Source organism: Plodia interpunctella, chromosome 19, assembly GCF_027563975.2.
Source record: "Plodia interpunctella isolate USDA-ARS_2022_Savannah chromosome 19, ilPloInte3.2, whole genome shotgun sequence".
In the NCBI taxonomy this organism is placed as follows: Eukaryota; Metazoa; Arthropoda; class Insecta; order Lepidoptera; family Pyralidae; genus Plodia; species Plodia interpunctella.
The window spans coordinates 2800050-3376765 of record NC_071312.1 but is presented as its reverse complement, the minus strand read 5'-3'; the positions used below and the strand labels follow the sequence as shown (position 1 = coordinate 3376765).

Here is a 576716-nt window from a genome sequence, read left to right as displayed (position 1 = left end):
CCTGTCATCGACCATCCTTGGGAATGCTATAGCTATGTATCCCTTATTCGCCTCGTCCACGGGCGGATAGAGTAGGTAACCCTATTCTATGGTAGAACCAAACGCAGCATTGCTTTGATAATCATTGAAGAGATTCTTGTATTAAACACCTTTTTCACACCAGTTTAGTGAGAAAGTGATAGACTCGGAATCCATTTCTAAAAAAGAAAAAAATATATTCCATTCTCAGTCAGAGTTTTTATAAATAATGTTATTTGAAATGTATCATTTATCTGCAAAGCCATCGGTCGGAGGAAAGCAATAATCCCGCAGAAGAGGCATCGCCGGGATGCAACAAATGGAGCCTGAAATCGTTTGTAGCCAACTATCAAAATGATTACAACACAGAAGTGTACATTTGACGACGCTAAAATTGGCCCTCGATGTTATTTCATTGACAATTCGACTTTGGGCAAAAAACATTTTTTGTATATATGTATGTTTGTAACGCTATAACTTTCGAACCGAATATATATATCGAATAGATTTTTCTAGTTCGTGGGGCATCAAAATCGGTTTAGTCGTTTTTGAAATATTCACAATTTTGTAAAACTCATCAAAATATATATAGTGTTCGCGAGATCTAAGTTCGTGGCGAACAACTAGTATTTATCTAAGACCATTGATCTATTCATATTGTAAAACAAAGTCCTCTTCTGCATATGTTTGTCTGCCTGTTCGCGATAAACTCTAAACTACTGCACGGATTTTCATGCGGTTACTAGTGATAGCGGATATTGTGATTCCTGAAAAAGATTTAGGTATAATGTATTATGTTTTTACCCGAGCGAAGCCAGGACGAGCCACTTTTAGATACACAAGTAAATGCCAGCCAGCTGGAGCAGCTGCAAACAGCGAAATAGCATCTCATCATCATTTGTTCTTGTAATTATCCTATTTATTTAAATTTGAATTATATATTTGAAATATATATTTTTTAAAACAAATCGAGAAAGTAATATCGACCGGAGATTGCAAATAGAAATGTTGACCTGAGTTAATTCTCAACAGTAGACTTGGTTTGTCAGTATAACCTTAGGTAAAAAGTGACATTTTCCGCCTCTCCATATATGGTTAAAAATAGATCCATTGATACATCATGTAAGCCTAAAGATTACATATTACTAAAAAAATAAATATTAATCTCTCTCTTCATAGTCGTATTCCTCATGGCTGAGGGTCATAGTCATTACGTGGAATTAAATACACATAACAACTTTCTTGGCATTAGTAATGGAGTGGTTTGCCATTGCCTTCTCCATTTCACACACAAGTTAATATAAACAACCAGTGTGCAGGTTTCCTCACGATGTTTTCCTTCACCGGAAGCAAGTGGTGGTCGATGAAATGAGTCAGATTGGTATACAAACTCATGTGGCACGAGTAGGATTCGAACCTGGGACCTTTCGATCTACAGGCGGGCGTCTTATTATACCACCACCGCTTCTAATATAAATATTAATAAAATTATTAATTTCACAAGGAAATAAATAATAGATCATTGCATCTGATTTATCTATAACAGAACCGATTATATTTTCAATTTTTATACAATGTTATTCTGAGGTCTTTTTATTTTGTCAACGAGTGCTCACTGTGTATTGTGGAACTTAGCGGAAGTTTAAATCGGCTTTTTGCTATTTAAAATTAATATCAAATTCTGTAGCGATTGCTTTATTTTCTGTTCCTACTCATCATATTATCTTCTACCTAAATTCCACTTTATGTGGGGTCAGTACAGGATGTCAATCTCCTTCACTTCCATTTCTGCTATGAGTTAGATATTAGTGATTTTTAAACTTTCGCGCTTTGAATACATAACTAAATATATCATATTAGCTCTTGCCCGCGGCTTTCCCCGCATGAATTTATCTGCGAAAGCGGAACATACGATTTTCATACAAACTTTCACCCCCATTATAATAATTTGGGGTTGACGATGAAAAAAAATAGCCTGTGTTTGAACGGGGGTCTTTAACTACATGTATATAAAATTTCATCAAAATTGGTCCAGCACTTTAGCTGTGAAAGCGAAACAGACAGACTGATTGATAGACAAACAGACTTTCGCATTTATAATATTAGTATGGATTAACTGGACTCGCCGACTGCAACGTCGGTAAATCGTCAGAACATTCAATAAAAAAGGTTCGTGCAAGGTCCGTTTATATAAGATATTTAGTTCGGTTTTATACCTACTTAAGGCATATTATTCGGGCTCAGGATCCAGTATACATATACCTACAGACTTTACGGCTGAGGCCGGGAAAAACTCTTGATGAGAGACAGCCTGTATCTAATCTACAAATCAACTTCCATAGGTTTATGTTTCATCATAAAAACTTGACGAGAAATGAATAAATAGTAAAAGATAAAAAATGCACTCGACGAATTATATAATAAAAACCGCAATGTTGTTATTGACATGGTTCAACAGCTTTTCTCACTAATAGTGTAAAAGTTAGCCTATCCAACATACCATTTACATCCTCTTTGATGTTACAACCCATTATACAGGATGATTGTGCGTTTAACGAGCAGCATTGTGCTAAGCCACCTGTTGATAATGTACATCGGTTGACGTCCTGTACGGCAATTTTACGCCTAGGCCCAGATTAGCGTGTTGATTGATGGAATTTGGCGTCTAGATAGGCTGCACTAAAGCTTGTTGTGCCGCTTCTTCTTCACTTGCGTTTTGGATGTCAGACACTAGACTTAGTTTGACGTTAGTAAGCGATGTATGTCTTAAAGATTTCCTCTCTCTCGTCTCCGCATATTCACGGTTTCGTTTGGGGGCTGTGAGGCTTCGAAGCCCGGAGCTAGCTTAAAAAAATAACTTAAATTTTGAAGCTACGGCTGTGATTTTACCGCTGCTTGCCTGACGTCATCTCCTTGGGGATGCTATTGTTGGCTATTAGCTGCCTAAGCTGTGTCTCGTACGACATCTACAGGAGTAGTTTTGTAAATAGTTCCATAGGGCGAAACCACATGCTTCACAGCGCGGCACAGCAACGTCACTGACAAAAACACACGGGTCTATATTTTTTAACTGAATTAAGAATTCCTGTTGCGTGCCCCGCGGATCGTAAAACAGCAGATATTTGCGTATGGGGATGTGCCACACTAAAATGTTTTCGGTTATTTCGGTTTACGAACAACCTAGTATCTTTTCGCCATAAATATTTTATGGGATAACGTCAAAAGTACTTCAGCGCGAGTTTATGGTTCGCCTTCGGCATATGGAATTGTTTTTTGTGGATGCGATGATGCTGCGTCGAATCGTCATTGTGAATTAGACCTACATTTACAAACGTGTGAGGCTATCGTCGCTGCGTCCAAATGTGATGTTTTTACGTCGACAAGAATGCTTGCCGTGCGAAGTAGAGAAATAGGAAGGCGGGTCTAGGGCTCCGATGCTCTGCGACTAACGGGGAATCACTTAAACACTCACAAAAAAATCAACCAGATCTCACTCATAAATCACTCATCTGAAAAATCACTCAGACGAGAGTAAATAGCTACTCCTGAATAATTTAGATAAGATATCTTTTTAAATTTTTTTTTCGTTTAGGTGTCATCTTTTTAAACATTTTTCTATGCCGAGTCAAGTAACTGGTCATTATATTAATTTGTTTTACCATCATTGCTAAATCCCTATGATTTTTACTCTCTTTCAGTAAGTTTCGTCGCTCGTGTTAAGGGAATTTTGAAAATACCTAAAGAATTAAGTAATTATAAATATAATCCATATTAACTGTTAATTAAAATATTATCTGGCCTTGGTCTCCTTTATATTTTATTAGCCGTTCCGGCTTCGATCGGGTGAAAACATAACAAATTATATAAATTATATTATCTCGTTCTCTGATAATGAATATTTACTTTGAAAGATAAAAATTAATGCAACCGGGACCACAAGTTTCTACATTTAGAATATTAGTAATTCAGGATCTAGTCAGAAGCTGTGAAAATCTCAATGAAGAATATCAACTACAAAAAGGAAAAAGTATCTTCCACTCGAGCCAAACGATTCGTCCCCATTCCGAGCCCTAACGCGATCAACACCGCGTCATACCGACCGCCAGATTGCACGCTTTATATTTTATTCATGACAAACCACTACTGTCTAAAAACATAAGCACACCTCTAACACCTTCGACTTACGGCTCAATTTGTTTTTAGGCGTTCAACTCATATGTCCAGGTATATTTTATGCGCGATTTTGTTTTTACGCAATACATTGTTTCCAGTATCCTGTCTGTTGGTTCAGGTACTATGGAATTTAAAGTAACCACGATTTTACATACAATATTTTTTTTAAATAACATTATTCATAGAGTTTCGAGTTTGTTTACTCAGGACGTAGTTGGTTTTATTGGATATTTTTGTACGATAATACTCTGAAAGGAACTTCTTTCAGACTTGCATAACTTAATGTTACGGCCAAATCCTAAAGTGCGGCTACACCTATTTTTATTTTCGTTTATACTTATTCCTCATGGCTGAGGGTCGTGGTCTCGTGGAAGTAACCACACGCAACGACTTCCTTGGTACTATTAATGAAGAGGATTGCTATTGCCTTCTCTATTACATATATAGGTTGATAATCAACCAGAGTGTAGGCTTCCTCACGATGTTTTCCTTCACCTGCAAGTGGTAGTCGATGAAAACCACTATACGTGAGTCAGATTTGATATAGAAACTCATGTGGCACGAGCAGGATTCGAACCTGGGACCTTCACAGGCGGGCGTCTTAACCATTATACCACCACCGCTTCACCACCACCAATACAAATCATGAAATAAAACATATTCCAAAAATATAAATTAGTAAAATAAAGATTTAGTTATTTTGTGTATATGCATTTTTAGACCTAAAATTAACGCTAGTAGCAAAATATGAGTAGTATTTTCCATTGGGTACCATGAGTTTTGTTCCTCACAGCCCAGAACAGATAAAAATAAAGCAATAGAAATAACAGTGTAAACAGCAATCCACGATAAAGATAAAAGATAATAAGAACGGTATTGCAATCCCGGATCGTTGCCGTTGGTAACAATAATCGGGAACTTTAAAAGATTAAAACGGTATTATTGCTCGAATGAAAGCGTTGAATGCATTTTGCAATTGTTACCCAACATAAAAATGGCGAGTAATGTTTTTATCGATCGTGCCATATTACTAACTAAACAAGACACTCATGAGGTTTACAAAGAAATACGTATATTTTTCCCATAACTATATCAAGGATGGAATCTGTGTGAGAAATATACAATTTTGTAGCAATTAAGTGAGAGCCCATTGTTCAGTCGTGCTCCGTTGCGAAAACGTCCGTTGTTTTCCATAGATACACATCTATGGATGTCTACTTCAATTGTTTGAAAGTTAATATTTATTACAAAAAAAAATCTTTTCGTCTTAACATAAAAATACAATTTCGTTCATTCATTTTATGTAATTCCGTAACATCAAAGCGAATCGTAATCGCAGTGCTCATTTAATGCAATTCCTGCCAGACTAGAAAGTTCTAGATTAAACTGCATGAAACCAGATGAAACCGGTCAAATGAATGGACCGACACGTACGATGTTTACTCACAAACTTCGACTTTTCTGTTTAATTAAAAATTTTAATTAATCCCCCGATGTCTTTAATCAAGCGAAACTTGATATCTTTTGTGATCTGAAATGACGTTTCAAATGAATTTTCTCTGTTATACTTACGTCAGAGAATTAATTTCAATAGGAATGCTCCTTTTTACTTACTTATTTACCTTTTCTCCTTATCGAGTGTGTTAGTTAACATTGACATTCAATTAATTGACAAGACTTTTACTTATTTTATAATGAAATTAAAATATATTGCACGTTATCACTGAAATATCATCTTGACCCTCGAGAATTCGAATGGATCCTTGGAATACGACTGTTCAAGAAAGTTATTAATTTATGTAATTTAATTTATATTCCACGACTAGATATTATATTCTGGAATGACGAACAAAGCCACAAAGGTCGAGTGTGAATAAAAAAAAAGTTTAAATTTAACAAAATTATTTATATCTCTCGGGCATTTTCCGGGTAGGTATTTATTCCATCCATTAAGAGGGCGCTCATGCTTTAAAGCCAGAATAACATTTTTATATTATACAAAATGTAGTTACAATTTGCGACAAGAACCGCAGCCACTGTTTTCTTTTTAGTAAATTGTGACCACTGTATCCAATAGAAAAATATAAGTAAAATACTTTCTAATAATTTCTAATGGTGATTGATAGAATAATCTCCGCATATTGCGTTCGGTGCTATGAAGCCGCGAAGCCTGGGATCAGCGTAAAAATAACCTTCAAAATTTTGTAGATTCGGCTGTGATTTTAGAACCGACCGCCTACTGGACGTTAACTGTTCTTGCGAATTCTATTGGTACCTATCAGTTTTATCGCCTATATGTCACCTCTTGGTCACCTCATACGACATCTACGTGACAATACGTAGTGGTCCTATTCTAGGGACTCTTCTTCCACTCAATAAACTTCCACTCAATAAAAATGTGATGGTAGCGCTAGTGTGCTTACTGGCCGAGCCTTAAGCAGCCCGTCTCTTGAGGCACTGAATTTGCATTCATAGTGTTTATTAGAATACACCGAGCACGGGTTACCAATAAAACAAACGTGTTATGGAGGCAACTGCGGACTTTATTATGACCTAAGATGTTTTCCAGAAAGCCGGAATACCTGTCTGAAATTTCAGGTACAGTCCACCGCATTTAAAGTTACCCTGTATGCTCTATGTGGCGGTAAAAGATGCGAATTTGCAATGATTTTGGATAGCTTGATGTATTGTTGATTGTACCTACGTAATTTTCACATTGAGCTTAAATATAAGCGAATAAAACGAAGTAATTACCGTTTACACTTTTAAAAATGATAGTACAATCAAATGCATGTGTAAGAAATAAATACAGTAATTATTAGCTTTGAATGGGTTGGTCGTTTATGATGTCAACGAATACAGAATTATCTTAAATAATAATAATAACATCATCTTAATATAATTAAATTCAAGATCGAAAATTATTAGGCATTTAATTCCATCAATCAATGTTACCCTGCATGGATCTTTGTGGCGCTTTAATAGGGCCGAATTTGCAATGAATTTCGGTAGGCTGATGTGCAGTTGACTATACTTTACTTACGAGGCGCGATAGTAAAACTATGTTATTATCAATGCATATGTGGGTTGTACGATTCTTTTTTCCTTTTCACATTTGAAGTGTTACTGCAACGTAAAACGTCGTATGAAATACTAGTACTATAAATGATCGAAAATTTGTGTTGAATAATCGATTGTAATGTAATCGAATGAAATCGTGCTTCAATCGATTATATATTCGAGGATAGATTTTTTCTTCTAAAAATCAAAGCATTAAAAATCGACACTCGCATACAAAATATAATCTTAAAATTTAGTTAACTGTAAAAATGTTTACTTGATGTAATCAACAACTTCTAAAACACTGACCGTAAAGAATAATAAATAAAATAAAAAAAACTCTGCCCAAAAACAAATGAAGCAATAATTTCTAACTATAATTATAAATTATCTCAAGATTACACCTGTAGCCCGAATCTTAACAACTCACAACTTTTACCATTCAAGTTTAGGCGTTAAAACATAAAAATAACTTATCCAGTAAGTTATTATCTTAAGTTAAACAAGGTTAGGAGACCAAAGGCTACAGGAATGTTAAAAAGTACACAACGGGCATAAATTCACCGGAACTCGAGTCAAGATTTTAATTTAACTTAGACCATTATTCTTAATTTGTTAGTGGATTTTAAGGTGGAACTTAGTCTATCAACGATGACTGTCCGTGATCGGGGCTCGGTAAATATTAATTAGGCTTTGTAGTTATCTAATTTAATATTCGATTTTAATCACATAAGAATAACTTTGTACACTGTCATTCGCTTTTGGTTTAATGGCGTAGCGAGTCCTATGAAAAAAATTGGAATATTTAAAATTGTTATATAAATTTTCTGATGTAAAATTTATTATGTAAAGGATGATTTAATACTAAAAGCATTATCTAACAGAACAGTCAATATTTATCCATAAATAGAAGACGTTTGTTGCAACTTATAGTTTTGTGGTACCTATTAGTTATAATATATCTCCAGTGTAATAGCACTAGTTTTTCAGTCGTGTAAGCGCACCCCCCGAGACGAACTTACTATGCAGTCTCAAGTCGTAGAAAAAGATAGCTAATTATAAATTAAAAAATCGCTAGAAAACTCAGTATTTAACTGCTGCCGAGTCTTGTTAACCCCAATTTGCAAAGTTGAAGGTTTAAATATGCAAAAGTAGCTAGTGGCGCCCCCAAGCGAACTAACGGAAAGTGCTAACTGCTCTGTTTATGCAAGACTCGATACGTGGCGCAAGTAGTTTTAGTTATTATTTTATATTAGCCGAAATAATAAATAATGTAATAATTATTCATAAATAATATTAAATCTTAAAATAATGACGGGTCAGTATCAGTAGTTTTGAAGGAAAAATATTTAAAAATCTTGGCACGCTTTTAAAAAGGCTTTTAAAAATCACTATTATAAACAAAAACTAAACACTATAACAATATTATAAATGCGAAAGTTTGGAAGGAAAATCGCAAAATCTACTGAAGCGATAGTTATAAAATTTGGTACACGGGTAGAATATAACTTGGAATAAGAAATAGGGTACTTTTTATCCCGAAATTCTCGAAATCCCCACGAGAGCGAAGCATCGAGTCGCAGCTCTAGTATTATAAATGCGAAAGTTTGGGAGGATGTAAGTGTGTATGTTTGTTTCTCTTTCACGTGAAATGTACTGGACGGATTTTATGTAATGTATAAAATTTTACATCAAAAAGTGCATGTGAAGGTCTAATTTCTGAATAAATGATTTCATTTAGATGTATGTCATAAAAACAATAAAAAACTCTTCCTCCTATACCTTGCTCCGTTTACGGACGATCGTTTGCAAGTGCCGGCGAGCCCTCGTGGCGCGTTTGTTTTGAGAATAGGTACTACACTGAATTTGCTAACACATAATAAGTACCTAAATACGGTCACAGGATGGGTGAACAAAATTGTGTTATACGTTTGGAAATTACACACATATATAATATGAGACCTAAATGTTTAACCAGTCAATATCTATAACAAATTTTAGACTTTATATTGTAATAAAATATATGTGTGAGTAAAATATAAAAATTTGCAGCTTTACGTAATTTTTCCACACGCTCGTAATGCAGTATACGATATTGGTATCAGTTATCTATGACTTTTAAAAGTCGATGCCACACTCTGCCTTATCTATGGAACTCCCAAATAACATTTGCGTTCAAAACACGTGAAGCTTCAAAGTTACACAAGCTTTAATTAAAAGCTTCCTTTATTAGTTCCGAGGCGCACCACACGTATCGATAAGGGAACGTTACATAATTAATATGAGGGCTTTAAGAAAATACTATTAGTAATGAATGTGTATTTAAGTTTCATGTTTTCACTCAATTTTATGTAGTCATTTGACAAATTATATAAAATACATTTAAAAAATATATGGCATGATAAAGGAAAAAAATCCATGGAAAATCTCGTAGAGGGTCTATCTATTACACATCACATAGTTGTCCACGATACTCGTAGACTTGCTACGAAACTCGTGACGTGCTACTAAAAGTCGTAGACGCCTCTACAAAACTCGTAGCCAGTAGTCTATTCCGAAGCTCAAATGTGAATCAAAAGTTAAATGTGTATTAAATTAAGTAAAGTAAAATATGAATTTACATTAAGGGCATGGCCACATTGTTCAGTCGTGCTGCGTTGGCGATGCGGGACATTGTAGCAATGTTGTGCTCCGTTGTTTTCTATATATAGGTTTTGACAATCATGCGTTGACGTACATCGAATCTCCATACAATTTCTGCGTTGTTTATCGACGGACGTTAAAACGACGGAGCGCGACTAAGCAATGAGGCATGGCTCTAACAGTGCACCATGGCTACGCTAACTTGTATTTTCGGGGTAAAAAGTACTGGTGTGTTATTCTAGATTTGGTGTTGAGGGTGAACGAGTAACAAACATCAAATCATGTTCACAAAATGTTAAAATTCACATTTTTATCATTAATAAAATAGTTATTTTAAATAGTCATTCAAATAATAATAGGACTACTGATTACTGATAGGCCAACAAAAGCATTCTCAAAGAGGACTGATCCCAAGCGGCCGGTCAATATAATCAAAGCTGAATTTTCATTTTTAAAAGGTCTATTTGATCTTTAACTACATGCATACCAAATTGCATCACATATGCATCAAAATCGATCCAGCTATTTAGCCGTGAAAGTGGAACAGACTGACAGACAGATAGACAGACAGACTTTCGCATTTAAAATATTTAGTACAAGTCTACTAACTACACTACACGACAACTAGTATGTTTTTTAATTAAATAAATTATTACACTTCACAGTCGCAAAAAATATTGTGCAAACTCTGAAATGTCTACAAGTTCCTTGGTCCCGTACAAAACGGTTCAAATTTATTCCCGTCAGTGTTACGGGATGAATTTAAAGTGGGTAAAAGATAAGCTTTGCATATTCATTCAAATAAACATTTTCTAAACGGCCAAATATAGTCTACTGTTTAGTTTGACCGAAACGGAACGATGTTGGAACTGTTTAGATAACAATAAAATTAAAATTTCATATGTAGCTCCTATCTATTTCTTGCATGGCTTGATTTTATGACCGGCCCCTTGCCAACCCTCTTTGGGGATGCTGTTGTTGCCTGTCAACTTTCAAGGCATTACATACCGTGGTCGCCTTATACGATATCCGTAGGAAGATATTTAGTTGCCTTAATCTAGGGTGGGCTTCGGATTTTTTTTCTAATTGAGTGTATTACTTGTTAACATTAGTGAAACATCCAGTCCCGCTAGTAGTACATGCATACACAGCTAGTGAAATTATATGTCTACCAGAGCGCCAGTTTCTTCACGATGTTCTCCTTCACCGGAAGCAAGTGGTCTATTAAGATCATACTGAATAGTATACAAATTCTGTGATAATAATATTCGCCACTTAGTTTTCTTCATCATAGTCGTATTCCTCATGGCTGAGGCTCGTGGTTATTACGTGGAATGAAACACACACAAGAACTTTCTTGGAATTATTAATAGAGTGGTTAGCCATTGCCTTCTTTATTACCATCTCACACACAAGTTAATAATAATCAACCAGTGTGCAGACATGAGTAGGTTTCGAACCTGGGACCTTTCGACCCACAGGCGGGCTTCTTAAGATAGTTACTACTTAGTTTTAACATACTTAAGATACCTACTTTAACCACCATAGCTTAATCTCCTAACTAATATTCTGACTGCAAGTGAAGATAATTAAACCGATATATGTTAATGGGTTTTATATAACAGGAGATTTAATTGTTCTGAATCCAGCCCTGATAATGGGCTTGTTCATTACTGGACTTAATCACGTATAAAAAACAATAAATTCATAAAATCATGTGATATTTTTGGCAAACCAGTCAATTAAACGACTATAATGAAATTCACGTGATCAAAAAAATATATTTGGAAAATATTTTTTCTATTCAATCATATACACAACCTCTATATATATATATATATATATATATATATATATAATGTTATTTAAATTATTTATTCAAACACAATTTATGTTATATATTTTTTTGAATATTTGTTCAGTGACAAAATAAATATATATCTTTTGTTATCACTATTGTTTTCTCTTTCATTTCCACATGATCTCAGTCATCATCATTATATCCAGTGTGTTATTGCTAACACTGGTATCAGATTTTATTCAAGTCGCCTAAAGGCATCTGCCATGACTTTTGCGACTACCTACCCCGCCAGGAAGCGTGTGATGCCAGGAAGCTCGAAGTAAGCTTAAAAAATAACCTTAAAATTTGTATAATTCTGCTGTGATTTTATAATTCGCATATATATTTCTTAACCCTCGCAATAATTACAAAGCAGGCGCCATGATGGAAACCCTACAGTTGTTAGTGACGTTAAATAATTTTATTATTTCTGGAGGAGCGATGTGAATTTACTGACTGTAAATATTCATAATAAGATGATAATAGAAGCAGACAGAGTGGATTGGGATAACAGCTGATCCCCGGTGCTTCGCTCACGAAAATTTTGGAATTAAAGCATTTCGTATTCCAAGTTTTAATATTAAATTAACATCTTCAGTCGATACTCTTTCTAATTTTTGTATTTTTAAAATTTTAATTATTGTTACAACCATAATATAATTTCCTCCAACTACCTAACAAAGAAAGCTCAGAATCTCCGAGGAGACAGCTAGTTAAAGCTAATCCCTGAGGCAGGCACTCAAACTTGATAAAGCACCGCGGGTCGACATCATATTAAAACACGTAATGGACTGCCGTATGGTAATGTTGTCGTAAACAGGACAATGTAGATGCGGAGAGGAGGGGGGGGAATAGCGTTGAAAGTAAAGCTTCTTCGTATATCACTGTCCCCAAGAGACAGAGCTATGGGGCGCAACTAGATTTAATAATAATAATCCATTCATTCATTTTAACCAACTAAGAGTTGTATAAGACATACATCACTCGAGCACAACATCTGCAAACTAATAGAAAATAAAATCCAGCAAAAAAACCGACCTAATTGCAAGTTATACAAATCATCGACAAAAAGTACATCATTTCGACTTAATACCCTAAAGCTAGTTATAATCGATTAACCGTAATTCCTCCAGAATGACATGATATCGTAAAATCCCCCGCACCCTATGGATCTTCTAAATTGGGCCCATCAAGACATCGAATCCAATTTTCTTAATACAAACACAGCTAATATGCAATCGAAAGTATTAAACGATCGTAAAGTAGAACCGGCCCATAAAAAACGTCATTTGACGTCACATAATTGAAAAACCGGGGAATACCATCGTTAAAGCGGCTAGAGGGTTAGTTATACAGCCGTTTCGGACTGTAAGCGAGTAAATAAGCTTGTTTAATGCGAAATAGTTTTATAGCAGTTGTAGTTGGGTGGCATTAATGAAATTTTTAGTGGAAATTTTATGTTCTTTGAGCAAAATCGATAACCATAGGTGTTTTGTGGAATATGATGGTTATTTTTTCAGAATGGTACGTCGATTTATCCCGGATATATCTCAAATGATTTGTTAGAATTAAGTGTCAAATAGATCTTTTAGGACAATACCTACGTTCACTATCCAATAATTTCATGCAATATGACTAGAAAAATAATGAACTATATAGAGCCATCTCCAAACTAACCTCTCATGTATAGTTCACTAAAACTGAAAGGTTTCATACAATCTAGTTTTATCTTATTTAAATCAATGGGTATTTTTGCTGCCAAAATACCCATTGATTATCTATAAAGATATTCATATGTAATACATAACTTATGTAACTTCTCGTTCTGTCAATGTAAAATTTTGTACGGTGCGATATTGACAAAACATCTTTAGTTTAAAGTATGATTTATCGTTTTTATGAATAACAATGAATGTATCGAACACAGTTTATGTCACTCACAGACCTCGTGATGTAGGCTATTTTTAACATTTTATAAATGGCTTATGATCCTATATATTGTACTTTTATTCAGATTTTTATGGGACAGAAAATGGACTACATTGAGAAGTTATAGTCAGTCTAAAGCACATGTCCGGCCTAGTATGGAGATTTGACCAACTTTAGGGTCAGAATTAACGGGCCCGCGCTAATTGCTGAAATGGCCCGTGGGAATTACTCCTGTTTATGTTCGGATATATGTCTGTTAATGCCGACGGAATCTTGAGGCTTGAGATGTAATTTTAGTAGGATTTATGGCTAGTTATATCGCTGGGAATTGAGGAAATAACGCACAATGTTGTTGCTTTTTTTATCTCCACAGATTTTTTTATTATAATATTAAGCAGGCAGACAGACACGTGGCCTAGCTGATGGAAAGTGATTACCGCTGCCCATGAACGGCTGCAGCATCAAGGGTAGTATCGCCAGGCGTTGCCAAACCTACTTGACTATTTTCAAGCTCTTTTTGAAGAACTCCTTGTTTCTTTCTAGGGAAAACAATGGCTTATTTCACAACCTTAGAGTATATGGGCGTTATCGATACACCGTTAACTTCGTATATGAAAGTTTATAATACATACATTGTCATAGTACATATTTTCTGTTGAGGAGGATACCGAAGACCATGCGAAGTGAAAGAGGAAAAGGAGGAAAGGCTCCGACGCTCTAGAAGGGAAGAAAGAGAGTGAGAGTCAAAGTACATATATTTTCACGCCTGTTTCCCGTAGGCAGAGATCAGATATTTCCACTTACTCCAAACAAATTTATCTCTTGCTTTGTTTACACTCAACTATCACTATCTTCATATTATAAACAAATAAATTCGTTCTGTGAAAAAAAATTTCCGAAATTCCCACGGGAATATCTACAACAAACTGCCACTTGCGGTTTCAATTTTTGTCCCTAAAATTGAACACAAATACCGGTCCAATTCCCTCCAAATGAAAGTGGAAATATGAACAAAAATAATCAAATAAAATTATCAATAGAGGCAGAAGTAGTAGGCACAAACCCTACGATATTCACGACACTACCATTTTGAATACAAAGTTGCCTTCACAAATATTTGGGCTCCATATTTTCCGTCTCACCTTTCGTATCTTTATGTGCATAGTTTTGGAATAAACAGGGTTAGATAAGGCCCTTCACCGGGGGTAATGGTGTAGAAGTAACGTGTTTCTGTGGGCTAGTAACATTGTCATGGTCTCTTCACACCTTTATGTGATAAATGTTGCGCGAGGTCTCTCCACAGCTTTCTTGATAAATGTTATGTAACGTAACCTACTCAATCAAAAATCATAGGGAATTCATCGCTATTATGTTATATTATACTAGCTTTTTCCCACTGGAATAGTAATATTTCCGGAACAAAAGGTATGTCTTTCTCAACACTTTGAACTACATGTATGCAAAATTTCAAGAAGATTGGTTGAGTAGATAGAGCGTTAAGATGTAACCAACAAAAATCTTACTTTCGCATTTATAATATTAGTTAGGGTCGCTGAATCCCAGCGAAGACAAGTTCTATAAACCTAGTATAAAAGTTTTTAAAATTCACATTAGGTTAGTCTCTAAGATCAAATAGGTCCCAGAAGTCAGCATTTGTTGTAAACTTTACTGCGTTATAACTTAAAATAAAATTATTAGTTTATTTTTAATTTTATTCCAAAATTGTATAATTTTGGAATAAAATTAAATTTTGGGCAATACAAGCTTTTGCAACAAACTTTAGGAAACTAAAAAACAATGAGATCTTTAAACAGGCAACGAAGATTATCTCAACTTTGAAGACTCGAGCATTTAAGATTCTCTTACACTCAGGACGTTGATATAAAACATCTAGATGGACGAATAAACATCATACCGGTCTATTTTTTCAATTTAGCATAGAATATTTATTGATCTTTCTTGCTCGATTTTTTAATTTATACCATAAATTTTCTCCGATTTTTAAAAGTTTGTGTTTTATAATATATAATAATAGAAAAAGTTCAAACGAACGCATTCCTGTGTTTTTTTTTTAATTGATAAAAATATAAAATCAATGAATCCAAATTAATTGCATATTTGCCGTTATTACCGGGGCATAGAGCTCCATTCAGCGTACCTTAATACGAGTATGTGGTTGATTTTTATTTATTTACTAGCTGTTACTATGACTCTATCGCCTAATTTATTTTTTATGTTTATTCAATGTACAGAACTTTCTACTGTTTTATTACATTTGAGTTCTAGAAAATAAAATACTCCATCTCATTTACTAAAAGTCGTTATAGTTCTATGGTGTTAGGACTACAGTTAATGACACGTATATTTGAAAACAAAAGCTCTCAAAGAATCCTCTGGAACCTAAAGTTTCGAAGATTACCCTCTTAAAAACCAACAAACAAACTTTTGCGTTTATCGCACTGTAAATGTGCAAGTTAGAAGTACCATTTCTGATTGTAGTTTATTATTATATTATATAAATTCGGTAGTAAGTATTAGGTATATTTATACCAAAGTTATCCCAATATCAAAAATCCCCCAACTGGATGTATAACAACAGCTTTAGATATAACTAACTGCGCCCGGGGGCTTCGCTCCCGAGGGAATTTCAGAGATAAAAAGTACCCTTATTCCATGTTATATTCTACCTGTGTACCATTTCATAACAATCCGTCCAGTAGATTTTGCGTGAAAGAATAATAAACATACACACATATATATTATAATATTATATTAGTAGGATAGTAGGATTTTGCCATTAATACCGAATTTGACAACCATCGGGGGTAGGTATCGTGGCTTTTTTTTGTAATATTTTTATATATAGTTAGATTAATTGTAATTTACAACGACCCTAATTCATAGTTCAATTTCTTAATTTCGAGTCGAAATGGCATATATATTGTTTTAGAGCAATAAATTGACTAGAGGAGTGCAAGTACATGATTTAAAAAGAGCTGGGGGCTTACCATAATCTCTTAACGCGATTCACTTTACGACCTAAACTGAACTGCATCGCAAATTCGTACCATTGACTTAATTTTTTTTATGAATGCGATTCATTTTAGGTTCCTAAATTGAACTGAGTTGCATTGGAGTCGTTGTGTAAAAGTTGATGGTAGGCCTACTGATTTACGACCTGACAAATCATGACCACATCCATGTAGTAGATGTTAAACCCACTCACAAAACAGCATTTCTCTCTCTTTTCAAGTTTCTGCATCAGGGCAAGATGGAAAAAGATCTTCTTCAGATTGATCTGGGTCTAGGATACTATTAGATGTCAGTTTGATATACTAATAAATATAAATATTATTTATCTTCTGAATGTTAATCTTGTTGCACTATCAATAAACACTTTCAACCCAATTTAGCATCGGCCATTTAACCTCTGTGCTACCAAAAGTATTTTTCAAAAGAAAATGTGTTAAAATCACTTTGAAACGACCGGAATTACATTCAATTAACGGAACTTTCTAAAATAGAAGAATGCGCTCCGGGCACTATCGGTTTTCGTAGAATAAGTGCAGTTTTTGCCACTCCGACGTGTATGTAATGACTACGGACACTGTTATTCCCGCAAATATCGCCATTAGTGCAATCTGGAACAAGAAATTTGATTTCCAGATGTTTTTTGCAAGAAAGTTGCGGCGATAAAAATGGATTTATCATTCTTGTAGCTTTGGCGTTTTCCTTGCTTTGGTGACCATAATAAATAAATAAAATAAATAAATATATTAGAACAAATCACACAGATTGATCTCTAAAGTAAGTTCGAAACTTGTGTTATGGGATACTAACTCAACGATACTATATTATATAACAAATACATATATAGATAAACATCCAAGACCCGATCCGACCCGCCAATCAGAAAAAGATCATTTTCCATCATGACCCGACCGGGGATCGAACTCGGGACCTCTCAGCTTAGAGACAAGTACTTTACCACTGCGCCACCGAGGTCGTCAAGAGCATGACGACCACTAAAGCATGTATCAGGCAGACCTCGGGCAGTCAAGGTAATTATTATGGTGGTCAAAATTACTTTGTAAATAGGCGAGATATAAATAAATTCTATATAGGGACCAATCACACAGAATCACACGCTTAGTTATAAACTAAGCGTGTGATTCTGTGTGATTGGTCCCTATATAGAATTTATTACTTAGTTATAAACTAAGCGTGTGATTCTGTGTGATTGGTCCCTATATAGAATTTATTTATATTTATTATTTTATGAATATTCCTGGCTATCATTACATACTTACTTTTCATGAATATTAGTGTGCACTCTTCATGAAGCAGAAACCATAATATCAGTATCGACAGATACGTGGCATTCCTAACGAACTCAATTATAACTACATGCGAATCAACGGGGCCAAAATAATTTTATGTTCGGAAACTACTACAGCACTATTGCTCGCCTTCATTATGTGAGCTTTGACTGTGGACATTACTAATTATTAAATATAAACGATATAAATAAATCAAAATATTAATAAGCTATAAAAACAAAAAATCCAATGACAAAACATATTCTAAACATAAAAGAAGTGATCCAAAGAAGTGAAAACTATAATATGAATAAAAAAAATATTTTACAAGACTAAAATCAAATAGAGTAATTGCTTAAATTAAACTCATCCACCATAAATAGCCATTTAAACGTCTTGCCTTCCTTACGGATGGATAAGGAGGCTGGGCCATGACCCACCACGCGGGCTCATTGTGTACCATATCAGAATCTATAGATGACAAATTTTAGTAGAAGTAAACAATTGAGGAATTTTCTCGTTCGGAGCCGATTCTGAGTGCACCATCAGGTAGAGCTCATCACAATAATGCACTGTCATAGTAACTGAAGTGACGTTGACAATTTCAACTCGACTGGACCAATGAAAGCAGGTGAAATTTAACTTGCCATATTTGTGGTGAAACTAAATAAATGCTGAAATATATATATATATATATATATATATATATATATATATATATATATATATATATTTTTTTATGTGAAAATTACCCATATTCAGATTTACCAAGTGACGATAAAAACGTTTACGCGAACAGTGAAATCTGGTCGGTTTTTGTCCAGTGTACCCATGTCAGGACGACCCTCGTTGGCCCCGGGTCAGCCTACTTCTAATATGTTTACAACTCACTTGGTAAATTAGTTATGGGCTCTTCATTTGAGATGGTGCTAACTGTGACCACATTCGTATATATAAGTATAGCTAATAGTACATTATCGTTGAGAACAAACTCAATTACACCTAGGGTTGCGTAGCACCAGTCAATTTTGACGATAACTTTAACTTGCGCAGAAAAACGTAATACATGTGTAGGACATACGAGTACCTTGGTATACCTTTGTAAAATAATTTTATTAATTTCCTATAAGTGTATATTTTAATTATTCAATGCATACGAAAAAGTTATAAATAACCTAACGTATCATTCATACATTTTGTATTTGAGGTAATAAAATTAATACTAGAACTTACTTTTAATTTAGTATGTTCAATCAACGTTTTATCATGTCATTATCATACAAAATAAACTTTAAAAATTTGGAGACTCAGTTACGACTAACAAATCAGACTCAGTTATGTACTAATATGTCGTCAAATCTTTTCGGGAATGCTATTATGGCCTTAGCTTAGTCCTACGGAGTGGTCCCATTTTAGGGCAGAAACAACACGCCACCCTCAATTAGAAGATTAAAGATATAGGTAGATATGGTAGCTGTAAGCAAACTATAATACAAATTGAGTGGCTGCAAACGAACTCAGCAATACGCTCCCTTGCGACTACAATCAAGTGCTATAAATTAGATAACGCCCTCTAGGGAGCGACACAGGTAAATATTATATTGACGTGACTTGAACATACATGATTTTATTTATAAGCCATAGATAAAAGAGCCTTGATAGCATCAACAGTGAGAGATTGTGCGAGAATAAAAAAAATATAAGTAGGCAAATAATACGATACGCTGAGGGCGTTTCACAATTATATATTTAGAGAACGATTTCATGTTCACAAAAATTTATGCTAACCATATATTTGCAATATACCATGTAAATGCACTGCATTGATATTTAAGTAACTATGAATAATAAATACATACAGTTCTACATACAAGAGTTAAAAATACTATTTTCTGAAAAGACTTCAAATGATAAATTTCTCGAAAACGGTACGCTTTTGACAAGGTAATAGGGGCAATAATTGTTTGTTTTGACCATATTTAACATCGAGTGTACTTTTTAAATACGACAAACTGATGTACGATTAATGATTATGCGAAATATCTTGCGTTCGATTCACTTCACTGCAGTTCGAGCACGCATTCACGCGAAACAATTTGTTTCTCCATTATAGGTATTTATTCTACTTTTTATAACTTCTAAATTTATTTTGTACCAATGTTGAAATCGCTACACAGCATAATACAAAGTCGCCCTTTCTCGTCTGTCTATTTTTAAACTTTCTTTCAATTAAAACGCTCAACGTATTTTGATACATTCTTCATTGTTAGTTAGACAATTACTTCCCGAATATTTATACATGTACATACTTAAGTGACTACGTGCGAAGCCGAGCCAAGTCATTAGTTCAAAAATAAAATACCATTTTTTTTAATTATTCCACGAAAAGTCACTGAGATCAGAAATTTAAATAGGTATCATATAATCCTTATTTATCCCATCAACTTTGCCATAAAAAGTAGAACACGCTAGCAATATTTCACACATATTATATATGTGGATTTAATTCGGTGAGGGTAGTTATGAAGTTGGAATAGCATTGTTTCCCAACTCATTAGCATGCCGTCAGTCCCCTGGGACCCGAAACTTTGGACATTGCCACCTCAACTCGCTTGATTATTGGCTTTTATTTCTCGACTGTTGTACAAATTGTGACATGGTTACTACCACTTAGCAAAAGGCGTGCAATTCTGCAATGCATCAGGAATATTCTCTTAAGCCTAATTTGACTACTTCTATGTCACTATTTAAAAAATATATACTTATCCTTGCTCTGTAACCCGCGCGCGGGACCCATGATCAGACCTATGATCGTGACCCTGCAGAATGTGATTGGTTTCTGTCTACTCTTAATCGTCGTATGACGATACATATGTAGAGGAACTAACCGCGTTCGAGATTTTAATTTTGTTACATAAACGGAATCTACGGAAAATTTGCAAATATTTCTCAATCTACTTTTGTTTTATTTAAATTGTTTGTCTTGTTGTTGTTCATATAAGTATTTGTCGGAGTCACTGTTTCGATTATTTTATATAAATGCATGCTGGGTTTGTCTGTAATAGACTGTACAATTGTTTAAACTTGTAACAGTTGTAGACAAACCAAATAAATAAAATTTTAAAAAAATGGAAGAGAAGAGTCGCTTTCATTGTGGTAGTAACATAAGAACGGAATTCAACAAGTAGTCAGTGGAATATACGAACGTTTTTAGATCATTATCAATTCAGTAGTTCGTGAGATAGTCTAATTGCATATAAGTAGTGCCCCAGTAGACAGTAACTCTCAATTGTATATAAACTAAACAGCGCCGCGCGCTGCAACTTGGCTCCAGTAAATATAAGGATTATGCAACATTAGCATTCTGTTCCGTTTGTTCACTGGTTTATGTGAGAATTTGAAGTTGCTAAAACTACTATTTTGTACAAGCATACGTACTAATGTCTGAATAAATATAAATAAAACTGGTCAAATACATGTCGGACTCGCGTACGAAGGGTTCCGCACATTATCTATAAAAACGGCAAAAAATTAATGTCTTGTTGTATGGTTGTGTTGTATGGGAGCCCTCTTATATATTTATTTTATTCTGTTTTTTGTTTATGTTGTTATAGAGACAATAGAATTATATAATTTGTGAATATTTCAACTATCTATCACGGTACATGAGATACAGCCTGGTGGACGGACAGCAGGGTCCTGGTATTAGGGTCCCCTTGGGGTACGCAACCCTAAAAATGATCTATATTTTTTGCTTTGTGTATTTTAAGATAAAAAATAATGTTTGGCTGAAAAATGTATATTTGCGATCTTAAATATTGTAGTATGTATATGTGGGATTATTGATGATTTTTAACATTTCATTTACAATAGTGGCTCAAACAATCCATTTATTAGCTCTATGCGAATTATTTATGTAAGCATGAATGTCTATCTCGACAGGACTAATAACATAATAATGATACAACGCCCCAAATCAATACATAGTATAAAACAAAGTCTTCTTTAAAACAACGCAACGGATTTTGATGCAGTTTTCATAGTTTATACATAAATGATTTATACACAAAATAAAATATTTAGGAATTTATCTTGAAGTTTCTATAAATATAGCGTATGAAAGTCAGGTGAGACCATTCGAATAATTTTCAGTTCACTTATTATATTTAACATTCTTTAGCAAATCTTTTGAAAGGTAATTTTTCTTTACTGTTCACATCGTTAATGGTGCTCGTCATCCTAAAAAAGATGAAAGTTGAGTCGAAATTATCGATATTCGTACAATCAGCTGGAGAGGTAAGGTTAGCAGAAAAGGGAGCATTACCGCCCGCTGTTATGACGACATAGACAACGTAAGTTGTAGACGTGGCAATATAAAATAAATTATTTATTTAGAGGATGTCGTCAAGAATGATATACATGGCATGGCAATGGTCTACCAGCGATGCCGACGACCGTGCAAAGTGGAGACGAAAAAGTAGGAAGGCTCAACGGCTGAGGAAGAAATCGTGAACAGACTCAGATGAAAGAAAGAGAAATAATATATTTGGAGGAATATTAATTTATTTCGCATGAAGAGAAAGTAAGTATGTAACTACCAATTTATCACGAATTATAATTTTGTAATTACAATGTTAGTAATTACACACACAGTTACAACAAAATCTTCGCATATTAATATACACACATTCCACATACAGGCTTAGTCAAAAAGTCACAAAGTCATTAGTATACATATAAAAACAAGAAGTAGATAAAAAAATCATCAACAGAGAACTCATATACAGTTTCAAAAAGTAGTATTTGAAATCATACGAATACATTATAGAGAATCCATATTAACAATCAAAATGTAAAAATGTGTTCGTTTTTTGGTCATTCTTTCACGTCAAAATCGAGCAATGGATTGATGTGATTTTTTATATCTTTTTACCGCGGAAAATTATTTAGTTTTCATGAAAATAACATATTACAAAACATGTTACGAATTAGTCATTTTTCCTTTGCTGACCGTAATACAGCTAGGGTAACAAATAATTCATGTAACCGAATCTATCTAAAATCCGGTAAAAAATCTATCCGTATAGAGGCAAGCCTAAACAAGGCATGTCATTACGCATTTTGTGCATTATGTTGTTGTAAAAAAATATATTCGATCGTTAGAAGTCGCTATTCTCCTTCTAAATGGTTCAAGATCTATAATATCGCCCCAAAAGAGATTGTTACAATTTGAAGCTTTGCCACAAAATTGCTGCATTATGACATAACCCCTTTTCTTTTCTTTACAAGAAAACCCGATTGTACTTACTACAGATACAGTATCGTTTATATACGGGGTAGACAGAGCCAAGACTTACGTAATTCAAAGACAACATAGTGATAGGTTGTTATCCTATCATGTAGTGTAGGCACTTCATTAATGTAATGTAATATAATCGTAAACAATTTTATTTTTCAAATCCGACGTTTATTCCTTGCATATCTCGTAAATACACAAAATCTCAAATTAACTGAATATAGGGACCGATCAAGCATATTTTTTGACCACGCCTTGTAAATGAAATAACACATTTTGAGAGCTTTTAAACAAATACACAAACACACTTTTAAATAAAAAAAACGAAGGACATAAATAAAATAATATAAATAATAACTCAAGATTCAAGAAAAGCTATATTTGCAATATTTGAGCGAGAGAATTCAATATATTGTGAACAAGGCCGCGGCATCAAACACTTGACTTTAAGCTCAACTTCCGAAACTTTCCGAACTAGATGCCAATATGAGTGTTATGTGGCTAGATTTAATATATTTCACAATTCACATATATATATCACGTCCTTACCCCTGACAAAAGTATTCTATTTGTATACCTATGTTTTGTTTGTGCATGGATGTACTAATACCTAAAATTAGGTATCCTATAAAATTTCATCTTAAATAATTTCATTCATAGTAGAAAAAAAGTGCTGTTCTTTTGGGAATCGTCCGCGTTCGATTCCCAAAAGAACAGCACTTTTTTAGCAAGCCACGGACTGAAGTTATAATTATAACAATAAAGTAGAATGGTTATACGGGCAGGTCTAAAAAGAGATGGCTAGATTGTGTTATGAATGATACGAGGATGTTGGGTGGGGATTTATTTTTTATAAGAAAGATCATCATTTTCAATACAGTGGCAGTATCATCAAAATACTGCCATTGTACCCAGCGACTGAAATAAATTAATAGATACCTCTCGCGGTTGATTTAAATATCAATAAGTATATGGAATGAGTGTCCCCTCGAGCAAAAGCAATTTATATAAAAAAGAAAACACCAAGGTATTTTTATAATTTACATATATTCATAAAGACGAGAGATCCGTAACACGCATTTTAATACGCGCTCGAGCCTCTGAAAGCGAACAACATAATTCACAAAGCCGTTTTGCCGGGGGGAAGCTGGGAAATTATCGTTACCTCAAGCAACTTACGTGCCTACCTTATGTAGAACGGATCGAATCTACATAGATGTCATGGTGACTTGAAGTGATAGTACCGTTGGCTTCTTTTGTATTTGTCTTTGATGTTTCGCTTTATCAGCTTAGTCGATTTATGGCCGACGATCGACTATCGCCGACACCACCACCTACTACACTAACACCTTCTGCCGAAGTCAAAATCGATTGCTATCATAGTTGAATCTATAAAATTTACAGGGTTTTAAGGGCAGTTTTTGACTTCGGAACGTTATAGCCGTTCAGGTGAAAGAGGATAAAGAAAGAATATGCTTTACTTTACAATATTCATATCAATGTTTGTTTATTAAACATAACATTAACGTCCATTCAAGTACATTCATTACAACGTACAAGTATTAGTCACACATACTAGTCAGTTAAATAGTCAAGCAGTATGCAGCTTCCTCACGATATTTTCCTTCAGCGGGACAAGTATGGGAGCTGAACCCATGTGGCACGAGATAGATTTGAACCTGGGACCTTACGAATACAGGCCGTCCTAACTCTGGTCCACTGCCGTTTCCATACCATATAACATGTTGACAATAATTTCAATAGAATGTCAAGTTGTCCAGAATCTTCAAGAAGCTGGTAATATATTAAAATTTATGTAATTTTGTCACTTCTTGTACAAAAGCTGACGTGTATAACCGTGTTGACACCGTTCTTTCTGATTCTCTCAAATTGAATCTGCAATATTTCTCGTCGACCTCGAGTCGTCAGGTTTAAAAATGGAATCAAAGTTCGTCTTCTCCAGGAATGGCCCAGTCCCGGGGGATCCCACCACAATCCTTTCACAATATTATTGTCCATTTTGTAGGGTTTACCTTTTACTATATTTTAAGTAAGAATTGGGTAAAATGTATTATACTTACACATACATATGTGTGTACCATCATGAAAAATTTGTGTCTATGTGTGTATGTACATATCAGGTCTGTTTTCCGAAGGATAGACAGAGACTAGGGATATCCACTTACCACAATCCTGACAAATCTCACTGGCCTTCTCTATATTTTAGGTATCAGTTTATTCATGTATATTTTTAGGTTATGAGTGCTTCTAATATTTCCCTTACAAAGGAGATCCGCAATCTTTTGACCAGAAAAGAGGTATCTTTTCTTCTTACATTCACCATAAAATTATATTAAAATCCGTCCAGCACATTTTGCATGATGTGAGATATTAAAAAATATATGTAAATCAAACTATACAAGTAGGTTATTTAAAGAAAACCGAATCTTACTGATCTTTTAGCTCACCGACTTAATTTACCAGTTGGACTAGTAAATGCCAGTAGTTCAATAATAAAAATTAAAAAAAAAATTACATACTGAGATGTTAAAGTTTCACGAGTTCAACTACTTAGTTGCTACTGGATTTAACTTGGCACACTTTTGTACGTATGTGTGTATTTCATATTATTGAAATATTATGCAATAGTATTCGTCTATTCTATCTGTTCTCAAGCAAAGAACAGGATTATCAAATCTTGCTTAATTTAGATTTAATCCGTACTATATTCCTAATAGGATTACAAAATCTAATTCGTTGTCAAACAACCGGAGCACGAAGCTCGTCTCGAACATTATTTCAGAAGCCGGCAATTCCCAAAAATCCATAGGTATGGGAATTGTGTATTCGCATTGATTACTTAGCATTCGGCGCTATTTGAATTACAAATAAAGAGGGATGTTTGCCGGAGAATGCCTGTATTAAAAATGTTCGGATAAATTCGAAATCGGCTTCGGTAAGTCCCAAATCCATCGGTGTTCAATGTTGAACTAAAGCTGGGTTTTCGATGCTACGTATAATGGAATGGAAATTATTTAAAACGTCTTCGAAACACGTCTTAACTTGCTTATTCTAATTGTGAAAATTATAATGAGATGAACAAATTCTGGAATGTAGCGTGAATCGAACCCACGCCCCTGTCTATCCATCTCTGAGCTACGAAGACCATGCCTTAAGCCGAATAGATTGCCTATCTATTTCAAAATTTGCGTTATCGCTAGATTGTGTAGGAAAATTTTGATTATCTGTAGGCGACAAAAAAAAAAACAACACCTTTTTGGATTTTTGTGGAACGATGTGTCGGTTCAAATAAATCTTACCACGACAAGTAAAAACACTTATATATAATTGTAAACAAAATACATCTACAATTTTGAGTAATAAATGCTTATTTATTCAGCATTTTAAAAATAGTTCATTTTAATTTAAAACACAAACATGTTTCTTTTAAGCAAGCAATGTTGTACATTCAGCTTACTCTGATAAAAGGAAAAGTTCCATCCAGTGTTTTTTTTTGTTTGTAAACTCTTTATTGCATATTAATAGAAATTATACTACTAAACAAGTTGATATTGAGAACACTTTTTGTTAATTTCTAAAATAAAAGGAATCTGTCGCTCGCCATTTCGTTACAGAATTTCATTCTACTTCATTCTATTTTTCGAATAACTTTGTTACATTCTGTTATGTTTGCAATAGCCTAAGCTTAATAACAAAAACAAATCCTGATCTCTTTTCACAGATTATCTTGTCTATAAATCAATACATCTAGCTTAGAGTTCCAATAGATCATAGTTTTAACAATCTTCGCCACAATTTTCTGATCAAATTGAGTCTTTGTCAAAAGTCTTTCAATCAAAGTAAATTTGTTGCTGAAATCTTTGGTAAACTAAAATACTATTTATTTTTTAATAAGAAGCTTTTGCTCTGAAATAAACATTTACATTAGTATAAAAAATCGTCGGAATTTTAACTAATATCATAAATGCGAAAGTAAGTTTGTTTATTTGTTTGTTGCCTCTTCACGCTCTATCTACTCAACCAATCTTCTTGAAATTTTGCATACACATAGTTTGAAGTGTGGAGAACCGGAAAAGTAACTGATCCCAAGGGAAATTTACCCAGATGAAACCGCTGGCAATAAGCTAGTTTAAAAATAAATGTAATTAGGAACACTCGCTCATACATAAACCTCATTTTGATTCGACCTAAAAAGGTGTATTTGTGGTCGATGTAAACAACCAATGTTTCCATTACACTAACGAGAAATCAACCCACTGAGAATTATTGAAAACTCCATCAGTTGTGTTTGTGTTGTTATTAGTTTTGTGTATTTTTCGATACTACTCTTCTGAATAATACAACTATTGCGCCACAGACAGATTGGACACGCACTCCTTTATATAATCTATTGATTTTTCGAATTTATTAAATGTAAACATTGGTTCTACTAAACAATCAACACTATTGATAAAAATATCGAGCTGAAAAAATATATGTACGGTCAAATCACACAGACTAGCCTATTCAATTATTTCGAATTTCTATTCATCTCGTAAACCAAATTATTCGATGTGTATCGATTCTATTAAATTATCAAGTGGCTTTCAAGTACGAATGTCGAGTTTGATTTTATTCCATCATCAAGGATTATAAGTAACTCGTTTGCGAAGTTTAATTAATTTATAACTGATAGAAGTAGAAGAGATTTACCAGATTTCAGATTTCGGGATTACGATCATTGTTATTGCTATTAATCTGATCGAGTTCTTTATCTTTTGAATGAAATTTGTTCTCATAACTACGTATAAGTATATATTCTTCTTTACATGTAATAAAATCTTTTGCAGCGACTGTCTGTCTGTTCGCGATAAACCATAAACTACCGAGCAATTTTTTGTACGGTTTTCACCAATACATATTGTGATTCCTGAGGAAGGTTTAGGTGTATAATTATTATGTTTTTCCCGAGCGAAGTCGGAACGAGTCACTAGTAAATATTAACGGGACTTAGCACGAACCTTTTTTATTTAATGTTGCTGCCGTTTTAACCGTCGCGTATACGTAATTATGTGTTCGATGTTTAAATAACACTATTGGAATTGTTTTCCTTTCGAAATTAATAGTTAAGGCTGATTCATACCAAGGCTCCATCATCTCATACGCCTCTGCATCGATCTACTCATCTAAGAACGACAGGAGTCTGTTAGAACTTCTCATATTCATCATCATCGTTTCAGCCCTTTTCTGCTGAGCATAAACCTCTTTTCGCGTACGCCACTGTGTGAATATAAGCGGGACTGTGTCCCGCTTATATTCACAAGGTGATAATTATAATGACTTTCTATCTACCCGTATAAACAAAAATACCATCAGAAATTAAACTTAACATTCCAGCTAACAAACAGTGAATATTATATATCCAAAAGTGAAGCTTTGTAATAAATAGTTGCGCAAACTGATATCTTTGTTCAGAGGCATAACTTAATCATACAAAATTAATGAACAGAATTTTCCCGTATAGTGAACAGAACTATATGCAAAATAAATTTCACACATAGGCTACTTTTTTTACTCGATTCTTTAACTATCAGCTGTATGTATACGAACGTAATAATGAAATTGCTGTGGCAGTTAAAGACTCGAGTTCAAACATAGGCTTGTTTGTTATATCATAGCAGTTTAGCTGTAATAGCACTAAGCTTGTATCGCGAGTCCGATGGACACAAGTACACAAAAACGGACACAACACACCCAGAACCGCAGACAAACATCTATGATCGCAAGTACCTATATAATTTGCCCGCGCTGGGAAATCGAACCAAGGACCTCCAGAGAGCGGACGGGCATAGTGTCCTAATCGCCACGTTAAGAATTGATTAATTCAGATTCAAAATTTTGCAAGTCACATGTTATATAGGTTGGTTTGGTTACATATAAGGTGATAGAAAAAGTTACACCCTGCAAGGGCACAGCAAATATAGAGGGCAACTAGATGCCTGCTTTATAAACTAGTTCATGCACGCGACTTCGTTCGCGTGACCTAACAATTTTTGGTAAGGAGTCAAAATTATTAGAGAAATTGACCTGTACAGATAAAGCGTAACGATACCTATATAGAAGTTGCTCATCAGACTGATAAACTATATTTCCTTAGTTTAGCTGGACCATTATGACTCTTCTCTTCTTCAGGTGTACTTATGAATTAAATAGGTAATAGAAAGAAATTAATCCTTCTATATTTTCCATATTTTGTAGCCAAGTTGAGGCGGATTTTGAAGTTAGCTATTAATTTATTATGTAGCCGAGACAAACTCAGTCGGCAGATGGCGGGATCCATGACGGAAGGAAGTGACGTCAGCCAGTCGCAGGCTTCACCGTTAACTATTTTGGACTGCTTTGTAGTCTAGTTAACTATGGGCGGGTTGGACCAGTCAACTTTGACTTACGCAGAAGTATACCAGTTTGTCTAAACGTCAGCGGCGCTCAGGTTAAAGTAGACATCAAAGTTATTTGTGCATTAAGCTTTTGTATTTGAAACAATAGGAGGTCGTAGAGCTGTTAAAACGCACGCCACATTTATATAATTAAAATTAACCTACCCTCTATTATAGTCCTGCCCCCTGACCTACACCCAGGGCCTAATAACCTGATGGCAATCACTGGTAAAGCTCTAAAAATGGTATAATACGCTTAAGGAAAAATTTTGAAACAATATATAATAATAATTTAAAATATATATTTATAGTTATTATATATAATTTAAAATATATATTTAGTAGTCAGTAAATTAGGATTTGCTTTTGTTCGCGGCTTCATACGCATGAGTATACCAAGAGATCAATGTGCGTCCATCGACTTTGCTATTAACATATCATAATCGAGTCAGAACCCATTGTGACGCAACAACAACTACACCTCACTGGCCGGTCGTGAAATGACAACTGAATTTTCAAAATTGTAAAGTTTATTTTTGCGCAGACTGTAAATACAAAGATGAAAGAGAGTGATCAATGCGAAGCGAATACAATTTAACGTAACACATAACAGAATGTTCACAAATCGAACAGTATATCGACTATTATATTAACTAGAGATAAATCGATAGAACATCAAAAGCAAAGCGCCCCTGAGACGACAGCGGATCACATTTACATTGACACTCTATTGTTTTGGAGTTGACTTCTAATGCAAAACGTTTTTAGAAAAACAATTCATGACTTACAAAAAAAAGCAAATGAAACACTTAAAATTTTAAATGGCGAAAACTGAATGAATGCTACTAGTTTTTGAGTTTATTGCAACAGACAGACAGACCCAACAGAACACTTTGTTTTATAACATGTCAGGAATCAGGCAGGATTGACGAAATAGAATTTTGCATTTATATATATAAACGAATTGAATTGAATAATGTATTTTTTAAACAACGTTTTTTTTTAGCTATAATATGTCCCACTGCTGGGCAAAAGCCTCCCCGCTCACTTTCCACGTGTCCTTTTCTTTGGTCTTCTCCATCCAATGTCTGTCGAATCCCCTAAGCTCATTCGACCATCGAATTCTACAAAGTAAACAACGTTTACTTGGAAAAAAATAGGCATATAGGAGTTTAAATAAGTTTAAATGATCAATTTTATTAATTACGTGTATTATTGATTTATTGGTATTTGACGTTGAAAAAGTTGGAGGTTAACCCGCGTAATGCGCACAATACAAACTTCAAAATCACATGGCTGTTCTATGACAACATTATATTATCTCTATGGTGTCTACGGCATTTGCCTAAAATATATTTGAAGTCTATTGTAGATTATATACTTGAAGTTCGGTCGGGTTGGTAAAATAAGGCGAACAAAATATGCACGAGGAGAATTGGTCATGATAGGTGTGTCATGACCAGTGTGGTGACACTGGACTTGCAAACAATCACTATTCGTTTTAACGACTGCAAATATAGCAAGGACTAAAGGCTAATGTCCCATTTTTGATTAATATTTTGGTCACCCATCCCAATGAGTCACAGAAGTGCGCAAGCAGTTGTTTACTTCCTGGGATAGTCGCGGTAAGTATTATACTGGGTTTTTCAATATACAAATATACATTAGAAACTACGCACAAAGGATCTACCTAAGGTAACGTATCTTAACAATTCGTATGTATAAATATAGATATTTTGTATAATCCGTATCGCAGTTGAGGAACTTTCGCAAAAACAAGTTCTACACACCTTAAATATTTTTATGCAGGCTGTAAAGACTGGCGTCTCTTTTGACAGATGATTTCTGTTGGAATTAATCCCGGATTTGGCCGTGACAATGACGAATGTACGCTATAATCTCGTAGACACGGCACAGCTTAAGACACGCTGTACACTGAGCCAGGTGTGGCCATTAAACAAGAGGTTTTTATTGACGGCATACAAGCAAGTCGGACACACTAACATCAAGTCAGTGATCATCGCTGGCCAGGAACAACTAGAACTTTCAAGAAGTCGTAGACCCCTTTATTTTTTATTTCATAAATAAGTAGTATTATGCAAACATGTCACGCGCGATAAACGCAACCTTGCAGCCGGGTGTATTACAAAAATTAATATTTAAAAACCATATTCAACTTCATTGCACAATTACATATGTTACATAGTATACAATTTTTCACAAATTATTATTCAAACAAATTGCGCAAAAAAGCGGCCATATCGCTGTTAACAATTTTTTCTAGGCAACCATTTGGCAAATTGCTAGATAGGGTTATATAAATATTAAACTTATTATATCACGAACTCCCATAGCGGTTCTGACATGAAATTTAGAATTGGTCATTTTCACTCTTTATATGCGATTGATCTTGCAAGTTTCAAGTGAAAAAAGGTTGCATAAAGTCCACAAATCGCTAACTGAGTGGCCATCGACTTAAGGACTAGTATATACCTCTTTTTACAAATCTGAAATGGAAATGCGGAAATGTTCTTCGTGATTCCGTCTCACTCCACTTAACAGTGGCTTAAGGAATTCCTTCAACGGCTCTCAAGATTGGATCATCTGGTTTGCGAGTAAACAAATCGTGCTTTTATTAAGTGGGTACTAAGTATGTTTATTACATGTAACAGAAATGGGTGAATTTCACGAGCGTTCAAAACGCTCCGCCGTGTTTATAAAATTTTATAAGTAATCAATTTAATTACCCTATTTTATAAATAGGTAAAGTACTGCTACCATTTTAATTTTATAAATGTATAATTAACAAAAAAATATTCTTTCTTCAAAGAAATTGTCGGACACTAATGAAACGCTACACGCCTCGTTCCTACGCTCGGGACATTCACCCAAATGAAAATTTCCCAAATGAAATAATTCTGCAGGACAATTAGGAAGTTGCTTCTTGCTATATTATTAAGATTATTAACAACTACCACTTGCTGAGATAGCATCTGATAGCCTATAATATATCGAACAGATAGGATTAAAAATTGTCTTTCACAACTTTTGATTAGGGCTAACCAATGACCAATCAAATCAGGCAGTTATATAGCAATTAGTTTATCTTTAAGTTTTATTTTAAACCAGAAAATAATATTTTAGATTTCCTACCACAAAAGGTAAAAACGAGTACTCCTAGGATGACATCGTTGACCATCAAAATATCAAATTGAAATTTAAATATCAAAATACTTGAATCTACGTTTTCTTTTAGCTGTGAATCATATAAGACTAAACTTGTAAATCATTGACTATAATGTCGCGTATTTAGTGATTTCACAAGAAGCGAGAATAATAATAAATAATAAATAAATAAATATATTAGGACAAATTACACAGATTGAGCTAGCCCCAAAGTAAGTTCGAGACTTGTGTTATGGGATACTAACTCAACGATATTATATTTTATAACGAATACATATATAGATAAACATCTAAGACTCCAATCAGAAAAAGATCATTTTCCATCATGACCCGACCGGGAATCGAACCTGGGACCTCTCGGTTCAGAGGCAAGCACTTTATCACTGCGCCACAGAGGTCGTCAATAATGGTATACTAAGATATAAATAAATAACCAAACTTATCCTCACTCAAGAGTGGTCAGCATAATATGTTAACACCAACCATTTAACTCTATTTTACTTGCGATTACAAGAATAAGAATATATCCTTAACAGGCACCTTTAAATATATTTAGTCCAATACATGTTTAGATTCAAATTCTTATCGAAACATTCTGTGTATGTAATTCTTATTACATATTTATAAAGAGGAAACTGTACACTTAACAGTAACAATATATTAAGACAACAGAACTGGCTCAAACATAAAGTAAAAATATTTTATACCACAATAATAAAATCCCTCCATCCATGGATCAATGTGAAAACATAGAAAATATAACGAATACACAGTCGTTACGTCTTCAGTTTCATATGGCCGATGTTACAACGTCACATCACAATAAATACAGATTTACAATAATTCCCGGCTCGTGTTTACGACATATTTTATGTGACATACGAAACATAATAAAAAACCTCTCGAATACAAACTGCACAGATCGTGCTCAAGTCATAAACTGAAAGTATACCAAATAAGGATGACTGAAAAATGTCATTAAATTGACTAAAGTAATATTATTAAATAACAGTTGAAATTGTCATAAGTTTGTTTATTCAATAAAATCTACTAAATACTTTCTGTTTATCCGATAGAATTCATGGTTGTGACGTCCCGAAGCCCAGGGTTCGCATTAAAAATTACCCTTTTAATTTGAAAAGATTTGGCTATTATTTCACACACGGCCGCTTGCCAGACTTCAATCCTCTTTGGGAATGCTATTATTGCTTGTTTTTGTCAGCTATTATAAGGTTGTCAGTCACACACCATGGGAGAATATGGACTGGTTCTAAAAAGTTATGGAAGTGTCCAAAAACCATGTCCCTAACGAAATATTTTTATAATATATAACCAATTCTAATAATATAAAAACTTTTCTGGTTTCTATCAGTATCTATTACTGGACTATCTAGAGCGAGATCACACATAAATCATTTTAAAACAGGCAAAAATTTTCGTTGTCTAAACTTAGTAAATTCCATACTAATTTTCAATATCTGGCACAAAAAAAAAGAAAAAATGAAAACGTTATTCAATGTCATATCTCATCGCCGTTAATAATATGCCTACAGCGAACAAAACCATTACATCGTGAAAGGTTAAATTACACAACCACGCGTCCCAAAAGGTCGAAATTATGAGGCCGAATAAATTTATTCAGATCAATAATATCAGGTGGTATAAATTAAAACTATAACAGATGTGAAATTTTATTCGATATTAGAAATCGTTACTTCCGAATCCAATGGAGGTTATAGAAAATATTAGTTAGCTTAACAATGTATTCTTCATGTCTTTTTTTATACGAGTATATACAACTTTGTATCAGGGGAATATGGAAAAGCTATGATTTTCGGAAAATATTGACGATACTACGCGTCCTCAACGAATGTGATTAACGACATCGCGTATAGACTAGTCGACCAAACAATTTCCTTTTTACTTATTATTTGTTTTTTGTTTAACATATAAGTTTTCAACTAATTTCAAACATAAAATAGACGAATCATATTCCGGATACACTTCTGAAAACCATTATTTAGTGGATTAACCAATTTCTAAGAGTAAGTTGCACAAGTCAACTATAACATTAACATAAACCAACAGATATAATGTAACGAGTTGCAATTAGAACGAGCGACTCGACGAAGAAGAAGAACATAAACATATGGAGAAAAGCGCAAAGTACGCCATTGTGTAAAAATGTCAGGAGCGCACAGGTCAAAGTCAACATCGTGCAACTGATCCTAAGATTAATAAATGTAAACTATTATAAGTATTTAGGATGTATCTGCACAAGTTACTGTTTTAATTTTAAATTATTCTACAAAACGAGATGAATAAACATCACAATAATTAAGAGAAGAAAGAATACTATACAGAGTGCCATATCTGTACGTCTTCATTTTGAACTGTCGCACAACAGATTTTCGTTTTCGAAGCTAACTCAATTCCGCACCCCGAGTGATTCCCGTCAAAGCGCTTGGAAAAAATAAAATAATATACGTAGATAAAATCGAGGGCAATTTGACGTTGATCATAAATTGATCAGTTATTATAATGTGGCAGATGAGACGGGCTCAACGTAACGATAGCGTTCAACTTTACATTAACTTGGTAGATTCGATCCCTGATCCTTGCTTGCTTATTCTCATAATCATCTTTGCTTGTGTGCTTTGTTTTTTTCTCTCTCTTGTCGTCGCGTATTCTAGGTTTCATTCGGGGCTATGAGGCTGTGAAGCCAGGGGTCAGTGTAAAAAGTACATCTTCAAATTTAGAATATTCACCCACGATTTTACCATTGACGTCAAGCATGACGTCAACTCTCCTCGGGAATGCTATAGTTACCGATAGGCAACTATAACATCACATATGATATCCTGTACAGGAACAACCTCATACGTGAATGTTCTAAGGAGTATATATAGTCTGCAGTGTTCCCAGGGCTCTGTCTATACCAATATGACTTGTGGTCTATTTGTTGTTACAACTATCATTATAAATTGTAAGTATGTATGTGTGGGTAAAGTGTATGTGTGGGTAGTTGATAACGTACCCACACATACGAGTATGTGTAAAAAAGTGAAGAAAGAAATACATTTTTTGTGTAGCCTGTTTTAGTGTCCCACTGCTGGGCAAAGGCCTCCCCTTTCTGCTTGCTGCTTTCCATAGATCTCTATCGGGTGCAATATGATGCCACCCCCGCAGAAATCCCTCTATGTCGCCAAAAGAAATACATATCTCGGAAAATATAAACGAAATTACGCGTCCTCAGATTTTCAATAAATATTTCAATAGTGAAATTCAGTTCAAAGTTTATTTGATTGTTCGGTTGGTTTTGACAGGAAATGTCTCAAACGTTATCTTAAAGTTTCCTCTTTGAAATTAACTCTTGGATTCAAAACCCATTATAAAATGGAACTTTTGAAACATCGGAAAGCTTTTCCATTTTGTTCCAATTTTTTTCTATAGGAATTTTATTCTTCCTGTTATGCGAACTTTTGGTGAAACGAATTTTTTTATTAAATAGATGTCACACACACTCGTTGGACAGCAAAAATGACTGGGTATAAAAACTGAATGTATGAAAACATTTGCCGAAATTCTCAAAGAAATAAGAAAAAACGGGATGACACCTGTAAGAAATCATAAGCAAAAGCTATACATATGATAGTTATTTTCAGTTATCGTGTGCAAGAAAAAACGCGCGAAACATTTCTGGTGGAAACAAAAACGACCTCGTTTAGAAATTTTAATCATGCACAACTCAAACTTTTTAATTTATTCTCATATGTCAGAATTTTTATTGTCATAGCTTCCTGGCAATCTGCAGAAATATGTAAGAGGTTATACGAGTTTTGTTGTTTTAATTAAACCAGTGCATTATATTATTTTAACTGTATTTTATCAGTATAATAAAAAATATTTGTTTGTTTTGTGTATACGTGATGTAATATTAAATTAAAAACGACAGTCGCTACAAAATCCGATAGTCACATTTAAATAACGAGAAACATTATTTTTTTTCTCAAAGATAAGTTGCGACCATTTTATTTATTAGTTTAGTTAATTTATTATTATTATTTTATTATTTATTATTATGATTTAGAAATTTATACCTAGGTGCAGCCGGTTACAGATGGTTACAAAATAATGGAAGCCACCTGTGACCGGCTGCATCTGGGTCTAGCCGGAACAATAACGGGTGAACCCAGGTCTAGCTGAAGACAAGGCAACACCTAGGTATAACCAATGGAAACAGGCTGCTCCTAGTTCTAGCCGGCTAAACTTAGATCTAACCGCACTTCGAGGTTTACCCGTAACATATATGTTGACTAAGGTTTCAGAAACTTTCCGTAACAGAACAAAATAGGCTTGGAGACGCATCGTTGATCTGGCTTTGGCAAAAACAAAATTAAGTCGCACATTTACATAATACTTTTGCCTATTTAACACTGAAGGAAATGGCTATTCTTTATGATGTACGCAAATACTTCGACCATAATATGCAAGTGGGAAAATTATACAGCCTTTTTATCCTCAAGTTGGGAATATTAAGACCGGTTTACATTGACAATTCTTGAAGAGTATATTTTATCACTGCATAGTATAAAACGTCGCTTCTCGCTGTTTGTTTTTATGTACCTATGCTTAGCTCTTTTAAACTACGCAACGGATGCTGTTTTTTTGTTCTACGCCAAAATTGTAATAAATAGACTTTTTAAATAAATAGAATGATTCAAGATAAAGGTTTTTTGTATATATAATAATTATAAATACCCGAGCGAAGCCAGGACGGGTTTCTAGTAAAATATAAATACGTTCGTCCCATCTTGTCTATCTTGGCCAGATTTTTAAATAAATTTTGTCGACGTGTCTCGAAATATTCATAGATGTTTTTGTTTTTTTTTCCATCATTGTACTTGAGCACCATTATGCATTCAGCCTTACCTGCCGGCCGTCACGAACAAGCTGCCGATATTTCATCTAGCGGAACACTCTATATTCACTTTTATCGCCTAGAAATCGACTTTAAAAGCGATTTTAAAGTGGAGCTATTTATTTAAGACATTTTATGTGGCGTTAATCGCTCAGCCGACGTAAGTTTTTTATGATTCGACTCTGAGTTTCATTATAATCCATGTTTACTACTGCGCCGATAATGTTTATTCGTGCAGAGTAATACTTCGAAAGTCATCTAATCTAAGTAAAGAACACGTTTTTCACCAAATTATGTAGCTAAAGTTTATTTTGAGAACTAACTATTTGAAAGTGCACACCTTCACAGAACCGAGTTTCTAGGTTCGCACACAGCACAGATAAAGATTGCACTAGATGTGTAGTATTTTTATGTTTTTGGAATACGTGGGAGAGACTTTGTAACACAGGGACAGACGTAACACGGTGGCTTCAAAGATGAATCATCGTCATGTTACATATAAAAAGAGACTGTCATTAACTCAGATTAATTATCGACGGAGAAATGGACTATAGTTTCGATTTTCGAAGACCTAAAGAGGTCTTTAAGAGCCAACGTTAATTCTCACACTGACACACACTCGACCGACTAATTTGTCGATTGAACAATTTATCACATGATATTTTAATAATAGAAATCAGTTGCATCTATTTCGATGAATGTCTGTGAACAGCTAAATGAAACGAAGCGCTAAATTTTCGAGTACTTTGAAAATGCGGTCTTGGACAAAAATAGTTAACAGAATGAAGCTGTACGAGGAATTGTGCCTAATGAAGTGTCCAGTGGACGCCGGCAACGCGTGCTCGAAATATGAGCAATTTATTGCATTCCGACTGAAAATTTGTATTTTCCTTAGACATATACATAATTTTACATTTTTGTACAGTACTACTACTGTAAGTTTAGTATACTAAACAATATTGGTTTTTTTTTTAATTCCAATGGTAATTTTGATATATTTCCTTCGTATTGTGATTCTCATGTGATTCTCATGCATTTGATGTAACTACAAGGACAGGCAATGACGTTTTTCAAGTATTTTACAAAGAATTTCTTACAATACGATTGAGAAATTATCCGCCTTCCATGTTCACCTATAGGCACAATTCTTATCGAGTTATAAAACAGTGACAAACAAACACATAAATGCTGTTTAATATTCTACTATAAGGGGGGTTTGTATTAAATGGATGGCGGGGCTGGTCATTGAAACCCTTGTCCTTTATAGCCGATTGGCTAGGTTGCGCGTCAAAGGTGATCGGGGGCAGTAAAATCTTTACGACAAATAAAACTACAGCAGTATAAGGGTTAAGTGTGATTACGATATGTTCGAAGCTTGCAACACTGGTGGATAAATGGAAATTTTTATGCACTTTATTTTTTCATTCAAACAAATCATTAAATTTAAAGAATAAATAAACATTAAAACAATTGAAAATTATGGTCCCCGCTCTAGAGTTGTACCACCGCAGCGTCCAACTCTGTGAATATGGATTCAACCATGGATGTCGTATGATAAAAAGCTTTTTGTTTAATAAGCAACAACGCATTATCAACGAGGGATAACATCATACAAACGGCCGTTCGTAAAATTACAGTGCAGACTTCAAAATTCAAAGGTTTGTAAATCGCACTGAAAAAACTAGATCATTGAATCATATCATGATAAAAATGCGCTTTAGCAAAAACCGTGCATTTGAATAAACAAAAGGCTATTACAAAGCATTTTGTATCCCTTTATTCAGTTTGAAACCAAACAATATGGGACAACGCTGTGTTTAAAAAACAAACTTGCGGACGAATTCTTTGTTATCTTAATTCATATGAAACATTCGGCGAAAACAGAGACGGGTAACGGACCGGACTCAAAATGTCCTGTTTGATCACAGAAATCTATATGAAAATCACTAGACTTGAAATTAAATCATTCTATTGGCTGATTAAGCAATTTCTACAATGAAACTTATTTTTTTCTCTCGAGACCATACCGATACATATACCATTATTAACGGTTAAGTTACCGTTAAAACAGTGTTTTTTTTACCTTTAAGTAATCGTTAAAACTGTTTTAACCCCCAACGCAAAAAGAGAGGTGTTATAAGTTTGACCGCTAAGTGTGTCTGTCTGTGAACATGGCACCGTAGCTCATCAACGGGCGAAACAATTTGGATGCGTTTTTTTTTATTTGAGAGATAATTTTTATGCGGTGGTCCTTAGATATATTTGATCAAAATCGGTTCAGCCGTTCAAAAGTTGTAGCGAAATGAATATTGTAAGCCGAGGGATTTTTAATTTGTCTAACAAATAAACTTGTTAGCTGTGCGCAAGAATACCTTCTTGATACGGGGTCCTTTTTTATAGAGATATTTGGTGGATAGGTTAGGTTACGCAACACACATTTGGCGTGATCTGCCAGCGCCACATATGCTTAATTTGTAAGGGTTTAAATATAAATATATTAGGACAAATCACACAGATTGAGTTAGTCCCAAAGTAAGTTTGAGACTTGTTATGGGATACTAACTCAACGATACTATATTATATAACAAATACATATATAGATAAACATCCAAGACCCGGGCCATTCAAAAAAAAGATCATTTTCCATCATGACCCGACCGGGGATCGAACCCGGGACCTCGGTTCAGAGGCAAGCACTTTACCACTGCGCCACCGAGGTCGTCTTATTGTGATAAAAATAAACTTATGTAGTGACTTTGTTAAAATTAACACGCCCTGTATTTATGCTTTATGTTTTACTCTTTTACGCACTCAAAAAGAAATAAAGAAGGCTAATGTTTGTAAAGTTGGCTGAAACCGGACTGAAACATGCAACGCATCTTTGAGCGAGACATTTAGGTTTTCCAAGCTGCAGGTAAAACAAAATGTTATAAGGACGCTGCGAAATGAAGCTGTCTCACTTTTTTATTCTTGTTTATGACGGCGCGAGGGAGATGGAAATATCACGAGATTAATTTTACAAATGAAGAAATGTGTACAAAGAATTAAAGTACTTTTTTGGGAACAAAGAACTTTGAAATTTTGTTAAGTTAGTTAATTTACTTTTAAACTTATTAGTACAAGTTAAACATACTCTATTTAAGCTAAAGTATGTTTTTCACTATCGCACATTTACAAAATTTAGTAGTAAGAGACAAAACGTACTTTATGAATATGAACACTTGGTTTGATAGGTATACGTGAAATTCTGCACTGTTGCTTTTAGCTTTTGTCCTCATACGTCTACTGCTTGTAGTCATATAGTGAATAACCTAAAAATACGTGTCCCATCTCACTTTCAACGGAACGTTTTCCCGGTTTCTTCCTCAGCCGTAAACAATCGAAGCTACAAAGACCAAAAAGACGTGTCGCTTCTAAATCTATTCAAATTTGCGCCTGTATCTACCCGTGTAATAGACTTAACCATAAACCTGTAATTATAATGGATTCGGGGACCATCAATTGTGAACTAAACACACTCAATGGAGATTAGGAGGGTTACGGTCTCACGGACCGTAATACGATATCGAATAACACCAGTTTCGCAAATTGAATGGTGGTGTGACTAGGAAACTTTGATTGTTTATTATTGTTAACTTATAAGTAGTATTTATTGTATGTATGTATATATGCCCATATATACGGCTCAATCGTATACATGATAGTTATTATTTCATAAATTTGATTGAGCAACATCAAATTTACGAAGTAATTTACAAAATAAACATTTTAGAGCCAAATATAGGTCTTCACAATATTTTTTAATTTACAGTAACACCGAAAAATAATTTTTAAGTAAAAAATACTTAATCTTTAGACGCTAATAATAGTAGATTAGTAGCCAAGGGCTGTAAGGCATCACAGCGAGGGCGCCTATAGTTCGAGGGTGCAATTGATGCTTACACCCGAGCTAACTACCTCTCGATAACTACGTCTCGATTGTGAGGTAAATATTAAAAAACCGGCACTATAAGAATAAAAGTTTTCTATTCCCTCCTTTTTTCATTAAAAAGAACCAAGTAAAAAACTTTATAATTTCTTTTTTTCAAGAACGAAATTGAGGTTCGCCGTTCGATATTTAAAATTGATGACTATTATACTCATACGAAGACAAGGCTGAATAGCGAAGCTCTTTGGTCATTGGGCTGAATGCATGATGTCTATTGCCAGTATGATGGTTAGATGTACGCGAACTTTTTGAAAGAGTGTATATTTACCGCTCTAGGGCTTTTCTAGCTACATTATTACCCTAGAGCGCTAATTGGTCACCTACAAGCCCCATTTGGAGGTAATAATATAAATAATAGTCTGTTTGTTATAAAGGTGTCAGAATAGTACCTAAGAAGAAACGAGATGTTATGTAACCTAAGCTGGCGTTGTCAGCAAAAATAAACTGTACACAAGTAAATATATCCATGTCGTATGTATGTGAATGTCCATTCACGGGTGGATCCTTTACATAAGTAAAGGTAAGTAAGTAAATATAATTGATTACTCTTCCCTCTCTCTGGCTACTCTTGGTGAAAGAAGATTGGCTACTCAAATCTGCGCAATAAACTCGATCACGCCACACTTACGACGAAGTGGACCATTAGGTCAGAGAGCAGAAAAAACTAATCTCAACTTGACTAAACAGGAAACAACCATAGACAAGCACAAGTTTTGATTAGGCCCTCTTTTCGTTTGTTTATTGCTAGCTTAAATAAACTGTATTTGGACAAGTCAATTAGTTTTGTTTAGTGCCCAATCACCTTGATTGCATTGAGTTAAGTTTGTAACGAGTGTAAACAGGACTACCCTAGTAAAATTGTTAGTCGACTATAAACTAGGATAGTTTTGAAGGTCACAAATGCTGTTAGTTTGATTGCAGATGAACGTTGTAAGTAAAATTATGAATGCCAAAGTTTATCGCCTGGTATTTTGACGTCCACCGGGCTACTAGATTGGAGGTCCGGATTCGATCCCCGGCCAGGTCAAAATATTTAAGTTGTATGATGAAATAGATTTCCGTTTGAACAACAAGTATAAGTCATATAAATATTTCATTCAAATTTAGGACTAGTTTAGACAAGAGACACAAACCAAAAATTAATTACCAAGTTATTCTCGTGTTCACTATGCGCATTGTTGTTTACTTTTATTAGAAACAAGTACAGTGCACGTTCGGGTCTGCTAAATAAGATTTATTTAGAAATAACCAGTACCTATGTACCAATGCTCCGTGTATTTATTATTCTGTGTCATATTTGTTGTATATAAAGTAATAAATAAATACATATTGGTGAAACCACCCGTGTCCGAATACATTTGAGCCGGCAGCGATAATTCAGTTTCCGCGGTCTACGCTAGGGACAACCTACGTTACAAAAGTAACGTAATCAACATTGACAAAGGACAAACAACATTAGTACTTACCTATAGAGATTTACTGCCCTACGACACGGGAACAACATTTCGCAAAGTTGTACCGTGAATTATTTCACCTTGTTTATTTTCAAGTCGTAATTGTCGACGAAATATGAGACAAAGTTCGGACAGGTATTTGTCATTAAGGGTGAGTTGCATCGTCAACTTTAACGTGCGCAGAAAAACATATCAGAATTTTGTATAAACGACACTGCGACCCGCCGGTTAAAATCAAAGGTAAATTTGACGGTGCACCACCCTAAGTTGTGTTTTTTGTGACATTTGGCTAAGTACAGGTTGGTGGAATTCGCATTCGTAGCAGTCTTCATGTTTGTAACATTGTAGACAAGAGGTAGTATAGGCAAGTAGACAAACTCGCCTTTGCTAGTACGGTACGACCGTTACCAAGTTTTGCGTAAATCAGTAAATTACGTCGGGAACAAATGCCATTTCCGTCTGTTCCTGGCACCTGCCGGGAGCAAGTGGAAACGGTATAGCCATAGGAATTGCCATAGAAGTGCCAAAAAGTGATTGATATCAAGGATGATATGTGTGCTAATGCTGTCTGACGCTAACTAAGGATGCCGAAGACCTCGCGATGTGGAAGAGAAAAAGCAGGAGGGGCGAACCCGAGGCGGATAACACACATGTAAATCTGTAATTAGAATAACAATTATTTTTACAAAGTTTTACACCTTTCTCGATGTTTGTCTGTCTGTAATCAAATCAAGTTATTTCACCTACTTCCAGTTGTCCCACAGAGTTGTAATTTCCCACGTTCAGTTTCCATAACAATGCATTATTATGATATGCATGACCTGATGGTGTACCCAAGATCGGCTCCCAACAACGGTTTATAACACGGACATGGGTATTTGTCAGGCGTTAAATGCCACAAAATCTATTTAACGACTTTTGGCAAAAATGTTTTTTTTTAAACTTGTTAACAAAATTATTAACTATTCTTACCGTTCACTAAGTTTATACCAGCAGATACAACTGTAGGTACAATATCTAAGTATTTCGTTCCAGTTTTTGCATCTTCTTTGTAAATCCATTATGCAACTGCAAGACTATTAGAATTCAGTCCTGCATACATAAGACATAGCATTGTACTGTAGTGTTCTAGTTTTCGAGTCTCGACGTCAGATAGTTTTTTCATATGAGATCGTGACACGGAAAACATAAATAATAATAATGATTAAAGAAATTTCGTACAAAATATCATTGTACCTACAATGAAACTTTATACAAAATTTCTATTTGCCTACAACTTTTTTGTTTCCATAAAGAAATATTATTATTTAAGAAATTTGGTCAGATACAGGTTAGTCCATCTAGTTATACCATTAGTTATACAGTCTAAAAGAATGGAAGGTCTTATTCCTTACACTGCTCAGTATAACTTATTGGATTCGAAAATATAGAGGATTGTCCTTGTAGTAAATCCTAAATCCTTACATATTATAAAACAAAGTCCTTTACCGCGTCTATCTACACAAGTAAAAGAATACAGAGTAGGACATAGGGACACCATTAATTCACCATTCATGCCAAAAAAAACTATTCCTGAAAACGCAGCGGAGCCGCGAGCAAGTCCCGTGAAACATATGTCAGAATTTTACAATTCAATCAACAATCTCAAAACTAGCTTCTCGCCCTAACACATCCCGAAAAGAGCAATGTAAATAACATCGTATCGGAATCCGTCTTTTGATTCCCATAAATTCGGTAGCGATCCCTGAGGACTGCGAGGGTCTGTGTGACATCGAGATTTCCCGAGATTCCGCCGATCTTCGTGGGAAAGGCTTCCATTTAATTGAATTGACGACATTCGAGCGGTGAAATTGAATACAGTTTAAGAAATCAATCATTTTGATGTATGAATTTTATTTATGTATCTTTTAACTAGTTACATTTCACATCGTTACCAGCAGTATTCAAGTGATGCGTCCCGTTCCGATTGTAAAAATCAATCAAATGAAATTATCGTTATTAAAATTCAATCAAATGAAATTATTAATTAAAAGTTTTGACTGAATTAGTCAAAGTCGAACCGTGACCGGTTTTTTTTTCCTTTTTTCTGTGGACTGCGATCACATCTGACCGACGAACAATCGCATCTGAAACGTCAACAAGTATATAAAAGAAACAGACTAATTTTATCTTATAAGCAAATAAATAATTTAAAGTTATGATTATGTTATGAGAATGTTATTTTCTGTATCGGCCATTTTGTAAACGGCTGAGAAAATAAACACTGAGGTGCGATTTACCCAAGTGGTTAATAAAGCAGAGGGTCCCCTGCGGTTCGTTATTCCGTGCCCCGTCGGGAGAACGTCAGGGTGACAATCCACTGACATCTACGCTTCCGTGGTAGCTTTATTTTTAGAATAAGACCTGTGCATACTACGCCAATTAAATATTCTTACCTGCATTAAGTACCTAAAAATATAAATTTCACTAGCAAAACTCTATTTAGCAAAAAATAAGCAGAACTCGCGCTTTGAAGTTTCCGTAAAATTATTTTTTATATTTTTGTTTTACTTACATATTTACGGTATTCAAATTTGCTTTATTCATTTTCCCTTTATTTATACTAAAAGATGCTTCATGTTAAATTTCAAAATTTTGTAGGTAACGAACGAAGAAAACGAATACCAAATAGGTTTTGATTCCCATGTGAAATCACAAGATATGCGAAATCCATCGATCGCATTGACTATTCGTTTGACGTTGACGTTTCAAAAAGTTAAAATATCAAAATGTAAAAGACAGATCCTAGATTCCCGCTGAGTATTATAAATCGACTACGAGTTTAGCAGTGGATTTGCGTCTTTATTCCCTGCCCCGTCGGGAGACCATTATGTTTGAAGAAATGAAAAGAAATGGCGAAAATTGGCTAATCTACACCCGGTGCGTGAGGAGCCTTTGTTAGGTCATTAGGATAATAAACATTAGCTACTTAGTTTGGTATTTTATCGTTTTTTTTATTGAATTGGAATCTTTAATAACATTGATTGGACATATATATGTATTGAAAAAGAAAGCCAATCCTAATAAAATAGGTAACAATTTTAGCTCCTTAGTTAGCTTTGCCTCTGTTGAGATAGTACTCCTGTGGACTGACAATAACTCACATACGAGAAAATCGTAATGTTTGTGTTGTAGCGTCAGCAATAATTGGATAATAGCTGCAGATGTGATGGATGCGTTGGCCGGCCGCCAGGGAGCGCGACTGGCACGATACAATCATTTCAGTTTCATATTGGACCTATTTATTTATATAAACAGCCGGTCAGACTTCAACAATGCTAATGTCCATCTTCCTGAAGGCTTAAAACTGGTGCTGGACGTTTTGTTTTGTTTTATATTGTTTCCTTTTTCATACATCTCTGTATAAAGAAGAACCTTCACTGTTTAATAACAAAAAGGAATACTGTATATGTAAATCTCCCTTCTTTTCCGTAGTCCCATTGATGGGACGATGGAAAATAATTATTTAACCGTAGACCCATTTACTTACCACGAAAAATAGTTCACAACTCCAGTATTATTTATCTACGATACCTTTAGATTATAGGATATATAAAGGAACAATAGCCTTGACAGATAAGAATAACATTCCCAAAATATTGTCGACGGGCTGGCGATTGCGGCCGGCCGTAAAATCACAGCTGAGTCTTCTTTGTCCACAGGATCACAAAGTTTTTTTTCACTTGTGGCGATTATTCTTTGAAAGAATCCGAACCAGGGTTTTTCAAGGCGAGTACAAACTTGAATAAAAAATGAAAAACCTTAATAGTATATTTACGAGTATCGCTACGTAGGTTAGAGATTTAAAATTTCCAAACGGATGAAAAAAAAACCGATAGCAATACGTGCATGCACCCTCTTATGAGGTTAAATCAGTGCATTTTAAATTTGCTATATAATGTATCCCAGCATTCTTTGCACGTGGTCCAAACGATACAAAATAAAGTGAGTGTGGAAAGATAACACTATACACGGTTACTCGGAAATAATTATCATGTCAGGTACGAGTGGGCTGTACAGTGGACAGCACATCAACATACACAAATTCATAGTAAACTCGCCACTATTATCGCGGCATAAATGGATATGCAGTCAATTTGACATGCGGTCGACTGTACCTACCAACGTGTGCGCGTGGAGTCTTACAGAGATAATATTAAATTTTACTATGAGCGAATTTCAACATCGACGTTCCTATGGCTGAGGTCGTGGTCATTACGTGGAATAAAACACCCACAACAACTTTCTTGGCACTATTAATGGAGTGGTTTGCCATCGCCTTCTCCATTTCACACACAAGTTAATAATCAACCAGTGAGCGTTTCCTCACGATGTTTACCTTCACCGGAAGCAAGTGGTGGTCGATGAAAACTACTATACATGTGTCAGATTAGTATACAAACTCATGTGGTACGAGTAGGATTCGACAATATCACTACCTATGTGTGATTCTTGAACTAGGTTTAATTGTATAATTTATTATAGTTTTACCCGAGCGAAGACTGGCCGGGTCGCTAGTTAAAACATACACCTACCATTTTTTTGGAAGCTGCATAAAATTATATATATATATATACTTACCTATGTCTGTATCTTCTTTAATTTATGTCATAGTCCAAACGCTGAGTAGTTCGGCGGGAGAAGAGAGCGTTTCGTTGTTCCACTAGTCTAAAGAGAGATTTTTACGGTTTCCGCGGGGAAGCACGGGTTAAAGGGGGAGCGTATATCCTTATTTGAGCTTATACGTGACCTCAGACTTGCATGTGATTCAACTAAAAGGATTTGCAGTGCGAAATTACGGTGAATTAAATAGAAAAATTTCGCATTGTCCACATTTCTCTCCGGTTATGAGCTTCGTGCTGCTTTAATACAAATGAATTTTTATCTCGTCTTTACAATAAGATGGTCGAAAATACATTGTTAGACGAAAAATACTTTGTAACCGAATAAGATACTGAACTCGTGTAAATAATAATCACGTTACTATAAAATATATTTCATTAATTATTTCGGCAAATAATAATTACTTCAGATAATCTAATTGTCTCCGTGATTTGTTCCTATCGAGAAAAGATCAAAAATATTTTTGTGAGTAAAAATGTAATTGAATATTTCATTTTTAGCTTTTATTAAATAAAACTCAACAATAATGTCACAAATAACAAAGAAATTGATAATAACGAAGTGGTATAAACATAATGGACCATGCACCTTATTTTATGTGAAAGGAACTTTATTATACACACAGTGATAATTTTATGGTTATTACAAGCTTAAAATAATCCATTTATTTTTAAAACAAATAATTTAAGCAAAAGTCGCATAACTGCAAAACATAAATCGTTTTTAAACAAAAGACGCCATGTCTCACAGTACACCTTTCAAAAAAGTTAATTAGAATAAAATACAAAAATAATCCTTAAATTAGATAAGTCAGAAGTTTAAGTACATAATAATATTAAAAATGAAGCAAAAAATGCACTTGTAGAAAGTCTAGATTACTTGTGTAAAGACTAGCGACATACATGTCTCAAATGACTAGGTAAGCGAACGACAAACTACAAATATCACATAACTGACAATTTGAAACATTGATCCTTCGAGTATTACTAAAATCCCACATGTGTTAAATACGTATAACAAGGCCCGCGAAACTGTACATTATTGGAGAAAAATGAAAATTAAACAAAGAAAATAGAGTAAAAGTAAAAACTAACAGATGGCTACTTAAACTAAATTTACATACAATCGATCCATTCGTTTTATCGAATAACTTTACAACCTTAATTAGTACGAGCAGCTTTTATGCATTGTTATTTTTCACTTCATGCAATCACTTCGAATTCGTTTGAAGAATTTTGGGATCACGATGAAGACGAACGCCTAAAAATAGAATGCAGTTGCTGCGATGAAATATATATCTTAAATAAATAGCCTTAGAGTTTAAATTACTTCTACATGATGTTTAATCCTCTGTCCCAGTTATCCATTGGAGGTATTTGAATGATCTGGACTGGACCGGACTGCCGCGGGCGTCTGAGCCCCATAGACGCGCTTGTGGAATTGGTACCGGGTGGTCTCTGAAAACACATAAACAATACAATTATGTATGAAGACAATGATAACAATTCAGTAATATTCGTAAACATTATTCACATAAAAATATGTAAAATTGAATTATATATAAAAATATATAGTTCAATTTTATATAGCTAACGTTCTAATCTGTTCTGTAGTAATAATACGCACAAACATTAATTTATTGTATTTTGAACATATGAATGGATATTTATGCAACCATTCGAATATATAGAAGAGCGCCTCTTGGCACAGGCATCTATTGATAGCTTAAAAGGGGACGTTCGTTATATGTAGTTATCGACTTACCTAGGTTCAGCAGACGCACGAGGGTGGGCATGATACGCAGGCACGTTGGGGTTGTGGTACGCTTTCGCTGCCGGAGTCGGTGTCAGAGTATGTGTCGGCACAGGTGGGTGCTCCGATGCAATCGGAGGCTGATAGTAGTTCGGGTTGTATCTGTCAACCGACACTCCTCTTGCCCTGTCAGGGGCAGGCGCTTCAGCTTTGGCATAAGAACTTAATGGACGACCTCTACCCAAAGTATTGGTCTTTGGAAGCTCTTGAGATCCAACGTATTCAGACTCAAAACTTCTTTCGCGCCATGATCGCGGTCGCAATGTTTGACTCCATGTAGGAGTGTACGAAGACGGAGCCTTGACATATTTGTTATCCTCTTCCCATGGAGGTTTCACTGAAGTTTGCTCCGTCGTTTGGGACGTCTTCTCCGTAAATTCTCGGAGCTCTTTACGCCACTCATGCTCCACTTTTTCCGATGGTTCATTGTTATCGTAATAATATTGAGGTGAAGGATCTGGTTGAGGTTGGAACTTCGCTGTCTCGCCAGGTATATACGTGGATTCAGGTACTGTGATGTACCGCCGTTCATATTCACTGTAATAAGTTTTTCTGCCAGGTAGTCTTGGTGGTTCCACTACGCTAGCAGATCTCACAAATGATTGATTAGGTGCGGGTGGTATGTAAGCTGTAGGTGGTGGTTTAGTGAATTTGTTAGGAGGTGGTGTAGGTTTCCAGCTTTGGTTCGAACTAGGAGTGTATGTGTTACTCTGTGGTTGTGGTTGGTAATAATTTTGGCTAGTATTTTCTAAAACATAGTTTGAGTCTTGTTCCCAAGGTGGAGGAACATATGAAGAAGTGAATTGTTGAGTTGATTTTTGGTAATTTTCAGTGGTGTCTTTGTTAATATACGAATACTGGTTTGTGTTGACAGATGGTATATCATTAGCCCAGTTAGTAGGTTTGGGTGCGTAAGAAGAGTAATTTGTTGGTTGGTAAGTGTTTGTTAAGGTTCTTTCTTGCGCAGTACTGTCTATGTATGAAGATTGGTATTGTGGTTGTGGTTGTTGTTCAGTTGGAGGTTGATTCCATAACTGATTGATGGGAGCTGGAGTGGGCGCTTGAGGTGGAATACCAGCCGAAGGTGTAACATTATTGTAGATTACATTTTCCCTATTATTTTGTTGATACCATTGAGAATTAGTAATTTTACTGGGCTTGACATTGCTAACATTTAAAACTTCTGATTGTGGTTCTTGTGACCATTGTCTCTGCTGCTCATATGATTGGTTGTTGTATGTGGTTTGATATGAATTTTGGTAAATATCGGAAGAAGGTAACTGGCGTTCCGTGCTCAGTCTATCAAGAAGTAAACTATGGCGCCTCTCTGTAGGGGGTGCTGGAGTGTACACTGGCTGATATGGTTTTGAAGGAGTCGGGGAAGTTCCAAGCCTTTCCCTGCTGGGGGCGAAATATGTTCTGACAGTAGGGATACCCGCTTGTGTCATTTGTTCATAACTATGATCGAGTGCTTTGGTGGTGCGATTTACGGTCACTATGTTTTCAACTCTACTGTATTCAGTTTGTGTACTGAGAGGACCAGTTGGTTTTTGTGTAGTGTTAGTAAAGATTTCAGTATTTTCTGTGTGTGTTTTTGAAATAACTTCGCTTGCAGGACCTATGGGTTTGATTTCTACGTCTTCTACCTTTTCTAGTGGGATAGATGGCTCCCTTAGTGGAATCTTTTGTTCGGGAATAGGATCTGATTCATTTTGTTCATCTTGTTTTTCAGGTTTAGATTCAAGCTTTGTTATTTCTTCTTGTTTTATTTCTGCCTCTTTCTCTGGCTTTTCTTCTTTTGGTTCAACTTCTTTTGGTTTAGGTTCAGGTTCTTTCACTGGAACTTCTTCTTTTTCTGATTCATATTCTTCTTCGGTGTATTCTGATTCTTCATCTTCCTTTTTTTCTTCTACTTTAGTTTCTACTTTCTCCTGTTTCTGTTCTACTTTTTCTTCTTCAGCTTCTTCAAATTCCTCATCAATCTTTTCTTCATCATCATCCTGTTTTAGTGGTTCTGGTTTTTTAATTGTTACAGTAACTTCTTCTTGTGCAACTTCCTCTTTAAGTTCATCTTTATCTTCAACATCGTCTTCAACATTTTCTTCAACTTCATCCTTTTCTTCAGTTTTCTCCTCCTTAACTTCTGGTTTAGGAGAAGGAGGTTTCACAACTGATTTTTTAACAACAACTGGCTCAGATTCTTCTTCCTCCTCCTCTTCCTCCTCCTCTTCAGATTCTTCTTTTTGTACAATTACAACTTTTTTAGTAGTCGATGTTTCCACGCTTTCTTTTTCTTTTATTATTGTTTCTTTCTGACCATTTTCTGCCACTGGCGTTTCTTTGACAGTCTTTTTTATGACTACCTCAGGCTCTTCGATAACTTCATCTTCTACCTCCTGTACAATACCCGAAGTTTCTTCCTGCTCCTCTTCTACTTCCTCCTCAACTTCCTCAACTTCTTCTTTAGGTATTATTTTTTTCTCTGTTTTTGTTTTAATTTCTGTTTTACCATCGATTGTGGTTTTTGTAGTCGTTACTTTTACTTCCTCAACTGTCCCATCGGGAAGAATAGTTTTATGTACTTCTACTTTAGTTTCAGTCTTTGCTGCAGATTTCTTTGCAGGTAACTTAACTACTAATTCAGCGTCTACATTAACATCTCCATTTTGTTCACCATTCTCAACTTTTTGCTCTTTCTTGACTTGCTTCTTTACGACTTTAACTTCTCTCTGAAATTAAAAATAAAAATCTTTATAACATGCTACAAAAATTGAAAAAACAAATTAAACGTAATCGCATATATATATTATAATAAAATAAACTGTTCGGCTAAAAAGTATAAATCAAAAATTCATTAAAATCAATTATTTAACTCACTATTCAAATAAATAGATAAAGATTATTTGTTATAGCTATTCCGCTATATTGTAAATTAAATATACATAGCATACTATGTAAACAGATATATAAATATATATATAATAAGTATACAGTAATTTTAAATGAACCTGTTCGTTATCAGATGTCACTTCATCTTCAACAGGTATTGATTCTGTGGGAACTGATGTATTTATAGGCTGTACTTCAAAATCAGAGTATAACTTTTTATCGTGTACTAACAATGGTTCATTATTGTTATTTGTTATAGGTATAGTCACATGATTATTGTCTTCACATTTTTCTGATAGTATCACGGAAATACTGTTATTAGATACTATAGGTGTGCATAGCCGTTCATCTTCTATAAATAGTTGCTCACTATTATCATTTTTTATTGGTGTAGGCAATGTACTATTCTCAGGTATGGTGACTGTAGCTAAAGGTGTATATATTTTTTCATCTTGCACTAATAACTTCTCATTTTCTTCATTAATCATAGGTACGGACACAGATATATCTTTACTTCTTTGTGGTATAGTCACTGGAATATTAGCATTACTTTTTGAAGGAGTCTGAAAATACTCTGCTTCATAACAAATCGGAGGAAGAATAGGCACAGTAGACCCATTACTTCCGTAATTTGTTTTCGGTATTGTGTTAGCACTATTTGATACAATATTATACTCATACATAGACGCTGGTCTATTTTGACCAACAATATTTGTTTGTGGCACGTGTGACGGCAAATGCGATGGAAATGGCGAAGTCTGTTGTGTTTGTACTGCACTTGGTTTACTATTATTAAATGCAAATGATGAAGGAGACTGTACTCCTTTAGTCGGTTCTTTGGGATATTCAGGATTACTCCGAGTTCTTAGCAGTGACTTAGGATTTGCTGGGAGATTAAACGTCGGAAATACTTGAACTGGTAAACAATTAAAATTTGGAACAGCAATTGGAGTAGATGGCATTGGTGGTGACTGGATTTGTTGTATGGGGACCTCAGGCACTCCTTGGTTCATAGCATTCCTCATCAACCGTTTGGCCATACGTTCCGACTTTATCTCCGAAAGATCCAATCCACCAGGCGTGTAGGTGAACGGTTTTCGTTCCCGGTTCATAGCGCTGAAGAGCGCCGACGGTGGATTCATTTTTCTGAAATGTATTTTTCAAATTATTTATCCAGTTGTTTCATAGACGTATTACATCGCTCTGGAAGCGGTAGTTTGGCATTTTGACAAAACGGCAAAAAATAGTTGCGTGATACTCACGAGGGCGATGTTAACGGCAAACAAAATTTACTTCCTGCGTTAAAATGATTAAGGGATACCGTATGACGTTGTGTCCACTCATTTATAACTGGCACTGTTAGTAGGCACTGGTGGGTTGATTTTCAAATCACTGTCTGGAGTCGGTTCACTTATTTTTTGGCGGAACATGTAGATATTAATCTGGCCGCAGCGGTTAAATATAGCGCGGTAGTAAATGAGCCAGTTGGTTTGAATCCGGGAGGAGTTGCGCGCGGTCGGCGCGTGCGCCGGCTGCCGCCTACTGGTGTCTGCGCAGTCGTCGCCATGTATTTTGGTCGCGACCCCGATATCTACGGGCGCCTCGTACACAATTTGTCTCGGGAAAATCGTCAAAACAACAGCATTTGCTTCCGACAGTTTTGCAATTGCTCGCTGCATTTCCATTCATAGCGCCATCTGTCTTGATTTGTTTAAATATCAATTATGTGATTCTGGACAAATAGGACGTGTGTGTGTTGAATTGCGTCCAAAAATATAAAATCAACTAAATGGCTCACACGTATGTACACTTCAATCATTCAACTGATAATATTTCTGTTTAAGAGTGTACCTAAACGGAATATTGTGTTGAACTACCATATCCAGTAAGATTTGTCCCAGTATCCATATCAATCGATTTTTCAACTAGAATCAAAGTCCATAAAAACATCCGTAGTCGGATGTGCATTAATGTCTTCAGCCATTTTGAGTTCCCGTTCTGAGGCCCAATTCTTCGTTCTGGATAAATAAGGAGGATAAACCATAACCTATCAGCCTAGTTGCCCTTTGGAGATTAGGTAATTCCATTTTTTTTTTTCCACTGCTGGGCAAATGTTCCCTTTACTTCGCTTTCCATCCCTGTCCATTACTATCACAAATAGAGAAGTATTTCAAGAAACTATAGTCTTCTCTCCACCGGACACATAAATGGCACTAATAAAGCGAGATCTAATATATCCAAGCCAATATCCTTCTTTATCAAAACTAATACAGCTCAGAATGATCTCATTTGCGTTAAACCAAATATTTGCTGAGCAGCCATATTAACGAGCTCTGATTAGGCACGATAGCTGCGTGACCCCATGTGGTGTCCATACAATTTCTACCTCACTGGCAACAGTCAAATTCACTATGTCAATGTAATAATGAACTCTCATTCGACGCAATATGTTTTGATTTCGTTTAACAGTTGTCAGATTACTATGTGATCTAAATAAGAAGAGATCGTACTTGATCCTAAATTCACTATTCACGAATTCACTGAAATCACTCGTTTATATTTAGTTACGGAGTCGTCTTTGATAATGCTATTTTCCTTTAAAATGACAATTCCTTTTACATATTATAAAAAGAAGTCCCATACATCTGTATGTATTTAGAGATAAATCCAAAACTACCGGCCGGATTTTTCTACGATTTCACCATTAGACAATGTGATTCCTGAGGAAGGTTTAGGTTAAACTTTCATGCGAAAGTGCTCCCTCTGTACATTGGGTACTTATTCTATGATATTGATCTTGGCCTTACACCAAAATCTCCGTTACCAATTGATGATATTACATTGTTTTTTATTCCGAAACTACAGTTGTAAAACTGCTTTGTAGTGCAGTTTTATTGAAGAAAATATCGGTTCTTGCAACATTTTCGAATGTCCTGTGGATTATTCTTTTATTTTTAAACTAGCGACCCGTACCTGATTCGCTCGGGTAAAACCATAATAAATTATACCCAAGGTGGGTATAATTTATTATGGTTTTACCCCAACTTCAGGACACACACTTTCTATTGGTGAAAACCGAATGAAAAACCACGCAATAGTTTTTGAGTTTATCGCGAACAGACAGACAAACGCAGCAGAGGACTTTTATAATATGTGAGATATCAATGTATGATCTATGAATCAGTATATCCTAAAGACTGCCCACTCCATAATTCATAAGTGTATATTTATCTGTGTGTATTTCTATAACATTCAGTTGGATCCAGATGTCGTGTCGGTCCGAATCAATGATGAAAATGGCTTCAATAATTTATAAGCTGATTCTCGACTGTGCTAGGGTTCGTATAAACTGAAAAAAATTGAGTAAGTGAGTGAGTCTGTCAGCCAATTTTACTGAGGCGATTGTAATTTTAGTAGATCACCAGTCATCAGTAAAGTTATGGCAGTCATGAAAAAGATCCTCGCTAACCTTAATAATTTAAAAATAATCTTATTAAAAAAGTACTTAAGTGAGTTTATTTTTCCATCTCAAACAATTTAACTCCAAGCAATGGCCTCAACAAGTCTTTCTTTTGGAATAGGGTATCTCGGCTAACTAACCATAATAATTAAATAGAATAAAGTAATAATTAATATTAACCAAACAATCTGTGACAACCCTAACAGAACAAAAACGTTCCGAGGGTTGAAAGAATTTCTCAAAGCGATTTTTTATAAGAAAATAGTTCCTCCATTGCATTTGTTCCTTGACGAGGAAACGAAAACTAAAATTAAGATTCTCAACGTTTGCGCGAATTTCTGGAATCTTCTTCAAGGTGCGAGTATGGCGCAATATGCAACTATATAATTTGTATTTTGTTTTTGTTTGACATATGGTTTCTATATTTTTCTTTGGTTAAATAAAAACAATTGTAATATTTCACCTACAACTTTGGTTGACATATGTGCCATCATATGCACTCAATCAAAGAAATTGACTTTTGTGATCTTTTATAACCTGCACTCACTAAATCTTTCCGTTTAGTTTAACATTACCAAGTATATTGAATTACTTTTCCATATTATTGTTACAAATCATCAAAAAGAAACACAAAATTCTTAGACAATAATAAAAATCCATCCCATTTAATTGAGTAACTAGACAGAAATCATCACTAGACTACTAATAAATATAGGTATGACAATCTAAAAATTCATCGACCGGGAACATTTTAGCAATGACCGAAAAATAGGACGGCGCAGAACGGAAATAACATATGAAAGTTACCAAAAGACTTTTGAAATGATTCAGTGTCAATGACAATTTACGAGTACATTCAACCGCACATACAATTTTGTGAGAGAAGTTATGCATCGCACTCATACATAACCCAATTTTTTTTTCTAAACTATGAACTTTATCACATAGGCTCTGGGACTGCTTTTGCCCGCTCCACACTGTCGTCGAACAGTTTTTTTTTTCTACTTTTTAATCTGATATGAAACGTTTTATCGTTTCGACATAACTTTCGAAAACAAGCATTTAGCAAATAAATCACTCATACCTAATAAAAATATGACCCCACTGTAAGGTAATACAGTTATTTTCTTTTATCTGTGGTTATAAAGGAAAGCGTATAAATTATAAGTTACAATTAATTTCTTACCTTTACTTCTGTCTTTGCAGATTCCTCGGTGGAAGCCATTCTGTAATCAAAAATAAAGTCTGTTCATCAAACTATGATTAACTATTATATACAAAAAAATGTATTTTCTAAAATATATTAAAACAACTTTTGCCAGATGATTGATGAAACTTAAAATTTTCATCTTATTTCGTTACAAAAATTAATCATTAAATATCATGTACCATAAAAATATCGCATTTTCTGATTGCATTTACAAAGAGTCGCAGAAAAGTTTATTTAAGTCACAGTAGAAAAAACTATCCATTGTTCCAATCCAGATAATCTTAGAAATTATCGCTATTCTTATTTATGGACAACAGTTGCTTAATCTCACCACAAATAACTATTATCTGCTATTATTAATTCCCTTCTCTATTATAGTTGGAACATAACATAACATTTTCAAATACAGGATTGTCAATATATCCTCCAGATTGATATATCCTCTGATATAGCCTCTCTCTCCTCTCTCTCTCTCTCTCTCTCTCATCTGAGCGTTTTCCCAGTGGCATCCTCAGCCAGACTGATATCATTTTGCAAAATCGAATGTTCCCAACTTTATTTCACTCCATTTTTCAGATGCAAGTTTATATTTGAAAGTAATTCTTACAAGTCCCAAGTTTCAAACTCGTGCATGCTTGGCTTAGTTTCCCAAGTACTAACTTGATTCTCATATGTTACACTTTTGTAGTTTTTGAACAAACTGAATATCGAAGTTATGTTAAAATGTATGGATGGCTTACATTTGATTTAAGCGAGTTGTCTTTTGTTTGCACACTTGATACTTTGACAAAATAGTTTTGGACACATTTTTTATAAATATTTCGGTTTTTTCTTGTTTATTTAAAACATTCCTTTCGGTCTAATTATATGATAATCGAAAGCGTTTTTCTAAATATTATCCAATATTTTGTAATATTTTAGTATGTTATAAAAAATAGGGTTATAGGTTTTCCTGTTTTGAAAATTTACAGATTCAAATTTATTGACAGTTGAAAATTATTATATTTTTGTGATTAAAGCTTCGTTTAAATTAGCCATTTGTATCATAAAAACTATTGTTTTTTACAGCGAAACCTATAAATAAATATATTAGGACAAATTACATAGATTGAGCTAACCCCAAAGTAAGTTCTAGACTTGTGTTATGGAGTACTAACTCAACGATACTATATTTTATAACATATACATGTATAGATAAACATCCAAGACAAGAGCCAATCAGAAAAATATTATTTTTATCATGACCCGACCGGGGATCGAACCAGGGATATCTCGGTTCAGAGGCAAGCACTTTACCACTGCGCCACCGAGGTCGTCATACCTAAAATATTATAATATGCTGATTGACACCAAAATCAAATAGATTCGTTATTAATTAATTCGTGAAAAAAGTTTTCTCCCGAAACGCAAATATTGAATCACAAACTCTCGCTCTCTATCGCACTATCAGCATTTGCCACAAGCACAGTGGCGATAACATGTATTCCAAATATATATTTCGTAAACATCGCTAGACTCTAGTCTTAAAACAATCGTCAAGAATGTTGTGACATATGAACATCTACTGTAATAACTCGAAACGTTATAACTACGTTATGGCTACAATAATAAGGCTGCAAGCTCAACATTAATTTCTAACATTGGAGTAAGGGAACTTTAATTGTGTGGAGTTCTTCAGTCTTAACTCCTTTTATATTGTACAAACTATTTTGATGGTATGTTACAAATGTAATAACTGCTGGAAATTTTAGTTTATCTTATTTTTCCTTTGTCTTTGTAACATTTCCTTTGTGAAGTTACTAAATATTTCATAATACTATCCTACTTGGTAATGATGGATGCGAAATGATGGATATTTGTTGTTTGTGTAACAATCTTCCTAACCACTGGACAAACTTCGATAAAATTTGATGTGTAAAAATGTGTTGAGACCAAATCTCTATAATGCAATTAGTGATTAATACGATTACATAATAAATCTTTTTCGATATCACAACTTTTGTAATAGCTGAAATACATCCCAAACGTATAATGTAACGAGAAAAAAATTCTTAGCAATTTTTCGATTTTGGTTATTAATATACATGCTAGTTTCCCGATCGAGGACATTTCAGAAAACAAATAGTTATTCAAACTACATAAATAAAACTTCGTCTTGACTTTTATATTTAGACGTGCATTGACCCCTGTTAGCGTAGACTGCGCAGACGCATCGCAGTTGACAGTTCGTCACATCACGCATATCACAGTCTATCATCCACATGGATCTATGCCAAAGCGAATCACTCTCTAATCTGATAAATATCAATTACTATATAAAAAAACACGCGATAGCAGTAGTAAGTAACCTTACTTTTTCATTTACTTATATACTAGCTGCGCCCCGAGGCTTCGCTCCCGTGGGAATTTATTTATTCTATAAAAAGTACCCTATGTTATATTCCAAGTTATATTCTATCTGTGTACCAGATTTTGTAACAATCCGTCTAGTAGGTTTTGCGTGAAAGAGTAACAAACATACATACACATACATCCTTACAACTCAACTTTCGCCTTTATAATATTAGTAGGACAGTGTAATGTCAAGCAGGTGGCAAGAAAATAGACTTCAACCATGATGTCAAGGAGGACACTCAACGGCCCATATTTCGCTAAAACTAAGCTTGTATCATGGATCTAATGGATTCAAACATATAAAGAGCACAATACTACCGAATACATTATCTGTGAAAACAAGAACATATATATTTTTTTCTTTTTTTTTTAAGGCTAGCCACCAATCGGCTAATATTATAAAAACTCGTCTGACTGGAATAGCACTTTAAAATATTTAAAACTGCAAGTGTTATAAAAATAATAGGACAATAATAAAAAGTAGCTTTCTAGACGAAAGCTACTTTTCTTTTGACTGGAATGAAACACGACATCTTTCATCTAAGTTAGAATAAAATCTTACATTCGATTTCAATTTAATCCAACGCTTCAGAGCGTATAAATCAAAACGCATTAACTTTTATGCTTAGCACAATAACGTTGGCAATAACGGTTAACGTTAACGTAACGATAACGTGATCGTAACTGCTAGCTGGAAACTAGATACTCGTACACTGTTGCTCGTTTTATGGCCATATTTGTAACGTAGGGTTGCCCGGCTTTGCCTGGAAACCTGTGACCGCCACACTTCATGATAGCTGTCGTACCTGATATTCTTAAAGCGTATCCTCTTTATAACTAGTTGTTTGCCACGAACTTAGGCCTCGCGAGCACAATAAATTTTGATGAGTTTTTAAATTAAAAAGACGACTACACAATTTTAATGCCTCACGAACTTAAAAATTCTATTGACAAATCCTACATACCGTTTCAATATCATCAAAATCAGACCAACAACGGTTCGAAAGTTATCGCGTTAGAAACAAACATTTACGCGTTACGCACTAAACTACGTGCGTAGTTTAGATATCTACAACCGTAGTTCCAATCCGATCCGATCCAATCCGTAGTTTTAGGCGGTTTGAACAACTTGTTGTGACGCCCTCTTCTGGACATGACTAATTCTGATTTTGACCACTTCTTGTTACGCCCGATTCTAGTAATGCCCGCTTCTGGTTTTGATCATTTCGTAAGCACTGAACGTAGAAACTTGTCATGTTGAAGAGGTTTTTTATATAACGTAAGTGCTAAGAAATGAATATCGTGAAATCCGTTAGATTAAACAGGGGGTGAAAATTTGTATGAAAAACAAACAACACTTTTAGCCACGAACGATAGCGCTTAGAATATACTTAGTTCTAATTTATTCTCTGTGTTCGATGGTATTAAAGGTCATTCATACATCCGATGTGGACTTTGATGGCTTCGGATCTAGTTGAGATAGCATTAGGCAGAGATCCAACAGCATCAAATGCTATTAACCTCAAAACGGTAGCAGAAAGGAAAGCTTGTATCATAATAAACCAATTTTTTTATCCAAGAATAGAACTATCGGTCGATAGTCGTATAAAATAGTTTTGGTGTTCTTTTGTTTTTTTTTTTCAGTTGGGAACACGTGGGTCATTAACCATTTGGCCCATAACGACAAAGGAAGAGATTTATACTTTTTTAGACCAGACTTTTTCTCCGATTTACCGTTTACAGGCAAAGCAGGGTAACAGATAAGAACAATTCTTATTCTAATTTTTTATTCAAATCGAAGGTGGAGTTTGATGGTGATAAGCTACTTTCGCAGTGGTCCGTCATTTGGATGGGTAACCGACATTATTTAGCTCAAGCTCTTCTGTGCTTCGGAAGGCACGTAAAGCCGTTGGTCCCGGTTACAGCCGTTAAAACCTACCAATCCGCTATGGGCTCGCGTGGTAGATCATGGCCCATACTCCTTATCCATTTGAAAGGAAGATCAGTGTCCCAGAAGCGAGGGCATTTAATATGGATTCGCTTTTTGATTACTATTAAAAATTCATTACTTTATTATTTTTTTAGTCATTACTTTAAGTTGGAAAAAAATAAGTTTTATAAATAAATAAATTACTAAAAGTTACAATATTTCCTTTGAGTACAGTACTCGCATCGATAAATCGCAAGGCAAAAATGTCAATAAACTAGTTCAATGACCCGCTTACACTAGCATTATCCAAATATTTTAAAACGGACGGCAGCGATCCGAGCCATTTTTAAAGCGTTGATAAAATATGGCCCGAGCTGGAAGGAAATACCAACAGCATAGCTTGAACGAAATAAAGCCGTAGGAAAAATCCTTGCGTAAAACGCAAATTCTGTTCTAGGAAAAAGGTCATCTGAAAGGATATCCGCCTTGTTTTCTTTGGTAAGGTAGTGCTGTTGTGGTATATAGTTTCATTTGTGAGGGATTTTCTGTTATAGTTGTTTCAACTGAGCTAAAAATGCGACAAGACAGCGCGCTCTATATCAAACAAATTCGTATTTACGCGTTATATTATCGCTATTAACTTTTCTTATGCCTTCTATGGTGCGATAATTACGCGCGGAGTAGGTAATTATCAGAACTTGTCGGATTCGACATAAATTGCTGGTTTTCTATAACGGTAAATAAAAGCACGCATATAATCTACGCTATAGTAATGCATTCGCGTCGGCATCTGTTCGAGTTTGGCGATAGTGTGTAGCCGGTATTGCACGCATCGCGTCGTGCAGTGTTGCCGCAGCTCAGCTAGGACGGCGAGATGGTAACGTCGCGATATATCCTTAAAGGTGTTATGTGTTTGTCGTAAAAAAGAACTATGGGCAAGATTTTTGTGTGGCAAAAGATTATAATGACTGTCTAAGTATGTTTTTCTTTATGCTTTCGCTGTTTCTTTTCCTAGATATTCTATGGTTTGGTCCATGGTCCATGTAACATTTTGATACCGGTTTATATCTCGATATTGACTATCTAATAATGATACGATTGACTATCTAAACACGATATTGACTATCTCTGCATGTTGCTGGTTTCGTTCGGGGTTGTGAAGCCGCGAAGCCCGGGGTCAGCGTAAAAATTACCAAAAAAATTAAAATTTTGATTATTCGGCTATGATTTTTCAACGTCCACGGGAGGATATGTAGTGGTCCTATTCTAGGGCGGAACCACACGCCACGGCAACCCTATGTCTACTTCGTTAAATTAAGAACCCTGGACACTATACACATAAGAATCAATTTCACGTATTTCAGAAATTTACATTGCATTTGACAAGGTTCCAAGCCGTTGTGGTTTCTGACGTAGTATAGTCCTGTTATACAACGCATAAACAAATACACACAATATAATAGACAGATAATGTATTGTATACATTTAGCGTATTTGGCGTAGTGCCTGCAATGTGAATTATATTTCGATATTAAGCCCATGGCTACAACTCTCGCGTACACTCGCTGGCAAAAGTGAAATAGTTTGAAAAATATTCTAAGTCATTTAGTAATTTCAAGATTGGGAAAAAGTATGTTATACGTAATATACTACTACTATGTGACAATAAATCCGGGAAATCTCGTTTTCATCAGATTCAGATATTCATGCTTTCGGTGAAGAGTATTTCTGTGAACTGTTGACAGAAGATTTAACAAAAAATTTAAGATCCTTTTCGTCTACGAACCACAAATAAATGGATATTTTTTACAAAATTGTTTGGATAAAACCTTATTATAATCATAATGTGGATGGAATATTGTTTATAAAAAAATATATATGCGATTATTCGCCACTAGACGCGGTGGGAAGTCGTAAAAGTCATTTCAGACAACTTGACTAAAATCTGACACCAGCAAATAATCACACTCGAAAATAACAAGATCATCACAATTGATTTATTTATTTACATAATCATTTTAATTATGCATGTGCATATATCAATTAATTTTTTATACATTTTTTTCAAATAAATTATCTGGGCAAAGGACTCTAAATTTTCGTATTCTCTGTGTTAAGAATTCCCACTTGTTGAAAATGCTGTGGAAGTCTAAAGAAATTTCGGAATTTCGGCGATTCACTTTTGTGGCCACCGGTACCGACCACGAAATATACACTATTTTATGCTCAAAGTGAATAACCAACGCACATTGCAATCATGCCAGAGCACTGTGATATTACGCTGTGTATTTAGACGTTCAGATTAAATGTATTTGTGTTGTACTTTTAGCCATCCCCCATTGCTCCGTTGCGCTCCGTCGTTGACAGTCCATAGACATCAAAGTCAAAACATATAGAATACAACGGAGCATAACCGAGCCACGACATGCTGAGTCGTCGCAACGGAGCACGAATGACCATCATGGCTCTTATAGACCACAGATTATTAAATAAAGTAAAGATATTAATTATATAACTATACGATAACTGAATTAAAAATTGTTTGCTTAGTAAAATGTACCTTTAAAATAATTTGAAATTCAATTTTTTCAGGTACATATTCTTCGCGATCCATCAAAATAGCTGCAATATAGGACGATATTAACCACGGGTGAATTATGAGCGGTAATTGTCGAGTCAAGACCGTGTTGGCTATAAATATTTATTGCAATAAAACGAATACACCTCCCCTCCCCCCTCCGCGCCTCATCGCTGCGGGTGGGCCAAGGCTACTGAACAACGTCTCCAGTTCAAAAATAAAAATTGGGACAAAAATATTTTTGTCGCACAATTTCATCCGCATAGAACTCTATGCAACGGCAATAGCAGCGACTTTGCAATGATTTTAGAGAGCTTTGTACAGGTTGACCGCAAGTCATCGCTCCATTATACATATATGTCAAGTAGTGCAGCTTACCGCAAACTCAAACCGAAAGAAAACATCAATTAAATAACGACCTTATTACTAGCCAACATAGACACACATTATAGACAATAAATTAGTAATAATAATTTTCTAACATTTGAAATTTTTCTTAGAATAAACAAAACCAAACAGCTGTATTATATCCAACACTTACAGATATTATAAATGTAAAAATGTGTTTATTTTTTGTCAGATCGAAACGGAACAATATTACAGAATTTACGAGTATTTATTGTTATATTTTTGTATTATTTTTGGTGGTTTTGGTTAGGAGAACATTGAGAGAACACTCGAGGGTTAGAGAAAATGTGGGGGTCCGACAACGCTCACGGCATGTCTCACCAGATCTCAGGCCTAAGAGGATGCTTTCCGCTCACAAGCGCCATCATCACAATTGTATCCTTTTAACCCGTCGATCGCGGAGAATCGAGACAAAATTAATTTTAAACACTGGTTATATGGTAGCCGGCAACCGAGGGCGCAGTGCAGCTTTGTATTTTCACTTCTCACCATCGAATCGATTCGAAGTGTGACGCAGCGAACCAATCACATTGCAATGTATCATATTAGTTCTCCATTATACAAAATGTAGTCCCAATTTACGACGAGGGTTTCGGATGCCACCCTGTTTCTTTTTAGTAAAATGGCAAATGTGTCCAATAGAAAACTGTAATTTTCTAATAAAATCAATTACCTGGTGTAGCAGAATTTCCTTTGGTACCTATATTATTTATAGTTTTCGCTAAAATTGATAATAATGCTATGGTGGCGCTAGTGAGCCGGGATATTTTAAAAGAAATTAAAGATAAAATTTTTGTCCAAGGAAATGCACGTCAAATCTAACAGGCTTAACCACTCAACCGCACCCGTCCATCCGTACACACAATCAAGAATCTCCACAGATAATACACCTGAGTTCATTAACACCTCGTATTGGTATCACCTGGCTGGCAATCAGCCAAATGCCTGAGGGTCATGCCCGCTCCACGTGGGTCCGATGGATGAATGAAATTATTTTAAGATGCCTGGATTGTGGCAATGCTCTTATGAGCCGTAAATTTTAGGAGTACGCAAAATGCTACATCAAACTATATATTTTTTTAATTTGGTGAAAATGGTTAAAATAGAACACAAGAGATAAATTTAAATAAGCTGCGCCTTTTGCGCTTAGGCGGTAGAATTAACATAAGAAGGTTGAACAACTAAATTATATTCTGTAGATGTCAATAAATGAACGTAAGAAGTAAGTTTACTTTTTATTATTCCAAACATTGAAAAAGAAATAAATTACTTTAATTCGTTTACTGCATGTAATTTCAAAATGATTGTTTGTTCAAAATTTGTGGCTGTGATTCCGCCCTAAAATGGGACTGCTCCATGTGTTCTCGTTGACGTACGAAGGGACAATAGAGACCGGATAGAAGGATAAGTGTCTAACTTATCCTTAACAGCTGACAAGGAACGATAGCATTCCCAAGAAGCAAAAAATTGCTACGGAGCTACGCAGTGCAACGTCGTAGCACGTTTTGATAATGGCTACGAATTTTTTCGTAGCTTATGCTAATTACGATACTTATGTAAGTATAAAGGTTGCTAGGTAAACACCGTTATCTGAATAGAACTTTCAAGGATAGCAATAATATAAATCGTATATCTTTTATAATACAGACGTTGTATTGTCAAGTACTTGGATGTTATTAGTATATACAAACAATATCATTATGTCATGACAAAATGAAATATTTACAATCGCGCCAATTGCCAAACCGCGACATGTAACAATAACAGACACATTGCCAGAATTCGGATTAAGATGCTAATATTTATAGAACAACGTTATAATGTCACAATACAATAACGCGTTTCATATTATGACGTTCAGATTTGGAGACGCAACGGGCGTTTATGGTATAAAATCAGAATGACCTTGTGTGTTTGCATAAAAACTTTCACAGGCATTCATGCACTTCGATTCGATTTTAAGAAATTCAGCGTTGTTTGACCTCGGACACAGATTAAATAATACCCCAGCCTCGGACTACATCCAAATTTTATCAAAATTGGTCACATGGTTTGGCTGTGCAAGCATAACTGGCAGTACCACTTCATATCCACCCATGGGTTTCGTACGAGCTAACTTAAGCTTGACAGCTGAGAAGCAACAACAGCTTTCCAAAAGAGGATTGACATTAGACAGAAGGCTGTTAGTAAAACCTCAACCATTTTTTTTAAATAAGGTTTATTTTTCAAGTGAACTTTTAGTTTTGAGACTTCGTCGTTAGAACCGTATATTTCACTGGTATCAGGCTGACAAGAGAAAGAGAGAGGATTATTCTCACTAGCAAATAGTTCCATGGAACAAGTGGGAATTTTCAGGTAGTTCCATTCCATTATCAAAGTCAATGGCCGACTTCCGTGGCCTAATGGTCACCATGCCGAACTGCTACACTGGAGATCCCGGGTTCGATCCCCGGTCACGTCAACGTAGAAAATGATCTTTTTCAAATTGACCTGGGTCTTGGATGTTCATGTATATGTTATAGAATATAGTCTCGTTGAGTTAGTAGGTATCCCATAACACAAGTTTCGAACTTACTTTAGGGCTAACCCAACATGTGTGATTTGTCCTTATATAATATATTTATGTATATTTATTTGCTATTTACTGACAAAAAAATTCTCACTTGTTCCATGGAACTATTTGCCAGTGGAACTAGCGAGAATGATCCCACTTTTAAGGAGGGATTAGTAAGGAGGTTACAGAATATCCGTGATCCCAAAAGCCGCGAGTTAGTGAAATTTATATATAAAAAATATATTTAACACCCGTGTGTTTTTACTACGTGTTTACAACTGAGTATGTTTTGGTAATGTCGTATTTCTTAGTAATACTTGTATGCGTTGAAAACATAGTGGTTATAGTGTATGTTTACAGCTGCAGCTGCTGTTCTGAATAAATAGCGCGCAAAAGAAACGAAGTCTGGAATATGGATTCTACTTGATTTCATGATTTTTATGGTTGGTTTTTAGAGTAAAATGAAGGAGTAGACTTCTATGTCGTACTTTCTATTTCGTAGCGTATTTTTAATTAAAAAAAACACATTATCGCCAACATGAATTTTTAAAAATTCCTTTTTTTTTCCCACCTTATGCTTGACTGGAAGGGGTCGCAATAAGTCCTCTTTTGTGTCTTTTATTTAATACTTCGTGTATTTTTCTCAAAGAATATTGTACTGTATATTTCAATATTTTTTCAAAATCAATGATTGGATCTTTATTTTTAATATTTAAAAACATAGCAACGGATATGGTTATGTCATTGAAAAGCGTCAGACATAAATATTATATACTAGCTGCGCCCCGGGGCTTCGCTCCCGTGGGAATTTCGGAATTAAAATAACCTATCTGTTATTCCAGGTTATATTCTACCCGTGTACCAAATTTCATAACAATCAGTCTAGTAGATTTTTCGTGAAAGAGAAACAAACATACTCTAGTGTTTAATAAATAGACATTCATTAGACAACAGCATAGTTTTAGATGTATATAATTGTTGTGACATCACGCCTCTACTACACCTACACGAATTTTGATCAAATTGAATCAAAATTATTTATTTGTTTAATGAAATAGGCTAGCTACTGTTTGATACACATAGCTGGAACATTGTATTTACGATCGTGCCTATCTAGCCATAAAAGTAGCATACAAAATTATATAAATTATATTCTTAACTTTTGATGCAATTTAGATTATTATACAAAATTCTGGCGTTCATGAAATCTCAGATTTTAAAATCGATTCAAAATAAAATGTAACCTTGTAAGTTATAATAGTCCTGTCCGCACAAACAGTGTTCCACATGAGATTAACATTGACGGCACAACTTAAAATAGCTGCATTATACGATCATTTCACGGACAGTCGTCTTAGCGACGGCCATGATGCTTTTTATATGACGCAGTGCAAATAGACACTGAAATCTAGAACGAATAAAGTCACATGATCTAAACTTCCTCGACTGTGAACTCTGTTCTCTAGGGAATTTGATCATAGGATAAAAAATCCCTGAATTCCCGATATATGTACATGACCCCGATATGATAATCCGTTGCGTATAGTATTAAAGATCTAAACATACATAGGGACAAACAGAAAGCGGGAAGTTTTGTTCGACTTTGTTTTATTTTATGTAGTGATATAGAGGTGTAATTACAAGTTACGCTCCATACCCGCTTCAGAATTCTCAGAAACCATTCATATAACCTGTAATATAAGTGGGTTTATGTCCACTCGGGTTGAATTGTCACAGAAATTTCCATAGCTTCATTCAATTAAATTTAAATCATATGTAAATAATCATTTTTTGGTTGTCACAATGTACACAATAGAAAAAAATATATGTATTCATCTAGTGATTCTATCCCATAGTAATTTTGGGATACAAGTGCTATGTGTGCAAATTCCATGTAAAAATTTTGCCTTGATCCAAATATCATCGAAATCCAAATCCGGTATGATTTGGGCGATTGAGTAACAAACGCTAAAACTTTGATGAATCTAACAAATATTTCAAAGTTGACATTCAAAACAAAAAATATTCTTGTATAAAAACTGAAAAACAGAAATTTTCGTTTACCAAAAAAATTATATCAGCGACTAAAATAGATCACGATTGCTGATTACAAACTCAAAGTTACAAAATTCGATCGCCCACACACGCATATCAATTTCATCGCCAGTTTAATTTTATTAATAACTTTCCAACATTTCCACTTTCAATAACCGAAAATTCATTAAAATCAACCCTGAAAATTATTAATGACGTCGATATCAATTACGTGTAAATAATTGAGACGCCAGTTTCAAATAACATGCAGATTCGTTTAATTTTTATTATTGCCGAAGTTTTCAAACATCCATTTGAATTCAGAACTCTGGATTCATTAACATACGTTTATTTTTAAATTTGGAAGCTAACATTTTTTACGCGCGGGGTGAATGGAATGTTATCTATGGCTGTTTATAATAATAGTGATAATGACATTAGGTGAGTGAGAGCAGAGAACAGGTAGGTACCTGGTAGTGTGACACCGCGGCGCACGCGCACCGCACGCCTCCAGCACTCCAAACGAAAACTAGACGATTTTCGCGGCCGACGCCCGCCAAAAGCTGGCTGGTTATTTTTAAACGACTTATAATTTTATTGTTTGAGAAAATGTTGAGAACGACAAGTGCGCGCGCCGGTCGAAACGCTTCTAATGCCAACTCGCCAACTCTCCAGTCTGACATTTCGCGTCCTTTGCCATGGTTTGATAACGTTCCAGCATCTCGAATCGATAGACGATCTTTTCTAATTATCTATTGAACATAAAAAAAATTCTTTGCATTTCTTTCAAAATATGGAACCGAATATTATATTTTGCTACAAATATTCTGACGCGAGAATACATTTACTGAGAATGAGATTTTAAAACAAAACTTCTATAGATTTAAATCCCCTATTGCATCTCGCTAATGGGAATTACTAGAATTAAGGCCATTACAATTAGAATACAATTTACCACCAAAAACATCAGAACATATTTTTTGTGTCAATTCACAACACTCGTTAATGCGTTCATAATTTATCTAAATGATAAACCACAAACTCCCGTTTCACACATAAACAACCCGTACACATATAAACAAACTCTCTAGTACACCGTCCTCGTTCCGTCCTGTGTAAAATACATTTCAATAAGTACCTAGATTTTCTTTTTAGCATGTTGACTCGTGGTGGGAGGATCGGTCGCTCAGCGTTACTGACTTGCCATTCTCGGAGACCGTTGCCCAATCATTACTACAATGCATCTCACAGGGAGGCTCCGTCCATGTACCCCATTATGAAAGTAGTAGGTCTAATATAATAGCAAAAAGACGTAATTAATATGATATTTATTGGATCAGATATCCCATCTATCGTCTACGATCAACTGGTTTGCGGTCAAATGACGTTAATGCATCACCAATTTATAATTAAACCACCATATTATAAAACGAAGCCCTCTGCCGCGTCTATCTGTTCACGATAAACTCAAAAACTACTGAACGGATTTTCATGCGGTTTTCACCAATAGATAGAGGGATTCCTGAGGAAGGTTTAGGGGTATAATCTATTATGTTTTTACCCGAGCGTTGCCGGGACGAGCCCCTAATGATTTATTTTTTAACTAGCTGCAATGTATTTAAAAAAAGGGTTTTTTTTACTGTATAGTATATAGATGGCAGTAACAGCATATAGATGGCAAAAAATTAAATTCCAAAAATGTTGAATTCCAGTAATGTTGATTCCACGAATGTTGAATTCCACTAAACCCTTTTTCAGCTATCTTAACACCAAATTTTATAAAAATTGGTCCAGCCGTTTAAGCGGGAAGAAGTAACAAACATACTCACAAACTTTCGCCCTTATGCTATAATTAATGAGAGACAAAAGACGCATAAAGTTGGAAGAGGCGTTTTGGAGACAACATATTATCTACTCAATGTTAAGTTTAATCCTATCTTTTGGACTTCAGTCTTCATCATGATAGATCATGAGCTAGGAAACTAACCACCAGTTCATCATATGATTCCCGTGTGTTCCCGGTTTCATTCGGGGCTGTGACGCCACTGTTAGCATATTATTATTTTCACTGCCAGAGCATCAATACATGAAACTGTTACTATCTCTTCTCATCTCATTACTAATATTATAAAGGTGAAGGTTTGTGAGTATGTTTGTTACTTCTTCGTGGTCAAAAGCTAAGCCAATTTTTATGAAATTAGATATTGAGGTACCTGTACCGTTGCGTGGTTTTGAAGATATAAGCCTACTTTACTAAACTTTTAAACTGTGCATAATTTTAAAAAAATATATAGCGATTAATTAATAACTACGAATAATAAACAGCGGGTAACACCGCGAGGTATCAACAGCTAGTTTAAAAATACAGCAAATGCTTATTATTTCATTAAAACAATTTATTGCAACGTGCCAGTGTTAAAATACGATTGTATTAAAACAAATATCGAACAGAAAATAGTGCCAATGAAAAACATAGAAACCAAACAAATAACGAACAGCTGTTATTTGGCAGCAATGCGATCACCCATCATACGTCATTCTTTAGTATCGCTACAGCTAATTTGATCTTGAACTGCGGTTTTCAAGGCTAGTGTTATTTCTACAGGTCTAGAATCAAATTATCAATTATGTTTACTCAAAACTCTCAGGCAAACGTGACGATACGCGGGGCTGAGATAGACGAGTGGGCTTTTGAGTGTATTTGCCCCAAATAAGCGTCTTTTCGTAACCCTTGTGCAACTTTCATTGTAGAAATGCCGAATTTGATTCACTGGGTACTACTACACTATTTTTTATTATAGTCATTTCTGCCCATTGCTGATCATAAATAAGTCCAATTTAATAAATAGTACTAATTACAACTGTTCAGTCAGTGCGGTTATCAGCTGATAACCGTCACTATAACTGATAACGTCGCTGATAACTGTAACTAGTCAGCTGACTAGTGTCGAGAGTTTGCCGCCTCATACCTTTTGGAACGCACTGCGATCTTCTAAGCCGGCTTATCATTTTTACAGAACGATTCCAATGCATCGCAGTTTAGGAACGAAACGCATTAGTATTAAAAATTAATTGATGGTACGATTTGCGATCAGATTAGGTCCTTAACTGCATCCCATTAAGATAATTATAAGCCTGCAGCCGTCTTATATCATTCACATATGCATTATAGGCAAACTATGCGTGCACGAAGTATGCCAGTGTGTATAACAACGTGTTTCAATCATCTTGTCTGTAGGACCTGTGGCCTCTCTTTTTGTAACAATGCATTCTTCTCCGTCTTATCGGTGCTTCACTTAATACCTACTTGAAAACGCATTTTCCACATTAAACTAAACTGTATACTCTCGTACATTTGTTTGTCAATTACGCAGTTGTTATGATAAACAATGTTGTTATGACCTCATATGCTAAAAAGTACTAAAAACTGAATTAGCCCCCGAACCGCGTTAATTACTTCAGTAAAATCGCAGTTCAGCCTCGACCGTTTCGCAATTTTTAACCGTTTCGGTATCGCAAAAATAATTGTGACAGATTTTTGGTTCACAACTGAACCATAAACCAACGATGCCGTTGTCAAAACAACAAGTTTTGTTAAGAAACTTGTAAAAAACATCTGGAGCGACCTAGATTCAATTGCAATCCAGCTGAAGTTATCAACACGATTGGAGTACGGAAATGATAAATTTACCACAGATGTTTACCTACGCAGTAATGAAAATTAACACTTAAATTTTAGTGTTAATTTAAATACTACATAATTTAAAAAAATACTACAAAAAAATTATACTAAAATGATAATATTTCATAATAAATGAACAATATTTTATCTTGCGTTCCAGTAATATCTTAATCTTAGGATAAATAACAATGTTACAATGTAAGGAATACATAATTATACCACTAAATTACACTCGTCAAAGTCACAGCTCTTCAGACTAAAGTAATAAAACGCTAAAATACATTCTATAATAATACACTAATTATAAAAATTGAAGAAATAAAAACCAATTAAAATAAAATCAGTGTAGCATAAGTTGATAGATTTTAATGAATTTCAACGTGAAAAAATTAATACCTAATTATTTCTTAGATAGACGAAAATATTCATGAAAAATTACATCCTCTAGTTTTGTTATTAGTGTTCTTCTTGGAAAACATTTGTAATTAAAATAACAAAAGATCTGATTTCTGTGGTATGTGTATATTGTAACACTGTGGTGTTTAACAACACCACGAAAATGGTAGATAATTCTACCATTTTCGTTATTATAATTACTTAATGCACACACACAAAATTCTCGTAATGGAAACTCGACTGCGCTTTTACAACTAATGTATGTTGCAGATGTATAACGCTGTATGTGTGACAAACACAAGGTGTAAAAGCGTATATAACTTATTTATAGTAGAGAGAGCAATTGCAACAAACTTACAATTAAATCGTGTAACATAATACTTAAACAAAAACATTCAAATGCTGAAATGAAGTAAGGCAGTCGGAGTTGTGTCCGAGAGAAGGTAAAAGAATAAAAGGGAGACAAACATAAGAAGTGAGGGGGATGGAGAGCAATGGAGGTTGCTAGAGTAGGCCTATATTATAGCATTATTCATATAATATTATAAATTATATATTATACGACAACTCAATAAAATATTTCCATTTACATTTATCTATATCATAAAAACTCCGAATTCAATATTGAACAGTATCAAATTCACAAACCCAACAGTACTCACGTAATAAAATAGTTTTACAGCTCATTCCTAACGACAAAATTCGCAGCTAAATTGGTCAGCAGAATCGTAAAATGGCGCGGTTTGGAGCGCCATCTTGCGGCCTGTTAGCGATGTCTACTGGCACTACAAAGTTTGCAAAGGGGCTGGTTTTAGAGATGCATAGTTGCGGCTCGTGTGTACTATGCACTTGTGCACTTTCATGATAGGTGACAAAGTAAATATTCTTAGTATATTTTCATATTTATACGCGGACTGGGGCTCTTATCGCGTGAGAATTTTCTAGATAAAAGTGGTTACTAGGTATTCCATATTTTGCCCAAATTCAGTAATACACCTTTTTTGTTGTTTTTACCTAAAATAATGACTTAACATCAATTATAGGGCTCTTTCCGATCAAGGAACTCATCTAGTTGCTTTTGCTCCTGTGTTTTTGAGAATAAACTAAGAAAATATTGGTCGTAAACCTATCTATGGAAAGATCGAATGTACGGTGTAGTGATTAAGTAAATACTACAATACCTTTGTTTTTTTTTTCTTTTCTTTCGAATTTAGAAGTTTTAGAAATTGTAGTAATAATAATGAGCATAGTAATAGTATTTCCCGAACAATGAAAATAATACAACCATTATTTTTTTAAGAACTACATAATATTATTTTTAATTTTATTTACAAATGGAAATCCAAGATAAAGGTGTATGGCATTAGTATCTAATTTGAAAATATATCAATATTAAGGGCGATTTATGTACTAAAATGTAGGATTAAGCCAACAATTCACAGATAATTTTGCGTGATCATCGTAAAACCCAAAATAATCGAGCACTAGTCGCGCGTCCTATTATATTGTCTATGTTTTCATGTTTGTGCCAAGAATCGCTGGAATTTGACTTTGTTACTCCATCACAGAAATTCATATTGACAATCATACCTATATTATGAATTAATACAGATCATAGTCATATCAAATCAATATGATTAAGACGCCATTAGCGCCACAACCACTTTTACACAAAACAATGGAGTAATTTATCTTTTTTTTTTTTAAATTCCGCTAAGAAATAAAAGAAATTAATAAAAATGTGATGGTGGCGGTGAGGGGACATAGCGCCTTAATTTAAAACTTTCTCCCTCCACCACGCTTAGATTCTTAGTTCACTTTTATGTATTTTCAAATGTGACGAAGAAAGCAAGTGACCAGTTTAGTAAGGGTGGGTTGCACCGTCAACTTTAACGTGCGAGAAGAAGAAGAAAGAGCGGCTACTGTTGTAGTTTAGTACATACATTTGCCCTTATTAATATTGTATATAGCTGCTGAATAAGAAATGGTTATCATTTAGAATCTCGTTTGATATAACTACCGGAGTTTACATTGAGATAGTCGAACAAGCGATCGATTTTTCTAGTTTTTAGGTTCTTTGTCAGACTGCTGTATTTTTATGAGTGTCTATTAAAAGTGCCAATTAGGTCATTAAGAGTATATAAAAACATGATTGGAACTACCTCCAACTTAACAGATGGCCTAGGTAATTGTCATTTTATCTTGTACACAAAACATGGTACACGAAATTTCCAACGGTAATAGAGACAGTTGAAATTATTGATGTGTGGAAATATTCAAATTGATCATTTTACTTATAATTATAACTAAGTGTGTCTAATTATTGTTGGTTTGTTGGTAACAAAATGTTTCGTTACAAGCAACTATGTAATGTATAAAAAAAATTAAAAAAATAGTCGTTTTCGAAAAGCTAACGTGTTTTAATAGGTTATGGGCCCAGCACGCTTCCACTGCGCAAGTGTACATATGACGACAAATAAAGAGTGGATTGAACATGCTAACTTTACGCCGTGTTTATCAGAGATAACCGTTGCCAACAATATGAAAATACCTGTTGTATATTCCGGAGACGTACACGTATCAACTAACTGTAATTATGATATCATGGTTAAAGATGTGCTATGCGTACCCAGACTAACAACTAACTTGTTGTCAGTAACCAAAAATGGAAACAAAGTTGTTTTTGAAGCTAATCAATGTTATATTCGCAACAAGAAGAATGAGTTGGTGGCCACTGCAGTGTCAATAAATGGTGTATACAAGCTAAATATCAAAATAGCAGATTGTATGCTGGCAGCACCTGTAGTAACAAGTGCAGAGCTTTGGCGCAGGCGGTTAGCACACATTAATGGCAAAGATTTGAACAAAATGAGGAATTACATTGTGAATGGATTGTTTTATCCAGATACTTGTGACATGACAAAGTCTAAATGTGTGACCTGTGAACAAATGAGGCTACCATTTCCCCATGTTGGACAAAGAAGTATGGAAACATTGGATATTATACATGCTGATGTATGTGGTCCAATGGAAACAAGATCCATTGCTGGCTCTCAGTATTTTGTACTGTTTATCGATGATTATAGTCGTATGATTTTCATTTACTTCCTTAAACAAAAGAGTGAAGTGTTTCAGATATTCAGGAATTTCAAAGTAATGATTGAAAACCAGCAGAATAAAAAAATTAAAATACTGCGTACAGACAACGGTGGTGAGTTTTGTAATGGACAAATGGAAAATTAGTTAGTTAAGGAAGGAATTATTCATCAAAAACTAATGCATATACACCAGAACAAAACGGTGTCTGTGAACGAGGTAATAAAACAGTTGTTGAAAAAGCTCGATGCTTACTTTTTGATGCCAAGCTTGAAAAGAAGTTTTGGGCTGAAGTAGCAAATACAGCAGTATATTTAAAGAACCGTTTTATAACTTCAAATTTAGGAGATAAAACACCCTATAAAGTGTGGCATAAAAAGAAACCAGACTTAAGTCATATACGTCTTTTTGGAAGTTTAGTAATGGTACACATACCAAAAGAAAGAAGATTAAAATGGGATAGAAAGGCTGAGATGCATATACTTGTAGGATATTCAGAAACAGTGTAAGGGTATCGTGTATATGATCCTAAAAAAAATATTTTTAACTGTGAAGAGAGATGTGATAGTGATGGAAGAAAACAACAAACTATCAGACATTGTTACTGAAAACACTGGAACTTGGATACAAGATATTGAAAGTGAAGCAATTGAGTCACCAGTGATAATGGAAGGTGGCAGAGATTCAGTGGGGGAGTCTTCAGTGAATGAATCTCTCCATGATTCAGATGTTAATACATCTATATATACTGATCCATCCAGTGAAAATGATGACGATACTCTACCTCAAATATAGAGACAGATATTTCAAGCAGTGAGTTAGTACCACTTCCAGAACTAGCACAAAGCAAAATAATTCTGTTTTGTTATGAATGGTTCAGTGATTTCCTGGCAAAGTAGGAAACAAAAGTGGAGGCAGAATATGTTGCTCTCTCAGAGGCGTCTAGGGAAGCTGTTTATTTAAAAAAATTTTTTGTATGAGCTTGTATGTGTAAAGTAAAGAATGTGTAATTAAATTAAAGTATGATAATCAAAGTGCATTAAGATTAGTAAGTGCATTAGTTTCATTATGTCAGAGATGCGGTAAAAAATAAATTTATTCATATTGAATACATTTCAACTCAGGAAATGCCTGCTGACTTGTTAACCAAAGGTCTTGTGTCAACTAAGCATTATAAATTTATGCATATGCTGGGGATTAAAGCTAAATAACTAAACATTTTTTTTTAATTCACATTTATTTTGTTAAGTGGAGATGTTGGTTTGTTGGTAACAAAATGTTTCGTTACTAGCAACTATGTCATGTATAAAAAAATATCGAAATGTATATATATATTTCGAAAAGCTAACGTGTTTTAATAATTATGACTTTTAATAAAAGCGACCTGGTCTGACATGCGCAAATGTGGGAATGCGGAATCTGGGATCTGATCCTCAATGGCCGAGGTACCAATCGGAAAAATGCTTAGGTGAGCGAGAGAACGTCTCGAAACGAGGCTTCACGTCGTCACAGCACCAAATGCAACCACGAACATGTGGAGGTGAATGAAAGATTTGTTCAATGCGAACAATGTGCTCAATACAATTTCGTGTCCTGGTGTACATCGCACTACAGTTGATTAAAAAAATGCATTAGCATCATCTGGACTACGTCAGTTTGCGAGCCTTTGACAAATGGAGACGGATGGCGGGGAAATAACGTCGTTTTCGTGTTTTATCTTGTTTTGCGTATAGCCATGGCTTAATTTTGGATAAATTGTAGATGTTTCTAGATTAGGACAAAGGTCTAGACGCAAGAGCCTCCTGTTGTCTTCCTGTGTCTGATGTAGGTATCAAGGGTTTTCACGTACTTAAATGACAAATTTGTGATAATAAATATGTGTTCTTGTATATTAGTAACTTACCAGTAGTAAGTATAATATGGTTTGGTTATTCCAAGATTGATTTGTGAAAGTTTTGAGAACAATAGTCATTTTGTAATTTTATGGAAACCGAAAGTTGGAACTGGAATATTTCAGAATCTTTTAAAAGAAGCAGTGTGGTCGGAAGTATATCTATATTTTTTTAATTTAAAACGTCAGTTCTGAGGTACAGTCAACTAAATGTTAAGTTACTGTATGTATAGTACTCATGTTTTTGGCAAATAAATATTTTCTTTCTTTCCTACATGATCCTTTATTTCAGTATTTAATATGTAAATTTCAGTATTTTTTGTAGGTTAATGTGCTAATGACTGTATATATTTAGGAGTAAAATATCCAGGTTGAGGATCCAGGAACTTTCATTCGCAGCTTTAACATGTGTTTCTGTTTTTTTTTTCCACGTTCTACTCAAACGTGTTTACAGAGTCGTCACTGAGTGACAGGGAAACGGAAGAAGTTCTAATTATCAGCGTTTAGAAAATAAAGTAAAGCAGTGGGCACACTAAATTATATATGTATTTGGACTTACTTAAAATCCTTCCTTAGGAATTCTCTACGAGAACTTATAGTGCACAAGGTGAGAATCATTAAAATTTAAAAACGAGCCTCGAATTCTACTCTTGTGGATCGTGCCACATAAGTTATATTAAAATGTGACTTATGTATTTTTGACCTAGACCTACCTACTGCGTCCAGTAAAGAAAAGCGTGAGAACAAATGTACACTGGTGGACCATTTAGTTGACTAGTGTATTGCGACTAGTTGTCGTTAGACAGTAGATAGATGACTTGAATAAAATTTGACACCAGTCAATAAGAAAGAAGAAGTACTCTGAATCTGTCATCCATGTGAGCCTCGCGTTACTTTCTGAAAGTCGCAAACGCATGTATCGGTTACGCAACCGCATCCCAAAATACGCGGCGCCCGCGCACGCGACCTTGCTGCGACGTGTATTAATCGCACTTTTACCACTTGCCTGGATAAATTGGGTTGACATTTAAGTGTGGCAGATCTAGCCGGCAGTACTCTTCACTTCGTCATCAATTCACATAAGAATGAATGAAGCTAAATGTGTTGATGATCAAGCGATTTTCGTATCGTGTGTGTTATTGCTAACACGGTGTCAGATTTTGTTCAAATCGCATAAAGACTTCTGACATTACTTTTGCTAATACCACCATCTAGGGTAGTATATGCATATTCACTAGTGAACTAAATAACCACCTGTTATAAGGAGAAATTCTACCTCCATCATCTTGTTTGTTTATTACCTCTCCGCGCTTTTAAGTTCAGGCAACAACATAGAGTAACATTGCGAAAAATTAATTTCCCCGTGGAAAATTCACGAGGGGAAAAGCTTGTTTGAAGATGAGATAAATTCCATTATAATTGCGACGAGTCTATTAGATTTAATGTGTTCATAATTGTCCAAATTATATGTGCAGCAAAACATAATGTTTATAATAATTAATACAACACGTGCTTGGCTTGACTGCCAGATTTGTAGTTTTTCACCTCGGATCGTTACGGAAAATTTATATAATGAAACTAGGTTTTGATTCTGTGAGAATGTCGACAAAATTGCCTACGACTTAAGAATAATTTATTTATATAACAGTTAAATTAAGATTAATTTGACTGTTATCGAGAGAAATCATTCTTTTTAAGGAATATTAGATAATCGAAATATTTTTCTTAATTTACTTTTTATTTAAAGGCCAACTAAACAACTTTTAGTTTATATTTACATAAATCAATACATCCTAAATCATGTATACGATAGAATAAAATTGACGACGCGAAGACAAATTTGTTCAAAATAGACCAAACAGGAAAGTAGAACGCCCTTCCCGAGGGTTGACGATGCAATAGTCGTTGATGTAGTCAAAAAGATGCGCGTAAAATGACAAAAAGTTAGCATTATAAATCTACATGACATGAGTATGCGTAGTTGCTAACTATATTTTCGTTTTATTGAGGACATTCGTGCATTATGTCTTCAAACTGAAGCCCACGCAATAAACAATAATGCATTCGCGACAATGTAAATAAATATTTCATTAAAATTTGATTTTACAACGCTATAGAACAAAATTCTGTCTAAGTATTAAGAACAAATAAAATAATCAAGTTCAGTTTATTAAGAATGGACAGGATCTCAAGAAAATGCCATTTTATAATTGGATACATTTTTTAAAAGGTCTTTTTATTTTTAAAGTATCTTTAGATTTCTTGTCAAATTTATTCAAGAGCAGCGACTCCGTCACCGAGGACATGTTCATTGTTGTAAAGGTTACAAACATACTCAAAAACTTTCAGTTTTTGAGTATGTTTGTTACATTTTCACGCTCGAACAAACATATTATAAAATTTGGTATTGAGATAGCTGATAGGTACATTGGATTAACACAGGTAGGCTTCTTTTTATTTCGAAAACTAGATAAATTACCTACATTTATACACACTTACGAGTATCCTCCGTTCGTACGCAATGCTTCCGGGGCACATTTCCAATATTTCAAAGTTTATAAGAAGGAAGTCAGCTGAGATTATAAATCGACGACTCCAGCGCTGGCCTTCGGTCGCATGCCCACGCCCACGCCTTGTTGTGATCCACAAACATATTTTTAAGAAATCATCAGACTTTGTACTATTTTAAGATATATTACGAATACGAAATAATATGAAAAAACATGATTGGAGTCTGAATTGTGCCGAAATGCTAGTATTCTGTACCTTTTAAAGATATTTATATATAGAATTAAAAAGTTGACGTGAAAAATTACCTGTGAAGGTTTAATTTCTTAATAAATGTTTGGCTTTGACTTTGGCATTTCTTGAAAGCTAATTTTTATCATATATCACAGGGTTGGTAGAAAAAGAAGATAGGGAAGAGAACTAAAGATTTAGCTACTGTTTCCCAAAGTAAGTCTAGTAAAAGCTAGTTCCTTTCTATATATATATCTAGCTATAGCAAACAATTTCACTTATCCTGAAGTTGTGACATTCTGTGTTTTACATATTTTGCGATAAGATTTTGCAAGTTTTCACAAATTATACGAAAGCAAGAATAATGTGGCTCTTAATCAGAAATGTGTGTTAATTGCATTATATATAAGTACTAGCTGCGCCCAGGGGCTTCGTAAGGGGGCATGAAAAGTAAATATATTCTTCAATTCGTAGATTTGTAGATTTCGCGCGAAAAAGTAACATACATACACACATGCATCCTCACAACTTTCATTATTACACAGCGGTGCATTGTAAGTACACTAGACCAAAAGCATCTAAAGGCGCTTACGTTCTCTCTTACACACTGTATACCTACACCATTTAGTTGATTAAATAAAAACGTTTGTCTTATCGACTAGACATTTAAAACAACTCAACTTATTTTATAAATTAGTTTTTATAAAATTAAGTTTAATGAACTTTGATTGAATCGTCCCCCTGGTCCTGTGTGTTGTATGTGAACACTTAGAAACACAACCTGGTGTTGCAGACGTCCTTAGGCTGTGGTAACCACTTCCCATCATCTTCCCATCCTAGCATCATCATATCGATTGTGTGTATCATGTATTATTGCTAACAGATACCTTGTGTCAGATTTTATTCAAGTCGCCTAAAGGCATCTGACATGACTTTCCCATCCTATGAGAGGCATGTCTGTGTGCCTGCTTGAATAAAAAAATATGGCAACATCAATAGTGTATTAAATCTTTAATAATAAATATAGTATGACGTATCGGTCCGTGTGACTATCAGCTGTTAATCTAATCCGATAAGACTTGAGATAAACTTCTATGAGTTGTATTTTTAGTATCATTGTGGTTATATCGAAGTGAGTTGTTTTAATCGATTAATCAACAAAGGATTTTATTATGTCGGGATGTAAGTACAGGAACTTATTCCTAACTTGATAATGAATACAGAAAAAATGTGCTGGACAGTGGACAATGTGTGTGTTTAAACAGTGCGGTAACTGATAATGAGAAAATTATTATTATTATATCAAGATAATTTCGATATCTTCATGAACTTATATGACTCTCGTTTTTATTATAATCAGGTGACATATTTTTCGTGTTTTCTGGTGAAATTTCTTTAAAAATTATATATTCTTTCTCTTATAGCTTCACTTACAATTTTTATGAAACAGTTTTGTCTCATGTCACGTTCGCCATTTTGCCTATTGTTTTCTCGGTCTATAGGTTCATTATAATTTCTACGCCATTTACTATATCTACTTACATATCACATATCTCACAATTACATATGTCTCTAATCTGAGCGAATCGACCGGTAAAACCGATTGTTTCGTCATCCGCTGTGCGACGGAGCTGAGGGTTCACTTTCCTACATATTCCTGAGTACATACATACAAATAATTAAGCTGTGATTTTACGACCATCGACGAATTCTTTTTACCTATTTACATATAGATACTAAAAGTCACCAGTAAATTTCTTGCTGTCTACTTAAACTTCATGCATTTTATTGCATTGCGTGGAGTGTAGATGTACCTAACGTTATATTCATCTTTATATTACCATACAATTTATGAAAGTCTCACAGCATAAACCTATCTAAACTATTAATAAATTGTCTAACGTTAAATATTGTAACTGGAATTGAACCACTAAGATTTACAATCAGTCTAAAGATAAAATTGGCTATTTGCATGAATAACAGTAAATGTGTACTTTTACAACAGTGACACATATACAATATACATACATAGAAAAAAAGACCGAAGAATTATTCAAACATATCAATTAAAATTACATTAAATTACAGTGTTTTAATAAAGAAATACATTTATGCATTTACTTTCTTACTCGGTCAAGTACGGCACTGACAAAAAATCTACTTATACAGATGCAATTGTTTTACAGATCCGCCCCACGGGCCTTACTACCCTCCTCCTGGCCACTACCCTCCGCCTCACCCTCACTTACCCCCCGGATCATTCACGTATCTTCCTCCAGCGTACTCATATCAACCGCCACCACCACAATGGGCCCAACAATCCTACTACCAACCACCGCAAACTCCTACGCAACCATACTTCCAACCACCCGCGCAACCACACCTACAGCCCCCATTGTCTGCGCAACCGCACTCACAACCACCACCAACACTACCATACTATCCAGCGCAACCACAAATCGAGCCACCGACGCCTACAACTACAGAGCCACCGAACTTTACTGTTAATGTGGTGGAACAATCTGAAACAGCTGACCCTGAGCCAGAAGCTGCCTCCACTCCTGTCCAAGGTACTATTGATTATTTAATGAATAGAAAATAATAAGAAGAATTTGTATCTAATGACAAACTGGTAATTAATTTATAAAATTTAGTTGAATTGGTGATTTTCAAGTAGAATATCGGTAGCACAATCGATACAGAGCAACGCGCGAAGAGCACCGAAGGAGGCGGGAAAAGCAAGACTTGCTTGACGTTTGATTTGACGTTCGTTTGATTCTATTTCAACAATATGAACATAATGATTGATTGAAAAAATAACAATAAGTGAACGATAAATACATGAAATAAAATTCATTTATTTCAAACAGACATACTAGAAAAGGTTCTGACAGTTATGCCATGAAAATTACAAAAAAATATATACTTACATGATAAACAGACCAAATGCAATTTATAATTTCGACTGCGCGTTTTTCAAAATATTATTCATAACTTGATTTCAAAATGTTACGGTTCTGTAAGGAATAACAGTGATGTAAAAATTTACAATCGTCACACAAAATTTCAGAAGCCATAAGCTGGGTACCGGCAACCCCTACTACTGCACAGAATCTAGACTACAAAGCCGTGGTAGGGGGCAAGGAGGGCTACGACGGAAGCCCCCTATGGATCATCAGGGCCCACCACAAGGGGGAAATGATACCAGGAAAGCTTAACATCAAGCATCGATACGCGTACATACCGAGCTTGGGGAAAGAGATTCCAGTACACAATTTTGACGTTAGTGCTTTTTATAATATATTTCTGTGTTCCATTCTAAATTCAATTTCTTAAATATATTTTTTTTTAAATTGCGGGCATCTCTTCCAGCCTACTTTTTAATAGGAAAAAGGAATATGTTAGCAGCGTTACGACCAGTTTCATAAAATGTCATATTGCAATTTGACAGATAGATTAGAAGAGCTCATGGATTTAGTATTACTTCGTTGTACGGAGTACCTACTAATTCCATAGAAGAGCTAGATAAATCTGACGTGATTCACGAGTTAGCCCTATCTACCTATATGTAAAACACAATTTCTATATTCATAACCAAGCGGTGAAACAGTCTCTAACTCAAGTAAAATGTTGATGGTTGTATTATGTTTTAGGTTTTATGCTCGAAACCAGGGGGTGTCCAGTGGTTATCTGCAAAAAACGGACAGGTTCCTAAAAAAGCGGTCGAGGCTGGATACGCGATCAATGCAGAACCTCTCTACATCGGCAGAGTATCACACAAGTCTTCACTCACTCCTGGAAAAGTTAGTATTCTGTGAATTATATTACCAACGAGAGTTATGCTGTCGATCGTAAAATTACTGGCGAAAATTCAACATTTCAAAGGTTTAACTTATACGTGGATCCTGTACTCCACAGTGTTGCAGTTGCGAATGAAACCGGGCAATTCGAGACTGAGAAAGAGAAACAACAAAACAAAGCTGTGTGCAATGCTCCAGTCTTCGGTTCTAATTGATTATTTTTAATTTTAGGTTCAACCCGGCCACGGATGCTGCTACATCTCCTTCCACGGCGTCGAGGTATCGTTCAGGAAGTATGAAGTGCTTTGTGAGATCATCTGATTATCATGCAGATATATATCCTTATATTTATGTTATAAATGCGAAAGTTTGTGAGGATGTATTACTAGTACTCTTTCACGCAAAATCTACAGGACGGATTGTTATGAAATTTGGTACACAGGTAGAATATAACCTGGAATAACAAACTGGAGTGTTTGTTATCTAGAAATACCCAAAGGGAGCGAAGCCACGGGGCGCAGTTAATATTATATATATACTAAGAAGAAGAAATAAAGTGCAATTTTATGTAATTACGAGTCAAAAAAACCGACAAATTTTGATTAGTAAGAACAGTCAAAAGAAGAAAGTAAAATGTGTACTGTATGTAAAAAAATATTTAATTATTAGTTTCCACATCTAATCAAGATTTTTTTTGTACATATTCGTTCATATAATGTATGTTATATACATAATTCAAATCCATAAATGACCTAATGATTCCTAGAACATTATTTTTGTCGAATGAATACTCAATGTTTTTGTGTTCATCTGTGTTTAAGTGTTCGTTGTCGTGAAATTCCAATCTAAATGATATTTTTAAAATAAAAGTCGCCATTACCGTCGTATTTCGGGTCATGGCGAAAATCATAAATTCTTTTAATTATTACATTTATGTCCCAATTTATTTACGTGCACGTGATCTTGAAACTGACCTGAAAAAACATTCGCAACATTGTAAATATCACAACTCTATAGTATCTAATAAAAAAACATACACAAATAATTTAAATTCATATTTTTTTAAAGGAAGAAGAAATAAAAGTCTACATAGTCGATCGACAACAATAGCATTTCCCATTTCCAAAGAGGTTTACGCAAGGCAGACGGCCTATCAATTAGAGCTGAATCTTCAAGTCTTAATAGTTTTCTTCACGCGCCCCTGGTTTCGTGTATCGCAGCCGTGAATGTAACCGGGACCACGCGAGAATAAGAGAAAGAAATTTAAAAAAAACTACTTAGATGGATAGTGATAACTTTCCCAATCCATAGTCACACCGATTTACCACACCAATAAGTTTACTTTGAATTATCCGTAGTTACACCAGCCAAAAGTCCAACACACTTTGACCAGTGTATCGCTATATTTTCTTTAAACATACATGTAATTACTCGTATGTCCAAACCACCGAGGCATCAATTCATACACACATAACATTACTCTCCTAAACAAACACGAGCAATCACCCTTGTAAATATAGTGACCGCTCGTGCGGCAAATGCATCAACAACAAAAAATGGCCGACTATTCTTTCACATTAATCTACGCAGACACCCAAATGAATTGGCCATTTTAATCCTAGTGTGGCAATGACTTATATCTGATCCTGCTAGATTGAGTTTAGTTAACAGGGCAAAGGAACCAACTTATATATTTCGTTGGGGGAGCCGCTGCTGTAGAATTTTTCACAAATTTTTGTATTTTTCTTTTCCAATTTTACAAATATCTATTTTATTCTGTACCTGTGTAAATGCGAAGGTTTTTTTCTGGTTACTGCTATTTCAAACATCCTAATACCTATCTATTTAATTAGGTAGGTGTTGTGTTGACAGAATATTTTTTCTTATATTTACACTTCTTAATAACAAGTTTATTTCAATACTAAACCGTCAGTGGAAATGCGGCATCCAACAGTCTGGTTTCATCGATGCAGTCGCGAATATAAGTACATATAAACTGTTTTATTGCTCCATTAAACTTTTATTGGCCGCTTTATCATTTATAATTCAGCCACAAATAAAATGTTATATTTGTTTATGGAAATGATACAGGCTAAGACCAACAAAAATATAAACTGATAATTCTAAGAAGCTGTAACACTATCTGTCACTAGAATTATGTTTAAAAACCAGCTTTCCTTTACACAAAATATCTCTGAGAGTCTCTGGGAGAGATTTCTAGAAAACGGGAAGGAAGATATTGACGAAAATGTAAACGTAAATGCATGGAACTAATATTGTATTTTAAATACATATCAATAATTCATCAACCCCATCCTCTGGTCTAGTCGTGGACAATTTATTAAAAGTCAATGTCATTATTTTTACTACCCAGATTATGTTTTACAGTACAATGTTATTAAGTGGTCGGCTTAAAATTTCAATTTGGCAGCCACCAATTATAAAGGCAGGCATATCAACAAATACATTTGAGCGGAGTGTTCACAATCGGATCACAGTGATTGAGTTGAAGTAATTTCAATTTAATGCAGGAATGTCGACGGCGATATTATTCTTTTGGTTGTGATGATGGAAAATGATGACCACAATAAATTATAGTTAAAGTTTTAAACAATTTATATTCTGAAAAGAATTACATAAATCACTTCAAGAGCACACACTACTGTATTACTGTTTTTATTATTTTTTATTTTAAACAAAACAGCAAATTACATTTCCAGCATTTTAGATCATCTGAAACAAAGTCAAAATTTTAATCGTACTAAATTAAAAAATTCATCGTACTAAAATCAAGTGATTTTTTTATTTTTTGTCTGAACTAGTTCTTGCCCGCAGCTCTGCAACCTATATTGCACGGCAATATAGGTTGCAGAGCAAGTTCTATTTCCAAACATCAAAACCCGACCTGCAGACAGACCTTTGTATTTATAATATTAGTATGGAAGTGTGGATAACAATTGTTTAATTTCCAATCATGATAAACCCGGATCAATCCTCCAGCAGTCAAATGGCGTTGTATGCCTGATATTTAGATAGATAAACTGAATAATACATGTCGTCAAGGTTGATACGCGTGCCAATGGTATAACAGTTCGAAGTGGAGCAGAAAAGTAGGAAAGCGGACACTGGGCTCCGGCGCATAACGGCTGAGGAAGTAACCAGGATAACGCCCGGTCTGGCAACTAAAAAGGTGGAAGAGAAAAAATTGAAAAGCGTATCTGGATGTCGACGCTCTGTTTGTTAGCCACCGGGAAAAGTACTATTGAATATGTTTTACTGGTTAATCTATTTAGTATAAGGGATGAAACGAGTAAACATTTATTTCACGTTCAATTATCACAAATACATCAACGGTCGTATGGAAATTCCATTATACACCGGTCGTTTAATTATAAACGACAAGCTTTACCACGGCATCCATCGATCATAAAGCAACCCTTTACTACCTCAGCTTATTCCGGCCATCGGCTCCCAATCAGTCATGGGCAATGATCCGACCGAATATGTACATTTTCAAAGAAATACATATAATATATCTAAATAATCCAATCACTACATAGTCATACAAAAAATGGCGTCATCCAGTTCTGTTTGTTTCTATCTATTTTATTCCACGCAACGGATTTTGATAACTGCATCAGAATCCGTTACTGTTATTTAGACAATTTATTCCTGAAGGTTTTCAGACCTCGTGCGCAACCGGGCCGGATCGCTAGTTTCGTATAAATAAATATACAATAAGTCAACGGCTCACACGAAGCACTAAGCTTGTATTGCGTGTCCGATGGCACACACAGAAACGGTCACAATACTCTCAAAACCACAGACAAATCTGTAATCAACAGAACCCAGGACCACCCATATATAATAAAAGTGGCAAAGACGCATGTTTATGTGGTTGCTACCAAGGAAATCTGATTTATAAGGGGCATTGTCGACCGATTTTGTCACAGCAAATTAGACTATATGGTCTAACTGTCACTGAAATGTTCCGAAGCACTACGACGGTTAGTGATAAGAACATATACATTTTGATTTAAGAGGACATTTATTTAAATATATGTTATGTTGGTGTGTGCAAACTTGAAACCTAGGAGGGATCACCTATTAGTTAGTTCCATACAAAACTTCTTAAACTAACCCAAAAAATGTTAGCTTGATATTGTAAAGGATGATATGTATTGGATTCTTAAAGATGCCGAAGGAAGAAAAGTAAGCAACCGGTTCCTGAGTTCCGTCCGACGCCTGATGAAAAAGCCGGGAAAACGATCAAATGAGAGAGAAAGTAGTTACGTTTATTGAAATCAATGTAATAACATCGACGTGGAATATTACGATTTCTATGCTCGCAATGAGGCTAAAACGGGACCTTTTAAACAGTCCAATCCCGGCCAGCATTTACCCATCCCTAGAGCCAATACCAATCAGGTATATCGATGTTTGGTAATGAACAATTTCATGACCGGACGCCTCGCTCCATGAACGTTACCTGCTCAGTAAATACTTGTATCGTGTACTTAATGAACTGTGTTTGGGGATAGTCGGCTTTATTAGTTAGTTAACTAGATTACTGACTAATAAACCTGACTTTAACTACATGATCAGCGTTAAATTATAATGGTTAACGCTGATCATATACCATAATCCATTGTGGATCTCCGTGAATCGGGCATTCAAATGGCAGACGGTCGACCCTAGTTCGAATTCCAACTGTCGAAGAGATTTGCTCAGAGTTACATTGAATTTGTATTCACTATAATTCTTGTAGGTTAGTCAATCAGACCCGAGATTAGTTGTACTAATCTCGGGTAAATAAGCTTGTAGCTTATTTCTTCATGTTGGGCCTTGAGTGTTGTTGTCCATTTATTTTCACAAGAGACGTCTAGATGTACTTAGTCCAAATATCTGTCCTCTCTATTAACGATCCTCAGTAATCTAGTAACAATAACTAGGTATTGGACCATAACTTCGTCGTCCATTAGCCTCTATTGATTGTGATGTTGTGCTGTAAACAATGACTTGATTGCAGTATTTAATTTAGTATAATGCTAGTAGTTTGCGTTTTGAGAACTATTACAAGTACAATTAAAATATAGCGTAAAAAGCGTCTGTGAAGTCTTAATTTGAAGGTCGGGTTCGATTCAAAATGACAAATATTGGTCTGAAATTATGGTTGTCTTTGCCCGTTCCTGTGTTTGTGTCTATCGGATCCGCGACATGCTTGGTGTGGGCCATTGAGTATTTTCCATTTATTTATTTATTTTGATTTCTTAAACTTAAAACTTTGACATTGATATTAATATGAGGTTCTGGAAATAGAACCAGTGGTGGTTCGGTAGAACGACCACCTTTGATGGAGCGAAAGGTCCAAGGTTTGCACTCTCGTTGATGATTTGTCACATAATGCACATAATAGCCATATTAGCATTCGAGTGTAAATAAAATTGTTACCTAACGTAAATTTTTAAAACTCCTTTAGTTTTTGATGACAATTCATTATTATGATATGCATGCTCTGACGATGCACCCAAGATCGGCTTCTGACGCAGGAACTCCTCAACGATTTACTGCATGGACATTATTTTTTGTCACGAGTTGAGTTGCAATAAGATCTCTCAGACGACAATAAAATCCTTCCGAAGCGTCAGAACCAAGATACTAATATGACCAAGTTGCTAAAATGACCAAAAACTTGTGTAAAAAAAATTACGTTTTTATAAAAACTAACTAACCCGATAATATTGTGCCCATTTAACAAAATACACTGAGAGGCATTTTCTCTCACGCGAAAACAACATTTCCCATATAACTCCTACAAAAAATACAGGAATAAAACATTCTGGCACACGCAGGACTTTATCAAAACGGGACATTGTCATACGGGCCGAATTTATAGGGGTCGTGATTAGGGAATTGCGAATCGGTCATTTGGTCTTTCATTTGTAGACAATGATGGACACGCTGGACGCAATGTGTGGAATGGAACACAGTGGAGTCATTAGTTAGATAGTCACATTACACACACACATGGCTCGTGACCTCATAATGTATGTCCTTTGCTTTAAAAACGCATCAAAAATTTTCGCTTTTTTTATTGCTCTAAAAAGTCAAGATAAGAAACATTCTACAAACAGCTACCGCTTTATGCTACCTATATACATCGATGGTGAATTTATCGTGATAATACTTATAAGGGACAATTTGCGATGTGTACCTGCCGAACCATGCCTCATATAGAATAGGGCAACTCCACACATTCGTGTGGATGTAAGAAATATTTAGAATCCCCGTTAAGAGAATCTCGAAATAAAATGTTTACGTAAACTGCGACCGACTGACAAACATCAAATACCAAAATAGATGTTTATCGAACACTAGATTTCACTCGTGTCTTCTGCGCTCGTAAGAATTCCGTTTTTACCCGCTCTTTATTTTATTTATTTATTTATTTACACGGTACAGTATAAATAAAACTTACAAAATTAAATAGGGAACTAAGAACAAAGGTTATTCCTATAGAAAGATTTCTCTTGTGAGAGTTTTGTGAGGTCCTGTCTCAGCTCTCTACTAAATTTCCCATTTTCCGCTTTCATTTTGCTTTCGAATGCATTGGCTGCATTTAAACGTAGTTATTATCATGGAATTAGTAGGTACTCCGTACAACTGAAGTAGGTACTTACTCTTTGACTGCATTTACATTGTCTGTCACTCAAATAATCTATGGTTTTGTATATAATATTGATTTCGTAGGTATCTCTACTTTGTCTACCGGCGACGACTTGCGTTCAAATTGTGTTTTTTTTTGGCTTTTATTTTTTTATGCATACTACGCTACACTACTCTTTCTTCAAATTGTTTTAAATGTAAAATTAATGTTTACCCAATAAACATTTTTATTTTTTATTTTATTACTCTTCTCTGGCAAGAGATTTCTTATGAGGCAAGTAGCCTTTTACTTGATTTTTATCCCAAAATAGTACACTATAAAAATGAAGAGAACAATTTTAATTACACCACAGTTAAAAATAATTGCATAGGTCAACAAAATGTGTGTATAATTTTAGTTGAAATTGATAACAATGATGCTGAATATAATTAGTACAATAATCACTACCAGAAGATATTAATCCAGTCCACCAGTTTTGGCGAAGGAAAATATTGTGAAATCTCCACTTTAAATAGGTAAGTCTAAATGCAATTATTGTTTTAATTGGTATCTTCTTCTTCTTTGTGTGTCGAAGTTCTCCAACAATTGTTTTGTATTTTTCCCATGGATTTAATAAGTACTTCGCGGAGTACCTACTAATTCCATGATTTTTCCATATAATCGTGGCTGCGCCACGGCAACAACCTAGTGCATGAACAAACTCGGAACAAAATAAAATATCGATTTCGATTTCATTATTTTATTAGAAAATTAATTTTCAACCATTACTAAAATCAATAAATATATAATTACCCTAGATTATGAACCTATAACTTAAACATAAGTATATAAAATATAATACTTATATACGTATTGATAAAAGATCACACTGACTAGATTGCCACACCCCTCGTCTGTTTAAATCTTCGTTTTATTTTATAACAGTGTATAAAAAACTATTAAAAAATTTTTAGATCCCTAATGTCTGTTTAAAATTTTTCAACTTAAGGTATTATATAATATAGATAAACAAAAGGAAAAAATACCAGATTATAACCATGGTAAAATATAAGGTAACCTAACCCATGGGTTTAGTAAGTACTTCGTACGGAGTACCTACTAATTCCATGACCTAATAACCCCTTTGATGATATCGACATTATGATAATATACCAATATGCTCTATATACTGTTACAAGATATTACGTTAAGATTCATAATTTTGTTAATCACAAAGAAAAACCATGTTATTTATGGGAATCGGAAATTTTATACAAACATTTTCCCAGTCACATCATATTTGAATTTATTCTGCGGCCAGTGTCAGTTTTTTTTAATATCAAGATGTTATACTGAATGGCAGTATAACATTTTGAAGTTATGTTTCGATTCTATCATCTTCATAGACTAACTGGATTCTGAATTATTATTCTGATGACATTTTTAAAAAATATTTGTTTCTTATACTTATAAAAAGGCAAAGGACGAATCTACTTCGACGAAAGTTATAAGAAAAATAAAAATATTCACATTGTCGAAGGCTTTTGACTGACTGAGCGATTGTCTTATACATGACTAATAATAATAATATGTATAAAACACATAGACCTATTTCACATGTACTTACGAGTAACTCGTTAGAAATCCATATAGGTACATCACAAAAGCATATTTTGAAATAATTTAATAAGTAAATAATGGATTCTCTATTAGCCATGTCAAAATATATTAATTTACATTTCCCAAATGATGTTTTATGTAACTATATTGTTAAACAAAACACAAAAAAATATTTTATATATTTAAGAAATATTCTAACTAGGTAAATTTAAGTTTTTGCCATGCATTGACCATGAAGTTTATTAGGAGACAGAAACAAACATAAAAATCATAGAAGCATGACAAACAATATGTAATACAATTACAGAAATACATAAATATACACATTTTAGTATTGTTAGTAAGAAGGATAATTTTTTTTTAAATTAAATGTAATTACTCATAGACTTAAATTTGTAAATAAATTAGGATACATATTCTACGTTGGTTACTTGACTATATAAATTATATCAATAAATTAAAAATAGAATATACGTATTTTACTACTTTTAAACTTACGCGTTTCATTATTAATTGCATAATACACGACCGAAACATCCTTATTATAAAAGGTACGTGCCCGTTTAATACAGGTATTAAGCAATTAATATACGAAATTGTTCTAACTACACTAAATCTATATATCGATAGTTTATATCTAAGTTTTGATATTATATTGAATCAATTTAAATATTATATTGAATCACTTTTTGTTTCAAATTGTTACTAAAATAGAGATTCGCTGTCAATATTTCATTACATAACCTAAAATTAGAATAATTAAATTAAGTAGGTACACCTAACAAAAAAAATAATCTTTGGTAAGCTAGCTGTTTCGTGTGAGCATTAGTAAAATCACAATAAAAGCATTTTAACTTTTTGTTAAGTTTATTTAAAAAATATGTACAATTTTGATTTTAATAACAACGTAATCATATATTTAATAAATATACATAAAACCCGATTTCGTGTTATTAATCGCACCATTCTTTAAACTTTATATATCTGTCTATCGGAACTACATCTAAAATGATTAAGTAATAAGTGTTATAAAAATTATAAGAATTATTATTTGTACATTGTCTGTGCAAATTTAAAGTTCTAACCCTAACCTCATCGTTTATAAAAAAAAATAACATTAAAAAATATGTCACTTATAAAATTTGTTTTGAAACTGTTTTGCAACGTTACAAACAATCTCTTAATTTTTGTAAATAATTATAACGATCTAACTTTGATTTTTTTTTAAATAACTTAATAATATGATACTGTTATGTTAGATGTTATCCTTATTTAAAATTGTAATAAATTATATTAATGTAAACTATAGATCAGTATAACCATAATTATGTTCCATAACCTGGATGTCCTCAACGTCCTGGGTCCCCGTGATGACCTGCAGTACCCTGAAAGCCTTGGACTGCCGAGGGGGTCCTTCCTGGGTGAATTTGTGGTAGTATACCTTGGAACTGTAAGCATTTGAGACAATGTCAATAAAAAATTCCAAATACATATCATGTTAACTCAGACGGCCTGGGAACGGTCAAATTATATTGCGCAAATATGATTATATGACATGGATACTTGACCAAATTGAAAAGTTACATTTTCTCTTGTAAATCTTATACAGCAACCGCGACTCTTTCGCCGGGCCAGATAAGCGATTCATACAGTTTTTTGTTCATTAATAATGCACAATATAATTGACCGGTTAGGGCAGCCTTTTTATACTACTTATTATTATATATTAAAATGTTTTGTAATACTAGGACAATTAGTATACAGACAGGTATGGAGTTCCAGATTAATTGGGAATTACGACAATGAGAATAGTTTGGCAAGACAATATAAAGAAAATATATTAAGAAAAGGATAAATTGAAGGTTTGAATTAAATGACAAATATTTTATTAATGAACGGATCGGAAAAATTCAAAATTCCCAAAATTGTAACAATTGAAGTTTTCCTTATGTTGTTCCTCTCTAAAAATGAACTGTGAATCTTAAAGAAATAAATAATAAATAAATAAATTAGGTTCAATAAACAACACAAAAAGCAAAATTGTATTTAAAAATAAATTATGACTGCTTTATCATGAGAACGCTTAGTTTTATTGTAATTGTAATGTTTCAAAAGTTCTACGTGAAAATATATATATTTTTGATCAAACAAATAACCGTAGATGTTAATTAAATATTCATTAGTAATGCCAATTTTCAAAGTCAAACGGTGAGATGATTCGATTAGTGTTCAGTTTGAGAAGCAGTGGCTAATTGCCGAAGCGAAGCAGTAAAAATATTGTTTACTTTTGACCCGCACACCGCTCCTAGTACCGTCCACCGAAGCTGAAATCATCACGATTATTTTTGAAGCCACTTAAAAAAACAATCGTTTTATCTAACAAAATACATTATTTAGGTATAAATCACATTTTGTTGGCTACTATACTAAAAACTAAGTATAATTTTCCAGCATCGGAAATCATCATTGAGTGTATGAGATGAAGATGCAACGTCAAATCACTCTTATCAATATCAATTGCGAACGTGGTTTGTGTGTAGACATAAAGTTCTGTGCAGTAATAAGTATCAGAAATGCAACATATTTTAACTATTACCTTTTGTTAGCTCCGCCATTGCCGCCTTCAATCTGAATAGGAATAATTCTAGTCCTCGGCTGACTGTCCTGATTCTGAAAGTTCCTGTTCAACGAGGGCAATTCCTGCTGACTTGGACCATCATCCAGTCTCACCAGCTGTGGAGACAACACTCTCATGATTCTCTGTGTTGGTTGAGAATAAGCCTGTTGATTTTGTTCTTGATTAGGTTGCATGCCAATAACTATTCTCAAATGTGGCTGTTGATTCCCTTGTCTTCCGTGATTCATTGTTTCAGTACTTGACACTTCCATCTGAATAGGCACTATTCGACCTTGTGGGTTTGGTGCGGTATCCTTTGGAATACTTTTACGATTTTCTGAAGGTCGTGTTGACCACGTCGGTTGTACTGGTTGCTGGTATTTCGGTGGACTGATCACCTCTCGCATGCCTCTCTGCATTTCGTTACTTTTCTTTACCCATTCTGGTTCTTGATTCGAATCCCTTGGAGGAGTAACCAACTCTCTTGGGGCACTTCTCCTTTCTAGTGGCTTTTGGACCCATTCCGGTGGTGGGGTTTTTGTTTTTTCTTTCTGCGTTTTCACCCATGGTGGTATCGATTTGGGACTATCCGGACAGAAATATACAGGTTCTTGATTCACATAAACAACCTCTTTTTGTGCTGATGTATTGTTGTATTCTTGTGGAGGATTCGGCTTTTTTGACGTTACAGGAATTGACATACTCGACTGATAACGTGGTTCTGCTTGGTTTTGTTTTGGTGCATAGACAGGAGTAGTCCTATTGTCGTTTTCTTGGGCTTTCCATGGTGGGACGTAACTGTCTTGTGCCTTATTGTTATTTGCATCTTGCACCCACGGCGGACTGTATTGTTGAGTTTCAATTGGAGCTGATCGATTATCTTGCTTCCAAGAAGGAATGTTGTTGTTGTTGCTGCTCGGTTCATTTATTTTCCACGGAGGAGAGTATGAAGACTGTTGGTTTATATTCTTGCTGTTATGATAAATTGCCTGCAAGTTATCAGGTTCACGAGGAGTTCTATTGAGAGTGTTTGTCCTCCAAGGCGTAGAATTTGAAGTATCGAACTTAGGACTTTCTTCTCGAGTGTTATTGTAAATGACATTATTGTTCTGTACATTGTTCGAATAATTGTCTTGGTTTCTTTGATTAGCCCTTGGAAGAGTATGGAAAACGGGCCCAGTATTTGAAGGAGATTGAGTTTGATTTGGTGAAAATTGTTGGACATTAGGTGAGAACGGACTTCGATTTACATGTGGTGATTGTGGGCTGTAACTATTATTAGCAGGAGACTCCCGTCTTTCAGGTTGCCTCCAGTTATTATTAGGTGATGGTGAATAAGTGGACCCATTGCTGACTGGAGACATTCCGTTAAATGGCTGAGGACTCTTATTGAACTGTGAGTCTTGCCTCTGCAAAATTTCTCTAGTAGGTGCCACTCCATTTAATGGAGACGACGACATTTGATTTCCATACTGTGCCGCAGGTCTGTGAATTGGACTATCAGGGGTTTGGTTATTCTGATTTCCGTAAGGATAATTCTGTCGCTGATTATTTTGCAGCTGAGGAGAATATGTCTGAGGTTGTTGTTGTGTGAATGATGTTGGTGGCATCTTAACAGTTAAAGGGCTCGGAACCTTTTCTGTAAATTTCGGAACATTTCCCATGCGTTGTAATTCAGCTTTCTCAGCTTCCCAATGATACGGACTGTTAGTTTTCCTTAGCATTCCGATTGGATTTTCTGGGATGACAATTTCAGGTCTTTCACCAAGAGCTACGGGTTTTGGCGATTTTGAATCTGGGACTTGGATAACTATTGGTGGGGGAGGCGGTGGAGGAGCCGGCATTTGTGGCGGGGGCGGGGGAGGGGCAGGTCCTCCTTGTGGGTTGTACCTAGGACCAGCATTTTGCTGAGTATAAGCCTGCTCCTGCTCCTCTAGTGATCGCTGGCGAGCCATTCTTCTGGCCATGCTCGGCGTACGGATCTGAGACAAGTCAAGGCCGCCAGGAGTATAGGTAAATGGTTTCTTGTCCTTGGTCATCATTGCATTCTGGATGCATGCTGGCGGTTCCGAAGTACCCATTGGCTGGAATTGATAAAAAAAAAATGTTGGTACAAGAAGTTTTAACAAAAGATGGATGAATGATATTATAATATCGACGAAAATATATTTATTTCATTATATCATACCACACGGACTTACTACTGACTTTAACCTTTTACTTTGAAATCTCATAAAGTTAGACAAGAGGCGTAATTGATGACGTATTTAAACGGCTGTATGAGTTTGAATTTTCATATAGGAAAATAATATAGAGGGTGGGATTTTACATCTTCCACACGATTCAGATCAAACATTATACTACTTTCCGTACTCATTCCTGTAATGATAGACAATTTCAAGCAAATTCAAGAGACATTTTTTTTACATGTTTTTTTTTTCAAAGTTATCTTCCACTTTGAGAGTCGAGAAGAGTAGTGGAAAGTTTTGAAGTAACTTACATTGACCTGTGTTTTGCCGTAGTTGGGAATTCTTCCCATGTGGCCAGCGACGGGCGCCGGGCCGAACCTGGAAGGAAGCCAAGCCACAAGTTATTTTTACTCTGAGTGACCCAACTGTCGCGCTGAGGGCGGGATGACCTAGTCCACAACAGTTTTATTATGTAGGGAATTTGAAAGATAGCTTTGTAAGCAGCTTCGTGATAAATAATGAGGCATTGGAATGGTTTATCTCTCTCATTTCTGCATGTTCCCGTGCATGTGTGGTGCAATGCGCGGAGTCAGCATAAAAATTTACTAACTGTGATTTTGTAACCAGCCGCCTGCCAGAAGTCAACCCTCCTTGGGTCTCCGCGCCACATAGACACCTATGCTATGTGTCCCTTATTGGCGTCGTACGACATCCATGGTATATAGTCATTCTATTCTAAGCCACAGAACACACGCCACAGTGCTAAATTATCTTTATACTAGCGGCCCGTCCTGGCTTGATTCAGGTAAAATTATAATAAAATATACGCCTAAACCTTTCTCAGGAATCACACTATCTGTTGGTGAAAACTGTACAAAAATCTGTCTGGTAGTTTTTGAATTTATCGCGTTCATACAGACAAACATACAGACGTGACAGAAGCATTTCTTTTAATAATATGAAGAGATGTTATACTGGAGATGGCATGATATAATGTAATATAGGACTTAAACGATTAATTAGATGAACTAACTGAAACGAATCTTACCCATTCTCAGCCATGTTTGTGCGGCAGTCGAGTTAGCATGCAGTCACCCTGGAATGAGATCACGTTCAGTCAACACATGTTCAGCAATGATTTACTAACGCACGCACGCAAGGTCGGAGGTTATTTATAGGGCGTGAACTTGAGGAATCATGTAATCTAAGAAATCTATTGAAGAGTTTCCAATACAATGAAAGGATTTTTTAAAAGTTTTGCCGATACAGCCACTAACAAAAACTAAGAAAAAAAAACGAAAGTTAAATACTTTGTAACATGTTTCTTAAATTATTTGTATCTATTTCTATGAATTCACCTAGGAATCGGTAATTAAGAAAACCGTGGTTGTTGAAGACGGTTGAAGAAGACGGTGGTCTTTGTAAAGCATCATTGTCTTCTCCATTTCAAACGCTAGGTGGTAAGGCAAAATAAACTAGAGTACAGATTTCTTCACAATGTTTTCCTTCACCAGAAGCAACTGGTGGCAAATGAGTTAAATAGGATAGCAAAAGTAAAATTTGAACCTTACGTAACCTTGTTCTAACTTACGCGGGAGTTTTAACCATTTTAACTCCTAATATTATATATTATTATAAAGAGGTAAGCGTTTGAGAGTTTGTGATATGTTTGAGGCGGGTAATCTCCGAAACTACCGAACCGATTTCAAAAAATTTCTTTCACCTTTAGAAAGGTACATTATCCAAAATCCCTATAGGCTATATTTTATCTCAAAATTCCCACGGGAGCGAAGCCCCGGACAACATCTAGTTATTTATAGATTCATTTAAATCCAATTCCTCGATACTAAAGATCATACACGAAAATATCGTCTATAAAACACATACCGACATAAAGTGTAACTGTTATAGAATTTTGGCACTCTCTGGATAATTATAGACAGTAGTGTGTGCCAGCCCAGCCCTAAATATAGAGAATTGCGCGGCTGCGAAACAGGTTCATTGGGTTGCACGTTGCTTTCCATCAGGTAAAATTAAATTGGATAGATGTTAAAAATGTCATATTTTTGTTCAGACGTTCTATTTTCAATTTGTTTTTGTAAGTGGCCAGTAACGCGTTATTAAATTTTTTAAATATATAGAACAAAGTTTGCAGGCTTTTTATTAAGAATTTGAATTAGTTATTTTAGATAATAGGCATGTACTATTCATGTCTAGCTAAAATTTTGTTTGTTTGCTTAGGTATTTCTTTCTAATCGAGAGCCATATCCTGATATGGTGATTATCACAAGTTATTAAATGATCAACACAGCCGGTTGCACCAATGCGGTTTAAAGCTATACTTAGCCGAGGACGGGAAATTAGGGCGGCAGGTGGGCCAGAGAACGTTTGCGCTATTGACAGCCATTTTGACTTGATTAAGCGGTGATTATCCTTATTTAGGCTCAGGTTAAATCACATTATGCTCTGTTATTACTAAGTTGAAAGATATTTATGACTTAATATTAAAATATTCACTATATTATATTAGAATCAAAACTCTAAATGTAATGTTTCAATTGAAATAAGTATAGTACACGTATATTTATTATATATATATTCTTTACCTATATCTTATTATAATGCAGCGGAAGCACTTCAACCCGTTGGCTTTTCTGCTTACTATAAATTGACCCTTTTATCCATATGTGGTCGTCCAAATCAAAAGGAACCTTATAACGTGCGGCATTCACGCTATTATTGCCATTGTTTTGTATTCGAACACATCATAAATAATTTAGTGAAAAGTATGTAAAATATCTGCATGGATGGCATCCCGGGGTTGTGATGGCGCGAAGCCTAGGGTCAGCGTAAAATAGAAATTGAAGATTCGGCTGTAATTTTACAACGGGCCCCTGCCTGACGTCAACCCTCCTTGGGAATACTATTGTTGCCTATCAGCTGCCTAGGCTTTATCGCTTAGTCGCTTAGCCTCATACGACATCAACTATTCCACACGCCACAAATTAAAATTAAACTTAATTTAATTTAATCAATCCAATAAAGAAAAAAGGTTATGGATGTTAAAAGTCCATATTTTTATAAAATATATCATTTGATGCAACTCAATATTCGATCGATTTATCACTATCAATCGAACCACTGCTACTCAGACGTTCGAACTTTCACCAACCGATAACCGCCGTAGGAAAATTTAACTTTAATGCATGTCCCGCAGGAAACAATATGTCTTTCTCTGAACAAAGTGTGTTCAGGTGTAAATCAAAATGACTTTGATCTGGCAATGCCTGGCCCCACCTGTGCCAAGAGACCGGCCTTCGTCAGATATTACTCATCTACCAACCATCTTGTGCATTTCCACGCAGTCTGCTTTTTAGCGCTGGCTATAAGTACATGCTCCGCTCTACGTAATCCAGATAAATTCCTACTACTTAAGTATTATTGACTGGCAACCTTTGTGGCCGAAATCAGAATCGTTATTTAAAAATACCTAGTTACATTCTTCATAGTCGTATTCCTCATGGCTGAGGGTCGTGGTCATTACGTGGAATGAAACACACACAACAACTTTCTTGGCATTATTCATGGAGTTTGCCATTGCATTCTCCATTTCACACAGAAGTTAATAATAATCAATCAGTTTGCAGGTTTCCTCACGATGTTTTCCTTCACCGGAAGCAAGTGGTGGTCGATGAAAACTACTATATATGATTCAGATTTGTATACAAACTCATGTGGCACGAGTGGGATTCGAACCTGGGATCTGTCGATCCACAGGCGGGCATCTTAACCATTACACCAATACCGCTTCCCTAGTTACATAGTACGTTACGTACGTACGTAATTTAATAACATTAAAAAGCCATCGTAGATCGTAAGCAAGAAAATAGTAATTATTCAACGATATACATACAGGTTGTTCTCGTTCATTATTTCGAATTCTTTATTCAAATTATTTGAAAGAATTGAAGTTTCCCGTCGCCGCCGACGCTGATGTTGGTTGACAAACAACATAGCAATAGGAACCCGGAGCATATACTTTTTAATGTAGGTCAGTAATAAATACGATGTGGATAATGTCGATTACTCATCTCTCAAACATCTCGCTCAGGCTACGCAGGTTATTCGGATTTATTGAGTCTTTGAGGCGAGATAAACTCAATCATTCAGGTATTTTTTTTATTTACTCATACATACACTATAATATGGCGTACGAGAATGACCTCTTAAAGAAATCGCAACTATAGGTATTCGATAGTCTCTCGATCTCTCGATGTCTACACGTGCGTGACGTTTCTAAATAAATAAATAAGTAATAGGTCCTTACTAGTTCCTACGAATAATTCCTACAAAGTGAAATTTGGAGGGATCCATTTGTCATGAAATTTTACTTTAGACTTAAACGAGAAAAGTTCATTCCACGTGTTTATTATTTTTTTACTTTTTCGCGGGAAAAAATCAATCGCAAGTTTATTTACAAAACAAACCAACATAGTAGATATAGGGAGATTTCTGTGCGAATGGAGGAGACCCAGCTCCAGCTCCCTTTAGTATTAAATAAAATTAAGGTCAAATAAATGATGAATTATCAGATCAGTATCTAAGCGATACTGATTCGAAGTTTATTTACGGTTTAAAATGTCAACATGAAAATTCCTACTCGAAATGTGCTTCTTTGACCTCACAATGACTACTCGCTAATACTGAACCACTTTCGCAGCCGATGACGACTGAACACGTGAGTCATCGCTCGATGCACCGTGGGTGATTGCATGATGTGATTAGGTTATTTGTGGCAAAACCTCTCCTTTGGCAGAAATAGCTGGACACTCAGCGATCATCACTTACGTTGCGTGAATCAGTATTGTTATGCCAGCGTAATTTTGGTTTTACCGTGAGACTGAAAACAATTCTATTGTCAGGCTTAGGCTCATTTCTTTGAATAACTACAGACGAGTTAAAAGATATTTTTGATTAATAAGTATGGCACTCTGTATTTTTTTCTATGTCCAAGAAAAATTAATGTAAACACAGAATACACTACACATAAAAATAATCATTATGAATCACATTCTACCAACTTTCGCTTCATGGAATTATTCTAAGTTTCAATATGAAAATTTCTACAAAATTAGTTCATATAAAAACGAGTACAAACACATGTTATATGAAACTGCGAACCCTAACAAACTGTTGTATTGTTAATCGAAAATAAATTATAATCTATCACTTTACATAATTCTCTTGTATTTGAGAATATTACTCCAAATATTGGGTAATCCTATTCCTATTCCGGCTATTCCTGTTCAGTCATGATTGAACTATATCAACAATGTCGTTTCCTAGAATGCGTTTGTTCTGCATCCAATGGTATTAACTGGGTAGCTATTCACAAAAACACAATTTCCTTTTCATTCCAATCCAGAGGAAAAACTTACGAGTAACAATCTCAGAATCGTTTATCTATACGTACAAGATTTACGTAAGATAACAAAAATAATGCTCACAATAATTAATTCGTAAGTTAATAGTGTATAGTATAGTTAATTGAATAATAATTAACAAGCACATATTAATTACTCATATTTTTATCATTTGGTCTTTGTCTCTAGATAAGATGAATGACGTAAAAATATAAAACTCACCTAACTTATACATGGATATTTTTCAACACGATTCAAACAATAGTTTTCAAAGGTTAAATAATTTTTGTTTTTGTAATTTTACAATCAAATCAAAGTGAACATCGGCTAAATGTATGATTATATTATCTCAGGCAATATCCGTCCGTGCGTCTGAATCTTAATCGGGGATTTGATGCACGTGGCTGGTAGAATGCATTGTCATTACTACTAGTGCAGGCGACATCTTGTCAAACTATCACAAATCAATGAAATTTCGCTTCATTTACTACAAAAGAAGGTCTATGAGCAAATCGTATAGTTTGTAATTTAGGAGTGAATTTAATAAATACTAAAATTTAGACGTTTATACAGGGCTTTGTCCAGTAAGTACTTTCAATGTCTCAGATTTCAAAAATAAAATATTACTTTTACATAAATACTTAATAGTTACTTAATTTAAAATTTATAATATTATTCCGTAGCATTGTTTGTTAACTGATTTAAAATGTCAATATTAGATATTAAATCCAATGATTTATTAATATCAATACATTGCATCAAACGTTAACTAAATTTAAAATGAACGCATTAGTTTTTCATATACCTAACTTTTATTTAGGCGGAAAAGCAAAAATAGGCCCCTAGGTACGAAAAATTTACTACAAATTGAAAGTTTTTATACAGAAATCTGTTTTTTTATTTACCTAAATTATTAAAGTTGGCATGTGAATCATTCCTTTATTGCTCATAAACACTATTTTAGTCATGCTGTAAACGTTAGGAACATTAGCTTTATTTATACGAATTACGCCTAGTTATTGCGTAGGCGTAGTCCATAATTTCGAGGCCGCCATATTTAAAAATATATTTTTCTTTAAAAATGTTATATTATTTTTTATATGTACAGCCAAAATTTTTTTGTGTGGTTTAAAATTATGAACCACTGAACGCGACATAAAAAAATAAATATTAATTGTACTTACCAACCAAAGAGGAAAAATCCAAATTTGATTCACTGGCACTAAGCAAATTTGAATTTTCGAAATAGGAACAATAGTGTGGTTCGTAAACACAGGCGCGAGTTATGAATGGTGCGTGTAGGGTTGCGTTTCGTTCGTTCGGATGCGCTGCCTTGCGAACGGTCGGCGAAGCGCTGCGCGGCCACGGGACGCCTCGGGAAATGCGGGATGAGTAGGGATGGACCACTGCACGCCGAGTGCAAAATATCGATAAGGATAACAGTACGTCCGAAGAGAGTACAGAACCGTGCTTCACCTGGGATTTAGGCTCCAACTGGTCAAAAACGGAGTAGGTACATAAGGTGCTCGTAGTAGTTTATGAGTGTCAAATTTTTAAAGTGTTGTTAATCTGTTAGACGCGAATTTCGACTAACTTTAATTTGTGAATATTTATGACATAGATGAATATAACTAAGAAGTTCAGTTATAAAACACTGCATAATTTGCCATTTAATATTAACTACAGAATTTTAAATAGTAGGTACATAAATGTAGAAATTTAGAATAACATTTCAAATTCATGTGATCAGTTTTAAGAAAGCATAGTGTAATACTGAAATAGTTCTGTACATATAATATATCGATAACTTTCGAACATCACTAACTGAGTAAGAGTGCTATTTCGGCACAAAGTTGCGGATTGTTCCTCTCATAATAATTATATATTATTTCTTAACACCGCCTTGTTATATCTCCAGACAGAGAGCACCTGACACGGTTTCTCGAAAATAAAATACATATTCTCGACTTTCCTGTTGCGAAAACAGTTTTGATTGCTTTTCAATTTATGTAAATTTTATTTGCCTGTACTTAATTATATACTTTTTGTACTGTAAAACCTTCATGATAATGAAATATTTATGGTATTTAATTGAACGACTAAATTGATGAAAATCACAAAATTTTGTAGTATCTTATCGTCTGTGATCCTATATAGGGGTAAGGGTTCCGAATCTTAGATAGTTCTATCTAGGATTCGGAAGTGACATGTTAGTTCTAACATCTTCACTTCAGTCACTATCTTCTAAATTGAATATCGAATTTATAATTTTCACTTACCCTACCATTATGAAGATTCCTTTTTACCCAAAAATGTCTTATGATCTTTATAATATTATAAGAAATATATATGTATACGTATGCATACATATGTATGTAACTATTAAGTATGTACATATATACATTTCTTGTGTCCATCAGGATGTTCACGGGTTTCATGCAATTTTAGCACGGGAATCGCCATCTTTGTATTATGAATCTTATTTATGTCAAACAGCTATATTTCTGCAATGAAATCAACGGAGATTTTGAGGGCAAGTTGGTGAATCATACTGGCAGCACGCAGGCTTTATTAGATCACTATTCGCTCATTTCGACATCGATCGATTAATTATCGACACAGATAATATCTCGACTCGTTATCATATAATTGCAACGCAGGGAGTAGGTAACGGCAGACATAAGGAGAAAAGATAAATCTTATTTTTAATTCATTCACACGTTTCTCAGTAAGATATATCACTTTTAAGCTTAAAATGTGGAATTCTCAATTTCTTATCTTCCTTAACAATTGAGGTACCTGACACCTTTTGTTTAACAATGAGATAAGAATAACAAACTGTATACGTTTTTATAAATACTACATACGTAAATCCTTCCTGTAATTTTTAAACTAATTTGTAGGACGGTGACTCATCTTCATAAGTCCGAGGCACAAAAAACTGAAAAGGTTACTTGTCTTTTTAGTTTTGCAAAATTTAATCATTATAAGCTTATGTACCTAGGCTATGTATATATTGCTTTGTTTGTTTCCAAAGCGTAAAATGTTTTTTTTTTTGCTTCTTTTTTGGATTCCTTGTCTCAAATGCTCTGTAAAAATGCGGTCACCTATACTTGGTGTTGTGTAGGGTAGAAGCATTGTAAGAAACAAGAGCTTTTGGTACAGCCATTCAAGGTTGTCGCCAAGGGGGGGCAGGGATGGGCAGCTTGCTCCCATAAAAATACTAAAAATGTAGCTAAAACAGCTACTTACAAAAGATTTAGGTAGTAACTCACTTGACATATTGGTGTTAATCGGTCATTCTCGTAGGTCAAAACTAGAATTAATTAACAAATTCCCACTATGCCACACGCGCTGCGTTGAAAATTTTGATTTGTAAAGCCACGTATTCATACTTTTTTATTATGTCAACTTATTATATTAAATTGAGCCACTTTAATATAATAAGTTGACGTAATAAAAAAGTATGAATACGTGGCTTCTGGCTAGAAAAAAATTAAATGCAACAAGATACTTACAGGGTTTAAAAATAAATACCTCTACGGTTTCTATTCATACTTAAATATGATTTGTTTACCTACTACAAGAAATCTTCCAGGTAAGAGTGATTTGCAGTTAGTCAAGTACAGTATTTTATATATATTTCCATTATCTACAGTGACAGCACCTATAACTTGAATTTTTATCGCTATTCGACCAATATTTATCGCGTTTAGTGTCGTCATTCTTCGATGCATGTGCCCTAATACCAGCTTTTACACAGATAAACGAATATAAAACGCGGATCGGAGGTTGAATAGCGATCGTATTCGTGTAAACAGTGCCGGCCTCGTGCTAAAAATATAATAAAAATATTTCCGAATATTCTCGCGAGCTGCCCACCACTACTTATATTTATCACTATTCTGTATTTACTGGCTAGATATTCAGTATTTCATATAAATGCAAAAGAAAACTACGACCGAAATAGCATGAAAGAAAACCGTTAAAAATATTAAGTAGGATGTGGCTTACATAACTTACTTACTTCATTTACCTAAATCACATTGAAATAGTAATAATAATAGTACCTAGTAGTGAATAAATTATGTATAAATTATATAAAGTAATTACCTATATGTACTTAAACATGATGAGGTTCTTTATTACTATTTACCTACTTTCTACCATGACTAAGTCATAAAAAGTAGAAAAAAAAGAGCAATTTTAAAATAAAAATCATGTTTAGGTACTTATTGGACAATGCTTGTCACCAATCTATTCTTTTGAACTTTGTCACAACTTTGACGCCATTACGCTATGAAATAATATACCTATATAATGAATATAATATTTACTTGCTGCTGAAATAAACAATTTTGTTTACGTGATCCCGATCGGTAATGATATATTTCGTGATACAAATACAAAAATCACAGATAAAAATAAATGGAGTGCATAAACTTCATATCCGTGAAACGTATTTGATCTGCAAAATAACGATCGTGTGAAGGTTTCGTAAACAAATTTGCCCTCGTCTAGAAATTAAATGGGATTTTAACCACACACACACGTACCTAATAACTCAATGCCGATCAGCACGTAGAATGAAATGGTAAATCGTGAAATGAAATTCATTATACTTTTCAGCTAAATCGTATGGTAATTATAAAGCCTAATCGTAAGGAAGGTACATTTGTACGCTAGTATGCAGAATAAAGGTAGGTATATAACTATGCTTTTGATAGTTAAGGTTTAGCTGGTCAGTCCGAATTTCAAATAATAAGGAAGCTAAAGCATTGCATTTTTGAACAAACTAAATATATCTAGATACGCCCATTACAAAATATTTTGTAGAGTTGGTATTTTCGAAGTAGTTCGACATCACACACGACCTCAAGCCATGCGAGACCAGCTTTTTCTGTAATTTGTTTTCTGTAAATTTTTGGGGTGGGCACTGCTCACCCGGACCATACACGCATTTAGGTAAAGCAGGCAACTTGAGTGGAAGCTATAAAATTAGATGTTAGATTTAGCCTGAAGGTTGCCACTGACACTCGTCACTTCCTTGAGATAATTTCGGTTTCTCTACACATCTACCACAATACTATGGCTAACATCAATAAGTATAATAAAAAGAGCGCTAATATGTGATGCAATTTTTTTACGCGTGATACTGAGATTATACAGTTCTTGATAAGTGCTATGTGCTCAGAAGCCCTAATCGATTTTATCTCTACCAGAAACACTCATGAGTGTCTATCAGCATGTCTCTGGTCGTTCCGAAACATTTGTTTCGTAGCTTTGATAATCGAATCACATTTAGCCGAATCGACACCATGTGATCTTTCAATAGTAATGCATATCATTACTATTGAAAGCCTCAGTGGTCTTTCAAAAGTAATGCATATCATTACTATTGAAAGACCACTGAGACTCGATTTTGACTTTAGCAGCAAATTCGACACCCTACCCAATTTCATGACATATTTTATATATCTTTCACGTTTGCGTTGGAACTCTGCCGAAGCTGAGAGTGAGTCGCCATCAGTATTTATAGTGTGACCGAAAGACGAAATTCTATTAGAGTGTGGTCTAAGAAGCGAATTTAAGCGGTTTTTATAAGCTTTTATTTAACTTGCAATGTGTATGTATATGTGGAATCTTGCAACCAAGATTATGCATTATGTATGATACACCCAGACGTAGGATCTCTTAGTAGGTACTCGGAGTACCTACTAATTCCATGCTAACAACAATGAAAGCTTGTGTCAAAAATGACATTTCTGTAAAAAACCTTATTTTATTTCATGTGAGCTTACTAATCGAAGAGTGAAATCAGGACAGAAGGAGTGTTGAAAAAGTTGTGTTGTATTTGTATCCTCTACCAACACTACAAGATAGGTTATGTATATTTTTACTAAATCGAGTAGTCTTTGGGTTTATCGGATTAAATCGTTTATCGGATAAAAATGAAACAATCGTTTTACCGTATATTTTAACCCATTTTTGGCCAGCGTTACCCTAATGTAACAGTAAAATGTTCTTTTTTTGGGATCTGATAGGATAGCACCTATCGCTTCCGCTTGTAAATTTTGAACCAAGATGTCATTATTTTCGAAATGATACAAAACAACAAATTGCGAACGATTAAATAGTAAAAATGGATTTGGATATAACCTTATGCTATATTATCGTAACCATAGTAAAATGTATAGAATACAGATCATCTTGGCACGAAACTATGCACAATGCACATATTTCACTTACGTTTTGGGATATGAATAAAATAAATAAATACTGAGAATAATGTACTTTTATTAGTACGAACAATGTGTCTCGTAATAAAATAATATGTGGTACAAAGAGTTAACCAAATAATCGACCAAAGTGTTAAATAAACGCACTATTTAACTATAAATAAAAGGAAATTTGATAATTTTATAAAACAAACTCTTCTATGAATACATTTTGAACATGTTATTGCTTTAAAATTTATATACTTACTAAATTAGTATTTATTGCAAAGCTATTTCATATTAGGACATTTTGTATAGTGTTGTATATTAGTTGACTGACAAAATGTTCTCAAAAATATAGAAAATGTAAAGTACAAAATCAAATCGGGACATAACGTTGACAGCTTTAAGTATTAACTATTCCGACACATGTAACTATAAAAACATTCGTTAAATTAAAGTGTCGAAATTAAACTGTGTTGACAACGTATCTTAAATACAATGCTCATTATACTGCCATGTAACTTTCAACTTTATTCTGCAGTGAAGGTTAATATCGAAATCCAGATAATCTCGTGTTGTGCTTGAAAAAAATATGGAATAATAACATTTAAATCGTAAGCCTTAAGGGCCAAACTCGCGTTCACGACTCGCGTATTTACAAAAGCGAACAGTTACGTCCAACAATCAACTTTGGATAACTTCGGTATATCTTCAAAAACTGCAATGGTTTCACATAAAATTGAAATTTGAAACAGCTTGGGTAAGTAACTGCTTAATGTAGAATTTGACAAATATCATTCAAAACTTGAACATCTTTAAAAAACTTACCACATAATAATATCTAAAAACCCTTTGAATCCTTTTCATCACTATAAAAGAGGTATTTTTGATATAATTTTTGTGAAGCTTATTATGAGAAATTTCTTGAATATAATTTCTAAGTACCGACTCGCAAACACCTGTATATATTATAATATTTTAAGTGATAGCACGTTTGTATACATCAAAGTAATTATTTGACGACACAAAAAAAATGCTTAAAATCTCAACAAAATCTTTTATTTAAATAAAAAAAAAGTGCGACAACCCAACTACGTTTAAAGTAGCCCAATTTTTTTTTTTAAAAAAGATAATATAGAACCAAACAGTTTGTATATACAAATGTGCTTTCGCCTCTGCAGTTTTCTCCGCTCGCATCTCAGTATATTAAAAATATCCATATTAATTTCCATAAATTGTACTATTTACACAACTCGCACTCCAAAACATTAAGTGGTAACAATAATTTGTAGAATCGAAAAGAAAAATAATTGTAAGACCTATTTTCACTGATCATATATGAATCAAGGTGTTAATATTTTTATATTGCAATAAATATATATTTATCAGACGAATATACACTTTTTTCAATATTAATATAATTTATAGTAATCATAAATAAAATCCACAATTACGCAAATTAGTATATATTTTTTGTAATGTTCAGGGGAATCATTTTTATGCCAAAATGTGATCAGTGATAACAAGTAATCAAAATCAATAACAAATATAAACCGAATTGTGATGTCAGTAACAAATTAATATCTCAGGAATATTTACCGAAAATAATATATAACAAATCCTGAACTGCTCTCTTTACCATCTAATATTTATTCATAAAAACTAAGCTCGAATAATAATTAAAAAAACACTCACTAACAGTAATAAAACGTATCAATCGTATGTGCAAGTCGTAATAAAATATTAAAGCAATTCTTAAGCAAACTACGAAATCTCAAATAATGAGGGTTCAAAATACAAAAACGCAACCATACACAACAACTCACTATAACTACAATTACAGAAGGGGCCAAAAATATTGATAGAGAGAAAAAAATTACATTATTTTTTTCTTCTAACTTTATGGGAAGGACATCAAAGCCATAACTCTGTCATTTTTTAAACTAGGTAACAAAGTATTTATATATTGAAAATAGATGTGTATGTAAAAAGCAAATAACCCCTTCCATTTCCCGAGTCAAATTTCGGACCCATTTTCCCACTATACTCTTACACTATGTACCTACTAAACCGTTTACGATTCGTACACAAAATATGTCATTTTATACTTAGACTAACTTAGTCTAACATTCACCAAAGATGAGAGGTTTTGGCGAGTGTTCGCAGCGGCCGAGCATCCTAGCTTATCGACATTTTGTTAGCACATCACAGATCATCTAAAATAATTTAGCTAAATTGCATGAATTTCTGAATTTAATCATTATTTATTATTTTCAAAAAGCATAGATAATGGAAGCTAATGCCAATATATCCAAATCGATTTTCTTACAAAAATTTAGTTTCAAATAAAAATATTAAAAAACTCATAATCTGATCAATCAAGTTCTAGGGTCTTACGTAATTTTTTTTTGTACGATTCATGCAATTCCACTAATTAGGCACATCAAACTATAAAATACAACCTCACCTACCCCGCTCTCGCCGCATATCCTATCATAAATTACGTAACTAACACTAATCTATCTTACACTCACTAGGACAAAAGCTAATCCGATTTGGCTTCTTTCAAGTTGAACTATAATTATGTCTTGTCGTATTTAACCTTATTTTAGTACAAAAATGCCTTATTTGGTATAACTGCTGCTAAAATTCGTATAAAGTTCACTAACTCATACTTGAGCTGATTCATGTTAAATATTATCTTAAATAACGATTTTTTAAGATTTGTGAAAATAGTTTAGTGAGATCCTTCACTCTATTATTTAGTTTGTTCTCTCAATACTGTTATATAATATATAGATAGCTACATTTAAACCTACATGTATTATAAGGGTGATCAGTAAAGAGTAAGTATGTTTCGTTTCAGGTGTGTTATTGCTAACGACATACATGTATACATGAAATGTATGACTGTGGCGTGGAACTATTTTCAAAGGAACACCTGATCCTTACACAGCCCCTAAAAATATATGTATATCAACCAAGTGATGCACAAGTTTTTTCCAGTAATCAATGATTGAAATTAGCAATATCTTTAATTATTACATCAAAGCTAAACTGGCTACTAGCTATGCTGAACTAAAATAAACCTTTACTCAATTTGTATTCTAAAAACGCTGAAGTACAAACTTTGTTCGTATTACAGCAATTTTATAGTATGCATGAAACAAAGTGAAGTTACAATATCATTTTTGCTTACAGACCACCCTTATTTAGTAAATAAATACAAGACATAAATTATCAGTTCACCTTTTTTTTATAAACACGAGCGATGCAACACTGTGCAATGATTGTTACCTTTCATAAACATACCAATCCAAAACAATTTCCAACAATTTTGGGAAAACGGAAGACAAAATAAAAGAATCAATTTGGAAGACAGGGCCGAAAAGTAAAATATAGATAAAAAATATTATAACAACTTATAAAATGCTATATGGCAACCATAACGTAATTAGTAATCACTATTTGATTTATTATTTTATATAGTTCAATGAAAATTAATTGTAAATTGTTTTCGAAGTTACAACAAAACCTAGAGCTAGAGGTTCACATTTTATGAGTGCACCAATACTATAACTGATACTGATAAGAGTTTATGTGAGAAAATATAAAATATACTTTAATGGTAAATGTTATATTAAAAATTCATTTTACATTGTGAAACCCAGGAGGCCAACCCTTTTTAAAATTTGTATTATCATGTCTTGCTATAGAAAGTAGATATTTATAACGAAGACAAAGTTTGACAATAAAAACAACAGGTTTACTCACGATGTTTTCCTTACAGGAAGCAAGTAAACAACACGACGTGTCTTATTGGCATAGACTATTAGTGCCACATTTGAATAATTAAAGTAATACAAAAAATAACACAAACTCCTGTGACACATGTAGGATTCGAACTTAAGACTTTTCAATCACACAGTCTGAACCACCACTGCTTCAGTCACAAAACCAGTACACTCATAAAACACTCCTCCCTGAGCCTGAACGTCCCAACACTTGTCACGCCAACACAATCCGTACACGACACTACACTGTCAACACTGTCACTGCACGGCACACGGTCCGTTCGCTCGAAGGCCTCAAAAGAAGCCGATCAACTCCTACTCGATGGTGCTCCGCGGACCGTCGATGGGCATCGTGTGGAGTACCTCATCCAATAACTGCAAAGCCCTGGAATTAAATTAAAAGAAAATGCGTGGATGAAAAAGCCTCCTAAACCATATTTATCAGATAAAATAAGAATGATCCAGATATAAGAATGGAGTTCTTTTGTATAATTAAAAATTTCCTTGAACATGTTGCATATGACATTTGGAAAACTACGTCAACTGGTAAAGTAGACTGTTTCGACAAGTAGACTGATCAGGAAAGCAAACTGATGGTTCCAGAGGGTTCGAAGCAACGTGCCCAGTATGCTGGTAGCATTTCTCCACCGAACTGCGAGGTTTATATGCTGAGCAAAGAAAATACCCGGTAACTCGCTGTTGTTTTAGTTAAGTTACATATGCATACCTATGGAGATGCACTTCAACCCAGCATGGGGTCTCCTTGATTGAGGTCCGCGGGTAGTCGGGGCCCCAGCCCTTCACGAACGACAGCCGCACGATGCACAGCCGCCGCAGGTCGTCCACGCCGATACCCGCTGCTGCTGTTAGACCTACACAATAAACTTTACTAATCAGGTCACCTGTCATCTAATTCTCATTATGTGATGATGATGTTAATCAGCGTGCGCATCTAGGTCATAGACAATAGCAAGTTTGCAACCAATGACGACAAGCACAGAGTATCTAATATTTCAGCTGAGCATTTTGTTTTTGTTATGTAGTCACGCTATTTACAATCATGGTCGCCTGTGTTTCGCCGTCCTGTAAATCAAGATCAATCAAGAGACAAAATTAAAATTTGTTCTTGAAAAATAAAATAAACACCCAAGGTCACTCACCCACAGTGACTGTGATGTTACTGTACATAACTTACACTTGTTCATCTGCGCGTGTTGCGGCTGGATGTGGCCGGCGACGGCTGCAGCCTGCGCCGCGGCGGCCGCCTGCGCTGTGGCCGCCTGCGTCTGCATCTGACGGTGGCATTGCCGCAGGTCGAACACCTGGGGACGAGTTACAGTGTCATAAATCAAAATGACCCCGAATATAATAATACCAATGAAGAGAAACGATTTGTATTTTTGTTTTTTTTTTTGTAATGGATAAATTAAAAAACTACTAGCCGATTTTGATGTATGGTTATGGTTTTACCCGAGCAAAGCCGGGGCGAGCCGCTAGTACAAAGTAGTTGTCTGTGTATAAAATGATGAAATATAATTTCAATTGATTATTTGTAACATTTAGTTTTTTTTTTGTTCTCTTAAAACGCTTGACTCCCAAATTTGTAACGTCACTACTGGTGTCAGTGTCAAACAAGCCCCATATAATTTGAAACATGGATAAAAATCTCTGATTTGACTTGATGTTAACTTGCAATAATTATATATGTATATGTGATTCTTTGTTAATTTACTTGTATTATTAGTTTAGGGTAAGTTTTCTATTTATTACATGCACATCAACACATCTTAATGCTATATCTATTTGGTCTTATGGTTGACTGGTACAGACTGGTAGAGAATTCTATATAGCGTTTAGTACATAATTTTGTTTTTTTTTTAATTTTGTGCGCCAGTTTTAAATAATGGAATCACTGACCTTAATACACGCAGAAGGGTATATCTTGTGCACAGCGTCACCGGGCGCTCTTCCCGCCTCCCTGTCCAAGTAGTACGACTGCACGAACACCGAGTGGTCGGACAAACAACGGAGCCAAACATCGCCTTCGCCTCGCAGATCAAGTTGAACGCCTTTGCCAATATGCAGTCTGAAATAAAAATTTTGAAAATAATAATGGTTTAAATGCCGACTTATTATTATAGGCTAATTGACGACATCGTTGGGGCATTTGAATGTACATCTGGCGTAAATTAATTACAATTACAGTTAATATTTCTGGCGGTAAGTGTCGGTAAAACAGCTCAACTATACGCGTCGGTAAAGTAGCACTCTTGTATAAAATATAAAATGGATCAAGTTTTGTTTTATAACTTCCGGGTTCGATCCCCAGTCGGATCATGATGGAAAACGATCATTTTCTGATTGGCCCGGGTCTTGGATGTTTATCTATATATGTACTTGTTATAAAATATAGTATCGTTGAGTTAGTATCCCATAACACAAGTCTCGGAACTTACTTTGGGGCTAGCTCAATCTGTGTGATTTGTCCTAATATAATTATTTATTTATTTATTATTTAACTTACCGCACTATACAAAAACATATTCACTCACTCGACTTTAAAATATCTTAGCTTGAAGTAAGCTACACAAATAAGCAGTTTATGATCTGTATTTGGAAATAAAAATAATTCTACCTTGCTCGTTCGCTTTGTTCCGTTCTGTGTACATTACTTAGGGCTCCTAGACAAAATCTGTTGCCTCCTGAAGGATCCACATAGCCGTCCACCTAAAACAATAAAAGTAATATTTTGGATGTAATTTAAAATATTATATATTAAGTGTAATATGGCATTAGGGACGAGTGTAAAAACAATTTTGTTGATTTAATAATATGACTATCAGGGTGGTATTTCCAAATAAACATAGTATACCGTATTACAAGCTTTTATTTAAAAGGGCGCAAACTCTCACACTTTGTTATTAATTTCTTTTATGTATTATAAGCGAAAACTAAAAACTTAATGCTAGTTTTTTAAAGTTAAAAATAACTAGTTATTTCACCATTTGATACTTACAGTAACGTTGGGTCTGCTGGAGGGAACCTTGAAGGTCTCCCCAACTTGCGTGTCGAGCTCGAAGTACGCAACAGAGCACCAGTACTCTGGTGCTGGCTGGCTTGACAGTAAACCGCCGGGATTGCCATTAACTAAAAATTAATTGTAGAATTCATATTTAAATATAAACTGTTATAGAACGCACAAGAGCATAAGCCTTATAGTATTCAGTTATAAATAATTTATTTCTTTATCACTAGATAAAGAAATTAATTATGTGTTAAAAACTGCAAACAACTTATTTATGTATTGGTGCACGCAACAGTTTACAACTTAAACATTACAACAGTATATTATATACGGTTTGTAAAGGTTAGTTGTAGTAAGACCAAATGTAGGTAGACAAATGTGGGTAGACAGGGTGGGTAAATTTCACGAGCGTTTGAACGCGACGTGTAGCGATTCATTAGGGTCCGATAATGTTTTTAAATAAACATTTCTTTTTTGATTAAACATTTATAAAATTAACTGTAGCAGTACTTTAGGTAATTGAATTAATAACTGTCTATGGTAAAAATAAACACTAATGACCGCCCGCGATGAAGTTCAAAACGATCGTGAAATTCACAAACAAATATACAAAAGCGCAACAAAGTCAATTATATAGGTGTAGTGGCCCGTCTCGGCTTCGCTCAGGTACATAATAAATTATACATATAAACCTCAGAAATTTCATTATCTATTTTAAAAACCCACATCAAAATCCGTTACGTAGTTTGAAAGATCTAAATATATATAGGGAGAGACGGCGGGAAGCGACTTTGTTTTATCTATGTAGTGATAGTAAAGTGAGTGCTAAATTTACAATACCAACAAGATGATCATGGATATATCTCACAGTAATGGTGATGGTGCGGCGTTTGCGTGTCCTGCGGCGCGGGGGGCGCGGCGGGGGGCGGGGCGAGGCTCTGCGTATACGTCAGCGTGTTGTTGCCCGTCCAGGTACCTACCCCAATATCATAAATCAACATTCTAATCCTATCTTCCTAACTAATCCTCTTCATAAAAAGTTTTAGCATGTTTTAAGATAAAGTACTTTAAAATATTTGACATTGACAGACAGAGACAAAACACACTTCAGTTTAAAGTATACTTTAACTTTTTATGAATAACAGGGTAATATTATAAATGAGTCTTGATTCGATTTGACAACTGAAACTGAACTTTCGTCGTAAATTATTATATACATTGACGTACACTGCCAAATAGTTTAGAACTTTTATATTCTTAGTGATACTCAATGTCTTTCTTCCTTATACTACCAAAAAAAGTATAAACAAAGATATATTGAATTGAATAAGCCCTTCTGGCATGATAGGGACCAACACAGTTTGAATGAGTTTCCTTCGGCGTTTCTTCTCAGCAGTGGTGGTCGTTCAGAAATGCTAGTAGTTTGTAGCTTTGGTAAACATCATTTAATTTAGAATATGACGTGGAAAAGTGCCCGTGAAAGCCTAATTTCATTTAATAAATGATTTAATAAAATAAAAAACATATTTCTCACCCTGTTGCTGTTGCTGGGTGCGGTGGGGTAGTGGGCTGGGCTGTGGAGCGGGGCTGGTGGCTGTGGCGAAGCCGTTCTGCTGGGAGGTCTCCGCGGCCACTGGAGAGACCGCCGCTGTGCCTACTGTAAGTTTGATCACGGTGTAGACAAAGACCAATCACATTTTCACTTCATTGTAAAGTTCGACATTATGATTGGATGTAAGACGCCTAAAATTTTAAGCTCTAGAACACAGAGCAAATTCTTCGTCTTAGAATTTCTGAAGAGCGTAAAAAAATCTCATACAAAATAAAATGCTCTAGAGCAAAAAGTAACATTTTCATCTAATCAGCTGTTATGTGGCCAATTAAGTGGCCAAGTACGAAAAAATATTAGAATGCTTATTTATACAATTTGTCAATTTCTAAGTGAAAAGCAGAGTATACACCTCGGTAGTTACTATCCAATCCACCCTCATAGTGTTACGCCTACGATAGTTACGCCTTGTCTAAAATGCTTCACTTTACTCTCATTTTTAAAGGCCATTAATTAATTATATTCGTATATATATTGGCAAGTTTTGAAAACTGTTCTTCAAAATGTTACATATCTTGAAATTTCTCTGGCAACACCATTTTCAAAACTTAATGAGATGAAAAAATTCAGGACATCTATCACAAACAAGGGTCACAAAGAATATAAACTTTTTCTTCTCAAGACTTACGTAAAATATTCTAAAGTGTGTATTTTAGTACATTAATTTCCAAACATACAATCGCAAGCTGAAATTTTTAAATGTGAATACTAACTTACCTGGCAAAGTCTGTGTTAATTGAGTATCTGTGGTAGTTTGTTCTGAGGTGAAAAAGGTTGTAGTTGTACCGTCTATCAGAGGTGTGGTGCCGCCTGGTGACATACTGACCGGCAAAGCCGCTGAAAGAAATAGTCAACTTCATACTAACTACACACAGTAAAATAAAAAATAGCATCACACAAACTACGAAAAAAATCAAGTGTGTACTAAAAATAATAGTGCAAAATAAAATAATTAAGCTTACAATGGTTCAGTCTTTTAGGCAGCCACATCGCTCGCGCGTCCATTGTATCAGGGGGCTCCAGTTTCGGAGCTATGGCCCTTTGCTGCCCCATAGCCATCTGATGAGGACTTGGGATCGGCATTCCTTGATTCATATTCTGCATTTGAGGGGTACCCGGTGACATCTGAGTAGGCGCTGAGGCCATTCTCGGTGAAGCCATCTGCGGCACATTTGTCCCCATTTGCGGGGTCCCTGGCCCCATTTGCGGTGTCCCCGGTCCCATCTGAGGTGTTCCAGGGCCAATTTGGGGAGTTCCAGGACCCATTTGGGGAGTTCCAGGACCCATTTGGGGAGTTCCAGGTCCCATTTGGGGAGTTCCAGGACCCATTTGGGGAGTTCCAGGGGGTAATTGAGGGGTGCCAGGCATCATTTGCTGTTGAGGCATCTGGTTGTTGCCATGTGGTGAGATCATTTGTTGTGCCGGCGAGTGTACCATCTGTGGAGGGGCTCCCGGCGGCCGTATAGGAGGTCGGGGCCCGTGCGACGGCGAAAACATGTTCGGAACGCCTTCCGGCGCTGACACGAAAAAAAGCAAAGAAAAATTAGCATGCAAAACAATCCGGCAAATAATTCTAAGTACCAAAATAAAGTATGAAAATTTGCAAAATAAACCAAGATCACAATTACTGAACAAGGTACTAAAATATTCCAACTGGATTCCTGTTTATGAACTTTTGAATTATTATGATACTTATAATTGGAACAGGTAGCTAAACAATCTAATATGCAGTCAAAACTTCTTCAACAATTCCAATTCATGTCAGTGTTTCTTCTCAGCAGTGGCCATTTTGTATGATAACGGTACCTAGTATTTCGTAGCTTTGAAAATATATCAATATCTCATTTCAACGGTACAAACAAAGTATTTCTAACTAATCTTACTTTGCCCCTGGTTTATAATGATATTGGTGGTCTGAAACTGATGGTGTGGGATGGTGGAGTGGTGATGCCTCGGGCTGGTGGCGTGGTGTTGGATGGTCACCAGTTCTCCTGTGTCCATGTCCATGCCATTGCCACTAAGGCCGGCTGTGTATTCATCCTTCACTAGTCTACTTGGACCCGACTGAAGGGTCAATCCTGAAAGATCTGTAAGAATTCAAATTTATCATTTTTTATTCAACTTAGGATGACATCACTTAACCACTTCAAAAATTTACTTTAATTTACTGCCGAGTTCCAAACTTCGCTGCAGCATTTTCTTTAAGAGCGTCAGTAAGGAGAAATATTATCAAATATCATAGGCTATTGTGAATATGAAATTGATGAATCCAATTTTAATTTAAAAAAGATATTTAAGTAGGATTTTACAAGTACTGATAGTACAAGTGTAGATGATACGGCTTCTCACTCTTCCACTGCCCAGGCTCCTTTCAGTTCAGTGCAATACCCCACTGTAAGGGACTGTGTAGTTTCCTAGCACACTGCGATTTTGGCGCCACCTCTAGCGTTATAACTCACTCATAAAAGCATAGTATCTGTTCACGTGCACAAACTTTAACCGTTAATCTAACGTATTTGATTTATACACTTTGTCACTAGAGTCCAATCTGTGTACAGCGACACAAGTTATGACTGCAGTAATTTTGACAATTCTGAATAAAATTCAATAAAACATAGTATGAGAAACTGCTGCAATAGGAGGGGACAAACCTAAAATCTTTTACATAATAATGCATCAGTGAATACAAAAGATGTCTAGGCTAGGCACAAACTCGTTTGTGGACAATGCATAAGTTATGGATTTCAGATGGGGTCAGAAATTTCGGCGCATCTTACCTAGACTTAATCATAATGAGTACTTGTACTTGGACTGTGACCTGTTTCCCACTCAGTGGGAACTTTGGAATGTTGACATAGAATGAAACTATTATTTATTCATTCTTAATCTGAGTAGGTAAGTATGTGTATTTCATCAGATTTTTATACAATTTTGCACCATTACATCTCTCCAGAAGATTTAAATACATTTGCCCCTTGTGACAATAATTATCTCAATGTTACATAAGATTTAAAAACATTGGGAAATTTGGAACATGACTCACCTATGCCAGGTGAAACAACACGCTCATAATGATAAGGATTTACACAGACGGAGTCACATTTGAGATCAAAGGCAAACTGACAAAACTTGACGTGTTTCAACTCATTTTTGTGGAGATCCGGCCAGCGCCATATACGGGCATATATAACATGGGGAAATCCTTTGCGGCCAGCCACCTAAAAAAAATTACTTTTAATTTATAATAAATAAATAAAATTCTTTACTTTGGACCACTCCATATTGAATTTAATTTACAAAAAAAAAAACAAATTAAATGTACTGGCTACCAGCATAGTGTTTCAGCATATGGCAGTTGGGGTGCAAGGATATCACCTATAAAATGTTTCTTATCTTTTATTAACAAACTAGCAGCCAATTAAGCTAATACACATGTGCCCTAAAGTTTGGAGATTTTATCTCAATTATCTTAATAAATTATAAAGTTTTGATACTCAATGTACATGAACTTGTTTATTAACAAAGGTTGTAAGTATATATGATCAAACAGCACAAGTGACTGTTAAAAATTGAATGCAAGCAGCAATTTTCAAGTTCAGTAGTCAGTTTTATAAGAAAAATAATAACACTTGAATAAAAAGACAGGTATAAATTAAAAAGATGAGGTCATATACTGGGTGTAATTTGAAAGTCAATGTTCAATCCATTGATCTTGCAGGATTGAGAGACAATAGATAAATAATTGTTTGACCGGTGCATTTACACCGGTTCATAAGGTAGATGTTCGATTATGTAGAGACCGACTGCACAATCATATTTGAAGATAAACTTTTACAAATATACAAGTTATATTTACTGAATGAGATGGGAACACTATAACATAACATACCTGCAATCTGCCATCCAAAGTTCTCTGAATTGTAACACATTTGCTGGGGTGAGCTCCATTAGTGGTGATAGCAGTAATAAGTGAATCCAGTTCATCTCGCTTCTCCTTCAGTTTCTTCACTAGTGACTCTATAGCTCGTTTTGAAAAGCTCTCACTCTCCCCTCCCTGCCTATGGCACATTAGTGAATGTACTATGCTGAGGCAAGCATCTGCCGATGTAGGGGCTGTGGTGTTCATGGCTAAAACAACAAAGGCAAATTTTGTATTGGTACTAAATATTATTCTACAACTTGTATGTAACTATGAATAAACAACAATTTACTAAAAAATGGCCGAATTATTCCTAATAATTTACAATTTAGGAAAACCAAATTCATAAAATAAAAGGAATAACAAAGGTCACAAAAATTATATCTTTATAATAATGTCGTTTAATACGTCACAAACAGCCACTATATAACGAAAAGTATAAACAAATATTACATTTACAAAGGTAAATAAATCAAAGAACGACAAAATTATACGCATCGCACGTTCATCGATATCTAACTAGCGCTGACTCTAACAGCGTTAAATAACTTACCTATTTGTTGTGTGGATATCAGTTCCTATTAATATGGCTAAAAATATGGACAATCAATCGCAAAATCATGGATAAATTAGGAAAAAATAATTCCTTTATTGCTAGATGATACCAAAACAGAAAGCGACATTTTGATAGTGCATAGACAATTGTAGAAGATTAAAAATTAACAAATGTTGCCATTATATCACACACATCTTACCATAACTACGATATTCAGAATAATAAAAATATTTTGGAAACAAAACGTACCACTCTGACAGCCAGCACTCCAGCAGTCAGTGACAGGACAGCAAGCAATTGACAGATAGACAAGATAAATTGTGCTGCTTTTCTATTTTACAGTTTTTTCATAAATCTGAAATGATATTAAAATAAAATCGTAATTTGTATGTAGTTTCTTACAATTATTTTGTTTTGCTATATACCCGTAACTGGAAGATATCGTGTGCTTGCGGAATTTATTATGAACTGATAAGTGGGTGGATTCCTGATTTTTTTGTGTCATGCCCGAAATATTGGTGAATACTGATGATGAAAAATGAAGGGTGTCGATAGCTCTACGGGGAATCGCGAAGGAATGACCAACAAACCTATTGTGACGTGTAAGTTCGTAGTAATGTGGTAATACTATATTAATTTCTTTAAATAATGAGTCTGATGTAAATAGATATTAAAAATGAAATTATTTTTGGTTCTAGGTGCGGGCGATTGGAATTTATTTTGTACACTAGAGGCGCCCCTCGTGGCGGCTATACCTCAAGACAAAACCGAGTGGAGACGATCTTATGGAAGACCACCTAAACCTGTGTACTTGGAGGCATCATTTATTAAGTTTAATAAAGATAAAATCCAATCCGAATTCAACTTATTAAAACGGCCAATTTTTCACATATATTGGACAGATTGTGTGGTAAGTTGTTATGTTCAAATATGAATATAATTGATGTTACTTTACAATATAATAAATACTTAAAATATTTGTTACATTGACATGACCAAATTCTAGCAAATTTTGTTTAATTTTAATAAACCTGCTACACACAAAATGTTGTGGACTATCTGAGTATTGTGGGCTCAAGTTTACATTTTGTTTTTTCAATCAAGTGGTGGTGTGATAAAGAAGTGGAAAAATCAGACTGATCATTGTTATTCCCGAATTTCAGGATGTGGAATACTACAAAAACACTTTAAGGGAAGAAGTAGAAGCATGGTTCAAGCATTTGGAGAGTATTGGAATAACTGACTGGATGGTAGTTCTTGTTGAAACTTATGACATCCGCAAAGCAAATAAATTACTACCAAGAACTACAGTGTTGGATAAAATCAAAGGAGATTTTGCTAACAAGCAGAATGAAGATAGGTTTTTGTCTGTTATAAATCCAATAAAATCCGAGGCTAGGAGTGTGGAGTCATGGCGGTCTTTGGTGGCGAAGATCAGACATTTCATTCTGATCTCTTACAATAAAGCCTTGATAAAGTTTGAGGAGCACATGAGGGAACAAAGAGAGAAGCGCAATGATCCAGATTGGGATTTTTGTAAATATTTTATATTACAGGTAAAACTTATAATACTCAAATCTATACTTTCATAATCCTTAAAGTACCTATAAGTAAAGTTTTAAATGTTGCTTAAAAAGTCTTGATTTACAGAGTGATAAAATTAATTAAGTGCCTAGTTTATATAACACTTATGGAAACTATGTAAGAACTAGTTAATTATTTTAATGAGCCTGTTACTGAACATTCATTAAGGTTTATTAATGTTTTTACATGTGTGTAATAATATGTTGAAATATGCAGCAATGGGAAAGTGCCTTTATTTAAAGAATTGATTTAAAATTAAATAATCAGTCAACAGAAGAATAGATAAAAGCTCAATGATTTTATGCATAAAGATTCAATTATTAGCAGAGATAAATAAATAAATATATTAGGACAAATCACACAGATTGAGCTAGCCCCAAAGTAAGTTCGAGACTTGTGTTATGGGATACTAACTCAAACATACTATATTTTATAACAAATACATGTACAGATAAACGTCCAAAACCCGGGTCAATCAGAAAAAGATCATTTTCCATCATGACCCGACTGGGGATCGAACCCGGGACCTCTCGCTTCAAAGGCAAGCACTTTACCACTGCGCCACCAAGGTCGACATACATATTTCCAAGTATCTTGATGCTACCTGTGACTTTTTTCACTTTTCAGGAACAGCTAGCATTTGTACTTGAAATGCTGGGTTTGTATGAAGAAGCACTAGTCCAATATGACGAATTAGACGCTCTGTTCTCGCAATTTGTGCTCAATTCAAACGTGACTGAAAGTCCAAAATGGCTTGACACATTCAGACAACCAGTAACATCTTGGCAAGCAGTAAAGCTGACTGCCTTAGTGCCACAACATTTACGGGAACTTATTATAAAGAAAACTGCCTCTCTGCTAGACTTTAGGAGCTATTTATTTCAACGTCAAAGTGCCATGTTATTACTTATGTTTAAGCCTAAAGAGGTAAGTTGTCTATTCATATATACCATAAATATGTAGAGCATAAAATGATCATATTGATATAATAGCATAATGATCATTTTTTCTGAAAGAAGCTATGATCTGCAAAACAATTTAATATACACTGGAGAAAAATACATGCAATCAATGAAATGCGCATGTGCAATGAACATTCCTTTATATAAAGTAATTTATTACCTTATTTTTAAAATGAAAGAGCTATTAACAATTATAGAACATAATGGTGCTTGTGTCATGTGGTATGCCCAACTACCATGTATCTATAAACTTCAGCTATACAGCTGTCTTTACAGCTGTATAGCTGAAGTTTATACGACACCACTCCCATCAGGCAAAGTTATGTTCATTGAAATGTGAGCTTTATAGACATATTTTACATTGACAAAAAAATTGTGGAAAGCTACTTAAAAAATCCGATTCATAGCTGTGTCAAAAGAAAACTAGTCTATTTCTACCTCACATAAAATCATTCTTTACACATGAGTGACAGAACTGTAATTCTTTTATTGCTCATGGGAACATTGAACTGAAACCAACAATTTACTAATTACCAGCGTCCGTGTAAGCGCGGCAATCAACACACGCACGAATTAATGTTTTAATTCCAATTGGCTTATTTACATTTAAAAATGGAATTTAATATTAATTCGTGTCAATTAAAAATGGGCTAACAAACGACAATTTTTATCGCCAAGTTTTTGTAAAATTAACTCTTAAGAAATATGTAGATAATAAATATATTGCTTCATATGTATGAATTTTTAGAAAAATAAAATTAACATTTTTATGAAACAGATTTATTGAGGGCAAAAATATAAGACAATTTTTTTATTTATTATTCTTACTGGAAAACTACATATTTTGTAGATTTAAATATATTGATAGTAGCTTGGCTCTTTCCTGTGAGAATTTCGAAATCTTGAATAGCCTTCCTCATCAATATCAAACACAGAAAGAAATTTTCAAATCAACTATATTGGCGTGTTTGAATAATTCATATAAAATCTTCAGCTTCATTATATTCATATAACCATCAGCTATACATTTGGCTATACTGACTTTTACTGCCACATAACTTTTAATTCAGTTAATAGATCTAGACCGACACAATAACTCTACAGTCTAGTACTCAGACATTTTCCCCATGGTCAACCAACTGTGTCTACTTCAATTACACCTGTAGTTAGAACTTGCTTCAGTTGTCCAACTGTTTTAGCTCAATAATTGGACTGTCGTTGTTTTCTTTTTTATAAATCGATTGGCTGTATTAATGGTCGATTTTCAACTTTTCAGTTAATATTAGGTCCTTACATATGAAATTGGCGTGTGGTATAGGAGGAACAAAAAGTCGAATATTTTTTAATATAATATAAAATATTTGAAGGCGGTTTGGACTGTCCTATAGGAGTTGAATTTTTTCCCTTGGAAGAAGTTATCAAAATTTCGAAAAAAATGGTAATCTGTTGCAGCAAGGTCCGGGAAGTACGGTGGATGTCTTAGACGTTCCAATTGAAGCTCCTCTAATTTGGTAGCCGTCTGTTGTGCAGTGTGTGGTCTAGCGTTGTCGTGAAGCAGCAGTGGCGTGGAGCGATTGACCAGCCTCGGTTGTTTAGCAGCTAGCTTTTCCATCATAGTTTGCAATTGCTGACAATAGACGTCTGCCGTAATCGTGTGGCCAAATTTGAGAAAACTGTAATGAACGACACCGGCACTAGTCCACCAAACGCTTACTAGTAAATTTTTTTGGGTCAATTTTCGCTTGGGGCAGGATTTGGCCGGCTGGCCAGGGTCTAGCCATTGCGATGAGCGTTCCCGATTATCCTAGAGAATCCATTTTTCATCACAAGTAATGATTTGATTTAAAAACCCATCATTATTGTGCCGGTTAAGTAATGTAACGCAGCAGTCGACAGGCGTTTGTCGGTTTGCTTCACTCAATTCGTGAGGTACCCACCTTTCACCTTTTCTTAATCTTTCCAATTTGCTTCAAGTAGATTAAAATAATTTTATCACTAACACCGAAGTCTGAAGCTAACTCGGACGTAGTTTGCGATGGATCCGCTTTCACAATAGCCTTTAATTCTTCATTATAAACTAGGTTCTACGTCCGTCCACGGGGCTTGTTCTGCAGGTCGAAATTTCCAGAACGAAAACGTTGGAACCGAAAACGCACTGTGTTTTCTTTTGCGATACGACCGCTATACACATCATTAACCCTTCGAGCCGTTTCCGCAGCGCTGGTGCCACGGTGGAACTCGTACTCGTAAATAACGCGATATTTCAAGTTTTCCATTTTGTAAACTGAGTGACACAAACAGAAAAATCAGAAGAAAAAACAAATGAATGACGGTTAACGAAATACAAATACATGTATAAATAGCTGTATAAATTTGAATTTGGAATTCCTAACCAAAGCGGAGAAATTTGTGATTAAATTGGCCAGTACAACAAAACGCCAATTTCATATGTGCTAATATATAGCACCTAATATATAGACAGCGTTAACAAGACTGGCTACAACATCTTTGAAGTTATCGTCATGATCGAACAGTATTTTAATTCATTCGGAGAACTTTCTCTTTGAGCGCATTCCCGATTGCTTCCTCAGACGTTGAGCGTCGGAGCCTAGGGTGCGCTTTCCTACGTTTTTGTCTCCACTTCGCACGGTCGATGGTATACAGAATGAAAACAAAAAGGGCCTAACTAACTTGAACTGTCTGTAACCTCACCAACTTATTCTCAGGAAATACGAATATATTTTTAATACAGATTATTGATATTTTTAGCCGCCCATTTTAGGTAGGTTAGGTTCTCAGATTGGTGGACCTTATTTCTTTTTTTATCCACTTTCATATAATTTACCCAACATCACCAAAATTACCAAAATATTAAAAACGTTATACCTATTCATCTTTTATTCTATTTTTATTTCTAGGACACTGAATATAGCAAGAATATTTTGATGGATGTACGTAAATGGTTCCTTTTATTATTATTTCTTTTTTTTTTGTTTTTATTCACCTAGTCTATAGACATATGCATGAAATAAAACCTGGTGTGGCAGGTTCCATGTAAACAAACGGGAATTATCATATGGTATGTTGTGTGTTTTTCAACGAAGAACATTAGGGTGTGATCACTTGCTTAATGTACTATACAATTGTTGACATTTTAAAGTATCACCCAGGTGTATAGTACAAGACAGTAGTCATCACAAAGGTAATCAATATGGATCGAATATGAAATATTTCCGTTAAATAATACTTACCAGTCATATAAATGAATTTTTTTACTTATTACATATAATAAGTCAAACATTTTGAAATGTACATACCATTTTTGTGACTGATTACGTTGTTTCACAGCTATTTGCCTGTGTGTGTTTTTTTGTGTGTTGTGTGTTTATGTTGTGTCGTTTAGCCACAATTCTATAGGATCATTAATAAAAATTGGAACGTTATGTGCACCATTGGGTACGTATATTTAAATACAATACAATTAAAAAATAATTATTGTTTGCAGATTGCAACACGTTGTATAAGTACAGTACATAACACTCTCGTAGAACTATCTCTACTCAACGCGCATGCGGTAGAAGGCGCCGCCGCATGCTGGGCGCAGCTCGCGTGCGCAGAAACATTACGCGCATGCGAGAGGCTCGCCGCCTCTAATGACGCGCGGGAAATGTGCACGGCTATGCAAGCACCGTTGTTACATAATGCTAAAGATAAGGTAATTTTTAAATATTTCATTTATTTGAACTTAATTGCACAAAGTACAATATATAAAAGTAAAATAAGTCGACTTAATGCTAAAATCATTGCAGTCAATCATTGGGTCATACAGATAATGCTATGTGAGCGCCAAAAAAAAAGTTACTTGCGAAACATTTTTAGTTTTAAGACGATTTTTATAGTCTTAATTCACACTTCCAGCTACACGAACTAGGAAAACTATGTGGCCTACTCCCCGGGTCTCCGGAGCCCACATCGGAACAGCTCCACCTCGTGGTCATGCTCTCGGCGGGCATGGGCGACAGCGACACGAACAACCAACAGACTCCAACGGATAGACTGAAGGAGGCGCTGTGTAACAAAACCAGTTTCCAGCAATATTATCTGGAATTGGCTGAGATGGCGATGGGAACATATAAGCATATTGGGAGGTTAAGGTGAGGTTCTTTATGATTTAACTAAGATGGGTGACCGTAAGCACATATTCCCACAGAGAAGCCCCAAATAAGGTAATGTAGAACACTGTAATCAAATGACAGATGTAAACCAGAGTTCTGGAAAGAATCCTTATTTCCCAAATATCTTTTTTCCAATTGCAGTATTGTTGTGTTATGGGTATGAAAATTGAAAAAATACCAAGTGTCAATCTCTATGTGTCCAAGAGTGACTTGTGACAAACAAATAAGGTTCTTACTATATCCTGTTATAGTTTAGTTATAATATTGTGTGATCGATCTTGAAAACTTAAAAAAAAATCGTTATAACACACAATTATCATATATATTTTTGACCTTCGCTTTAATGAGATGGACACATATGTATATAACTTACTTTACAGATTCGCCCGCCTAATCGGACGTGACTTGGCCGCGTTTTACTCAGAACTGGGAGAGACGGGAAAAGCGGTAGTATTCTTGATGGATGCGCTAAGATCCTATGAAGAACAGGGCTGGAAAGACTTGGCTGCACAGACCAGGTTGGAGCTGGTGGCTGCCGCCAAGAAGATGAACGATGTAGATAGGTAAGATTGTCTTATTGTGCTGTTTTATCGACACTGATATTTAAGTCAGTGTCGATAAAACAGCACAATAACTCTGTGCTGTTTTATCTTTGATGGCTAGTTTCTGTTTCTTATTTAATATTGCTAGATCTCATAAAGGAACGTAACGTAACGTAATAAATACTAGAAATTCCTTTTTCATGTTATTTTCCTTTCGTTGGTCTTCCATGCTACAAATTCCTACTTTACTATCTCTCTCTCATCGTCACGTGTTCTTGGTTACATTCGTTTGTGTCATTCGTTTTTCCGCCTAAGAAATCAAACTTTAAAATTTTCAGTTTTATATTAGCGTATTGTATCAACAACACTTATAAAAGCATTTACTGTTTCAAGGCGCAGCAACTCTAAGTGGTTTGATTTTTTAATACCTTGCTTCCATACCTCTCGATCCAATGCGATTGATCTGATAGATTTGTATGGTATCTTATATGTTGTCTACCAGTTAGAAAACCAAATATTATTTATTTCAGATACACAAAGCTCTCTGCAACAATAGCGTGCACAGCCGAATTAGAAATACTAGTCAGACATTTCTACTTCGAGGAAATGATGAAATCCATCAAAGACAACCTCTCCGACAAAACCGAGACAGTTTTAGCCGAACTTAACGACTGTTTTAAAGTAATATCGGCCAATATTTTACCGTCCGAAAGAGGAATATATATCACTGACAATAAAGTTCAATGTCGCTTGAAGATTGAAAGTTTTTTACCCAAAGAAGTGGTTTGCACAAAAGCAGCGATTAGTATAGAACCTTGTAAGGAGGATAAGAGTAGAAAGACGCCTGTCAAAGGTTATAAGACTGATTTAAGTGTTAATGGTAGTGTAAGCGCCCAGAATTCGCCGAGGAAGGCGCTATTGGATGTTGTCGATGATTTGACGAATATAATTAGTAGGTGAGTTAAAATTCTATGTAAAAGAGGAAGGTACATAATCGATTAATAACTTGTTAATAATTTCAAATTTTATTAAAACTGCTTAAGGTGATGCACACTAGCGCCACCATTACATTTTTACCAATTTCTTTTGTTTGTTAATTAAAAATCCTCTTTCCAAATTATTCTATATATATTATAAAGGAATTTATTGCAAAGTATTATAGTTATCCATTACACGATGTAGTCACAGTGTACTACACCGAAAACGGTGGCCACCGAAATCTTCATAGTTCATAGTAGTATTTAAATAAATAGTTGATTAACTTCGCCCGGGGCTCCGTACCCATGTAAATTTCGGGACTCAAAGTGACCTACTATTCTGTTCCATCTATTAAGATGGAACAGGATCGTAGGTCACTTTTAGTTTACACTCTTGCCGTGTACCAAATTTCACCGAAATTCGTTTTGTTGCTGCATTAACGAATGCTGCAGGAACGAATGGCAGTTAAAGTGTTAAATGAATATCTAATGTTAACATATTGCATTTTTTTCAGCATAAGACTGGACGATTTAAAACCCAAGAATCCTCTATTGAACCCTCTTCAAATCAACTCCCAACTGCACTACAAAGAGGATAAGTCTCTAGAGAAAGCCACAATCGAATGCCAAAACCCTAAAGTGACATTAAAGCGATCTGACAGCAGTAAATACAGGAAACCTTCGGCCACATTAAGAAGTAACTACCAATATTCATTCGTCAAAGATAGTTTTAGTCTAAAACCCGGAGTAAACGAGATAGAATTGGATTTTTTGGCTAAAAATTGTGGGTTATTTAAGCTGGTGCAGATTTCTTTGGTGGTTGAAGAGAAATTGGAGTATCTATCGAATGTGTTGGCGAGTAGTAAGTTGGGATTTGAAGTGGTCACTCAGGGTGTCAATGTGTACTTGAATAAGGTCGAGCCGAAGAAGGATTTGGTGGCGGGACTCGAACAAGATATGGAGTTGGTTGTGACCAGCGGCAGTTCGCATATAGAGAAGGTGAGTTTGACATCGCTAAAATAAAATAAAAAATGTTATTTATTTACGTAACACTAGCTGCGCTTCGGGGCTTCGCTTCCGTGAGAATTTCGGGGTAAAAAGTACCCTACGTGTTCTTCCAGGCTATACTCTATCCGTGTACCATATTTCACAACAATCCGTTCAGTAGATTTTACGTGAAAGAGTAACAAACATACATAGATCCTTACAAACTTAACTTATAAGTAACTTAACTTATAAGTAGGATAAATACAATTTTTATCAATCTCTATGTCACCTAAAACCGCTAAAACTGTATTTTTTTAAATACACGATATTTTTTTTACTTATAATTAGAAACCACCTGACATGAAGAATCGGCCAAAGAAAGTCTCGACACGAAGTTTGCATCGTCTTTTTGAATTCACCCAACATTTCAATCAGTAGGGAAATGGGTTCAAGATTTGATACAGGGATATTTGCTAAGATAAATATAATATTTTAAAAAAGTAATAGTAATTATTATAGTACCTTTATGCATTTCAGGACGCGACAATCCTCCTAAAAACATCGAATGGTCTTCAAATACGCTTTGCCGAATCGGCTGTCCCCATGGTACGGGAGCTTAGTATCCCTCTGCCTGAATGCAAGCCGTTTGAGACCACCAGGGTGCCTCTCCGACTATTTGCCAGCTTGCAGGCCAGGAGAGAGAAGAGTATAGAGCATACGGTTAGAGAGCGAGATAGATATAAGTCTGACATAAATAAATAAATAAATAAATTAGGACAAATCACACAGATTGAGCTAGCCCCAAAGTAAGTTCGAGACTTGTGTTATGGGATACTGACTCAACGATACTATATTTTATAACAAATACATATATAGATAAACATCCAAGACTCGGGCCAATCAGAAAAAGATCATTTTCCATCATGACCCGACCGGGGATCGAACCCGGGACCTCTCGGTTCAGTGGCAAGAACCTTACCACTGCGCCACCGAGGTCGTCAACATAGTACCATTGTATCATTATGATGGTGCAAATCAGATAGGAGAGATTGTGTTGATTGACGACCTCGGTGGCGCAGTAGTAAAGTGTTTGCCTCTGAACCTCCCGGGTTCGATCCCCGGTCGGGTCATGATGGAAAATGATCTTTTTCTGATTGGCCCGGGTCTTGGATGTTTATCTATATATGTATTTGTTATAAAATATAGTATCGTTGAGTTAATATCCCATAATGTGTTATGGGATAAAGTCTCGAACTTACTTTGGGGCTAGCTCAATCTGTGTGATTTGTCCTAATATATTTATTATTGTTGTGAATGAAGAAAAATAAATGTATAGTGCGAACAAAAGGCTGCTTCTATATTTAATTGTAAAAGTTCCATTAATATATAATATATATCAATTTATCTCCTCTACCTACTCTATCTATTCTGGGCGGAGCCCAAGTAGGAAACTACTTTTTATTTTTACGTCCCTAGTTTTCAGACCATACTTTCATTGAATGTAGTCTTATATATATTTATTAGTAATGAAGGCTAGTTTTCCAACGTAGATAAGCTAGGCTACTGCCAGGATTTCAATCCACCAATCACATTCATTTAATCACAACTACGCACAGGTGGAAACATTCTGTAAAGCTATGTTTTTGTATGAAGCAATGAATGCTACGGATAGGTACTATATGGATTTGTGCTATGGATGAGCTCGATAGGTGAACAGTAATCGTAACGCATCTTCGTGCCTTGGTAACATAGCTTAACAACATATCTTTCCAGCGTATCTTAGCATTAGTAAAAATAGTAACGTAGTTTCAGTTTCGTATCACAGCTCGCACATATTCGTAGCTCTGTGGCTTAACTCTGGTGGAAAACCACAGTAATAAGTTAAAAATATTTCCTTCCAGGTTTGGCTAAACTGTCCATGGTGGGACAACGCGACCGAAGTGCCCCTCCACTTCGCCCCCCCCATGACCGCCTCCTGGCGGCTCCTCACATCAAACACCCGCAAGTTCGTTCACGTGTGCCTCAGATGTTCCGTGGCGCATCTGATACAGTTCATGCTCGAGCACCCACAGTTGACATGCGAGCCTGACACCACTGTGTGTGATTTAAATCCTAGCAACGCGCAAAATATGGTAATTTTATATATTTGTATTATTTTACTAGCGGCCCGCCCCGGCTTTGCTCGGGTAAAACTACAATAAAAAGCCTATGTCACTCCTGAAGGTTTCATCTATCTCTGTGCAAAATTTATCAAAATCGGCCCAGAAATTTTTGAATTTAATCATTACAAACAAAAATACAAATCTTTTCTCTTTATAATATTATAGTATGAATTAGTATTATTAGTATGGTTTTAGCGGGTGCTCCCTGCTCAGTAGCGCCACCATTATATTTTGTTGATTTGACTGAACTGAAACATATACCACATTATCTTACACTAGATAAAGGATTATATTAGGTTATTGATGATTATTACAAGATGTATCATCAACGGTTCAGCGGTTTACTGCACGGACATTTTTTTAAAGCGTTAAATGCAAAAATAATCCGTGTAAAGCAGCCATTTTCGTCCAATTTGCAATTGAGGAATGAACTATTTATTCACATGAAACAGTACCTGATACAAATACAAAAAGATGTTGTGAACCTTTCACCTTCGCAACTATTTTTCGTAACCAGAAACCTTTTTTTCATGTTTTCTTTTTTCATTATTTACTTTCAGATCGTGGCTTCGGATGGAACGACAGCGTCGTTCATGTGGGAACTACAGAAGGATCCACTAGTCAAAGCAGGTCCAATGAAAGCTACCTTCTCCATACAATACAAACCTGTAAACTTGGACGAGCCAGCGAGGACCTTCACGTGTCCCTTCGATATACAGGTAAAAGGAAATATTAAACAAAACATGTCTAGTCAATAAGATCAAAAATCGTATGTACAAATTTCAAAATAAAAAGCTGAGAATTGGTAAACATACTCTTCATGAATGACCGAGATTTTACTACGACATTATTTTTTTTAATGACCTAAATTTTTTGCCATTTCAATACCAAACAGAATGGTCAATATTGGTTGATGATCACCCAGTGTTTACAGATAAAAAGACAAAGTTTATTTAACTCTTTATGGAGGAGAGATAACAATATACCATTTGTTATCCTTTGAGCTTTTAATAGAATTCTAGGAATAGAATTCGGAAGACGATTTGAGCATTAACTGACAATAGTGTTGCAATAGATTGAATTTGTTTACACTAATTTCACCCATGCTGTACACAGGACTACACGACGTTGTTCGTCATCCGAACTAAGTTGGAGCCGATCAAGGGAGCAGACTTCTGCAGGGCCTCGCAGGTTTGCTGTCTACAATTGAGTGTGCAAAGAGTGAGTTTCGAAATGCTAGTAGTTTGTAGTTTTGATAAATCTTATTTAATCCTTACATATTATAAAACGAGTCCGCGATGAACTCGAATTCTACTTCACAAGTTTTTATGCGATTTTCACCTATAGATAGTGTGATTCCTGTGGAAGGTCTATAATTTCATGGTTTTACCCGAGCGAAGCCGGGGCCGCTTGTATATCAACAAAATATATTACTATATTATTGCTTTTATTACAGGTGAATGAAACAGAATTTACGTCGCTGATGTACGAGGTGTTAGCGGACCAATCTATGTGGGCAGTCCTCGGACGGACAGCGGGTAAGATTTCTCCTTATTATATGTACACTATAATTTTTTTATTATGCTAAAAAAATTAAAGGCTTAATATTAAATAGAGAATATTACATATATTATAGAGATAATATTACATATTAGTACATGCAAGTAATCAAAATGTAATATTATCGTTTACCACCAAAGTTATTGAGGATTGCGTTTATACCAAAATATCAATGAATTTATGGACGTAGTTTGAAACTCCAATTATTCCAATTCATAGTTTATCGTGTTCTCTCTCTCGCTTGCAATGATCCTGGCATAGGCAATAAAAAAATAAATTTTTAAAAAATGCCAGAATCTGAGATCTGAAGTAATGTCAATTTTATGAATGATCGATTTTGGAAATAATTTCTTCCTCAAGAAAAACGATGGGTCGTAATGAAAACGCGGCCGCAGCGGTCGAAACGCTCTGAGAATCATGTACTACTCTCTCACTCCACAGCTTTTCGTCTTTCTCACTCGTCAGTGAACTCTACCTGCTTGAGTAAAGGCACACTTGGCACGGGCGCGTTTGTCAACCTGGGGACCGTCTATTTTTTAAGTTGCACAACTGCCCCTAATAAAGGCCCGTGGTCCTACTAGTTGGACGGAGCAGTTGGACCACTGGTTTTGTCGGGCAGCAGAATCCCGTTTCCTCCACCCGACCAGCCTTTATACTTAACTTAAACCCAATACTCCTTTTTAACCTGAAACAAAGTCAAACAAACTCTAATTTTGATTGAACTCAATTGCAGGTGTAATAAGCATGGAATCTGAGACAGCCACTCCTCAAACAGTTTCGTTAGAAGTCATGCCGTTGGCTGGTGGATACTTACCCTTACCCACCGTGAGATTGTCTAAATATATAGCGGCTAACACAAAAGGTAAGCTATTTACGGGGATCCTGAGCTCCAGGCCAAATACTGTAGTAGTGATTCTTTCTTTTCCGGTGTGTTATTTATTGCTAACGCTATTGCTGAGTATGGTATTAAGGCACCTGACATAACTTTTGCGAAGTTAATATTTAGAAATTTTAACTTCATGAGAATTTCGCTTTCAGCTACTAAATGTCCAGAAAATTTAATTTACTTAACTCTACTAACATTATTATTCAGAGAATACCTGGTGTTTTTTTTTCAGACCCAAAGAAAGACATTTCGGCCCACCCCCGCCTCGAACCCTTCAGTCCAGGTCAAGTATACCACGCGGGTAAAGCGAAACAGGTCCACGTCCTACCACCAGCACCTAAAGAACACTTGGAAGTACCCTAAAGCCTTGGAATTACTAGAAGTTGAACTAGACATAGTGAGACTTGAGTACGGCAACATAGACTTGTGAAGGGTATAGAAGTGCTTTTTTATTTAGCAATAGAGACAGAAATTGAAAATGGCGTCGTTTACTTTTAGCGACATTTGATTTCGAAAATAATTTTCAAATTTGAAAATGAGTAAATAGATCGATTTAGTATTTTGTTTATGGGAGCTCATGGGTAAAACATTTTTCTGAAATATTAATAAACACCTTTTTTTTTCGATAATCATACATAGTTGTGTGACACATGTACCATTCATGGCACGGGTTATAAAATATGCTGGGACAAAAGTAATGTTAGACATAATGCATAAAATATAGGTTCGATCCATTGTCCGACCGCAATGGCAGTTACACTACGTGGCCAGAATGGAGTTTTTATTTACTAACGTTATCTTGTCAAATTGCCATGAATATAAAGAGATTAATGATCATGACAGCAATTATTTGATAAATGAATTAACGTGGATATAATGTGTATCCTATATATAGCGGGAAAACATGTATCTTTTTATAAATGTCAGTTTAAATGGTGTATATTATAAATAAAAACAATAATAAATGTATATTTCACACATGATATATGAGCAGATTTTTCGTTTAATAGAAAAATGCCATTTCTATTTAGTAGTAAATGTATACGCCATAGTTGTATTATTTTTCTATAACAGGATCTATACTATTTAAATTATATAGGGTTACTAGCAATTTATAACTATTTAGCTACAGAAAAATAAACATTAATTTGAACTGGAATCCAAAATATTTTAAAATTTTAATTTTTAAGTAAAGTATTAAAATATACACAGCTCAATACTCCAGTCCAGTATATTAAGGATATAGTTGGTAATGTAGAAAATATATGTTAGTGGCTTTCATTTCAAGTGTAATAAAACTTGGTCTATATTTTCTGTATATAACGCTCCAGTAACTTTTCTTTTTTATTAATTCTTTGCTAATTATTGTCAATGGCGAATATAAACGGCAGATTTTAACAGTCGTTTCTTTAGAATCTGTTAGTTTGAGAAACATTAATAAATAGGTGACGAGTGAACATTGTTTCACAGTGTTATTAAGCTGAATCTAAGGCCTCTAAGTGTAGACGAAGAAAACATCATCGTAAAATCTTTTTGGACTCGATAGCTATCTTTTATTCAAGGCGAGGCGTAAATAAAACTATATTACAATATGCGATATATAGCTTACCTATTGTTTATCTGTGTTAGCGATGTTATAGAAAATTTATAACATACACATACATACATTTACACATAATGGCTGATAATAATATTACGACTCGATACTTTAAATGAATATATAACTTTTTCTAATGTATTTATGTCAAATTGCATTGGACCATCTACTATTGTGATAAACAATAATTTATAGTGCTTCATAATAAGGTTGTATATATATTTGTATAAAAAAATTATGATGTTATTTCCTGGAGGCAAATTTTAATCGTTAAGAAAACATTATTTGTATGTCGGCTAAAAAGGATTTATTGGCATATATGATTATATATATGCCAATATAGTATATTTAAGACTTGTTTTACCATATGCTGATAAAGTATCTGATAGTGTTTGTGACATATCGAACAGATAGCGTCAAAATTGTTTTTCACAAGTGTTGGATAGTGCTAATTGTCCAATGACATCAGGAAGATTTATCTATCGGATAGGTCAGATTACAGTATAACAGTTAATCAGAAAGTGGTGAAACAGGCCCATATTAAAGAATGTTTCTAGTGCAATTCAAAAAGCGAACATTAAATAAATCTTTGGCACATACGGCTGTCAGAGAATTATCTTGTTGTATTATACACAGGCTATTTTATATGTCAACAAATGAACATAGCTTTCGACCGACGCTTACTTATAAAATAAATCTTAGAAACTCTTTTAGGTATTCTAAAAAAGCATACCCATCTCTATTCCACACCCAGGAGTGAATGAGATAGAATATGGGTATCAGGGTACGCTACTTTATTGTGAAGAACTGAAATAGATCAATGTTAATAGAATATGAGCTTTTTGCTTTTGATAATAAGAACTTTAGTGTAGCTTGGACTGTAAAAATGGGTTTAGGAAATGACATTTTTTAATCAAAATTAATATAAGGCTTTTGCTTTCAGATAATTCAAAAACTATAAAAATATTCGTGTTTTCAACCTGTATCCTTTTTAATTTTCTATTATTCAATTAAACATAAAATATGATGCATCTTTCTTCTTATGGTTTATGTTTTCAAGGTGCAGCGTATTGTTGAAACTTACTGAAGTTTTTCATTTTAATAGTTTTCAATGCTGAAGAATCGTTACATATTTTCAAATATTGTCATACCACATACTTTGCTTATATTGTCGGTTATTGACACCTTAGGGTAATCGTGGGAGATCTTTTTCAATGTAAAAAAACTGACTATTTATGAAAATACGACTACATAACGTCCTCAAATTTTAAAGATTCGTCTTCCATTGTATAAAAATACAACTGACTATATTTATAATGTCCTAATTTTCAAGCCTCATTGTTAAAATTTTACATACAGTCAAAACAAATTTTCTTGCGGACATTTATCTCACACATTTTAATCATGAGAGAAATATCCTGCAATTTATTTATTATAAAAGCGAACATTGTATTATGGTTATATATCCCCCCCCCCCTATTTATTATGTCAAAAAAGCCAACATTTTCATACAATTTGTGTTAAACACACAACTGTTTTAGTTTTTAGTTAAGTTTTGTGTCTATTAGATTTGTAATTATATATTTTTCCTTAGGTTTAAAATCTAGCTTATAAAATGCCATATTTTCTTCAATGCTACAACGATTCTATTTCCTAGTCTTATGTCTCGTCTTACCTAAGTTGGTGCTTAACTCACAAAGTTTGCACCGAATTTGTATAAAAAGCGTACAATGTTATTCCTAATAACATTTAAAGTAAGTTTTTGTATATCTTGGTTTATTTACTGTTAAAGAAAAAACACGAAAGGCAAAACTAATACCAGCTTATGTGTGTTAATATTGTAATATTATAAATATGAAACAATCATGTCAATATTCTAATCGTTATAAAAAAAACCTCTTTATGCAAATAGCATATTAAAATAATTGTATTGATTTTAGCGCTACCTTGTTTTAATGTAATTAATCACATGAGTAGAGTATGTCATTGTCTCTTTATTTCAACAATTTCTTTAGATAGATATAGACAGAATATTTATAATTTCATTAGTCGTAATATTTAAGGTGTACACAGGTTATAAAATCTACAGCATGATTATAGCTGTATTACAATAATTATATTTTCTTTTCCCAAAGAATATAACTGGCTTTAATAAAATTTAAAGTATCTATCTTTTCTATTACTTCAAATGTACATAAAACCGTTTCTTTTTAACAGAAACATTTAAATATTGATTGAGAGATCCTACAAAGTATGGTGGAAAGAACGGTATTTTCCTAAATATCTGTACTCAAGGGTGTACATTATTTTAATTGTTAAATTCGAGTTGTTTAATTGGGTTGTATTTGTATGTTAGTGATATACCGGGTTACTTGCACTACTTTACTACTGGGGTATTATTTAATCTGTGACTTTACACAAATAGTTTTATAAAAAAAATACCTTAATTCGTGATATTTTCTGTGGAAAGTTTATCCAATAGCATGGATTAGGCCGCCAATACATAGTAAGTTATGGAGCTGTGGATATATCAATACCCCCAGCTCCACCCGCGACAAAAGACTATCTCCACACTAAACATCACTTCAATCCATTACTCCATTTTTAGAAAAAAAAACTTTTTACGTTACGTAAGAAGGACACTTTCACATCCTTATATAATAATATTATGTGCCCTTATCGCTCGCTAAATAAGAATTCCAGTTCTATATTTCACCAATAAGCCCACCCATATATTTTTTTAGGTAAACGTGGATTTCGAGTTTCCCAATTCTCGGCTCTGATTACCTCATCATGTCTGTATAAAAAAGATAGCTTAACAGCAGCCCATACACATTCAACTTGTGCAATAAACAAATCTGTTCTTACAATATAAAGGTTGCGTTGTTTTACTTTGAGGTACGGAACCCTAAAGGCTAAATATCTAACGCATTACGAGGTCGCTTATATTATTTCCAAGAACTATATAAACAGATTTCACTGAACAGAAGAATTAGTAGTACTAATACGAATTTTCTATTAATCTGTTCGCTTTTAGGGTATGTATAACAGCAAATCAATCCACCCAAAATTATGGTAAACTCGCCTCTATTTAAGACGCATAAAAGATTTATGGTAACGTGATATGCGGTTGACTATAACACGGAAGCAAGGAACTGTGCAGCGAGTCGTCGATGTAAATAGATTTAGGACTGTATAACTGAAGATTTATTATGTTTCATACTATGTATAATACTTAGGATTTATGAATATAATGTTTATTGTTATTAAGTTGTTTTCCTTCTAAATCCAACCCAACACATTTTTATATGTATTGTAAACAAAAAATATGCCACTGGGGATTATGCTACATTAGGTAATTGATTTTATTAGAATGTAACGTTTTCTACAACATCATCATGCGAATAGTGACTAGCACTTTACCGGTTTTTTTTTTTAATTTACTTCTGAGGAATTGATAAAAATATGATGGCAGCGCTAGAGAACATTGAGCGAATGAGCTACCGCTCTTGCGATATACGCGTTTCGAAAACTGAGAAGAAAGGAAACTGCCATGGAACACTCGGCTTTCTTCACAGCTGAAATTTTCGAAAACGTGCTTTCAATATTCATAGTTTCTCAATTTTCCTTTACAGTTTTTTTACAGTAATAAAAATTATATAATATTTATTTTACACATAGAGACAAAAAAAATATACTAATCTATGATTTTACACATTTTCATGATAATCTGCTGTGTTGTGCCTTCACTGTGTTACTGCAAACTGTAGCTACCCGAAGCCTATATCGTGATATATCATATATCATGCTTTAGGGTGTGGACGCACCATTAGAAAGGGCCTTTCGCATGCGCGGGCGGGATCCATGTTGGCTTTTCGCAGCGCAGTGCATTCGTTCGTAGTTCGCACTTTTAACTTCTGAAAACGGTCTGAAATCCTCTGGAATAGGTAGTGAAGAATTTTTATCTCGATTCTCGAAAAACAAACTAGAATCGGGTAAATAATATTGAATTTCCACAATGTTCATAATCGATTATCTTCAAAATTTAAATCGAGTGTTTTATATAACGAGAACAGACTTATGTTTTTATTGCCAACATTCAAAACCTTAAATGTCTCTTTCTGATTGGTTGATATTTTGTGCGATTGGCATATAGGTTGGCAGTTGCATTGCGATTGTGATTGTAGACTGTCGAACAAAATTGATAAGTTTGTTTTGTCTTTATAAATCTGGTTCAATTTTTATAAATTTTATGTAGCCATGAGATAAGCAATGCATGAAAAAATCACACAGTTGTAAATATCATGCGATTGTCATACTAACAAAATGTTAGTCGGGTGGTTTGTGGTGCAAAAATGAGAAGTGGTACATTCGGGATTGCAATCACACGGTTACTTGCAAGTGGTTTTTGAAGAGGAACATCAGATTCCGCCGTGGAATCGTTGCATGAACGCAGCGGGAATGACAATAATGGCAGTTTCTGTTGGAGAAATATGCGAGAACACGAAGCTGGCGAGAGAAATGGCACTGATGGGGAACTACGAGTCCGCATTGGTGTACTATGAAGGAACAGTGCAAATGATCCATAGGCTATTGATCACTATAGCAGACCCCACACGGAAGTCCAAATGGCAACTGGTAAGTCAAATTTTCGTTTTTTTTTTTTCAATTTTCCGTCGTGCGTAGCAGTGGGTCGCCTTGAATAGTGGCATTACCTTTTATGATAAGTGATAATTAAAGTCGCCTTTGAAGGAAGGCGGAAGGCCACATGCTGAGATTAATGAGTACTAAGTATGTTTATTTTTATTTGTCACAAGTGTGCACTAACCTCCAAATTGATGTCTCAATTTTCTAAATGTGATGAAGAACATATCAGATTCATATTAGAACAAGAAACACTGTAAAAGAAACAATAAAGTATTTTACATGTTAGTTAGTGGCTTGTGGGTCTAACCCACACATGAGGCTAAACAAATATCCTACAAATAGTAAGTTTCTATTAGCCATGGCATGATCATCATCATTTAATATTGTGCACCTTATCAATATTTTCTTATGACTCATATATCTGGAGATTTAAATTTACCTGGACTGGTCAAGTAAAATTAAATCTTGCTCAGAAAAGCAATTTCACTTCTTGACGTAAACAAGCAGTTGAGGAATGGTGCAACAAACAGCACTGCAACCTTTTATTTAGTCTAACACAGACAGTTTATATGTATATATGTATGTACATATTTACCTACATTTATAAATAACAAAGATCAGAAAAATGTTCATCTATTTTTATTTAATTTTTTTCTTACAGCATATTATTTATTATATTCTTCTTATAATGTCCACTTGAATAAGTTTGATAGGCCTAGATTATTAATTTGGAATGCATTACAATGTTTTGTAAACACTAAAATTTAAATTGGTCTTATTTTATTGTGTATTTAATTTAGAGTGTAAAAGGCAAGATTCCTTCTAAATTGGATCATAGGAAAAAAACTAACTTAAAAAGTCTTTGTAACAATAAACAAAACTAACAACAGCATGTTTTGCTACCAATTAAAGCATTCCCATAGTCATTTAGATTTGAATGTAAAAATATAACTGCATGAATTATAATTGCTTTATTTCACAGAATTCTTTAGAAATTGTTTTACAAAATATTCAAGCACAAAGCATGTAACACACAGTTCATTAATTTACAGTTTATTTGATTTCCTTAAAGAAACATAATGATATTAAACATGTGTCCCTCGCTAGAGCAGATAAAACAACATAATTCCCAAAGAGTCAGGTTTTTCTAAGGTGGGAGCCACACAGCACTGCCTGGACTAAAGACATTCTTCATGTATTTATCACATACATGAAGAATATCTTTAATCCAGGCTCATGATATTTTCAACAACAGTTGCTTACAAACAAGATTATATTACAAATTCATTCTTTACTCTGATGCTGTTTCCTCTGCCTTTGTGTATTCCTTTATTGACTCATGTATCTTGTTACATTTGTGTTTTGCTACATGGGGACAATGACCTGTAGTTTATTACTTGGTAAATTGGTGGTTATTTATGAAATTTACATTTCAAAGCAATTATTTTTTATTATTAATAAAGTGTGCTCATTAACTACATATTATAGGATAAAAAATCAAGGATTATTTAAGTTGTCTGTTGACTGAGTTTTGTGATGTACTAAACATCAAATTTTTCATGATCTCTTTGTTTTTGTCAATTTTTCTTGAGCTTCCAAGTCCTGGGTGTTGAGTGGTAAGGAGGTTGCTATAGCTACTTACGGCCTACTTACTACTTTAAAAGCCTTATGGCAACTCTAGACTAATGTCCACAAAGCAAAACTAGTGTTCTTGGACTGTGGTGTTTGCTTGCAATGCACATGCTCATTTTTCGGTCTTGTTGTAAAAAACATCAGTAAAAAAACTATTAGTACTAGTTAAATTCAGTATAATTTATGTAGCGCTATGCTAATTAATAAAAGCGACTTGTGTCTGTCATATCTGAACGAGCTACATCATTGGGCAATCAAGATTAATTTGCTTGAGGTCAATGATACATGAATCAATGAATCACACTGCAACCCACACACATTTCACTGTAATGCATGTATGTATGTACATAGGAATGCACGTAAATAATAGACATCCTTACTATACGAACAAAGGTGTAAGCTACCAACTGTGTCTCTCACTCATCTTAGCGCTTTCCCAATCTCGTCCTGGGGCCCGATTCTCATGCTATCAAAGTTCACCACATCAATTTTCTCCAATACAACAAACGAATAACTGAGTTCCATGGATCTAACTTTTTGAGAGTGATTTTTGTAAATGTAAAAACAGTGCTTCAAAAAAAATTTAACATAGAATAGAATTCGCGCCATGAAAGAATACAAGCACTATGTACAAGACTTCAAAATGACCACGTCATTTACCTAATCGTGACGTCACATAACTCCATATACATTTTTGTTTTTCATTTAGAAAAAAGTGTCTGACTGATTCGACTAGTTGGAAAGTAGTCAATTTGTAATTAATGGAGTATTAAGCCCTTGGACATTCGCGTTGTGCAAGAAAACTCACAGACGCTGCCATGCCCATGCCCACGTGTGGCCTTCACAAATTCAGAATGCCAGCTAGCAAGGGCGTAGGATAGGAATGTACCCTACAGGTGGCAAGACAGGTTTCGTTAAAATGTAAAATTGCTTCACCTATTCGCCACGTAAACAGGTATGTATGGAAATTCTAAAATAATATATTTTTTATATATTTGGCTCGGTCTAGTAAACCGTTGATGAGTTCCCTAGTCGGAAGCCGTTCCTGGGTACACCATCAGGTCATCAATGCATCGTCTTCCAAACCAGCTATACATCTGTACCCTTCATATAATGACAATGCATTAAATTTGCGTTACAAAGAAGCTTTATTATGTGCAATCGTGCAGTCATAGTGATGGCTTTATAATTTGCTTATTGAAGGGAAACAGCTTCTATTGTAACATTAACTTGTTCTGTAATCTAGGGATATGGAGATGGGGCTGCAAGAAAATTACGCAGGCTCACTATGTTTCTTCTACATCTCAAGTGGGATCTCGTTTTATATCAAACATTTTTTGCTTACAGTTTGCTCACTTTCGATCGTGCGGAAGTAATCGCTATATTTTCAATTTTAAAAATCTTTTCATTCGTTTAATTGATTAAAAACTACTCGACTAAAATCGCGAAAGCGATACGATGATCTAACTTTTATTTCATAATTTACTTTATCTTTTATCTTTTCATCATCTACTTAATTGCATTGCATTGGATGCATTATCCATATACAGTTGAGAAACCCTTAGCTTGTTCGGTACTCGGAAATCCTAGTTGTTTTCGATATGGGAAAGAGGTAATTAAAAGCAAAAACTGTACAGGTAGACGTAAATCTAGTTTGCATTTCATCATAGTTGGAACATTGGAACTTTTTGCACTACTCCGACTCTCATAAATGCATTTTAATTGATTTTTTATGCATGTTTCCAGCAAGTATATATTGAAAATAAATTAATTTGCCGGGTTTTCTAAAAAAAACGGTGGAAATTGACACTAAAATGTATCCATATTCGGTAAACAAGTTTAATGAATGGAACGATCATTCGATTATCAACGACTCGATACGATTAACTCGTTACACTTTTACGGGCACACCTCACTGGAGGATGTTTAGTGCATGCCATGTATTTGCATATTGACACGTAATTTTCGATAAAAAATGTCTAATCGCTCGATTTCATCAAACACTCGCGTGCGCAGCTTATTATCTTTTTGCAACGGATAATATTCTACTATACTTAGTTAGAAAGTCTAGCTTATATGTAGAAAACACTATCCCTGTCTCGTTTGTCTGTTTTGGTACTTGAAAAAGGTTAAATAAAAAAATTACGTAGAGTTGGAATTTCAAGTAAAGATTGAAGAAAATAAATTATTGAACCATACCTATTACAAATAACTTCATGGCTTGCGTGAGTAGACTAGCAAATTACGGGAAGAAATGTGGCTATATCGCTCCCGCCTGACCCTGGCAGAAGGTACAAGACAAACCCAAGAAATGTTGGCTTGATGTCGTCAAGGATGATATGCCTGCCATTGGTCTGACAACTAGGGATGCCGACGACCGTGCGAAGTAAATAAGTACAAAAAAATAGGAAACCAGACCGACGGACGACGCTCAACGGCTGAGGAGGGAACCGGCATTACAAATGCCCATGCCCAATATACAAGACCTATTAGAAGGGAAATAATTCAGTAATTTCCTTTCCTTGCAGTTAGGTAAAAAGTATGTTCTATGAATAGAATATTCCCCCCAACATCGTCTATAGACAGGCCGGAAACCCACTGAGAGGCAGAATGGATCCAAAAGTAGTTTATCACGACTTCACAATCGAACAACTGTATATTTTCAGACCAATTTAAAGAAAGTGAGTTTTACGCGAGTGTCCAGATATGGAGTGTATTGTTTTCTGAGTTTGTGTGTCGTGAATGTCGTGATGTAGGTATTATTTTACCATATTGTGTTGAATTAGCTATATTTAAGCAGTATTTACTTTTTTCCCGTGTAAAAATAGTGGAGCCAATATTTTCGAAAGTACTTTATGTTTAATATTAAATGTTTAATTATATACAGAAATTAGACGTTTGAGCCACACATGATTTAGTGACTCGGTCGGTTCGTATTACATTGGAATGTTGACCAATTGTTTTCTAGTTGATTAAAAAGGTTTGTATAACTTAACTAGCTTTGTATAACTTTATTCACTGAATCTGGTAGTATAAATACTCTTGTGCCTTTTCTGGTAAAAATATGCATCCGGTTTACAAAAAATTGTTTGAAATTCCCCACAACAATGTATGTATGAATCGATCAAGCGTAGTTGATATTGAGCACGTTTTATTTTGGGTCCAAGCTTTGTTACTTTTCTAAACAATTATTCACAAATGAGACTATTGTTAAACTAAATAATGTAAAAGAACCTATTTATGTTGATTGAATGTATATTTCTTTTATTTTTGTTTTTATGAGTATTTTTCCAGCTCACTGATTGTCGTACATGCTTAACGTAAATGTAACGTGTCTGTGTATCAGTACGAGAAAAAGGGCTGAACAAATTTTAATCTAGTTTTTATTAATTGACATAGAATTTAATCAAAAATGTTCTTCGATATGTTTGTAAAATGTGTGTTCAGCCATTCAGAAACCAACTCAACCACCCGATGCCAACAACCTTCGGAGTTGGGGATTTCTTAGATTTTTAATTTAGTTTTTTTTAAAACATCATTTGTTTCAATCGACCACCGGTTTTTTCCTCATTCATGATACGTCAGCTAACGCATCACGTCAGTTTATTTTCATCATTCGTTAAAATAATAACTAATATTATGCTACTCGGTGATTAAATATGTTCTGCTATAGGTATTTTGGTCTAATGAATTTCGATCGTTTGACTTCATGAAACCAGTTTGCGCTTTCACGGTGTCGCGGCCACGTCTGGAGATAACTAAAGGTCAACATAATTAATATGTTAAAGACTAAAATTATCGTTAAAAACATACAGCGAACGGAAACATACTTGATATATTTGAACTTCACATAATAAGGCATTTCATTACTTACAGTAAGTACATATCACTAAAGAAGAAACTTCTTTATAAATAAGTACGTAACGATTGAAATTTGCCAGATAAATATAAATCAAAAGAAATAACCCAACATTAACAACAATGAAAACAATAGCTAGAGCCGTCAGCGCTAATAAGCTTCTTAATTAGTAAATCGATGCCTTCAAGTTTCTACGTGCATCTTCTATAGGTCATAGACTAAATCTGCGGCTGGATGTAAGCCAAACGTTTGTTCTATTGTCGACTGCCACATTTCTTCTGTATTGTTATGCATATGTACCACTCCGTTTGACGGGGCAGGTCGTTGAACTCATATACCTCCATGACGTGTTTTGGGGTGAATTTCTAACTCAAGCTATTTTAAATGTTATTACAATAGGTATAAGAAACAAAACTGTGTGATATTTGTAAAGAGCGTATTTAAATGTGCGGGTAGTTTTAATATTAATAAGAGCGACCTTACGAGATCGGACTGGCGATTCCTTAAGTCGGTCAAGGTGTTAAATTGAATTGGGTGAAATTTGTTGCGTGTTTTTTAATGAGCTCAGTGTGGGAAGAGCTTCTGGAGACTTAGATTGTGTGGTAATCTGCTGAGAAATCGGGATTTCACTTTTGTGCCCACGCGTAGTGACGTATTAAATTTCCATTTTAGATTGACTGCCACTTTTTGCTTGGGCGTTTCGAACACGCTATTGCGATATAGTGATCGCGGTTGAATGGTTTTTCGTGTGAAGTGAACTTTAGATCGTTGAAATGAGGTAATCCTTAGAAGTCAATATTTGTACACCACTCTCCAGAAATGTCGAGATTTGATTTTTTGTCGTTGAATTTCATACACATCCTAAAGCTTTTGAATCTTATAGCTCTTTTGAATCTTTATTACAACCACAGTGCACCCTAGTATAGCCATGCTTATTAATGTGCTTCTCCTTAAACTATATGTCCCGTCTATTGTGATCCCCGATCATCTGTACACGCATAGACCTGTACAATGAGATAAACTTTGGCAGTGAGTAGCTGCTTAGTACTGGACGTCATTGTCGCAAATTGTATCAAAATAGTGTGTCGCCGATTTTCAAAGACAATGCAAACTTGTTACAGGTGCAGAAGCAAATGGCCCGCGAGTATGAGCAGCTGAAAGCGACGGTCGCGACGCTGCAGATGTTCCAGCATGAGGGGGAGAAGGCTATAGCTCCTTTAGCAGGCAGTAAGTGCAACGATAACCTAGGTTTATCATCAGCCATTTTGTGTCCATACGACAGAGACACTGGGCTATCATTCTGGATATTTCAATAATTTTATATTCCATCACAAGCTGCGCCCCATGGTTTCGCTTCCGTAGGAATTCCGGAATAAAAAGGGTACATTTATTCCACGGGTAGAATACAACCTGAAAAATAATACAGAAGTGAATCTCCGGGTACATGTATAGTTTACTTAATATATGTATAGTTTAATCCGTAAACCGAATTAATTAATGTGTGCATAGCTCCAATAGAACTGCAATCAGCTGTAGCCAGCGAACGGTTTAATTAACATTTTACGACAAAGCAGTTACATAGAAATCGTATCGTGGTTTTTGATCGAGTTTGTAGTATAAGAGCTTTGTCTCGGATTTCGTGAAAGGGCGGTGAAAGGGTCCCAATGGCAGTCGGAACTTTCGCTTTTTACTCTATATTCCGTGCGCTCTACATTTTAGTCCTGTGCTTTAAATTAAAATAATATTTTTGGATAATTAAATTTGTATGAGTAAATTTGAATAGTGTGAAGTTTGAATAAATGTTATTGTCGTTTGTAGTTGTAGTCTAATTCTGAAAGTAATTTGATATCATTGGAGAGCGTCGACACGCAAAGGTAAAAAAGAAATTGTATCTCATCATATCCTCATATCGTTTAAAAACCAATGTATGTATTGTCGACTCTAAACCATTCCAATCATTCAACGCTTTTCTTCAGTCTAATAAATATTGCCACATGTATAGGTGTGACTGAATATGTATTTATGAAAATGAATATAAAAAAAACGTTTCAAATTATTTTTTTTTATTTATAATAAAAATATCTACCTATTACAAATCCAGTCTTGCTGTCAATTAATTAATTTGACACGTTTAACATAGCTTTCCTTAAATTAACGTTACACGAATCGTAAATAAATAATAAAGTAAATTATGAAATTAAACATTTACATGCGTGTTAACAACTTATTCAAGTATTTATCGAGTATATACTATTACGTAAAAATCTTTACATTTGAGAATGACAATGTTTACGAACATGTGTTGACTTTATGTATCATGAAATTGAAGTTTTTGATGCCACTATCGGAAAACGATTCGCCAAAATAGCATCGGTTTCTATCTTTCCATAATAAAAAGCTCGCATACAAACTGCGCAATGTACGTTCGTCGCGTTGGCACCTGCCTGATTCCGGCGATAGTGTAAACCCGGCATTGTGTATCATGAAACTGATATTTTTGACGTACAGTCAAACCTCTATGCTATCCAAATGTATTGGTACTAAGTCGTAATTTTTTTCTAATGATATATGGAGGAATGGTGAATTCAAATAAATCGTTAATTTAGCGATTTGACCCCACGCGCGGTGGGAGAATTAAAGCCCTAAAAGTCCCATGATGGAACTAATCCAGAGAATAGAACTAATGATATACGGCGGTTATTTCCGCTGCCCCATAGTACATAAACATGTCTGCCAGTCAACCTCAAAATGAAATGAGATAGAAATCACGCCACAGAAAAAAAATGTCGTATGGATGATGTGATTATGAAGTAAAAACAGATGGTTCACGAGAAATAAACGCATCGTTTTCCTCAATTATCGGAATGCATTCATTCATTAACAGTCTTCAATCAACTATCGGTGGAGTGACGCCTCTTCCGACCCATTGTTCGTAGCATAATGACGTTACGTACGACGAACTTGGAACTGGGAGAACGGGCTCCAAAGGTAATGAAAAATATCAATTTGAATACAATGTAATTGAAAAAACAAATATGTCTAGATTCTATCTATCTGTGTAGATTCTTGTTTTGAAATTTAATTTGTATATTCGCAGTTTCTCCTAGGTATCAAAATAACTACAAATTGAAATAAGTTAAATCTATTAATAAGCCAGCAACACGTTATATAAAACATCTACGTTTGTTTGATAACGCACTAAACTTTGGTACTATCGGTTCTATTTACAGCAAATAGCCACATTCAGTGCGAAGTTCTCAAGAAGTGTCAATACACAAATCCCGAAATTCTCACTGAACTTCACATGAGCAAAGTCGCGGGAAACAACTATATTCAATTGTCTATTGACAGTAGGGCAGAGTCAAGAGATGCGAACTCGATAACCACGTTTAATTGTATTGTATGGTGTGCTTACTGGCGGAATTGAGAAGAATCTCCACTAAGTCTTCATTAATACAAGAAAATATTCCGTTTATGTGCAGTACAGTCTTTTCACGCCCTTTTAAAAGAAATGCGTTTTATAACCTCTCGTCACGTCATTTATAGATAAAAGCGTCTACACGAGAAACGAACCTAGTTTTCTTAAGAAACATGCAGCGGATAGAAAAGAAATGTTTCAACCGCACGGATGTGATGATTAACATCAATCATCACTATTGCTACATGCCCGGCTAACTGACATCGCGCCTGTGAAAATTTATTGACGAATATTTCGAATCGTGACGAAAAAAAATCATGTACACGTCTTTGAAGTTGATTTGGCCTTGTACCAGTAAATTGCAATGATGGCTCCTTTTTGTGGTAACTCTGGCTAAACTTTACCTCTTTTGAAAAATTGAAGTTATCATAAGTATGCAACAATATTTTACTTGTCCCAAAAAAGTAATGTGTCGCTCATTTTATTTCCATCTTCCTTCTTTGTAATTTTACTAACTGTGATAATTTTACTATTATAAATGCGAAAGATTGCGAGGAGGTATGTTTGTTACTCGTTTGTTTCACGCAAAATCTACTGGACGGATTGTTATGAAATTTCGTACACGGGTAGAATATAACCATACACACATACATACCAGAAACATAAGGTACTTTTTATCTCGAAATTACCACGGGAGCGAAGCCCAACTAGTTACTTATATTCTTAGAAAATCTAATGAAATTAACCATTCGAGATGAGCCAAGTAATTGTGACGAAGTGACCATTGTTCTACCGACGAAGTCAGGGCGAAGGCTGGTACTATTGTGGAGGTGTGACGTCAGAGACCACTATTGTTGTCTAATTGAAATAGGCAAGGGAAACGAACTTGCAAGGCCGCGATGAGCCTGTCCTTTTAGTTACTTGACCTTTGACAATTTATGTGTTTTATAGTCTGTGAAGAAAAATAATCTAATTTTATTAATTTACTAGGTTTTGCCTCCGAGAATATCCCGAAAAGTAAAGGATAAACACACTAAGATAAAAAAGGAAATCCCTTTTTTTATCTTAGTGTGCCCACTTGGTGCCTACACTCTCCAAGGGATTTCGGCGTTTTTTGAGCTTACGTGTAACACCCAGACCTCATATTTGCTACCCATGTGGCGAGATTTAGGTCAAACGAACTCAAATTATTATTTTTATAACCTGCATTTTATCATTTTAGGCGAAATAGTTTTTTCTGTGCGTGTTCTGTCACAGAAGAATTGTTGATGATGATCGATTAATTTATTTGGAATGCACTTTATTGATGAGCCGAAGTGTACTGTGACCAATCTACTAAAATGTTATTTTAGTCACTGTTGTTATTCAATGTTTATACAAACAGGTGTATCTCAGAATACTCAACATGCATACTAATAATGTGTCACGTATGTAAAAAAAACTTTAGCTGACTTGTCCGTGTGAGGAGATTTCTTTTGTCCTTTATTTTTTTGTCATTAAATTACAATAGGGATAAAAAAACTTCATGGCATAATGAGTATTTTCTGTAAACAAATTTATCCCACTTTGTATTTTGTATCGTACGTAATAACATCATCGAAGTGGCAAAGAGTTAATCCACCGTGTCGTAGATAAGGTATAACGATAATTAAACTAGTAATTTATCTATATTTATTCACTACTTTTACGCCTATTTTTAATATTAGACAATCACCAGTCGTTACCATCCACAGTTACGTATTTATTCACAACAAAATAAATAATCTTTTGTTCCTCTTGGGGCGTGGATAGGAAATGAAAAATAGAATAAACCTATATTTTACTACACTTAAAAATTTTGACTTGAGCATAAATCAGCCAGGACAATTGTCCATAAGTTCAGATAAAATATGAAATTAATAAAATAACAAATACCACGCAAAAGCTAAATGAGTCAACACCATAAATCGCACTAAATGAAAACTGCATTTTGCATCGCGGCCGTCAGGAATGAGTTAAATTGTTGTACACTTCTACTAGCGGGAGCAAACCGCAAGCCTAGGATTCAATTCTATGACGGCTACCAACTAGCGAAAGTGCAAAAGTAAAACTATATGTAATAAAAGCGTTGGTTTGCGGTTTTCTACCGCAGTCTTTCGATTCCATTACAACTCAATATGCAAACAGATTATGTTATGCAGAACTATATAGTTCTGTAATAAAATAAGTACCAATAAAATGAATAAATTGTGTCCTTCTCCTTTATGACTACATTCAAAATTACATTGATTTTACTTTCCAAAAGTTATGCGCTATGGCGCGTTGGGATCTTGTAAAAACCTTTTTTTATTTAGTGTAATTTCATTTTAGTATTTATTTAGTAGGTATATCAAGTATTCAGATTAAATCTTAGAGTACAAGGACCACTGCGTACAAACAAAGCTTAATTTTCATATTGTCTATATTCCGCAGCTGTAAGTACGGCGCAAATATTTCGCCTGTTCGTGTCTCGCTCCGTTGACCTGGTCCACTTTCAGTGCTGGTCGCCATATGATTGTGTTCCCTTGTCAATACATACGCTAATGAACTCGTTTTTATACATTGAGAGTTTCATACTACACGCGTCTTCGACAAGAATTTTTGAAGCGAGAGCCTGACTGAGCTTGCTCAGTAGCTTTCATAATATTACGTTACATGGTCGATGTCGATAATACATAAATGTAATCAAGATACTTCTATCTTAGTTGTGGGGTGGCTTGTCATAATATTGTATTATTATTTATTAAATGTAATCTACCATGCTGTTATGGGAGCGAAGAAAAACATTGAATGAGGATAAGGACTATAAACTAGATTCTTCTCATAGTAGAATAGGCACGCGTGTCATAATTTAATCTTATTTCCATCAGCATGCCCGCCATACAGCTAAACGTAGCCTTCGAGTTTCGCAACTCTTAGCTCTGTCTACCCCGTTTGGGGTTAATTTTGCTTAATCTCAAAACTTCGTCTACTTTTACTTGAGAATAATTTTCACTTCCAAGGAAAAGAAACGCAAAACCAAATGTTCCTCCTCCTCCCTAATCCTAGATAATCCATGATCCACTTTATCTATGTTGTATTATGATAGTTTATCACTTTCTTATTTTGTTTTCGTTGTCAACTATTATGACGCATTTTCAATAAAAACGACCGAAACCTGTATAAAAACAACATGTTTTTGTTCTTATAACTCAAACATATTTTGTAGAACTTATCAGTTCATCAACAAAACAAGTTCCATGCAATAGTTATTTTGAGTTAATATTATGTACAAACGAATGTTTTGTGTTACAGAACTTAAATTTTAACATAATACCTATTTGATATTCATTTAAACAATTTTATAGGCGTTTACGGAATCATATACTCCCACATAAGATTACTATATTGGCTATATTTACGCAAAATCATTCATATGTATCAACATATTTATTTTTACAATTCTTTTACGTCTCCGGGTTAATTTATTTTTTATAATTTCAAAAGTACTAATAATTATTTTTGCCAAGCTCTATTAAAATGCATCACTTTACTATCTTGGTGTATAATCTATTATTTCTGTATCAGATTTCGAGGACTACCCTACGCGGGATCAGATGTGGGCGCCGGCGCCACACGAGATCGACCCCGACGTGTGGCCCCCGCCCCCCGACCGGGACCCCAACGCGTGGCCGCCGCCCACTAGTGCCGAACACAAGTGAGTCTTATCCTGGGCATACACGAACCAAAAGCAAAGTGGAACCTTGTGCCATTTCTCGTCCGTGACGATACGCGGGGCTGAAGCAGACGGGTGCGTTAAGCAGTAGCACGAAGTGACGTAGAGCCCCATCCACACCCACAAATCGACGGCTGTTTTATTAGAAAGGGTCCAGATTAAACCACTTCATTAGTAAAAAAAGTATTTAAACTATGTAAGGAGAAGGGAAGCTCAGAGTTGGCCATCCATAACTAGAAACACTGCCTATATTGTCAAAGTTGCAAGCCATTTTCAACTGATCCATGGGAGATGCTAAGTTTAACGGTGGCCAAACGGCATTTAAATATAAATATTAACTTTTTTCCAGAGGACCACCCTCCATGAAGTCGGCGCGCAACAACCCACGCACAATGCGCGGCGACCCCAAGCGGGCGCCGGGGACTGCCAGAAACGCAACCACCTCGCAACGCAAGACGTCAGACGTTAGGAACCCCAAAATGTCCGCCAAGGCACATAGTGGTAAGATCTATGTCATCTCAAACAAATCACTCGCGTGACTTCCTCGTTCTTTTTATGAGATATTAGCTTTCGCCGGCGGCTCCACACGCGTGTAATTCCCACGGAAACAGTTTTTTTCCAGGATGAATTCCCTATGTCCTTTTCTAAACTTCAAAATAGTTCAAAATATATGTAAGAAGATTGAGTAGATAAAAGTGTGATGAGGTAACAAACTGATTATTATGTACTAGGCTTTAAATGAGATTATTAAGATCACAGAACTTTATATTAAGATTTCTCTTTACACATATTGTCAACATCATTATCACTAGGTACTTAATTACTCGTAATGTATACGTTTAATAAATTAAAATAGTATCATGTAAGCTTAATTTTTTGTGGCTTCCCGAACGAAGCAATAGATTATACTTATACCGGGTTTTTTTTAAACTTAAATATTACTATTATTAATGACCCACTGATGGGGCACTGGCTTTCTTTCAAGGTAGATAATGATTTTTACTCTATTTACAGTACTTTATTTTGTTTCAGCAAAATCAAAAGAAGTAAACAATAAAGACCACGGCGGGGGGGGCAACAACAAGGACAAGCAAGACAGAGACAACAACAACGGCGACACAGACGATGAGAAACACAAAGACGAGGAGAGAAGATTCGAACCCGCGTCCGCCGCCGACGTCGATCTAGTCGATATGCTTGGTATGATTATATATACAGAGGGCTTAGTGCGGGTTGGCATGTTTTCACTTCTCACCATCGAATCGATTCGAAGTGACACGCAGCCAACCAATCACATTGCACAGTGTGGTTGTCATTGCGTCGCAATGGCTCAATGTGATTGATTTGCTGCGTCTCACTTCGAATCTACTCTATGGTGAGATGTAAATAGCAAACTCGCGCTACTGATACGAGTATAGTTACACGTCTTTATGTGTTCGAGGGCACGCTTGTACGGGCTTATTAGAGTAATGAAATTCTGAAATACAGACGTCTGACAGGTTACTAACCCTTCGCTTATGTGAAGAATCCTCAGTTTCCCATTACCTTGATTCCTTTTAATAAATCCGGAAAGAATGCTGCAAACACATTTTGTTTTTCTTTAATTCCTGCAAGAACGTGGATAATAGAACAAATAGGTAGATTTTTGTACTTGTAATCACATATATTTATCTGCGTTTCTGTGTTGTGTTCATCGGACCAGAGATACAAGCTTTAACACTTAGTCTGGGCCATTGTGTGTCCATTGTCAATTTATTTCAAGTTATTACGATTTCAGAACGCGACATTGTCCAGAAGAACCCTAACATTCGATGGGACGACATAGCGGATCTCACTGAAGCGAAGCGGTTGTTAGAAGAAGCTGTAGTCTTACCCATGTGGATGCCGGATTTTTTCAAGGTGATATATTTATTAAAATTTATCTCATTTCCTCATATTGTCAAGTACGACTTCTAATAGTGTGTGTGTGTGAGTGCCGCATGGAGTCAGTTTTATTTGGGAAGAGTTACAAGAGACATCAAAGAGATAAATCCGAAATCGTGACTACCAGCGACTTTGTCGATACTACCGTTAGTGTTAATTAGTAAAAGTGATTAGAGTGGTGTACGTAATTTCCCTTTGTGTTATTAGGCGTGTTTTATCCAAATTATCGAACATTTAGTTCGTAACAATTTTGTATAATTGGTTGTGTTCTTTCACCTCACTTGTCACAGGGCTGCTGGAAGATTTCTTTGAAATAAATTGTTGTACTCATTATAACAAAATCCTAACTAATATTATAAATGCGAAAGTAAATTTGTTTATTACCTCTTCACACTTTATCAACTCATCCAATCTTCTTGAAATTTTGCATACATGTAGTTTGAAGTATGGATAAGGACATAGGGTACCTTTCATTACGGAAAAATAACTGTTCCCGTGGGAAATTTTCGCCGGCGAAGTCGCGGGTATAAGCTAGTTAACACATCACATGATTTATAAGTTTTATGTTGGCATAAATAATCGTTGCAGGGCATCCGGCGGCCGTGGAAGGGCGTGCTGATGGTGGGCCCCCCGGGCACGGGCAAGACCATGCTGGCGAAGGCTGTGGCCACCGAGTGCGGCACCACCTTCTTCAATGTGTCCTCCTCCACGCTCACCTCCAAGTACCGCGGCGAGTCCGAGAAGCTCGTGCGGCTGCTGTTCGAGATGGTATGCGATTTATTTATTTATCATCATTATCAAAGTGTCATTACATGCTTAATCTTATTGTGATGTCATGAGGCGTGTGGTCCCCGCCCTGAACGACGCTTGGCGAAGGCCGTCGATGTTGTATGAGGCGACTGGGATTAAAAGCCTTGACTGTTCTGATATTCGTTGATGTAAGTACGCGCGACGCGTAACGATGAGATATAAAACCACAATGGAACGATGCGGCACGAACGAGTACCTAAGGTATATATGGCAATAATTAAGGCATATTGCAATGGGACAGCCTTATTATTTAGAAAATTTCATCTACAAATGTTTTAAGAATTAAAGTTCCAGAGATTATAATAATTCACGAGTGGTGTTGGTAGACATGTCGTCATCAAGAGAACATAACTATTCTATTAATCGAAATGTTTTTTCTGATAACTTGATGAGGTAAAGAAATTGGCTAAAGTTATTAGTCCTGTTAACATTATAAATGCGAAAGTTTGTGAGAATGTGTGTATGTATGTATGTTACTCTTTCACGCAAAATCTACTGTACCGACATATGATACTTTTTATCTCGAAATTCCAACGGCATGGAATAATTAATATATTTGAAAAGTAGTATTATAGAGGCGTAGCAAAGGTCGTAAAAGCCGTGTGTCGTGTCGCAGGCGCGGTTCTACGCGCCGAGCACGATCTTCATCGACGAGATCGACTCGCTGTGCGCGCGGCGCGGCGCAGACAGCGAGCACGAGGCCTCGCGCCGCGTCAAGAGCGAGCTGCTCGTGCAGATGGACGGGCTCGGCTCCGCCGCCCACGAGCCCGCCAGGGTACTCGCATTCGCATAATCTAGAGATTCCCATCATTTTGATGGGATGCAAGTCATACCTACCACCCATACCTGTTACATTTAATTGCCATCCGATGGGTATTCTCTTTAACGTATTATGTAATTGGGTACCTGTTTAAAGCATAATACAAACGTAATACAAATAAAGATTGTAATTATTTTATCATATTGTTCTTTTTTATAATTTTCACTGAACATGCGCATTTGCAAATTCCGAAAATATTACATTCGTAATATCTACCAAAGCCGCGTTCTATATATTTTTCTTGATCTTTGACACCTCCGTGACGAAATCGTCACAACGCCCGTCTGCTAGTGCGAATTCCAGCTCGGGCAAACATCTGTACCTGTGATCACAATATTTATGTGTCATAAAAGAAATGAACTTGAGTTGAGAAATAGTAAGGCAATAAATAAAATAAAAATAAAACATATTTTTATAAAAATTTGTTGTGTTTCAGGTAGTAATGGTTTTAGCCGCGACAAATTTCCCATGGGACATCGACGAGGCGCTGCGGCGGCGGCTGGAAAAGCGCATCTACATCCCGCTGCCGACGCAGGAGGGCCGCGAGGCCTTGCTGCACATCAACCTGCGCGAGGTCAAGGTGGACCCCGAGGTCGACCTCAAGGCCATCGCCAGGAAGCTGGACGGCTACTCCGGAGCCGATATCACTAATGTTTGCAGGTACAATACAAATATATCCATATTTCCATACTAACATTATAAAGAGAAAAGATTTGTATTTCTTTTCTTTGTCTTTTTGATTGTAATGAATAAACTCAATAACTACTACTGGGCCGATTTTTATGAAATTTGGAGTAATATTAGCTACTTTTTTATTATGATTTTACCCAACCGAAACCGTAGCGGGCCACTAGTAAGTACAATATAAAACTTTTTATTGCACCAAAGGTAAACATAATACAGTTAACAACTTATGCGGACTAATAATAAAAAGCTATGAGATATTTTACAAAAACAAATCGTGTCCTTGTCTACTGTATGGATTTTGATAACATTTGTTTCACAATAAGTCCTCGCATTACACTAATGTTGCAAGTCTGATAGCCACTAGTAAGCTCACATGAATATGTGATTTTTTGATTAGAATGATAACATGGTCGAATATCATTCTAAACAAAAAATCTGGCTGCCTTAGCTCTCATATTCTTTAACAACTTTCAGTACAATCTTAGGTACAGTAGATACAGTGTATTTTAACAAATGGATAAAAATAATTTTATTGTTTCAGAGATGCATCTATGATGTCGATGCGACGCAAAATAGCGGGACTTAAGCCGGAACAGATCAAACAACTTGCCAAGGAGGAGCTGGACCTCCCCGTCACCAAACAAGACTTCATCGAAGCGCTGGCCAAATGCAACAAATCCGTCTCCAAGGGCGACATACAGAAATACCTCACGTGGATGGACGAATTCGGCTCCTCATGATTCACGTAGACATATAAAAAACAACGCCTAGCAAACGGGTTTCGAGAAGAACACCTCGAAAACGCGGTGGTACCATCAACAAAAAAAATCGCTGACAGATTTTTGCGCTTTCCATGTGAAGTTTCCGTTATGTGATACCATATGGCTCGATCGAGATTTGCCTTATAGACTAAGTTCGGACTGTTTCAGTATTAATAAAATTGATAGTGGCATATCCAAATTTAATTAAGTGATATAAATCAATGAAATATTGGTGTAATTTAGTATCCCCCAAATTGTGTAAACAAAGTCTGACATTTTCGTTGTACAGAATACTTTTTTACTAAATGAGGCTTCTGCCCTGCAGTAATATGATTTGAATATGATTGTAATGGAAATTACGAGCCATGAGCACGATACTAACTTACAGTGTAGATATTTATTGACAGTAGTGTAAAAGGTCTGCCATCACACTTTGTAATATTTTATTGGAGACACAGTGATCTTTTGTACTTAAATTAGGTTAAATTTATGATTTAGATATAATTTTATGCCATAACTAAGTTATATTGTCGTTTTTATAGATTTTTTAAATCAAAATAACTACATTTATGTTAAGTTTATATAAAATAAATATATTTCGGCATTTATTTATTGTACATTCGCTCAATTAAAATTATAAATGATATATTGGGATATAAAGACTTCACCACAAATCCACCTTAGCGCATGCATGTATTTAGAAAGTTCATTAAAATCATTTTGTTATAGATTGATGGACACTTATCACATCAATCATACTTGAGATATTTACTAAAATATTTAAAATTCACCACTATCGAAGAGTGGAAATCCTTCTAATGTCTATTTATTTCCAAAGGAATAAATATTGGTATAACAAATTAATATGTAATTGGTAAATAAATAATATTTTTGCAAACATCTTAACAATCTGTAACAGAAAAATAAAACAATTTTAAATTTTCATGTCTTATTATTTCCTCTGTATAAAATATCCTGGAGCATTGCTGTTGCCGGGCGCGATGATAAAATGAAACCTGGAATAATATATGTATGTACCATGGAATTAGTAGGTACTCCGAATTACTTACGAAAAACATGGTATGTACCTACATTACCTTTATCTCAACGTTCCTATGGTAGCGGAGAAAATTAAGGTATTTTTGATTTCAGTAAAAAGGGAAACTGTTGAAACCAATCTCGGAGTAAGTGGGGTGAGGGACAAACCGAGGGCCAAAATTTCGATCACATAAGAAATTTACCTACGCAATAGAAATGCAAGAGAAGAAACGAGAAAGAACGCTTTTGTCCCTCGTATTCCATATTATTCTTCGTACTCTGGTATTCTATATTATAGCATTGATAACCGAACGACGCGTAGGTATCTAGGAGCAGCAACAAGAGTACCTATTGGATATAAAGCGGCAGCAAGAATGCTTCACCAATGGAAAAAATTACCCGGACTACAACTCAGAGGTTCCAAATACAGATGTAAGAATCATCTTATCATGGAATTAATAGGTACTCCGTACACCTACTAATAGGGAGTATTACTGCACATTTATCCCGCCAGAGTACAGAACACACAAAAGCTTTGCCGCCTTTTGCTATGTCAATTAAAACGGTTATATTAGAGTACTTTACTTTTATAAAATAAAAAACTTCAAAAACTATGGGACGCCTAAAACGCCTCACGCTGTAAAAATTTCGAGCCAGTAAACGGTCGAAAAAAACTTGGAACACTTCACACGTGAAGACTTATTAAAATATGGACTTCATACAAGTAAGATCTTCAGTCAAAATTATGACCACAGTTGCAATGCAGAACGTAACTTAAAATAGTGTTATTATTTTCAGGATAATCCACTAAATCCTTCCTTGTTTCTTTAAACTCACACCACGATGCGTAGAAGGTATTTTTGGTCGTAAATATGCAACAATATTAAAAATTAATCCATTGGCAATGCTTGTGTACCTTAATTGTACCAATAGCGCCATCTGCGCTGAGCTTTCCATGGTTCTCATATCTGTGTTCCACATTCAAAACTACTTACCCAAGTGGAAATAAACTATAAATAGTATAGAGAGAGACAGGTTGTGAGACAGACATTTAATTTATCTGTAAATTGAATGTCTGTGGGTTGTGAACAGATTTTAGCCATTTGTATAGTCTGTCAAGAAAGTGAGGGCTCGCGCTGCAGACCCGCTAGCAACACTGTTAGCTAGCAACACTGGGTGCTTTTATCCAATCTTGAACATTCGATTAGGTATTATGCATAGCATAAAAATGTAGCTGGAAGGAGTAATAAAAATGTTTTCCTCTGTCAAAAATGTCATTTTTGTGAAAAACTTATTTTATTAAACAGCCTGACATGGTTTTCCAATGTTTTTATATCTATGTCTCCAATAGAAGTGGTATTATATAAAAGCTGATTTCATTGTCTGGCTTCAGTTTTAAAAAAGTAAATGTTTCCGTTGTAGCCAATCCCGCAATATTAAAAAAAAGAAACAGATTCCACAGATATTAGTTATGTACCTTTCGTTTGTAATAGGTAATAAAATATTTTCCAAAAGTTAAATGTGTGTAAAAATAAAATTATTAATACAGACATTTTAATTTGCTATTGTTTGTAATATAAAAAAAGAAACAGAAAAGTTCTATAGATCAAAAATTGATCTGAAGTTAGCTACAAGATTGCAAGCACTTGGCGCCACCGGAACTTGTCATAAAATTTTCATCTTATGTTGGTTGCATTGCCTTAAATACGTGTACAATGGACCTAAATGTAAACATGTATAACTAATTTTTAACCGTAATTACCACAATTTTTATACGTAAAAATGAAAATGTATAAGCAAATCTATAAAACTTTAAAGCCATAAAAATTATTACTGTTATAAACATTGAAAATATGCCTTTCAATACTTTTGTTTTTTATAACCGAAGTGAACATAGCCGGAAGCGTAGACAAGCGCTGTAGAAATTTCAAGTCCGTTTAATGGCGGACGCTAGTAATTTTGGAAGTTTCGTGATTCTATTGTTCTGTTTTTGAGAATACCTCTAGATTTTTACTACCGGGAATGTGTTTTTGTATCGGTGATTAAAGCCAAAGTGTTATAAACGTGAAAGTGATATGAAATGTTCTGTTATAGCGTGACAAAAGCGTTTGCTAGATATGTAACCTTTTCCCTAACCTCGTTTACGCCTATGGAGTAGATATGTGATCGATGTGTGTGCGTCGGTGAACGATTTTTCGTCCGTTTCGCGTTACAATTTGTGCGTGGTGATTCGTCTTTTTAGTGATGGAAGTGTGTGCGTCGCGATTTTGCAATCCGACGCCCGATTTCGATGTAACGTAAGCGAGCCGGTCGATCGCTAAAGCAGAGACGGTCGCTACCAGCCGAACATGGCTGCGACGCAGGCTGAGTCTCAGCGTAGCGAAGCGAATGTAGAGCAGAATCCATCAGAGCAGCTCAGTGAATCTCGGAACGCGTTATTACAAAACGGGACCGACAAGTCCATTGGGCGCGTTCCGCCCGATGGCGTCGTGAACACAAAGAGCAAATCGCCGATGTCGGCCGAACCGGGACAGCCGCGCGACGGAGGTGATGCGCCCGGTCACGACCGGCCCGGAGAAAGGCCAGTGACGGACCAATACGGCCAATATCGTTATCCGGAAGGCGCTGATCCTTATTACGCGCCTCGTCCAGGTTTTCCCGGCAAACCGCGGCCGCCGCCGCAACAGCCGCGCTTTTTCCCAGGTCAGGCAGTGTCGCAGGCCCCGGGGCCAACGCCGACCCTGAATTCGTTACTGCAATCTAGCGGGGCACCGCCGCATCGGTACCCCAACAGCTATGAGCAACCGCCAGGAGGCTACGCCCCTGCACCTGGCTGGCCTCCACGGCCAATGCCACCATATAATCCTCAAGGAAGCCCTTATAGAAATTCTACGGTAAGTTTTTCATTATTAGTAACTGATGCATATTGTTTGATGATTCTATACATGCATAAAAATAATGTACTTAATAGGTAAATATTAATGACTGGGTTTCACTTGGAGCAGGAGAATATATTTTGGAACCCATATGTTAATCTCATAAATCTACATTTATTGCCATGAACTGGATGAAATTTTTTTGTAATAGTACAGTATTGTTTCTTTACAATTTGTGAAATGTATATATTGCACTGTTTTCCCACCATACTGAATTCTTTATGAGAATAAAATTGACAAGGAATATAAGCAGAATTATTAAAATATTAATCCTTTATAATTTGTAAAGTTGGAAAATATGCAATAAAAAATTTAGGTTCTAGTTAAAGATGGAGAAATTAGGTAGTATAGGAAATGAATCACAAATGTCCGTGAAGCTGTGTTATATGTTTTTCCAAATTCTTTGCCATTCCCCATAAAACATCGGTTCAATGCAAGCAGTCTATTTCTGAGCGATCTTTCTTTTAAATCATGCAATGGATTTTGATGCAGGAGTAATATTGTTATTGTACCAATTACTTCCAGAAGAATTATACATATGTGACATTCCAAGTGTTTAGGTACCACTGGGCTAGTATAGAGTTAAGGCTGCTAAGATAGATAAATAGTTGGTTGATCATCAGTATAGTTGTCAGTTACGTAGATTATTATTTATTTACATTAATGTGGGTGGAGCCATGGATGAAAGCCAGTCATATATAATTCAATTCCTATGAAAACATAGCCCTTTACATGCATTAAAATCTGAAAATCCTAATTTCCCCCCTTTTTTCACAAACTAGAAGCTGCCCAGGAACTTTTGCTTGGAACACTAAAATATACAACCTGTGTTGCTAGTATTTATACTAATTATTTTTTCTAATCTTGCCAATTTAGTCAGTTAAAGAAACAGAAAAACGAAATTGTATCTAGTCAAGTAGTTTGATACTGGAATAAACTCAATAGAGAATGTTGTCACATGTCAAGTCAACAGTTTTTATATAATATCAAATTTAATTATTTTTTGAAATTTGACCCATTTTATCTATTCTGTTAATGGGTAAAATGGGTGAAGTTTCAAAAATAACTAAGTTTATAAAAAGCATGCCATGCATGCCTATCATAAATTTGTATTTTAATTTAATCAAACTAAAATTAATCATTAATTATATTACTTAGTATAAAAAATTTACTTCATTGAAAAATTAACTTTAATTACAATGTAAATCAGTTGTCCTAAATGGGATCATAGTTAATAAATAGAAAGTAAAGTGCATTTTTTATCCTAAAGATAAACAAGTTATCTAGGTTAAAGGAGTCAAAAAAGCAAATTTATATTTTGATGACTATTCAAAGGCCCTTTAGAAACACTAGTGAAAAAATTTATGTGACAATACTTTCAAAGATATGACAAAAATAAACTCACACATTTTTGGACTTGTAAAACAAAAGCACCATACTAAATGATACTCTAATGTGACGTCACAATTGATGTTTGTTTGACAGCTACCTTTTATTGCTGATAAATTTTTAATAAAAGTTATTTCAAAATTTTAGTTTTTAACAATTGTAGAGTTTGTTAATTTATTATTTTTCCATCATCATCTCGAGGATCAGCGCTCAATCGGTTTGAAATTGACTTTCCAACCAAATTTAAATGTACATATAATGATCCAGCAGCATTGTTATAGTCTATGAATTATCACAAATATGCTTTTAAATATTTCTTTTTTATCTAAAGTATAAAATTTTCTGACTTTATCATCTACACAAATGGCAGTTAGAAAAAGTTTTTTATTGCTCATATTTTGATATAATTCTTAAATGAAACTTTTGTAATAGAGTTAATGTAATATTTATATAGAATAGAAAACTAACTGTGTAACGAAATTAAATTATTCCCACTTGCGTGGCTATTATTATAATATTATTATAATAAATGGGAAAGTGTGGATGTTAGTGACAATTACTCTAAACAATAAACTAGCTAAAGTCCAACTAATAAACTAGCGGCCCATCACGGCTTCGTTCAGATAAAAACATGAAAAATTATACACCTTAACCGTCCTCAAGAATCATTATCTGTTGGTGAAAACTGCATAAAAAGTAATTTTGAGTTTATCACGTATAGACGGACGACGTGGCAGAGGACGTTTGTTTTATAATAAGGAAGTAAATATAAATTAGTAAAATAAGTATATGAAAACAATGAGATCAATATTTTAAATATCCTAACTTATCCTTGTTTAATATTGTAAATGCGAAAGTAAGTTTGTTTAATTGTTTATTACCTGCCTACAGTTTGAATAGTTTTTTTATAATATCTTTTATTTACTGTTTTTAGTGTTGCTGTTTGTTATTCCAAATAAATAAAAAAAATAAAATATCTCTACACACTTTATCTACTCCATTAATCTTTTGGAATTTTTAGACATGTAGTTTGAAATACGGAGAAGGCCATACGGCACATTTACTAGGAAAATAAGCGGGTGGAGCTGCGGCATACCTACTAACCTTATAATTTAGTTCAACGCACCAACATTCTTTGCAAATTGTACTATGTAACCGCTTGCACTTACTCATAAACAGAGTAATTGGATTAACGATCAAGAATTGCGATTACATGTTCTAATCTTCTTCAAGGATTACAGATTATACAAAATAATCTTGAAAAATAATCGAGATTAATGTAATCTAAACTTCATTAGTCGTCTAAATTACTTTTCATTATTAATTTTTACACTAGCGACCCAGACCGTTTTCGCGGGGTGGTCAATATATCACGTCTTTTTTGGTTCCAAGTTAGACTGAACCATGAGTCACGAGATTCGGAGGTCCTGGTCCGCAACTAGATCCAGGTCTTATCGTTTACCATTTACCATAAGGGGTATCGTCACGAGACTCGAAGGTCTTGTGTGTAACTAGATAACTTCTGTCTATCCCCTAATTAATAAATTCGCGATTGAAAGTAATCTCAATTGATTTTATTTTGATTATCAATCAGATTACAAATATCACTCAGCTCAACTCTGCTCATAAAATTTTAAATCCAATTTTTTCATTATATGAATGAATTTAAAATACTACATAAAAAAAACTAGCTTTTGCCCGCAGCTTCGCGTGAATTTCCTACGGGACAATTTATGTTTCCAGGATGAAAGGTGCCGCCCTTATGTCCTTCTCCGTACTTCAAACAAAATACATGTAAAACTAGCTTATGCCCGCGGCTTCGCCCTCGTGAATTTCATAGTAAAATCTCGGTCATTCTTTGAGAAAAATTATGAAGAGTATGTTTTCCAAATTTTGTTTTTCTTAAAAAAAAAAACACTTTTTACTATTTTAAAAATTTTATTAACTCCCATACAATCTTTCACCCCCCCCCCTTTTAAAAGGGTTGAGGGTTAACTTACAGAAAAATCTGAAACACTTATTAATAGGCATGGTTACACAATTTAAAATATTTTCTTTGCTATTAAAATCTAAGTGACTGCTCCCCTGCGTTACCGGGTAGGCTGCCGTTTCACAAAGATAAACTGGAAAGGAAATAAGTAACCACTCAAAATAACAAAAACCCGTAGGCATATTCTATACTATATCTATGGGAGATTTATCTAAAAGAACAATTTCTGCTAAGTCTTAACAGAAAATGATTATCAGATTTGTTAACTTTTACTAAGACATCATTTTCATATATATTATAGAAGAGCTGTTGCTCGCGACAAAGAAGACATGGGGAATAAAATAGATTTTTGAGTCTCAAGATGTTTGTGAATCATGGTTAAAAACGTAGACCAAATGAGTCTTTTTACAAAAACCTATGTTAAAAATGCTCATTAGGCTGATCAACTTTTGTTAAGGCGCTTTTGTCATATCTGTTATAGTGTGGCTGGTCTGTCTCATCATCAGGTGTTCCATATCTTCGATTTTTATACGTCATCAGAAAATCAGGGCGAACAGTTTTTGTTAATGTGATTTTTCTATATTTCCTACAGTTTAGCTGGTCTTTATAGGTTCTACTAGAGCTGTTCCAGTTTCCACAATAAATTACACCCTATATGTTGACCAGGTTTTATAGCTATACAACAAAAAAGTTTCATTGAAATCCAAACGGAGTTTTGTTTAAAATCTTATTCTATTACTGATTCTCTATCGATCTCAATTTTTTTAATTTAAATACCTTCAATGTACAGAAACACTTTTTTTACTGTTTTATTATATGTATTGATTTCAAGAATATTGGTTGAGTAGATAAGTGTGAAGGAAGAGGTAACAAACATACCTTCGCATTTATAATATTAGGATTAGGATAGTTAGGACAATTTGTTAAAAATATAATTTTCTAGTTTTTCAAGGACTTTTGGAATAATGCCGTATTAACTCCACTCCACAGAGTGAATATTGCACTAAGGAATAAATAGCCTTGGGAGCTAGCGGGCAAAAATAAGCAAACCTTTGTGGCATTTAAATGAGTCAAATCTAACACTGTTTAAATGAGTTTCTTTCGGCATTTCTTTCAGCAGTGGTATTTTCGAAATGTCAGCATTTTGTAGCTTTTTGAGAAACTACTATCCTTACATATTATAAAACAAAGTCCTCTACCGCGTCTGTATGTTCGCGAAAAACTCAAAAACTACTGACGGATTTTCATGCGGTTTTCACCAATAGATAGTGATCCCTGAGGAAGGTTTAGGGGTATTATTTATTGTGTTTTTAGCGGAGCGAAGCCGGGGCGGGCCGCTAGTTATAGTATCAATTTAGTCGTGAAAAGTGCCTACACGGTCTAATTTCTGGAAAAATGCTAAAAAAATCACGTGATGAATGGACGGCCCCTTTATAAAATTTTGGATACATATCCTTATACCACTGTAACGTCAACAGCAAAAAGGCTCTAAATTAATTAAACGCCATTTGTTGCTGACATACAAGTTTTATTTGTTTATATACCTAACTATATGATTAACTTGGCTATGTAGGTACATATTTAGGTACTACAGTTAAAATCTTTTGGAAATTGAAAGGGGACAATCAAAGACAATGTTCACTGACAGTCTGGGAGTACCCAAAAAGAGAGAAAAACAACATCACGAAGGAATAACAAAGCGGATCCGACGATAGTAGATATAAAAACGAAAGCGCACAGTGATAGTGAAAGTTTGATGTGTAGGCAAATATTACTCGCTTCCAACTGGAGATTTGTGCGTTCGAAACTCCGAAACGGAGTAAAAGGCTTGATACGGCAGCCGCCGTCGACGTTCTGTCGCTTTTACATGTATTATGTATGCTACATATGTGCGGTGAGCGGCAAGGTTTGGGACGTGTTTGACGGAATCAACGTGAATGGGACTTGACATCTGGCACGTGTATCTGAAAGGGTTTCTATCGGCCCTGCACGCTCCAGTACAACTTCCAAATGAAGAACGGCACACAATGAGGCAAAATAGCAAAACTGTTTTCTTGACAAAACGTGATGTGCCCATCTGTGGTTTCATCTCTCGTTAACGTGGCTTTTGTCAAAGATGGATGGATTCCTTTTGTGACATAATGAGATACAAATGTACTCCTTAATGCACAATTTACAATTTGAAACAAAGTTTGCAATTATGTCAGGTCTATTGGAACTAGAAGAATGTTGATGATGATTTATCATGATTGTTATTTTCCAAACTCTGTTTTCTTATATCTTTTCGAGTATATACTTAGTTCACAAATATACACGTCGAAGTAGAAGAATTTTAGCCAGGGTTTGTATGAAGCTTCGACGTTGCTACCCCTTAGTTGTAAAGCAAATTCGTCTTCCCCTTAGTTGTAAAGTTTTAGTGCGGGAATTTTGCACAGATTTGGTATATTTAGATAACGGTTTAAACTGGCTCATAGTCGGTCCACAACAGGCTGCCATAAAACAATGCATTGAGCACGTGCCTGTTTACACTTTCGAGTTCACATTCAAGGTCGTACGCATTTGTAAGGATGTACGGTGTAGGTTGGCCAGTAACAAATACCGGTTACGTAATGCTGTCCCACTTCCCACGGTATGTTTCCGACTTATGACGACCACTGCGTCTTGTAATTAACTTTATAAGGCACTGTCACTTTCCAGTTTATATTAGGTATAAATATGCCCAGTAATCTCATGGTACACAGCACTTTGTTCAGTTGTCGGATATTTCTCAGAATTCATTGAAAACCACGAAACTGTTTACTATTTTTTCTCTGCGACATTGGTGCTAAAGTATATTTGTTAAGCGTAAAAATTGCTTGTGACGGAAGTTCGGAATCTTCGGCGTTTGTCATCGAAATCGCTGTGACGCTACGCTGATTAAATTTATGAATGGCTCAAATAGGCTAGCATTATGGAATTAGTCATTTATCTCGGCATGTTGTTTACCTACAATCGAGTTAGATAGTTGTCGATAAGGAGACACGTGGTTGTGGGGTCGACGACCCGACGTACTCGTGCTCGCCGACAGCTCTGTAATAATAATAAAATGTTTCCGTGCGACTGGTTCAAGGGCGAGCCGCTGATATCGGCGCCCGCTATATTTAGATTTAGCTGTGTGTGATGTGGGTATGTGTGAGTTTGCTTACCTTACACAATTTTCTAACACCAAAGCATAATGTGTTCCGTTGATAAAGGTGGTAAACCGAATTTGCAAAAAACATTTGCAAATGCAGTTTTCTTTAAGCTTTCTTCATACCACTTTTATACTTCACTCTATCTATTCTACGACTCACAAATTTACAATGTCGACTCTGTATGAGTGGTTTCACCTCTGCCTTCTTTCCTTTTCATCGATTTCTCAAGTCACATGTGTGCCAGCACATTACTTCATTTAGTTTTTATAAAATTACTCAAATTTGGAGTAAATTGACGTTTTTGAATATAAGTTGCGCCGCTTATTCGCTTTGGAAGTCGGCAGTAGACCTATTTAAGTACAATTTGACGCCAAAATTAATGTGTCGCATCTAATGTTGAAAGAAATCCTTTAGGATTTCAAGCACGTATTTATTTTTCTTTTATAAATGAAGCCTTATGTTTTACCTATTAAGAATGAAATATTCGTTAGACTATATTTTCAATTTCATATTGGTCGAAATTAGTTTGATAATAATATTCTACTATGCAGTAGTAACAAATCAGTAGAGCAGCTTATAAACTACGTATGAGTTAAGTGCAACCGATCAATTAGCGAGTGTGCGATATCTATTCTCTCTTCGTATTTAGGCCAATACCCTATGCGTAGTGCAACTCGAGCAAATTTCGCTCTCACTTTCGTATGGCAATAGCGGCAGTGTGTACATGAAAACGAGATGAATGGTTCGACTGAGACCGTTCATTCTCAGTCCCGTGATGCGGATTTCGTAAAATCAATGCTCGTCTCGGTCGGACCCGCGCGTCTCCCGGTAATCGTGTCAATGTGCTATGCTTCAATAATGGTCTCTGCCACAATCGTCTGCCGCGTTGGATCAATGACCGCTTAACTGTCATCCTTGATTTCACTGGCATGTGCCAATGTTGATTCAGGGGCGTTAAAATTATTTCACAGATGACAATATTTCTTTAATGTTCTATTCATCTAGATATTTTGAGAGAGATTTGATAGTCTAATATTCATTAATGTTTTCAGTTTAAATACATACTAAAATAAGTACACCTTTGGCCTTACTAGTAATACATGCCTTCTTACAAGCGTAGTAGTACTAAGTACAGAGAATCATGCCACTCCTCCTGTCTAAGCACAATGAATCATGCCACTCCTGTAGTAGGTGTGCAGTATGAAATCTTTCCTACTTACCGTCCGGCCCAGTCAGACCCGGAGACACACTTCCGTGCACTGCACCTTCGCGACGTTTCCTATTGCCACACAAAATGTCATTTCTTCGTCATGCGGCCTGCATTCATTCATACAATATGTTCAATGTTGTAATGGGGTCGTTAAACCGTGGTGACGTCACGTAATTGCTGGCTCCCTTCACCAGTCGCCGGTTGAAATCAAAACCTCGGATTAATAACAGGGGCACCCTCTGTAGGTCAAGTATGTTGTAATGCATTATCAACAACATTACGCGTCAACTTATTCATAAGATCACGAATAATCAAGTTGATAGTGTTTATCCAATAAAATAACATGTGTTTTCGAATCAGATGATAGCAGTAGAAATTATTTTTATCGCCCATAAAACTTATTACAATCGCTGCCGACCTTCATGATGCAAACAGTATGACGTAACATAAACTAATATCGGTATATGCGAACCTATATGGAAAAGGGGCCAGTGCCAAGGACTTTGCTCTGAGCGCAACTGGAAAGGTAAATGACTTTTATATTGTAAGTAGGTAAATATATATTGTAATATGTATGTTGTTATCCATCCAAGCATGTACCGAGTTCAGAACATCTCCGAATACGTATGAAGTCTTGTGAACTGCGTTACTCCGTGATACTCCGTCCGCGCGGATTGTAAAAAGCAGTCCATATTAAATTTCCTAAATTGTCTCCCTGGAGGTATACTATACTCAATTTTTCTAGTTTATTTAGTTACAACAACCATAACATGATGAAACTATACCTAGCTTATCATTTAAAGATTTAGTAAGTTATAATCCTTACAAATCTTATACAATCTACAACAACCTACCTACGCATTATAAAATCCTTAGAAGATAAACACTTCATACACTCTACAAAATAGTCTCTTTAATGTTTAAGCTATTTCGTACATATTTTGTATTTATGTACATAATGGCCAGGAATCTGAAATTCCTTGACGAAATACGGCAAATATGTTAGCGGTTTGCCGCATCTAAAGGGTGAATTTTTCTTTAATCCATGAGCGGTAGGTACTCAGCGGAAAGCGGCTCTATACATTGAAGTGTAGTCTACATTAAAAGGTCACGACCGCCAGTCCTATGTACTGAGATAGTACGTACCTAAAGGGAGTTCTTTATTGAACCGTCTTGGGTGGGAAAGGGGTCGCTTTAATAGGTCAGTAACACTTATAATCTGTTTCTGTTTGTTTACACTTGTCGTGTTTTGATTTGTGTAGTTTATTATTAAAATTTTCAAAATAAAACCTTTATAAAACTTTGTACCTACTTAGGATACTTATGAAGTATTTCCTGAGTTACAAATTCGATTACACATAGGTATGGTATACGGAATCTTAAATATCAGAATGGCTCGACAGCAAATGTTTTCTGATCATTTACTACAAGTACTTAGTACTCAGTCATCAATCAACAATTTCAGGATAAATAAATATATTAGGACAAATCACACAGATTGAGCTAGCACCAAAGTACGAGACTTGTGTTATGGGATACTAACTCAACGATTCTATAATTTTATAACAAATAAATATTAGATAAATATCCAAGATACGGGCTAATCAGAATAAGATCATTTTCCATCTTGACCCGACCGGGGATAGAACCCGGGACCTCTCAGGCAAGCACTTTACCATGCGCCACCGAGGTCGTCATAGGATACACGTGTATACTGCGATTTTAAATGTATATAAGACATTATTTGTTTATCTAGCTGTCACACAAGATCCGTGTGCTAACCACCTGTTGGCCAATCACAGCACCTAGTTACCGCGAGCTTGACATTCACGGGACTCGTGACGGAGACCGAAATAACTTGCCGTAACCGACCGCATAACACGACGTAATGCTCCTTCTATTTATAGAGACTTATAATTAAACATTTCTATTTACCTTCCGCTACTCTTCAACTTGCTAGAAATGTTAACATGCGCGTGGATACTTTCTTCTTTTGAAGTTCAATTTCGATTTCCGCCAATACTTCTAGGATATTTCGTTCGTAAATCCCTTTGTGGCTCATAATCTCCAAACTTTCCTAAGCCATTCAATATCCGACATCAGAAGTGGGTGGATAATACCCTGTCGTTTCCATAGCATACTGAAATGTTAAAGCTCAAAATATGAAAATGCAAAGTTCTTTGTTTCTCTATTATTGATACTTCCGTTATGAAATACATTGTAACATACAGTACGACGAGCATATAAAATTTGATGACCAAAAAAGTACGTACTCGGTACTTGTATGAACGGCTACGACAAGTCCATTGTAAAGTACTGTTGTTCCTGGCACGTGTCGGAAGTCGAAACAGATGATTCGATGAATACGGTTTACGTCCCATTGTTGATACTCAAACACGTATAAAAAGTAAACCGGTCAGTGGGCCTTTTATCGCTTCTCGCAGGAGCTCCGTGAAATAAGTAATAATAGTAATAACAGCCATCTCATTCATTTTCTTTTTCTCCGCAACAATATAGTTATGGTTCACCTTTTTTTGTAGTTCGTAAAGGGATAGCCCGGCAGCGTTTAATATGTAAAGGAAGAAGACAAGGTTACACGCACACTTATACAACCGTGTCTGTGTAAGATGCGCTTGTGGTAAAGGGAATCCCCAAGTTTTTACGAACACAATCAAAGTTATGTAACGATTGTCCGTATCCGGCAACCGGAGACGGAATGCGGCGTTTGTTTGAATGCCGATGATATACATTACTGGTGCCTTGTATTAGTCATTCATAAGGTCATTAACATTTACTGTTTTAACAGTGTTTATTTTTTATGTTTATCTTGTTTCGTATGTTACCGCTACTATATATAATTTGGACACAGCTGAAAGACTGCTCGGGGCTTCTCTTCTGTGGGAATTTCGGGATAAAAAGTACCCTATGTGTTATCCGAGGTTATATTCTACCTGTGTTCCAAATTTCATAACAATCCATCCCCATCCAGTAGATTTTGTGTGAAAGGGTAACACACGTACACCCATAGATCTTCACAAACTATCACATTTATAGTATTTTTATTAGTAGGATCAAAGCTCATAAAAGCATACAATCTTGCGTCTTGTAAGCTTTTATGAGTTGAGAAGGCTAACATTTTGTCTAGTAAATGGAAAAGCGACAACGTAATTTTACTTTCTAAAGCAAAGTAAGAAAGCCATATCCAACTATTGCATAGTTCAGCTTGTTGTAATTGCACATTTATTATTAAAGGTTTTAATGTTTAGGCCGTGGTAATGACATAATAGCGATGCAAGTGGGTGAGTGTGGCCGCGACGGCCCGGATTGGAATCCGGTCGCAATCCTAACGGCCACTTGCGCTGTCGTGTTTGATGCAATTACATTTCTCGCCTGCTGCTGCGGTATCATGCGTTTTCCTTACGCCCTAGTATGCTTGCCAAACGTTATTGCAATTTTTCATCGCGCAACTTTGTTTTGTATCAAAACTAGCTCACGTCAAAACTAAGTAATGTACGTTGAGGATTGTTTGTGGACGTTTGGCGTGCATGTAAATGTAGAATCATACTTAAGAACGGTGCACACTGACTAAATTGCGCTTTTTTGGGTGAAATTGTAATGGACGCGTCTACGCAGCCAGCCACAATTTCATACTAAAAAAGCGTTACGCTTTACGCCGCTTTATGTGCACCGGTCTTTTTGTTAGACGTTATACGACTTTTGATCTGACAATACACATTTGCTCAAATTAAAGACAAAAATATTAACCTCAAGAATAAAAACTAAAAAGAGAGCTGCAAGGAAATCAGTCTGATCGGAGAACATGAAAAAGTGAAAATCTCTAGCAATAACTGGGAATGAATGTACTTTACAGACAATGGACCACTTGTTGTCGAGCCCCAGCTGCCCTTACTTATGCACTTAAGATGACTTGTTAAGGATTCTCACGTAGATCAAGATGAGGGTTGAATTGATAAGAAAGATAAAATTAATACTTTCTTTAATCTGTGTGCAGGGTGCGCTTTCATATCGTTTTTATTCCACTTCGCATTGTCTTCGGCATTCTTAATTGTCAGATACCTATATAATCTATTTTTTTATCCTTGACGACATTAAGCCAGCACTTCTAGGTTTTAAAATACACTTGCCAGTAGCTTGTACACTTGTATGCCAACTACCGGCACATGATACTTTATTTATACACACACAAGCAAGTATAGCCGGCATGTCACGTTGCACTTGCAGTATGCCGTGTGCCAGCTTACCCTAGGGATGGGCAAGTGGGAAAAATATATCGATATATATCGAATCGATATTTTACAAATGTTTCGATAAATATCGAAATTTTGATATATCGATATTTTCGAAATCGGATTGGAAAAATATATTTTACTCTTCCGTTTTTTTTAGAAATCGGATTGGAAAATATATCGATGTTACCCTTTTCCTTTTTTTTTTTTGAGATCGGAATTATCGATTTTGATACGAATTTGATATCTGAAAATAAATATCAAAATCTATATATCGCTGGAAAAATATCATTGATTTATTTTTATGAAAAAATATCGATATTTTGATACCTATATCGATTGTTTTTGCCCATCCCTTTGCCCGTTTAACTTGCATGTCCACATGCCATAACTTTATTTCCTCAAATCGTTTGTTTCATTAATAGATTCCATTTACGTTCGTCGTGTGTCGCATAATACTATGAATGAATACAGAAATAGCTCTTTCACAAACAACCTGCAGTAATACGAGCAAAGGAAACAACTGCTAATGTTTGAAAAATAATCATTACGTGATCGCTAAACGGTACTACAAGTATTAATGTTCGTTCGTGTGAAGTCTGAATGTAATCAAGTCAAACGCCTTATGTCGTAGGTTAAGCGAAAAATATCACGTCATTAGTTTGAAAGGAAACTGCGAAATGTTATTATCTCACACGACGACTTGCAGGATTTAATTATATTATATATTTTGCTATGTATTTAATAACATTAAGCACTGGATTGTTCGGTGTACGTACAGTCGGAGGCAAATAAAACCGGGGACTCAAAAACGCTACATAAGTGTGACACATGAAATCTGTTACAGAATTAATTCTATACAACACTCATTTGGGTGTTTTAAACCTGTTTGCTTATCATCTTAACACTTAGAAACTGTAACATATATTTCTATTTATACTGTTTGGTGTTTTTAAAATTTTTCTACGCATACATCGATAGAATGAAGACTTTATTGCGTGTAACAGCTGATATTAACACTTATGAACATGTTTCGTTGAAAACTGATGAAAGTGTTACAGTTTTATCTGTTACATTTTGGAAACAGAAATGAAAAACAGAATTCTAAACATTCAGATAGCTACCGTTAGAAGTCACTGGATAAAACAAGCTCACCACCTAAGTTACTAACACAGGTGCATCAAGTTTATTTGCCGTCGACTGTACCTTGTATGTGATTGAGGAAACAACATCATTTTCGGTTTATGGGCGTTGGCGTGTGACCTGGTTCTCCTTTGTTTCAACGATGTTGTATTATTGTAAACTTTTATTGCTGTAACATTGTTTTCTGTAAACTCAATAGAAGCCATGTTTATTTTATTTTGAATCATAATTATTTATTTATAAGAATTCAATTACTTAGTTAAAGTTAAACTAAATTGGAAGGAAAAATATTCAACCAAAACATTAACAAAGTGATTACCGAAGAACATCAGACTAAAACTTGAAACTGTACTCAAATATTCATGGTCAAGCAAGACTCGAACCATTATGTCAGCCAGTTGGATATTGTTTTCGACTTGTCAGCTGCTCAACGTCCAAGATCCGTACCCGAAATTCAAATATCTGTCATTTACCCGAGCTCGGAAACTTACGCCGGCTTACTCCGATTTTCGAACTTTCATCTAAAAAACTACGAACCAGTTTACCCTGGGATGACTGGTCGATCGAGCTACGGCTTACGAACCTAAAGTGTAGATATCTTGCAAGGCAGTATGAACTTTTATACTGACTCAAGTTTTGAAAACTACGTGAAGTTTCAGGGTTTTATAGCTTTACAAGTCTATGTAGCCTTTCTTTCCATAGCAATACTCGTTTGTCGATAAACATGGAATACATTCAATTGTTTGCTTTGTACGTGTAGTTATTATAGATAGCAGTGCGTGCAAAAGCAAATAGGTGCGTGGCGGGCGGAGGAGGTGCGCGGGCTGCGCACCTACCCGCGGGTCAATTACTGCATAAATCAATACGGATGTCGCCCTATGCGGTGGCTCTTTGTTCCAGCCGACTGAAGATACGAGGCCCGTCTCGGCGGCTCCAGCTCTGTCCGGAAAACTCGCTGAGGTATCGCGGGGTCGGATGATTACTTATTAACGTAGGTGGAGGCTGGCTGGCGCGGGCGGGCCGCTTCTTAGCTCGCAATGCGATCGATGTCGAGGCGGCCAATGGCGCGCCGCCGCCCCGCCGCGCCGCACCCTGCGCAACCCCTCTCGCCCCTCGCCCCGCCCGCGACACCCTGCAACACCGCCCCTATAAATCATTGAATCCGCCATAAAACACCCCAATGTTCGTAAAAATGTAACTCTAATTGGCGGACACAGGTCCCATATCTCCTAGTCAAACTACATCCGGGAGGCTCGTTGGGATGCTGTAGTTTGAAGACGATAAAGTATTTGATCGAAATGTAATAGCCGTCCCAAAGTTCCCCGACGCTCGTTTAGCCCGTCGTGGCGCGGCTCGTACGAATAATTGAATTTCCATCATAGAACAAAATGAGAACTGAAAACCGAAGCGAGCGACTTTGTTGGCACAGCGAATTATTTCGGCCGTCAATTATTTAGACACGTTATCTTGCTGAAAATTGATATTACAGTAAAAGCGTTTTCATTTTATAGGCACACCAAAGCTCCATGTATGACAAAGGAGTTTTTATTATCATAATTGATGAGCACATTTGGTGGTATTCGATAGTTGCGTGTTTTATTAATGTCACATGCTAAAGGATGAATAATGCATTATCATTGGCGGTTTACTGGACCACAAATATAAATTTTGTTCCATGTTAAATAACGTACAGTATAAAAGTAGTTAGATTATGTTCATATGATTGGTGTACTACTTCACCTGCTATTACACTTGTCTTGACAAGTACAGGTGACTGTTCAAATGTTCCAATGACTTTTGAATGTTGCATTATAATTTTTTAAAAATTAGTTGTTGTTTTAAATATACGTTATACATTCAAAACCAATTTGCTTAATTAAATTCTTGGCGCAAATTGCTGATATTTGTTTTAAGATTTTTGTATGTTTGAATTTTCAATCAGTTTGTTGTCACTTAAGCATCTCAAGTTTAGATTCTGAAATTCTTAACTCTTTATCTGCATCGTTTATTTTAAAGACATATAATATGTTAAAATAAAATAAAAATGTTTTATAGTAAATTACCAAAATGTTTTTATTATAAACTTCACCAAATTGTTTTTCTTTTACAGCCTCCACGGGGCTACCCAGGCGGGCCTCCGTACGGGGCTGGGGCCCCAGGTGGACCGCAGCAGCCCCCAGGGGCGTACGGGCCCCCGGGCACGTACCAAAGGTACCCTCCGCCGCCGGGGCCCCCGGGCGCACCCAACTCACGTCCGCCATACTCGCCACATCAGGTAACATCATTTTACAAAATATCCTGGTATATATAGTAGTAATAAAAGTAGTTTAATAGTAATCATAATCCCTAACGGGGTGGACAGAGTCAGGAGTGATAAATAAATGGACAACACTCAACAGTCCACACTTTGCACTAAACTTGTATCGCCAAGTCCAATAGACACAAACATAACACACCCAGAACCGCAGACAAATGTTTGTGATCACATAAAACAACAAATGCGATACTCAAAAGACTTCATTAGTTATAGTTAATTTTGAATTGTCTTACGAAATATGTCACAAATGTAAAACTACACGAACGTGTGTCATACACGTTCGTGTAGTTTTGACATTTTGAGATGTATTAATAGTTTATTAACGTACTAATAACTAATGCTGCTATGTAATTTTTGGCGTTATTTTTTGACTATAATACAATGTTACATGTTGATGATGTAGTTTGATGAACGAAGAAGGACATAAGTACCGGATTTTCATACCGGAAAAGTTCCTGGGAAATACACGCGGGCGGAGCCGCGGGCGATAGCTAGTAAATCATAAATGCCCACTACGCAGAGTGTTAAACTGCATTAACTGTACATTGGACACTCACAACATAGTTAACCACACAAGGAATCGATAATAGTGTAAACTATCATGATTAATTTCATACGCTGATAAACAATGATGCAAATTAATTTAGGTATGGTTCGCAGGATTATTCATTAACCGGACACGAGAAAATGAAGGGTTACTTCCTCGCATGACTATTTACCCAACGTCATAATTAACATTATTTAATTCGATTTCATCAAACTGTACAGTATAATTTTTTATTTTGCACTTTTTATCACAACGGTTATCAGTGTGTTATAAATTAGGAAAAATATATTTTACCATACGAAATATTCGTTTTGAAAAACATTATAACTAGGTTACAAAGATTTCAAGTAAATCCTATTGTGTCAAAGTCATTATTATTATATTATGCAACTGGACACGCGCATTTCTAGTTACAGAACAACCCTGCATACATTAAGTAGGTACACGAGCTGCGGTGCGGTGGCGGATTAGAACTGACTGATAGCGGTCGTTGACCTTACGACATTTGTCATATCAGTATTGTGACGTCGTATAATTTAACTGGTCTGACTCGAGGTAGACTTTGAATAGGAAATGTAATTACGGGGATCGAGGTCTAAATTGAATTTAATTATGAATGAAAAGTGTTACCTATAAATTCGAACAATGTCTCGAGGGATATTATGGCATTGTGAAAATACATGAAATTCACGGTGTTATAGTAGTTCTAGTAAATAACAACAAAATACAAATTATAAATCTTCACACTTGAAACTAAAATTATATTTTTTATTCTCTGTGGTACATATATAATAACGGTGACGATACTGAAATAAACGTGATAATATTTTGAATTAACAAATGGGTTCATAGTTCATAATACCATTTAATATTATTGCACTAAGTCGGTCACCGCCAGTGTTGCTGTCGTGCACAAGAAACTTCAGTGGAAGTTTTTCGAGACTTTATAAAAAAGCTTTTTGCTAAGTGAAACCTTTCATTACACCTGTAACTCGAAGTAGGGAACGGAAACATGTCGAGGATTCTCAGAGCTCGGTCTTCTCAGAATTAAGCTTCATCGTCGTATACGATTCATATTCAAGTCCGAAACTAGAGAACCGCTTCGAATGTTTCTTGGAATCGTCGAGCCGCCGCCGGCGCGGCGCGTCGGAGCCTCATCCATCCACTCAAGTGAACATAAATGTATACTTGAGCGGAGTCCATGGCAATTTTGCTCTAATGGCAATAGACATAGGCTCTATCTTAGCTGGAAGACACGCTCGAATGACGTAAGCCGCTGCTCGCGCTCGGTGACGTAAGTTCGTTGTGCAATGGAGCCAGACGTACGTTTTGAAGCACAGCTCTTGGAGCAAATCCGTGGAGAAATCGGTGTTAAGGAAAGATTTGAAGAACAAGGCTGTTTTAAATTCATAAATGCGATTTTGGCACCAGAAGTCTTAATGGATTTTACATCTCTCATGTTCGGTAAGTAGGTCCTTATTACCCCCAAATGGGCCTTATAAGTGACCAATTAGCGCACTAGGGTAATAATGTAGCTAGAAAAGCCCGAGGGCGGTAAGTAATTAAAAAAAACACTTCACTCTTTCAAAAAGTTCGCGTACATCTAACCATCATACTGGCAATAGACATCTTGCATTCAGCCCAATGACCAAAGAGGTCGCTTTGCTATTCAGCCTAGTCTTCGTATAAATAAAATAGTTATCAATTTTATTTATCATTTTTATTTTTAGGTATCGAACGGCGAAGCTCAATTTCTTTCTTAAAAAAAATTAAAATGTTCTGTACTTGGTTCTTTTTAATGAAAAAAGGCGGGAATAGAAAACTTTTACTTTAAATATTGTTTATTTTTGGGATTTTTTTATATACGTTTTTTCTACTTACCTCACAATCGAGATGTAAAGCAGAGTAGTTAGCTCGGGTGTAAGCATCAACTGCACCCTCGAACTATAGGCGTCCTCATTGCGCTCATGCCTAAATATGCTGCAATTGATACCTTACAGCCCTTGGCTACTAATCTACTATTATGTTTATGATGAATGTCTCTTTTGGGGAAATCGTGGTAATAAATTAAAAAAACCCAACCGAGAAAGTTCAAGTGATAAACTTTAACATCTAAAATTATATTATAAATGAAAACCCCCGAAGTGTATTGTTATTACTTTATGAATAAGTATTACTTACTACTACTTATTACTTACATTAATAAGTATTATTATTAAGTATTATTGGAAGCAATAAATCCGCCTTTGTGCCCTTTATTTGTATTTATGGATATTTGTTCTTTTCTGTGTTTTTCTTTGGTGCAATAAAGTGTATATTATGTTACTAATTATACTAAAAAACTGAAAAACGAAAATGATATTTCAAAATGATTTGAAAGTTTTAAATTTTGACCACCGAGCCAGATATCCATAATTGTCTGTATTTTCTTTGATTATTCTAGTGTTCACTGGCAGAGATATCGGTGTTATCAATGTAACATAATAGGTATTACCTTCGTGACAGGAGCAGAACTCCCTTGATTTATCATGTAAGAAACTAGTTATAGATATGATGGCTAACAATTCCTGGTGTAGTTGGTATATTTGGCGTTTGTTGTCATAAACTCCTCTGCATCAACAGAGAGGGCTGTCGACAAGCTTTAAAAAAGGTGACTATGTTTTTTGAAATGTTCTGTCAGTGTCTCTATTAAAGCTTTTGTATTTAGGTGTCTATATTTGCTTTACTCGACGCGGTGGAGGTTCACACAAAGGTCTCAGGTTCGAATCCTTCTCGCACCACATGTTTGTATACCAATCTGACTCATGTATAGTAAGTTTTCATAGACCACCACTTGCTTCCGGTGAAGGAAAATATCTTGAGGAAACCAGAAAATTTGTGGACAGTTTAGTTCACTGGGGTTTAAAAGTCATGTCAAATGTCTTTAGGCGACCTTAATAAAATCTGATTCAATTGGATCTGTTTGTCTTTGACATATATGCACTAATAGCTATAGTAACCATAATGGGATGGTTACTATAGCTATTAGTCCCAGTCCAACTAAGAGTTCATGTCCCATTAGAGCCTCACTTGAATCCCTCCTTGCCAACTCATCAGTACTCTAATTGCCAGCAACCGACATGACCTGGCACTCAAACCAGCATGAGTCTGTTAAGCTTGCCTAAATGATTTAAGGACTTTTAGTTCTATCAAAGACCAGTCCAGAGCCGATCTTACCAGAGTCGATAGCTACATGGGCCAATAGGCTGTCACTAGGATGTAAGGATGTCGAGCTATCATTTATTCCTTCTTCTAGGTTTAGTTAAGCGCAAACAGTGATCGTATATAAACACTCGTGGTAAATGAAATGAGGCCAATTTAACGTAAGCTGAATGAAATAATATTTTTAACTTAAAATGCAGACTATAGGACAAGGCAGAGAAGTTACGATAGTTCTTTTAACTTTGTAGACATCGCTTCAAGACTGTAATTCTTGAATAACAGGCGGTGGGTGTCTCAGACAGAATAGGTGGCATCTTGAGAGCGATATTGCGGGCTTAGAGATACGACCCGCATCCGGGTGCAATGAATGCGACGGCGGTTTCAAGGGCGCGCCTCAGGTGATGACGTACGCGCACCCCACCACCCCCAACACTCCCACGGGTGTTCCGGCACCCACCTAATAATGCACGTCTACGCTCTGTCTGTCGTGTCCGCACTCGTTGCAGCCTTGAGAACTCTTCAGGACAACGTAACGCCTTAAAATGTCGCCCCCCAAAAATCTGTTTAGCCGTTACTAGCTTTGGTCGAAATAGCTTCTTCACAATTCTACCTCATTGCTGTGCCGTTGACTATAACTGTTCGTGAGACTGTGACGACCTACCATCGACCGGCAGAGACGTACCAAAAAACATAACGTCCGACCATGTCAACGGCTCTTCGGTATTGCCCCAGTTAGACGGTGCGTTAATACCACATTGATAGCTCTCTAATTATCATAATAATAGTGGAGGCGTACGGTGGGGAGGCGGCCCCGTCAGCTGAGCGAAAACGAAAGTAAACAGAACTCGGTCAAAGGGTTTGTACTCACCTACCCGCAATATTTATGTGGGTACGAGGGGGTACACCCACTCCCTATAGTCACCCTCCTTTGATGGATTGGTTGGCGACTGGCGTGGATGTTCGACTGAAACTCCGCCAAACTCCGTTGCCTGGCATTAGTCTCGATTTCCGGCTATTCTCTACGCGACAAACTTTTGTCGACAAATTATTATTCGGAGAGAGTTTTCTGGATTCTTTGCATTTTGTTTTCGCCGTACCGTACAAAGCAAATCCCGCCCCCTGCCTCTTGAAACTTTTTCAAACTTTAGTTGACATAAAATAACATCTGAAAAATTTTGTTATCGATATTTAAACTTTGGAAATTCCTAAATGGGTATGTCATCTATTAAGACTTGCGTTGTCTCCAATCGTGGATCGAGCGATACTAACGAAGACGGTAATAGCACATTTCATCCAGTAGCAGGTATTCAGTAGGTTTCGGCTCGCTATTCCTGGCAAATGAGTTGAAGCATATCTAATTACGTCGTAGCGAGACTCCGAAAAGGACGCCGTCACTTCGACGAACCCCGTTATTTCTGCAGCCATTTTAAGCGCTGATTAAGACAATGCCATTTTAATTGAAATCCAATGAAACCCTTCGCAATCAATTTGAAGCTCAGATTCAGACGCAAAATAACAAACTAATGCCCAAAAATTGTACTGTTCAGTGTGAAATCCAAGATTCCTTTTCTTTACGATTGATTCTCAGAATTGCTTACATTTTTTCCCAAAGTCTCCGTAACATTAATAAACGAATACATAATGAAAGGCCGTGAACCGAGGGGTTTTTGCCTTATTCAATTACCGCGAGTCGCAAAGGGGAAACATGAAAAGTGAATGACTCCTCTTGACCTGGATTAGTAAACTCAGAATAATATCAGGCCAGCCTTATCTGCAGCCTTGAAACGTGACGCGGAAACCAGCTGTCGGGTGAAAGCATTCTGTTGTGCGATTGATGCAATTCTTGTCTGTTCTCGACTCACTGGAACTATGTCGAGGACGCATTTACAAATTGTGTCATTATCGATTTAGTTAATTGATTGGGATGTCACGTGTCAAAGAAAGCGTTATTGGGGGCAATTTGAACGTCGGCAATATAGTCTCTAATTGATTGTTGTTATTCCTATGAAGGTTTTTTTTGCGATGTGTACTGTGTAGTCAAGATTTGAAAAATGATAAAGAACTAAAACTGCCACTGTCTAACTGATTGTAGACCATTATTTACTCAATCTTTGTGGAAGGAGTATGTAAGTTAACAATACCGTATAGTTGTCTTACAAACTGATAGAACAGTATCCTAACCCTTTTAAAAGGGAAGTTACAGAAACGTAGAGTAATAGCCGTCGCAGAATAGATACCGTTCACACGTACATGATTACTGTAAGTCGTATTAATATAGGCATAGATACGTTCCGTTGCACTCGTTTGCAAGTAAACGGGTGTGCATAATGGATGCACGGTCAAGGCCAGTCGTGGCCGCCGACCTTCCCCTGCACGTGCCCGATTGTTTTATAATAATGTGTGTGTGCGTGTGTTTGGTAACGGTTAAATTAATGTTACCGCATTTATATCACCACAATGTGTAACTTTTGACGGGAACAAGCCTATTCGTATTGCAATAGCGGCTGCTAGATGTTATGCGATTTTTTTTCATATGACACAATGACCCATGTTTATCATTTAATTGACAGAGCAAGTGAAGCGAGCGAGGTCTACAATTCTACTTGGGGCAAAAATAAATTTTATGTATGTATGTTTGTTTGTAACCCGATAACTTTCGAACCGTTGGTTAGATTTTGATGAAATTTAAAAGGTATGTAGGATTTGTTAATACAAATGTTAAGTTCGTGAGGTATCAAAATCGTTTAAGTCGTTTTTGAAATATTTACAATTTTGTAAAAACTCATCAAAAATGTATTCGTGAGGGATTGTACCAGCTTTCTCCGACAGTTGTTTCTCCTTTGCACTAATGACCAACAGGACGATTCGTTTTTAAATAATTCGCCGTCATAATCTTTCCCCTACGGACGTTTCGTCGACAGAAACATTTGAGAGTTTCGACGACAGGACTTTTCTACTATGTACTATTCTACTCAAATAATTGTATTTGATCGTTCAAACAATTTCATATCAAATAACAAATAAATAGTTCGAAGCAAAGCGCACTGAACCTGTGAAGAGAAATGTCAAACACAAAATCATACCTTAATTTTTGTCGTAAATAAATATTGCCATTTACAAGCGCTTTAGCAACACTGTCGGCAAGTTCACAAAGATAATCTTCGCGGGGTCTAAGTTCGCGGCGAACAACTAGTTTATAAGTTCATGTGTACATAAATAAATAAATGTTTGAAGGGAATTCTGTAAGCTACCACTTAGTTTTCATTGATTAGCTGGTTCGCATTGTTTATCTGTAGGTTTATACTGTGTAGTATTACGCCATAAGGCTCCGATCTCTCAAGAAAACGGGATGAAATTTTACCAGTACACACTACACTTTGTACAAGCCCTCACCAACAATACGTATTCATTTTATTAATTTGATTAGTAAGTTATCCGAATAAATACTTGTAGTCTCTTTTAAGCCACTAAGTATCTTATTACTAACAATATATTGTAATTACACATAATAACTAACACATGACGTTGAACTTATCTTAAGTTTTACAAAATTTTGTTTATAATAGAAATAGTTTTAACCTTTATAAATCTTTACGGATTTTCACGCTATATTATTCGATATTTATTTTTCTTATCGTATATATTGAAACATCAACCTACCCACATTGAAATAGTCACGGAACACAGATAATAATGGCGCCACGTGACGAGACCGCGTGGGGTCTGGGTGCTATAATAAAAAAGGTAATTAGAGTGCGAGACTTCGCGTTTTGGTGTCACGGCCAAGGCCGTCTTCCGAAGTGATTAATTGCCCCCATTTCGATTGTTATCCAATAGCAGCAAAATTGGAAGTCGATCATTTCGTCGTCTAGATCGCCTTCATTTTGACAAAAAGTTGAAAAGCTTATTCGGTGTTCGCCATTGGAGAACTTTTACTTTTAAGTTTTGTAAACCCGTTGTAGATTCTTGAGTCTTGTTACCGCAAGATTATAAGTGGCGTTAAGTAAATAATTGGATAAGTGGATTACAAGTAAATAAGTGGCGTCATCACACGCCACACAAACTTAAACAATCTGAATCAAATATTACTCTAGGAATTACATTACAATTACATACTATATTACTATAGATCTGATAACACGTGCGTGGGGGTGCTAAATGCTAATTTAACCACTTCCACTTCACATGCTAATCCTAGAAACTCAATTAAATATACGTACGCATAATACATAAAACAAGACAGATAAAAACTTTATTTGTTACTACTTGACACAACTACCCAAATTAATTGACATACAGTTGACGTACTATTACCACTTCGAATGTTATAATGGATATGACCTTTGCAGACGACTTATTTAATCTCACAAACCATCCTTATCAGGGCTACGAACGAGGCGGCTCCCCTCAACCGCCAACGCAGCCCCCGCGCGCGCCCAGTCCTGGTTCGGGGCAGAGCGCCCCGGGAGCCCTATCCCCGACACAGGACGCCCAGCACGCGCCGCACTTGCCGCACGGGGCGCCGCCGCCACAGCATCAGGTAAGCCTCATGCTTTTCGGGATTTTCTCTTTATTTGTATCGCAAGTCTTTTTATTTTTTCATAGTACTGATACTTGTAACCCAAGTCTTTTATATAAATTTCGACATTATAAGCGTTCCCAAATAAAAAGGCTCTTTCTTGACAGGTGGACAGACAAACATATACGAACTGTTACTATAACGTTTAGTTATTGCCTATTAAAGTAAGGAACTCTAAAAAGTGTAAGCTCCATGTTGCAGATGTCTCGAGATTCGCTAAGAAGTTCACCCATGTCTTACTTTTTCTTAGAAAAGTAAAAGCGATCAATCATACCGTTATCGTCTTTATATCCCACTTTTGGGAGCGTTCCCAACCCAACGTCCCACTTACACTGTTTCTATACACTTGAGATAGTTTGTTCGAAAGAGTTACGTGCGGAATTTATCCTCGCTTGTGCCTTTAGAATATGTGAATACATTGTATAATTTCCAGTACTTACCAAATTTATTTTAAACTAACTTTTGGCCGCAGCTTCGCCCGCGTTAATTTCGTGCGTCCGCTCATAAGTTTTTATTATCATCGATATCTTATTAATATTACATCGGGAGGAAACCTATACCAGATTTTAAGTTAGACCTTCGTCTATACATTTGTAAAAATCGCATCAAATTTTCCATCCATTCTCATCTATTTCCTTATAATTATTAAATTAATTCAAGACATTTTTTTAGTTCTAATAGTAGTTTATTAACCGATTTTTAAAACGGCAGGACATAGTCTAGACCCTATTCCACATCTATCGATAAGTCATCTATATGGTAGAAAATCAGAAAATTAGGAGCTAGCAGATGTCGCACTTTGGTCTTTCGAGAAAGCCAATATTATTTTATAGTCCAATGAGACAATAATCATAGCCTGATGAAATATGCCACTATAAAGAAATGGTTCGGACTTGACGTTTCACTCAAGAATCCTGTGAGAAAATGTATCTCAGTTTTCTGTAAATCTTTGAATAAAAATCCACCCAATATACATGAGACTTCCCGAACACCAAGACTTACTACATTCATATTTCCGATTTGTGAGCAAAGCACATAAATCGAGTTATTTTTTTAAATATATGATCCCATACACAGCGATGGATCTGTGCATGAACAAGTGATTATTCATATAGCTGTCAAGATTTAGCAGTAGTCGCCGAAGCGGTACGATGTTTGCATTACGGTTATCGCGGCGATACCGCGCGGGCGGCGGCGGCGGCGGAAATTTTAGATAATTTGAACAACGCCGACTGCCGACCGAACTCCGCTCACTGATATAAGATAGGGTTTTACCGTAGCTCTAGTAAAATATATTATAAGATAGATTGGTCCTCATAAAAGTGGCTGTTTAGCAGTAAATTGTTCCAATAAAATCCGTTCGCACTAAATTATCCGATACGATACGATATCCCAGCCCGACAGAAGGACTCACTGGGAAAGTTGCATTTATGTAATAAAATAAATCTTGGATGTGGCGTGTGATTCCGCTCTAGAATAGGACCACTCCCTGTCCTCCCGTGGATGTCGTACGAGGCGACTAAAGTACACATAGTTTAAGCAGCTGATAGGCAACAATGTCATTCTCAAGGAGGATTGACATCAGTTATAAAATCACAGCCGAATCTCCAAAAATTTAAGTTTTAGGTTATTTTTAACCCTGACTTCGCGGTATCACAGCCCCGAACGTAACCGGGAACATGCTGAGATGGGAGCGAAAATAAGCCAAGGCTTAGGCAGCAAAAGACAAAACATCCGAGGATGTTTTTGTGTTTTGCTGACCGTACAAACTTCAAAGCGTCGTCTTCAATCCTGTCGTTTGACAACCCTGACTGTTCTTGGAAGATTAACTTCACCCGCCTCTTACGTCGGATAGCGAAAATGCTAACTTTATTTCAAAGCTTAAATGTAGAGCGGCTCGGGCGTCTTTTCTATGAAATCTAATCGCGTACGGATAAATCGATTAATATTTGGGCGTGCGATTTGATTTATCGATATTATATCGCATTATATTTAATAATTCCAGTTTTATATAAACTAGGTAGACTTATATTTATTAAAGTATAAATAGTGAATTTTAATTAAAACTTGATTGAGATATATTATACAATACTTAATTCTTCTTGTCAAACATTTTTGATAGAAATCTCAGTACACTAACGTTAGCAAAATAAACCCGTTCTGTATGGAAAGTACAGTAATTCACGAAACACGCTGGATGGAACTTTGGCTATGAACTTTACTGTTATCGCTTGACATTAAACTGCTGCCGAATGTAAGCAACCCCTCGTTGTTAGCAATTTTTAAAAATTACCTCTCCGACCATAACTATTTCAATAAACCGTCTATGGTCATACCCGTCCTAATGGACAACTTTTACTTTCGTTATGCTTGTTTTCCTGTTTTGGTATTCTTTCCTCTCCCCTTTATGCGATATAATAATAATGGTGGAATTAGCGTGGACGGACTTGTTGTCCTGACATTTATTTTAATGTATTCTACTGTTTCTTTAAAAAAATATCTTTATTGTTTGTTTATAACTATGAGAGAAGATTATGCTGAGGAGATTGTATCATAAATGTCACTGCAATAAGAAAAAGTTAAAATTAAACTAAGGAGTCGGATCGTGCGACTCTTCTCCAGAGTTCTAACATGCTAGAAAGGTTCTCATATCATATTTTAGGTTATCTTTATAAATGCACCATTTAACAGGCTACTATACAATTCAGGTGAATTGATAAATTTTACCTTTCATTTATATTTTTTTCTTTGTGCATAAAAATAGATCATTTTTTTATCAAAATTTCCATTGCAATCTCCAACTTAGAAGCTTCGATTTGAGGAATGGGGAATTTGGGAATGTTCCTATATGAAATAACGTATTCTTATCATTTTAAAACGAGTTTTCTTTTTAAATTCACAAATACGACATATAATTAAAAGATAAATTTCGCAGTACAGTACTTAAACGCAATAAAATCGATTTAAAGCGTGTCATTTAAATCTAAATTTTACATTCGAGATCCAGGAATGTTTTTATTGTTCGCTATTTAGCGGTAATATTTTGCGTTATCCGTGACAAGGCCATTTTATTGCTGTCGGATCTCCAGATTATAGTGTTAATAAATGAAAATGAGCATAAATAAATTGAAAATACAAATCTCAAGCGTAGGTGTGTGCGTGACTCGATGCAATGTCGCATCTTGATGATCGGTTCGTCATAGTGCAGCGAACGAAATTCATCGTGGGACATGATCCTAGTATTTTTGGCACGGCCCGCGTCTCGAACGATTTGCATATTCCTATGTCCCATCTCTAGTTGTATGGCCCGCACGTGGCCGGCCTAGCGGCTGATCTGCGCTATAATGGAGATGTACCACATGTTGGCATAACATTTGCATGTTATAAGTTACAAGAAACTGTTTAAAATACAACGCTCGACGTGTATTGTCAATAATTCAATGTTATTTTTTATTGCCAACGATTAATGTCATTCATTTTCTATACTTTTACCATATTGTTATTATGCGGCTGGTCGCTGTTATAAATACAACTTGAATGATTTATAAATTGCAATAATTTTTTCTCGCTTTTAATAGCTATCCGGTGTTTAGCATTTATAATTCTAATTCCATTCCTATATTCAGATGCAAAGATTAATCATCAGTTATCAAGTAACCGCCGGAGCAGAATACAATCCTCCGAGGGAGCATCTTCTGTCGATTTTATACACGGCTCGAACCGAACCAAGTAATGCCTCTAGGAGTCTACAATTTATGCTAACGTAGCCTCCCGACCGTCTCTGCCTCACGTAAAAGCCTTCTCTTTATCTTCATACCCCTTTAGGCGGTGGCGGTGGTTTCTACAAAATAAATTCTTGTTCTCAATCAAAGCTCACAACTAATTGAAAATTCCATCCTTCTTTGTTGTATTTTCGTTTCCATTCTCTACTTTGTATCTTACTTAATCTGCCACTAAGCTAGTATCAGAACGATATATGTATTTGTGTATATGTAGCTAGATGTGTTATCTTCGTATCGGTGCAATCTACCGTACCAACATAAATCTAAACTCGGTTCCGAGGCTTACAAAACTTGGAGCAAGCGACGCGCGGTTAATACTCCACGATGTCAGTATAGAATTTTGAGAGTCAAGGGCCATTCCAGCTTCGTGATCGCTCGAGAGTCGTACGGTCGAAATGAAACGTCGTATCTTATTTTATGATTAGCGGCTCGAAAGCGCTTTGTAATTTTGTTAGTTCCGCCTTTCTGGTGCTGGGGGGCGAGCTCGGCGAGTGGAGATCGATGCGAGCATTGCGTGCGAGTGCAAGTGGGACGCGGATAGTCGATGCTAGCTCTATCCCTGTCGCACGAACCGCCTACTAGGCAGCCATGTTGCGCTCGACCTGCGCTCGCCCGACCGCCATTGTAGCATTCGTAGCTAGTGATGTGCACGTACTCGATACTTGACAGAATAACTACTGAGAATAATAGAGCTGAATCTTTTGTGTCTTTCATCGTATTTGTTTACTTTTCCATTGTCAAACTGGGCAGTTTTCTAATTCAAAGACAAATCGCAAACAAAATTGTAGTATAATTCAATACTTAATTAGTAGTTCATTGCCATGAAAATGGCGGAAATAAAATCTTACATATCGATTCATTTGCATAGTATTCGACCTGAATGCTACTTAGTTGACTTCACCTACACCAGTTAGCTAAGAAATGCTACTGCTATGTTTAAAAAATGTTCACGTTTATCTTCGGTCACTTAATGATCACTCAAAGAGGAATTGTAATTATTGTTGTTATTTTACTACTGTAATACTATCGAAACTAAAACTGACCTCCTCCAGCTGATCTCTTATTGTGTGTGTAATTTCATGAGTCATGCAATACAGTTTCTGACCTATTTTAGTTATATCTTATCTCAGCCTCTAATCTAGACTTTGTTATTAAACACAGGTAATTATTTTTTATTTCACGTAATGAAACCGTTATGGTTTTTTTTACCTCAAGAACAGAAAAAATACGACCTAGCAGTTGCTGTCAAATGAATATATTTTCTTACAAGCCTATTTGGAGTATCCCAATAAAACTCTTGTTGTCTGTTGTTGTTCTCCCAATAAAACAAGATGTTGAACCCTAACATGAACGTAAGATAAACTAAACTCTTAGAGATGTGGCAGTTTTTATCGATATCATAATGTCGATAATAGAAATTCATGCAGTAGAGTTGTAGCCGCGCGGCTCCGGAATTAAAATGTCAGACGTGCGGCAGCGCGACGAGCGTGGGGACTCGCGGGGGCAGTGGGGGGGAGACCGGCGTTATTAATAACCATAAGCCGGCAGACGCACGAAAGTCCAGAGGGGCCACGCCAGCGAGCGGTAATGAGGAATCACTAATTATATTTTACTGGACTATAGCACAAAGCGACGTTAATGTGCTTTATTGCAATGTTTTTCGATAAACAAGTTCGCTAATTACGTTGGAGCGTGCTATGTATTTTCACTTACGTTACATAAGTACACATTTTAAAGTAATTGTACGTACTATTTTTGATATAATTTTCCTAATACACCATGACGGGGAGAGGAACAACATGACAAGATTGTATAGTGTAAGAACGTCGACTCCAATTCGTTTAATATTCCCCCACAGTAGGCGCGACGGTTGCTTGCGACAGCTCAGCCGTTCTCTGCCGCTAGTAAAAACAATATCTATAATATTTTATTCCCAAGGAAATATTCCATTAATATTTCGCCTTTTCTGGTCCCCTTTGGTTATTTTTCTTTATTGAACTTGTCTTTAATTTCACATATTGTATCTGTAATGATTACTTCCCTTTTTCGTTTCGACTTTTATAGCCATGAATAAATTTACTTGACGCAGCCCTGATTTAGACCGGATACTTGAATTATGTTATTTTATCCGGGCACTTTTGCCAATCGGAGATTCATTACCAACATTCTCGGTTTTAATTATTCAGAGCCACTATGTTGGCTGTGACATGAACTGAAAAAAAAACTTAAATCGTCGGGTCTCCGTTCTCCTTGTATATACATAAAGAGCAAGTTATCGTCGGCAGCACTCTACTACGCTCTCATAATAACAAACTGCAAAATGCTCCGGATTCTCGGAACTTTAGTGTGGCGGTCGCTCCCGCTGGAAACCTCTAAAGCGCTGACTACGAGGCGTACATTCCCTCCTGCGGCGAAGTCACAGTGGCAGGGTTGTCGACTGTAGGGAATTGCCGACTTGGATAAATTATGCCGCGCGCTCCCTTTTGCAATCTCCACGAAATAATGCAATTGAATTGTTGAGCGAGTTGACAACCCTTTGTCTTGTATTGTGCTTTTCATTATTCCGTTGATGTTTTAGCATCGTACTCACATTTACACAACCCTACGTTATTATAATTTGCACTTTGTGCGTTATTTGTATGAAATGACAGCACACGAATTAATGGTAAATTAAGTGTGATGTGTGTCGGAATATAAGAAGTGCAATCTTGTATACTATTGCAATTTGTCAATATCTATTTTGTAAAGAAAATAGTGAGAAAACAGTAACATATTTGAACTGTGATAAACAACTTATTCAGAAAAGTATTTTTATAATCAGACCTAAAGTAATTCCCTGCGGAATTACCAAATGAGAATAGTCCTAAACGACTTCTACGAATTCGAAACGCTTCTAAACTTAAACCTACTCTCTCGTCGCCCACACTCTTGATACCTTTGTATCACGAAATCATGATCACAATTAATCTTTTTTTGCGCGAGTATTTACTCATTCGGAATATTACATAAAATGATTTATGTAAATTTTATAATAACCATATTCAAGTTCAGGGTTAAACAAAAGATTGAGAGTATTATAAAAAGGCAAAAATTATTAAGATGTTATTAATTTTTCTCTCTCATAATTCACATTCATTACGTAAGTCAATATTATTCTTGACTCAGAAGTTATTTCAATATTATTAGTTAAAAATAACTTGTAAACTGGTTTAATAATAGACTCGTCTGTTCATATTTGAAGTATTATGTAAATTCAGTTGTTTTCAAGCGTAGTATTTTTTGATAATCTCAAAGTTGCAAGTGAATATAACTTAGCAGCGTTTGGTGTCAGCCAGTACATAAGGTACAGAAATATATCTGTGTGCAAATTTTGTCGTGCTCTGACTGTACCGAATACAAGCGCTATCGAATGAACTGGTGTCGTGTCCTGGTTCAGCTTAAAATACAGTTACAAGGTTTTATATCCATTTGATGTTGGAGCGCTACATGAGAACACAATTTAAGCAACATGGTAGTCCGTTTTCCGAATTATATCACATACGAAACGAATACGGCACTACATTTGAAATGTGATGATAAAAATTGGTACTAATTAATCATTGTCTATAGAGTTTCTGTTTTTTAATTTCATCTGATATGCTCTTAACCTAAAACGAAAGAAAAGGTGATCGAAAATAAACGAAGTTATAATATTGAAATAAAAAGAACTCAAATCTTTTTTACATAAAACTCAAACTTAAGAATGTTCTTCAATTTTGGAGCGCACCTTTAGCTGTCAACCCAGTATTTTCCTGAAACGGTTGATAAAGTAAAGTGTTCTATGCCTCATTGTCACTTCGCTTTTGCTGTAGCCGTAGTTTTGGCGTTTGCCAGAATTTGCCCCTCGGCTAACTCGCCACTCAGCTCAACTTTGAGCTAAGCTCGTGAACTTTTTGTCATTGCCGTGTTCTGAATCGAGATTTAATTCCGTACATTGCAAGTTAAAGTTTGACTTTTTACTCGTGTCGTTTTGTGTAAACAACGTGAATCGCATGAGTTGAGTCAATTTACGTGATACTTTTATTCTCGTACACAGATGGTGGAGCTGATTAAGCCGAACTAATTTCTCAATGATCAGATGTCACGATTCTACTATCTTTCTATTCATGAATGTTAATTGGCTTGAGTTTAGTTTTAGATGATCTTGCAATTCTTACTAAGTTTATTTGTATTTTTTTCACAGGGTTACCCACCACCTCCAAGGCCTCCTCAGCCGTCCACACCAAACGCACATGATCCTGACTCTGTAAGTAATTTTTATACAACATACCTAATGGCTTGTTGAAGCGCATAGATAAAATTTTGATTCTCATTTGCATCTAGTCTAGAGGTGTATTAATTTTTCGATAAAACCGGTTCAGGTTGATTCTAAAATGGTGTACTATCTATCTATATTAAAATCGTTAATCTATGACAGAAAATGACGTTTGACGTTATTATGCACAATATGATTATTGCGTAACAGCCGTATATAGCTAATAGCATGTTTATGCTCTTATAATCGCCAAATTATGCCACAATGTAATTATGCGATGCGATGGCAAACGGTCATTAACATTTGAATGAAGTGCGCTAAAGGCCACAATCAATCAGCTACGGGTACGATAACTGCAAAGTAAAAATTGTGCAGAAGTTTACGTCACAGAGTATATATTTTATGATGCAACTAGGAACTAAAGCATTCATCAATACTTCAGGTACCCTTCAAGACTATTTTCTTTTCATTTTTATGAAACTTATAGCCTGCTACTAACAAAGATTTTGGGCGCAATTATTGGAGCGTTTAATTTACAATGAATGAATCTAAATATATGTAATTTTTTTCATAAATAAATTAAAGAAAGCGATGGAACTATGCCAAGTTTGTATTGATTTTTAATAGGTTTATGTAGCGCATATAGCAGTTCTGTACATTTCTTATTTTATAGAATATCGTAGTGACTCAGGCGAGTATTAAAAAGCTATCACTCTCAGAACCTCGTGAGTTGCTTTGGTAAAATAATGGCCGCGTGAGTTTTGTTTACCATTTACGACGAACTAAGCGTAATGATCATGCTACATGGGCCTCCTTTTCGACCTTTGCTCCTACCTTACGGTGTTAATAAAAGCTATTTTAAAACCATGTTTCCTCGGTCGGAAAATGTAGTATCTTGGTCTTCATTTTGATGTTATTTTAATATGATATTACAGAATTTGACAATCAAGTAAATTGTGCATGGATAATGCGTAATGTTTATTCGTGTTTGATTATCAAGTTCCACGAAATTGTTCTATTGTCATAAAAAAGCGGGACAAATGTGTGGATAAGGATCCGTACGCTGAGGATATATTTTTCCAAAATCTGTATAATTTCACAAAGAAAATGTATTTATTGATATTTATTTCTTACTTTGTTGGGCTCTAATAGTTCTATTTTTTTTGACATGCTACCAAAATGATGGTTTATGTTTTTACCCGACTACGACGAAACGAAAAGTAGGCTTGTGTTTTTGGCCGTTTCATACTTTTAGAGAGTGATTTTCAGTAGCCGGGATTTTAATTTTGGAATTTATTTTTCCGGTTATATTCGTCGATATCACTATCTTCAATTAAGTCCAATGTCTTAGACTATTACAGCACCGTCGTCACATAGACGCGTATCATAATTAGTTTCTTGCGTTCATCGCACATTTTTGCCATCATCGCGCAAATGACGAGGCTCTGTTGAGCGTACATCGTCTAATGGTTGTATAATGAAGCCGCTAGTCACGTAAACAGCTATTTCTAATGTACAAAGATTCGGGGTTTTAAAGTATAGTAATTTAAGGTCTTATACGGCGTATTATATTGTATGATAATCAAAATAGTTCGTCTCGCCGTTTTTCTAAAATGAAGTGATAGTATTTAAATTTTTGAGAAATATCTTGTGAAACATTTTAAATTTTTAAGCGTTGAGTAAAGCAATGATAAGAGTCGAATTGGTTGTTGATAAAATTGCAAAGAAACAGCCTAAAGATTCTAATATGAGTAAAACTTTTTCAAAATCTACACCCAGACCAGCTTTCAGCGGAAGATAAAATGATCTTGGCTAATGTACCATATGCCAATCTATTATTTGCATAGTACCTACATGTACATTCAAAATAGTATCTGAATCAAAATAGATTGTTAATCGAGCACATATATTGTTCTGTTACACTTTGTCATTCAAGCAATTTGCGTGTCGTGTTACGATCGTAAAAAGTCGAATGTACTGTGAAACAAAACTTCCGTTTCTCATGGTACAGGGTCGGTTCACACAGAGTACCGCAACGGGGTAAGGGTAAACAATCGTAAACGTCGTGTCTTCATAAACGCACATGTCGACCTAGAATATCGCTACTATAATATTTTCATTAGGTTTGGATCTTGAGAAACTTTGAGGAATATTGTATCAGGTTTTTTGACATTGTATTTATATAAATTCATTGCATTGAATTTTCTAAATCAACAATGTATTTATTATTTAAAGTAGTATAGTATTATTTAAAATAGTATACTCTACATTATTTCTGTTGGTTGTGTGTAATTTATCGAACGTGAATACCGTATTTTGCAAAATATCCAATTTCAATGGTAAAGCTAATTACTAATCTATCTGTTCCGGCTCCAAGTTATTGCGAAATTTTGCCAAAATTTTACACGTTGGATTAGTTCTAATTTAGACTAGAGTACTAGTATATTTAGTTATTTTACGATTGTCATGAATTAAGTTCGTTCTTCTCTGGCTTGTCTTTGTCATTTTGAGGATAATCTTGATGATATATATTTTGTCTTGGGAGAGATATAACAAAATTTGTTTAAGGACTGCCTGGAATATTGCTAAACATTGTAATCGCTCTGTGCAGGTAGGTATCTAAGCATTCCATACATACATTTGCCACAGCACACGTGAGACATTCCTAATCTCAGCCGCGACAATCCGCGGCATCTGAAATCCAAAGCCGCAATACGCTACTACAGTTGAAACTCGTGATAATTATTATAGTCACTATCGATAATTCACATCGCGGAGGCCTCATTACCGCACGCTCCAATAATTCAGCAAAGGTTTCCGTGACAAGGGGCAAAACAAACCTTAGGTAAGTTGGCGATCAGACCCCTCAAGATTCTTTTCTTTAGATACAATCTTGCTTTTCCACAGTTCTGAAAGTGGTGTGTCAACCAACAATATTGATCCTCAACTGACTCTCTCGTTCGGATCCAATACTTGGTGTCGAATGACGCCGAAGCGAAGCTTTGTGACATTCCGCCACCACAGAATGTCGAAGCCCAGGGCCCGCTTTCCCACTTTATCTCATATCTCTTTACTTCGCAAGGTCTGCATCATTAGTTGTCAAGCGATTGGTATGCATATCAATCCTTGACTTCATCAAGCCAGCAATTGGTGGGTTTTTGTCCATTTATTTACCCCGTGCTTCCGCAGACACTACATTAGCTACGCAGTGTCAAGAAAGATTAATTTCGTCTGACAAACTTCGATAGTGGACCTTCTGTAATAACATATTCTCTGTCGGTACTTGTCTCCAAAATCCTTATTTACATTACATATTTATTGACAATGAGCTTGTTTGCCAAATTGTGCCGCGGGTTGTTGCCGAAACACGGCTATCTTGGAATTCAATTAATTTCATGCGGGCTTGAATTGGATATAATATCCCAAGTGGTCGCAATGAAAAAACTTTGATTTGAAGGTTGAATGGAAAGCTATAAAAGAACTGACCTCATTCCTACATATATTCTCAGTCAGAAGAAGATTTCACACATCTCATAGTTGTCATACAAGTACTGAGAGTGCTCCCGTGAATTTACACTATGGACCGCTTAGAAGTTGTCTGCAACATCTTCCTGCACTAAAATAATTGCCATTATTATTCATCGACAAATGTGAGAAGTGGAAGGTCGTAGAACCAAAAATATATAGGGATAGATTCCGTCGAGTTATCGACAATTCTTCCTTCCGTTTTCCTTCCTTCTTTCCGGTCATCCTAGTTTTTATCCACAGAACTAGTTTTTATCGTGACTTGTCTGCACTATTAATTTGGAAACCTTCTAGCCGGCAAAGACATAAATTTTCAATATATTTCTCGTTTTACACAAACCAGTGCCTCGGTAGAGAAACATGTATAATGCTGTATTGGGAATTTATTTAAGTTTTTGAGGCTGATCAAAGGGACGTCACTGCACGTTAGTCATATGTTACGGGCACGTCGGGAGCAATCAGGAACAAGCATACAGCCCTCGGGCGGTCCTCTATCGGGGTCGGATTGTGCACGCGGCATGGGTTTGAAATGTCCCATTAAAACGTTTATTGTGTTAGATACGATCACGCTACTATACGGGACTTAATGCGAACCAAATACTTCAAAAAGTATATTCAATTTAACACCTTAATAATAAAATTTCGTTTAATTGTCGTGTGTATATGTTTAAAGGAATGGCTTCTTTTTCTTTTAGTTGTAAGAATAATATAATATGAAATAATTTCGCCTTATCTGAGTAGATAAATGATGATCGGTCGAGTAACCGATGATCATGTATTTTTCAAATAAACGTTTTAAAAATAGACAGGCTTTTTATAAATATAAAAGGAATCGTGGGCAAAATTAAGCAAAATATATCTATTGTTGTCAATCTTCCCAAAATGTACTGTTAAAAAGGCAATATCCCGAGCGAACCCGATAAAAAAACTGCAATGCACTCAAAAATCTTCAACCCTACAGTTTTGTAGAGGGGTTGTTTGATGTTGATTGATACCGTTAGTCGGGCGAGCATTGTCTACGCAGGCCGGGGCCGGGGAGCCCAAATGAGTGGAATTATTGGACTGGGGTCTGCACAGTCATGTGGAACTCTTTGTAATGAATGCGCTCCACGCACCACCTAAATCAGAGTAGCTTCAAAGAATTACAGGTGGTGATCGGAATTGATGTTGCTCTCAGATAGCTAGATTTAATTAAAACACCATAAATTGTACATTTGTAAACATTTAAACTATACATGGATACATTCTACTGAATATTCTAGGAAGAATAGCAGCAAAAAACCTTTTTTGATGTGTTTATAAAAAATAAGTTCCTTTGTTTTCTCCACATGTTAATTGCGTGAAAAATATTTCTCTGGTCACATAAGGTTGAACAAGTATTACCCTTCGATAATCAGGGGTTCCTTGATTATCGAAGGGTAATACGCTTAATGACATAAATTGAGTGGTAAACCGTAAAATAACAAAGACAGGGGATAGATGTAAGCTCCACCGACTTGAAGAACGTTTTTAAATGCATGATGATGAAATAACAATAGACTAGTCTCATGGTTAGTAGTCAGTTACTAGATGACTTGATAAGTATCGAGTATAAGATCTGTGTATATCTTGCAAATAAATGATTCTATTCTATTATATTTAATATCAGGTTATAAGGAAAAGAGAACTAATATTACTGATGTCAATTTGTATTATTTCCACATTTTGGAAATATTTCTAAGCAACTCAAAGATGTAAAGGATGTTTGCAGAAAAAAGAACCAAAACGTACGTACAACAATATACGGTACAATAATATACACGTAACGTAAGTAAGTATGTATGTAACATACTTTGCAACATATTTTCAAATCAAAATTGAATATGTAACTTCTACCTATATCAATTTGTCATAGTCAAATTGACGTTCTAATTTAATAAATTATAAAGCGGTCTTAATCCTGATTAATTTGCATTGCATCAATTACTGACATCATCGCAGATTCCAAAAGCATATTTCGAGATAAAATTTTTGGTTGTCTGTTAAATTTCAAGCGTTCTGGAGCACAAAAGGGAGTGGAATTACTCGACGGGCGGCAGAGGGGGTATTCAGTAAATGCTGAGGGCTCTAATTTGAGTTATTTATTTATGCAACTTTCTGACGTGACGATGAATGAGGCCCAGAGAAATTCGCCTCACAAGGGGCGCTCTAAAATGTCCTTTGCTTATACACAATTGAGCACAATGCTCTCTTATTCCTATAGCGCTGAAGTATTCAAATGTTAATATAATGTATTGTCTGATTCATATGTAATTTATTAATACTGAATAGTTTAACTCACTCAAACGATCACTCTTTAAAAATATGTCAGCATTTCTTTTACTTTATCTGTTATCTATCAATTTCACCATTTCATGAGAAAAGATACGGTATTTACATTTCAGCACATCAAAAATAAATAAAGTCCATGCTTCCCAGTAAACGGTAAAAATATGCCGTCAATTAAATGCGCGCTGTCATATGCCCGCAGAAAGACTTGCGTAACAATGTAAAGGTAATGCATGGAACAAAATATTCAAATGTAAAAAAAACGAGAGAGCAGGGCTGTGCTCTAGCGAGTTGCACGTTCATAATAAACGAGATTGAGTGGGGCGCGGCGTAGACGCAAATGAATGACGGTAACAGCGGAGAGCGTAATCAGCCGACGGGCGACGTGCGTTCGCATGTAAAAACAAAGCAAATACATTTTACTCTGGAAAATTTCAAGCGCAATGTAGCTGGTGCGACGAACGAGCATGATAAGCAGTCTCCGCTGACGGCGCATGGACTTTAGACCGTCGACTTGAAACTTGTCCAATTTAAGTATCTATGAATTCGATGCTTGCTTCTAGTCTCAAATATCAGATAACCATTCATCACTTAAGTAGTACTATAATAACTTTAAACCTACGTAATTTGTAATAAATTATTATGTTTATTTTTCTGAATAACTTTCCAAAAATGCCAACCTTTCGTTGGCTTTTTTAATAAATAAAACTGTAAACTGTCTGACAAGCTTGTCTTGCTGTTCTCTTGCTCAAGCTTCAACCGACTTTCGTATATCATATTCGGAAAATAAGTCCTTTGAAATCATTATACTTAGACTTGAACATGGAACAAGTTTTCACGTAGCGCAGCACTCCATGTATCAATTCCGTCAACAATATTCCGACTTCAAAAGAAAATAACTTTATCGAGAATGGTTCGCCGCCCGTTTCGCTCATTCCGCTTTTGGGAAACAGCCCAACTTTCCTGATGGAGAGACCATTCTTCTACTTTCCTCTCATAAGTAGTAGGGTTGTCACACCATACATTCTTAAGATTTCTTGGCAACTTTTTCAAATTGGCCCATATAACAATTCGAAACTGAACTAAAAACTCAACTTGGTTGATTTTCATAAGATAACTATATCGTCAATATAAATTTATAAATTGTGTTTCAGTATATATATACCTACATCTTATATAATCTTTAACAGCGTCATCGTACTCAATTTGACGTTAACATGATGCTGTTGAGTTTGGCAATGAATGATTTGCTAAACTGGAACCGTTGCTTGTTCTTTAGACAAAATTGTGAATATTCAGAGGCCCGCGTAAGTACGTTTCAATTTTAATTGAATAAGCCGAGCGCGTATAATCCTCCCCTAGTACCACCGCGGCCCCGTGCCTCCTAACTCGAGTTTGTTTTTGTAGCCACCTCTTCTATTTCAACTGATTTAACACTATCCTCTCATTTCACATGCTACGTTTCGTATCGATTCATACTTTCGAAACTGTTCGAATGATTCCATAAACTTGTTTAAGTAAAAATTCATCAAATATTTAAATTAATATTAAACATGCAGCGCTCTGATGAGAATGGCGATGGTTTAATTTCAACGGTATCTGTGCTTGAATATTATTCATTGATAAATTTTATCGCGAACGCATATTTTATTTAGTCGTTTGGACAGATGGATAGTGTGGCCGCATTCGGCCGAATGTAATTATTGCGGTCCGATTTCGATAATACGCCGCGAGGCCGTGCGCGGACCAAATGTGGTCGGGAACTCGTTTCGTTTCATTTTAATAATTTTGTACGGCTCACAGAACAGATAAAGCATTTTCATGTTGTTTTAATTTCGCTATTCACTATAATCACATGGTAATAATTCTTTTGTGCCGTATGATTCATATTTTCGAAATCGCAATAATAATTACGTTGATTAAAGTCTGGTATATATGAGTCGGTATTCTGCAAACATGGTTTCACATCTAGCAAATGTACAGTTACACATAGAATACAATAAAAATATCTTACTCAATCACGGGGTCGGTGGGTTCGGCGGATTAATCGCGTTGTAAAAAGCTGGATTGTCAGTAACGAGGTTGTAAAACCAGACCCTTACACCCATAACCGAACGAACGGCTCCTTGACACGAAAGTAAAGTATAGTTATTTTCAGCTTATCTCTTTATTTGCTAATCCTACTACATTCGATTCAGGGTTACTAAGATGTTAATTAAACTTGTGTTTCGAACATGTGACACAAGAGACACAAGATTAAAACAATTATTTAAATGAAACAATTTAAAATGGTCACGCAGTTTAAGGGAATGATGGATGATAGAAAAAACAATCAATGGACCAAAGCAGTGACAGAGCTGAGACAGAGACCGGTTGGTAAACACCAGGCCCGCTTTTCAGAAGACATAGTTCGAAAAATAGAAAAGCGTTAGATGAGACTGATGAGACTAGCTCAATTGGCGAAGGAAATCTGGGACTAGATGTAAGCGGAAAATTATGATTTATAGCGATAAAGATATTGGAAGGGAAGTGTATTAAATCTCTGTACTGTATAAGAGAAGAATGCATTTCTATCATGATTACATGAAAAAAAATAATAAATAGGTGGTTCATCATTTGTATCAAAATACTTATGAGCTTTCGAAAATTTTTAATTGTTAAATAATTGAGCAGCAGTTCGTGTGCTGTCGCAGCTGAAACTAGTACATATATAGTATTATAATCCACAAACCACGCCCCACATTTTATGTTCTATTAAACGATCACATTACATATTTTACTGCTTTACGGGATCATAATATGTCACGGCTTCCTTTAGTATATCAATCTATGTTTATGAACAAAAGAGTTAATTGGGTTAACTTCGTATAAAATCTAGATAGACGTCTTACTAGTTATAAAATATATATCCAGGTAAAATTTAACGATTAAAATCTACGTGTTCTTATTCTTATTCTATCGAGTGTGTGCAAACAAGTCTGACTTTGTTACTTACGTTTATTATTATTTACGTCTTGTAATGTCTTCTTTTTTGTTGTATTTTAGAGTCATTGTATAGTGTAGCGAGTGATGAAGCAAACTAAAATCCCACTTCTGGGTGAACTTATCACCCAGAAGTGGGATTCTTATGATACTTAAAATTATACATAAATTAGGGATACTTAAAATTATACATAAATTTATATATAAAAAATGGTAAGCCCTTCTGGCATAATAGGGACCAACACTGTTTGAATGAGTTTCTTTCGGCATTTCTTCTCAGCAGTGGTCGTTCCGAAATGCTAGTAGTTTGTAGCTTTGGTAAACATCATTTAATTTAGATTATGACGTGAAAAAGTGCCTGTGAAGGCCTGATTTTGATTTTGATTTTGATATCCACATCATTACCTATAACCTAATCCTATACCTACTCCTATAGGTCCTCATGCGTTAAGTAATTTAAAAGAACAGAGCAACATGGCATTATTACAATGTAAAGATACATCATAGTCATTACAATTTTTGAGTTGATTAGCTTCAGTTGTATAACTGGTATTGGGGTAAGTAACGTCAATGTGTATTCTGCAGGTGTTACCTGTATGTAACTTACGGTATCGCATTGTTATTGTGTTAAATTCTATACCTATATTGCAGTGAAGAATTTAGGTGTTGTCGTAAAAGCGGCCGTGTCGTTTTATGGCTCAGCCCAAGCGAGGGTCGGATCGTACTGCCACCATACCACGGGTGGTCGTGGGACCACCCTACTCGTGTATGAATTTTCGTAAACTAAACAATGTTACGATAACGTTCACGATCCGGTGTAAGTCCACGAGTTTGCGATCTAAATACAAATAGAGGTTAAAGTTGAGGGTTTCTTTTAGTAGTTGATACGATTTGATGTAACAGCTCCACGTATATATAGAGGCTTCTTCCTGCAAACTTTAACGGTGCACTTCTATAAAAAGTGAATAAATTTCTAAAAGTCTTAACGCTTTTTTTGTATGAATGTATACTCTGCTCATCCATATGACTATCTTCTGGTCTCATATTTCATGAATTATGAATTGATTTATTCACGCACTTAGATTGTTTTTTTTTCAACTTTAAAAATCTATGTCTATGATTTGCATATGTCAAGAAATTTCAAAATTTTACGAGTGGTATTTCAAATTACATATATGAATCGCTGTCCTAGATTACGTGTAAATCTTGCTCAACGCTTCACATTCCTGAAATGTCAGACAAAAGCTGGCGGTTGTTAACCCATTTTATGGGCATCAGCTGGCTAATGTTTCCTCGTACCTATCGCGGGTTATTGTAATCGCGACGGCATTGACCCCGCGACCCTGCCTGACGCAACGAGTGTCGCCACAACCATCAATCACAGGCTTGTTGGTGACGTTTCGCGACCTAAACCAGTTAACCAGGTCTGTGTTGCTAATTTGCATAATAAATCCTGTACTTAGCCTATACTGAGCCTGTACTTAGTAAAATTAATATGGTAAATTATATAAACAGCATCTTGTTTGAAAACATTTTGACATGGAATTTATGTGTAGTGAAGATACCTAAAACTTCTATGAATTTTTAGTTCTCGAATTAGAGCATCAGGTTAATCTTGTCATGACATGAGATTGTGATTCCCAAGACTCCGCAATTTGATGACCAGAGCGGCTGACTGCTCTGGCACGAGTAATATTCTAGAATACTATTTTTATGCTGTCCCGTGCCAGTGTCCAGTCAGCAATCTATAATCTAAGGCGTGCTTTGTAAATCCATTTTGCTACTACATATTGCTATGTTAATGTAATGATACAATCTAGTATGAAATATTTTATATACTTTCTCTCTGAATAGGTACTCTGCTCTGCTACCACACAGCATGAAACCCTTTACTGAATACATTTGATCAGTGAGATGCAATTAATTCATTTTCGACTTCAAATACACTTTTATTCTCTAATCAAATTTCTTTATGTCGTTAGAAAAGATTTTGTTTCCGAATGTTTTAAAACAAAAAATTTTAAACGTAAATTACCTTTGGGGCTTAACGTATTATCATGCGGAATTTATTTAAAGATGGTTTCTTCCTGTTGGCTGCTTTCCAAAGGGGTATCCCCAACATTTACCAGACGATATATGTAATAATTATGGACTTTGATGTGTGTAAATGTGTGTGATGCGTCTACTGATAGGTACCTATTAGTATTTCATTCACGATCGTTTGTAGTTCTTTCGTCAGCGGCGATCCGTTGTTTCCACGAAGATGTAGGCGAATGTCACGCTTCGCCCTGTTTAGTGAAGTTGTATATTTATGTATGTATAGGGAAGTTGTTGAGCCACAGAAACCAAGCGTTTCTTGTTAGAAAGTGAGAGTTCCAAGTTTCTGAGTGCGCTCTTCGTCGTCGGAACGAGCGACCGGCATACTAACCTAAGATTTATATTATATCAGTTATATGGTACGTCTGTGTTTATGTAAATTATGACTTATTACTATAATTATTATAACTAACTTTAGGTTCAAAATATCGTCTTATAAAAAAATGTTGAATTTACTTTGGCGTTGCAATTTCGAATTGCATTCAGTTTCGACGTATACATGTCGCAGCCATGTGGTTACATCAGCCATTTGATTGGAAGGCTAGCCCGGTCATTAAACACCGGCATTCAATTGAGTGACTGAAGGACATGTAGTCAAATTGTTATATTCCTTCGTTTTATAAACGTTCAACGACTTGGCTTGACTTGGTAAAATGGGATACAGACGACTTCGACGTAGACAGTAGTCTACGTTGATTGATTCTAGTTCAATTAACGATCGGCCTAAGCGTTCAATTGAATGCCAGCGTTTAATGAACGGGCTAGCCTTACAATTAAATGGCCGATTTAACCAGATGACTGCGACATACATATAGTTGGACACAAAACAATAAGGGCGATAAGCGTCAGCTGTTCTTCTTCGAAACATTCGATTACGTCAGGTACATGCATATCTAGATTGTCTTATGTACTTCGGTCCAGACGTTTGGGAGCGAGGGATGCCTCCAGATAATAAATAACGAGTGCAACGATTGCGACCGCCGGCTCTGGGATAAGGGGGCTCGGGGAGGGGCCGACCATTTTAATGTCCCGAGACGCCAGACTTTATATTAAACATTCGACCTTGGCAGTGGCCTACATCGACACCGGGACACGCACACACAACCAGAACCGTCGTCACGAAAAGAAAAGTTCATTCAGTGTTTCGGCACTTCTCGACGCTATAAATAATATAAGCGTGACGTGTTTACTCATCTAGCACTCTATTTAGACTCCTTATCTTTGTTTTGTCCCGTTGACACCACTAAAGGTCTTTGTCACTAAGTTTACAATTTATCTAATTGTATTTATCCTTATCTATATTTGTTACGTAATTGTTCACCGACCTTCTGTTATTGTTACTGGCAGGCATGCGCATGCACAACACTGAATCATACATTCTGTGTTTTTGTTCTGTGTTGAATGTTGGTTATATCTCTTTATGTAGCTTTTTCTATGACGAGTATACTTGTGGTATCTATAAATTGCTAAATTATAATTACCGGTAGAGGATTTAATCATTACTTTGTTGTAAACTGGCACCTGATAATTAATATCAGAGGAGGGGACTGTATTGAAATTGTGATCTAATTATGTTTTCGCTAACTTATTTAACCACATATTATTTATTTTATAAGCTATATACCTAAACGTTGCACACTGAATTTCCTTTAACAAGATGTTGATGACTTTATTAAATTTAACAAGTATACATACATACTGTTATTGCTATTACGTGAAACAAGTGAGTAATGAATGTGGGTCAGTGACGAGAACAGACGTAGGGTCGAGCCGAGATGCCATTGACGTTTTGTTAACTTGTAACTGTAGTGTATTGTTACGTCACACAAGGACGCGACGACATAAAGTATTTATTAAAACGTAATTTATAGATGGTGTTTACGACGTAATCAGTACGATAGCGTGGGCTCGACAGTTATTATTGACGTAGCCAATATTAGATTTCCATATACGGATCAATGACAATATTCGTGAATTTTTCCAATGTACCAAGAATTATTATTTGCTTTTTGACGAATTCTCTTTTATATGTTGAGAATAATTAATATGCATGGAGTTATTACCAGATTAATCTTAGTTCAGTTAAGTATGCACTGATAAATCATCACTATCTTTCTTCTCTCTCAGTGCAAAATGATTTTTATATAAATATCTGTAATGCTAATATCTTCTTTCACTTATGAAACTTACATATGAGTTCACGGTCAAATCGTATTTTAAATTCAGTTATGTATGGAACATATCACACACACAAAAATAATGAGGTAGTCTTCAAAATAATCTAATCTCATCTATTTTCAGAACAAATCGTAGTATTTGTTAGTTTTTGGCTATTTTAAATTCGGATCGAGTTTAGTGTTCTATTTGCAAGACTTGTGAATACACAAATTAGTCACGGATATTATAAAACCTTCTGATTTCTCTGTGGATATTCTCTTATTTATCCATCTGAATTAGTAAGAGTGTCGGCTATGGTTGCAGGTGTTCGGTGTCACTAGTCACAACGAAACTGGTTAGGCATCCGGCTGCGGCTCGCACAGCGACCGACAGATGGCGCTTCATATTGCGTTTTATAGCAAGAAAAATAATTGGTTTCTTTCTTTTTTCTTTCTCTTTTATGAATTACATAAATATAAATATGAATATATTTATATTTATGTAATTCATTAATATTATCATCAACCTATTTATTGCTAAGAAATAAGGTCTGATGGTTTTAAAACGATTAAACATGTTATTTTGTGATTGAGCAATGTTCAAATTCAAAATTACATATATGTAATGTAACATGTTGTGATTTGCTTATCATGAATTTGCACGCATACTCATAATAAAATATATTTCCAAAAAACTCTAGTTACCAATTTTTTTAAAATACATTTATGACAGTATCGACCGTAAGACAAATTACTATGTAATTACAGCTCTGTTCAGACCGCTTATGTAACTAATGGAAGCATAATCGGGCCGGAGGAATCCGATCGTAAACACGCTCGCTAACCCACTAAAACATATTTCTTTTATTTTGCGGGGCAGCCTGCCTTCGCATTGCTGGCTCCGCCGGGACCGCCACTTACAAAACAGGTTTCAGTATCAAAATTAACGATAAATCCACTGGCGAGCTGCAGCCTCCAACCAACCTATATATATTTTATTTTGGTCTCGAGAGCATTACTATTCTGAGCTCTGATATACTTTAAAAATGTAAAATTGTTGATTCATATAATAATGCTCGTGTAATTCTTATTACTTTAATCTTCATTGACTTGTGATAAAGATGATATAATAACATCATCTAAGTAGATTTCATATACTAAATATCAAATATTATTTTCAGTTGCTTGGGGTCTTAAGGCATATTAAAGTTTAATGTTTTATAATTACAGATTGTAGTATTTGTAATTACCTGCAGTTCTGCGGTAACGTTACTTTACTGAAGTTTGGATGTTCATAAGGATTTGCTGATAACATCTTAACAAATCAACTAGTACATAATTAATTATGACCAACTATTACTAATCGAATTATTTTAAAACCCCGTTTATAATGAAGTCTAACACGAAGAAGTAACACAATTCTGTAGAAGGGATTGAAAGCTTAAACTTCTAAAATTTGTAGATCCTCCTGAATTTACGCTCATTGTAGTCCACAACATTATTGTCTCAGTAATATAGTTTTAGACCCACCATCCTACCAGTGGTATGGCCGGTGGTTGGTATGGCTTACGGACCTACCCGTAAGGTAAATCAGCAATATTTAGCTTGTTTTTTGAAATTGTCTCTAAATTTTTGCAATGACCCATATTCCCATTAGGTCATCGACAATCTATCGTAACATTAATGAGATACACCCTAATGTGTAATTGTAACATTAACAAAATCTGATCAATATCACCCCGTTAAATTCGATTTGATATAATAATTGTGTATTTTAGTTTTTATACGCCGCGTCATCTCCTCGCCTTATCGTGCTATATTAACATACAATTCCATTAGACGAGTGCATGCGATAAACAAGATCTTTTATGTCAATGTGTGCGTATATGTGCTCATTTTCTCGTATTCGCATGTGAATGCTATCGTTGTTTGTATCTTACACGTTTATATGTATATTCTACATACGCTTGTATCTTATTTACATTTGTGATGAAGGGCATACCATCATGTTTTTGACATTAAAAAAAAATTAATCATAGAATTGAATAGCTAGTATAGTATATCAGGCAAAAGATTATAATAATATTGCATCGCAACGTAACATACATTGTTACAAAGTAAGGCTATAAGAGAATAAATATCTGGTCGAGTTGGAGACTTGCTTGGGTGCGTGCAGCTCTGCACGACCCCCCGCTTCACATTCTATGCCCTCGCTTCGTAGCTATACATATGGGCTGGACTGAGCGGCGCGGCAGCGGCGTGCCGTCGCAATATCAGCCCGGTGAAATCGCTCGCCCGCCCGCCTCGTCGCACCGCGCGCCTCGCCTGCGCCAGTCGCCGTGCGCCAACTGAAACGCGCGCACTGCTAGCGCAATCGAACGAACAATATTCCATACGAGCGAGTCTCTCTTTGCTAGCCTATATCGTCGCCATCGCGATTCTACATTCCTACAGGCGACAGCGGTTGCAGTTTTGTAATTCTTATCTACCAGAGGACATTGTTTTCTTTCCGTGCCTCTTAGAACTGTGTTTAGTTGAGTAAGTGCATGTGTGAAGCTCGCCTCGATTTCGTTGCTGTTCCAAGAAGTTTTCAAGACGGCCGTCATCATAAGGCTGCCTGCGACCACAGTAAGTATCGCGACGGCCGCATGACTCAATGTAAAATGGGACGATTCTTATCTATTGCGCTTGTGTGAGTGCGCGTGTCAACGAGAACGGCGCCTATGTAGTGTGCCATTCGACCTCCTTGTTGTCTCTGTGTGCGTTGGTTGGCTCAATACTCGGTTCTATTTTGTGGCAGAGAGGTAGATGTTTGTTTTTATTATCATATGACCGGCGACTTCTACAAGTTCATTTCATTTGGAAGAGGTGCTTTTAAACTATAGAAATGTTACTTTTTCTGATTTTGACAGAATGTTTCTAATAGATGTTAAATACTTATTCCTCTAAATTCTGATTTACTCTACCTAAGTAATTTTTTGTTCCTGTCAACTTGTCAAAATATTTGTTTGTTTTGTCGTATCACGGCAGTCTGCCGTCGGCAACTTTATTAAGCATGTAGGCTACCTATCTATGGAATCTTGAAACATCATTTCCAAATTGTTTTCACAGAAAAGTTGCAATTTTACGCAAAATTCACATATGTACATGCATGTTGCAAAGATTCTTAATTGAATAGGTAATCTAAGAGTGCTCAAATTTTGGTCTTTATGTGACGTCCTGGTTAAAACCTTTATTTGATTTTGATTTTATTGAGCGATGTATCTTTCAGATAGCCTTTACGCCAAATTCAACACAGCTTGCAAAGAGTATTTGTTGAATAATGTTACTTTTTTATTATTTTTAAGCCTAAAATGTTCAAAGTTCAATACAAATTTTGGTAATTTAATTGATGTCCTGAGTTAAAACCTCTGTTTTTTCTTTATATTATATGAAGAAGTAGGTTGTTTTTCTTTATATTATATGAAGAAGTAGGTAGGTACTTAAATTGGTAGCGTAGTAATATTTCATAATTAATATTTTTATTGTAAGATTACAGGTCTTACAAGCTACGAAGCTAGGTTTTATTGCAGTCCTGAAGTGATAATTACCTCCATTTGTCTAATATGCGTTTGATTTTACTTAAAATATATTGATCGATACTTTTCTGTCTTGAATTATTCAATATTTACGAGTACGTGTCACTTTATTTGTGTTTGTGCTGTTTATATGCGTTTCTGATTATTTAATGCGATCTCACGCTTCACAAACTTCTTAAATGAATAACGTCATAACCGTCAATCGTCTGTTAGTATTTCATCGATTTTATTTGCCTGGGCTTAGAAACTATAATGCTGAAGAAAATGTCGGTGGATCGCACATTCCTCTTCTGACGAACGTTCATACAAATTATACGATGTGTGTTACGTATATCTAGGTAGGTGGGCCGTCATTATTTATGTTCTCTAACAGTCGGTTCAGTGGTGTGGGTTAAAATCGGAGCAATCAGCTGATCATCAATGTGTGAGTGCGTTCTTCGGGAAACACCTTTCGATGACGTGGTTCGTTTAATTGGACATTCACATTGTTCTCTCGTGTTTTTTGTATCGTTTTTTTTAATAGACGTTTGTTTTAAATGTGCGAATCTTTTAAACATTTATTTTTTCTTTTACATTTTTTATTCTTACAAAAGATATCAGTAACATTTTTGTCATTTACCTATTTTTTTACTTCTTTCGCCGCTTACTATTTTTGTACCGTAGCATTAGAAATTCGACAATGATGACATGCCATTTTTATTATCGATGTTTTGACAAACAAACAATACTCCTGAGCAGTTAGTTACGAACGTACAATGGTAGAAAAACCCTGTCTTTAAACGTGTGATTATCTTTGCTGTAAGCTATAATTTCACTTTACCCCGTTCATATTGCTGGAATTATTTCTCAACTCCGAACGTTCAGGCACGGCACAGCACCTATACATGGCATAGACATTAAATTTACTTCTTTTTTTTTCGTTTGTCGCTGGTACAGTCTTACTATTTGCCTTTCAAGGGCATTTTGTCTTATCTCTTATTTTTTCTTATCTGTCGATCTAGATCAACGGTTCATAGGAGATTTTATATATTTGTGGTGTTATATAGAGTAGGGAACCATGTCTCTAAAAGCTTTTGCTGTGGCTCTGCAATTCATATGACGTACCAAATCTTGGAACTGTTTCATAGGTCGCTGACAATTCATATTGTATACTGAATATTGAAAATGTTTCATTGGTTGCAATTCCTTCGTGATTATTATGATAAGACCTACCGAGAATTTAAGAGTAATACTAATATATAACGAGAGCTCTAGATTCGATGTTTCTGTAATGTCTTTCGAACTCGTTATTTTGGTCCTGGCATTATCTGGATGTACCTTAAAAGTTATTTCAATATGTTTGAATGACTCAACAACAGCTACCCAAATACTTTGCAAATTAGAACAGTGTGTTTGACGGGGGCTTTGTCCCTTTCTTCCCTTACTGGTGCATCATTGACAACACAAATAAGGTAAGAGCCGACTACAACAATAATAATATAATCATTCGTCCGGGCCGATCAGCTGTTTCGCCGACACCGACCCGAGTAACAGGTGGCCTATAAAGACATTCAATAAAGTGTACCACTTGCCTTCGTGCGCAACCGTCTATTTTACACAAATACACTCACACATCCGTCCCGGAACTCCCAAGTTATCAAAACTTTTTTCGTAACACAATGTAAAAGCGGCTAATTTGCTTGCTCACATTTTGTGTTTACATTGAACGCGATTAGAAAAAAATACTTATGGACCTGCCATTCGTTTATTTGGTATCAATAATATTTTCAAAATGTTATTCTTACAAGATTTTTTTAGATTAGCCGTAATGTTAAACGTAAGATTCGATGAAGAATTATTTTCGTTTGATTGAACCTACAGTTTCCTTAATAGTGCTTTAAATTCTGCAGCGATACATATAAAATGAACAAGTAGAAAGGCTGTTTGTTGCAAATCAGCTTTCGATAGTTCCCGCAAGTATAGAAAGGGCAAACGTTTTACGATCCAATGCATAGTTTGGAAAGTGTAGGCAAAGCTGTTGGTACTTCGACAACTATGCAACCATTCGTAAGACTTGCAGCATTTCGCTCTCGATAGCACGCGGTCGCCGATGACGAGCCGGTTATGTAATGTAAATGTTTATGTACCTACTACACGTGCTTGCTACCACGTGCCCCAACCGAGAACACTAGCCTTGTGAATTATTTATTTACGACAACATTTTCGCACGCCGGTCGTCGAACTCTCGAATGATCTTGAAACGCATTTACGCCGATTAATCTCGTCATGTTTCAAATGACATCGCTGTTCCACTTCTTTACGTTAATGCGAATGTCATGTATCGCTAAGAGTGTGCTGTTGTGAGGGTTTCTTTACGAATTCGACCTGTGTTAGCTGCAGCTATAGACAATGGCATCTACATATTTGTTTTGGGTATAAAATGTGTTTAATGTTTTTGTTTTATTACAATTTCGTTCAGTAATTGCACTTATGTGTAAAAAATGTCAACATATATCATAATTATCACAATTCTACTTTGACTATTTTAGCTATAATCTGTTTTATTAACAGACTCATAAGCTGCGCTTTGGTAAATCTATTTTACAAAGAAATTGAAAATGGTACACACGTGTTTTAGCCGATGTGCAACCGAAATTACAGCGATGTAGGGGTTTTGTGGCTATTTAGACGAGCTCCTACGTCCATCAGCCGCCTATTTATAGAACGCCTTAGTATTCTCCGATCTCGTGCCACTGACCTAGCCTATACGATAAAGGTGCCATTTGTTATATTATTATTTATTATCTATACTATTATTATAAAGAGGTAAGCGTTTGTGAGTTTGTATGTTTGAGGCGGGTAATCTCCAAAACTACCGAACCGATTTCAAAAATTCTTTCAGCATTAGAAAGGTACATTATTCAAGATTGCTATAGTCTATATTTTATCTCAAAATTCCTACGGGAGCGAAGCCCCGGGCAACATCTAGTTTGTTATATAGCTCTACAAATCTTAATGAACATAATTATCTAACCCAAGTTAACAAATCTTCGGACTGATCGTATGAATTAAATCGTCAATAAATTTTGATGTATTTTCTGTGCAAATTATCACAATAAATTCATGTCTAGCTCAAGTTACGTTAACGAAAGTAATTGAATTTGTACTTTGGTAAAATGTAAGTACATTTCTAGCAGAGGACACTTTCCGGCTAAAATTGTCAGTACAAATAAGATGCATTGTTACGCAAGGGCCACGTGAGCCTGCCTGTGGTTCAATGGCGGATTTCATGATCGTCGTTGCCTCGTTCCCATTGCTACAAACATATACGTAGGTATGTGTCTAGTTTTCCAGTTGCAGCCGAGTTGCTATTTACTGTTCCTGAATGCCTCCACATATTGTGTTGACTGCAAACTGAGACCCGGCAGCGGTTTTGTGTTTATTTGCGTTGGGATTTGGGCCAAGTGCAGTCGGTCGGCTCATTTTAAACCGATGTCGCACGTCACTGCATCACAGGCACATATTCGGTTTCTAACGCCCGTTAATCAATGTACGAATGGCTGATTCAACTACATATGTATGTGCACTACTTCATACTAATACTGGCTGGCAGTCTCTGTATTGATTTTAATGTTTGTTTCCAAATAAAAGTTTCCATCGTGTGTCATTGTCCTGAGAATTACGAAAAAAAATCTCAAAGATACTCTCTTATCGTTTTTATTCATAAAATAAAAAGCAACCATGATGATGCTAGTGTAATTTGTTTTGACTTCGTTATTGCTTTTGTTATTTCTATTTCAGTCATAATGTTCTGATTATCTTATTTATTTTTAAAAATGTGCAAAATAGGATACAACGATTACATTACACAAAAATAAAATTAAAAAAAATAATCTCAACTTGGCTCTTTAGTCCACTCAGGCCGCTATAAATTCACCAAACCATTAAATTTATTATTTTTTGTAGTCAATTCATCCTATCTACTAAAAAATCATAATTCATTTATTTGCAAACATGTATTGTACAGTATAAGGATAACAAAATATTGTGCAGTTAGACATATAGGTAACCAGTGATGGTGTAGCAATTTAAAATACTAAAACATATTTCACTTTATTTTTTGAGAAAAGTAAATGTACATACGTAAACAAAATTCTTAGGAAAACAAATAATACATGGATAGGATATCATAACATAAAAAATACAGGATATTTGTTAAAAAACAAAAGGGTTTTATTCTCGGCCAGATCCTTGTATGTACAGTCAACATCACATCAAGTTACCCTGCATGAACTTCTATGGTGCGGTAATAGCGGCGAGTTTGCTATGAATTTGTGTAGGTTGATGACTGTACACCATTGCAAAAAATATATTAAACAGTTAAATTTTTAAACAGGAATTTAAAATTGGAAATAATATGAAAGTTTGTGGTAGCTTTGTTGTTTTTGGAAATTTAATGTTAAACACTTTTGTTCGTATCTATACTAATCATAAAATTTATGATGAGCCTGAGTCGACTAATCCAAAATGTGTTTTTGGTTAAATCATCCCATGTGATGAGATCGGGCGACCTGAAGAGCCTTTTGTTCAAAATTGGTTCTCATACAAGCAAAATACGGAGCCTGCTGTAGTTGTAAAGTCCTAGATTGGACAATACAAACATGTCCTGCCCAATGAATACATTGTCTAGATAGGTATGTACATCGAAGCAGCTCGTCCCGACAGCTTCCAACAATAATAATTAATTGACTCGTCCGTTCGTTATCGTGCTTTTATATTGACGTTCCCGGGTGAACAAGCGAGCGAGGCGTATTCGGAATGAAATTTCCATAAAAACTTTTGTGCTCTGGCGGACGTTGCGAGCGCACGTTAAAATTGTCGGCTGGCAATAAAACAGCGGCCGGTGCGGCGAGGCGCGACGAAGCGAGCCACAAGTGCGAGCGGGACAGCATGAGAGATAATGGACTTGGTACGAAATGAAGAACGCGCTGGTGTGCCGTGCGCTTCGTGCGAGCGAGCTGGAGCACGGCAAAAACAGCGCGGTTATCATTCCCCCCTCCCGCGCCACACCCCAGCGACCGGACTCGTCTGATCGACGCCGGAGCCTCTCGCAGGCGAACTAACCTCGACAGCAACGGGGGGTCGTGAGTCTCTGAGCCGAGCTTGTTTCAACGCTGAGAACGCGCTGCATCGCCGCTCTCTCTATAATACGACTCGATTTTAACTTTGAAAACTTTATATTTACGCGTTTGTTTCGTTTGACAATTTGTTCTTGCCGTTTCTAACTCTGTCTAATAGCGGTTACCGTTGTACGCTGTAATCGAAAGGGATCGCTGATTAATTTACAAGAACAGATCGACCACTGCTTTGAGACGGTACGTATCACTATCCGCTGTCTGTCATATGTTTGCCGATGGTAATCCTCGCCGATATTATGAACTTTATCTGTGTCATGTCGGGCTTCGCAGCATTGAAGTTGTAAAACTGATAACACACTAGATTCAAGTGTAGCAGTTTTGATATTATCTATTTTATAATTTACGGTCAGCACGCATAAAGTTGCTTTTATTTTGCATTTCACGTTGCCATTGTATTGTTTGCGGGGAATCCTCGTGTTGTTTTGTTGTGTATTACCGCAGCGAGCGTTCTCTATTGACTGAGGTATGCTATTGTTGCACAGTATTTCTTGGTTCATGACTGCGATATTGCAATGTCAAGGCATCCCCTTTTGCAACTTAACACGTGCTTAAGAACTAGATACGTGATGGAGAAATATACGCTTAAGTATCTTTTCGAATCTAAGAGAAGCCTTTCTAGGCTCTTAAGTCTTAAATGTATGACTTTTACTTTTACTCAACTGAAAAATTCAACTATTATTTTCTTTTTCACAAAAGACAGGTGTTAAATTTTTCTGTTTGAAGATATGTATTTTTATATTTTTCTTCATGTTATATCGACTTGCAAATAGTTGTTTAAAAAAGAAGATATGCACAATGAAGTACTTACATAACTTTTAATTATTGCTTTGCACATTCAGTACTATTTCAGTGTTCACAGTGGGTATTTTTATTTTTTATTGATTTCTCAGTTTTGGTAATAATTAGATCAAAACAGAATATTATGTTCTGATAGGAATAAAATCTAATAAAAAATGTAGATTGTGGATCTGTTTCGTGTTTATTACCAGATTTTCATCAAAATAAACATTGCATTTAATTGGCATTTTAACCGAACACCCTTATATTATGTAATAACAAATATAACTAATATGGTTACACTTTTGTTTAAGATTTATTTGAGTTATAAATGTAAATAACTTTTATTATTATTTTATAGTTACTACTTGTAATTTACATAGATGACGTCATTATTTTAGCTATAAGTCCACCGAATTAGATTATCGTCCTTGGTCCATCAATCTTCCAAGCAACCTGATTACAAAAAATCCTACTTAGTGAGTCCTAGGTAGTACACAGAAGGCGATATGCTTCTACACTAAGTTAATTATTAAAACTAAGCTAAGCTAGAACAAATGAACTGAAGTGTTACTAGAGGGGTTATTGCAGGTTAGCATTTCGCTTTTCACCATCGAATCGATTCGAAGTTAGACGCAGCGAACCAATTACATATTGACGTAATGTGATTGGTTCGCTTCTCGTTTAGAATCGATTCGATGGACGGTGAGAAGAGAAATGCTAACCCGCACTTCGCCCATGGAAATGCGTATGTACATCTGCCGTTTGTTCACCATATGCCTTCTCTTGTTTCAGGATCTGACCGGTCAGAACAGCAATGACTCGGGCGGGAGCGGCGGCGCGGGTCGCGCTACCACACCGCACCTGAGACCGACGCCCAGCCCTACAGGCTCCAGCGGATCGCGATCCATGTCACCAGCTGTTGGTAAGTGTAATACAATGGAGCCACTTCCATTATTCCACCCACGTAATTCTAAATGTTATAGAATGAGCTTTCTGCAATTGTTGGTCTGCCAAATTAGAGTCTTTTATTTCCACTCGAAAAAAAATAAAAGGCCTACACTTCAACATGGGAGTCCTAAAAAGGGCGGGAAAGGATTTTTGTAATCAGTCCGTGCTACCGCCAATGCTAACGCTCTGATAGCGCTAACTTTGGAACTGCTATTATTTTGGGCATAATAGTGCAGATCAAAGTCTATGTGGCATTCTTCTGTTCTTTTGTGCTGGCAGAAAACTACTTCAAATCCATCCCATTTTACCATTTCATACAAACGTTATAGTTATATGCACCATACGTAATCAAACTTTTGGACTCAAAGTAATTTCCCCAAATTCAGACCGACATTTATATTGCCAATGGATACATACACATATCCCATCCATATCTTGGACTACATATGATGCATATGAGTTGTTGAAAACTGATATTTCGTTGAAATCAAAGTGCAAATAATAAGTGCGAAAAAATAAGTCGATGGTACGAATTTGCGATGCAGTTCAGTTTAGGTCGTAAAGTGAATCGCGTTAAGAGATGATGGTAAGCCCTCTGTTCTTAATAGAACGTACAATATTTTAACGTGCAATCACGTCTGTAAACCATGTATCGATGTCATAATACTTATAATCAGAAATTGGTATTGCTGGTTGTCGGTGTGTGTGTATGTGGACATTATATACATGTTAAAAAGCCCTAGAGTCTGATATTTGAATACTTTAACTTTACACATATGTACTACGTAATCTCGTCTATTAGAACAACGAAAACTTCAACTGCAACTTCCAAGTTATACACTAAAAATCAAAAGTTTAGAAAAACTCATTATACATTTTTGATCCCCGTTGATTCACAAGAGCATTAAAACATCAACAACAAACATGAAAGTAATGCACATTCAAGTGAAGAATTCCCTTTCGTGGCAAAGAAAACGCATCCCTTTGCGTAACAGGTAAAACAGCTGGATATGTGCGTCCACTAGCGACGGGCGGCCACTTAAATTTGAACCGTATTGCGCATGCAATAAGGACTTAATGTATTCTCGTGCGGTTTTCGCCGGTTCCTTTGTTTGGCCACGGGCGTGTTGATCAGATTCGTTGTGCATACTCCGTCACCGGTAGACACGGGCTTTCCCGACATTGACCCACATAGAACGGGCGCCCAGAGTACGCCGTATTTTGCCCCTTTTGCGGGCGCGAACCACCCCGGCCCGCCCACCTTATGTACGAGCCGGGGTGGTCGCGGTATATAGGGCCTCGTGAAAAACTTACCCCCCCGTTGAGGCGAGCACGCAAAACAGGACTCATCCGGAACCCTGAAGTAATGCGTCACCCCTATATACCGGACCAACGATCATCGAATCAAAATCATTTTAATTTAATCCCAAAATTTTACACAATTATTTCATAAATTTTAATCTATTTAACATTTACTTGTTATTTGAATATTTTATAACTTACATTCGTGGTGTATGTTTATATCAATCATAGCATATTCTACCAATTTATTTCAAAAACTCATCTTTTTGAATCTTCAAATTGCCCTAAAGTCTTTCAGAGAGTCAAACGTAACAAAAGATAGTTCTTAGGATAACAGAGAGTAGTTATCGACAAAAACTATCTGTATCATTAGGTGTTATTTGCAATTAATAAAACAGTGCTTTACAGTAAGCAGAACAGCTAACCTACGACTTACATATACTGTGCCCTCTCCCGATGGCCTTGAAGAGTTCATCCACCCACAGCCTTATGTACTCGCCAAGTCGGGGGTTGTTTGATAAATCCTAGTCATTTACTGGCACACATCGCATCCGGTCTATTTGTGAATACTACTCAACTCGTACGAGTTAAAGATATAACAACAAAACATAAGTTTTCATTGTTTCGTGTAAATTTCATCAGACATGAAATGAATTTATTTTGTATAAGTTCATTCAAAACATATTCGTCTTATCCTACTAATCCTATTGATATTATAAATGCGAAAGGATGATGTATGTGTGTATTTATGTTTAATCCTTTACGCAAAATCTACTGGACGGATTGTTATGAAATTTGGTATACGGGTAGAATAAAACCTAGAATTAGATTTTTTAAACCAAATTACCCTCAGGAGCGGAACCCCACGGCGCAGCTAGTCCTAAATAGTATATTTTTTGTCGGGTGTGTTATTTATCTGACAATAGTTACTACTATTGTCGGATTTAGTTATTCATGTCACCGTTATTTTTGCAATATCGACATCTAACAGTAGAGTTTTAAACATATTAGCGATCTAAATAGGCAGTGTGCAAGTTTCTTTGTGATGTGATATTTTTGCTTCCTTCATTTTTATTCGTAGGTTGTGTGTGATCTATGAAAACTCCCATAGAAAAGTCAGAGTTATTTATATTTAGATTGGTTCCAAACCTTAGTAATTAATTTATACGATATTCAGTGTTGTCAGGAAACTTAAGATGTTGATCTCGGCAGACGCAGGATGCCGTCCCACCCCAACCGGTTGCTCAGGAAATGTATCTGTCTATGTTCAGCAGTGGGTTTCCTGTCCCATCAAAACAGTTTATTTGATTATAAAGAAAATGGTATACATTAAAATCTATCTACTCTAATATCCCTCGTTTACAGGCGTCTATTACCATGCTATGGAATTAGATGTGACAGGATAGGAAATTCCTTGAAAAAGGAACACAACACACATTGGATTCCAATCCTGAATTTTCCGTTAATTTTGCGTCGTATTTCAGAAGTTTCAGAGGGAGGATGTGGATAGAACTCAACTAATGTTAAATTGTGGTAGAAAACACTCTACCATAACCATTATATTTATGTCACTGTTACTGGCATGGCCCCGCTGAAGTACGATAACTTAAAAACATAATATTGAAAAGTTGTAGTCACTATCGAGTAACTGATTCGTTTCAAATATTTTTTCAGTTGTATTATTTCACGGTAAATTTTAATTCAATAAGGTATCCTTATAGTAACATTAGTAAAGGAAAACCGAAATAGTCATTTATTAAAAACGAAATAACAGCTGAGCATTTCCCAGAAACGCGACGTCGTTCAGTTCACATTGATAAGGAAAATTGTAAAAGGCCAAATATTTGTTTTTATTTTTTATGAATAGCGTTTTCTTTTAATGATAAACGCTTACATCAGCTGCTGCCTACAATTTGTCTACTATTTACGATATCTTTATATTGAGACTTTGTTAAAAATGTATAAATATTATATGTTATTTATTATTATATTGGAAAAAGTTCTTTAAAAATAATTACGTTTGTACTTATATATACTCGTATCAACTATAGTAAGTCAGCGTTTCTGGGAATAATCGTATTGAAACCATGTAAATGGAAGTATCATTCCGAATTTCTTTGTTATTTACAGTACCTATCAAAAGTTCGTTTCGATTGCCTTAAAAAGCAATTATTGCCTTATACCGGCTGTAACGAACGACAACCGCAGGCAAAAGCGATCGTGTTTTGTTAACGTCGTAACGCGACTTTCTCAAAACATCGCCCTGTATAAGTTGTGGAGTAGACCGGGCGAGCGGCTGCCGCCCGCCGCGCCGCATTCGAATACCGGTTATATGACCGCAATACACCCTCATTGCGCGACCGCTTTGCCTTCAGTGATACTGCCTGCATCAATTTCATTGCTGCGCTACGCTCAGAACGAACATGTGGCTCCGCCAACTGACGCGGCGATGTACACCACAGCTATGAAATGTTTGCCTTCCAGCACGTCCGAGTGGTGGAAGGCTAACATGACTGCATGACGTCAACCGTTCGGCTCGTCGGACTTCTTGAATTCTTGACTCTCGACAAACACGAAGTGAATATGTGAAGTGCGGCTTAGAAAATTATAGAGAAGCTTGAGGAAAAACACACTGTGGATTTTCTATCAGTATATGTATTTAAATGTTTAGGTTTGAAAGAGGTAGTTAGTTACTGAGTGAAATTGAGTTTTACTGAAAAAATAATTAATTTGCAAGCGGACTGAGGGTGTCAGAGTTTAAAGTTCAACAAACTTCAAAAGTACTAGTTGCATTGCATTGAAGTTTGCCTTAGTATCAATTACTGTTTTTATTAAACTGAATATCGTATACTAATTTTACCTAATAACAAAGTTGCAATGCAACATTATGAAAATAAAATTCAATACACGTTAAATATTATCGTTTCGAAAATTCATTATGTCGAATGCATTTAGTACAAGAATTGACTATCATTTTGCCATTTTTTTCATTGTATGCCTGGCTTGGATGCTATATGTGAAAAGCCATTAAGTTGAAATATACGAGACTACCTTCATTAGCTGTTAGCGAACAAATGAGGTCGGACAATTTTACAACAATTTATACCCACAGTAATGTCGTAAAAGAAAATAAAATTATCTCAAATCTGGAACTGGTCGTGATCACAGTAGATTAAGAACCTGTTCAGCCATTCATACACATCCTTTTAAATATGTGCTCAAATTTAACAAAATTTTTAGACATAGTATATTTGTTATTTTGTTTAGTAGAAGAATTTTCCTTCTGTTGTACAGCGTGATTTCAATACGCAAATTTTAAGGGATTTGTTTTATCCACTCTAGGTTGACAGCGTTGTTAGCCATCGATGAATCGCTATTAAACCCGCAAGGAATTTCTACTCTTCTGTGTCTTTTATAAACTTCATGCCTTTTATGTATAGTGTAGGTAATTTTAACGATTGTAGGAAAATTAAATATATCCGAGTTTTTATCAAACGCACTGTGCACGTTTCCAATCGTTATTTTAACACAATGAAGCCGCAATACCGCAACCCGACGCGTTCGAAGGTGAATTGCGTATTGTTTGACGCCCGCATTCAACGTGACTTTCGAAAACGACTTTAATTTTCGTCGAATAAGGTTTCTTTTGCGCGAAGTCTGTGAATATACCGTGTTGACGGATACTAAACTCAATATATTCTATGTTAAGGTTTGTTTGTGCTGTACCAGTTGTTGGTATTGGTAGAATACGGGCGCTAAAAGCGTTTCGCAGTCGGCCGTCGTGCGTATCGGCGGGCGGGCGCAAGAATGCCATCAACTAAGATAAGACGAGCTGTGGCGCTCAGGGGAGCACATACGTACGGCTCTCAGAGATTCGCGACTTTGTAACGTGTTCCTATTGGAAGTCGTTTATAAATGTTCTGACAGATATCTAGATTTAGATATCTTGATAAAATGAAACGCTTGGTAGTTCTCTTACTTTGTTCAGGAGCTGGTGGACCTATACTGAATATGAAATAAGAAACAGTTTAATAATTTTAGCACTGCGGTATTAGAACAGGGCCAATACGTATGTGCTTCTAGTTACCTCAGGGATTGGTTTTGGGGCCAATGCCCAATGTGATATGGATCACTGTTTTTGGTACATTGGATATAACTGATATGGTATGTATGAATTTCAAGCAAGTTGCAGCGACAACGTGATATTTTGTTGTAGATGTAAGAATTGTGGTCGTAACAGATAAATCCACTGCTAAAGGAATATTGCATGCAAAAGTATAAACTAAGGTATGTACGTTAGGACTGTCTGCAATAGTAGTATATTCAATCTAATGGTAGTCAAGTTACCCTGAATGTTATGAAAATTAATTATAGAGGTCACACGGCGGTGATAGCGGCGAAATTTAAAGATTAATTAATTATCTAGTTTGTTCACTGTATAAATAGATTACTTTTATGTATATTTAAAACTTCATGGGCAAAATTTTAAACGAAATTTGAAACAAAAAAGGGAAGAATTTTTGAAATACATAAGACAATGATTTCATGACTAGCAAAAATAAATACCTATTTTTAATATCATTAATGAGAAAACGAAAAGTGTTGTTATGATACTAATCTTAACGTCAGACTTGTTTTGAGGGCAGCTGCTCCCATTACGCGCAATCTACATTACAAAAAGGAAAGCGGGATTATGTATTCGCTGGCAGGTGTGTGCGTGCTGCGTTTGTCGTCACACAAAATGCCTCTATGTGCAGCCACGTGCCTTCGCGTCCTTGGCAAGGCCACTGAACTCGGAGCTAACAAAAAAGAGATGAAACAAAACACTTTTTGCCCCGATCCCGCCATAATGTTTGTTTTGATCGTTTTCACGTAAACCATCCGTCGTGGTTTGTTGTGAAGCTTTTTTTCTGCAAAGATCGATGAGGTCGTTATTATTATTTATGATCCCATCCACCGTCACTCGTCATTGTCGGCCGTGTATTCAATCGATTCTTGTTTTTGTGTTACGTGTTTTAATGTCTGTATTGTAATTGAACAGCAATGTATTATGCACGCATATCTATTATTCGCTTTAGTGCTAATATACATTGACTATCTATATTTATTCCTAAGTAATTTCGTTAGACGTTACAAAGTCAATCATGTAAAAGAAAAGAAAAAGTTGTGAAGAAATGGATGTAGACCAATATTAAAACAAAATGAGGTGAAGTTCAATGACAGCCAGACTGCGATCAATCAATCCCGGCCTCGACATAAAGGAAATGTACTTGAAATGGCGACCTGTTGCGAGCTGCGGTCCCGTCGACTGCCCATCGCCTAATTGTATTCAGATTACCCCGGAAAAGTGATAAATCTCGGTGAGTCAAGGTCGCCGGAGGGTTCGACAGCCCATTCACCCCGTTCCCGTCTGCCCCCTCGCTAATGGTGCGGACATTCTTTCGCCGACTTGGGCCCAGACTAACCCGCTTCCTACAATGTCTGCCTGTACGCACTGGCCCGACCCCCGCCCGATGAACATGTACCTTGTCCTTGAATAGCCACCCTGATTCCTACCTCGATGCGCTATGGGACCCTCAAAACAAGTGCCTAATGTTTTCTTTCCACTTCTTTCAATAGACTCTTTGAAATTGTTTTCTGATTGGGATTATTAGCGAAGCATTTTCCTAAGTTTTCTCTATTAAATGGTCTTTATATTATTAATTCAAACTGTGTTATTAACCAACTTATGTTATTAACCAACGTTACAACGGACCAAATGCTAAAAAACATTCTCTACTAGTTAACCTTGTTGCCTCCTCATCTCCGGGTGCTCTTACTTCTACACTACAGATCACTTGGGAAGTCTTGGGACACTAATTATATCTCCACGAAGACAATTAATCCATCTATAAAAATAGCACTTTTTTTGCTGTAGAACAGTAGTAAAGTGTCTCCAAGAGACATTAGCGCGATGTAAGCAGCGAGAGGCTGGCGCATGGCGTTATTAGCGTCAACGAGATCAGTAAACGGGTCGCCAAACACGACCGGCTTCGTGACGCCGCCGTTTGTCTCAACTAGGACGCTTTTGTTAACGCCATTATTTATATATGCTCTCTGTGGTTAACGCCTCACTTGTTCCTTGTTTATACACTCGCTATTATTTGGAGTGTGCGGTTCGACTTTAGGAAATATTTATGTAAAGAATTAAAAGACTTTACTAAGAGTTCAAACTATCGAAGATTGTACTGATTGTATTGTACAGATCTCCCAGTTGTTCGTCCCCAATAATTAAATAAATTTAATTGTCTGTTAGCAATTTTCAAAATAAATAATAAGATGAAATAATCTGTTTTCAAGTCAAGACTGTGGTTGGCGGAGCCACGTTGGGCGCTCCGTGAGTGCTGTCCGGCACGGAATGCATAGCCACTAACGATCTCAAGCGGTTAGCCGCGCGTAGCTGACGGCGAAACCATGATTGTACTTCTGTAGTATATTCTGTTTTAATGCTGTAGAATAACATTTTGCTTGGTATTGGTGATACCTAACTCTTGACATTTTGCTGTGGGATGTCTTCGCCATTTTATTGGTAACTGTTCTTTACCTGTATTTACGCTGGATTCTTCAAAGACTCTAAATCACAGCAATGTATAAATACTGGGTATTTTATCTAAAACGACGAATTCACTTGTATCGCAAAGAAGAGAAAAGGTTTAATTCTTTCACTGCAATAAACAAGCTTGTGCAAGAAATATAATAATAAATACTTAAATCTTGTAAAAGTTGCAAGTTACACACAAGACTTTATTTCAAAATGCGTTAAGTTGAATGTCAGAATCGTATGGCATCTTTAAATTACCAACATTAATTTAGGTCATTTGTGCCCGAATGAAATGTGAAGGGAACTCTCTACTGCCGGAAATAAATGACTGAAATATCATTAAGAAAAAAACTCGTTTCGAGGAAATGGGCTTTTAAAACTGAATGGCGAAATTCGGACCAACGAATAATAAAGTAAAAACATTGCATAAGTACTTGTGCGGTGGGAAAGTAAAGACCTCGGTTTGGTACAGCGTGGTGACGGGCGCTGCTTGCCCTTGACTGAGCTGGTTCGCGACACGACAACCGCTCGCCCACAAAGAGTTTCAATTCTCGATTTGATTGCTCGATATTGTAAATCGAGTGATTAATGGATATGTCCAAGACAACAATCTTAGGTAACGAACTGACTCCGTGAAGTTTCTAGCTGCTGGTTTTGGACATACACGTTGCAACTAATTGAAAGCCTTGAATAGTTCGCTAATATAATTGTGTACCATTTGACCAAACAGTGTTGTCACAGGTATAGGCCAAATTATTTGGGGAAATGAAGATCAAGAACTATTTAGGCACACAAAACGTATCACGTGAAACTGCATCGGTTGAGATGAGATTGAAGTATTGAAAAATATATATACAATAGTAATGAATTATTTTGGCCAATATCAAGGGTTCACAATGATGTCAAGTGTAAGTCTATCTATTTAACAACATTCGACGTGCGCTATTTTTACGAGGCAGTGGTCGGCCGGCCGCAGGGACGACCCCATTACCGTGGCGCTACACTCATTAAAGGTCGCTGTAAATAAATAGATATAGGTGGGCGCGTATGGTACGAGCTGTTATCTATGATTCAACGGCGCCCCACTGTCTGCCAGTCGTCTGATCGTCGACACAATAATAGCCCGATAATAGCCAGCTGATGAGATTAAACCGACTGTCCCCTCACTTTTTTGCCGCTTGCCGCCGCGGTTCTCAGAATTTTCACTCTCAGTCGTTTCTTAGAAAATGACGACTAATTGAACTAGGTAACTCTCACGTAACACTAACATAACCGTGGCCAAATCGACCTACATAAAGGCTGCAATACCACTTTCGTCGTCGCAAATCACAGGCAGTATCTCGGCCTCGGTCAATGCGTTGCGTGCATGTCGTATGCACATATATGGATGCAATAAAGTGCAACGAGAATTCGCAGGCTAGCGGTGCATGCCGCTCACGTGCCGGCGAAAACGAGAGTGATTGGGTGCGTCTCTCCGCCCACGATTGATGCTCGCCTAGGGTTGTAATCTGTTATCGTCAGGAGCGCAGGTGGGCTCGTTCACCTCTCACTTCCGATCGACGAATCCCCATTGTAAGGGAAATGTATTGACGTAGTGAATGTAATATGATGGACACTATTAACACATCGTCATTCGTTTCACTTAGAATAAATAAATTATTTCGTCGCAAGTCGTAGGTATTTTTACTTTTCTATACACTTTAAAATTTAAAATTTTACATTTTAAAAACACTTTAATAAATTTTCATTACAGGTACGCAAAACGTAGTGATGCCGCCGCGAACGTCGTCGTCGCTGTCGGAAGGCAGCGGGGGCGCGCCGCGGGGCCCAGGAGCGGCCCCGGGCCCCCAGGGCCCGGGCGGGCCCGTGCCTCCGCCGGGCGCTGCGATGGTCCCGCAGCCGTACCACCACGGGGCGTACAAGCCTCCGCACTACCCGCCGCAGCCTTACGGCTATCCTCCGCGAAATCACCACCCTTACCAGTACAGCCAGTACAGGCCTCCGCCGCCACATCCGCCTCAACATTATCCGCCCATGAAGGTAAGCGTTCTTTCAAATAAGAAAAAAATAAAAATGCCATCTATGCCCGACATAATATCACAGTAATTTAGTTTTTTCCATTTCCTTGTTCCTTAATGTAGTAGTTATTAAAATAATTTCGTTTCTATATTACAGCAGCAAAGTCGGCACATGGGACCTCCGGGGTCTGGTGAGGGCGCGATGCCGCCGCCCACAGCGCCCGGCGACGCTCATGACAACGGGCCTGCAGCCCCTGCTACGGCCCTGGTCACTACGGGCCCTGACGGGGCCCCGCTTGATGAGGGCAGTCAACAAAGTACGCTTAGTAATGCATCCGCAGGTATGTAAACACCTACGATACATCTTGCAATTAGTATGCTAGGCTCCTTACAAAAAGTTTGGAAGCTTTCGTGGGGGAATTATAAATAGGGAAGAGAGCCATGAAATCATAGATTTACACATATAGGTATTTAGAATGTTTTCGGTTCCACTGCCACTGGGCATTTATCATTTAACAATCTAATTTATGATTCAAATTTAAGGGCAAACATTGCCTATTAAAACTAATTTGAAACCAGCATAATTCAATCTGAAAATAATTTCTAGACATCAAATACTTGTTGCAGTGGGCGAAGTGCGGGTTTGCATTTCACTTGTCACCATCGAATCGATTCGAAGTGAGACGCAGTGAACCAATCACATTGCGCTATTGTGACGCAACAACAACCATATTGCAATGTAATTGGTTCGCTGCGTCTCACTTCGAATCGATTCGATAGTGAGAAGTGAAATGCAAACTTGCAGTAACCCCTCGGGATAATTATTATAAACTAGCTGTTGCACATGCCCGCATCTCCCGCTCGCGATATAAATAAAGCTTTATCCAGTTCAAGTTCGGAATTAGGGATGCATTAGAGTCCATAGGAGTAATGGGTGTATGGGTGGCCTGTAATATAGTGCCATCGTCGGTTGCAGCGTCAGGCGAGGAGGCCTGCAGCACGAAAGGCCGTAAGGAGTTCCCGGGCAGCGCGGCGCCGTCGCCGTCGCCGGGCGCGGCCTCGCATTCGTCCGCGCACGACGACTACGACGCACCCGCCTGGTCGCGTCCGCCGCCCAGCCCGGTCAGTCTCACTCCTACCTCTTCTACACTACACTACGCTACACTACACTACACTACACTACGCTACACTACACTACACTACACTACACTACACTACACTACACTACACTACACTACACTACACTACACTGATATACTCTCACACCACGATACTACTTCAAATTTGTGATCATATATATAATTCATCGCATTCGTATTAAAAATTACCTTGATGGTGCCCATTTGCGATGTAGATCGGTTTAATATTCTTCGATAATTAATAGCCTTCAACCTACATTTGGTCGTCATTTACAAGTTAAATTCCATTTCTAAGTTGACACGCCCCACTTTACTCTCACACAAAAATTTGCTTGCATAGGTTTTCGTTAATGGGTTGCATTTTTCAAGTTAGACGAGGTAGATTAACTGTAAATGTAGTTAGTAACTGTAAATATATTGTATAATTTTAATAAAATAAAATACACAGAACAGGTTTAGTGTCTGTTTCAGCCTCGTGCAAAGTTATCTAGGGTGCATTTTATTTACCCACACATATTGACGGAATTCCGTTTGGAAAACTAATAGGAATTGGAAGACTATTGGTTTTCCAAACGGAATTCCGTCAATATGTGTGTGTATTCCCTTTGAGAATTCCAGTCTTTCGGTGTACCGATCTCAAAAACCTCTCAATGTCTCCTATACTGTATAAACCTCCTATATTTATTCTATAAAATATTAGTGGTTTAATTTCACTCACAACACACAATATCGGTCGTCGATGTACAAAACTTCAATGTACAATGATTTTATGAGGATTATTGTTTTATATGATGTATGTAGGTAGTTAACAATTAGATACTGCTTGTAAATTGTAAATAAACATTACAAAGATAACATGTTAACAACGGGTTTATCTATACTTTGTACTAAAATTAACATTGTACTCTAAAAGTATAAATTGCACTTTGACATTTGGTTTGCAAGTTTATTCACATTACGTTACATACATTTAATGTAATTCTTTAAGAATCACACAAAATCACACGAAAGCTTACTGGATTCGAAACAGTTATAGTTTATTACATTCACAATTCCTCATTATGAAAATCGTAATCAAATAAAAACAAAATACAAAAAGCAAGAGAGTAAGAGGAAATTAAAGCACCACCACCAGAGACTACTACACTTTGCATTTTACATTTGCTTCTATAAAACTATTGTTGTAATACGATTTCACCATTAATTATTTCCTCCTACTGTCCTAGTTAAACAAATACTTCATCAAAGAATTGACTGCTACACAGTTTTAGTTATATGTCATGAGTGAGAGGCAAGCATTGCAATTTGTCATGTATTTCAGGTTTTTAACAGTCACATACCGCCGGAGTCCTACAGATCAAAGGTTTATATCAAGTTAAAGATCATTAAGCATGTGTAGAGCTCGATGAAATAATTTTCACTTTTACGTATAACATTTATAGTAGTCGACTTATACCACACCGCTTCCATCTGACAAAATAACGCTAATTGAAAAGTGATTATTAAAACGTCCTTTGTAGGCATACTTTCATGACCTGCGTGGCGTAGTGGTTACCATGTCCGTCCGCGGCCTGGTGGTCCAGGGTTCGATTCAAAGCGCAGACTAATATTTGTCGTGGTGATGATAGATATTTGTCTCCGGATATGGATGTGTTGTGCCCATTTCTATGTTCGTGTCCATTGGACCCACGATACAAGCTACTAAGCTTGTACACTATATGTGCTAACTTAAGTGTGGTTGTTGAGTGTTGCCATTCATACTTTACATTGACAACACGATAGCTGTAAGCGAACTTTCTGCTAATTTGTTGCCATTCTAAAGTATGTCTACAATCGACAATATGAAGCTCACATTTCAATTAACGTTATTTTACCGGGTAGGAGCGGTGTCGTTTAATTTGCTACACTACCTTTAAGGTGCGTTCATATCGATCCATTCTCCTATGTTATCTTTATGTACGCAGCCTAAGATAATGCATGGTTATTATCTTTCTTCCGCATTATACGAATCGCATACACTTTATACAGATACATACTTCAAAAGCATACGGTTGTGCCTATTACTAAAATATTGACTTCGAGCTTAGTATGCTACAGAAAGAAAAGCTTTCTGCTGTATTCTTTACTGTTTGGTGTTGGTCTTTCGCTTTTAGAGTGAGATTTTTTATTTCTGATTGTACATAATTATGTACTCGATTAAGTTTTTGATCAGTCATTAGGTTCTATCCATGCAAACTTCGTCTACTGTTAGATTAAGTGTTTGAACTTCGTTAACTGGACTTTGTGTCCGTGCCATTATCACTACAATTTCCTAAAATAATTTAAATAAAAATCTGGAGTATCCGTTTGAGCAGTCAGATAATAGAGAAATACCATTTTCTGAATCTCGAAGTAAACACTTTATAAATATTTGTTTCTTAGTTATTATTTGGCATATAGCTCATGTTCCATTTCATATGGTGTCTAATTCAACTTATCTATATCAAACATGGTTTGAGAAAGCAAAGTAAATATATCATAAAAAAATATAGTATACATCGCGAAGAAACTAATAAAACATTTAAATATGTGCTTGAGTGTGCTAGATTTATAGATTTAGGTATATGTAATTTTATCATATAACGAATGCCTGTGTGATATATAGCATGGTCCATAGGCTGTTTATTGTCTGTTTTCGATGTTAGCCTTTATAAATATTTATAGAAGTAACAGCACTTGATTTATATTAGATTAATATGCACTTTTGGATTTGGATTGTTATTAATTAGAATAATGAATGAAAACTGATCCGTAAGATGGAAAAATGGCTTGTTCGTTGACCCAAAGACTGCATTTATAAATCTGTGCCTTGGTAGAGTGGGTGAGGTTTAGTTTCAATTTTTTTTGATTTATGAAGTATACATTTTTGTCTAGAAAATAAATCCATTACCAATAAACATCAATATATGGCCCCAAATGTAAACTATTGCGTGCGAATATCGAGAATTTAGTATTCCGATTAAATTTTATGTTATGGATTGTCTTTCTTGTATGCATTCTAAAAATTAAATTAAATTCTTTACTGACCTTTAAAATAATTCTATTTTTTATTTACTTTTTTCTAGGTTTTATTTTTAAATATCACTATAAAATGTGATATTTAAGAGTGAAAAAACCACGTCTTTATATATTTGGGACTATAATTTGATTATTATGTATGTAGTGCTCTGTATGAAACTTTTATTAGGCATAATTTAATTTGTATAAATTGACAAGGTTTTTAAGTTTAACTTTGCGAAATGATCTTCGCTTGCACAATCGATGTTAAAGAAATTTCAAACTTTTAAATTGTTTTGAAAGAAAAACGATTTAAAAAGTTTCATAATGAACACAATACTATGTGAGGTGGTGGATAGTAACTATCAGGTATATGATGACGTGTGTTTGCGCCAGAAGTCGGACTCGCTGGGCAAGCTGTACGAGATGGACGACGCCCCGGAGCGGCGCGGCTGGGTGGAGAGGCTGCTGGCCTTCATGGAGGAGCGGCGGACGCCCATCGCCTCCTGTCCCACCATCTCCAAGCAGCCGCTCGACCTCTACCGGCTCTATCTGCTGGTGCGCGACAGGGGGGGCTTCGTGGAGGTGAGATACCAGATACCACTAGCTGTATGAGACAGGCTGGTGGGGAGAGAGAGAGAGAGAGCAACACTTTACTCGAAAAACCTCATGTTAACATTCCCACAGAAAAATCACGACTATATAAAAGACACGCAAAAAAATTACCTAGAAATATTGTCATATACGAAAATATATTTTAGTATTAACAGTTCTACGCCTTTAAAAGTAATGAGAAACATAGTAAAATGGAAAAGATTTATGACGTTCACAGATGTTGGAAAATAATAATTAAAACCCTTATAAGTTGCCGAGCATTGCTATACACAGTAAATTTACATGTAAACCAATAAAAGTGTATTTATTGTAAATAAATGCATTTTATTTCAAAGTTAAATTGCATACATAAATAATACTGAAAGCTTTAGCAGCGATATAGTATTCGTGAGTACACATAAACGTGCAATATTTAAATTTCAACGCGTTGCATTTGTACAAAGGATTTGTAAAGTACAGCAATTCCATAGAGAGCGTTAATCTCGCTACACAGCCGCTAACGCATTCAAGCTCCAACATCACCCAACATTTCCCTATAAATGGAATCTCAGCTATTATACTACAAATAAGACTATATTCCTGAGAGTAGTAAAAGTCGCCATTAAATTATGTATACAGGATGAGCAGTGTGTGTAATTCAATTAGGTTTTACAGGTTTTGTAAACATTTGTGTCGTCTAGTATCACTTTAGCCGCGGCAGTAAACTCGCGCGCAGCTATGCAAGTGAGACTAATAGACTTCGCTTAGGATTTATGTTAGCGCATGTACCGCGGGGTTTATGTGAACAGTCGCCATAAAACGTTCGGGGCTTTAACGATAGTTAATAAATTTTTATCATTAGACCGTTTTGCAAAGGCCGGTCGGAACAATGTATCGCGGTTTGGTCAGAGTAGTGCGGACCGCGGCGCTGGACGGACGTGCGTTCATTATTGCTGCTCCGCTGGTTAATACGAGTTATCGTGTATTCGACGCGCGCAGTAAACCTTCGCAGTTTATGCCTCTGTTAACTGCCGCTGCGCTGCACGAGCTAACGCAAAGCGCGTCTCAAATATTGCGGTATTCTGAGCGGATAGCTTATTGTGTTGTTTCATAACGTGCAATTAGAAGTGGACACTTGTGTTTATTGATATTAGTGGTTTTTCATGTGGAAATGTATACGGATAGGTTTCAGTTCGGTATTTCGTGAAATGTGTTACAAACGTGATTAATATGGATGGGATTGGAAATGAATTAATGAAATGTAATGCCTTCAATAGTTGCCAGGTAGTGCCAATTATGTTTTATTGACAAGACGGGGTTTCATTTTATCCGATGATGATTTTATAGTACTTACGTCGAACCACACCTAAAATATATAAGTTTAGACTAGATATCTTAATAATAACAAAGTCAAAATATTTTTGAGTCAAATCGTTTCATCTAAATAGACATGAAGGTTTTTCGTATCTCGTGAATAAAATAATATCAACAAGAGATAAACTTTTTTTTTTTCAATGTCTTTAAAAGATTTCTAATACAAATCATTTAAAATTACAGGTGACAAAAAACAAGACGTGGAAAGACATCGCCGGCTTACTGGGTATCGGGGCGTCGTCATCGGCCGCATACACGCTAAGGAAGCACTACACGAAGAACCTACTGGCGTACGAGTGCCACTTCGACCGCGGCGGCATCGACCCGCAGCCAATCATAAACCAGGTCGAAGCCTCCACTAAGAAGAAGAGCGGCAAGAACAATAGTAATTCCAGTGCAGGTATGTTCATGATGCAAGTTTCTAGTCATAATTGGCTATCTTCCAACTAGTCAAATCAAATACTATGTCAAAATAAAACTATAAAATAACTCAATAACATCACTTAAGTAACTTGAACGAACCTTGTAGATTTTCTGTATTTCTGGAGTCATTTAGTTGACAGAGAAGGATTAAATGAGCGAAATTAAAAGGTTTCCCTAAAGGAAAGTTCAAGGCTAAGGGATCTCTAGATTCATGTAATATATTAATAGTCATCTTGCATGTTAGAATGTTCCACTGTAAAGCAGTTGAAAAATCTGATAAGGAATGTTGTGTCTTGTATAGATCTATCTAAGAGTTAGATGCTTTTGATTAAAGCGTCGCTGCTGATGAATTAATTTGACAAGATTTTAAAAATTATTCCAAATTTGATTGAAGTAGTGTCTGGTTTCTTGTCACATCTTGCAAAGGGTAGAAAATAATATATTGTAGGGTCCATTCAGCATAGGTCATATCTTGCAAAGGAGAACACATGTTGTAGGATTCATTCAGTGTAAAGGATAATACATAATATATCGTAGGGTCGTCGAACTCGTCGGAGTCGTTCGGCGCGGGGGCGGCGGGCGCGGGCGGCGCGCCCATGGACGGCTACGCGCCGCAGTACGCCGGCTACCCGCCGCAGCCCAACCAGCAGACAGGTAATTGTTTATCTATTTATATATTTATAACCTCAAAATATGTACATACGGTGTACTTTATTATTTTCAATTTTACTGGTCATTTTTCCTGTTAGATATATTTCGAGCGAAAGGAATCGAGTTACTCCAATCGTTTCTTTATTCACTAGTGTGCGTGTATTGTAGTAAAAAGCTCGTACATGTAACGCGCATCTCATAGGTTCAAATTTTGCTTTAGATTTAAATTTGCATGGATATTGCTCTACGCCAGCGCTAATGACGATTAGACTTTATTACAACACGTTAGCTCTCACTACGATAAAAAGTGAAAGAATTAGTATCGATAAAGAAATTGAAAAAGAAATGCACCCACGCCTCTTAAATTTCATAATGATGACTTCTATGTCCCTTATTTTTACTATTTTTATCTATATCCAAGTGATATTATTGAAATAGATAGACAAGATACTCTACAATATTGATACGATAGTTATTTTCTCGCAATAGGTAAAAATATACACTAGATGAAATAGGCTATCCCATGTGCCATTTTACGGCGTCAAGCTTAATTGAGCTTTACGATTTGTGACTAATGTAGGTTGACGTCGTGAGCGAGCGCATAGTACATAGAGATGTGATTGAAACTTAGGAATTAAGATCCTGGGGTGATTATGTGGCAGTTATAATCACGCAATAAGTAAGCGCTCATTACAGCGCATTCCAAAGTTATTATGAGCTGAATTAGGTCTCAAAAACGTTAGTTCTTCAATACCGTATTGGTATCAATCGTTAGTAAATAGATTTTGTTTAAACTAATACATGTTACAATATTTTGAACTAAATTTTAAATTTTGTTATCATAGTTGTAACGGTAGCATGGTGCACATTCAACAAATTGATGGAAGTATGTAACTGGATCCTTGACCTGTGAAGAATATTAATATTAAATATGTAATACAATAAACTTTACAATACAACAATGTTATTTTCAAATAATAATTTTCAAGAAGGGCGATTTGACGTAAAGTTATATAATTGAAGTACATTGTTGTTGAAAATGTCGGTGTAGTCGACAAATATCAAATTCTGAAAATGACAGATTCTACAAATGTCACATAACAAAAGTATGACATAAATAGCATCTGACACTTTTGTAGAATAATTCCAAGAATCTGGCGTTTTCAATTCGAGTGTGTGATACTACAAGAATCTAATATTTGTTGACCATACCAAAATGTCGAGTCTCTAGTTACAAGATTTACCTATTAGCCAACCATAGGGATCGTCGGCCGAAGCTTGTTTTCTTTATTTGTGCATCACTAATACTAACTGCTAACGAAACATCACCAGCTAACAGTTTCGACTCATCATGTCGCTTGTATGTCATTGTCACTAACTTTCCCGACAGGGCCTATTAAGGTCGTAGTTAATTTAGACGATACCGCTCCCACCCGGCAAAATTATATTCAATTTAAAGTGTATCCACAGTCGACGCTATAAAGCTCACTTTCCAATGAATTTTGTCGAGTGGGAGCGGTGTGGTAATCAGTCGGCTATGACCTTTATTGCGTTCCGTTTCTAATTTTGTTTAATTACTCGATGGCCCGTGTGAGCCTTAAAAGGGAATTCTGTTCTCCAATTCTAGAGATTTTACATGAAAGCTCAACTTTAATTGATAGAAAATTATTAAGAAACTGAATGCAATCTTGTACATACAAAGTAGTACATGGCCCTAGTGTGAATTTTATTATTGTCTACACGCCTTCAAAAAGATTTGAAATTCCATGCGAAAATTAGACTTTATATTTTGAATGCGTTTTGGCCTAAGAAGCTACTTCAAGATGATAAGAGTTTATCGTAAGCTATATCATTCGGATTTAATTTACTTCAACTAAAATACACTTCTACTCCAATTTTTACGCCTTGGGTGCATTTAAAAATGTGGTGCACTGAAAAGTATGACTAATATTTGAATAATAAAACAAACATGGCTCGTTGACCCTTATCGTCTGGTAGTCACAATATCCCAGTCACAGTAGTCACGTGGGTGTGTGGTGTGGTTTGTAGGCGGCGGGCCGGGCGACAACCTCGCCGCCTCCAACCCCTTCGACGAGCCGCCCGGGCCCCGGAGACCCCCAGGTACTGTCCACACTACGACCACGGAAGGGTTCATTCATAGTGATCGTGCAGAGGTCGTCCGTGCATATTATAAAAAGCCTGTCTGTCTGTGTCAACGCGATAAACTCAAAAAAATCCAGACGGATTTTTGTACTGTTTTCACCAATAGACTGATGATAGATTCTCTCGACCGAAATAGATGTCATTTAATGATAAATCAATGTCTACAATTAGTGTTGATTTGACAGTTCATAGTGCAGTCGATAAAACAGTTTTCTATTACCTGTGTTCATTTGATAAATTATTATGAGATTTGCTAATCCAAGATTATCATGTTTTAATTCAAATATTGAAATTGACACCTCGAGCGACCCTTGCATTTCATATTAATCTCCTCTTGGTAAAATGAGTTTCCCTGTCACTATGGGATGGTTCACAAATTAGTTTTGGCTGTGTTGTTATTATTTGCATATTCTGATCATTGCATGTACTGTAATCAATTTAACACCACATTCTAATGCATGCGTTATCGTTAATCATTTGTACATACATTACTGGTTTCAAAAGCAGTGCGAGATTTTTAGTTTAATTGTGAATTTTTCGACTTACAGGTTACCAACAAGGATACGGGTATGAATACGGGCCTCCTTATCAAGCGAATAGGCCCGTTTATCCTTATGGACCCGAAGGGGATAGGTAGGTGTAATTTTTAAAATATTACTTATTATCTTAAATTTTCTTGACTGAAAAAAGAAAGAGATCATTATGATCAATTATGATCTTCTTTTTTTTATTGGGAAGAGAATTTAATCGAGTGTTTTTAGTTTGTAGAATGTGTGTTCCCCCGTTTGGAAACCCTTAGGTTTTTTCTATCACGAGGTGATGCCAGCAACTTCGAAGTCGGGGCCTTTTTATTTAGAGCTGCTCGAAGTACCAGTTATTTCTACATCCAAACAATAGTAGATAGTGGGGGACAGCTGGACGCCGGTGGACTTCAAAAAAGCATTCGATATAACAATGTAATGTACAAATGTTTTGTAGGGGCTACCGACCGGGCGGCGAGTACCAGTACGGCGGCTACGGCGGGCAGTACCGCGCGGGCGGGCCGGGCGCGCCCGCGCCGCCGCCCGCCACGCCGCCGCCCGCGCAGCCCTATCCTGACTACTACCGCGCGCCACATCCGCAGCATCCGCAGCACCCGCATCCGCAGCATCCGCCACACCCGCCTCATCCACCACATCCGCCCCATCCGCCGCTGTCGCCGCACCAGCCGCATCAGCCGCCTATCGAGGTTATTTTTTATTCTTATTCATATGACGTTTGCTCTTTCAGGTTAGGTTTTGATTTGTCGAGACAAGTACAGTTTATCGTAGATTCAAATTTAATGCTCGATTATTTCCTAAAATCTATTACGGTTATCTGCATTCTCGACTAATTATTTTTCGTTTAAACTGTAGTCAACCATTTTGAAATGGCGCGGCTCGGTCATCAGCAAATTTTGTGTCATTTTTTTTAAACGACTGAATGATAGATTATGCGTTGTTACGGTTTTGGTATGTGTTAAAAACTGATCAATGCTTTTGTAATCTGTTTGTGTTTAGTCATAGATCTTACGAGAAATATTTAAACCAAAGATTAAGATAAACTAGAAAATCTTCCTCTTACCTGACTTAAGTAAAAAACCTACCGCATTTTTAGATAACTTTAAATATTATTATGTTTTAGCCCAATATATAGCATGACTAGCATGTAAGGAGTAATGTTTCGTGTATGTATGCGTGTGCTTTATTCCGCACTCTTTTATTGATCGTATAAATTACTTCCTTGTATCTTACCGCCTTAGATGAGCTATTGTAAAACAATAACAAAATAGAAATAATTTATCCAAATTATTGACTCTCTTTGGGTTGAACATAAATATTCGCGAGAACGCAATCGTATCGCTATCGACACAACTTAATGGATAATGAACAGTTTAATGTACTATAGACCCATAATGTCTATGCCTAAACGTCCATTATTCGATGGTAATTAGTGCTCAATTCACAGTATTAAAACATTCAGCCATAACAGACGAAAATATAGAATCTATGCTGTTATTGTTTTAAGAATATAACTATACCCTGATTAATAATTTCGTGAAGTTCTGACGCGTGTAATTTTTTGACATTTCAGAAAAGTTTTATTCGAAATAAAAAATAATAATAATTGAATTAGATCAAAATAACAGAGTTTACTTAATCTAATTCCATTGTTGCACCATTGGGAAGTACAGATGAAAGATCAATTGTAAATTTACTAAATAGAAAAAATAGTACAACATATTTCTTCAGTCAATGAAAATCAGGCTCCTCTCGTAAGTCATCCGATGAAACATATTCCCGTTGTGAATTCATGATAAAAAATTCCACAGATAAAACAATTTTAGTATTTTTAGATATAACAAAATGGTTTTGAAAAAAGTGTGAAGAACCTGTTAATCACTAAACTGTGATTTCTGAAAAGAAAAATGATTTCCCAAATAATCGTAATAGCTTTCATAACATGATAATAAAAAATATAATAAGTATTTCATAATTATTATTAAGTATATTTTGAATTTTAGTTTTTGTAATTGAAACGTAAAATTTATTATAGGTAAATTTTTTATTTTACTCAAATATTTTCAATTCGGCTCTATCAATGATAGCAACATTTATGAAATGTCAGAATACCGTGGAATTGATAATCAGGGTTTACATATGAATTTATATAATAGGGAGGTTGAAATGTCATCAAATATTTATTTACGATTATAGCGTCGTTTGCATTTGGCTTGTACTAGTGCATTGCATGATCAAAAAAAATGTAGAAAGTATGTGATTTGAAGAATTGTTATCTACTATGACATTTGAATCTCGGTATTTAGGTATGATAATTGTTTGCAGAACATCTGAGTTTGATATATATAGGAATATAGACATTAAAAGCGAATATTTTTGTGTTGTGGAAATCTAATGTATAAAATTGGAAACTGATTGACTTGTAGGAACTAAAAACTGGAAATTTTATAGTGGTTCTTATACGACGTCAATGTTTTGGAATTTCCCATCTCAAGGGGGATGAAACTTTCACACGGGGTCCGAGTTTGTGTGAAAGAGAAGGTTGACGTCAGGCAAGCGGCCAGTCATAAAATCAATACCAAATCTTCAAAATTCTTTAGTCACAGAAGTTATTAAAACCGGGCCCACGCTGGGATGAGAGAGAGAGAGAGAGACAGATGTAAGACAAGTCAGGCTGACTGTCTGTTTGGTTTAGATCCCGTCGTCGCAGCCGCCTAACCTAATGAGCTCGCAGCTAGCGCGCCAACTCGTGGCGCCGCTGCATCCGAACCCGAGACCCTACGTACGGACGCCCCGTTTGTACCACGCACTCAACCCACACCGCTTCCCATGATTGGCGATCGGTCACAATACATGCGAGCACGCACGACTCCATTATATCCCGGATCGATTCTCGTCTGTTCAAATTATAACTAATTACATATACTTTCTAAGAGATCCCTACGAGATAAGTACGCCGTTGTGTACGTCTCGTTCTTGTATTTATTTTACCGAGTGAGAAATAAATTTAATATTCCACATGTGTGAATGTAAGATGATTAGTGGTCTCGCTCAGTCGACTGTCACAGATGAGTTATCTTGTTTCCCTTATGTTTATGGTGCTTTGTGGGAAATAACGATAGTTATGTTGTGAGTTGCTTGTCTACTATTAGTATACTATTAGGTTACAAGCTTCAGACACACATAAGTTTTTAAACTTGTTTTTTGTTCAGACGTCGATATTATGCATATGCATATATGAGCACAATATTATTATTGTTGACACTAATCATATTTGTTTTTATATCACATACATTCTTTATGTAACAGAATAATAAAAAGGACACTTCAATCCGTTCAAAATTATTGAAATTACTGAAAACAAAACTTTGTTTTATGTGAGGCAACTGCTTCACATAAAAATACCCATATAGTTTGAGTATATAGCAGTTTTTGTTTACACAAGTCACACTTTACGCAGACGTTAATCGATGCAAGGGACACGAAATCATCCGTGGTTTTGGCTTCATTTAATTATTTCGATAATACCACTCGCTTGGACAAAATTTTAAGCTATCACTGTTAATTTTCTTCTGTTTTTTTCGTTAACTCAATTGGCTTGCGGTGTGATTAATCAAAATTGGCTTTTCGGTGTCGAGTCGACGCCGCCATCGGTCGGTAATCGTTCGTTGCTATCAAAATTTAACATTATTACAACGAGGAAGTTGAGGTATAGAGTGTGTGGTGGTGGCTTTATTTAAGATCAATATTTTGGTCACTAAATCCATGTGCATGCTTTCACTTAAATCATTGTACGCTTAGCTATAAGTTTTAATTGGTGTCTTAGCTTCATATCGATTCGGTTTGATCGAATAATAGGGTGATATCTCAATGGCAATATTCGGCTTAACATTGTTTATACAATCTGTCAAGATATTGAAGAAATTAAATGAGCGCACAGTCTCACTTCGCCGGCAACAATTATCAGTCATACTTGACCATGATAGATGGTATTGCAGTGGCAAAAAAATTTAGTTAATCATACTTCGCTTTCTTGACAGATTGTAGTTATCTCTTCTAAAAATATGTTTGCAGCGAATATAAGCTAGTTTTCTATTATTATTATTATTATTAAGTTTGCTAGTGTGACATTGCCCTAATTTATGAAGTTCATTCGACGCTTTACCGGATTCATTCGAAGCGTTACATATCCTGGGTGCACAGTCAGTGTAATGACATCTGTTTCTGCTTAACTTTACATAACTTTGGACTCGTTTGAAGCTTGACAATAGAATTGGGTGTAGTATTAATAATTTTGTACATACGCGGGGACTATTATGTTTGTCAAGTTTCATCGATTCAAAACGGTCTATATTTATCGTTATGTGATTTATGATAATTCGTTAATGTGCAAAAGTGCATAGAGAACGAAAAGATTCATTGTGTTTTGTTGCAGTTTTGACATTTCCAGGTTTACTCTTCAATATTTTATAAATTTTTCTACCAAAAATGTTCAATCCTGTCTATATAAAAAGACAATGAAATGGTAGCAAAGATTGCACTGTCAAAACTCATGCTATTTCCAATCTGGGCCAACGAAAGTCACTAAGCCAATGTCTATCACTTTTTATCAATAACGTGCTAGAAAGAGATCAACACATTCATTGGCGTTCGTTTGCTCGGTGTGGAGATAGATTCAAAGTCACACCTCTATAAATTCTGAATGATATCGATCGTTTTATCCCGAGTCCATTGTATATTATTCGATCAGTGCGTGTAATCGTTCGTACACTTCCAGTACGGCGGGGGTAAGCCGCTGGGCGCTGGGCCGGCGGGCCCGGCAGGCCCGGGGGTCCCGGCGGGCGCGGGCGCGCCGCGGAGACACCCGGACTTCGCGAAGGCGGAGGGCGGCTACGGGCCGGGCGCGGCGGCGGGCGGCGCGGCGGCGGGCCGGTTCGCGGCGGGCTGGGGCGCAGGCCTGCCCCGCGCGCCGCAGCCCTCCTCGCCGCAGTCGCCCGCCGTCTGGAGGCCGCCCACCATGCCCTCGCATCCGCCGGCGGGCTGGCCGCCTTATCAACAGGTTTGTTTCTAAACAACATTGCCCCATTTTATTTGGGGTCAGCACTTTTCTATCTCAGTCTCTTGTAGCACTTTTATACGATACCTTTTCTCTTCTTTGCATTCGTGTCATAACCATGTCTTTTGAGCAAACAAAAAAATTTTGAAGTTCCCTTTGCCAAGGGATCTTTTGATCTTTTAATTCATTCGCAATAATATTTGGCGACCCTTACTTTACAAAATTACTTATCAAAATATTGATGAATCATTTATTCATTCTCTTTTCTTTTACACCGTTACTAAGGGGGTGTTATAGTTTATCTCGAGTCATGAAGTGAATCCCACAATCGCACTTGTCGATCGCAGGGCACGGGTCCGGCGCTGGGCCCCAGCGCGCTGAAGCGCGAGCTGACGTTCCCGGTGGAGTGCGTGGAGGCGGCCGTGCCGGCGCCGGACAAGCGGCGGCGGCTCACGCGCGCCGACGTGTGTCCGGTGGACGCCTGGCGCATCGTCATGGCGCTCAAGTCGGGGCTGCTGGCGGAGACCTGCTGGGCGCTAGACATCCTCAACATACTGCTCTTCGACGACAACTGTATAGGTCTGTCTGACTGTCCTGTCTCTCCTCTAGGTTTCATTTCAATCATAAATCTAATAATGTAACAAAATTTTGCATGATTTCTGCCATGTATTGGCATAATTAGAAAATCACTAATATTTTAAATAGCTATCAATGATTTGCTAATAGATGTGATACATGTGTAAGATATTACATTGGACGAGTGGTTAAATGAACGAATAACCTAGTCAGAAGTATAATTTCTCATTGATTCAAGAACACACATATATAATCGGGTCAAATCATCAACAGGGTCAAAAGAACAACTGTCCCAATACGTCTATTTCTCATAAAGAAAACGTCTCAAAATTACAACTGTTCAAAATGCACCTTTTACTTCCCATAACGACGGTCGAACACCACGGATTCGTTTATCCTAATGCAACGTGTTTATGTCGGCTGCAGGATACTTCGGGCTGCAACACATGCCGGGGCTGCTGGAGCTGCTGCTGGAGCACTTCCACAAGAGCCTGAGCGACGTGTTCGACGCGCCCGCGGCCGACCACGAGCCCTGGTACGCGCCCCGCGCGGAGCCCGAGCCCGTCGTAGAAACTAGGTAATAATCGTGTCCTCCTTGAGTCTTGACGTGTCGGTTAGATTATTGTTCTGAATCTTAGCTTAGATGGCAAATGATAGTGGACTGTTAAACTGATTTACTTTTGGTAAAAATGCGATAATATATAGAAACCAAATGAATTGTGTACCAGATGATGGTTGATCGCGTCAAAATTTAAATTAGGTTGCCGGTCGTACCTTGAATTTTTTCATCTCAATATTATTTTCAAAATTCGCTAAAAATAAACAGGCCATTGAAATTACATAGTATGTCTTTCTTTATTATGACTATACAACTTCGGTCGATTTTGACACACACACATATTTTTCAGGAAAAAACCTGAGCCTCCAGACCCCAGCGATCGAGTGAAAATCCTTAGCGGCGAGAACTACACGCTAGAGAGCCGGCGCCGGCAGCCGGTGACGATGCGGCCGGACTCGCCGCTGTTCGCGGCCGACCCCGCCGACCGCGAGCTCGCGTGCGTGCAGGACGTGCTGGAGCCCTGGCAGCACGGCCCGCACGCCGCCGCCGACCACATCATGCCCTGCTTTCAGGTTTGTACACACACACACATACTCACACACTGTGAGATATATAAACTATCTTATCTTACCACCATTTAGTGGCAAGTAGTCACATACGAAATAGTGAATTATACTGTAAACCTGTGTGGATGCTTCCTCACGATATTTTCCTTCACTGGAAGTAAGTGGTGGTAATACAACTTATTTTTCGAGTTGATTGTTAAACCGACTTTCAATCATAGCACAGACGGACAGTCTTAACTACTGGACTACAACCTTACCTTCTGATGCATTAGGAGAGCTAAATGATGTAAAAAAATGTCATTGACGTATATAATTAAATCTTATATTCTTACGCAAGTCAGTTGTGTTTATAATTTGTTAAATAATAATACTGTTGTTTGTTTCAGGGGGAATTTGTGCATTTACCTTTCGTGCGGGTGTTAAAGGGGACCCGAGCGCCGTCCCCTCCCCCCGCGGCCGCCGCCGACTCCCCGCGGCTCAAGTCCGAGCCCGAGGAGCCGCGGCCGCGCGACCACGACGCCGACAACCTCGAGGCCGAGCCCATGGACCTCGAGCCCGAGCGGCGCCCCACTCTACTCATCAAAGACCCCGCCGGGGTGCTGAAGCGGCGGCGGCTGGAAGACTACGAGGACGAGTGCTACACGAGAGACGAACCCAGTCTCAATCTAGTGAACGAATCGCGGGACGCTCTCGCGAAACGTTGCATAGCGTTGTCCAACATCCTGCGGGGCCTGACGTTCGTGCCGGGGAACGAGGCCGAGTTCTCGCGGTCCGGGGCCTTCTTGGCGATCGCGGGCAAGCTGCTGCTGCTGCACCACGAGCACGCGCCACGCGCAGCGCGCGCGCGCGCCTACGAGCGCGCGGCGCGCGACGACGGCGACGGCGACTGCTGCTGCTCCAGTCTGCGCGGCGGCGGCGAGTGGTGGTGGGACGCGCTGGCGCAGCTGCGCGAGGATGCGCTCGTCTGCTGCGCCAACATCGCGGGCGGGCTGGAGCTGAGCGCGCAGCCCGAGGCCGTGGCGCGGCCGCTGCTGGACGGGCTGCTGCACTGGAGCGTGTGTCCGGCGGCCGTGGCGGGCGACGCGCCGTCCGCCGCCGCCGCGTCCTCGCCGCTGTCGCCGCGTCGGCTGGCGCTCGAGGCGCTGTGCAAGCTGTGCGTGACGGACGCCAACGTGGACCTGGTGCTGGCCACGCCGCCGCGCGGGCGGCTGGCGGCGCTGTGCGCGGGGCTGGCGCGGGACCTGTGTCGCCCCGAGCGGCCCGTGGTGCGCGAGTTCGCCGTCAACCTGCTGCACTACCTGGCGGGCGCGGGCGGCGCGGCCGCGCGCGAGGTGGCGGCGCACGCGCCCGCCGTGGCGCAGCTGGTGGCCTTCATCGAACGCGCGGAGCACACGGCGCTGGGCGTGGCCAACCAGCACGGCGTGGCGGCGCTGCGCGACAACCCGGACGCCATGGGCACGTCGCTGGACATGCTGCGGCGCGCGGCCGCCACGCTGCTGCGGCTGGCGGAGCTGCCGGAGAACCGGCCGCTGATCCGGCGCCACGAGCGGCGGCTGCTGTCGCTGGTCATGTCGCAGATCCTGGACCAGAAGGTGGCGCACGAGCTGGCGGCGGTGCTGTTCGCGTGTTCGCAGCGCGCGGACTCCGCGCCCGACGAATAGACTGAGAGACTGAGGACGCTACCCGAGGGTACGTGTGTACATATAGTGTAACGCGGCGGACGTTAGGCTCCGTTCTGTTATTTATGTCCACGATCGATTTATTTCCGAGGATGTCGATGTGCTATAATCGATTTCTATTGTTCGATTGAAGAAAGATGTATTATAACTCGTAATTTTGATTTTTATAATAAAATGGGACATGAATCTGTTTATTGGTTTTATGATGGAGATTTTATACCGAGTACCTTTAGCGCCTTTGTCTATAAGAGAATTCGTAGTGGAGAGTGTGAGGAGCTTACGTGGGCTATAAGTTTTAATTAAGTTTAATGTGAATTATTACAATAATCTATAATATATTGAAATTGAATCTGAATTTTATTTATTTATTTTTGAATTGGCATTTTATAATTTTTCACACCTCTATCAAAATTCACATTAGAAAAATCAAACAAAAATTTTAATTACTAACAAGCAGCACTAAAATAATAGGTAAATACAACATACTCTACTACACATATTACACTAAACATAAGACAACTAGTAAAATCACGGAGTATGTATAGTGCTGTAATACGTTAGTTGTATTATTAATTAACAAATTAGATATCTTTTGTGGTTAAGATATAAAACAAATGCGGAACAATAAATGTTATATATTCTGAAAAACGAAAAACTGCTGGTAAGATTCATAGTAGATAAATGGGTTAATCATATACTTATAACTGGCAGCTAAGAAACTTTGTCATAGAGAAAAAGGAATCTGTCTCGTCTTGGTACGACAAGTAATCAATATTCTTTTTTCAAGTGGTCTTTCAGTGTCATTTTTATTTTGCCCATGTTTATTCGGTCAACATATCATAAAATTATTTTCCGTTTTCGTGAAATTACAGCAGATTCATTGATTACAGTTGTATTTGTTATGATAATGTAAGGTTTATTTGATTTTAATGTCTCATATAAGATGGAATGTCAGACGAGCGATAGCAAAAAATTGTACAAAGTATTTGACGCGTCGAAGCGAAAGCGGAGTCGCAAGATAAAGGAAGGACACGATGATTCAAACTCTGTAGTCACCGACGATACTGCTAGCGTAAGTATTTGATTTACTTTTACTGATTGTTGAAACTGGAATAGGTAAGTATGTGTGTCGAAACTATTAGTCCGGTAGGCAAGTAAATATATACCTAGTTAAAAAAATTGAAGATATTCTCAATGTCAATTAAATTTTATTTTTCTTAGTGACTTGTGAAAACTTTTTGTTACTAATGTGTTCATGTCAATTCGAAATCAGTGTGAATAGCTGAGAATAAATATTATAACAGGGTTGCCAAGGGAATGTGTGTCGCAGTGCGTCGGCGAAGACTAGTCTGCATGATGTTCCCACGGCGCAGACTATAAGCATGAACAAAGATTCACAGAAAAGGTTACTATTATCTATACTTATATTACAATATCTAAACTAGCGGCCCGTCCCGGCTTCGCTCGGGTAAAAACAATATGCACCTAAACCTGGAATAACACAAATTCCCACGGTAGCAAAGCCACGGGATGCAGCTAGTAAATGGAAGGAGGCCTAGGTTAGAACCCTGTGAAACTCCTATTATCGATAGGTAAGCAGATAGAATAGACGTGACCGTATGGATGTTTGCCCGCTACTATGTAGGTGCAGCCCTAATACGATCCTCGGGTCAAGGCAAGATTCGAATCTCACGACTTTTGGTAATTTGTCACAAAATATAGTGTCGTGGTTTATCTGTAGATTTATTTTTAAAGAATTCTTTACATTGGTAGGTATAGGTACCCTGATACTATACTTATTAAGCATACACAGCGCATTAAAGTGTGATTGCCTCATCTAATTAAGATGAGATGCGTATTCCTGGTTCCTCTTTCAGCCCCATAGCGTCGGAACCCAGGGTCCTCTTTCGTACTTTAGGTAGTAGTGTAATTGCTATTGTACTCAAAAAGTGCCAATATGGTCTGATAACTAGGGATGTCGGCCTTGCTAAGAAAATAAAAAGTAGAAAAGCTGAATCCTGAACACAGTATAATAAAAAGTATAAACTCTCGGCTAGACCACGTAAGAAGCTGGAAAACATTCAGTTGAGATACTTATATCGGTGATCCAGGGATAGGGACCGCGATAGCAGCCCTGCGGCGTCGCCGTCGCCCACAGACGTCCATCACAAGCGCTCCTCGACCGACACTCGGCGCTCCGAAATACGCTCCACCCGTTCCCCGAGGCGGAACCGCAGGCAAGACATGTCCGTATACATTATACGTAGCCATAACTCTCTAATCTGATCTTGTTTCCGGCTGTTCAATCGGGATCCGCTAAAATAATAGTTCTTTAAAAATGTTATAGCTAATCTTAAAATTGGTTTTGCGACTGGTTGTCTGCTTGTCTAATCTTTGGGAATGCTGTTGCTGCCTCTTAGTAGTTACAGCATATTTATATCACATCTACGACTTACTAGAGGGGAATGAAATGCTTCTGTCATATAGGCGTTATTTGGACCACCAATAATAATAATCCGAAAATGTCCCTAAAGTTCCATTTAATTGGTCTGTGAGGTGAGATGAAAGAAAGGCTTTTGCTCGAAGGTTATAGTAGTCGCAATTTAGCGGAAGACTTTTAATACCGTAAGTACGTACACTCGGTGGCAGACAAAACTAACGACCCCAACCACCGCCCCACCTTACTACATTCCATTTTTTGTTACAAGTCTTATTGGTTTTACAGCCATATGTATAAATTAAAAATAGATTTTTAGTAAATTACTTTCCCGGTTATTAAATGTTAAACTTGAGCTTTGAACTAATATTTGATTTATTGTCAACATAATTCAACAATAACTACTGTGGAGATTGTAACCTAACGGTAGTTAACACTTTATTCTATCTCAAACTGTATACACTACTACACTGACTGACTACACGGCACACAGTGTGCGGTGCTTTTATAAAGAATAAAAAATATTTTAATGAATGTAGTATGTACTTTATTTGTTATTCACAATACTTTTCAAACGTTCCTCTCCCAGCTACCTTCGAAACCTCTTCAAATTTCGCACCGATACTCAGGGTCGTTCTTTGCGTAGTGCTGTAAACCTTCGTCTAATTACTCCAATCCACTCCACTGTTTTTTTTTTCCAATTCGTTCACTGTACATGCTGTTCGTCTTTGGAATGCTTTACCTTACTCCATCCGGTGTGCTCAAACTCCGAGTAGCTTTAAATCTCAGTTCAAGACATATTATTTATCTCTTTGATAAGCTGTTTCTGTATTTCCATTTTTATTCATAATTCATAATTATGTGCAATATAAGTATGAATTATGAATGTAATGTATGTAAGTTTATGTAATGTGTGTATGTAAGTTTATAGTATTAACATTTATGTAGGTTTATGATATTTGTTTTAAGTATATTTATTATATTAAATCTATTTTTACAATTGTCAGTTCAATCCGACCCGCATTTCTGTATTTCCTCGTCTAGCAATTTCCCAAAAGGTTGCCTGGAAGAAATTGCTTACAGCGATAAGGCCGCCTTTTGCACAATGTATCTATACTATAATGTCATGCTATGTGTGATTATACATTTTGTACTTATGTATACTATGTAATTAATTTGTGCAATAAAGATTTTTGTATTGTATTGTATTGTAGTAGGTGATGAATACCGAAGCTAAAGCACTTTTCTTTTATAAGGATTTTTTACAGGAGAGATGAAATGTCACTGGCGTTAAAGGCTGGATTGATATCGCCCGCGACATCGGTTTCTCCGCGCCCGGTAATTTGTTTGCTATCATCATCCATCCATACTTCTATATCCATACTAATATTATAAAGATTTGTGTATATTTGTTTGTAAAAAAACACTGGACCGATTGACGGACCGTTGATGTAGTTTGGCATGTAGATGGATCAGACCTTCAGGAAAAAACTGCTAAAAGTGGAAGTTTTCACAAGTAAATGCTGTTTCTCTCAGGTGACTGCTTTGGACTCATTAGGCCACGACGAAGATTCAATTATCTACGCGTTTTTGGAAGATGCCATCAAAAAGGAAAAGAAAAAGTAAGTAGCCTCTTTGGTATGCAGGTTCTGCGGCAGTTGGGGGTCACTAAAATAAGATTTTCTGAAATTCCTATGTACGGGAACTTTTTTATACTTGCATATGAGTTAGCAAAAGCTTCGGGTTATTTTCCCACGGGAACAGATTTTGTAGAATGAATAGCACCCCATGTTCATAACTGCATTATATTAATTTCAAGAATTCAACCGATTGATTTAGTAGAGCTAAAGTAACATTTAACACACATTTGCAATAAAGTTAGTTTTGCATTATATTTTTTCCTTTTCTATAATATTTATTTAAAAACTCTACCGGTCAGCCATCAGATCAGAGCTAGCGAGGTTGTGTCATAAAATGCATGAAAAATAATCCCTGGGGGTTAAAAAATATATTATATATATTATAAACTGCAGGGAGCGGCAGTCTCGCCGCCACGACGACTACCGGCCGGGCCAGCGCCACACCTCGGTGACGCACCGCCACAGACACCACCACCACCATCGCAGACGGTGTGAAGAGGCGTTATCCAGGGACAGGGACAAGTAATGTTTATTACACTGTTGTTCTCTCGCTCATTTTCGCGAGCCTCTAGGTTTCAGTCGGGACTGTGAAACAAAAACGCTTAATAATAGTAGCCGTTTTAGCATGATAGGTACCGCCACTGTTTATCGGATTTTTCGCTCTGCAGTGGTTTTGATATTATTTTATTTAGAAATATGACGTGAAAAGTGGTTGTGAAGGTCACAGTTTGTTGACACTCATTGTATTGGGATTTATTTTCTTCAAGTTACTGGCGCTTTATCAAAGGTACGAAAAACAAAACGATACTTACCTATCTGTAGACCTCATGTAGATAATATAAAAAATATAACATATATAAAAAAAAATTTTCGTCGAAGAAATCTTTAAAGATAGGTAAATTATTTTATTAAAGTTGAGAATAAATCATGTATGAAATTTGCAGGTCAATAAAAGATTTGTCTCCAGTGCCGGCCTTCAACCAAGCCGCTCTATTTGAAACTTTTGCAAAGTTGTGCGCTCAGTTCAATGAAAAATCTTCAGCGCAGTATGAGAAACAGACGGTGGTCAGTATTCACTTGTTTATTTTAGGTTCTTGTTATCTTTTATGTTTTATCTGAGTTACTTACGTCGCTGTTAAGAGTTGGAGTGTATAATTATGTTATTTTAGCGTAAATTTGCCCAAATTTACTTTTATTTTATTCCAGCAACGTTCGCACAGCCACAAATCTCTACAGTGCGAGGTGATGTCCAAACACGACTACCATGATGTTGACCAGCGACCCACCAGACTGCTGAATCGGACCGAGGAGCAGTCCAGAGAGAATGTCGGCAGGATTAGAAGCCAGGACAATTTCCGCGGGCGTCCAAGCCACGATAGGGTTGCAGTCCACTCCCGACCCGACAGGGCAGAGAAAAAAGAGAAATGCAATTACTGCCCTTCATATGATAAGGAAATTGATTATGTCAGCAAACTAGATTTAACCAGTTCCAGAATGCGAACCACAGAAGACAGGTATCAGGATTATCAACAAAACCTGCCAGATATAAACTTCCCCGAGCAATACAAAACTCGGCCACCACAAGAGTACAGGGATTTTCGGGATTACGAATGGGAGCGCAGGAATTATGAGGAAAAACGGTATGTTGATCAGAGGACGAGTAGAAGCTTTGACGTCAGGGAGCACAGGGACTGTTACCCTGAAGAGGAGAAGTGGCGGAGGACGACCAGAAGCGACAACCCTAAAGACAGGCGTTATGATCAAAGGTATCGCAGATACGAAGACAGGGATAAGTACTATGAAGATAGGACTGATCGAGACAGGTACAACATGCCTCAGAGGGACAACAGGCGCTCCAGACGCATCTCGGACAGGTTCGAGAGGAACTCTGTAGCTTCGAGGGAAGACGACTACAGGGATAGAGATAGATATTCAGAGAAGGAGAGGGATTCTGGGCTGAGTGTGGCTGACGGTGAAAACAGCACTGTGAGTGGGAAGAGCAACTACCTCCGGGTAATGAAAGTAAGTTTCTTCCGTTTTCCGCACATCATAGGTTTACTATGGATAGTGGACATTTCTATGTAGGTACTCTTTACCACCATTCCCCTCCAATAAATAAGCGGAAGATAATTTAAAATTATTTAATTTTTCAGTGTTTTTTGAGGGATGAGTCTTCTTCAAACGATAGCGCATAGCGCTGTATCACGGCAGTGATAGTCCCAACAAAAAAAGAAATATATATGAAATGACTAGCTTTTGTCCTCGGTAATTTCGTTTTTTGGTGCTCCGATGTACACCATCATCGTTGTTAGGCCACTAGCTAGTTCTCACACCTTGTTAATTTGATATACGATTTCTTCAGCAGGAGATCGTGGAGCAGCGAGAGGCGATGGACAAGATGATGAAACTGTGGAAGGAGCTAATGCGGTGCTTCAAGGGGCTGTCGCCGCAGACGCAAGGACAGGAAAAAGCTGTTCACGTATGTCTAAAGGCCTGCGAGTTATGATCGTCCTATGCTAATTATGATGTACCCCTAAGGGGCTACATACCTACGCGCACACTAGCCCCTCCATCCCATTTTTGCTACATTATTTAGCGAAAAAAAAACATTTATCTTCATCTCCTATTACACTTGGGGGTGCTCAGGATTGAGCCTTTTTTCTCCACAGGCTACATGACACTTGTCATGTAGCGTGGAGAAAAGTTTTTTTTATGTTTGTCGTTCGTTGTTTAGGAAAACGCAGCCAACGTGAGGGACTCAGCGGCGGCGCAGTTACGGCTGTGGCGCGAGTGCATGCGGCGCTACGAGACCGTGGCGCGGGACGTCGGCGACACCGACGCCAGGCTCATGGTCAGTCCCTCATCTGACCGATTTGCCAATGACGTCGTCCTCACAAATTTAGCCGAGTCTACACGCTAAGATGAAGTGACTAACGGTGAATGTCGTTTTGTCAGGAGGAGATCAACAAGCAGCGGTCTGAAATGGCGGAGATGGCCAGCATGTGGCAGGAGTGTCTCCAGCGGTACCGCGAGATGAGCACGGACTTCAACAGTCTCAAACAACAGGTTACTTGCGCTTTGCAAGTCTCATCTGTAGGTTTAGCTTTCTACAGACATGACTGCCCGCCTATTCCCAACAAAAATAAAAGCCAACGATTGTTTGTTTGTTACCTCTTCCCGTTTTATCTATTCGACCAATTGTCTCCAAATTTCGTGTAGATACCTACGAGTATATAGCAGCACGGAGAAGTATACATACCTAGATGTTTTCAGTTTCGATTGTGATAAGACTAGACGAATTGTGATCTGACAAGGGAACTACTCTGGACATATTTCTGGCAGCAATACTTAGCAAGAATTTTTTTTAGCTTATAGTTGTGTCTCACTGCTGGGCAAAGGTCACCCCTTCCTTCTTTCAAGAATTAAGACAAATATTTCATTGAAAAAATGTTTTTTTTTTTAATCGTCAGTTGACGCCCCCCGAGCCCACTCGGTTGCCGGCGGCGCCGCCGGTCGCGTGCGCGGAGGGCGAGGGCAGCGCGCCCGCGGCGCCCTACCGCCTGCCGCCCAACTACCCGCCACAGGTAGCTATTGCCAGTGATTGTAACTGTTAGTCATGCCCCAATGTTCAGTCGCGCCCGTCACGTTGACCTCCGTCGACGGATCGACGCAGAAAAACTTAGAAGTACACTAGGTACTTCTAAGTTTTTCTGCGTCGATGAAGTTTCGACGTAGATCAACGCACGTCAACGGACGGAGCACGAAACTACAACGTGCTACTTCGTCGCAACAAGCACAACTGAACAATGGGGCATGACTCTTAGGTAGTGCTCGTGACAGAAATTGTATAAGTGGAACTATTTACTTTTTATGATCTTTCCTGTTCAGCTCTTACTGATTTTTCATATAGGTAAATTTTCATTTTACCTAGGTAATTTGAAAATTTACCTATATGGATTACCTAGGTAATTTGAAAATTTGCCTATATGAAAAACCTTACCTTAGCCAAACCTTGCTTAGAAAAATTTACCTTTTTATTTCTCCTTCACAGACTTGTATTTATTATTAAATGTTGTTTTCGGCAATCCGGCTAGTCTAGTTCATATGAAAAGTTGCGTGCCACTGTCGTGGGGGTACGATGCCTTTTTTTAAACCTCGAATTTCCTACTTAAGCAAACGAAACTGCAACTGCTATAACATTTATTTAGACAGATAAAATCTGTCTTTTAGAATGTGTCGATAACAATTTTCAGATACCGGCGATGGCCGGCTACGGGTCGCCGCTGCGTCAGAACGCGTCGGTGCCGCCCGCGTGGTGGTGGAGCTCCCCCCGCCGCCGCTCCTCCCCCGACTCCCGCGGCTCGCGCGACCGCGAGCGGGAGAGGAGACATCGCCAGAAGGGGGGCAGAGGTAAATTGTTCACATATATCCTTTGTATATTATAAAACAAAGTCCTATGCCGCGTCTGTCTGTCTGTTCGCGATAAACTCAAAAACCTACTGCATGGATTTTGCATGCGGTTTTCACCGATTTACAGCTAATTCTGAGAAAGGTTTAAGTGTATTTTATTAAGTTTTTACCCCACGCGAACACTAGTACAAACTAAAAATCATAAATCTCGTCATCATGATTCTTGATTAAATTTGATACTGGCGAAACTGAATCTGGGCAGCTTGTAAAAGCGCAATTTCGTTATTTGTGGATACCGAAAGTCAGTGACCATACTCTGAAATTGTATTACATTACCATGTCTTTAATACTATTTATATAGTTATCTTTATTTTATTCTATTTTATATTGTTTCAGATGACACAAGATATAAGGACAAACCTTCAAAGCCCAGTGCGGCCCGTTCGGAGCACAGGCACAGAAAAAGATAGCAGACAAGAAATTCTAGTCAGAATAATAAAAATATTGGAAAGAAAACAGTGAACATTCAAAATTAGTTGTAAACATTGATATATAAACAGAGCATTTTTGATAAAAAATTGTGAAACTATTGAAATTTTACACTTGTGGTTTTACAAATAATGTCTATGAATTATGAGTTTTGTAATAAATATTTTTGTAAAAATCCACTAATATATTTTTTTACTGATACAAAACTATCCCAATATTAACCTGAGCTCACAGTAAATACTTATAATTTACAAGAATTATGTATTTACAACAATAACAAATACTTTTGACAAGCTTGTGGCGGATACTTTTCTGTATAAGGGTAGGTATAAATTGTTGGTGTAAAATTGGAATAAAATAAAATTGTTAGGCAGTATAATATGTTGAAGATTTACATATTGCTCCAGTCAACCTTTTCAATTGTAAGGATTTACTATTTCTACATTAAGAGATCACTTAAGAGATGTCAACTAAGTCAAAAGCCAGCAGAATATAACAAATACCATATCAGTAACTTTTATCTGCTGGTAAATAGGTTTCCACTATTTTCTCTGATGTTAACCACAGTCTATTAGCTACATCCATATCTAACGCTCTCTTTGCAGGTTCCTTCTCTTTACATTCCACAAAGTACTTCCCAGAAGTGTTTGCTAAATTTGGTGCTATTGCTAAGTGGATCACTGTTTGTGCTCCTTGCCAAGAAGATTTCATAAGAAGCCTAAATATAAGTTTCATTATATATGGCTGGTGCCTGAAGATATCTGTATAAACAGCTCCAGGGTGCAAACAGTTGACCGTAACATAGGATCCATGTAACAACTCATTTAGCTTCAAAGTAAACAACATATTTGCCAATTTTGTGTCAGAATATAATCTCCTGTGCTGTAGAGAAGTTTTTACTTTCTTATGGAAGTTGTCTGGGTCAACCTTTCCAATATAATGCATGATTGATGACACATTCACAATGCGGCTGTCTGGGTGCCTCTTTATCAATGGCAAAAGAAGCAATGTAAGCAAAAATGGACCATAATGGTTCACTTGAACTTCTATAGGTATATTATCTTCTGTTAATGAATTGTCAAGCTTCCCCATGCCAGCATTATTGATTAATATATTTATAAATGGCTGTGTTCTTATGATATCCTCAGCAAACCGAGCAACAGATAAAAATGAAGCTAGATCCAACTGTTTAAAGTGTACATTTGTGTTTCCAGTTTCTGTTTTAATAATTTTCTCAGCTTCCAAACCCTTATTCATATCTCTGCAGGCTAAAATAACTTTGGCATCTCGTTTGGCCAAGTCCTTGGCTGTCTCAAATCCAATCCCAGTATTGGCTCCTGTCACGATTACTATTTTTCCACTCAAAACTGTCTTACAATTGCATATCTTGGACATTATCTTAATGTATGAGCACCATACGAAAACAAAGATAAAAATAGCAGTCACAGTTATGAAAATCACTTTAAGAACATTTGTTTCCATATTTAGATCGATTTTATTTCCAGATTAAGTAATTTGCGCGAAATTAAACTTGCCGGCAACTTCCGCTTGCCGGTGATCTGTCCAGTGAGGGTGCAAAATGACTCGCTTTTCCAAATCTTGTCATCTATGTACTATATTTATTTTACAATTTGCTGATTGAGAAAAAATAAGTGTTCCGGTGATGAGAAACTACAATGAAATCTATCTAGATCATTGAGCAAATCGATAAAAATGTTTTTTAAGTGTCAAAATCTGTGGTCAAAATTAAAATGTTTTTGTTTTGTTTACATTTCATAATTGTCTAAAGCTATTTTGACTGATTTGACATTTGACATTGACGATGGCGACTGGCAAAGAAATTGCCCCCTTGGAATTAGTAGGTACTTCATGAAGTACCTACCCTACCACATAATGTATTGCCGTTGGACAACTGTCGATAGCGTTTCGATGGATTATCGATAGTTTGAGAAAAAGCAATACCATCGATAGTTTTACTTACTATTGATATCGTTAGATTATTGATGACTTCCATTTGTTTCTCGTGAAGCAGTGGAGTCAACGCGGGGAACAGGGACGGGAGAGTAGCAGGGGAAGTTCAGAATATGCAACCGGAATAAAATCTGGCACCAAATTCTGCCATCGGACACCAGACAATTGATTCCTATAAGTAGCATTCATGGAATTAGTAGGTTACTACTCTGAAAGTACCTACTAATTCCATGGCAGCAATTATCTTTAAGGCTAAGATAGAAGATCTCTCTCAATGGAGCAAAGCTTTAGCACACAATCTAGGAATTAAACAGTAGGTAGGTACTTCGAAGAAACTGATAATAAAACAAGATATTTCATTTTAAAATTCATTTTTCTTTCCATTTTTCACCGTTTCTTAGAGAACAATTTCATTATTTACAATATTCAATAAGTGTTGTAAATAAAATCTAAATGTAAATACAATATTACCTAAATCAGTGGCATATCTAATTTTATAGATTTCTATTTTAGATTTTGTCGTTTTAGCTAGAAAATGACAAAATTATATTTTTCTTTGAATATTTAACACTTGTTCACACATGTACTTGAAGTCCAAATTTATTTTAGATGTTACCAACAGTTACCAACCTACATACCATGTTGCTTTATTCGTTCATTGGCGAATTCAAAGTTCGGCCGACGACATAATATGAACAATACGTGTTAAACTAAATTGGTTATGGTATCTACATATTATATATACCATTAAAGAGCACCTACATAGTACTTATCAGTCTGTGTAGTATAAAGTGTACCTATCTATAAACCCGTCATTCATTTGCCCAAACCAATCGGGCAAGAAGACCTGGTGTGTCTGGTAAAAAAGATATATACTTATCCAACCATTCCAACAATAACACTTTCGCAAAGGAAATAATTATACACTGATAAAGATAATGATTAGAAAATTATTATAAATTAAATTACACATCTAATTAATTACACGTATACATGAGAATATAACATCCACTATTAAAATAACAATATTACGAAATCTCTAAATTATTTACGGAAAATGATTAAGACAAGTCAACAAATCTAAAGGATTTTTTTGTGCTTCGGGGCGTCATAGTTCATTCATAGGTAGTAAAGAATAAAACCGGAATACAAGAAGCCAATTCTTAATAAATTGTCTAGGATAGTAGAAGTTGCAAAATGTTGTTATTTAGCGTAAACAATTTATGGGTAGGTACGTTTGATTGAATGGCGGTCAATGAAATGGCTAGACGTTAACCTAAATTGAAGGCTGCGATGACAGCGATATAAATAATGATCCACTGAATTTTACCTATGAATGAAGATGATCAGGAAATTGACGTAGGTACGATAAAATGCTCAACTGTATAAACTATATTTTATAAGGAAGGCTTTGTTAATCTGTGGAAGAATTATCTACCACTCTTCGCTCATTTCAAAATACCACAAAATGAATTATACCTAAGTACTTATCAATATCAGAAGTACCTATATACCACAAAATTTTAGTAATTACCTAATGTGAAGAAAAACCGCAAAATCGTGTGAATTTCAAATAAATTCTTTAAAATATTTTTTTGGGATTCTGAATAGACTTAATAAAATACTTGTATTTTATTAGTAACAATCATAGAATATACAGGAGTAAATACTAAAAAATTATGGTAAAGTTTGCGCCATAAAAGTAATCTTCACATATTTCAGTTAATTTGTAGAAACTTTGTAGGTTAGACAGAAAAATAATAATTTTATATAGACACAAAACAATGGCATCAAAATGTCAAAACTTAAACGACAATGTAGAACTATAAGTAAGAGCTCCCACGTTGTCGTTGTCAGCGACAGTAGCGCCGCGTCTGCGGGACTTCTGTCATGGGCTCTTCTCTAGAGATCTCGTGATCTCTACTTTAATTATTTCTATTTGGATGGACAGTTTATTGTTTAAGTTAGTAAGAAATAGATTCCCTGTTTTAAGGGTGCTTTATAAATAAGTAAGTTTAAGTATTACAAGCTCAATTTCCATTGCTTGAGTATAGAATACACGTACCTATAAGTAATTACTTAAATCTATAATTACATAGTATAAAACAAAGTCGCTTCCCGCTGTCTGTATGTATACTTATATCTCCACACAATTGATTTTGATGCGGGTTTTTTAATAAACAGAGTGATACAAGTTTATATGTAAATGACATGAATTATTGCACCCGTGTGAAGCCGGGGCGGGTCGCTAGTTAATTTATAAGTACAAAGTAACCTACTACACTCAAAAATCGTTTAAAAGTTGTAAAATTACTAAGATTTATAGGTATGTATAGTCAACTGCAAAAATGTATGTCCTCTTGGTTCATATCTTAGTTACCAACTTGCTCAATTTATGGCTGACTGTACCCATAAAACTAAAATAATATACTTACAAGTAATTGACTATTTTTTCAATTTAATTAACATTCTGTCAATTTTCATGTATTTCTTACAATATTAGTAATGCCTCTATCGAAATTGTCGATAGAGAGAGATTGCAAAAAAAAGTAAAGAAAACGGATTTTTTAATAACTACATTTTTTTGCCATTACCAAATAGAAAGGTCAAGATTGGTTGATGTACCTAGTGTTAACAGTCAACCGGAGATAGCGCCCTAATTTAATTTCTTCACTTTATTGACAGACTGGAAGGATTACATTATTTATTTTTTTAATTTGTCAAACCAAATCTTATTCACTTATTTTCAGTAGGTAACTCGCTCAAAATTTCATCAAATCTCCTATATGTACACGATCTTAATAAATAAAATAACGTAGATCATAGCAACACTGTTCACTTAGTCCCATCACTAGCGTCCGTTTCACCTCCCGGGGATCAGTAAACCTGGAAATAGGGAAGATAATATATTATTCAAGGGATTGTAGGGATATTGTCGAATAAATAAATATATTTGACAAAATTCGTAGCTTTTTAATATTATTGACAATTTAGAATTTAGTGAACAGATTCCAATTTGAAGTTGAAGTTGAAGTTGAATAAGGCAAAGAAAAATATACATATATAGAAGTATATACAAGTGTTCGGCAATAACAAAGCACGGTATAACTACGGAACTATGTGTAGGTAAATTGATAAAAGAATAACCTACAATTTAAAAATCAAGATAGTTTTTAAGATCTCTGCAAAATCTTTTATCTCCAATTCAATTTTCTTTTATCACCAATGCAAACTCAAAATAAAATCATGAATAGAAATTAGAGGGAAGAACATAGAATTGTTATATATTTTTTTAATAGTTTCTCTAGTGTGAGTTGAATTTTGAAACAGTTTATATTTAAGTATCTATCAGCGAATACAATATTCAGTTGTTTAAATAAAATTAATGATGACGTCAATAGTAGACCTCATGTTTAGCTTCCTTAGCACTAATAATGGAGTGACCACCACAACTTCTCTCTCTGTGGCTTTGTCCATCTCGTCATGGTTAAAGACGTGATACTGTTGTATCTCTAATACTGACTATATAACGTTTTAACTAAGTGCCCAATGTAGCTTGACCTCGTAAGTTGACTCGCATCAATGTAAAACCGCGGTCACAATATAGTGTTAGGTTACTTATCGTTTGTTAGCGCTGCAAACGTCCACCCATCATTATCCTTCTGCTACTCATATTATATGCCTATTTCTCACTTCTCTCTCTCATTTGAGCGTTTTTCAGATTTCTTCTTCAGCCGCAAAACGTTGGAGTCCAGAGTACGCTTACCTATTTTTCAACGCCACTTCGTAAGGTCGACAGTTCTAGTTATCAGACCATTGACCACGTTTGCTGTATTGTGAGCTTATTGATTTTAATTAGAAGATAATTTTACCTTGACTCCGTATGCGACCTCGTAGCCACCCTTGCTCTGCATCTGATTCTGGATGGAGTGCAGCAGAGACGAGGGCATGTCAACGAACCGGTCTGACGAACCTGGAAATTGCAGGAGTCCTATTAAAATTGTGTTAAGTTCCCTTTAATTATTTTCTTACGGTTGCAGGTAGAACTTCCCTAAAGTTTGAATTGATTGTGAATTTGATTGGGTGCCTAAGTAATGATAGATTTTGTTAATCACAGCTAGATTTATGTGAAAGTAAATATGCCAAAGAATATAAAAAAAATGTTAATTAGTTTTGTGTGATGTGAAAATAGTAACTTCCGATAATAAATTCCAATAGTATTTTGGTAGCAAAACTAATGAAAACTTGATTTTAAACATTTATGAATCATAAATGCATATTTGTCAGTCAGGATTCAGAGATAATATACCTATATTTTTATCAGCCTGTGTGATCAGCACAAAGCCTGGGCTGAGGTGTGTTGTGTTATGCGACCTTTAGAATTGACCTTATATTCGAGAGGAACGGAAAGGTGCGGTGGAAATTGTTATTTGGAACACAAAAATGGACTTTTTAGATGAATTAATGAGGATTTTTTTTGCAAAAAACGAATTGTAGCACAATTTCAACATTTTGTCATCAAATATTAGATTACAAATGTAACAAATGCATTTAAATTGCAATTATCTTGGAGGTCAGACGAGACTAAAATGTCATTGTTGGTTCTCCGGTCAATAACTAGTTGATATCAATGGTCGGTCGTTACTCGTAGTTTTGTTCGTGCACGCTATGCATTTAAAGTGAAGGTTATATAATAGCTATTCTATATACTCGAGGTGAAGGTGTTGACTTTGATTTTACAGAGAGCAAGCCACAAATAAGTAAATCGATGTTCATTTGGAAAACCACGAGTCAGAGTTTTTATTTACAGATTTATATAGGTACACGTAAAAATTACGGAAAACTGTATAACAGTTCTACTTCACCATTAGATGCTTTATTATGCTGGGGCAAAGGCGTTTCTTATGAATTGATAAGGAGTGTGGGCCATGACCCAACACGCGGGCCCAATGAGGATTAGCGGGTTTTAACGACTGTGCCTTCCAATGCAGAGGAATCCAGGATAATACATTTTTGGTCTCCCATTCAATGACCGACCATTCTGAGAGTGACTTGTCTAATAAATCTGGACTGTTCGATTATCTATGTCCACAACGAAGGAGACAATACAAAATTATAAAAGTAGCAAAAACTACATCAAACTTCAATAATATTCAATTGAAGGAAGGCAGCTTGTCATTAATCACACAGAATGACGCCATGTTTTGTTTAACAAATCACCTCCCAAGTCGCCAGCTCCTGCGGATCATTAGCCGTAGTAAGCTCTTCGTTAGTCTAGACTTTGAAATTTAATAAAACTGTATGGTCTGGTTTTCCATACAGCTGCCTAATATTAAGCTATAGAGTAAGTCTGTGTTTTTCTGTTTCATAGATTTGTCTAGTCATCCACAAAAATGTGGTAGTGTTTGGTATCATAAAAAATTTGCGTCATAACTCCTCGTCATGACACAAGCAGAGTGGGTAAAATTATGAATTTGTTCATTTTCTGTAAATGTATAATATTTTTATACTACGAATAAATTTATTTCTATTTCTATATATTGTTTCTTACTGGGTAGATTTTGTGATTTACATACCTAAATCCTAATTTGTCCTATGTTTACATTGTTTGTATTAGGTAATTTTTAAGTCATTAATTTGCTTTAAAAATTACTTGCCACTAGAAAGGATAAACAAATATATTGTTTTCTATTTTCCTACTCGGCGATTAAAGTTGCAAATCTTCACTTTATTTGATCCACATCTAGCAGGAAATGATAACCAGTCAATCTTGATCGAAATTAGTTCATCATTGCTAATTTTCTAACAGAGCATAAACCCTCGTTAAGTCTGCCCTTGAGACACTATGAGAATGCGTTTTTATTTATCTATTCTTATACTAAGTCAATTCCTATCGAAACATTAATGATCGTATCATGTCGATGCCATTCCAAAGGTTCTTATTTTATTTCCTAAGAAGTCAATTTTCTCGGTTAATTTAATTTACAAGATCTATTCAAACGAATGATAGTACCTACAAAATGTTACCTAACCTTTATATCACTGTATTTTATTTTAAATCAGTCATATCTTTTCGTTATTTCGTAAAATTTACAAAATATAGTCTTTGTTGTCTGTTGGTCTTCGTTAGTAATCATAGCTGTAAGTTATGTTTTACATGGGGTTGGGATTCGGTACATTATATTATTAATTTATGAACTTATAATCTTGGGTTTATAAGACAGGTAAACCACATTGTGGTGAGCACGACATGATATGACGATGAATTAAACTGACAGTACATTAAATTCAATATAAGTATGTACAAGTACAACACGTCCCATTTTTTTCTGATCTGAAGTCTCAGCGTAGTCAATTAGAAAACTAACTTTCCGGACACTTAAAATGTTGCCACTTAGGTATAATTTATACCAAAAAATTAATATTATGCAATATTTTAAATTAATATTAGGTAGCAGGCAACATTTTAAATAAATATTTTGTTGACTTCTCCGAAATACAAAACGAGACGGTCGATTATAAATTATGCCTCATTATAACTAGGTAATATAATTTACCAATTTAAAAAAAAAGCTGTTTCGAATATAAACTATGTTTTTCCTGAAAGACCCAGAAGAGGCCTTCAATTTCATATTTACTTAGTTGAGTCACCGCGCTCATCTCAAGGTATTTAAGTCAATGCATTTACGTATATTTTAATATTTATCCAATTTGGCCAATTACTTTATATTATTTTGCATGGAAGTTAAAGGTGGAGGCAACGAAGTGACCTATGCAGTGTCGCCGGTTACAAGGTAAACACTTCCAATTTTATTGTATTTTAATAAAATATTTCCAGGTTTACTTACAAAATTAATTATTTTTTAAATATAAATATGTAAATAAACATAATTAAAAACTGGTCAGTCTAATTCGTAGTGGTTAGGTAATCTTCAGGCTTCATGGCTGAATATGAAGTTTGATAAATACTTATAGTCTTTTCTCTCTCCCTCTGAATATTTTTTCGGTTTTTGATTATCAAATATTTGTGTTTTTAACATCTAGAAAAAAAAAAAAACACGTATTTATTTCTACTGTCGAAGGTTACGACTGCGGAAATCCGTTAATTACAATGCTGCAATTCTGCTAGTCACGATTTTTAAAAACACCGTTGTAATTATTATTTTTTCAGCATAATTTCACTTATTGTTATACTTGGCCTATTACGTACTTATTACTTTGATTATACTTGTTATTATTTATCAAAAATGGTTTCCGAAATCTCATACTAAACATGATATTTTTTTGTAATGTATGTGTCTGTGTAGGTGGATTGACCGATTAATACCAAACTATGATCAAATTTGCATCTGTTGTGACATAAACGGTTAATCAGGATAACCATAAAAGATCATATTACCTAACAAATAACACATAGGTATATATCTACTATGGACATCACTTTAGGTGTAGTGTATGTTAATTTGTAGGATGTAGTCTTACATAACCTCAAAATACAATAAGTACATAATATTAATAGGCTCATCATCAGTTGCATTCTCGCGAATGTGACACCCGAAACCCGAAGATTTTAAAGACTCGGCCTAGGTACCTGATATCAATTAACAATTAAGTGTCTCACACTGACAAAATTATGTGTGTGACAAAATTACAGTCTCCTAGAACTTCAGTCTCTGTGACCAATAGAGGGACGAACAGACACGACAACAAGGCCTATATGGCGTTTTTTTTTTCGAGGTACGGAACCCTAAGAAGTTGAATTATATGAGACAGTCGCTTTTATAGATCAAGTGCTTAACATATCCTATTCTAGGTACCTACGTTCGAGTCTACATTCAAATGTCCTTTAATTCCTTGATTGCAATGCGGGATGTGCGATCTACTGTACATACAGGGCAAGTTTAAACAAGTCGCTCTGACTCATCGCTTGTACGATGGACTCTTGTTTATTTTGGTCTCGTTAGGGATAACTCTGCGATGTCTAATTCTGTATGCACTGACATTCTTTCTCTATAAACTAAACGTACAAAGATATTTAGTTTTACTGGTATAGAATTGTAGAAATAGGTACGTTTTCACTCGTATTTCTATTCTGATCCTGTGTATTTAGGACTATAGAAACATTTAGCTTCCAAAACTTGATCTGTAATTTGTATATTTACACATAATTGTCCTACTAACATTATAAAAGTTAAAGTATGTTTGTTACTTCTTCATGCTAAAACGGCTGGGCCAATTTAAAAAAAATGGTATTAAAGTAGCTGATATACTACTATTTATCCCGAAAGTACGCGATACTTATGGTACCAAAATATAATCAACATCCTGCACAAAATATTAATGAAATTGTAATGAATGCAACGTTTAAAAATAAAATTGTATTAATATTAATTAGTTATAATGTGAGAATGAAGCGATTAAATGTGTCTGCCCTCATTTCACCATGTGCAGAGTGAAGACTAAAAGAAACGCGTGTTCACGATTAAAATTCACTGAGTTAGATATTATATGTGCCGGTTTCTATTATTCAATGTCGTAGCTGGAAACACTATGATAATGATACTGGCCAGTAAGAACATTCTTGTACAAAACGTACATAATCTAGTTACTTTTTATTTCATCACGATTGACAGTGCCCGTAAAGACAAATTAAAATATCCAAAATGTTTAATGTTTGTGGTAATGGCTGTATGGGCTTAGATACCTTTGCCTTTCCATATGGATAAACTAAACAAAAGAATGTCTGTGGTAAAAAAGTTAATATTTTTTTCTACGTATTAGTAAAGGTCTACGTATTTGTAATGTTTTAGACAGATGATGTTGAATGAATCTGAAGAAAAATGTTCAAGAATCCTTTGTTATTTATCAAATATTCATCATAATTTTATGTAAGGTTCAAATATCAGGGATTTGGATCCGAGTGTAGGTAGGTACAGTCAACAGCACATCAAGTTACCCTGTATGAATCTCTATAGATGGCGCGGTAATAGCGGCGAGTTTGCAATGAATTTGGATGGGTTGATGTACTGTCTACTGTATCTGAAATTAAAGGGTGCAAAGTGCAGGGTGAAGCCTTTTTTTGTCAGTTTTGAGTGTCTGACTGTGGCACGTTCCTGATAATAATATCGTAATGGAAAACATAAGGATTAAAATCTGATAAAATAAACAATAATGGAATCACGTATTTCTGTCAGATAAGCTCAAACCGACAATAAATATGATGTAAAGATAAAATTTCGGCTCTTACTCTTATTGGGTAATATTGCCAGCGACTTCGTTCGCCTGTATATTTTGTTCATATAACAAAACCATTAGCCTCAATTTTATAAATATTTATGATTAAGGAGGCTGCAAATTAGAAAAAAAAAACAAAGTATACAATCATTATACTTAGTTCTAGGTATCATAAACAAAGAAAACGTTCAAATCCTACCACCTACCATTCCTCATACATATTACCTATAAAACAAAGTCCACTGCCGCGTCTGTCTGTACGTTCGCGATAAACTCAACGACTGTAAAGATTTTCATGCGGTTGGCGGCACCAAAAGACAATTCCTGAGGAAGGTTTAGGTGTATTTTTTTCACCCGAGCGAAGCCGGGACGTGTCGCTAGTAAAATCATAAATAACTGTCACCGTTTGCATTCCGAGGTCATGAAAGAAAATAAAAAAAGATGCTTCACAATGGCTGAGTCTTAGCCATTTAAGGGAAGATCTCTGTTCTCTCCTGCGTCCCCATTTGGTCAGCCAGGCATCATCACATACCAATTACAGTGCACTTTTTATTTAAATTCTAAATACAGTCTTAGATCTGCCAATCATGATGTCAGTTTATGGTGACGGCTAATGCTGATGGCATGTAGGAGCAATTAGTTGAAACAGGCTAGGGAAGACAGAATCATGTTTATAATCGATCAAAAGATATCTATAGTAGGAGGCTAGGAGTATTTCGGAATTATTCAATACTAACAATATAAATGAAATGATTGAATTGATGTTAATTAAATTTAAGATTATGAATATAAACTAGCACAGACTCACGTTCGCATATTTTATTGGGATTACTAAATTTAATTTAAATTTACACATGACACGTGTAATTGATAAACGTATTTAATTATTTTCTCTTTATACCTATTTAGGCATTGATTGTAATCAATTTTGGTATAGTCGTCCACGTTATCAATGTCTAATTTAGAATAGAGAGCCAGATATAAATTCTAATACCTATTATTGGATAATTAAGATATTCGTAAGTAATATTGATATTTTTTGCATTTTATATTTTTAATATTTATCGTACATTACCTACAGTATAATATAATACAATCTTGTTTATCTCTATACACTAAGTACTATTTATTACCATCAGCTTTCTGCTATGCTGCTGAGCATAGCAGAAAGATATGCATTATCCTAAAATGTGAAATTATTTATTGTTACTTGGAAGACGTTTGGCAGATCGGTACCACGTGCTACCAAACAATGATCATATCAGTAATCTATGAATATGATAGGTTCTCAAGATACAGTTCGTGGTAAGGAAAGCATGCGGATGAGTTGTGGTGGCTCCCAGTTCGTTGACCTTGGCTTTTACGAAGGTCACATCCCGTGGCAGATTGGCATTATCGATACATGGATCGCTGCGTGTGGAGTGATAGCACCAAGTGCTGATAATACGTGGGTTACTTGGTGCTATCACTCCGGAAGCAACAGATGACAGAGAGTGAGAGCAGTGTGAGAGAGCCTTCAGAGTTGTAAGGCATAAAAGGTCGTAAAGCTATTATTTTCACAATGAAAAATGTGGATGTTAAAATACATAATAAAGTAGGTATGTATGCAATTAATGTGCTACTTGATTGTAACACTTCTAATAGGATTGTCTGGACTTAAGTTTTTAGGATAAGTATTGATAGCAGATAGCGTCAATTTTATGACGTAGTAGTAATAATATCTCATACGAAATCTTGTTGCGAGGTGAATTTATGTAAAAACTAGCTTTTGTCCGCGGTTTCGCCCGCGTCATCTCCCACGGGAGCAAACTATATAATATGTATGCAAAATTTCAAGATTGGTTGAGTAGCTATAGAGCGTGAAGAGGTAACAAAATTAATTTTGCATTTATAATATTAGTTAGGAATAGGATCTGCCAAGTATGCTGAGAAACAGAAGGATGAATAGACAAATACAGCGGTGGACTAGTAAATAGCCGATTTTAGGTGAGAACTCTTAAATCATATCTGATATATTTTTATCTTGGATAGGTTCGCGGACATACTTATTATTATATTTAGCAGTTTGTTTATATATTTTAATGACAATATGATTTTTCCCAGATCATTTAGCATGAGAAACTGAACTGTTTTTAACTTTTAATGTTGTGAACAGTTGTGAACAGTTGCAGTTATAATGCTGAATTCTTATCTTTTAAGTCTTAGGCTACAAAGTCTAAGTTTACACTGATTTAAGTTACTAACTATATCCTATATAGATATTTCACTAAACAGATAGCAATGTATATTTTCCTTGAGTGTATTCTCTCTACCTAATAAATTAATAAAATTAATATTATATGGACATATCAGATTGAGTTAGAGACTTGTGACTTGATATACATATTGAGTTAGAGACTTGTGTTATGTGATAGTAACTAAAAGAACTATATTGTAAACATCCACAATTATTTTCTAGCCCATTATTACTGGATGACTATGACTTGACCATTAACATAAGATACCCGTATTATTTTCTAGATCGTGAGCGTTATATGAACATTTGCAGATTTATGGTAAAAATAAATTAACTCACCTATATGTCCTGTGTGCTGAAAATTCGTTGGTGCACCAATCATAGATCTGTCTATCCTCCGCCGCGTGCGCTGCGCCTGCGCGGCCGGCTGGTAGCAGCAAGCGAACCATTGCAGCCAAATCTCGCTGCCAGTACTGGCCATTTTTAATTAATTTACTAAAAGTCCACTCCACGTACACTAAATAAAGCACACGAAAAACGCGGCGTGTAAAGCGCGCTTCGGCAATTTCAAATTTGGAATTAGTGATGTAACAGCTCGAGTCGAATGCTATCGATTGACTAAATTTAAGATCAAGACTCCTTTATTTTATATTTTCTCCGTATTGACTTGAGATGTTCGTATTTATCTAAACACCAGTAATCTTCCCGTGTTTCTGTTATCAATAACGATAATGGCTTGATGTCGGACTGGTGATAAGATCTGGAATAAAGAAAACAGTAAATAAGTTTCTTGGAATCACATAAATAAGTTTATTTAGGCTTAGTAAGGTCGTTAGAAATAGCAAGTTGATGAATCAACAAGCTCATTAAAGTAATTGACGTTAAACAGACTGCGCAGAGCGAGAATAAATTATCTCGGCTTGTTTATTTTCTTCTACATTAATTAATTAACTTCAGTTGTTATCAAGATAATTTCATTCGGTTAATATACATATACAGCGATATATATTAGCGATTACAAATGTTAGTCTAGTTGACCTCTTTCATATTTTTGTTAAATGAACCGGTTAAATAAAAGTGAAAACAAGTAGAAGTAAAATGTGCTGGCGACTTCTTGACCCTGATGATGTATCTGGTGCAGCTGCTGATGTCGTTGAGAGAAATTATGAATTCGTTTAGTTTTCACTTTTGTTTTGGATTAAGTTTTCAAAAAATAAGTAGTAAAAAACGTCTGTTGGTGCTTATTTTGATATCTGGTATGTAGAACTTATGTGTGAGACAAGTAATACTAGAGGTAGAAAAGAAATACTGATCAGAAGACACACATAATAGGACTTCCGAGGTGTATCGATTAATGAGTGAAAGTGATACGGATCGCTAGCTAGGTGGCGCCGCAATAACGAAAGCAAGCTTCGGAGCGACTTGTGTCGATTTAATTAGAGGTGTTAATGAAGCGGTGGTGGTGTAATGGTTAAGACGCCCGTCTTTGGGTCGAAAGATCACAGATTCAAATCCTACTCGTGTGTATACAAATCTGACTCATGTATAGTAGTTTTCATTGACCACCACTTGCTTCCTGTAAAGGAAAACATCGTGAGGAAACCTGCTCACTGGTTGATGTGGGTGAAATGGAGAAAGCAATTGCAAACCACTCAATTCATAGTGGCAAGAAAGTTGTTGCGTGTGTTTCATTCCACGTAATGACCACGACCCTCAGCCATGAGGAAATACGACTATGAAGAAAGTTTATATATCGAGTGGCCAATCGCCAATTTAATCAAGTTGGTGCATCCTTACTGGGTTTTATCTTATAAACTTGTGTAGTGATGTAACGAATATTTATATGGAAATTAACGAATATTTATATGCATATATCCCATGTTCGATTTTGCAAACTTTGAGAATATCAAGATAAAAAAAATATTGGAACAATACGTCATATGTTAGCTGTGTAATGGCGAAACGGTATTTATATTTGTTTATATATATTGTTATCTATCTTTCACCTTTTTCTACTATTTGTCCAACTCATTCTCTTATATTTTTGTATGTTTCTATAACGAATAAACTCAAAACTACTGGGCCTATCTGATTACGGACATAAACTTGACTGAACTTTCAGGAGTAGAGTGACATACTCGTAGGCTACCATTTATTTACCACTTATGAAGTATAAGGGACCGCTAGTATGCATATTGTCAAAATAATTACAATAGTTACATCACTGTTATGTACTTTTATTTACGAACACATATTTATCCTGCAATTATCAAACAAGTGATTGTGCAATTCAGATTAATGTTTGCACAAGAATGTGTAAATTATGGCTCAACTATAACAGTGTTCTTAAGTTCTTAAGTACGAACTTGAATAGGATTAAGAATAACTTGAATACCTATAATACTTCTTCTTCTTGGTCTAGTCAACCGTTCTAATTGCAACTTACAACTCGTTTAACTGTTTCTAGCTTACATTTTATAGAATATTGTCATATAATTGACATATAATTCGATTTTTTAAAGGCTTATAAAATTTTTGGAAATATGGCAGGGTTTGCCACGGGCTATCGAATGCCAAAAAGGCTCCTGCAACAATCGTAGGTGACAAACAAGTGGACACTTGGCAAACTGAAAACGAAATGGATATACATTGCTGGTTTTTCATTGCGATATCACTTAATTTAATCTAGTGTGTCAAAACAATACTTACGCATATTTATATAGTTATTTAGCTGTGCCCCGGGGCTTCGCTCCCGTGGTAATTTCAGGAAAAAACCTATACCCGTGTACCAAATTTCATAAGAAACGATCCAGTACATTTTTTGCGTGAAAGAGACATACATACACATATTATATTAGTAGGATATTGCAAAGTTTTATTCACTAAAATAAGTAACGAAAGCGTAAAAAGTATGAGAATTGTCAAGGTGTGTTACCATGTAGACTTGGCATTTGGAGAGGCACAGGTGATTAGTTAGTCTATAGTAAATAGTAAGCGTACGACAGACAATTGGAATTTTAAATGAATGCACTCGTATAGGTATAGGTTAGCATAGTATTTGAATATTTATGCCATCACCAGCGGTTTGACCACCACTGTGAAGAATAATCCTTTATAGTCGAACACATAATTAATTTCTATTTGATATTCGATTGATCTTTAAAGTAGTTACAATCCTGGCATTAATAAAATTTTTAAACAAGTTTTCTCTAAAGAAAATAATATTCTGTCTGACACACATTGTATTTTTCAATTTCACGGTTACAAGTCAGTATTAAAATTATTTAGAGCGTAGGTCATAAACTGCAATATAATATTAAATCTTGACGATTAGGTGCATGTGCCGTAAAAGAACGCCTTGTAATCGATTTATTTATTCGATTTCTACATTCTGCCATAATTTCATTATCGATCAATCAATAAAACAATTAGAGCACAGAAACACGCTGTGATTGCAAATTATTGAGTCGATACCTTAGGTATATTTGTTTGTTTATGTGTTTGTGTTTGGAATAATTCCGAATTCAATTAAATAGAAGGGTGGGCTGTCGCTGCTGTTGAATATTTGTCATATAGTTATTGACTAGAAACTGTTAGATATTCGATGTTTTTTAATGCAATACGTCTTCTACCAACAATACATTTTTATATTCTGTAAACTTTTCACTATATCGTTAACCTTACTCTTTGACCCCTATTCAGCGTTTTACCGATTTCGTTACAGAATTGCACTATAGACAGTTTCATAACATTGCATTATAGACATTTATGACCGGATATACAAAATGCCTAACAAATATGATGCAGACCTAATTATGCAATATCACATTTTAATCGAGTATTAATTAGCTGTTGTTCTAAAACTAAAAAATCCCGTCATAGTGATAATCAGCAACCAATATTTTTGAAATTTTTCATACATATAGTTACGGAAAAGGTCACAAGCTGCTTTTCATTCCGAGAAAAAAAATATTCCCTTGGGAAATTTAAGCGGGAAATAAACGCTACTTTCCTTATCTAAAACCTTTGCTATCTCATAGCTTCTCCGCATTATAAATCACTTCTTGTCTAGCAGTTGTCTTGTTGTCTACTCTTATTAATGGCGTCTATTCTGGTCTTATCTCCTGTGACGGGACAGGACAGACGCGATACAGCGGGGACTTCGGAAATAATTGTCATGAAAATAACATGGACGATGTTTGCTGCGTATACCTATATCTATTGTACAACAAAAATTGTTGCAGGATTACGGTATGTTTTATTTTTAATAAATTAGAGTTAACGAACTGCGACGCAACAGCAGCATTTCCAAAGTTCGAGGATTCGCGTTAGGTAGACGGCCCGTAGTAAATCTGTAACCGAAACCTCAAAATTAGCTTATCCGATCCCGGGCTTCGAGGCGTCGCAGCCTTGAATGCCACGGGAAAATGCTCTCATGTGAAAAAGAGTGGCCATCCCCAATATACGAACTGTTCCATGTTCATAAGTAATTAAATAAAATATTTGATGAGATGAATTACATACATAAAGAAAAACTTCTGCCATCCTAGCATTTTTCTTGACTCTTCTCATGACGGAGGAGAGATATAGTTTAATGTCATGACACATATATACAGTATTCTTTCTAAGGTTTGTCTGCTCCTCTAGAACTCCATTTGCCTGGAACTAGAGCTACCATAATAAACTTGAGATTTGATTGCACATTGTTCATGAGATATGCAGTTTGTATGCAAAATGTAAGTAGGTAGTGATTTTATGCTCTGTTTATCTGTGAATATAAATTGCCCATCCCATTTGATCTGTTTCTCTCGTCTTCGCATGTTCCCGGCTGTGATGCTGTGACGCAAGAAGCCCGGTCAGCCAAAAAAAAAAACCTTATAATGTTGATTCGGCAGTGATTTTACAACCGGCGGCCTGCATTTCCACTATGTATCACAACGGTGCAAGTATTTACAAGTACACGAGTCGTATTCTGGTGAGACGCGGCTATTCGCGCTCGGGGTGAAGCACCTGTCAGCTGACTCATTGTGGGGTGACTATAATTCTAATTGCATTGAGGGACTTTCTCAATTGTTTGAACAAAATGGTTATTTCTGTAAAGTTACGTTTAAGTTCTTACGAAAATTAAGGAATAGTGTATTCTTTGGTGGATTAAATTCCTAGGTTGTATCAAAATAATTGTTATCACAAATTCCACATATCGTGTCAAAAATAAAATATATTTCATTAAATATAGAGTTTTAACAGCAACATTTATTATGTTGTACATATTTATTAAAATATATGACATATGATGATAAATATAATTAAGAGTACTTCTATAGATAAGAAGGAATTGCAGTAATTTCATTGTGAGAAAATGACCAGCATCTACCTATTGTAAAAATGATGCTCTTAATATTATGAATATGTATATGATTTTGTTCAATTTAAATTTCGCTTTCTCGAAAACAATGATGTTGCTGGTATGCTATAGATCATATTTTATGGAGGTTAATTGAGTACAAGTTCAATTTTTCACACGCTTATTATTATACTGCAATTCCCATGGTAATAAATACAATGTTATGACTAAGTGAAAAGAAATTTCCAATATAATAATCGGTCATTGTTTTTGACAGTTGGTTTTTCATAATTTTACTTATTAATTGAAGACGTTTTCTAATAAAAAATGTTAAAAAAAGTATTTTATTGTCATAATTCTCAATCACTGTTAATATACATACAAGGTAAAAATTAAAAAAAATGTATATGTACTCATCATTCGTAATAATTAAATATTTTCCCTTTCCCAGGATGACTTAAATTAAATTCACGTTTATGTATACAGAACCTTATGTTATTTCAGTTATACCATTATTCAATTTACGCTATTACTATAGGCGATCATTAGATTTGTTTACATTAGATTGATAAATTATCAATTTATCAAAACTTTCACTGTCAATTAAGTACTCAAGTTTAAATTTCCCGTGTAGATATTACGATTTACGACTAAATTGAACAAGAGCAATATATTTCAATTATCTCGTCAAATAAATAAATTTCTAAGATAAAAAAAATATAAGTATATACTATATTTCATTACCCACAATGCACATATATACGAACCTAACATGCATAATTTGTAAACATATGAAGCCTTGTTAGTTTTTGTCTTGCCTTCCTTAAAATATAAGATTGTGTTGTCACCCTGCAACCCTGACGTTTGCGGCAGGGTCGCAGGAGATCGGGGACTTACGGGAATAGGGGAAAGCTGATGACCTCAAAAACAACCTTATAATAATAAGTACAAGGCATAAAACTCATGTTCCGACAGTAGGTCTCAGCCTACAGAGAAAGGTGTTCCGTTTGAACCTTGCAAGTAGGTACGTAGGTATATAGGTAGGTATATCTTGCTCGTCCTACCGGTATTTTACAGGGACTTTCTCAAAATGTGTTGTATATTTTTTGAGTTAATTGCTGCTATATTTGGTCCTGAAAAATTATGTTTAAGTAGTCGGAAAAGCCATTAGTATTAAAAAATGCATCCGAGCAGTTACCCGGTTTCTTCTTCAGCCACAAAACGTTGGAGCGTAGTGTCCGCTTTTTATGTCTTTTACGCTTCGCACGACCTTCGATGCTCTTATTTGTCAGTCATTCTACTTCTCGACATTAAGCTCAGCTTTCCCCTTCTGCAGAGGCAGAGTTTTCAAGTGCAAACCAACCAAAAACAACTTCTAAAAATAGCTGTACCCACTTTCCGAGTCAGTCAACACCTTGGACTTGCCCTGTTTACTGCTCAGTCATTTGAACCACCTTTAATACGCATTAGCCCTTCCACCACTCGCATCGAATCCCTTTTAGTACATTACACGGCTTGTTGAATCAATACATGCCACACAGGACAAAAAGTCGGTAAAGTGAAAATTATAATTATGCATAGAAATTTCCCAAAGAATAGGGCTTTTTGTGGGCTTTTTCTATTAGCCGTTTTTTTTTTTCTCTTTAGGACTTATTGAGGTTTGGTCAGAATGGACTGTGTCGCCCTCATAGGTAATAACAAAAACTGTATCATTTTATTATAGCGTCAGGCAATTACCATTCTGTACAATATAATAAATTTATATTAGAACTCTGTATAAAAGTGTCTGGACACATTCCAAATATGGATATATAATAAGTCTTCAATTTTGTCACATTTACTACATTGGGAGAATTCGAATTGCCCATCATAAAGTCAGATTCACCTAATTGTGACAAGTTTATGACCAAAATATTGTTTAAATTTCACGATAATAAGCAGGATCTGAACGCGCCTATACTTTATCTAGTTCTTCAAAGTTTTTTCGACGTTCCAACCAAAATAACTTTTTTTATTACTTTTTTCATAGTTTTATGATTAATTTTCAAGACTTCCATACCTATTGTTTACTATGTGTTTTTAATTATATGTACGAATAGCAGATATACTCTGGAGTTCAACTCATAAAGCCATTAATGGTATGTTCACTTTCTAGTGATCCGCGGTAGTACTATTACCTATTCTGTGGTTCGATCTCAATCATCTGTGTACATGCCGAGATACATCGAATTAATTGACTGGCGGCAGCCTTTCATGTTGATTTGAATCGTGGAACATCGACTATCATTCACGACTGCTGCGTAATCCTTTGCAATATTTATCGACTTCGAATTTTATTCGAATCAATTTAAAATTTTGTTAGATAACGTATATGGCAACTGAAACGTCGGCGTCGCACTCTATCAAAATTATTGTAGCTTTTGTCTGTAACTCTGCTCTCGTAAAACCACGCAACAATTGGATAGTACTTAGTAAGATGGGCCTATATGTATAGATAGGTCGGTGATAGTAAAAACGGGCAAATAGTAAGGTGTTACCTTAATAAAATATCTGGATCGTCCAAAATATATCCACCGAAAACAATGAATCATTTTGAGTGTGGCGAAGGTCGTTTTATCAAGAGAAATTAATTAATATGTAATTAATAGAATAGATAAATGAATCGACGTTACGCTTGACTATGATGATAAAATACTATTACGATTTGATTACACAGTACATAATCAAACAAAACTACGGACTATAAATTAAATCTTTAAGAAGAGGTCATAAGTGAGAACAGCAAAAAGTAAAAAATATTATACACTGGGAATGGAATTAGTGAGCTATACACATAATCTACACTGTTCATAAAATCCCTCAAAAATTGCGAAAGAAGATGACAAATATTTGTTGTGCTCCACATCATTATTATACTTGACTAGGGGCCCAGCTTGGTATAGTATCGTACGGGTGAAAGTCAAAAGGCAAAATTTGAAGTGGTTCAGGAGGAATTAAGCTTATTAGATAGACAGAATAGCGGTGTTGGTCGAATCCACGGGTTGTGGATTCCACACCGGTTCTTTTATGCGATTTTCTAGTCTACAGATACTATTTAATCTTATATATGGTAGTTTTCATAGCGTACGATATACACATATTCCTATCATTTCTGCATCAGTTAATTTATGGAATGGGGAAGGCAAATTGAAATCACTCCATTGTCCAGTAAACAAGGAATTTTGTTAATGCAATTTGCCACTATCTCTTCTTTTATGGACTGCCACAAAGTCTAAAGAAGTAAAGGTCAGTAATATCCGGTTCACGCCATCTTGTGATACATGACGCGTGGATGCGTGATTTATTTTTTTATTTATTGTTATTATTTACAACAACAACGGTACAACTGTGTCCTATTACAGTATTTAGTTAATATAAAGAAGAAAAATCTTATAACAACATCAGATTTATAGAAAGATCATTGTATTTTTAATACATGCAAGTCGCACGCATTCGTCATTCTCGCTGATCATCACCTAAGATAAGTTTTGAATAAGGACAATTTATCAAGAGTACTCGTATGTGGTGACGGTGGTGGTGGTACCAATATGTATCGAGGAAATAAATAGAATTATATTGCTAAATTGTTTATGCAATAACGAAGTTGATCGAAAGTAAATATTCTAACTAGATCAAGGTTCTAGTCTGTTTGTAAATATGTTTTTGTGAAAAATGTTAAATGTTAGGAGTGAAATCGACGTTTAAGGAATGTGAATCGACAAGGAAGAAACATCTAATTTGACTGTCATATTCAGGAAAGGCATTATCTATACAGAGGATATTTTTATAATGAGCGGCGTCCGGTGCTATTAATTTTCCTCCTTCTAATTCATACCAAAATTTCGTTGCGTTTAAACTCTTGTAATGATGATGTAGGTATATGTCAGGTATAGAGCCATATCTCCATTATATATTTAAGATCTTCTTCATCTTCAGCCCATTATCATTCAATTCTGATAGCAATGCACGCTATTTTCTTTGGTCTTGTGCTATTCTCATCTACCGCCTTCCATTAATCTCGACCAGATCATCATTACTTACCAGCTGTAATGACGACTTGAGTAACCCACATTTCAGCGAGTTCTGGATCTGCACTCCAGTAGCATTTTCCCCATCGTTCAACTGTAGTGCGTCATAGATGGCCCGCCCATCGCCACTTTTTTGTATATGTATGTTAGTTAATTTGATAAGAATACTTACTTGGTTAATAACTTGAATGCGTAAAGTACTAACCTTCAGTCAGATACACCGAAAGACAAAGCTACACCTCCAAAGAAACATTTTCTACTTTGTTCTCACAGTAATGTGTTCCATTGTAAATAAGTCATCTCACGGCCTACCAGCGTTTTATAGCTGAGCTATTGACCACGAGAACTAACCATAAATACCATAACTTTATAAGTGGAATAAGAAATAAAAAGCATAACTTATGTAGCCATCTGCGGGATCTTTTCTTTGTTAGTTCTTTAGGCTTTACGTATAATATTGGTATATCGATGATTAATCACAATATCGATTCTTCTTCTCTTCGAGTGTGTGCTACCATTGGTGTTAGATTTTATTCAAGTCGCGTAACGGCATCTGACATGACTTTTACGACTATCTTATAAATAGATTTAGGGCCAGATACTTCATCGGGCACAGATTATTTATAAGAGTAAGTATTCCAGATAGTAAAGTAAGTTACTTAGGAATCATTACTTATATAACTACTCGAGTAAATACACACTGTGCACTTATTGCACTTTCATTCAGAATCTACTTTCTACTGTGTTTATTTCAGCGTATGGAAACATGTCGAGAATGCGAGATCAAAGCAAAGGCCAGAAATAGCAGTACGTTGCCATGACAACCGTCTCCCGGTCAGCTCCCGCCAGGATGTGCAGCGCTGGACTATTTGTGTGTTTTTGTCTTGCTGTTTTGATAGTTTTACCGTCTAGACATGACTATTCACTTTACGATGTGCAGGAAAAAAAGGAAATTATGTAAACGTCGTTATGGGACATCGATTTAATGAGTAGGCAGAAATTAACAAGGTTCCTAGATCCTTATGGTGCTGAACTTTGGAGGCCAGAAGAAGGACCAAACTTTTTTATGCTCCATTAATGAATACTTTGTCCAAGTATACTTTGTCCAATGCTTCTCTTCATTAGAGACGACAACGATCCAGTAGGGTCACTAGTGTCCATAGACAGTGTTTATTCACCACCAGACACGTTTGCTAACTATGCTGTAAATAAAATAATTGTAGGAATAATAAGCGGGGTTTTATTTAGTGTACTATGTATACATAGTGTTATAACACTATAACAGTTTCGTTCTTTGTTATCTACCTTGTATTTGACAATGAATTCAAGTCTCGACGATAAACTACAGTTAAATAGCCCAAATTAATAAGACCTCGACATTCGAACAGTCTAGGAAGTATTCGACGTTATCGGAGCTCTTCGTATGTTTGACACCAATGACGCATACAATTAAACTGTACAGTATACATAATTTTATGCATTGGTGCTTAAGATAGAGTCATTTTGGGTGCTGATCTTTTGGGAGTTAATTTAAAAAAGAGTTAACTAAAGTATTTTTTTCTCTGACGCAATTATGATATAAAATTTGAATATACGCACCAAGTTCTAGATATTTCAGAGATAGATACATATCATTTGATAAATATTGACAGCTGTCATGTTTATGATGAAATGTTATCAGTGAAGAGAAATTGCCCAAATTTTTTGAATAAATTATTATTAATTATGTGTTTCGTCTTCCATATTCGTCATAACCCGACGATGAAAAGATTTTTTGTGTGCTTTTAATCGTCCTGTTTGAATTGTTGAGTGATTCTAAATCCTGGCTTGATAGTTCACAACCTGGCTATTAAAATTACACGCGAAATTAAAAGCAATTCATTTCAGTATTGTGTTAATGTCTACTCATTTGTACTAAAAGGTTTTTATCTATCATTCATTGTGTTCAATCTAATGGATGTGAATAATAGATAACATATAATAGGACTCCTTCCACTAACTTGCGAAACTTTGACAGTTAATAATAGACCGACTCACTACAGTTGCCAAAGATACGAAGCGGTTAAAACTATCTTGATTATGAAATTCTCATCACACAAGATGACGGCTGATAAAGTAACTGCCCTATTTATATTACAGCTAGATAATGATCAATTGTCATTCACAATGCAAACAGTAACGAATCCATCTTTAAATAATGCAAAATGAGAAGTGTTTATCAAATCATCGTCGATATAATAGTGTGTGATTTAATATATAATCATAGTTTTACTTTAAAATAAAGTCTTCTTCGTATAGACCTAACTAGATGGACTATTGCGAAACTATCAGTTTTTTACCAGTAGTTGGCCACGGCTAATGTATTCTATGTTACTGCATCAAGGTTTCCGTGCGTGCACGAGTCTGGGCTAAGGTGAAATATTGTCTGCACTGTAAAAATACAATTACCACCGAAGACAATGATAACTAATCAAGTATGGACCGTGGACTAACACGACGAAATCGTTTCCATCTCAAGTATCTAATAATAAATATGCTACTAAAATAACAACTCTAAAGCAGTCATTAGAAAGATCTCGCTTCAAACGGTCAATACGGTCCATATATACAGGTACAATTCGGATTATTTTTGTACCTACTGTAAATATCGCGTATAAAGAAAGTGACAAATGCGTCGCCGCGGCGGTGGAACACATGAATGCACTCGACATAGATATGGATGTTCACACAGAGTTCAATACGCATGTTTAATAAGGAAATGTCAATAACCGGCACTCTAGATTGAGGTAGGAACTAGTGGTTCTTTTGATATAAGTACATTGTAACGTCATCTATATAAATCAACCTACTTAGGAAATGTCTATAATATAACAAAATCAATTAGCATTATAGTGAAAATAAAAACACAACAAAATGTAGTAGTACAATAATAAAAAGTTAATATTATTGTTATGAATTAAAGTGGAAAGTTAATCTAGGCAAATTGATATAACAGAGCACAAATTGTATAAGCACATGCAAACAGTATAAATGACGTTAGTCTGCTATTTGATGTTTCAGATTGCGTGACCACGGTATCTGGGGACCCCATCTTGACAATTGCAAGGCATCCCAATTCCTTTAGCCAGCTATTTGGGTCATCCGCTTCTAGCTGTATGGTGGCGCAAGATCGGTTTATCAAACCATTTCAATATTTATTTCTGTAGGCTCCGCACTAGCGCCGAATTCAGACAGATGCTGACGCGAATGCATAAACATTGCGTAATTTCTAAGAGTGCTTTTATTTATCGCAACGAAAGCAATGTATACTGAATTCGCCAAAGTTTGGCGAAGTGTGGAGCCGATGTGAGATGTTTGTTATTATAAAGTGATAATGGAGTGGTTTTTGTAACCTATTTCGCAACAGAATAGAAAATGGTGCGGCTTTCCTAAGTGTTCTTGTGAGCGTCTTCTTGGAAACGTTCCAGCTCATATTGATTTCGCCCAAAGCTATTGTAGCTCAATCTAACACTTCTATTCTAGTGCTGTGGTCTTAACAATTTTATCATGAAGGTAATGTAACGATTACTGTATTTATCACTATAACTATATTTGCCTTCTCTTGTTTTAGCATAGGTAGTTTCATTTTTGAGATTCGGATATAAAAAAAGTAGATTAACTGTGACTAACATATGGAAAGTATGGAAAAGGACAAACAAACAACATTTCGTCAGTTTGTGGAAGTATATGTGCCTAATCTTGTATGTAGTAATAATTGAGGTTACGCATACTCTGTGAATCATATTGTTCTTCGTCATTGATACTTATAAAAAAATCTGCTAAGATCATTATTGGAGTAAATTTTTGTGGCAAATTACTGTAATTAAAGCATAGATCAACAAAACAATAATACCCGAAACAACATTTTTATAGGTAGGTATATATGCACAAATTCCATTGGAAAATTATTCAAGTGGTATAAAAACATTGCTGATGAATTTATTTAGTTATTATGTATTATTATAATTATATAAATATTATTATTAAAGTTGTTTACAAGTTTGCGTTATTCAAATCAGCTCTCCAAACATAAACATTGGTTGCAGAAAGTCGAAAAGGCACATATTTCATCTTAACAGTGCATGTCACAAGTGACATGTTGCCAATGCACCAAGTTTCACCAAGTAGTAAGTATTATTGCAATGTATCTTGATACAAGATTACCACAAAGTATGCCAGACGTAATTTGGAAAATTTATCACTTCCAGTCATAGAAATTTAATTGAAAGGATTGCAAACTTTTAGAACTTTTCCGAATTCCAATAATATGATCCTAATAGATACTAATATAAAATAAAGTTTAGATGCATGTGAGTATGTGTGCAAAATGTATATCGGGCGGATTTCGGTGGAATTTGGTAAACTGGTAGCATATTACTTATATAACACGTATAAAATAATGAATGTTAAAATTATTTTCATTTTATACAAAAATTAAGCCCCAGGGTGCTGCTACCACCAAAACAAATAAATTAGATTGTAAACTTTGCCATTCAACAAATTTAATCTTCTCACCGGTAACATAACTGGTTTTATTGCTAAAATCAGATATAACCTCAAGGTTGTACTTGTGTCTGGTCTCTCAAACAATTCACATTGAAGTAAAATGTAAACAAAGCCTGTGATAAGTTAATTAAATGTAGATTAGATTGTAGATGATGATGTGATTCGCCATAAACTTTAACAGTACAGATATTCGAGTTAGAAATAATTATCCACAATCAATGTTAAAAATATCCTCCACTTTTATATTTCCCGCTTTGTAGCGAGGACATAGGATTCATTCTAGCGTTTCAACTTTAGTATACCATTGCTAAGAAAAAATGTTTGAGACAATTTTGATTGTAACTATGAATGTTTTTTACTTCACAATCCAAATAAAGATTAGTTGTTGTTCTGCACGAAACACCAACACTTCAAGACCTCTTGTTTTGACCTAGAAATACTGATTGGGTAAATGTATCATGGATCTTCTTAGTTTGGTTTTATGACTCATTCTCAAGTGTCGCTGATTTTGTGCCATTATTGTTTAAAATCTCTTGTTTTATTTTAGCTGCTTCGTTGTTATTACCTGTGGCATATGGTTCATTTTTCTTCTCGGTGTGTGCATGACGTCGCTCTGAATAATTTTATTCGTCTCACAATGGTTTGCGTTAGCGCGTCGCAGTGTCCATTATTGATAACTGCTGGATCTTGTACGCGAAGTAATTTAATAATACTCTATTGTGTAGTTATTGTGAGTATAGTAGATGTAACGATTATCTTTTGTAGTTGATTGTTGTTTTGGGAACTGTTTTAACATAGTCTGGCTTTTATTTTGATTTGAGACATAATACAACATTATAAATAATGCAGTCATGGTGACTGCATTATTACAATTGCTGATATTAAGTTTTCATAAAACATGTTTTTGATTGAAGTTTAATTTTGAAATATATATTATGTCATTTGATCATAACCAGAAAGAAATGAAGACATACATATAAAATGCAAAATACTTTACAAATGACATCATTGGTCTGATTATGTTATTCGATAAGTTTTACTAATAACCTTCCGTAAAGTTTCATATCAAATAATTTACTCAAACCTATTGAACCGGATCAAATTGCATCGCTTTGTACCTATTGCAAATGTAAAAATGTCAGCAACATTACATTTCGTAACCACATTACGATTTCAATGTCTGTGAGTCATTCCCGGCTTAGTACCGGCCAACGAACTTAAAAAAAGCTATCGTGAGTACATGTTTACGTTCTAAATGTATGTGTCAGGCAAGCAAAGAGAATAAAGAAAGATTTAACACAATTTTAAAGGATAAAACTGTGAATAAAAAAGTTCAGAGACTTCATTCGGGACATGGGTTTCTATCACAGGAAGGCAAAAAATTGATAAGATATTAATTAAGTATAAAAACGCTTAATGGCTATAAAGACCAATGTAAGATCAAATAGTTGATTATTTAAATTTAAAAGTAAAATACTACTCTTACCTTGAGATAAAATTAAAGGTATTTTGAAATAAAGTAACAAAAACAGTAAACAAGAAATTGAACAAATCTTTCTTATTATTCCTTGCAGTCTAAAAAGAATTCTTTCATCACGATGTTTCATTGTCTGTGAGTTGATCAGGATATAACTGCTAAACAAATAATTCTCTGAACTATGCTAAGATGAGAGGTATGGAATGGACCCATTGACAGCCGAGTGCTAACAAGTGAGTTAAAACACCTGGATGGTTCCGATGGTTAAACCGTTTTGGACATTAAAATTATTAGTGTAAGGTTTATTATTGTGTATGATTTAGGAGTTGCTTAAATTTAAGCCATTGTCGTAATTGGCCATTGAATCGTTTAAAAAATAAGATTGAATAAGTGTAATTTTGTAAACGAATTAACTAAAGCAAAATCAGAAGCAATAGATAGAATTTTTTAAAGTGTTGGTAAGTACTTTAATGAACATTTTACTTATGATATTCTATCAGTTGATTATACAAAACCATTTCATTTAAAATTGGTAAATATAAATAGCATTAAACGGTTTAATTTTAATCTATTTTGATGATAGGAAAAAAATATTATAGCAAATAATAAAATACATTTTTATATGTGATGACTTGTAATAATATGAGGAACAAATTTAAGAATTTCTTTTGTTCATTTAGCACATTCGGTCTGGTACCGTTTGCAATTTGTATTTCGTGTCTATGCCTGAGTACCGTTGTTTGGGGTTCAATGTAACTTTTTTATCTTCAATGTGTACTGTTGAATCTTTACCATTATCTTATAAATTGCTTCGGTCAGATAGCTGGCTTTTACTAGCGGCTTCGCCCGCGTGAATAGAAGTTCCACCATTCTCAGTCTTAATGTTATTTTTCTAATATATTAGTAAAGAATCTCTGCAAAATTACAAGTTTTTAAATTTAACGGTTCATCAGCTCAGCTTTGTTAGTGTAAATATTTTATAGTAAGTCACAGCGTCCAATTTTACATACGTAAGTATATATAGAATAGGGAATCTAAGATCTTCTACTTAGGTTTCTTGATTGAATCGAATTGAAACGAGAACGTCAAAAACATCTCACTCTGGTAATACTTCAGCAAATGCTGAGCACAGAAGCGGTTTATGAGGGTGTTTCGGGTCGATGCAGCAACTTTGCAAATTAAATTGGACGCCGTCCAAATCATGAGATTTATTTCGAGACTGTTGCTGTGTACATCCATTGTTAATGTTATGAAACGCTGAAACTTTACGATGATAACTAATTTGCTACAAAGTTTCGAAACGTCGTTGTTGTTGTTAATTAATAAATGTTGAGGGTGACAGAACTGGATATCATTAACGTTAATCCAGTAGGAGGTATTTAACATTAAAGTTATTGTTATTTACTTTGATATCTGTGATATTTTATACATTTTGATGTGATGCAGTGGTTTAACTTATATCGCCATTGAATGATACACATTCCATTGATCAATAATAATAAAATCGAACTGCTATACTGACAGCAGTTTATCATGATGACGTAAATATTGATTTTCATTTGGCTTGTAGTTTAACTACAGTTATCCTGGATATAGATACAAAGTTGGATAGATGGATATGTTATGAGTGGAATTGAGAATTACGTAGAAAAGGTTACTTAATTAAAATTAAACGAAAATAAAAGTCGAAAAGCTAAGAAGGATATAAAGAATGCGTTCGGCACGATAAGGTAACAGAAGAGTTAACACGTATTAGAGATAGAACTGTTTCGATCCAACATAAGAGGGTAGCCTATTGAATTTTTGGAAATTATCTACATCATTTTAGAAAACATTTAAAATCGAACAAGCTAACTGTAATTAATAGAAAAATAATCTTGCTTATTAATGAATTAATGATGGTCTGCCAAACCATGCTTTTACTAATGAGTTGTACCTACATTTACTGTTGTTATATTAGTATTCCATCCGCGGTCGAACCAAAAGCGGATGATTGGTATCCGTCAAGAAGACTCGCTTCTATTGCGGCCTGCGTGTGCGTCATTTACACTGTGTCCTTGGTAAGCGACGACAAGACATTGTGACATTTGGATTTATTTTCTTGTGATCTCTCAATCTATTATACAAGCACTGTTGCCCATGGCGTCGTGCTGCATTCCATAGCTCACGTAGGACGATTAAGAAGCGTTGTTATAACGTCTCTATAGTAGTGTTCCGTCGTAACAATGGTTATTGTTCAAACAAAATCTACAACTCTTATAGTGATGACAATATTGTACATTATCTAACTTCATAGGATGAGATCACTGTTATATGCTAATTATTTGTACTTTCTAATTGATTCATCGCTTGGATCTTTCATATTCTTTCTCTGCTTATCTAATTATCATCATTATAACTCGTCCTATCATCTGTGGTTGAAGCGATGTGTCTAATCTTTCTACAAGTCTATGTTCCCTTTATATTACTCTTAACACTTTTGTATAGCCCCACAAGAAGAGCCATAACAGTATCGGTCTCTGTTTTCCCCTGTCCATTTCCTATTTAACTGTCTGAATGTACTCTACATACTATACAATCTAAAGTGTGTAATTGTAACAACCAATAACATACTCTTAGACCATTGTCGTGACAATTATACTTCCTTTTACTGCCATACACCATCGGTGGTGCTCCGCTTCCTGAAGGAGCTGTATACCAGCCTCAAACATACAAACTCACAAAAGTTTACCTCTTTATAATGATATAATAGTAGATATAGATTAGTAATGTTTTACAGGTAGGTGTAATTATTACGATTAATTAACTTACATTTCCTTGTTTACGAGATAATAATACTGCAGTGACTCTACGTCGGTGTTACATTTCAAATGCAACCAACGGTAAATATGTCTGTCGGGAATTGATATTACAAATATGCTAACTAACCGCAATATTCAATGGCGCATCGAAAACTCGTTCAAAAGTTAGGATTTGGAACCTAAATTTTGATTTTGCTGAAATATGAGAGTATCAAAAGTGTACGTCCACTCCCGTGATCAGCTTATTGATGTATATAAAATATGTAGTACAAATAAAATAATATATTCAACGTGTTTTCAATCTGTGCCAGGATATCTAGAAGCGTTTCTAGAAATCGTAACATTTGCATAAAATACGTCATAACATATGTAGGTTAGAAAGAGTAGAATTCTTATCTTGACACATTGAAGACTAATGCATATTTATAGAAAATAGAAATGCTCCTCATCAGATTACGAGAGTATAGAGTAATAGCAGACGTAGCAGTCAGACGAGTTCAAAAGAACACATAAGTAACGGAATTGCGAACCTGTGTCATAAAAACTACAAACTTCCAATTAAATACATGTTAGACTAAAAACCGGAAACGGCCAATCAACCCAAATAACTTTTCTGCTTAAATTACAGGATAAAAAATCAATAAACTTACTTGTAGTAGTAGAAACACTGAATCCTTACAAGGTTTAAGTTACACTTTGAAAAAAATTCTTTGCACCGTATACTAGATAACACAAATCGGTTCCGTCGCACAAGATATTTGAATAAACGTTTTTGTAATAACTATTTAATGTATTTTGATAACATTGAGAAGGAATAACAGACGTGCATCCCCCACGAAGTTCGGCCAGTTACTGGTGACGAAGAGCGGTTGTAAGCTGCGAGTAACCGAAAGGTCTTAACTGAAATCTCTGTTTTGGAAACCAGAGCTTTGCTGCTTGAGTCTTACAGCTTATATTCTCTTGTTGGTGTTGTGGGTTAGTTTCGCTCCCCATATCGTGTATGCCTCGACCATGCACACATTTCTTTTGAGAGAAAAGGCGAAAGGACACTGTGACCACTTGACTGGCCCGGCCGGTCGCAAGCCGCCCGAGTTATCTTTGTGTAGCAACAACTTAACAGCTTCAAGTAAGTGAGTGGACTGTTTATCAACTACTATAGCGTAAGTGTGTGCTGGTTGTAATGTTTCACTTGACGTTTTGGTTAAGGAGTCTTATATATCCTAATATATAAGACTCCTTAACCTTCAACAACCTTGGGTTAGGACCAAAGGTAGTTTTAAAACCCGTGCCATATCTCAGTTTTTATGATTTCATTTAATCGCAACGGCACACACATTATTATTGGTTCAGCAATTTATTAACGTGTGTTCATACTTACATTTTGACGCAGTCGGCTACAAAGCTTTCAGCCTACCAAGGCAACAGCTAGGTACAATATCGGTTTTATCTTCAATTAATAGTTAAGTAAATGGACAACTACGGTGTTAATCGTCATCATAGCCGATTTAAATAGATTGTTTTCTTTATAAGGATCTTTAGAAGAGACTACTATTTTTAACAGTATCGGTTATTTGTTTTATATAACTAGTACCTTTATGTTTTTACAGTTATCAGGTATATGTATGTACTAGCTGCGCTAAAAATGCGGGATAAAAAGTACCCTCATTTATTCCAGCTTATATTCTAACCGTGTACCAAACCAACAACAATCCGTCCAGTAGATTTTGCGGGAAAGAGTAACAAACAAAGATTGGTTCAACAAAGATAACGTATGTACCTAATTAGTATTGTGATGTTTGTTGGTATTCGTAAGCAAAAACCCTCGCTATGGGACGTCAAAGCTCTGAATGTAACCTAACACGCGAGGATCAGAGAGAGATTAGTACTAGTTGAAGACGGTAAGCAGCTGTCTAGATGATCACCCATCCGGTACATTCCATTGTCCATGAGTCAGAATAATGGCGGACACGGAACATTTACTGCGAAAACTGAAAGCATGTCCGTTGACTGATTTACGATATATAACTTGCATATGTTTGCTGAAAAGTCAGTAATTTATGTTATTGTGTTTTAATATCTTTAAGTTCGTTTCGTTGATTTCAAAATTCCAACTTTTTGGTTTTTATTTTTTTTATTCGTTTTTAGGGTCGTGGTATGGTGGGAAAAAACTCCAAAAAACACCGTAATGATGTCACGTTTTCCACATAGACCAAATAGTATGTACATAACACTCTCACTTGACAGATTTTTCTTAAAATCGCTAAATAAATATTCTATAAGTGACTGAGTAATGCATACGTAATATTTATACTTAATTAAATAAATTTATATAATATAGCAAAAAAGTATGACGAAAAGACATTAACGCGAAAAAAAAATTTCGAAGAGGTAGATATTGCTTTGTTTTTACCGAAGAGGTATTTATTGGTAACGTGTATAAGTATATGTATCTATATAACGTGTAAATACTCTTCAAATCGGGAAGCGGTGGTGGTGTAATGGTTAAGACGCCCGCCCGAGGATCGAAAGATCCCAGGTTCGAATCCTACTCGTGCCACATGAGTTTGTATACCAATCTGACTCATGTATAGTTGTGGTGGATTTCATCGACCACCACTTGCTTCCGGTAAAGCAAAACATCGGGAGGAAACCTGCACACTAGTTGATTATTATTAACTTGTGTGTGAAATGGAGAAGGCAATGGCAAACCACTCCATTAATAATGCCAAGAAAGTTGTTGTGTGTGTTTCATTCCACGTAATGACCACGACCCTCAGCCATGAGGAATAAGACTATGAAGAAGTACTCTTCAAATGGTTTTTATGATTATCAATACGCACATTGAATGATTGTCAATATATCGCCATCATGTAATAAGCATACGTTGACTTGTTTACGTTTGTCGTTACAAATGAAAACAAAATTATAAACAAATAAACAAATTCGTACAAATAAATAATTTGGTCACCCTCTTACATCACATCAGGTACGGGGGGTCCAATGCAATTTAAAAAAATCTGTTTGCATGAGGCGAGAAATCGATTGTTGATAACTGTATGGCTTCTTGCCTGTCCGAATTATTAAGGATTAAATAATTAATAATTCGTAAAAGACTGTGGTAATTTTAAGCGACGCACGTGTTCCTGGTACGATATTGATCAACATTATAATAATAATTGTTAGTCGGCATCCCTTATCAGTTGTGGTCGATCCGAAATGATAGTAGTTTGTAGTTTTCTCAGACATAGGTACTATGTAATTCAAAACTTGACGTGAAAATGTGCCCGAGAAGGTCTCAATTCTGAATTATTTTATAACTTACCTAAAATAGACATAGGATTTGTTTGATAACAAATTCATTTGTTAGACAGGTTAAAAACCCCCGACGATTTTGATCAAACATATCTAAGAACCACATAAAAATTAGCTATCAAATAAAAAAAAACACATCCAAATCGGTTCACCCGTTGATGAGGTACGGTGCCACGGCACAGACAGACAGACACACTTAGCGATCAAAATTACGCCCTTCATTTTGCGTCAGGGGTTAAAAACAAGGAACAAAATGTCACAATGCGGACTTTTAAAGATATTAAAACACAAAAATATAAATTTAGTCTGAAGCAGAGCGTTGCAGAGTTGTTGAGTTTTATTTTATTATTAAAGGTATTTTATTTTAGAACTACCTTTAACTTTGTCTGTAATTTACAGATGAATTACAGCATTTTTGTGAAATATAAGAGCAAAATCGTCTGCTCTGTGATATCACTCTATGGCTAAGGAAAGATTAGTCTAAGTGTTTTAAGATTGTATGTATCATCTAGCGGCCGTCCCGGCTTCGCTCGGGTAAAAACATAATATATTATACCCCTAAACCTTCCTCAGGAATCGCACTATCTATTGATAAAAACCACATGAAAACCCGTGCAGTAGTTTTTGAGTTTATCGCGAACAGACAGACGCGGCAGAGGACATTGTTTTATAATAATGTCCTTACATTATTATAAATATTTACACGTGTTTTTGCAAATAAAATATATTTTAAACAAAAAAATTGAAATTAGAATTACATTCACCATTTCGAATGCTCTAGTTACCTCTTAGCTATAATGGTTTTGAAGCCTCGTACATTTCGGCGAGATATGGAATGGTCCTGGCCGAATTAGACGTTACATTTTATTATTTGCTTTTTTGTTCTTGCACTAAAAACACACTATAATAGATATGTACCTATCTATAGATTATGAGACCTAGACGTTATTATACAGGCTTTATTTTTGTGATTTTATCGACTTAAATATTAATTATACTCATTATATCTACCCTTGCCATCGCCAATCTTGATAGACGTGAAAACAAAATGTATTGAATATGTACTTACTAATATTTATTTTAATACTAGGTATATATGTAAAGCTTAAAAAAATATTGATAGTCATTATGAAAATGTCTTTGTCTTCGGCTTTATCATTAATCATAAATCATACTTTAACAGATTTTGAGAATTTCAGCTTTGTAAGCTAAAAAGATAAGTCTTATTTTTATCGTTATTTCCATGATAAAATAACAATCATTGACGTTCATAATATTCTGTAATAGAGTGATTATAGGCCTCTTTTTTCATACGAAGACTTTTTAACCCAACGGTGGGTTACTTTACCCACGATTGAGATTTTTTTTTCGATTTCGGAAAGATCGAGTATTATAACGATTTGGTACCAAATATAATAAAATACATACATATAATAAAACTGTAAGTAGGCTATTGCCTGTACAGTTAACAGCACATCAACCTACCAAAATCCATTACAAACTCGCCGCTATTACAGCGCTGAAGAAGTTGATACAGGGTAACTTGACATGTTGTTGACTGTACAAAAAATATATATTTTGGGTCGTATTGATGGGACCAATAGAAGCCAGAACATTTTTTTTTTGTCTGCTTGATGCGGTTTTCACAGTTGTACAGCGAATAGTCTATATTAAAATCTGATGTAGGTTTGTTCGCGTTACGTTGCTTAGAAGAACCCGAGATGTTGACAACAATAAGTTATGAGTTATCAGCGGACGAAGTCACAAAGTTATAAATCGTTTAGTTACAAAGGACATAAATCGGAAGATAAAGATAAACGCAAAAGCTAGTATTAATGTACATACACCTATATGACAAATAAATTATTGATTGATTGACAGAGAAATCGACGTCGTCGTCACAGTATTCTATGGCTCTGAGCGAATTTCCGGTTTCTTCAGCAGCCATTGAGTGTCAGAGCCCAGGGTCCGCTTACTTACTTTATGTATTTTACTTCACGTTGCCAAATCATTGACGACGTTCTCTTAACGATGAAATTATTTATCCTTATCATAAATAATTATGAAGAAATTAATTAGCACCCAGATGAACTCAGATTACGATTAGATATCGATAAAGAAGATCCCACTATTTTGATTTTTGGTCAACATATAGATTGTGTTGAGCATCGGTCTCTATAGTCAGTCGCTCGTAGACAGTAATCCAGCCATGGCGTGGTCTGCGCTGGCGCAGGTCCTGACAGTGCTGGTCATAGCAGGTGATATCAGTGAGGCAATTAAGAAAGTTTTGTGCAGTGATGAAATAATGTGATATCCCAAAAAACTGAAGATTTTCCGGGACGTTTATAAAATTTATATGAATTTGATTGAAATATATGTATAGTTATAGATAAAAAATTTAAGTAGCTTTTTTCTTCTCTAACATTTTTTTTCTCCAAAATCCAAATTATTTCGGCAGAACTTTTAAAGCTTGTCTCGAATTTGTAGGTTCCTAGGACAGTGTAGGGGAGCACTAAGAAGGGATTTCCTGAAATTCCTACGGAAAACGGACATTTACTCATATACGTTAAGTTGTGGGCAAAAGTTAGTTAAATAGATAATATTCTATCATGCTTCATAATACAAAGGTTACTAACGTCAGTTACCAACCCATCCCATCAAGCACAAGTGTTCATCAAAAAAGCGCTGGCGTTATATAAGTTTGTTTTGTTTCAAACAGGCTCAGCTACAGCATCTAACTTCGATGTCTCGTTAAAAGAGGGAGACACGCTCTCTGCTGTTATTGTTACTGGCTTCAATGCAAATGTCCCTTGCTACTTACATACTCCAAAAGGAGATGTCGTCGAATTCAGACCCGACAATAATTCAACCGACAGAATCACATATATTGAAACTACTATCGTTAGTTACTGTGGTGCCAACATCACAAATTTAACTGAGGACGATGAAGGAGAGTGGACAATTTACTACACTAATGGCGATGAACAATTCTCCAATAATTATTATTTGACTATTGATAAAGGTAAGTTCCATGCACTACAATTAAATAAAATGAACAAATCTTCGTGATAAAATTAAATGCTTTTTAATTAAGTTATTTCTGTTGAGATTTTCCATAAAAACTTAATCAGAATAAACAAAATAATTCTAGCTGGCACCGAAACTGATGAAGGTCCAAGCGAACCAGAAAATGTAAGAGAGGAAGATGTCACAGAATGGCTAAGAGTTATTAACATCAGCACTAGAACTGGTCTCACCGTCGACATAGCTTTGAGCGTAAAAGATGACTTGACACAAGAAGAAACGTTCTCAGTTATCACTCCTAATGAAGAAGTCTTGTGGCTAAATGATGCTACACCAGGAGTAGTGGCACATGGTAGTAGTGACTTCGTGGCTAATAGGATAACTGTTGGCCCGATCATGGATGCTTCGATGCTCGGTCGTTGGTCACTTTGTGGGGAGATAGAGGATAACATAATAGTGAGGCGATGCCAACCGGTCGTCATTAGTTGGAGTAAGTACAACTTGAAATTTTGATTATGATATCACTACATATAGTATAAAACAAAGTGTGTCTGTTTATGTAGGTATCATTAGAACTATGCAGTGGATTATTATGCGGATATTTTTAATTAATTAATTTTCTTTATTAGTAGTGTAATTCCTGAGGAAGTTATTATGTTTTACCCGAGCTAAGTCAGATTGGGTAGCTAGTTTAGTATAATTTGTATGACGTGCATCAGTGAGGATATTAAAATGGCTGATGATGATTATATGTTAATATCTTTGTTTTTGTTGTATCGCAAAATCAATTGTTTAATTGATTAAAACGGTAGACTGTAAGAGATCCCTACGAATAATTCCGCCGTTTTACATTTGTCTTTCTTATATTAATTTAATTTATGTACTATTTCGTACAGTAAAGTTACAAAACAATTCAAATTACTAATACTTTACGAAATAAGGTAATTGTTAAAGGATTTTATAACACATTTTTTGTATATTTTAGATAATGCTAACAACCCAATAGAGGAATGGAATACCACAATAACAAACGCGAGAGATATTGTCACCAACTACAATGCACGAGTCAACGTCACCGTGAGGGGATCTGGCGCTCTTCAAACCTGCCACGTAATCACTCCCACCGGGGATGACCTAATCGTCACCAGCGACTCCACATACCCTGGCATTACTTTTATAGCTCTTCGTGATACTGCCTTGTGTACAGTTACTCTGTCCCCTATTCATAGACATCTTATAGGTGATTGGGTTTTGTATGCTGTGTTCTGGGCGTCCAACAGAGGCAGAAATGAAGTTCATATGCCGTTCAAACTTTTCCTTTATGGTAAGTTTTATCTTTCATTAATCCTCGTTTCTTTTGACGTAAAAAGCTCTTTTATTATCTCTCTCTTTCTCGCGAATTCTTGGTTGCATTCGGGGTCAAGATTGTGTGATTTTGTAATCGGCCACCTACGTGCGTCAACTTTCAATAGGAATGTTATTGTTGTTGTTTGCTATTTCGAATCTAAAACAAAAAGGAAAGCTACCAAGTCTTTGGGTCCTCGTACGACATTTACAGGAACATATAAAGTGGTCTTCCAATCCATCGTAGCTATTTATATAGGTACCTATTTTATAAATTGCTAAACGTTACGTGTTATTTCTCTAGACGAAGAAGATCCTTACAGTCAAGCATACAATGTGACTACGTTGAATCCTTTGAACCGAGTAGTTCATCTCGGCACTAGTACCACGCTGACATTATCTGGCAGTGGAACCACTGACAGTTGCGAGATAATAAGCCCATCAGGAGAATCATTTAAGAGCAGTTCTGGCTCTGTAACCTTCTTGGCGCCTAATTCCTATGTAAGATGCATGGTCGCTATTGGACCAGTTGGATTGGATACCTTAGGCGACTGGCTGTTCATTGCGAAATTCAATAACAGAGGCGTTTTTACTGAAAACAGACAGACGGTCAGTCTGACACTTGAAGGTAAATAGTATATTTAAGGTATATTATAGATTTGATTTATCGCACATTTGTTTTACATCAATTGTTTATATCTAAGTAAGTAATTTCTCAAATTGAAATCTTAGTATAAATGAAATAGTTAATACAGAAAGTATTCTAGCAAATGATGTCTCGTAACGTAAACTTACCAGTAGTTGAAGAAGGTATTTATAAAATAACGATGCTATTATTTTCTACAGAGGAAGAATGGCTACCAAATATTAACATTAACACAAGAACTGGTCTCAACATCGACTTGGCTTTAGGCAAAAAAGAACTAGACCTATCGTTCAAAGAGAAGTTTACTCTCACTACTCCTCAAAACGAAGTCGTAGAGGTAGAGAATGCTGATATAGTTGGAGTGACTGTACATGAAAGTAGCGACTTTGTTGATAGCAGAGTAACTATTGGACCCATGGATTCCACCCTTATCGGTCGTTGGGTTTTGTGTGGGGAGGTCGATATTGGAGTATTAGTGAAGAGATGTCAGCCCTTAATTATCTCTTGGAGTAAGTACATAGTCACTTTTACTTGATTTCAAGATTTGTATTATTATTGTGTAAAAAATTTGATTTCGTTATCTCAAACATTACAACAAAAATCATTTGTTACAACTGAATTATCGATTTTAATAAAGCTGATATTTTCTTTTCTATAGACAATGCCAACAGCCCATCAGACACATGGAACACTACAGTAGTAGCTCAGAGAGATTTAGTGACGAATTACTTAGCTGTATTAAACGTCACAGTAAGAGGCGCAGGCGTTCTTCAGAATTGTCACGTCATAACTCCTAAAGGAGAAGACCTTATCCTCACAAGTACTCCTACCTACCCTGGACTAAATTTAATGGTACTGCGTGATACAGCCACGTGTACAGTTACTCTGGGGCCTATTCATAAGCAATTCATTGGCGATTGGGTTTTAACTGCTGCATTCTTGGCGTCAAACAACAGAGGGAGAAATGAAGTTCACATGCCATTTAATTTGTTCCTTTATGGTAAAAAAATCTTTACTTACATATTTTTGTTGTTTGTAAAATTGTAAATAATCTTAAAATATCACATATTTGCATATGAGTTGAAGGTTTGGTATTCTCAATTTGTACTCAATCTTGAAATAATTTAATTATCATCCACAGATGAAGAAGATCCATACAGCCAAGCTTATAATGTGACCAATTTGAATCCTCTGACTCGTATGGTTAATCTTGGTACAAGTACTACCTTGACATTGTCTGGTAGTGGAACTACTGACAGCTGCGAGTTAAGGAGCCCATCAGGAGAATTATATAATCTACAAAACAGTTCCGGCACCGTTACGTTTATGACGCCGGATTCAAGTGTAAGATGTCGGGTTGCTATTGGGCCCATTGGATTAGAGACTCTGGGTGACTGGCTGTTTACTGCAAAATTCAATAATAGAGGCATATTTACTGAGAACAGACAGATAGTCCACCTTTTGCTTGAAGGTAATTCACACGATAATAAATTATATCCTTATTATTTAATACTTTAGATTTTTCGATTACAATTAAGTTAATATGAAATATCATGAATTCATAATTTTTTGCAGAGGAAGAAATACTAAGAAGCATTAACATCGTCACCAGGACTGGCTTAACAGTTGATATTTCTTTGGCTAAGAAAGAACTAAATTCAGTGGAAGAGAAATATACTCTCACAACTTCCAGCGGTCACGTCTATTCATTAGAAGGCGCAAACATACCGGGGGTAACGGTACATGGCAGGAGTGAGTTTGTGGATAGCAGAGTGACAATTGGCCCTATGGAGGCATCGCTAATCGGCCGCTGGACTCTTTGTGGAGAGATTGATGTTGGTGCATCCATAAAAAGATGCCAGCCAGTCGTCATCAGTTGGAGTAAGTAACCATTCAAAAAATAACTACATAAAATCTGTATAAAATTTTGGCTAATCCAGTTTTAAAAACTATATCTATTTTTTAGACAATAACAACATTCCCTCAGAAGTATGGAATACCACAGTGTTGGCTACAAGAGACACAGTGACAAATTATTACGCCACAGTAACCACTTTTGTAAGAGGATCGGGCACACTTCAGACTTGTCATCTTGTTTCTCCTGAAGGAGAAGACCTTACTCTTACCGCCGATTCTGCTTTCCCCGGACTTGAACAAATAGTTGGTCGTGACACTGCCATTTGTAATGTTACCATAGGACCTATTCACCAACAATTTATCGGTTTATGGACCTTACGTGCCACATTCCTAGCAACAGCAGCTAGAGGCGGATTCAATGAAGTTCAATTGCCATTAAATTTGTTCCTGTATGGTAAGTAGGTTTTTTTTATTAGTTTAAGGAAGTCGTTTACCTACGCGTTCGTGTATCATCATCATTAATCTGTTCCTGGAGATTATGACGTGGTTGTTCACACTTTAATCTATATCAAAAAGAGTCAGAATTCTTGAATAACTTTTAAGAAATACAAAAATGTATAAGTAGCTCTCATTTTTCTGATAAATACAATGAAAAAACAAGGCCTTTTCTGCAGCTGTATCCTGTAGCTGTATATGTATAAATGACGGCTCGTGGTGCAGTGGACTGTAATTTATTGTAGTTATTTCGGAGCCGGTTAAATAAATATGCCGAGATTATTTGGGAGAACTTTTTATTGGCAATGGAGACAAAAAAGAAGAGAGCATTCTTTTTAATGTGAGCGTAAATGTTGCTATAGTAAAAAAAATAAAAATATAATTTAGTGTTGGGATTTCCAACATGCTGCCCGGCAAACGAAGTGTTTGTAGGACAAAGCGCAGCAAACATTAAATGAATAATTTGAACAACATGCATGCTCACTTTACAATATTTATTAAAGATTATGTGATACATATGCACAATTAAAATTATTGAATATCAATCTTATTTTGACACTGCAAAATACTTAACATATTGACTATCAGTATAAAAATAAAAACTACTTGTTTATAACAAACAAAAAAAAAAACAAAAATAAATAAACTATGAGGTTGTCATAAGTATACCTAACTATGAACACCTGCCTATTTATAGAGGATAAATTTATTAACAATAAGAAAGGTTAGATGGGTAAAACACTAATTTTTGTTATGGAGCGCTTGTGAGTGTTCCGAGTTGGAGTCACTACTTCAACAACTCTAACCTTATTGTCTGTCCCAGGAAAGACCTGTGTGACTCTGGCCATCGGCCAAAACATAGGTGACGTGTTGTCTTCTCTTAAAATTACTAATGAACCTACTTTTACATTAACATGAGAATCTCTTCCTTTTTGTCTCCATTGCCAATAAAAAGTTCTCCCAAGTAATCTCGGCATATTTATTTAACCGGCTCCGAAATAACTACAATAAATTACAGTCCACTGCACCACGAGCCGTCATTTATACAGTATACCTGCTTTATTTAATTTAGACTAACCATTTTTATAATCTATTTTACCACAAATTTGTAATATTATGATGTTGTGAGTTCTTAATATGAATTATTAAAGTTAAATGACCTACTATATTATATTTCATAGATGAAGACAACCCACATAGCCAAGCGTATAATGTAACAACACTGAGTACTGTGACACGGGTGATTAATCTGGGCACAAGTCTCGCCTTCTCCTTAAGCGGTAGTGGGTCCACTGACAGTTGCGAAGTGAGGAGTCCATCAGGAAAACTATATACCCTACAAAATGGCACTTCACCAGTGACGTTTGGGTCACCTGACTCCAGTGTGCGCTGCAGGGTGACTCTCGGACCATTTGAACACGGAATCTTCGGCGATTGGAGCTTCAATGCTAAATTTAATAATAGAGGCATTTTTACGGAGAGCAGGCAACCAATTAGTGTCTTATTAGAAGGTAATAAATTTAATACCATTTTGTTATGTGAGTTATTTATATTTCCTAGTTTGTTTCGTTATTGTTGTTACATTATGTTTTGTATAAAAATGTTATGTTTTACTATTAGTCCCATAAAGGCATCCATAATTATTTTTCTTTGTACAGACATAGCCCACTTACAATTTTATGATATGTAGATATTTTTACAATTTGTAATGCTTGATATATCTACATACAACATTTTTATCACAGTTGGTTTTAATATGCATATCTACCTATATACGGAAAGGAAATTACATTAATAATAAGGTAGATATGCAATATAGCTTTCTCAAAAAATTATACAATTTCAATTGATGAAGTAGAAATAAATCGTAATGCTTTTCACAGATCCAGAAAATCCAATAATCGAAGATCACAGAACTGTAATATTAAGAGATCCGATAAATTTGGTAACATCTGTGGGTGAAGAACACACTATTATGGCAGATCCGAACATGTCTTCCAGAGATATAACTGAAAGTTGTCATATAAGGACTCCCAGCGGTCTTCAATACACCATCATGGAAGGATTTAATCTTACTGGAATAGAAATCGTTGCAAATGCTAACAACAGATGTATTATTAATTTACATGTAGTTTCTCCTGATTTAGTCGGAGAATGGATCCTCATCTCTAGAGAACAAAGGAGTTCACAACCCGTTGAAGTGAGACAACAGTTCACAATCTTTGTCGAAGGTAATCCAGAGATTATGAGTTAATTACAGGTTTAAGATATGATCGCGTATCGAGTCACGTCCCAGTGATAATATCTAAAGATGACGATAATGTATGCAATATATCACATCGATTCAAATTAACATAACATTTGTTATCGTTACAGAGACTATTGATGCCTCAACAAGCGAAGTCACCGTGTCTGAAGGCAATGACCTGTACTTACGTTTAGCAAACCCTACAAGCCATTATGAAGCCTGTATACTTTTGGACCCTAGTGGCACTGAGAGAACCGACCGAGAAGTCGACGAAATCCATGTTGAGTCTTGTGGATTCATTGTAAGAAGCCTTCAGAGTTATGATAGTGGCGTGTGGCAGATTCGGTATAGAGCTGGAATCTCTTATATAGCCAACATAAACGTCATAGTAAAAGGTAATGGCAGAAAATAATATTAAACAAACGTAAATACATAAAAATATTTTCGTTATACTTTTTATATAAAAGTAAATCAATATCAATAGTAAAACTATTGTATTTTTTGCTGCAGATCAATGGGAAGCAACTCACGAAACAATAACCTTGACTAGAGGTACATCTGTTAATGAAACCCTAGGCCCTGAAAATGCAATATACTGCAAACTGTCGGATCCTACTCAACGCGTGGTCTTTGAAGGTCATGGCAGATGCGTCCTGTCTTTGGACAGAGTGGCCAATCGTCACGTCGGTACTTGGACCATGAATGTTGGATTTCGTGGAAATATGTTGACAAGAACCTACCATTTCGATGTTGAAGCAGAAGCGACAGGTCATTTGAACTATTGTCTTGTCTATCAGTAAAAGAAAAACAACCAATAATATAATATAATTACGTGAGTTTTATGTAATAAAGATAATACAATGTCATTCTAAACATAATCATCCTTGGATTACAGAAGACAAGCCAGTAGTAACAACATTCGTAGCTAAAGAGCAGCCAGAGGTGACCCTGAAATGTTCCGTGCCCGTCGAATACGAGGTCAAGTCCTGTCTGTTCCAAGAGCCCTCTGGACGTGTGATCATCGTTAATGACGGAGTGGCTGAAGACCGGTACATCTCCCATGGATCTGGCACCACGTATGTATATCTGATTCATACATCAATACATATAATTGAATCTAGCTTCCCTCTTAGAAAAAAAGTTAAATTTCATTTTCCTATTTCCTTTCAAGCTTTTGATTTTCGACAACAGGACATGTATTTTTATAACTATTGAGATGACAACAAAAACTTTATAGTTTATCAAATATTTTACAATCACTCACTGTTTCCTACGGTTTGGCTACGTGATCCGACTTCCTTTGTCCGTATGGGCATAGATCGAGGCTCTTCTTAGATGTTTAGTTATAGGCTTAGGCTCAGTTATAGGTGCTCCAATTATATGTTAATCCATCTTTACCACATTACAGCGTGGAAGGCAACGTGACGACGCACGAATGCGGTATCCGCATTACAGATCCTGCCGTGGCTGATCTTGGGCTGTGGCGCTGTGCCATGGAAACTGATCTTGAGGTCTACTATGGCTTCCTCACGGTGCTCTGCCCGTGGGCCATGCAGGACCCAGAGACTGCCGCTGTCATTGTTTCAGGTTAGACAGCTATATAGCCCAAGCTTTATTTTGTTTCTATTCGTCCATTGTCTCATAGTTTTATAGTCATGAAATATTATTCTAGCATTGACTTCTCTATTTCATGTACTAACTAACTAATGCCATACAGATTTTGTTGCGATATAATTTTCTACAGTATTCCGTGAATACATAGATCAACAGGAAACGAAAGAAAAATATTTTATACATACAGATTTGTAATGAAAGGTTTTTATAATTTTCATATAGAACATAAGTAATTAGGTTCAACGTCTAGAATCCTTATGAAATATTTATTTTGTTATAAACATATTATAAAATGATATGGGACACGATCCAAAAATCCAAACCGCAATATGAAGATGTGCTCAGATGTGATGTGTTTTAATAGACTTCCAAAAAATGAGAAGGTTATATGTTCGGATCATGTCTGTTTTTCAGTATGTGTAATACTACATACTGAAGAACAAAATATATATATAGTATAGTATATAGTAGTAATTTACATATATAGTAGTAATTTTCGTTATTATTATCATTCCAGAGCCTACCTTGACGGCCAGACAGGAGATCTTCACGTACCTGGAGGGAGAGCCTTTGACCATGACCTGCTCAATCAAGTCACCAATCCGGTACTGCTACTTCAGGAGATCCAATGGGATGACCTACAGCGTTTCACCAAGTAAGTTTAGTGATCAATTCAATAATTACAAATATTTAAAGAATAGGACCACTCCATATTCTCCCGTGGTTATCGTACGAGCGACCTTAGCAGCCGATAGGCTACAGTAGCATTCCCATGAAGGGTTAAGTAATTAAAATGTTTAAGTTTATTTCTTACGTTGACCTCTGGGATCGCGGCGTCACATTCACCCCCGAACACAACCAGGAATACGCGAGAATGAGAGATTAGATCAAGGGAGGCAATTCTACAAAACAGTCTACGAAAAACACCGACTTATAAAAACTAGCTGCCCGTTCCGGCTTTGCTCGGGTAAAAACATAATAAATTATACCCTTAAACCTTCCTTAGGAATCACGCTATACATATATTGGTGAAAACCGTATGAAAATTCGTGCAGTAGTTTTTGAGTTTATCGCGAACAGGCAGACAGACAGACGCGGTAGAGGTCCTTGCTTTATAATATGTAAGGATGTGCACTTTTCCAGGCACTACGTCCGAGGAATTCGAATACGTGGGCTCCGGGTTCGACGCCGGGGAATGCGGCATCAGATTCAGGAGTCTGCCGGAGCAGGAGCCGGGCCACTGGCCCGAGGCCGGCTGGAGCTGCCACGCTGGCATGCCCGACGGCACCGAGCCTGAGCAAAAAGCTAGCTTCCAAGTGCAGATCACTCGTGAGTCATCTCGTGTTTCTATTTTTGAACTGATTTTTAAGATTTTATTAGATTCGATGAATGGATATAATGTACACCTTGAAAAATGAGCTTTATTTCACTCTTTTCGATTGAATTTGTTATCGATAATTTAATCTCCTAACGTCTGTTCTGTGTCATATATTTTGAAATGGTACAAAGGAAATATTCGTAAAAGTAAAACACAAACTATAGATGTTAAAAACAATATAAATAAAAAAGTTCGTTTCTGGTGGCCAACAGAAGTTGTGAATTCAACTATTGCTAAATACTTAAGCTACATTAAGCGGAGAAAACAATTGCTTAGGCTATATACTTCCAGGGTTAAACTTATAGTTCCATTCATATTCATTATTAAAATTATAACTTGTACCTACCATTCATTTTTATTATGTACATAAAATTTACGTACCATTGGAAATTTCCTTCCTTCCATTTCAGGTCTGATTGAAGTGAACCAGTATCTGGATGAAGGAATGCTTCACGTCGAAGCAGAAGTCTACCATCAGCAAGCCTTGGAATACTGCAGATATGTCCGCATTGACGGCATAGGTCAGATTTTTTATTACATTCATCCTCTGCCAATATTTTATTTGTAATATTTTTTTATTTGTGTCTTGATTTTACTGATTTCTAAAGTTTACTAGTTAGAGGCAGCTATTTTGACAGTATGATCACTGAACTATCGTGTATGAAGATATTTGTAACTCAATCACGTAAATTCTACAAGGCAGATTTTTAAGACACTAGGGGTAGGTGCGACAAGACTACTTTCGGCACTTTTGGGCATTATTCAAGTTTGGCATTTTTGATACCGTCCAATTAATCACTTGGTCCACAATAAATTTCACTTGTAATAAAATTATATATTTCGATTAATAATTTTTTTATGATACAATATGCCTAATTCATATGGAAAATCGACATTAAACTGATGTCATCATTCGAAGAAATGTGTATTAAGTAAATGTAACCAGGTTAAATATGTCTGATTTTTTAGCAGTTTTTAATTAAGTTAAATTTTTGTAGGAGTTATTTGAAGTTATTAATGATGAAAAGTCTTTTCCGTGAAATAAGTTGACGGGATTGGTAAATTCACCAAAAATAAGTATATAATCGCAAATTTAAAACGAAAGTAACGATATGAAATATACTTAGGTCTTTCTTTCAAAAATTCTAAAAGTTAAATCTAGGAGCTCGCATGGTAAAGTCTCGCTCTGTCATACTCCTCTTTATTGCACAAAAATACAATTTGCCAACACAAGTACAAAGTACAAGTACAATAAACGGAGTAAATGCTAAAAGCATTATCTGACAGTCAACCTTTTATTATATGCTATTTTTAATCCTTATTTTTTATAATTCACAGGATTCACATCCGAGGCTCTCCCCGACTCCCGCTACACTTCCTACGAGGACTTGAGCAAAGGCCACTGCGGCATCTCCATCGAGAGTTCCACCATCTTGGACCAGCACCCTTGGACCGTTGCCGCCAAGATTATTGGCAAAGACGAGGAAGTCATTAGCGTCACAACTCACACAATAGAAGTGCCTACTCCTGAACCCACGCCGGAACCTACCCCTCCCACTGAACCTAGTCCTCCTCCTACTAATTCCACGCCTCCTCCCACTGATTCCACTCCTCCTCCCCCCACTGATCCCACTCCTCCTCCCCCCACTGATCCCGCTCCTGAAACCACACCTCATCCAGAACCTACGCCGGATGTGGAATATGAAACAAAACCAAAAACATCAAGTTAGTTTCTGACTGCAATTCACACAAATTTTTATTTTCTTTCATTCGCTCAGAATAGAGAAAAATATATCTAATCTAAGTTCATTCAATAAACTAAAATTGATATATCTTATAGTTCGTAATAGATTCTGTCTCGAATCTAACTAAAACACTGATGTGCTATTTAAGTACATATTATTCAAAAGGCTTAGTTAAAAATACCTATATGCCGCTAATTCCTACCCCTAACACAGGAACAGTAAAGAATATTTCAGATGTCCTTTCTTCAAATCTTACGCCATTTTGTTCTCAACTCAACTGACACAGCAAACCGCTAATAACGCTTCTAATTTCAGGTAACGTTTGGTTATGGCTAACTGTATGTCTCTCTGGTATACTCGTCGCCATGTGCACAGTCTACTTCACTAAAAATCGCAAGACTGTCATCGCCCGAGCCAGTTCCTGGAGGGACAGCATCCGGAGGAGTCTCACGAAGAAGCCTTTGATCGTTGAACCCTTGCCTGACCATAATGGCATGCACACCACGCCTATGAGCGCTTAAAACATTATAACCGAGATCAACCGGCACCTATCTTTCTTAGATATTTGTATTATCATTATTTCTATCCTTATAAGACCCACAGGAATGTAATCAATTATTTCATAGAGGAATTTTAATATTCTAATTTCTATTTATTTTAAAAAGGAAAGTGCTATCACATGTCAACTAACGCTTTAATTTTCTGGATCTAGAGTTTATTGTATTTAACTTCAATCTGTATTAAATACATATTATTGTGATATATTTACTGTTAATAAAGGCATTTTAACATTTGAAACAATTTTTTTTCAAGCGTTTCTTCACAAGCGCCTGTTCTAAATTTAATTCATATATCGATCTGGCGGTTTTATTGGTATCTCCACAGGCGCAATGTCAATAAAAAAAAAGTAATTAGGAGCTGTCAACTGTCCTCCAGTTTAGTGTCATTTAATGCCGGCTATACATATCAGAAATTCTTACTGGAATGAACTTATCCTACGATATACTTATATTACGAATTTTCAATTTTGGAAATTTTAGTCTTGTCTGTCTAAACGCACCTTAAGTGGCCATCTTACATACTCGCAAACGTGATAATATATTTTTGTTTTTTAGTAAGCAATTCGAATTGTTTTAAAAAAAGCTTTCTTCAATTAGTGTGACTAAGGAAATATTTTTTAAATATTTCTGTCTTCCGAGATAAGTTCATACAAGAAAAACAAAAAATCAGAAAAGAGCATTGTCCCGGATAGACAGGAGCGCGGGTTCAATCCCCGCTCGATTCCAGAATTTTTTCATCAAATTCAAACAAATTATTTTGCTTTATTCAATAAAATATTTAATTTATTCAATTGAAAATATTGTTTAGGCATTTCATGGACAAATAATACTTATTTTGAACCGCACCCAAACGAAGTTGCGGGCACAGCTATTAAAAAAAGATCTCATCTGAGAGCACGGGAGAAAAGAATTTTCATTAGAGTATTTCAATTAAGACATTTTATATTATAATGTAGTGCAATTTGTAACATCATTATTTTTAAGGAGTTTAATTTTATTTTCTTTTTTACACTTTTTAATCACCTAGAATTATTTTTCTTGATAGTTGAAGTCATTGTAAACAATAATAGGTAATTCATTTAAAGTCTATCGTAAATTCTAATTTATAAACAACTACTTATTTACGATCTTCGTGTACTGATTATTAATGAAATTATTGGCATCGAGGATTATTAGGTATTATAGCGAAGAATTTAAAATCAAAATCTTTGAATTTCAATTTTCTAAGTAAATAGGTATCTACCTAGAAATTACCTTACCGTTTAAGCAAATAAAGAAATTTTTATGTGAATTTAAGATAATATCCCATAGGATAATATACCCAGTAGGTACATAAGATTGGATGTGAGTATGTGTGCTATACCTACTCAATCTCCCTAACTCTAATGTAAAATTAAAATTGTAAATCCATTAAAATTGAGTTTCAAGAGTAAGCCAGCTGGTCTGGTTTCGATGAAATTTTGATATTTACATGGGGCGAAGTGAAGTGTGAAGTTAATTTTAATACATTGTATGATTCCTGAGCAAGATTCGGTGTAATAGTACCTATAATTTATTATGTTTAGTATGTTTAACTCGAGCGAACCCCGGCCGGGCTACTAGTAAAGAATATTATACTTAAGGTACCGTATCTAACCACTTCGTATAGGTATATAAAGGTAGTTTGATACACAAAGTTTTTTCTAATCTAAGTATAGGTAGGTACACTCCATATTTTCAGAAACCTCTCAAAACCAACAAAATTTTGATAAATTGTTGGCTTGTAATGCAGTATCTATCTACTCCGCCATATTGATTTTATAATGACGTTACCATAGCTTATATTACAATGTACGGAGTCTTATTGATACCTCACTCGTGTGATTACCGCCCTAGGTGGATGCCATACTTAGCCATTGACAAATTGCCTTAGCAGCCGATAGACAATAGCATTTCCAAAGAGCGCTGACATTTTGCAGACGGCCGGTTGTTTTGTTGTTTATTTTTTTTCTAACCCCGGGCTTCGTGACGTCACCACCCAGAATGCAACTAGAGACATCGCGTCGTTAGAATTATATTGGAATAAAGAAACCCAATAACATACATACAAACGTGAACCTTGAATACCCTACATAACATTACTTTTTTGGGACAATCGTGTCAAAAATCAGCCTTACTTTAGTTAACACATAAATAGATAAAATAAAGAGGTTAACTATCGTTGGGCAACTTTAGCCAAACATCCTGGAACGAAAATGTACCTAACTAACATTACCTTAGTTTACTATACCTTATATATTACCTAACTAAAATTAACATTCAGATGAAAGTCACATTTGCGATTAGATACCGATAAAGGAGATCCTGCAACCCGATATTGTGGACAACATAATATACATACACACAATAATCAGCCACCTTCCATTAGTCGTGCGTCTTTAGTATCAGAGTCATGGCGTGGGATGCGCGGGCGCAGGTGCTGTGCGTAATCTTCATAGCAGGTTATTTTTATCTGTGATTATTTCTAAAATTCAAAAACATGAGAATACAAATGTGTGGTGTCATAAAAAAATATTTTGATATTTGCCGGCTATGGGTATGTAAATTTAAATTGAGAGCGTGCATTTAATATGACAACTAAGTTTGTATTTTAAAATATAATTTAAAATATAGGTTTTTTCATAATTGTGTCGTGAAAAGAATATGATTAATATACGTACCTACCTACTGTCATGTAAAAACATTATTTACAAACGGCTTTATATAGATTTTTACAAAAACAAACGTTACACTACTTAACTAGTTGCCTAACTAATTTTGATATTCACTTTCCTTGTGTTTTTAATGGAATCTGCACGGGTAAGTAACCCTTGGTAATATATGCTTTTACTTACAATGTATGTCCCTATATACATGTAGGTATTCGGGTGGAATCTTGCTACTCAATTTTGAAGCAGATATCTTGAACCGATTGAGAAGAAATTTTGTACACACGTTTAGTTTGGATGACAATGCATTATTATAAGCAAGATCTGATGGTGCACCCAGGAACGGCTCTGAAGAAGGTTTATTCTGGTTTTACCCGAGCGAAGCCAGGACCGGCGGCTAGTATAGTGTAAGGACTAAGGACAGGTATTTCCTAAATGATCCAGAATTGAAGATAAGCTCGACTTAAGTACATGTATTATATTGTAGGATTAATGTTATATGGCATCTAAAGTCCACCTTTACTTGTTATCCTACTAATAAAATGCAAAAAAAAAAATTGTGAGGATGTATGTGTATGTTTGTTATTTTTCACGCAAAATCTACTAAACTGATTGTTGTGAAATTTGGTACACTGGTAGAATAACACAGTATTTTATGCTGAAATTCCCACGGGAGTGAAGCCCAGGGGCGCAGATAGTAAGAGTCTCATTGAATACTCTACATTAAAATAAATCAAGCACAAACATAGGAAGGTAATCCCCAGCCCTATGTTGAAGGTTCTTTAATGGTGTAAGGTCACTAGAAAGATTAATTACTGTTATAATTCCTCCAGCGATAACTAGGCCGTTGATTACTGGTTATCTGCTGACAAAGTCGATAAATTAATGCACCTGTTTTCATGATAAGGGTTTTCATGTTAGGGGACGAAACCGTAAATGTTACCAAAGTTTCACCCGCGATTTCACCCTCACTTATGTAATTTTCCATCCCCTAAGGGTTGTTTACGCAAAATAAAGAATCTGAAAATTAAAATACCATTATTATATTGTATATTTATATTTTATGTCATTTGCGCTTGTCAGTTATTCTTTTTGTGTAAATATGGGTCATGTAACCTGAAATAAATTTATTTCTTTTATTTAAACAACCTTATACAGGTTTTTTTCAGTAACCCACGGTTCATTTGATTTTAACAACCTTATACAGGTTTTTGATTTTAACAACGTGATTATAAACTATACTTGTGATTTAACTTCTTAATAACAATTATGTGTAAAGTTCAAAATAAGCGCGGTGTTATCGCCATTGACTATCTTAGACAAATCTTTGGGGAATGGCATACTTTCGGGATAAAATGTATTATCTGTTAATCCAGGTTACATTCTACCGGTGTATCAAATTTCATGAAAATTGGCCTAACCGTGTGACCGTGAAGAATTAATAAACACACTACAAACTTTCGCCCTTATAATATTAGTCAAAAGAATACTAAATCGTTCAACTGACAAACTACTTTGGTGCTGAGTATATAAATTATACTCTGTTTACAAGTAAAACAGTTATGAATAAGTATAAAATGGCCCTTTTTAGGGTTCCGAAGTAAACAAGAAACCCTTAGGTGCAGTTTCGTCATGTCTATCGTTCGTCCGTCACCGGCTTAGCTCAAACATTATAAATACTAGATAACTGTAATTTAGCAGAGATAAGCATCTTAATTAAGCGAAGATAACTGTACAAAAAAGGCACTCGGGGAATGGTAGACACGTGAAAAATCATGATAATAAGAAATATAATAAATATGATAGGAAAACTATCGCTGCTATGAAGGATAAGGCTTTACACGTTAACAAGTAATAGACGATATTCTTAAAAAATCGATGCAAAGTTTGAAAACAATATTATATTTCACATTTTGGATATTATAACTAGTCACAGGCGTTACTTATGTACATCTGGAAGTAAATATATATTTCTGATAGTGAATTGAATATACCTACATGTGTAAGACATACCTTCGGAAGCCTAACACCCCTACTCCGTTTGTAAACAATGTTATTGTGTTAGCTAACATGAAAACCCGGCGCTGCGGACCTGGCGTTGCTCGACACGCACTTGACCAGTACCTAAAAAAACATGAAAGCAATTTGATATACGCAGTTAAAATCATAATATTATTTTACTAGCGGCCCGTCCCGGCTTCGCTTTGGTAAAAACGTAATAAATTATACACCTAAACCTTCCTCAGGAATCACATCGTGCATTAGTTTTTGAGTTTATCGCGAACAGACAGACAGACGCGGTAGAGGACTTTGTTTTATAATATGTAAGGATAAGGAATGTTGTCAATCCGTTGCATCAGTTAACTTTGACGTTAACTTTAACCTTACGTTGCTTAGAACCCGATATCTCGGGTTTAACACATATATATATTTTTGTCTGTCTGTCTTTATGTTTATTCGCGCATCACGCAAAAGCTACAACTAAGATGTAATCGGATGAGATTTTCACATTTATATAGTGGATAATCTAACGTAAAGTCTGCTATAGGTTTAATCGTACGTTGTTTAGATTAGAACCCGAGATATTGACATAAGTTATGAGCGGACGCACGAAATTAACGCGGGCTAAATCGCGGGCAAAAGCTATTTATTCATTGATACAATCAAGGATACAGAACAAAGCTCTTCTAGCTTCACTAATTTTCCACTAACACAGAAGTACATCTGAAACTGGCATGCATTTCCCCTGGCCTGCATAGTAGTGTTGGGGAACAAACAATATTCTATGCAACTGAGTCCTAAAATAAATTTCAGATTTGTTCAATCCTATTCCACTTTTTCGATTTCATTTAATATCTACGAATGTTAAAGTGAGTTTGTATGTTCCTTTTCCAGCTCTGAACTGTCCCCGTGAGAAATTGACGCAGGCAAAGCCGCGGGCAAAAGCTAGTTTAAAATAAGAATGTCATGATGATCATTTTTACGCGGACTGTACCTTTTCAAGTTCTAAATAAGTATGCCAAAACACACACACACACATACACACACACAAGTGAGTCACACAGTCAATGACACATGAAAAATAGTTTTGATTTTGTACATAATTATGTATCATATCATAATCATAATAAAACATGGACACAATGATGAAAAATAATATCATTTATTGTATGTTAAGTACTGAGCAAGTAGGCTGTAATGTATTTATTTAATTATAATCGCGCTTATTCCTATTAGCTGTCTCATCCTCGTGTGTTCCCGCTGTGACACCCGATGCCCGAGCTCCACGTACAAATTTAACTTTTAAAATGAAGATTAGGCTCTGATTACATTACCTTGTAATTGAAGTGAAACCTTTCACCCTGTACTATAAACTAACCATTAGGTAGTGCAAGTTTGCTTGCAATTAACTTTTCATGTCGAATGTTTTCGCAGTGAATAGCAACCAATGAACGTCGTCACATCACATTGTTATACTTTGGTTTTTGGTTCACTGCCAGCGTCTTACTTAAGATTTGGCAGTGAAAAGTGAATCATAAACTCGTGCTAGGGCCCTGAGACCATTAACTTACAATAATATACAATGTAAAAAATATTCAGCTTCGGTGTTTCGCTATGAACAAGTTATGGCGCCTGCAACTTATATGTGACACATATTCATGGAATGCTAAGTAAAATATATGCACGCGTGTGCATACCACACAAACAATGTACATAATGCACGATAAAGATTTTCGAGCTGTTGTTCGTTGCGTAAGAATATGACCGATATCTAGAATTATTATTATAAGTAAATAGCTACAATGCATTTCGCGCAATACAATTATATATATAGCTGTATTTTATTTTTGAGATAACGTGGCAGACCGCCGCATTGTGCGGTTTTGCAATATAAGTAACTGTAGAATTTTTCGTCAAACAAACATTTAATTTAAGAAAATCCTTTGTTTCGCAGGTGCTGTAGCAGATTCTTTCCATAACATCACATTACACGTTGGTGATACACTACCAGCGTCTGTAATCACAGGCCTCAATACTAACGTCCCTTGCTACTTAGATACCCCTCAGGGAGATGTCATAGGATTCCGGCCAGAAAACAATGCCACAGACAGATTTATATATATAGAATCACTCATCAGTTACTGTGGTGCCAACATTACTAATTTAACTGAGAAAGATGAAGGAAAATGGTCAATATACTACATTAATAGTGATAATAAACGTAATGCCACCACTTATAACCTGACTGTAACTGAAGGTAATTCTCATCCATCGATTAATATTTCATCTTGGTATTCAAAGCCAATAGATATAAGTAGTGGAAATGTCAATTTGATCACGATACATATTGAATTTTGTAAATTAGAAAAACTTTTGATTCTATGTTCTTATTTTCTACAGCCGAAGAAAATGATCTCGAAAATTCAGAACCGGAGTCTGAATCAGTTGAAGAAGAATCAGAAGAAAAGGAAGACATTACTGAATGGCTATCAGATATCAATCTTAGTACAAGAATTGGCTTGAGCGTCGACATATCTTTGAGTAAAAGAGAACTTGATAAAGAAGAGACATTCACTCTCACTACTCCTCAAGATGATGTTGAACAATTAGAACACGCTAATATACCAGGAGTGACGGTACATGGTAGTAGTGACTTCGTTGCTAGCAGGGTTACTATTGGTCCCATGGATGCTACCCTCATTGGTCGCTGGACGCTGTGTGGAGAAATTGACGAAGGCAGAACTGCGAGGCGATGCCAAACTGTCGTTATAAGTTGGAGTAAGTGGAATTTTAGGACTCACTGATGTCTTAAGCCTAATGATGATGACTGATATTTTAATCATATTTAAATATGCGAAGACTAGACAAAGCTTTTAGTGATAAATATTAAATCAATTTGTCTCTTAATTTGTAACAAAACCGTGACTTCAACTAATTTAATCTGTATTTTTAGATAACCAAAATAACCCTTCAGCGACATGGCCAGTCACACTTGTGAACAAGCGAAACGCTGTGACCAATTATTTGGCAATAGTAGAGACCGGCGTAGGAGCAATTGCCAATCTAAGGACCTGCCATCTCGTAACACCGAACGGAGAAGATCTGATCCTCACCACTGATGCAGGATATCCTGGAATTACGCTAGTGGCTACTCACGATACTTATGCCTGTAGGGTGAATTTGGGTCCTATTCAAAAAGAATATCTTGGTGATTGGATTTTGTATGCATCATTCTGGTCTACACTAGGTGGATTTTTGGAAGTTCGTTTGCCATTGCACTTATTCCTCTATGGTGAGTATTATTTTCGATAAGTAATTTTTTACTGTATAAAAAAATACATAATTTACTTTTTTAATAATTGTGAAAGTAGACGATCTAATATTATGGACAATACTAATTTGCACGTTTTATTTTCTCAGACGAAGATGATCCATATCGTCAAGCTTACAATGTTACTACTTTGGCACCTTTGAATCGGGTGGTTAATTTAGGCACTAGTACTACCGTGGAAATCGCCGGTACTGGAAACACTGACAGTTGTGAAGTAAAAAGTCCTTCTGGACAAATATTTGATCTACAAAAATCTACGGAGACTGTGACGTTTTTAGAGACTAGCACAAGAGTACGTTGTGCAGTATCTTTTGGACCAATTGGACAAGAAACCTTGGGCGAATGGGAAATCATTGCAAAATTCAATGACAGGAATATATTTACTGAGAACAGACAAATAATCAACATTATACAAGAAGGTAATAAAATTGTATACCATCTTTTTTGTACAATCAGCATACGAGTGCAAATTATGTAGTAAGGAGTAGTAAAAACTTATAGCTGAAATAATATACTAATGAATTTTTTAAATAAAAATAAATCATTTTGTAGATCCTGAAAACCCAATAATGGAAGACCACAGGACTGTACTAGATAGGGATATGATATTCTTTAATACGTCTATGGGTGCAGAACACAGCGTTATAGTCGATGCAAATGCTCTCTGGATATACTCAACAGAAAGTTGCCACTTAAGGACACCTAAAGGGCTTCAGTATACCCTTATGGATGGCTTTAATATCCCAGGAATAGAAATCGTTGTGAATGATAATAACAGATGTAATATCAAATTCAATGTTGAATCTGAAGATCTTATTGGAGAATGGACGCTTATCTCTAGAGAACAAAGATCTTCTGATGCAGTAGAAGTGAGACAACCGTTTACAATCTATGTACAAGGTAATCTTGTTTTACGTAGTACATGACTATCGAGTCACGTCCCACCGATAAAATCCAAACATTGGAGATAATATTTTACTTAATAATAATTTCCCAATCACATTATTAGTGAAGTAATTAGAATTATTGTTATCGTTACAGAGGAGGTTGAGGCATCAGCCAGGCAAGTGACAGTAACTGAGGGCAATAGCCTTCACTTACGCTTAGCAAATCCCACAAACCTTCATGAGACGTGTAAACTCTACGACCCTAGTGGCACTGAAAGAACTGATGGAGAAGTAGATGCAAGTCATATTGATACTTGTGGATTTATTGTTAAAGACATTCAAAACGATGAAAGTGGTATTTGGCAGATAAGATTTGGTACTAGCATCGCTTACAGAGCTAGTGTTGAGGTAACAGTAAAAGGTAATCATTGGGTATTATAGTATAATATTTTATTTTATTAAAGACAGGAATATCTCTACATTTCGAGGAACTATGATACAAGAAACGAATAACTACTTGTTTATATCAATCGAATAACTAATAATATAAATCGTATATCATAATATTATACTTTAAATTTATTAAAATTTGCAGACATTTGGGAATCAAGTTACGACACCCTAGTTCTCACTCGAGGAAGATCTGTTAATGAAACCCTTGGCCCTGAGACAGTAATGTACTGCAAACTGACGGATCCTACTGAACGAGTGGTCTACGAAGGTCATGGTAGATGCAATCTAGCATTAGACAGAGTAAACAATGAACATGCTGGCACTTGGGTCATGAATGTCGGTCTTGTAGGAAATTTGTTGACAAGAGAATATAAAATCACAGCTCAAGTTAAGGGATCAGGTATGTTCAAATCATTGAATATCAGTAATCAGGCTAATGGTATTTACATTGGGTAATCAAAACCTGTATTTATATTATATGTATTTCTCAATACATTAGGGCTTATCAGTCATAATCAGGATATACGATATCAATCACTGCCCTCGATAAGTATGAGATTAAGTATGATTACATACAATCTGTATCCATATACTGACAAGATGAATATCCATATGGATATAGATATATATATGGATATATATATATGATGGTACTTTGTATTCTAAATCCGATCCTTATATTCATTATCCCATGTAATGAACATACAGTTTTACAAGCTGTATCAATTTAGGTCGATAATGTAATGTGAAATGATTGTAATCACAATGTTTCCGAGTCAATTTTCATTACTTTTCTTTTCTGTTACCCCAATTGTATTTGTAACGTTGCCCATATATCATTGCTCTATATCAGTATTTTACTAATGAGTATTAGCTTATCAATCCAATCATGCGTCAATTGCAGAAGACAAACCAGTAGTAACAACATTCGTAGCTAAAGAGCAGCCAGAGGTGACCCTGAAATGTTCCGTGCCCGTCGAATACGAGGTCAAGTCCTGTCTGTTCCAAGAGCCCTCTGGACGTGTGATCATCGTTAATGACGGAGTGGCTGAAGACCGGTACATCTCCCATGGATCTGGCACTACGTATGTATCTAAGGATATCTTATGATGCATAGAAATATTTCTAAGAATGTTTAAAGTTTAGGATACCAACATACATGGATGAAATGGATAAGGCAAAAGCAAACCACTCCATCAATAACGCCAAGAAAGTTGTATGTGTTTTATTCCACATAATAACCAAGATTCGACTATGAAGAAGAGAGATACCTTATGCAATAAGTGCCTTCATACTCGCCAAATTATTCCAAATATTTTTCTATCACATCTCTGTAAAATTATTTAATTACAATCAAATGTTTTAGTCTGGATGGCGACGTGGCGACACACGAATGCGGCGTCCGCATCACCAACCCCGTGGCATCAGACCTGGGCCTGTGGCGTTGTGCTGTCGAGACTGATCATGAGATCTACTACGGATTCCTCAGCGTGCTCTGCCCGTGGGCAATGCAGGACCCCGCCGTTGCTGCAGCCGTGGTCGCAGGTGAGGTGGACCAAAAGAAAGACGGTCTAAAAAATCTACAACTGTCGAGTTAATGATGGTATGACGATGTGCCGTTCTTTACCTGATCATGTAATTTCAGAACCTACATTGACGGCGTACAAGGAGAGCATCACCCATCTGGTGGGAGAAAGCTTGACCATGTCCTGCACGATACAATCCCCGATTCAGTACTGTTATTTCAGAAGACCTAATGGAATGACCTACAGTGTTTCTCCAGGTAAGTTTAATTATCTACGCATTTTGCCTGCGTTGAGGGTCATGATCATGGCCCATCCGCCATATCCATCCATTGGGAAGGCCAGTGCCCCAGCAGTGGGGATGGTTAAATGCTGATGATGAATACCTACTTGTATAATTAATAATTATACTGGTACATACTAAGTAAATTCTAATCTTACTGCATTATGCACTTACTTTCTTCAATCAATCAATTCATTTTCTTATCAACTTTACCTCATAGCTGAACTACCTATTTCAGTAACTAAATAAATTCTATGCTTAGTTTTGAACTTGTCTGCTTATTTCTAGACCGCCACTTTCAAAGTAAAGGATGTGTTCGTTTATCAAGATTTGTCTGCAGTAGATGGTCTATCTTCTGCTGATATCACAATATTAGATTCTTCTAAAATAATGAACTACCTGCAATATAATGTACACTACCTCCTTATTTCCCAGGCGTATCATCAAGTGAGTTTGAGTACGTCGGCGCCGGGTTGGACGCTGGAGAGTGCGGCATCAGGTTTAGCAATCTCGAAGCGCAGGAGTCGGGTCATTGGCCGGAGGGTCGCTGGAGCTGTCACGTGGGCGTCGCCAACGACACCCAGCCGGAACAACGAGCTGATATGCAAGTCCAGATCATAAGTAAGTTTGTTTACATTTTCAAGGCTCCGAAGTTCCCATATAGTAGCGTCATGAGGTAAAGTAATTATTATTCCGTGTGAAGTTTTTAGTGTATTGGTTATCGTCACTTGAGCGCACTAAATGTGATTATTCTATTATAACCATTTGCGTCCACAAATTAGAGTATGTACGCAAATGCTTAATTGAAAGCAAGAACCAAGTGAATTCGTTGTTTCATTTATTATACTTCGCCCCTATTACCAAACCTTGCATTTTCCAGGTCCGTTTAAAGTGAACCAGACTCGGTCTGCGTCTGGAGATCTCAAGATCGAAGGAGATTTCTACCAGAATCAACCTCTGGAGTACTGCCGATATGTTCGCATCGATGGAGTAGGTGAGTAAATCTCAAAGCGTTTGTTCAGAAATTTTACCATCCAAATGATGATTACATATATCAAAACTGGACTAGTCCATCAAGTTACAGGTACTATTATTTTGGTATATACTATAATTGAATCGACAAAAAAAATTAAATCTGTTACTGCTCACAACAATATAACATCTTGACATTCAAAAAATTCAATTTTGTTATTACTGCTCAAGCGGGTTCTGTGTCTTCACATAAAGTCACTTTATACTAATTAGGTAGTTGTTCGCCGCCAACTTAGACCTCGCGAAAGCAAAAAAAATTACAAAATTGGAAATATTTCAAAAACGACATAATCGATTTTGTTGCCCCACGAACTTAAAAATTCTATTGACAGATCCTACATACCTTGTAAATTTCATCAAAATTAGACCAAAGGTTCGAAAGTTATCGCGTTACAAACATACAAAAGAATTATTTTTGCTCCAAATTGATTTGTAGACATCGCTCGCTTCGCTCGCTCGACACAATTACATGATATTTGAAATGATCAAGGTTATTGAGAATCATCGTCTCCACTGCTCGCAGTTAGTAGTGTGTTTTTACTCTTTCTACACTCAAACCCACTCGCTCTATTTATTTGATTCACACAAAATTGTGCAAACAAAACTAATTAGTCACCCTTGCATCATTAATTGTGCAGATCAATGGTGCCTACGGTACGCTTGGGCGAGATCTTTGTTATGTGTTTGTAATCAATAAGTATCTGATACAAGGATTTAAGTCGACGATGTTGCCTGACGCCCGCTACTTCGCTGATGAGACCCTGAGCATTGGCCACTGCGGCGTCCGCATCGAGAACCCGACCACCTTGGACCTGCACCCCTGGACGATAGCTGCCAAGGTCGTCGGCAAGGACGAAGAGGTCCTTGGCGTCACCAGTCACGCCATGGACACACCTGAGGAAGTGCCAGTGACAACGGAGGAGATACCAGAAGTGACATCGGAGGAAATACCAGAGGAAAAACCGGTGGAGAAACCGGATTATCAAACAAGTAAGATCCAGAATTCGATCCATTATCTAGATGTCTTATGTATGTAGTATGGGTTCAGATGCAATGTTTTTTGGATTGCTTTAAAGTATCCGAGAATGTGGAACCAGTAAAGGCTCATAGTGACCGGCTCAACATGGATATTTATTACCCTTTTTCTCCATATAAACCATTCTCAAGAAATGTGTTACCTGTACCTATTCATGGGGACTTGGTTTAGAGACTTAGCTAAGTCTCTAAACAACCAACTTATATATACTTAGCTATCTTTATTAAAGGTCTTTCCGTGAAATAGATTTATAGGTATACAGATATAGTTTTTAATCAATACTTTCATACCTAATGATTCATAAAACTTATTTAATTTCAGGAAACTACACGTTGTGGTGGTGTACGTCACTTTTCCTAAGTATTCTCATCATCTGCCTCGGAGTTCTCATGATCCCTAACAAGAACCGCAGAAATACCATCGCCAGAGCAACTCTGTGGAGGGACAGCATCAGAAGAAGTCTTACCAAGAAACCCTTACCTGATGATGATCAAAGCCGAACAACTCCTATGAGCGCTTAGATGTTATATAGCAAATATCCCTTCCCTAAAAGAATACCTTCCGGACCATCACGTTAAAATCTATGTATGTAAATACGATGTAGACAGAAAAAGCTATAGACCCCGCCTTATCTTTTATTTCATCCATACAACAAAAATAATGTATCTTTTAGTAATACACAAGAAGACCTTTCTTCTCGTAATAAGCATTGTTTTCCGTTGTCCCGTTGTACAGAGCGCTTATATATTTTGTCCCTCATTAAAATAATAGATCATGGTTCTAAATGGTCCGACAATATTTTCATTTACGTTTTAAGTATGTTACTCGTATGATTAGGATTTTTTTTACTTAAGTACAGTCAACAGCACATCAACCTACCCAAATTCTTGGCAAACTCGCCGCTATTACTGCGTCATATAGGTTCATGCAACTCGATGTGTTGTTGTTTGTGTGCGTTATTGACTGTACGTACATAATATAATATTATAATAAAGGCTTTTGTTACTTTGCTAATAGTCTATTCATTGAATACTCAACAGTATTTCGTATGAACATGTAAACTTAAATAAGTAAATCCCTGTGTAATTTTCATATAACATCACAGATACAAATTTATACCTAAATCAGTTAAATATTATAATAGTAAGTATTGTAAATAAATTGCATACGCAAATAATCATTCAAGTAATACTTTCAAGTTGTAATGTTTTTGTACACTTCTAAAGGTGCCATTCGGCTTAGAATACTAATTTTTAAACTTATTTACGAAAAAATACTTAATCGATAGGCTATAAACACCGGCATGATATTACAATGAGACCATAAATAAAATGAGAAATAGTTTAAACTCCAGTCCTTGTGTCTCTAAGGCTTTGTAGGTTATTTGTCTTTTATTTTGTTGCTAGAGATGTTGAACCATTTGTACTTTTAACATTTCTAGGTAGCGTCCACAGACTGAAGAGGTGATGGGTTAACAGTCGCGTCAGTTCCTTGACGGACTTGGTCGAACGAGTTGCTTGTGGATCGTCAACGTTCAAAAAAGTCTGTGTAATGTAGACTATTCGCCCTACACCGACCACCATCCACAGACCCTCGTCTTCCTTGGTAACGTTGTTCACCACAAACATGCAATGGTCCATGTTATCCTGGTCTCGGTCGTACCATCTGTCGAATGTGGTTTTAGGCGCTGTGAACTCGCAACTCTCCAGCTTAGGTATAGGATACGCGAATCCAAAGCGAAACGTGTCGCCCTTTCGAAGAGTTTTCGATTTTTCTTTTGGTGGAAGATATTCTGAAACAAATTGTTTTTGTTTATAACAAGACAAAGTTAAAGCCTTGTGCAAACAAAGAGTCTCATAATCGATAAAATATCATTAAACGTGTGAACAGATTTTTTAAATCAGAGTACCTCTTATATCTAAGAATAGGCAAAGAAGCCTTTATAAGCGGTTACAAAAATTGGACACCAGAGGGCTTCATCACAAGAAAGCATAATACCTAATTACATTCTTACCTTTAATTTTTATGTTAATAACTTGAAAAATCTCCAACCATTTACCATTTTCCTTGGCATACATACTCAGTACCCAGTTCCCGTGGTCCTCTTCGCTTACAGGACCTATCATGAACTCATTTTCTTTCATACTAGACAAGTTTTTTTCAAATATATCACTATCATGTCCAATCAGCAGCCCTAAATTGACATTATTTAATTTGTAGTTATTGAGAAGTGTCATAACTTTTTGTTTTTCTCTGTTGTATTTAACAACAACAGAATTTTCGTGGCTATCTGGTTTAAAAGCGTCGATGGATTGAGTGACGTTTAGCTTTCTGGTGACTCCGTTTGGCTGAGTCAGGTGGAATATAGTTACGTTGTGGTTGACGATCGGTGCCGATATCGTTAGTATGTCGTTCAGGCCGCATTGTATGTAATTTGGCGTTAGCTCCAATCTCGAATCGACTGTAAAGATTAAGCATATATTAAGTTAAAGACAATTTCAAAATGGTCAATCAATAGTCAGCTACTCAGAATAACTAACCTCTAAAGATACAGCCGTAAAGATAAAGAAATATACATGAAGCCTAAAAACAATATACAACTTTATTCAATAGTTATGTAAAAATAATTAAATTGCTGTGTTGGGTAGCTGGAAAAAACACCTAAAAAAAAACAAAATTTCATGCAATATAAATTCATATATGGAATTTGGATTACTTCTTAGCACAGGCTTTAGGTCATCGTCACTGTAAGACATATTCGACGAGTGGACCTAATTGTATGTCGTTTGGGACCCTTTAAATCTAATCTCTGTGAACCGTGGATACGATCCCCGAACCCCAGTCCTACACGAGTTATCGAGGTTAATCTGAACAGTGCTATTCACCATACCAAGTACCTCACCATAAATATTTAAATAAATAGCGAATATATTTATATTCGCTATTAACCGAGCAGGGATGTATGTATAGATTTTTCTCTATTATATATTTTTATCTAACCACGAAATGACAGTAAAGGGTAATGTCATTAGATTTTTCTTTTGTGTCTATGGGTAATGTAGTGAGAGGTTCTTTTAGGGTGTTATGTGAAGGTAGATCCAGAAATAATTTAAAAAATATATAAGACTATTTATGTCGAATATTTTGCTATTTCAAAAGGAATCGAAACCACTAATTTATACATACTAGCTGCGCCCCGGGGCTTCGCTCCCATGGGAATTTCGGGATAAAAAGTACCCTATGTGTTATTCCAGGTTATATTCTGCCCGTGTACTAAATTACGTAACAATCCGTCCAGTAGATTTTGCGTGAAAGAGTAACAAACATACACACATCCTCACAAACTTTCGCATTTATAATATTACTATGATAAACTATGTAAATAACGTGAATTTATTTTCCGCTGACGTCTGTTGCATTGTGCGAGGTGTAAATAATCAACATATGGTTTTAAAGTGGGACATGCTTATAAGTAGGACACCTTGAAAATAACACTTGTAAGTTGATGACTTGAACCATGAAGCATATATACATAAATCTTTATCAAAAATTACATAAAAACGTATGTCTGCGCATTAAACATATCTGATAGATAACATTACTTATTTGGTAAATGATAAAAATGAAATCGCATTTTTTTATGCATGGACCCCAAGTGTGTATTTAGGTAACATAAAATTCCATAGAGTACAAATATCATTCTTATTGGCCTTACAGAATTAGTCCAATATTGATTAGATCGATGATATTTAACTAATACCTGCCTTAAATGGAAATTTGTGTAACAAACAAACAATGATACCTACAGAAAAAGCTTTAACTACCTACCTATATGGTCAAAATATTTTTTTCGTATGTCAATGAGGGAATCTATTACTTATTTATGTATGTAACTAAATAAATAATACAAAGTATATCTCATTATATTGTCGGTTAACGATCCTGATATAGCTTATGTCGGTACCTGATGAGGTAACCAATTTTGCACCCGGCTCACGTACTATTAGAACACCGTAGAAATAGAAATTCCATTGGTTTAATTGTACCATAGAATTACCAAGTTCCCTTGCTATATAATTTTCAATGGATTTCGATAAGTTGATGCGCTGTTGACTAAATGTGTAAAATATAAATCAAAAATATCTAGCCTTGGTTCGCTCACGAATACAGGAACGCGCGTTTCTCTTATCTTTGTTACTAGCTAAGTTAATTAAAACCTATATAGATCTTAACTAATAATGGTTTGTTAAGGTCTTTAGCATCTTTATTAATATTTTCTATTTTATATTAATCGTCTGTGGTTTTTATATCTGAATAGTAGAAATAGTAGGTACCTACTCCGTAGGTACGACCGAATTACATGTCCATTGCTCTTTATTGCAAATATACTAAACACAGTTTTCTCCAATTTATTTCTTATTCTATTAATAGTTTCGTTTCAAGTTATTAACAAGTTACTAGATTTTGGCCGCGACTCAAACCAAATTTTCCATGGGAGCAGTGTTTTTTAAGGAATGAAAGATAACTACCTACCCTATGACGTCCCCCATATTTTAAACAATATGTTTGCAAAACTTTAATAAGATTGAATATAATATTAATAATGTTGAGCAGTAAAATCGTGAAGAGATAGGGTGAATTTCACCAAAGATTCTGACGCGAAAAGTCCGTGTGAACACGGCTTTACTCTGAAAACATTTACACAAAAAAAAAATTGCAAATGAAATAATAATCGGTGCCGACTCTCTGTCTCACTAGGTGTATGTGACACAAGATTTTTCTTCAATAACACACTATCAGGTAGGCCAGGTTGATAGATAACATAGGTACGGATAAATTAGATATAAAAACTAGATAGACATTAGGACCCTATGTACTTTGTATATTTACCTATTTTAAAAGACTTTTTTTGTATAATTTTCTTCCCTTGCATACCAAAAGGAGTCGCGTTTTTCCCGCCTTATTATCGGATAACTCCATATCCACCGGTAGAAATCGTACGAACTTTAACAGTTAGGCAAACACAGCATTCTCAAAGAGGATTTACCGTCAGGCAGGTGAGCGGTCGTAAAAGCACAACCGAATTTAACAGATTTAAAATAGGTAGGTAGGTTAGGATTTTAAGGTTAATTTTTTACGGTCTTTGCGGCATCACAGCCGAGGATGAAAATGTAGATGAGATCATAATTACTGTAAGTGTATAGGTATAATGAAAAAAGACCATTACTTGAACAAAAACTTAATACAAAAATCTTGTTAATAATCCTATCCGGGCGTGTCGCGTCTCGTTATCAACTTACCGACAATGTTGTGTGCTAGTATGTTCAGTGTCACACTGGAAACACAACCAAATAGCATGAACACACACAGACACGCTACACACGGGCACATTCCTTCAGCACAAACGCACAACTGATAGCCATTGATATAAAAACCAGTAATGTAAATAAATAGTAAAAGCACATGTTATGAGCGCTGTGAAGGATTTCTTTCAGTTTTGTTTCAGTCGTTTAGCAGCTGACAGTAACTCTAATTGAATTTTTTTGCTCCGTGAATGAAACAATCAAATTGCTTGCAGTGTATACGTAGGCACAGCCCCATTTATCCGTTGTTCTCCGTTGCCTTGACGTCCGCCGATGGATCAATGTGGAACAATGGATTTATAATGTCAAACAAAAATGATGTAAACAACGATGTGCTACGTCGTCGTAACGGAGAACTACGGAGCAATGGGGCCGCTGCCATGTGGGATCAGTATGTATTTTTTTTGTTTTCGGGATAACTTAATTTAATATTTCATTCCAATAAAAAACTATAAGTTAAAATAAAATGTATTGATATCTTCAGGCGAGCGGAGCAGTGGCTACAGAAACTATCCATCTCCAATAGGGTGAGAGTCTGGTGTTGATGTTGGGGTACCGAAGGGTTGCGCACCCCTGCGTCCAGGAGTACACCCCTACCACTATGTTGTCCACAACCAGAGAGCTGCCTGCCCCACCCTAAGAAAATAAATTGTAAATTTAATATTCTAACAATGCTTAAAGGAAAAGTCGAAGCTCGGTGAAGAAAAGATGTCACGAAGGGTTTCATGGATCAGTTGAAAGAAAAGACAGGTTCGTGTCGTATGGGGAGGATTTATTTATGCTTCGAGCCAATGAACATAACTTCTTTGACCCTGGGACCTGTCGATCACAGGCGGTATTACTCACTGAGCCATCACCGCTTCTATTTTGACCATTGCCGAATTATTGATACGTTACCCTATCGATATCACTACTCTCTCACCTCAGGGCACTGTCCATGTACGCCCACGTCCAGCCAGCCGACGCACACCATGTTGTCAGTAATGCCAAACCCGAAGTCGTTGTACCGAACTGTGCACACGTCCTGGTCTATGGCGAAGGTTTGCACGTGGTGAAGCTCGCCGGCGAGGTTCTCCTGAAATTAGAATAGCCAAAGATTCAAACAACTATGAGTCATTAGGTACATTACAGGTTTAGGTGTAACTATAATAGCTTTTAATTAGCGTTGACAAGTGTCCGCGAATAAAACCCGACATGGTTTGCGTTTTTCATTGTGTGTCCGGCTAAAGTCCGGCTAAATCATAGATTTAGTGGCAAACGGTAGCCAATGTCACTCAATAGTTTTCCAAAACTAGCTCCACACCATCTTTTTTCGAAATCATTAAGTCTCATTAAGTTTATGCATATAATGTTTTATCGATGCCTGTGACATTGTTTTGTTTTTGTGACTATTGCCGTAAATCGCGCCGGTGCCATAATCAGCAACACAAAGTAAACAAAATGTAAAACGCTAATCCATTATTGACGTATTTTTCATAAGTTTTAGTTTACGTGTAAAGTAAACATGTTTTAGACGATACCATGTGTGTTGCGTATTTTTCCATGCACATCAAAAATTAAATCAGACCTTGGGGCCTTTGAAACTTGTCCGTATTATTAATAATGTAAATGAATACCCTGGAAGACCCCCATCCGACGACCCAGACCCTCTGGTTTTTCTGGAACTGGAAGGCGCCACCAGCTATCCTGGCCAGTTCCACGACTCCTGGCTGCAGCACGATGCCGCTAGTCCTCAGCACAGCCAGGTTATTGTCCAGGGTCAGTCTGTTGAAGTCTTCGTGGGGAATTATCTGGAGTATCTGGTGGAGGGAGCCCCCGGAGTTCACGTTGGAAGATCCGAGTCGCACTTGCCACCAGGAGGCGTCGTTGAGTCTACAGAAACATTCATATTAATTTAATTGCCATAATTTTTACATGCACTTTTAATAATATTTAACAGATCTTAAAAACTATATACAAATTATCCTATACAGACTATATTTATATTGGTGGTATGTGTGGCGTGTGGTGTGTATGTGGTGTGTGTGTGGTGGTATGTGTAACATGGCTTAACAGTTGCTAGGCAACAATAGCATCCCCAAAGAGGGTTGGCGTCATGAAGCATAGCCAAATCTTCAAATTATAATGGTTGATTTTTACACGTTGGGCTTCGGGGCGTCACAGTTCCAATTCTCTACAGGGCCCAAAGGTTGACTTTTGTACTTTTACGAATTGTATTTTTATGCAATATACCTAGTTTAAATAAATAAATAAAAAGGTTCGCACAGCACAGCAGAGTTCAGGGGTTCAATTTTTAAATATTTTTGAATGTAAAAATGTATTTGTAATAATTTACAGTGCCAGTGAATAGGTAGTATCTTTGTGAAACTTGTTAAATATGTGTCACGTGCCTTAACACCTCTGAAAGTGGAAGGTTAAGGTCTACTCAAGACAAAAATAATAGTGATTTAAATTCATAGAAGGTACCTACTTACATTGCTTTTAGATAAACCTCAGTACACGAGGCTCTCGTACGAATGTCGTGATATCTAGAATCCACATCATATACCACAATGTTTTTGTACTTGTGAGATATACTTAGTATACACATCTTGGTACTAAAATGGGCACCCAAGTACCAAGACTGGCTAGACAAACACCCAAACGACATTTTACTGAAAATTTTGTTTCTCTTACCCCTATGATCTTTGCAGAATGCCAACGTCGGGAATATTTACAGTAATAATATAAAAAGAATATTTACAGTATTAAATTCGAGGATGTGGTTCTGACTATCAAGTATGACGGAGACCGTGTGAAATAGAGAAGAAACAGTAAAACGAACAATGAGCTCAGCGAAAGACTTGGATAAGGGAGAGAGAGTCAAAGTTCGAGTAAGCCTCCGTTGCACCAGTCAATTTTGACGTTAACTTTAACTAGGGCGCCAATTAGATAAAGTATTTTTCAAAATGCTACAAAATACTAGCATTCTGAGAAACTTGCCCATCATCATTGTAGAAGCACGATGCCGCGGACAACACAGCAGTGGTGGTCAGCACAGAGCCACCACACGCGTACTGGAAGGCGCCGGATCCCAAGTTGGTGACGAGGGCTGCGGCGAAGGGATACGTGCTAATTGCCGTGGAGGCACCGCCGGATATAAACTGACCTATGAACACAAAAAAAATCTAAGTCGTTTATTTCTTTTACAAGATGGTAAATATTTCAGTTTTTATGACTGAATATTGGCACAGGGCCGTAGGAAGTGGCGCGAGAAAGGGTATTCCAATAGCTGTGGGTTTGTGTAGGCTTCCATCCTGATGATGATAAATTAAAAGATGGAAACAAATTAGTATATGTGTCCATAAATTAATGCAACGAGATTATAATTATAATGGTTATTAAACATGATATCAGTATGTTATATAGGTACTTAAGTTGGAAAGCACACAAACAGCTGAACTACACAGTTTGAGGGCTAATGAGGTTAAAATACCTATGTTATATCTATAAAAAACAACTTACCTTTACTTACAGCTAAAACAGTAAACAAAATTAACAAAGAGTTCTTCATTTTCCCAACAGTACCTATATCACAACGGCAAATACAAAAACTGACACTTTAATTTTAATCATTATCACTGATTAAGTCACTAATCAAAATTAATCGTTTGTATATCTTCATCGTTCATTTGATTAGAATAGTCCACAACCTTTGGGTCGTTTCGGCAATAACTGCCTTATCTTTATGATGGAAAAAGAAAATTCACATGATTCGAATTGTATGCTACGATTTTTTTATTATTTTGAAATGGCCCTCACCCTCTCATATTCCCTGTTTCGTGTGAGGCGGAAAACCCTTGCATATCAGTTGCCAAGGCTGTGTCCCTTAGTCGCTGTGTACGACAACCACGGTAATATATGGAGTGCTTCTATTATATGGCGGGAACCACATGTCTCAAAACAATAACCGTATACAGGTATGAGTTAACAACGGATTACTATATCTCGAACTAACAAATAATGACATCGAAAGTATCCCTTATCATCACTTCGTCGTTTTGTTACTCTTCAAACCTGCCAACGACAATGGACGAACTGAAACTGAACTATTTTTATTGAAATAAGACAACATATATGACGGGGCTGGCGGTTCTGCTGCCGTGCATCGTGCCTCCTCCCCCGTCGCCCGCGTCGCTGCCTCTCGCCGAATCGGAGTCCTTGGGCACCTCCACGTCACGATATGATTTCAGAAACTCTTTGTACTTGCATTTCTTGGGCCTCAATCTTTTTATTAAAATAAAACACAACATATTTGACAACTTATATTATTAATCACGATATAATGAGCCTTAATAACACTATTCGCTGCCGCTGGGGCTGGCGGTCCTGCTGCCGCGCGGCGTGCCCCCTCCCCCGTCCCCCGCGTCGCTGCCCCCCTCCGAGTCGGAGTCCTTGAGAGCCTTCGCGCGGTCGAGGCGCCGCGCGCGCCGCGTCTCCACGTCCGAGCCGTCAGACTCCGACGAGTATATCGCGGCGCCGGCCGTCGCTGGAGAAGAAGGTTCATTTTATTTGTCGAAGAAGTGATGTGAACATATTAGATCTTAACAAGTGCACAACGGATTTTGATGCGGTTTTTTTAATAGAGAGAATAATTCATTCGGGATGTTTTACCTGAGCGTTGCCGGGAAGAGCCACCATGTGATTCATACATTTATGTATGTGTAAGTAAACCTTCGGTTATATATTGTTTAAATAACGATGGAAAATGCTTTAAAATCCGTTGCGTATTTAAGAAGATAAAGCTGTAATATAAATGAGACTACAGTGTGGTCACGGAATCGCAATTATATCAGTTTCTTCTTCTATACTTGTCGATGGCAAAGACCGACATGCCAGAACCGGGCCACTTGGATGGCTTCATCGGAAGCTGCCATCAAGTCAGCCCGAGTACAGGTGTTTGGACACTCGGGACAGACGAGGAGATGAGCCGAAGCCACAATCGCAAACACAATAATGATCCTGTAAGGGAAATGAGACAACAGTGTGGCCACCTTTCTGTCCCTGCTTGTATTTGTTCTTGATGGCCTGCAGCGACACCCCGCCCTCGTCCTCGGAGTCGTCGTTCTGCCGCGCGCCGCGCGCCGCGCCCGCGCCCGCGCCCGCGCGCCGCTTGGGGCGGGACGACGCTCGGGAGCGCATGGCGGCGCGAAGCTCCATTTCTTCTTTCTGGAATTAGTGACGTCAAATCATCTCTCTCGCCCTTCGCCCAGACTTGTCCCATATTATTTGGAACAACTCCAATGTAACTCAGTTCGATTTAGGAACCTAAACTGAAACCAATACATACTGAAAATTAAGTCTCAGGGGATCGCTTCCTAAATTATCTTTAAACTATTAACAGTAAATTTAATAGTATAGACAGTTTAAGTTCACTACAGTAGTATGTATGCCACTGCTTGCCACTGGATGTCGTTAGGTAGTCGTAAAAGTAATGTCAGATGCCTTTAGGCGATTCGAATAAAATCTGACACCAGTGTTAACAAACACATTCGAAAAGAAGGGGAATTAACCTGAATTAGAACAATGTTTTGTTTTTAAAGAGTTCATTCATCCATCCATTCATTCATTAATTCATTCATTCATTCAAATGACGGTTGTCAGCACTTATAAAAACTAACAATTTTGTTACCAGCATTCTAACATTAAACATGAATTCAATCTAAGCTGACTTCGTCCTCACCTTAAGCTGGTATTTCCTATCAGCATCAGGATCTTGTCCGACTTGTGACAATATCTTGATCGCCGAAGTCTTGGTGGAGCGGTCCGCTAATGACAACGTCATTTTGCGATGAGTGAATGATTCCGTGGAGTGGGGACGGAATGACAGCTTGGTACGGAACACTGCTTGACCCTGGAGACCTGTGCCTTGACGGACGAATAGATGGTTGTGGTCGCCCTGGATATAATATATTTATTTGTTATTTAAATACAACGGTACATGTATCATTACAGTATTTAGTCACTGAATAGTATAAACAAAGTCGCTTCCCGCTGTCTGTCCCTATATATGCTTAGATCTTTAAAACAACGCAAAGGATTGTCAAACATAGGTTACCTTACGTCCATACATATATTGCCTGTCTGTTCGCGATAAACTCAAAAGTACTGCACGGATTTTCATGCGATTTTCGACAATATATAATGTGATTCCTGAGGAAGGTTTAGGTGTGTAATTTATTATGTTTTTACTCAAGCAAAACCGGGACGGACAGCTAGTCCTAACTAATATTATAAATACGAAAGTATGTTTGTTACCTCTTCAAGCTCTACTCGACCAATCTTCTTGAAATTTTAGATACATATAGTTTGAAGTATTGAGAAGGACATAGCATATTTTGCATACATATCAAACTATATGTATGCAAAATTTCAAGAAGTTCATCTCCGAAAACATATATGATCCCGTGGGAAGTTTACGCGGGCGAAGACGCGGGCAAGAGCTAGTATATTCCTCACCAATAACGGTTGTTTGTAGACGTCGAATATCTCAGAGCCGAGATGCAGGGACATACTGCCATCGGACCATTTCACCATGCGCGCGTTGGATTCCTTGATTACGTTGCCTTCCTTGTCGAAATTTGTCCGCCACCGGATTGTGTTCTCCACTTTTAGCTTCAATCTGATTAAAAAAAAAACATTTGACACAGTCTGTACTGTGACATTGTTGATTTGACACATTACTGTTAATGTGTCTTATCCTACTAATATTAGAAATGCGAAAGTTTGTAAGAATCTGTGTATGTGTGTATGTATGTTTGTTTGTTACTTTTTCACGCAAAATCTACTGGACCTATTGTTATGAAATTTGGTACACGCGTAGAATATAACCTGGAAAAATACAAAGAGTACTTTTTATTCCCACGGGAGCGAAGCCCCGGGGCGCAGCTAGTCTTCTATAAATATAATAAAACATTAAGTAGGCTATGCCTGTACATAGGAGATATTACAGAAAAATAATTATGGGGGGTTTTTATGGGACTAATAGAATCCAAAACATTATTTTTTATTTTTATCTGCCTGTATGTTGTGCGCATAACCAATAACTCAAAAACTACCGAACGGATTTCTGTATGGTCATCATCAATATATATAATGTGATTCCTGAGGAAGATTTAGGTGCGTAATTTATTACGGTTTTAAAATAAAGCAAGTTTTGTAGCGTGTTTCCGTCCTAGAATAGGACCTGTTCGTATCTTCCCATGGTACGAGGCGATTAAGGGACATAGCTTTGACAGCTGATATGCAAGTGGGGACATGCGAAAATGAGAGAAAGAGACAGAACAAAATGTTGAGTTACCTGGCACGACCTTCCTCATCCAAAGTTTCCTCTTCATCAATCTCGTCTTCGTACGTGTTAGGGTCATAAGGGCGAGTCTCCACTGACAGGAAGTTAGGAAGTTTGACGAAGTGTAACTCTTTGCCCAATTCGGTCCAGATCTTGGGCATGTCCACGTCGATTCGGGTTTCGGGTATCTCTTGTTCTTCTTCCTCTTCCGGTTTCTCGCGGTTTTCCTGAATTATTATGTAGAAACTTTTTTTTTCATTTACTTTTTATATTAACTTCATTTCACAATATAAAATATTTCATAAGTGATGTAATCAGTCAACGGACGTCAACTTAAAATAACTTTTGCATATTTTATAACATTAGTGGCAGTTGAACAACAATTACCTCATCCCCACTTTTCCTGGCTTCATCTCCCGACCTCCTATCGTCGTCCGATCGTCCTCTACTGCGACTGCGCGACCTTGACCTCGACCGTGACCTTGACCTTGACCGCGACCTCTTGTCTGCCTCGTCGTCCGTACTAATGTCGGACGCGTCACCGAATAGCGCGTCCGCGGTAACTGCAAGTTAAAAGATATGTAGACGAAATCTTTATTGCACCATTTGGAGAAGAAACATAAGTTATAACTAGATGTTTAAACATAAATGAGTAGAAGTCAGTAAAAAATTGAAGCCCCTGACATTTCAATGTTTCATGGCTAAGATCTCCTCAATTAAGTCACGTGTCAGACAAAATAAAATAAATATAAAAATTGATTGTCAAATATTTTACGCTGACTCCGGACTTCACGGTGTCAAAGCCCTGAATGTAACCGGAGAACATGCGGAGATGAATGAGAGATAAAAGTACCCGTATCAGTTTTCTCTTGATTGTCATCATCGTCAGAATCCTCCAGTTTCTTGGCCTTCCTCTTGGGTTTGTCACTGTCTGATCCGCTTTCGGACCCCTTCTTACGCTTCGAAGCTGATTTCTGTTCGTCACCGCTTTCGGAATCCGAGAGCATGGCACGCTTCTTCTTGTCTCCTGGAAATTAAAAGTTTGATATACATCACCCGACATATTAAGCTCTCAATCTACCTAAAAAGCCCAATCTACCTAAAAGTTTAGTAGATGGACCACCAGCCTCGTGGTTAAGCAACATGGAAAAAGAGCACAGAAGGTCAGACTCGATCCCCAACCAAATCCTCTACCCCGATACACCTCTGGTGCAAAAGTAAGATAAAAGCCGACCTCAATTAAACTGAGTAAATGAATGGACGATATAAATATACAGGGTTACTGGTATCAAACGTAAAACCTCCTAAAGACTACTTGGGTACATCAAAACAAGCAACTTTTTTTTGTACTTTTCGTTATTCGTAGTTTTTTTTTTTTTTCATATAAAAGAAATACTAATTTACGATTCTACACATCTTAACTCTATGTTATAGCCAAGCAAACACAGTACAGTAGCGTTATGTAGCGGAAGGTTATGCGTTAGATACTTACCAGTAACCCTGTATAAATTAATTATGGATTCCTCTGAACCACCAAAGGTAGACCTATTTCTGCCATCAATCAGCAGCTAGCATTATTTTAGTTTCAGTATTAGTTTGAAGTGATATTTCAGTGATATTTCAGTTTCAGTTTGAAGGGTGAGAGAGGCAGTGTTGTACAGGATACTGTGGAAGACCCTAGGCCACAAAGTGGACGTAGCGCGTGTGACACCGCTGATGTTCATAGGTTGCGGTGACCACTTCCCATCAGGCCATCCCGCATGCCTGTTTGACTGCTTGGTAGTATAAAAAAGCATTCGTTAAGTTATTAAATGTATGTAACACTTTCAATTTCACATTAGTCATGTGATAGGACTAAGACTAAGAAAACAAGGATTTCGCCTTCTCCATCTGTTTTCTTTGCGCAATAAAGAGTTTACAAACTTACCAGCTCCATCTTCTGAACTCTTAGACCTGGAGCGAGACTTTGAACGGCTTTTGGACTTGCTGCGCGATTTTGACCGAGACTGCCGGGAACCAGACCTGAAGAAATACATGGATGGATATTGGCATTGTTCTAATATAATAAACGCCACAATAACGTCGAACACAGATGTCTTCGCGAACGCTTGAACGTTGCGTAGTTTGAATGTGTGCTTTAATTAACCGCAATGAAAAATCAGCAATGTATACCGAACGCGCCAAAGTTTGGCGAACTGTTCGCGGATAGTGTAGAGTCGTCATAACAATCGTTGTGTGTGATACTCCGCCACCCAATGTATGCATGACAAATGAAATAATACTTTCCATAACTTGTAGTGTCTCTTGGTCAATATTTGGTCAATGGATGAAACTGCTGGAATGGGTGTTTTAAATGTCATTATAAATAATAATTCTGTAAACTGACTATAGATCTAAAGTTTTTAGGCTCATAATTTTTTATGTGGTAAATAATCTAATTACCTAAACTAGTTTATTTTATGTTATTTATCATACATTTATAAACACAAGTTAATAAATGACCATAAATACATTGTAATGTCATAAGCACTTAAACCTAATAAATAATAGTTTTATGTGAAAATTATAATGCGAAATAATTACCTTGAGCGACTCTTTGACTTTTCATTTCCCTGTTCATCATCAATCATGAGGTTTGGTGAATTTGACCTGCTGTCTTGGACATCTGGCCTGGCTACAGGACTCTTAGATTTAGAAGACCCACTCCTTGACCGAGACTTTCTGCTCTTCGGACTTCCACTTGCAGATTTCGACTGGGAACGGCTTTTGCTTTTTGCACCCTGTGATTTTGGACTCTGAGAACGTGATTTTGGACTTTGGGACCTCGATTTTGGGCTCTGTGACCTAGACTTAGGACTTTGAGATCTTGATTTTGGACTGTGTGATCCAGACTTTGGGGTGTGTGCTCCAGATTTTGGACTCGCAGATCTTGACTTTGGACTGCCTGAACGTGACCTGGCACTACCAGAGCCAGATCGGGACCTTCTGGATCCGCTTCTGGATCGAGATGTCCTTCGAGAAGGACTTACAGAAGTTTGTGACTTTGGACTTGTTGAACCAGATTTGTTACTTTGGGCAGATTTGGATCGTGATCTGTTAGAATGAGCTGGAGAAGGCGATTTGCTATGGGAAGCATTCGATGACTTTCTAGATCGGCCTGAAGCATTGGATTTCGGAGATTCACTGCCTGATCTAGCTGGACTATGAGACACAGATCTGAAAAATATAATAATACTTAATTTAATGTTTAATTATTGTAAAAATGTTTTTCCTTGTTCTAGTTGCTACTGTTGTAAAATCATGAAAAGCATTTTTTTAATTTTATATTTATAAAAACTATATTTTAATTTTATAAAAACTATATAAAAAGAGATAGTATAATTACTTACCTAGATTTGCTGCCCTCTTTACCAGGAGCAGGACTGGGGCTCTTGCTGTGACTGCCGCTGGAACTTTCTGAATCTGACCCAGAATCTGTTTCTACAGGAGAAAATAGAAAAGGTTTACATATCTAAGCCAACTTTCTGAAAATTTAATGCAGGACAATTTGGGCAAGAAGATTTTTTATGAACCCCAATTCTCATTTTATAAAAAAAATAAACTCAATTGATAATTTTTCATAAAACAGGAATATACTCGAACTGCAGGATGGTACGCTGGTATTCCACTGTTAGTCATAGAGATTTTCGAATCAGTTCCTAAACAAATTACTAAACCAGTCAGATCATTTACATGTAAATGCCAATATTCAGAAGACAACTTACAAGTACGAGTATGACCCTACAAGTGAAAGACTAGAACAAATCCTTGAAAAAGTTTGGTGTGGAATCCTTACGACTGCAACTGCAATATATCTCTGAAGAAAGAAAAACATGCAGACTATGTACATGTTAGCAGATTAGTGTATCATAATAAATTGCTACTCCTGTGAGGTTACATTGTTATACTGACCGTCAACTGACACTTTAGCGATAGGGGCCATGATATACTTTTAAAATTAATTCGACAACACTTTCACTTCACTTGAAACAACATGTACTTTAGTACAATTTTACCAGAAATATAAAATATTTATTTTTTTACAAAGCTTCTACTTTCTACGGTTTTACGGAAAACGTCAATCGCGTCATACATTGACAATGAGTGACAGCTTGACGTTGACTGTCCTTCGTTTCGTTGAGATTTTGTTTAAAAATAGAGAAAAAAGCAAAGATATGCATAATTATAAAGCTTTTTTTTTCTTTACCTTAACAGGTTATAACAACAAAATCCATTTAAAAACTTTTCATCAAAGCTGTAATTATTAATTTAAATATAACCATTTCCCATGAAATAAATAAAATTTTAAAGGCCACCTCAAACAAAGATGTCCATCTCTCATCAGAAGTAGGAAGGTTAGTCAAGTCGTGGCCTAGAATTTTTTTACTTTGAATTGACTTTAAATTATATGTCTGCAGGTGCTGATTCTATATATTTAGCACAATGGGTTCTGTCTAGCAACGTTTAAAAACCTGTCGCGATAGCTTCCTGACCTCGGGTTGTGCCTCCAGTGGATCTCTAAGCATAGGTTAAGTAAATTCTCATTCCTAGATCACATAGATCTGTGAATTAGAATTATTTTTCTTACCTACTTATTACCCGACTACAACTACTTTCCATGCTTTTAGGTACTAGGCCTAGTACACCGATATTAGAATGTTCTTATAAATACGACCTAAGTACCCAAGCTTAGTACCTACTGCAGCTACAGGCATTAGGTATTCCAAAATCTTACCAATAACGTGTTAACCGAGTTATTTCTGTGGAATTCGAACCCTATTGGAGGCTACATACCTACCTATGTATTCAAAAATTAAGTAAATCTGAATGTCTTTACTAAGTACCTACACATTTAGTATAGGTAGGTACCTACACTCTGAAATTATCTAATGTAATGACCCCCGCTCAAGGGCCACATTTGCTACACTGTGCATCTGTCTGTTCACTCTGAATGGGCCCTATTCAATGAGTTTTTTCTGCCGTCTGCCGGCCCACGGAGCCGAGCGAGCGCCTGCAGCCTCAGTCAAACAATGGCAGCCGTAGCGGAGGTTTGTGCCGGCCTCATACGGCATAAAACAATATTATCGCGCGAACTCGCCGACACGAACATCCTCGATGTTTTAGTCAAAAAAGGCATCTTCAGTGTCGGCGATTTAGAATTAATCACAAGTTCGTCTGACAGTGAGAAGTGTAATTATTTCATTCAAGTTGTTAGTAAACAAAGTGGCGCAAAGTTGGGTGAATTGTGTTCTGTGCTAGACAAGGAGTGCCCGAAACTTTCGAAGGAACTAAAGAATGACAGGCATAGGTTTATAGTCAATGGTGAGTTTGGGAAGTTATTTTTAGTGGTTATTTATTTATCTATCCCCTCGTGGCCCCTGTCCTTGGGCTTTGGTAAGCCTTTTCTGATTTGACTAGGTACTTAGGTAGGTTGTAAGATAATTATTCATTCATGCATGTAGGCAAATAAATAGATAAGTATTAACTAGGTAAGTACCTGCTCACCTAGCCGAGCCTAGTAGGTACCTATCTTACTTACTATATTTACCTATGTCGATCAATATGTTAGATGTTACATACTTAAGTAGATAGTTAAGTATTTGATTACCTACACTACCACGTGTCTAGTATGTAAGTACCTTACCAAAGTGAAGAATTAAAAAAATAAGTTTGCAGCAATAGGTTTTAAATGTACCTAAGGTAGGTAGGTAAGTACCTACTAAACCTATTCCAGTTTGGTCACAGTAGATTTTCGTCATAAGGAGTTTTCACTTAAAAACATTAGCACATAATTATAAAATGTAAAATGATTTATTAAATGTCAATGGTCAATCGTAATAATTTGTGGTCTTATTCGTGGGCAAAATAGAATAAACATTGCCAATGCGACTATGATTGAAAAATTGCAAGACTGTTACCAAAAAGAAGGGGAGATAATAATAGGAACAAAGCGAGTGTCTATTCTAAACACACGACATCCTATAGGTACCTATGCACACCTACATCTTGGTTAGGTGCCTACAATGGAGACAATAAAACCCAATAACGACTGCACGATAATATACCTATGTACGTACCTTACCTAGACTATCTATATTTATAGGATATTTTTTTTGGACCCACTAAAATGTGTGATGAAACTGGCTACTACATTATTTATAAGAGCATGGCAGGCAGGGTATATTGACTGTATACTTAATTGAACAAAGGATTTGATTGAGAACCGGCAAATTTGGACGGAAATCTGTTTAAATACGACTATGCGGGTTCCAAATTGACCCTGTCTTTTGTCATAGAATTCAATCAATTCATTCGTCTATTATTCGCATCTGTTGTGCTTACCTACTAAATCACGTTTATTGAGTCACGCATGAATGACTATGATGTCAATTAAAATTAGTTAGGTACCTACCTACTTAGTTTTGAGTAGGTAGTAGCTCCTCTCCTACTAAACTTCGCTTATTAGATGACAGATGTAGTTTAGGTAGGTAAGTCGTCTTAATTCACCCGCGCATAAAAAAGCATCGATCTTTGTAGTCAAGTCGTCAAGTCAATGTCAAATTTGACCATGTAAATAAAACACACTTGGAAACAATCCTGCCACATTGCCCAGTAGTTAGCTAGTTATCATACTTTGTATAAAAATAGATCCACACCTAATCTGACGGGTAGTAAGTTCGGCTAAACTGATAAGGGAAGCTTGAATAAAGCTTTATTCTTTTTGAAAGTCAAAAAGCCACTCTTTTTTATACGACCATGAAGCCACTTATACGGAATGATTTTCATAATGATTACAAAGTCTGACAATGTTGAACTCCATAGAAGGTATATAAATAAGACCGTATTGGCAAACGTAAAATTACATTCAGCATAGAAGCCAAAAGGCGTCTCAACTTAAGTTGGCTGCCGCAAAGCCCGCAATGGCGACAATATTTCTGTAGACATTGGCAAAACAAGCCGGGGACAATGTGCGCGTTATTATTGTTCTCAGAAAATAAGATTCAGTTCTCGTATTACTCAGAAACAAGAGATTACAAGGCACGATAACACAGCAAATCGAGACGTTTGTCTCTGTTGTATTCACTGTTGATTCTGGAATGTTAAAATTAATTGTTTGGTAGGAGTTCCTACTGAGATGAGGAGAGGTTGGTATTTATAATCCTAATAGCTGTCACACAGATTTAGATAATATACTTAGGTATTTAAATTCTTTAAAATACGAGACTGCGACTTCTTTATAGGCCGAGAATGCTATGAAGACCGTGGTGAAGTTGCATCTGTTTCTGGTTAGCGGCGATCTTAGACCATTTGTTGAGCCGCTTGTCGCCCTATTCCATAAATAAAATTCAATTATAGCCTTTCCGAAACATGCAACGCCATTAACTTATTTATTCCAAATTGAATCAAAATTGGTCAACTTTCGCATTTTAACATTAGTTCTAAGTGATGTAGTTCATGGGATATTACTGTAATGTATAAGTGACTAAAATGTGGATATTGTTTAATTTTATTTGCTTTATTTCTGAGCCACTGTTGAAGTCCTACAAACTAGCTTTATTGAAAGTAGGCTACCATCTACCAAGTTAAGGTTACACGTGTAAAAACATCAGACAGTACCGCTTTATGTCTTGTGATTGTGACAAATCATGAGACATGCTTCGAGGCCAAGGGCATTATGTCCTCCATGACTAAGCCATTTGTAAACCATATCCCACCCATATCATAACACTGATGATTTTTTTTTGTTGAAGTATGTCATCTTTTTTGTTTCTATTAATTTGATAGTTGTATTTCCCCAGACACATGACTTTTTTGCTGCTATAGATTTACGTCAGATTATTGTATGTAAAATTTGTGCCTATATGTAGTATAGTTGTTGCATTGAAGTTTCACAAACAAATGTACACTATAATAAAAACATAATAAGGACGGACAAATTCTTTAATTCCATTACTGACCTTTAAAACACTGTTAATTGACATGCTACCATCTTCGAATTACTTTCTTATTTGTCTGCAAACTGGAATTCAAAATTAGGTAAGTAATTCAAGCAGATGTAATATTTTTTTCGCCTTAGAAAACGTTATAAAAACACTTCTGTTAGTTTATACCTTATATTATTTTATCATCACGAAAAGTGAGCACATTGAAATATTGCGACGACTAAAGCCATGTGCATCATCGCACCTGCCCACGTTTTGAGAATGCAAATATGGCAGTATATTTGCCATCCACACATTTCTTAAAACATCTGTCTCGAGCTCTCTACTTGACACATCGAAGACATTAAGTCACCACACGTATTACTATAAAGTAAATAATGTTTAAAAATATAAAACTTATGCCTGTATTATTTTTTGTTAATTATTGTCAATGTTTTCTCCTTGCAAAAGTTGATAAGCTAAGTTTCATCTTTTGTTTTGAAATACTTACAATTCATAAAAAAAACTAGTCCGGAAAAGATTACTAGTCTTTTTTACCATGAGTGCCATGACCAAAAAAAAATAAAACATTACAGTCATCAGTATACTACTAAGTACTATTACTCGTACTTCAAAAAATCCCAGATATTACCAAGATAACACCGAACTATTTGAAATCGGAAGCTACATTTAAAGTGATCGATATCTTGAAGTCAGAGTGAGGTCAAAGGCCGCCCAACCCTGGGCCATTTAAGATATTACTTACTGCTCATAGGGTGTGACGAGTCGTGTGAACGTACCATGGGAACTAATCTATGGCAGTCTGGCTTTTTGTTATCTGTGCTGTGCAGTTGGTCGGTATGAGGAACAAGAGGCAAAGATTGCAGCTTTGCGTGCACTTTTTCATTATTTATACATAAATTGTTCATATAATTCATAGTTGATGGTGGGATCTTGTAGTTAATTAGGTACAATTTATATCTTTGACCGTGTAGAATTAATTTGTCACAAGTATGACCAAATAACATTATGTCCAAATTACACTTCCGAATTTTAATGTTGATTTTGACATAAGTAGAGTCATCTTATACTACCTAGGTACATAGCAATAATATCACAACATTTTTTTATTCTCACACGCTTTAAAGTAGGCGTTTGCGCAGTTGTTCGTCTCTATAGGTATTAAGAATATTAAAAAAAAATAATCCTTTTGTTTCACATTATCCGCGCTGAGCATTGATTACCGTGGCATCCACGATTGAGAAGGCAAAAACCATGAAACACCATTAGTTCAGGTGTGAGAGAATTAGGGAATACGTGCAAAGAGACTGGTTCAATGACCTGGGTAGGTACGTACTCCCGAACCGCGTTATTTCGTTAAGTAACTACTAATCGATTCCCGCCACGACACTGAAGCAAATCTGGCCACGAACTTCCAAATTATGGTTTGTACCATCATGGTTCCTGCCCTAGAACAGGACCACTGCGATGTGGTACAAGGCCACTAAGGGAAAGAAGCCTTGACAGCTGATATAGGTAAGACAATAGCCTAGATAGAGGATTGACGTCGGGTAGGCGATCGGCGTCGTAACCACAGCCGAATCTTCAAGGCAAGTTCAATTCGAATTCGAATCTTGGACTTCGAGGCGTCACATTCAGAATGTGATGTCAATGAATGAATAGATTTATTGCCTAAAATTAAAACACCACAAAACAAAACAATCACAAATGAGTAGATAGAAACCGTATCATTTCGATTGAATGTTCTTTTCTTTTCAAACTCATCGTGATCGCGACAATGTCGTGCGAGTTTTAGGAGTAAGAGCGACGACTCCACGCCGTGATAAATTAAAAATAATGCTTAATTATCTATCGCTATTGGTTTAGGCCGCCAGGCGTGGCGGTTCCGATTAAAAATTCAAAGTTGAGTGGCTTTTTGGGTAATTAATGATAAAACTATTTCAGGAAGTAGCGTTGAATTGAAAATTAATTTGTAGCAGGAGAAAATAAGATAAATCAACAAAAATACGTATAATTTAAATAATCTTGAGAAAAATCTTAGCATTGCCATGAAAATAGAATTACAGTCACACAATGATACAACCACATCTCAGTCACTACTTGTTTGAATAACTAATTAATTACCCAAAAAGTAAAGTATACATTTTAGGAATTGTGAAAAGTTGCCAGTAAAGGCACAGTACATAAAAGAGATCTGCAGAAAACACAATATGACTTATACGTCCATATATGACAGTAAGAATTTCTAATTATAAATTCTAAGTTTAGAAACAACTAGCGACCCGGCCCGTCTTCGTACGGTCTAAAAGTCTGTTTAGTTAATTGCTGTTTAGCACTGAAAACTGCATCAAAATCCGTTACGTGATTGAAGAAAGCTTAGAAACAGACAGACACGTCCGTCTTATACTATGTAGCGGAATGCATATAAATTTCAACATAAGTTCCCACACAATGATAAGATATCGTTAACAGATAACAAACAAAGACAAATTTTGTTTGGTCAAGTATGTTGATATCGGCGAGACAAACATTGCTATATAATTAATTGTAAACTAACCCAAGTTTTATTATGAAATAACTTACAGTTCATATGGATTAGTCTTGTTTTTCATTGCTTATAATATTATCGTTATGTGGAATGAAACGTTATGATTTTCTTCGCTAGATTTTCGAAATGATTTGGCGTAATTGCCGTTTTCATCTAACATTGATTTAATTCATCAATTAGTGTATTATATAGATTGATTTAGTATTTTAAATTTAGAAATACCTCTTAAATTCTAAACCAAACAAACAAATAATTAAATGAAACAATAAATACGTTTTTTACAAAAATGTAGGTATTTTTTTGCACAAGCTTTTATTGTTGTCAGAGAGATCTTATTGCATTCAATGTCTGACAAAAAAATCGTGTCCGCGCAGAAATCCGTTGAAGAGTTCTCATGTCTGGAGCCATTCCTGGATGCATCATCAGGTCATGTTTATCATAATAATGCGTTATCATCAAAACTAAATACGTGTACAAAATTTCAGCTCAATCAGTTGAAAATAAATCTGCTTCAAAATTGAGTTGCAAGATTCCACTCGAGACATTGAAAGTTAAATGCAATCGCGTAATGTCTTGTTCAACAATAACAAATAAACAATACAACAACAAATAAACAATAAAATACACTACATATTCTATTGAAGATGGCCTCAATTTAATCATCCAGGTTTATAGGCCTTTGTACATCACATTGGAACGTGGGATCGACTCCCGCGAAAAAATATCATAGAGGCATGTTATTACGAATTATCAAAATTAGTTAATACGAACCGTAATTAGGCTGAAGATAATAATAATAAGTCGTTACGATAAATTTGTTGATAATTTTATTTAAAATTCACATACGTTGACCCGAAGCACGATGACCACGTGAAAAAAACAAGATTCGGTTATGATTTTTTTTGTCAACTCTCTTTGGGAATGCTGTTGTTGCCTATCATTTTAGTTGCCTTATACGACATCCATGGTAGGTTATGAAGTAATCCTATTACAGGGCGGGAACCACATGCTCGTAAATCCGTATTGGTATTCTAACCTGTGACGAACAATAATAGCTCAAAGAATGCAGAGCGTTGCTAACTTGATTAAACGCCGCTGTGACCTACAGCACCCATGCTAATTTTATTGGACTAATTCCTTCCATTTGTCGTCTCGATGCTTCTGTTGGAATGCTAAACTAAAGATACAAGGCAGGCTAAAATAAATAAAGTAATAGCTAGCATCGACGCGCCAAGTTACGATACGAAATGTGTGAAATTTATGTCGGTTACACACTAGGTAACGCCGAAATTAGAGAGATGCCTACGCGAATGCATGAACATTGCGTAAATTGTATGAAAACTTTTATTTTACCACAATGAAAAACCGGCAGTGTAAAAACTTTGACATTAACTTTAACGAGCACAGAAAAATAAAAAATACCTACGCCATTTTGTCTAACGTCAGCGGTGCGTCCCGGTGAATTATTTTAACGTTAAATTTGACGGCCTTAACTACTCGCTCACCTTAACTACCATCATAAAAACAAAAAAAAAACACTAGTTGCTTACGGCCATTATGTAATGTAACAATTTCTTCCTAGCTCATTATTTTTCACAGCTATTAAGTACACTTGCTCAAACAGAAATTTTCTGACAAATTAACACTACACTAATAAGGCACACCATTTCACTGCAACTCTAGCGATACAATATGGCATTAATTAACTCTTATTTCGTGGTGATAACGGCGAATTTTCTCTGGATTTGGGTAGGTTGGTTTGCTGTAGACTGTACGGTTTATTACCAGTAATGTTGCGTATATTACCGGTGTGATATTGCGCTTATGACTGCAATTAAAGAATGAACAGTTGTTTGGCGTGCTAGCACATAGTTTGTGATGACTGCTGTTTTTATGGTCATTTCCTTGCGGCCACATATTATAATACATCATAATAGCTACATTTTTTGCTAAGAACGAGTGTTTTTTTTCACTATACTTTTTTTTCACCATAAGATTGCACAACCAAAAATTATTTATTTATTTCAAAAGAATAAACTCCTAATTCATTAATTAATACAAAATCCATCCATGATCCACGTGACCCCTAACCAAAATAAACATATAAACCTCAATATTCTAATCAGAGTACAACTAAAAATTGAAGCGTAGTACTGTGTATGATGTTGACAAAAGACAGTTCCTCATAAAACAGTTAAATTCATATTTACTGTTAGGGCTGTATCAAATTACTCCTAGAATAGCTATCAACATAAAAGTACGGGAACTGTTCACTTTATATGGTCAGACGTAATCCATCAAAGAGGCCGACACGGTAAAGTACATCAAACACAGTTGTAAATTGTTGTATTCTTTGTGGCGGACGGAACCGGGGTACCACTGTATAATAAAGGGCACGGTACAGCCGACTTCATGAAAGATATCATATGGATCTCTATGCATATGCGGGAAATTGCTATTCTGAAAAATTATTACAGAATAGCAATTTCCCCAATAAATTTGGCTTTGTCCACCCCGCAAGGGATAAAAACGTGATACTGTATCTGATAACTAACTTGTTACAAATGTCATGAGTTGAATTTCATTTTTATTCAACTTAGGAATAAAATATAGGTATCACTTATTGACGTAAAAAAATTACATATAAGTCTACTGCCCACTTCCAAAGCGCAGGTGAAGAAGCGGCGCAACGAACTTCACCGCTGCCTTTTCTGTAATTGATTATTTCGTCTTAGTTATTCAATAAACTATTTGGATGGCCCCGTGGAGTGAATCTTGTCTGTCGATAAGCAAAATTTACGGGTAATAAAAGTCATAGATTAATTATATTCTCCTCTGTCCAAAAGTATAAGATATATGACTAAAGAAAACTAAGTTTGGTGACTTTAATGGTGGTTCTTAAAATCTTTAAAAGGATCCCTTCTGGACTTCGGTATGGTTGATTTGAATATGCGTTGATTACGTTTAGTACAGCAATTAATCAATCACGAACATGAGGATAGATTTCAGATGTACCTATTTCTTGTTGAACGTGTTGGTTTTCTATTTCCTTACCTAAATTTTCGCAGGCATATTCAACCATTTTTGTTTGTGTATTTGCAACGAATCGATCTACACTGCTTGCTTTTATAGGTAACTAGCATTATCAATGCGTAAATCGCAAAACTACTTAATGGACTTCGTTTACTTTAAAAATGCATAAATAAATATAAATATATTAGGACAAATCACACAGATTGAGCTAGCCCCAAAGTAAGTTCGAAACTTGTGTTATAGGATATTAATTCAACGATACTATATTTTATAACAAATACATATATAAATAAACATCCAAGACCCGGGCCAATCAGAAAAAGATCATTTTCCATCATGACCCGACCGGGGATCGAACCCGGGACCTCACCGAGGTCGGCATGAAGCAGTATCTCAAAAAAATTGATTAGAAAATAATTCGGACCTTTTCCCATGTATTTCTATTGCTAACTTGTGACGATCATCAAAACTGATGCTGATCACAAAACATGACTCCTCAACGGTATCCATATCCTGAAAGGGGGTGACAAACATAATAACAAGATGCAAATGAACCGAATTCCAACACCATATCAACGATTCACGCTACGACTGCCAACCAGGTCGACAGGCTGCATCGTTGCATATGCATGCAAGTGCATAACTCGCGTGCCGTGCGATTATGATTAGTATTATATCATAGTCTCTATAATAAGACGTGTATGCAAGATTCACTTAACGTAAGATGTAGAGCGATATATCAAACAAAACAGTTTAAATTAAAGTTTTTCCTTATATGTCCGCGGATGTTTTTGCCTGTTAAGTTTCCTAGTTTTTGAAAACAAGTTAATTTGAAAAAATAATCAGTAAAAGATATTTGTATTGAAAATAGGAATAAAAATAATATTTCTCTTTTTAATACAAATTTTAAAATATTGACGAATATTGATGTGAATGTCCCGTTTATTTTGAAAATGAATCAGTGTGCGCCGCCGCCTTCGAAGACCAATGATTCGTCTAGTGAAACATATAAATTATCTAATCTCAAAGAACCATCCGAATCATTGTCTATGTCAAGTTGCCCTGTGATTGTGGCCATAGACGAAGGAAGCTGCGGTCAGCAAAGCCAAGTATAGAATTACAGACATCCGATACATGTGGCAACTATGACTATTAGAATATTAGATCATCAGCAGTAATTAGAAACAAATAGATATTGTGGCGATAACATGGTGTGGGAAGATTATTTACGCGTAGTACATCAACAAATAAATTGGTTTGGCAATAAAATCGACTAAGAATGAGTTGATTGAATTGATCATAACATTTGATAAATAAATACTCTTTGAAAGTAGTAAAGTGCATCAAACAGTAGTAAATTAAGAAAATTTTAGTTTGGGCAGGATGTATCTATTCTGTTATTAACTATATACGAAAGTTCCTTTCCCACTTTCATAATATGTAGGGTCGGCACAGTAGGTAGTAGGTAAGTTCCATCCGTTTCGTTATGTCACTTGCAATTTTAGCCTGGTACGCCCTTGACCATCCTTAACTCAATCTATCCATCCTTATATATTTTTTCAATACTCTATTATATTCCTGAATCAGTTTGCTTTAACTTTAGCAACAAAGAAATGTAAATTATAACTTATAATATATCTTATGACGGATAGAACTTCCCTGCACTATTGTTGGATCAACATTCTGAAACAATAGATTTACAATTTAATAAACCCAATTAAAAATATATGTAATTTTAAAATGATAAAATAAATAAATATATATTAGGACAACTCACACATTTTGAGCTAGCCCCAAAGTAAGTTCGAGACTTGTGTTATGGGATACTAACTCAACGATACTATATTTTATATCAAATACATATATAGATAAACATCCAAGACCCGGAACAATCAGAAAAAGATCATTTTCCATCATGACCCGACCGAGGATTGAACCCAAGACCTCTCGGTTCAGTGGCAAGAACTTTACCACTGCGCCACCGAGGTCGTCATGATATTTTGATGTGAACATCACGTTCACGTTTTTGAAACGACTGTCTCAAAAAGCAATGTTATCATTTGTATCATCCGAACGAGGTTTGTTTGCAGCCCACCTGAAAGAGAGTTCGGTGAACTTTGGTTAACAAGACACGTATAAACAAACAAACCCAACGGTGATAACATAAACTTACTTGATATGAATTCTAAATTATCACTAAACATTTCTTCCTTTAAGTTGTGTGGTTCCCGCCCTAAAATTAGATCAATGCACATGCTATGCATATGGATTCCTTATGAGGTGACTAAAGGATAAAAAGCATTGATGTGAAAAGGATATGCTTGATGTGAGTCAGGGCTTTGTGGTGTCACAGCCAAGAACGAAACCGGAATCGCACGGATAAAAGAAAGAGAGAGTTAACAGTTAGCTTACTGGACTGATTTATTGATCAGTCAAAGTCAAAGTGAAGAATTTTACAAATTCAAATCGTTTCTCGGGCCAAAAGGCTGTGTGTACATGTTAGTTTATAGATCGGAAAGTTTACGACATATTGTTTGGTGGCAGTTTGTTCGTTCGCGGTACGAATGTTGTAAATTAAAAATACGATTGTGAATACGACGTTAAAAGTTGTTTGGCCTGTTCTTTTGTTTCACTGAACTGCTAGGGTGAAGGGTAGTAAGTGGGCATATCATATTTCGAAGCCAAATTGTTTTACCTTAATTCCAAGTAGGTATTAGGTTTACACAAATATTGCTAAATGATTGTGCTAAACATGGCTATGATTGATGAGATATAATTGAAATAATGTATATGTTCCTAATAATTTAAATAATAGATAGTTATATGAACAATGCTGTCTGCTTCTCGGTCTTCCGCCAAAACTTATTTTGAAGCCTTCTTAAAATCTATCTCATTTCGAACTATTCAGTGAGATGAATATGGGCCAATCTAGCCACGTGTCTTTGTCCAATAGACGGCTTTTGATGGTAGCAAGGAAGTATATTCTTCCTTGAAAACAAAGTAGCGTCCTCACAGTTGTAATTCACGTCATGCGGTGTCTCGCCGAGATTACTCTGCATTTAGTGAACCCCTTTCGATTGAACAATATTGCTTACATGAATGACAATGGTCAGTGCATCTTGTGGTTACTCGTTCCTCACAATTTGTTATCAAGTGGTCGGATATATAAGGTATGGTCGTTTCCGTTGCAATTTGATGCAATTTTTTTTATAGCTCACTGTATTTGGTCAACGGATTATCCTTCAACCAAAATCGAGAGCAATTCTAACAATTATTTTATTAGGATTTTATATTTTTGAATTTGTATAAATTAAGCTTCTCGAAAATTGGTAATCTCGGTTATTATATTAGTTCTATTTAGCAACTTGTCAAGTATTATGAATAAATATTTATGATTTTGCACTTAAAAATGATGCAAAACTACGAGAAGGGATTTTAATTATTCTCGATGTGGTAAATAGTAGGTTTCTTAGGTAATTTTAAAAATATGTATGTAGTGAATTCTGGCAATGTTTCAACGAAAACGAGCGCAAATTTTGTTCATGTGTGCATTGAATTTAAATGCCTCGTTAGTCGTTGCTCCAGGAGCTTTATTGAAACAAGTGATTGCCAAATGTTTGAAGATTTAGCAAAGATTCTGACGTGTGGATCATACCTTGCCTGGGTTGCATCGTCAAATTTCACGTTGATTGAAATCGGCGTTCCGCTGGCGTTTAGGCAAAATGGCGTACTTTGCGTTTTTCTGCATGAATTGCTGCCGTAATTAATGAAATTTGGCACAGGGATAGACTAGATCTTTAGGACTAGGAGTAACCACAGATATAATAGATTATAATAGAGTAACATAGACTACCGTTTATTGCAAAATATGGGGTACTACTACGCTGGTATTTTAGACATGGATAAACTCTCTAGTTTATCCATGTCTAAAATACTGTCAACAAAATACAACATACAAAATACAACAGTAAACAAAATAGCAACATACTTAATATAATATTTGTTGTTAGTCCGTATGCCCTTTCAGATATGAATAGCAATAAAGTTACCCTATGAATGGACAGACTATGACTGTCTTCAAAAAATTCACGTGGTTTTTCCTGATCTTCCAATTCTGTATCAAATCACTGACAATTTATACCAATTGAAATGCCATCCCGGAAAGGCAATCGCCTATGTTTGTCAGGAAGCGATCTATCAGGCTATTTGAACACAATGTTATGTTATCGGAAGGGCCAATATTACCGCGGCTTCATTGATCCGTCTGTACATCATATGATATTATAGCCATTATGTGCTGTTGACCCAACATCATAATGGCTGCCCAAATTTACAATTTCATCATTATTAACGCCGCACAGAGGCCCATGTACCAGATGTACATATTCGTTTCTTGAATATTTGGGATTATTATTATTACTATTTGAACTCCATGGTCTTAATAAAGTATCTACTTAATAAAGTATCAACAACCATATTTTAACTACCAAGTAGTTAAACACGGACCAAACCTAAGAAATTGTGTGATGAAATGCTTATTACAATGCATAAAATTTTCTGTTCTGATGTTTTTGGTGGATGGAAATAAAATCGCTGTTGTCGTGATTCCAATTACTGTATCAAAGAAACCTATAGTTTATCTTGATAGGATGACCATTGATGCATTACAAAATAATGAAATACTTGTCCTTATAACTTCCAGTCTAATTTCACACATATCAGCCTCTAATCCGTCACATGACAAGAACTGGTCCACCCGGATAGACCACAAGAAATGATGCGGGATTCTTGGCTAATGTTCTCCCTGGAATTGCACAGACTGGCCATTTTGTTAAATGGAATGCCATCTGGGACGTATTATTTCCTTGGCTAGTAAAAAGTGACTAATTTGTCGCAATTTGAACTTGCATTCCTATTACCCAGTCAAATTAAAGCATCTTTTAACTGACTACTCTTTCGATGTAGGGTTAACGATATTTTGTTTTAATAAATATAATATTATTTCCACTCATAAGTAAAAAAGAAATAACTTTATTCGGTTGAAAATACATGGAACATAGCAACAAACATACATTGCATGTTAAACAAAAGCTTGTAAAAATAAAAACCTCTCCTGAACCCAACACTAGACGATAAATAGACCAGCTAATACAATGTTCATTTCTATGAGGCTAATTGTGAATGAATAATCTCTCTAATGATTGTGAAAAATATTTACCTAGAAACTGTGAAACTTAATACTATTTCTATTTAGCAACGGTAACATAGTGAAAATGTGCATCGTAAATAAGACTTTCAATGAAATACTGAGAGTTTTGTGTTTGCTTTTGATTGTACCACAAAAATTACAGGCGTGAAATAAAAATTTAAAGGCTAAAAACTGTAAGTTTTTAATGCGACTAAATTTTATAAAACTATATTGACATGCAAGTACGTGTGATTTTTATGATCGTCATATGTAAAAAAATTCTGGCAGTCAATGCCATCGTTTCTGCTTAATGAGAAAAAAATTATCAGCTACATGAAGAGGTGATAACAATATTTATTAACGCAAAACTGGCACAAAGTCGATCGGAATTTGTTTTTCACAGATTTCGTCTCTTTTTTACTTATACAGGGTTACTGTAAACCTGTACATAAAGTGTAACAAAGGACATACGAAGTGGTAATTAAAATACGGTACCTAGTGTAAGTATTCTTTATGCGAAGATCAAAAATCATTTTATACGTACCTACTGATGTTGTTAACCTGAAACTTCGCATTGAGGTTTCTAGCGAAGATCTATTTTACCACTTATGTATATATATATATATATATATATATATATATATATATACGTATATTTAGGCATTGTGTTTCACACTGTAAACGTAGGTATAGGTAAAAAATATACGAAATTTATATATAAAAAAAATGTGTCCTGAATAGTGCTTGTTAATTTAACTATATTCGGACACGAGTCACGACTGATTGGTTCCGATCCAATTGTGGAAGTAAATCGATTTACAGAATTAAATTGTAGGTACCACTGATCCAAATATTCTGCATTGATTCTGGTTACATTACTGCGGCTTTATTTTGAAAATGGGGTATTTTATTTGGGCTTTACGATCTGTGGTTGGAAGCTTAAATTATAAGAGCATCAAAAATATTGTATGTCGGCTACACACCATCGCCGACGCGTTGTTTGCTTGAGAGCTTTTATTTACCGCAATGAAAAGCCAGCAATGTATTCCGAACCGCTAAAGTTTGGCAATAGGGTAGGTATTCGCCGGGATTATAAATAAAATGATGATTTTCCGATTATCATTAAAACTTGTGAATAAAATAATAATCGGTCTACTTTTTCTGAAGCTGTGATCAAAGATTACCTAACTAATGATCAATTAATTAACCAGTCCCAAAAATCCCTTCAGATTTATTATTTGCATTGATAGGCCTTATATTCCAACAGAGCAAATGGTTTCACTGAAAAGATCTTATAATTAAATTTAATTATTTTTTCTTTCGTTTCAGGTGCAGTAGAAAATGCCAAAGAAAATATGGTGATGAGCCATAACTTATACAGGTTTGTTTTTTGTTTCCAAGATTCAACCAATAGTTTATATTATTTAAAAGTTACTAGCTGCGCCCCGGGGCTTCGCGCCTGTGGGAATTTCGGGATAAAAAGTACCCTATGTGTATTTCCAGGTTACATTCTACCCGTGTACCCAATTTCATAACAATCTGTCCAGTAGATTTTGCGTGATCTATCCGTAAATGGATGGACCGCATAACTCAAAATTTCAGCGTTTTGAATTTCATTCGTCATCAGTAATTGTTGATCTTAGAAAATTTTAAGAAAAACATATTACACTTTTTTAATTCACTTGTGCAATTAAGGATTTCGAATTGAACGTCTATAATATATATATATATATATATATATATATATATATATATATATATATATATATATATATATATATATATATATATATATATATATATATATATATATATATATATATATATATATATATATATATATATATATATATATAACGATTCAGTAAGTGATTAATCGTAGAAAACCTGATTAATTGTTACAATAGAAATTATTATGAAAACAATACAGTAACTTTGAGGTTGCGTATTCATCAATATTGTGCCATGGTCGACGGATATTTAGTGTGAATGGCTTTTCATGTTTTGTTTGTAGAACAATTCTATTAATCCTAAAAGGGAAGCGGTATTGCTCTGCCAGGAAGTTACTGCCATGACTGATTCTCTTTGTTTCTATTCTGTGCATAATGACTATTTTTCTTTGAATGCAACGCGCAACCAAATATATGTCTTACTTTATATACTTACGTCGTCGTTCGTCGTCCTACGACGTCCTACGTCAGGCAGGGGTCGGTTCTAAAATCATAACCGAATGTTTAAAATTTTAACTGGTCCTGGCCCCGGGATTTGCGACGTCACAGCCCAGAAAGCAATAGATTTGGAACGATATGTAACAATATTTTAGTTCCATGTAATGTTGTAATCTAAGGTTCCATGTTTATTACTTACTGGTCGGTTACTCTTGATTACATTGTCACGTAAATAATTTTCCATTTAAAACTTTTTCCACGTTCTTCTATTAATATTTGGACGATCATAGCAGATTTCAATATATTTTCGGATTTTGTTTAAAAAATTTCACCAACCCTGCAAACTACGAAATGATAAATCAGAAAAGTGTGTTGTTTAAAAAAAAACCTGCATCTATGGGCACGACGCCATGCAAGGCTTGGACCAGCTGTAGCGAGCACGTGCGTTGATAAAATAAATGCAATCTATTGTGCACCATAGTGCTGCGTCTCCCTTCTTGTTTGTGCTTTGGTTACTACATTATTTGTAACAGTATCATATCAGGTTTTTGTATCATCACAACATAGAATAATTACAAAGTCGCAATCCACCTATGTCTGTCTGTTTCACTGTTATTTAGATATTTATTCCCGAATCATTATACTATATATCCCGTGTGAAGCCGAGCCGGGCTGGTAAGTATAACCAGAACTATCCTAACTTTTATTTAATAGATATTTTCATGAAAAAAAACATGTTAAATGTCTTTTTTTAGTAGTTCATCTATTTTGTGGTTTTTTGAACTCTTGGCTACGTTGATACGTCGTTTGATACGTTCTTTCTCTGTAAAGAATATTTCATTACAATCCTATCAACAAGGACGAATTTCTTATACGAGAATCATCGACATTGTTTTCTTTGTCTTTACATCGACACCATCTGTCCATAGTTGTCACCTCTCTACGGCTGTTCACAGTATATTGTGCAGGCACTTAGATTAAAAACAATGTGGATACTTCCTGTGCTTGCGTAGGGTCATAGGCTCGAATTATTTAAGGGGACAGACATCAGGCATATGATCCTGATATATTTTTAATGGATGTAATATAATATCTGATTGGGTTTCTTCATAAGTTTTAATGTAACAGTCAAACAATATCATATTTTCCAAATCGTGTTGTCAACAGCTGTCATGAAGCTAGCTAAATTACTGTAGTCGTCATAAAAATGTATGATATAAGTAAGACGAATTAATTTTTAATGTATGGAACTTACAAACACGTAAACCTGACCACTGCAAAGGCGCAGTTATACTTATCTATACTCCTAGATATATTTTAGCAATTGTGAAAATGTTTTCATTATACTTATCTAACACGAAATAGCAAGTTATAAATATTTCCCTCAACCCAGTATAGGTCTTTCGCACCGCTTGACATTTGGGTCGGCTCCAAAGATACACTAAAGTTAGGCATAATTTCTGCCCCAATTTCGCTACGAATCTCCCACCCACGTCGAAAATAACCAGTTTATCCCCGAAAACTTAAACACCCTTATTTCTATCAGCAAAAACGTCGATTTTCCCACAGCTGCATCAAGATGCATTGGTTTTTCAGCTGCAGTATTCGCCTGTAAGTTTATTACCTTTCGTATATTCAGTTTATCCGAGCTATGATGAAATTAAATCTTCCACGGAGCTATAAACGTTAAATTTTTTATTTTATGAGCTGAGTTTTTTATTATTACGAGATAAAGTTATGGATGATAGTTTATTAACTTCATTATAAGGATATTTGGTTTGGTCTTCTTTCGTGTAAATTTCTAATTCGATACGAAGTAATGTTATTCGGTATGATGTAAACTATGTTATTTCAAGTTTTATGTCTGATCTATGCTATAGACCATATTTTTGGCAAAACAAAGTACCTTGTCAATAGGCAAGATTATGGCGGAGTGAGAGTAGGAGCCGTCTCTACCTTTACCTGTGTATGAGTGAAAATGAATCTTATTATGTTGGGTACAGATGTAGACGGATAATCATCAGATAGTAAACATTTACAAAAATAATTCCTTCTACTTGTTTAACAGCTGGATTATTTATCACACTTCGCATTTTTATATCTTTGAAATTTTATTTTGTATATTATACTTGTTCTCTTCTCTATTAAATATATTTCTTTTGATCTTTTTCGCAAAGAAGTTTTATAAAAAAACTTTGAAGCACTTAAATATTTTTAGCGTCACGTGCAGTCTTACTAAGATGTTCCTGAAATGTTATAAGCATAATATATGAAAAAACGTAATGTTCCAGGCTAACATTTGGCTCATGCTACACTTAAAATGAGTTTCTTGTTTATGGTAACTCCAGTTGGTTGAGTTGGAAAATGTTTGGAGACATTTTGTATAGTAATGGCACTGTTGTGGAAATTTAATTTTCTTAATATTTATTATTTATATTGATAAAAGTAAATAGATTATCGACATTTTCCTAGCAATGGTTCGTGTAAACTATAACTTTATATTCCAATAAATATTGTTCTGAAGTAATCAGCACTTCATAATATAAGGCTAGCTGATTAAATAATTTCAATTAATGGTTAAATTATCGACCCCTATATTATGAAATGATTAGGATTATTTTATAAAGAAACTATGTCGCCGCTTTCCAATCCTTGTAAGTAGGACTATGAAGTGGCAGTATTAATTGTGATACTGCTACGAGTAGGACTATGAAGTGGCAGTATCAATTGTGATACTGCCACAAGTAGGACTATGAAGTGGCAGTATCAATTGTGATACTGCCACTTCATAGTCCTACTGATTAAATAGTCATATCCACATATATTTTCAGTCGTGAATTCATTGGCAGACGGCCGAAAAGCTGGCAGTCCGTCCACGCGGGCGATGCGATGCGTCGCGTCGGTTCGTTCGAAATTTAATTAGGAATTTTAAATTAGAACAATTTATTTTTTAAACTAGTTGCGATATTAGAAGTTCGAAGTAAAATCATAGACAACATTAGCGTTTAGTTTTGTGTAGCGTAGTTATTTACGATAACGAACAACTTCATGTGAAAGTGAAAAATAGTGTGAGTGTGTGGTAGTGAAAATTTGTTTGTTGTTTTGATCATGTGGATTTTTCGGCAGTGAAATGATAAGCGAGGCATAAATAAGAAGTATTAATTACACTCCTTACCTACCTACTTACTAAAGACCTTTTATTCATCAAATAAAATGAAACTTACAAGTTCCATAAAATAAATACCAAAAGATAGTTACTACTTATGTTGTGAATTATGTTTCCAATAAAACAAAAAGTAATGAAATTAATAAAATATGTAACACAGCCATACGTGCACAAGTTAGACCTGCAGCAATTACACATAACAAAACTCTAATAAAAACAGCTCCGTTTATAAATATAACACAATTCGTTGACCTGCGTCACACATCAGTTGAGAAAATATTCGCAAACGTAAATACGCTTATTAAATACAGATATTTACTGAAATTATAACATTAACTTACATAATATTCTTTGACATAATAGTTTTTATATCACTAAAGTTAAAAATAAATGGCCATGGTGACATGTTCGATAGAATTGGCTTTCCCAGACAGATAAATCTTCTGCTGTTTACTAATTCGGGTTTCCTCAATAGCAATATTATCATCAGACATGGACCAGACGCCAAGATTTGTATGTTTGCACATTAATTAATTCATTGATAGATGTAATGCCGGCTCCACACGAAACATCAGACACCGACGCGAATGAACATTGCGTACTTTGTATGAATGTTTTTATTTACCGCAATGAAAAACCAGCAATGCTTGTATGCAAGTTCGGCGAACTTCTCCGCGATAGTGTGTAGCCGGCATAAGAAATATAAAAAAAAACTATACTTTAATCACCTGTTTGGTGATCAATTTGGCTTGAAATAACAGATAATCTGATGACTCAATGATTTACAAAGGAAAAGTATATTACAATCATAGACAGAACCTACAATAAATCTCTATACAAATAGCAAACTCTTTACAAAGGTTTTCTCTGAATGAAAGACCGTACTTTCACTTCAACAGATAAACAGCGCCCTAAATGGATGAGAATGATGCGTTAGAAAACTATATACATTTCTGTGTGTTATAATAACTAACATATAATTGACCTGACTTGACCATGATGTGTTTGAAGTAAAATATAAATTCAGTATGTAACTGAATTTTTTAAAATTGTAATTGTTTTTACTATAGTTACTATTATTATAAATGTCTGGATATCTGCTACAAATGAAGCGTTATGCATTGCGTAGTTAGTGAATGATATTATTTACAACAATGAAAAACCAACAATGTAGACTGTTCTGACTGAACTGTTCGACGACAGTGTGGAGCCGGCACAAAACTGAGCCGTGAATTTCTTTGCGAAAGCGGACATGATTTTCATACAAAATTTCAGCCCTATACAGACTTTCGCATTTATAAAATTATATTTATAATATTATATTAGTATTGATTTCATATTCCAAAAGTAGCAGTTAGCATTCGATAAAATCCCTAGTTAAGTCAATCAACATCCCTCGAGTCAGACCATTAACGTGACTGCTATGAATATTGTCAAATATGGCGGAGACGCTCATCATTTCCTACAATTTCCTGTGGCAAAGCACCCAGAAATGATGGAGCCGGCGCGCGGCGGATTTGGCGATGAATGATATGCGATGACTGGAAAAAATTACGTCTCAAAATCTGGATCCATGATTAAATGTTTTTTTAAGTAGTGATTTTATAGAAGTTCTGATTTGTCAAAGAGTGAACATGAAAATTGCGGAAACTTAGTTGAACAAAAAGTAATTGGGAGAGGCCTATCCAGCAGTGGACTTATAGTGACTGTGATGATGATGAAATTAAATGAACGTTTTAATTACCCACAAAAAATAAGACTGTATCCTGATATAATATTTAATCTTTAGTTCTTATTGCATTTGGGAGTCATGGACAATCCAATACGATGCCACAGTACAATAAAGAGTATGAGGACTAGAAAGAAGTTGAGAAAATAATTGTAAAACTGTCCTACTGGGGCGTTTTTGTTGAAGCAATAAATGTTTCTTTAAAACCAAATAGTGTTGTGAATGTAATGACCCACGCCCGCTTACATAGAGCAATTACATGAATATGACACGTTACGCTTGCTTTTAATTAATACATCTACAAAAATTCTATGCGGGATAAATAAATATTTAATATAAATAAAATAAATATTTTTAAATGAAAAGTGTGCACTAATTACAGTCCAGACTTGACTCAAATTGGGTATTTTTCTTAATAGGGAGTTGCTCAGAGCATTTCGAACGCTGCGACCGCGCTGTCATTACAATTTTTCAAATTTCAACAAAGACAATATTTCTTTTTCTGTCTGACTTTAACACAATTAATCTATGGTGATGTTAATTTTAGGATTTTGGAACTGATTCAATAAGTGGACCACGAAGCCAGGTAAATAGAGGTGTTTGAAATGTTTGACAATTTTATCCAGAGGAGGTCACTTACTAATATAACGTGTTATATTACTACTATACTAATATTATGAATACGAAAGTTTGTTTCTTCTACCATGTTTTATATATCTACTCAACCAATTTTTTTTACTGTATACATATATATAAGTACGGAGATTTAGATATGCTATATGCTACATTTTATCACAGTCTACATTGAATTTTCGTCGCCAAAACCAGAGAAAAAATCGAATATAAAGCCGTTTCGAGATCCCAAACGTGCATATTACTTACCGATATTTCAAAAATAAGTGATTCCAATTCAACAAATCAAAGTTAACTGCTCATTCGGGATCGTGTTATGCCAAAAATGTCGTAACATAACTCCATTTCCTGACATTATAAAAACACTTCTAAATTCTCACTCGGCCACGTCTAGCATTTTTTTCGTTTGTGCCAGTGTTTGTCAAACACTTGGTGTCAAAGACTTATGTTGGTTAAAATATTTCCAGAATCGCCATCTGGTACAATAGTTTATATATAGTTAATTCAGTGTATATTCTATGTTTTACTATAGCAATGAAATACTTGACTAAAATAACATTCACCGACGACGCTATTGTAAGAGGAATAGATGCGTTTTTATTCTTACTAAAAATCAATGTTTACTTTTGCTCACTGAAACATTTAATTTCAATAATGCCACTAAAATGCCACCACAAAACTAATAAATTAATTCTCCGACTAACACACTAGAACGTGGCTGGTCTCTAAAATATTACTATAATTAGTAAATTATTTATTATTAATAATAATAATAATGGTACAAAATATGGAATAGTTTTAGAACCACTGCTTTTTGTAGTATGCGTAAGTTGTCAACGTAGGCACTGTTACGAATATAGATATAGCACGAGCAAGCCCGTCTGTCTGTCTGTCTATTCCTATTACACATTCGGTGGTGTTAGAAATTATTTTGCTGTTTCATTTCGTAACATTGAAGTTTTTAAGTTAAATGGTTCTTTTTAATTTTCAATATTTTATTTAGCTTCACGAAACTTTCTTTTGGTTTTCTTTACAATATATGTATAGGTTTATTCATTTTGTTGACATTGTAGATTAGTGGCCATTCGATGTTGTTATTATACAAAACATACACTTTTGTGCCACATAAAGCTGTCAAAATACAATCGTAAATTAAGGGCTAATGTCAAATAAACTTTCTTTGCACTATTTAGATTATAACGAAGAAATTTATGGATGCTATGTTTAGTATATTACACGGAAATAAATTCTACTTATAATTGCAACATTCAACTGTAATTATTATGATATGAAAGCTATTATAGCCACATAACCGTCTTATTCATAAAAAGTTAAAGCGAAGATGTTATGTCTGCTTCTGCCGGGGTCAATTTTTTTTCATCAACACTAAATCACAATCATAATATATTTCCGTATACCTTTTGACTATGTACTTTATTGTCTCCCTACTTATATTTTATGTATTATAAAAAATGGTAGGTCCTTCTGGCATGATAGGGGCCAAGACTAAATGAAATTCTTCTCAATTGCGTTCGTTCCGAAACGCTAGTAGTTTGTAGCTTTAGTAAATATTATTTAATTTAGAAAATGACGTGAAATGGTGCCTGTGAAGGTCTACATTATGAATAAATAATTCGATTTTGATTTAATTTGTCAAAGTTTAAATATTGCAAAGTGCGACATTGACAAACATTTAGCTTAAAATATGCTTTAACATTTTAAATGAATAAATGGATAATATCTAAGCATTTCATAGACAATTTACTGGTCTACTATAGTATGTGATAGTCCAATTAGTCAAATCGACAAGAAGAAGATAGACAATTGCTGCCACGAAGATCAACTCATCAACTGTCTCGCGTTTCCCTTTCATCTCGTTCAGTATATTTTCCGATACTATAACAAACATACATTGACATTGAACTTACACATCCATACTTTTTCATTTATTGTAATGGTAGGAAGTAGGATAATGTACAATATTATACGAAACTCCATTAATTCAAAACAAAGCATTCATTACAGTCTCAAAACGATATGTTCCCAAGCGTTGATTAGCTTATTCAAGCCGTGGTGTTTACTAATTATAACCACATTAATATACATGAAGATAATGTATGGGAAGTTTGTGTATGGTCATAGGTTCTCGTTCCCTTGTTCCTGCTAATTTAGGTTAAATAGTACTATTTAAAATGTAGTATGTCTCATTACGCGATTAAAACCAAGCTTAGTAGTCTACTCACTGCTGAGCGTTATATTTTCTTACTTCTTTCTAATCGTCTCGCATTAATGACTTTCTTAATCGTAATAAAATATAAACAAAGTAATAAAAATAATACTTATGTTACTTATTGAAAATGACTGTACAAACATTACATGGATGACCTGATCTATTGTGGAGATCAGTACTGAACTACGATGTGGATGCCTCCACATCGTAGTTTATCTATATATGTATTTGTTATAAAATATAGTATCGTTGAGTTAGTATCCCATACCACAAGTCTCGAACTTACTTTGGGGCTAGCTCAATCTGTGTGATTTGTGCTAATACAATTATTTATTTATATTTAAGCCCCTCACAATAATACAAACCGTTGCAATAGAAAACCTAGTCTTGTGTTTGTTTATACTTGTCTAAAACTTTTCTGTAGTGCATTGGAAACATGATCAAGAGATTTTTTTTCTCTACACTGCGAAGCCCGAAAAAGCAACGTAAAAAATAAACTTTAAAATTTTGAAGTTTTGATTGTCATTTTCCAAAATCAAGAGAACACTTAAACAAGTCATTATAAAAAGCATAATGTCATAACAAAGTCACTAAGAACTTTGTCAAGGAGACGGGACCAAAACAAATTCTAGGTAAGAACAAGGCTTTCCTAATTGGCCTGGGATAACCCATTGGTACAACGAGATGAGCCTTCAGCTTGCGCCTAATTTCCTTGGCACCGATTACCATAAAGCCATTTTCGGTGACTATTGTGCAAAGGGTGAGGGGTATTAAAAATTTGCTGATCCTGATTCTGATAACAATGCTAATTGAGCCATGACCAAAAGTTTCTTCATTTCTTAAATCCATTTTACTTAGGGTCACGTCTCCTCGTACACTTACGCCAGAGAAATCTGCTCCGGGTTGTCATAGTATATATTTTGCTGGTGGATGTAATTTTGTATATTGATACATTCTTAAGAATTGCGATATGTTCTTCAATAATGGCGCATATTCAAAGAGTTGTCTATGCTCATCACAGCAATGGGCAAAAAGGACTGAAATGATATGACGAGCTTGAAATTAAACAGTTGGCGGATAATGAATTAGGCAGGAGTAATGCTGTATAGAGTATCCAGACGAAATGCCCGCGTCTCATCATAATATGGTAGAACTAACTAGTTTGATGTATACTTATGTACTAGGCAGGCTTTGTTTTTTACTCATACCCTGAGCTTCGAGGCGTCATAGCTCGGATCTACATGAAACTACATAAAAAGATGGCTGATACGAAAGATAGTTCTGTAGATAAGATAACAGAGGACATTGAAATAACAATACTCCATTGATTTCTAATGTCTAAAGGGCCAATTCCGACTAAAATAAAAACCAATTGAAATGATTTACGATACAAGTCAGAACTGATGCGGGTGATGGGATTCGAATTGAGTCGTTGTATTAATTTATTGGATACTGTAACTATGAAATATGCATATAAGGGTGAGTTACACCGTCAACTTTGACGTTGATTTTGACCTGCGTGCCGCTGATGGAACGATAGATGAAATGGCGTACTTTGCATTTCTGCGCACGTTAAAGTTAGTTCAAAGTTGACGGTGCAACCCACCCTGAGTCAACAAGAAGGTACAGGCATATATTTGCTTCCAAAGCTATTTAATAATTATCGAATAAACCATTTTCATTTATTTTAATGGTACCTACTTTAATATTTTTAATGAGTCTTCAGAGAAAATTTCGTATTTAATTTTGAACATCATAAACTTTAGAAAAATTGTCTTGGTTCATACAACTTCCATTTTTATTACGTGAAACAAAACAAATGTTGTTCATAATTATTACTTTCCGGAAATAGGGCGCTTAAAATAGCTCTCGAAATAAATTATGTAAATCTTTGAAGTGACGTCCGTTTTCAAATCAAAGTGACAAAATTACCATTTCAATGAATTATTTTCGCTCTGTTACTACCTGATTATTAAATTATTATAAACGTGAAATTGTTGATATATGGGTAGAATAAAACATGGAATACAAAGAAATTACTTTTGTATTCCTAATTTAAATATAAATTTACGAAATTTGGAAATTTGATATCTAAAAAGTTTAGGCCCTTAGTAGATACACAATCTATTTTTTACAACTTGTTCGAGATGTAGGAATGAACGGTGACTCCATTGGGCTGAGTAAAAACGAGACAAAAAATGAGAATCACGTTTGGACAAAAAGTCTTGTAATGCTTCATTTAGGTGACTATGGATATCTCGCTTGGTATTTATCCAGATCAAAGTAAACGGGATAGTTTGCTCTCTGGCTATGCTCAGAACTTTGTGAAACATTTTAAGTTTTGTGTAATTTGATTAAATTTTTCCTGAAAGATACCTTGTAAATGTTGCTAATATATTTTTTACGTTATTATCAATGAATTTCCATTACTAAATTTTAAGACAATATTGCGTGCTTTGCTTTTGTTTTCGCAGGTTAAAGTTAACGTCAAAATTGATTGGTGCAATCTCGGTTGACTGGCTGCTAAAAGTGTGCTGCGACATTTTGTCAAGCAAGTTAAGCTTTAGTAGCTTAACTTGCTTGACAAAATGTCGAAGACTATACTACATTTTTTGTCACCAGAATTATAACATTACTTACATATCATTAACTAAACAAAAAGCTCTTTTATTGTCATACAAGTGTCATGTCTTTGGCTTTTACATTACTCATACCATTAACATAATCTGTGAATGTGTTTGACATGTAGGCTGAGCATAATTAGTTATTTATTGTAGCTGAATAAAATCGTGATTGATCTCTCTAATTGAATAATGTCACTTAACATTGACTCTATGATTAAATTTAAAAATGAAATTGTTATATTATTTGTAAGTAATTTTAAGTAGGCGATATATAGGTTCACTACAATTTTTTTCACAATTTGTAGAATATTGTAATCCTTCGATACTCAAATGGTTTTGTTATGTATAACGTTAAAACATATGTAACATGTATACATATTATTTTTGAAATAAATAATGACATGAAAAAAATAAAAATCGAGTGAGAATTGAGCGCGCGGATTGACAGGGTTTCAGTTCCCGCTCGAATCCAGAATTTTTTCATCTCATATATTTATTTTAAAAATCCTTCAATACTTTTTAGAGAACTTCTTAGAGAAGATCTTTATAGCGTGTAGACTCAATCTCTCTTTCGGTTTTCGTGATAACCAGTACTTTGCCAATGCCAAAGCATGGTGTTGCACAAGTTACGTGGTGTTGTAAATAATGTATTTCTATGCGTGTGCAGTTGCAGTATGCATGTAGCATATTAGATTAGGTCTGAGGAAAAGTGCTACATATAATTGTACTTGCTGAATTTATAGATAAAAATATCGTGCGAAGTGGAGACGGAAAAGTAGAAAAGCGGACAACGACTGAGGAAAGGAACCGGCGAGAAAGAGAGAGAAATTTTGATCCTACAATCATAATTTCAGACATTAAGCTCATCAGCTTATGTTACTAGCTGTGGCCATGTGTGTTTGTCGCCATAGTGAGCTAAGCGCCACTTTACAACCGGGGATATTTGTGGCAATGTTCCTAATTGTTTTTGTTTCTGGGGCGCAGGCGCATGTGACAGTTACAGACTAGTTTAGAATACCTGGAACGCAGCCATTAGTCTGATGAATGAACACGAGCATTTCTAAGTCTACGGTGACATCTTTGTATGGTATGTAAAATGTACTTATAGTGACAGACTTGTGGTTAAATTGTAGTTATACAAGTCATGTCAAATACCTTAAGGTGACTTGAATAAAATTTGGCAGCAGCGTTAGCATGTCGAAAACAAACAAAGAAAAACATAGTGGCAGGATTTTTTTTTGTTTAATAACTATTTTCAACTTTTTCAATTGATAGTGCCATCGAGTTGAAAGAGATTATGTTTTTTTTTATCTCACAAAATAATTAAACTGTTGTTCTTCTCTGTATATCTAAAATTATTCGGGTCCGGACCCGTGCTTCACCTAAGTTCTCCTCCTGGGTGAAGCACGGGGACTTCTAAGGTCCCGTGCTCCAACTGATGACGTTATTGTCCCTTAGTACAGTCAAGTAAATAAAAAAATACATAATTTAACAAATATTTCAGCGAATTTCACGGTTTTTCGTGCTTAGGCATAACATCATCATTACTTAACAGTTTTCACTAAGCATAGTCTAGATTTGATATCCTATTAATATTATAAATGCGAAAGTTTGTGAGGTTTGTGTATGTATGTTACTCTTTACAGCAAAATCTACTGGACCATTTGTTATGAAATTTGGTGCACGGGTGGAATATAACCTACACATAGGGTACTTTTAATCCCGAAATTCCCATGGGGGCGAAGCCCCGGGGCGCAGCTAATATAATATATTTGTAGGGTTGACCGTTATTACAAATGCTTTACGTCAAAGAAACTGGTGGCAATGTATTGGCACACAGTACTTGTGGCATAATACAATACCGCTCTAAAGTGGAGTGCGTATTGGGATCAATGTTCGATGATTCATCTCAAATCGTCGGAGCCAATTTGAACTTTATTCCTGTTTATTTAGAGATGTTTTAGTTAAAAGTGCGGCTGATGACGTCTTGGGAACTTGTGAATGACTGCCTTTTACTTTAAAAGGGACTGTAACAAGAACTTTTATTAGCGTTAAGTTTGATGTTTGTGTGTTTATTTGATGTTAGTTAGTCTTACCAAACCATCCATCGTCATTTATTGTCATCCAAACTATACGTGTATATCTAATTTCGACTAAATTTTTACTCAATCAGCGGAAGAAATCCGCTCAATCAAAGTTGCATGTTTCCAACACGTACAAACAATAGTACATTGAAAGTTAAATAAAAGTTGTAAAGTTTTTTTAATTAATTTATAAATAAGCTTTTGTTTGTCGATACGATAAATTTATCGAATTCGACAAAAATAATCCACTACGACCTAAAACTGAATCTCATCAAAATTCCTTTGCTGTTTACCTTCGCGCATTCTTTCGTTTTGTAATCTATTGTGAATTTATTTACTTATTAAAATTATTACCTACCACAAATTGTTGCAACAGCCTGTAGGAGTTTACGCCCTTGGATATTGTTAGATCATCATGATAGTTATTATACCTGCTCTAATTGGTTTGCCCTGTGTAAGTAATCTAAGATTTTAAACCCACTTGGCTAATCAGAATTCTCCGAAAAATATGTCAGGATCACAATATTGCCATGGTTACGTGGTTTAAATACTGCAATTTAATTATCTAAAGAAAAGTGGTGGACAGTGGACAAACAACAAAGTTAGGTCTAGTAATGTTAAATATATAAATATATTAGGACAAATCACACAGATTGAGCTAGCCCCAAAGTTCGAGACTTGTGTTATGGGATACTAACTCAACGATACTATATTTTATAACAAATACATATATAGTTAAACATCCAAGACCCGGGCCAATCAGAAAAAGATCATTTTCCATCATGACCCGACCGGGGATCGAACCCCTCTCGGTTCAGTGGCAAGAACCTTACCACTGTGCCACCGAGGTCTTTAGTGTTAGTGACTCCTCCTATGTGTTTTATTTTATTTGTTAATGATTATCTTTATTTAAATGTTTCTGTTAATGTTTTCTTCATTTAACCGATTATTAAATAAGATTTGGTTATGAATTTTGATAATCAAGTACATAACGATAGAGAAAACGAAATAGAAATTTTCTTCCAGCCAGCTACTTCTTCAGATTGTAAAAGTCAATAAAGAGAAAGAGATTGAAGATTTTTGTCCAACAACCCTCACTATTAAATTTCGATTCCACCAATAATCACCTTAAAGCTAGATTTGTCCTTCGAGTTTTGCATCAGTTGGTTCAGCATCACCATAATAATTTTGTCACTGCTGGGTTTTTTCACGCCATTTTTTTCGGTCCCCTGTGCCAGTCTCATCCATCGCTATCCCATTTGGTTCAATCAGTATACATTGTAGTGTAACGAATAGTGATACCGTACATGTGAAACGTATATTGTAGCTATGCAAGTAGTTATTCATTTAAGACAAATCTCCTACGTGTATATTTGACATGTCATCACTAAAATCCCACGCTTCCTTTGAGTTTGAATACCTGTCTCTCCGTCTTGTTTGTCGTCAGAAAAAACATTTTGTATGCAATGACTAATCGATCGGGTACTTGTTAAAGGATTCAAACTGGTCATTAACAAGGATTTAAAATTAACATGAACTTGGTTGGAATAATAAATAAAAAAATCATGTCAGCAATTAGTAAGTTAAGTCGTGCGTTTGCTTTTGTGGGAATAAAAAAAATAAAACTTTTTTAAAATTATGTGATAATAGGTACCTGCCTATGTTCTTACTTAGTTGACTTCTTACTTCGTTCAAGAAGTGTCACGCCACATGAATAGGGAATCACTTACTCATGTAAATAGAGCTAATGTGCTTGTGAAAAAAATTACCAGTTTGGACATTTTACCAATTAAATCAAATTGCAATTTACTGAACTTAATTTAGTAATAAATAAAGCTGGTAGCTAATCAAGGTTTTCGAGTTTTTTAACTCATGACTCTGTCTTCCTCGTAAAGGATAAAACGTGATCTCATAAACTCTGTGAGTTGGTAATAGTGGATGTAATAATGCTGTTGAGTGCTAAAAGATTCTTAAGAAATTTATTTTCGTATTGTTTACAAAAGAAATTCCTTACCATGTGGAGGATCCGCCCACGCTAGGACCCTGTTTTTGTGGACCTCACAGGTTTTGAAGGCCCACTGACCGTATTTTACTTTATGCGTTTTGACGGCAGTTCTATTTGGATTGAAATCTTTAACTAAATCTTGAAAGAAATCTGTCTGGACTAATTCATACGATGATAGAGGTCAGATATGTAATGATTCCCTCTCTCCGTACACTTAACCACATGTATACATAGAGATTAAGTAGATAAAGTGTGAACTAACAAACATACATACGCGGGTGCCCTTTGATTCGTTTAAAATTATTGTTTCTAATTTCACTTCGTCAAACGTTATTGGCCTAAACTTACAACGCACAATTATTATATAGTCTAATAGATTTTTCTGCACTTTTATAATTTAGCCCTATACTGTTAGCTGCAATTTTAGAATCTCTATTGTAAGACATCCTAAAATCGTTTGGATTTTATTTCTTTAGACTTAACAGTAACCTAGTTAAATAATATTTGAGACAATATTCTCATATAAAATGTATGATGTAATAATAATTTCGAAATGTAATACAACAGGTTAAAAACTGAAGTTGGACAGCAGGGGTTGTGAGACCCTACTTTCGCATTTATAATATTAGTTGGATCATGATTGTACGTAGAATACTGATTCTACGTAGATTTTAGGTTATATCATTGACGTGTCCCACAAAATCTACTAGCATTGAAACAAATGAACATCCAATATGCATTTACAAAGTTACCTAGTGTCAAGTAATCAAAATTCTTTCGCCTTTCTCGCACGAGACAGATGAGGTAATGCGACAGAAAAGGAAGTGTCTCCACTAACTTTGAATGCCTACAATGTGTTGAACACTTAACCACGGATCGCGGAACCCATGAGAACGTGGTCAGCGTACGAAAGTGTGGACAATGGACTGGGGGCCCGTAGCTGGTGTTATTTTTAACAAACATGTTAAACGCACGATTTATATTGTAATTTGAACATTTGTTTCCAAATAATTGAACAGAAATGCCAGATGTAAGCACTTATACATTATAATTAATATGAGCATTAAAAGTTGTATAAATTACGTAATATCTTTTGCATCCGAGATCAGGAAACCAGTATGTAATGATAACGATTTTCTGACCTAAAGGTATTTTTAAATTATACTTCTACTAGATTTGTTTTGTTGTTGATGTAGCTTCCTTTTTTTGGACACTACAATGAAATGATCACGTGTTCTTCTCCGTATTCCAAACTATAATATAAGCGAAATTTCAAGAAGATTGGTCAGTAGATAAAGTGTGAAAAGGTAACAAACAAATTTTCGCTTTTATATTATTAGTTAGGTTTAAGATTTAGATTTATTTTAGATACAGAAAATTATGACTACTACAGCTGGCAAATCTCAAAGTACTTATTATATCAAATTTATTCAGAAATTATCAATTAACTTCCTTCAAAAATCAGAGCTTACATTTGAACGTTTAAAGAAAAAAAAGCATCTAATATAAATAAATGCCAAAACTCCACAGGAACATACAATACAAACGACAAAAACAAAGCCACATGGAATTCTATTCCGTTCGAAACAAAATTCGAAAAAAGGTTAATGTTCATTCATAATTACATTACGCCGGCTCTTTGTGAGTCATGATCTTGGATCATGGAGTAAAAAAAAATATATTCCCACTAGGAATGTGCGTGCCTTCACGTTTCTGATTTCTTTTCTTTCCGAAGGGCGGAACAAGTAAGAACAGAAGGCCCGCTTTTAAAAATAGCAGAATATTTTCTCTTTCAATTAACTTATGGTTATTCCTGCGGTAATTTATGATTATGGCATGAAGTTGTCGTTATAAATACACATATAAATATGTACTATAATTACAAGTACATTATTTATTTTCTCTTTGCCTTGCTTTCTTTTTATGATTTCGTCAATAGATGTGTTTATTTTGTCCAATTTTATCAATTGTTTGAATTACTAAGCCTGAATTTAGGCTAAGAATCACAAATACACAGAACACATCCACTTATAATCTTAAAAATACACATCTTCACGCATATCAATTTGGATGCGTTTCAAAGCGGTAGTTCCATAGTTATCAGAATATACGAGGTGGTAGTTCTGTGTCTGTTACCTACTGTGTTATGCTTCCTTCGTTAAAAGGGACGTAAGTAGTTTGTACACGGCGCAGGTTACTTGGTGGGTTTAGTGACGACTAATGTTTGTTCTCATATCTCATAAACGTAATTAATATTAGAGCGCGTTTGAATAATTTTCTTAATTTATTATAATTAAGTAAAAAGATAAACTGAATATATGTATTTTCACGCAAATATGAAATAGAGATGAATTAGGTAGGAAGTTTTATTTATTAATTTTAATGAAATTTTCGGTAATTGCTGTATTTTTACAAGCTTATTAAACTTGCAATATATCTGTGTGCCTATTGGGTGGGGTGACTGGGGGTGCGGAATTTAGCTACTCAAGTTTTAAACACATATCTTCAACCAATTGAGCTGAAATTTTGTATACAAGTTTAGTTTGGATTACAGTGCATTATTATGATGCATGACCTGATGGTGCATCCAAGAACGGTTCCAGACGTGTCTCGTGTTGACTCATCAACGGTTTACTGTCATTTTTGTAAAAAACCTTATAGTTTTTCAATAAACAGCAGCACTAATAATATGTAATTCTACCAGTATACCTATTAACTGCTACCAGTATACCTATTACCTACTTTATCTTATCAAAATATATCTTTTAACAATTTTGGTCTAATTGACAAACCAGACGCACCTATTAATTATCAAAAAAATGTTTACAACTGATATCGAAAAACCAGGTTAAAACGATTGCGAAACGACAAGATGTTTGACGTGTTTGCTAGTATCGTGAAAAATCATTAAAAATTGGGACTAAGGATGGGAATATTACAATTCTTGCAAGTGTCAACATGTGTTCGGTTTCTTAATTAGTAAATACTGGCCATAAACACCATGAACTAAAGGAGAAAACAAATTAATTAGCGCCAATACTAGACACTCTCTCTTCGTTTGAAATTCGAACAATTGGAAATAGAAACTAGGTAGTGTCTATATTTTTAAATCGGAAACTATGCCTTCGGCTTTGGACATCGATCCATTCAGCCAACCAGAGTGGAGTGATTCGAGTGACTCCTTAGAACCAGGACCTTTGCCCCAACTAGGGTATTTCGTGCCAGTGAGATGCAGATGTGAACGGACGACGCAACACGTGTGTAGGAGAAATAGAAGGTAAGCTAACTTCTAACTTGCTGGGCAAAAATCTTTACGCCTGTCCATTACGTAAATATCCTGAAATGGGTTCGTTATTATTTAATTTTGCATCGATCTTTCTTTCACTGTATTCTTGCCAATATACTGGTGTCGATATTTTTAAGACGTCTGGAAAATAATTATGTTCGAAAGACAACGATAAACATCAATGCAGAATATTAACAATTTAGATAAACCACTTTACGAAGTTTGCGGTACTGAATTTCGGTCCTGTTAGGAGTATCAAGGATAAGATTCGTTTAATTCAGTACCCCTTTTGATAGAAACTAGTTTCAGGGTGTCCATCGCCACTCGGAAATTTAGTAACTAGCTTCTATCTCAACTACATATTCTGTTGTCCCCAGAGAATCACCCCGCTCGCGTCGCTCCGTATCACAATGCTCCTGCAACAGCATATCGCGGAGGTCCTCAGCAGCCGCGTCCCCCATGCCCCTGCCACCCCTCAACAACACCATGGAGATGTACGTCGAACCTGTCGTCGAAGACGTGAGTATTTTTTTCTTTTTACATATCGGATACAGACACAATTTATAGTTTTATCAATAATTCACCTATGGTCTACACTTCGACAGTTTTGACAGCACTATTTTTCGATAGACGGAAGACAGCAGGAAGATTTATCAGGGCTTTGCTCAAAACTGGGACATAACACTTGGAAAGATTTCTTGGATTTGTAGTGTAGGTATATGGACGCGAATTTTGAGGTCGGATAAGCATTCAGTCTTATAGACTGTACAAATACATATATATATATATATATAAGTGTTTCGGAGTTAAGCTTAAATTTGGTTCGCTGTGCTATGACTTTTTAGTTTTTATCATATTCATCAAGTCACATTTACAATGTGATAATAAGAAACACAAACAAGTTTCATCAATTTATTGTTATGCAAAATATCGTATGAGCCTGGATTATACTCGTTGTTTAATTGGTTTACCGTTCTCCTGTAACGAATATTTATTTTATTATAATTCAAGACAATGTGTCCAAATTTATTTACGTCATCTCCAGATATATCTTTGGCAAAAATTTCACCGTTAAATACTACAATTGTAACTAAACTGTAGCAAGATTTAGAACGATCTTCATACATCAAATGTTTCTAGTTTGTATTTCTGCAATACTTTTTTCATTGATTTCACTATCTGATCCGGTTTGCTGTAGAAATACTTGTGTTGATTGCTGCCCTCTTCGTTGTAGATGTCGTGGTCGACATTTCCATTTGGCGAGATGAAAAGTATCCTATGAAAACAATAAAAGCAGTAAAAACAATAATTTTGAGGTTCTCTTTAAAATTGATTGAGATCTCTCTAGATCTAGAAGGTACTTGCCTTGACAGTGGGGACACTAAAATTGATGATGATCATTAGAAATAAATTGCATCTGTATTAAAATTAAGAATACATGTTGTCAAGAATTATTAGGACAATCACGGAGATGTGTAAATTGCATTAGCAATAGTAAAAGTGTTGAAGGTGGATGTGGTGCAAATCTGCATGTTACTGGAAAGGGAATTTAAATATTAAAGGTGCTTGTCGAAAGAAAAGAACGCCGCTGACCACAGATATAACTAGACAACATTGATTATTAATTTACCTCGGTATATAAGCTCCGTCTGGTGAAAACCCGTTTGCTTTGGGCTCCTCATCGTCAACCAAGTTGACCATCACAAAATGTTTACTAAGAGTTTGGATCTCTTCCGAATTCGCAAACTTAGGCTTCAGCCTTTTACAAGCTGAACACCAGGACTTGTGTATTATGAGCATGACTGGCTTGTTATGATGTGTAGCTATTTGGAGACCAGATTCTAAGGATCCTGCCCATACGTAGTTACTGCCAAATCCATTGTCGCGACCGCCCATAGCACTGCAGTGGACCTTTTGGAAAATTAGCGTAAACAACGCCTTGGATACATTCCTTGCCATTACTCGGATGTTGAAATCAACTACGTAGGTATTTCAGGCCGAAAGATGGGCGACTATTTACATTTTAAACTTTTGGAATTTGTTTGCCGTTGTTCAGCCATTTTGACGGATTGAACGCACGCTTGACAACATAAACATGATATCTATGGTTACAAACAAAAAGTCAAATAATATTTTTAAAGTAAACATAAAGGTTGTATGATAGTATATATGGTACACCTCTATCAACGCCACCTAGCGTAAAAGTATGGAAGCAAAATGTAAGCGCTGTGTGGCAACGTGTGGCTATGAAGCAGCTGTATTCAGATTTCCGCTTTCAAGTGCTTTCCCACGAGCATTGCGGCTCTTTAAAGGCAACTCCGAAAGATGCCGCTTAAAGCATTTTGGCTGAATCAGAGACCATGGGCAAACACTCGGTTTTCGGCCATCCCATCCCCATACGATTTCATATTATAATAGACTATTATATTGTGCTAACATATATGTAGCTATTTTATTATCCCATCGCCTAAGGCTCAAGATCCACCAAATAATATTTCCAACTGAAGCAGAAATGGGCAAGCGGATAATACGATATGCGAATAAGGAAATGTACGATGATACAATCTGTCACTGGACCTTACGTAGCTTTTGAAACGTGGATTTTTTTATCAGATGTTCACGCCTAGTATCTTCCTAGTTTATTCCCAAAAAGTCAGGCGTTTTTTGTTAAAGTTTCACGGAAATTTCTGTAGTCTTTAAAGTTTCACCAGGTGTTTTGGGAAGAAAAAGGGAAAATATTGGGCGTGACACCCATCTCTCGGAAAACTGTGGATATTTAGATATAGATGTGAGAATTTGTATTGGTCGATGAGGAATAAGTATATACCTAATAAGACGAGAAGAAAACAAATATCTGAAGATTCATAAACAAATAGTACGCCAAAAACATTGAATCCTTGATAGAGACAGATAGCTTTTAATCTCAAATGAAAATTTATATTTCCTAATAAAGTCATCAATGTTGATTAAAAAATGATTAACCAGGCATATTCTGCGTAATCAGCAGTTAAACAGCCACAAAACATTGGATGACAACTTTTTAAAGTCGCTGATGTGGATCGGCGCGTGCTGTGCGTGCGCGCATGTTTTTATCCCCTTTTCAAACATAACTATGTCGATGCGTCTCGCTCCATGTAGCCTATTGGAAAAAGCAGATAAAATATGATAATTAAATGTAATTTGAACGTGATTGCATCTCGTGAGCGATGAGAGAACGCATTTCAAACTGTATCAGTCCAGCATCAACCCGCGTTAACTTACTATGCTGTGATCCTTGCAAAAAACGGGGTTCTATAGATTTAAATATTTTGCATAAATATTCATCTAATAAGAAATCTCGTTCAACTTTTAAAACATAATAAAAAAAATAAAAATCTCATGGACAGTGGCTTATTTTTTAATTTAAAAATAAGTTCAACTTTCAAATTGTTTTTCGCGCGTTCTTTTTTCTATTTAAACGTTCGTTCGTTGTTAAGTGATGATGAACATGTATGGAAACCAAGGGCGACATAGGAACATGTACGGAACAGTGCGGTCGCTGGTGCCAACGCGGACGACGCCCTTTGCCCCTGGAATTGAAGACGTCATGTATTCTCCGCCATATTTTTACCACATACCGCCCCCTCAGCCGCTGAATACGTATCCTGGAAGGAAGAGACGAAAAAGGGTATGTTTCATGAGTTTAATAGGTACGTGATAAAATATCATGTCATATTGTTAAGAATTTTTGCTATCATTATTTGGGCCTCTCGATCATCAGAAAGTCTGAAAAGTTTTGGCTCGATCATGCAACCAAAATACAGTTCTAAATAAATTCTAGGTATCATCTCGTGTCTCTCTCTCTTCATCATCTCACCTATTCACATTACATACTCGTGTGTATACTCGTTTTTTTTTTTTTGCAAAATCTATGGATTGGATGGATACTTCAATAGATATTGATGTATTCTACCATTGACGAAGAAGCAGCTGCAATGTAGCGTGTCAAGTTTTTCCTCCCACTTTCTAGAGAGAAACAAACATTCTAGTATCTAATCTATGTCCATATTCATCACCATTAAACGAGTTATTCCATGTAACATGTTGTACATGGCTCAGCTCAAGTAAATCTTGATTGAGCATTTAAAATTCCTAGATATATGGAATACGGTCATATTATATCAACATTCGTCTATTCATCATTCAGCTACGCTTGCCCTATCCCACTTGATGTATGTATGTACCAATTGTATCACCATTTCAGCCTTTTTCTGCCCATTGTTGATAATAGGCCTCTCTTCTTGTAATCAACCTGCTATCACCGTACACAAAGACCTGCTTTTTTACACCTATCCATCATCATCAGCCGTTTTAATATCCCTAAATCTGGCTGGGCTGGCCTTCCTTATGGATAGATAAGGAGTATACCACGGCTGATGGGGATTGGAGTGTTAAAGCTATCCAGTAAGTCCCAAATATTTATGGGTGTTCCGTATTTTTTACGTGAGATAGAATAGAAAATAATTATATTCCCCATAATGTATAAATAAACAAAAATGGCTAGTTATTCAGACAAGTTTACACTTTGTACATCTGTGGTATTAGATAATGTAATAGATTGACAATCCAGACCATATGCTAGATCATGTAGATATTACCGGCGAAAATAGTTCCACATACATGCGTGACATGACATTGGCCAAAGGGGGCGTTTCACCTTGTTTATTGTTTCGTTTTAGATCTCAATGAGTTTCATTACAGTTTAACACGTTTTTTGCTTTCACCATAAAATCACAATCGACAAATCAAACTCATCGATCGATCGAACTTTTTTGATTCTGAATATGCTTAAAACCTTCGAGGAAAATTGGGAGAAAAACGTTACAATAAAATTCTATTGCGTGAGAATCCATAAATATTTGTTACGAAATATTAAAACTTAAGTTACGGCAGCTATAGCTAAGTTCACATGCAAACAGGTGGTTCAACAATCTACTTTTTCGAATATCGTAAATTTCAATCATGAACAGCCATTACGTAAACTGAATTGTTTCATTGCGTGTGATATTAATAGCTGTAAATTTTTTCAGTTGTAACTAGTTAGATCAATGACCATTGGACAAATGAAAAACATTATAATTAACTCTAGTTACATCAATCACCATATCGATCATTAACAAATGAAAAATATTACAATATCAGATTATTTTCAAGTGATCTTTAATATGTAAATGGTAGGATAAAACTAGTCAGAACTTTCTAGTTTTCAGTAAAATTTTCACAATATTTACCTCTAACCTATCTACAAATTTCCATCAATTTTAGTTAATTTATTTGATACATATCTTGCCTGCGATTCCGCCCGCCCAAAGTAGCCACCAAAAATCACTACAAGCCAATGCTCCTTTTTGACTTGAAAGAAGGACAGACAAACTTGTTATGTTCAAAAATATAGAGTACTGTTTTGAATCAGGGATGAAACCTCGGGTTAACAGGAGATAGATAATAATGATATAAATTGTAAATATACTTAGATGCTTAGATTAGATCATTAAATGATCTAAGCGTAGATTAAATAAATTATAAATTTACATACCTTCTTACGTTTCCGCATTTTAATTTCCCACCGCTATTCCGGCATGCTATTCCTTATTTTTGGTCCCCTGGTGCATCCTTACTTATCCAGACTATTGGTTTTACTTCGATACCTGTTGATGATTTCAGTCATCACCTTGTAAGACACGTAAAAAGAGGCAGAGAATATTGCTGTGTCAATAAACAATTTTTTGTAATGTTTCATTTTTATGCCTAAAACTATGTGCTATGACATTTTTTATTTAAAATTAAATGCTGTTATTGTGACATTTGTTTGGCATATCATCTACTTATTTCTCTTTCAGTGATCGGAACTATTTGACCATTGGTTATAAACTCATTTGTGATACGCAAATAATTTGGCTTGTGTAGTGGATTCCGGTTATACCTGGACACGTATGTTTTTCTCCTTCAAAATGTTTTTCAGCAATATTTGTACGAAAAAGACAAATGGCAAAACACATACATACTCGTAATATAAAGTTTAAATTGATGAAGTAAAAACCAAAGCGTGGCATTAATTGCAATAATCGGTTTTATAGTTTTAGGCCATTACATTTTGCACTGAATGACTCAAATGCGTACTCATTAGACCACCGGTACGCAAAAAAACTGAGACGTTTGTTGTTTGATCGAGCTTTCACCAATTTGAAAAAGTCTAGAAAATATTTTTTAGAAAATAGTAGTTTCCAGTATTATATAATTATGAGAAACGAATTATTTACATTTAATTAGTTGTGCCTTGTAGCTGAGCCCGCGTGTGACTTTTTGGTTCTATTATATCCTTCGAATAAATTTAGGTCGACGATGTAAATGAAATTGCTTGCTCAACTGGGTAAGGATGGCCCGGGACAGAGATGGTTGGCGTAGACGGACGGAGGCCTAACTCAGCAGTGGGTCGCGGAAGGCTGCAGATGATGATACACAGAAAAAACAATTATGTTTGCCTTTACATCTTACTTATAACTACTAAACCAAAATATGTACAGTGCTAACTTACATTTAATTTTACGGAATCATGTTTACTTCTCGATAATTTCATCTGTTTTCTGAAATTCGTCTATGAACCTCCTCATAGCTCTGTAGGAAACATAGAAGGATCCTGAGAAAATCATCGAGTCCACAATAACCTTATCATATTTCATTTTAATATAATTACATTAAAATGCCACTATCAGAATTAGGTCATATCAAAGACGGAAAAATTTGAATGACTTTCTATAATGTTTTATTGTTTGACGTTGTTATGAGTTATGACGTATTGTAATTATGAGTTGTACTCGTAACTGTGCATGCAAGCATGCAATTGTCAAAGAGCATGAAACTGTGGTCATGGATTTAGTAAGTACTTCGTACAACGTACCTACTAATTCCATGGTTATACTTGATGGTTCCATGATAGTTTCATTTCATATCCACAGACATTTAATTTATCTAGAAATATTGAATGTCTGTGTTTATACCACAGTCATGGAATTTGTAGGTACACCGTACGAAGTACTTACTAAATCCATGACCACAGTTTCAGGCTGAGCCTTCACCTGTGTTATCGTGAATTTGCAGACTTCATGCTACAACTATTTTATTGATGGGATTATATTGCTATTGCTAACATTTGTATCTGACTGACAGTGGGCAGTGTAGGAGGATAGGCCACTAGATGGCAGGGTAGGTAGTCGTAAGTCATGTCAGATGCCTATAGGCTACTTGAATGAAATCTGTACCACACTCGATGAGTGTAAGTGATGTGTAAGTGCACAAATACTGGTGAACTAAACATGATTACGTCATGATGAATTCATCTTTAAAATTGAATTAAATTGAAATAAATGAGACTTTTTAATTGTCATAGAGATTATTGATATTTATAAAATTTATGTCAGAGTTTTTTCGCAACAGTATTTCTGACACTGCACGTCCTAGCTAGACAACACAAGGCGATTTTTTTTTCATGCATAATATTTTTCATTTAGAACGGAGTTTGCCCAGCAGTGGGACACCTGATGGCTCTTAATAAATAATAAATGTTTTAGTAGATAGATCAGGTCATTTTTAGGAAGTTATCGATCTCAGCATGAGGTCATAATATGGTCAGGTTTGGTTGTACTCTATAAGAAAATAATTTTAAGAACCTAATTAAAAATTCATTAAAAACCTTGCCAATTTAAATTTAAGTGGAATGTTAATGTATTAATCAATAAAACATAGCGAAAGAATTGCCTATATTTTTTAAAATTGAATAAATATCCAGTCGTGTCAAAGTATTCACATATTTGTTTGTTCACCACTCTACGATCATCGGTAGGTAGTTCGATATATGTATATAGGTAGGTAGTTACTATTACTAGTAAAATCTAACTTTGGGGTGTCGGAAGTCAAAACAATAACAAATATGAAGGTACCTATACCTAACAAAACTCCATATCAAAAAAAATAAAGATTGTGTCTAAGTCTAATATCTCACTAATATTAAAGTTTGTACCTGTTTGTTTTACTTCTTCACGCTCAAACGGCTTCGTAATTTTTACGAAATTTGGTACATGGAGGTAGCTGATACCTTAGATTAATAAATACCTAGTACTTTTTATCGCGAAAGTACAAGATTAGATCAAAAAGTCTGATATCGAATGGCGTTTTATAAATTGGTATATAATAGGCTCTAATTTCTGATTACTTTTAATTTTTGTTTCTCATCTGAGCTTTCTCCCAGAAACCAGGGTCTGCTCAAAAAAAAAGTAGGCTTTTTTCTCCCCACTTCGCCATGGTCTTCGGCATCCATATCTTCCATTAACACTCAGATCCTAGTTGATTCCTATTTTAACTTTGTGATAACGAATGGTATGTAGATATTCTTGTTTTTTACAGCAACATCGTCAGATTTGTGTATTCTACGCATTTTACTCACTAATAAAAAATACTAAAAAGAAAAAACTATTAACTCACTATTAAAAATAAAAGAAAAATGAAAGAGATAAATTAACCATCTATTACATAAAACAATGTTGCGACATGACCTAACAGACACTTAACGAAGTTAATTATGATTAAACACTTTAGGGTTCGTAGCTGACAGTACTGCTTACTGCTCCCATTCTATTTTCATGTGCCTTCGAAGTTGTTCCACCATCGTTTCTGAAAATATAACACTTTTTTTAACGAAAACAGGGGTCACTAACACCGTGTGACTGTTTACGTAAATGTCGACTATAGTACAATAATGGACTTTGTAGCTGATAGGTAAAAATGGTATTCCCAAGGATGGTTGTATAGTGTCAGGATCATTTAAAATGTATGTATAGCACGGGTAATAGGTGTTCACTTCAAAAAGTATTATATATATAAACTGAAGAAGAAATAGTATCAACAAAAGGACAGACTTTTCTCAAAACAAATCACGTAAGTACATACGAAGTAGTTTCACCAACTTTATATACCTTCTAGAAGTAAATAAATTTAAAATGTGCCTGTTGCATTACATCATTCTACATCAGTATACGTCACATTATAGGGGAAGATCTGGGGATATAGTATAGGTATACGTACTGGTAAGAGTATAAACTAAAAGAAGATTCCATCGAAGACTTACACCTACATCAAGCAATATGGAATAAGTTTTATGCTAGGTTTAGTAATGACAATGAAGTAAGCAACAGGTCATCTGAAATATCAGCCTTTGTGGCTAACTTAAGAATCGTGTTATATCTCTATAATATTGATCTATAAAAAATAGAGGAACCTGTTGTCTTTTGCTTGCTTCAAACGAGACGTTTTTCGAAACATAGGCAGATTTGGCAACTTGAACAAACCATATGACCAAGCCACACATGACGTCATAGAAATTACCATAAAAACCGTTCGTATTTGCTCCCGTTTGTCCATGTCAATGTGACCTTAATTTGAAATCCATAACCGAGTTTTATAATAACAAAGTAAAATTAATACAAAAAATGTTTTTCACTTTTCCTGATGTTCGACATTCCTGTCAAATTTTTTGTCAAAAATCAAGTTTTTTCTATCACTAGGTGGTAACCTATATCTATATTGTCTATGGTCTATACTATTACACACTAGATACCTATTCACTGATTTTGTCACATTATTAATGGTTCATGTAGAAGTGATAGGCCGTCGCTGCAGTTAGAGCGACTGTCATAGCTTTTAGCATTGAATTCATTGTCATAAAATCAAATAAGAGAATAAAATTTCTAAAAAATATACTAATCGTAGGAGAACAGCAAACATCAATTTGACATCCAATATGTATTTTTTAAACAAACCATAGACAATTATTAAGTTTTTTATAGCAACAACAAAAACATTTTATTACTCAATTAACATTTTTATTAAAATTTCATATAGATTTTCCCACTGAAATCTATATAGTTTGAAAGATGCCTTCGTTGAAGTATTTCCTTCGTGGATGTATGGCAAAATCTATTTATTTCACAGAAAACTCAATTTATAAATAGATCCCATGATGTCTATACAAGGAAGATGATATCCCACAGGAAGTGACGTACCTATGCAGAACTGGAATCGTTGGCTTCCAAAAAGTGTGCATGGAAAATGCTATTAGCCAGTCTGTTTAAATCCTCAATTTCCTAAGGGTTAAGACTCTTGTAAAGTATCTAAACATCCATTTTCAGATTTTCTGACAATTGTTTTTGCAAATTCATTGTTGTATTCCAGAATGGATTATATATGTTACCGGCCCATAAACCCGATTCCAGGATAAACTCTAGTTTTGCCTAGGCCAAACTAATTCTTCCTACATGCGATTGGATAAACTGGTTTAGCCTAGGCTATACTAGTTCGTCCTATCGCATATAGGAAAAATTTGTTTATCCTAGGTCAAACTAGTTTATCCTGATAGAAATAAACACACTCAGGTTAAACAGGAATGACCTAGTCTAAATTTATTTAGCCTAGTCCAACAAACTAAGTTTCTTAAATAGCATTATAAATATAGTATTTTTAATATTAAAAATACTATATTTATAATGCTGTTATATAAATAATATTGAAACAATATAGTATTTTTAATATTAAAAATACTATATTGTTTCAATATTATTAAAAATACTTTATTAATTGTTAGAATGTGATTGTTTGTTTTACCGTTATCGTTTTAATGAAGTTATTAATTTTAATAGTATTTCATTTAATTTACCTATTTATTTTGTCTTTCTAGATATTCTATAATGCCAGGCCATGCCAGTTTATCCTGAGAGTGTGTATTTCTATTAGGATAACTTAGTTTGGCTTAGGGTAAACTGGTTTACCCTATCGGGCTTAGGACGAACTAGTTTAGCTATACCAGGCTACCTAGGCTATACCAGTTTATTCTATCGCATGTAGGAAGAATTAGTTTAGCTTAGGTAAAACTAGTTTATCTTGGAATCGGGTTTGGCCGGTAACATATAGGTACATAGTAATCCATACTAAAGTATGCTACACTGCTGGGACTATTTTAATGTAATTTGGTATAGATATAATTAATGCAAATATGTATAATTTATGAAGCGGTGGTGGTGTAATGTACTTTTATATATTATTAGAAAGAAAAGAAAAAAATTTTTTTTTTTGTAAGAAACAATAATGGTAAGCCGATCTGGCATGATAGGGACCAACACTGTTCAAATGAGTTTCTTTCGGCATTTCTTCTCAGCAGTGGTCGTTCCGAAATGCCAGTAGTTTCTAGCTTGTGAGAAATAACTATAAATTTAAAGATTGACGAGAAAAAGTGCCTGTGAAGGTCTAATTTCTGAATAAATGATTTGAATTTGAATTTGAATTTGGTTAAGACGCCCGCCTGTGGATCGAAAGGTCCCAGGTTCGAATCCTACTTGTGCCACATGAGTATGTATACTAATCTGACTCATGTATAGTATTTTCATCGACCACCACTTGCTTCCGGTGAAGGAAAACGTCGTGAGGAAACCTGCACACTGATTGATAACTTGTGTGTGAAATGGAGAAGGCAATGGTAAACCACTCCATCAATAATGCCAAGAAATTTGTTGTTGTGTGTTTCATTCCACGTAATGACCACGACCCTCAGCCATGAGGAATACAACTATGAAGAATAGTTAATGCTCCGAGCTCAAACATAGGCTATTGAAAAAAAAAACAAACTGCCTATATAAATGTTTAATTCCACTTCTCTTACATAAAATCAATCATATCTGCACACTTTACGATCATCTTTGTCCTCTGATGCTTTCTTGCACTGCGGAACAGGGCAGGGCACTTCCCTAGGACATGGGTCACGCCCATCCTGCTTAACAACAGTCTTCTTTTTCACGCAAGGCCCCGGAATGAAGACATCTTGAGTTGGTGGGCTAAACTTCCCAAACGTAAACGCTACGGCAATGATGGTGATAGAGGATATTCCTAGCATTTTGAGAACTTCCCATCTATCCCTCTGGCAGAATGGGGGAAAAGCTTCTTCTTTGTTTCGAATCATTCTCCTGAAATGTTTCATCCCGGTCAACCGCCAAAGGTGTGTTGGTTTAATACCGTTATTCATTTTTATATTAAGTAATTGAATCGTGATGCATAATTATTGAGGTTTATTTATCAGTGAATCTGTTTCTCTTAGTTGATTCCATGCCTGAAAATGTGTATAAAAAGATTAGGTACGTAAGGAACAAAATGTCCGGCTATGTCGCTTCCATTTGGTGTTGCAGCAAAGTTAAACCCAAAAAGTTCTGGCTTGATATTATCAAGAATGACATGTGGTATGGAAATTAAGGATGCTGAAGACCGTACAAAGGCTAGAAGAAATAGTACGATAGTCTTGAGTCTGGTCTCTGATGCCTTGCGGCTGAAAAGGAGGTGGTATATTTTTATAGCATAGTGGGCCTTTAAGTGTAAAATCATGAATGGATGACGGTAATGTTATACGAATTGATTGAGGTTGAGTCGAAATTGGCATTCATTTTGGATTTTTTGCCCATAGAATCTCACGGGACGTGTCCGTCCAGGCACTTTACCAATTTATTCCCAAATAGGCAACCAAATCTATAAGTTGGATTAACTTGTTTTTTGGGCAGAAATTTTGTCGCACAACAAACAACCGGACCTTAAGTTAGTTACTTCACTATATTTTCTGTAGCTCAAGCTCCTCAGCTCAAGATAATTATATGATGAACTTATAACTATACTGTACTTCTAATTAGCTCGCATTTAATGTTTCAAAGATAGTGCAAATTACTTTGGCACCATTGCCATGATGAAAGTAGTTAGCTGAGGAATAGTCACTGAGATTTTGTAACTAAGTATATCGTAATAGTTTAAAAATCGAAGTCGCAAATAAAACAAAGTCTCTTCCCGCTTTCTGGCCCACAGGTCTGGCCCTATGTATGCTTAGATCTTTAAAACTACGCAACAGATTTTGATGCGGTTTTTTAAATAGATAAAGAGTGATTCATAAGGTTTATTTATATGTGCATAATGTACCCGTGCGAAGACAGATCGGGCCGCCAGTTACATATAAAAAATATTGTATTTACTGTAATATATACACAAAATGTGGTGGTTCAACATACATTGCAAAATTTCAACAGTTTAGGATAGGTACCTTTAAGAGAGGGTAGGCCGAAGTGGACATTCTTATGTATGTTGACCAAAATACAAGTCTAAGGCGCCATGCCATCTTACAGATATGATTCAAATATACTTCACCATTATGGCCATCTTTTACGACCTCTATTTGCGTTCTCCAAAATCGTTGCTATACATGAAAATATTGCTGAAATTGTTATGATAGAGATGATATCGTGCTTATTCATTACATTTTGTGTAACAGAAGGGATGTGTTTAAAGGCTGTGCGGTGTTAAGGGTGTTAAAAAGTCCCTATTGTTCAACCATGACCATGGCTTTTGTAATTGTGACAAATGGTCAGTTTTATAATGACAAAGTCAATAATATTCTTATGATTCTGCAAAAAGTTGCATTTCAAAATTTGGTTGGTATTCTTTTTGTTTAACCCTTAGGTAGGGCGGACATCAAACGCCTATACACGATAATGTCCAAAAAATAATTATGAACTCCCAAGTGGACTATAATGTAGTTTATATTAGTTTAAATTAGTAATTATTTTTAAAAAAATCTTATAACATTTTAAAAAAAATTAAAAAAATTTAAATATATGAGGACAAATCACACAGATCAAATCATGGTTGTTACACAAAATCTAAATAATTTACAGCTGCCTAATGTAGTTTTTAGTTAAAGGTGTCATCAAAACAGTGTACATTACCTTTCTCGCGATAGCGTGCAATCAACCAACCAACAAGAGACTATTTGTGAAGAATGACCACCTGCCCCTCAGCTAGTCACAACAAGTCTTACATTTATAGATATCGAGTAAAAAATACCAATTACGTTGCAGGTAAGAAAGAATCATCCATATACAATAGCTGACAGATCGTTTCGATGTTGTTGTCTGTGTCTACAAAGGTATGTCTGTGTGGGTCCTTGCGCAGGAGTGTCCCGCTTGGAGGTTAGTTCTCGCGGCCTTCACCAGAGATGCATTGGGACCGGTTTTATTTATCGATCGATCTATCGACTCATTGTTACACAAAAATATCTTTTAAATTTAGTGTTCAATCTATCAAACAGAAAATGGATTCTATATGAAATTCTCAACGACTTAAAACAAAATTTATGTTTGGTATGTAATTGTGGTCAAGTGGTAAATTGGCGACTGGGCATCGCTTGTACAACGTTCGTACTAAAACTTAAAGCTTCGAGGCTGAGTCCGTTCCGTGCCTCCTTGTAGTGGGAGAGCAAAACCTGTAGATACTGTTCGCTCACTTCGGGACGGTCTACCTGCCGATCCGTTGTCTCTTTCGCTCGCCAGCCCGTAGACATCAAAACAAGATTGTCCTTTTCACCTCGCCACTCTGGTATGCAAAGATTGATAGCTTTTAAGACCATTTGGTTTTGAAAGCGGCCAGAAATCACGCACGGTTAACTTTTCGCCGCCTGGCGTCCTTAGAAACGGCCAGGCCCTGCTCCGAACAAAACTATCGTGCCTGTTATGAAAGTTTAACAGTTCATAATGTCATTACTAGTTATTGATTCAATGTGCGTAACTCTTTAGTTTAAAGTAAGTACGGGAAACCTTATAGGATCGGACTTGTGGCAATAAGTAGATGTGTTTCTAGGGTTGTATATGACTTTCAAAGTGTTTAAAGTGAAATGTGCTGTGAAACGTGAGTGTACTGGATTGTGTGTATTCGGATGATGACTTTGCAAGGATGGATCCAATGGCAACTGAGAACGGATTAGTGAATAATTTGAATCACGTCCGGAGCGACTCTCAATCGCAGGTAAGCCGACGAGTATCGGAGAGGCGAAACACGTTTGTTGCATACCTACCTATGAATAAGTGCAATGACTTCCCAATCATTTAGGTGATTTAAAGTGGCAGCTAAATTACTAAATTTGACATAATCTGCTGCCAAATTTATTACTACCAAGGCATTCCATGAATGCTCTACGTGCATCAAGTCATTCAAAATTGAGATTCTGTACAATTTTAACAATTTTATAACTTAAAAAGTCTAAAGTTTTAAACATTCTTACTTTCTCTACCAGTCGTAGGACTTTTAAGAAGTTAAACGCTTATTGATAAAATGCTAAGCAATCATGTAGGTAAATGTAAGTTTGTGAAATCATCTTTGTCATAAAGTTGAAGATGTCTAATTTTGTCTTGTACTTTCTACCACTACGAAATACGACATTTTCTGCAAATTAATTTCTACTCCTAACTGCAATTATATTCTATAATTCTACAACTAAAATACTATTTTCAAAATAAAGCTGCTAATGATATTAATCGAAATTATATCACTTTCAATATTCAAATACAAATACAAGGTTAGAAAGAATGGCCATATCTCCAATAATATGATGAAATTCTTTGGTGCACGGCAGGTACCTTGAAATGTAGTTTGTTGCAGAGCATACAAAGCTTAGTTATATTATGTGTGTCCATGCTGGCATGCCAGGCTTATCCAAAAGCAATATATTGTTTCACAAAGCCCATTTTCTGTAAGCTGTTGCTCCAAAATTACTATTTTTTTATCAACTGTGCCATTTATCTTATCTATGAATAAAAATATGTTATGTAAATACTATTTTCAAAAGCATTGAAAGCACCATGTTCAGTATCACCTGTTGCGTTAATAACAATAACGAACAAAGAATTAACTTAATAATAAAGAGCCGTAAAGTCGAATGGATCCGCGATGAAAGACCCATTTTTTGCACGAACATCCAAATTCGGAGGAGGCACATGACAGATGACGTCACTATTCCCGCCAAAACCTGTTTCGCGCCAATTCGCAGCAGCTGTCGACAGCAAAGTGGCCAGGTCGAAATTTTCTTTTTTTTTTGGTGGCCTCGGGCTTAGCGCTCAGTCTCCAAGATACACCGTTAACTCCTTTTAATTATGAATTCGTTCTTTTCTATATTGTTTTACTGAGAAATATCAAGGAGCTGTTTTTAATTCCGTCGGTGAATGGGCATGGGCATAAAATTTCGTAAGGCATGCAACCACAGACCAATGCAACCAACTAAAAATGCATGGATTGTGCGTGAGTCACTCTTCGGCGTTCCCACGTCGTATAACGACAGGTTCTTTGACCATACGATTTCCGCTTTAAATAAGTTAACAATGTATAATTTTAGACGAACTCCTTTATTATTGATCAATGATGTAACTATCGTCCCAAGGTGATATTTGATAGAGCTGTTGTTCATAAAATAAAAGTTGATATGTAGAAATACATACCAAAACAATAACTTTCTTCAAAATTTCTCTTTTGTTAAATTTTATGATACCTATACATTACATACGTACATACATTCTTAACTTTCAAAGCAATCAGAGAATCTAATTGAAGCTGAATTTGGAAACAGTTCGTTTTCTGCATCCTCTTCTTCTAAAATGATTTTTGTTGCACCTAGGCGATTAGTCATTCACACTGAGTGGTATGCATAGTGTAGCTGGGTAGTGCTAGGTAGAATCCTAAAACAAAAATTTGAACCATGGGAAATTACTGTTTATATGATAAAATATGCAACAAATACCTATTAGCAGTAATTTCCCATGGTTACAGAAATATTATATGTCTTCTGTGATTGTCCAAAAAATGATTGTTATGCTTACAGGCTTCATATATGTATATATGTATGTAAGATTATTTATTCCACCATAATTCTGTTGTTGTTGTTGTCAAAACGATGTTTGAGGTCATTATTCCATAAAATGTTCCTAACATTAGGTACTACCTACTCCTTAAATTATTACCTACTAATTTCAATGTTTCTATTGTTGTTTATTTTTTAGGTAAACTTTATTGTTACAAGTAAAAATGAAACTGAACTGATAGCACTGATAGAGGTTAGGTGTTTAATAGGTAGGTACTTGCAGTACTTACCTACTAAAAGCATTCTCTCCCAGCTAACTATACTTGAATATAATCCTGTTTTTAATATAGGTTTAGAATCCATAGATTCCTACCTACATCTTTAATAACTATTTAGGAGACAAAAAATAAAATATTAAACACATAATCAAGCGTGAAATTTAAAATTTTAGATTAGGTATATTTTAAGTAAAATCTAATATTACACCGACCATGTGGTCGGTATGTACCTAGCCAACAAAATTATATTTGCAATTACTTGGTATCAGACTAATATAGGCCAGTCGCAAACACTTCCCGTTTTCATCTAGAAATAGGAACTGAATCTACAAAATGACCACTTTGACTAGCTAACTCGGGGCCCGGCTCAGGGCCTGGGGGGAGGGGAGGAATGTACCTACTAATTCTGACTCAACTATGGAACTTACACATTCGCTTTATTTGACGAAATGGAAATGAAAAGATACCTACTTTGAAAAAATTTCAAGTTCTTTCAAAAACCTACAAGTACCTACGAGGAAACTAAACCCATGCTTACGATATTTCATCGTGAAAGCTTGTTTTAAGGCTTTATAGTTACTTATCAAAATGTTTTTTAATTTGTTAAAAATAGCTGTAAATTTGTGCGAATATATAAATAAATGCCTGAGCCCAAAGGAAATAATTAGGTAAATAAGGAATATCCTCCCGTCAGTTAGTATGCCTCTGGAGCCTAGGTAAGTATGTGGATATTACATTAATTATACTTAGTAGGTTGTGATTTCATCCCTTTGCTAAGAATTTTGTTGGGTACGTTCATGTACCATTCATTGTACGGTTGGAGAGACTCCGTTTTCATAATGAACCTGTCAGCTTTCTTCAATAACTGGTTGTCTTATGACTTGACTAGTTCTTCAGTGGGAAACGCCATCCTTGTTGTGGGAAAAGTGGCTGTGGCTTTTTTGCTAGATAGCCTTCCTGAGCGTGAAGACAGGGCTGTCTTATAATTTTATTTTTAGAGGACATAAGACTATTTTTCCTTGTAGGTCCTATTCTCGTCATAATGGTCATGTCACAGAACTTTTAACTTCTGTGGGTGATGTAAGTTTTTTTTTTGCGAATGCAAGCATGGTGTCAGATAAAAAGATAAAAGATAGGTATTTTACTTGCAAAACGCAAACAGATTTTCTTTAAGTCGCCTAAAGGCATCTGTGACATGACTCTTACGACTACATACAGACGTCTAGTGAATATTGTTATGATTGTGATCGTATGTTGACTAACCTAATTCTAACTTCGTAACTAATATTATAAAATGCGAATGTTACTTTATGTTAGTGTTACCTAGTTAGTGTTTAATCTACTCAACCACATAAATAACTGCTCCCGTGAGAAATTCAAACGGGCGGAACCGCGGGCGGATTAGGTTTACCTAATCAAAGTATAAGGATATCCCCAGATGTTTTGGAGAAAATCGTTTTCAATATGATTTTCTACCAACTTTTACTTTCTGGCAAACAGGTCCATCAAGTTTGCACCTGGCCATACAGCCAGTGTTATATGACCGGTTTTAATATTCATGCATGTAAATTCTTTAATATTATAATAATATATAATTCGTTTAATAAATATATACCATAATTACACAATAGTTGCTTTTGGACAAAATCCTTACAGATCGTTCGCGACTTTCTTTTGCAATCGAAATATTTTTAAAAGTTTTGTTTTCAGGCAGTAATTCTTTTAGGACATGTTGGTTGGAACAAACAAATTCCATAAAGAATTCCTGAAATAATACAAATGATCTAAGGACTAATATTGTTCTTATATATAATTTCGAAAAGTACCTAAACAAAGCCCATACGAAGCTTTACGCATTCATAAATCTCTTTTTGGGTCGCGCAGTCGAGTAGACATAAAAACTTAAATGGCAAAAATTATCACATTATCCGATTTCAATGGTAAAAACAAGGTAAAAACGGAACGGAACGCGTGCGTCAATAGCACATCAACCTACCAAAATTCATTGCGAACTCGCCGCTATTACCGCGCTATAGATGTTCAGGGTAACTTGATGTGCTGTTGACTGTACCAACCTTTGTACCAACCTAACCACACCAAAAGATCCGACCAATCAACGATCTTGTTGCGACACAAACGGACGAACTTCAGTGTATATAGTTTGCGCAATTGCCTGCTTGTGTTTCACTAATGTCAAATAGAAATCGGCCATTTTGTTTGTCACTTTGACTTGACAATACGTCCACGTTGTTTGCAATGTGATCTGTGAATATTTATTTTAAAATTAAAATCATGTCTATGTTAGCGGGACCTCGTCGGAAACAAAAAGTAATTAATCTGCGTGCGAAAAATAATGCATGGAGCAATGATAGCAGTAAGTTCGGCCAGCGAATGTTGGAAAAGATGGGGTGGACCACTGGCAAGGGGTTAGGTGCTAATGAAAATGGTATTGTGGAGCATGTTGTGGCCAGGTACAAGAACGATGAGAAAGGACTTGGTTTTGAGGATAAAAACGATCAGTGGACTAAGCACGAAGACGATTTCAATGCTTTGTTAGCGAATTTATCCAACGGTAAGTTGTTACCTTGGCTTTTTTCACACAAACTTTTAACATTTGTTAATGAAACAAAATAGCTTAAAATCACTAAATACCTCGTTTTGACTTGATATAATTTCAATTTAAAATACCATAATAAGACCTGCAAGTTGTTTTTTCACTTATTGAAAGTTAAATCATAAATATAATAATCAATAATAGAAATTGAAAATCCTTGCTTTCAATTTTACTTTGATTTAAAAACACAGGTCATAAATAGTTTTTTTTGAAATAGCTCTATTTGGGTTGATTTGTAAACTTCTCTGCAGGTTTGCTTTAATGATGGTTTCAATATTCTGAATTCAGCCAGCCTTCATTAATGATGTGGCTGCACTGATTGAAATATATAGTTTCAGAGACAAGCATGTTCAAGCTCTTGAGCTTTATTATACTATTGAGTGTAATACTCAATTGAGTATGTACCTATAAACATAGTAAAAATCCTTATAATTTCAGATGATGCAAGTGTAGAAAAACTACATAGTGGTATATCATTAGAAGTGAAATCAAAGAAAAGTAAAGCAAGGGTCCACTATCACAAGTTTACACGAGGCAAAGATCTTACCCGCTACAGTGAAAAGGATTTGGCTAACATTTTTGGCAAAAAGAGCCTGAAGAGTGAAGAGAAAACCGAAAAAATTATTCTAAAGGATGTAAAACACATGAAAGAGACAGAACAAGTATTCACAGAGAAAGGTAGCATGGAAGATTATTTCAAAAGCAAACTTGCGGCTTTTAAGTCAAAGAGTACATTATTATTCAATAAAAATGTCATTAAAGATGAAGATGAAAATGCAGAGTATGTTTTTTTGGGATTTTCTACAAACTGTGATGAACCTGAACAAAACATAAAAATGTCTGAATATGAGCAATTTTCTTTTTATAGTTCAAATACAGATAATTCAAATCTTAGATTAGGAGAAACAAATGAACAATCTTGTGAACATGATGGAAAGGTTAAAAAAAAGAAGAAAAAGTCGAAAGAGTTAGAATCTAATATTACCGATGTATCAGAAGGAGTTATAAACTTGAATAATCGGAGTGAAGCAGACAATTGTAATATTTTAGTTAGTGAAAAGAAGACAAAGAGGAAATTCAAACATGAAGACATGGAAACTGAAGAGGTTCTTTTAGAGATTACAGAAGAAATAGTGCCTTTAAAAAAAAGTAAGATTAATTCTGAATATCCTACTGAAATTCAAGAAGAAAATATTCCCAAAAAGAAAAAGAAGAACAAGAAAAATAAGTCACTGGTAACGGAAATAATTCAAGAGAATGCAGAAACGGATGTAATTGAAGAGAATGCTGATGATACTTGCAGTCTTGTAACTAAAAAGAAGAAAAAAAAGAAAAATAAATATGAAGAGTAATATGTACTGTAATATAAGCTCATAAATATTTTTACTTTTATTTAGTTTTTCATTTCAGTGCTCTGTATTCTCACAAGCTAATTCTTTATCTAATTTTTATTATAAAAAGGCCTCTACATTATATATGTACACTAGCTTATTACTTGAATGCAGATAAGAACAGTATTCTGGCAATATAAATATACTACTGGGTTAGATTTTCTATGATTTCCTTTCGCTTAATTAACCATGTTTATGTTTGAAAGAGAAATGTGATCTGTATGCTTGACCTTATTGATCTCATATAATGTTATTTTGGGAAACAACTTATATTTTTATTACTTTTATTGATAGGGTCAATCATAAGGATCAAATCTCTCTTACAAACATGGTTTGTTATATTAAAGAACACCCAAAAAAATCTAGAAGTAGTTAACACTTGTTAAATTTGTCAAAATACAATGTAAGTATTGTACTGTTTACGAAGTGTTTCATAACTTAATTTGATAAATAAAAGCCCAAAAACTAAATTTCCACCTTCACGACTATTTGGAAGGAAACGGTACGGTTAAACAACTGATAAAAACTTCCCGGGTAAAAACCATCTCTGACATCACTATGCCGGCTGGTGCCGACAGCTAGTGCCGAGCTGTCAAAGTCATAATGAATGTCATGTCATCCATTCCGTTCTTCCTCTGCTCATATTCAAGATGGCGGAAATTGCTTTTCGTGGTAATTGTTTGTAGGCACGTTTTTTTAGTTTTTCGTTAGTTATTGTAGTTATTACAATGTTTGTTGTTGTTAAAGAATAGTAGTTTTGTTGCTAATTACTGAAACTTTAATTATGGTTATTCAAGAAGACAACGAAATGCCTTTGGAACAGTCATCCAGGAAAAATAACGATTTTAAGGTTATCAGACATGAAATGAAGATGGAACTATTAAAAAATGAGTTACAACAGAATTTAAGGCACAAAAGAAAGAAAATTAAACAAAACCTAAATATGGTAAGTGAAGATTTACGGCAAGAAAAGTCAAGTTGCGATGAAAACTCTGACAATGTTGACAAATACAGCGAAACTGATTTAGAAGAATTGAGGTCAATTTACAAGAAATGCAAGTCAATAATAAAAAAAATGGAAAGTAAATATGGTCATTTACTAGGCGTCGATAGTTCAGAACAACAAAGCGAGTTAAAAAACCAAGAAAGTGAAAAATGTACATGTGCGCTAAACAAAAAGATTGTCTTTGATGACGATGGTACAGAAATAACTCAGGAGCCAAATTTTACACGTCACATATGCCCTAAGAAATTAAAGGTTAAACATAATTTAACAGAGACTAATACACTACAAATAGAATATGAAATTCCAGATACTTTACCTGAAGATTTGCTGAGCTTATCACATTTATTGCGGGATCCAGGTCTAGAGACAACAGTCCGGAACAAAATTATAAACAAGATAAGATTAATCAAGCAGGAATATACAAATGAAGTGAAATTTAATAAACATGCTATTATTGAGAAAATTAAATTGAATCCTGATGAAATGATTGATTTTCATGGAACAAACTTGTCTAGTTTACCAGGATATACTTTATAGTATTTAATTAGTTTCTATTAAATTTTTATACAAACTTGTTTTTTTATTTTTCTACTGTTCAATAGTATTGTATATTGCATACTGGGATAAGGGGTTGTCCAATAACCATGTGTTGTTTTTTTAGTATTTGTGGGGTTTTAAGCAATAGGGTACTACTGGGCAGATTCTAGTTTCTGATATAGAACTATTTGAGATTTTGTGAAGAAAAAAAAAATTCTAGGAATGGAATTGAATTACATAATGACTAGCTTTCACCTGTGGCTCCACTGTATGTTTTTATTTGAGTGTGTTGCCATAATAATAACTACCTAGTTGATTTTATACTAAACATATTGTTCTATTATAATAAATAATAATTGTATGTAACACACAACTAGATCTCTAGCTATTACAGTGTTTCCTAACACAGTTTCAGTTTGATTTTTATATGTGTGAACATAAAAATATTTTTTCTTATAAATATTATTTGTCTTTGTATTCCATATGATCAACCAACTATTTAACAATCTTCTCTATGCCTCCCAAGTGGTATCTAAATGCAAACCTTCGTGACATAATAAATTTTGATAAGGTGACTTTTGTTCGAAAGAACCTGATATAACCTTTCTACATGGTAGGAATGTGTCATTCTTTGAAATTGAATATTCAGCTAGCATCACCAATGGGTGTTTTAACATACCTGTTAAGCAATCAAAATTGAACCTTAGCATAATGAGTTACAGCAGTTCATGTAAATTGAAGATCGCTTGTTTCTGAGTATTGTATGTCCATTGTCTGCAATAGAACACTGCAAAATGTATTTTTCATTAGTGTCATAGTTTGCCAATCAAAATGTTGACTTACTGCTTTGAGATAAGGGGTATATAATTTTTTTTTGGCTGATCTATCTTGAGACTACCTACCGAGTAGAATATTTGGGGTTGCATTTCATAGCATACTTAAGTATCATTACTTTGAATCGAGTTTTTTGTAAAATAATTGGAAATCGAGTTACGACGATGTATTGTATCATCAGCCTCTAACGTCCCCATTGCTGGGGTACTGGCCTTCCTTATTGATGAATAAGGGATATAATATGGGCCATGACCCACCACGCTGGCCTACTGCAGATTGGCGGGTTAATCATCAGATTAGGTATAATACTAGGCGTCTTATCTACATTATACTATTTCGATGGTTAGGAGTTATCGTCAAAAGTTAGGAAAGCTGACCCTGGGCTCCGACGATATTTGGCGGCGGAAGAGGCCGGGAAAACCCACAGTTGAGTTATGTTATTAGTTTTACTTTTTTTTTACTCTCTATTCAAACAGAATGTGTTGTTAGTTTGACGTGTCTGTCTGTTGTCATAGTCGTTCTCAAAACAAAGAACCTATTTTTGGATTTTGTAATTTCGATGTAAGTAGATCATTCTAATATTCCCCAAAACTAGGATGGTAGGTCTGTATTGTACTTAGTTGCAATTTTAGATCGCAACTACTGAGATAATTCATAGGCAGGTACAATTACCTACATGACCTAAACAAAGTTCAAAGTTTGTCTAAGCTTCTAAGTAAGTCGTTTTTTTTAGTTTCTAAATATTTTTTTGTTGTAAACAGTTGTGCTTGTGGCCATACTGTCCCTATTCGGTTGCTTAGTTAAATACTTTCGTCGAACTGTTTTCTTAACAGCTTCAAATTTTTCGGTAAACAATACCATTTGCATACGACATGCTGTTTGCTAAGCAGTTCAAGTAAGATTCGACCAATTTTAGGCTACCGTTCTCTGTTTGCTAAGTTGGAGCAGAAAACAGGCTTTCGTATTTGGTGTCTTATGTGTTCTCGGGCTTCAAAGAGGCTTATAATCTCTTATGTCGCGCGCTGGCGATGTCGTTACACGCCTACAAGAAAACTTTGGAATTTGAATAAAGAATACGTAATAAGAATGTTTGTAGCTAACTGGCTAGAAGACATAAAAAAGTGATTTATTTTTTATAAACTATTTAAGAGCACAGGAATCTTTAAAAGTACCTATAGATAGGAACCTACCTACATGGTACGCACACTTTACAAATGTTTTTTTAAAAACTTTTTTCTAAATCTATTGTGAAGAGTGTAACATTTGTGAGCGTACCTAGGTACCTACTTAGTGTAGTGACTAACTCCAGAGGTATGTGCGATTGCTTGCAATCAATTATGAAATTGGATAACCTAGGATTTGAGAAATTGCAGGTTGGTTTTAATGTTATTGTTTTAATTGACTACTTGATTTGGTATAAAATTAAATGCATAAATAGCCAAACATAATAATTATTTGTCATTATTTTACCCTGGTGGATTTCCCTCCCTAAATTCCCACTGAAGCGGAGCCCTGGGGCATATGGTTTCTAATGATTCAGTTATCTACATTTTTCTTATCGTGTGTAGGTATTGTGGTTGTGTGTCAGGTGACACTAGTGTTAGGTACCTACCGCACAATATTAAAGTACCGATAGCTATTCTGTAAAGTTTGAGAAAAAGCATTATTAACAATAGCTATCGATAGTTTGGCATACTATTGATTGATAGGTTATGTAATATTGCAGAGCACTATCGATAGTCTACTCGTCATCACGGTTCGATAGGAACTATCGATGGTAGTTTTTATCAATTAGTAGTATTGCTCTAAACTAGCTCCTTATCGATACCTAGTATGGCCCTTTCCGATTGCAATATCGATAGTCCAGAAACAATAATTTTATTTCCGATTTTTATTCAACACGCCAAAGGCATCTGATATTTTATCTAGGTCAGGAACTTCTACTACCCCAGAATGCGGTGGTCACTTAAATCAATACATCACTTAAATCAATAAAACAGTAAAAAAAAGTGTTTCTGTACATTGAAGATATTGAAAAAAAAAATTGAGATCGATAGAGAATGAGTAATAGAATAAGAATTTAAAAAAATCTATCTGTCTGTTTGTTTGCACACGCTAATCTCTGGATCTAGGTACTGGACGGATTTGAATGAAACGTTTTTTGTTATATAGCTATAAAGCCTGGTTAACTGTATACAATATTTCCTATAGTTTAACAGTAAAATGGTACTGTTAAACTATAGGAAATATTGAGACAGTACCATTTTACTGTTAAACTATAGGAAATATTGAAATGACACCTTAACAAAAGTTATTCAGCCTGATAAGCATTTTCTGTTGAGATATAAAAATCGAAGATCTGGAACACCTGATGTAGACCTATGATGGTACAGCTACACTATAGGGAATATAGAAATGACGCTCTAATAAAAGTTGTTCAGTCTGATAAGCATTTTCTGTTGAGGAGAGAAAATGCTTATCGACACCTGAAGAAGAGAAAATATACTTTTTCAGTCTAATTAGCATCTTCTGTATGTATAGGTATCGTTACATTTGTCTGTACAAATAAATTTCTCGAATAATTTTGAAGTCGCAGGCATCAGCTAGTAGGTCAATATATACCGCTTCTAAAAATGAATAAAATCTATGACCAAATATAGCCATAGGGTATCGACAGTGTCAGCCATTGCACAAAGGCCGTGATACTTGCGTGGGCGCATTATGGGCCCCCTAACGTAATAATGGCCTCTGTTTCTGACCTGTTACACAATGAGGTTGTATTTGATCTCGATTTAGTTCAGTTTTCCACTGTGTTCTTCGAATTTACGGCTGCCGTACTTGCCGTTTAGCTAAATTTTGAAATCGATGATTGAGCGGTGCTCAAGTAGTATGTTTTTTGGAAAAAAGTTCAAAGATATCCAGATAAGTAGGTACTTGTGTGATGCTAAAATCAAAATAGAGAGGATATAAATTTGGTAGTTAGTTAGTTACAACGAAGGTTTATACATACAAAACTGCCTATTAGACCGTGCGAAGCCAAGTACAGTGCTTTATGATCTTATAATCCTCAGAGAAATAACTAGGTACTTAAATATTACTGAACGTATCTATTCCTTATTAAGGACAAGGCAAATCAGTGTGTAAAGATCTAGGAGTGTCCAATATGAGAACACTCGGCTATACAAGATTTACAGCACTGGTATTTGCGAGAAACATGAAATATCGATTCAAGGATTTCAGGTATATTATATATATTATTATATTCAGGTATGTATATTATTATAATATTCAAGTATTATTCGAAGCTGCTTTAATATTAGAGAACAAACATCTATATTTAATAGATTTGATGAGACCTATTAAGCATGTTAAATAATATATTCCACTTGAAGTTAAAAATCCTATGAGTAATAAGACGACAAATTTAATTTTTCGTTTGGTTTGTTCGACCCTGCTTCAGGTCGAACGTAATGGCAAGTTTGTAATGATAAATTCAGCCTAAAAGTTTTATATAAATATATAATTATGAAGGATTGTTTTGACTAGAATTAAATAAAATAAAAATAGGAACTAGAATAACAAAGTCTTTAAATAAAAAAAAACGAGAGGAAACCATTACTATTAACTGACTTATCCAAGTACAGTCGAACGCAGTGACAAGTTATTTATGCCGTGGTAATAGGGACGAGTTTGCGAAGAATTTAGGTAGTTTGATTGATGTTGACTATACGAGTATCTACTTAGAATCACTTTCCATAACAATCCAACGAAGACACGTTGTTTGTCCATAACGAGCCATTGAAATATGGGGTTTCCAATCAGCTCACAATGGTATATGATGTAATCACTGTACTTAATGCCCAAATCACGCAATAGTTTGGAGTTTGGAGTACCTTGGATAAACTGGGATGTTTTTTTCTCTCTACCTCCAATATAATCGGGACCTATGTCAAAAAAAGTGCTTTCGGAGTTTAGGAATAGAACAGGACAAAATTCTGTAAATGATTCAGTAAATACAGTAGTGTAGCGTAGGTATTCAAAGGCTCAAAGAAAAACTAGTTTATTTTTGCCCCAAGACAAAAAGAAACAAGGGCCCTAGCCCTATCTAAACTATTTAAAATAGTTTGTTTTGTATTCGACGTACTCCAGATTCGTCGTAATCCAGATTATCAATAAAAATCATAATATAAATGAAGCTACCTGGGCTTGCCCCTAGGATGCTCAGAAATCTGGTAGCTATGCTGCTGAATAAAGAGTTCATCTATATATTTTCTTTCAGACGGCTGAACGCAGTGCTGGTTGGGAGACACATCGCGTGCGCCTCAACAGGGTGCCTGGCTATGGCTTTGGGATTGCCGTGTCTGGAGGCAGGGACAACCCTCACTTCGCGAGCGGCGACCCATCCATCGCCGTGTCAGACGTGCTCAGAGGCGGGCCTGCGGAGGATAAACTGCAGTGAGTACAAAACCCTGTGGATTTCGACCTTGAATAGGACTACTAAGGCGACTTTTTCGAAATCTTATTTTTTAATTTCTCATTACGAACAAACTTCTTAGTATTTATCTTATACGCGAGCGAGTATATATGTAAATGGTATAAACAGGCTAATAATTAGAAACACACAGATAATAAATTGTATTACATTTAAAGGACGAAATTATTTAAACAAGAAGAATATTTATATGTGCAGGTTTACTCATAATGTGGTCTATGAATACTAACATAAGTCAGATTAGGTATATAAACTCCTTGGACCATTCGATCATAGTCTTAACCATTACTAAATATTTTGATAAATAAATGAATTATGGATTCCTTGCAGAGTAAACGACAGAATTGTGTCCGTGAACGGCGTGCCCCTGGAGAATGTGGAGTACGCGAGAGCGGTGCAAGTGTTGCGTGACTCCGGCGCAACGGTCTCGCTGGTGGTGCGGAGACGTGCGCCCGCGCCTCCGCCCACTGCGCCGACCACCATCAAACTGGCTCTCACCAGGAATGGGAAGAAAGAAGGTGCGCTATCTTCAGTTAGGACTGATACAGTAATATAAAGAACGTGGCATATTAAGTCTTCTAGAAAGAACACTAACTAAGTAAAGTGACAGATTTAATTGCACAGTGGGACAAGACATGTTTGTCGTTTCGCCAGGAATGGGGAGAAAGATGTCATAATGAAATAGTTGTACTTATGGTTGGATGTGAATAAATCATTTTAGTTGAACGACTAGCAAGAAACTGGCACTGATACATACCTAATTATGATTTCACAAAATCTTAAGTGGTAACAGTCCATTTATGTACCTATCTTATCTTTGACAAGATTTGAACCTACACCATAAAAGATTTGATTACCTTCATTGATCAATAAATTTTGATTTACTCAAAAAAGCGTTGTCTCACACGCAGTCATGTCATGTTGTCCGTGATACGCAGCATATTGTACTTACTAAACTATTTGTACACAGTTTCATGTAAGTACCTACATGTCACGAAATAATCAAGTTTCCATTTCTTCCAGACTTCGGCATAGTCCTAGGTTGCAAGTTGTATGTGAAAGAGTTGACGTTGCGGGCTCGAGAGCAACTGAATCAAGCTGGCCAAGGTCTTTGCGAAGGAGATGTAGTCACTCGCATCAACAACACAGCAGTGACGGACGCCATGACGCTGAAGGAAGCCAGGAAGCTGGTGGAGTCTTGTAAGGATAGGCTGAATCTGGTCGTGACGCGAGAGCTGATTCGGGAGGAGACGGTGACAAATGGAAACTTCCAGAATAATTACAATAGTTTAGGTTAGTATGGACAGTCAGCAGCATATCGACTTCCCTAAAATCATTGCGAATTTGCTCGTATATTGACGCATCTAGTTCCATGCAGGGTTAACTTAATATGTGGTTGGATGTACTAAAGTCTTACAACTATGGATGCATGACCGTAAATCATGTATTTTTACGTGGACCAGTAAATACATTCATGGAGATTATTGCCTAGAATGACAAGCTTACTATTCTCCCTTTATTTTTTGGATAGTGATAATGGAAAATAAGAGAGAATATCATCGTAGCATGAATTACACAAGTATTCGTGCTTCTTAAAATAATAATGACCTGCTTTACGATTTAACAATTCAATTTTATCCAATCGGCCATCGTACACAATCACAATCCTAAACGTTCACTCACATTCTGAATGTAATAGAGTTTAATCTTCGTGCTCAATTTTAAATGTTACAGAGGCTCCCGCTCACAATGTATATAGCGGGAACAACGAACAAATCACACCAGCTTACTCCAGCAGTGGACAGAACCTGTATGTAGCGGCACCAGTGAGGACCGGCAGCAATGACAGGAGAGCCATGTCTCACGACCTTGACCAACCGCCCAGACCACCTCCTCCGAGAAACGAAGGTATATTCACTACATAGTATAAAACAAATTCGCTCTCCGCGTCTGTCTGTTTTTAAACTTTCTTCTTTAAATGATTTTGCATGCAGTTTTCACTGTTATTTAGACAATTTATTCCCGAACGTTTATACGTATGTAAATGGCCCCGTGGGAAGCTGGTCAGTTCGCAATTAAAATATAAGTAGGGTCTATTTTCGCTGACGTCACAAAAATGTGTAAAGTTTGATGTGACTACATTAATCAACAAAAAAAAAACTCGTTACTGCCGGAATATCGAGCATTATATTTTTTCGATTTTCCTATAAAATATGAATGTGTTGTAGATATAAATTTAAATATTGCTGGAAAATAGACATAATTTAATATTTAAATTTGTGTAATCTCTGCTTATCATAGACTCAGCTTCGATTATATTTGATCAGCTTTTTAAATTTGTTATTTAATTTGTGCATTTCAGACAAGAAAATTAGCTAATTCGATTGTTTTTGTTTTATGTTTTCAATTCTTCATCAAAATAACCACAAAGCGCAATTAGTATTAAACTAAATCAATGGGTTTCATGATTTAACATGAGGTATTAAATTTTATTTTCAGACTACTACAGCAGTAGACGACAACTGTATGAAGAAGAAGCTATGAATAACCAGAGGACCAAACCACCGTAAGTTAAAAAAAACTTACACATTAATTGAACACTGAATTACAATAAAAAGGAAAAGTCGAAATAGAATTTATTGCGTTTTACATTAGTCAATGTTTGATTTCTTTTTGTTGTTAGTTAAGTTTTGTGGAAAAATTCCATTTCATCACGCTATCATAATATTTATACGAGTACCTAGTTACGATTATATTTAAACTAGATTATACTTAAATATTATAATAACGTACGTCATTTAGGAATGACGGTAATAACTGACAGCAAGTCATTATTTATCGGTTGTGTAGAATCTCAAATTTTGTTAGATACCTAGATAGATTTAGTATTTTTTAAGCAACAAGACTGTTCAGACGTAAAAAATAAAATACGACATAAAGCAGTGTTTAGAAAATTAATGATTATTCAAAGTTGCCAATTTTGGCCGCTGCAGGGTCAGATAACTAAAGTTATATAGAATTTATTTAGAAATTAGACTTTCACAAGCACTTTTCACCTCGAAATTTCAAATTATATTTCTGAAAGCTACAAAATTCGAAAGCGTTGTAATTCTGTAACCTTTTTCCTTCATCAGGAGTGAACCACGCCTCATCAGCTTCCAAAAGGAGGGCTCGGTGGGTTTGCGACTGTGCGGAGGGAACAGGTCGGGGGTGTTCGTGTCTGGGGTACAACCCACTAGTCCTGCGGCCTTGCAGGGGTTGCAGCCTGCTGACAAAATACTCAAAGTAAGAGTTTTTTTAAATATTTTGTATATATTGTGTGTATGTTTGAAATAATTCCGTTACGGACGGACACAGATAATAAATTATGTGCTAGTACCTGCTACGTATCACAAGTTCACCCACATGCACTCAGCGATATACCTAATTAAATTTTACTCAACATTTCTGTAACTGTTGACACAAAAATCGTTTGAGGTTACTGCTGCACTAATAATTGTTACAATATTTACAAAAAGATACCTGTGCTCATAAAAAAATATACCTATTTTACGACCCGCCACCGTTTGTGATGATGCCCGCCAACGAGGGCAATATTTTTTATCTAACTCTCTTTGAGGACGTTGTTGATATTTTTTCATTGTTACCTTTACGGAATTATATGTACATATAGAGGTGCGATATCAGTGTTGATGTTTCTTGCAGGTAAACGACATGGAAATGAAGGGAGTGACGCGCGAGGAAGCTGTGTTATTCCTGTTGAGTCTCCAAGACAGGATCGACCTGATCGTGCAGCATTCACCCGACGAATATAATGCGGTGGCCAGCGGTCAGATGCGTCAGTATTCTATTAATTTGTGTACTAATCTTTGCTTATCATAAACTCAGTTTCAAATGAAGGTTTACTCTAGTTTTACTGGGAATTGCTACAGATTTCCAAATGTATTAAAAATCAACTCAAGACAATGCTACTTTCGACGTAAAAGAAAGACAAACAAACACAGTTTCATTTTATGGGCCATTTGGCATATTGAATATTTTTTTACTTATATGATTTTTAGTCATAAGTCAAATTATTTACTTAGAAATTAGTCCATCATAGGATCTTTTTTATGACAAATTTTAAATTAATTCCTAAAAATCTGCAAACTACAGGGAATTCGTTTAACTGACAAATATGGAGCACTTGCTATTCGCTTTCCGCTGTATGTCTGTCTATCCGTATCTATCTATATTCGTGATCTATAAAACTACACAGATTTTGATAGAATGATTCATTATGTACCTAAACGACATATAATTGGCTATGATTATGGCCGCTAATTATATCTCTGTAATGACCATACGTGATGTGGTTCCAGCGGGCGACTCGTTCCACATAAAGACGCATTTCCACTACACCACGCCGACGGACGGCGAGATGTCGTTCCGCTGCGGCGACGTGTTCCACGTGGTGGACACGCTGCACAACGGCACGGTGGGCGCCTGGCACGTCTTCAGGATAGGTACCACGCTTTCATTGTTCACGAACTCAGTAGCTTAGTGGTTATCATGCCATTTAAGCAAATCAAGTGAATATTACGTTTACAAACTTTTATTACTAATATAAATATAAATAATATAAATATATTAGGACAAATCACATAGATTGAGCTAGCCCCAAAGTAAGTTCGAGACTTGTGTTATGGGATGTACTAACTCAACGGTACTATATTTTATAACAAATACATATATAGATAAACATCCAAGACCCGGGCCAATCAGAAAAAGATCATTTTCTATAATGACCTGACCGGGGATCGAACCCGGGACCTCTCAGTTCAGAGGCAAGCACTTTACCACTGCGACACCGAGGTCGTCAAATATAACTATCTTCTGCCCGCGGCTTCGCCAGCGTTAATTTTCCAGGATGAAAGGTACCTTATGTCCTTACCATACTTCAAACTACATGTATGTAAAAAATCAAGAAGTTGGTTGAGCGTGCGTGAAGAGGTAATCTAACTTACTTTCGCATTTATAATATTAGTTAGGATAGGATTAGAATGTTGTACTAAATTTTATTAAGATATGTAACATAAACTCAACCTTCATCAGTCTCCATTCTCCTTCAATCAATTAGATAGTTTAAGTTTATTTGATTCTTTTGTCTTTATGTATTTTATGTATTTATGACGATTGTTGGGGAAAATAAACGATTTTTACTTAAAATCATTTTTGTCTGTAGCCTAATTGTCATCGTGCCGGACTCCTACAATCGAGGTCCCGGGTTCGATCCCCGATTAGGTTAAGATAGAAGATCTTTTTGGGTTAGAATGTTAATCTATATGTGTTAATCTATATCTGTATGTGTTATAAAAATATAGCATCGCTGAGTTTATTTTAGCTTTCAGTCTATGTTAAATTATCCATTATATGTATGTATAAAAATATTATTATTATTGTATTTTGACAACCTCCGTGGCCTAACCTATCTTCATACCGGATTGCTATACTGGAGGTCCCGGGTTCGAACCCCGGTCAGGTCAACATGGAAAATGATGTTTTTCGGATTGACCTGGGTTTTGAATGTTGATCTATATATGTATATGTTGTAGAATATAGCATCGTTGAGTTAGTATCTCATAACACAAGTTTCGAACTTACTTTGGGGCTAGCTCAATATGTGTGATTTGTTCCTATTTATTTCTTTTATTTATTTATTTATTGTTATTAATGTTTTATTTTGTCTATAATTTTTGTTCAGGCCGCAACAACCAAGAGGTCCAGAAAGGCACGATCCCCAACAAAGCTCGGGCCGAGGAGCTCGCCACGGCACAGTTCAACGCGACTAAAAAGGAAATGTCAGGCAATGATGGGAAAACCAACTTCTTCAGGAGAAGGAGGTCCACGCATAGGAGGAGTAAGAGTCTTGGCAAGGTAGGAAACACAAATTTTACAAAAACTTCATTTCCGCCACGAGCTGTTATTGTCGTTAGAGATCTTGTTGAACATTATGTCCGTGTAAATAAACCGTTAAAAAGTTCCTACGTTGGAAGCCGATCCTGGGCGCAACAGGTTTATCATAAAATAACCCACTTCTTAAGAAGTTTAAAACGTAGTTAAGCCATGAATTTGTGTGTACCTCACATTGCGCCGTCGCCCTACTGTTAAGGTCGGAAAATATTTTTTACAGCTTTCACACTAGCGGCCTAAGAAGCCTATATAGTTTCTTCTTAATACATCAAAATTATGATTAGCATTTTTCTGACTTGTGCCATAGTATCAAAACAGTTACATGAAGCAAGAATTCATACTTGATTAGAATATAATGAATATTTGAAGTTGTTACGAGAAGGAGAACAATAAAACAAGCAACCGCTATTAGAGCACACTGTTTTATTCTCACGATGACATTGACACTTAGCCAATACACAACAGAAGTTTCGTTTGACTAAACGATGGAACTCTAAAAATAAAAAGTGAAATGTGAAACTAATATTGTTTCAAATTTTACAAATTCTCACAATTTCAACAGGAACATTGGGACGAAGTTGTGCTATCAGACAGCATCAGTAAATTCCCAGCATACGAGCGCGTGATCCTCAAACATCCAGGCTTTGTCCGCCCCGTCATAGTCTTGGGGCCCGTGGCTGATATTGCAAGGGAAAGACTGTTATCCGAGAGTCCAGACAAATTTGCCGAGCCAAGTAAGTGTTCAATACAAAATTCTATAGGTATATTTAATTTAGATAGCACAACACTGTCATACAAAGCTCCATATAAAGTTTTGTTTTTGACGTAATAAAAAAGTATCTGATTTTACTGGTTGGAAAGTAGCTTATTATTGCGATTTGTAGATAATTTTAAGTTTTATCAATTAAATGGTTAATTTGTAGATAATTTTAAGTTTTATCAATTAAATGGCTATTTACACTGCTCTTCCTTATAGATGGATTGAAATGAAGGATGAGAAATACAGACGGACCTTAATGACGTCAAGAAATTGAGTCACAATTTATTAAATTAATCTATTTACTTTATGTAATTTTTGGTTTTTGATTTAGCAATTGATTTGATCGGTGATTTAAGTCTTAGGGAGAGTTGCCACTCATGGAGCAACCCACTCTTAGTGACTTTTTGGGTTTGTCCAATTAGTTTAGATTATACAAGATTCTCACATGAAAAATCTAAAAAAAAAAATATTGCAGAAATGGACAGCGCTATAGAAGAAAGCAAGACGAAATCAGCCGGCATCATCCGCCTCTCCAGCATCAGAACTATCATGGAGAGAGGGAAACACGCGCTCCTAGACATTACTCCCAACGCTGTTGATAGACTGAACTATGCACAGTTCTACCCTATTGTGATATTCTTGAAGGCCGACAACAAGCATATTATTAAGCAGCTTCGAGCCGGATTGCCAAAGTAAGATATACTACTTATGTTATTATGATCAGCCATTTTAACCACTGCTCACTTACCTTTGTGCCCACTGCTGGGGTACTGGCCTTCGTTATTCATATCCATATTAATATTATAAAGTGAAAAGATTTGTATTTTTCTTTGCTTGTAATGAATAAACTCAAAAACTGTGGCCCGATTTTGATTAAATATGGCTACATGCATACATAGGCTACTTTTTATCATATCCTAGCGAAGTCGGGACGGGTCGCTTGTAGATGTATAAAGAGGAAAATCCCTGGTTTTGACTAGTATATTTCACTGGAGGAGTAACAGGTTTTACTGGGATTTTGTATATGTAGTAATATTAAATCATAGACAAGCAGCAAAGCAACGTCTATTAGTTGGATTTGAGTCGGACTTTTTAGGAAGAAGTTGAGAAAATACTAAGCTAAATCCCATTCCCATTTAATAAGATTATTATCCAATCACAATCGAAAATAATCGAAATTATCCAAGCTCGTTTACCCTCAGATCAGCCCACAAATCATCAAAGAAGCTTCTCGAACAATGCCAACAAATGGAGCGCGTGTGGGGGCACGTGTTCACGCACACGATCACGCTGAGCGAGGCCAACCAGGGCTCGTGGTTCAGCAAGCTGGCCGACCTCGTGCAGCGCACGCAGCACACGCAGCTCTGGCTCTCCGAGACCAAGGTGAGTCACGTGGCGCGTGTGGGTGCACGTATGCGAATATCCAGGGTCTGCAAGAGGGAAGCCTGTTTCACCATTTGCTGATAAGTATTTGATAGTCTATATGTAACGTATCGAATTAAAGAATCGAAAATATTAAAATAGTGTTGGATAGAGCTAAGTGACCAATAACATTGTGCAGATTTATTTAGATATTTATCTGTCAGATTACAATACTATAGATAATTTTATCAAAGAGTGGTGAAACAAGCCGTGAGGTTTGTTTAATGGTGGTAGTGACGAAGGAGTTGATGAGTTATCATTATGTAACTATTCAAGTGATATTTATTTGTAACACAAATTATGCAAAAAGAGCTCGTATGCACTAGGCACTGATAATTTTCCTAGTTCAGAGTAACTTGGGCACCGAGTTGGAAAGATAACTTATTTAGCTAAATACAACAATGTTGCCTAGTAGACACGAGACTTTAATATCTACTTCTGTGTGGAAAAAGGTCAATTACTAAGTCAGTAATATGAAAAGATATGGCGGAGGTTATGTCGTAAATACTATGTTATTAATATGTTGTCTATCACAGCGGTAACGCATCATGCTTCGAGATGCTTGGTGGCAATTGGTGCATTTGGTAAATCTGTGCTCTAGAAGTTTCTAGTAAAAGCAAACTTCCTCTTCTTTAATATATTTATTTATTGAAGAATATTACGCTCAACCGAATATTTTTAATGACGGACGTACGTTCTTATTATATTTTATCTTGACTCTGAATCTTAGTGAATCGTTTCTGATAAAAACAAATATTTTATGTTTGACTTAATCAAATTTTCTGTTGAACGTAATATAAATATTTCTATATACGTATTAACCAATTCGTTTCTTTGTCTTGCGGTGTAGCACGTTGAACTGGTGTCGGACATATACTTTCCCATCCCGCCTTCGCCATACCCCGCCTTTTATCCTATATCCTACCCCCTCAACTTCTACCCCTCATCCCCTCAAAGAACCACCTTCTCACCACAGCTTGTGCCATTAAATTCTAACAAGAGCACGAACCGTCACGACCAAGTATACGACGCTAACAGAAATCATGTAGTGCCATATTATTACTCCGAAACTTTACCTTGCATGCCAAATAATGCTTTGTATAGCATCCCTAATACTTACCTCAACAAAAATCGCCACACTCTTGCCAACTATCCCTACGATGAACGACAAAATCATTATCAAAGAATGAAACTAAATCAGAAAGTTCAACCTGGGATGAACAGTCCCGAAATTGCTCAAATATTCGCTAAAGCAAATACTCCATTGCAAACTTTTAGACCTTACAGTGTGTTAGAAACGTCTTCTAAATCTCCAGTGCCAAATCTTCAAAGACCATCATCAGTTGTTCCAATGTCTGATCAATTTACTCCCGCTTCAGCGTATTTCCAAAAGAGCAATGGCTTCAAACCATCTGAATTATCAGATTGGAAGTCTCACATCCAAAAAGATGTGCCAAAATCGGCTCTGAAACCTTTGGATAAACCTTCGCGTCAAATTTGCCGAATCCCAAACTGCAAATGCCATCTAAACACAGCTGCAAATCCTAATCGTTTTATCGAATTACGGACAGTTAGCGAAGTTAGAACCCTTCCCACTGTATCTGATAGGTCATTGAATAAAATGAAGAATCTCTCTTTGCCAACTTTGAAGTTAACTGATGAAAAAGAAGAAAGGGATCAATCCGAAGCAGAAAGAGATGACGCGCCCCTTTTAAGCAAACCAGTGTCCGAACAACATTTAGGATACGTCTAGATTATGAAGTAGAGATTACCAAATAGTTACCATTTAGACTAAGCACAATCTTTAATAACCTACACTCCTTTTGCTTTTATGTATTTGTATATTTGCTGCATGTTATTCGCTTATTGAAGTCTGCTTTAAGTGCATTTGCTTTGTGTTTGTTTATTTAGTTTTAATTTGAACTACTTATTACCGAAATTTTTACCAAAGAGTTTGTTATTATTTTCTTGTGAATATTACCATTTACTAGTGTTACTATATCATCTTTCAAAATCAACTTTCGATTTAATTAGTTGAACTTTTTAAAAAAATAATCTTTATTCTTTACAATCGAACGTTGGTTGAAGTGTGTAAAAAACCATAATCATTCGCTAAACCCCGTTTTTATTTTTATAACGTTTTATCTGCAATCATTCATTTGTCTTGTCACCCCATTCCATAACCCACCCTACCGGACGCTGCGATTCAAAATGGCGGATATCTACAAAATGGCGGACGAAAATAGAGACCCGAGCCGTTGTCCGATGACTTCTTGTTCTCAATGTCTTCGAGCACAGAAAACAGGCTATCCTACGCATCTAGTCCAGAAAGTGATTTGGAAGTCAGCCCGCCGCCTGCACCGAGACTCGTGAAGTCTTCATCGGACCCGTCTATAGCAACTACACAGGATAACATGGACAGAGATGATGACCTGAACCACATGGCAAACCATATGGCTGATGCCGTTCCACCTCCATATACGGTTGGTATAATTCATGTTTTATCATCTTTTTTCACAATCATTGTCTAGCACCACCATACATTGTTGTCTTGTTCTTTCTACTTGTACTGTTTGTCTACAGTCATACCGACCAATTTTATGCTCATTTAAATAGGTGTCATTTTACGTATAAAATTGACGAATGGTTCCATCATCGCAATTGCAAATGAATAAGCACAAAATGGAATGTTTTTCCATTTACACTCTTTTGTTAATTCTGTACAATAATATACATGTTATGCAAAACATCACCAATCCATTATTCTCCCAACAGCAAGGCGGCTACGGCGATAGCAAATATGGCTTCTCCGCCACAACTAATGGGCACAAAGCGCACATGAACGACGCACCGCCATATAACACGATGGCACATTCACCCCTCCACTCCCCACTATATGGGACAGTCCCGGAGCTACCTCCCAGAGGGACCGTGAGCAGGCCCGCTGGGGGGGTATTACTGCCGGCCCCACCTCCTGGAAGACCACCGCATGGTCTTAGGCACAATCCTTCCGTAAGTACCACCAACTACCTATCTATTATACCTTTTTTGATGACATAATTTTCTCTTATTGAAGTGTTTCTCTGTCTTTTATTAAAGTTTTAAACTTGTAACTGCTTTATCTTTGATTTAGACTGATCTTTTATAATTCTGGGTTTAGCACGAATATTTGCGAAAACTCATATCGACCATGTCAAAATTTACATAGTTCCTTTTAGATACGATTACGTTCTTGCAATAACTCATGCTAACCTCATTGCAATTTTGATGTAGAATTAGACAAAGTCGAAATCATTTATTGCATAGACTTGTCGTCTTTTTGCACGACTCCATAAATAATACGTATATCCAACTTCTATCTATCTGGCTTCTAGCTTCACGTGACACATTGTTTATTTGTTCTGGGCCGTTAATGAAATCATATTTATAAACTGATCCAAATACTATTTAGCATTGTTTCATTTCTTTGTCCGATCTGTAACGAATGCATTCGAGAACGCATTCATCACAAACGAAGAGGTCTAAAAATGAAACCATTTTTTGACCGGGTAAACCAGTTACTTGTAAGATATTAATACTTTTGTATTTAATTAATTATTAATTCCTCTACACTTTTTAATGCTTGAATAAATAAATATGTTTATAAATAAATTATCCGATTTCAATCGCACAATTAAAAACGTGAAAAGACTTAATATTCGCAGTTAGTAGTTTAGTTTGATTCTAAAGGCAAATAGTGGCAGTCGCTAGCTATTTCGAAACAATAAATATGTGTTTCACTTTTTAGACCCCGAATCGTCCAAGTGCGCAAGAGCGTCTATTCGGCCCCCCCAAAGACGCGGGCAGTGACGAAGCCCCAACTTACACCGCTCGTCCCACCAGCATGATCATCCAGCCCACGCAACAAAACTCTTTGGACAGGCATCGACATCAAAGCAACCCGGTAAGTTTGACATTCGACGAAAATAAGACGATTTCGTAATTAGATTTACGCGGACAAGCTTTTTTTTCGGTGTCTAACATTCAACACCTTGTGATAAAATATAATGTTGTAATCTTACAGATAAACTTTACTGCTAGATAAATCTGACTAATGTGAATTAGCCGCATCTAATACTTGTGAAACACAATTTTAACGCTATTTGTTTCATATATCATAATTTTACTATCCAATACGCTCCTAAGAATCATAGTTCTATTCATAATAATCAGCAAGCGGTGAAACATGCTAAATTTCCTCGAGTGTAAGAGTTAGAGTAAGATATGCTGCTCCATAGTTTTAAGCATTTCGATCATTTCAATCGGAAAAATTTTGATACTTTTTAATCGATTTTAATTGACATTTTTGTTTAACAGCAAAGTTCGTACGACGGCACTACCACGTATGACTACAACGGCGCCAACAACGGTTCGGCAGTGGGACGTCTACCGCCTAATGCTCCTGACGACCTCAAAGTGCAGCCCACAGTGTAAGTATTACAATTTATATATATCTAAAAATATATCCACTTTAGAAATAAGAAAAAAATTCTTATTAAGAAAAATTATATGATCATTTATTTTATACATTCTGAATATGAATTCTTAAGAACGGTTAGCAAATTATTATTTTCGTGATGTAAAAGTAAAGTAAAGGTATGTGTCAAGTATACAAGACATTCTGATATCGTTCTGTATATATATATATTTATTTTGTCTATTGGTTGTTCAAACAATCAGCGTACTTTCTATTAATAGTCAAACAATGACCTATCGTTTAAACAATTGATGCCTTGCTGGTGATATTAAAAAGGGCACTAGTTGGAAGATAAAAAAGAAGTTGGAAAAATAAAATAATACATTTTTATTTTATTCTTTACGGTGTGAAATAATATATTGTTACAGAAAAATGGAACCGCCCCCTCCTCCGAATCAGAACCAAATGGCAGCTCAACAGAGTCCGCAGAGGAACTCCAACTCACATGAACACAATTCGCTGGATTACAGAAACCCTGATAGTAATTACAGGTAAATATAATATTTTTTTCAAAGTTTCCGTCAAATCACCGAAATTTTGACCGAATCCTTTAAAAGGGTGGCCTTACTGCTCCGTTGTTCTATATTGCGCTGTCGCAGAGCGTTGCCATTCATACGTCGCCGCATCCATCCTGCGTTCATCCATTGTCGGAGTGCAACATTATCTGAATTTTACCAATTTATTATTATTTAAAGCCCTATTATTTAAATTATTATTTATGTTCCAGTTTTGGGAAAAAAGCCTCTCTTGTGCGACGATCAGTCCAGTGTTATATCGCATACTAGCTTTTGCCCATATCTTCGTATGTGAGTAAAAATCCGTTTCCCGTGGGAAATCCCTTCTTAGTGCTCCCCTACACTGTCCTAGGAAACAACACATCAAATTTCAGCTTTCTACGCCAAGTAGTTTCGGATGTGCGTTGTCTGTCAGTCAGTCACTCAGTAACGCAAGAGTTATATATATATATATATATATATATATATATATATATATATATATATATATATATATATATATAGATTTTACCAAATAAATCTTAATTACAGCCATAGGCCACCAGACTACAGAAGCCCCCAGACTAGCCGCCCCCCACCGATGAACGGCAACAGTCCTCACACACCCATGCATGCCAGAGGACCGTCTCTACCGAACGTGCCCACAAACGATCATGCCAAGTATAGGTGAGTCATAACTACTACTCATCATATAAACTAGACTTCATCATATCACTCGTTTCGCTTTTACGAGAATGAGAAATGTGTATAAGAAACATATGAGAAGAAACTTGACGAGAGTGCTAATAATAAATCTTTTGTCCAGTTTTACAGCGCCAAATCTACCGCTTTGTATGAGAGAGATGTTATATGAAAATCTTCTATCTCATCTGAGTACGCTAGCTAGGTTGGCCACTTTTTTCGCATACAAAGTACATTATTACGTTATTAAAGGTACGAAAAAATACATAGTCTCAAAATAAAGTATAATACTATTTTTTTTTCTTATTGTATTTAAAAAAATATTGTTTCTGCAAGCTATACATTAGTATCACTGCTAGGCAATTGCACAGATTGTAGTTAGACCGACTGACCGTAAAACAATCGAATTTAGTGACGCTGCCGATCTGCCATGGCGGTACCACAACTTGTTTTCTGCAACAATGCACATGATCAAACTTTTGAATCCAAGAGAAATACAATCATTTAACGTACTTTATTTTTCTCATAAAATATAGATTACAATAATACATACATACACATACAAAGTAATATAAAGTACGGGTGGCAACGCTAGTCCGCCATCTTTAGTTTTCTTTGTATTTGATAATAGATAAAAAGATAAAAATAAATTTAAATAACTAAAAATATTTTTAATAAGCCACAAACCATCAGACTACATAGCAGTACCACAAATTATACAAATTAAAATATCAGTTACATAATATCAGCTTCTTTATCAGCAAGCGGTGAAACAGGCCTATAATATCGATAAATGCATTTAGCAGTGGACGAACAAACTCGGCGTCGCAGGCGGACTACAGCGGGCGGGCGGGCGCGGCCGTGCCGCCCTACAAGCCGGTGCCACCGCCCAAGCCCAAGCACTACCGCCCGCCCGACAACCATCCTAGGAACGGGGTAAGTTCTAGCGCTGGTTGACTGTAATAGCTGGTTTACATGTGATTCAATTGTTAATAGAAATTGTCAACTTAGGGTGCGTTGCTCTAGTTAACTTTGACGTTAACTTTAACTTGCGTAGGCTAATGCAATGTACGTCAGTTAAAGTTAACGTCGAATAGTCTAAGATCTGGCTGCTAGAATCTGCAGGTATCTGTTTTTAATGAAACTTACATAAACCGTCCTCAAAAATCACACTATCTATTAAAAAACCCACATCAAAATCCGTTGCGTAGTTTTAAAGATCTAAGCATATATAGGGACAGACAGGGGGATAGCGAATTTGTTTTATAATATGTAATACTGTAGCTATTTACTTCCTGCGCGCCACGATTGTATAGCGATGTTTTTTAATTGTTTTATTACCTCCAGGATTAAGCATATGTTTTGTACCTTTCACTTTACAATATAAGCAATTAAGACTGACGGTAGTGTAGGAAATAATGTATTACCTCGCTGTAGAACATGGAGGCGGCGCCGGCGGGCGGGGGCGGGGGTGGGGGCGCGGGGCGCGGGTACCCGCCGCAGTACTCGCACCAGCACTCGTTGTCGCAGCCGGCGCATAGGCCGCACAATCAGCACAACAATTATCAACAGGTATTTTATAAATCAGTAGTTCCCTCTAAGTATTATTTTTTCCTTGTGTTATGGCCCCATTGTTCCCAAAATGATGGAATCAGATATTATTTCAACCATTTTGAGATGTAGCAAAACAAATGTATGAAAGAGTGTAGTTGAATGAAAGATGTCCTTCAATTCCTTCTACAGAATAAAAGGTGGATAAAGTATGTACTTAATTTGACAGAATAAAAGCGAGAAAAGTACTGCGCGATGTTTACTCCTGCGCCTGTAAGGTTGTCACAGCCTGTCAAATTACACGGATCCTGATTTACATGTTCCTATATTTTTCTTTCATTCTAAATTATCAAACCGGTTATTCTATAATCTGTGGAATTCATTGAAGAATCCTTAGTTAAAACCCAAACAATGGTCCTTCGAGCCGGATTGTATCCAACTTATGTGTTTATCCCAACGAAATTCTGTCTTACCAATATTTGCAGCAAACCATGTACGGTGGTCAGCTGCCGCCGCAGTCGCCGCCGTACTCGGGTCCGCCGTCGCATCACCGCGCCATCAACCTGCCGCACAACCCACATCTCATTGGTAACAAACACTACTTTCAGCCTAATTTTCCTCTCTCCATCTTCAAGGTGGATTTGTCTTCGAAACTCTGGGTTTCGACGCTTAACAGCTGAATTTAAACGTCAGAGCCCAGGGTCCACTTTCAGAATTTAGTGCTAAAGTCAAAGACAAAGAAAACTATGTAATCCCCAGCCATATAATTATTCAAGGTAGGATGCCCTTTGTAAAATCCAAAATATGATAAAGGGCAAAAGATATTTGTTTTGTCCCGTTTTTCCTATTCTAGTTCTAATACGCATTTCTAATTATTTTGTATGAGTGAAATGGAAAATATGAAGATGTCTATAGTTTCCTTTATCTACGACTGAAGTAAATTTCAAAAAAGCAGAAATATAAGAAGCTGGAATCTTTTTACAAATACCACAAACTGACTCTATAAAAAGTCAATAAAATCATCACTGAAAATAAATCTCAGCTATTTTTTAAAATTGTAAATTAAGTCCATAGTTTTCACAATCTGCAGTATATAAATGAATGATGATAATATTACAGACTTAGCTGGCAGCAGAGAACAACGTGGCTCAGCGTTTGAACTGTACAGGAAACCACAACACATGCATAACCTAAGGTAGGCTACAAGTAACTTATTATGTGTGTCTATAGATCATATCACTATTTTAAATAAGTGGCAAAATCTATCCTTCGTCTTATGAGCTCAAGTAATAATAAAAAATGTTAGAACTTTCATGTCATTAAAAATCTCGATTGAAAATATGGAAAAACAAAGTGCATGTTTCCAAAAAGTCTCAAATTTCGAATATTCCTTTTGAATTCTATCGCAGTTTTCATATTCTGCCCCCTGTACAATTTGCTCTAACATGCAAACACCAATCGCTTCACAATCGACTAACATGTCTTGACGGGCCACATATTATGGTTTTGTATATGGTTATAAAGTATACGTATATTTGTAACATATATCTCTATATCGGGGCGAATGTAAAGTGTTATAACATGTAATCTATTAGAGTATTTAGTTGATCGTATCAGAACAACTATTGGCAGTGCGTGTCTGCATTTTAGTGCAACTTGATAATGGAAGCATATTGAATTTAAATGTTTTCTTCTGTCATTACCATTTTCCCATAATTTTTTTTTCCTTATATATAAAAATCTGAGATTTTTATATACTGTATCATACATGACATATAATACATATTAATTTCATCTAGTGTGTGTTGTAAGTTAACTTTTTTTTCCATTTTGACATTTATATCAATATGCTTTTACAAAATCACGAAATTCATGTGAAAATTCCCATTTTCACTAGGATATTTCAGACTCTTCTATTTATAAAATGTTTTTGAATTCTGAATTGTCTGAGATGTCCATCTAAATCATGAGTTACTAAGTGGCTATTTGGTTGTGGGTTTCCACAGCTCATCCGAAGTCGTGAACTCGAGCTTGGAGCGCGACGAAACATTCTCGCCAAAAACAAAAAAGAAATTATCAAAAAAACCATCGTTCATAAAAAACGCAGTACTCGATTTGTTCCGCTCGAAAACGAAATCTTCGCAGAAAGTGTCTCGTCAGAAGTCACTATGCGAGAGTGACTTGCAACAGAGACCTTCCATGCAGCAGATGCCCATGCTGAGACGAGAAAAATCAGACCTCAGTGATATGAGCATACATATGAGGAACCAGCAAATTAGGAACCAAATATTGCAACGAAGCAATTCATCCTGTGAGAAATCGGTTCTCAAACCGATACTGAAAAGGCAGAGCTCATTCTGTGACGATAGAAATGGCTCGATTTGTACCGTTCGTGATTATGACGCTAAACCCGTCGTCAAGAGTTTAAGACGACAAAACTCAATGTGCGATTTTGAAACAGAACCTAAAGTTACCCCACTGTTACGCAGGCAAAACTCTCTTATAGAATATAATAGGAGAGGAATATATGGGCAGACGTCCAACTTTAACATGATTACCAAAATAGATCCAATTTACCAAAGACAGCAGCAAATAAGACATGAACCATTCCACCCTACCCAACCTCTACCTCCAGAACCAGTATACCAAAGTAAGGAACATATTGTCTATGATCCTATCCCAAAGCCGAGAAGAACATATACCTCCTCAATTTATGATACATCTAGCGAAAACCCTTATGCAACTAGATCAGAAGTTTCTAATCATAGTTACGAAAATCCATATGGAAATCATGAAACTGTAGCTATGCCAATCTTAGACCCACCTTATGCCTCAAGGGCTGAATGTATCAGAGATAATCCATATGCTTCCAGATCAGAAGTGCAAACTGAGAGTCCTTATGCCTCCAGGCATGAAGTGCTGAAACAGTCTGATTCATTATACAGTGAATCACCATATTCTAGCAAAGAACAAATGACAAGACATAGAAATATATCAGAAAGTCCGTATTCGACAAAAGAAGAAATGTTAAGACAGCGATTTTCAGAATCACCATATAATACCAAGGAAGAAATGTTGAAGCAAAGAATGGAAGGATCATTCACTGGTAAAGAGCCAATTTATGGGAAGCGTACGTATGATCCACCACCAAGTACCTCATGGACTGAAAACCCCTATGCAATCAGACCTGACAGAAGGTTACAAACTCCAGTAAACTATCCAGGCAGGGTCTCTCCAATGAGTAAATGCATGAGTGAACCTCCTTATGCTACCAGAACAGAAATGATGGCAAGATTGGGACAAACGGAATCACCTTACGCTACACGTTCTGAAGTAAAATCAAGTTGTTCTGATACACATTATGGTGTTTCTCATGAAATGCCGGACATCAGAAACGATGTTCGTCCAGCTTCGGCAGAATGTACTTACGTATCGAAACAAGAAATACTTTCACAAAAGGCCGCTTTGCTTGCCAGTAAAGAGTCTAGTTATGGTATAAGATTAGAGGAGAAGTTAGAAATAATAAAACAGAGAAATCAGGCAAAGAAAGAAATGATATATCAATCGAGGAAAGAAGCGAATGAAAGTGATGCTGCTAAAATTAGAGAACCGTTATACGTGTCCAAAAGAGAGCTAAAGGAAAGTATAATTTATGAGTCTCATCAGGAAACTAAGGAAGTTCCTATAACTAACGAGGACGGTAGTGCCAGAAGCAGTCCATATGAATTGAGTGATGCTAACCATTTATCTCGTAGAGAACCGGTTTATCAAACTAAATCAGAAGCTCAAAGCGCTACGGAAAATGAAACATTCCAAGAGATAGATTTCTCAAAACTCAGACTGACAGAATCAAAGACAGATGCTGAGAAACAAAAATCGCTGAATATGGAAGCAAGTATTTTAAAAGGAGAACCAATTTACGCACCTAGATTGCATGGCAAGTCTGATCATATTTCCAATGCCCTTAAAGTGACATCTTCTCCTGTTCCTTATGAATCTACCACTTCCATGGAAACTCATTACGCATCAGAATGCAGCATGAACTTCGAAAACAAACCGCAAAGTACTCCATACACATCCCAAGACTTACAAGAACGAGCATCAAAGCCAAATAGATCTGTAACGTTTTGTGAGAAAATTATAGAAAAAAGTCCAGAGTCAAGTCAAGATAATTCAGAAAATATTTCTTCCAGTCAAAATGAAACAACAGTCATTAGTAATCAGAATACAGTTATACAAACAACTGTTTCTGAAGAAGATGAATCCGGAAATAAAACTGATGAAGTAGCACCAGAATCACCACACACTACTTGGGGCATTTTTGATAGCGAAGGTGGAGTGCTAGAGGACAGGCAATGGGGTGTTTCGTTGATAATTCCTCCAAAAGCTATAGCACCAGGAATCAAGCAGAAAATATACTTTACTGTATCAGACCCGAGGTTGAGCCAACAAGTGGGGGGACCACCAATCGATATGGACAACGGTAAAGCTTTTAGTAATGAGGCACGCTCTTTGTAGAAACCTAGTCTGCACTTACTAATTCAATTGTTTAACGTTTGCTAATGAATAAATATTAGCATAATTCGCTGAATGGGGACTGATTTCGAATGACGTTGAAACGGCTGTGTTGTGTAAATTTGTTGTAGCACTGCACGGAATATTTTAGAAGCATGCGGTTGTTTCAAGGTTATATATATTGTTATATAAAATTTAAAGCACCTATAAATATATAATATACTTACATACAATAATCTATGTACAATTTATTATCATGCATGTTAATGTTAAGTATTATTATTCACTTTTAGATTATTTCATTAATCGTACACATTCATATCAAAACTATTAACTGTATTTTGTGACTAACAGTGGTTCAAAAACCATTAAACATTTATATTTGCGCAGCATCTACCACACAATACACTCGTACTTAGAGATTGAGGAGAGGAGACGTCAACGGCTATGCTACCTACAACCAACAACATAGTATGTTCTAATACAATATTGCGTTTTTGTGCACTGTTTTTTTGAGCAAACACAATTCATTGTTATTTTGCACTGGATATTTCTGTGTTCAACAATCTCATATACTCTGTTGATTCTTCATCTATTTCATATTGTTTATCATTTTCAACTCTAAGATTATTTGTATTGTGTGTGTTGCCTTTTGCTTATCGTGTTGTTACTATTTCTATTTTGCTTCGCCTGTCTAACGAAATGCATTAATGTGTTGCGATCTGTGTTTGTGTGTTTTAACTTATTGTTGAATTGTTATCGACGCTGTACATTTCACCAAATACCAAATCTTTCGAGATACTTAATTAGATGTTTCTAATCTTGCCCCCCCCCCCCCCCCTAATTCACACAATTTAATTAATTGAATTGAGCACAAACTTACTGATTTTTATAATACTCACCATAAAAATTCTAAAATCTGTAACAAAAAAAAAACTTACTTTAGTACCAGGAAAAACTATGATAAGCGCATTAAAAACAAGTGCCTATTTAAATGTTGTTGTTGAAATAAAGAAGTGTGTTTTGATAAAATAATACTTATAACATCCTCCGTGGGAAATGATATGTAACTTGTTTTTACAGTCAGTTTGCGATTCTTGATGTATTCTTTGACTTTTGACTTTTGTGTCTATTAAATTTACGACAAAAAGGTGCTTAGTCAATCCAATCAATTTGTCATAATTATTGTTGAAAATATGTATATCAAACCATTTAAGTAAATGCGCCATAGTTTTTCCTACGTCCTCACTGTGCAAATATTTCAACAATTTGTCTAAAACAGGTGAAGCGATGCTGTCCCCACTTGTCATGTGCGGTCCCCAGGGCCTGGTCTTCCTCAGGCCAGTGACCCTGCGGCTGCCGCACTGCGCCAACGCCGTCCCCTCCCTAGGACTCACCATCAAAGCCACAGATACCGAAGCCCATCTCAGCACTGACTGGGACCAGATCCATCTCCCTGCCACGACCACTTTGAATACTGTAGCCGTTAAAGTTGATCATTTTTAACATTTTTTTTTTGTTGTATGTTGACATTTGTGGAAGATTTTAAAGTATGGTTTGAATGTATGGATATTTAAGCTACTAAAAATTGTACTAAAACAAAAATCTTTGTTTTTTTATTTTCATTAAAAAATTTGTAAGTTTATTGCTAATGTTTATTGTATATTGAAAGTAAAGTAAAGTTTTCAAGGTAATTCAAAAGCAAATTTAAATGTATTTGTAGTTATAGTACTTTGTGGTCCTAGATGTGGAATTAATTATTGAAATTATTCTTATATATATTTTCGTTTGGCACTATTTCCCACCTATATTATATTGCAGCCTTTGATGAATTAGTGGTGCTAAAAATTAAAGCAAAATTAATGTAATTTAGTGTAGGAATATTTACTGAATCTCCATATTAACTCTAAAGAGCTTGCGCCATGGTTGGTACGATGTGAAAGATTTATAAAAAATGGTTGACTGAAAATGAAGTAAGTAAGCTTTGCTAAAAGAAACGATATTTTTAGAATCGCCTTACCATAACATTAGTTTATAAGGATAGTTTTAGTATAATTATGTTCATATAATAATGTATATTAATACACAACTTGTGTATTTAGCAATGTATGAATAAATGCGGATTGTTGAAGATTTGGTCAAAATTCGATATTTTTGTAAGTAATTCGGCTTCCATATCGTAACTATTTTCAATGTTACAATACAATTGACGTGTTTTATCTCTTGGATTTAACTCATTTTAGCGTAAAATGATTTGCGATTAATGTATGAATTATTTTATTATGTACACTTATCCCGTTGTGGATTATTTTTGTATATTTTCTTGTTTTAGTTGTAAAATGAGTTTAATTCGGTCGAAATTAAATTTTATATCCTGAGTTTTTGATCTTTTTTTTCTTTTTGTTTTTATTTACTTATCCCCATAATAAACAAATCTTCCTAGACGTTCGCTCTGATAAATTATGCGAGTTATCTGCAATATATTGAAACTGAGTGAAAAATACGGTTACTCAGTTTCAATATATTGCAGAACCCTTGATGAACAGCGTAGACTTTCAATGTAACATCTGGTACAGTCAATCAAGCTACCCCACTCGGGTTTCAATGTGGTGGTCAATGTTAATTCTGTACTATTTTTTTCTTGGCGATGTAAAAACAACATAAATTCTCGTATTACTAATCACACTAAAACAGTGTCAAATTCAAATTCAAATAATTTATTCAGAAATTAGACCTTCACAGGCACTTTTTCTCGTAAATTTTTATATTTATAGTTATTTCTCACAAGCTACAAACTACTGGCATTCCGGAACGACCACTGCTGAGAAGAAATGCCGAAAGAAACTCATTTGAACAGTGTTGGTCCCTATCATGCCAGATCGGCTTACCATTATATCCGTAAATTGACGTCAAGGGATTAATAATTGAGCAAAATACCTGAAACTGTGTTAAACATTCTTCATGAGATACAATAATGCAAGTGAAACGATCGTGAGAATCCCCAGCCTGTTGTAATGATCTCGGCGTCTCATATAAGTTGAAATTGCATGCATTTATGCCATCAGCGTACGCATAATCCTTTGATGACACTGGCGCCTAAAACGCTGCTTGAGTTCACTCCAACCTCTGCCCAGAATACATTAAAAAGAAAATATTTCAATACCTGTGCCCCGGGGCTTTACTCCCGTAGGAATTTCGGAATAAAAAGTACCCTATGTTTTATTCCAGGTTATATTCTACCCGTATACCAAATTTTATAACAATCGATCCAGTAGATTTTGCATTAAAGACTAACAAACATACACACATACATCCTCACAAACTTCCGCATTTATAATTTAGTAGAATGTACGAACGAAAATGATAGAAATACATTTTTGAACTGATTACAACAAACCAATTTATATTATTTTTACAAAAAATAAATTATATATTGGTATGCTATTTTAACAAAGACAAGATTAATAAACAGCAAAAAATCTTCCACTCAGATTTTATTTTGGTGCACACACTGACAGACACTGAAACAGTTATCTTCACCTCTATTAAAAAACAGTGACGTCAAAATCACTTAAGAGGCAGCATTTTAGAGCCCCGTTCCTTGTGTCAAGCAGTGATTGAAGCGCATCGTGAACTGCGCATGCGCAAATAATGCGCTCACTCGTACGATGGCATCATCCGTGTCACAACGATGCGAGGCACATATGAGCTCACGCTTGGTTGTGATTCGACTAATCCTAAGTAATATGAAATACTACCAGATCCCCCAGCTCTGTTTGTGGTAAAATTATGTATTTTTCCATAGAAACTTCCACCATGTAATTTTTTTGGATGTTAGTTTAAAATAACGTAACCATATGGCTACTTGCCTACACAACTTCATCAAAATCGTTCCAGCTGTTCAGCCATGAATAACTTAACACTCGTCGCTTCGCTTCTCGCCAAGCTATAATCCAGTCTTGATTTTCTAAACATAAATCATCAACATAAATCTATCTAATATTTTGAAGTTGTTATAATAGCGGACGAACTAACCGAGGCGTGTGAGGAGGGCCAATCCCAAATAAAGGGATAAGACAACAAACTCAATGAGAATGTCGTCACTGCACTTTCAGTCAATTTTCATCTCTTAACTTCAAGATACGCACGCATCACTTTAATTAGCTGCTAGTGTTATAAAATAAAATAAATAAATAAGGCAAGGAAGAAGATTTTAAAGCGTTAATTTGCGAATGAGTTTTTATCTAAATTGGTGAAGCCCCGTTAGTACTCTACTACATAGGAGGAATGTAAAATGCTTCTGTTCTAGGCGGAAACTACAAGACTCAACATATGTCTATGTACCTACAAAAGCTTGGTAGACGTAATGTTTATCGTGGAAATAAATTACATAACAACTGATACACAAAAATAGGCATAACTTATCATCGGCACATTATATTCACGATTCGATGAATGCGCTTTCACCAAATAGCCCGTTAATAGATAAACAATTCGATTGATTGATTGTTCTAGGCTTGTCTAGGACGCGGCCATTAATATTTTAAAATTATTTCCTGGCTTTCGCCCTGGGGCACTGTTCCCGTGAGAATTTTGACGTCAAAAAGATTAGGTAGCCTATATTATTTAGATTAAATAAATAAAATTAATTCATTTCAGGTTACTAGACATAAGTATACACAAATTCAAGATCAATACACTAAGTTAAAAAGAAGCGGTGATGGTGTAATGGATAAGACGCCCGCCTATGGATCGAAAGGTACAGTAAAATATCCTTTATACCATTTGACTATTCCTTATTTACTATAATAATAATAATTGCCGTGAATTTATAAAAGGAGATACATAATAATAATAATAATTCTTTATTGCAGACACAAGATCCATATCACAAAATAAATAAATATAAAATAAAGTAAAAATACATAAAAACAACAAATGTTGTTCACTAAAAACTTATTTACTTATAAATGGCTAGTCCAATGTATACTATACTAAGGTCACGTTTTTAAAATAAAACCACGTTAGTAACGTGTGAGTACAATACTCTAACACAATTCTGACCTACAATCTCACTTATGGGCCCTAAAAATCCAAACTTTCCCCTCATTGTCACCTATTGTATCGTCATCAAGGACCCATTAGAAAATTCGATATGCCTGTTCAGATATTGTATTAAGATATCAAAATATAAGTAAGTAGATATAGGTAGGTACACATAGGTTAATTGCAAAATGAAAGTCGATCTACGACGATGATTGTCGTATACCATATTTGTAAACCTGTCTTTAAAAAAAATATTGTGCTGTTTTAAACGGTGTCAAAAATTAGAAGGTTCTCTAACGAGATATGGTGCTTGTTCCAATCCATTTTTATGAACGACTACCAATATTTTTCTAAGGCTACTAGGCAATACAAAATGAAACGTTTTTCTACGCCTACATTTATTCGAATTTAATGATTTTAGTATGTAATTGATATTCATATTCATTTATTTGCCAACTAAGTGTACAAAATTAAATGGTCTTAAAATTATTACATAGTTACGTTTATAATTATAGTTATAGTATAATATAATTATAGTATAATTAGTTTGACGACCTCGGTGGCGCAGTGGTAAAGTGCTTGCCTCTAAACCGAGAGGTCCCGGGTTTGATCCCCGGTCGGGTCATGATGGAAAATGATCTTTTTCTGATTGGTTGCTTATCTACATATGTATTTGTTAAAAAATATAGTATCGTTTAGTTATTATGCCATAACACAAGTCTCGAACATACTTTGGGGCTAGCTCAATCTGTGTGATTTGTTGTAATATATTTGTTTATTTATATTTATTTAATATATTTACTTATAACGTCACCTTTTACAGGTATTGGTATATTATAAAGGACGTAGAGGTACCTACATATAGGTTTTTCGTTTTTCAAAATTTGGCTACTGATTCAAATTTAATAGCATCTGAAAATCAATATTTTTGTGATTTAAACATCTTCGAAGTTTGCAGTTTATATCATAAAAACAGACAATCTTTTTTAAAGCGAAAACTACACATATGATATATAGAATGCAGAAATGATTGAAATCAAACAGAATCGACATAATTTAATCAGTAAAAAACGTTTTCTTTTGAAAAGCCAATTCAAAAATATATATACTTAAGTAATCAACCCTCTCGCTCTCTCACAATATATGTGTTATTCTAAATAACTATTTATTTATCCCAGAAAACATAACACTCCTAACAATTGACCAGTCGTAAAAAAGAAAGGACTTATTTGGTATCATAACTACAAAAAGTTAGGCAATAATGCATAACTAATTACTACCTAAAGTACCCAATCTCTACAACAAACTTTGCGTGCGATATCCACTTGTATTGTAATCATGTAATCGCAAGAAAAAACTATAAATTACACGATTTGTTTCCTAAATACATTAATTAGAGCCTGTTCAGACAATCATCCTGTCAAAGCAGGTGAATCTCATGTTACACTGTGTCATAAAAAGTATTAGACCTCTGACCTTAGTGAAGTTACTTAAAAATTGCCTAATGTAATTATTGGCCTCTAAATGGGTCAAACGCAGCTTCACTTCGGGTGTAGATATATTGACCGTTATAATGTACAGCCGGCAGAACCAGGCAATTTTAGTGGATATCTATCCACCAAAATTATTTGCCAAGTGCATTAAAATTAATATTATTCAGTTTTTTCTGAAGGTTGACTGATTAAGAATGTTTTTAGCATTAAGTCCGAATTTGTACTATATTGGTGAATATATTTTGAATACAAATAAAAAGACTTTGCAAGTTTAGTTTATACACAGGTGACTGTACAATGTAGGTACACTGTAAAATGTTGGGTCACGCGAGCATTAGCGTAGAATTCCTCTTATAACACAACCATATATGAAATAATATACTAATAGGCATCTAGATGGGACGATATAAAAGAAATTCCTAGCAATAACTAGATAAGAATGGCCCAGGACCAGGACCTCCGTGACCGTCTGCCGATGACGATTTAGGTTTTATCATTGATGATACCTACCAATCAAATCTATTTTATCAAGAAACAACTTAGGCTTATGGTTGTTTGTTTTAGCGCTATAATAAATAGATAAAATATAGTATCTGAAATGCATTGACACACTGCACATATTTGCATATTTCAAAGAAACATATGCTATCTAATTAGCGGATGAATATACGTGTATTATAATTGTTATAAGTTGTGTCATTGTGTCAAAACACATTTTGTATTATTATCTATTGGCTTAACCTATTATAATTACATGTGACTATAAAACCTCTTAAATCGATGTTCGTTGCTTATTTTCTAGAGCTCTACGCGATGGCCCAAGATAAAACCAAGCAATGTATGTGGATTGCGAAGTCGGGCCCGCGTGTAGAAGAAAGAGGTTCAAATTCAACTTTCGAATTGAAATTGACATCTGTGTAATTATCTACGGCTTCGAATTGTGTTTAATCATGACTTGTGTTATTAGGTATGACCCTATATTTTATTTATAAGGAAAGTGCCACTTTTGTACAAAGGGCACCTCCCATTGTCATGCTGTTTCCTTACATAGACAAACAGTATTAGATAGTGATAACACTAATAAATTATTATGTTAAGGGACTATGGACTTGCCCGGGGCATTCAAGGGTCATTCAAGTTATATAATACAAAGACTTAACACTAAAACTTAAAAAGGTATAAACTACTGAATGGAAACTTAGAATTAAAATAATAAAACTACCTAATACTACCTTATGTCATATTTATATATATATGTCATATTAAATACTCACAGAAAAACGTTCTCACATCTGCGGAATCTGGGCATATCCTGGACATAAAGTAATTTTTAAAATTTATTATAGTTGCTTTTTTTATTGAATATCAGCGCATCATGTACCCTAATTCGCTGCAAAATCTCGTGAAAGCTCCATGATGAATTTGACTGGACCATTGTTATCCAAGCCAGTCAATTAGTGAACAAAATCGAGCAAAAAAAAAAAATGAAACGAATGCAATAACTATGTGCAATTCTTAATATTACATAAACCAACACACCAAAACTATCGTACTACATTTAATTTAATTCGTCTACAAAATCGAACCCTATATTTATGACTATAATTTCGGCAATATTTTTTCTGCAATTTTAAATCTTCAAGATTAAAAATGTGTAAATTTATAATTATTTGTAGATCGTGAGAATCCATCATTTTGCTTTTACATAACATCGATCACGAATTATTTTAATTAAACTAAAAATATGTGCCGCGGTCCAATATACATCCTTACAAATAACAAATTCAATATAGTCTCTATTCCAATACGTTAAAGCATATAAAAAGAATGTCTAGTGTTTGTAGGATGCGGTAACTGATACGAGTATGTAGGCAGTGATGTAGGTCATATCGTATACCAATAGTTCACCAAAATCATTGATAGATTTCATTTGAGACGTGTAATGGTGTAAAAGTGTTATAGTACTATAAATAAATAGTGTATTGTGTAAAACACAAGTAGGTTCATTTATTTGGAACACTTGGGTGTGCAACGGACATGTTTTCTTGCCCATGAAATGTATTTCGAACTTAAACAATAAATTACATTATTAATTAATTTTATTTCACAGAATAACAGAAAAATTAAACCATGCCCTTTAAATGACAATAATTAACATCTTGTTGACATCAGCGTAAAGTAGTATAATTATTAAATTTTGATATTATCATAAGAATACCAGACGATGTACTGATCATTAAATTAGAATCTATTATATTCAATATATTTATGGACCATAAACACAGGATCCTTGCATATTATTATTAAAATAGAATATGCTAAAGGCATCGGTAGGTTAGGACGAGTTTATACAATAAGAAAAAAATATATAATCAAAATAAAATCATTTATTCAGAAATTAGGCCTTCACAGGCACTTTTTCACGTCATATTCTAAATTAAATGATATTTACCAAAGCTACAAACTACTAGCATTTCGGTACAACCACTGCTGAGAAGCACACAAACAGTGATGATGATACCTATTATGCCAGAAGGGCTTACCATTTTTTAAATATAAATTTATGTATAATTTTTTATCAGTAATATAACAATGTAAGTAAGTATATATAAAAAGTAAAGAAATAATTTACCAACTTAATCATAACTAAATAACAAAATGAAAACAACTTTACCTACTCAGTATATTTACATATAATAACTAACAAATTAAACTAACATTAAAATGAAAAATATAGTATTTTTGTGAATATTGCACTTTATGATCGCAAGTCTCTGGGTACAACTCAGACATTAAGTGCAATATTCACACAAATACCATATATGACATTTTCCTTATCTTTTTCTGTAGAATAAATAAATAATATATTTATATTTAACACGGACAATTCCCACAGATTTATTTAACCCCAAAGTAAATTGTGAGACTTGAGTTATGGAATACCTAGTAACTATAGTATCGTTATACTATGTTAACATATACATCCAAGATCCAGGTCAATATAAAAAATATCATTTTCCATCTTGGCCTAAGCGGGGTTCGAACCCGGGTCCTGGTGCAGCAATATCCAGGCATGATTACCACTGACGCCACAGAGGTCGTCGTTCGATATTTATCGAAAAAACATAAAACGTAAAAATAGTCCCTCGGTGTTGGTCTGAGTGGATTCAATATACTTAATCCCATCATTAATGATCTTATTTAAATCTTTATCTGCATGCAAAGTCACGCTCGTGTTACGGCTTAAATATTTTCACCACTCACATATAGACGGCCAATAGATCACGAGGTCAAAAATTTGCATTGATTGTATTAAGAATCAAAATCACTGCAAAGGATAGCGATTTAACCATTCTGTAGTACAGATTAATGCGACAATTTATTTAATGTACAATACCTATACTAATATTATAAATGCGAAAGTCTGTTCCGCTTTCACGGCTAAACCGCTGGACCGATTTTTGATGAAATTTGGAACCGAGAATGTGTACAAAAAGGGACAATCCATCTTATTCATAAAAAAGTTTATAGTTAAAAAAAAGTACTTATATTTTATGCAAAAATATGTTTCATTATTATATCGGCATTTCTTCTCAGCAGTGGTTGTTCCGAAATGCTAGTAGTTTGTAGCTTTGGTATATATAATTTTAATTTAGAATATGAGGTGAAAAAGTGCCTGTGAAGGCCTAATTTCTGAATAAATGATTTGATTTGATTTTGATTTCGCACTATTTCGCATATTTGACATTGACAGATCGAGACGCACATACCTTCGTTTGTATACTTTAACTTTTTTTATGAATAATAGGGTAAGTAGACAATGATAAAGATAATATAATGTTACTTAGATAATCGCCATTCGTTATATCTTAAGTTCATTTGATAATATTGTATGCGGCATTGACTATTGAATGGTCGTGTGAATCGGAAATCGGTAAAAAACCCGAAATCCAGTTGCAGAGCATTGTTTAATTGTTAGGCGAGCCGGCTTTTTTAGATAATTAGGATTAAAGCTAATTAGAATTTTAATAAAATCTAACGAAATATTCCATGCTGATTTTAACTACTTATATACTTAAAAATGCGCAAGGGCTGTCCATTTCAAAAAATCCTCTTTCATTTATTACTAGATGTTACCCGTCTACGGTAAAAAGTAGCTGCTGTCATTCTCGTCAACTATTTACAAAAAAAATATAATCCATCATGAAATTATGTACTTATTAATTTTTGTGTCACTTCTTTCGTTCATCTCCGCATATTGTATACATTTTTGTGTTTTTAGACAAATAACAGTAAGTTGTATGTTGTACCTATATTCAGTGAGGCCATTTTTACGATTGAGCTGAAAATTTAAAGCGAATTTAATAAATCTTTTGGTTTTAACTTAGATAAAATAAAAAGAATAGGTTAATTGCGCATTAAATTTAATAATTTCATATTCTCTACTGTCAACTATTAAGCAATTAATTATTGAGTATAATTAAACTTTAATTTTTAATGACATATTTATTTTACTAATACGGCTGAAGTCATTACTACCATTCAAGATTGATGTACCTAAAAATGAAATGAGTACATGTCTACGCTGGTTCATCAATTTTTAATGTATTTTTATTGTATCTAATCAATCATATAAGAATAATAAATTTGTAAAAGATTGCGTATTGACAAAAGTCTTAACGATTTCAGCGATTACATTGGAAAATTAAAAGAAAATTTTCTAACTTTTGCGTATTAAAAGTTCAAACTTTAATTATACATCTAAACCTTCTTCTGGAATCACATTATCCATTAAGAAAACCCGCGTCAAAATCCGTTGTGTAGTTTTAAAGATCTAAGCATACAAAGGGACAGACAACGGGAAGCTACTTTGTTTTATAACGTAACGATCTAGTGATATGTAAACAAGAAAGTAAATTGGAAATAATCAAATGTCACATTGTAATATTGTAAGGTGTGTATGTATTCCGGCCATACCGGAAAAATAACGGTTCGGGCCGGAGCCGCGGGCATAGCAAGCTTATTTATAAATTCACTTAACCAACATTTGCGTCACGTAACTAACCTAACAGTTTAATAATAACTAAAAGGCTACTTTTAATCTAGAGCACACCGTCAGGTTGCCGCAGGCTAAGTCATTTTAGCTGACCTATGAGCACGGATTGGATCACCGCATTGTATAATTATATATTCCGTCTTATTGGTTACGTCAAATATTGTTTTCACTTTACTGTACTGGGTTGAATCGATAACTAAATTTGTATTACGCGGATCTATTTTTAAATAACGAATTATTTTTATCGTTCCTACATATTATCGCTGAACAAACTCAGACAGAGTCAGTAACTGGGACTCACAAGCATATTTTTTGCTCAAAATACGACTCCAGCAACTAGTATTTTAAGTTTAAAAAATGTTTCTAATCGGACAGTAGTTAGTATTAAGCTGGAAGTGAAAGAGATGCCTTTAATATATACTGAAAGAAAAGAAAGAAAGAAAGAAAGAAAGAAATCATTTATTCGGCAAACACATAAAATCCGAACATACAAAAGAGTAACAAATATAGATCGAATACAATATGTAAGCCGAAATGGCGACCAGCTCAGCATGGTGCCATGGTATCGAGCCAAGGCGCTGATTTTCAGCTGGAACCAAGTACTGAGTAACTTTATATACATTGACAATGTTTACCACATTGCTTGACATGTATGAATAGCCACTCTGGAAATGAATGGATGTTTTCCAGTCAAATAGCGATAGTTTTCATGACAGTATTCAGCGAGACGGTCGGATAGAGGTCGTAGACAAACATCTGCTGCTCAATTTTAATCTTCGAAACTACCTAGGCATCTAGAGTAGGTAGTACAGTCGACTGCAAGTCAGGTTACTCTGCCTGGATCTTTATGCCACGGTAATAGGGGCGAGTTTTGTAATGAATTTGGGTAGCTTCATAAGCTGTTGATTGTACCTATAGACAGCTGATAATGATCGGGTAACAAAGACTATTGACTTGGAACTCGTGCGACGAAGATTTTTCACAGATTAAAAATATACTCACGGTTTTCTAAGGGCTTTTCATACAAACAAACATACACGCGTGTTTCCAGTGGCGTTTTCACATCTTTGAAATATTCTATTGAGATTATTATTGTTATATGCTAAAAAATGTGAGGTGTGCCGAATACTTGATAGATACAGGCTTGTATTAAGTGAATTTGTTTGGTACTTCTTCACGCTTTTCCTACTTAAACAAGCATCTATAGTCTATACATATAAGGTAGTAAACTAGCTTTTGCCCGCGGCTACACGTGATTTCCCAAGGGAGCAGTTATTTTTCCGGTATGCAAGGTACTTTCGCATTTATAATATTAGTTAGGAAGTTAGGATGTCGGCGGCGGTCAGGTTAAATTAACCTCAAAGTAGACTGATGCAATACTACCCACTCTTAGTACTAAAGCTCCTTGTTATGTTAGTAAATTAGTTGGATGATCAATCGCTAAGTGGAATTTTATAACAAATCTAGCTAGTAATTGTTAGTCGTTATACAAATAGCATCCAGTTGCTTTTGCCGCGGGCGTTAATATGGAGTATACTTGTGTCCTAGCTGAGTGACTCAGGCTGCAAGGCAGCAAGATGAGCTCCACACATCACTCAAATGTATACCCCGGCCGTTTTTGGTGACTGGTTATGCTCGATAAAGTGCCTTGTAATGAATGGCTAATGCTTACAGGCTTTTGACGATGTCGGTGGCGCAGTGGTAAATTGTTTGCCTCTGAACTGAGAGGTCCCAGGTTTGATCCCGGTCGGGTCATGATGCAAAATAATCTTTTTCTGATTGGCCCGGGTCTTGCATATTTATTTATATATGTATATTATAAAATATATTATCGTTGAGTTACTATCCCTTACACGAGTCTCGAACTTACTTTGGGGTTAGCTCAATCTGTGCAATATATTTATTTAATATATATTTATTTATTTAATATGTCGCTGTAAATGTTCTATAGAACTGAAGTCACATGTCAGGGTATATACCTACGCGGTACTAAAGCCGATCCTGGGCCTCGACACTCAACGGCTACGGAGGCAACCGGAATAACGCTCAGATGAGAGAGAGAGAGAGAGAGTATATACATGCGTAGGACGTATTTACATATGGTTGTGGTGTTGTTGCTGTAATGATCTAAATGTAAGTACAGCGTCATATTGCGTCGTGAAGCATTCAGTCGTTGATCTAGGACATCGGGTAAGATTTAAGTGAAATATAATTGAGTAATCTTCCATGTTTACGCGACGCTTCCTGGATACTTGCGGATCTGACGGTAGCACTTGGATGAGTCGACCTTGTCGTAACGCACGCACGGTTAGTAGATGAAATGGTTCCTTCGTACCCAAAAGGCTGGCTGGCATTGCCTTGTATCATCTGGCTTAATCTTCCTTCCTTGTATAATCTTCCACCCCTTTGGTCCTGGGATACCTCGACCAGATTTTTGAAATATATTGAAATTCTAGCTTTTCCCCGCAGCTTCATCCACGTGAATTTCACAGGGGAGCAGTTATTTTTCCGGGATGAAAGGTACCCTATGTCTTTCACCGTACTTCATGAATGGAAAATTTCAAGAAAGCTGGTTGAGTAAATAATTCGCGAAGAGTAAGAAACAAATTTACTTTCGCATTTATGATATTACTAGCAGTTCGTCCCGACTTCGCTCGGTTAAAAGCATAATAATACATCTAAACTATCCTTAGGAGTCACACTATCCATTAATAACCATTCAAAAATCCGTCCGGTAGTTTTTGAGATTTTTGAGTTTATCGCATTCATACATACGCGACGGGAGACTACTTTTTATAATATGTAAAGATAAGGATATAACTATGGATATATCTATAAAATAATATGTACAGTCAACAGCACATCAACCTACCCAAATTTATTGCAGACTCGCCGCTATTACCGCGCCATAGAGTTTCATCATGCAGGGTAACTTGACGTGCTGTTGACTGTACATCATCGCTATCATCTTCAACCTATGTCACGGCCCGACCTTGAACTGAAGTCAAGTTTTGGATCAAACCGTTTATCTTTGCCATTGACATTAAGTATCTTAAATTAATGTAATGATGGGAATATGATGTGCTATGACAGTATTGTCGCATCATTATTATAATTTTGTTAATTTTCATTGAATTCTGCTTCCAAAATGAGCACAGAAAGATTTCATGAAGAAGGCGAACAGTCGATCACGCCACCACCAAGAAATAAGAAATCGAAGTGGCCATTCAGAAGTTAGATGGGGAACAATATCAGGAAGCATTGGTCATAACTGGATGAGGGAAGCTAGTAGACAAGGAGTCATGGAGGAATGTTGGTCAGGCCTATTCGCGAAGGCGGGTGTCGCAATGATAATGATAGTTCTAAAATATTTTTGACTTGAAATTAGTCAAAATAAAAAATGTCAAACCACGGCGTTTGCAATGTCGCACTAAACGTATTCGACAAACTTTTCGGTTTTGATAAATATAATGAATTTGTAAAGTACCTAACGAAAGGAAACTATAGTCGACATTTCCATCTTATTTTTCATTAAAAAAAGCAACAAAAAGTGTTTTTTATCTTAATTGGTCCAGTGATTAAATTATCACTTTTTTCTATTACTGTATGTGTTTGCATCTTGAAATAATTATTATTGTTTTGATTGTAATTGTTTTTTTAAAGTCTCAATCACAAATTAAGCTCGCACATAATTTACCTAATTACGACGTTGATTGTATTGTGCGTGAAGGAGACAAAAACATTAAAATATAAGTAAAAACACTTGAACTCTTGAAGGTTGCCGTTATTACGCGTCAATTTAATGTCGCGTGCGAATATACAGCCTTCTCAGGATAATTAGATGGATCTTCTTGGCATAAAATGTGGAAATCACAGAAGTATGCCTTTAAAAAATTGAAAACGAAATTTTAACCAACTACTTTGTCTTGTTATTGCAATACCAAATGGATTGCAATATTGAACAGTGAACTGTTAAACAGTGTAAATAATATGATATCAGCTGCGCCTCCCGTGCGAATTTCGGGATGAAAAGTGTGTGACCCTATGTGTCATTCCAGGTTATATTCTACCCGTGTAACAAATTTCACAATAATTCGTCCAGTAGATTAGGCGTGAAAGAGTAACAAACATACACACGTATACATCATCACAAATTTTCGCATTTATAATATTAATAGGATTAAAATGAAAATAAACACCAAATGCGATGCCGACACTTAAATTTTTAAAAGTTTGTGTCTCGTTGAGTGTCCTTGAAAGTGTTAACTACAATCTGTGAGAATTTTCCCGGTTTCTTCCTCTGCCATTGAGTGTCTGAGCTCAGGGTCCACTTTCCTACATTTTCGTCTGCACTTCGTCGTCGGCATCCCGACGATAGTTGTCAGACGATTAGAGTTCGTTACGTATCTATACGTTTATTAGTTTGTGCTATGAGGTTGTTAAATAGGCTTGAAAAACGATCGTTAGTCGTATAAGAAACCAGCAAAAATTCCTCACGACTGGGTCTCGGTCATATAAGTAGTAACGAATAAGCAAGCATTATGATCTCAGTGACATATTATATAGAACCTTCTCCTTCTTCCTCGGAAACTAGTAGGTTAGATTAGATTAACTAGTAACTAGGTTAGATTATCCAAATTTTATCAAATATTAAGTAATACTACATTTTGGCATCATTTATCTCAACTAAGTAGTGTAATTTTATGGAACTCTATCTCATATGCGTGTTTCATTTTTGACTGTGACGCTTCGAAGCCTGTGTTCTCGTTAAAAGTAAACTATTTATTTCTTCACCACACAATGTTTTCATTCACCGGAAGCAAGTGGTGGTCTATGAAAACTACTATACATGAGTCAGATGTTTATACAAACTCCTTGTGGCACGAGTAGGATTCGATCCTGGGTCCTTAACCATTACACCAACACCGCTTTAAAGCTAGTTAAATATATGCTAGAAGATAAATACTGTAAAATTAACTCAATACATCATAAACAAGTACGTTTATTCACAAAACTAGCTCAAATAATTGCGAGAACAAGGATCTTGCTCAATTAAACTTAATTAACTTCAGTTTAAAGTAAGTCAAAAGCTGCCACGTTTTGGTTCAAAGTTGAGTGTTTCGCCATTATACTGCATCCCGATTTTGGTGTAATGTGATTTTAGAGTTACAACATACAGAAAGAGTCTCATACAGTAACGTCTCAGTGCCATTTAGTTAGAATATAACTTTAGGGGACTTTGAATTAGAAATAGATAAGTTTTTTTTACAAAAATGTCGTTTATGAAGCAAGATTTTGTTATCATCCAAGAGATTTTGCTTTACTCAATATGTTATAAAAAATCCGTGCAGTAAACCATTGTGGAGTTTCCACGTCGTGAGCCGATCTTAGGTGCACCATCAATGCAGAAGATTGATAGATATCTTTAATTTGGTAGTTGATAATGTAAAAGTATTGTACAGATATCTCGAACTGATGTTCGAGATGTATGTATATACTCGTATCTATTCTCTTACTAGAATGCAAAGTAAGTTCTAGACTTGTGTTATGGGATACTAACTGAACGATAATATATTTTATACAGACATATATAGATAAACATCCAAGACCCGGGACAATCCTATAGAAAAAGATCATTTTTCATAATGGCCCGACCGGGGATCGAGCCCGGGACCTCTCCTTTTCAAATGTAAGTAAAGCTATATAGAAATTCGCAACATGTCCATCTATTTCAGTCGAGATGTACTTAATCTACGTAAGGAATAAACATCATATTGTGTTGCCTAACAGAGATGCGCAGGGCAGACAGACATACAGACACTTACCGCTAATGCGGTAAGCATGAACTGTGTGGGACGTATTCAGGATCGTTAATATTAGAAATGAATCCCTAAGGGCGGAACAATTGTTATTTGTTACATTAATAATTAATTTATATTTTGAAGTGAATACTTCTTTAGCGGCGTTGTGCACTTCTTGTGATGGGTAAAAAATGTTTATCTCGCGTCAGGACACGTGACCCTGATCGAAAATTCGTAAGACGTCAAAAGTGCACAACGTTAATATTCAAGTTTTCACTTCTGCCAGTACTCCGTGAGTGTTGACTTTTTTTTTAATAGTTAAATAGTTTTAAGGTCTCGCTATCGCATAAAGGTTGATAATGGTGGTTGTAAATCATGTGAAAAAAATATATTAAATAATTAAAATTATGTAGGGTTAAAAGTACAGTATTCTTAAGGAGGGATGACGACTGGCAAACGGCTGGTTGTAAAATTTTGAAATACTTTTACGCTGACTTCGAGCGTCACAGCCTAGAATTCAACCGTGTACACGTGCAGACGAGAGAGATAACTGGTTGTGTTTGTGTTTCAATTTATTACTTCGTTGCAAAATTATAGTTTGACGATTTATTTTGATTAAAAGATTATATAATTTTAATTAATTACTAATGCGTAAATAAGTTTATGTATAAAGCAATTATTTAGTGAAGTAAGTAAAGAAGATAAATAATAAATAATTTGTCTATCTAACTTTTATGTCAAGTCACAGAAACGCAACCCTCCTTTCGACACAGTTGGGTAAATAAATATTAACTTCTAGCGATTGTAGGTACACGGACTAACTCTAGGTTTGGCTACGATTCACATTTCAACTGCAGACGAACAATCGATGACATCGCATGATTAGAGCCTTTCATTGCTCCAGTTTAATCGATAATTCGATAGCCGCCGCAATCGAATGGAATTTATCGATCATTCGATGCATCTTGTCTAGAATTCTTGATGGACATTCGGTATTGTGTCTAGGGATCTAATTTTGATTTCTTTCAATACATCACTTTTTAAGGCTCTAGAATATACATACGAGTGCTTCGACATTTCGGGTATATACGAGTATAGATTAGTTTCAAGTTTTAAAACATGTTGAGACAATCAAATAATTAATTTACAGAATAAAAATTACGAAGTTTAACATGCGTACCCATTATCGCCATGAGACTGTGTATCCAATGGTATTGTTTAACTACGACTATACATACAATAAAGAACCACTATTCCACAGGTTAGAATTAGAACTGAAGAAAAGTATTGCTTCATTCGTGGCTGTCAAAAAATCATCGAAGTACATTGTTTCAGATTTGAATTGTCAAAACAGTAAATTAGAAAAGTCCCATGTCAAGCCTGTCCGGACAAAACAAATATCTTTATACCTTTTACATCATAATTACAAAAGTGGTATTTAGATTTAGGGTAACACGTACAATTTCTTTAGAATATTATTTCATGAAGAGCTTTTAAGTCCTTGTCAATAAGTACAACTGTGCACAGTTCACCCAAATCTATAACCGTAAAGTGACCGCAAGAATGAATAGAAACCAGCCAATTGCGTGTACTATCGTTTTGCAAAAGCAAATTTGAAATTCGAACGCTCCCTCTAGCCTGCCAGCATCCCTTTGTGAGCGGTGGTGGTTGCTATGGCAACGGTCTTATAAGGCTGCGCATGGGTAAAGGCCGCAGTTCGCGATACGCGCTAGCGCTTCGTACGCACACGGTGAGTTCGAAATTCAAAATTCAAATACGATTAACTGGCACATACTGGCCGAATACGATTTGAATAAGCATTACGATTCGATAAGAAGATATAATAGGACCATTTTTGATTTTGAAAGTGTGAGTGATTGTGTGCGATTTGATTTTGGATGAATGGTAGAAAACGTGCGAATTTGGAGGGTTTACAGTGATTTTTGGATTTTCAAGATTATGTATGTTAGAATTAAAATCTAACAATATACGCTTGTATTAAACACTCAAACGAAGTATATGAACTTCAATTCTAATCACTTAAAAGTTCTTTAATATAGTAAGAATTTTCCGCCCGCCCTTCGTGGCCTGGGGCGGGAGCTTTATTCACGAAAATGAGATTTTATGCTAAAGATATTTATTTATATTTTTAATATGCTTAATTTTTTCTTATGCTTAAAATTTAAATGAACTTTTGGGAATCACGTCCTTATTGCTATTATATGCAAAAATAAATTAAGTAATGAATAGAAAATATACAATAAAGTTTAAATTTAGAAATTTATTTAAATCAGTAGCGACTCAAAGTACAACGACTTAATTTTTAAATTTTTTTTTAATCCACAAAATTGAAAAACCTTAATACAATATGACCAAAATATTGTAATTATCCAGAATCCTACGAAATAATAATATATGATTTAACAATAGTGATGTTATTTAACTTAATATTGCAAAATGGAAGTCATCGCAGGATCTGAAGTTCACATGTTTAAAATTCCGTAACTCAAAACAAAGAGATTAGATTGTCCCAAAGAAGTGGTTTTTCAATGCGCGGGCGCATGTCGACGACAATACATGTTTTCTTGTGGTTTGCGAACGTGGCCGATTGTTTTCGGACGTTTTTACAACGTTATACGTTATAGTAGTCGCAGCGATAGACATGAGAAATCAGCATTTATCATTTATTTCATAGATATAAAAAAATAGATGACGAGCATAATAATAACGCCTTGTCAATTTGATTGTTAGCATATAAATTGCCCTCTCCTTTTGGACATTATGTAAGTTGTCCGGCCATTTTTGATAGTGTCCCATTAATCACTCGGTCCATAACTTATATACTTATTGAAATTTACTATAAAAATCTGAATTCCAATTTCACTAATAAACTTTTTGCTACTTTTGGTATTTACCTCGTAAGGGTTATCCCTCCACACGTGTTTATTACATCATTTTTTTAATACACGTGTATACAAGTGTGGATGTGTAACTATATGTAAAAAACTTACTAAATAAATAATAATTTTAAATGTTAAAATCAATGGAAAATTAAGAACGCTCTTTAATAATAATAATCCAATAAAACCTGGCATATATTGTTATTAAAATAAATGACATTGAAGATTGAAATATTAAGGAATACAATTTACAGCTTGTGGGTAATCATTCATCGCCTCATTAGCGATTCGCGCACGAAATCCACTCCTCCAAGTTAGTATTATCATAAATGGTATCACTGGTTTCGAACAATGGCCCAGTCTTCACACCTTATCATGGGAGTGATCTAATTACTCGATTTCCTACTCGCTATCTCGTCAAACTAATTGGGTGAGTGACGTCGTGATGACAACAACGAATGAATGGATAAAATAGCTATATCCCAAATAGGTTCGAGATTGGAGTTGTAAATAGAGTCTAACGCTTCCTTAAAAAGTCGTTAACGCATTAGTGATGCTTATTGGGTTACTGATGTCCATGGACTATGTAAGGCAGGCAACCCGACTCGATCCTCCTGCCCGCATGTCTGTTTGTCTGCTGTGCTATTTATATTGTAAATTTCTTGTGCCGTCGAAAAATTTACGTAGATGAGACATTTTTTCCGAAATGACTTATTTTGAATCAAAATATTGTCAAGGATGATACGCGTGCCAATGTCATCAGATCAGATCATGTCGTCAGATCATAGTCATACAAGGATGTCAAAGACCTTGCGAAGGAAAAGTAAGATAGCGGATCCTAACCTGCAAAGCTTTGGAGCTGAGGAAGAAACCGGGATAACGTCCGCAGATGAGAGGGAAAGCATCCAGGTCATCCGAAGTTCGTCTCTTGAATATCACTAGTTGTGTCTAGTAAAATTTTGCTATTTCCTAGTTCCTAAGCATTCCAACACATAATGTCTCATATTAAACAAATGCTAGGTCTGTCCGTACGTCTGTACATTTCCACCTAGGAAAAGTCCGTTTCGTTTCACAATGCGTTTAGATCGCATCCCGAGGCGACGCGTCAGTCACGATGCATTCTGCCTGACGCGTCCGACACGCCACGAAAATTAGCCTAGTGTCCTTTACGATAATTAGTTTGAGACTTGAGTCACACATACCAGATAATGAATTGATTTACCAGAAATTTATTGATTGATATAAATAAATAAAATAAATAAATAATTGTTACAGATTTAGTTTAGGAACCCATCGGCAGCACCGACAACATGCTGCGTTTGTCAACATTTTGCAGTAAGTACAAGTTTCCTGTCTTTTTTTTATGTTACATGATACAGCTATAAATGAAAAAGTCAGTCTATTTATCTATCTGTTCCGCTTTCACGGCTAAACCGCTTGACCGGTTTTGATGAAATTTAGTATGCGTGTACCTTATACCGCCATACACCGCCAAACGAATATAATGTGAGGTGAAAGTTTAAATGAAAATCTTGTCTATTCCGTAACATAGAAAAGTAAAGAGAGATAAAGCTTCTATTTGTACAACGACGATTTAATAACAATAAAGGTCTAATTTGATCTAAATCACACCTTTATTTTTTCTAGGCGCGTATTATATATAGTTACTTTACACAAATTTCACTTAGTTCAGATGTTAAATAATCCATACAAGTGGGTAACTATACTATTAAACTTTCTAACAATTATTGAGTATTTATTATCTATCGATCGAATTAAGCGCCAGCCATGATAGAATCTTAACAAAATAGTTTAGTTTATCTAATCACAATCACAACGGAGTTCAGCTGAGCACAATAAAGATTTTTTTCAAAACAATTAAAGTGTAACTTAAAATTTATATGAGAAATAGAATTAATTTAATTACACATTGAAACATATGAGATTGAGCATTAGATTTCAGCTTTATTTTTGTGTTAAACGATCTTGAACAAGATAAAAAATTTAACATTATCGTGATTAAGATAGTAACTGGGTATTATTTAATTATTCTTTGAGAGTTGCTATATATTTGGCAGTAAAAAGGTCTGTATCATCAATTTCTGATAAATTTAACATACTGCAATCTGACCGAGTATTTACTAGATGAATGTGTCCGATATAATTTGCCAGTTAGCCCTATCCAACACATCTGAAACACAATTTCTAACGTCATTTGTACGATATGATACATACAGGCTATTAGATACACGGTGAGCCACGATCTAAGTGTTATATTTTAAGTCAAGAAGCATGTAAAACAGGTGCGTAATTATAAAACTGTCACACGTAGAAGGTCGCTCTCATTGTTAGAGTTATCAAGTACAATGACATGTAATAAAGGTTAAACTTTCGAAATAACGTGCGGTTATTATCAGATTTGTGCAAAAGAATCATCTCATCTGAATGGCAAACCCATTTTGGAGCAATGGTGCTATAAATTGACACACAATTTATTACAAGCGCGTTGATGTCTCTTGCATGAGCAAGAGTGAATCGTGTATCGAAATACTAAGTTAATGCTTGTATGCGTAAATGTGTGCTGTTATGTGTTCAAAGCGCAAAAGCTTTATTAATAATAATTAACTTTAAATTAATATATATATATATAGACAAATCACACAAATTTAGTTAGCAACAAAGTAAGTTCGAGACTTGTGTAATGTGATACTAACTCAACGATACCATATTTTATAATACAGACATACATAAATAAACATCCAAGACCCGTCAGTCTGAAAATGTTCATTGTCAAAAGCAAATAATTTTTAATTTGAATTTTTAACGTATTTATATCACATACAATAACTGAGATTGTATTTTATTACAATCTCAGTTATTATAGGTAATATAATGTATAATGACAGATGATTTTAGATGACTTTAAAAGAACATCGCGGATGAGATATAATCGGATGAATACGGAATAATCCGAAATATGATTTTCAATTAGTTACACAAACACTGTCAGCATCATTCAGTATAATCTATCCTGCGGCTTCGCTTGCGCTTAAACCTTCCACATAAATCAGTCTGTCCATTGTGGAAAACCGCATGAAAATCCGGTAGTTCATGAGTTTACCACATTTAAACAGACAGAAGCCTGCGAGAGGACTTTGTTTCATTGTAATAATATTTGACTTGCGTGTCGCAACATTCGTGTCGATGTTTGGGTTATAGGAGTATACTAATAATATTTTTTGAAGTGAAAACTTCTTGAGCGGCGTTGTGCAGTTTATGTAGTAATGATGTCTTTTTGTGATCGAAAATTCGTAAGACGTCAAAAATGCACAACGTTAATATACAAGGTTTTTAACATTTATTTATTACCTCTCACAAAAAGTTCAAAGATAACAGATACAATTTAGTTTGATGAATTAGGTAGCAGAAAAACCACATACGCCTTCTTGAAGAAGGTCGGCAACGGTCCTGTGTTGCAGTTATTTCTGGATAACGATGACTTACCATCAAGAGATCCATATTTGTTTGTTTGCCATCCTATACCACAAAAGCAATGAAGAGTATTCGATTCTGGGAACTTTTCGATCACAGGCACTATCGGAAGGTCCCAGGTTCGAATATTACGCTTGCCACATGAGTTCGTATACCAATCTGACTTCGTTAGACTATCACTTGCTTACGGTAAAGCAAAATATCGTGAGGAAACCTGTTCACTGGTTCTATAATGGTAGGTTATGTTTGGTTAAATAAATATATATTCCTAAATCTTGCTGTGAATTTATATGATATGTGGTGAGTATCCTTATCCTTACATAATATATAAGGTAAGACAACCAGTCCTCTATAGCGTCTGTCTATTCGCGATAAACTCAAAAACTACTGCACGTATTTTCATGCGGTTTTCACCAATATATAGTGTGATTCCTGAGGAGGGTTTATGTGTATAATTTATTATGTTTTTACCCGAGCGAAGCCGTGTCGGGTCGCTAGTATAATATAAATGAGGCTTCTTACTTCACCATGGGTATAATGTATCTCATTCACAAGTTTTACTAAGTATTATTTCAGTACCTACTCAATCTTGTTACTGACGATGATAAATCACAATTTGATAGGTATTTGCAATTCCAATTTTTACGTAATTTAACTAAATCTTTGATTTTTGACCTTGATGTGTTCGTATTTTACCACACAACAAAGAGGCAATCCTCAATAAATAATACTCACATTTTGTTATATTTAATAATATATTTTATTGATTGATGCTCGTAACCACGCCCGTGTGTATACGTAATAACATATATGAAACTAATTGCTTTCGCATGTTATCTGAAGAGTGTTTAACACTTTCTTAATAATGTGCTAAGCAACGAACATTATGATATGTTATGTTATTAGGACATTGGTACTAAGCATATAATTATTTTCTCAAACAAAATAGGTATTTTGTTAACAAAATAGGTATTATACCTAGGTAGGTATAATAAATTATTAATTTTTATGCGGACGTCGCCATTGCGCTATAAGAATCCTTTCACGGGTAGAGACGTCTATTTAAAAAAAAAAAGTTTATAAAACCCTTGTACTTTGTTGTATACTATTTTCTGTAATTTGTATGTGTACGTACATAAATATATAAATAAATACAGTTGTATGTGAACGATGTCGAATAAGTGAGATTATGACCATTCGATATTGTATGAGGAACAGCATTATTAATAAGGATTGACGTCAGGTGGGCCGGTCGAAAAGTCACTGCCGAATTTGCGAAGTTAAAGTTCTATAAATGTAACCAAGAGCACGCTTAAATGAGAGAGAGGGCTATAATATTCATTGAGCGGTATTTGTTCAGAGTAAAATAATGATAGACGACCACGGTGGCGCAGTGGTAAAGTTCTTGCCACTGGATCGAGAGGTCCCGGGTTCGATCCCCGGTCGGGTCATGATGGAAAATGATCTTTTTCTGATTGGCCTGAGTCTTGGATGTTTATCTATATATGTGTTTGACTGTTATAAAATATAGTATCGTCGAGTTAGTATCCCATAACACAAGTCTCGAACTTACTTTGGGGCTAGCTCAATCTGTGTGATTTGTCCTAATATATTTATTTATTTATTATTTATTATGATCTTTCTCTCTGTCATCTTCACATTTACCGGTTGGATTCGGGGCTGTGCCGCTGCCGAGCCCGTGATCAGCGTAAAAATTAACTTTACTACTTACTAAGTAAATGTATATATTAGGAAAAGATGAGTTAATTTGTATGACAGGATGGAGAGAATTATTTTATTGATGTAATTCGTGCCCGTACTTGGATTGTAAACAACTTATCTGAAAACTGTAATATCCTGTATTAATAAAACAAGAAGTTAAGTTTATATTTACCTACTTAAATTAAAATATTAAATTGGCAAGATTGTAGTTAAAGATGCGTAAATATCTGATGACTGAGAAAATTATCTACTTAAGTATACATTTCCATACTTATAATATAAAGGCGGTTTGTCTGTCTGTGCCGCTTTCATGGCTAAAACGGCACGGTGAAAATCATGTGTGTTCACTTTTGTAGATTTTATTTACGTCATCTAAAGGCATCTGACATGACTTTTATTAATATCTACCGCTTAGTTAGTAATCGCATACACACTAGTGAACTTATATTATCAACCATGTATGTGTTGTGTTTATTGAATACTAGCTTTTGATCGCGGCTTCGCCTGCATTTATTTCGTGTGCCCACTCATAACTTTACATCACCGCGACGAAACCTATACCAGATTTTAAGTTAAACCACCCGCTATACAACTGTGAAAACTGCATCCAAATCTATCCTGTAGTTTTTGGGTGATGAGCTAACAAACATACAGAAGAAAAATGTTTTGGTTTATATTTGTCTCATAAACACCCCCATAGTTACTTTAATATCTCCTATGTTCAGACCATAGATAAAAGAAATAATGGTATAGACATGCCCACTTACAGTTTTATTATATGAATAAATTATAGTATATAAATTACCAATGTATTTTTTTAAATAAACCACTAATAACTAATTGCATTATTTAAAGTAGATATGCACCTAATATTCACATTATAATATCGTATATCCAAGTTAATATCCGAGTGAATCATGTTAGACGGTGATCAGCTTCGATTGCACGTTATAACCAATGGGTTATGGCCCGGTCTAAATTGGCTTTTTACAGGTTTATGTCCGTTACATCAGACTCGTAAAACTAAGTAGGCAGTTGAGGGCATTCTCGATTTCTTCATCAGCCAGTAAACATCGGAGCACAGGGACTGATTTCTTACGTTTTCTTCTCCATTTTGCACGGTCCAAGGACTAATTATAAAATGCCAGCTTTCCCGCTTATTTGAGCGAGAAACATTTATTTATTTAATTTGCCAGAGTATTATTACATTTGTACAGTTTCTTAAGTCGATACTATAACCTATAAACCCTTAAACATTCACACTAAATCTATTGTTTAAGTTTAATATGAGTCTATAAACGAACTAAGCTCATCATTATTGGTCCCTATTTTAAATGAGCCCATGGAAAATTGGCGTTTTGAATAGGTCCAATGTATGGATCATTGTTCTGCCTCGTTTCCATGACCAGAGGTTAATTGAGCTGACATCTTGAAATTGCATGTAATATCCCTACCGAATTAAGTACATTGGTCTAATTTGGTAGCTCAAGTTTTTGTTCATTCAGTTTTTATTCCTTTTGAGTTACTATGTAAATTTATTAATAAACAAATACATATGTATAGAAATGACCCAGATTAAGCCACAAAGTAAGATATGTATATATATATAAATATACGAATTGAATCTCCTACCATTTTTTGAAGTCTATATATATATATATATATATATATATATATATCTCCAACACCCATCCAACAAAAATCTTATTCCCTCTTCATCTACCGGGTACCTCTACGTACATAGATACAAAAACGCGCGCGCGGGGGCGCGCAGACTTCATTATGATGGCCATTCAGTTACTTACAGAGATAATAATCTCGATATATAGCAGAAGTATATATATAGCAGAAGTATATATATATAGCAGAAGTAGCACATAATTTGAGTAAAGAGAAAAATGCTGGTCTGGGTCTGTGAGCATCGTCAAGTTGGCGGAAAATTTTTTTCTTTTCACAATGCCCCTATCTCTACTCGTACTTACATACACTTCCAAGATCCTCAATATCTTCTCGGATACATTCATGGATGGATGTTTATTTATATATGTACATGTTATAGAATATAGTATAAGTAGATGAGTTAGCATCCCATAACACAAGTTTCGAACTTTGGGGCGTTGATTGACTTCAATCTGCGTGATTTGTCCGTACCTAGAAATTTCTTATTTACCTATTATTCATCCATCTCTCTTTTAGGCCTTTCTTTCCCACTCTTCCATTCATCAAAGGAACATTATAATTGAGTTCAAATAAATAAATAAATAAATAAATATATTAGGACAAAACACACAGATTGAGCTAGCCCCAAAGTAAGTTCGAGACTTGTGTTATGGGATACTAACACAACGATACTATATTTTATAACATATACATATATAGATAAACATCCAGACCCGGGTCAATCAGAAAAAGATCATTTTCCATCATAACCCGACCGGGGATCGAACCCGGGACCTCTCGGTTCAGTGGCAAGAACTTTACCACTGCGCCACCGAGGTCGTCAAAACATCACTCGAATTCAAAACATCAGTACATAGTATAAAATAAAACAGAGTCGTTCTCCGCGTCTGTTTCAAGTTTTCGTCTTTCAAACCACGCATTTCAATGCTGTTTTTACTGTTATTGAGTCAATTTATTCCCGAAGGTTTATACGAGGGGAGGTCAATAAGTTCGCGGAATAGAGGGGTTGGTGGGGGTAGGTTTACTCGTCCAGGTTACAGTTACTAGTTGAACACCTCATTAAGAGTATATATATCAAGTTTGAACGTAATCGGGTCATTAACTTTTGTGTTATCGACCTGTAAACAACTGAATCGGGAAGAAATCAGTCAGTATGGAGAAAATTGAACACCGCGCCGTTATTAAGTTCCTTACCAAGCAAAGAAAATCCGCTCAGATTATTTTTCAAGAGCTGTTGGCTATTTACGGGGACTCTGCCCCTGAAAAAACCATGGTTTACAAGTGGCATGGTCTTTTCAAACAAGGAAGAGAGCCCATTGAAGATGATCCACGCTCCGGACGGCCAATTGAGGCCACCACTTCGGAAATCGTCGAAAAAGTAGAAAAACTTGTATTGGAAGATGCCCGGTTGAAGAAGAAGCAGCTTGCAGCAATAATTGGAGTATCCGAAACCAGTATTTTGAATATTCTACATGATCATCTTGGCATGACTAAGGTCAGTGCAAGATGGGTTCCGAGAATGCTCACGCCACTTCAAAAACGTGATCGTGTCGAGTATTCTCGTCAGTTTTTGGAGCTCTGTGGAGAGAGAAAGGAAGAAATAATGGCCCGGATTGTTACTGGTGATGAAACCTGGATTCACCACTATGAACCTGAGTCGAAGCAAGAGTTGATGCAGTGGCATAAAAAAGGCACACCTCCTCCAAAGAAGTACAAAGTGACACAATCGGCTGGCAAGATCATGGCGATTGTCTTTTGGGATACAGAAGGCATTTTATTGATCGATTACATAGAACGTGGCGTGACTATAACGGGACAGTACTACGCTTCTTTACTGGAAAGATTAAAAGAAGCTATTAAGGAAGGAATATTCTGCACGACAACGCACCCGTTCACACGTGCCATGTTGCGACGGCTGCCATTCACCGATGCGGCTTCGAACAATTGAACCACCCACCCTACAGTCCAGACCTGGCACCCAGTGACTATTATCTATTTCCAAAAATGAAAAAAGAGCTGCGTGGAAAAAAATTTGGCGACGATGAAGAAGTGAAGTCGGCAATTTCGGCCTATTTTGACACCAAAGATAAATAATTTTTTTTCGATGGTATAAATAAGTTATTTGAGAGATCTGAAAAATGTATTAGAGTTAAGGGAGAATATATTGAAAAAGAAAAATAGTTTGGTGTGATATCAACCCGCTTCTCCCTTATTTCGCGAACTTTTTGACCTCCCCTCGTACATACATAAATGAAAGAACGAAAGAGATTCCTGACTTTTTGCACCATTTACAAAGGAGTCAAAAATTACTCCGTTAGAAGTCGTTAGTATGATTATAAAGCTTTATGGCTGCCCTATGTCTATGAGTATAAGTAAAGTATGTATCTGGTCTTCCATATAAATAACATATTCCTTGAATGTCGTACAGTGTTTATGATACCTATTAAGAAAACATGTATTTAATATTCATGTATTTAAACATGTATTTAATATATATATATTTAATATTCTAACACCACTGATAGATGTAACTAATTTAATTAATTATATGTACGTATGTATATAACGTATATATTTGAGCTTAAAATTAATTATATATAATGTAAATAGCGCATGGATATTTATGGACGGATTATGTAAAATTAAGAAAATTTAAATAACCTATTTACTTATTTAGTTTATACACAGATTATATAAAAATCTTTCAGTAAATTTCTTGTAGTTTATATTTTGTATAATTCCACAATTTATGGTTTGCAATATAGTTTTATGCAAAGGCGTCAAATTATTTTATATGAGTGTTATTTATATGGGTAAACGTAAGTAATATTTAATTAATCGGGTAGGAAATATTGAAATCACGCAGGGATTTTGCGAAAATCTGAAAGTTATTTCAGGAATAAATAAGTATCTGTAATTTTAATAAATTAAGGTGATTACATATTAAGATTGCAAAACAAAACAAAATGAAATGGGTATTAGTAGGCACTCCGTATAACCATGGAATAAAGTGATTAGACGAAGGCTTCAGCCATATCTACACAAAACAGAGTCTTACTAGGTTAAACCTGGTAAGGCTTTGTTTTAGGTTTTTTTATAGGTATGACTGAAACCTTCTTCATGATGTACTCATATTGGCATTTTACATAATGGATAATAATAAAAAAGCTTTACGATGCTTAGTTGTGATTCTAATCCATTCTGTCCATTTTGTGACAAAAGTTTAAATGTCATAACGATCATTGGTTTCGTTCACATCATTAAACAAATTTCGTAAAGGTCAATGAAGATGATTAGAAAAATTACTGCTAAATTACAGGTTAAACCTAATAGATGGTACTTACCATTGGAATCAACATTGATGAGTCATTTCCAATAATTGCTCTGTCAAAATATGAATGTCTTCGCCATTTCGATATTTTTCGCCATGCATTAGGTAGATTCATTGGCAGCGTGTGTATTATCATCATATATTTTAAAATATTTTTTTTTACTATTAAAAAGGAGATCGTAATACTAGACTGGATGATTTTTTAGATTATAGCTAATGGTAGAAATGAATCGAAGCGAATTCGGCACATGTACCTGGGTAACCTGCAGTAAAGGTGACATATCTTCGGTTATTTTGGTAAAGGTTGATGTGTAAATTATGGTTAATGAGCCGAGTAGACTATTTAAACGAGCGACGAGACAAAACGAGAGTTAGATCATTAAAATCAGTACTATTAATTAAGTTGATTTACAATAAATTTATTTTAGATAAACCACACGGAATACACCACACACATTTCTGAAGCAAATACCATTTGTTAATTACGCAATAAACAACAATTAACAGTTGACAGTAGTTGTAAAACAGATAACTAGGACTGGCATCTAATTAGAACCCTTGCATAAACCACAGATCTCATATTCAAAGAAGTGGGACAGCCCACGTCCGGCAATAAATAAGACAATTCACACGTTACCGTGAACTGATGAAAATATTCAAAACTATCTTCAGAATACACACTCAATTACCAATCTTATGATTTAAAACTTAAAGTCCAAAAGCGATTGTCGTTGTAAGTGTAAATCAGTTCGTCTCTTTGGATTGCTTCCGTGTTGCATTGTTCTATTTCGTGAGGAGTATACACGAGGGCGCCGCCTTGCGGTGAGAACTGGCTGGTATTAGTAATAGTAAGGTTTGAATATAGAGCATTTTCTAATTTTGAAATTAATTAAAACTAAAATAAAAACTCTCTCGACTGCCTGTCAGGTAGAAAACTGAACCGTGGTTACACTGACAACCATAAAAAAATAGGATGCATTATCTTCCTTTTCAATGTCCCGACAACTGATTTCAGATTTTTTAAGAGTCACTAATAATCTTAGGCATTTAAATAGACATGAAATGACTTTCTTTTGAGAACATTTTGGGTCATTATAAAAATGATGAATATTATTTTTCTGACTGAAAACACGAGTGATGATTTCAATACATCACTTATCTTTCCAAGCATAAGTTATGCTTGCTTGCAATAAGCTTCATATATAAACCTAGTGCTGAAATCCATTTAACAACTAAAATTTACACTTTAATGGATAACATATTAATTTACACTTTAATGGGTTATAAGATGGGCATTAGAGAAGCAAATACAGGTATACGAGTATGTCTTAGTAAAAACAGTGCTAGCCATTAGACATCATACTATCTGATGCAATTGCACCTTTTAACCACCAGCCCCATCGTCATTCACACGAAACTAAATTACATCCCATCACGACGCTATCATTATCCATAGACAAATTTATAATGCACATCAACCTATCTATCGCATTGCAAAATCGTCTTTATTGCTTTCGCAATAGATATACAAAAGCAGGTATCGACCGGCAAAGTTATCGCGGTATTCACGCAGTTTTGTATACCCAAGGCGATTTTGTAATCAATACGCCTTTCGGGAAATCTTTAGAATGTGCTGCGAAGGAAAATTGCCACCCTTTCAAAGGATTAGAGAGTTGGAACTGTTTTGTTGATATTTGCATGTATATTATCCAGTCCAACAGTTTTTGCCTGTGGCTTCGCCAGATAATCTCCTAATAAGTACTTTAAAAAGTCGTAGTGGTCTAGTGGTAAATATGCCCTGTGATCGAAAGGTCCCAGTCTCGAATTCTAGTGTCACATGTGTACAAAGCTAACTAATACTGATAGTGGTAGTAATATAGATGGTCTAAACCATTAAAACCATTACTTCCTACGAGTACCAGTGAAGGAAAACATCGTGAGTAAACCTGCACACTGGTTGACAGTTTACCTCAACCAAAAAAGATCCCCCATAAATGGTTAGATTGCCATGGTTCGTTGCTTATATATTATGTTTATTTCTTAGTCATCTCGTACCACACGGAGCCTATTTTAGGGCGGCAAGCACACGCAATAATAGTAGTTAGATGAAGACCACAGTGGCTGATTATAATACAATTACAATCACATGCTCCAAATTACCTTAATTCAAATAATTCCTTGCAATTTATTCTTGTTCAATCGAAGTACATATCTTGTAACGAATAGCAAAAACGTTTTCTTTGTTCGGAAAACAATGCCCTCTAATAAATTTGCATGCTATTGTGATAAATTTAATTAATTAGCAGATACTTATTGACTAGTCACATTATAATATATTGTAAAGAAATGCAAAACATAAGATGGACCTTTGTCAACTTCTGTATAGGTAACTAGATGTTGCCCGGGGCTTCGCTCGCGTGGGAATTTTGAGATATATATATATATATATATATAGCCTTTAGCAATCTTGGATAATGTACGTTTCTAATGATGAAAGAATTTTTGAAAGCGTTTCGGTATTTTCGGAGATTACACTCCTCAAACATACACACAAACTCACAAACGCTTATCTCTTTATAATAATAGTATAGATTACTAGCTGCCCGACCCGATTTCGCACGAAGTCTGTAAATCCTATGGATTAATTTTCCAAACAACAGTGAAAACTTAAAAACAGACAGACGCAGAGAGCTAAATACTTTGTTTTACACTATGTAGTGATTATCTAATCTATATCAGAACTCATGAATTTGGTCGTGTAATATTTTGTTTCTTAGATAGTTAATTAATGCTTGTTCAAATAATTATAAATTAAAACTACTTGAACGAAAATAGAAAATTAACATTAGAATAATTACTTAAGTTAAGCTATTTTACGAACTGTGGAAACATATTTTGGTACCTAAATGGAAATTCCGAAAGAGTGTGACGTCTAACTTGTGTAGATAGGTACATATAGCGCGTTTTATTTTCACTAAACCTAAACAAAAGTTATTTAAGTAATTTTCTGTTGTCTTGTCTTTCAACATGCATGTAGGAACTGAATTTTCATCTGCAATTTTTGCGAAAAAAGGTGATTTACCATTTTCAAGCTCGTCTCCCTCGGGCACAATGGACTAGATGACATCGCGTGAGAGCCTATCCCAGACTCGGCACGTTTCCCACACAGAATTTGTAGTTATAAGACAAAATAGAAGTGACATCTACTATCTTACATGAAGACTAACTGATGCCCTGGACTCTAGGATTCCGGATCCAGTTCCACATCGGATATTTCAGATCTTAGATTTTTATCCATCAATAGAACATGCTATTAGTCTGAACAGCTTATTAAGATGCCACTTCCATAATGTATGCTATAGTGGAGCTAGCCTCTAGGGTTTTGAGTGACTGGAGAGATACTTCACATTCTTAGGAGAATTGCATTTCACTTATCTTTTATATAGATAGTTACATACAAGTTATGGATACAAATTTGTAAAGATGACTGGGGAAGAGGGGAACGTGCCAAACAGTCATTCTACAAAAATACTTGTAGGTCGTGCGTAACCGTGATGGTTATATTATAAGCACTTAACATTTGAAAGCGCTACAAAATCACGGATCTTTGACAATTCTATTGTATTATTATTCCCAATTCATTAGTTTCCCAACACTAATGGGGAAATAGTACGCAAATTGCGAACGTAACGTTTACAAATAAATCATCTCTAATTGGGCCTAATTCGCGTAAATGGATTTAGATTAACGAGACTGATTTGGTGCGAAAATGGCGTTTAAAATGTTAAAAGCTTTAAAGATTTATTCGAAATCCATTTAGAATTATTAACTTTATTCGTTTCTGCCAACTAGATTCCTATGTAATGTTGCTGTTTGTTATGTTCATTCATCACGCCTAAATGGCATACAGAGATCTAGAGTTTTCAAAGGTTTATTTTGATTTAATTTAGGTACATGGCAAAGTCACACTGGTGTCGCATATTTAAAAAAAGCAAAGACTATTGCTACTAATATTTACTGTTAAAGATTTAATTAAATTAATGGTTTATGATATTTACAAATAATTTAATTCGTCGACTTTTATTAATATTTACAATTTCTTTCTTTCCAGCGCTACTGGCGATAGCAGTTGCCCAAACTGGATACGACTACAGCAAACCTAACACCCCATTCGGGCCTGGAACGTCGCCAAAGCAACCTGGATTCCCTTCAGGACCTTCTGGACCATCCACTGGATACCCAAGCTCAACCCCGTCATACAACAGCCAACAAAATGACTATTCAACCCCTGGATACCCCACGGGTCCCGCTAATAACCCTGGATCTACCCCTGGATATCCCTCGGGCCCATCAGGTCCTTCGGGGCCATCTGGCCCCACAAACCAAGGATACCCTTCAGCAGGGCAACGACCTCAGAATGGATTCCCTGGATCATCTTTCCCAGGCACTGCTCCAAGTGGACCTACGTCTGGGAACTACCAAGGACAGGGTGCACCAAATTATCCTAGCTCGAACCAAGGGCAGAATTATCCTGGCTCAAATCAAGGACAAAATTATCCTGGACAAGGCCCATCTGCTCCTGGACAGGGACAAAATCAAAATTATCCTAGCCAGGGGCAAAATAGTCCAAGTCAAGGCCAAAACCTAAATTATCCGGGACAAACTGGCCAAGGTCAACCTGGATTCGGACCAAGCTCACCAAGTGGTCCAGGATTTGGACCCGGTGGCCCCGATTTTGGCCCCGGTACCTCCGGATTTAGTGACAATTCCGGTAATTATGAAGGAGGTGATTATTCTGCCATCCCCGGACAACCAGATATTGACTACCCAATCCTCACTGAAATTCCTCAAACGTCCTTCAGATGCGATGCTCAGCCTTATCCCGGATATTATGCAGATGTCGAAACACGTTGTCAGGTATTCCACGTTTGCGCCAATAATAGAACATATGACTTCCTATGTCCCAATGGAACAATTTTCTCCCAGCAAGTCTTCGTTTGCGTTTGGTGGAACCAATTCGACTGCAACTCAGCTCCTGGGCTATATGACTTAAACGCCAATCTCTATGACTATTCGATTACTGGATCACAAGGAGGAGCAAATTCTGGATTTAACGACTACGCGCAGGGTAATCAAGGGTCTTCGTACCCTGGACCACAGGGTCCGTCATATTCTAGTGGAACTCAATTACAAGGTCCAGGAGGGCGCCCATCAGGAAATAGTCCATTTGGTTCTAACCCACAAGGACAATCAGGATCGTATCCTGGTAGTTTAGGACCTCAAGGACCATCTAGCTCATACCCCGGCAGTTCAGGTCCACAAGGACCTTCTAATTCTTACCCAGGCAGCTCCGGACCCCAGGGTCCATCGAATTCTTACCCAGGAAACTCCGGACCCCAAGGCCCATCTGGTTCATATCCAAGCAGTACTAGCCCTCAAAGGCCGTCGTCTTCATACCCTGGATCTTCAAGCCAAGGACCTACATCATCCTATCCCGGTTCAGGAAGTCAATCGTTTCCAGGATCAGGTCCACAAGGCCCAGGATCACCAACCCAAGGCTTTCCTGGATCAGGTCCTCAATCAGCTAATTACCAAGGAAGCAGCCAAGGTTATCCATCAGGAAAACCGAACGGCCCCAGCTTCCCCACTGGAGGAAGACCAGGGCCCCAAAATGATTCTGGATTCCCAGTGTCCCAACCAAACAGAGAGTACTTACCACCAAGAAATTAAACTGAAATTGACCTGTCCCTATCACGATCAGTATTCAAGACTTATATGATAAGCTAGACCTAAGTTATTTGCCAAAATTGAGACGCCAGTGTGGGCATTATGTTAACAAATGAAATTGTTGGTGCTGTTTATTTTATTATTTTTATACTGTAATTGATACATGTTAGCTTGTAGATACTATGTCCTACTGCTGGGCAAACAGCTGCAGACTAATAATATTGATATAGGTACTTTATTTTTAAGTTCCACTACAAAAGATATTTGCTTTATAGGTATTAATAAACTGTTCCCTTTAGATTGTCATAAAACATTTATGTTGAGAAGCTAATAGGTATTACTGGTACCTACGTATCATAATTTATACACAGCGTATTTTTTTATTCACTTCACATTTTTTTTACAATATACTTACTTAGTACATGGAATAAATAAAATCAAATAATTTTTATGTAATACAATATTCACATAATAGTTTCGAACAAGCCTATTTAGCTGTAATAAAATAACTTAAATTTTTTTTTTACCATATTTTCAAATCGATTTTTGTCGATATCCTTTGGATATCGACTCAGTTTTATCATCAGTTGCAGACAAAACTTGTGTAGTGTAAAAAATTACTATAAATTATGATACTTTTTTGTAACTGGTAAGTTATTTTCTCATGAAAATCCTTTATATTTTAATGATAAAATTATATAGTAACTAAAGTTACCAAATCTAGTGAGTGTTTTAGGAACAGTGCCTGTGTAATATACTTACATCTGAATCCTAATAGAAAATTGAATATTCTACTAACTTAAGAATATTTTGTGTTCTAAAAACAAAATGTAAATACACGACTTTGATAAATAAATGAAAATAATTCTTGTACTACTATTTATTAAACTATTATCACGAAAATGAACTGAGGGTAATTCGCAAGACAATGTTATATATATGTTGTGGTGGTGCCTAGATGTTGCTTGGTATTTAGTTAACGTGGAAGCAATAACATTTTTTCTGGCATGACAGAAATCCTGGAGGCTCTACTCTTTCTTCTTTCTGAAAACGCTTTACCTCCCAAGGACATCATGCATTTAGTCAAAAGATCATCAATTTTTGCATATTCTACACATGATATTGGTAAATTATTGCCTCTTATAATGACTCTAATTAAACCAGTCTGACCTAAACGCTTCGAGTCTCTCTGGTATTGCAAAACGTTGAGCAACCTTTGTACACTGGGGTAAGCCAAATTATTGAAAGACAAATTTAAAAAACACAGCGCCATGTTTCCAATGCAATAATATTTGCTATCCCTGACACTTAAAAGATTAGATTGGTACGGGTCGCGGAATGGTCCCATCATTTCGCCCGCCAAGCACTCTGCTTTATTTTTATAGTCTTCCAAGGTGAATGATTTGGGACTACTTTTTTGTGATTTGCTACTTCTACGCGCTGCCATTGATTTCCTTCTATCGCTTGATCTATCTTTGCTGTTTTCATCGTCATTGCGATTGGTATAAGTTGCTAAATATTTGTAATAAATTGCTAGCCTTTGTCTTTCGTACGTCATGTAACGTTGACTCTTTTGCACAATTTCTTCACTGGTTAATTGAAATTCTTTAAAAACGTCCAATATGCTGCATGCCCCTTCGTCTGTGATGCGGTTGTCTGCTAGATTCAAATACCGCAAAGTTCTATTGGTTCGCAGAGCTATGCTTAGATATTTTGCTCCGACGTCCGTTATGCGGTTTGTCGATAGATTTAAAGTATAAAGATTGCTCTCAGCTATACCTCCGAAACATAACTTTCGTGCTATTTCTTCAACTACCACATCGTTTATACAGCATTTACTTAAGGAGATACTGTTTAAACGACCGCTGTCGAACAAAATCCCGTAATTGCCTGTCGCGAGTGCTGAACCATCAAGATCAACTTCACAGAGGGTCGATAGGCAGATTAATTTTGATAATTCGTAAACTGTATAATCGTTGATTGTACAAAATTGTACTTTAATTTTTTTTAATGTATGGTAAAATTTGGCAATAAATCCTATAAGTTTTATAAGTTCTCGGGGTACATCGTCTAATTTAATAAGGTCTATTTCAATAAACCGTTCAGAGTTGTCGTAAACTACAGTTAAAAGGATAGTGTCGTCCTCCAAGATGTTAGTTCGTTCTGTGGAACCTGTAGTGGCTGTTTCTTTGTCGTCTATTACAGTAGCATTTGTAACTCTGGAGGTTATAGACTGAGAACGACTTCGACCTTCCTTAGGTTTTCCTTTCATTTGGAGATGTTTGATATAGTCATCTGAAAAAAATATTACGCCTTATTTTTATTATGATTTATTCTATAACATTACCTACATGAGATGCCATGTGTAAAATTTCAATGAAGAACACAACATTCACCACGCTAACCCATTGCTAGTTCTATTTTTAAAATAATGGCACTAGTGATTTAAAAAAATTAAGTTTCATCATGAAACATTCAATGACTTCAGGTCAACTCTTCTAGAAATATTTCTCGTGGCTGAGGTTCGTGGAAAGAAACACACACGATTCTCTTGACAATATTAATGGGTATGCAGTTGCTGTCTCAAATTCACAAACTACCTATCTGATACACTCGTCTGTCCCACATTTATAGTTTTCTTGGTCTTGTCACGAAGCGTTTTAGTTTTCAATGTTGACGGCAATAAGATCATTAAAGCTTAATACTTAATCGAATATTCTTACCACGCGCATATTCTTTTTTCACTGATACCGTTTGCAGTAAGCCGTACTTGCGGCAAATGGTCGGGAACCACGTTTCAAATTCTTGGACCTTCTCGTAGACACGTCCGTACCTAACAGAAACACCTGTTACAATAGACTTCCTCGATCTGGACGCAAGGGACCTCATAGAAGCCGTGGTCTTCATCGTTTTTGCTTTACAATAACACTTAGTTACAAAAATATAATAATTTATAAAATAAACATTCACAAAAATGTTTCTGTAAATGTTAACTATATAAAACTCGTAAAATGTACTAAGAAAACCGTAAGAAAAAGCCTAACAAAACTCTACACAAAAATTATCATGATCCGTCAAAAAATATTTTTTTTATAATGTCATTCTTTCAGTTAAAAAGATGTTTGTTAACTTTTTTATGATCTGCCTTGAACTTTTTTAAAGCCCGCTCCCCTTGGATATTCGAGATATATAGTCTACTAGCTTCGTCCCGGGGCTTCGCTCTCGTGGGAATTTTGGGACAAAAGGTGGTCTTCCAGGTTATATTCTACTCGTGTACCACATAACAATCCGTCCAATGAAATTTGCTTGAAAGAGTAACAAACATACATTCACACACATATCGTCACAAACTTGTTCTCTCTCGTGTTCCCTGTTTAATTTTCTTCGAAGCCCGAAGCCCGAGGCCCGGGATCCCCGATTTTTACATTGAAAGTTTCTGCTCTGATTTTAAAGTCAACCGCTTGCCCGATAACTATTCTTATCCCGAAGTCAACTCGTACGATATCCAAGTGATATAGTTTTATTCTAGTACGGGAACCTCACGCGGGAACCTGTGTTAGAAAAACCTAGTATAGTCACCTTTTCGTGTCTGTTTTTTTCTTTTCTACTCGTATATGAAGGTAGCCTTTTCGCGCGGCTTTATATAAAATGTCAAATAATAGAGACAAATATGTATAATAATCATTTAATTAAATATAAGTTCAATCTCAACAATGATAAATATCAATAAATCCCGTGGTCCCACCACGAGGACAGCTGGTTGGACCACGGGTAGAACATAAATCAAAAGTACCTAACTACTGAAACACCTTTTATGTAACCCTACGTGAATAGTTTCACTTATGTATTTATTGATATAATTAAATAAGTACTCCCTGCTACGCGCTAACTACAGTATACAGTTATCTAATTAGATAAAATATAAAATATTTAAACATTTAACAATATTTAAACTAAACAACTATACTATCTACTTAGGGCAGGCTTCATTGCTCCATCGTGGTACGTTGTTTTGCACTGTTTTTGTCCTTGACGTGCGTCTATACAATCGTGGTCGTGTTAAAAAAAAATTGCGTTGTTCCCTCGTCTGACGTCAACGCAACGCAGAATTACGTAGCCCAACGGAGCAGTGGGCCCGGGGCAAAAGGATTCCTCAAGAACCAAAAAGAGTAATAACAACAAAGAAATATAAAATTCCGTAAAACGTAACATGACAACAAAATATAAATCATTATCTACAACATTAGTGTGAAGCCATAATGTGCTTATAAAAGGTACTTACCTACTTATTTTTATATGAACCTAAAATATTAAAATAAAGTAAGTACTAATTTATAGCTTAACAAAAAACAAATTAATTCTTAATAAAACAATGGTAAACTAAACATGTGACAGATATATAATTGTATCGCAGCTATTTGGTTAAATCAGCCATTGGAAGACTGTCCACATATTTAGGTAACTTAATATCTACCTGAAATCAAAATCATAATCATAATTTTACGCTATGAAAACACGATTAAAATTGTTATTTGGTAACGTCATTTGCTTTTGAGATCTCTCTCTCCCTCTCTTGCAAACGTAAAAGCTATACGTACAACAAAATTAAATGGTAGGTACCTTAAGTAGGTACTTAAAACTTTCGTAATGTTTCTTAGTACCTATACGTATTTGAAACGCTACTATAACACTTCTGCTTCAAAAAATATGCATTAAAAGTGTTTAGCCGGCTATAATTCTCCTAACGATGATGACTGCTTTTAGATTTTTTTCATAGCGAATTTGTAAATCTAGTTTCTATATAGAAAAATCCTTTCCCAAGGTACTTAGAAAATACCGCACCACGTAAGAAGTCTTGTAGTTTTAGTCTTGTATTATGTATTATCAATAACTTATCGGTCACTTTGTAGTTGTCAGCAATTGTAACGCCTTTAGTTAAGATATTTAGTGGCGTGGAATCTCTTTCTTTACCGTTGACGATCGACTTGTCAAACGTGCTGAATGGTGGGTTGGATGGTGAAGTGAATGCTGCGGTACAACAGTCGATATCGGTGGATTTAAAAGCCAATGAATCTCATTAAATTCATCACAAGCATGTGGTATCAGATTCCCGTCTAGTTCCAAGCGTATCAAACCAGTATGATTCGTCAATGAGTTGATATTTTTCTGATATCTCAAGACATCGAGAATTCTCTTTATGGAAATATAATCCAGATCATTATAAGCCAGATTTAGGGAGCACAAAGTTAAATTACCAATACAATATAAGTTACCATTACGTACAACAACATTAGCGTCGTCGAACACATCAGTGAACGTTTCCTTAACTGCCACAACTGCTGCAACAGAAGTCGAGTCTACGACAGAGTGCTTTTTCTTTTTGGCTGATTTTGGTTTATCATGATGTTTACGGAAATGTACTTGAGTACCTTGATTTATTTTATCTTCACTTTTCTTCAAGCTTAACCCAGATTTTTTTATAAATTCATAGCGCCTCTTAATTCTTCCGCGAATTTCTGCCGGATTCATTTCGAACTCCTTCAAATGATTCATAATGTACATCAGTCCACAATCAGTAATTCCATTGGACGACAAATTCAAGTATACAAGAGAACGGTTCCTTCTGAGTACTTCTGCGATGTACCATACACCTCTATCAGTGATCTGGTTCGAAGCTAAGTCCAAAACAGACAACGAAGAACCAGCTTCACCAATATCAATTCGTTTCGCAATTTCCATGCAAACCATTTCATTTATCCTGCATTGTTTTAGAGATAAAATCTTTAAATGTGATATGTAATCTAATAGTATGAAGTAATTGCCTTCGGGTATATAGCAGCCGTCAAGACATATCTCAGTTATATTTGAATGGGGAAGCATTATTGCTAATTCATGCAATATTTTTGAATTGAGACCACATCTAATGGTAATCTTGGTGAGCGTAGGCTGGAACGGGAGGCAGATGTGGATAGATTTGATTATTTTACCGCTGATCATAATCGGAGCTTTGACTATAGCGATCTCAGCAAGATGTCCAGAGTGATCATAATAAGCCATGATCTGAATTCTCTTCTCCATGTCAGTAGCAAATTCATCGTCGGAAGTTGCTGATTTATTTTTTGCGTTTTTTGTACTTTTGCCAGACTCTCGTGATACAAAACCCTGTGATGACGTTTTTATTTTCGTAGTGAAGGAGCCTGATTTATGCCTACTGCTGCTGTATCTCTCTGAAACAAAAAATAATAAGCTACCTAAGTAGGTAGAAGTACCAATATACTTAGTATGTACTCTGATTGAAATCAAACCCTAAATACTGGAAGAATTATAATAATCTGTACCCTATACCTATAGGTACAAACGGAGTAAAATAGATAGTAGATTATATAACAAGCAAAAGCAATTTTAGACGAAGCGTGTTTCGTTTTACAAGTACCTAAGTACCTACTGTTAAAATGTAGGTACCTATTACTCTGTTTTCGCGTCAATTGTGAGGAAATCGACTATAGGTGCTTTTTTGCTCTTGTGCAAAAAGTTTAGAGTAAAAAAGATATATAGACGATTTTACTTTATGCTCTAGTAGAGTAAGACCTAATTTTAGGCGACTTACATCCAATCACAATGTCAATGAATGCATGATGAGATGAAATGAGAGCATGATGAGAAATGAAAAATTACTTGTTACACGTTGTAGTCGTCCCAGGGCAGGGGACCATAGACCATAGTACCTAGTGTTACGTAGGGAACCCGACCATGATAGTTCTCATGGATTACTACCCTTCCCTCTCATCTAAGCGTTTATCCGGTTTCTTTTTCAGTGACTAAGCTTTGGAGACTAGAGTCCGCTAGTCATATTGTGACCAATGAAACTACAGCAGTAATGGATATTGCTTAAATACCTACGTGTACGTATAAAATAACAAACCCAAAGCATGTTTTATTACAGTAACATCAACCAAAACTTCGAATTGTAGACAGATCCACGGCAAGAACTTGTCAAAATCAATTGGAGATGGCTTATCGGAGCTGGATCTTCGATGCCAGTTGCTCTCCTCTTTACTCCCGTGGGACTTTTTTGAACCTGTTATTGTCATCATAGACTTTGATTTCATCGTGGATTTCGACATTTTGTCCACTTTATCCTAAATAATAACACACAAAAAATCACATAAAGCTAAATTATTTACCCAAACTAGTTTTTTATTTTATAACACATTTGATTTGACGTGAGATGGAGCAATAATATCATCATTATTCATATATCTTTATTGACATGAACGAGGTTCCTAACTATGTATTTAAGTTGATAAAAAAATCAGTTTAGGGGAAGCACTAAGACAAGATTTTTTTGTAGTTTCCTTTACTTTTATTATATAAAGTTCTTATATCTGTGGATGGGACATTTATTTACTCAAAATTAATAAATCAAGCTACTACCAATTTGTGTTAAAGTATAGTAGAAAATTGAAAATATTACTATGGCAACAAAATTATCCGCTGTCATTTTCTTGCTTTCATTGTCCTTGTCTCTTGTCTGTCATTTAGATGGTTGTCTTTGGGATCTTTTTACGACTTTGCTTTTATACTCAATTATTTCGCAATTATAAAGATAATTAATTGTTTAAAAGCTACATAATAATATGTTAATACTGCCAAAATAGTGCTAAAGTGTTGTATTCAGAACTCTTCACAATAAGTGACATAATCCCTGCGAGGTATCAAAGTGGATGATGTGATTTTGTGCTTTATTTTGTGGTCTGCATCTATTTTGGACTTGGGTTTCTTTAATAAGGTGCGTGAATTTAGTTATTATCTTTATAATAAACACCACTCATATGTTATTAACAAAATAATTTGGTTGCAATGTTTTTGTAATGATTCAGAAACTAGGCATCTTGAAGTAATTGAGCTCCTAATGTCAAGGTTTCCCTATAAAACAAATGTTTATTGAGTTTCAGTCCTCACATTTTATTCAGACACGGATAATTGTATATCTAATGATAGTTGTTCATTTGGTTAGTTGGCTTCGCTTGTTGGGAAGTAAAAATATTTAAAAAAAACACCATTTAACTTTGAAAGTCAATAAGTAAGGTCACAAAACTGGTTTCATAAGTTACTTATCAAATGATAAAACAAGCTGATAATAAAACACTGTCTACTAACACAGCAAACTTAAATAAGCTAGCTCTTATTTATTTATGTACTATATGTTGTTCACAACATATAGTACATACAGTGTAACAAAAATAACTAAGTGTAAAGTTGGTACTTATAAAAATTTCTTCCATTTTTTAGGCATTTTATCTCTTGTATACTCCACAAAAAAAGATCAATATGACACAATAAACTTAAATATAATGCACATAACATGATAAACATAACATATAATATACAAAATCAGTTTAGTAAGATCACAAATCATATCAATTAATATTTTATTTCTTCATTTTATGTGTACATAGTTACACTAAATATCTTTGATATCCTGTAGTCTATCCAAAATCTGCTCATATCCTGTAAAGACTATGTAGATAATTTACGTTAAAGTTATTTATACAATACTCACTGCACCTCAGGCCTTCGCTCCCATAGGAATTTTGGGATAAAAATACTGTAGGTATGTGTTATTCCAGGTTATATTCTACTTGTGCACCAAATTTCATAGCAATATGTCCAGTAGATTTTATATGAATGAGTAACAAACATACATACAACCTCACAAACTTTTGTATTTACAATATTAGTAAGACTAGCAAAAACTCTCATTATTATCGGAAAACACCATTCTGAGGCAAGAATATCACACCAACAATGAATGTGTACTATAATGATTCAGTTTCACTACACATACTTGTTATATTGTTCAAATTTTCTCACAAGTTATCAGATGCCACAGGTACTATCAATCTCACATTAAGTTCCATCCACAGGATCTCTATGCAATGGTAATAGGGACTTATTTGCAATGAATTTCGGAAGTTGATGTTCTATTGACTGTACTATCATTTGTTGAAATGTTGCACTATGAGTGAAAGTCGCATTAACATGTTAATTGGGTTTTGAAATAGCAAATATATTGACATTGTATTTTATTAAAACAATTGTGAACACAGTTTATTGTTGAAAATAGATTTCAAGTAGCAAGGAAATTTTGTTAATTGCACAAAATGTGTTAAAGAAATTTCACAAAAACAGTAAGTACCTACCTATTCAGAGAATAAATCTAAAAATAAATTATAAATACCTATCTATATATTATTAAATTTGGCTGTTACAAGTAAATAATAACATATTAACTGCAAACTTCTAAAAGCAACTAACCCTTAGTTATTTATAATATATAACAATAATAACCTATTGCTTTAGAAATGTAAATATATAAACATCAACATTTAAAACAATACTGTGCAGTGATGTCATGTCTAAAGAATATGTTTTAGGTAAGTGACCCATAATTATGAATATGAGTTGATAGTTTATTCTCCTAGAACCTATGTTCTCTCTCTTTCATCCTCGGCCATGACGTCCCAAGCACAAAAAAAAACCCACATAAAAATATTAAACTATTAAATTTTGAAGATTTGGCTTTGGTTCTCTGTAAATACTCTTTCTCTCTTCCAGTCATTTCATTTGAAGCTGTGGCACTGTGAAAGTCCGGGTCATGATAAAAAATAAATCCTAGAAGATAACCTATCTTTAGTAGCTGATAGACAATCATAGCATTCCCAAAGAGGGTTAAAGTCAGGCAGGCGACGTAAATAATGTTGCCTGTCTTTATGCTAACTCATGGCTTCATGGTGTCACAGCCTCAAATAAAACTGGTAACACGCGAAGATGAGAGAGAGATTCTGACCAAAAAGTTTTCTAACTACCAAATAAGTTGAACCAACTAACTGACCAAAATACCAGGCACACAAATGCTGAAACAACCATGAGTTGGCTTCGGACGACGTCGCTGTCATTCGCCAGGCAGCTCTCCCGGAGTCTGGACCCTCGGCATGACTATGAGCCGCAAGCCTGTTATAACTCATTCTGCAAGCATTGGCAGCAAGCCAACGATATTATAAACAAGTCCCAGGTACTAATCAGTTACTTCTATGCTAATAATATTTAAAGGGGAAGTGTTCAACTTATTTCCGAAATCCTTTCACAAGCAGAAAGCTAAAATTTTCCTGCATTGGGAGAATTTTCAGATAATAGTATTTTATACTAATGTAACTAGGATTGCCGACGATTGTGCGAAGTGGAGCCGAAGAAATAGGAAAGCGGCCTTTGGGTTCCGATTTGATGGGGAAGTAACCGGGAAAACGCTCAGATGAGAGAGAGAGAGTAAAACTAAGCGTTTTTACTCTGCAATGAGGACAATTGAAGACCTTTTATGCCATTTTATCAATTTATGTGAAATGTATGTTAATTGTAGCTCCACAGCTGCTCTCATATTATTTTTCTAATTATTCAAAGTATATATATATTTATTTTCAGCCACAACATCTCCACGATGACGTCCTAGGCGTGGTGAACCATTTGGAGCAGTTGGCGACCCTGTTGGTCCTAGAAGCGCGCGCGAGGGAAATCAACACTCTGACACAGCAGGCGACGTGTCTTGAGCATCTGTTGACTGAGAACTTGTTGGATAAGCTGTACGAATGGGCTGTGTGTACTGGCAAGTTAGTATTTTTTTAATTCTTCTTTTTTTCCAGTATTAGTTTGGTAATACAACCCCAGAAAGAAAGAAAAGGCAGAACCCAAGCGGGAACAAGTGGAGATGAGAGTTTAGTACATTTATACATGTTTATAGTTTAGTACTTACTTACATGCAGGTTTTTTCATTAATACGAGTGCCTCATGCAAAGAGCTGCACTTCAATCACAGACTTTTTAGAAAGTAGGCACATTTTTTTTCTTTATCTCAAAATGGAATAGAATATACTTCATTTACGAAACACTGAAGATATAAGAATAAGAATAAAATAATACAAACATATGTCAGTAAAGAAGTGACGTCTCAGTGTTACGCTTGAAAATATTTATTTTGGAATAATATTTTCCAAATTAATATTGATATATTATTTTATATTTGATTGAGTATGTATTTAATGTGTACCAGTTACTCTCTGTCTATATTTGTGGACCACTCATAAAAAAAATATTTAATTCAAAACTGAAAATATAAAGATATAACTTCTTTTTCGATGTCAGTTTTTTTAAAGTATAATGTGGTATATTAGCATCGGAGTTTTGCTTCACCTCACGTTGACTTTCATCACATTTTTTTCTATGTTGCCGAATAATTTATACGTCTCGTTAATTTGTCTTGCTGATTTTTGTATTTATTTTTAACATTTCATATCTTTCACTTTTAAATAAGACCTAATTACGAAACTTTTAGGTGCTAATGTGTTTATGTTTTTAATTATTTTTTTTTTTCTGGTAAGAAAATAAATAGTTTGATTTTTAAAAAATATATAAAACAAGAAAATTGATAGAATGTAAACCAGGTGAAGGCAAGTAACTGCCATAGATAATAAATGAATACGTTTTGTTAGTTTATACATATAATCAAGGAAAAAATATATAATTGTTAAATATTTACTTTCATCATCATATCGAGTGTGTTATTGCTAACACTAGTGTCAGATTTTATTCAACTCGCCTAAAGGAATCTGACATGACTTACAACTTCTTACCGCCATCACACTAGTGAACTAAATTGTCCACCAGTGAGCAGGTTTCCTCACCATGTTTTCCTTCACCGGAAGAAAGTGGTAGTCTATGAAAACTACTATATACATAAGATGAGTCAGATTGGTATACAAAGTCATATGGCACGAGTAGGATACGAACCTCAGACCTTTCGATCCACAGTCGGGCGTCTTAACCAATACACCACCACCACAATATTTACTTTAATACTAGCACTTGCCCGCGTTTCTGCTCTACAGTACGTAATTTAAATGAAAGGTAAACTTTAAAAAGTAGGTAGGTACTTAATACATATGAAACACTATATTATGACGTAGATACCTACTGATACTAAAAGCGTAGTGTGGTTTAAAAAAGACGAGACGGTTGAATACCAATTAATTAAACAACTCTCCGCGCGTTTAAGATTACATTAGTCATCCGACCGCAGTATAAAGCACTAATTGTTTGCATAATTAATTAAAATTGTGCTGCGCAGAATTCTAATGACCAGTCTTACGATATGGCGATCAATTTATATCTATATTATGTACCAAAATTATGTCTTAAAAAGGCAGACTTGTATACTAGCGCCAACATCACATTTTTATCAATTTTTAAATTGGTCATCTGATTAAAAATGAAATTATTTAAAAAAATAAGAAGGTACTAATCTATACAAAATATATACTAAATGTTTATTAAAAAGTATTATAGTTTTCATCGTACAATTTAATAATAAGTACACGGTTTTTGGTTGTCACTGTTTCCGTTTTTGCAAATTGTGGCAACTGTCTCCAATAGAAAATTATAAAACAATCTAATATATCCTTTATATATTGTAGTATAAATTGTATAGATTTTTTTTAATTTCGCGAAATTGATAAAATATTAATGGTTGTTGGTTTTGTCATATCGTATTTTGCCTGTTAGTGCTGGCCAGTGCTATATTTTTCAGGGCAGTAATATCAATGAAAAGACACAAATTTGGTACAGAATAGTATGATACACGTTCCTTACGTCTAATATTAAGAGCTATGTGACTTTGTATAATTCATGCGTGAAGGCCTATATTTGCATAGACAGTTTTCGTTTATTGTAATCATTTTCTCCAATAAACCAATGGTGGTTTAGATTATTTGGCGTATTTTCCTCAAAAGGAGAATTTATTTATGTTCGCTTATACACATTACACAACTGCGGCTGTCGCTGATTCATCGAATACCTATTTTTTTATTTGTTCAGTTTGCTTTTTTTTAGTTTTAACTATTATTAATTTTATTTAAATATATCAGTATGTTTACTCCTTGAACTAGATACACCCGGGTTATCCATAACTTTGGAACCCTATTTCTATCTCCGATTTGTTTATATTTGTTACAAGAATTCTCTCATTCTTCTCTCAGAAAAGTTTATGAATAGAATAAAATACCTACACTTGCTTTCGTGATGACATAGTCTGAATAAATGCGTTCTTATCAGTAGTAACAAAACGTGTGTAAACACAAATTGCAATGCTTTATTTAATGTCGTGTTTCTATTATCGGTTTTCCTGTTGAATCATAGTAAATTATTAAGAATCACACCTAAATATGTATTTAAAAAATCCGTTTGTTTCTCGTAAACTACTTAGGGAACAAATGTCTGGCCACGTTTTCGTCCTGGCAGGGCAAACCTTAAAAGTGCTGGCTTGATGTCGTCAAACCCCTTTGACATATCATATACTCATATCCCCATATGAGTGACAAAGGTCTGACAAATAAAGAAAAGCCTTAGACCATTTGAAGTGAATAAGAAAACGTAGGAAAGCGGACTCCAGGCTTTGCAGTTGAGACTCATCTTGTCTCACTAAATTAAAGGAATATTAATAATATCATTACTCACTGAAAGGCATGACTTTTAGCTATGAAATTGAGATAAGCTAGTTGCAATATAAATCATTTTAAATGTATAAAGGGTCAGCAATATAGGTCCGTTATCATTTTTCAAATTTAAACAAAAGCAAAATTAATTTTATTATATTTAAAAAATAATTTACATACACTGGGGTAATGTTATTATTAATTTTAGAAATGTTTCCTTAAAAAAAAAGAGGGATTGTTCTGACAGCGCAGCAGCAGTCAAAACGCTTGTAGGAATGACTAAATTATAATATCTGTCATCGATTTATTTTCAAAAGCTAATTATTTTCTCCATTGTTTTATATACGCTGTGTAATGTTATCAGCAGCGAGAAGTCATATCGTACGTTATCAATCAGTATTTAATCAGCCATTTAAAAAATATTGATTTCATTGCATTGTGAACTGATTGCTAAATAAATATGGCAGTGTCGATATCAATATGGCGTCTTATCTGATAACATATTCCATGTCTAGTTAATTACATTTTGTGTAAAAAATATTCTATCCTCAGTCAACACTTCTCATATGAATGTATGGTTCTATACTAATATTATAAAGAGGAAAGATTTATATTTTTGTTTGTACCGGATAAATTCCAAAACTACTGGACCCATTTTATGAAACTTAACACAAAGATAGAACAGACCTTAAGGAGTAATATGTAATTTATAGTCTTGATAAAACGTTATTACTTTTTTAATCGATGTAAACACGAAACATTATGAACTTTTAAAGTGGGTCATTCTGTCGATACGTTATATTTAGCATCCATTCAGTCTTAATTAATGTTTGTTATTATATGTTACAAAGTTAGTATGTCACGGTGTTAAAAGTAATAGATTATCTAAAAATGGTAAATTTTAATTATGTAAGTGAATATTTTTTAAACATGGTGGCATTCTGTTGATTCCATCGGGGACATATTTTAAGCTCAAATTATTAAATTGACGTCAGGCAGGCGGTCGGTTGTGAAATCACAGCCGAATCGTCAGTTTTATAAGGTTTTTACGTTATACGCCAGGCTTTGCGGCGTCACAGCCATGCAACCGGTAAGCTGTGAAGATAGTAGATAGGTTATTCATCCTGGAAGTCAAACCACACGGTTTGACTTCCAGGATGAAGATAGAAATACGTTTTACAAGAGGTAGACCTTTCAGAGGAGACTGCAGTCTCATCTATTTCTGCCGCCAAACAACTTGCATTGTTGTTTTATTCTAAGCATTACATAAAATGGTACTGTGGCAAAAGACCCTGTGTTCTAGACACAAACAAAAAAAGCCTCTGGCTCCCAGTCATTCAACAGTTCACAAACACAAAGTAGGCAACACGCTTGTGGCACCTATGGTGTTTCAGGCGTCTATAGGTCACGGTCAAAACACTTCTTATAAAGTTAGACGTATGCCTGTTTGTCTACATGGCAGTAATAGAATATTTATTTTTTGTTTATTGAATAATTTTATTGTTGCAGATATGAAAATGCCGTACGTTTGGAGCAACTGAAGCTGTTCGGTACCCTCGTCAGCCATTACAGTTCACTGGTAACTCTACTTTTTCAACTTACACATTACTTAATTAACATTACAAACATTTTGCTCGCCAAAACTTAGATTGGAATAAACAAAATATTGATCGATGCGTTGAAAATGTTAATGTCATAGCAAATTTTGTTGCAATGAAAGCGCACGCGAATAATGGAGAGTTTTCACGATAATTTCGTAAGGAGCCAAAGGAAAAGTTCGCGTTTATCCCTATTATACTGGTACATGCTATGATCCGATATGCATACTTATAACATGATTGATAAGTTGTATAAAAATATTTTAAAATTTTATTTATCAATTTACACGTGTTTTTCGAAATAAAATATCATTTATCTTTATCTTTGTTGACTATCAGATCTTCTTATTTTAGAGCATTTTATGGTCTTGTCGGTGCAGTATTCGTCACACCTCTTTATTCTGGACTTTATTTGAAAGTGTCTGTCTAGGAATATAAAATCATAAAAGCTTTGATTTTAAATTAACTTCCTGTGAGACCTTTTACATTGAAGGTACAGTCAACTCTCAGATCTCTATGCCGCGGTAATAGAGGGTAAATTTGCAATGAATTTGTGAATTTAAATAGGTTGATGTGTAATAGTACTATTTTTTAGAATTGGTGTATAAACAGACATTATTTGTTATTTAAACTTGTTTTTTTTTTTATTATTTATTTAATCATATTGTCCGGGTCATGATTGCAGGTGATAGCAGCTGAACCATTTATAAGGCCGCTGCTTAAACTGTTAAGTGGATTTAGAAATGAATTACCTCCGCAGAACTTGGAAAGTGAGTACATAACGATTAAATTAATATATATTAATTAAAAATAAATATACTAATCGGTCTTAAAGGTCTTCGAAGTAGACCACGAACGAGATGGCGGAAATTTGCAGCGTAGTTGGCAACCAACGGGTCAAGACAAACCACCAGTCTACTTTACCAGCCCCTGCACAAAAGATTCCCATCTCAAATATTATATGTGATATCTCCCATTCGCCGTGATTATCTCTCAAACGAAATATTTCATAGGTTTAATTTGAGCCGATGGCCGGTTCTGTAGGATCTTGTCTGAGTATATATTATAAATAAAAATACTCGGTATTTGACGAAGATTGTTTATTTAGGGCTGGTAAATCACGAGCAATACATTTAAAATACCAACAGCTAAGAATCGTCGATGACAGCATTTGTTTTTTAAAGAAAAGAAACATCGCGCAGGCGCGAGCTCGTCGTCACAGCGCATGCGCGTAGACAGGTTCCATTAACAAAATGCATGACATACGCCCTAGTCAATGTCAACAACAATAAATCGTATAATCAGCTTGTTCGTGTGTATGTATACGTATACCTTTGTAACGAGACACCGTCATATCCTATGTCTAGCCGCAATACAATAAAATACTCACGCGCTTGTGCGCAGTGGTTAATACTTTCAATACATAACTGTTACTTTAAATATAGGTTCAGTTGTATTTTGTAGTCATTATGTTTGTCGTAAAAACCTACTACTCAGTTCCTGCACGTCCCGATCGGACTGCGATCATATTGTTGTTCAACTTTATTATATCCTGCCTGGAAGGAAGACAGTGGTAATAATCTCACCAAAAATTGAACCTTCGGTAATAAAGTTTAAAATGGCATTAGTGTTCAAATGAAATAGACTGGGAAATGTATGGAATTCTTCTATCTCAGATTTGTTTTCGTTGACTTGAGTGAATGAGATCCGTTTTTTAAATAGATAACGTAATTAAAATGTCGTTTATTATTTCAGGTCAATTAGTGACTGTACTGAACCAGCTATGCGTCGCTCTTATGCAGAATATAAAGTTCATCGACCTTTTCTTCTTGATGACGCACACGCAAAATGGATCACAAGCAGAGTAAGTATCTTTCTTATCGAGTGCGTTATTGCAACTCAATTTATGTATTTGTAAATCAACGTATTTCATATCTTTCGTATTCTGAGCATAAATTTGAAAGTAAATTTTACTTACTAAAAATCAATAAAGCAGGGTTAATTAATACTATCAAGTAGAATTACATAAAATTAATTATGAATATTTTTATTATGTATTTTTTTAAATCACTTCATACAAATTATCGAATTTAAGTAGGTTAATATATTTTTAATAAATACATTAATGGAGTCACTAAATACACTCTACCTTATTGTATTTGAAGAGCGTGTCCCCGAAAAAGTCTAGGGATTCTACCGCTCTTACTCTTATCGTATTCCTAGCGTAGCAAGTGCGAACATTCCTAGCGTAGCAAGTGCGAACATTCCTAGCGTAGCAAGTGCGAACATTCCTAGCGTAGAAAGTGCGAACATTCTTAGCGTAGCAAGTGTGAACAGTCGGGGGAACGAACAAACACGGACTTCTAAAACAGCCGTGTGTCCGCGGACGTGTTAAATGGTTTATGATGTTGCAGGTTCATAATAGTCAGATTGTTACTGTCTTCCGTGCATCGAGAGGGTAGCACGGGATCCGCAGCACGGGACGCACTACTGCTGTGCGCCAACATGTCCTCCAGGTGTCCTCAGCTGGCAGAGTACATGCTGCAGGGGAACACGTGTCCCATCCTGGCCACTGGTTCGTATTCTTTTCGAGTGTGTTATTGGTGGTGTCATAATGTGTCTGATGGTCTCAGATATTATTCAAGTCGCCTTAAAAGTGCTGAGTTTTTACGTGATGCGCGAACAAATATACATACAGACAGATGAAAATAAAAAAAAAATAATGTTTTGACTTTCATAAAGATTATTTTCTTTTATATTTGCCTAAGTATAGTACATATGTATAATAAATACACATTACATTACAGTTTTATTATATGTAGATAAACCTTCACAGGTCTGAGTGGATTGTATTCCCTCCTACCAAGGACATTGCACGAGAAGATCCACAGACTTACCCCGGACGATGTGAACCACGTGCACAAACTGACTCTGTTCATTGATTCGTTGGAGTTCTGCAATGCGGTGGCTCAGGTATGACTACATTTATGGCACACAGTGTTGTGTTTCAGTTACGAATGGTCTTTCGATAGAGTATCGATAGTTGAATATAAAGCAATAGTGTAAATAGCTTAGAATAGGGAAATACGACTGCTAGTTTGAAAATGCATTAATCATTCAGTTCTATCGGTATCGATGGTATCGACATTAGTATCGATTGATTGTTCTAGTCTACTATACTACTATCGACAATTTATTATTCCGTACTATTGATAGTGTTTCATCTCTCTAAACCTGGCGATGTTGTCACATTTACACTATACGATATGCTTGTTGGTGGATACCATTTCCATCTATATTCTGTCATCGATTTTACTTGTACGACACAACCGAACATATCTAATTCTTTTTTAAAGCTTATTTTATCATAAATGTCAAAATGTACAGTTTAAAAACCGCTTGCAAATCTATAGTATTAATGTCATCGTAAATTTGTTAATGTGAAACAATGTGCCTTTGTTGTGGCGCTTGCGCAATTGAAGAAGTTAATAGTCAGTGGATTGCAAATACTAGAACCGGTGTTCAAAATTGGAAATCAATTAGAAGCTGTCATTTTCTTGTCAAATTTATTCAACAGTAGCGACGCTCTTACCGACCCAGATAAGTTTGCTCCTCTGCAGATTATATAACCCCAACCAGACATACAAGTCTTAATTTATTTTCAACCATAACCTAAAGCAACTGATATCATTAATTATGCCAGTGCAAAATGAACTTTATTCTAAGTAGTTAAGGTAACTAATATATTAATTCATCCCCTTCAGGTCGCCCACCCATCCATCAAAAAACACCTGCTAGATCTTCTGTATCAAGGCTTCTTGGTGCCCGTAATGGGTCCTGCATTACTACAGGTAAGTTTGTATACGCTTTGTGTGACCACGACTAAGTGTGGGGCGAGGATGTGGGTTATCATTCGTAAATAGGCAGATTGTGTTTAAATAAAAGAGCTATTATTGTCCCATGCTGGGCAAAAACTCGTATATTCTCCTACTTTCTTTTCTATTTGTAAAACAAATATGCAATGTGTTGTAAAAAAAAATAATTATTTTTACAACACATATTGCATTTTTTTTTTAAACTTATCTATATATATAAAACTCTTCCGTTACTGAGTGACTGACTGACTGACAGACAATGCACAGCCTAAACTACTGGGCATAGAAAGCTGAAATTTTGTGTGTCCCTAGGACAGTGTAGGGGAGCACTTAGAAGGGATTTCCTGAAATTCCCACGGGAAACGGTATTTGTTCACAAATGAAGTTGTGGGCAAAGGCTTTTACGTAATTAGCTACACAAATATCTATGATACTTTCTGCCTATTGCGATATATATGCTATATAAAGACGGGATTCGAGCTATAGTGCTGCTATTTACTAATACAAAATTTATATTGGAAATGTACTGTGCCTCCTTTGTACGCAAAAGGAACTACTGATTTTGCCTTATAAAATTTGACCATGGCGATAAATTTTTTCACGAATATTCGTGCTAACCCGTAATTCGGTAATATCATTTTAACAGCACTATAAATTGAATTTCGTAATAATATTATTGTCTTGTCATTTTTATACTGTTTTATTATTTGTTAGTCTTGATGATGATAAATAAGCAATAAAAAAATTAAACAATACGTTTTTTATGCGATAACTTTCAATTTGTAGCTGTGATAAAAATACCCATACGAATATGTTTTACTCTAATTAATATTATCATAATTGTAATTTAATTATTGAATAGTAAGATAATAATAAATAACACAATTTACTAATTTTCTTGCAGTACTGGCAGGTGAAGAATAACAATAGATAAGATTTATACAGTTTAATTATAACAATATAGCACTGTTTTTTACTATCGCAGCCCACCGTGACTCGAAGACTCAGTCTCAGTGAAATTCATTAATATTAATAAAAAAAAATACACATAAGTATTTTTATGACCTTAAGTGATAACAACAACCTTGAAATCTTCTAGTTGCTGTGGAATATTAAAAAAAAAACAATTTACATGCAATACTTAGTGCACCATATTATCTCATTGCGTAAAAAATTGGACATTTATTTCCGGTTATTATTTCTTTGCGACGAAAAGTCAAAATTATAAAGTTCAGTTACAGTTTAATACGTTTAAAAACACTTGCCATCTATTAGACGTATTACAATACACATCTAAGGCCTTAGTGCGGGTTTGAATTTCACTTTCGAATCTATTCGAAGTGAGACGCAGCGAATCAATCACATTGCAGTGTGGTTGTCGTTGCGTCACACTTCGAATGAATTCGATAGTGAGAAGTGAAATGCAAACCCGCACTATGCCCTCTGTGGTATTATATCTGGTTGAGTGTTTGAAGGTATTAAAAACGTAGGTTGATTACGTTCCATTTTCACTTTCATTACAAAACACTGATGCTCTAAAAGTAGTGTGCGCAGCCAGCTTATAAAGAGTGACAGTTGTTTTGTATTTACTGTATATTTTTAATAAAATGTTTTATTTAAAACAGTTTATTGAAGTTATTCCAACTATTTTCAAACAATGATATTCGTCTATTTAACAATGGAATTAAATATTTTTGAAAATGGAACGTAATTTCTAAAAAAGAAACATCACGGGCTTTCATTGCACGCACGGGATTGGAGCACATTTGGATCACGGCAAATGGTTCAGCGGTTAAGTGACAGTGAGTGTTTTTTTACTCTGTGTTCTGGGTGTTAAGGTCGCAATCAGCTTGCTACGTTTTTGCCTCTTTGTCATTCGCTTTTCTCATTCCTTTTGTGTGTGTGTGTGTGTTTTACACTATTTGGTGATTTGTTTTTGGTTCTTATGGATATAAGGTAATGTTAACTAATTACTAAGTCAATTTCTAATCACACTTTCACAATTTAAATTCTTCAACAAATGTTTGGTATCACATTTAATCTTCATGTCTATCCAGAAGGGTATTCAGCACTATTTTGATGCTCTGGGTGTTTTTATTATCATTTCACCTAAACTTAACTCTTGAACTTACACAACGAAATTTTCTAAGATTTTCTTTTCAAACAATTGTTATATTACGATTTGCATTAAGTTTTATATAATTATGTCCTATTGTCTTAGGATATCTCGGAGTCTTTCATATTTTGATATCAAGTATAGTACCTACAGGTAAACAAAACATCAGTCATTGTAAACAGTGTGTAAAGTATCATCTTAACACGTGTAACAATCCATCAGATCTAAAACTTGCAAACCACTAAATAATCTTAACAAGTTAAAAGCAATCCTACCAAATGGAAAACACTCTTCAACATTCGCATTTCTTCCGCAAAGCGTACATCCTGAACTTGATAAATTATCTGTCACTGAACCGCAAAATCCCGTCCGTACAAGCCATACTAACGCGCAACACGCTCGTAGACAAAACCGGGGCCGTTGCAGAGTGGCGCTAGTGAGCAGACGGCGGCAATGGCGTACTTGGAGTTGGTCCTTCGGTGCGTGACTAAGAGGGGATTGTTACGCGCCGTGTTGCATTTCCTGTTCGTGTACGAGTATGATGGCGTGAGGGTCGTCGATGTGCTGCTGAGGAGACTCGACGGGAGTTTGCAGGTTGGTGTCGTGTTTTTGTGGTTCCGTCCTAGTGGCTTCCCGTAGATTTTGTGCGACTAAGGGACACAAAGACTTGTCATCTGTCAGGCAACAATACCATTCCCAAGGAGGGCTGATCTCAGACAGACGGCCGCTTGTATATTCACCGCTGATCCGCCAAATTTTAAATTTATTTTTCACGCTGACTGGCTTCGCGGCGTCACAACTCTGGTTGAAAACGGGAATACGGAAATATGAGACATAGTATATTTTGTCTCGTTCCGTTAATATAAAATATTGTAAAGTGCGATAGTGACAAAATATATTTCAACTTTTTTACGAAATTTATTTCTAATTTTTAATTTATTTAAAAAATATTTTATCACATTTTTTTTATTTCGATCAATTAGTGTATTATTATTATTTTTTATTTTTATTTAATGGGGTCAACAAACAGTTTTACACAAAATTAAGCTTATGAAATAAAACACTTATACACATAGTTATATGAAAAACCAATACCGTTAACCACAGTTTACCAAAAGAAGTTGAGAGCTTACACTATCCGGTATTATACTACTATATACTATATATTATATTTATACATACAAAACCTATTTATTTATTTTTGTTTTTAGGGTTCCGTACCCAAAGGGTAAAACGGGACCTATTACTAAGTTTTTAATACAAATGAAATAGAAAAGAAATTAACTCACCACTTAGGTGGATAATACCTGAATTTTAGTATTGACTAGCTTTTTGAAGGAACTAACTCGTGTTGAAAATATGTCAATGTCCTTAAAGTACTTGTTAAATAAGTCACATAAACGATACATGGGAGCTCGTTTGCTTTATTATTAAAAACAATATAAATAACATTAACAAATGATTTCAGTTATCACTAGTCTCCTTATCTCTAATGGAAACGCTCATCAATCTCAACTGTGAAGACGTGATGATCGAGCTGATCTACAAGCACATACTCAACGGTCAGCATATCATGATGTCACACAAGCACAAGATATCCGACCCGGAACCCTACAGAGAAGCTGCCGTGGCATTTCTAAGCTTAAGGTACCTAATGATCTGTTAGTCTTCATGCCATTTATTAATGAAAGATGATATTTTTTAACCTATTTTGCTTCCCACTTGTAGACACAGAAAGCTCTGTTATATAGCTCTATAGCTTTCGAAATATCTAGGTATATACCCCGTCATTATCCTTATCCTATTATATTAGGTATATCCTTATTGTATTGGGTATAAACCAGTAAAAGTAGAATAAGTTGTGACTTACATATTATAAAAATAAGTCCCCCTATCGTTTCTATCTGTATGAACGCGATAAACTTAAAAACTATTGGACGGATTTTTGTACGGTTTCGGTTCACCAATGGATCTGTGATTACCCGAGCAAACCCGGGTAAAACCATCACAAATCATCTGTCGAATCTACAACTGTATAATATAAACATTTAAACTTTATGACGGGCCGGCCTGACGTTAACCATCAATATTACGTAAGATAGCAAAGTGTAATAATTATTAATACAAGTAATTATATGAGAAAGATAAACTAAAATGTATATTTTTTTATTTAAGCCCTAGATGCTGTCATCGGCCGTTGGAAAAAACGAAGATTTGGGTGGATGACTTAGCCTTGACTGGTAGAAGGGTGTTGGATTTCAAAAGGGAAGATGACATGAGAAGGATCAATGGATTCAACGAAGACATTGTTATGAGCAATCTAGTCCAGGAGGTTAAGTTTAATTATGGGGTAAGATTTTGTTATTACTTTTTTGTTTCATTTATTTATTTGTTTAAAGTATCTTGCACTCTAAACATTAACAACATGATATATAAAAGATAAATTTAATGCTAAACATTGTCTGCCAGTCTAGTCTTTGTTTAAATGTTATATTTCTTCCATTTTCCTAGTTAAAATTCAAATTCAAATCATTTATTCAGAAATTAGATCTTCACAGGCACTTTTTCTCGTCAATTTTTATATTTATAGTTATTTCTCACAAGCTACAAACTACTGGTATTAACTACTAGTAAATTATTGAATGTTTTATTATCGAATAATGCGCAGTATTCTCATGAGATTTTCTTAAAACGTGTTTGACTTATAAATAATAATAATTTAGATGTACGATCTGATTAAAAAAATATACTCAATATACTTTGGTATCGATCGCGCAATAGAAATAGATGCATGCATGTAAAAGAAAGAGAAATATCGATTTATTTTTCAATCCTACATATATAGTTGCAGGATGCAAGTTGCGCTAGTGTAGGTATGTTGTTGTGTTATGTTGCGCGACATATTGTGTACATTGATTAGGCACTTTTATATCACATTCAATTTGCTTTCAGAACCCAAATGAAACACTAATCGGCAACTACCACGCGTATCTATGCGATGCAAGATTCGAAATTGTGTCCCGAACGATCGCGTGCCTCGACTGGTCGTCGAAATATGACTCCATTCCGTCCCCGAAGCGAGAAACGAATAACAACAAAGAAAGAGACCAAGAAACACAAGTCAAAGAGTTGGACAGCCTAATTTCCTGCACCAGCGGATACGACACGTTAAAAACTAGTGATACCTCAGAAAAGGAACCTCACAGTTTGACGTCGCTGAATGAGAATGAAGAGAAACAAGAGAAAGAGATTGACTTCGAAGAAAAGATCGAAAAAGATGTTACCGATAGTGTTAGTGTAAACTCAGTGAATGATGAAGAGAAAAATGACGTTAGTGAATTTGAAAGTGATTATGACAGTTTTAGGTTTAAGGAGTCGGAAGACGAAGGTTTTGCCGAAGAATCGTTCATGAAGAGTATTAAAGATGTTGATGCGCAGGAGTTTGATAATGAAGTGCCTTTAGTGAGGAGTTGGAGGGCCAGTGCTGAATCAGTAATCGGTGAGACATTTGTACATTCCCATAAACTAGTGGCCAGTCCCGGCTTTGCTCGGGTGAAAAGTAAATTGTGCTTCTAATGGATTTTGTTAGATACTATTGTTGTTTATATGGAAACTCATTATTGCAAAAAACTCATACAAAGAAAGTAAGAAAGCAGTAAAAAGAAAAAGATATAATTCATCCACTATACAAAACAGTCACAAATTTATACAAGGATTTTGGTGACCTCCGATTTCTTTTTAGTAAATTGTGGCAACTGTTTTTTTTTATTTATTAATATGTACTAAAATAAAAATGCTTACGATTTTACCATTTTCATGTACCCAAAAACGTATGCAAATATTTATATTATGTAACACATATTGTGTGTGTGTGCGGCATTTGTATGTTTAATAGACTTTCTAATAAAATTAATTCTAATAGGCCCCCTACTCAGCTGCCTTCTGAAGAAGTCCTCGATGCTGCTGGAATCGGATCTGCGCAGCAACTTCCTGGTGACTAGCGTGGTCTGCAAGCTATCGTCGCTGCCCACCCCGCTGCTCACGTCGCTGCTGCTGTGTCCAGCCATGGCCTTACAGCCGAACGTGCCTTCTTTGTTCCAAGTAAGCGTAGTATAGTCATGAAGCTGTAGAGAATACTGGAGCTAGTACTCTTAAAAGTATTTTCACGCCCGGTACATTAGCAAGAGATGAAGGTAGGCTGGGTCTCTCACATCCTCCATATTAGAATTTGATAGCGCGTTCGGAGCTATCTCAAGGGCTGTAGCTTTTCGGAAAAAAAAAAAAACTTTTTTTTTTCAAAAATGAAATTTTTTACAGTCTGGAGCCGTTCCTGGTTGCGCAATCAGGTTATGAATCATGACCTGATTGCGCAACCATATATAGTTAAACTAAACGTGTGTACCAAATTTCAGCTCAATCGGTTGAGGATATCTGCTTCAGAATTGAGTTGCAAGTTCCACCCGAAACATAGTGATAACAGTGACATATTGCAAGTTAAATAAAAGCTTGTAAAATGTCACTCATCTCAATAACTGTATGAATCTCATTCGACTCTTGTCAACAGATCCTCAGCAAATTGAAAGAAGAGCTGGACGAGTTGACGAACGCGTTGGAGAACATCGACGACTTGGTCGACAAGGCGAGAGTTTTCCTCATCCAACGAGAGATGGCGCTAGTAAAGTCTAGGGTTCCTGCTAGTGAGGAGAGTAAGTCGTTGCTCTTTACAATTATATATTTATAATAATTGAATATTTATAAATATATGTTTTAATAGCTTTTGCCCGCGGCTTCGCCCGCGTGATTTTATCTGATTTTCACCCCCCATTATAGTAATTTGGGGGTTAATTTTTGGAAAAAATGTTGCCAATATTTGAACAGGTGTCTTTAACTACATGCATAGAAAATTTTATCAAAATCGGTTTAGCTTATCAGTAAAACAGATTACGTCCAAATTTATTAAAATAAACCAAATCTTCGCTTATATAAATTATTTACATTTTTCTCAGACCACCCAGAGACACCGCCCAAGCCCGAAGAGTCTCCATTTCGTCGAATGGAGTCAAAACGCCGTAGTATATCCACTAGCTTGTCCAACATGTTCGGCAGACGGTCCTCTAGTAAGTATTCACATACATATTAATTTACTATATACATACATATTATTTTTGAGGCGGTATAAGTTTATTTTACTAATTATCACATGTAAATGATTGTTTTTCTAATCAATGTCAATGTCTTATTTTGTCTACAGATTCATCACAACACAGCCCGCACAGTATAACGACCTACCACGCTAGTCCACAAAAACGGCTAATATTCACACAAGAAGAGTATTGGAACCAATCCATCACTCTTCGTTCAGTACTAAACGCGGTGATCCTAGACGAATGGGTCAAAGAACTAGCCGCTTTGTGTGAAGAACACGCAATAAGACTTTCAACGAACGAAGACCATTCCTATATACGGTCTGTGGCATTATGACTGCGTGCCAACGCCGCAGGCGGATTTAAAAAAGTAACAGTGGCACAAGGGCCGATTGATACTTTCGTGTGATATTTAAATTCGGAACGTATTTACTGGCTGGTAAGAAAAATCAAAAAATGAATAATAATATTGTTCGCAGAATATTTTAACGGCGATAAGTTTACATCTTTAGTCCAATTTAACTTTTAAATGTTTTAAGTGTAGTATCTAAGTTGTTTGCCTTGGTAAACTTTTACAGAACAACGTTATTGTATATAATTAGTTTTAAGATTGTCAATTTTGCAGTTTAATAATGTTATAATTTTAATTAATTGAACAATATTTTCTATCGATGTTTTCAAAAGTTATAAGCATTGTCGCGCCTGTTTTATTTGGTTAATATTAATATGGTTGTGCTCCGACAGTGCCCCGAAAATTCATTGCTCATCCGCTATTAATTTTATTTAATGTTTTTAAATAAATAATGACATTGACTTTTTGGTTAAGTTTCCCATATATTCCTAAAATATAAATAATTATTTTAAAAAGTTTACATCTGAAATGAAATTATGTGAATTAAAAAACGAAATTAGAAATATTTTTTGTATGGCCTATTTCATTACTTTATGTGTGGAAATCTTAACCATAAATATACGCATCACATACTTAGTCTAAGTACCTAACTTTATGAATAGTTTGTATTGTAGTTTCAATTTTAATTATTAACGATATTGCCATGAAAGTAATTTTGAACTGTGATTTTTTGATGTTCAAAGACATAAATATAATTGGATTATTTATTACTACTATTAAATCAGTATTTTGTAATATACATTTTTAATTGTAATCAATGTTATAATTAGCATGCAAAATCATTACATCTCAGCAGTAACATATTTTAAATTAAAAGTTTATTTCTAAGTACATTTAAAAAATTATGTATTATAATTTTAGTTTTATTGTATTTTAAAAAGTTTTGACTATGAAATTGATTTTATAAAAACTAACTTTTATTATTAATTTTGTTATTTTCGTAAAACGATTAATTTGTGTTTTTATAATGTATTTTGTTGTTGGAATTAAGGTTGCTTTTTTACATGACACAATTAATATTATCAGAAAGAACTACTATACCAAATCACTTTGTCTCTAGATTTGAAGAGGCATCGTCATCGAAAATAGCAAGGGTAAGAGAGAAATTACCATATTTGCGTTATTCTTTTGTTGGTTGGGAGTTATGTATGTGAGCTTGACCTTATAGCCAACAAATATTTTGTTGATAGTATATTGGTTTTTTTTTTCTACATAACGTGAACGTCAAACATGTAAACTATAAGGATCGGAGATATTGCACTAACGTCCGTTTAGTTTTAAATAAATTTCCGTCCGAGGAAAGAATATTATAAAATCTGAAATCTATTGAAGGCGTTTTTCTACAAAGTCTGCCAAGAAAGTGAGGGAAACGAAATTTCGATGAACTATATTTTTTGCCATTGCCAAATAGAATGGTCACTATTGGTTGGTAAACAATCTGTGTTGTAATCATTATTTTTTTTTACTTGACAGTTTTTTTAACAGCTCAAGTGGCTTACGCTTTATTTTGCATAATAGTTAACTTTAGGCATTTTCCATACCCAAAATATGATACAGCTAACGCGGGTTTCCAATATTATTTGATTCATCAGATATTCGGTTCTTTATGGATGAACAAACAACACGTGGTAAGAATTATTTTCTAGATTTATTTCAAATCAATGTTTCCTAGTCAATAAATCCTAGATATTGAACTAATTTGTCTTTACTAAATATCAAGGAACTTATTTTCCAAGTTTTAAATCCTTAACTAGAATTCTGCTTGGAGTCGGCCATTTTGAAAACATAAGTATATTTTTCAAGTCTGAATTTGTGACCCAGTTCGCACAACCAGTGATTGTCGATTTGTACCTAATACTAATTTGTTTTTGAATAAAAAATACCTAATTGATATTTGTAGTTTAATTGATAAGCTTTATGTAACACCACATTACAAATTGTTATCAACCTTCAATAGATTGAAAGTTATTCTTAAACTACCTACCGTACTAAAATTGTTTTTATTCCCAAGTTAGAACTTATTTCAGGAGAAATTGTGGTCAGTTTGCGTAAGGAACTAATCTATGTAGGGGGCACAGATATAAGAACCAGGAGTACTTACTAATTCCATGATAAGAACTCAATGTTTTTATATCTGTAGTAGGGTAGGGGTTGAGAAAGTGATGTTACCTACTAGGTAGTCGAACATCACTTTGTATTTGATATTCTGGCAACATTAATTTACCATTTGACAAATACTGTCACTGTCATGTATGTGTATATGTCAACAAATGGTTTTCTTCAGTTCAGTTCAGCAGTTCTATTTTTCTTGGAAACTGTTTTCGTGTTTTATTGCGTCACGAAATAGGAAATAGATACAAATGATCGAATTTAGTACACGATAAACTAATTAATCCCCCGCCCAAATATGTCTTCATTCGTGACCCACAGAAACGATAGCTCGGTCAGCGTAGACGATACAAGTTCGAAAGATGGTGTTACTTATTACAAGATCAGTGTTAGAGTGGGTTCTGTTTATTGGAACGTGTCGCATCGGTACAATGATTTCGCGGAACTGCACGAGAAGTTGGTTTCCAACCACGGAGTTGCCAAAGAGCTGCTTCCGCCGAAAAAAGTCATAAGAAATAAAACACCAAAATTCGTGGAGCAAAGGCGTGAAGGTCTCAACGATTATCTCAAAAATGTCTATAACTACTTGCGTTTGTCGATGCCGTATGACTTTGCTCACTTTTTGGACTTCCATTTGTATGATATTTTCTTTTTGCTGCAAGATTTAGCAAAGACTTTGTATTTGGAGGGGGATAAGTTATTGGAGAATTCCAGTTCTCATGTTTTCAGCCCTTTGGAGGTTTGTATGACCTTGTCAATGTAATTATATAGCCTTGTAGTTGTTTGAAATGGTACTGAAGTTATTAGTGTTGCTGTTTCATTAGTCTTTTACATTTAAAAGTTTATATAACAAATTAAATCATAGTAGAAGCGACGGACTTTAGTCTATAGCATGCTCTACAAGTAAATTTTTAGTATTAAAAGTAAACAATTTTGTATATGTATGTAAAATATATGTGTGCACAAATATAGTGCTCCTGTCGAGGCATGACAAAGTCATGTGTTGTAGATTAGTAAAAATGGTTAGTTAGGTATGTGTGAGTTTAAATTTCATTACTAATAAAGGATCTAATTAAAATTAATTAATAATTTGCCCACAGCTACATGCAATAAGCGAAAGACTTAAAATGGCGTGTCCTCCTACTGAAAAAGTTGACCAAATGTATGACTTTAGTCATGTGCTGGACTTCTGCTCCCACCTGAAGTCCCTGAACATTGAAGGCAGCTATGAAAAGCTCGGGACCAGTAACATTATACCAAACAATCTTCAGTTTGATATGTCTCCTTTTAAATCTCTGTTGGAGTTGAAGATCCTTGGCGTTCCCATGGCCTGTATTCAGAGTGTGGGTGAGTTTCAGAGAATTTTTTAACTGTTGTTCATGGCAAAAAGTAGCCTATGATGCTTTCCAGCTTTCCATCTGCACACCAAAAATCCTCAACCCAATACTCCATTCTTATTGATATAACAGGCATATTTTGCTTAGTAGTGTTATAGTAGTGATATTGAAGTATGGATTTGTGTAGCTTATCTACATCATTTAATATGTTGGCCCATTAAATTTTGTAGGGGATTTTTTATTGTAGTCAAACACACATAACACCCTCACTGGGAAGGTTTGTAAAACATGTGACACTTGTGAAGCCAGAGTTAAGTAATATTCAACTTAGAAACATTTACAGAAGGTAAATGAATACACAGGACATGTGTATCCATTTAGCTCCTGGACATGAATATTTCTATTTCCTTCTTGACAATGTAATGGATTGAACTAACTATCTAAGTGAAAACTGTATCAAACAGTTTTCAGTTAGGTAGTTAGATTGAACTAACTATCTAAGTGAAAACTGTATCAAACAGTTTTCACTTAGGTAGTTAGGTCAAAATTTAGATAGGCAATTATTCTTAAGTAGTATATAGGTGTGTAGGCTGTAGAGTTGTTTCAACACTGTTTTTTGCACATGTTAACAAACAATAAATAAAAACATAACCTCAACTTGCAAACTATCTATGTTCCAGGAACCTTACGAGATACACTGATGAGCCTATCAGTGTTAATAGCCAGTGTGGTCTCTTTGAATGAGTTTCTTCTTGTTGACATATTGCATAAGGACCAGGATAGCATAGCCGAAACTGAGGTGAGTTAACTATTGTAAAAATTCTCTAAAAAGTTGTGGGGTGAGCATCCAAAAATTACCTTAAAATTTTGAAGAATCGGCTATGATTTTGCAACAGCTGAAGAAATAGTCTTGGCAACAATATAATTTCAAGGAAGATTAACAAATTTTCAAAACATTAAGATTAATTTTTTTACAGTGACCTCGGGCTACGGGGCGTTACTGCCTCTATTGAAACCGTGAATACGCGATGTGAGATAGGACTACTTTCTATTCACGGTTTATTTAAAAAAGGCATATTGTAACATTACATTTCCTGTAGTTGTGTACTATGAGATAATAACTTTATCTATGGCCATTTGACCTAGTACCGCGCACGTGGTGTTCTGAACCTACTATCAGTAGAATTTAGGTCAGCGTTAATTAATGCTTTGTCATATTTATTATTTGCAAATATGTGTCTGATAAAATTAATTTTGTGGAGATATAAATTGATGTTTTGTTTTTGAAAGTTTATTTTTATAAACTCATGTGGCACAAGTAGGATTCGAACCTTGGATAATGCGATCACATGCGGACGGACGGTCTTAATCACTGGGCCACTGGCATCAACATATAGTGAAATTTGTAGTACATATTTTGATTATTTAAATTTCAGAAATGGAAGAAGTTGTCAGTGATAAATTTCGCCAGCAACAACATCACGCAAGTGAACTGGGCTATCAAACTTGTGCCCCGTCTACAGCACTTGAGCCTCTCATCCAACAAGCTCACGGAGCTGTGTGACATATCGTGCCTTCACGAGCTGAGGGTCCTTAACCTTTCCATGAACAAGTTTGGCGCTTGCGAAAACTGGCACGCGAAAATCGGAAACATAGTCAAAATTGACTTATCACAAAATCAGGTGGAAACTTTACAAGGTTTTTCGAGATTATACTCGTTGGAGAGCCTTGATCTGAGCTGCAATCTTATCACCGACGTCGAGGAAGTCCAACATATTTGCAAATTACCGTGTTTAGAATATCTATGGTTGACTGCCAACCCTGTAGCCTCGTCCATAGACTACAGAGTGAAAGTCATAGAGCAATTCAACAACAGAATGACAGAACTGTGTCTTGACAATGAGAAGGCTTCGGAAAAGGAGTTGGATAAAGCTAGAGTTTTGCAAGCCTTGCGTATTGTGAAAGAAGGCAAAACTCCAAGTTTCTTGGAGAATAATAATACAAGCCATAGTTTTAATAGGAGTTGACAATCGATGTAAGTTTTAAATTAATTTTATTTACATTTAAGTGGAGACTGCACTAAGTGCTTTAAAATATTCAAGGGCCCACTAATTCATAAGATGTAGCTGATTTAAGCTCTGTCCTTGCGAAAATTTGATGTTATATTTAATCAATTATACAAAATTCTGACATAATACTATTTATGTGTTTATTTTACATGACTTTAATAGATGGGGTGGTAGATCAAAACATTAATAGATGAGGTGTTGGGTCACCCAACTATTAATGTTTTATACAGAATGAAATTTTATACAGAATTAAAATGCCATTTGTGAAAATGGCATTTTAATTCTGTTTTCCTAAGTTTACCTAAGATTGGCAAATGATTGTTCTGAAGTTATATTATTATCAATTATTTATATTCTTACTTATAAGTAATTTGTGATAACGAAATGTTTTAAAATATTTTGTATATAATGAAATTAAATTTATAGACAAATAGATTTTTATTACTTGATTGTAAATATATGTACTATAACTATAATAATTTCAATCTATTTATTTTGGCATTTAAATTTATTTTTATATAATGCAATTTCAGTAATCTCTATGATCTGTCAAAATTTATATGAAATTAAGAACTTTATTTATTTATTCCTCCAAGGAATTACAATTTATATGATTATAATTGTTAAACATTTTTTAATTTAATTTGTTAAAAAGAAATAGATACCTATATAATTTGATTTGCAATAAGCTTGATAGATAAATTCTAAAATTTCCATAAGTTTTCATATGGCAATTTTAGAATTGCTGTTAATTTAAAATAATATTAAATACTTAGTTAAGTATCAACTGTTAAGTATTAATCTTGTGATTGTAATACATATAATGTATAACATTATTATTTCTTCATGTATACTCATTGTTTTAATAAATTGTGTTAACTTTACCCATTTTATGATTTTTTATCTTTACATTAGCCATAAGCCATTTAATCGTTCCCACTGCTGGGGCACTGGCCTTTATGGACGGATAATGAGACCGGGCCATGACCCACCACGCGAGCCCATTACACACTACATACGGCCATTTTTTTTCATAATATAATTTGGTTGTAAATTAAGATGCAGTTAATATTTATTCAGATTGTTATATTTATTAATTTGTTCAAAATAAAAAAGATACAGAAACATTAAAAACAAACCACATTACTAAACAGGATAGCGTTTCTTAGCTCACTAGTTGGCGCCACTGATTGAATGAGGATCTGTTACTATAGGCTGACATAAAAAATATTCGCATCTTTCTATATAAAACTGACTTCAGCGGCGAAACCAATCGTGTTAGCTATCATTAGGTTAATTAAGTTTTTCTTTCACCTTAACCATCTTTCTGACGAAACATAATATAAATTTGGTCAAAGATATAATGCATATTAGTGCTAAAATAATATCTAAGTACAACTTTTGATACAAAGGCATTTTTCGGGCAGCTGGTCGCAAATATTTGGCACCCCTGGATTTCACCACGTGCTCTGTCCAGTAAACTAATTCCTGTCCAGGAGATAGTAGTCTATGGCGGTAAATGGAAGATAACTCTCGAGCGTTGTTAGAATATCTAGAATAATTGTAGAAATTAAATAATTAATTTTGAAAAACTAAATTATGTGGGCAAATAAATTGATCACGACTTTAAAACTAAAGACCTACAAAAAAACAGTGCATAATGTCGGTACCATTATAAAAACTTATGAAAAACTTACATCGGATCATCCAGAATTTTCTTAATAGCAACTTCCAAATCTTCCGCCAAATTATCTGTCAATGTTACTTCTATTCCAAGGTTTTTTTCTACAACAACTCGTACATTCACAAACTGGTCTGCATACGCTGGCATGCCAATAATTGGCACTCCGTAGTGGACAGCTTCAGTTATCGACATGCGGCCTCCGTGTGTGATGAATACCTTCAAATTGGGGTGAGCTGTAATGGCATTCAAATTGATGATTGCCTATCGCTTTTGAATCATCCTGCCTATGCCTACATTGCTACACCTATGTACGAGTTGATTATTCAAATAACTAGATTTTGTGGTTTGATATTTTTATTATGAAACTTTGGATAATTTCAGGTACACAGGTAGACTTTTACTCTTCTTCTTAGCGCATCGACTCGGCAAAATTTGTGACGACCATTATGTACGACGCCACTAATACAACATTATCTGCTAGGTACGCTTACAAAACTACGTAAATTAATTTTTAATCTCACCCAGAATATTCAGCTGCGGAACCCACTTTTCCAAATAAACGTTGGCAGGAACATTTTTTAGCTCGTCTTCGTACTTCCACACCACAGTCTGCTTGAACTTCGAGAACATTCTCAGTAAAGACTGAGTCATCTTATTTGACATGAATTTGCTCTCGATGTTCGATCCCAGGCAGAAGAAAATCATTCCGTTTTTAGCGTTGTCCATGATGTTTTGTAGATGCTAGAAATATGAGGTGTTGATCTAATACGAGGTAAATAAGGAATAAGAACGAAGTTGGCGGCCAATGTGCAACCATACTTCCAAATAGGGTTGACGTCAGGAAGGCCGGTTTAAAATCACAGCTGAATCTTCAAGATTTTTAGATTCAAGGCTTTGGAGAGGCACAGAAAAGAATAAAATCGGGAGGGAGCGTACTGTGCGCTTACAAATTTATCCTTTGTTACATTTTAGGAATGTATTTTTTTGCATAGGTGATTTTTTATTTGCGACTTATTGGCCCTCGAGGCCGACACTGTTTGTACACTTGGTAAAGCAAAAACGAAGATCTAGCAACTTCGAACAAAATATGTCTTACCTTTGGTATAGACTTCAGATCAGTGTCCATGTGATATCCGCCAATATACTTGGTGTTCAGCGGTATATTGTGGGGGACCCCCACGGCTGGGTGTGAGTTGATGAAGACCAGAGAAGCGTTGTACACGGCGTCGGTGTATAACGGCATAGAAACTCCTCTTTTTTCAGCTATGCTCGAGTAAATGGTGTCGTATGATAATTGTTCCAATGTGCCATAGAGTATCCTATGTGTGATCAATAATTTAAGAAAGTAGACATAATTTATATAGCCTATTAATCAATTAACAAAACAATGATATCAACTAATATAAGTACTTCGTTACCTATGTATTTTTTTTAATAATTCATAATCGTTCATTGCCTTATTATACCTACAATTATTATAAAGAGGTAGGTAAGCGTTTGTGTAATCTCCGTAACTACCGAACCGATTAGAAAGGTACATTATCCAAGATTACTATAGGCCATGTTTTAATCACAAAATTCCCACGGGAGCGAAGCCCCAGGTAACATCTAGTAAGCTATATAAATTATGTCCATTTTCTTATACGAACTATTAAGTATAGTTCATATAAGAAAATGTATAATTTATATAATAATTAGTTATAGGTATAATTTGTATAAAAATCAGTTCGATGCTAAGTGAAAAATATGAAACATTACGTATTATGCTATTTATAGTTTGAAAAGGAAAATATAAGGGAACACTCAAGACCGATGTTTCGATCTTCGTAAGGAAGTAGTCTTGAGAGGGCTTAGTGCGGGTTTGAATTTCACTTTGAGAAGTGAAATGAATCCCGCAACAAGCCCTCTGGTCTCGTTTAGAATCTTAACCAAACGCACTGAATATGGCCACCTAATGAGCCTAATGAGCCTAATGCTAGCTCCACACTGTCGCCGAACTCAGACACATAGCGACGCGAACGCGTGAACGTTGTATAGTTAGTATAAGTGCTTTTATTTGCCGCAATGATAAACCAGTAATATGTATACCGAATCTACCAAAGTTTGTCAAACTGTCCGATGACAGTGTGGAGCCGACATAATAAACATTACAACTTGAATAGATGCTCCTTTTTTTGGTATATGCATATTAAGCTATATAGATGAACAACTCGATAAGTCCATGTTTTATATTCTTACTGTATGTAATCAATTCATTCGGGAAATACCTACTTACTCACTTGGCTATAAAATATGTCTTAACATAATCAATCAGCTTTAAAGTTCTCCCCCAAAGAGTAGTCAGAGGATAGTCGAATATATCCGGGGTTGACACTGGATTGGTCACATCCCCGGCCAAACTTAAGATTTGCCAGTGCGCGTCTGTTGACGCCATCCAAATAAAGGGGCATTTAAATAAGGGAGGGATTCTGGAAAATATATCTTTGATAAAAACATGACATTTTCATTAAAAAAAAATATTTTTTCTTAACTTCTTGGAGGACTTAATAGGTAGCATTTCTGACAATGAACAAGTCAAGTCATGCCACATTGCTCAGTGCACGCAGCACACTGTACAGAACTCCGTTATTTGCTATAGGTTATGACACTGAACATGTGTTGACACAAGTCGAAACTTCACACAATTTCTACGTTGTTTTGTTCTGCGTTTATCTGTCGATGAACAACGACGGAGCGTAACGAAGCAATAAGGCATTTCAGCATGTTGGTCCTAAATAATCCGACTATATTAACATAAAATACTTACCCAGCAAAAAGATCAGAAAAGAACCACTCCATCAAAATAACGTCGAATTTTTCCTTGGGGTCAGAAAGAAATCTTGTCATATTTTCATTTAGCAATGCTTTTTTGTGGAAGTCATACGTGTAATTTGACCTTACTAAAATATTGTTCGCTTTTTTACCCATCAGACGCTCGATGGAATATATACGAACTAAAAAATTTAAAAAAATCTTACGTTATGGGGCGCATATAATTTTTAACATAGTTTTTTCATTCACAGAACACAGATTACAATCGAAAAAGTTTGACCTAAACCTAACGCATCCATCGATTTTTTTCGCATTTGCTTAAAACTTTCGAAAAAAATAGAGTAGTAACTGTCTTATCTCTTTTTCAATGTTACGCTGAACGTAACATTGAAAAAGAGAGGTTGTGACGCCGCGAAGTCCGTAATGAGCATAAAAAGTAACCTTATTGTCAGGTGATTTTTCAACCGGCTGTCTTGACATCAATGGAATGCTGTAGAAGCGAAGGCCCTTATATAAATATTAGTTATATATAACATATATAAACTTACATTCATTTATTTCTTTCAAAAACTCGGCTCCCAAAGCTTCTATGCTGATTTCTGTCAAATTTTCTACCGGCTTTTTGTAAGGAAATGATGTTATATGGACTACCTGGAAAAAAATACGAATTCATTTAAGCATGTAGTGAACTTACTTGATAATGATCAAGTAAGTTCAATGCATGCAGAATAAAAAATGCGTATAGAAGTTAAAAAAAAACAACCTCATGTTTAGCCTTTAAATGGTGCTGTACGACCGCTCGACCCAAAATGTTGTGACTGGGAGACGAGAATGGAAACACCACTAGAATTCTTAAAGCTTCACTTTGAACAATAAAGAACACTCGTACATAACCACTTCGGTAACATAATTTGATATCCTGAAAAATAAACCAAACTTAATTTTATCATGCTCCCAATTTTTTATTTATCGAATATATATTTACAAGTTCCTTCAGTAGTTCTCTCTATTTATTGTGCTTAGAGCGCTATAATATTTCAGAATTGTAATTTCATCGAAATCTGTCTAGTAGTCAACATGGAGTTCTTGAAAAAAGATGTCAAAAATAAATCAGGTTCGGTGACGGCGTGTGACATCCTTAGTTACAGGCGTCCATAGGCTGCGTTGACCATATTCCATCAGGTAGGTCAAATGCCCATTTGCCTGCTTAGTTATGTATTAAAAAATATTATTTGGCTAAGGTATTTAATTATAATTATTTCTTACCTGTTAACATGGCCGCAGTTAGAAGGAAAATACTTATCTGTAGATCATGCCTGTAACATTACATTTAGTCACGATTAAGTATTACCTACTGTAATAGATATTTACTTTGTTTAAGTTTTTATTCGGAATAGCTTGTAAAAATTTAATGTCAGCTCGTATAAGAATAGAAGGTATTTAGACGAGTAGCTGGATAGTGCCAAATAATCTCGTTAGCATGTTTTCAGTTGGCCTTTGATATCTGCCTTTACCCTATATACTTTTGCACTGCACACCAGCTTTACCATCATATTTTTACCAATTTAACTTATTTTTCGAAATTAACAAAAATGTGGTGGTGGCGTTAGTAAGCGCGATATAGCTCCACAAAGTACAGTAGACTGCTAAACCCACTTTTCTTCTCATATATGTCGCAGTTGGGTAAAAATAAACTTCCGAGAAGCACTGACTGGATATCCCAGTTGCTTCGCGCTAAATCCGTTGCGGGTAAATGTGTTCGACAAACGTCTAGATCGAAACATTGGATTTTCATGCCATGTTCAGTCGTCAACAGGAACGTGGGTAACGAGATACACACAGGATTAGCAATAAGAAGTTATTAATTTTTTGTAATCTAGATATTTTATTTGAAGTTTTAAGCATTTTTATGGGCGCGTAAGGAGGTGTTTGTATTCATTACAGTGGAGGCGACTAACGACTATTTTTTAGAAGACTTAATATTAATTTAGAATTTCGCATTATGTACATATAAATACAATACAAAATAATACAATAGTGTATATATAAATTAATGGCGGACGTATTGCTAAGCAATCTCTTTCAGCCAACGTAGTGAGAGAGTAAAGAAAAGGGTGGGCACAGTATGTATTTATTTATAAACCTACATAAAGTATAGGTACATAATAATATAAACATATTTTGCTACACCTTTGCTTTTGGTGATGTTTTATACATTGGCATTCATTTTGTCTACACGCTCAGTCCATGATACTGAACAACTTTTCGTATGAGAGTAACCTCAAAATCGCGAAAATACATTTTTCTGTTGATTTTGTAGGGAACAGCTGAATCTTGATTGCTCCGATACGAAAAGTTGTACAGTATCATACGACGAACAGACGAATGATATCTAGACAAAATAATGCTATTGTATAAAAAGTCTACCTAGAAAGTGCTTAGAAATAACGACTCATAAGTGTGACAATCTGTATGTCCGTATGTGACTCGGTAAGCACGTTTACGGTCGTCGGCAGTGCAAGCCTGACGTTTGAGTATCGACACGGTTCCCGATTTCCTGAGCCATTCACTTTCTCGGGTTTCACGTTTATCGGTTTATTTTAGGGTACTGCTACAAGCTATCTAGCCACTCTGAGCTGTGAAGCCAACTGATAAGACTTACTCAAGAAAACTGATAAGTTAAAAAAGATACCCAACGCATATAATTTATTAACTTGGACAAGTTAGAGGAAAATCACTCCATTAATATTGCCAAGTCGTGTGTGACGACGCTCGCAGCAATGATGATTACGACTATTATAAGGATACCTTTATTTACCAAACTATGCAACTATTTGGTATGGATCACGGAGATGATAATCGTAGCAATGATAGTTGACATAGGTACTTATATCTAGGTAGCACTAATGAAAACTTACTTTCGTATTAAAAATAAGTAATTAAGTCCTTGGTGCAACTATAAGTATCTAACTGTAGCTAACTGCGAATATAAGACGGATGAATACATCTAACTTATTAAAGCTAGATTACAGCGTCTCTTCCAAACCATCTCACTTCATTTAAAATTTAAAACTAACCGCTATTTCCATTTTAAAAGACAGATCTAAAGTTTGGCGCCTGAATAAAATAGAAAGGCAACAAAACGACGCTCACCGTCCGTCCGCGGATGCTATGAGCCGGTGCCAGGCGCTTTAAATTGCTTTTCCTCTACATTTTAGCAAATTGAAATATTTTATCCACTGTTAGTAAAGGAGAACTTGTAAAACTTAAGTGAAATAAATGGGAACATATGAGTATACCTATATCGGTAGAGGTATAGCCTTCCAACATGCATATTTGCATGGCGCACAACTAATGCCAGTTAGACATAGACGCGGTGCAGTTTGGCGAACTTGGGGGTTCGGTATACATTGCTGATTTTTCATTGGGGCAAATAAAAACTCTCATACAAACTATGAAATATTCGCCATCTGTCTGAGTCCGGCGAATAGTGTGTAGCCGAGATAAGGCTATTGTCGAACATGGACACTACATGGGTTGGATCCGCCATTGTGAATCAGACCAGCCTTCAATTGACTTTGCTATTGTGACAGAACATAAACCGTTTTGTACCTACAGTGTGCCGAAAGGTATGGTAATGTAGGTTACGGTACATGCAGCCAGATTTAATTCTGGGTATCAATCTTCTGTTCCGCAATTGGTACACGAGTCTTCTGCATTTCAAATGAGGAACATGCTTCCACGTTGTTTCAGGACGTCTGCCAGTAGCGATTGGGATACCCCAAGAGCGAACAATGTATAAAGTCGCCTATTTAAATACTTGATTTCTTTTTTATGTGTAAATGCCGTCCAGGTTCAGCTTTCTTACTTTTTTCATCAATTTCTCACGGTATTAGGTATTCAGTAAGTTATCAGACTCTTTCATCTCCGCATGTTCACTGTTTCTTTCGGGACTGTGACTCCGCGAAGCCTGGTCAGCGTAAAAAATAACCATAAAATTTAATTGTCAATCTATTGGCATGGCACGTTATTTAACATCCTCGAAACATCAATCTAACTTTTTGGGTTTCCCTTCAGTCAGGATAATGTGGAATTGATGTATATTGTGGATTGCTGATTTACGCAAGACGTGGCCGTACCGGCGATGGATGAAACATGAGGATTCGTGCAGTTAGCGGACTTGAATGCTCGTCGAGTCGTTAAATTATTTTATAAAAAAGTTTTGATCTTGAATAGTCGTATTTCCTCATGGCTGAGGGTTGTGGTCATTACATGGAATGAAAAACACATATCAACTCTCTGGGCACTATTAATGGAGTGGTTTGCCATTGCCTTCTCCATTTCACACACAATTGTTAATAATCAACCAGTGTGCAGGTTTCCTCACCATGTTTTCTTTCACCGGAAGCAGGCGGTGTTCGATGAAAACAATACATGAGTCATATTAGTATCAAACTTATGTGGCACGAGTGGGATTCGAACCTGAAACCTTTCGATCCACAGGCGGGCGTCTTAACCACTGCACCACCAGGGCTACAAAAAAAAGTTATAAGGAATAAGTATGATAAATTCTGTGAAGTATCAATACTATACTAATATTATAAATGTAAAAGTGTATATTCGTGCTAATTTAAAAGATAGTTGGAGAGCTGGAGAGTGTCATAGGCTCATTTTTACCGCGGGCAGAGTCGCGGGCAACAGCTAGTATTTATATGTATATCTCCCAGTGTATCACAGCAGTAGCGCGGAGGCTTTCACTCGGCCATTCTGATTTGGCTAGGGTCCGTTTGCCTTATTTCAGTTCAAATCCAATTTGTTTAACAAAAGTGTTCGTTTTGGAACTAAACTCTTTGAGCCAAGAGATAATAACGACAAACGAACAACAGTCGGATCGCAGTACGATCGGGCCGCGCGTACTGAGTAGTTAAAAAGTAAGCCTACACAAGATATGTTTTTTTTATATTTTAAACTAATTTCAATTAAGATTTTATTAATTATTAGGTTTGTGCTAAAAGTAGTTTTAAAAATGTTAGTTTTTTGTACGCTGATTGACTTTTTTTTATAAAATAAAAATAACAAATATTCTATTTTATTTAGAGCATACATATATTTTTCAATTTTCTGACCTTGTCATCTACCCTATTAGGGCGAAATTGCAGGCCTGTACACTTTCCAGACTCTGTCGTTAACGAGTGTTTCAGGACACGGCAAAGACAAACAACAGTTTCAGTTCAGTCCAAACCGAATGGGCGATGTCGTGGGTGTATGTATGTTTGTACTGTCCTGTCAAACAAAGTGGGTTTGTATTGATTCGCTACGGGTAAAGCCTGGGGCTTATTTCGATTGTGGGTTAGCATTTTTTATAGGAACTCTGGAATGCTACGCTGCGCGTGTTTGAGCGATTTCGGCGAAAATTATATGCCTAATATATACCTAATTTGTTTCATACAAAATGATTGCTTCCTTTTACAAAATCACCGTTGGTTATCAATCAAACAAATATGAGCGTAACCAACCCAAAAAATTAGATCAAGTTTAGCTAAATAAATGTAGGTACACTTATATTAAAATTTTATTTTAACCGGATTTAAAATTTAACGATATGATGAGATTACATATTAGCCTAAAACTTTGCAACAATCATAAATTTAAAATAAATCTATTTTGCCGGTTTGTCTCAAACGTTCTTCGGACATAAAAATCACATGCCCTAATTGAATTTGATTCAAAATAGCTATTCAAAATATTAGCTGCTATCACAGATATTTATTCAATTGAATGTACAATGTCTGTCGTTATCGTGGACGTAAGCAATTGTATATAATGTTATTCTATATGTATATCTATCTGTACAAAGCAATTCTCCCCTGGGCATTGGAACTGCCGCAAGCCGCGCGCAAGGCCGCTCTGTAGGGAAATCGGATCCTACCATCGATCTTACACTATATTTCTGTATTCAATCCGATTATACCCGTTGGAAATATTTACATGAATAAGGAATGTTAGTGTTGTAGTCTTAAGTCTTCACTTCGAGAATATGTTTCTGTTATGTATCTTTTGAAAAAAATATACCCATCTTTTTACTGATGGCATAATACGAGTATTATTATAAAGAGGTAAGTGTTTGTGAGTTTGTATGTTTGAGGCGGGTAATCTCCGAAACTACCGAACCGATTTCAAAAATTCTTTCACCATTAGAAAGGTACATTATCCAAGATTGCTATAGGCTATATTTTATCTCAAAATTCCCACGGGAGCGAAGCCTGTTGCCCGGGCAACATCTAGTAAAGAATAATACGTATGTACAGTACTGATGGTAGTGTATTACGTATGTGAAATATATAAAACTGAATGACAAGGAGACCTGATTCGGCGGCGGAGCGCGGTAACCGAAATAGAACACATTGTAATTTTCTTGTTAAGATTTATTTAACAGTAGCGACTCCCTCACCGGGTCATAAAGATTAATGCTATGTAGATGTTCCGATGTGTTTCTAGAGTACCCATTTGTACAAAAAGTGACACAAATCATAACAATAATATAAACTAGCGAATATCGATATTTTGAAAACTATTTAGAGGTTTGATACCTTTGTCTTTGGTATTGAAATCATTGCTTAGTTATGAATCAGTTCGTAGAATATTTAACTTTATGAACGTTGCTGATAGAGGTTGACAGTGATTAGCAAGAATATGTGTTTGTATTTGAATATGATCAAAAAATAATAGAAAAAAAAAACGCAAATTAATATATAATAGTCAAATAGCTTTTTCCATATTTTTTAATAAAAACACAATAGTAAAATTTTATTGAAAATTTAAATTAAATTACCTATTTTAGCCTACCTATAATATAGGTAATATATTAAGTACACATTTTACCTTTGTGCAAGAGTACTATGCAGATGTCGTGTTTTTTTGCGAATGAAAATCCACAAAAGCGAGACTAGAGTTGTCCCGCGCGGGAATGTAAAATCTTGAGTCAAAAATAGGGACGACCCGCCAAAAGCCGGTATACTAGCAATGATAATAATCATTGCTAGTGTACCGGCTTTTGCCACAAATGCAAGTAAGTACACGAGTCCAACGTAAATAGAGAAAAGTTTGCTTCTAATTATCATAGAAATACAAAATACTATGCATATAAACGATAAGAAACCATTACAACGGCTTACGCTACTGTTTGAGATAAACAGTGTAAATGACGAACATACAGAAGGATAAACTTATAACACACTTTTGCATCATCAAATTTAACATTGATTGTTAACGTTCAGACAAAATGGCATGCTTTGCGTTTTTCTGTGCACGTTAATGTAAAGTTGATGGTGCAAGCCACCCTTAGAGTTGGTTGCAACAGTCAACTTTGACGTTAACTTTAACCTGCGCGTAGCCATAATTTATATAAAATGGGGTACTATGCGCTTTTCTGCGTTGGTAAAGTTAACGTCAAAATTGTCTAGTCAACGCATCCACCACGGCTCTGATTTTATGACTGGGCACTTGCCCAACGTCACAACCATCTTCGGGAATGCTGTGATTTTCTATCAGTTAAGACATCATATCCCTAATCGCCTCATACGACCGCCACGGGAGGCTAAGGACTACAGAGTATTTTTATTCTGCGGCGGGAACTACATGAACTTTGCACCAGTATGAAATAGAGGGACAGACAAAAATATGAAGCTATATTTCTGTAGGTACAATTTGTATTTTGAGCCCTGTATTGTGTCGGCTTAAGTTGTAATGAAAAAATTTATGACTACATTTTCTGCCTTTTAATTAAATAGTTCATTTTGTATTATGTTATTTATGGACGACGAGATCTTGCCCGTAACTTCGCCCTTGTGAATTTCCTACTATAATATTAGAGTTAGGAAGATGGAAAAAGAAATTAAAAAATATATATTTTTATCTATAAATAAAAGCTTTGAAGAGTAAAATAAAGATGTTAATCTATCCGGTGAAAAATAAGGACTACCTCATGAAAGCTCTTACACAAAACCTCTCCAGTTAACCCGCCAAATTCTACTTCACACACCCTTATCATAGATAGACTTAGCATAGCTTTTGGCGTATGTGTAGCGCGCGTGAGCAAAGTGAGACAGATAGATAAAATCATATTTAAGTTATATAAGATTGGCGAATTGATTTTATTCTTACAAGGATAAAGTGTGATGGTGATAGTTTTTACACACCAGACACTGGGCTTCATTATGGATAATCACCACGCGGGAAATTTATAAAAATACTGCATACATGAAAGAGCAATCTATTGAGAAACTACCTATTTAATAATAACAAGTAGGGAACAAATGTCTGGCTATGCTGTTCCCGCCTGGCCCTGGCAGTAGTGGCAAACCAAAGAAGTGCTGGCTTGATGTCGTCAAAGATGATATGCGTGACAACGGTCTGACAGCGAGATATGCCGACGACTGTGCGAAGTGGAGACGAAAGTGTAAGAAAGTGGACCTTGGGTTCCGTTCGACCTAAACGGCTGAGGAAGGAACTAAAACGCTATGATGACAGAGAATAAAAGCAAATATAGCCATAAATAATTTGATTTTGCCTTGCAAATAGTAACAAAAGTACAAGCGTATTCTATGTCATTGTAATTCTAACTCCTTAACCATTATGTGTTTTTACAGCCGAAGTTGGTGTGATGTTTCCACAACTAAAAGATGGGTTTTGAGTTCTATTGCCTTTGTCATAACTGTGGTTTTGGCTTGAACGTTAACTGAAAGTGGAACAAGGTGCTGAACGCTTCCACCGCCCGTCAACTTACTGCTGTACTCAATTTATAGTCCCGGGCACGTGAGATATTACTCTCGGAAAATATTGTTAAAGAGATTTCTATTTTTAATACAAGTTACACGAAAAATTATTTTCCGCTTGTGTTATTTCGTTTATTTTTAAATTAAATATCCCTCACCTAAAAAAGCAATGAATACAGCCTTCACATGAATTAAATATTTTTGGAAAGATTGTTTTAAATAATACGTATTTACTTAAAATAATAAAAATCAAACGTTGTATCCTTATATAAAATCAATAAGGGGTTGTATCGATTAACTATGAATTTGAAATCCATTCGTCTGGATCGCCCATATTATTATTTTTATATAATTGTCACTTGATATTTCGTTCATTACCTACCTTTTCCACTGTTAATGTATCTGTCTGTGCCAACGTAGCTATGTTATGTATCAGATCTATCTATTAAGTTCCAATTTCAGCTTCCTTAAATTCTATAGTGTAATTATGCATTCGTAATTATTTTATCATTATTACATTTTATCCCATTACGGTACAAATCTGTTTATCTGTAAGTACTTCTGTATAATAAATGCGAATAACGTTAAACAAATATTGGTTGAAACAAATGAAAAAAAATACTGTCAAAGAAATTTTTTCACTAACTCATCACAACGTACGACAAATTGTGGTGATTTGCACGGTCAATATTGACGATGATTTTACCCGGCGTGCCGCCGCTGACGTTAAGACAAAAGGCGTACTTTGCGTTTTTCTGCACAGGTTAAAGTTAATGTCAAAGTTGACGGTGAAACTCACCCTAAGTTAGACAATTTTGGTCAACATTGCCTAGCTCTTTGTCTATTTGGCACAATGACCGTCCGTAACCAAAGTTGGTCGTCTTTAATTTATTTAAACCCTCTCCGAACTATCGTAAATTACAGTTTGGGTTTTCCAGTTCAACTGAACTTAGTTAACATTGCCATTTTGTAAGTTTATTGGACAAAATTTATTAAAGAGTTTAAGTTATAAGATTAAATACCTGTTTAGTAAGCAGAATTTTAAGACGCCAGCCTTTCTTGCCGGTTGACACAGTACGACGTCATACGATGGTTTTATTTATCGTTATAGACGATTATATAGATACTAGTTGCGCCCCGGGATTTCGCTCCCGTGGGAATTTCGGGATATAAAGTACTCTATGTGTTAATTCAGGTTATATTCTACCCGTATACCAAAGTTCATAATAATCCATCCTGTAGATTTTGCGTGAATGAGTAACAAACATACAGACGTACATCCTCACAATCATTTGCTATTATAATACAAGAGCTGCACACTGGGGCTTCGCTCCCGTGGGAATTTTGGGATAAAAAGTACCCTACATGTTATTCCAGTTCTATGCGTGAATACGTTCCATACAGTCAACAGCATATCAAGTGACCCTTTTTTTTTGTTTACCCAGGGGAACGGCCCCGACCTGGGCGAGCAGCAAGCACAAGTGCTAACCACCCGCCCCTTACGCCACGCGAGCGTGACGCGGACCATCAAGCCCGCTCCGCGCACCGGTCAGAAAGCTGACGGGGGGAGCGGGTATCACCAACCGCTGGTCCCTGGGACCAGCGGTCACAACACACACAGGACACACACAAAATCTTGGGTGCCACAGATCACCCAAGTCTACCTCTGTACGGGCGCAAGAGGTGATAGGCAGGTGACACCCACACGTTGCGCCCGATACAGAGGCAGCCACCCTTCGGCCGCAGAGGACAGGGGGATCGTCGAGAGACATACCGACTCTCCTCTTCCCCTGCGGCTCCACCGCACCGTGTTCAGCGCCACGGCCGCGCTGTGGTCGCGGAGGACAAACCCCGCGACCCCACCTCTGGTCCCCTCTAGTTTCCACATCCAAAGGCTGGTGGCGGATCACCAGCCAATGGCAGTACTACCGAGGGGACCGTCCACCAGGCCCAGAGCACCCATCGAAGTCTCTGGGCCTTGGGTTCCTCTTGGTTCACCGGGGTGGCTGGTTGTGTCAGACCAGCCCCCCCATTTACTAAGCCCCACCATTGCGACAAGATGGAAACCCGTCGGGGGGATATCAAGTGACCCTGTATGAACCTCTATGGCGCGGTAACAGCGGCGAATTTGCAATTAAATTGGGTAGGTTAATGTATTGTCGACTGTACCAAATTTCATAACAATCCGTTCAGTAGATTTTGCGAGGTGTATATAATCGATTTTATGAATATATATGTGTACCTTTGTATTACAATTATCACGAATTTGTTAACAACAACCATCTGAGCTCTAACATTAATAAATAATCGTAGATCCTCCATCTCCTTTCCCTGTGAAAATAAAAACGGACTTTTAGCTCTTAGACTATAAGCTGTTGGAGACAGATGTCATATCTTGAGAGATATTTAATTAGTCTAACTAGCCGGTAGCGCTTCACCGCTTTGTTGGAGCTATGTCAGCGCCTTCAAGCGCTGGACTGGCGGGAAATCGTGGGGAAAGCTGTTAAGAGGGTGCTCCTTGCTCACTAACGCCTCAATCACATCTTTATCAAATTAATTATATTAAACAAAGTTGCTTCGCGATGTCTGTCCGTCCGTATGTATGCTTACATCTTTAAAACTACGGAATGGATTTGGATGCCTATTTTTTAAATAGATAGATAATTGAAACAGTAATTAAAGAGGATTGTAAAATTTATTAAGGTTTTATGCGAGCGAAGCCGGGAGGGCCGCTAGTATGTTATGTAATAGTAAAATGAGAAAAAAAAAACAACAGGAAAAAAATAAATATATAAATATTAGGACAAATCACAAAGATTAAGCTAGCCCCAAAATAAGTTCATTCATTTTTGATTCGATTAAAAAATAGATTTTAAGATTAATAAGAGTCATGAACTGTGGTCATGAAACTTAATATTCACTTCATTTAATTTATATAATACTCATTCAACTTAATATTCTTTAAAATATTTCTCAATTTTCAGTCAGTAATCCTATTGATGCGTTGGTATAGCAAAAGTTTTACAAAAAATATTGAGAAAAACAATGGACTTCCAACAGACTGTAAAAAATACATTTTTTAACCAGCTTCGTAAATTTCAAAAAGCCAGCAAAATTCGCCGTAATCTCGCAAAGAGTAAAATACATGAGACAGAACACATAAATACAGTTTTTTAAAGACGAAATTTCCCCACGGATTTGGGGAAATCTGCCTGGCGGATACAAACGATACTTTTTGCCCCTAAGGACTTAACAAAACGAGCTGCAACGAGATTTTTTGCGCCCCGCCTCCAGAATTTCTTAGTAGCACAGTCGAAGTTAAATTAATGTTAGCCTGTTTTCCTTCGCCTTTTAAAATCGAAATTAACACAAAACGTGTTAAATTCGATCTATCGGTCACTGTTTTATTTTGTGGATCTATGGTTACTGTACTTCAAAACAATGACGTGGTCAAATGGTTATTGTGAAGAAGAATAGTAACATACTCGTGGACAGTAAGATTTAACTACATTGTGCTCCCTTTCTTTTCATTCCAATTCATTTATGTGGCTGAGCAGCAAAATTAATTCTTAGAAATTCCTACAAAACTTTTTGCCATACAAAAACCTAATGAAGGGATCCATAGAATGTACCGAAACAGTACAGTCGAAAGAAAAACTCGTTCATTTCGAACTAGGAAACTGGCCAGCTCGTAAAAAGCCAACTGAGCATTTTATAGGGGTCGCGGTGCGTGCACTACGTTTGCTTTTAATGGTCGATTCTGCCATTGCTTTTTTCGACGTGTCTGTACTCTATACTGAATGGTTGTTGTAAAAATGGATAGAAATAATTACCAAAGATGATTTAAAAAACCTGGTAATTTCGTCTTTTACTTTGGTCCAATGTTTCAGTTGGACAAAAAGAAAATTGTATGTTTTTTTTCGCAAGTTAATTGGTTATAGTTTGTATTAACCTTACTACATTGTATTTTATATCTGTATTTGTATCATTTTATAAATATTTTTATTATCTTGAGAACTATGCATGATTTACATTTTTTATATATATTTTATTTTTTTAATTGAACTTTAAAATGAAATTTAATATATTTTTATATCTCAAATTTTCCACGAGATAAGAGCTGGGTACAATGAAAATTATAATAATATCTATCAACTCATGTGTTGTCAGTCTGAGCATGACGTTCACACAACCATTAATCCATATTACAAAGTTCCACGCAAATTAATATCATTTCGTTCGACGACGTGGCAACGCTCCAGTAATGTGGAACGTAATAACGTTTTTGTCAGTATAATAACTGACAGCAGAGTTACGACATTATGCCAGGAAATTGAAGAAGATAATAATTTTATACAATTACGAAAAAGTTGAGAGAATTAAGGGGCTGTTTCACTGCTTGCGCTGATAAAGAATCTGATAGTCTACGTTAAACTTTTCGTACAGAAGGCGTAAAAGTTGGGTTTCACAGGTGTTTGATACAGCTAACTAGGCAATAACATCAAGCAGATTTATCTAGCAGGTTAGTTTACCTGTCAGATACAGTATTTACTAAAGTGGTAAACAGGCACAAATAAGTGAGTGAATATCACGACAGTTCGAACGCGGCGTGTAGCGTTTCATTTGTGTCCCATCATTATTTTTGAATAAAGAATATATATTTTTAAATTAAACATTTATAAAATTAACATTGTACCAGCACTTTGCTTATTTATAAAATAGGATAATTGAATTGATTACTGTGTATGGTACAATTTAATAAACATGAATGACAGCCCGCGGCGGAGTTTTAAACGCTCGTGAAATTCACCCAAGTATTGTGTAAAGTGGCACTAATATGTATTAAGTATAGATAAGATGCAAGTATAAGGTATATAAGGTTTACGTAGACCGGAAAATTACGTAGAGAACAAATGTCTGGCTGTGCCGCTCTCGCCTGGCCCTGGCAGAAGGGGCAAATCCAAGAAATGTTGGCTTGATGTCATCAAGGACATGATATGATATGATATGGCTGACAGGGATAATACCGACGACCGTGCGAACTGTAGACGAAAAAGTAGGAAAGCGGACACTGAGTTCAGACGCTCAACGGCTGAAGAAGCAACCCGGAATACGCTCAGATGAGAGAGAGAGAGAATATATCCTTATATATTCTCTCTCTCATCTGTAACCAATAGAATACCTTTATTCAATTGGTTATAGTAAAAACAAGATAACTGCTATATAGTTCTGAAAGTTTGGATGTGTGTGTCTGTTTGAGAATGTTTTGTCACTCAATCACGCTAAATCTATTAAACGGATTTACATGAAATTTGGTACACGGGTAAAATGTAACTTGGACTAGAATATAAGGTATACTTTTTATTTCGATACTCCCACGGAAGCATAGCCTCGGGCCGCTGCTATTTATTATGATAAATCGAAAATAACAAAGCTACTCCATCACTCTATCGAGATTATAAAGCTATTTTAGTCTATTATCAGTTTTCATTTCGGTTCTCAGTTCTCACACCACCGCAATCAAGCGGTGGTCTGTAAAAACTACTTGTAGGGTCAGTTTGGTATAAAAACTCATGTGGCACGAGTAGGATTTGAACCTGGGACCTTTCGATCAGTCACCACCGCTTTAAATTTCAGCTATAAATATCTATAGTGCAAATAGGCTAGCAGTGGCGGAAAGTAATGATGCATATAGTAACGGGCCACCGAATATATAAACATATACTGACAAATCACACAGATGGAGCTAGCCCCGAAATAAGTTCGAGACTTGTGTTATGGTTACTAACTCAACGATACTATATTTTACTACGAGAATTTCTGTCATATAATACCACTTTTGAAATTGTACAAAAACATTTTATATACTTACGTGGTTTTTGCCCAAGGATGTATCTTCATTGTGATCCTGTATATCAGATCACCTATCAAGTAATGTGTAATGTGGCGTGTCAGGGAGAGGCCTATTGTCCTATAGTACAACAGACTATGTCCTTGACAATAAACATGGTGTTTTAATTTGGCAATTTACCCTTAAACTCACGGAGTCACTTGTGCTAGTTGTTATATATATTTTATATTATCTACTAGATGTTGCCCGGGACATAGCTCCCGTGGGCATTTTGAGATAAAATATAGCCTATAACAATCTTGGATAATGTAACTTTCTAATGGTGAAAGAATTTTAGAAATCGGTTCCGTAGTTTCGGAGATTACCCGGCTCAAACATACAAACGTTTACCTGTTTATAATAATAGTAGAGATTATCGAAATTGTCAAAGACAAATTGTCAATTTGATGATTATCATCAGAAAATTTACTAAAACAGGTGAAAAGTATTATGTTGTACTGGTTTTTTTTTTGACAAAAAATAGTAAACTAACTTTTAGTTAACTCGGAGTCAAACATAGACTATCGCGGGCAGTGCCGTGGGCAACAGTAATAAATAAAAATTTGACGCTAAAACGAAAGAAAATTCGTAACTAACAAGAGTATGAATTGAAAACATACCTGGTTTTTGTATTGAAACCACAGATAATATAACAATACCTTAGTAACAGAGCACACAGGCCCGGTTCAATATCAATTAATATTCATGTAAATGACACTATAACCCGCCGGTTATTGCCAATTATGGACTATTGCATGCTCGGTTAGTATATTGAGTCTAGATGTCATCGCCTCTATTACCGTGTTTCTGGAGAAAAAAAATTCAAAACAGAAGAAGGTAATACTTAAGTAATAGTGTAAATTTTGTGTTAAGGAAACTGTACATTTTCTCCCAAAAATCTGTGATTTATCAGTGAGCCTTCTTGGTACACAACATGCATATTTATCTGTTCTTACTCGCTTGAATCTAATGACAATTACTGATAGGTATTTACATACAAAAGAACATTTTCCATCATGACCCGACCGGGGATCGAACCCGGGACTCTCAGTTCAGAGGCAAGCACTTTACCACTGCGTCACAGAGGTTGTTAACATGACAATTCATTAAAAAAAATCATAGAGAAAAATTGTACGAATAGTAATTCGTAATGAAAAAAAGTGTTGGCGTTTAAAAAACGGTGTCCTATATTTGAGATTCTCTCAACGTTCTCGGACCGCGGATCTTTCGTAGTTTTTATTAACAATACAGAACGATTTAATTAAAATGCTAATTGATCCCAGGAGCAAATGAAAGGGCTTAGAATTCTAGTGGGAGTTTTAGATAGTGATACCCTCAGATAAAATTTTGAGACTGAATCGAAAAATTGCCTAAAGATTTGCTTTTCTGAATTGTTTGATAAAATTTTGAAAATATAAATATTTGACTTACATATAAAATATGTATTATGGCGTGAAAAGTATATTAATGTTTTATTGCAAATTAAAATAAACTAATATAAAGTAATTATCTTAATAAAATTGGAAAGACGACAGAGAGAGAGAGAGAGAGAGAAAGAGACATGTATTGTATAAATCTTCACAAGTTACAAACAATTAGCGTTTAGGAACGACTATGAAACGCAGAAATAAATTCATTTTCCGAGCGGTATTTTTGTAATATTAATTTGATTTCTGTAGTATAGCTATGTTTTTTTATTAGAACAGTATTAATTATGTAATACACAACTAGTCATACCTGTTTTTATTTATGATTATTATTTATCTCCCTCGAAGTTATCGTCAAAGCAATGATTGCAATCGAAGGTCAAATGTGGTCGTCCAAATGAAAAGGAACCTTATTGCGCCCGGCACTTACGCCATTATTGCCGTTGTTTTGTATTCGAACAATGACAATAAAGACCTAAGTGCCAGCCGCCATGAGGTCCCTTTTGATTTGGACGGCAACAAATAATAAATTTAGTCAATTATTTAGTGAAGCGTTAACTTGCCATCGCATTTGACGTGTCCAGCATGCTTTTAAGATGTTTGTGTTTGGTTTTAGTGGTTTCGTGTGTTCATTCGTATAAGATTATGCTAATGTTCCCGTTTCCTATAAAAAGTTTGAGCATATTGTCTGAAGGATTCGTCAAACATCTCACAGACGCTGGACATGAGGTATTTATTGTTTACTTACTAGATGTGATCTTGTTTGCGGGTTTTAGAATTAAAATTTACCTTATGTACTAGTCTACGAGATTCTTCAAAATCCAAGTAGAATTTTCGTGATTGACATGAATTAATATGTTCGCAGAATCTTACTTTAATAATATTAAAGTAAGAATTATTTTCTAATATATTTATTTGATTTATTCTATATTATAAATAAATAAATAAATAAATAAATATATTAGGACAAATCACACAGATTGAGCTAGCCCCAAAGTAAGTTCGAGACTTGTGTTATGGGATACTAACTCAACGATACTATATTTTATAACATATACATATATAGATAAACATCCAAGACCCGGGCCAATCAGAAAAAGATCATTTTCCATCATGACCCGACCGGGGTTCGAACCCGGGACCTCTCGGTTCAGAGGCAAGCACTTTACCACTGCGCCACCGAGCTCGTCAGATTATAATACTTAACTTTGGATTTAGGCATCGTTTAGTGTATAACGGCATTGTCCTAAATATAGAATCTGCATCCAAGCAAATGCGTAGATGTAAAATGTTATTTCAATGTAGAAAATTTAAACAATGTTTGTGCTTTGTTACTCGAGTGCAAAAAAAGATTGTATTGTTTTGATTATATAAGGTCGGTGTCGCGGAGGTGTACTCCAAGTGTCATAAAAACTGAAAAGAGATAAATATGTATAATACACGAAAAAAATCCGGAAAATTTCTGAACAAAATTTCAGGCATTTCTCAAAAAGTTCCTTGACCGTTTTTGAGATCGGCATACCGTCTTCTTATAGTCGTATTCCTCATGGCTGAGGGTCGAGAGTGAATTCGGCACACAACGATTTCCTGGGTAATATTAGTGATGTGATTTTCCATTGCCTTCTCCATTTCGATAGCTGATAAATCATTAACAAGAGTACAGGTTTTATTTCCTCATGATGACTTTTCTAACCGAAAACCAGTGGTGATCCATGAAAACTACTATAGTCGTATTTGAGTCAGAGTGGTATAAACAGTCATAAGTTTGACACGAGTACCACTCGAACCTGAGACCTTTCGGTGGACCCACCACCTTCGGCATACCGTCATACATTCCTTAATTCAGCTAGTAAAAATGAAGTTTCTAATATAGATTCAATATAAATGTTTAACGTTAATTAAAACACCATGGGCATAATGTCTGAACTAAAGACGGTCCAGGAATTCCGTACTGTAATTTCGGAATTCCGCGGTAGAGAACGGAATCCTACCAATAAAGTAATTTGGGTCGGCTAATTGCATTGGAGTCGAAACTGAGAGAGACAAAAACTTGTTTGGACTAAAAACTTTGGTCTTTTTTTTCTTGTAAAGCTATTTAGTCTTTTTGTCAACTTAGAATAGAATATCTTTGCTGTGAACACATACACACAAACTTAGGTATAATATGTGCGCATCCAATTTGAATATAAACTGGAATATTACAAGGATTTAAAAGATACAAATAATTTTATAGAACTACCTAATAAGGATAATAACAGCCAATAGCAAATAACACAACTATCAGGTTCATTTACAGCACCAATCAATAATTTTCAGGGGCGATTGGAGTAACAATTATAGTTTGTATTCCTTCTTGCTAATTCATCAATATTGATGGTGTTTATTTGTTTTAAATTTTCAAATCTATATTTAACAATTTAAATATACAAATTACATTTAATAGTTTTCCGATAGCTTCCACATAAACTAAAACACAAGATCTAAATGGAAAGAATGGAGGGAGATCTTTGCTCAGGATATGACACTTGACGGTTCGAAATAGAGTTTTTATTTTATATTCGAGAAAATTCTCCAACTCTAATCAGCAGCGCCGAGAAAAAGTGGGAGACTCCCACTCTTATGAATAAAAATCATAAGTTAAAACCTTAAGAGAAATGGTATTGACCTAAAGGCAACGCAACCGCCAGCTCTGGAGAAACATGATTAGGAGCCGAACTTACTTAAAATGGGAAGAAAACCTTGAAGAAAACGATTAAAAAAATTAAAATGAAATATCATCATTAATCATTTGATTTATTTTCTCACTGATTCTTCTTACAAACAGTGCCACTGCTTAGCTTCTACTTATGCTAAAGTAGATATACAATGTAATAGTAATACAATGTCAGTGAGAAGAAATTCATCTGGAATAAAATCGGACACCAGTATTAGCAATAACATACTCGATTAAAAAAGAAAGTGAGGTAAGTCACAAAGTCAGATGTTGGCGTTAATTAGCTATCATGCAATTTCAGGTGATGTATATAACTTGGTTCCCTGCGAAGCGGGACTATGGCAAGAATTTCCGACAAATCGACGTTAGCAAAGTTGCAGAAAATATGGGAGATGAAATGGGTATTGTTACGCTTCAAATGATTTTTTTGTTCATGGAGAATTACCTTATTGTTTAATACGTATGATAATTTTAGACACGTCATTACTGAATATCACTGCAGTAATGACAGGAGGGATGCCAGTGAATGATCGTGGATCACTGCAAGAGTTTGCATATCTTTTTGCTCAAGCGTCATTGCATTATGAAGATGTAAGGAACTTGTTACAAGATACTAACGAGAAATTTGATGTCATCATAGCTGATATTTATGAGACTGAAGTATTTGCTGGGTGAGATGAAAATCATGATTTAAATCCGATATGGTTGATCTAGATAAGTAGTGGTGTTAAGTCTTTGTAAACAAATAAAAATATAAATAGTTGCAGTTACACTACAGTAGAATTAAAACTAGAAAAACGTGCAATCAAATCACATTAATTGATTACAACAGAATTAATTTAGATTCAGATTAAATCAATGAAACAAGATATTTTTATGTCGATCAGAAGAATAAATAAAAGAAGTTATGTGAAAATTTAATTTTCAATTGTCTTATTTTTTCAGGCTATCAGTCCTGTATGATTGTCCGATGATATGGAGTTACTCAATGGCTGCCCACTGGCAAGTCCTGCGGCTGGTAGATGAGAGAACAAATCCAGCGTATACTTCTGACTATTTGTCTGCAAACATGGCTCCTTTGAATTTTCGACAAAGACTGGAAGAGTTGTGGTTTCAAATCGAAGGGTTGTGGTTAAAAAGGTAGGTACATAAACATTATTTATGTGAACAATATTACGCGGGTAACTTGTTAAAAGATGTCGTCTATCAAAATTTTTCATTTCGTTTGTAGTTACAATTTACTACCAAAAGAAGAGAAACTTTACGAAGAAGTCTTCACACCACTTTTAGCAAAGCGTGGTAGAACATTACCAGATTACGAAGACATAGTATTCAATGCATCATTGCTTTTTATCAATGAACATCACACGTACGGTACTGTGCCCAGTATACCCTTGAATGTGAAGCCCATTGGTGGATACCATATAGATTCTCCAGCTAAACCTTTACCTCAGGTAAGAATTATATCCACTGTTCAAAATATCCCTCATACTAATTCATCGTTATCAGCCAGAGGCATCAAACCTGCACTGCAGGGGCATTGTCCTTACTTGTGAATATATGAGGAATGGTGACATCGACTGACAATATGTTATAATAAATTTTGATGCAAATACCAGGGAATGCCTCAATGACTTGACGTTTCTTGCCATGTACCTTAAGAGGAGCACATTGACGATACGAGTTGATATAAAACCGACCGTTTTGATGCAACATTATTATATTGAATACAGTAGAATACATTATTAATTCATGCATTATATTTTAAAAGCAATTTTCACCATTTCACAGGATTTACAATCTCTTATGGACAAATCAACAGATGGAGTGATATACTTCAGCATGGGGTCGACTTGGCAAAGTCGATTCATCCCCAAAGAAGTGACTGAGGGTTTGCTGAAAACGTTCTCAGAATTCAAACAGACAGTTATTTGGAAGTATGAGGCTGATCTTCTTAATTTGCCGAAGAATGTTCACATTGTGAAATGGGCGCCACAACCGAGCATATTGGGTAACTGTTGAAGCCATCGTTTAAATGTCGTTTTAGTGCGAATCTCTCATCAGTAACTCTACAGACATAATAATACCCATGATTGAGAGTCAGAGTTATTGATCGTTATCATCTTCATTAATGCTTAAGAACCAGGTTCTTGTCAATGGGGTATTTTTCATTCTACTGTTTCCTGTCATAGATTTTACCTCCCTATACGACACGATTTTCACCTCATAGTCATTACGAGATATAAAATATGTGCAATGATTTTCTTGATATAGTTTATCATTGGACCACTCCATTGCCTTCTCGACTTCACTACTAGGTCCCAGTTTCCTCATGACTTTTCTGCAAGCGAGTAATGGATTATTATAATAATATAATCGTTTATTTCCACAAAACAAAGATTTAACAAAGGATCCTTAAAATTAATGTTAGCTATTGCTGTAGACGAGTATCTTTGAAGAGAGGCTAGTTCCTGAAATAGGTTCGAATGAACCTGTGCTACAGGTAGCTAGGCCGTCCTCTTGGATATAAGTCTATTTTAGGCTTACAAGTGGTGTTTATGGTAGCTTCTTAAACTATTTGGCTTATTAACATTAGGTAATGTATGTGAAAGAAAAAACAAAAAGTAATTATAATTATTAGTTGTTAGATTGGTACATGGTACGGTGGTTATAATATGAGGGCTGTATCATAACCAAGCAGTTGATTTTGTGTGAGTACGAGTAGTAGGTATGTATAGAGTGTGTGTGAATGTGTGAGTGTGTGTGTGTGTGTGTGTTTGTGTGTTGATGTAGTGTGTTGGAGAGCGGTATGCTATGGGGATTGTGGTGCTAGTAAGTTATGTAGTAAGTAATTAAGTTAATTAAGTAAGTAGTCGTGAGTTATGTTATAGTGGCTAGTAAATTTTCTGTGGAAGTATAGTCAAGTGATTTCAGGTAAGTTTTGACAGTTGTTTTAAAGCTGTACTTGTGGAGAGGGTATATGTTGAGTTGCTTGTTAAGTCTATTGTAAAGTAGGGGTCCGAGATATGGGAAGAAGGAGGTGGCCGTTGCAGTGCTGAGTGAGGGGATATGGCAAACTGTCCATTTGCGTCGTTTGTCTTTAATTTTGTCGGGGTCGTAGTGCAGCTGAGAGTGTTGTTTGAGTGTGGTGAGCAAGATGAAAGATTGTCTGACGGTGAGTAAGTCCCAGTACTTATATAACTCGCTAGTGGGGTGTCGGAAAGGCAATCCTGCAGCTACTTTGAGGATTGCTCGTTGGGCTCTTTCTACTTCTAGTAGGTGTGTTTTGGTTGCTCCGCCCCAAGAGGTGATGCAGTAATTTATGAGTGACTGGCAAAGCGCGTTGTAAACCATAGTGATGACTCTTTTGTCGGCTATGTGTCGCATTGTTTTAAAAATGTAAATGAGTTTGCGTAATCTGTTAGCTAGAGATTCAAGGTGTGGTTTGAATGACATGTTATGGTCAATAAGAACGCCGAGATATTTTAGGTTATTGACTCTTTCAAGGTGAGGACAAGAGCAATTTTGGGGAGACTCGGAGCATTCCTGGACTGTGATTGACAGTGTCGGGGGTGGCAGGTGATTTGACTTGAGGGCAAAGGTCATATATTTGGTTTTGCTAGTGTTGAGCGTTAAAAGATTGTTTCTTAACCAACCACTAGTCTGTGCCATGCCATTTTGAGCCAACTTATATACTTCATCCCATGAGTCGCTGGTGAAAAAAAGTACTGTATCATCAGCGAATGTGAGCACCTTGCCACCGTCAAGCTGTAGCCTGCATAGGCTGTCAATATATATTAGAAAGAGGGTGGGGGAGATGCAGCTGCCTTGGGGCAGGCCACACGTGACAGCCGTTTCATCGCTGGTCCAGTTTCCAATTTTGGTGCGCTGCGTCCTGTGACTAAGGAAATCCCTGAAGAGTGCTAGGGCGATTCCTCTTATTCCTACTCTCTCCATTTTGTCAAGTAGCTGCTGAATAGACACGGTGTCGAAAGCTTTTTTTAAGTCCAGGAATATGGCTAGGCATTTCTTCTTATTGTCTAAAGAAAATATAATAGCCTCGACTAGATCCTGAACTGCATCTCCCGTCGATCTCCCGTGACGAAAGCCATATTGGTTGTTGGATAGAAGTTTATTTGTCTCTAAGAATTTAATTAGGTAATTATTCATTAAACGTTCGAGGATTTTGGATAAGGTTGGGAGTATAGAGATAGGCCTGTAGTTATCGGCTCGGGCTTTATCCCCGCTTTTATAAATGGGTATGATCAATGCTTTTTTGAATGCGGAGGGGAAGGTACCCTGTTCAATAGAGAGATTGCAGATATAAGCGATCGGGCTTGCCAAAGTTAGGGCATAGCGCTTTACTAATTTGCTTGGAATGTGGTCTAAGCCCACTGCGCTTTTTTCTTTAAGTCCACTAATGATGAGTAGCACGTCTGACTCCAGGACCGGTCCCATCAACAGGCTGTGGAGTGGGGAGGGCGAGTGCGAGGTTCGGTTTTTGTAGTGTGGGGTTTCGTTAACTGGTCTAGCGGTCTTGATTTTTTCAGTAAGGTTTTTGCCAATGTTACTAAAGTATGTATTAATTTCATTTATGTGTTGATTTGGGCAATTAATATCCAGGAGGGTTTGAGAGTGGTCACGAGGTTTTTTTAAGCCATTAATGTCTTTAATTACTTGCCATAGTCTTTTGTGGTTATTTTTTATTATAACTGCTATAAATGTATCATCAGCAAGTAGTATCCTGAGACCTTTTATCAATTACACAACCATTCAACTATCACATCTTTAATAGTAATAGAGAATAAATTTTCATCATTCTACTTACCATATCCCTATGTATTGTAGAACCTTGTACTTATTTTACTGTATACGATTATCTGTAATTTTTATGTGTACACAAACCTAAATAAATATCCCATAATCGAAGGTCGGCGCAATAAGTCTTATCCTTCCATAAGCCTTTCATAAAACTTTCGTATCGTCCCACGCCCAATTATTTAGTTTTGGGTTTTGTGTATATAACCTTGCTTTTTAAAAGTTTTCCTGATTTATCTACGAGCACAATAAGCCATTCCGATGAAGAACTAAACGAAACAAAACTTAAGGCAAACATACTTCAGAAATTGTTTTAATTCTACCTATAATTAAAATATGATAATTATAATAGAAATCAGTTAAAATCAACATTTCAATTTTAAAAATATCCCTTGTGTGCTTCATAAATTATACTTATTTAATTGTATTTAATAATTATTAATGACTTCATTTAATTAAATGTAATAATTCAATGATACGGGTCTAGATACCTACAATAAATAATTTTTATTTTATATTTATTTTCATTAAAATTAAAACCACTGAATGACATCATTTTAAAAATGACAACAAAAAACAGCCTCCTTTTTTTGTATTTTCAGCGCATCCCAATTGCCACATATTTATCTCCCACGGAGGTCAGATGTCATCCACTGAGGCCCTCCATTTCGGAGTAGCCATCATTGGAGTGCCTATCTTCTTTGACCAGTTCGTCAATATAAATAAAGCTGTGGCTAAGGGCTACGCGATCAAAGTGCCTCTCACCTTCAATTTGCCCGAAGATCTTAGAGACGCCATTAAAACTATGGTTAATGATCCCAGGTATGTCGCCATTGATATAGAAAGAATAGACAATGCATAAGCTGATTAAAAAATTGGCAATGAAAGAAATAAAGTAAAAGAAAAATACAGCACAGGAGAGACAAAAAAAGTGAATGTTTAGGGTAAAACAATAATATTTGGTTATGTTAAAAATTAAGAAATAATTTATTGTACATACCCTTAAAGTGTTAAACATAAAAATATAGTAGCTATTTAGATAAAGTATACATAATTTAGTACAAAACAACCGCTGTGGGTTGTTTTGTACTAAATTATGTATACTTTATCTAAATAGCTACTATATTCAAAAGATAAACTTCTTTCTGCGGTGTTATCTAACGGGTTCAACATTCGGACCTTACCAAAATGAATTAATTGCTTTCCTAAAAAGTCGGCAATGCTTTAATGGCTCGTATCGGGTTACGGTGATTGCTTACCATCAGGCCACTCTCACTCCACTCGCACGTTCGTTTTCCCACTATGCTACAAAAAATATGTTAAACTAGATGTCGTCCGGGGCTTTGCTCGCGTGGGAATTTTGAGATAAAATAAAGCCTATAGCATCTTGGATAACGTACCTTTCTAATGGTGAAAGAATTTTTGAAATCGGTCCAGTAGTTTCGAAGATTAACGCCTCAAACATACAAACTCACAAATGCTTACCTATTTATAATATTAGTATAGATAGTATAGATTAGACATATTATAAAAAACGTCTCATTTGTCTCTGCTCCACCATAAATTATACACCTAAACCTCCCTCATGAATCATCAAAATCCGTTGCGTAGATTTAAAGATCTAAGCATACATAGGGACAGACAGCGGGAAAGCGACTTTGTGTTATGCTAAGTAGTAGTGATAGTGATAAACATTTTCTACAATTTAAACATCTATTGAACCTGACGTATCTGATTATTAGATAGTTGGTCTGTGTAGATGCTTCGATTATCCACTTTAGCGAACAGTAGTTATTCGAGAGGGATGAAAGTTTAGGGTATTCACGATAATGTTTCTCAGATAACAAACATTGTATAAAATTATTTTGTTCTCCTGTTGGTGATCAAAATATTACGAGAATTTAGTTTCATGTTGCGTCTTTGTTTTATATGGGGTAAACAGAATCTAAAAGTAGGGAGAATGGTGATCTTATTGGTAGAACCATGATTAATGAATATTTATTTATTCAAGGAGGTCTCACAGTCTCATTACATAAATATAATCAGATAATGAGAATAATAAAATTGCTGATGACAAATCACATTTAATTACAGATAAGTTAAGAAAAGAAACGATACAATTTAAATTTAAAACGATCAGGGAAAAAATTATCTTTTAAAAATTAAAACAATAGTCCTTAATAATGATAAAATAAATCCATCAACGATGAATTAATCTACAATTAATTGCACAGATTGACTTTTTAAAGTATATTTGTAGCTCGGATCACCGTCATCTTGATTAAACATTAGGAGTGGGTTGCACCATCAACTTTAACTTTCGTATGTGCCTCCGTCGTATAGATAAATTAGAGTACTTTGCGGGTCAAAGTTAACATCAAAATGGACTGTTGCAACGTATCCTAAGTAACATTTTTTCACCAGGTATAGACTACGGGCCAAGGAACTATCATTGGTATACCACGACCGTCCGGTCGCGCCCGGCAAGGAGTTGGTGCACTGGGTAGAACACGTGATCAGAACTGGCGGCGCGCTCCATTTGCGATCGCCCTCACTCTATGCGAATTGGTATCAGAAGACATATCTAGATTTTATAGTCATAATTTTAATTGTTCATTGTTTGATTGTGTATGTTATAAAGATGGTGTTACGTAAACCGAAGACTAAGAAAGAGAAGAAACATTGAGATTAACTGAAATACATTAATTGAAAAATAAAACGTCTTTGATTCTTTTTAACCCCAAACGCAAAAAAAGGGATGTTATAAGTTCAAATTCAAATCATTTATTCAGAAATTAGACCTTCACAGGCACTTTTTCTCGTAATTTTTTATATTTATAGTTATTTCTCACAAGCTACAAACTACTGGCTACAAACTAAGTTTGACCGCTTAGTGTGTCTGTGTAAGTGGCACCATAGCTTATCAACGGGTGAACCGATTTGGATGTGTTTTTTTTTATTTGATAGCAATTTTTATGCGGTGGTTCTTAGATATGTTTGAATAAAATCGGTTCATCCATTCAAAAGTTATAGCGAAATGAATATTGGTACATTAATTGAAAGTAAAAGGTTTTTGATTCTTGTTAACCCCAGGCGCAAAAAAGGGATGTTTTAAGTTTGATCGCTAAGTGTGTCTGTCTGTCTGTATAAGTGCCACCGTAGCTCATCAACAGGTGAACCAATTTGGATGTGTTTATTTTATTTGATAGCTAATTTTTATGCGGTGATTCTTAGATATGTTTGATCAAAATCGGTTCATCCATTCGAAAGTTATAGCGAAATGAATAATAAAAGTCGGGGGAATATTTGAAAGTATTTGAATTTGTATAACAAATAAACTTGTTAATGTTAAAAGTTTAGTTTTCTAGAAAAAGCAGCCTTTTTCTAGAATCAAGTGACACAAATTAGGATTAAGTAGTGAAGAATGTAACAGTGTGTTAGACAGTTACATGTCCCTAACAAAATGTGCATTCGCGGATTGCACCCGTTATCTTGCAACCAATCCTTTAGCTTTATATAAAGAAGATCGTATGCAATTCAGCCGTGCAATTCTACATAACAATGCAATTTCTTGCGCAATCGCATTCATACGAGCCCTGAAATTGCATTTTTCATATGAGAACAGCCGCCTCTGGTGGTACTCGCAGGTGACGCTTGTTATATAAAGGCTAAGTCAGATCCAGTCATAGCCTGCACAGTAAGACAGGATTTATGTATTTTACCCCTAACACGTTAACTCGAAGTGACTTAACTACTATTGAAACAGCAGGTCTATCAACTTATAAGGAACGAATTAAATGCAGTTCAATTTGGGAAATTAAAATCTTTTATTGAAAATTAACTTGATGGTAGAAATTGATGATGCAGATGAGGTTAGGTCCTAAACTTATCCTACGGGTTCTATAGTCCCTTTGACTTTTAAGGAGTGACTCAGGAGAAGGAAGAGAGGAGTAGTCACTGGGCAGGTGACTATTAACTGTCACACAAGTTGATGGATAGGCTGCAGATTTGTAAGAACTTCGTAATTCCAGCAGTCTCAGGAGCAATCAACCAATCAACTTTGAAGTTAACTTTAACCTACGCAAGGACGCTGTGTTGTCTAACCGTCAGCGGCGCACAGGTTAAAGTCAACGACCAAGTAAACTGGTATAACTTACCCGTAGACACATCGACAATCCTTGCGGAATAAGTGTGTATAAATTTGATTAAACATCAGTATAGAGACGAAACGAACCAAAGTATCAATTTATCTCTTAGTGCACCATATGTTTATACATATAAGTAGAAATTAATGACTATTTAGAAGCGAATCTCGAGCTAGTCCATTAGTCGGATCGATTTTTACGATCTGTGAGAAGAAAAACATACAGCTTCTAAGTACATTTTGTGTTTTTGTTTTCGCCCCCAGACTCCAAAACAATTTTGCAGAAATTTACTATTAGTTACTAGTAATAGATGCTGATTTTATCATCATTTCGTTAAAAAATAAAACATTTCGAGAAGTCCTAGAACAGCACTTTAAGCGATTAAGATACACCTAATTTTGGCAGGTGATTGGAACCAATTGCATTCCCAAGGAACATTTTAGGTTATTTTTACGCTGGCCCTAGGCTTCGCGACGTCACAGCTTTGAACACAACTAGAAACGTGCGGAGATAAGAACGAGAGAGAGCTTAAGATGAGAGCACAAGTGGCTTCGGAAGGAAAGATTTTCTTTGGCGTATAGAATTTTTCCACGAGGTCCACGAAATGAATTAGTATCTTGAAGGTTACAAGGAAACCCGTGGTAAGGACGTTTCATTTTACTATCCTGATAACGAGGAGAGCCACTCCTCTTAACAACCTCTGGCTTTTACCTGCGGATAATTCAAACACTTAACGCGAAATGAACCCGTGAGATTAGCAGCTTTAATGGACACCCTAATTTTGAGGACTTGGGTTACCAGGCAGCGTTGCCAGATTTTTTTGGGTAAAGCGGGTTTTTGAAACCTAAACAGTAAAAAGCGGGATTATTTCGTCAACCGCGGGACATAAAAGAAAAAACCCTATTCATATTTTTAATAAGAACAAAATAGCTAAATGTTATTGAAAATTTAATTTTTATGCTGATGTCGTGTTTTGCTTCAGAATGCAGATCCAAAAAATGGGAAAGAGCTGTTCCTCACGGGACAGTAAATTCTTAAGTCAACAATCAGGACGTCTCGCCTTTATATTATTATGTCGATGCTTTTTTTAAATCCATGGCATGACCCTGTATTGTGCCTGTTGGTAATGAAAATATTTTCAAGCCAGTGGCTGGAAAAACATGATTTGCCATTTTGTAGGTCGGTTGCGTCAAGTTCAATGAGTAGAAACGAGACGCGTAGGATGATGGGTTCCTAAGATGCTTAATTTCATTGAATCTGGTCAACGTTCACTAGTCGACACACGGTCAACTCGTGAATGCTGTATTGTCATAATGTGGGATGATTCTCACTAGTTCCATTGGAAAATAGTTCCATGGAACTAGTGATAATTTTTTTTCTCAGTAGTTCCATTGAAATTCCATTGAAATAAAAAAAAAATTGAGAATGATTCATAATGTGAACCTGAAAATAAGTTTGTTTGTTAACTCTTCACGCTCTATCTACTCAACTAATCTTTTTGTAATTTTGTATACATGTAGTTTGAAGTATGGAGAAGGATATACGGTACCTTTGATTTCAGAAAATTAACGCGGGCGAAACCGCGGGCAAAAGTTAGTTAGTCATAAACATGGTAAAGTTTAGAAACTAAAGTTTCACGGCAGATCGTAAATGAACTGTCTCCGTGAAGAGGTGCAACGTTATTAGAAAACTAATACAATTTACTTAGATGAGATCATTCCATTTGCCACCTCACTTGCCTGTAAAACCACTCGAATTTACGTAAGACTGTAAAAACATATGAACTTACTAGTTCCACCACGGGGCTTTGCTTCCGTGGGAATTTCGGGATAAAAATTACTTTGTAAAAGTCGACTGACTTACCCTTTGACACAATTTTATTTATACAACATAATTATATTTTCTTGTTTTTACTATCCATGCTTACCAAACTATTTTCCTGCCCAAAATTTTCTCTATGGACGATCGGTGAAATAATAAATTCTCATAAATAACTCATAAATTTATATCCTTTTGATATTAGTGTAGTCGACCCTGTGATATGTAAATGATAACAAGGGTTTTTCCAACGGAAAAATGACAAATTCAGCTTGTTTTGTGTTCAGTCGTGTAAGAAATCAGAAAATCGAAAATTCTTTCATGTTGAGGTCTTTGTTAAATGAGCTATGAATACAGAAGATTACATGGACAGCCTGTTACACCGTGCTGGGATTAGATACTTGTTCATAACCAATAAAAAAAACTAAAGGTCTGTCCCGGTTGTGCTTGGGTAAATGGTGAGTTTCGTCTGTTTCAGTTTGTTTGGTATTGTATACGACCTACATAAAATTTTAGTAGAAAGTATTATAGTTTTCAATGTAGTCACAGTAGACTAAAAGGAATAGTGGCTACCATTTTCTAAGTATTTAGTCATCTAGATTTATTCAATAAGAAATAAAAAAAAATGTTCGGTGGCACTAGTGTGCAGAAAGTAGTCGCCTTAAGTTTTGCTGCCTTTCTATCTACATCCATAATTCTAGTTTTTGCGCGAATTGTAGTGTACACGGGTCTTCATTGACGTCATTTGATGCGGTTGTATAACGGATAATCTGACTAAAATTCTGCTACAGGTTTCATTGCGATACGTTGCTTAGAACCTGAATTACTGACAATAATAAGGACACGAAATAAAAGCGGGCAAAGCCGCGTGCTAAAGCTAGTAAAGGATATGAAAGGTTAGCGAGAAAAAATAATAAGCAGAAAATTTGCGACTGAGAAAAACATTTTTCCTAAACTTCTGTCTGAGTGGCGGTTCACCCACACATAAGTATTACTTTCTTTTTTTTTTATTTTGAGCACTTTACATGACAAATGATCCCTAGGTTTTTATCAACGTTAAGACGACAAACGAATTACCCTAAACTGTCTTTGTTATTTTTTACTGAAACGAATAGGTACAGCAATGTTTAATGGAATTGAGAATGTGATTCGATATGAAATTCCAAGTAAGAATTACACAGAGAGGAGAGTCAATATTAAATTAAGATAAAAAGATCTTAGTGAAATCCAGAGAATGCATTTGCATATTTGTTTAATCAAAAACTTTCTTTTTTTGTATTTCCGCATATCAAAAAATTTTATTCTACTCCACAACGAAAAAATATAAACGTATTAAATATAAACGACATTATTAGTCGTGCAAATTTGGACAAATATCTTAAACTTTAGCAATTAAGTTGTGGATATCAGGTGCCAACACTACACTGTTACTCGTGTTAACGTCAAAGTTGGTGCAGCTGGGGCTAATTATTTACAAAGAAACGTTTAAAAGTAGTATTTTAGACTATTTACGTATTTCAATTTATTTTCAGTTCAAATGTCACAAAAAGGTCCCTAGCAATCACCTCCATTCACCCCGTCCCGTAATCTCCACACACAGATTATGTCCGTCTATTTCAATTGAGCTCCGAAACCCCTTGACGCCGTGAATAGTTAAAATATACGTTGCAGGAATGTGACCAAATAAGGATTATTGCGGACTGCCGACCGAATAATTGCAAAAGTGTTTGTTCAATTATAATATTTGTAAATTCCTATGCGATCATAATAAGGTCTATCTTTATAGTCAAAAATGTGTAATAATGAATACATCTATACTATTTATAAAGAGGTAAGCGTTTGTGAGTTTGTATGTTTGAGGCGGGTAATCTCCGAAACTACCGAACCGATTTCAAAAATTATTTCACCATTAGAAAGGTACATTATCCAATTTTGCTATATAGCCTATTTTATCTCAAAATTCCCACGGGAGCGAAGCCTCGGGCATTATCTAGTTTTTAATAACTTTAATACAATTACAAACATAAATGAAAACAAGATACAGGTTCTGGCTTAGTTTGACCCCAAGAAGTAGTTATGTAAGTGATATTATATTATGTAACTAATTTGTGGAGTTTAAGTAAATAAATTTCATACATTGTCATTTTCATATATCATCACATATAATTTCTCACATTTATTGAAGTTCAATATTTAAATACAAGGTCATTTCACGATAATGCAAATTGTCAAGTTACCCGGTAACATACGAATAGCTTAACGGTCGAATCGGACATTCTGGAAATTAAACAATTCGGACTACAACGGAAGTGAAGGTTTTATCGCGGCCTATTGTGACCCCGTGGCTATTGGACCCATTCATCCTGGGAAATGGTTATTGCCTCTTTCTGGGAGTATTGGCGCACAGTATATGTTTTGGATAATTTTTAAGACGTTTGGAGGTTATATTTTTGTTCCTTTTATTATTTTTCATCAAACTCTCTTCAATCTTTACTTTATTTAGAATAAAATATGTTGGCTAGGTAAAATGTAAATGTATTCGAAAATGCTTAATTACTAATGAGAACACGAATATAATCTATTCGAAGTGTGACGCAGCGAACCAATGACATTGCAGTGTGGTTGTCGTTGCGTCACAATGGCGCAATGGGATTGGTTCGTTGTGTCTCATTTCGATGGTGAGACGTGAAGTGCTAACCCGCACTTCGTCCAATTGATGACATACATTCGTGTAGTGCTATGTGAGCGATTTGTATGTGCGGTTAGACTATACGATAGAGTGTTACCATCACCATCCATCACCATATCAGCTACAAATCATAATCATAATAATTGATCTATACAAATAAATAAAGCTTCATAGAGATGGGAGTGAGTTTGTTATGTGCTAATATTTGGAACACATTATAAAAAAAAATCTTTTTTTGTGTATTTATTTATTTAACTTTATTACCAAAACATAGCCTTTTTGTACCAGTCAACGAGTGCAAATGAAAGAAACAAAAAAAAATGGACTTTATAATAATATAATTATGATGAGTAATTATGAATTTCTCACGAGAGAAGAACCGGTGGCCATTATGAGACTATGAGACATTAGAAGACTAGCTTTTTCTTGTAACATTGTTAAGACCCTATCTATTTTTTTTCATAGCTGTGTGTTGCCATTTTTTTAAGTCCACTGCTGGGCAAAAGCCTCCCCGCTCTCGTTTCGTGTATCCTCTAGTCTCTGGCCTTTTTCATGTTTTGTCTTGCCGCCAAAATGTATCTTGCAAAACTTAGAAAATGCACGGAAATATATAATAACATAAACACCTATATGTGGTGGTAAGATTAGCCTTGTTCTCAAAGTCCCATAGAAACGGAGCGCGGGCAAACATTTAATAAAATGTTTGCATTTCTGCTTCGGAAAATCCACATAAATTCAAGGAATCACGCAAAACTCTTCATTTCTAGCTAATATATTTGGCATTTCCCTAGAATTCGGTGTTATTTTCGCAACTTCTGGATCGAAAGGGAATTTATTATGTAATAATAGAAATGGCGACGCTTCGACGAGCTTCACGCTTCGTTGGCTTTTTTCAGCAGCCTGAGATACCTTGGAGGATTTCAGGTTAAAACAATCAATGACGTATTAACTCAAATAATGGGTTCGACTTTAGGAGAAACAATCTATAAACTAAAATCGATAAAGAGGAAATATTTACCTATTTAAAGTGAAGTAAAAATATAATTATTGATTTTGAACTTATTTGTATTTATCGTCGAGAGATCCATTATTTGTTCAACACGTCACTTTTACTTAAATACCTAAAATATCTATATTTTGAAAATATAAAGTACACAACATTGATTTGGAGTAATAAATGAATAAAATAATAACCTACAATTTTAGGAACTTCAAAAGGTCAATAAGGGCAAATGTCCATATCAGGCTGTAATACTTTGCAGCAATTTTAAATCCTCAAATGACATTACAAATTGCTGTTTACAAAACAATACATACATTTTATAAGGTAAAATAAAGACGTAATATTATCACACCTATATTGTTATACGAATGTTCACATTTACAAATTCCTAAAATTTCAGGTTTCATTGGAACTTCGCCCTTATCTCCATGGTTACAAGGTTAGAATATTAATTAAAGGACAACATTTGTATAGAAACTAGAATAGAAACAAAAACAGACTGAAGCGGCTATAATGATAATTATAAAAACATGGTAACTACTAAAATAAAATATGTAAACAATTCCACTATTGTCATCCGAACCTGATTACTTAAATGTACAATTACAAAATTTAACAGTATGCGCCAAAATTAATAGATACTGTAATAATTTCATAGGCATACTGTCAAATTTTGATCTAATATGCTCTTGTCCAAATAATTTAGTCTATACCCAGATGCCCAATTTTCCGCGCAACTTAGAGTGTAAGTAGTAAACTTTAACGCAGTAAACTTTAACGTTAACTTTGACAGTTTATAAGTTATCATCAAAGATGATTGATTGGTCACTTAAAATCACGCTAAATTATTATAGTATTTTCTCATAAAAATTAAGTACAATTACAGTCGGTTACCAGGTTTTGAACCACGCCAACGATTGCTTAGGTTTGTTTTCAATAAAAAGTGTCCGTTGCAATTGCGACGTGACCCCAAAAGTTTTGTGAGGGCCGGACTCCAGTTATTTGGTATCGTCAACTTCCCTTTGAAAGGTAACCACGCTGTGGAAGTCTTTTTGGACAATGCTCACGAATTATTCTTCGTACGACGATTTCAAAAGAAATTATTTTAACAAAGGAATAGGTTCGTTTGTTTGATTGAATAGCTCGATGACTATAGGCTCCATTCCAGGCGGAATGTTTATACAAGTGTCTAATATATATATATATGTTTTACTAGCGGCCCGATCCGGTGTCGCTCATGTAAAACAATAATAAATTACACACCAAAGCCTTCCTCGGGAGTTACACTATCTATTTTAAAAGTATTTAGTTGTTATGGTGTCTTAATTATTGTTGTTGTTAATAAGTAGACTGTATTGTAAGAAATGAAGAATGTAATGCGTATGTTTTATTCATATCACACTCCGCTATGGATTAACAACAGGCTATTTTACTGGATCCAAAATAAAATTCATAATGGTGTCTAAGTAATAAAACACTTTAATGTAATGTCACATTAATTGACCAAAATAATATTTGATTTAATATTTTAAAGTTCTTATCAAAGAATAAGAAGTAAGCTATTTGACTTGTTGTAAAATAGCATAGTACAATTTCTTGCAAAGTGAACTTACTCATGGGCGAGACCTGGTGACCCGTAATACAGGTTCTCCGGAAACCTAGCATGGGCACCAGTTCTCCACAATGTACTAGATCTTAAGTTTGCATGCACCTGACTGATCTGGTGTTATTTTTAAGCTGTTTTTGTGGAGAAAAATAAAGAATATTATTATTATTAAAAAAAAAAACTGGCATCAAAATCCGTTGGGTAGTTTTTAAGATCTAATATTTAAAAGAAACTCGCATCAAAATCCGTTGCGTAGTTTTTAAGATCTAAGCATATACATGAGGACAGACAGCGGGAAGCGACTTTATTTTATACTATTTAATGATATATATATCTCGCAGAGATTATCAGAGAAAAAGAGAGAGAGAAAAAAGACCAACGAAACAAAAAGGTAATCAATTAAACAATTTTGAATTTAAATTGATTATACTTTCGGTGCTATCCATACCTAATGTGTTATTTGTCAATAATCAACAACAATACAAATCTATCCGAGAATTGTATTCCTTATGGTATGATTTAGTGGTACCTATGAGTACTTTGTGGTAATTACTTGATATACACATAAGGATATATTATTTATTATAAATTTTTACGAACATTTTTCATTAAATCAGGGTATTCGAGTTAGAGTATAGCTGCAGTACATTTTATTTAGCTAGTAAAGTTAAATTTGCGGATTTGGGCTTCCTGCTTCGTTTATCCATATTTAGGACCTCAGCTAAATCTTAAGTTTGAGCTCATTAAATTCGTAATGATTTGGAGTAATAAATGAATAAAATAATAACCTACAATTTTAGGAACTTCAAAAGGTCAATAAGGGCAAATGTCCATATCAGGCTGTAATACTTTGCAGCAATTTTAAATCCTCAAATGACATTACAAATTGCTGTTTACAAAACAATACATACATTTTATAAGGTAAAATAAAGACGTAATATTATCACACCTATATTGTTATACGAATGTTCACATTTACAAATTCCTAAAATTTCAGGTTTCATTGGAACTTCGCCCTTATCTCCATGGTTACAAGGTTAGAATATTAATTAAAGGACAACATTTGTATAGAAACTAGAATAGAAACAAAAACAGACTGAAGCGGCTATAATGATAATTATAAAAACATGGTAACTACTAAAATAAAATATGTAAACAATTCCACTATTGTCATCCGAACCTGATTACTTAAATGTACAATTACAAAATTTAACAGTATGCGCCAAAATTAATAGATACTGTAATAATTTCATAGGCATACTGTCAAATTTTGATCTAATATGCTCTTGTCCAAATAATTTAGTCTATACCCAGATGCCCAATTTTCCGCGCAACTTAGAGTGTAAGTAGTAAACTTTAACGCAGTAAACTTTAACGTTAACTTTGACAGTTTATAAGTTATCATCAAAGATGATTGATTGGTCACTTAAAATCACGCTAAATTATTATAGTATTTTCTCATAAAAATTAAGTACAATTACAGTCGGTTACCAGGTTTTGAACCACGCCAACGATTGCTTAGGTTTGTTTTCAATAAAAAGTGTCCGTTGCAATTGCGACGTGACCCCAAAAGTTTTGTGAGGGCCGGACTCCAGTTATTTGGTATCGTCAACTTCCCTTTGAAAGGTAACCACGCTGTGGAAGTCTTTTTGGACAATGCTCACGAATTATTCTTCGTACGACGATTTCAAAAGAAATTATTTTAACAAAGGAATAGGTTCGTTTGTTTGATTGAATAGCTCGATGACTATAGGCTCCATTCCAGGCGGAATGTTTATACAAGTGTCTAATATATATATATATGTTTTACTAGCGGCCCGATCCGGTGTCGCTCATGTAAAACAATAATAAATTACACACCAAAGCCTTCCTCGGGAGTTACACTATCTATTTTAAAAGTATTTAGTTGTTATGGTGTCTTAATTATTGTTGTTGTTAATAAGTAGACTGTATTGTAAGAAATGAAGAATGTAATGCGTATGTTTTATTCATATCACACTCCGCTATGGATTAACAACAGGCTATTTTACTGATCCAAAATAAAATTCATAATGGTGTCTAAGTAATAAAACACTTTAATGTAATGTCACATTAATTGACCAAAATAATATTTGATTTAATATTTTAAAGTTCTTATCAAAGAATAAGAAGTAAGCTATTTGACTTGTTGTAAAATAGCATAGTACAATTTCTTGCAAAGTGAACTTACTCATGGGCGAGACCTGGTGACCCGTAATACAGGTTCTCCGGAAACCTAGCATGGGCACCAGTTCTCCACAATGTACTAGATCTTAAGTTTGCATGCACCTGACTGATCTGGTGTTATTTTTAAGCTGTTTTTGTGGAGAAAAATAAAGAATATTATTATTATTAAAAAAAAAAACTGGCATCAAAATCCGTTGGGTAGTTTTTAAGATCTAATATTTAAAAGAAACTCGCATCAAAATCCGTTGCGTAGTTTTTAAGATCTAAGCATATACATGAGGACAGACAGCGGGAAGCGACTTTATTTTATACTATTTAATGATATATATATCTCGCAGAGATTATCAGAGAAAAAGAGAGAGAGAAAAAAGACCAACGAAACAAAAAGGTAATCAATTAAACAATTTTGAATTTAAATTGATTATACTTTCGGTGCTATCCATACCTAATGTGTTATTTGTCAATAATCAACAACAATACAAATCTATCCGAGAATTGTATTCCTTATGGTATGATTTAGTGGTACCTATGAGTACTTTGTGGTAATTACTTGATATACACATAAGGATATATTATTTATTATAAATTTTTACGAACATTTTTCATTAAATCAGGGTATTCGAGTTAGAGTATAGCTGCAGTACATTTTATTTAGCTAGTAAAGTTAAATTTGCGGATTTGGGCTTCCTGCTTCGTTTATCCATATTTAGGACCTCAGCTAAATCTTAAGTTTGAGCTCATTAAATTCGTAATGATGTGTCCTTTACATTACTGTGACGAGGGTCTATGGGGGAAGGTAGTGGAATTATTTAATGACTATTCGTAAACATATTTTACGGAGCTAAATTTGACTCGGGTTAAATCTGAACCTACATAAAGCAGGTCTAGATTTTATTTGATATTTCTACTATAAGTACCCATGATTTGTCGTAATTTTAGGTAAATACCTATGATTGTTTTATACCTAGGTACCTCTTTCTCAACTTTGCGTGTTCCGATTCCATATGTAACGCCCGAAACCTGAAGCCCATGAAAAAAATGTAAACCTTTAAATTTTTAAGATTCTTATTTTTATGACAGATCGCCTACCCAACGACAATCCTTTCTGGGAATGCTCTTTTTGCCTATTAGCTATCAATGTTTACCTTAGTTGTCTTGTACGACATCTATTTTCTATTATAGGACGGAAACCACAAGCCGAACTCACAAATTTATCACATCTACCTATACAACTCGATTCTAAAATAGCTACTTTTCTAATTAGTTTGTTATGTAAGTATCTACCTAAGCATATTGTTGTATTATGTCAGAAATTCTGCAGCATTTTCTTGTGGTCGCTATTTATTTGATTCACTAATAAATAGAGTGACCACTATGGTTGTTGAAAAAATATTACTATAACTACGCGATAAACTCAAAAACTAATACAAAACGGATTTTTGCACGACTGTGAATAAATTGATATTCTTGAGGAAGATTTAGATGTATAATTATTTATTTCGATTACACTCGAGCGAAGCCGTGTGGGGGTCGATAGTAATTCATAAAATTCCAATCTTTTTTTTTAATTTTTTTGACCAAAAAAAACATAAATAATACAACGACCGATGTTTCTTGGTGCTAGTTAACAGTTAAGAGCTTTCGAATCAGAAACTTCAAGAAACATGTAGTTTCGAGAACTGGATAAAACCGGATCGCAACGAAATAAAAACTTAAATCCACTGCATAAACTGGACGATAGCCAGCCGATATTGTGGAGATCTCAATGATTCCACAAATCTATTGACTTTGTATTGATTTTGGCTTCGATACAGAACGGGTAGTTTTAAATTGCTGCGATTCTCATTAATTGATTGATAACATATATTTTTTATAAATATATATTATGGACAAATCACACAGATTGAGTTAACCCCAAAATAAGTTTGAGACATTTTACCAGATGCGTACACCTTGCTACAAAGTCATCTGCATGGGTCACCTCACTTTCGTCTATTTTTGCCACCAAACAGTAGTACTTGCGTTATGGTTTTCCGGTTCCAAGGGTGAGAGAGGCAGTGTAATCACAGGGTATTGTGGCAAAAGTCACCCCTGGTATTGCAGGCATTGATAGGCTGTGGGCCTGGGGGCTGGGGCCCTCCTATATTTTTTAATACTACCAAGCAGTTAGTATAAAAAGTAAATTTATTTCAAACAGTATATTAGACCGTGCAAAGTCAGACTGGGTCACTAGTTTAAAATAATTAAGGAATCATTACATATTTACGGAATATGGTGAGGTATCCACCCTACACTGAAATTAGTTTTAGCTGAAACGTTGATTGTTCCTTCCTACTGATTAAATATAAACGTGATTACATGTGTCGGTCGTACGTGACTAGAGTTCAGCAAGTTCTGGACTTTGTTCAGCGAATGGACGGAGATGGGGAAACTTTTACTTTGCTATCACAGACCATCCGCAAATTGAAGCACTTAATGTTGCACAAGGAAGGCAATTCTTGTGTTTCGTTAAGCAAAGAAAGATGCTGATTGGACGGTACGAAGAGAAAGTACCTACTCATATCTATCTGAAAAGAGTTCAGAAAAGTATCAGTCAGATAATATTAGACAGTTTTGAAATTGTGAACGCTGAATTGAACAGAAGGCTAAGTGTGGGGTTGCATTTCGCTTTTCACTATGGAGTCGCTTTGCAATGATATGTAACTAACCAATCTCAGTGCGCTATTGTGACGCGCCGACAATTATACCGCAATGTGATTGGTTAGCTGCGTCTCACTGCGATTCGACTCGATAGTGAGAAATGAAATTTAAACCCATACTTAGTCCTCAGTTATGTTGACTTAGTTGTACAGGTAATACATGAATTTGTAAATAAATTAAATAGAAAAAACAACCTACCATCGAATTCTTATTTTTCCTGCTATACAACGTAAATAATGTGGAAGTGAGCACGATAGATGTGTCGTCAGCCTGGCAGCCATCAAATTACATGAGTTTGTGTACCGCAATATGTTATGCCGGCTCCACAATTTCGTCGAATATTTTGCCAAACTTTGGCGGATTCGGTATACATTGTTGCCTATTCATTGTTACAAATAAAAACACTCATACTAACTACGCAATGTTCACGCATTCGCGTTGCCATATGTCTGAGTTCGCCGAAGAAATATCGTTTTGAAGGTTTAATAATTCATAGAATAATTTCAACCTTTATGAAATAATTTTTAGGTCATTGTATTTATTTGGTAATAGGTAAAATACAATTTTCTTATTTTTATGATTATTCGTTTATGTTTATTAGTTAAAGAAGGATGAAACCCTAAATTCTTGAGAAGTATGATTGCTATGTAATCTAGCACTACCTATTAAATTTATTCTCAGACGTTCAAATTACAGTTGTAGCTTTTGAGAAATTACTATTTATTATAATTTGTTCCGAATAAATTATTTGAATTTGAATTTATAAGTACGCGAATGAAATCCACAAAGGTAATTTATGAAATAGATTTGAATAAACGACAACGATTGTTACAGATAACTCTAGATGTTATTCAGACAGGCCTAGTTATGCGATAAATTTCCTTTTTAGGCGAAGTTCCCTAACACAAAACCAACACTGTCTTTTGCCCTAATCAAGTTACTCTCTTCGCCCAAAATCAAATGAGGTTGGATCCCTAAAACAACGTTTATTTAGTCATTGAAACTCCGATAAATTGTTTCCTAAGAAGAAAATTCGTTTTATCTTAGAAAATATTGCCTCTGGAGGATATAGGGCGAAAGAAATGGACCTGGTAATTTATTAATAGGTTAGTTTAATTAGTATAACGCTTATCATCATTAAAAGGGATTTAGTAGGGTATTAATGTATATGACCCATAATTTATAGGGTTTTCTGTGGTTGTATTTAGACTGGAAGAGATAATTTTATAATTTTGAATTAAGAACAACTTAATTTAAATTTATATTGTACTGGTAACTATTGTTTTTAAATATTGTGAATTTAAAACAACGATAAAATAAAGAATCGGACACAAATATATCACATGATTTAGTTACATTGTAGGTTGTCAATCTTCCTTATTTATCCTACTTTATATATTCGCGAAAGACTCAAAACTTACTGTCCGGATTTTCATGCGGTTTTCACCAATAAGTAGCGTGATTCTTGAGGAAGGTTTGGGTGTATCATTTATTATTTTGAACCCGCTAGAAGCCGGGACGGGCCACTAGTACTATTTACTGAATAAGAAATTGTTGACAGTTTGTCAGTTATTCATCATTTAAATTTTTTTAATACAATCTTCGGTAAGTGAATTTGATGTTGTTAAAAGTTTTTATCGCGGTATATCAAATTTCCACTTAAATCGGGGTGAAATTTGTTATCGGCTACAGAAATCTAACCTTATTATTACGAATTCAGTGGACAGTCTTCATTTAGATGATTTCATTGTATAAGATATAATTATATACACGATAATAACCTACCTCTTGAATAACAGGTAAATTACCAAACAAACCAATAATTATTATCACAAGGTAATATGATTTGCAGTTATCGAAAATTGGGGGAATGCATGGAAATAGTAGGGAAACATTCTCAGAAATTTCCAAGAGAAGTCCTTGGAAAATTACAGTGAAGTTGTCGATGAGAATTCGGTAGGAACTTTTCGAAAATTTTCAAAGGAATCAATTTGAGCTAACAGAATTTCGTCGGCACATCACTAGCATACAATGCTAAAACGAAAGACTATTCTGTAGTGGTGCATGCGTTCATAGGTTGCGGTGACCACTATCCATCAGGTGGCCCGCATGCCTATTTGTTTGCTCAGTAGTATAATATTTAAAAAAAAATTATGTTATGCTTTCATTAATTAATCTTTGCTCAAAATAAAAATATTGTTTTAAACACTTCCAGTCTTTCGACATCTGTAGGGATCTTCTTAATGAGATAGGACGTTTTTCGGTATTACACCATAACGACACGTTACACGGCTCGTAAGCTTAATGAATTGTAAAGATAATCATGATAAACTCAACGGACCCTGGCAGTTATTAACTCGACAATAACAGTAAACACTCTAGTCGCATAACAGCTCTTGTTAACGACGTTTTAGGACTTTAATTATTACTATGGGTTCTTTAGTCTCTTCGCCATGTGGGTTGTTAAACTATAATGTCTTAAGTACATACAGTGTCGGGGTAAAGCCGGGTCCGCAGCGTCAATTTTCTAACAAAACATGTTATAAAAACAAGTTAGGAAAACCGCTCGTCCGCTGCGCCTATTGTTGTTATGTGTGTGTACTCCATATTGCGCTGTGGCTGCCCTACGTCTTTCTTTAGTGAGCGCTAACCCAAATGAGTCACGTCCCCTCCCCGCAGGCGAATGTAGAGATGTTATATTTTTCTAACATAACTGATAGGCCACGCCCCTAATCGGTTAGTAAACAATGTTTTTGTGTTAGCTAACATGAAAATACTGAAAGGCTTTAGAAATTCAAGTAAATTCTCTCATCTGAGCGATTTGATTCCGTAACCTTGAGCAACTACCTTTTGTGCCACTCGAGCATCGGCCACGCTTCATCATATGATGGTTTGTATACCTGAACCAGTATTTTAGCAAGGGATTAGAAATGCGATTAGAAACGATTGTTCAGATCAAATTCAAAATCAAGCTCAAATTTCTACTGCGCCCCGTATCTGTAAATCTTAGTGGGAATTTATGAGAATATTTCGTCAATAATTCTTATTTGACAACCTCGGTGGCGCAATGGCGAAGTGCTTGAACTCTGAACCGAGAGGTCCCGGGTTCGCCGCGGTCGGTACATGATGGAAAATTATCTTTTTCTAATTGGCCCGGGTCTTGGATGTTTATCTATATTATGTATTTGTTATAAAATATAGTATCGTTGAGTTAGTATCCCATAACGCAAGTCTCGAACTTACTTTGGGGTGGTTTCAGTTTCAGTTCAATCTGTATTTATTTATTTTTTTTTTTCACCAAATCGTATATGAATCACGTACTTTCGGGATAAAAAGTGCCAATGTGTTAATCCAAGTTATCAGCTACCTGAATACCAAATTTCATAAAAATTGGCTCAGTCGTTCGAGCGTGAATAACTAACAAATATATATTCTCATAAACTTTTTCCTTTATAATATTTGTGGAATACCTACTCCGAAAATACTTTGTGAATAAACGAACAGGTCTTCTTTGCCTGTGAACAGTATTGGATTTAAAGTATCCTGGATAATATTATATTACATTTAACTACCAAAGCGCTTTCTTAGAAATTAATTTATTCAAAAGGGTTCAATTGAATTTCATTAATTTAATGATACTTAAAGCACTGGCAATTTTATTGTCAAAATAATTTAGTATAAAAGAATTAAAAATCTTTTATTATACCTTTTGTAATTAAATTCTTTTAAAAGGACTTCATAAAAAGGAGAAGTTTCCAAATTCTTCGCGATCTTTTATAATTATTTATTTTTAACCCCCGTTTGCAAAAAGAGGGGTGTTATAAGTTTGACCACTAAGTGTGTCTGTCTGTGTACGTGGCACTGTAGCTCATCAACGGGTGAACCGATTTAGATGCGTTGTTTTTTTTTATTTGATAGCAAATTTTTATGCGGTGGTCCTTAGATATGTTTGATCAAAATCGGTTTAGCCGTAATATATATAGCGTATAGTTGTAGCGAAATGAATATTGAAAGTCGGTTTTTTTATTTGTCTAATTTGTTTTAAATGAAAATATTTTTTTTACTAAAATAACATTCTTGATACAATCTTAATGTCGTCTTTAAGATATTATGGCATTCAATATAACAAAAAAAATTGTGAATAGTGCAATGAATAGAATAGTGCATTGTCATGCAAACTAAACGTACACACAAAATTTCAATTCCATCTATCCAGATATGTGAATTGAATCGCAAGATTCCAATTTATGTAATTATAAATCAATAAAATTGAATATCTACCGAACTGACTGTTGAACTGATATATATCTAATACAAAACAGCCGAATCTTGAAATGTTGTTAAAAGGTTCTTTCATGGACATCTTTATATAGGTTCTTAGAGTGAGTTGCGCCGGCGCACCGCGCACGGATGACATTTAAACAAAACAGCTTCCATTACGTTTTTTTGCACACGTTAAAGTTAACGTGAAAGTTGACAGTGCAACCCATCCTTAACGTAAGAAAGCATTATAAGTAGACATTTTGAAAATTCCACTTTTAAGGGGTTGAAATGTGTGAAAACTGAGATTCGAGCGGGTGAAATTTAGAAAAATTTAGAAAAGTAAAAAGGAATTTCTAATAAAAGATGCTGGAATACAGTTGTTTTACTAATAAAAGCGTCAATGAGAAAAGACTCCATGTTGTAACAAGTCACCATATTAAAATATTATGAAATCGCTTATGTTGTAACAGTAACAAAAGCGTTCATTATACTTTTAGAAATCCTACCTGATATCATTCATATACATGATTCATAAGCTTTCTTACATGTGACGTTTAACAAATATAACTTGCACCAATCAACTGACGGTAATTTTAACTTGCGTTTCATAATGAAAAGTATTTAATTTTATCTCTAGATATTCAACGGCGGCGTGCAGGTTAATGTTAACGTCAGATTTGTCTGGTGCAGTTGAGACTTATAGTTCCTACTAATATTAAAATGAAAATCTTACACAACGTACAATAACCTGTATTTCTACCTTATTGTAAATCATTCTATTGAGGATTAAACCTACCTAGAAACTGAATTGAATCTGAAACTATAGCCACACATCACTGCCACTGACAATACAATTATTCTCATCGACTGCGCCACCTATAACCAATTGTATTTCAAAGGAATAGAGTTCAAAATGTAATAGCTTTAAACTGCAAATACTTAACACCTAGAACTGGTAGTGGACGAAATTGGAGATTCTCCGTTCGTAAGCAATCAATTTGTTTTTGCTGTTACTCTGTCGTTGATATGTAGGAGCGGATCTATTCGTATTGCTAAGCTGGCTATGCCGCTTCCAACCTGGGCCTGGCACAAGGGGCAATCTCAAGAAATGTGCCAACGGTCCGACAACTAATTGCCAAGTGGAGGAGAAAAAGTAGGGAAACGGGCTTTGGGTTCGGGGCGGAGGAAACAACGCTCAGAAAAAAAAAGTATAATTGGATAAAAACATTCTTAATGTTGTACGAGGAGACTAAGGAACATAACGCTTCGGCAACTGATAGACAATATTTTTAGCAAAGAAACACACCACGCAACACGCAACCGATTAGGAAATCACAGCTGAATCTTTCAAATTTTATATGTTTTTAATGAGCCCCGAATGAAATTAGGAACACTCGAAGATAAGTCAAAGTTCTTGCGATGTACAGTGTGCATCAATCTTATGTGCCACTGTGATATTTATTCCAACCACGTGACCTACATGGGAAGTCATATAGGTGAATATTATAAGAATTCCTTGGAGACCAACAGGTCGGTCTGCAAAATCAGGTCAACTGGTCTAATTTAGGTTAAGGTGGAAGGCATAGCTATTAAGGTGGTGGTAGCAGATAAGTTAAATACTCACTAAATGTACAGATGTTTCCAAACCGCAGCCAAGGGTCTGATCGAAAATTGAATAGTTAAAGAAGTCACCATAATATTTGGGGTGAAAAATTTTTATTTGTTCGTTACCTCTTCATACTTTTTCCGCTTAACCAATCTACTTGAGATATCGCATAATGTAGTTTGAAGTAAGCAGAAAGAAAGGCTGCTCCAATAAATTATATAATGAAATAAATGAAATGCCTAAATCAAAAATATACTTTAATTTTACCCATGAACGATTCATAAAAGTATAAAGTTAAAAGCAAAACAATAATATTCCCCGCGCAAATTAAAATTAAGATTGTTCATCGCCAATTTTAAAAACATTTCGAAGATTTAAAAACATTTATTGTGTGAATTCAATTTTACCCATAAAATAATTAAATTAAAAACAAAACAAGAAAACTCCCTGCGCAAATTTAAATTAAGAACGTTTTAAACGAGTTTGGAATTAAAAACATTCATTGTGAATTCAGTTTTACCCATAGAAGAACAAAAATAATAGCAATACAAGAAAATTCCTCGCGCAAATTTAAATTAAGAACGTTCATAACGAGTTTGGAATTGTCCCGACAGACACGTGGCGCCGACGAACTGCGAGTAGTACTTGCGAATTAGAGTTAACTGGCTTTTGATAAATTGCATTTCTTCATCAACACCCTCGACGGTTATGAGACTGAAAGTTCCTTGAGGACGGTTTACACCGACTAATTGCTGCGTCTATATTTTACGCAGGATTATTAAGAAAATCCTGTTAAAACTAGAGTCTAGCGACCCATGGTTAGTGAAATAAGTAGGTAATTAGAATAACGCATCCTCATTGATAGAAATTGAGAGAGTAATGAGTATAATTTTTTTTTATAAAATTTGCGATTTCGGAGTAAACATTTTTCACTAAACATAACATGACATTTATTCGATATGTACTAGGTTTCGCTTTTAAACAATATTTTGTTTTTATGATACAGACGGCAATTAAGTTTTAATCAAATAAATAATTATTTTCAAGCTCGTTCTATCGTTCAAATAATCTTTAATTTATGGTATTTCATAGTGTAATAACATGCTGAGAATTTATTGTGATGGAATAATATTTAGGGGTAGATATATATATATATATATATTTTTGTATGTTAGGTATTACTTCCTCAGGCGCGGAGGTTGAATACTTTTCTGTCATGCGACATTAAAAAACGTGTCTGCTTCAAGTTATTTTTTGAATGTCGTGAAGTGTAAACGGCACTTAATTCAATTTAGCGTCGTTGTCATAACTCGAGGAGCGAGTTTACTTAACAGTACAAGTTCCGGCCATTCAGCGACCGAAAGGACATCTGTCTGATAATCCTTTTATGTTGCCAGATTGTACATTTGTGTAATGTCTTTATTTATAACTTTAGCTTGTACCCGCAGCTTTGCCTGCCCGATTTTCAGTTATTTTTCCGAGTTGAAAGGTTCCATACATCAATTTCCATACTAGCTATATGAATGCAAAATTTTAAGAAGATCGATTGAATAGATAAAGAGGAAAGAAGCAATAAACAAACTTACTTTCAAATTAATAATTTTCATTATATTATTAATATTCATCAAATTAATCAGGATTAAACATTTTTTAAACTTCAGGATGAATCCTGAAGATTATATTTTAACTGTGCAGCTCAGAATGATGACCCGTACTTTACATCAAGATATATCTAGATACACCCATGATTAAATCATGAACGAATCTAGATATATTTCTCAGGAGGTTCTTACCACAGACAAATAAGATTTTTTCAAAAGTCCCAAGCAACTGCGCCATTAATATTTGTCTCGTACAAAAACTTTTATATTTCGAATTCGCACACGTATTTTGTTTCATTTCTTACGATAACTTTACTCTTAACTCGCCGAAAATATTGTCTACGTGTTTAGAATGACACACTCCCTGAAATATAGGGTCGGCCTTGAAAACGTATGACACGCATTTGAGTGATCCATTACGTACATTTGTTAGTGTTTTTTTATCACTTTCATGGGAAATGTGCCACATATGAAGTTGAATTACAATGTGTCGCCCTTGAGCGCAAGTGGCGAAAGAAATAAAGTATTATAAAAATCTTTATATAATATAAATCTTTATATAATAATGCGAAAGTTTGTTTGTTACCTCTTCAAGCTTTATTTGCTCAACCAATATACTTGAATTTTTTCATACATGTAGTTTGAAGTACGGCGAAGGACATAGAGTACCTTTCATCTCGGAAAAATAAATGTTCCCGTGGGAAATTTTCGTACATAAAGCCGCGGGTAAAAGCTAGTTAAAATATAATAAAGAGTATACCTTATCCGGCAATCCCCAATAGGCTCGCGTGTTGGGACATGGCCCATACGACTTATCCATCCATAAGGAAGGCCTGTGCCCCAACAGTGTTTGAATGGCTGTTGATGATGGCGATGATGATGATGACGAAAGAGTACGTCAGCGTACAGTGTGGATACATCAGTTGACGACCTCGGTGGTGCAGTGGTAAAGTGAGTGCCCCTGAACCGAGAGGTCCCAGGTTCGATCCCCGGTAAGGTCATGATGGAAAATGATCTTTTTCTGATTGGCCCGGCTTTTGGATGTTTATCTGTTATATATGTATTTGTTATAAAATATAGTATCGTTGAGTTAGTATCCCATAACACAAGTCTCAAACTTATTTTGGTGCTAGCTCAATCTGTGTGATTTGTCCTAATATTTATTTAGTTAGTTAACGTCGAAATTACACAGGTAATAAATAAAAAATCAGGTGAACGATGCAGATATATAATATTGATCTTTGTAAAGCTAAGAATTTAAATATTTAGATTACTTTGGATTCCGTCTTCAAAACAATTCGAACCACTGAACGTGGAGAGTACCCTCATACGTTTTTTTAAGTTTTTATATAGGGCTCCTCTGTCCTTACAAAAAGGTTACATCTTTAAGTGTTAAAACTGATCTAGTGTACCTAATCAACTCAATTCTTTTGGAAAAGGCAGAACATGAAACCCTATGTATGTTTAGGTATGTATTATTTTATAACCTCAAAAAACACAATGCGGAAACCTCGCCGAGCTGGAAACAAAATTCTCGTTCCTCAAGCATTTTTATCAGTTTAGCTGTCTCTTAGAATGAAATGAGCGATAACTTAATGTGTTCCGAAAATCTGAAATACCATTTTTAAAATGTGTTTATCGGAAATAGGTGAGAAATTTTCATTGCAAATAAAATAGTTTTGTAAGTACACAAAATTTTGTTCAATACTTTATTTATTCCACTGGCAAAGTTGATGCAAAGATGAAAAAAAAATTATCATATAGTAATATGTGACCAAGTAATGCTTTTGTGAAGGCTGTGAATTTCTTTTTAATTAACATTTGTACTAATTCTAACCCAATGGTAGGAAAATACGAGGGTTAGGGTTTCACACGCAACCTCTAAAATGCTTATTCACTCTTGCTTTATTAAAATAAATAATAACTTGTCATAATACAAAGAAAACTTTTAACATGTCCTTGTATATTTTTAGTAGTTTAGAAATGAAAAATTCTACTAATTATTAAAACTAATAGTTTTATATATATATATATATATATATATATATATATATATATATATATATATATATATATATATATATATATATTTAACATGTGTTTTTTATCCAATAAAGGTATTACAAACAAACAAACTTCTCATGAATTAAATGACAATTTATGAAAAAGATGAAAAACATTCAGAGTAATTAACGCATACAATAAAACGATATCAACAAACATGGAGTTAGCCGAGCAATTTCCGCATAGGAAATAAGCCTAATAATTAAGCTTGCCGTAACGCGTCTGCGGGGTGCCTTTAATCCAAAGCCGACTGGATTGCCTCGCACTAATTCGCCACGTTTGACTGGGAGACAGGGACACAGGGACAAATGCATTCAAACTTAATCCTTGCTACTAATATACTCAACTAGCTGTTGTTTGTGGCTCCAGGCTCACGGCACAAATAAACGTGCATTTTTTCATACAAACTTTCATTCCCTATTACAGCACTTTGGGGTCGAATTTTTATAAACAAAGTACGTTGTATTTAACTTCGGATGTATGTTTATGTCCACTCCTAATTTAATTTAAATCGGTCCAGTTATTTAGCCGTGTTAGACCATTCACAGCTCCGTAGGAAACCGGGAACGCACGAGAATGATAGGAACACACTGCTTGGGAGTGTTTCGTCGCAATATCAAAATATTGTGATACTAGCAAATCCATGAAAATATTCATAATATTCCCCGTGGCAGTGAGTATCAATGTAAATCAGGCGACGCGACGCCGATATAGAGCATTGATTTTTCGCACGACTGATTTCCGATGCAAGTTTGCAACTAGTACATCAAGTCTGTATTGTAGAGATATGTGTATATTCTCGGTGTCCTAGATGAGTGGCAAAAGCGGCCAGTAAGGCGTGACGCGAGACTATTTTTATAAGCCTTTATTAGTTCCACCTGTCCCGATGTATGAAAGTATGTCTGTAATCAAATCTTTCAAGTTAAATTTTACCTATTTCCACTTGTCCTGCAGAGTTTAAATTTCCTACCTCGCTTCAGTTTCCAAGACAATGCATTATCATGATAAGCATGAGCTGATGGTACACCCAGTATCGGCTCCTAACGAGGGTACTCCTCAACGGTTTACAGCACGTGTATGGTTTTTTTGTCTCGCATCGAATGCAATATGAGCTAAGATGACAATAGAAGCTTGTGACAAAAATTTATGGATACGGAATCAAAAGAAGTTTTTATTATTGAGAAGTCGAGCGTCCGCGATATTGTTAAAATTTAAAAGCAAGTTTAAGCAAGTTTAAAAAGTTCTTAGTATTACTCACATCATAGGTTCATCTATAGCGTGTACTTATAGATAAAACTGGAGAGAACTTACGTTACTTGAATAAAACACACGCTTCGACTTCCTTTGAGCATCATTAACTCCAGCGGTTTTGCTACTCTCCTTATGTTATCTTAAAAAATCTTATTTTCCTTCAGTTATCTTAAAGGAAATGACCACGACGGCACTTTCCTTAAGTTATATTAAGGAAAGTGGTATATCCAATGGTTGTCCTAGGTTTAATCTTTATCATTCTGGCAGCTTATAGTAATAAAATACAAGACGATGAATTCATGCCAGAAACCAAAGGCGCTAGTGTCAGCATTAATAACATATTGTTTGATTCACTATTGATAGTAAATTACACGTAAATTTCAATTTTACCAGATAGTTTCAACAAATACGATTCAATTTCAACTAATTCGTACCAAACCTCAACTAATAACTTCTGTAGACATGCAGTTTTCACCAACAGACCGATCTGTTGGTGAAAACTGCATGATTGTTCATTTGTTTTTGAATTTATCGCGAACATACAGACAGTCGTTGCTGAAGAACTTTATTTTTTAATTTGTAGTGGTATCAATCGTCTTTATATAATATAAATTAATATCATCACTGACCAATCAAATGATAATATTTTATCTACATTACTATCTTATCATTAATTTTAATCAAATTTATGCAATTTTCATTCATATCTTTATTGGTACCATCGTAGTAAGCATGTGTCACTAGCATTTTTTTAAATCATGAAATTTCTGATCTTTTACATTTTTCTGTGCTCTGTTGCCACTCAAGAGATAACAGAAGATTTGTTCGAGTTAAATATTCTACATTACAATGATTTTCACGCCAGGTAATCTCTGTCACTGTCATTAAATTAATATTTAAGAAGTGATGCAGACAATGTTGGTACAGTGGGGCTGTGGCCACAAATTTAATCACTCAGGTAGCAAATTTTTGGGAAGATGTCAGGAAAGATATGATTCTTATTGTCATATGTCTACACGCTTAGAAGAAGACAACACATATCACCAGTGACTGTCTTCTGTCTTGAATTCATATTAATTTATTTGTCGTGTATTAAAGTTGTTAAATTAAAGTAGGTATGATGGTTAAATTGTTATTCGATATTCATTACTTTAAAAAAAATGTTAGTTCCATTTACATGTAGGCAGTGTTCATAAATTAAATTTTCCACAAAAATTGAATCTCCTTCATTCTTTCCGCTTTCGACTGATTTATCTTGGGGCTCGACAGTGCCATGAATATGTTCCGGAATATGTGCTATATGTAGAAATGATGGTTCTACAGATGTTGATCATAAAATTTCCTTCAGATTCGTAGAAACCAGTCCAGCTGGTTTGGTCTGTGATGCCGCCACGGAGCCATGTGTCGGAGGATTCGCCAGACTCACCACCGCGGTCCGAGAGGCCATGCTGAGGGAGCCCCAGTCCCTGCTGCTGAATGGGGGGGACAGCTTCCAGGGAACCATCTGGTATAACCTGCTGAGGTGGAACGTCACGCAGGAGTTCATGAATTTGCTGCCTCATGATGCACATGTAAGTTTTGACGTTAATATTAGATACAGATTATTAGGAAATCATATTCTATCGAAAATGATTTCCTGTAAAGTGTGTGAAGTTCCTGTGTGAAAATATCAAATATATTCAACAAAACGAAAAAGTGCATTGTAGTGCATTATAGAGTACAAAGAGAGATAAGTTTACTAAAAATATATATATATATTTATATATATAATTATATAATTTAAGTCAATTAAACTATAATTATGCCACAGAATAAAAAAAGGGGATAAAAGCAAATCCAAATAGTAGAAACCACTAATTATCTATTAGTATCTGATCATTTCGATGTTCCAGGTACTAGGAAACCATGAATTTGACAACGGTATCAGCGGAGTAGTTCCTTATTTGCAATACCTGAAAGATCCAGTAGTGACTGCCAACATCATTGACGATGGTGAACCGACCATCCAAGGATTGTATGAGCGCAGCATCGTAGTGGAGCGAGCGGGACGCAGGATTGGAATCATCGGTGTTATTATTGCTACTACTAATGTAATAACATGCCATTTTGAGTGCAATTTCTTGATGTTACTTATTCATAATTCGAAATGTATATTTTAGTCCTTGAAAGTACAGGAAATAAGGAAAGGAATACAAATCCTTGCCTTCTGTTAAATAATATCTAAATAGTATAAAACACAGTCGCTTCTGTGCCTAACTGTCCTTATGTGTGGTTAGATGTTTAAAAGTACGCAATTTTTTTACGGGTACTTTAATAGATATAGTGATTTTAGAGCAAGGTTTACATATATAAAACATGCATGCATTGTTAGTATTTCATAATTTTGGAGGAAAATCGAAATCTAACATATTTTATGCGTAGGTACATATTTATACACATATTATGGCATAAATGATTATATTACTACTAGTAAGTAAATTTTTATTTACACTTAAGTACTTTACGAAATTATCACCATCATTATAACTTGGTGATGATATAATAATAACATTGATTATATTATATTATGGAGTGCAACAGATACATCAACATTTGAAACAGGCAATATAAATAAATAAATAAATATATAAGGACAAATCACACAGATTGAGCTAGCCCCAAAGTAAGTTCGAGACTTGTGTTATGGGATACTAACTCAACGATTCTGTATTTTATAACAAATACATATATAGATAAACATCCAAGACCCGGGCCAATCAGAAAAAGATCATTTTCCATCAGGACCCGACCAGGGATCGAACCCGGGACCTCACGGTTCAGAGGCAAGCACTTTACCACTGCGCCACCGAGGTCGACAATATACTGGAATATAGCTAGAATTTCTCAACAGGTGTTGGCATCTACTGGCAATTTAGTATTTACTGATGAGGTTGACACTGTGAGACGTGAAGCGGAGCTGTTACATGACCAAGGGGTGGACATCATCATTGTTTTATCACATTGCGGTCTCGATATCGACAGGTACCTTTCCAAATTTGGTTTAAAAATACCTACATTATTACTAAAGTAATTAATTTATTGTTTTACTTAGTTTCTTTTCTGAAACCGTACTCGGAACACAATACCAAATACACGATAGTTTTAACACGAATCTAGAAAAAATCCAAGACATATAGTTAATTTTGGGGTTCTACTATCAATAATACTCAATTTTGCTAACGATAAATCATTATTCCACGTCAATGGCATTTCAATTACTCATATTGCTCCTAATATATTTTCCGCTTCATTAAACCGTATCCAATATAATATTATTTTGCTAATCACAGAGATATAGCTCTAAACGGAGGTCCATACATAGACATAGTAGTCGGCGGCCACAGCCACACGTTGCTGTATGATGGAGAACCTCCTGACACATCAGCATTCGTCCCCCAAGGACCTTACCCGGTTCTTGTGGACCAGAATGGGAAACATGTGAGTGTTATTGTTCCATTTATGATTGATGTGAAACTTTTTATCAACACAGATTTTACTCGTATGTACGTATAAAATGGCACCAATTAGCGATGCCGAGCCATTTTGTAAAACGGCGAATTCCATGATGTCACAAAATGGTTGCATCTTAGACATTTTCTATATTGTCTCTCTCACTGAGCGTTATTTTACTACTACTACCGTTGCTTCTCCACTTCGCACGGTCACATCCACTTCGGCATGATTAGTCGTCAGGAGCATTAACCCACATGCCAAGAAGGATGCACCAGGGTCATACATACATCTATCTAGTCTATAATATATCTTCTTTATGATTACATCCAGTAACTTAATCCAATTTTTCCAGGTTCTAATTGTTCAAGCGGCAGCCCACACCCTATATTTGGGTGAAATAAAATTATTTTTCGATGCCTTTGGCAGCCTCGTCAGGTGGGAAGGGAATCCGCATTATATTGGTAATGAAATTGAACAAGGTAAGCCGATATTGCTTCTTGATAATAATTCGATATTCTCAAGGTTTTCCGAGATAATTTGGTTTTACGGTTGTAATAAGTTATTTAAGACTGTTGTTGACTGACGGTATTTTTTTCTATAAATATGTAATACTTGTTGATAATTTTTAAGTTAGAATGATTTTTTATTTTCAACAACGGGAAATCTACTGGACGAGTTTTGATGTGGTGCACGGATAGAATAGGTCGACTTTTATCGCGAAATTCCCATGAGAAGCGGGGCGTAGTTTATGAAGAACAATCTTAAATTAATATTTCAGCCCCGGACGTATTAGAAAAGGTGAACCACTACCTGCCATTCATAACTGAATACGCTTCCCGCGAGCTGGGCCAGTCGCTGGTGCACATGTCTGCAGACTGCACCTGCCAGGAGTGCAACCTGGGCAGCTTCATCTGCGAAGCGTTCTTGGACTCTGTGAGTCTTACATTTGGACCGTGATTAATTTCGACAATTCATTGTCAAGTTATCTTTATTTGGAGAAGAGATACAGCAAAAAATATAGTACATTCGGGGAGTAAAAAATATAGTAGTAAAAAAGTATAGTAAAAATATAGTACACATTAGATTTTTCCAATATATTTGATGCCCTGCATTAAGCCTCCTACAGTGTATGAAATTGGACAGTATGGGCTGTCAAAAAGCTGAATATTGTAGCAAAAGATTTGGCCACGTAGGTACCTACAAATAGCCATGTTGCGGTACTTATGGCTTTCAACACCATTACTATCGTAATGTAAATTATATACATTTGTTATAACTCGTGGCCCGGCATTACTCGGGTAAAATCATAATGATACAGGTGTATCAAGGTTCAGGTGAACCTTCCTCAGGAATTATACTATATATTCGAAAAACCCGCATCAATATTCGTTACGTAGTTTTGAAGATCTCAGCATACATAGTAACAGATGGCGGGGAGCGATTATGTTTTATACTATGTAAGGATAGTGACTTTCATGCCTCATTACTGGGTATTAATATACCAAAATTATCTGTTCTCTAAAATTCTGGTTTCTATTCAGATTACGAATTGTTTTAGGCGATAGGCATGGCTGAAGGTGATGACTGGCACCACGCCCACTTCTGCGTCATGAATCAGGGAAGCATTAGAGCTGATATAGGCGATGGAGGTGAGAAATACGACGGTTTTCATAGAATCAATTCTTCTTTAATAAATGAATTAATTTTCATCAACATAACTCAAAAACTCAAACATAGTTTCTCTAAGCGCAGTCATTATCGTAATTTCGACTATCATGAGTAGCGATGTGTTGTTCTCGAAATTTACCGTATTTCCGATGAGAATTTATTTTGGAAACCTGCGTAAATTCTAAAGGGAAGAGATTTCCAAAAACAGGTTCTACGAAAGTGAAAAAAAACTTCATCATCATAACACAAACAACTTCATTCATCCACAATTAGTTACCAAACAGCGAAAGGAAAATCTTCTCTTGTTCTCACAAATGTCTCAGCGACAATGACTTATAATGAACTCTTTGTCTAATATACATAAGTTAAATTGTATATTGATTTCCAGTAATAACATACGAATCGTTGATCCTCTCCACGCCGTTCGAGAACAGAGTGGAAGTTTTCGACCTGCGCGGCGACCACATTATGGAAATGCTGGAGTTTTCAGTCGCCAACGACCCGTTTCCTGGCGCTAGGATGCTGCAAGTGTCAGGTACTCATATGGTTTTACTTGGAATGGGTTTTTCTCCGTTTCTACCCAAAAATTAATTTAGGTACCATGTATTGCAAACATATGTCTATATGAATGTGTATACAATGTGAGGTATTACTGAACATAACATAAACAAACACAAACAATCGCGACCAAGTTTGGAAAAATACTGGCACTCTGGCAATGTTGACACATAATATTATAAAAAAAAAACGAAAAATAAACATTTAAAAAATACTGGCTGATAAAGTATCGCAGATATACAAAGAGAATTTATACAAGACGTGTTTTCACGTTCCATATTTTTTTAATGTTCCATCTTTAAATTTCAAATTCGCATTCAGGGTTGCAACCTGTGTTTGACGGTTCTCGACCCCGTGGCGACAGGGTTGTCAACGTAACTGTACGGTGCATCGAATGTGACGTGCCTCGCTACGAGCCTTTGCAACGAGACAAGTATTATAGAGTTGTCACACAGAACTTCATAGCGGAAGGCGGTGACGGATTTACTGTGAGTGCACAGCTCTGACTTTATTGTTTTAAACTTTTACGTCTTGTTTGTAATTTGTAATTAATTCAAAATGTTCCCACCGTTTAACCGTTTAACTTATTCAAGAGTTATTTCATAGTATTTACTAAAGAGACATCCTAATAATATTAAAAATGCTCAACCGGTTTCAACCGGTTGACCTGAAATTTTGTATACACGTTTAGTTTGGATGACAATCCATTATTATGCACCGAGGATCGGTTCCCGAGGAGGGCACTTCTTTATAAAATATCTTTGACAACAATAAATTTTCGTGAAACAAAAATTCATCATTGTTCATGCTCACTAAATGTTTAGTGAGAACAATTTCATGAATTAGTTAGTACTAAGTTTAAAAAAAAATTATATGCGAAATTAACGTTTTGAAAATTAACGTAAGTGTTCAAACACCATCAAATACCATAAATAATACATCAAACATTTCAGATGATATCAGAAAACCGTCGTAACGTTGAAGTAGTGGGCGTGGACTACGATATCCTGATGCGGTACATAGAACGCCTGTCCCCTGTCTTCAGCGAAGTGGACGGGAGGATACACATTGACAACCCATGTCTGAGTTAATGACACTTTGCGAATAACCTCATCAAATTTATATTATGACCAGTTGAAGAAGGTTTTAATAAAGTTATACCAAACTGTATTATTTTTTCTGTTGAATTTTGGACTTGAACAAAATATTTAAGTGACATTCCAAGATGATCACAAATACTTTACGAGCAGACAAATATTTTATAATATATAATCAACTAGCTTAGCCCCGGGCGAAGCTCCCGTGGGAATTTTGGGATAAAAAATACCCTATGTGTTATTCCAGGTTATATTCTACTCGTGTACCAAAATCATAACAATCAGTCCAATATATTTTGCGTGAAAGGGTAACAAACATACACACACACATACACACAAACTTTCGCTTTTATAATATTAGTAGGATTTTCATTTAAATCTAAAAGAGATACGGGACCTCTTGATTTATTCAAATGTTGAAATCGTTAGAAGCTGTCTGTGAAGCCAACTGCCCTCGCTCAGTACTGCTTTACATCCTGAGTGTTTCTCAGAGCGTTTCTGCTGCGGTCGCGGTGTCAGATAAAAACATAGTTTTACTATCTGACTAAAATAATGAATCTGTACTGTGGTAATATAATTTTTTAAATGATCGATTTTCGTAATGAATCCCCAAGAAAATTAACGGATCGTAATGACAGCGCGGCCGCAGCGGTCGAAACGCTCTGAGACACCTCCCACGTTATGGCGCGAGGATTAATCTTCAAAGCTTGCAATCGCTGAACCGCTAATATTTAACAACCACTACAACATTCATGCGAAAATGCATAACTCCCGCGGTTCAAGTGCATCGCTGCAATTTCACGCAACATTGCACTTTCTACGAACTATTAGCAACGAGTAGCTGCAATTCTCTATAGGCCACCCCCACCCAAAGGGGGGCTATTCCTATAGATTCCGCGTGTGTACCGTCGTGCAAATGCAAAATCGCCTTCATTACGGCCGCTTAAAGATCTATATAAGTTAGTGTGCGATTTGCTGGTGTACATACGAATCTATAGGATAATCGAAATAATAATGGCTTTGGTAAATGACTTCGTTATGGTATATAGTTTGTAATATGTTTTACCATTTACAAAACAATAATCTGGTAAATTTGGCTCTAAAAGTATGGGGTGAAAAAGTTATTATTTAAGTCATCATCATCATATCGAGTGTGTTATTGCTAACACTGGTGTCAGATTTTATTCAAGTCGCCTAAAGGCATCTGACATGACTTTTACTACTACTTACCGCCATCTAGCAACAGGTAGTCGCATACACACTAGTGAATTATACTGTCCACCAGTGTGCAGGTTTCCTTACGATGTTTTCCTTCATCGGAAGCAAGTGGTGGTCTTTTCATAGACCACCACTTGATACTACTATATAGATTCGTATACAAACTCATATGGCACGAGTAGGATACGAACCTGAGACCTTTCGATCCACAGGCGTCTTAACCATTACACTACAACCGCTTCGAGGTATTATGGTACTATCAAGATAATGAATCATTAACAATAACAAGATATCCTCATTTATTCTGCACTTTTTTTCGCAAACTGAAGTACAGTTTAGATTTCCAAGTCAACAGAAGTAGGTATTGTTTTATCAAAAATCGTCACGTAGCACATTTGCTCCTGTTACGCGTAGAGGGGGAATTCGGGAATATCGCGCGCCTTGTTATTATGTCAATAGTGTGTATAGTACTTTATGCCGGCTACACAATGTCGCCGAACTTGAATGAATGAACGAATGAATTTTTAAGAGAGCTTTTATTTACCGCAACCAGCAATATATCGGCCGAATCGGCCAAACGTCTGACAACTAGGGATGCCGACGACCGTGCGAAGTGACGACGCAAAAGTAGGAAAGTGGATCTTTGACTCCTACGCTCAATGGCTGATAAAGAAACCGGAAAAATGCTCAGAAGAGAGAGAGAGAGGGAGAGATGCTGAATCAGCTAAAGTTCGGCGAACTGTTTCGCGATAGAGTAAATTCTTCTATTTCTTGTTAATTTTCTTACTCATGTGGAGTCTCTAGGTTTGATCCTTACCATTTTACTTACTCCACTCACTCCTTTTTTATTCATACTTCATCCACCTTTTCTTTGGTTTTCCACTATTCCTGGTACCTTTAATTTCTTTCGCGAAAGTGTACAGTCGGCATAATATCATAAGGTATTTGCCAATTAAACTGTTTTTTGTTTTTAAAACGACAATAAAACAGTATTAATCTGTCATTTATCCTATATACCTACCTATCCTATCCTATATACCTTTTATAAAACAACGTCCCCTGCCTCGTCTGTCCGTTCGCGATAAACTCAAAAACTGTGGTTTTTACGAATAGATAGCGTGATTCCTGAGGAAGGTTTATGTGCACAATTTATTGTATTTTAACCCGAGCAAAGTCGGGCCCGGCCGATAGTGCAATTATAAATCGCTGTTATATTGTTATGCTTTATGTATATTCGCGCATGTAGTGTAATGTAATGATGCATGGTTGATTGGTTCAAAAAGCTATAAAGTATTTTTTAAGCATTTGAATTTTGTTGTAATGGGTCTGAATACCACCCAGCAGTGGGGTGATGTGGGCTGCTAAAAATTATGATGGAAAGTAAATCGGTTAATCAATGTAAGGCGTGAGTCATGACCCATAGAACCACAAATGAAAAATAGAATGAGAAATGTTAATGAATCAATTTGAGGCATGACATTCAACTCTTTTCACCCCATTAAATTGACTCGCACAATTTCGAAACTTATTGCCTTTAAAATACCGTTTATAATTCAGTATGAAATTTACTATGCACTTAGCAGAACGATGTATCAGATTTTCATTGAAATACCAGTCTTGTGCCGCGGTGTTTAGATTGATATTCTTGTGCAAAAAAAACTAAACGTGCAAATAGTGCAAGGACGTCGGTAAACACAGGGTTTTCGGTCACAAAATTTGTGGTTGAACCGTGGTTTAATTAAACTAGGCTGGTACACACTCATAATTTATGTAAGTGAATACCTAATGAGCAACACTGGTAATTGAATTCTGCTATTCAAATTTATGAATGTCTGTAAGGAATTTATTAAATAAATTCCATTTAACGTTTCATGATTCAATTAATTTTTCATTCTGACCTGGTTTCTATTTAGTACATTAATACGTAGGCTTAAATTTAGAGGTGAAATTTAAAAATGAACTTGATGAAAAATATAAAAGAAAAATATATTATTTATTCGGAAAATACTAGTGTATTCATCGATTTATTTTTACTCATTATAAGTACTTCTTCTTCTTCTTATATATAGCTTAGCTTTTCCTCGGTCTCCCTGGACCTCTTCTTCCTTTCACCTTTCCTTCAAAAATAGTTTTAAATAGGGCGTCGTGTCGTATCAAGTGGCCAATTATTCTTCCCCTTCTATTTTCAATTTCTGTCAGCAGTATTCTCTTTTCGTTTATTCCATTTCCAGCACTTCCTCATTGATTTTTCTCTCTGTCCAGCTTATTTTTTCAATCATTTAAAATACCTAAATAACTTCGTTAATTCCTAAATATTTTCTTGTGTCGCTAATTAAGTCTTATTTATCTTAAATTTATCGCCGCGGATAAAAGTCCAAGATCACTTTGCCTAATTTATGGACCTAATTAATTCAGTTTATTTTCCTTTTACTCTACCCGACTAGTAAATTAACAAAATAAATCATAATTATTTTCAATGAAAAAATCCGTACAAAAATCGAGCTGAAAAAAGTGTTGTCATAGGAATTTAGCAGGACTTTGAAGAAATTTGATTGCCATAAAGAAGAAAAGAGAATAAAAAAGAATTTAGGACTGTTGAAACTTGATACTGATAGGCTATCAACATCAAGCTTTACTGATACTAAAAAACTAATAATTTCACATGTGCTACCGACAAACAAATGACGGTAAAATTTTCTTTATTTGTTAGCTGCAGAACCGAAGTGTTAGGCCACAACTTTATTAATGACAGATATTGTCCAAGTAATTTTGCCGCGATATTGCAAATGGGCTCATTGTCTTCGCTTTGTCTGTTCCGAAATCACTGGCCCTTTCTCCCTTTGTGACCCTTCAAATGGCGTTCGGGGTAATAAAGACCTAATACGGTGTAATATCAAGTGTTATTTGTTACAAATAACTTATGCAATGTTCTAACATTGTTCATTATTTTACGTATAGGTATTATGGTAAAAAATATTTTTTGCTTCAAAATTAATTATCAACAATACCCTACATATACCCTTACATATTTATTATAAAAGAAAGTCCTCTGACACAACTGTTTGTCTGTCTATTCGTACTAAAAAAACAACTGCACGGATTTTCATACGATTTTCACCAATAGATAGTTCAATTCCTGAGGAAGGTTTCGGTGTATAATTTATTATGTTTTTACCCATCCATCAGCAGATTTCCCGAAATTTCCACGAGAAAGAAATGAAACAGAACTTTCACGCGTGTAAAATGTCGCGAGCAAAGGCTAGTGTGCATATATATATAAACAGTGAAAAACTTGGGTAACAAAATGTGCCACACTCACATTTATATATTTCTAACAATATTATTGTAATTGCGGTGAATAACTAACACTAAATACTTGCATCTACAGACTTCAACGACTTCTTGAAGTCGTGAAACAAAATAACGTTGTGTTATAAAGGTCCGTGCACACTGCGCACACGATCACGTACAACCGTTACAATGTCCGCGCTACGTGACATGAGTGCAACGTGACGTGACGGCTGCAAACATCAACGTAATATTTTTCCACGCAAAAATCGTGAATATCGGTACATATATTTACAATAAAAATAAAAAAGGTTTATAATTAATTATAAGACCAAATTGATTTATTGACGTAACGGAAGAAAGGCCGCGGTGAAGTTTATCGCGTCGCTACTTTTTCACCCGGAAGTGGGTGGTAGATTTTTAAGTAAATTTTTGACGTCAATAAGCGATGTATTCATCCAAAATAATTTTGATTAATTAGAGTGAAAAAATAATATTCATGAAGTTTTATAAAAGATTTTCCATTTAGAACACGGCCTCATTTTTCCGCCGCACTGTGCTTTAACAACGGAGCAATTCTGTATTGTACTCATGTGCTTTGTCGACGGATCAGCGCAGTTTTATACGCAACACAGTTATGTATGTCCAACTCAAACTTATGGAGCGACAACGTACTTGTCGTTGTGCGATGGAGCAGTGAGGCTACAGTGACCTAGAAATTTATTTCAAACGTAGTTTCTCAACACTTAAATAGACATGAATTAACAAAGGAGTTAAAAACAAAGGAATGAAACACACTGTTCTGAATTACAATAGTAAGCGTAAATTGTTTTGACATAAGGTCTTACAATTGTAAATAAATAATTAGGACAAATCACACAGATTGTGCTAGCCCCAAAGTAAGTTCGAGACTTGTGTTATGGGATACTAACTCAACGATATTTTATATCAAATACATATATAGATAAACATCCAAGACCCGGATCAATCAGAAAAAGATCATTATCCATCATGACCCGACCGGGGATCGAACCCAGGACCTCTCGGTTCAGTGGCAAGAAATTTACCACTGCGCCACCGAGGTCGTCAAACTAACTATCGTATTCCACACACACACGCATAAAAACATGACTTTAACGAATACTGCCAAGTAATGGCAATAGATCACGCCTCTGACGTTTAGTGTTAGCAATGTAACACATTCGGTAAATAGTAATAACTATGATATTAAGGTGGTCACCCACTTAAAAAAAAAGACAGAACTATGATATGTCCACTGCAGACACGTCCGCTCGTAACGACGTCCGCTACGTGTTAATGCGCGCGTCGTATTTGTACGTGGCGCAGTTGGAACACGGCCTTACTTTCCTGTATTTTAATCCTATTAGTAAATTAAATGTATGAACCTGTAGGTATGATGCCAGTGTTAATAAATTGTTGTCTCTGAAAAAAAAAAGTTGTGGTGAAGTTTGTTGCGCTGCCTTTTTATCTGTGCATGGTGGAAGAGGTACATTTGGAACCCCCGACGCAAAAAGAGGGGTGTTATAAGTTTGACCACTAAGTGTGTCTGTCTGTGTACGTGACACAGTAGCTCATCAACGAGTGAACCGATTTGGATGCGGTTTTTTTTTATTTGATAGCAAATTTTTATGCGGTGGTTCTTAGATAGGTATGTTTGATCAAAATCGGTTCAGCCGTTCAAAAGTTGTAGCGAAATGAATATTGAAAGTCGGGGGTTTTTAATTTGTCTAACAAATAAACTACCCCGACTACAGAAGTTATAAGTTTAAGGTGCCTGTGTCTGTCCGTGGAATTGTAGCAGCCAACCGGCTGAATCGATTTTGATCTAGTTTTTTCTTATTTGTAAGAGAATTTAATAGAGAGTGTTCTTAGCCATGTTTGGAATATATGCGTTCAGCCGTATGGTAACCAGTTGCACTTTTTAAGCGGATGAGAGAATGCCTTGCAACTTTGGAGTTTATAAAAAAACATATAAATTTATTATTATTGAAGTCATTAAGTAATGTATTATTTGCCATCCTATTTCGAATATCTAAAGAATTCTGAAGAACAATGCTGTTATGACTAAGATGATTAAATGTAAAATTACAAAGTGTTTAGCCATTTTGTGTACCTTTCGTATGAATACATGTTTATTATCCTAACGAATATCAAAATTTTTGACATCGATGCCAAATATTAATAATATCAAGTATAAAATATAATAAATCTACCTTTCTAATAATCTTACTAAGGAGCATCCGATATAGTTACCTATTTTAGTTAAAATAAAACAATTATTAGGTTTACATCTCCGAATCTAGAGTTATTTAAACTTTTTTCACTACCGATTTACACTTTATTCCATTAAAAAAAAAAAACATCAATTTTAATGAGCAGAAGCGTGAAACATTATGACAGGAGGTAGGTATAATTTTATTTTTAATTTAATTTAATATGTAAAACCACATCATAACATACATGGTTACATTCGTACTCTATGGCGTCGAAAACGCGCTCGTGCGGATAAGGCCTAAGCAACAATAAGCTTGGTGGAAAATATTCCCTTTGTGGCGGTTAAGGTGGAGCAAATATACATTGCTCCCACTAACTATCTCAAGTTTCGTTATAATCTACAACCACATGAGTAGGGAATCGGAACAGAGGCAAAGCTTACTAAGGAGCGTCCGATATAGTTACCTATTTTAGTTAAAATAAAACAATTATTAGGTTTACATCTCCGAATCTAGCTATTTCAACTATTTTCACTACCTATTTACACTTTATTCCATTAAAAAAAAAAAATTCATCAATTTTAATGAGCAGAAGCGTGAAACATCATGACAGGAGGTAGGTATAATTTTATTTTTATTAGCAAACTAGATGTTGGGAATTTTGAGATAAAATATAACCTATCTATAGCAATCTTGGATAAATTACCTTTCTAATGCTAAAATAATTTTTGAAGTCGGTTCGGAAGTTTCGGAGATTACCCACCTCAAACATACAAACTCACAAACGCTTACCTCTTTATAATAATAGTATTCCTATACTAATATATATCTATAATCATTATTTCATTTGTTTTGGCATATAATAAATAGTATTTACGCAAGACATATAAAAAAAAAAAAAACAATTTCAAGTCCACTCACAAGGAGTTGAATATTATATAAGATACTAGCGGCCAGTCCCGGGTTCGCTCGGCTAAAAACATAACAAATTAGACACCTAAATCTTCCTCAGGAATCGCACTAACTATAAGTGAAAACCGCAAGAAAATCAGTGAAGTAGTTTTTGAGATTGAGTTTGCGTAGTGCGAACAGACAGACAGACGCAGCAGAGGACTTTGTTTTATATATATAATAATATGTAAGGATAATAACTTAGGTGAACTTAGTGGATATACCTACATGATTAATAATAAATTGAATGAAAGTGATACAAAAAGAAAACGAAAAATTGGAAAGTACAGCAATGATATAGGTACAACATATAGAAATTTTTATTGTGTGAGTGTGGTAACATGGCGCTCCGTACAATGGGTACGAGTGTGGTAGCATTATATAACACAGCAGCAACTCTGTGCAGAAGCTTTCTGTCATTAACTCAGACATGGGTTGTCAATGTGTATCCTCCCGTCCACTTCGCTGAAGACAGGGGCCAGGCGTTCTATGTACCGCATCAGGATGTCGTAGTCCACGCCCACTACATCAACGTTACGACGGTTTTCTGAGATCATCTGAAATTTTTAAATAGGTATTTTTTATTCGTGGGTATTGCACAATTGAAAAATTGGCATAGGATGCATTTTACAACAAACAGTATATGTTTTTTACAAAAATAACATTTGTAACACAAATTTTTACATTTGTATCAGAGATAACAATTTATGTTACAAATGTAAAAATAGTAATAAGATCTCTGTCACGCAAAAAAATCATTATGTCCGTGCAGTAAACCGTTTAGGAGTTCCGTCGTCGGGAGCCCTTCTTGGGTGCACAATCAGGTTAAGTTTATCATAATAATGCCTTGTCATTCAAGCTAAACGTGTTTAGAAATTTTCACTTCAATCAGGTGATAATACTTCAAAATGGAGTTACAAGAACCACTCGAAGAAACATATGTATGGAAGTATGGAAGTACACATAATGTATGGAAGTATCCATACATTACAAGTTATATAAAAACTTGTAATAAAACAGACTGATTTAGATAGTAGTAGAAACCACATGATCATTATGATCAAGTTGAAAATCTGCTTGAAAAATCTTACTTTTCTAAGGCCAGATTCTTTTAAATTCACAGAATCAACTATCGATGATGTGGACATTTTTTAACACGACACAAAATTCACTAACAACCTCTATATAAAAAAATGTGATGAAAGAAGGAACATATATATAGTCTAGTTACAACAACATAATGTAAATTGCAAAAAGAACGACATTATGGCCCGGCTCTATGGTTCCTTTGACGCATTGTTATGCGTCGCCGCACGTCGAATCTCCGTACAATATCTGTGTTATCCGTCGACGGACGTCAGAACTACCAAGGAAACGGGCCGGGCCCTTATATGTATACTTTATCAAAATTCAACTTACTGTGTAACCAGCGCCTCCATTTCCAATGAAGTCATGAGAAACGACCCTATAATATTTGTCAACGTCTATAGGATCGTAACGAGGAACCTCGCATTCTATACATCTGATAGACACGTCAACTACACGGGACCCTACAGGCAAGGCTCCGTCGAAAACAGGTTTTATACCTGAAATTTATATAGTACTAAAAATATATTACCCCGCGTCCTCATTGAAATAAAGTTCGCGACACGATGCGATACGACAATGGTCACATGTGCTACTTTCGTATCGCGTCGCATCGGGTCTCTGATTTCAATAAGAACAATGTCTTCGAGTCATAAAATTCAGTATTCTGTAAATTGACAAGGTTACCTGGCGGGGTGACCAAAATGAAAAACTTTCAAATATCATTTCGTAATAAAATTTTGTTCTCAAATTTCTTGAACAGCAGCGCCTCCATCACCTGACCAGACAACCTTGTCAATCTGTATGTAGATAATTATGGATATTTTAAATAAGCTGAATGTAAGTTTTTTCATCATACGGACGCTATTAATGATCGTAGTCGCAATTTCGCATCGAAAAAACACTCGTGTGTTTACTAATAGAGCACTCAGCACGGGTAACAAGGAGATTTTGGACACACTTACAAGCTGATTAATTAGTTTGTAAGTATGTGCTCTGTTAGTAGTTGACATACTTACAAGCTGATTAATCAGCCAAGACAATATAAGAAAGTTTAGGTACAGTCAACAGCACATCAACTTACCCAAATGTATTGCAAACTCGGCGCTCGGCAAATATGTTATAAATATAACTTTATTTTGACTGAAAATTCTCGAGAAACCGGAGAGAGAAAATTTGTCGTGTCTCACGATATATAATAGGTCGAAAAATCAGAAACCATATTTGCATATACGAGTCGCCCGTCGAGTTACCTTACATAGACGGTAGCGGAAATACCGTCGAAATTGCAATAAATTTGGGTAGCTTGATGTGCTGTAGACTGTATGTAAATATGATTTTCTTTCAGTGTTTTTTTACATAATACTTTCCTCTTAGTGAGTGTGGGAACAGACTGTGGGTGTTATAGAGATTGATTGAACAGTGATCGATGTGCATTACGTATACAATAACATGCAAATTCTGGCGGCTTACTATGTTTCATACTTTATTAATGTCAAAGGACAGCTTGTTGAAACAACGTTGTGATATATTGAAAAAAAAACATATAAAATGACTTACATTTTAAAAAGATGTACCCACATTTTATTTACATACGGTATGTTTTATTAATATATTAACGATTTGAATAATCATATAATTGAGCGTAGTATTTGGTTGGATTATAATATATAGTCAGTAAAATGGAAAAAATATTGTCAAAATTGTTTTTGTTTTATCTGCTTAGGTACTTTAAAATGTTCCTCCTTTATCACAAAACCAAACACCCATGAACACACTGAATGAAACAATATAACAAAATACAACATAAGCTGGTACATGTACGCAAGACATAGCAAATTTATTAATAACGATATTATTATGTTTTGTTACGTTTCTTTGTTATATGCTTGCACAAATGAGAAAGAAACTCCACTAACGCGGAACTACAATTAGATATTTTAGAACGGTTTCAAAATTTAAAATAAAAAATATATGGAACAAATTTAAAACTAACTAGAAGTTGTTCAGTTGATTGAAATGTTTTGCTTACAAATGATCAAACACGATACGATCAAAGGTACTAAAACGATAAATTCAGGGCTGTGCACTCACAGAAAATCCATCACCGCCATCTGCCAAGAAGTTCTGCGAGACAACTCTATAATATTTATCTCGTTGCAAAGGCTCGTAGCGAGGCACGTCACATTCGATGCACCGTACAGTTACGTTGACAACCCTGTCGCCACGGGGACGAGAACCGTCGAACACAGGCTGCAGCCCTGAATGCGGATTCGAAATTTAAAGATGGAACATTTCAAAGATAAGAACGTGTAAATAGTAGTATTTACACGTATATTTTTTTCGTCTTTACAAATCTCAGATATTTTCCCAGCCAGTATGATTTTATTTTTTTCTAAGACTAATGATTAATTTTCTAATTTCGGCAAGCTAGAAAAATATGTTTAAAAGGACAAATTCCTACAACGTTAAACGTTACGGAGATATTAAGTAGCACTTAGAATAACATACATTAGCATAAAGCAGATTGTTATGTTAGGACTTGTCGGTTTGGTTATAGCGTTGTTTTTCCAAGCTAGTTCCGGAATGTTTTGCATGAATTTCATAGTGTAACTATTATTTAAAGAGGGCATATTTACACGAAAAGAAGAGGTATGTATTAAGATGGCATGTGTTAAGTAAAGAAGTGTGAATTTATCCTCTAAACACCTCTTTTTAAATACAAGTTTTTACCTGCTAGTCTATTTTACTGCGGCTCTCATTCTGAGTAATAGCTTTTTTTAAATATTAAATTAAAAGTGGCAATGAAGATTTTGAATTTGTATTTAAATCAGTTTTTATCTGGATAGTATTATTTATATTTTACAAGGGTGTTTCTTATCTGTTTTTTTTACACCCCTCTAAACGCTCGCGCTCTATAAACGCTGCAAATACTCTATGGCGATAGGATGAACCTTGTTTACTCGGCCTTGTGAATTTTATTCGCTTCGAGAAATCGTTATTTGTTATTTTGCTTAAATAAAGCTATTTGCAATAAACACACAGACAGCTTCTAGCCACAATTTAATTAACACTTGGTGAATTTATAATGACTGCAATGGACAACAATTTATATACTCTGTATACTGAAGATGGCTTACAAATAAATATTAATCTTAACTAAGTCTCGAAAACCACAAAAATCTATAATAAGTTTTTTTTTTTATAATTGCAAATTTTATTATATTCGTTGAACCACTGAGTTCGTCGCTCATGTGGATTTTTCACAAAGACCAAAAAAAAAACTGCAGACGACGAACGAGTAAATTGAGATAGAAGATTTCCATACAACTTCCAATCCCACTCCGACTAATCTCATACAAAGTTCTTTGTATGAGATTAATCGGAGTGGGCCGGGTAGTCGTCTGATTGGGCCGGGCACGTGATGAGGGACAAAAGATTTCAGCGCTCTGTCACGTTTCTTCACAAGTTCTAATAGGCACATTTATATCTTGTACGAGCGAAATAGAAAATATGACTTTCACTGTCAACGGAATTTCAATTTATATTACATTCCGTCAAACAGCGCAAGAATATACTTATCCATTATGGTTTTAGAGTAATGGGGACGAATTCCCCCTAATTTCGTCAGGAGATAGCCACATCAGGGAGATGTCCGGCGATCATGGCTTCATTTTCCCGCCATTGTTGTGAAGGCATCCTATCGTCTGTCATTTTCATTTTCCAAAGCGTTTTTGCTTTTTCCGTGTCAAACCGATAGCCTCAATTTTCGCATGAATTAATTCAATTTTGGCAGCTAAGTTTTGTGTGTAGTTTTAATAATTTGAAAAAGGAAAATATTATTATTATTATGTATCGGTTGTCTGAGGATTCGCCCGCGTCAAAACGTAGCGAATTTAATGACTCTCCAGCTGTTTAACACCACACCAAAGTCACTACAAAATAAAAAAAATAGACCTTCAACAGGCATTCACGTCAAATTTTGTATTATTAGAAACTATTTCTCATAAAGCTACAAACTACTGGCATTTCCGAACGACCGCTGCTACGTTTTGACTAATATGTTTACACTTTTGAGTTCAATTCCGTGCTAGCTAATAGTTAGCTAAAGTTACTAAATTACCACCAAATTGCTTGGTTCATACAGTAATTTTACGTTGGGGAATTGTAAGGGAGCTATTTCTTTATCGCTTTTGCGCTTATGTATGTTTGAATACTTTGTTATTTCCTCATTTGTAGATGGCGCAACAAACAGTTCATATATCTATCTATATATCTAGCAGGTGAAAGACAGGTGCATCTCTCCCTTTCTCCCTCTCTCTCGTTACTAATTGAAGTAAGACAGGACGTTGTCATTAGTTAGCTGTATGTCAGTTGTTAGTTTATAGTAGTTTAACGTCAGAACTACTTTAGTTGTTAAGCTTAAATGTTGACAAAATTAACCTCTAAGTTTGACGTTAACTTTAACCTGTCAACATCAAAAGCGTCAGGCAACAGCATTTAAAACAGCGCAACTTATTACTTACAAGATATTCAACTCTTATTCAAGTGGCACTGTTGAAGCCAACTTTTCACAATGTATGTTGGAAGTTACCGTACGTATTCAGATCATACCTGATACTTGGAGCATCCTGGCGCCCGGAAACGGGTCGTTAGCGACTGAAAACTCCAGCATTTCCATAATGTGGTCGCCGCGCAGGTCAAAAACTTCCACTCTGTTCTCGAACGGCGTGGAGAGCATCAACGATTCGTATGTTATCACTGGCAATAAATTTAGAATTGAAATCCTTTGGAATTTTTGGATTAAAAGTATTATTATAATATTCGTAGTTTTTCAAAGAGGCCGTTCTTCCTTTTACCTTTCCTTCTTAGATGTATGATGATGATAACAAATTTCAAAACAGTACTGGATTCCGGTAGCTTTCAATCGATCTATGTGGAAGTCTATGGAAAATGCTATATCCAGTAGTGGATCGTTTATCGCAAAGATTGTGATGATTTGTTAAATTTCTATCGAAGTTTATAGACATGTCAATATTTATGTCACAAATTAATTATTGTAAAAGTGTCATGGTATTCACCTCCATCGCCTATATCAGCTCTAATGCCTCCCTGATTGATTACACAAAAATGAGCGTGGTGCCAGTTATCGCTTTCGGCCATGTCTAAAACCTGAAAGTAAATACAGTAAACCCATCAAATAAGCTATGAAGTGATTATCCTTTTTCTGTTTCGTATGCTTTTGGCAGACCAGTTGTCAGATGTGGATATAATTTTCCTTATATTATTTAAGTTTTCTAGTTAGATCCAGTAGGTTAGGTTCGACCTCGAAAAACATACCGCAAATATATTGCGGATCTCCTTTGTAAGGGAGATATATGAAGCATCCATAGCTAAAGAGCTTGCATGAAAAGATTGATAAATATGGAGGAAGCGAGTGTAAGGTTTGTTAGGATCGTGTGAAAAGTGGAAATCCATAGCCTCTGCTACCTCCGTAGGAAATAGGCGTGATAACATGTATGTAATGAGATCCAATGTAATTTTACTTGAATTTTTTGAGCGATTCATGAAAAAAATACACGAGTAATTGTTTCGTAACGTCATGTGTTACGAAACAATATGCGTCAGTTCGCTTCGTATAAACCTTAGCCTTACCAAATGGTACTCTTAGCATCTGTCCAGGTAATTTTCTGTCCTGGGGTTCCGCCAAAAATGATGGGTCAACTAATAAAAGAGCTATCACTGAATTGATTCATCATACTCACAGAGTCTAAGAACGCATCACAGATGAAGCTGCCCAGGTTGCACTCCTGGCAGGTGCAGTCTGCAGACATGTGCACCAGCGACTGGCCCAGCTCGCGGGAAGCGTATTCAGTTATGAATGGCAGGTAGTGGTTCACCTTTTCTAATACGTCCGGAGCTGAAATATTAATTCAAAGTTTGTTCTTGACGCTCCCATGAGAATTTCGGGACAAAAAGCACCCCAAATATTCAAAGTTGTTATATTTCACCCGCGCACCGAATCAAAACCAGCCAGCAAATATGTATTTATTAATATACCTACATACAACAATTTATCACTAAAGTTATGCAAATTGAGATAAATAAATAACATAACTAGGAAACAACTCAACATATGTGTAAACAACATGTTTAAATATAATATATACAAGAAATTTTTTTAAAGTACAACAGCTGCCAATAAATCTTAACTACTAGAAAATGACTACATCATGGAATGACTATTTACTAATGGAAAAAAATATCAAATATCTCGAGATTGAGAATAAAATACCATCCATACTTCTCATGACAATATTATATACTTGAGAATGTGTTGAAAATGATCTAATCCTTCAATTGCTGCGCTAGAGACTAATGTTTAAAAAAAACAGCGTAATACGTCTGGCAACAATCTTGAATAATTTATTACAACCACCGCAAATCCATATTATCTAAGAAGACCTTAAGTATATCATATTATTATCAAGAAGCAATATCGGCTTACCTTGTTCAATTTCATTACCAATATAATGCGGATTCCCTTCCCACCTGACGAGGCTGCCAAAGGCATCGAAAAATAATTTTATTTCACCCAAATATAGGGTGTGGGCTGCCGCTTGAACAATTAAAACCTGGAAACATTGAATTACATTACTAACGCCCTGTGGTGAAGAATCAATTAATTGTCATATTTCTCACTGTATATAGCCGGAGTGGGGGTGGTATCATGTTACGACGCCCGTCTGTGGATCGAAAGGGCCCAGGTTCGAATTCTACTCATGCCACATGAGTTTGTATACCAATCTGACTCATAGTAGTTTCCATCGACATTTAGTAATTTCTTATTTGTCATCAACAGTACAAATCCTTCCGTTTTCTCGTACTATTTTTCTATTTAGGTCGTCATAATCAGGGTTCGGATTTAGTGCGGGTTTTACTGTCAATTAGATAACTTTTCTCGGAAGATTTATGTGTAGCAGCGGTTATTCAGACATGTGCTAAGATAAAGCTGAACAAAAATTGCCGTTGACAATATTATTCTTTTTCGTATAGAAACATTTTGTTTAGTAGTAATTTTATGATTCATCAAAATACGATATAAAATCTCTTGTTTCATGGAGAATAAACAAGTGAACGAGCAATTAATTTGTTTTAAAAATAGTACCTTAGTAATTACATTTTTATGGATTCGGCCAGTTCATTTGTCACAAATGAAAATTATGTTTTACAAACTTTTATGGTTTCTGCAGACAGAAATATCGTACCATTTATAGAACTGTTTAATTATTTAAAAAAAGCATTTATTGGCAGTTTATTGGTACAATATTATGTCAATGATATAATCACATCACATTTTTTTTTGCCCTTCTTACACATTAACAAACGCACAAATCGTAGGGACAGGAGCGTCTGAAAATCAGCGTTATTACAAAATTTATCTCTAAAAAATAAACATTATAATATGTTAAAATATTGTAATGCTAAGTGTGGCAATAAAGTGATATTTACTTATTTTTATTTTATTTTCTAATCTAACTTACAGATTTCCCATTCTGGTCCACAATAACTGGATATGGTCCTTGGGGGACGAATGCTGATGTGTCAGGAGGTTCTCCATCATACAGCAACGTGTGGCTGTGGCCGCCGACTACTATGTCTATGTATGGACCTCCGTTTAGAGCTATATCTCTGTGATTAGCAAAATAATATTATATTGGATACGGTTTAATGAAGCATGCAAAATATATTAGGAGCAACATGAGTTATTGAAATGACATTGATATGGAATAATCATTTATCGTTAGCAAAATTCAGTAATACTGATAATAATAGAACCCCAAAATTAACTATATGTCTTGGATTTTTAACAGATTCGTGTTAAAACTATCGTGTATTTGGTATTGTGTTCGGAGCACGGTTTCAACAAAAAAACTAACCAAAAACAATAATTACAGATTTCTGTACCAAAACTACAGATTACTGAACCAAAAATAATAATTACAGATTACTGTACCAAAACTACAGATTACTGAACTAAAAACAATAATTACAGATTACTGTACTAATAATGTAGGTATATTTAAACCAAATAAGGAAAAGGTACCTGTCGATATCGAGACCGCAATGTGATAAAACTATGATGATGTCCACCCCTTGGTCATGTAACAGCTCCGCTTCACGTCTCACAGTGTCAACCTCGTCAGTAAACATCAAATGGCCGGTGGACGCCAGCTCCTGTTGAGAAATCCAGCAAATCAGAGCACTGCATCTTACTTGTCTTCAACATTATTCATTCTAGTTCTAATTATAGTAAAAATATCTTGTTACCTAGTAAAAGAATCAAAGATTCAAACATTTATTTGCCAACTATGAGTCATAATTACAATACAGGTGTTATGTACAATTTTGTTCTTATCATAGCAACTCAGCGAGTATTGCAAATGTAGTCATTACAGTAGTATATTTTATATAAAACAATGTTAAAATAATTGATTAATAGATAAAAATTTATAAAAAAAAAATGATTTAATTAATTCATATTCAAATACATATATTAGACACTTAGATTATTTATGAATACATATTAAATACTTTAAATAACAATTACAATTCCATTACATGTCAAGGTATTCCTTTACTGAGTAATAATTTTTTGATAGCAGAAAGGATTTTAAGGCATTTGAGAACTTTTTTAAATTATTTTCGTTTTTAATAAATGCCGGTAATTTATTATATATTCTGATTGCCATATAGTGCGGACTAGTTTTTAGCATCCTTATTCTAGCTATAGGCAAATAAAGTCTGTCTTTATGTCTGGTGTTAATTTTATGTGTGTCCTTTACTTTCATAAAAGAGCTTAGATTTTGATGAGTAAACATGCAGATGTCGTATATGTATATAGATGGCAAAGTTAGTATCTTAAATTTTTTGAAATAAGGTCTACACGATTTAGTATTATCTATTTGAGCTATAATTCTGACACATTTCTTTTGTAACAAAAATAGGTCTCCTACGTCCGTACTATTTCCCCTATCTATCTAATAATATTGATAATATTGACACACAAAAAACATTACGATACGACTTCCGTGGCCTAATGGTAATCTTGCCTGGCTGCTACACTGGAGATCCCGGGTTCGATCCCCGGTCAGGTCAACATGAAATATAATATTTTTCAGATTGTCCTGGGTCTTGGATAATCTATGCATATGTTATAGAATATAGTATCGTTGAGTTAGTATCACAAAACACAAGTCTCGAACTTACATTGGCGCTAACTCAATTTGTGATTTGTCCCTATTTATTTATTATTTATATTATATCCCGAATTTTTGAGGAGGAAACTTCCTTTGATTCCTATGCTTTCAAAGTCAGAAAATATATATTCTGAGATACAAATAAGTAACAGACAAGAAAATATACAAAACGTCTGATCTTTTTGTAGAAGTAGACTGGTGAGTTGGCAGTGTAATTACAGGGCATTATGGAAAAACTCTAGGCCTTAAAGCGGGCAATACTTCAGTGCAGTTGTGGACTTCCATAAAATCCAAAAAATATTTATTAGTTTCGGTATATTTACATAGTCTACATAGAATAGTTGTTGAGTTCTATCAGGTGACCATATGATTTATTGCTTATATAAAAAAAACACTACCTACAACGTACATTAGTAGTAGCAATAATAACACCGATGATTCCAATCCTGCGTCCCGCTCGCTCCACTACGATGCTGCGCTCATACAATCCTTGGATGGTCGGTTCACCATCGTCAATGATGTTGGCAGTCACTACTGGATCTTTCAGGTATTGCAAATAAGGAACTACTCCGCTGATACCGTTGTCAAATTCATGGTTTCCTAGTACCTGGAACATCGAAATGGTCAGATACTAATAGATAATTTAATTAAAAGTGGTTTCTACTATTTGGATTTGCTTTTTTCCCCTTTTTTGTGGCATAATTATAGTTTATTTGACATAAATTATATAATTTTTGATCAAAAACCTTGATCTAAAGTAAACTTATCTCTATCTCTCTTTCTCTCTCTCTCTGTGTTTCTAACTCTGACAATAAATTATTGATCCACAAAAGAGAATCAAAACGCTACAATGCACTTTTCCGTTTTGTTGAATATATTTGTTTTTTTAATTTAATTCCTAATCAAGAATATGATTTCCTAATAGTCTGTATTTAATATTAACGTCAAAACTTACATGTGCATCATGAGGCAGCATATTCATGAACTCCTGCGTGACGTTCCACCTCAGCAGATTATACCAGATGGTTCCCTGGAAGCTGTCCCCCCCATTCAGCAGCAGGGACTGGGACTCCCTTAGCATGGCCTCTCGGACCGCGGTGGTGAGTCTGGCGAACCCTCCGACACATGGCTCCGTGGCGGCATCACAGACCAAACCAGCTGGACTGGTTTCTACGAATCTGAAGGAAAAAATACATAGACTTCTCCTATAGATAAGACTCTCATATAGACCGATTAAAAGCATAAGAAAGATAACCTTTTCTTGATTCTTTGAAGTTTCTTTTCAAACTTCCCATTTATCTTCCAGTCTCGGAGGAGGATTTTTCATTAAAAGTATCTACGATATATCAACACTAAAATCTGTAGTGTTGTGATTATGGCAGATTACACTAGCTGGAGACGGTTCTGATGAACTCAAAAGAGTTTACATAAAACTCCATATTTATGGATGGAATAAAATATATGTCAGTGTTTTTATAGCTAACGGTAGCTGAAGACACGATTTGACATGGAGAATTTTATTATATAGATAAATTTTAAATTACATACAGCAAGTAATATAATCAAGATTCGAAACTATTTAAAAAATAATGATGATTAAATTGGTGTGAAAACGCAAAAGGATGAGCGAAACAGTTTTGTTTTAACACTGAACAATAATATAAAATTGTCATCACCATTTTATGATTTTTCACTTTATCCACGCAATCGTAATATGCTTATTTTATTTGGGTTTTTATTATTGAATACTTGAATGAAACTGAGATTTTGGCAATTTATTCTAGAATTTTTTGGAAATAATTTGAATTTAATCGTCAGTCTATAAAACCTTTCGACCGCCTGTATTTTGTAACCGAACATATGAAGAAAATTTTCTTTATTTTTTGAAATATATAATAATGTAACCAGTTTAAAACTAAAACATTTTCGACTAAAATATAGAAAGTCTTTATTTTGAAAGCAAATTCTTATATATTTTTAATGTACACTTTCTTGTTCAATTACCTGGCGTGAAAATCGTTATAATGGAGAATATTTAGCTCAAATAAATCTTCATTAATTTCCTGGGCCGTAACAACACACAGCACAAAATACAAAATCAAAAATTTAATCATTTTAAAAATATTACTGACACATGTTATCTAGAACTAAATGACGACATGAATGTTCTATGCATATTCATGTTTTATTAGAATATAGATAAGATTGTAAAGTAATGCAGCAGATAAAATATAATCTAGTTATCGGTTAAAATGATATCAATAATTAATATCTATTTATTACAAATATATAAGGTAATTGCTGAATTATTAGCTGCTGTTGATCCTAACGGAAGATCATGTGCAGTGTCGTGATTGGTCTGATTTAATCTTAACCCGTATTCATGTTTCAAATTAGATAGGAAACATAGAAATCTAGCGACCCGTCCCGGCTTTGCTCGGGTAAAACCATAATAAAATGTAGCCTATATTACTCCTGACTGTTTCTTCTGTATGGTTCTGTGCCGAATTTTATCAAAATTGCCCGTAGTTCTTGAGTTAATTTATTACTACCAAAATAACAGAAATACAAATCTTTTATCTTTATTATATTAATATGGATGTATGAATTAATATGAATTTGATAGAATAATATAATATCTCGAAAGTTTATTTTTCAATACTAATTTTAATACATTTTAATATTACAAAACTTATTTCGCTGGCATATGGGAAACAAAAATATTTGGCTAGAAGTATACTTACCAAATCAAATTCTATTATGAAACTAGCTTTTGCCCGTGGCTTCGCTCGCGTAAATTTCGCACGGGAGCAGTTTTTTTCCGGGATAAAAGGTAACCTATGTCCTTCAAACTACATGTATGCAAACTATGATTGGGTTGAGTAGATTGAACGTGAAGAGGTAACAACCAACAAAGTTACATTCGTACATACGTACTTTCGTACAATTTTACTATTGTAAAAAACCTGAGTGATTTATCATCGCCTTAAAGAAGATCAAGGCAAGACGAGAAAGAGCCAGATAACAACTTGGGAACAAATTCGCGACGATCAACGTGGCATTAGCAATTGCTGTAAATTTTCTAAATTTTTGGTAGAAATTTGTCTGTTTTGTATTCTATTTCCTAGTTTCGTGTACTTCGGTCCCAGCTATGATATCACGAAGTCTACTCGAAAATATATCTGTTTTTACGAGCAGCATGACGTCAAACTTTGCTGTGATTTTGGATCTGGCTTCACAAGGCTCTGTCCTTTATCGCCTCATACGACCTCCACGAAAGGATACGGTGGAAATTACAGGATGGAAAAAATATATTATATCGAGATTGTTGTGTACATAAACAAATAATGTGAAACCATAATTATATATTATATGAGATTAATTTTCAACCCCTTATAACAAGTAAGCGATAAACAAATTCCATCAGTATGAAAACTCCATTCTGGACTTTCGCCAATGTTCCCGGAACTCGGCAACTAATCCAAGGCTTATTGCTGAACAGAGATAGGCCAAACAGGTCTTTGTTAAAACGCCCAATTTCAGCCCAGTAGAAAATCCATTTTATACATTAACACTGTAATTAAAAAAGTTAATTTAAGGTAAAGTATATTTTGTCTCGTTCTGTCCAAGACTTGTTGTAAAGTGCGACAGTGACATGCTTTAGCTTAAAGTGTGATTTAACTTTTTTATTAAGAGGGTTAATTGACATCGACAAAGTCAAAGGGAATTTTACTGAACTGAACTTTTTCATGTCATAAATATTATATCAAAACTATAAATTCTCGGAACACTTTCGAGAAGAAATGATGAAACTAAATAAATGCACAACACTCAACGACCCACACTAATCGCTAAGCTTGTAACACGGGCTCGATGGACACACAACACACTGAAACCGAAGAAAAAGTAAAAAATTAAGATGATTAAAAATGTAATTTAAATTAATAAATACAGATTCAAACAAGAAAAACTGATTTAAACTACCTATGTTGTTCTAACATGCCAGGCTTATCACGATCATTTTTTTATACAAGACTTTTTTAGACAAGAGTAAAACTTAGAGGCCAGTTTTAGGCCGACCTATTCCCCAAAGTAGTAGCTAAACTGTTCCGGAGTGATATCACCGCAGTGCGATTCTTTACGATGCTGATAAAACCACGAGTTTTTTGTCACTGGCAAAAGCGAAGAGTCGGAAATCTCGTGATTTTCTTGTTTTAACGCACTAATTTTCTTGGGTCAGAAATTAATTCGTTTCGGTTTTTTATTAATCACTTCCTTCATTTATTTGATCAGAATATCAGTCCCATTAACGTTGAATCATAATCGTGCGTGTAATGAAGACGTTTCAATAGAAGTGCTGTTTTTAACACAAATAAACTATGAATACACTTGGTCTTATATCTATATATCTTTTATTACTTTCTTATCTAGCTAAATCCAGAACACAAACAAATAATTTGAGCATTTATAGCATGATTGATAACAAAGTAACTTGGTGTTTTCGCTCTTTATTTCATTCAGTTTAATAAGATCCATACCGTTGCACCGCTAGCGTTGACAATACGGTCAGGGTTGTCACAAAATGTGAAAAATTATGTCACATTTTTCAACTTGGGACAAAAATGCACTTTTTGTATGTATGTGTCGTGGGACACCAAAATAGGTTAAGTAGTTTTTGAAATATTCACAATTTTATAATTATATAAAAAATATATTGTGTTCGCGAGGTCTAACTTCGCGGCGAACAACTAGTAATTTCGATTTTATTTTCCAAGCCCTTGAACGCTCCCAACGCATCATATGAACTATCGGTCCATACACTTTGCACCTCTAAGATCCTCCACGATTGCCCTGCGTGGCTGCGTAGAGGTAAATTCGAAAAAAAATATTGTAGGTAGTAACAAAGTGGGTCGCTCAGCTGGGCTATAACATAGATATAAAATTAGTCAAGTGACATACTGGGAAACCGTCGCTTCTGCCACCTTAGTGTTGGAGGCTCGCCAAACCTGATACGGCTCCGAATGATTTTAAGCTTATCGAGGCAAGACCGAGAGATTTTGTTAACGTGTATCGTAACACTTGAAAATATTGCACATTTTTGAAGTGCAGTAGTTCTGAAAGTAGTTATCTAGTACTGACAGACTTGTGAGTCTACCACGTAGGTATGTATGGCAGTCTGACTCCTTTGTTCTGGTAAAAGAAAACATGGTGAGGAAACCTGCACTCTAGATGATAATTTATAACTAGTGTTTGGGAATTAGAAAGCAATGGCAAACCTCTGAATATATATTGTCCAGAAGGCGTTGTGTGTATTATAATTCACATTATGGTTACAACCCTGGGCCATATAGATATAAGAAAGATAATATTGGTACCTTCTTTCTCATAAATCGTTTCTTGTATTTCTGAAAAGGGTAATAAAATCATAGTACGAGTACATACCATACATTTAAGCTGAACTTTGAACGGGTTTGTTTGAAAATGTATTATTATAATATTTTATGGTTTGATCCACATGTGGTGTCGAAACCCACATTTGTCAATTGACGTCTTTATAGAAAAGGCTGCGGTGAAGATTGTTGCGCCGCTTCTTCGTCACCTGCGCTTTGGAAGCCAGCACTAGACTTTGTTTTAAGTAAAATTTTGAGAATAATAAGTGATAATAGTGTACATATATACTTTGACGACCTCTGTGACGCAGTGGTAAAGTGCTTGCCTTTGAACCGAGAGGTCCCGGGTTCGATCCCCGATAGGGTCATGATGGAAAATGATCTTTTTCTGATTGGTCCGGGTCTTGGATATATATATGTATTTCTATATATGTATATGTTGTAAAATATAGTATCGTTGAGTTAGTATCCTATAACACAAGTCTCGAACTTACTTTGGGGCTAGCTCAATCTGTGTGATTTGTCCTAATATATTTATTTATTTATTATTTATATACTGGTCCTAAGTTGAATAATTTTTAATTTGTATTTGAAACCAGGCGAGCGCCTGGTTCGCGTTAAAACATGGAAAATGGGTAAAAATGATATCATTTTTCACAACGGAAGCGAATCGAAGCGATTGCTCTGAAACCAAAGATTCAATCTTATTGAACGTAAAAAGATCCGTGAGAATAAGAAATTTACGAAATGGTATTTGAATATTTGAATTCATAGGATTTTATTCCAGAAGTGGTATTAAATTTTAGATACTGATACTTTATGAGAACGGTTCGTAACGAAATTCTTCGTGTGTGTCGTATTTTTCACTTGTGTGTTAAGTATATATAATTTTTAGTTTGCCATTGCCTTCTCCACTATATATACTAGTTGATAAACTAAAAAATAGTTATTATGCATAAATAAGTTTGTTAGTATACAAACTCATGTGACTCGAGTAGCATTCGAATTTAGGACCTAGTGGTCTAGTAGCCAACTACCCTTCAAAATATAATATCCAAAACTCAGAAATTAAAACATTTCGAGAGAAAAATACAAACTTAAATTCAATGTAGGTGCAGTATCGGATCTTGAAACGTGAAGTTTGAAAGTAATCCCACTACTGTCGAAACTCTCACAGTCAATGGTTGAAAGTTTTCCTGTTATCGTGTCTATACGTTTGGCTTTAAAATTTATAGGCTGCATCAAACTGACTTTGAATATTGAAAGGGAAATTTCTATTCGATCGCGCTGTCATTACCATTTTTCAAATTTCAACAAACACAAATATAAAATAATGTCACTTTCATATCCATCAGTCTCGATAAAATTAAACATTGTACTTTACGAGTACAATGTTAAATTTTATTAATACAACTTAAACATAATATGGAAATTTAACGTGAAGAAATGTTGAATATAGGTATATATTATAAAGAGGTAAGCGTTTGTGAGTTTGTATGTTTGAGCCGGGTAATCTCCGAAACTACCGAACCGATTTCAAAAATTCTTTTACCATTAGAAAGGTACATTATCCAATATTGCTATCGGCTATACCTTATCTCAAAATTCCCACGAGAGCGAAGCCTCCGGTAACATCTAGTGTTGAATATAATTCTTCCCTATTATACATACAGATTAGGCTCTATTGCTTTCGGGGCTATAGCGCCGTGAATCACGGCGTCAGACAAATCTTTTAAATGTTCGTCTGATTGACTGATTTTACAACCGGCCTGCCTGACGTCAACCCTCTTTGGATTTGTTGTCTATTTGCTGCCTAGGCGATGTGTCCCTAAGTCGCCTCGTACGACATCCATGGACAGGGAATGGAACCACAGGTTACACAGATTGGCTGATATTGAACAATCCAAACACAACTCGCAGTCAATTTAACTTGGTGTAGGTACTTGCATCTTGGATTTAGTTTGAGGCGAGTTGAGATCTTACACAAAGCCACAGCACTTCGCGGGATATGAACAACTTAATCTACCTACACGTAGAGTTTCGCTAAACTTTGGCATACATTGATTGTATATGAGTTATGTCTGTCGTTTTGCCTTTCTTACCTATTCTAATTTTTAAACCATTGTAAACTAGCGGCACGGGTCGGTTTTGTTTGAGAAAACGTAGCCGGTAGTCATGTTACTCACATGACTACCGGCTACGTTTTCTATTACGAAGGTTTCGTTTGTCTATGTCTAATATCATTAAAATCGGTGCAGTATTTTTTGGGTTCACTCTATAAATAAAATTAACTATTAAAAACGACTTCACTAAAATGTTAATCGATTCCCATATTCTGAAAAAATGTTTGCTTGAAAACCAAAAAATGTTAGGTCTAATCCACATAATCGAAAATTTGTCATAAAACGTACGACTGCTATCTAGCAATACGCTATCGAACATCAATTACGTATTTTATGTGTGCATTTATGGCGTGATAAAGGTAGACATTGTTACGAGCGTCATATTGACCACAAATATATATTACATCGCTCTGTTAAGGGGAATATACATTGCCTTTTCCTATTTGGTCCTAAAGTTTAACTAGCAGAAAATGCCTAATGGCATTAAGTCCACTAATTGTTAGCCTTTTGAGTTGTGCAATAAAGTTTAATTATATCCTTCATAACCTAAAGCCAGTTTGCAACTACTTGCCAAGAATCCTTACGCAGCAAAACTAGGTAAAGTAACTTACACGTTTAAGCGGTTAAAATGATTAATAGAGTTAACCCACAATACAAGTTAGCGAATATCCGAACACGGGGTGTCTTACAGGTTAATTACCCGGGAATTGCTTATCTATTATCTTATCTACTTGGATTTTAGGTTTCTATGTTTATTTAAGTGTGTAAAATCTGGAGATTTTTCTAAATAAGTAAATTCATTTTATCGAATGGAAATTTCTGCACAAAGAAGAAAAAATCTTCTCAAAAAGACACAGTGAACAAATTAAAGTCTTTATATGCATTTAGCTACGCACAGAAGATACAATATATTTTTCCCACCAAAACACCAATTTCAATAGAAATAAATACACGAAATTGACACACGACTTCGCTTTAACATTTTACGAGCGATTGCTAAGAGATTGCGAGCTATTCTCGCGGAGATCAAATCAACCATCGATGGACAACTATTTATAAGTCATTCCGTTTTACGAGACCAACTGCTGTTGGAAACAGAGTTAGATGTGTTATTTCTATAGAATAAGAGTAAAATTTTATTCTGTAGTTAAAAATACTTATTAATCGGCGAAATTCAGTTGTCAATGCACATTTTATTAGTCTAGTTTTCTTATTTTGACTGTTTGAAATAAAGAACGAATATTTGAACGTTTTAATGAAGACAGGCTCATCTCCATATAATAATAATATTCGTCATTTTAATATCCCTAAGTGCAAACCCGGGATGCATAAACACAATATACCTACATTATAAAAGTCAATATAACCTCACGTGCTTATAGCGACAACGATTCTCATTACCGGCGCATCCAGTGCGATGAATTATTCAGAACAATCGCTTCGGAAGCGTAGTTCCAAACTATAAGAGGTTGAGTTCTGGAACATTGTTTTTGAAGTGTTTGAGCCGTGAACATTTTGGAGACAACATTAAAGTTTAGACATTACTATTTCTTCGCCAGCATTCTGAAAATTGTAAGTAGGTAGTGTACACAAATGTCAGAGGCCCGGCAATGTCCAAAACATGGAAAAATTTTTGAAAATTTTGTATAAAATCAAAATCAGCTAAACCATTTATTCTTCTTGACCTTTATTAAGCAAATTCGGCATAGTATGTAATATCTCTCCATTTCTTAAGGTTTCAAAGGAAGTCAAATAGATCTAGAATCATT

At 35.5% G+C, this 576716-nt stretch overlaps 28 protein-coding genes and 4 long non-coding RNA genes across 61 annotated transcripts; 15 read left to right on the top strand and 17 right to left on the bottom strand.

Moving 5' to 3' along the window:
- Window positions 1-48407: 48407 nt before the first annotated feature.
- LOC128678357 (titin-like) lies at window positions 48408-54149 on the bottom strand. The gene is made up of 4 exons (XM_053759829.1): window positions 53890-54149; window positions 52747-53773; window positions 49691-52467; window positions 48408-49383 (listed from the first exon to the last, which is right to left on the bottom strand). The coding sequence occupies exons 2-4, from the start codon at window positions 53767-53769 to the stop codon at window positions 49269-49271; spliced, it is 3915 nt and encodes a 1304-aa protein (XP_053615804.1). The 5' UTR covers window positions 53770-53773; window positions 53890-54149; the 3' UTR covers window positions 48408-49268.
- A 138-nt stretch (window positions 54150-54287) lies between these two features.
- Window positions 54288-86899, top strand: LOC128678359 (uncharacterized). 4 transcript variants are annotated; one of them, XM_053759834.2, is made up of 7 exons: window positions 54288-54427; window positions 63951-64115; window positions 64214-64285; window positions 83186-83569; window positions 84070-84281; window positions 84653-84802; window positions 85031-86899. In XM_053759834.2, exons 3-7 carry the CDS (start codon window positions 64279-64281, stop codon window positions 85118-85120), a joined length of 843 nt encoding a protein of 280 aa, XP_053615809.1. In that variant the 5' UTR covers window positions 54288-54427; window positions 63951-64115; window positions 64214-64278; the 3' UTR covers window positions 85121-86899. The 4 variants fall into 4 exon arrangements, with proteins under 4 accessions (XP_053615809.1, XP_053615810.1, XP_053615807.1 ...); XM_053759835.2 differs by lacking the exon at window positions 63951-64115 and having other exon boundaries at window positions 54302-54427; XM_053759832.2 differs by lacking the exons at window positions 54288-54427; window positions 63951-64115; window positions 64214-64285 and adding an exon at window positions 73905-74141.
- A 5290-nt stretch (window positions 86900-92189) lies between these two features.
- LOC128678358 (uncharacterized) lies at window positions 92190-104676 on the bottom strand. 2 transcript variants are annotated; one of them, XM_053759831.2, is made up of 6 exons: window positions 104479-104675; window positions 98920-98967; window positions 98183-98249; window positions 95662-97766; window positions 95351-95389; window positions 92190-94513 (listed from the first exon to the last, which is right to left on the bottom strand). In XM_053759831.2, the coding sequence occupies exons 2-5, from the start codon at window positions 98931-98933 to the stop codon at window positions 95371-95373; spliced, it is 2205 nt and encodes a 734-aa protein (XP_053615806.1). In that variant the 5' UTR covers window positions 98934-98967; window positions 104479-104675; the 3' UTR covers window positions 92190-94513; window positions 95351-95370. The 2 variants fall into 2 exon arrangements, with proteins under 2 accessions (XP_053615806.1, XP_053615805.1); XM_053759830.2 differs by lacking the exon at window positions 95351-95389 and having other exon boundaries at window positions 104479-104676.
- A 4895-nt stretch (window positions 104677-109571) lies between these two features.
- Med (Medea) lies at window positions 109572-122575 on the bottom strand. 2 transcript variants are annotated; one of them, XM_053759589.1, is made up of 14 exons: window positions 122416-122575; window positions 121833-122071; window positions 120987-121161; window positions 119827-120030; window positions 118906-119460; window positions 118661-118780; window positions 117869-117991; window positions 117203-117310; window positions 116326-116456; window positions 115945-116036; window positions 115227-115395; window positions 114505-114631; window positions 114037-114181; window positions 109572-113694 (listed from the first exon to the last, which is right to left on the bottom strand). In XM_053759589.1, the coding sequence occupies exons 2-14, from the start codon at window positions 122067-122069 to the stop codon at window positions 113625-113627; spliced, it is 2256 nt and encodes a 751-aa protein (XP_053615564.1). In that variant the 5' UTR covers window positions 122070-122071; window positions 122416-122575; the 3' UTR covers window positions 109572-113624. The 2 variants fall into 2 exon arrangements, with proteins under 2 accessions (XP_053615564.1, XP_053615565.1); XM_053759590.1 differs by lacking the exon at window positions 118906-119460.
- A 112-nt stretch (window positions 122576-122687) lies between these two features.
- SIDL (Shal Interactor of Di-Leucine Motif) lies at window positions 122688-141116 on the top strand. Of its 2 annotated transcripts, XM_053759474.2 has the most exons (17): window positions 122688-123020; window positions 123117-123328; window positions 123582-123974; window positions 124630-124929; window positions 127883-127915; window positions 128470-128679; window positions 128883-129118; window positions 129520-129702; window positions 130212-130637; window positions 131174-131657; window positions 132183-132365; window positions 133547-133777; window positions 134368-134526; window positions 134924-135028; window positions 135264-135345; window positions 136101-136229; window positions 136486-141116. In XM_053759474.2, the coding sequence occupies exons 1-17, from the start codon at window positions 122957-122959 to the stop codon at window positions 136614-136616; spliced, it is 3561 nt and encodes a 1186-aa protein (XP_053615449.1). In that variant the 5' UTR covers window positions 122688-122956; the 3' UTR covers window positions 136617-141116. The 2 variants fall into 2 exon arrangements, with proteins under 2 accessions (XP_053615449.1, XP_053615450.1); XM_053759475.2 differs by lacking the exon at window positions 127883-127915 and having other exon boundaries at window positions 122689-123020.
- Window positions 141117-142034: 918 nt separating this feature from the next.
- Window positions 142035-161083, top strand: Kat60 (Katanin 60). Of its 2 annotated transcripts, none has more exons than XM_053759666.2 (10): window positions 142035-142488; window positions 149110-149215; window positions 154992-155121; window positions 155489-155640; window positions 156172-156339; window positions 156917-157038; window positions 157651-157830; window positions 158489-158647; window positions 159129-159352; window positions 159921-161083. In XM_053759666.2, exons 1-10 carry the CDS (start codon window positions 142297-142299, stop codon window positions 160117-160119), a joined length of 1632 nt encoding a protein of 543 aa, XP_053615641.1. In that variant the 5' UTR covers window positions 142035-142296; the 3' UTR covers window positions 160120-161083. The 2 variants fall into 2 exon arrangements, with proteins under 2 accessions (XP_053615641.1, XP_053615642.1); XM_053759667.2 differs by lacking the exon at window positions 142035-142488 and adding an exon at window positions 148626-148766.
- A 1801-nt stretch (window positions 161084-162884) lies between these two features.
- On the top strand, window positions 162885-247981 carry osa. 6 transcript variants are annotated; one of them, XM_053760054.1, is made up of 21 exons: window positions 162885-164072; window positions 179377-179541; window positions 187716-187871; window positions 195915-195977; window positions 219381-219510; window positions 229172-229458; window positions 229594-229777; window positions 230413-230558; window positions 231897-231938; window positions 234011-234196; window positions 235763-235979; window positions 236540-236656; window positions 238703-238774; window positions 239365-239449; window positions 239795-240044; window positions 242051-242137; window positions 244133-244414; window positions 244759-244990; window positions 245414-245564; window positions 245896-246118; window positions 246499-247981. In XM_053760054.1, exons 1-21 carry the CDS (start codon window positions 163527-163529, stop codon window positions 247771-247773), a joined length of 4896 nt encoding a protein of 1631 aa, XP_053616029.1. In that variant the 5' UTR covers window positions 162885-163526; the 3' UTR covers window positions 247774-247981. The 6 variants fall into 6 exon arrangements, with proteins under 6 accessions (XP_053616029.1, XP_053616028.1, XP_053616030.1 ...); XM_053760053.1 differs by having other exon boundaries at window positions 234008-234196; XM_053760055.1 differs by lacking the exon at window positions 231897-231938 and having other exon boundaries at window positions 234008-234196.
- A 586-nt stretch (window positions 247982-248567) lies between these two features.
- On the top strand, window positions 248568-256950 carry LOC128678479 (zinc finger CCCH domain-containing protein 13-like). Of its 5 annotated transcripts, none has more exons than XM_053760061.2 (14): window positions 248568-248863; window positions 249096-249196; window positions 249903-250028; window positions 251497-251566; window positions 251765-251850; window positions 252262-252390; window positions 252813-252933; window positions 253075-253890; window positions 254231-254347; window positions 254603-254719; window positions 254824-254934; window positions 255339-255452; window positions 256122-256278; window positions 256675-256950. In XM_053760061.2, the coding sequence occupies exons 1-14, from the start codon at window positions 248735-248737 to the stop codon at window positions 256746-256748; spliced, it is 2268 nt and encodes a 755-aa protein (XP_053616036.1). In that variant the 5' UTR covers window positions 248568-248734; the 3' UTR covers window positions 256749-256950. The 5 variants fall into 5 exon arrangements, with proteins under 5 accessions (XP_053616036.1, XP_053616035.1, XP_053616034.1 ...); XM_053760060.2 differs by having other exon boundaries at window positions 249903-250037; window positions 254234-254347; XM_053760059.2 differs by having other exon boundaries at window positions 248569-248863; window positions 249903-250037.
- Window positions 256951-257125: 175 nt separating this feature from the next.
- LOC128678480 (retinol dehydrogenase 13-like) lies at window positions 257126-258543 on the bottom strand. The gene has a single exon (XM_053760064.1). It carries the CDS (start codon window positions 258247-258249, stop codon window positions 257275-257277), a length of 975 nt encoding a protein of 324 aa, XP_053616039.1. The 5' UTR covers window positions 258250-258543; the 3' UTR covers window positions 257126-257274.
- Window positions 258544-259092: 549 nt separating this feature from the next.
- Spec2 lies at window positions 259093-289306 on the bottom strand. Its single transcript, XM_053759398.1, has 4 exons — window positions 289093-289306; window positions 270548-270968; window positions 262611-262711; window positions 259093-261624 (listed from the first exon to the last, which is right to left on the bottom strand). Exons 2-4 carry the CDS (start codon window positions 270687-270689, stop codon window positions 261616-261618), a joined length of 252 nt encoding a protein of 83 aa, XP_053615373.1. The 5' UTR covers window positions 270690-270968; window positions 289093-289306; the 3' UTR covers window positions 259093-261615.
- Window positions 289307-293918: 4612 nt separating this feature from the next.
- LOC128678088 (uncharacterized) lies at window positions 293919-306898 on the top strand. Its single transcript, XM_053759397.1, has 21 exons — window positions 293919-294012; window positions 294474-294776; window positions 294906-295268; window positions 295764-296102; window positions 296427-296750; window positions 296969-297277; window positions 297427-297768; window positions 297910-298239; window positions 298344-298649; window positions 298735-299079; window positions 300302-300631; window positions 301004-301351; window positions 301497-301763; window positions 301879-302136; window positions 302264-302444; window positions 302777-302955; window positions 303500-303637; window positions 304126-304311; window positions 304771-304881; window positions 305699-306085; window positions 306421-306898. The coding sequence occupies exons 1-21, from the start codon at window positions 293964-293966 to the stop codon at window positions 306624-306626; spliced, it is 5601 nt and encodes a 1866-aa protein (XP_053615372.1). The 5' UTR covers window positions 293919-293963; the 3' UTR covers window positions 306627-306898.
- Window positions 306899-309049: 2151 nt separating this feature from the next.
- On the top strand, window positions 309050-320908 carry LOC128678160 (uncharacterized). Its single transcript, XM_053759517.1, has 15 exons — window positions 309050-309145; window positions 313308-313610; window positions 313754-314131; window positions 314307-314645; window positions 314774-315103; window positions 315237-315584; window positions 315726-315992; window positions 316167-316424; window positions 316929-317109; window positions 317391-317569; window positions 317670-317807; window positions 318266-318451; window positions 318711-318824; window positions 319574-319852; window positions 320220-320908. Exons 1-15 carry the CDS (start codon window positions 309097-309099, stop codon window positions 320417-320419), a joined length of 3549 nt encoding a protein of 1182 aa, XP_053615492.1. The 5' UTR covers window positions 309050-309096; the 3' UTR covers window positions 320420-320908.
- LOC128678169 (uncharacterized) lies at window positions 311235-313166 on the bottom strand. The gene is made up of 2 exons (XR_008405613.2): window positions 312925-313166; window positions 311235-311476 (listed from the first exon to the last, which is right to left on the bottom strand). It is a non-coding gene; the product is annotated as an uncharacterized LOC128678169 (long non-coding RNA).
- Window positions 320909-320940: 32 nt separating the features above from the next.
- LOC128678163 (uncharacterized) lies at window positions 320941-325332 on the bottom strand. Of its 2 annotated transcripts, XM_053759521.1 has the most exons (4): window positions 322801-322938; window positions 322439-322481; window positions 321913-322359; window positions 320941-321690 (listed from the first exon to the last, which is right to left on the bottom strand). In XM_053759521.1, the coding sequence occupies exons 1-4, from the start codon at window positions 322801-322803 to the stop codon at window positions 321290-321292; spliced, it is 894 nt and encodes a 297-aa protein (XP_053615496.1). In that variant the 5' UTR covers window positions 322804-322938; the 3' UTR covers window positions 320941-321289. The 2 variants fall into 2 exon arrangements, with proteins under 2 accessions (XP_053615496.1, XP_053615495.1); XM_053759520.1 differs by lacking the exons at window positions 322439-322481; window positions 322801-322938 and adding an exon at window positions 325199-325332 and having other exon boundaries at window positions 320948-321690.
- A 381-nt stretch (window positions 325333-325713) lies between these two features.
- Window positions 325714-328917, bottom strand: LOC128678164 (trypsin CFT-1-like). The gene is made up of 5 exons (XM_053759522.1): window positions 328766-328917; window positions 328244-328409; window positions 326878-327133; window positions 326184-326336; window positions 325714-325897 (listed from the first exon to the last, which is right to left on the bottom strand). Exons 1-5 carry the CDS (start codon window positions 328812-328814, stop codon window positions 325742-325744), a joined length of 780 nt encoding a protein of 259 aa, XP_053615497.1. The 5' UTR covers window positions 328815-328917; the 3' UTR covers window positions 325714-325741.
- A 669-nt stretch (window positions 328918-329586) lies between these two features.
- Atu (Another transcription unit) lies at window positions 329587-336731 on the bottom strand. The gene is made up of 11 exons (XM_053759518.1): window positions 336540-336731; window positions 335978-336068; window positions 335172-335804; window positions 334516-334610; window positions 333442-333615; window positions 332976-333151; window positions 332601-332815; window positions 331760-331922; window positions 330984-331199; window positions 330295-330469; window positions 329587-329789 (listed from the first exon to the last, which is right to left on the bottom strand). The coding sequence occupies exons 1-11, from the start codon at window positions 336568-336570 to the stop codon at window positions 329602-329604; spliced, it is 2157 nt and encodes a 718-aa protein (XP_053615493.1). The 5' UTR covers window positions 336571-336731; the 3' UTR covers window positions 329587-329601.
- Window positions 336732-337642: 911 nt separating this feature from the next.
- On the top strand, window positions 337643-421445 carry pyd (polychaetoid). 10 transcript variants are annotated; one of them, XR_008405610.1, is made up of 28 exons: window positions 337643-337949; window positions 352669-352720; window positions 371642-371783; window positions 398942-399117; window positions 399485-399672; window positions 400178-400447; window positions 400889-401062; window positions 401654-401720; window positions 402289-402439; window positions 402860-402992; window positions 403516-403659; window positions 404898-405070; window positions 405669-405840; window positions 406342-406558; window positions 407069-407249; window positions 409535-409771; window positions 410064-410300; window positions 411076-411231; window positions 411645-411757; window positions 412173-412295; window positions 412851-412985; window positions 413804-413936; window positions 414438-414572; window positions 415037-415139; window positions 415671-415746; window positions 416558-419034; window positions 419457-419537; window positions 420349-420489. XR_008405610.1 is itself a non-coding variant. In XM_053759508.1 (27 exons), exons 1-27 carry the CDS (start codon window positions 337658-337660, stop codon window positions 420570-420572), a joined length of 6678 nt encoding a protein of 2225 aa, XP_053615483.1. In that variant the 5' UTR covers window positions 337643-337657; the 3' UTR covers window positions 420573-421445. The 10 variants fall into 10 exon arrangements, 9 of the variants coding, with proteins under 9 accessions (XP_053615483.1, XP_053615482.1, XP_053615489.1 ...); XM_053759508.1 differs by lacking the exon at window positions 419457-419537 and having other exon boundaries at window positions 413807-413936; window positions 420349-421445; XM_053759507.1 differs by lacking the exon at window positions 419457-419537 and having other exon boundaries at window positions 420349-421445.
- Window positions 372163-373360, bottom strand: LOC128678166 (thioredoxin domain-containing protein 12-like). Its single transcript, XM_053759525.1, has 3 exons — window positions 372895-373360; window positions 372390-372540; window positions 372163-372242 (listed from the first exon to the last, which is right to left on the bottom strand). The coding sequence occupies exons 1-3, from the start codon at window positions 373221-373223 to the stop codon at window positions 372210-372212; spliced, it is 513 nt and encodes a 170-aa protein (XP_053615500.1). The 5' UTR covers window positions 373224-373360; the 3' UTR covers window positions 372163-372209.
- On the bottom strand, window positions 374770-378097 carry LOC128678168 (uncharacterized). The gene is made up of 3 exons (XR_008405612.2): window positions 377839-378097; window positions 376840-376951; window positions 374770-374908 (listed from the first exon to the last, which is right to left on the bottom strand). It is a non-coding gene; the product is annotated as an uncharacterized LOC128678168 (long non-coding RNA).
- Window positions 379804-380907, bottom strand: LOC128678167 (uncharacterized). Its single transcript, XR_008405611.1, has 2 exons — window positions 380575-380907; window positions 379804-379970 (listed from the first exon to the last, which is right to left on the bottom strand). It is a non-coding gene; the product is annotated as an uncharacterized LOC128678167 (long non-coding RNA).
- Window positions 382974-385084, bottom strand: LOC135309905 (uncharacterized). The gene is made up of 2 exons (XR_010370165.1): window positions 384421-385084; window positions 382974-383451 (listed from the first exon to the last, which is right to left on the bottom strand). It is a non-coding gene; the product is annotated as an uncharacterized LOC135309905 (long non-coding RNA).
- Window positions 390474-392286, top strand: LOC128678162 (uncharacterized protein). The gene is made up of 2 exons (XM_053759519.1): window positions 390474-390852; window positions 391333-392286. The coding sequence occupies exons 1-2, from the start codon at window positions 390573-390575 to the stop codon at window positions 392244-392246; spliced, it is 1194 nt and encodes a 397-aa protein (XP_053615494.1). The 5' UTR covers window positions 390474-390572; the 3' UTR covers window positions 392247-392286.
- LOC128678165 (uncharacterized) lies at window positions 392861-393862 on the top strand. The gene has a single exon (XM_053759523.2). It carries the CDS (start codon window positions 393070-393072, stop codon window positions 393826-393828), a length of 759 nt encoding a protein of 252 aa, XP_053615498.1. The 5' UTR covers window positions 392861-393069; the 3' UTR covers window positions 393829-393862.
- A 16693-nt stretch (window positions 421446-438138) lies between the features above and the next one.
- LOC128678263 (collagen alpha-1(I) chain-like) lies at window positions 438139-456187 on the top strand. The gene is made up of 3 exons (XM_053759695.1): window positions 438139-438212; window positions 440638-440697; window positions 453699-456187. The coding sequence occupies exons 2-3, from the start codon at window positions 440673-440675 to the stop codon at window positions 455315-455317; spliced, it is 1644 nt and encodes a 547-aa protein (XP_053615670.1). The 5' UTR covers window positions 438139-438212; window positions 440638-440672; the 3' UTR covers window positions 455318-456187.
- Window positions 456180-458385, bottom strand: LOC128678264 (leucine-rich repeat-containing protein 71-like). Its single transcript, XM_053759696.2, has 2 exons — window positions 458038-458385; window positions 456180-457609 (listed from the first exon to the last, which is right to left on the bottom strand). Exons 1-2 carry the CDS (start codon window positions 458219-458221, stop codon window positions 456291-456293), a joined length of 1503 nt encoding a protein of 500 aa, XP_053615671.1. The 5' UTR covers window positions 458222-458385; the 3' UTR covers window positions 456180-456290.
- Window positions 458386-460128: 1743 nt separating this feature from the next.
- LOC128678174 (uncharacterized) lies at window positions 460129-462526 on the bottom strand. Its single transcript, XM_053759529.2, has 2 exons — window positions 462237-462526; window positions 460129-461541 (listed from the first exon to the last, which is right to left on the bottom strand). The coding sequence occupies exons 1-2, from the start codon at window positions 462436-462438 to the stop codon at window positions 460259-460261; spliced, it is 1485 nt and encodes a 494-aa protein (XP_053615504.1). The 5' UTR covers window positions 462439-462526; the 3' UTR covers window positions 460129-460258.
- A 307-nt stretch (window positions 462527-462833) lies between these two features.
- On the top strand, window positions 462834-482068 carry LOC128678172 (uncharacterized protein). 2 transcript variants are annotated; one of them, XM_053759527.2, is made up of 17 exons: window positions 462834-463103; window positions 465221-465389; window positions 465794-465978; window positions 470364-470433; window positions 471138-471222; window positions 472208-472316; window positions 472867-473027; window positions 473289-473425; window positions 474217-474303; window positions 476849-477037; window positions 477912-478090; window positions 478619-478793; window positions 479396-479942; window positions 480366-480544; window positions 481008-481149; window positions 481450-481560; window positions 481695-482068. In XM_053759527.2, exons 2-17 carry the CDS (start codon window positions 465243-465245, stop codon window positions 481922-481924), a joined length of 2733 nt encoding a protein of 910 aa, XP_053615502.1. In that variant the 5' UTR covers window positions 462834-463103; window positions 465221-465242; the 3' UTR covers window positions 481925-482068. The 2 variants fall into 2 exon arrangements, with proteins under 2 accessions (XP_053615502.1, XP_053615503.1); XM_053759528.2 differs by having other exon boundaries at window positions 462964-463103; window positions 476870-477037.
- Window positions 482069-484259: 2191 nt separating this feature from the next.
- Window positions 484260-488209, top strand: LOC128678270 (uncharacterized protein). The gene is made up of 4 exons (XM_053759702.1): window positions 484260-484847; window positions 485209-485455; window positions 486126-486244; window positions 486882-488209. The coding sequence occupies exons 1-4, from the start codon at window positions 484407-484409 to the stop codon at window positions 487470-487472; spliced, it is 1398 nt and encodes a 465-aa protein (XP_053615677.1). The 5' UTR covers window positions 484260-484406; the 3' UTR covers window positions 487473-488209.
- A 129-nt stretch (window positions 488210-488338) lies between these two features.
- LOC128678271 (UDP-glucosyltransferase 2-like) lies at window positions 488339-493426 on the bottom strand. Its single transcript, XM_053759703.2, has 9 exons — window positions 493276-493426; window positions 492773-492928; window positions 492558-492660; window positions 492005-492191; window positions 491478-491666; window positions 490295-490517; window positions 489720-489939; window positions 489212-489431; window positions 488339-489066 (listed from the first exon to the last, which is right to left on the bottom strand). The coding sequence occupies exons 4-9, from the start codon at window positions 492163-492165 to the stop codon at window positions 488808-488810; spliced, it is 1272 nt and encodes a 423-aa protein (XP_053615678.1). The 5' UTR covers window positions 492166-492191; window positions 492558-492660; window positions 492773-492928; window positions 493276-493426; the 3' UTR covers window positions 488339-488807.
- A 15211-nt stretch (window positions 493427-508637) lies between these two features.
- On the top strand, window positions 508638-518353 carry LOC128678274 (UDP-glucosyltransferase 2-like). Its single transcript, XM_053759705.2, has 8 exons — window positions 508638-508829; window positions 511115-511214; window positions 511289-511484; window positions 511759-511953; window positions 512045-512267; window positions 512605-512824; window positions 516234-516453; window positions 518056-518353. Exons 1-8 carry the CDS (start codon window positions 508686-508688, stop codon window positions 518315-518317), a joined length of 1560 nt encoding a protein of 519 aa, XP_053615680.1. The 5' UTR covers window positions 508638-508685; the 3' UTR covers window positions 518318-518353.
- Window positions 518354-543290: 24937 nt separating this feature from the next.
- LOC128678341 (apyrase-like) lies at window positions 543291-549470 on the top strand. The gene is made up of 11 exons (XM_053759808.2): window positions 543291-543447; window positions 543931-544153; window positions 544475-544672; window positions 545473-545603; window positions 545912-546059; window positions 546427-546553; window positions 546853-547007; window positions 547633-547723; window positions 548131-548277; window positions 548622-548788; window positions 549254-549470. The coding sequence occupies exons 1-11, from the start codon at window positions 543341-543343 to the stop codon at window positions 549389-549391; spliced, it is 1632 nt and encodes a 543-aa protein (XP_053615783.1). The 5' UTR covers window positions 543291-543340; the 3' UTR covers window positions 549392-549470.
- Window positions 549471-557022: 7552 nt separating this feature from the next.
- On the bottom strand, window positions 557023-569607 carry LOC128678321 (apyrase-like). Of its 3 annotated transcripts, none has more exons than XM_053759777.2 (11): window positions 569439-569607; window positions 568390-568612; window positions 567844-568041; window positions 566282-566412; window positions 565719-565866; window positions 564683-564809; window positions 563940-564094; window positions 563256-563346; window positions 562789-562935; window positions 558508-558674; window positions 557023-557645 (listed from the first exon to the last, which is right to left on the bottom strand). In XM_053759777.2, exons 1-11 carry the CDS (start codon window positions 569546-569548, stop codon window positions 557508-557510), a joined length of 1635 nt encoding a protein of 544 aa, XP_053615752.1. In that variant the 5' UTR covers window positions 569549-569607; the 3' UTR covers window positions 557023-557507. The 3 variants fall into 3 exon arrangements, with proteins under 3 accessions (XP_053615752.1, XP_053615751.1, XP_053615754.1); XM_053759776.2 differs by lacking the exon at window positions 558508-558674 and adding an exon at window positions 560269-560435 and having other exon boundaries at window positions 557024-557645; XM_053759779.1 differs by lacking the exon at window positions 557023-557645 and adding an exon at window positions 560269-560435 and having other exon boundaries at window positions 558540-558674.
- Between the last annotated feature and the right edge of the window lie 7109 nt (window positions 569608-576716).

Excerpts from the sequence above, each read along its gene's own strand:
- LOC128678172 (XM_053759527.2), top strand. The coding sequence starts at position 465,243 with ATGAGTTGGCTTCGGACGACGTCGCTGTCATTCGCCAGGCAGCTCTCC. Across the intron at positions 474,304-476,848 it reads TGGGTCCTGCATTACTACAG|ACAAAACCGGGGCCGTTGCA; the intron begins GTAAGTTTGTAT and ends ACACGCTCGTAG. Across the intron at positions 481,561-481,694 it reads GTTCGGCAGACGGTCCTCTA|ATTCATCACAACACAGCCCG; the intron begins GTAAGTATTCAC and ends TTTTGTCTACAG.
- SIDL (XM_053759474.2), top strand. The coding sequence starts at position 122,957 with ATGAAGGGTGTCGATAGCTCTACGGGGAATCGCGAAGGAATGACCAAC. Across the intron at positions 123,329-123,581 it reads TATATTGGACAGATTGTGTG|GATGTGGAATACTACAAAAA; the intron begins GTAAGTTGTTAT and ends CCCGAATTTCAG. Across the intron at positions 136,230-136,485 it reads TATAGCGGCTAACACAAAAG|ACCCAAAGAAAGACATTTCG; the intron begins GTAAGCTATTTA and ends TTTTTTTTTCAG.
- osa (XM_053760053.1), top strand. The coding sequence starts at position 163,527 with ATGGCTGCGACGCAGGCTGAGTCTCAGCGTAGCGAAGCGAATGTAGAG. Across the intron at positions 219,511-229,171 it reads ATCCATGTCACCAGCTGTTG|GTACGCAAAACGTAGTGATG; the intron begins GTAAGTGTAATA and ends TTTTCATTACAG. Across the intron at positions 231,939-234,007 it reads CGGAGTCCTACAGATCAAAG|AAGTCGGACTCGCTGGGCAA; the intron begins GTTTATATCAAG and ends TGTTTGCGCCAG.
- LOC128678321 (XM_053759777.2), bottom strand. The coding sequence starts at position 569,548 with ATGATTAAATTTTTGATTTTGTATTTTGTGCTGTGTGTTGTTACGGCC. Across the intron at positions 562,936-563,255 it reads AGCTGATATAGGCGATGGAG|TGATAACATACGAATCGTTG; the intron begins GTGAATACCATG and ends ATTTATTGCCAG. Across the intron at positions 557,646-558,507 it reads ATGGAGGCGCTGGTTACACA|ATGATCTCAGAAAACCGTCG; the intron begins GTAAGTTGAATT and ends TAAAAATTTCAG.
- Atu (XM_053759518.1), bottom strand. The coding sequence starts at position 336,570 with ATGGCCCCTATCGCTAAAGTGTCAGTTGACG. Across the intron at positions 330,470-330,983 it reads ATAGGAAATACCAGCTTAAG|AAAGAAGAAATGGAGCTTCG; the intron begins GTGAGGACGAAG and ends CACTAATTCCAG. Across the intron at positions 329,790-330,294 it reads ATACAAGCAGGGACAGAAAG|CGACGGCCGGCGCCGCGATA; the intron begins GTGGCCACACTG and ends CTTCTTCTCCAG.
- LOC128678271 (XM_053759703.2), bottom strand. The coding sequence starts at position 492,165 with ATGGGTAAAAAAGCGAACAATATTTTAGTAAGGTCAAATTACACGTAT. Across the intron at positions 490,518-491,477 it reads AAGACATATTTTATAGCCAA|GATACTCTATGGCACATTGG; the intron begins GTGAGTAAGTAG and ends GATCACACATAG. Across the intron at positions 489,432-489,719 it reads TCCGCAGCTGAATATTCTGG|CTCACCCCAATTTGAAGGTA; the intron begins GTGAGATTAAAA and ends ATGCCATTACAG.
- LOC128678357 (XM_053759829.1), bottom strand. The coding sequence starts at position 53,769 with ATGAATCCACCGTCGGCGCTCTTCAGCGCTATGAACCGGGAACGAAAA. Across the intron at positions 52,468-52,746 it reads TGACATCTGATAACGAACAG|AGAGAAGTTAAAGTCGTAAA; the intron begins GTTCATTTAAAA and ends TTTTAATTTCAG. Across the intron at positions 49,384-49,690 it reads CGTGCGTCTGCTGAACCTAG|AGACCACCCGGTACCAATTC; the intron begins GTAAGTCGATAA and ends ATGTGTTTTCAG.
- LOC128678341 (XM_053759808.2), top strand. The coding sequence starts at position 543,341 with ATGAAATTTCTGATCTTTTACATTTTTCTGTGCTCTGTTGCCACTCAA. Across the intron at positions 543,448-543,930 it reads TACAATGATTTTCACGCCAG|ATTCGTAGAAACCAGTCCAG; the intron begins GTAATCTCTGTC and ends AATTTCCTTCAG. Across the intron at positions 544,673-545,472 it reads TTATTATTGCTACTACTAAT|GTGTTGGCATCTACTGGCAA; the intron begins GTAATAACATGC and ends ATTTCTCAACAG.
- LOC128678164 (XM_053759522.1), bottom strand. The coding sequence starts at position 328,814 with ATGAAGAACTCTTTGTTAATTTTGTTTACTGTTTTAGCTGTAAGTAAA. Across the intron at positions 328,410-328,765 it reads TGTTTTAGCTGTAAGTAAAG|GTCAGTTTATATCCGGCGGT; the intron begins GTAAGTTGTTTT and ends TTGTGTTCATAG. Across the intron at positions 325,898-326,183 it reads TACATGGACAGTGCCCTGAG|GGTGGGGCAGGCAGCTCTCT; the intron begins GTGAGAGAGTAG and ends TTATTTTCTTAG.
- LOC128678163 (XM_053759520.1), bottom strand. The coding sequence starts at position 325,289 with ATGTGCCCGTGTGTAGCGTGTCTGTGTGTGTTCATGCTATTTGGTTGT. Across the intron at positions 322,360-325,198 it reads ACTAGCACACAACATTGTCG|TCGATTCGAGATTGGAGCTA; the intron begins GTAAGTTGATAA and ends TAATCTTTACAG. Across the intron at positions 321,691-321,912 it reads TATTAACATAAAAATTAAAG|AATATCTTCCACCAAAAGAA; the intron begins GTAAGAATGTAA and ends AATTTGTTTCAG.
- LOC128678166 (XM_053759525.1), bottom strand. The coding sequence starts at position 373,223 with ATGGCAAGGAATGTATCCAAGGCGTTGTTTACGCTAATTTTCCAAAAG. Across the intron at positions 372,541-372,894 it reads GACGGAGCTTATATACCGAG|GATACTTTTCATCTCGCCAA; the intron begins GTAAATTAATAA and ends TTGTTTTCATAG. Across the intron at positions 372,243-372,389 it reads ACAAACTAGAAACATTTGAT|GAGAACGGTAAACCAATTAA; the intron begins GTATGAAGATCG and ends TATTCGTTACAG.
- LOC128678088 (XM_053759397.1), top strand. The coding sequence starts at position 293,964 with ATGGCGTGGTCTGCGCTGGCGCAGGTCCTGACAGTGCTGGTCATAGCA. Across the intron at positions 296,103-296,426 it reads GTTCAAACTTTTCCTTTATG|ACGAAGAAGATCCTTACAGT; the intron begins GTAAGTTTTATC and ends TTATTTCTCTAG. Across the intron at positions 297,278-297,426 it reads GCCCTTAATTATCTCTTGGA|ACAATGCCAACAGCCCATCA; the intron begins GTAAGTACATAG and ends TCTTTTCTATAG.
- LOC128678162 (XM_053759519.1), top strand. The coding sequence starts at position 390,573 with ATGTCTATGTTAGCGGGACCTCGTCGGAAACAAAAAGTAATTAATCTG. Across the intron at positions 390,853-391,332 it reads GTTAGCGAATTTATCCAACG|ATGATGCAAGTGTAGAAAAA; the intron begins GTAAGTTGTTAC and ends TTATAATTTCAG.
- Spec2 (XM_053759398.1), bottom strand. The coding sequence starts at position 270,689 with ATGGCCAGTACTGGCAGCGAGATTTGGCTGCAATGGTTCGCTTGCTGC. Across the intron at positions 262,712-270,547 it reads TCAGCACACAGGACATATAG|GTTCGTCAGACCGGTTCGTT; the intron begins GTGAGTTAATTT and ends TGCAATTTCCAG.
- LOC128678359 (XM_053759832.2), top strand. The coding sequence starts at position 74,117 with ATGCACTTGTGCACTTTCATGATAG. Across the intron at positions 74,142-83,185 it reads CTTGTGCACTTTCATGATAG|ATCCGCCCCACGGGCCTTAC; the intron begins GTGACAAAGTAA and ends ATTGTTTTACAG. Across the intron at positions 83,570-84,069 it reads TGCCTCCACTCCTGTCCAAG|AAGCCATAAGCTGGGTACCG; the intron begins GTACTATTGATT and ends ACAAAATTTCAG.
- LOC128678479 (XM_053760059.2), top strand. The coding sequence starts at position 248,735 with ATGGAATGTCAGACGAGCGATAGCAAAAAATTGTACAAAGTATTTGAC. Across the intron at positions 252,391-252,812 it reads TTATCCAGGGACAGGGACAA|GTCAATAAAAGATTTGTCTC; the intron begins GTAATGTTTATT and ends TGAAATTTGCAG. Across the intron at positions 255,453-256,121 it reads CGCCCAACTACCCGCCACAG|ATACCGGCGATGGCCGGCTA; the intron begins GTAGCTATTGCC and ends AACAATTTTCAG.
- Med (XM_053759589.1), bottom strand. The coding sequence starts at position 122,069 with ATGAACACCACAGCCCCTACATCGGCAGATGCTTGCCTCAGCATAGTA. Across the intron at positions 117,311-117,868 it reads CACCCAGCAACAGCAACAGG|GTACCTGGACGGGCAACAAC; the intron begins GTGAGAAATATG and ends ATATTGGGGTAG. Across the intron at positions 114,632-115,226 it reads ACCCTTCTGCGTGTATTAAG|GTGTTCGACCTGCGGCAATG; the intron begins GTCAGTGATTCC and ends ACTCGTCCCCAG.
- LOC128678263 (XM_053759695.1), top strand. The coding sequence starts at position 440,673 with ATGCTGCGTTTGTCAACATTTTGCA. Across the intron at positions 440,698-453,698 it reads GCGTTTGTCAACATTTTGCA|CGCTACTGGCGATAGCAGTT; the intron begins GTAAGTACAAGT and ends CTTTCTTTCCAG.
- LOC128678264 (XM_053759696.2), bottom strand. The coding sequence starts at position 458,221 with ATGAAGACCACGGCTTCTATGAGGTCCCTTGCGTCCAGATCGAGGAAG. Across the intron at positions 457,610-458,037 it reads GAAAAAAGAATATGCGCGTG|ATGACTATATCAAACATCTC; the intron begins GTAAGAATATTC and ends TATTTTTTTCAG.
- Kat60 (XM_053759666.2), top strand. The coding sequence starts at position 142,297 with ATGAACGCAGCGGGAATGACAATAATGGCAGTTTCTGTTGGAGAAATA. Across the intron at positions 142,489-149,109 it reads GGAAGTCCAAATGGCAACTG|GTGCAGAAGCAAATGGCCCG; the intron begins GTAAGTCAAATT and ends AACTTGTTACAG. Across the intron at positions 157,039-157,650 it reads GGATGCCGGATTTTTTCAAG|GGCATCCGGCGGCCGTGGAA; the intron begins GTGATATATTTA and ends TAATCGTTGCAG.
- LOC128678165 (XM_053759523.2), top strand. The coding sequence starts at position 393,070 with ATGGTTATTCAAGAAGACAACGAAATGCCTTTGGAACAGTCATCCAGG.
- LOC128678174 (XM_053759529.2), bottom strand. The coding sequence starts at position 462,438 with ATGTCGAAATCCACGATGAAATCAAAGTCTATGATGACAATAACAGGT. Across the intron at positions 461,542-462,236 it reads TGTAATAAAACATGCTTTGG|AGAGATACAGCAGCAGTAGG; the intron begins GTTTGTTATTTT and ends TTTTTGTTTCAG.
- LOC128678480 (XM_053760064.1), bottom strand. The coding sequence starts at position 258,249 with ATGGAAACAAATGTTCTTAAAGTGATTTTCATAACTGTGACTGCTATT.
- pyd (XM_053759507.1), top strand. The coding sequence starts at position 337,658 with ATGGCAGCCGTAGCGGAGGTTTGTGCCGGCCTCATACGGCATAAAACA. Across the intron at positions 402,993-403,515 it reads GGTGGCCAGCGGTCAGATGC|CGGGCGACTCGTTCCACATA; the intron begins GTCAGTATTCTA and ends ATGTGGTTCCAG. Across the intron at positions 409,772-410,063 it reads CCGTTCCACCTCCATATACG|CAAGGCGGCTACGGCGATAG; the intron begins GTTGGTATAATT and ends TTCTCCCAACAG.
- LOC128678274 (XM_053759705.2), top strand. The coding sequence starts at position 508,686 with ATGCTTTTAAGATGTTTGTGTTTGGTTTTAGTGGTTTCGTGTGTTCAT. Across the intron at positions 511,954-512,044 it reads GAAGGGTTGTGGTTAAAAAG|TTACAATTTACTACCAAAAG; the intron begins GTAGGTACATAA and ends TTTCGTTTGTAG. Across the intron at positions 512,825-516,233 it reads GCCACAACCGAGCATATTGG|CGCATCCCAATTGCCACATA; the intron begins GTAACTGTTGAA and ends TTGTATTTTCAG.
- LOC128678270 (XM_053759702.1), top strand. The coding sequence starts at position 484,407 with ATGTCTTCATTCGTGACCCACAGAAACGATAGCTCGGTCAGCGTAGAC. Across the intron at positions 485,456-486,125 it reads GGCCTGTATTCAGAGTGTGG|GAACCTTACGAGATACACTG; the intron begins GTGAGTTTCAGA and ends TCTATGTTCCAG. Across the intron at positions 486,245-486,881 it reads ATAGCATAGCCGAAACTGAG|AAATGGAAGAAGTTGTCAGT; the intron begins GTGAGTTAACTA and ends TTTAAATTTCAG.
- LOC128678358 (XM_053759830.2), bottom strand. Across the intron at positions 97,767-98,182 it reads ACGGCAAAACACAGGTCAAT|CCAATGGGTACTTCGGAACC; the intron begins GTAAGTTACTTC and ends TATCAATTCCAG. Across the intron at positions 94,514-95,661 it reads AATGGCGGAGCTAACAAAAG|TTCCAAGGTATACTACCACA; the intron begins GTAATAGTTAAA and ends AAATGCTTACAG.
- LOC128678160 (XM_053759517.1), top strand. The coding sequence starts at position 309,097 with ATGGCGTGGGATGCGCGGGCGCAGGTGCTGTGCGTAATCTTCATAGCA. Across the intron at positions 315,104-315,236 it reads AATCAACATTATACAAGAAG|ATCCTGAAAACCCAATAATG; the intron begins GTAATAAAATTG and ends ATCATTTTGTAG. Across the intron at positions 319,853-320,219 it reads GAAACCGGATTATCAAACAA|GAAACTACACGTTGTGGTGG; the intron begins GTAAGATCCAGA and ends ATTTAATTTCAG.